A 468,702-nucleotide genomic window follows, 5' to 3' on the forward strand; every position below is an offset into this window, starting at 1 on the left:
ATGAAACAACGCGCCAAAAGTATCTGATATTCCGGATAACTTTTCCAAATTTAGATAAATCTCTCAAATTTACGTTCAAAAGTATGTCATTTATAGTCTTAATTGTTCTACATATAGAACTATCACTTTTTGTTAAGCTGTTACAGAATGGTAGATACTTTTGAAGCCTTGTTTGATCCGCTACTTTTGATGCTGACTGTACAACAAGAGAGCAAAGTTTGATATTTCTTCGAGTGCTTATTTTGAGTCCCGTGCAATTTAGTATCTTGAGCGTAGTAAGGGACTCAAAAGTGCACGAGATGTAAATAACTTTGATCTCGTATAGTATACAACATTTTTCACGTCGGCAGAGAAAACATATTTGGAAGGTAAAAATACAACCTGAAAAAATGTAATCCGTCTTCATCACTAATTCACTCATGTTTTCTGAAGGTAAAACTCTCAATTAAGTTTAATTACCGCAATAAACAAAAGAAAACAAAACAAAAGAAATAATATGAAAATAATTAACATCAATTGATAGTTAAATCGACAACTTTTTATTGTATAAAAAAAACTTTGTAAGATACGGTTCGAAATTTCCGGTGGCGAATGCACTAGTCCCAAAACGCACTATTCAGAAATCCGAAATTATTTATTTGCATTGATACAGTATGGGGATTTTACAATACAGTTTTACAGTTCATGTATCTAGCTTGCATGCAAGCATGCAAATTTATAATCAGTAAAATTATAAAAAATAAATTTAAATTTAAATATAATGTAAAATCGAAAAATTTAAATTTTTTACATAATAGGCATATCACAAGTAATACAATTATATAACTAAATATCACTAATTTGAATACTGTTGGTATTCGAGATACGACTTAACGCTGTAAAAACAACGCTCAAAGAGACAGTTTGTAAGACTGCGCTTAAAGGCGTTTCCCTCTAGCAGCTTTAGTTCCTCCGGGAGATGATTATATACAACGATGCACATATTAAAAACGTTTTTCTTGTATATCATCTTGCGACTTCGAGGGTGAAATAAACGGTTCATAATGTTTACCCTGGTTCGCCTTTCAAGAAGAATGACTCAATACACTCTAATTTCAAAAGCCCCTCTTCTCATAAGAAACTAGGGCCCAAAACACCATATTTCCAAAAGGGCCCATTCTCGTTTTTTTCGCCGCCCATGGACACCTGCAACACCAGAGGGGTTGTAAGTGCGATGCCGGCCTTTAAGATGGGAGTACGCTCTTTTCTTACTAGTCCCAAAATACCCCAAATTGTGTACACCTGTAGGCGGCGAAATACTTTAATCTCATAATGTATAGTTCTCAAGACACTCTAGTCCCAAAATACCCTATTTTTTTCCTTTTATTTCTGCATGTCTCTTTGTCGTTAGCAGTCTTTCAGTCGTTACCGTTACCCTTTTGACGCCAAGAATCTTTTTTGCAAAAACAGTTTTTATTGAAATATTCCTTTTAGCTATATGAAGCTGTTTTTTTTATGTATAGATAGGCAGGCGTTTGACCACGATCTCACCTGATGGTAAGTAATGATGCGATCTACGGTGGAGCACGCTTACCTATGAGATACCTATTTATTCTAGCCTTGAAGAGACCTAGATTGTACTCATGCGGAAACACAGACTCGGGCAGGGCATTCCACTCCTTGGCAGTCCGCATAAGGAATGTTGAAGCAAAACGCTTCGTGCGTATGTGTGGAATACCTACCATGAAGCGATGCCGGAGTGCCGATTGTCTGGTAGTCCGATGGTGAAATGGGGATGGAGGAATAAGGTTGTGCAGTTCCTCGGCACACTCTCCGAAATGTATCCTGTAAAAGATCGTTAGGCTGGCAACCTTGCGACGATGATCCAGACTTTGGAGTCGAGCATTCATCAGATCGTCATCATTAATGATTCTCTTGGCTCTCCTCTCGACTGACTCGAGCGTCTCAAGCTGGTATTTTGCTGAACCATCCCACAGATGTGAACAGTATTCCACACACGATCGCACTTGTGCTAGGTAAAGGTCGAGCAGCTGCCTAGGTGTAAAATACTGCATCACCTTGTTGAGGATGCCCAGCTTTTTTGCTGCTAACTGTGCTTTCGACTCGATGTGCGGGCCGAAGTTGAGTTTCGAAGTCAGCGAGATTCCGAGAAGCTCAAGATGGTCGGTTATCGGAAGGGATACATTTCGGAAAGTAGGAGTCAGATGGAATGGACTCCGTTTAAAAACTTCTTGGCCGCTTTCAGTTGTAATTGAACAAAACCTTAATCTCTCACCCATAGACGCTTTAACAACATACATTATTTCAGTGTCAACTTATGACAGTTATAACATAAAGGTAAACCTGAAACTTAATCTATTGTTAGGGTTCCGTAGCCAAATGGCAAAAAACGGAACCCTTATAGATGCGTCATGTCCGTCTGTCTGTCCGATTATGTCACAGCCACTTTTTTCCAATTGTCTTACAATGGCTTCCAATATAATAAAAATCAAAAAGAAAAACCATCTTTATTATATGACGGCCATAAATATAACTGGAATCATACAAACAAAACTGGTTCCGTAAATTACAAGTGTGCGAATCGTAGTGAATATTGCTACGCCTCAATCACATTGGATGCACATCAAGATTCAGTTTTAAAAGTCAGCGAGCATGTATGTAAACGACATGACATGACAACCAGAATATCAGAGACATTGCATTAATTTGTGTAAAGAAGTCGCACTAAAAATGGGTCCCATATTTTTTTTTTTTGAAAAGGCAGTAATTGAATTACATGATGCTGACCCAAAGTTCAGCTTGTGCTCGTATGAAGAAGTAAAAAGCTCCTTGTACAGGGCTAGACACAAGGCGTTAGACCTAAACAACACTGAATTCTCACGCCTGAAAGATGTCAAGATACCGCAAATGCTCAAAGAAGACTTTATGATTGTAGAAGACGGCGATGAACACAAAATATTTATATTTTCGTCTGAACATGCACAGTAATTCATCGTAAATTCCAACAATAACACTATCCAATACTTTGGAGAAGGCACTTATAAAAGGGTGCCTAAGCCTTTCAAACAACTCTATACAGTGTATGCCGGTGCCGGAATAGGCACGAACAATGAGACGACTAATGTGGTGCCTGTCATATTTGCCTTGCTGCCAAATAAAACAGTGTATTTATAAACAAATTTAAGTGCGATTACGAACTCGCTCAAATGAATGGTTGTCAATCAGCTTTCGAGGTGTTTTTTCGACTATGTATGGAAAGGCAGTATGGAAAATTTGGTACAGAATAATTAAAGTACGAGACTTATGTCACTCTGAACACTTAAACAAGGAGTTAGCCCCTGTTCAGGAGGTGCTGAGGAAAAATGGGTACATGCAAAAAATCCCACGCACAGCTAGAACGAAGGAAAGACAACCGGAGGTTAGCAGGCAACCGTTATTTTTGCCGTATGTGAAAGGTATTAACGGAGAAAGTTGGATTAGTAATCAAGAAATTCTCTATTAAGGCTGTATACATGCCGTTATCTAAAGTAGCATGTCTTGATGTTATTCCGTACCAAACTTGCAGATGTAATACAATTGAAAAACTACGTATATTGGCCAGACTAAGCATTGCGTTCAAGAGAGGGTGAAGAAACACATAGCGGCTGTTACAATAAAAATCGCCAAGTACACAAATCCGTAATGGCTGAGAACTTGCTGACAACTGAAACAAATCACTGGATTGAGCTACACACACCCAAAGTCCTATCTACCAAGCGTCACTATTATTATCCTCGGATCGTGAGAGAGGCGATCGAAATTAAAAAACACCCTAAAATTTTCAACAGAACATTTATCTAAACTAATATCGGGCAGTTTAGTGTTGTTTACTAATATCTCCATTGACATTTGCTGGGGCGTCAGTCTTCCGTGACCACTAGTGCAACTGCGGTGGCAGCATGGTTCCATTTTTATCATTTGTCACTATGCCTGTCACTTTTGCACTTACTTACTTGTTAGAACGTAACAGGCATGGTGACAAATTATAAAGAGCCGACCATCTTAGCCCTACTGCAGGCGTATCATAGATGGCTTTATCCATGTGATAAAATAACCGTCACTTTTTAATTGAAAGTGACGCACACCGTTTTCATGCTGTCAAGTAGACAATATCGACCATCATATATATATATATATATATATATATATATATATATATACATATACATATATATATATTAATATATAAAAGGTAAAATATTGATATTTTATCGCGTTAGACCCGTTACTGACATTAAATATTTATAAAAAAGCGTCCAAGTGCGAGTCGGACTCGCCCATTAAGGGTTCCGTACATTTATGACGAAATAAAAAAAAACTACTTACTAGATCTCGTTCAAACCAATTTTCGGTGGAAGTTTGCATAATAATGTATATCATATATTTTGTTTAGATTTTTCATTCTGTTATTTTAGAAGTTACAGGGGGGGGGGGGGGCACAAATTTTTTCACTTTGGAAGCGTCTCTCGCGCAAACTATTCAGTTTAGAAAAAAATGATATTAGAAACCTAAATATCATTTTTGAAGACCTATCCATAGATACCCCACACGTATAGGTTTGATGAAAAAAAAATTTTTTTTTTAATTTTATTACGTATTAAAAAAAAACTACTTACTAGATCTCGTTCAAACCAATTTTCGGTGGTAGTTTGCATAGCAATGTATATCATATATTTTTTTTTCGATTTTTCATTCTGTTATTTTAGAAGTTACGGGGGGGGGGGACACATTTTACCACTTTGGAAGTATCTCTCGCGCAAACTATTCAGTTTAGAAAAAAATGATATTAGAAACCTCAATATCATTTTTAAAGACCTATCCATAGATACCCCACACGTATGGGTTTGATGAAAAAAGATTTTTTGAGTTTCAGTTCTAAGTATGGGGAACCCCCAAAATTTATTGTTATTTATATATATATATATATATATATATATATATATATATATACATATACATATATATATATTAATATATAAAAGGTAAAATATTGATATTTTATCGCGTTAGACCCGTTACTGACATTAAATATTTATAAAAAAGCGGCCAAGTGCGAGTCGGACTCGCCCATTAAGGGTTCCGTACATTTATGACGAAATAAAAAAAAACTACTTACTAGATCTCGTTCAAACCAATTTTCGGTGGAAGTTTGCATAATAATGTATATCATATATTTTGTTTAGATTTTTCATTCTGTTATTTTAGAAGTTACAGGGGGGGGGGGGCACAAATTTTTTCACTTTGGAAGCGTCTCTCGCGCAAACTATTCAGTTTAGAAAAAAAATGATATTAGAAACCTAAATATAATTTTTGAAGACCTATCCATAGATACCCCACACGTATAGGTTTGATGAAAAAAAAATTTTTTTTTTAATTTTATTACGTATTAAAAAAAAACTACTTACTAGATCTCGTTCAAACCAATTTTCGGTGGTAGTTTGCATAGCAATGTATATCATATATTTTTTTTCGATTTTTCATTCTGTTATTTTAGAAGTTACGGGGGGGGGGGGGGACACATTTTACCACTTTGGAAGTATCTCTCGCGCAAACTATTCAGTTTAGAAAAAAATGATATTAGAAACCTCAATATCATTTTTAAAGACCTATCCATAGATACCCCACACGTATGGGTTTGATGAAAAAAGATTTTTTGAGTTTCAGTTCTAAGTATGGGGAACCCCCAAAATTTATTGTTATTTTTCGATTTTTGTGTAAAAATCCTACTGCGGTTCATAAAATACATCTACTTACCAAGTTTGAACAGTATAGCTCTTATAGTTTCGGAAAAAAGTGGCGGTGACATAATCGGACAGACAGACGGACATGACGAATCTATAAGGGTTCCGTTTTTTGCCATTTCGCTACGGAACCCTAAAAATGCTTATCTCACCTACAAAATTTTGGTATCTATTTATTTGGAGTTTTGTTGCATTTTGCAATTTACCTACTAGTAAATAATTGCAAACTGTCGTCATTATTCTTATAACATTTCCTCACCACTGAGAAATTTAGAAGATTTTAGAGACTAGGAGGATTCTTGAACATTATCAAGGAAAGGCTAGCACACCTTTGTTACCATAGAAATAAGATTGTTCCGATATATTTTGCCACTTTAGCCATAACTTAGATAGTTATCGTTATAGTATTATCTATAAAATTGTATAAGTTATTCCAATAAAGGGATTAGAATTATTATCTATTTAATTTTTTCTATACAAGGTGGTCAAGAAATAAGTCAACGTTTAAAATCTTATTTTGAAGAACAAAATATTTAAACATTGTAATAAAAGTAGATAAATTGGGGTTTTAATTTCATAAGAAATGAGTCTAATATGTTACCCATTTTATTCCATTCCATTATATCCCTCTTGCAACGTGAATCTGAAAACATTCAGTATAGCCAGAAAAGCATGATGGAAAATTTCTCGAATTTCCCAGTAATATATTTTTTATTCCTTCATGGAACTTAGATTGCTGACCAAAAATTTACTGTTAAAAATCTAACGTTGATTCCTTTTAACCGACTTCAAAAAAGGAGGTTTCTTTTGTATCTCAGAACTTCTTCATTTCTATTTATTTCTAACCGATTTTGAAAATTGTTTAGTCTCTAGTCGGTCCCGTTATTATCAAAATACAGTTATAACGATAGGATCTGTGAGGAATCCAGGGAACTCCTTAAATCTTATAGGCAGAATTTTCTGATGATAGGTGTCATGAGGTCCAACTCCTAAAATCTTGATGGCTTCAGATCCAGACCTTGAAACATGAAACGTAACCAAAGCGCAAAAAGTTGTGACATGACAGTTTGACCAGACAGGAACGAGTCTTGCAGAATGATGCATCGAATCAGTAATCACTAGTAAGAAAAACTAAAAATGGAAAAATAAAATTAAAGTAATTAAATCCGTCTTGGAAAAGTATAAACTAATATATCATCCCGTTTTATACGCGCTAGCAATTTATGCGGTACCAATCCAAATAGTTCTTTATTTCTTATCAAACTTACACCAGCGTGTTGAGACGTTAATATTTGGCTAGATACAAACTTCAAACGTATCAATTGATGGTTTATATAAAACGGGATGATATTTTCTTTTATACTTTTTTATTAATTGATTTAAAAATAGTACTTGGACAAAAAAGTACTTTGGTTTCATTGCACATCACTTTCATAAGGCCTTTATGTGTCCTAAATTTCACTTTTATGTGTCAAATGTTTTTGGTCTTAAAATTATCTTTTAAGTCCCAAAAAGTTAAGGCCGGCAATACACTTACAGGTGACCCGTCTACTCGTTTGCCACTTATATCATAAAAAAATTAACCCAAATGTGAAAAAGTACGTTTTGTCAAAGTTCGATTTGCCGATGTTACTTCTTGTTTTATAAATGAATGAATATTTTGGGGAAATCTTGCAAAAACTTGACAAGACAAGACAAGACAAGACAAAGCATTTATTGCAATCATATTAAGTACACAAAATTACATAATATGTACCCTGCAAGGGCGCAGCAGTCTAAATAACAATCTAGTACAAAGATTTAGAGACAATTATTTGAGATCACAGGCAGTGCTTAAGAGCTAAGTTACCTACTCATAGCATAGGTATTAATTTAACGTTCCATTATCAAAAAACTCCTGCAGCGTATAAAAAGATTTGTCTTTTAGATGTGTGTTAAGTGCTTTATTGAATAATTTTGAATTTTCTATTTCTTTTGTTGTGTTGTGAGATTCCGTTTAAATGTAGGAATGTTGGTATTTTGGTACAACCATTTGGGTAAAACCAAATTAAGGTGCAAGGTGCAATGAAACCAAATCAAAAAATGTTGTTCTTGGCTGGAATCGTTGAGACACGGATAATGATTATGTTTAATATATTACGATCATGTATAAAACTATTAATATATGACTCATATTAACATCTATTTCATTCATTGTTGTGTTACGGAAACGTGCGCTCTAGGGGGTGGTTTTGCCCTGCGAGAAATAACTTTGCAATTACTAGGAGATTTTTCGGTAGGTAAATGATTATGATTTTATGGGTAAATAACTACAATCTTTTTTGTATATTTTTAACCGACTTCCAAACTTAACGAGGAGGAGGTTCTCAATTCGGTTGTATGTTTTTGTTAATGTTTGTAACTTCAGAATTCCGTACTCTTACTTCAATACAAAAATATTCTAAATCAACCGCGCTGCATGACTGACATTTACAGAAGGAACGCTTACAATGCGAGTATTGTAATATACAATAAATTACCAGTACAAATAAAAGCACTCGATGGCAAGGAATTTACTAAAAAACTGAGATATTGGCTCACTGATCGCTGTTTTTATAATGTAAATGATTTTATGAACCATACGGAGTGATGTTATTACAACAATTTCTTAAACTATTTACTGTCTTCTAATTGTATTCTGATTCCAACTGATTCTTACTCTCTATATTACTGCCTCTTTTTTTTACTGATGTTATGTTACTCTAATGTTATCCTGAGTATTTAAATTCTAATGAATACCCTCTGTATTTGCATACTGTTTAAAACAGTTGGAAAAGGTGAAACGTATTTCTTTTACACTAACACATGTAATCTTTACCCCTTTTCTGCAAATAAATTATTGTTTTGTTTGTTTGTTCAGAATTCCGTTATTTTTCAACCAATTTTGCTAAATAATTTTATTGATTGAACTGAATTGAATATACTATACTTACTAACAGAATGGTCTCATTTATTCAAAATCCTAAAACTTCGATGTTGTTAGTCCCACTTTAGGTTCAGTTCCAAACATTGCTTGGTACGGAGACTGCTTTATCCCTGAATTAAATGCTCTATTTTTCATGAATTGAACAAATTTGAGACCATTAGACCAGTTAGTACTTTTATTGTCGTGCATCCAAGATGCTAGCATCTTCTCAACATCTTGGTTAGCCCTTTCCACAGATCTTTGGCTTTGACTATGACGTGGTTTTCCAGTAACAAGTTTCAACTCCGGCCAATATGATGCTAATTCTTTGATAACTGAATTCACAAATTCTCTTCCACTGTCAGAATGCAAAATGCATGACGCTCCAAAGGTCAAAAAAATATCCATCAATTGATATGCAACTTCTGTAGCTCGTTTTGATGTCAGTGGTCGCAGAATTACAAATTTGGTCAAATGATCCTGATATACCATAATGAACTTATGCCCGCGATCTTCTTGCGACTGCATATCAATAAGATCTACTTGGCAGCGGCTGTTGGTTTCAGTGTGCAGAATTGGTATCGATACTAAACCCCTCATTTTCTTACTCTTCTTCCTTTGACATACCTCACACATAGATAAATATATGGTAATCATCTCTTTTGTAATATTAGCGTATTTTTTGCCGTTTCATTTTTAAGTCTATCGCGACCACCGTGTCCAATAGAAATATGTGCTGCATCAATTATATCGTAGATTTCTTCAGCCGGTAAAAAATATTTGAACGGCTCTGTATTTGTGAATAACTTTTTTATACCACAGACTTCAATGACATTAAAGCGTTTAAGCCTACTATATTGTATCGGTGATTTCTTTTCTTCGAATTTTGCGTCCTCCACATCCATTGTGAATTTTTCAAAGTCTCGTTTTGGCATAACATTAACATGTGTATCTTTCATGTCTTCAATTGTTAAAATTCGCTGTAGAAATCTTTCTTTTCTCTCGTGCTCACTCATTTTTAATATTAAACACTTACAAGTCCTTTAACAGTATTTAATTTAATTTGTTTTATATGCGTTTCTTAGAATTTTTTATCGACTAGCTTAACTTTTTAAGGGTTTTGACTGACAACCAGTCAAAACTACTTATGACGGAATCTGACAGTCAAAAGTACTTTTAACCAACCTCCTTGGGAAAAACTATTTTTGGCTGTTATTTTTAGTCAAAAGTGCTTTTGTCGAGTGCCTGCGGTCAAAAGTACTTTTGACTGATAGTAACAGTCACAATTACTATTAACCAATGATTTTCAGGTAAAACTACTTTTGACCAACATGCTCAGTCAAAAGTAGTTTTGCCTGTTTTTGTCGGTTAAAAGTTCTTTTGACCAGTTCACACTTTTGACTGCAACAATTGCACAAAAGCTTCTGATACTGATCGTGATCTGATCTGCGACATAAAAACTTAACTTAAAAAATAACTCTTTTCCTAATAGACCCCAGTGCGCAAAGAAAAAGATAGATTCAAGTTTTAGTATTTGGGAGACTTAGGTAAATTTGCTCGGTTTTTACTTTACACAATTCTTTCCCAGTGAGGCTTTATACCTGCTGACTTAATATATATAGGGTCCGAGGAAAGCCAATACGTCTCGTTTAAACGCGAACAGTATTAACGGCTCTGCCCTCCCTTCAACAAGGATATACAGAGCCATTACATTAGCCGGGCCGTTTACAGAGCAAGTTAAAAAGAAAATGTTGTGGTACAAATAAATCCCTGTTTACTACGGCGCGCTGAGCAGGGCACATCCTATTGCTTGATAAGCTACTAAAAAAGGGAACCTTTCTATGTTACATTACTAAGCATCCCGCTTGCATGTAGCACCTTTGAAAAGTAGAGAACATATGATAGATATTTTTCCCATAAATAAAAAACATATATTTAAATATTTGGTGACAATCTTACACGAATCGATCTAGCCCAACTAAGCAAAGCTTGTAATATGGGTAGGGTACTAGACGACGACATACCTATATAGATACATTGATACTTAGATACACAGATAACATCCATAACTCAGAAACAAAATTTCGTAATAAACAAATGCCCTTACCGGTATTCGAACCCAGGACCTCCTGCTTCGTAGGTAGGGACACTACCGACTAAATAGGCTAGAAGGTTGGCTAATTGACAATGCACTTACTTTGGGCTAAAGTACAGTGATACATAAAATTGTAGAAATATATTGAGGGCCGGGATTTAACAGGCAACACATGATGCAAATATCTATCTCCTTTAAGTACACACTTCACGAAGTAAACCTTCAGTTATGATTAATGGAGAATTATTAGAGGACTCATTGATTGTACGGAACTTAAGACTTTACTTTGACAGAAACTTGAAATTTCAGGAACATGTTAAGAGTAAAACTGCAGAACTGCTACGGAGCGTTAAAAACACTATAAAATTCGTCCTTATTTTAAAACAGTTGCATTATATATCTCAACTATATATCTCAACCCTGCATACGATAGCAGCATAAAATAGCTGATTTGACTAGTATTTTAAACAGATGTATACTTTTAGACATAAAGAGAAAAAACGTTAAAACCCGCGCCATCGTGAAATCTTCTGCTGCATGTTAGTGCGGTGCGCCTAAAATTTTGTTCCTTTCTAATGTCTTGGCTTTCAGCGCTCTCTAAAGGGGGTGATAAGAATAATTTTATGTATTTAATCTAGCTGTCGTATCCTATCCTGTCCTATCGTATTTGTATTATATAAATGTATATTCCCAAAAAGGAGACATTTAGCTCGGATTATCCAATCATTCCTTTACAGATGTTACTGACTTATCAAATAAGTACCCTACGTACAATTTTTTTCGATGCGGATGTGGCATTTCTCTATTTATAAGATGTAAAAAAACATAGGGCCTACCGCGCAACTCGTAAATCTAAATTTCGTTACCTGCCTCTCTATCGCCCGAATATGCAAGAGTGATAGAGGGGCAGATAATTCCAATGCCGTGAATTCCAATTTTGGCCTCAGATTCATAATAAAAGACCCCTCGGATTCTCAGACATCGATTTTCACCTTGATCATAGCACTAATACAGAAATTAAAGATGGCGGCAGTTAATTCCAATGTTGGCAATGTTGACCAAGATTCATAATAAAGCGCCTATCGGATCCTTCGATATCGATTTTATTTCATATTTATTTATTGTGTATGAACATGTACGTATAATTGCAGCATGTAGGTATTTTCATCTTTATCAGAGCAATAAGTGCTGAAATTCAAGATGGCGGCCGTTTATTCCAGTTATTGTTTTATATGTTTCCTGGAGTCTTAGGATAGGACTAACATAGTTGGGTCATTAGTTCTGTTACATAGTTAGGTTACTAATTTGAGATTAGAATCCCTTTATTAAGCCGTGGCTAAAAGCCGGAACAAAAGGATTCAAGTATTATGATCTGTAGTGTCGTACTATATTTACGTAACAGTATTGTCAGCATAGCAAAAACCCTTAAATAGCACTGGCACGCCCTCAAATCTTACGACTTCTCTTTCCGCACAGACTCTACTTCTTGACCGACCCTCGTGTTATATATACTTTAGTCTCGTAAATTTACCGCCGACCTCACTCATTCAGGTTCAGCTAATAATGTTTTATACATATAATAGTATGTAACTCAATCGCTCTCAACAACGTTTTTAAAGGTGTTTAGAGGACTAAAATTTAATAAAAAAGCTGCAAAATTCTTCCCGTTCTAAGCCAAAGTCCCTTAGAAAACTTTCACAATTAAGGCTTGTAGCTGCTTTGGGCTTTAGCGTGGCTTTTATTAAATTTTATTCGCAATATTTTGCTTGCGTATTTTTCTCGTCAAACTTTGGCGGTAAACAATAAACAGGTTAAATTAATTTAACTTCCTTCAAACACGAGTTATTATAATTAAGAAATAAAACTTGGCTGTCATCTCGGATTATACTGAGCCAGTCTCTTTATTCAATTAGTGTATAGGTATTAATGTATCTTAATGTTGAGGTCTTTATATATTATGCTCCTGCTAAAACCCGTTTTTAACACAGTTACAGTTGACTGCCATCGCGAGTTACACTCTAAGAGCGTAGCCGATACACGGTTTTATCCGTTTGTAGCGAAGAGCGCCTTCGAACAGCGGGTCGCTGGCAGTGAATGTGTTATGTTAAAACGCGTATGTAGGTGTAACCATATTCCAAAGGTAAATAGATTATTTTATTAGTTTATGTCTTTTTTTTTGACAGATTTTGATAAAATTTGGCAAGTATGAAGAGCTCCTCATTCGGACAAATACGAAATCCCTTTTTTCCTGAAAAATGTACCTATGAAACTCTCTGTTGAGTTACAAAAATAGGTACGGTAGAGTTACATACCTACGTTGATCTCTCCTCACCTAGTCATCTCTTATATTGTATGGAATAGGGAACCCACCAAAAAAAACGACAGTTAATAATACGGCTCAAATATCAAATAAAACGTAATACGTAGGCTGTTCCATAAGTCTTGCAATGGGAGAAATCCAACAAGTTTTGACAAGAATGACTGAGCTGATGATTATCTGCCACGAATTACAAGTTCTTACATGATGTGTTTGTTGCGCTTGCCATATACTGTTAAAATCTTTCCGTTTCCTCGCGGGCACCGGTTATGCTTATTTTGAGGAGATCTCTGCAGCCAAACGGATTGCGCATAAGTAGAACTATGACGGAGTATATGGTGCTTAACTTCGGCAACAAATCAAATGGTAACAGATCTAGCACAACACACTCTAAGCTGAATCTTGATGAAGAAATTCTACCAAGAGTGAAAATATTCAAATACCTGGGTTCTGTTATTGCTGAGGATAGTAAGATTACAGCTGTATGATGGACAACCTCAAAGGACCTTGAGGTTGTATATTCAGGTCCCGTCTCCAACAAAACCAGACACCTTAATAAAAAAAACCGGGCAAGCGCACGAAGGGTTCCATACCATTATTTAAAAAAGCGGCCAAGTGCGAGTCGGACTCGCGCATGAAGGGTTCCGTACCATTTATGACGTATTAAAAAAAATCTACTTACTAGATCTCGTTCAACATTTTACCACTTAGGACACACATTTTACCACTTTGGAAGTGTCTCTCGCGCAAACTATTCAGTTTAGAAAAAAATGATATTAGAAACCTCAATATCATTTTTGAAGACCTATCCGTAGATACCCCACACGTATGGGTTTGATGAAAAAAATAATTATTTTATGACTTATTAAAAAAACTACTTACTAGATCTCGTTCAAACCAAGTTTCGGTGGAAGTTTGCATGGTAATGTATATGATATATTTTTTTTAGATTTTTCATTCTGTTATTTTAGAAGTTACGGGGGGGGGGGGGGGGGGACACACATTTTTTCACTTTGGAAGTGTCTCTCGCGCAAACTATTCAGTTTAGAAAAAAATTATATTAGAAACCTAAATATCATTTTTGAAGACCTATCCCTAGATACCCCACACTAGGGCTTCCAATCCCGCATGCCCTTGCGGGATCTCGGTATCGGCGGGACCAAGATTTTTTTCTGGTGCGGGATCCCGGTATAAAGGGATCCCGCGTTTGTTGATAAAAAAAGGTTAAAAGTTAACAAACTAACATTAAATAAGAAATCAATTAAGATAAGTTCTCTTAACAAAAACAATCGAACGATTAACCAGGCGGGCGACCACGCGCAACGCATCTTAGCTGTTAGTTTTCACGCATGCGTAGTCCGTGTGCGTTGCGCGCGCCGCGCCGCCGGCCGCTGTCGTCTCGCTCGTCAGTGTCCGAGCGACAGCGCTCGCAAAAGCATGTGTCCCCGTTATACTTTTCAATCCCGCAAATCCCGCGGATCCCGCATGTCTAATCCCGCAGTAAGCGGGAGTGAAAAATCGTGCGGGATCTCGGTATACCGAGATTGGAAGCCCTACCCCACACGTATGGGTTTGATGAAAAAATTTTTTTTTTTAATTTTTTATGACGTATTAAAAAAAAACTACTTACTAGATCTCGTTCGAACCAATTTTCGGTGGAAGTTTGCATGGCAATGTATATCATATTTTTTTTTTTTGATTTTTCATTTTGTTATTTTAGAAGTTACGGGGGGGGGGACACACTTTTTACCACTTTGGAAGTGTCTCTCGCGCAAACTATTCAGTTTAGAAAAAAATGATATTAGAAACCTCAATATCATTTTTAAAGACCTATCCATAGATACCCCACACGTATGGGTTTGATGAAAAAAGATTTTCATAGATAGAACTGAATCTAAGTATGGGGAACCCCCAAAATTTATTGTTTTTTTTTCTATTTTTGTGTAAACATCATAATGCGGTTCATAGGATACATCTACTTACCAAGTTTGAACAGTATAGCTTTTATAGTTTCGGAAAAAAGTGGCTGTGACAGAATCGGACAGACAGACGGACATGACGAATCTATAAGGGTTCCGTTTTTTGCCATTTGGCTACGGAACCCTAAAAACGGCAAAAAGAAATATGTTTGTTGTATGGGAGCCAACCTTAAATATTTATTTTATTCTGTTTTTAGTATTTGTTGTTATAGCGGCAACAGAAATACATCATCTGTGAAAATTTCAACTGTCTAGCTATCACCGTTCATGAAATACAGCCTGGTGACAGACGGACGGACGGACGGACAGCGAAGTCTCAGTAATAGGGTCCCGTTTGACCCTTTGGGCACGGAACCTTAAAAACCAGACCAGATGGTACATACTCGTGGCTCCCTTCAGAGACGATGATTATAACATTTGACGGCCTAACCATACCTGAGAGAATTTATTTTTATTTGAATTCTTTACCGGATGAGCAGTACCAATACTCAACTCTTCAGTGACTAAAGAAAAATTTAGGTTTCTTCTCAGATGCTTCCGTTGCGATGGTGCCCATCAGGTGGACAAGCGCAACGCTGTCTCTCAGGGTTTGGAGCAGTCAATGGTCAGGTCAAATAGAAGCTTGCCTCGAATTAGTTCGGCAGACGAACAAAGCCGAAGAGAATATTTCCTATATCGAAACATCAAATTTCCATGCTAATGTCATTGGTATTGTGCTTGTTGAAAAATATTTCAAATCTTTCTTTTATTCTGTACGCACCTCAAAGAGCTTTGATTGTTACTTATCATAATATATAATATTTTCCACTACATGATCATGCCTTACCTTGTTTATTTATTGAAATAAGGTGATTTTATATTTACTGTTAGATTGTAAGACCAATGTTTGTGTATTAAGTGTTATCCCAATCCACAAAACGACTGCGCAATAAAAATTTGAAAGATTGTATTTATTATACGCCACATTAAAAAAGTTTATTATATGGCCCTCACGACTTACAATAAAAGATAACATAGCAGATTTTTTTAAGGTTCTATTATAATACACGTGTTGTAATTGACTGCACTGAAGTTCAGACAGATGTAGATGCAGCTATCAGTACCCCTAGTGTAAATAAATTCGATTTCCAAACGTGACGCGTTTGCGTTTAGTCTCATTTTGTATTGGATTTCGAAAGAGCGCGCCAAGCGGGACGTTTTGGAAACTCAAAATCCTATACAAAATGAGACTTAACGCAAACGCGTTCGTCACGTTATGATGTCGATCAAAATTACACTAGGGGTACGGATGCGCATTTTTTTTCATGTGTATACTTTTTATAATGAGAAATAAACGGGATTTAAAAACAAATTAAATTAGATGCTTTCTAAGAAAATATTTTCATATGTATTATTTCAAGTAGACCTAGTACTTAAGCTATAAACCTAAATAAATGGTATATACGAAAGAAAAAAATGACCAAGGACTTCAGTATCGAGAGCTGGAATCGAACCAGCGTCCTCTGTTGTTGTTCGGCCATCCGGTCACGGTGGTAGTTGATTCGATGAGGAGGTCGAACCATACTGTTCTACCTTAGGGATAGTCAGGGGACGCCACAAGCTCTCAGAAAATTGTCATATACTTGGAAATATTTCGTTTTGCCTATATTTTAAAACAAATATCGGCACAACTGCTCATGCTATTAGATATAATAATAATAAGGGCAGGGCAGCTTGTGGCGAGCTGTTGGGGAGTAATGATCCCACGGACCCGAGTACTCCCGAGAGTCGTTCAGGGTCTCCGTCTCCGGCGTGTCTTCGTTGGTTGGAGTGGAAGTCCAAGGGGACCAGCAGCACACTCAGTTCTGGCTTGCCTTCATTGGCCGCCTAGAGATGAGTGGCTAGAGTTATATGAGCCATAACAAGCGAGTTGGCACAGTGTCTGTTATCAGCTACTGGTTAGAAAGAGGCGTACACCTCTCGACACCCCTGAACCGCTCACACCAGTGTTGCTCCTGGTCGTTTTTATGACGGCAGTTTCAAGGGTCCATCTAGTGGGCGACAAGTCGCCACTTGCCTCGATAAGTAGTGAAAACATTGTTTATATAGGCACCCGGACGTCTTTGTAATAACCCACCATATTCATTGTCCACCCAACCTTCAATCCATAGACCGTTACTGTTCACTTTCTTTACAATAGTCCCAATGCCTGCTGCGACCGGTTCATGGGTGTTTATTGTTGCGCCTTTGAAAGGGTTCTAGCAGGCGTTCTACGTGATATTAAAGCTCTCCAAAGAGACTCTACGTGTTGGATCTATATCCCCACGCAAGCCTATAAAAATACAGGGATTTATAGGCCCATGAAATCCAAGGAAATACAAACAATGATCAAATGATCTCATAGAAATAACAATAATAAAAACGGTAGGCATTGAATTAAAACAGTGTTTTTTTTTAATATGAAAACATATACATACGTTAAATAGATATTAAGCATCCTTGAATACGTATCCTTGAGTTGCACAAAAACGGTACCAAACTTGCCTTGAGCCTTTACGTAGTCAAAATATTGAATCAAATATTACATTGAAATCTATCTGGGAGTCAAAAGGACCAACTCGATAAAAGAAAATTCCATCCGTATAATTAAGTGTACCTACTTCAACTTCAAATTTTTTTTTGGTAAAAATGTACATACATAAAAGATGTTATTGTCATACATAATCGATACTAACCTAACTACCTACACTATTCTTTTAGATTACTACTTTTATAGCATTGATCTCTCCTTCTATATCGCGCCTTAAAAAACACCGACCGTATGAAAAATCGTTGAAAAAACAGTGCACTCGCTGAGCTAGGCGCTTACACCTCCTTTGAAGCGTGCCAATTAGTGGCGTCGCTACAAGTAAAAAGACTATGGCTCTATGTATTTTGTTTGATTATGTATATATTTACCTACATAGAAGGAATGATGTAAATGTAACATTACTTTAGGTTATAATTTTTTAGATTACCTACATTTTCTTATACTCAGCTACTATAATAGCGCAAGACCTCTCGCGCATGAGATGACGCCTGTGCTCAGCAGTGGGACGTATATTTCTTATATTATATATTTAAAAAAAATACCTAATGTATTTGGGGACTAAAAGTTTGTAACAGTGTTTTTTTGGGACTGCATAAAAAAATATTAAACGATTTAAAACTTTACTAAACACAAAGACAATTTCAGTTTGTCACAAATGATTTCTTTAAAAGCTATTTTTAGTAAAATGACCATGTACAAATGTTTTTTTTTTTAATAAAAGGCAGCTTTGTATTACAGTCATGGTGAGATATTTATGAGCACATTTTTCACTCATATATAATGGCGGCTGTTTACCCAGCTGACGATAATCCGCCAAACAAATCATGATTCATAATAAAAATAAAATATCCGCGGTAGTCAGGCAGTGGGGACAATACCCGCCCTTTCATAAGACCGCGTCCATCACCAGGGATAAAAATAATACTTCATAATAATTTTCATCATCTTCCGTCTTCTAAGTCGGTTGGTGTGCGGCGCGCGTGTCGCGACTGCATAAACAACAGCCGCGGAGATGGAAAGAAATTTTAGTGGCAAATTAAGAAGGAGAAAAACCTAATGCTTACTACGCAAAAGTAAGCATCAGGTTTTAATAATAATTATTATTATTATTTCGACCAACGACGATCATAGACACAAATAGTACACAATTACAATTAAAGTACATTTTTAACCTTAAATTAAATTATTAAACATTAAATAAAGTAAAATTACATAATTCAATACTTAGCGATTGATAAATAAAATTTGAAATTTAATTATTATAGTACATTAACAAGTTAGAACAAAACAAACAAAAGTTAGAACAAAAATATTTACAGATAAAATCGTGCCACACCTAAAATTTGGCTTACCCAATATATAAACATAGTCTAATGACTTGTCCGACTTGAACTATGTATAAGGTGCAACATATTTAACTATAGTGTTTGACAAATTTATTCCAACACTTGATTTCCTGTCTGTCACGTCTATTACAGTGATTACATGTAATTAGTAACAGCGCCGTAACCTGGTTCATTTATTTTACACATAATTAGAAAATAACTAACAATTTATATTATAAATTTAAGAATTCACAATCAAGTGGGCCCCACACATATAAATACCTGGAAACACTATCTATGTTAAAGTTACAAGCAAGAATATAAATAAACCTAAATTAAATTTTAGTACCTACATATATATTTTTTCATCACACTTGCTCGAAAACGATCTTACTTCATGCAGGTGTACAGAAGGGCAAAGGCCCATATTGTTCCCGCGGGAGTTATGGATTGTGAAAAAACGCTATAACTCCCTCAGGGAGTTATGACATTTTTTTATTATATCACTTATCCATACAAACCAAGTAGCCAAAAGAGTTACTTTTAAAATACTGCCGTTAATAATTTAATATGTTTGTTTATGTTTAAAAATATTTAATTTGAATAAAGCGATTAAAATATTTTTACATTATTTTCAATCGTGGCTGTAAGCCGAATAGGCCTGTGCCTTCGATGCCTAACCTGTCAACAAATGACAACATGGCGGACGAAAATTTGGTATGTCACCGTATTTAAGAATAATTCCACTTAAAATTTAGTTTGTTCTTCGCAAGTGTGATGAAACACATTGTGTAACTCCGGGGGTAAGAATATTGCAAATTCGGGTATGTAATTCCCTCCAGCCTGCGGCTGTCAGGAGTCACCGCCCCTCTCTTCCAAAATTTCAGTTACCCCCCTCGTTGCACAATGTACTATTGTCAACATGTCAACGCGGTATGCTTCTAAATCCAATATCATAAGTTTCTTGTTTGTTCTTAATGCACTGATTGTGCGTATAGCTCCTGGTCTTCGAAGTCGGCGTTGTGATCTCTGCCCCATTAATCTGGCTATGCGTGCGATATTTCTTACCAACAGATGTTTAACTCACTACAATGAGATATATATTAGGTACTTTCCTTTGCTTGGAGCAAAAAAAAAAGTCTTAGTGGTTTGTCTTTATTTAGAGATGTGTAAATGTGCAACTTAGTTATTCGGACAGGCCAACGCAAAACAAATAAAATAACGTAACAGGGTAATAGAACAAGATTATGAGTTATATATGGACCAAGCTTAATTTGCCAAAAGTAATTTTTGTAAAGTTTTCTCCGAGGTTTGCTCGGTCGACCACATATTTAAAACCCAAATTGCATAGGTATCATCACCCACACTATTAACTATCCATCGATGGATCTATTACCTACAACAATTGTCGGAGAGCCATTAGGTACCCCTTACAATCTACTTAATAATTAAAACAACTTTACAGACATTGTAAGCCGTCATTTCGTCTTTTTTAACTGATTGATTTTAAATTCTTTCTTTAGGTTTTGCACGGCATTTTTTTTACCTTTATTTTGTACCTTGCATTTATAAATTTCGGGGATCTCGGATCAAACATTCCTTAAACGAAAAGATTACTCTGCCAAATAAAAATCGTCCAATTATAGTTCTGCTAATTTACACAGAAGCGAACTTAACTGTATGTGAACCAAGAGTCTCCGTAAGGTTAGTCGACCAAAAGTTGCATCTACAAATAAATCACTCTGCGAAACGATGTTTGGCGAATCGTTAATTTGCGAAACAATTGTCGGAGAGCCATTAAGTACTCCTTACAATCTACTTAATAATTAAAACAACTTTACAGACATTGTAAGCCGTCATTTTGTCTTTTTTAACTGATTAATTTTAGTTTCTTTCTTTAGGTTTTGCAAGGCATTTTGTAGCTTGAAAGACCAAAAGAACCTACTCTCAACAAGTAGATTCCTAATTAATGAACACAAATAATTTACCGACTGTATCGGAAATGTGAATGATTCTAAGTCCATTGAGTAAGTTCTTTGTGTCTGTGTGTAACCTATAGATTTATGTCATGAACCAGGGAAAAGTATCAAAAAACCAGTACCTGATCTCTGTTACAAATTTTTTTGAAAGCCCAACACTTAATTTAGTTGAGCATATTTAGAGTAGTACGTAAATTAATCATTAACTATCTTATAAGTAATAAATATACACAAAAATATATAAAATAAATCGTCGCAACTTTGGGAAAAAATCAAATTATTTTAACATATATATTGATTTGTGTTTTTTAAATAGTCACACTACTATATAAGAATTATAAACTGAAATATGTGTCATATATTAAAGAAACAGTGACGAAGCCCTCCAGTGGCGAAGGCACTTCACTTTTCCTTGCTGACAGTGACAGTTGCGTTTCGTTCGCTAAGCAGCGTAAATGACTGGATAGTGGATACGCATCCAGGGCCCCCAGGGGCCCTTTACCTTAGTCTATAGAATTACGTAACCAACAAACCCTTATTTCCTATGTTAGTTACTTAGTGTTAAAATATAGTTACATACTATAAGTCCAAACATATTTGCTTTAGACTTCATTCATATGAAAGGAATTCCATTTTCTTAATACTGCACTAGCTGGGGGGTACTGTGACACCAGATTCACGTAACTGTTGGTGCTCTCCCCTGCACGCGGCGCATCAGGGAAACTGTTCTCTTGCGTATTATTGAGATAAAGCTGTCCACGCGTGCCTCTGCGAACATACTTGATGCATCGCAAAATCGTGGCAGCCCCAACAGTAGTCTGAAACTAACAAGGGGTACTACTACTAGACTCGCAGAGCATTAAATGTCGTCTGGTTCAAATATATGCCCACTGCCAAACACGAGGTGAGTTTACACTTCTATAGACACCTTTTTTTAACCCGTAACTTTAAATAGTCTGTATTTATAACTGGGTGTCATAGACGACACAGGGAGAAACCCTCCAGAAACCCCGTTAACAATATTTTCAATATTTCCACCATTGCAAAATGTACATATTAATTGTATTTTTTTACATTAAGCAAGCTAAAATTGACTCGATTTTATACAATAAACTGGAATCACAAGAAACACATACAGAGGGTCACGTATTTACCAGATACAGATATAGGTATAATGATCGCTCAGCTTCTAGCTAGCAGCATATGACCAAAGCCACTCTATTAAAAGTTGCGCCGCGTCGAGAGCCAAGCGCACACTCCAGCTTATTTTGCATACTAACTGTTGTGGGCAAGTTTAATGAATTGGTCACGAAAGGGTTAAGTGCCTGGACAACTGACAATGAGTTAATAGCATTATTTGTTTTTCCTACTCCTCTACTGTTATCTGTCATTTATGCATTCATTAACACGAATATAAGAACATACATAAAAGATTTCAAGAAAAGTCTATATTGTCTATTCCTCATAAAAGCTCTTGTGCTTTTATAAGCTATAATATTACTGCGATTAATGGCTACCAACCTAACAAAACCAAAACGAATACAGTTTTAAACTGAGTGCATTGATGCCAACTTACAAAATATTCATTTGGTTGCATAGTAAAAATAATTACTTCATAAGTCAGAAACACGCATGTGACACCCGTAATATAGCAACACCCATAGACTACGAAGACCGCTTAGCGTTGCTTGTTAGTCTCCGTAGGCTACGGTGGCCAAAATTGAGAAAAAACTGTCCAAAAAATTAATTTAGCAAGTAGCAAGTACCAGGGCCTCATGAGTTACGAGGAGGTGTCGGCGACCGGCCGGCCGCGGCCCGGGACGGGCCGCCGGCCGGGCGCGTAACAAGGTATGCTCGCGTGTCTTGGCTATATACTTTTGCTGTAATTTGTTTACCTAAATTAAGATTTATTTTTGTTGACTCGTAGGAAAAATATTGTATGCAACGTTGTATAAGTAGGTCAAAAAATTCTCGTGGCGTATTCCTTTACAATGTTCGCCTACGCCTTCGGCTCCGGCTCACATTGTAACTCACGCCACTCGCCTTTTTTGACCCTTCTTATACAACTGTTGCATAAAATACTATTTCCTACTCCTCTACTGTTATCTGCCATTTATACATTCATCAACACGTATATAAGAACATACATAAAAGGTTTCAAGAAAAGTCTATCTTGTCTATTCCTCATAACAGCACTTGTGCTTTAAAATCGCTATAACGTTACTGCGATTAATGGCTACCAACCTAACAAAATCAAAACTAATATAGTTTCAAACTACTTAAGTGCATTGCTGCCAACTTACAAAATATTCATTTGATTGCATAGTAGAAACAATTGCTTCATAAGTCAGAAACACGCATGTGACACCCGTAATATAGCAATATCCATAGACTACGAAGACCGCTTAGCGTTGCTTGTTAGTCTCCATAGGCTACTGTGGCCAAAATCGAGAAAACAACTGTCCAAAAATTTAATTTAGCAAAGAGCAAGTACCAGGACCTCATGAGTTACGACTGTTACGAGAAGGTGTCGCTGGCCGGGGCGGGCCGGGCGCGTAACAAGGTATGCTCGCGTATCTTAGCTATATACTTTTACTCTGTTTAACTTAATTAAGATTTATTTTTGTTGACTCGTAGGAAAAGTATTGTATGCAACGTTGTATAAGTAGGCCAAAAAATGGTCGGTAATGCGGCGTATTCCTTTACAATGTTCACCTACGCCTTCGGCTCCGGCTCACATTGTAACTCACGCCACTCACCTTTTTTGACCCTTCTTATACAACTGTTGCATAATAGTACATTACGATACAAGTGCGAAAAATAGGAAATTCAAAACGAGTGGCGATAATTTAAAACACGACCAAAGGCAGTGTTTTAAATCGACACGAGTTGCGAATTACCTATTCGCACATGTATCGTAAAACGTTTTACAGTACATATGACCCTTGAAATGTTCGACATAATAACGTAATATGCTAAATTTCGCACTAGTGCAGTAAAGTAGCACCATATGTACTGTAAAATCCTTTATTTGATGATGACTGGTGTATTTAGTTTAACAATAAGGAGCCAATCTCTGTGCCCTTAGGGGAAAAGATGGGGACATAAGACCTATCGCCGTAAGCCTCACTATTAGACAAAATTGTTCCAAAATTTGTTGTATATTTACTACAAAGAAATATAACGCAACTCGTGTCGATTTAAAACACTCCCTTTGGTCGTGTTTTAATTTCTCGCCATTCGTTTCGAATTTCCTATTTTTCGCACTTGTATCGTAATGTACTATAATACAATAAAAACAGACATAACTTGGGAACTCCACTACGGCGCCGCCATTGCCGCGATGCCCATCTGTCAATCCTTGCCGCGCTATATGTAGTGATGTGACCATATCTAATACCGATTGTAGGCTGCACTTGAGAAAGCCTCATCATCGGTTATCATTATAAAATACCTAAAACCTCGTTGCAGACTTTACCAGAGTGCATGAGATTTACTAGCTGTAAGTCCTCCAACAAAAGCTCGCCGGCGTCACAAATGGCGCCGCAAAGCAAGTCTTTAAAGTGTTGCGGAGCGAGGCCGTCTAGGCCGCTGGCGCGCGGCGGAGCCTTCTTCAATGACATTACAGCAGCTGTACACCCTTTTTAGTTACGATTAGGTGTGGTGCTTCAGGATCTGGGGGATTGGGTAAGTTGAGATATTTTGCTGGAGGTGGATGTTTAGATACTATGGCTGATATGGTGTCAGGGGTGTTTGATGTAACGTCACTTGAGAAGAGCAACGTGGCAGCTCCCTTTATATCGCCATCTATTACTTTTTGCTCCACTATTTGAAATATTTTATTGTCTTCTTTCGGGTTGCGTTTTGACTGAGAGCGGGGGTTGGGTTTGTAGGATTTATGGATCCATCTTTCAACTGCGTTTTTTCTGTCTGTGATATAGTATGTCTTAGGGCGTTCGCGATGGAAATGCGAGCTCCCTTAGGAATTCTTGTGACGATAGGAGATGCATTCCGTTGCGAACCAAGCCAAGCCGGTAAATTATCAGTTGTGTTGTAACTCCTGATATGAGTAGGCGCTACATTTAACCGTTGCGACTGTGCGGCTGGGTTTTGTGGGCGCAGGGCCTTTACTTTGTAAAGTAAAGGGAGTGAGGTGGGCAGTGGGGACAGGGTAAAAGATCTCCGGTGACATTGTTGCTGGCAGTGCTAGATCTATTTTGATGAAGGGAAGTTGACGGGAATTCTGACAAGGGACTGGGGAGCATTAAAACTAACTAATAGTACCACTGCACTGAACGACTCTTCTATAGAGTTTTTTTTTCAAAGGCGGAGAATAATCGGGATAATAAAACTTGAGCACTTGCACTGTTACAGTATGCACTTTTTAACGTGTATTCCGAGAATTCGATAAATATTTAGTTATATATGAATATTTGTTAGTACTTGAACAATTTCACCTTCATATATGTCAAACGTCGGGGCACCGAGGCGCGCCACACGCAGGCGGCGCCGGCCCGCCCTGCGGTCTCCGCAGAGACGGTGCTGCTGTGCGGCTTGTCTATAGCTGGCGGGTGGAGTCTTAGGGATATCGTTTTTTTCTTAGAACTTACTTGCAATCGGAGACAATGTTTGTTGAAGGCCCCTTTTAGTTTTGAAAGCCCTTGCCAACAATACCCCACACTGTAGGGTTGAAGCGAAAAAAAAAGCACCCCCAGTTCACGTGAAGGGAGGTAGCCAAAAATATATATATTTATGTTTTATGGTACGACTTTATCGACTTCCTAGCACTAACGACCACGGAGCAAAGCCTCGGACATACAGACGGTTTGTCCTAGTTGACTACGGAACCCTAAAAAGTGAAGATGTTTCTGGGATTCATATATGATCATAGAACCACTTGATATATAATAATTATGAAAATCATTATTAAAATGAAAACACGTATTGTATATATATAATTTACCCGGGCGAGGCCAGGGCGGGCTGCTAGTAACATAATTTTAAAATGTTAATTAATACCAACACAATACATTGATAATAATTAAAATATTTTTCTATTTTAGTGAATTATTAAAAAATTATTCTTATTTTAATGTAAACTAAACACTTTGAATATTTACGTGTAAACATCTAACGTTAATGCATTTTTGCGTGCTTGTTTATGTCAGCAATATCAGCATACAATCATGCTTTAATTGAAACGTAACACACTTCAGCAAATACCATTAGGTGTTTTGGTTTAGTTTGTGAGTTTTCCAGACTGATTAGTCACACTCATATGCTATTGAGGCGTATCGTACCAAACAAAGGCTTGCAACTTGGCAAGGCGTAAGTTTTGCTTTCATTTCAGAATGCTGGAGAAGTGCGTACACAGGGAATGTCGAAGTTTGGAAAATATTATTTTCAAAAAACCGCCCAAGATCATGTCGGGCCATGCTCAGAGTAGGGTTCCGTAGTTACTCTTCCGTCACAATAAACTGGAGCTTAAAGTATGGTAGATTGTTAACCAAGGGATGAACTGTGGGTGTACGTCTTTTTACTATGAAGGGGAAACTTTTTGCGATAACTCTAAAACAGCTAAACTGATCATATCCGCTATAGTTTTCATTTAATGTCTTTCTTAAGCTCTACTTCCAAGATTTTTTTGATATTTTTTGGACCTATGGTTCAAAAGTTAGAGGGGGGGGACACAATTTTTTTTTCTTTCGGAGCAATTATCTCCGAATATGTTCACTTTATCAAGAAATGTTTGTTGAAGACCCCTATTAGTTTTGAAAGACCTTTCCAACGATATCCCACACTGTAGGGTTGAAGCAAAAAAAAATGTTCACCCCCACTTTACGTGTAGGGGAGGTACCCTAAAAAAATTAAATTTTTAGATTTTATTTTACGACTTTGTCTGCTTTATTGATTTATATATCCATGCCAAATTTCAGCTTTCTAGCACTAACGACCACGGAGCAAAGCCTCGGACAGACAGACAGACAGACAGACAGACAGACGGATATGGCGAAACTATAAGGGTTCCTAGTTGACTACGGAACCCTAAAAAAGGAATCCGCATTCATCTTATTTTCATAAAAATAAATAGTTTTGGTTTCTATATTTTAGATTGCTTTAATCAAATTTTGTAATCGGAAATCTGCCGCTGGACACCGCGTGTATTGATTCTACATCGACCTCTGTTTCCCCTTGTTTCTCTGTTCTCGGAATCTGCGTCTCTGAGCAAGATTACAGTAGAGTATGTACATTTGTAGGGTTCCGTAGCCAAATGGCAAAAAACGGAACCCTTATAGATTCATCATGTCCGTCTGTCGGTCCGTTAATGTCACAGACACTTTTTTCCGAAAATATAAGAACTATACAGTTCAAACTTGGTAAGTAGATGTATTCTATCAACCGCATTAAGATTTTCACACAAAAATAGAAAAAAAAAACAATAAATTTTGGGGGTTCCCCATACTTAATTTTTTTTCATTAAACCCATACGTGTGGGGTATCAATGGATAGGTCTTCAAAAATGATATTGAGGTTTCTAAGATCATTTTTTTCTAAGCTGAATAGTTTGCGCGAGAGACACTTCCAAAATGATAAAATATGTGTCTCCCCCCCCCCCCCCCCTGTAACTTCTAAAATAACAGAATGATAAAACTAAAAAAATATATGATATACATTACCATGCAAACTTCCACCAAAAATTGGTTTTAACGAGATTTAGTTAGTAGTTTTTTTAACACGTCACAAATGGTACGGAACCCTTCATGGGCGAGTCCGACTCGCACTTGGCCGCTTTTATAAAAACGTTTATTTACTTTCACGAAACAGTAAATTCGATATTTATATTATTTGAATTCTCCACCAAATTAAAACACACTTCAGTCGTTCTTAATTTCTTCCCGACACTTCAATTATATCTCGAATAAATTAGGAGCAGGCGAATGTGAAATGAAAATCGAATAATCGTTGCTCCAATAAAGGAATCCAATTTCTATTCTGTGGAATTAATAAGTACGTGATCCGGCGGCGGGGTTGGCGCAGGTGCTTGAGATACAGGTTGTATACATACGCAACGCTCATTTTCACATTATTGCCGATAATCGATTTTTTACTGCCAGTCCATTTTGGTATCTACTGTATGCTAGAAATTCATTTCGCCGTATAATCGCCGTCTAATGTTTTTTTTTTAAGGTAGTCACATTAAACCAATAGACAGGTAGAGGCTATCCTATAAGTTCGTTAGCTTGCTTCAGGAGCCCGAAGGGCAAATTGTCCAGAAACAGGAGCCCCGCGTAACGGAGTGGGGCGCTGTCGACTCAGGGAACGAGACATTGATTTTCTCGTTTCGCGATATGCCGAGGAATTTCATGATATGGCGGATATTACGATCGACCGCCGACATTTGCACAAAATAATAAGACTCTGCAACTATATAGTAAGAGAACGAAAAAGATGCAACGCGAATGGATCGAGGTTATCAAACATACATTTTAAAAACCCTCTTTGTGTTACATATTTAAATTTACGCCTACGGTTGTGATTCAGGAATAAGTATAAGAGTAGGTATACTTATTCTTACTTAATAATGAACCCTCGTTTATTCAACTATTCCTCAATAGTTATTAGACCTCCTGCAACGAAGACACCAATTGTCGAGCTGTCAAAGTCAGATGTTTTAGTACGAGTAATTGTAATATTTTCGATCGATGATAAGGGGTTTAGACCAGAGATATCAACTACATAAAAGTACACTTGTCGTTGGAGTCGTATCTTCCAGCTTTATCTGATGATTTTTGGTCTCATATTTAAGTGACAGCTTTTTGCTACCTCCGAATATTCGTACCTGTCGTACTACATTACCCAAACGTGTTATCTCCAAATGCTGTTATATAAATTTGAACCATATAGAACGCTAACAGTGTCTTTCAAATGAGATTGATCCTTCTCGCTAATGAAAAATTGGATAGCTACCGCGGTGCAGTGAAAAAACAATCCCTTTTATTTAACCCTTTAACCAATATTTTTTATCAAAACAATAATTCAAAAAATTGCAAGCACGTACGATACAGGTTCTTTTAAATTAATTTTAAGCGAGTTTTTTTCCTTCTGTTGTCGTTTCCAGGTTACAAGAGGGCAATATGTTTGCCATTGTCGGTCAATGAATCTGGCGGCAAATATTTTGCCGTTACCCACTAACTGAAGGGTTAAAAACTTAGGGTTTGAGGACAAAAATCATCTCTTATAATTTATACTTACACTTTACACGACCCCCACTTTTTCTTTCATTTGGCGTCTAGGTTTTATTACAATTTCTATAACACCCATGAAACACCCTGTTTCTGTGAAGCGTCGAAAACTGGAATAGTATTTGATCTCGAAATGGAAATGGGAGTCGTGTTGAGCGAAAACGTCGTGAAATCAAACCCTGCTCGTCCCGACTAGGATTGGGTTCTAAAAATGATACTTACAACATAGGTACAGTTAAACTTATGGTGTCTTCATTTTTCAATTATTAGATATATTCTATGAGTACCACAAAAACACTACAAAACAATAAGTTTATTTGATTATCATGTGAAATTCGCATTTTGTTAATTAATCAATTATTTCCTCTATACTATCACGTTATTATACAGCATTGAACTGTTTACTATAACTTTAGTCTAATTGTAATTTAATTTATTACTCTCTGTACCTACTTAATTAACGAGTACCTTATTGATTTATATACCCTTAACTTGTTTCTGGAAGAGCGGGGTCTCCTGTCACAAGTATTGATATACTAACTAGGGGGTCCCAACCCTTTCTCAACTAGTAACACAATGATTGTGACAAAAAAAACGATTTTTCAGGTTTTTATTCAATTATTATGATTAAGATATGGAGGTAGATGCCTCTATACTTATAGGCAGACCAGTAACTATTACCTAATTAATGGGCTATTTAAGTTTTAAGTTGTACAATATACCTAAGCTATCCCCGACGATTTGTAGAACCTGTTAAAACATTTTTTTAGTATAAAAATATTTTTAATCGATTAAGCCGTTTAGTAGAAATAAGCAAAGTTAGCCGCAAAAGGGCCTGTCGTATTATTATTTTTACGGTTAAACTATAAATTTTACGTTAGGTTAGGTATTAAAGTCAAATGTTGCGATTGTTGTACATAAAATGAACATTCATATATATTTTTTCCATAATTTTTTGATGACTCATTTAGAAGAAATAGCCTCTAGAAAGTAACAGATCTTCGACAAAAACGGCGCGTGGCGCCTTAAAGAAAAATTGTTTAAACGCTAATAAAATGTGTAGTAGCGAAACTCCCGTTGCACGAATAGTAGTTTTAATTAACATTCTATACAAGTAGGATTTATGCTGAGATGTAAATTTTTACTACAAATAAAACATAACTTTATTGTTATAACTGTACCATACTGCTCGTAGTAATTACTCGTCGTAGACCAACCCAACATTTAAGTCATAATAAGTGTGCACTAACGGTGTTATTAAGTAAAATTAATGCGGCAAAGTTCCTTCAGTCTACGGATGTACAGTAGGTAATATCTACATACAACTACATACACCAGACAGTTAGGTATGTGTGCTAGTTCGCAGTTACCTAGATGTTATATGCTATTTTAATTATTAAGTATATAAATAAATAATAACTAAAATAGTTTTGTTTTTAACCGACTTCAAGATTTCAAAAGGTTGTTTTTTTTTAAATGTTTGTTACTCCGTAACTCCGTCATTTCTGAACTGATTTTGAAAATTATTTTTTGTTTGAATTTATATGTATACAGATTGGTCCCGTTTTTGTCCAAACTCAGTTCTGATGATGGGATCCATGAGGAATCGAGGGAACTCTTCAAATGTGAAAGGCATACATATAGTGATTTTTGTATTTTCTTTAACAAATCAAGCATTTACATTTAAAGAAGTGTCATTTGATGAAGTGGAACTGCTGATGATGATCAGAATGGAACTCTTCAACGACGCATAGTACACGTTTGGCGATTTGTCCTCTTCGCTGTGTTTGTTAAGTAAATTACATTTTCAAGGCAAATTATTGTCATGTTCGAGTTCTGAGGATGGGGTCCATGACGAATCGAGGGAACTCTTCAAATGTGAAAGGCATACATATAGTGATTTTTGTATTTTCTTTAACAAATCAAGCATTTACATTTAAAAAAGTGACATTTGTTGAAGTGGAACTGCTGATGATGATCAGAATGGTACTCTTTAACTGACATACGACGCATAGTACACGTTTGGCGATTTGTCCTCTTCGCTGTGTTTCTTAAGCAAATTAGATTTTCAAGACAAATTTTTGTCAAGTACGAGGTCTGACGATGGGGTCCATGAGGAATCGAGGGAACTCCTCAAATGTTAAAGGCATATATATAGTGATCTTAGTATTTTCATCAACAAGTATTTACATGAAGTGACATTTGATGAAGTGGAACTGCTGACGATAAACAGAACGGAACCCTTAAACGATGGATAGTTCACGTTTGGCAATTTGTTCTCTTTGCATGTTTGTCAAGCATTTAGGTTTTCAAGGCACATTTTTATATTTCTATCCTATTTAGTTTTTTTTTTATAATTATCTGGTGCTTTATTTCATGCATGATGTGAAAATCTTAATAATTTTCCAGTCTCCCTCATTGAAGTCGGTTTTTTTTTTTAAATTATTTATATATTCTTAAATTACGTTAAGTAATTATTGTCTCTGTCAGCGAGCTGTAACTCAAGAAAGGTTATCGGTAGAGTAGACACTTTTCATATTCTCTATGTGTTTGCCTATTGACGCTAAACAATAAAAATAAAATAAAATTAAGTTAAAAAAATGAACAGACTTTCTATTTGGTATCACTACACCGTGTTTTAAACTCCGTCAATTTCAATGGTATAAGTACATTTTGAGCATACATTAAGTTAATTTTCATCACACTTGGTCATATGGAGTGGTATTTCACGCAGGTTTTAAAAACCTGTTCATAAGAACCAAGAAGGTTATAAATCAAGCATTTATTTAATACTGTTCTCTTCTCAATCGCGAGAGTGCAAACTATTAACTTTTTTATAAAATCTGGCTTATATTTTGAAATGTATGTTACTAAAATGACATACGTCATTACTGATTGTCACGCAAGATAAAATCACGTTGGAAATTGAATTAACTTTAATAAATAAAATAATATTCACCATGCCGCATTATCCACCGGCTCATTTAGCGTATATTCACTTTGTGTACGGATTTTGCAATGGCAACTCGCTCCAGGCAGTCGCCGAATACCAAAGAAGATACCTAGAATGTCGTATACCTCACCATTCGACTTTTGCGGATATCGACAGGCAGTTTCGAGAAAAAGGGCTTGGAAAGACTTCAGCCCATTTCAGCGTAGCAGTTCGTAATTGGCTAAACGAACAATACCCTGACAGCTGGATTGGTCGTGGAAGCAACATCCTAGCCTGGCCTGCCCGGTCACCTGACTTAACCCCGTTAGATTTCTTTCTATGAAGATTTCTGAAAGGTGTACGCAACACCCGTGAACACTTTTGACCGTGACCGCTCGTGCTAATATTGCTACTCGAGCTAGATAAAGATCCCAAAATTTTAAAAAATGTAATCTTTAGCGTTGCGAGGGTTTCAAGTCACGAGAGTTAAACAAATTTGGTCCCAAGTGAAACACAAAACTTTTCACCACACCAACCCGAAGAAAATATTAACTGTAAGATATCAAATAAAATCAAACCAAATCAAATCCAAATGATCGTCATTAAATATGTATCATTTAAAATCATTATTCCAAAGTCAATTCTACCAGCTATTATTTGTGTACATTTGTAAAATAAGAAATAAACGTTTATTTATTTAAACATTATTTCACAAAGTACAGAAATGCAAAGTCCTTAAAAGAAACCTTGAAAGCTTTTGCTACAAATTTTATATCTTCATACACACTTCCAAATGATTGATAGCCAAGTATCAGGATGTGGTTAAAATCTATCTACTTTGAGGGGAATAAATTAACTCTGGCAACCCATTTTTGTATATATGTGTGTGTCTCTGAGCGTAAGACACGAGCGTCGCAAACACACATCGATCGAGTTTAGGCTTCAATTTTGGCAGATTAGCCTTATGAGGACTAACTGTCTATGTGTGATGGGTCAGTGAGGTACACATTTTGCCCACTTATATATAACCTATTATGCCGACTGGTCTGGAATTGTCCTATACATTTTCTTCGCACTAAAATACTTGATTTCATATGTAGCATCTTGTTTTATGTGCGTTTATAGTTATAAATATAGTTCATTTCTGTTGTGGGTTACGATTTTCAGAGGCCGACTTTGTATATTTTTATAGTTGTCATCTCGCTGTTTTCGAATATCATAGTTAGTCCACTAATATTTCCAAGGGATATAACATTCTTATCTTGATTCCAATAAACAGAGAGCGTTTTAAATTGATTTTAATGACCAGCCTGTCGATAAATAGTGTTCATTACATGCCGTCGAGTTTCACTTTATGGGACGTATTTGTTAACCTGTGATAGCGTCAATCTGGTCTTATCCTCAACTTAAACTCATTCTGCACTCAATTTCAATTTAAAACACACCTTTTCTTTGAATGTCCAGAACAAATTAATGTATTTTATGAAACACAAGTCGTCTCGCAACTAAAATGACATTTAAAACCATTATGTCAACTATCACACGTTTTTGCGTTTAGATATTTCCACCTTTTTATTGTTATAAATATATTTTTAATAATTTACATTACTTTTTACTCAAATTATTTAATAATCAAACATAAATTCGTAAAATACGGACAATTTCCAAAAAGCGCCGCCATATTTATCGAACGACTTTGCTGTTAACCAGTGCTCTACCACCGGTTAAGGGCAGCGTAACTTTTTAACGGACACAGCTATTGTTTAACACCCCCCCCCCCCCCCCGTAATATGAACACCCTGTATATATTCATAAGGTACATAAGTGTATAATTATAGACATATCTAAATAAACTGTACACATAATAAAGTATAGCACATAAAAAAAAAATACATCTAACTATCACTAACTATACACACACTAATATCTACTATGTACACCTAAACCTAAAGCATTTGTACACTTAAAATGTTTAATTTAGCCAAAGGTTTGGTTAAAATGCCGGCGACCATATCATTGGTAGGAATTAACCTGAGGTGCAGATTATGGTGTGATAGTGCTTCACGGATGAAGTGATGTTTGATGTCGATGTGCTTGGTGCGGGCGTGATAAGTGCTATTATGTGCAAGTTTAAGGGAACTTTGATTGCAGGAATGGATGGTCATGGGATGAGTGATATTGAATACCTCCTGTATGAGCGTTTTTAGGTAAATGGCCTCCTTACATGGCTTTAGATGGTGCAACCCAAATATGCAGTTAGCATTCGCTAGCGCCATTTTAAACCATGATCAGCACATCAAATGGGCATGGTGCAACTGGCCCTTAATCATGGTTAAAGGTTTTGGTTACGTCAGTTAAAGCAAAAGATATCAACCCAAAGTTTCAACAATAATAACTGCACTGCAATGTTGTAGTAACTAGTAATAATAAAGTTCGGATACAATTTGTGTTTTATGTGGTGCCAATAAATTCAAATAAGTAATATCAACGTAAACATCATGCTAGACGTGACACTTCTTGTCATGGAACACAAGTCACTGCATTCGACGTGCATCGTATGATATCGGAGTGATTCGTGAAGTGTCATGCTCGCTCCTTGTTTCTCAACTGAGATTAATTAAACTCGGTCACTCTCTGAAGTAAAGGTTTGTTTACAAAGAAGCGATCAATTAATATGATTTAATTTGTACTGAAATAGTAGTTTAATTAAGACACATAATTGGACACATGTTAATATAACATTATTTAATCGTACTGTCGTCAAAAATATTTACGTGGTTTAAATCTTTCGGTTTATTAAGGCTCACCGTGTATATTGTAGACTCACAGTATCACCTGTGTAGTATTAATTGATTGAAATTTAAAGGCTGTGCATTCTCCCAAAACGATAACTAACATGTAAACGAGCACAAAAGATAATACTGTATTGTAATACAGTATTCGGAGCGGAGTGCGGCGACCCTGCGTCATTAGAGCCAGCGGGGCTCAGCCGGGAATCTGCAAAAAGTTTGCTTTCAAAAAACAGCGCCAGCCGTGGAGAATATTGCATTGAAACTATTTTATATTTTTTTTATTGGGCCACCTTAAGTGTTAAACGTTTTGATAATGTGATTTGATATGTAATGTACCGTAATCTAGGATATCGATACCACCAATTATGTGTTGAATCGGACCAAGATAATTCTGCATGGACTTTTCAACTACAACGTGTAAGAATGTTCTCGTTCATGTCCTTTTTTTAATGAAAATATGTCGTTTATAACGACACTCCATCACTTTCAAATCGGTGCAAAGTTAGCTTAGACCATTCAGCTTTATTTAAACTGGTGGGCGCTGTCACTTTTTTGCAGGTCATTATGATATTCCGGGCGAAATTTACTTAAAATTTAGATTTTCATCTCATCTTAAATCTCGCATAACTAAATATTATCATTATAATAATAATATCGTGAGATTTATTAGCATTTATGATTCCATGAATTCAACAGAAAGAGCCCTCGTTTTATCAATTCGGCTTCACTTTTTGAACTTTACTATACAAGGTGCCCGTGAGCATTGCGAGACATTTTAACTGAGCATTCCTGGTAATATTTAGAAACTAAAATGTCATATAAAATTCTCTGGATTTGGCCTAGTTTCAGAGATAATTAAATGTTTTTCGAAATCATTCTTTCGCCATAAGTCGGTACAAAACACATTTTTGACTGCGGTAATGCCACTTTGAGGTCTAGTCTGGACATACTTACCTATTTATTGATATCGAAAAATGAAAATAATTTATTCGAGAAGCTACCCCCTAATAAAAAAATAATAATTTTAGTTTATTTTAGGTTGTGTTTATCAATAAAAATTACATTTTATGTACAGAAGTGTTAAAAAAAGGGCAAAAAAAATTTTTTTTGTCGAATTTCACAAAAAGTCATATAACATTTTTTGCTTCTGTTGCCATCAGGAATGCACCATTAAAATCTCTCGTAATGCTCACGGGCACCTTGTATATTTATCAACGAAAAAGAGAAAAGAAAGTTTACTATTCAACGAGATGCAAGGCTCCACTTTCATCCGGCTTATTACTATATCCGTGGCGTAGACGGACTCTACATGACTTATTTCCATAAATAAGGTCGTCTACACATTTTTTTTTGTTACTTTGGGCCAGGGACTGAAAAACCGCAAAAGACCGGTAACCTAAAATAAAGGTATCAATTGAATAGGTATCCAAAGCTAAGGGTACCCGAATAAAATCGCAAAAGACCGATACCTAAGATAAGGGTATCAATTGAATAGGTATCCAAAGCTAACGGTACCCGAATAAAATCGCACAAGACCGATACCTAAACTAAGGGTATCAATTGAAAAGCTATACAACTGTAACGGTACCCGAATAAAATCGCAAACGACCGATACCTACACAAAGGGTATCAATTGAATAGGTATCCAAAGCTAACGGTACCCGAATAAAATCGCACAAGACCGATACCTAAACTAAGGGTATCAATTGAAAAGCTATACAACTGTAACGGTACCCGAATAAATAAAATGTAATAGGTACATTTTTCAAACGGTACCGCTACAGTTGAAAGGGTACCGTACGGTACCGTTTCAAGTAGATTTCTACTTTGGAATCCAAGATGGCGGCCGTGCATTCTGTCATAAAAGTCGTCATGGATATCGTTTTATAGGTTTTAGGGAGTGCAGATTTCGAAAATGATGACCATTTTGGAATCCAAGATGGCGGCCGTGCACTCTGTCATAAAAGTGGACATGGATATCGTTTTATAGGTTTTAGGGAGTGCAGATTTCGAAAATGATGACCATTTTGGAATCCAAGATGGCGGCCGTGCATTCTGTCAAAAAAGTCGTCATGGATATCGTTTTATAGGTTTTAGGGAGTGCAGATTTCGAAAATGATGACCATTTTGGAATCCAAGATGGCGGCCGTGTATTCTGTCATAAAAGTCGTCATGGATATCGTTTTATAGGTTTTAGGGAGTGCAGATTTCGAAATTGATGACCATTTTGGAATCCAAGATGGTGGCCGTGCACTATGTCATAAAAGTCGTCATGGATATCGTTTTATAGGTTTTAGGGAATGCAGATTTCGTAAATGATGACCATTTTGGAATCCAAGATGGCGGCCGTGCATTCTGTCATAAAAGTCGTCATGGATATCGTTTTATAGGTTTTAGGGAGTGCAGATTTCGATATTGATGACCATTTTGGAATCCAAGATGGCGGCCGTGCATTCTGTCATAAAAGTCGTCATGGATATCGTTTTATAGGTTTTAAGGAGTGCAGATTTCGAAATGATGACCATTTTGGAATCCAAGATGGCGGCCGTGCATTCTGTCATAAAAGTCGTCATGGATATCGTTTTATAGGTTTTAGGGAGTGCAGATTTCGAAAATGATGACCATTTTGGAATCCAAGATGGCGGCCGTGCACTCTGTCATAAAAGTCGTCATGGATATCGTTTTATAGGGTTAAGGGAATGCAGATTTCGTAAATGATGACCATTTTGGATTCCAAGATGGCGGCCGTGCATTCTGTCATAAAAGTCGTCATGGATATCGTTTTATAGGTTTTAGGGAGTGCAGATTTCGAAAATGATGACCATTTTGGAATCCAAGATGGCGGCCGTGCACTCTGTCATAAAAGTCGTCATGGATATCGTTTTATAGGGTTTAGGGAATGCAGATTTCGTAAATGATGACCATTTTGGAATCCAAGATGGCGGCCGTGCATTCTGTCATAAAAGTCGTCATGGATATCGTTTTATAGGTTTTAGGGAGTGCAGATTTCGAAAATGATGACCATTTTGGAATCCAAGATGGCGGCCGTGCATTCTGTCATAAAAGTCGTCATGGATATCGTTTTATAGGTTTTAGGGAGTGCAGATTTCGAAAATGATGACCATTTTGGAATCCAAGATGGCGGCCGTGCACTCTGTCATAAAGGTGGACATGGATATCGTTTTATAGGTTTTAGGGAGTGCAGATTTCGAAAATGATGACCATTTTGGAATCCAAGATGGCGGCCGTGCATTCTGTCATAAAAGTCGTCATGGATATCGTTTTATAGGTTTTAGGGAGTGCAGATTTCGTAAATGATGACCAGTTTGGAATCCAAGATGGCGGCCGTGCATTCTGTCATAAAAGTCGTCATGGATATCGTTTTATAGGTTTTAGGGAGTGCAGATTTCGAAAATGATGACCATTTTGGAATCCAAGATGGCGGCCGTGCATTCTGTCATAAAAGTCGTCATGGATATCGTTTTATAGGTTTTAGGGAGTGCAGATTTCGAAAATGATGACCATTTTGGAATCCAAGATGGCGGCCGTGCACTCTGTCATAAAAGTCGTCATGGATATCGTTTTATAGGGTTTAGGGAATGCAGATTTCGTAAATGATGACCATTTTGGAATCCAAGATGGCGGCCGTGCATTCTGTCATAAAAGTCGTCATGGATATCGTTTTATAGGTTTTAGGGAGTGCAGATTTCGAAAATGATGACCATTTTGGAATCCAAGATGGCGGCCGTGCATTCTGTCATAAAAGTCGTCATGGATATCGTTTTATAGGTTTTAAGGAGTGCAGATTTCGAAAATGATGACCATTTTGGAATCCAAGATGGCGGCCGTGCACTCTGTCATAAAAGTGGACATGGATATCGTTTTATAGGTTTTAGGGAGTGCAGATTTCGAAAATGATGACCATTTTGTAATCCAAGATGGCGGCCGTGCATTCTATCATAAAAGTCGTCATGGATATCGTTTTATAGGTTTTAGGGAGTGCAGATTTCGAAAATGTTGACCATTTTGGAATCCAAGATGGCGGCCGTGCACTCTGTCATAAAAGTGGACATGGATATCGTTTTATAGGTTTTAGGGAGTGCAGATTTCGAAAATGATGACCATTTTGGAATCCAAGATGGCGGCCGTGCACTCTGTCATAAAAGTCGTCATGGATATCGTTTTATAGGTTTTAGGGAGTGCAGATTTCGAAATTGATGACCATTTTGGAATCCAAGATGGCGGCGGTGCACTATGTCAAAAAAGTCGTCATGGATATCGTTTCATAGGTTTTAGGGAGTGCAGATTTCGAAATTGATGACCATTTTGGAATCCAAGATGGCGGCCGCACGGTGGGCTGAAAATCGGCCTTCATAGAAATAGAAACCGAAGTATTAATTTTGATCTTTTTTTATTGGAATAGCTTTTGTTGGGTTTTATTATGTCCAAAAATTAATCTTAGCTAATTTGGTTGGAAAAATAATTAATTATATATTTTTTTCAAAATCTTTGTATGGCGCGTATCAGAAAAATCGAGTTTTCTCCGAAAATAAAATTTAACCGTAATATCCTGACAGATGATTTTAAAACAAAATATTCTTGATTTTTTCACTTGATAAGAATTTTCCTACGGGGTGCACTTTTTTTTTAAATCGATGTATTTTTTTAATTTTTTTTAGCATTTTTTATTGTATTACGGTTATACTTGTTACTTTGACTACAATCTACGCGTAGTGAATTTTTGTTTTAATCAAATGTATGGAGCGTACGAGTAAAACGGTTTTTTTTTTTCAAAAATTAAAGGAATACCGTAATATCCTTGCAGATGATTTAAGTACCAATTATTAAGGATATTTTGACATAACGCGAACTTTTCTACCGTATGCACTTATTTAATAAAAAATAAAAAACTTATTTTTTCATGCTGAAATAACTTTTGCTCATTGTTTTAATTAAGTAGATAAATAATAAACATACAAGACTTACAAGTAGAAAATTGAAAATAAAACCATTACATCCATCATTCACTACGCGTAAGTTATTGGTTTGATCAAACTCAAATTCATTTTTTGTAGTCAAAATAATGAGTATAACCGTATTAAAATATAAAAATAAATAAAAAATATATCGATTTAAAAAAAGTGCACCCCGTAGGAAAATTCTAATTATGTGGAAAAATCAAGAATTAAAGGTTTTAAAATCATCTGTCAGGATATTACGGTTAAATTTTATTTTCGGAGAAAACTCGATTTTTCTGATACGCGCCATACAAAGATTTTGAAAAAAAATATATAACTAATTATTCTTCCAACCATTAGCTAAGATTTGAGCTATATGTTTGAGCCTTTTGGGGTGGAAACCCTTGGGCCGTGGGGACCTGGCGCTCAGAACATTTTTAAAGAGCTTTCGAAGCGCCTCGTGTAGGCAACGGGTGACAAGAGGGCTGGCGCTTACCTCGCACAACGCATTGGCATTGCTGTCCAGCGCGGCAATGCCGCCAGCCTTCTAGGCACCTTGCCACAAGGCACCGAGCTGGAGCCAATTTTTTACTTATTACTTTAGTTGTAGTTTTAGTTTTGAATCTTTTTCCTTTTTAGCTTTATGTAGTTTTGTTTAAGATATATTTTAATGTAGTTTTTATTTTTTATTTTTCAATAATATATTCTTAGACGCTACTTACGATAGATTAATTTTGGGACATAATAAAACCCAACAAAAGCTATTCCAATAAAAAAAAGTTCAAATTTAAGACTTCGGTTTCTATTTCTATGAAGGCCGATTTTCAGCCCACCGTGCGCCGTTTTGTCACCTAACTAGTGACGGACGGACGGTCATTTTTTGGTAGGTACATGGAGATTGTATTCCTTACGTCCGACTTCCATATTTAAATTGTATCAATTTTATAGTGACATCTGGTGGCGTAGTTTGCATAATCGGAAGTCGACTTTAAGCAAAAGTTAGAGATGTCTCGATTCAATTAATATAAATCGCCTCCATCTTAACTAATGTACATTTCTAAGTGTCGCCCCATGAGTAAGACTGACACCGACAAGGCCAGAGTCGAAACGCGAGTGCAAGACATTCACCATGGAATTCGTGGATTTAGATAAAGGGAAAAGTAAAAGTAAGTTATGTTATATTCATAATATAGGTCCTCTGGGATCCTCAGATATCGATTTTCATCTTAATCTGAGCTTAAATGCCGAAATTTAAAATGGCGTGCGTTTTCTAAAAATTTGACCTCGGAATCATAATAAAGGTCCTCTGGGATCCTCAGATATCGATTTTCATCTCAATCTGAGCTTAAATGCCGAAATCAAAAATGGCGTGCGTTTTCTAAAAATTTGACCTCAGATTCACAATAAAGGTCCTCTGGGATCCACAGATATCGATTTACATCTCAATCTGAGCTTAAATGCCGAAATTTAAAATGGCGTGCGTTTTCTAAAAATTTGACCTCAGATTCACAATAAAGGTCCTCTGGGATCCTCAGATATCGATTTTCATCTTAATCTGAGCTTAAATGCCGAAATTTAAAATGGCGTGCGTTTTCTAAAAATTTGCCCTCGGAATCATAATAAAGGTCCTCTGGGATCCTCAGATATCGATTTTCATCTCAATCTGAGCTTAAATGCCGAAATAAAAAATGGCGTGCGTTTTCTAAAAATTTTACCTCGGAATCATAATAAAGGTCCTCTGGGATCCTCAAATATCGATTTTCATCTCAATCTGAGCTTAAATGCCGAAATCAAAAATGGCGTGCGTTTTCTGAAAATTTGACCTCAGATTCACAATAAAGGTCCTCTGCGATCCACAGATAACGATTTACATCTGAATCTGAGCATAAATGCCGAAATAAAAAATGGCGTGCGTTTTCTAAAAAATTGACCTCAGATTCACAATAAAGGTCCTCTGGGATCCTCAGATATCGATTTTCATCTTAATCTGAGCTTAAATGCAGAAATTTAAAATGGCGTGCGTTTTTTAAAAATTTGACCTCGGAATCATAATAAAGGTCCTCTGGGATCCTCAAATATCGATTTTCATCCCAATCTGAGCTTAAATGCCGAAATCAAAAATAGCGTGCGTTTTCTGAAAATTTGACCTCAGATTCACAATAAAGGTCCTCTGGTATCCACAGATATCGATTTTCATCTCAATCTGAGCTTAAATGCCGAAATCAAAAATGGCGTGCGTTTTCTGAAAATTTGACCTCAGATTCACAATAAAGGTCCTCTGGTATCCACAGATATCGATTTTCATCTCAATCTGAGCTTAAATGCCGAAATCAAAAATGGCGTGCGTTTTCTGAAAATTTGACCTCAGATTCACAATAAAGGTCCTCTGGGATCCACAGATATCGATTTACATCTGAATCTGAGCATAAATGCCGAAATAAAAAATGGCGTGCGTTTTCTAAACATTTTACCTCGGAATCATAATAAAGGTCCTCTGGGATCCTCAGATATCGATATTCATCTTAATCTGAGCTTAAATGCCGAAATTTAAAATGGCGTGCGTTTTCTAAAAATTTGACCTCGGAATCATAATAAAGGTCCTCTGGGATCCTCAAATATCGATTTTCATCACAATCTGAGCTTAAATGCCGAAATCAAAAATGGCGTGCGTTTTCTGAAAATTTGACCTCAGATTCACAATTAAGGTCCTCTGGGATCCACAGATATCGATTTACATCTGAATCTGAGCATAAATGCCGAAATAAAAAATGGCGTGCGTTTTCTAAAAATTTGACCTCAGAATCCTAATAAAGATCCTCTGGGATCCTCAGATATCGATTTTCATCTTAATCTGAGCTTAAATGCCGAAATTTAAAATGGCGTGCGTTTTCTAAAAATTTTACCTCGGAATCATAATAAAGGTCCTCTGGGATCCTCAGATATCGATTTTCATCTCAATCTGAGCTTAAATGCCGAAATCAAAAATGGCGAGCGTTTTCTTAAAATTTGACCTCGGAATCATAATAAAGGTCCTCTGGGATCCTCAGATATCGATTTTCATCTCAATCTGAGCTTAAATGCCGAAATTTAAAAAGCGTGCGTTTTCTAAAAATTTTACCTCGGAATCATAATAAAGGTGCTCTGGGATCCTCAGATATCGATTTTCATCTCAATCTGAGCTTAAATGCCGAAATCAAAAATGGCGTGCGTTTTCTAAAAATTTGACCTCGGAATCATAATAAAGGTCCTCTGGGATCCTCAGATATCGATTTACATCTGTATCTGAGCTTAAATGCCGAAATCAATAATGGCGTGCGTTTTCTAAAAATTTGACCTCAGAATCATAATAAAGATCCTCTGGGATCCTCAGATATCGATTTTCATCTTAATCTGAGCTTAAATGCCCAAATCCAAGATGGCGGGCGATCATTCAAATTGAGTGACCGGTTTGTATTGGGGTATCCGATCGCGTGGCAAGATACTTTTACTTAAGGGTACCGTTTGGACGGAAGCTTGTTTGGATACCCAAAGTATTGATATCGCTTCCGGAATGCTATTTTAACGGTCGGGTACCCTTTCAAAATTGTTTTAAAGTCTAAGGGTACCGTTTGGACGGAAGCTTGTTTGGATACCTAAAGTATTGATACCGCTTCCGTAATGCTATTTCAACGGTCGGGTACCGTTTCAAAATTGTTTTAAAGGTACTTTTATTTAACGGTACCGTTTGGACGGAAGCTTATTTGGATACCCAAACCGTTGATATCGGTACCGAAATGCTAGTTTAACGGTCGGGTACCCTTTAAAAAGACCGGTCAAAACCGTTTTTAAGGGTACCTTTTCAGTCCCTGCTTTGGGCCCATCGATATTACAAGACTGACTGTAAGAAAGTAGTCGTGAAAATAAATACCATACAAAATTAAAATAATATTATAATGTGATCCGAGAAATGATAATTGCAGTTACTTAAAAATTTACTTTTCCGGTTAAAAATTAGGAGGTGAAACGTATTGTTTATTAACTAAAAAATTAAAAACAATGCAGTCTCGATTATCTCGACGGCAATGTTGCTTACAAATTTTATTATTTGGCGCGGGTCAAATATGTAAGAGTTGAAGCACCCTTAAAAAGTAGGCTTAGGTCCTATTAAACCAAAAAAGTAGCTATGTTTTAGGTAGAAAATAACACTTCATTTACTTGATGCGAAATAAATAAAACATCTGGGACAAGAAAAACGCACTAATTACTACCACAAATTCAGAGCCCTAGTAAATAATACATATGTAATAGTAATATATATTATTATAGTAAAATAAATAATGTATATGTACTAGTACCGAAACAAGGTTCATTTTAGTTTGTTTTTTTTTTCAATTAGTGAGTTGTGATAGTCACCGGACGAAAAATTACTGGCACGATTTTGGAGGAAATGGGTCAGAACTAATCAGAACAATAGAAAAAAACAGAAACTGCTCCTTGCCATTTTATGATCGCGAAACAAACGCTTTCATTTCAGCAGGTTTTCGCTCGCTGTCGAAACTTATTTGCATAAGTAAAACTGGGAAATGGACCGAAAAATGTTCGGGATCCAACTGATTCATTTGTAGCACCACCGTCGCCAGCTTTAGTAATCCTATTGTAAATTCGCTCCTTATTAATTCAATTCTGATCAGTCATATTGAGCAAGACTTTGAAATGAGTTGTGGTATTATACTCTTAATTCGCAATTCTTAATTAGCATGTTGCAAACGATTCGCTGTTTGAACAAATGTGTGTTAAGTAAATCTAACTCCTAATGATACGCGTATAGTTACATAACTAATATAGTAATATATTATTAGGAGTTAGATTATTATTATTATTGTCTGTCTTTTACAAATTCTCGGGACCATGGGGTCCCGGACATTTGGAAAGCGTGCGTGGGGCCGAAGCCAACACGTAGAGGCCCCTTGTAATAAGACAATTTACTCTAAATGTAACGTGACACCAACCGACGATTATCCCTGTTCACACTATAGCAGTGCACCCAAGGACAAGCCCCGGTTAGTGTAGGACTATTGTAAAAAAAAGGGTACCAAAATAAACCGGGCTATTGGGTTGAGTTGCAAGTGGACTGGTAACCGAGACTATGGAGAATACTATGGCACCTGCCCTGATCATATGTTTTTAAAAACACGACAAAATGGGCAGGTGGTGACTTGCCAACTCACAATATGGGTCCCCGAAAACGGCCGCTCGCACGGAGCGACAAGGGGACAACATTGCGTGAGCGGCTCAGGGTGTGGAGAGGTGTACGCCGCTTTCTACCCAGTGGCTGTAAGCAGCCACTGTGCCAACTCGCGTCTTATGCAAATTTCACTTCCACCCTGCGAGCATATAGCTCTGACACCCCACTCTGGACGGCCGGTAAAGGCAAGCCAGAGGTGAGAATCCTGCGGCCCCTGCTCAGTGTTCACTCCAGCCGGCCAATCAAGGCAAGCCGGAGAGAGGGACCTGGCCGACTCTCGGGGGTATGGGACCCAAGGGACGTCACTTCTCATTCAGCTCGCCACAAGCTGCCCTGGGGGCTTATTATTATGGCTACAGAACGGGTAACTTACGTATTATCAATTATCGCCAGTTTTTTTACACCTAAGAAATAGGTATTTTTATGAAACCTGTAATATAAGATAGTTTACTAAGGTCGTTTTATAAGTGTCTGGTAACTAACAATCTATGGATCTGAGGAATCTGAAAATAAATAATTTTTACTTTTTTAATACGATACGGTAAGATATACCTCAAAATTATAATAAAAATATATTTGAAATCCTCTCACCAAGTCCTTTCATTGATATGTTACACTTTTTTTTGCGTCTTTGGGTCACAGTATAGGTAAGTAAGTATGCCAATTTTCAACGCAATCCGTGCAGAACTTTCGGTACAAATTGGCTGTGGCACACAGATAGACAGTGAGAGTCAGAATGGCGGGTGTACCTAAATAAAATCAAATGAAAAGCATACCATATTTTTGTACCTAATTTGTACTATTTAGTACCTCGTTTAAAAAAATTTGTACCTCACGGTACGTAAAGTTATGATCAAAAAACAGGTCACCCGCCATCCTGACAGTCAGAATGGCGGGTGTACTTTATTACGCTATGTTCCCGTGGTTATTGATAAATTCTATAAAAGCCAAATTTTTGTACCTTTTTTGTACCTTCATATTCAATTATAATATGAGTCATTTTATTTGTGCTTTCCAAGTTTTACTCATTTTATATTTTGCTTGCTATTACAATTTTGCAGGCGTTATAATTTTTCAAGTTATTGATTAAATTTTTAAGAAAAAACGCTAAGGTACAAGTATTTTTATTACGCCAGGATTTAGTACCTTTAATGTTTAATCTGTTAAGTTCAAATAACTCAGAAAATCATATCTTAAAAATGATTTTTCTTAGGAAGATTTCTTTGAATTGGCGCCTAGCCTTTTTTAACGCTAAGGTACAATTATTTTTATTACGCCAGGATTTAGTACCTTTAATGTTTAATCTGTTAAGTTCTAATAGCTCAGAAAATGATGTCTTAAAAATGATTTTTCTTAGGAAGATTTCTTTGAATTGGCGCCTAGCCTTTTTTAAGACATGATTTACTGAGTTATTTGAACTTAACAGATTAAACATTAAAGGTACTAAATCCTGGTGTAATAAAAATAATTGTACCTCAGCGTTTTTTCTTAAAAATTAAATCGATAACTTGAAAAATTATAACGCCTGCAAAATTGTAATAGCAAGCAAAATATAAAATGAGTAAAACTGGGAAAGCACAAATAAAATGACTCATATTATAATTGAATATGAAGGTACAAAAAAGGTACAAAAATTTGGCTTTTATAGAATTTATCAATAACCACGGGAACATAGCGTAATAAAGTACACCCGCCATTCTGACTGTCAGGATGGCGGGTGACCTGTTTTTTGATGATAACTTTACGTACCGTGAGGTACAAATTTTTTTAAACGAGGTACTAAATAGTACAAGTTAGGTACAAAAATATGGTATGGTTTTCATTTAATTTTATTTAGATACACCCGCGATTCTGACTCTCACGATAGACACACTTGTTCTGTATAAAAGTTCCGTTTTTAGGATTCCGTACTCCTCTTCCCTATTACTAAGACTCCGCTGTCCGTCCGTCTGTTTGCCTGTCTTTCCGTCTGCCACCAGGCTGTATCTCATGAACCGTGATAGTTACATAGTTGAAATTTTCAAAGATTATGTATTTCTGTAGCCGCTATAACAACAAATACAAAAAAAAAACAGAATTAAATAAATATTTAAAGGGGCTCCCAGAAAAGAATTTTTCCCGTCTTTATAGGTGCGGACGGAACCCTTCGTGCTCGAGTCTGACTCGCACTTGGCCGGTTTTTTTCTTTTCCTTTTGAGGTACTGGACCGTAAAAACAGGATGAGGAAGCAGGAATATTTTGGAGGCACCTAAGTTTTATATAAGTAATTAATAAATCCAAAATTGTTAAACGAATGAGGATAAGTATGATTAATATACATCACTACATCTTATAAAACTAATTCCCTACGTCTGTTTGTATGTATATGTTCGCGATAAACTCAAAAACTACGTAACGGATTTTTATGCGGTTTTCATCTATCGATAGAGCTATTCTTGGGGAGGGTTTAGTTTAGGTGTATAATTTGTTAAGGCTTTAGGTAACCCGTGCAAAGCCGGGACGGGTTGCTAGTCAAATGAATGCCTTAGTGTAAGGCCTGAGTAGACGCTCGAGTCGAGCGTGCAGCGGGGCGGGGCGTGCGGCGTGCATGTTAAGCAAATACAAACGTATAGGAGCGGCCTTAGTGCGCGCTGCTCAAATCACTTGTGAGCCCGACGCCACGCTACACGCCCCGCTGAACGCTCCGCTTCGAGCGTCCACTCAGGCCTTGCACTTATAATAATGTAGAAATATATTTTGTACATTTATACTACGTCGGTGGCAAACAAGCATACGGCCTGCCTGATGGTAAGCAGTATCCGTAGCCTATGTACGCCTGCAACTCCAGAGGAGTTACATGCGCGTTGCCGACCCTAACAACCTCCCAACCCTCGTTGAGCTCTAAAAAAACAAACAAAGGGGCATAGTTATAAGTAATATACATCTATATTCTGTAAAAATATACAAGACACCTTTCATGTCTTCATAGAGTATGCACAAAGGGCACCAGTCTTCATTACACCATAAGATACAAGTAATGTATGCTCGGTCTGTTTACCTTAACATACCATTTGCATAAGGCAACAATTGCCGCGACTGTATACATATTACTAATTCAAATTACTGTAATACCGCGTTTAGTAAATTATTACTTTTTATGCTTATGGGAATTCAACCGTATTTACCTACCAAGAGAGGGTCCTTTAGAATACGTGATTTGGTAAATGGTTTTATTTACGAGATAAATATAGATATATGTCATATTTAAGGTAAAGAGGGCGGAGTTTTTTTTAAGTACCACTTTTTTATATTACAATTGGGACCGTGCGAAGTGCATGGTGGGGGTAAGTAAAGCGATCCCAGCGCATAAGGTGGTAAAAATTTGAACTAACTGCGGATAGCGTCTTTAACATTTCGTACAATTATATGGCTCGAAATGAAACTTTGATTTACGATTACTCCTGAAATATTCATTTAAATTGTATGGTGTAAGGGACCATTGTAATCTGTATGAAATGCTTAATATGACTAACGTATTTATTTTGATAATTGTTAATAATGTATCCATGTAAATAGCTTTGCAAATGCCACATATTACGTGATATTTTTCTAGAAGTTAAGAATGGATATAGTAAGTTATCCTTAAAAGATAGACATTTCACATCGCGGATTTTTTTGTAGACCTATGAATGAGAAACAACCCCACCATACATTGTGTTGTTATAGCTCAAACGGATTAGGCAGCGTTTTCGATTAAAGCTTCTAGCCAGCGTGATTTTTTCCGACAACATCGTTATATTTCAAACAATTTACACAAAACCTTAACAAGTTATATACTTAAGCCTTCCTCAAGAATCACTCTATTGATAGATGAAAGTTGTATGAAAATCCGTTCAGTAGTTTTTAGTTTTGGAGTAGTTTTATAAGATGTAGTGAATTGACGTTTTCCCCTAGACTTGCGGACACTAGGTTGCGTGACAGTCGTGCACGCTCCCAATACGGTTGCCAAAAATTTAATTAGCATTCTTGAGGATATTCCTCAGATCATAGAAGGTAAACGTTATAGGTAAAAAACTTAAGTAAGTCACCTGTTGTATGTAGTTGTGACGTGTTCGAATAGACATTTGTTTTGTTTGTGTGTGTCTTTTAAACATGTACTTATTGTCTATTCGAACACGTCACAACTACATACAACAGGTGACTTACTTAAGTTTTTTACCTATACCAACTTAGCTTGGTCTGACTCTGATAATCTACTAGCAACTGCATTATCATTTGTTTTATTATTCGCTAGGTGCACGACTGTCACGCAACCTAGCGTCCGCATGTCTAGGGGAAAACGTCAGTTCACTACATCTTATAAAAAAACTCCAAAACTAAAAACTACTGAACGGATTTTCATACGACTTTCATCTGTCAATAGAGTGATTCTTGAGGAAGGCTTAGGTATATAACTTGTTAAAGTTTTGTGTAAATTGGTTAAAATATAACGATGTTGTCGGAAAAAATCACGCTGGCTAGAAGCTTTAATCGAAAACTCTGCCTGATCCGTTTGTGCAATAACAACACAATGTATGGTGGGGTTGTTTCTCTTTCATGGGTCTACAAAAAAGTCCGCAATGTTAAATGTCTATCTTTTAAGGATAACTTACTACATCCATTCTTAACTTCTAGAAAAAGATCACGTAATATGTGGCATTTGCAAAGCTATCCACACGGATACATTATTAACAATTATCAAATTAAATGCATTAGTCATATTAAGCATTTCATACAGATTACAATGGTCCCTTACACCATCCAATTTAAATGAATATTTCAGGAGAAATCGTAAATTCATTTCGAGCCATATAACTTGTACGAAATGTTAAAGACGCTATCCGCAGTAAATTCTAATTTTTACCACCTTATGCGCTGGGATCACTTTACTTACCCCCACCATGCACTTCGCACGGTCCCAATATTTCACCAGAATTTCACTTGCGTGACATGAGGCCACAAAATATGCCTTAGAACTAAATAAAAACTTGGTAAAATTTTAACATTATAATATTGATTTTGGAATATCTGTTTCTAGTGTTGTAGACGTTTGATTAGCCATCGACTCCAGCTTGACATTCTAATTTTAAATATAGGATCTCAGATTTGAATTCATAGACATTTAAATCTGAGCATTCACTCTTAAAATAAAAATTATGTAATTATTATATAACTGTGTCAATTCATCAATAAATAATGTTGTGATATTGAGAAAGTGCCTTTCAATCATTTCCTAGATCTCCAAGGAGATATTGAACGATTATGGGAGGCCATAATCGTTCAATATCTATATCGTATTTGATACTATATAATCTGACCAACCTATTTCGTTAGTGAAAAAAGGCAGCTAATTTGAAAAACTTAGACGTGAAACGTACTTTAAACCTTGAAGTAAGTAAGTACTTGAGATAGTCAAGAAGACTGTCTACTCCAAGTACTAAAAGTTGTTTTTAGGGTTCCGTACCCAAAGGGTCAAACGGGACCCTATTACTGAGACTTCGCTGTCCGTCCGTCCGTCCGTTCGTCTGTCACTAGGCTGTATCTCATGAACCGTGATAGCTAGACAGTTGAAATTTTCACAGATGATGTATTTCTGTTGCCGCTATAACGACAAATACTAAAAACAGAATAAAATAAATATTTAAGGGGGGCTCCCATACAACAAACATAATATTTTTGCCGTTTTTATAAATAATGGCACGGAACCCTTCGTGCGCGAGTCCGACTCGCACTTGCCGGTTTTTTGGACTTATGGGAGCCATGTTTCTTTAAAAAAGGCAAATATACCAAAGTTAAAACACTTCAGTACTTAAATATAAAGGGTTTATTGTAAACTTTTGTAAAAAATAGGAACGCGTTTATAAGGAACGCGATGTTTTCTGGTCTTATTAATAAATCGTTTTTTTTTTCTCTTTCAATCTATGAGAATTTTATAACATACCTTTTATAGCATACCTGAGCTGGAACCAAAGAATCGCAAGAAAAGTGATTGTTAAAGGCATTATGATAAAGATGTAATACTTTCACATGGAAATCTGAACATAAAGTCGTTTTGAATAAGAAAATAGTATGAAGACTTCTATCCTCGAACATGCAATAAATTTGTGTAAGACGGTAGCATGAAATGAAGACATTAAAGCAAGCTGCGCGGCGCGTGCCGGCCGCCTGCTAATGAGTGTGTCTAGTAACTGCGTCGCGTCGCCGCGGTCACTCGTGCTATAAATTCCAACATTCATGATTTGATACACAAGACAAGTAGCCGATAAAGGCAAATCAAAATTTAATACACATTCTCACTGGTTCTAAATAAGATAAACTACAGATCTCTAAAGATCGGGACAAAGCAGGTAAACAGGATGCAACTGTTTTGTCAACACCTTTATCAGGCCTCGTCATTGTTCTTTCCTTCATTTCTCGAAATGAAGACAAATAGAATGTAATCATAAATACTTATTAAAGGTAGTGGTCACCACAGTGGTATAACTGTTATAAGTTAAAAAAAAACTTGAAAATTGCGACACAAGGATCAACATATTATATAGATTATCTTCGGTTCTTCTTTCTCGATATTTACTCACAGCACCCGAAATACCCGTATTTACTCATTTGGGTGTGTAAAAACGATTGCTAATGCATAAAATATAAAAAAGTATTAACGTGTATTAACATTAATTATATTATAAAGAGCATATTTAACGCTTGATATTAGAAAAAAGGTAATTATCAGTGAGAGGCAATTTGTGATAATGTAATGATAACAGTTTTGTCTTAATTAAGAATGTAATTGCTTTAAAAATATGGGACTTGAGTTGTATTGGTGTTCTAGAGTGCATGTCGCGCAAAAGTGCGTGTTTACGCGGCAGTTACGACCTTTTATAGATTATCTTCGGTTCTTCTTTCGTTATAAAAATTACTCTTTACGGTAATCGCGTCGTCGTCAGGTAAAAGTTAAAAAAACCTCTATATGTCTTTGAATTATACTCGTAGTGTAGCACAAAAGTTACTTCTAGAGATGGGTAGGGGTGGGTAGATGCTGAGTAATTTCTCGATATTTACTCAAAGCACCCGATATACCCGAATTTATTTATTTGGGTGGGTAAAAACAATTGCTAATAAAATATAAACTACGGAATCCTAAAAAGTATTTACGTATTTTAACAATAATTATAAAAATGCATATTCAACGCTAAATATTAGAAAAAAGGTAATTATCAGTGAGAGGCAATTTGTGATAATGCAATGATAACAGTTAAAAAAATGGGACTTGAGTTGTAATAATAACTCCACGGCCGATTCGGCCACGGCGACTGCTATCAACTCCGATGCTGTCTCTGGTGTGCTCGCAAGTGACTGATGTAGCCGATCTTGCTACCAAGTTTCGGCCTATTTGTAGTATAATACCTTATTGTACAAAAAACATAAAACAGGAAAAAAACACACATCATTTGTACAAAAGGGATCAGGATCTCTTCCAGTAAACCTTTGAGCAATTAAGGGTATTATTTTATTAAGGGTTTTTAAAGAAAACTCAAGAATGGCTCAACCGATTGTTGTTTTGTTTCTAAAGTAATAAAGGGATATAATAAATAATAAATTATTTCGGCCTTAAGAAACAGGTTTGCTCAAAAAGTAAACACTTTTCCAAAAAACAAAATTATATATTCAAATTATTTTAAAGACCCATTAAATGATGTGCAACACGTTGGTGGTTTCTGATCTTTTATTGTGACAGTTCGTTTATGGCGCGCCCTTGTTAAAAATACATTTCTTGAAATTTTGAGTACTTAATCCAGTAGCGGCTTACATCTCGATTTTTGGAAGTATAGTCCTGTAGCGCTAGCTATATTCGGAACTCTAAGTTATAAAAATGTTAAAGTCAATTATTTTTTCGCTTTTGAATACTTGTAATGTAAATCTTATAGTTAGGGCGGCGAATAGGGGAATTTTCGGTAATACTCGAGCGTGGCAGTTTAAGATATGAGAGATACCTTAGACCTAATAGAACAACCTTGTAAAGTATTTAGGTCTATATGTAGTGACGCGCGCCTAGGATAGACGATCAGATTAGTAAAAAAAAATCGATAGTCTGAAATACTCGAGCGCGTCAGATTAAGATATTGGGGGTTGATTTTAGTGTTTTAAGACTAAATTTAACTAATCTGACGATAAGTCCTTGACGCCGCCGACTTATAGGGTCGCGAACTTGTAAAAAAAAAACGTTAATCCGGCATTCTCGAGCGCGATTTTTATTTTTTTTATTTTGAAGAATATAATCTAAAACTTACTAAAAATACAAAATCTGCCGGTTTCCGCATGACCGGAAGTGTGGAGGAGCCATTTTATCTTCCGAAAAACGCGTTGCGGCATATAAGTCGCGAACGATACATTTTACAAAAAAAAGTTTAAATAAACAAAAAGGGTAATTTTATTTTACACAAAAAAGGTCTCTTTACATTTTTGTCCAAAGTTAAAACTTTTTGACTTGAAGCATCATAAAAACTCAAACTCCCGGTTTTTTGAATATATCTCGAAAACTGAGGGTGTTAAAAAAATTGATATGAAATAACGATGATTAAATTATGTGACTTATTATATGTCAATTTTTTTTTTTTTCTAAAGCTTCTCGACAATTTTCGAATACGAATAAATGAAAACGAATACGAATGAATGACGATAAGGACTACCACATCAGCGGTCCTCAGCAAATCCGATTAGTAGACTTTGCGAAGGACTCGAAAAATATCAAGTTCAAAGAAGCTCTAGTCAAGTGTTTCATTGATTATTGGAATAGTCAAGAGATGGCCGTTATTATTCGCAACAAAACAATCTATTTGAACCACGACTTGTGCTACGTCTTCAAAGTCGTCGATGGAATAGTGCAGAGAACAATCGATGATAAGCTCTTATGCTCAAGTCACGAAGAAGCCGACACGAAGACAGTTTTCCTTGCCTGTCAATTGCCACAAGGTTCTACAACAATCATTCGAACATCAGACACAGATATTCTGGTCATTGTGTTGGCCAATGTGGAGCATTTGAACGAATCGGTTAGAGTGTGGATGGATCTCGGAGTCGGTAATGCACGTCGCTATATAGATGTTTCGGCACTGTCAGTTCAGTTAGGCTCAATGCTTTCACGCGCACTGCCTGCTTTCCACGCTTTAACAGGATGCGATTTTAATCCAGCATTGTATAAACGAGGCAACAAGAGACCTTTTGATATTTTGAGAAAATCTGAGATCTTTCAAAAAGCGCTCGCTGATGTAGGGTCGATCGTTGTGATATCCAAACAACATTACATCTACATTTCATCTACATTTACGTTGGTTGCATCTATCGCTTTATTGTCATTCTTAAAATCCCCGTTTTATCAAGGAGAAAGAAAGGAAAAAAAAGAAACCAAAAAACCTTTTTCGGTCAGATTAAGAGAACCCACCAACATTTTTGTCAGATTAAGAAAATATGCGTTCAGGATACCGAGATAAACCTCCCCTATGAAAATCTGACGCGCTCGAGTATTTCAATAAAACTTTCTTTTTTTGCATTTTCAAAAATTCATCGTAACTTATCGTCACGCCGAAATCGTCAGTTTTTTTAAAGGGAGCTTCCTTGGGGCCTACTTAACACCCTTTCCGAAAATCTGACGCGCTCGAGTAAATTTTTTTTTTTTGCATTTTTGACTACTTTATATTCCTACCCCCACCACGCAAACCGGCAGATTAGTATACCGTTGTTATCAGAGGCACTTGGGGCATATGTAGTATGAATATCTGACGCGCTCGAGAATGCCCAAGTAACTGTTTTTTTTAACATTTTTGAAAAACCGTACACGCAAAACCCACCGCTAAAATGGTTTTTACCATAAGAGCTTTTCTTTTCGAAATTATTTTATCTTTCGATTTTGATAGGTCTCGACGGCGCCGTTGAATTACGCCATTTAGCTACCTCGCCTCCCTAACTATTATATGTATTTCGTTTTGTCATATTTCCGACCACAGATGTACGACATTAAACTTAATCTATTCTGTAAACTATCAAGCGAATACAAACTCTGAGTCATAGTTTCAAACAAAAAATAATATTAAGCCCCAAAAATATTGAAGCATTTATTTAGCATTACAAAACATTGACTGGAATAAGCAAGTATTTATACCCCAACTTGTAAACCAAAATTAACAAGCTGCATAACATACTTGAACACCACATACCTAAAAAAATATTAAAATTAAAGCAAATAAATCTATTAATTGGATAACCCGTGGCATAAAAATATCATGCAAAAATAAAAGACTATTAAGAATTCATTGCATTTCATCTAAGAGTAATATTCTTTAAAAATACTAAAAACAGTAAGAGAAAACTCTAAAAAAAAGTAATAACACAATCGAATAAAATGTACTAAATAGAAAAAATGAAAAAATCGTCAAATAAAGTAAAAAGCATGTGGCAAGTAATAAAACAGCGTACAAATACATTTTTTTTATTATATGACGTTTTAAAAAAAAACTACTCACTAGATCTCGTTCAAACCAATTTTCGTTGGAAGTTTGCATGGTAATGTATATCATATATTTTTTTTAGATTTTTCATTCTGTTATTTTAGAAGTTACGGGGGGGGGGGGGGCACACATTTTTTCACTTTGGAAGTGTCTCTCGCGCAAACTATTCAGTTTAGAAAAAAATGATATTAGAAACCTAAATATCATTTTTGAAGACCTATCTATAGATACGCCACACGTATGGGTTTGATGAAAATTTTTTTTTTTTTAAATTTTATGACGTATTAAAAAAAAACTACTTACTAGATCTCGTTCAAACCAATTTTCGGTGGAAGTTTGCATGACAATGTATATCATATATTTTTTTTAGTTTTTTCATTCTGTTATTTTAGAAGTTACGGGGGGGGGGGGACACACATTTTACCACTTTGGAAGTGTCTCTCGCGCAAACTATTCACTTTAGAAAAAAATTATATTAGAAACCTCAATATCATTTTTGAAGACCTATCCATAGATACCCCACACGTATGGGTTTGACGAAAAAATATTTTTTGAGTTTCAGTTCTAAGTATGGGGAACCCCCAAAATTTATTGTTTTTTTTCTATTTTTGTGTGAACATCTTAATGCGGTTCATAGAATACATCCACTTACTAAGTTTGAACAGTATAGCTCTTATAGTTTCGGAAAAAAGTGGCTGTGACAGAATCGGACAGACAGACGGACATGACGAATCTATAAGGGTTCCGTTTTTTGCCATTTGGCTACGGAACCCTAAAAACAGAACCCAGTACGTCGAGATCGAACACATATTTAAAAATGCGCAGGAGACCCGTACTGTCAGGTCTGAAGTTTAACCAGTTACGTTCTTTTGTTATTAAATGTCAAATTATGGCACGTCTGGACATTCAATCATAAAAAACCAATTCAGCCCATATGTATTTTTTTTTCTTTTTTGTGTTTGTTAAATATCATTTCGGGACTTTAAAGGGAAACAAAAATTTCATTATTTTTGCGCTACGACGCACGGTTTAGGAGATACAGCCCCATAAAGTTTTTTTTTTCAGTCATGCAGAAATCTTTATAGGGCTGTATCTCCTAAACCGTGCGTCGTAGCGTAAAAATAATCAAATTTTCGTTAAGTACCCTTTTAGTAACCCCGAAGTTATAATAAAAAAAAAAAACATTAAAAAAACGGCGTGCGTCGTAGCGCCCAAATAATTACATTTTTGTTCCCCTTCAATACCCCACGCATTGAATAACCTATCACATTAGGACATGAAACAATCATCATCATCATCATCCTATTTTTTATTATTATTTCATTGCAAGTTTGAGAAAAGCACTATATAAATCTCGGCGAGAAACGGGGTTGCCGGCCGCGTATCCCTATCCGACCACGATAGATGAGGCAATTGTTAGACCTGACTGGCAACGAAACCAGAATTCACCATTACGACTCTTTAGCCATGCATGTTTTGCTAGTTTGGTCTTGTCCCAAACAAAGCAAACTATATTCGTCTTAACCCACTTAACCTTATACATATTAAGATATCATGCAATACATCGTGCCATAAGATTCGCTTCGCTTAGTCGCTTAAACTGTCAAAGACACTTATTATATGTAGTGACAGTTGTAAAAACTCTACTGTTTTCTTTTCCCTGATTTTAGACGAATAGAAAAGTAACAACAGGATAATATTAACATGTCAGAGAAAGAAATATATCTCATCATATTTACAATATTTAAACGTAAGTAATTTTTGTGTTGTGTCTTTATTCTTACACACCAGCGATCGTGCAATTTGTAGAATACCTACCTAAGGCAGGCCCTTAATGACTAATTAAATGCATAAAATTAAGAATTGTGCAATGTTTTTGACCGTTTAGGGTTAGTATTGAAGATTGCGCAATGATTGAACAGAAGTTTGAGCAAGTTTAATTTTTATTACACCGTCTAGGGACAGTATTGCACAATATTTTTTAGTTTATGTCTAGCCGCCACGATGACAGCATACGCGTATAGAAAAAAATGGCGGATATAAAAATTAAAGAACGGGAATTTCTTCTCAAATGTATACAACTATATAGAAAATTGCCGACTCTGTGGAATATCAAGTCCACTGAATATCATAACCGTGAAAAAAACATGCTTATGAAATATTGTTGTCTAATTACAAAGAGATGTTTCCAGAGGCAACAAAATATGATCCAAGAAACACACTACACACATGACGGCAGTGGCAGACGCATCAAAGTAATTTCACAGTTTTATAGATCGTTTGATCGCAAGGGGTAGTTCAATTATATTGCGCCATAAAAATATTGTCCTAAGTTATTGTATGTCTAGGGCCGGCCTAACATGTTTTACTTTGATGCATTGGTAAAAAATGTACCTACTTAACCTTGTATTTACATCTGTTTTACAGTGTCATTGTGTCAGTACCTCAATCAACTGACTATAAACGACAAATCTACCATTTGCGAAGGTGCGAGAGACGCTAAATTAGTAGAAAATTTTTTCAACTTAATATTCGCCGAATTTCACAACACGCCGCCACTATGTACATGTGTGCAAATGTGCATCGACCAACCGGCTTACTGTTATCCAAGCGGGTGCATGCAAACAATTACTAAGAAACCTATTCGCACACATATCCAAAAAGAGGATAGACGAGTAACATTAGTATTAAAAGATCGAAATGTTGGCTTTTCAAACATGGTTGAAGACCCTCAGCATGTCAACACTGGTATGTTTTTATTATAGGTAAACAAGTTATCATTTGGATTTATATACCGGGTTTTTCCTGTAACACGAGCAAATAATTAAACCATATATTGTACTCCTAAAACGTTATAATTTTTGATTAACAACTTTTAAAAATTATGATATCCTTAGATTTTATCTTTTACATATGCTGTGTATGCTGACATCAGTGTGTTTGACGTTGCTTGTCACGCTTTAAACGTAACAAAATTCGCAATACATTGCGTCTTAGAATTAACTTCAATGTGTAATATAAATTAAAACATTACTTATTTTTAACAGTCTCTGAAGTACAGCCTACAATTTAATTTATTGCTCCTGTTACAGGAAACACCCGGTATAGCTACCGAGGAGTCATTATTAGCAGTTTCTTAGAAATGGCAATGTCTGAGAAAAAGTGATCCATACATGTAGATTTTTTTTATATAGTATGGCACCAACATGGCAGTTTTAAACCAACATTGTGTGTAAAAAGAGCGGTATTATATAAATAGTCAGTAAATTGAAGATGCGAACGATCGATCTCCTATGCTAAATTAAAACTTCGCGTTATTTTACTCCTGCGACATGAATTTGCTAGTCTGACTACATCATATAACAATTACTTAAGGTACGTTGGAGCAAGATGGAAAGAATTTGAAATGGTTAAAGTTGGTTGGTGTGATAAATAAAAATCACGAAAACAAGTCTGATTTCGATATAATTTTAGTTGTATATCGCAACTCTTCATACCATAGCAGTATAATTTTAGTATAATATAGCTAGTGACAGCCGAGCGACGTCATGAGCTAAATTTTAAACAGAAGTAGTTGAGAGTAGAGAGATAATAAATAACCCTTCTTTCGCAAGTTTTGCACGGCGCGCCATTATCTTTTGTTCCCCTCCTTATAAATGAATAGGGTGTCCCTTATTTTACGATTTTCAGAAATTAATAACGATGTTCGACCATCGACCTTAAATCGATTTATTTTATCCCAAAACATTCTAAAAATAGATTTCATGTCATTGCTGTAACTGTAACCCGTCCCGACTTTAAAGCAATTCTCCCACACAATGTATCAAATTATTTTTTTCTTTTTTTCATATCGACCTTGTTATACACCAAAAAATCACAATGCGAACACAAAACCAATGACAAATCATCAAATTAATGTGTGAATAAATTTCTCCATAGTAATTTGTACGGGAATTTCAGTTGCGAGTCGGCACGGGTTACAGGAATGTCTTGAATTTTGTTTTCAGGGTGTTTTGGCGTAGCATCGTTATATCCGTTGTTAATTTTAAAAATCGCCAAATAAGGGACACTCTAATAATTATTTCCCTATTCCATCAATATAACTCCAGTAATATGGTAGCATTCAATAAAAATAAACCCGTTTTATAAAAACTACGTACCTAATAATTAGTATTCGTACGAGGTTCCGGTTACGGTTTCAGTGGGACACTAATAAAACTATACAGCGTTTATACGCCTATGAATTTATTGATGATCGGTAATTTATAGATAGTTTTCAGAACCTTAATAACTCAACAGACTACAGAGTGAAACTTCCTTGGAACAACGTTACCAGCCCTAAAAATATTACATTTGATTCGGAGTTACGGATGACTTTTCGTCAGACCCCATTTATAAACATAACCCAACGCATCTTACCGCTCGGCCATTAGATGCATTCATTCGTCTTACATGAATTTATTAGAGACTGAATTGGTATATTGTGTCACAGGGGAGCAAAATAATTTTATTTCCACTATTTGTATGACTGTCAAAAACAATCCATAAAAACAACTTAAGACTATTCCAATACAATCTGTAATGCATTGTTATTGTTGTGATTGTTTTATTTATAATTAATATAATTGTATTTTCATGCATTTAAGAATGTGAAATTGAATTCATCTAAATAAAGATACAAAAATAAAAGTACGGTTTTTACATATACCGTACTCTTGGACATATTCTTGCTTTTCACACCACCTTTGAGCAAAAATAAATAAATAATAATGTTATTCAGATATAAACCCATTACATTAAAAGTATGTAGGTGTAAAATAAATTACCATTATTACAATAAATTACTCTTAAATAAAATTTAAAGATAATCAAATAATTAGTGATGCAATAAACCATTTAAAAAAAATCAAACTTACCTCCTCATTAAAATCACTATTTTTTATTCATACAGTCATAGATAGTCAATACACGGAAAATCTTGGAAGTTTAATGTTTTAATAATGAATATTCCTTGGACTAATAGTGATAAACATGAAAATGCATGTTATCCAAATAAATACGTTTATAATGTGGCATTAAAAATCAGCATGAACTAGTCCAGTCTACCCGCTGGGATGGAAACAACACTCGTAGTACATAGGTACAATATAGTGAAATACAATAGGGTAAATTTTATTATACACGTGCCTTTATTGAGAGAGGTAGTGATTATTTTTCGAGTACTAATCAATTTAAATTTAGTATCAAATTCTCAAGTCTGCTTTCCCTCGAAGCTATGAAAAATCAAATTTCTATTATCCACCACGGGTGGTGCCCGTAAAATGCATTAAATGCGCTATGTCAATGAATAGCTTATTCTAAGTTCTAAAATCTATGGCAGATAGTCCCAAATCTTTGTGTGAAGAAAGTTATCGATGCATAATAGTTGAGTTGAAACGTTACTATGTAGTTTTTTTCTATAGTAAGTTCATGTATCGCTTTACAGATTGTGAAGGTTTTGTTACTGTCGATGATTTTGTGTCATGTTTTTGATTTTTATACTTTCATTTGTTTTTTGTGTCATTCTGTTCCAGATATTTAAATGGATTTTGTACTTTTCCATCATAGCGTATATTCTGGTTCTCTTATTGGTTTCTGTAAACTGTCGCTGGTCGGACTTAGTGATCTAATACAATATTGACTACACGAACGACAAGAACATAAGAGCGAAAACATATTGGTGTTATATTTTGATAATTAGGGACGCAATCAGCATACGTGCGATAGCAGAATATTACTGCACTTGTTTGACAGGGCGTCAGACTAGCGGAAGCTGTGCACATTGTCATAGGTAGTATCTATAATTTGGTGCCTTGGTGCAGGAAGACACGAAGTATTTAATCTTCCAGATGGGAACTTAACATAGCTCATAATTGACGAACCTCATGTTTAACTAGTGGTAAATTGTTGAACTTTCTGAACACTTTGCATCGGTATTGCTACAAGAGAGCCAAAATAAACCTTACTTGAAAGAAATAATGTTACTTTGAAAGCGTACGCCTAAAGTCGTTCTTGGCGTCCAGAGTAGGACAACACGCTACATATTTAGGTGTTCTTGGCGTTCAAAGGGTTGTTAGGTATATCGATATTTGGTTGTTTTCTTATGTCTATTTTTATCAAATGCTTAAAAACCGTTATACAGAACTAAAACCCAACAACAATAAAAGTAATCTTGATGATGAAATGTTTTTTATCTTGCCATAACTTTTATTACACAGCGATTCCAGATTCTCCGCCATACAAAAAGTTGTAAAATATTAAAATACCGCCCCAATGGTATATGGCTTGTCATTATTGGTTTCTAGGCCAGAGTTCATACAAATCTGCCCATCCTTCGTTATTAGTTTTTTTATAATTTAGGTAACATACTACATAAACTCTTATTTGTATTACTTTTTGAGCAAAGGCAATAAGGCATGTTTGTTTTACATAATGTAACCCCACTTTACGTGTAATAAAACTGTCTATTAACAAACCGTTAACTTTTTTTTAAAGAATGTTACTATTTATAGGAACACAAGAAGATGGAGCCATAAATAATTTTTTACCGAGCATACTAGAAGACAGATATAAGACCTTAATTCAATATAAAAAGACGCCTAAAGTTGAGCTTAGATATAATTTTCGACAGCACGTAAATACCAAAAAGTCTGTAATGTCAAATATTGGAAATGCCGTTGTTTCGAGAGCAAGATGGCCACATCGCCAAAATAATTTCAGTGAAAAGCTAACAGCCAAAATCAACTCAGCAAAGTTCATGTCGTCAGAATATGCTACTCCTTTTACTAACTCAGCCACGAGCATAAGAAAAACAATAAAACGAGAAAACAAAGATGATAATAACTTACAGGAGTTATATCCATGAATTTTCATGAATACAAGGTCAAAATACAAACTCACTACAACGAAGGTCACATAATCTAATAGAAAGACGAGGTGTCGCTATGTCTACGAAAACGTCAGTACATCTAAAGAACAACTAATTAGTCGGTTCCCTTAGCGGTAAAAAGGTGCACTATTTTTGTTCCATACCGGATGACACCACCAACAGTCATATGGCTGATTCAATACAATGTGCAACGTAAATGACGTTTAAGTAAAGGTACCTTTGCTGAACGATATTTTTAGTAATGTTTTCCATAAAAAAAAATATTATTAAAACCAAATTAAAAATACTGAGATCGTTTTATTGTAATTTACTCCGGATCTAGCTAATTAAAGTTACACACTACATAAAGAAAAATATTTATTTTTTACATATTATTTTGTCGCAGAGCCTGCACCTTCGCATACGCAAAGCATAGTGCATTTAATTCCATATTTTACGCACCGACTCCTTGTGCAAAGCTCTTTGCACTTGCAAGACAATAGCTCCTTTGCAACTGAGGCTAGCATCAGAAAGGGTTTTCTACAAAGGGGGGTACGCTGGTCCATCAATTTTCTTTTCCCAACCCCAATTACAAGAGTCTAGCGCTTGTGGGTCGCTATTCAGGCAATTGGTCCAAATGAGCGTCTGGTAAGCCCTTTTTATATGCTGTAGGAGAGCATCCTGTGTTGGAGGAATATACTCTATCGCTCTGTTTTTTCGTAAACAAGATCCTCCTCGCAGTATTTACATTATTTGTGTCACTACTAGGAAGTTACATGTAGGGTTTGCAATCCGAATATTCTAATTAATCAAATATCCACCAACATAAATATCCGAAAATATTTACTATCCCCCTTGTGTATAGGCTTAATAACTGAACTCTTTAACTTTTCAGGAAAAGCTCCGTATTCCAAACACATATTTGTGATGTACATAAGAATAGTCGCAACTATGTGAGAAACTCTTTTTAGATTTTTTATACTTATGCCGTCATATGTATACTCATATACTACGCTGTTAGTATTTTTCAATGATTGTATGATAATAAATATGTCAGTTGGGGTTGTCGATTGTCAATAAGATGCAATTTCCATAAAGCTTCAAAATGAAATCGATCTAATCGGAAACCGACAATGTGGCACACCAGAAACCCTAGCAATAAATAGATAAATAAAATTATACTAGTAAATTAACCGAAGAAATACCTTTTTTCGAATACAAATCCAATTTGAAGTGGAACAAAACGGAGGCGTTTTCCATTAACTCGTAAAAGAAAAACTTTCTCCATTTGCCCATTAAGCGGTCTTCTGGCAGCAATAACTCCATGCTCTTTTTTATTGTAAGTGGTATGCCCTTTGGAACGTGGCAAATTAAAAAAAAATATATAAAATATTTTCTTCTATGTTATGTAGCAACCTTATAACTGGCACTGAGAATTAATAATTGTCACTTGTTTTTGTGGCTAAGTTACCTATACTACTGCTGCCAGAATATAAGGTTGAAAGTGCATAATCAACCACTTCATTATAAAATTGACAATAGTATAAGTAAATTGACCGAATAGTAAGGACTTCATATTGTAAAAATCCTCCTTTAAAAATCCTCCATGCAACTTTAAATTTTACCGATCATTTCCTAATCGTCCAATCGATACAACGTATGTTATTGTCAGACCATAGAGAATTTACACTAATTGAACAGTTCTTTATACAATGCAATGTGGTATCTCGATATAACGAAAGTGGTTTTCCATCTCTTTCGCACTTAAATAGAATATCACAAACCACTAACCACTTTTAGCACAGTCGGAATAGATCAAACCTCGAAATCTCTTGAACAGTCCTGAAATTTGGTATGTATGTAATTTTCCAGAGACATGTCAGTCGCTTCGCTTGACAGACAGATGAAGAGTGCGAAAGGGAAGCCATGACGTATATGAACAAGCCATAAGTGCAAAAGAGGCAGACTACATATGAGAAAACGTAACCAATTTTGAGTTCGAAGGCGGCCGAGGCGGCCAAAATCATATTGCCGTATTTTTTAACGTGAAAAATATAAGCGAATCAAAAAGAAAATTATACATTAAGTAATTCGGTGACGATGGTGTCATGTTGTGTGCCGGGTTGTAGTATTTCAGGGCCAAAAAACCCAGGAAAATACTCATTTCACAGGTAATTATGATATTCCTAGCGAAATTTTCGTAACGATATTTTATCAAATTAACAGCATAAAAAGTTTAAAAAACCAATTATAACAGTTCATTATAAGTTTTTCTTCAATTGTGTGTTAATATTTCATCATATTAGTCAATAATTTAGAATATTTTGTGTAAAAACCTAAACTGTTACTTTACGCTAGGGCTTGACAAAATGTTCATATGACTGTATCGATAACTTGTCGGTATATTAGTAGGTATGGAATTAGTTGTTCACAAGACATCATTAAGATATTACCTTTATAACCGACTTAAAATAATAACGATTGTTATAATACCTTTTTTGAACGTGTACATGTTTAGCGATAAATTTAAACTTCACTTTCCAACACAGTACTTACATTTTAACCACTTTTCCACGGCTTTGCCGCCAACACAAGGAAACACAAGACAGCGTATACTTGTACACAGCGTATACACATCCAACCCAAGTTGTCAGCAGGAAAAGGCGCGAAATTCAAATTTTCTTTGGTAAGTCAACTCTTTGCGAACACATTTTCAAACAACTTCAACTTTATCATTTCCAACTTTTTCAAACACATTTGAAAAAGTAGTCGATAAAGGAGTTAAACATCGATAAATTATTAATATGTTGTAACATGACATCACTATTTTTGTTCGCACATAGACAATTTACGCACACACTTGCATTTCATTTTTGGTCACACTTTCCAAGTTTGACAGTCGTTCTATACTATCCTATTTCTATGTAATTTTCATATCCACGCGATTTGACATTTGGGGACCTTGAGGAATCGCAGCCATCTTGGAAAATGTGTATTATTAAATCTATTTTATAAATCTTAATTTAAAATATTTTTGAGTGAAACTTCTTATGCGACTTCCAACAAGGTTTATATAAACCATACCTCTTAATATAAACCATATGTATTTTAGAGCATTATTTTCCACTTGTCATTATAGGATCCACATGAACAACACATTTAGTCGGTCTCCAGCGGTAGCGGCCCGCCTTAAGGAGCACTTGTGCAGTGCACTCTAAGGTCCGACCGAGAACGCTCTTTTTGTCTCGGCCGAGACCGAGAATTTATAAAATAGAAAAAAAAGACGAATTTTGCACTAAAAATGTTTTTATAATCGAAATTCGACGATTTATCACAAAAAAGTTATCATAATTAATTCATAGCACTATTAAATAGTATTTTTAGGGTTCCATAGCCAAAATGGCAAAAGGTGAACCCTTACAGTTTCGTCATGTCCTTATGTCTGTCGGTCTGTGCGTATGTCACAGCCATAATACTCATAAACTATACAATATGCTTTATAACCAAATTTGGATTTAGATTATTTGGAAGGAAATAAATTATCAGGAAAATTATTTTGAATATGGTCGGTTAAGCCATTTAAGAGTTTAAAAAAAAACTGATCTTATTAAAATTACGAAAGTGCATCTAACATACGCTCTTTTGCTTGTATGGCTTTTTTGTATTGTGTGAACGTACGGAACCTTCCATTATGCGTGGTACGACATGCACTTGGCCGGTTTTTTCAGTACGGAAGTGCACAAAAAGAGGTACTAAAACAATAATCAAAATAAAGAGTTCTATATTTTAACCCAAAAAATCCGCCCCAGGTGTCGTTTTGTACTTACCTACTGCTTTGCTTTTTCCCGTTAACACATAGGTATATATTTAGTATTAAAATATCCAGGGTCATCTTCCACTCACAACAAGTTAATCTAAGTTACATCACGATAATAATATAAACTCATTTATTCATCAATAACAACAACCACAAAACGAAAAGACCCAAATGAACAAATCATTACTTGCAACTGCGCCTATCCGATCCCAACACTTAGTATTGATAAGTAATTGGCTTAAAATGTGGGTACGAAAGCAATCAAAATCACAAAAAACGTCACACCAACCAGGCGATGCAACCACAACCAATGGGTGGCTTAGACCCCGGCAATCGTGCGCGGAAAATTCAAATTCACCAATGATAACCTAGTCTCGGTCTCGGCAAGAATCTCGGCCCATTTTGGCCAAGAATGCCGAGACCGAGATCTCGGTCGGACCTTAGTGCACTCCCATAAATAATCATAGTTAAATTATAGTATCTACTACTTATTCATTATTAATGTTTCTATCGTAAACAAGTCAATAATAGTTAAATAAGTAATTATTATTCATTAGCATATGACTACTCGCCTACTGCTATAATTTCATACGTAATTGCGAAGCGGAGCGCTTTGAATTGCGGTCCTATGAAATTAGATTTAGTACATTGAATCTATAGGAAATTCCATAAGAGCGAAAGAGAAGTTTCGCCACAGTTCCGCACGTGAAACAGAAGATGTTCTATGAAAAAAAACGTAAAATTGGAGCGGCCCGCCTAGCGCCTAGCCCGCTCGACGAATGCGCGCGCCATGTTGTCATTTGTTTGCAAATACCAGCGATTGATAATAAACATAGATGACGAACTAGCTCTGCTAAATGACCCCACACACATTGTGCCGAAGCGGGCGGGGCGTCAACTTTGTGCCGCGGAGCTATTTAGTTCGCAAATGGCGGCCCGTTGTCACAGTCATAGTATGAAGTATTCAAATTATTATATAAGTGAATTATCGAAAGTGAATTATAAAAAAGAAATTACATACCACCTCGGTATGTAATTTCTTTTTTAGAACCTTTTCAAAATCGTAGGACGTAGGATACTCGTACGATTAGTAACATTACATGACAAAAAACTTATAAAAAGTTCGCTCGATAAAAAAATCTTCACTATTTGTTTGAATGAATGTTTGAATGTAAACTGACTTGTTTTTTATAATAATTGAGTATACTGATGTAAATAGTGTATTTTTATTATTAATTGCTACACCTGTAAACCTTTAAGTTTCATCGTTCAGGAGAAGCATCATGTGAATCCGTAAGTACGAGTATGTACCGATGAACTACTAACCATTGAGACTTTGAAAAGTGCTTATCTATCTATAATATAAAGACTTGTTATAAAGCGTAGGTATCGCGGACAGGTAAGAACGACAATGAACTACGATGGCACTATGAAATATTTCTGAAATAATCACTTTTTTGGAATCTTTTATGCGACAACCCTATTTCCATAGAAACTTCAAGGCAACTTAGAAACGGTAGAAGTCCGATGTCCTTCAAGATAAAAAATGCAAATTTTGAGAGTTGATAAGTATACATATTTTACATCTTATGGCATTAAAATAAGGTGCGACATTAAGAAAACAATCATGATAGGCAAATAAATGTGTAAAATATATTTATTTTTTCGCCCAAGATATCGATCGTACAAAGCTGTAATTTTTAGAAGCCGTGTATTTAATTAATTTGAAACGAGTATAAAAATATTAAAGCTTTAGGTATAATACTTAATTAAATATAAACAAGTTTTCCCGTTGACCATTGACCTTAGCTTTGAAAAATTCTATGATTAATATTTTACAATATTTGCAACTGGTTGACCGCTGGCTTTACAATGAATAAAAGCATAAAGTTATGCCATAAAACAGAGGCAAAGTAAAACACTGTGCGATGCCGGTAAAGATATATTCACTAGCGCAAGACGTTATAATTTTATTTTAGGAAATTTACTTTTAATAGAGGTAAGATATGTAATGTTTTTCTAATCTGCATTTAAATAGGCTTCATTATCATATTTTTTGAATGTAAATAAACCAAGCAGTTTAATTTGTACAATAAATGAAAATCAAAAAAACAGTAAAGAAATTTTATTTTTTTGTGATATTTTTTAAATTTATTCAACAAAATGCCGTTTTTATACGACGGAAATTAATTCCACGTTATTAATTTATCCGAAATTGATACCAAACTAGACCTATTAGCTGCATAGGGATGGTTAATAATTTTATAATGAAGCCGTGCGGAGCGGTATTTTAACCCCCCCTCTCGGGCCCCAGAGGAGAGGCTCCCGATCTAAATCGGCTTACTTTGATATCAGGAACAACTGTGCCAAGTTTCATGCTTTATTCAAGAAAATTAAGGTTCGAGATCTTTTTGTCACTAACGACCCATACTACAAGGGTTGATGGTGCAGTACGCACCCCTGAGACAAAACTTCGGTTGAGGTTTTCATATTACGCTGTCTTTTCTTAGATTTCCTTTTTTTCACAGGGCACCATCCCTGGAAATCGCCAAGTGATGCATGTAATCTCTTCTCCATCGCATTCCTTATAGGTACGAGTGCTGACCGAAACTCTTGCTGTGATTCAAAAAATTATAACATGGCAGCAGTGGTGATACGAGTATATACAGTAGCGATCAGTAGGGCTAAGATGGTCGGCTCTTTATCATTTGTCACCATGTCTGTCACGTTCTAACGAGTGATAAAAATGTTATTGACGTTCCCATTAAATTGATTTTGCGGCTTATGAAAAACCGCATAATACCTACATAACATTTTACATCTGACATAAAGACATCTGGTTTAATACGGTTTAATTTTAAAAACGCGTATCTCACCAAAGTAATGGTAACGCGTATCTCACCAAAGGAATCAGTCAACAATCAAATGAATTAGATTATTTACATTTAAATACGTCATTGTAACGTGAACAGACACGGAAAGCAAGATTACAATGTATCGTTTCTCTTTCTTCTTTCAATGGAACGCTTTTACAGTTTCTGTTCCTCAAAGGAGGCCAGTGGTAAATACTTAACTAAAAATGCTATCTTAAAAAAAACATTATGGGTCATTGACCTGTCCCTGTAAACTGAAGCAATGTGCGTGAAGTGCACTTGTGTATGAAATGGGGTAAATTGACAAAACTGAAAATTTTCCCATCGCTACTGTCGCCTTATATGGTCATTAAGTTTTCTTAAATTCTCTAATGTTTCCCGCAACTTTTTTTTTCATAAGAACCTTCTTCCGAGAATAACAAACACAAATAAATCGGCCAAGACCATATCGGGCCATGCTCAGAGTAGGGTTCTGTAGTTACTCTTCCGTCACAATAAGCTAAACTGGAGCTTAAAGTATAGTAGATTATTAACCAAGGGATGAACTGTGGATGAACTGTACGTCTTTTTACAATGAAGGGGAAACTTGTTGCGATAACTCAAAAACAGCTAAACTGATCATGTCCGCTATAGCTTTCATTTAATGTCTTTCTTAAGCTCTACTTCCACGATTTTTTTCATATTTTTTTGACGTATGGTTCAAAAGTTAGAGGGGGGGCACACATTTTTTTTTTCTTTCGGAGCGATTATCTCCAAATATATTGACTTTATCAAAAAATGTTTGTTGAAGACCCCTATTAGTTTTGAAAGACCTTTCAAACGATATCCCACACAGTAAGGTTGAAGCAAAATAAAAAATTTCACTCCCACTTTACGTGTAGGGGGAGGTACCCTAAAAAAAAAATATTTTTTAGATTTTATTCTACGACTTTGTCGGCTTTATTGATTTATATATCCATGCCAAATTTCAACTTTTTAGGACTAACGACCACGGAGCAAAGCCTCGGACAGACAGACAGACGGACATGGCGAAACTATAAGGGTTCCTAGTTGACTACGGAACCCTAAAAACGGCGTTCACGCGTGGTGCCGTGACCAAGGGAAACAGGGACTCCTTTTTATATATATGATGAAACGCAACTTCACACCTACAATCAGTTACATCGCAATATTATATATATTATATCAATATAGTATGATTAACTATAATTGTTATATAATAATAATTACGTTTGAATTCTACTTAATAAATAAAAAATAGAAGCGTAAGCTCATGATATTTATAAAGGCTTTCAGGCAAAGTTGCTGAATGAGTATGAGGATGAGCATGACTTTAACTTTAATCTTATTATCGACTCCATGGCTTACTATAATCTTACTGTGCGATAAAAACTCCGATGCCTAAATTAATGACACTGGCGCACGTACATTCAAACGCAAAATTACATTGCCACTTTATTGTTTCCCATAAAGTGTTAAGTCATAATGTATTGTTTGTCGGCGTTTTCGTTAGCCATAATTTGGTTTTTCGCGAAAACGAGTGACTTCTCAGGATTTCCATTAAACAAACCTAACCTTACCTATCTATAGGATAAGAAAATTCCTGAAAAGTTAACGGTTTCAGCGTTATGACTAATGATAATACGAGTATCATTATATTATGACTTTCAATATTTATGCCAAACAAAGGAAGCGGGAAAGGGAGGGAAGGGGCGATTACTCAGACACTTTATGAATGAATGAACGTTTATCAGAACATCACAATTAAAAAATTAAATTAATTAAAAATGTTTTATTCGGTTTAAGAATTATTTGTACAGTTGTAATTAAGTTTTGGCGCCTCTTTTTAAGTAACAAATACCTTTGTTGAGAGGCACCGCTCTTCACAATAATACAAATATTGAAATATATTCTCAATATTAGGTACTTTATATTTTATCTGGGCACATATATTACTTTTAGCTTCGATAAGTACAAAAAATATAACATTAAATAAATTAAGTGTGAAGTGAAAATGGCGGAAGATGTATTTTACATTTGAATACTTCTTTATTTCGGTTCAGGACAGCCAATGTAATCCCGTTTAGCCAAATCATCAAAAGATGATTTAGTTAAATATAATATATAATCGTATTAATGGTACTTATTTAAATTTTAACCAGAGATCGGACAAATTAGCGTCATTGCTCGCAATAATGTGGATATGACTCAAAAGTGATTAAAAAATTAATCATTTAATTATCAGAAAATTTAGAAAAATTACTGATTATTTTCTTTTATAAATCTACATTATAAGAAATCTTTGTATTATTTATTGACTAGAAAAGAAAGAATCAAAATTAAATCTTAGGTAAGAAATTAAATAAACGCTCCCAGCCTTCTGGGTACCATAATGCATGAAGGTGACCTGGGGAGCATTTTTTTATTTATAAGTTTGTTTTAAGTTCTATTATATTTTAGTTTTAATTCTATTTATTTTGTTCGTTTTTTTAGTTATATACTATGTTACTTGATTAATAAATACATCCATTAATTGTACAGAAATAAACATAAAACAGTTCGAATTGAAAAAAAAAAGATTATTTTTTTAATCAATTTTGGAGTTATGTCCACATTATTGCGAGCAATGACGCTAATTTGTCCGATCTCTGATTATAACAAATAGGTTCCTATATGTATAGTCTGTATCATGTAAAATTGATTTTTGTATACATGTAACAAATGTCAAATCGCGAATCAAAAACAAAGTAGGTAGAGTCTATGCGGAAAGAGAAGAGTCGTGGAATATAAGGGAAAATAGTTAGTTGTACAACAAGAGAGCAAAGTTTGATATTTCTTCGAGTGCTTGTTTTGAGTCCCGTGCAAGCGAAAGATTCTATAATCACGGGCGTAGCGAGTGATCTAATTTAGAATCTTGAGCGTAGTAAGGGACTCAAAAGCGCACGAGATGTAAATAACTTTGATCTCGTGTAGTACACAAAAATTTTCACGTCAGTCAGCCATCAAAAAATACAACCTGAAAAAATGTAATCCAGACGGACGGATCACTATTTCACTCATGTTTTCTGAAGGTATTCTAACAATTAACTATAATTACCGCAATAAAACAAAACGAAAGAAATTTCAATAAAATAATACGAAAATAATGAATTAACGAACATCAATTGACAGTTCAATCGACAACTTTTTTTTGTAAAAAAAAAACTTTGTTAGATCCGGTCCGAATTGCGGATACTACTATTTGTCAACTATAGTAGAGATCGTTAAAAGTAGTTAAATAGAATTATTTACTGCGTAACAATTGCGTAAATTTGTATAAGTTCATTTTATAATAAAATACGTAAAATATGGTGTTTTTATTAAATTTTAAACTTTTATTTCATTAAATAATTATTACGAATGAAGACTCGTAGGGTGTTTTGGAACGATGCGGTCTGACTTATTTTGGGGGTCTATTATAAACCGTCAATATACCGTTGAATTCCGTATGCACTTTTTTTGTCTCTTTCTTTTTGCTAATGACGTGAAAGGGATAAAGACAATAGAATCCAAATATTTCGAACTTGTATTAGGCCCCGCACGTTGAAATGACATTCGAATCTAAAGGTCACTTGAATGTTATTTTGTCTCACTCGGTGAGCAAAATGCGATTTTGCTCACTGTTTTTAAGCAGCAAATTACCCATGTTCGAGCTGCTGACGTGAAAAATACATTCTACGAATCTTCTTTTTCCGCACAGCCTCTACCTAAAGTTTTCTAACATTCAAACTCTTTGGTGTTGTACCTTTCTGCATAAGGGCAGAAAAAAAGAAAATGAATAGTAAAAAAACACTTGTTCGAAGAAAGTGCGGAAGAACTATGCGAACGCTTAGCAGTTTAATACAACTATTTGAGCTCAGCTTGTAAAAGTACAAAAGTGACACCAATACATATACAATCGATTTTTTTTTCTGCTCTACTTTTATCTGTCATTAACAATAAGGTTCCAATAAGGTTCAGTCAAAGTGTTAAAGATCTGGGTGTTCTCTTAGATAGTACTCGTGAGTTGGAGAGCGCAGGTTACCGAGATCAGTCGAAAGGTCATGGGTTCCCTTCACGCTCTTAATAAATTTAAGCACTTCCTGCCTATCAAAACCAAAGTTTTATTAATTAATTCCCTTATCCTGCCCATTATTGATTATGGTGATGTGTGTTATCCGGACTTAAATGAAGAACTTCTCGACAAATTGGATCGGCTACTCAATAACTGCATTCGCTTCATTTTTTGCCTTCGTAAATATGATCATGTCTCATCTTTTCGTTCCCAGCTCGGCTGGCTCCCCATTCGTCAACGACGCAATGTTCGCATGTTGTGTACTCTTTTTTCTGTGTTAAATGATCCTCATTCTCCTGAATACCTTAAGTCTCTATTTCAATACTACGGCGTTACCCGGGACCGTCAACTTCGCTCTTCCGGCAATATGTCTCTATCTATCCCTCTTCACCGCACTGGGTTCATGTCGAATTCGTTTTCCGTGCAGGCGGCCCGTCTTTGGAACGGACTTCCCTACGGCATCAAAAATGCTCAAAATAAGTTTGCATTAAAAAAATCCTTACGTGCTTTCTTTGCTAGCAGAATGAAAAAATAATAATGTATGGGTAAGCTCTATATGTTTTGTCGTTATTTATGTATATATTATAAGAAATATAAGTATGTATATTTATGTATGTATGTATTATGTATGTATGGTATGTTATTGTATTATATTTGGTTGTTGTTGTTAAAGTAGCACCGCCCACAATCTCTCTGCTTTGCCTAAAGGTTGACTGGTAGAGAATGCCTCATGGCATTAAGTCCGCCTTTTGTACTATAAGGTTTTCTTTTGTGCAATAAAGATTAAATAAATAAATAAATAAATAAATAACACATTCATGGACACTAATATAAGAACATACATAATAGGTTTGAAGAAAAGTCTATATTGCCTATTATTCCCCATAACAGCACTTATGCTTTAAAATCGCTAAAGCAATACTGCAATGAATGGCTACCAATCTAACAAAATCAAAATTAATACAGTTTTCAAACTTAGTGTACAAAAACTATTTTTTAATGTTATCACCGTCTAGTGAGCGCAATTAAAAACAAAGTTCACCATAGACAACATTTTGACAGATAACAGTAGATTTTATTTTTTCATTTTATTTATAAGTCAGTAGTCGCACAAAAAGTATTGTATGCAACGTTGTATAAGTAGGTCAAGAAATACTCGTGGCGTATTCCTATACAATGTTCGCCTACGCCTGCGGCTCCGGCTCAATACTGTAATTCACGCCACTTGACTTTTTTACCCGTTTTATACCACGGTTGCATAAAATATATTCCAGTTACCAGAGTAGACTGAAAATTTCAAAAAGTGCAGATAAAAAAATAAAAAAATAATCTAGTTTCGCATCCTGTTCACTTGATAACGCTTAGTAGCCATAACTAAAGCTAACTTAAAAATCAAAACTATGTTAATCTGTCAATAATCTTATTTTCTAACAAGTATAATGACGAGTAAACGTTGTGTTTATTCGATAAAAACGGAACATAGAACGCCCTAAAAATTTTATGAGATCTCTCAGCATCTAATATAGGAAGGCTTGCAACGATTTCCCAGGACATTGAATTACGGTGGTACGCTGGTTGTATAGCACTAGGCTGTCCAATGTCCGTGTCAACCAAATAATGACACTCTGAAGGTTTGAGGTACGTGCGGTTGTCACCTTTATTAAAATCGTTGAAATGTGGTAGAACGAGACGGGTGGCTGGAAATAAAACAAGATTATTATATTTTTACAGTACATATGGTGCTACTTTATAGCACTAGTGCGAAAATTAGCATATTACGTTATTGTGTCGAACATTTAAAGGGCCATATATACATGTGCGAATAAGTAATTCGCAACTCGTTTCGATTTAAAACACTCCCTTCGGTCGTGTTTTAATTTATCGCCACTCGTTTCGAATTTCCTATTTTTCGCACTTGTATCATAATGTACTATTATGGCACAAGTGTGACATACTTGTTTTTAGAGTTTTACATGAAGTTTCGTAAATGGGTCATAAAAACACAAAAATACAAGAGTTGTCTCTACTTTTTCCGAAAGTTAGAGGTACTGGAGTGTAAATTTAGATTGAACCTTTAAATTATGCAACACCGCTTCCGACGTATGTCTAGTATGAATCAAAATTGTAAGCATTTGTTTTGCCAATGGTAAGTGTATTTATGGGTACAAAAATAGTAGATCATAAAAGGTCATAAATATTGATATATATATAAGCGAAATCCGTGGATTATAATAGAAATATAGTTTAATAAGTAAAGTACACGTTTACACAATGAGATCATGAAGAGAAGTAACAATTACACTTATAAAACATGAATAAAAAATACAAATATCAAAAACCATGACAGTGTTCGTATTACAAATAATAACAAAAAGGTTTAACAATAAAGTAACACATTTTATCCGTGGCAATTTATAGGTCCGGGCGTAAGCGAGGACCTTTATAGGTCGAGGATAAAATCGGCATTTATGCTCGAATTATCTTCGATTGCGAAAAAATGATACAGAAATATCAAAGGTTAAAGGTTATTTTACAGTCTGCGCATTGCCGCGTGCGGAGGCATGCGCGCCGGCCGCCAGTTGCACCAGTGGCAGTTAGTATGCGAGGTTTTTAGACTTTATTGCTAAATAAATAAGAGTCGTAATAGATGATTTTACTTCATGCATTAGAGTGTAAAACCAACTTATACGCGACTTAAATAACAACTTTTCACTTTTCGAACATAAGAAGTAAAAACACAAATTTGAATCTTTGTAGGCAGCACAGTGTGACAAGAAGCCTCATTTTTGGAGATGTTCTGTTGATGGTCAAAACTGGTAGCCTAGACCAAAACAATGCTACGACTAAAGCTCCCGATTGCCAAATGTTACTAGTTTTTGAATAATAAAATAGTGAAAATCAACATTTTTTTTAACCGGGTTTTTATACAAATATAAAAAACGAGTAAATTATAAGTTTTAGGTTAATATTTCAAAAGAACTCAAATACAACTTTTAAAAGACTTCACTGACTAGTAATTGAAACACGCAATAAGTGAATCATTTCGAAGTTATTAATATTTTTTTAAGATACATTTATATATTTTTTCTCGGAAACTTGTCGATATTATTTTTTGATTACTAAACATAAAAATAGCATTCTATTTCTCCTACAAGTTGTAAAAATATGGGAACTGTATTGCGTGGACTATCAAAGTTATCAACAAAGTTAAGTTATATCCGGATTAACCGGTTTCAGGGTTGGCACTAACAAGTTAAAACAATTTATTTTTTAATGGGATACATTTTGTTATTTTGCCGTATTTATCGTCATTGAGGTATAGTACTAGTCGGCATCTCTATCAAAATATTTCCGCACCTTCATGAAGTGCCGGCACTTCATTGTGTTTAGTACGTCTCCGACTACTGGCGAGATGACACGTATGTAACAAAAATTAAATAAAAAATAATAATAATGCCTTTGTGCGTAATGAAAATGTATTCTAATAGTATCAAGAAACATAATAAAAGCAATACAATAACAATCCACTGCGAAAAAACTCTTGTTTTAAGCTCATTTAGTACTAATGATTACCTACCTTATTGTTTGCAGAATATATACACAATAATGATATATTATTCTTTATATTGTAATTTTATGTAGTATTTTTCTTATATTTAAAGAGTATATTATGCTATAAGCGCGATTTGACCAAAATTGCTACGAGTACGAGAGTCAAATAGAATGAGTTTTATGATTATTTTTATAAATTTTAATGTCGTCAGTGTCACGTATGTAAAAAAAACAATACACTTATAAGGAAATAAATACATTTTTATCTAGATTCTTTACAGTGCGTATTTAGGCATAAAATGAACAGTTGTCATAACAGTTTCGCTTCTGGCTAGGTACGTTTACTCTTTAGCTTAGTGACAGACGTCAAACGCCAAAAAGCGGCGGAAACAATTTGTTCCCGATAGCGTGTCTAGTACATTTATGTCAGTGTTTATCGTTGCATTGTCTTCCGTGTTTTCAGAGCCCGAAGCTCACCTTACTACATCTCTTCACCAAGATTTGGCCGCTTTGGTTTCCGAAAAACTGTCTGAGAAAATCTTGACTAGTGAGGTAAGGTTGGAATTACAGGTACTACCTATATTGTACTCAAACTGTTGGTGTGTTGTATTTCAATGATGGACTAAGAGTGATATGGAAAGCGGTCCACCCTCCTTAGGTAATAATAAAACCCCATATCTATACTCGCAGTCTGGAGGAACGGGGGCGAGGCATTATGGAACCGTTACAGACCCATAATGCCACTTTACCTCAGCAGGAATTGATCTACCCTGCTAGAGGATGTCCACTCGGGCTCCGGCCGGGGGACTTAATGCGAGGAGGGCATGAGGGCGCCAACCCTCATGCTGGTCAACGAGTGGTAGATGGAGTTGTAGATAGTGCCACAACCGCAAATAGATTAGGTATTAGATAAAACAATACTCAAACATGGCATCAGCCCCCTTCACGCGTGGATTAGGATTTTGGAATTTTTACTCAAGTTAGGCTATAAAAACGAAGTAAAGCAGTGGCGTATATCGCAAAATTCGGAAGAACACCGCCTCGTTAAAGCAAGGACAGAAAAATACAGGAAGATATTCGGAGTTTTAGTTGATTTTGTGCGACCAAACAGTGGAACCACAAACGATGGTAACACAGCTCGTACCGTGTTATGTGATAAGTACCGACATGTTTTTGCACACATTATCGGCATTGAGAAATGGCTGCTAGACGGACTTATTACGGACGGAGGTATACAATATTAGTCGTTTTGTCTAGTAGCTTTCCAATCGACTCTGTTAAATTTGCAGACTTCTGCAAGCAGCTTACTTACAAGTACGTGAAAGAGCACCACTACCGCTGGCACCCTATGACTGTGACTGTACATAAAATCTTAGTCCACGGAGCCGCAATCATAGAAAACTCTTCTGTGCCAGTAGGGTGGCTCTCGGAGGAAGCGGCGGAATCCCGGAATAAATTTTGGCGACATGATCGCGAACATCATACCCGTAAGTCAGATAGGACCAAAAATAAGTTTGATCTTTTTCACAGGGCATTGGTATCTTGAGATCCAATTATTTCTGCCCAACGCCAAAATCAAATGCGAAAGTGTTAGGAAAACGACCACAGCCGCATTAGCCTTGATGAAAGTACCGTTATTTGAACCCAATCCGAGTACGGCCTCTGAAACAAGTGATAAAAAAGATTGCGACAGACCCTGTGACGATTTTGAACTGTTAAAAGCCGAACTTATAATTTTAACCGTCGACGAATTAATTAATTATTTTACTTTCTTACACTAGATACCTAACTTGTTCTCATATCCGGATATTGTGTGACAACCCTAACAAGACATTTAAACATGCCATAACTTAAATAGTCCATGGAATTAGTTAAAGAAATATTTATAGCATATAGAAAAGTTAAGTAGCTTTCTGTTCAACAAAAATAACAAAATAATATGGTGGATCTTTCGAAAAAAAAAAAAAAAAAACCAAAAATGACTAATTCGGTTCTAATACCAATATGAATGTTGTTAGGACTGTGCTGATTACCTAATTGGTTACTAAGTTCAGTTACTCGATTTGCAACCTCTTTATTTCCGTTAAAACAAATGCTACCGAAAAAATAAAAAATTACATAATGTGGTGGATTTGTGAGCTATAATTATATACCACACATAACGCTTACCTCGTCGTATCTATAATGAATTGGGGCCTAAAAGAGAATCGTATCGCAGTAATTGCGTTCCACAAATGTGGGCACCCGCCAAACATGATTTTGAAGTTGCTTGAAAACCTAAAAATCAGCAAAGAATTTGAGTATCGCACAATTAATAGATACTCGTACAATAGCACTCAGAGCTTCGATGACCGCAAGAGGTCTGGAAGACCACGCACCGTTCGCACCCCAGCTCTAATAAAGGCAGTGAAAGCGAGAATTGCAAGAAACCCCGTCCGGAAGCAAAAGTTATTGGCAATACAGATGTCTGTGAAGAGAAGCTCCCTAAAACAGTTATCAATGAAGGACTTGGACTACACGCTTACCGCAGACAAAAAGGTCATTTGCTTAATGGACGATTAAAGACTAAGATGCTAGAGAGAAGTCGCGTGCTATTGAAGCGGTACGCACAAAATGGCCACCGAAAAATACTATTTACAGATGAAAAAAAAATTACCATTGAAGAATGTTGTAACCGCCAGAATGACAAAGTGTATGTAAAAAACAGTCAAGAGGCGATTGCGGCTGTACCGAGAGTGCAACGAGGCAATCATCCCTCTTATGTGATGATTTGGGTGGGTGTGTCATACTGAGGGCTAACACAGGTTCATTTCTGTAAAAAAAGGTGTGAAAACTGGGGCCAAAGTTTACCAGGAAACCGTTCTCGAACCCCTTGAAGCCCTTAAGCCACACCCTATTTCAAAACTAGCCATGGGTCTTTCAACAGGACTCAGCTCCTGCACATAAGGCAAAAACAACTCAAGCCTGGTTTCGAAGGAACAAAATTGACTTTATTGCCCACGAAGACTGGCCGTCTTCCAGCCCGGACCTTAACCCCCTGGATTATGCCATATGGCAGGTTATTGAGGAGAAAGCCTGTGCTAAACCCCACACAAATCTTGACTCCCTCAAGCGGGCCATAGTTAAGACAGTGACGGAATTAGACATGACAATCGTGCGTGCCGCTATTGATGACTGGCCTCGTCGTTTGAGGGCGTGTCAAGGTCAGAGGAAGCCATTTTGAATGATATTTTCATATGTAGTTCCTGATTTTGTATACTTAATTTTAATATATAGTTTATTCAACTTTCGTTCGTATATTTTATATAGATATAAATGATTGCAGTAACAGAATTTAGTAACCAACTAGGTATTACGTTCCATAGTATTTTGATAGTTCTAAAAGATTTGTTTGAACTATTTTTTTATAATTGGTATCGTTCTCAGCGCATTTTGAGTTTTAGTCAATACCCGGGTACATTTTTCCTGACTTTCAATTTTTCTCATGTACTAACTAGTAATATGTGGCAATCGGGATCTTTAGTCGTAGCATTGTTTTGGTCTAGGCTACCAGTTTTTACCATCAACAGAACATCTCCAAAAATGAGGCTTCTTGTCACACTGTGGGTAGGTACTCATGTCTGTTTATGACTCCTGCGTCGATGGTAAAATGGTGTAATGATATGAGTAAGTACGTACGTGGGGACCGGACAAAAGATCACAGATTGATCAAGGGTGCAGTCGATTATTTAGTTATGTAATTCCATCTTGTACAGCTTCAAACGGTACCTTTATTCGTGTGTATAAATAAATAAAGTAATAAATATATATATTCAAGCAAGTTCTTAGGGTCGGATGAAGTAATTATATGATATTAAGTATTAAGGGGCTCCCCGTGGTTTTAATCGATTTTTGACTAGTTTCGAGTCGTTACTCATACATTTGCACTATAGATAGAATTTTAAGACAAACGGCTATCGGTTCTGCAATCTTTTATCTTCATTCTGGTCTGCCGGATTTTGGAAGAAATGAACACTTTGTTTTTAATCTTTTTTTAAAACAATGTCTATAAAACACTTTTTTCGTTACTAAATTGCTGTGAAGGATTTTACATGTACGAAATCTACACATTTGGGTTCGTCTTTGACGTCTCTAAAAACTGGTCAGAGATTTTAATTTTAAACTAATGAACACAAAAGTTATGGCTAATAAACCACTTTTTTGGCCTAAAATTGTTCATCTTTGATGCCAAATATCTCGAAGACAGTGAACTTTGAAGTAGATATGGTATACTATATTGCTTACAGCCGTGGCTGTTTATATGATAAGCTACAAAAAACATTAGAAAACTAAGGAATTCAGATCGAAGGTCATTGGCGTTAGGGACCCCCTTAATCTTATCTTTATAATGCGTTGACGTGTAATGTAAAGGCTCGGAACCGGTTTATTCTTCATACAAAGAATACCGGTATGGTTTATTATTTCATTTTAATGGGACTATCTAATAATGCGAAGTTGTTGCCTAAAAACATGATCCAGTCCTACGTAAAGAGTATGAAATAATTAAAAATATTGGGCTATTTTGGGATTTAAAAATAAACCGGTTCCGAGCCCTGTGTATCATGCATATACGAAATAAATAAATAAATATTTCATTTATTCGTTCGACGAAAAACTAAGTATTTATTACTTATTAATATTTTGTGTGATTAAGTGTTGCCGTTGTCGTCAAAAACTATTAGTATTTTGTGTGATTAAATATTGTGTTGCGAAATAGTTACCGAGAAAATATAACTACACATTATCACCGCACACATACAGGTATAGTTAGACTTAAAAGTAGCAGATCAGACTACCACCAAGAGTGCTACCCAAAATTTTTGTTCCCCAATCAGTTTTGTCCATTCGCCGTTTTTCCAATTTTTATTTTCCTATTCAGTTGTGGTACTATTTGGTTATTTACCCGGGCGCATTAATTTCTATTCGTTTTGTTGCCCACGCATTTTGTCTCCTAGTCTTGATTACCCCCGTGTCTCACTTGTTCTCCGTACATAACCAGCACTGGGAGAGGACAAATTTTTCCTATTCCAAAACCGGGTTTTGTAAAAGATTTTTGTTTTCTTATACATAACCAACGTCATGTACCGGTAATGTAAAAGGAAGGATAATTCCTACTACAATACCCGGTTTTGGAATAGGAACTTTGATTGCCTCGTATATAACCAACAACGTCGGGATTGGTAATGTTAATAGAAATGGTATTTCCTGACACACAAGCGAGTTATGTAACAGGATCTTAGCAATCTCATTCTTTACAAAACCAAAAATGAAACCAACCTTATAACGTAAAGTTTGGCAGGTATATAAAATACTGGCATATTCTTTCTTCACCATTCAAAATATTAGACAATGTCATTTGTGATGATTCATGTCGTGATAATTTGTAAGTGTTTTTAACATAAGTTTAATTTAGTTATCATACACTGTTGCGTTCGGATTATATCCAATATGTCGGTGGAGCCTAGAAGCTCTGCAGAACTACTAGATACGTACGTAGTATTGTTACGTCTAAAAGAGGGGGGGGGGGGGGGCAAGTGCTACTTTACAATGGTCATAAATATTTCCGAGGAAAACTCTTCAAGAACGAATCGCAATTTTGGGCTTGTGCTAACTACAAAACGTGTAACGGAAGCGTAACGGTTAATTCAAATAAGGTAGTTAAACATGTTCGGCACATGGACAATTGCGTTCCAAATTTCAATAAAAACATCGTGGATAAAGAGATTGACTTATTGCGAAAAACTGTGTCACAAAATGTACATCCTATTCCAAAGCAATATCATGATGCTATTTGTAAATTGCAAAATTAAGGTATTCATTTAGTGGAGCCACTGCCACAACTATCAAATATCAAAAACGGTTTATACGGGGCAAGGAAAAAAACTCAAGGTATTACTAAAAGTGTGTTCAGTGATGAGGTGGTTTTTCCTACAAATTTTCATCATTTTTTTTTAGAGGATTATGATGAAGAGTATAGAATACTAATATTTGCACCTGAAGAGGCGAGGAAGAGGATGAAAGAGATAAAGAATTATTTTGCTGATGGAACGTTTAAATATTGTCCACTATTTAAGCAGCTCTACAATATTCATAGCGATTTAAGCAGTACCGATCAGATAGCCAACACTGTACCTCTTGTTTATGCTTTACTAACCAATAAAAAGCAACATACATATGAAATATCTCGAAGACAGTGAACTTTGAAGTAAATATGGTATACTATATTGCTTACAACCGTGGCTGTTTATATGATAAGCAACAAAAAACATTAGAAATCTAAGGAATTCAGATCAAAGGTCATTGGCGTTAGGGACCCCCTTAATCTTATCCTTATAATGCGTTGACGTGTAATGTATCATGCATATACGAAATAAATAAATAAATATTTCATTTATTCGTCCGACGAAAAACGAAGTATTTATTACTTATTAATATTTTGTTTTATTAAATATTGTGTTGCCGTTGTCGTCAAAAACTATTAGTATTTATTACTTATTAGTATTTTGTGTGATTAAATATTGTGTTGCGAAATAGGTACCAAGAAAAAATAACTACACATTATCACCGCACACATACAGGCATTAAAACTGAAAGCTGGTCACTTTTGCAACAGTTCTGCCATAAGAGATTGTCGACCTTTCTCTACCGTCCATAGTATCCATCATGTGACAGAATAACAGTATGTGATAAAATAATATCGAGAACTGGTCCTACAGGAAAAACAGACATGAGGATCATACGAATTAGGAGATAAAATGCATGGGAAAAAATACGTGTAGCAACAAAATCGAATAGAAAATAATGCGTCCGAGGAAACAGGCTAATACTCGTAGTACCACAACTACATAGAAAAATAAAATAGCAGGGAAAAATTAGATTGCACCAAAAAATATTGAGGAACAAAAATCTTGGGTAGCTGATGTACATGGTATTTTTGTCTAATTTCCTTAATTTTGGGGTATGGCTAAGGTACATTTAAAAAAACCTGAATGGCATAGTTTTTTTATACAAGTAATTAATAGTGCTAAACACTAAACAATAACGAAAACAGGCCCTTAGGCAAGTATACACGCTCGTAGGGGCTTTAATATACACTCACCACCACCACTACTATTCTCTAACAGCTTAACAAAAAGGGATATGTCTTTATATGCAGAACAATCAGACTGTGGCAGATACTTTTGAACGCGTACTGTAGAGACACATCTCTACTTGGAAATGTATTCCAGGATGGTAGATACTTTTGGTACTTTGTTTCATCTGCTACTATCGATGCTGATTGTACTCGCATAATAAGTAATCGAAATCTCCAGAATTTATTCCATCATTAAACGTCTGTCTAAGGCGTCTCATTCGCTCCCTGTATACAAAGGATCACTTAATGACCGATCCCGAATAGTAATAAGGGTACAAATATTACCATCAAGTGATGAAGCATAAGGTGCAGGTAGCTGTCCATTAAACTCGCTGGCTACGAAACGAATCCGGTACTCAGGAGGCAGGTGAAAACTGGATGGCGATCGGTACCAGTCTTTACCAAAACAAACATATTTGTTTTGGAAAAGGCTTGTTTCATTCGTCACCGGCAGGTGATACAGAATGTTCATAGGAGCGTTGTAGTTGTTGAAAAGCGCCATTATCCGCGAAACACCTGTCAAAGTTTTAAGTTACATCAGTTCACAAGTATACATATTTATCATTAAAAGTAAGTATTTTGTCTTGTCTGTCGGTCTACCACCTATCTTCAGGTAGGTACGAACAACATTTCAAACATTAATAGGTACTTCAATGTCTGTAAGAACTAGATTAGATCGACAGGAGAGCAATTGGAGGCATTTTATTACTATTGTTCCACACCTAAAAGAGAGCTTAGAAAACTGATTTGATAAGTTTTTAAAGTATCACCGGAAGTAAATGGAGCCATATTAGCATCTTGCTATCACCCTAGTTACCAAATACGTTGGTTGCTAGAAAGTATCACAACAGATGAGAGACAAAGATCTCAAAATCTTGGAATGCATGCTTTGGAGACAAGCAGCAGAGGGAGCAGCAGGAGTAGCAGTGCTAGTAAAGATGGTTTTATTGTTTCTGTAGACAGGGACAATCAACCACAGACAAAAATGGAGTTTAGAGTTAGTCAGCTTCCTAAACTATCAAAACAAAGAGCTTACAATCCTGGAACAGTATCCAAAATAAAATCTTTTCATACAATTCAACATGAGCGTGGGCTCATCAGGACCTGTAAAAAGATTGTTTTCTTTAGCAGGTTTTATTCATTCCCCAACAACAGGCTGTTTGTCTCACAGTACATTAAAAAATAGTGTTCATGAAAGGAAATCCTTCCTTTACTGATTTGATTAATTTTATAGATTTATCTTACTTAACCTACCCACAGCCCACACTGCTCTGTCGTCTATTCTAATTTATTTACATTATTTAACACCTAGGTCGCGTTTTAGAAAATAATTTGTGTATCAAATACGTGCAGGATAGTAATTTGTATTTTAATTAAAACGTGTATTTTTCCCAGTCCTGTCACCTATTTAATAATGTTAGGGCCACTTGCACCATCCCACTAACCCGGAGTTAACCGGTTAAACCGTTAACCCAGTGTCTAATAGTACTGATAACCATGGTAACTCCAGGTTTGACCGGTTAACCCCCGGTTAGTGATTGGTGCAAGTGGCACTTAATGTACTTTCTGTTGTAGTTAATTACAGTTGCATTTCATATTGTAATTACTCGCAAAACACAACTTAGTTGTACAAAAAACAAATAAAATTATTACTCACTGATCATCCCGGCTACGGAAACAGATATTGCCATGAGTGCACCGGTGTACACGAGGTAATGACGTTTTTCCCTCATTTTCCGCCATCTAAACAGTTCCGTGCCGACCGCGAATGTCATTTTTTGCAAACAATCCACACCGATTGCTCCGGCTAGCACAATCATGTTGTAGACTGGGTACAAAAATCTAAAAATAAACACATTTATACAGTTCTTCTCTCAATATATTCAGTTACCAAATGTATAAGGAATTATAATTATTGGCCAACTTTGTGCAAAATTTAAGATTTTTGATATGTATGTATAAATGTTATAATCCAATGTTATAATACCTCTTAAATAATAAAATCACAGACATAACCTTTATATTTCTTTAAGGATGTCATGCGTGCAAATACTGCTTATATTGCCAAATTATATAGAATGAGCGATATTGAATGGTACTGAATGGCTGAATAGTTGTGCCCTTAACTTTTAAAAAATAATTAAAGGGGGGAATTGTTTTTGACGTTTTTGATGTGAAGGTTCGAATTTAGTGCTGGTTGACGCTTAAATTATGTTTATTTTACCTGATGTTTGGAGAAAAGCACTATATATTCCTAGGCAAGAACAGCAATTCGTGGATTATCCACGAATTGCCCTTTCCCGGCCTCTGCAATAATGTATTATTAATAAGTTAAAGGGTTAAAACTTATTCTGCCATTCAGTTGCCAGCCAGAATTCTTTTTTATTATTGTTTCAATATTCGTTCATTCAATATAATTGTACAATATAAGCTGTATGTGCACGCACGAAATCCTTAAAAAAATATAAAACTTACTAGAAGTCTTTCGATTTTATTAAAATGTATTCGCACGATCATGCACGACGTTCTAGTAAGAACAAGACATGACACAGCTTGAAATGATGCTGACCGGGTCGTGTAGACGCAGCCCGCGGCTATAATAATTGGCTCTTTGGGTTTTTCTAAGTGGATACGTGTTATAAAAAAGTAAAAAACAATAAAGTAATGGTTTGATTTTTTTTTTATTTGAGTATCACCACAATAAAGAACTTCACGAACTATTTTTGCCACAATAAGGTGAACATTTCCAAGCATATTGGAGAAAATATAATTTAACTAATTCAGGCTCGTAAAGTTTCATGAATAAGAGGGATACACATATATAACTATTACGAACTGCCCGTCGTTTAAAATTTAGAAAGTATGATATGGAAGCCAAGAAAATGGTGTCAGAATGACTTTCAAACGAAAATAATGCTTAGAGTTATAAATAAGTAGATAACTGAATTATCCTCTTTAAGCCCAGATCCGAACTTATCCCAACATACCTTACCGAGAAACCCTAAACTGTTCTACTACACAGAGCTACGACCGTAGGTTTAGTGGGGAATGTGGTAAACAAACGAACAAATAAAATGTTTCCCAAATGGAATTACCAACCTCTCTTCTTTATGTGGCTGTAACATGAATACTATCAGCCACAGCGTGAGCGGCATCAGCCCTAGCCAGTAAGGGGAGCAGAACGAGGCCCGGGCAGTCGAGCGCGCCGAGATTGCGGTGCACGCCAACAACAGCAGTGGACTCGATAAAGCTAGTATCTGAAATCATTATTAAGTACTTTTGTCAAAGTCTCCTTGGCAGTAATATAATTTAGTACCACTGAAAATCCGCAGCATGGCGAAACTCAAATAAAAATTAGTGTACCTTTTATAATTTATAACAATTAATAAAATTTATATAAATCGGGCGATAGATAAAAAAACGAATGGATTGACTCCTCTTTAAACGAACTCGCTTCAGATGATACGACGCTACTATGGATCACACGGCACAAATATAAAATAAACACACCAACATACAATACATACCTACTAAGAGTGCTAACTAAAACCACCCAACTTTCTATTGTTATTGCCGTAGTCCGGTAAAAAGAGTTACAAGGGATCAACAAGATGTACAATCATAAAGGCGCCTGAATCCAGAAATCTTCCGTGGTTACAGATTAATATTAAAATTATATTAAACAGGTTACGCACATAATTTTAGTCAAATAACTTAAATCGGGCTATTATTACGGCCAAACGCATGCATCAGCAAACTAGAGCATTTTTCTCCCTTGCAATACAATATGTTTAGGTGGCGACTGACTTGTAACATTTCGGTGTAATGTAACGTGATACAACCCGAGCATTACAACAGTCAGTGCAGCGAGCTGAGCCGCTCGACGCGAGCACCGCGTGCTCCACTCGGCTGTCGGTTTTTACGCGAATCCCTTTGAGTGTTACAAAGGTGGCGACTGACTTGTAACGATCGCCGTGAACGATACATTACAAGCAAATGTTACAAGTCAGTCGCCACCTTTACTTGATGTTATTGGAAGCGTGCAGAGCGGGTGGTGGGGGAAGCCGGAACGATCACAGCGCTTGATGTGGCCAAACATGGCAAAAAACCTACGTGTGTTTCTGTCAATTCCCATACTATTCCGTTATTTTGTTCACGTTTTTTGCTTTAAAATCATATTTACGATAAAAATAGGCCACGATAGCTGATAAATGGTAAACTGCAATAATACTGGACGAAACAGTAATAGTAAACTTTATATATTTCCAACATCGAGCTAGAAATTAGGCTTTTATATCATATAGTATTATTCCAGGCTTACCAACGTAACGGCTAAACATTTTACATAGTCTATGTCAACGCAGAGTTTTGCTTGGATGTTAATAAAATAGTATGGCTAATACCAGGGATCGGAAACCGGTATTTTTTGTATGGGAACGAAAACGGTATTTTTTTTCGTTCTTTGTTAATTATTTCATTCCTAATCGGGCAATCTAATAATACGAAGTCGTTATCTAAAAACACAACTGAGTCCTACATTTCGAGTATAAAATAAACCGAAATATATGGTTATTTCGATGTTTTTGCAAAAAACCGGTTCCGATCCCTGGCTAAACCAACATTAGGTAATTGTAATAATAGTTATAATGATAGTTACTTAAAGAGACATAATTTTGGCACGCAGAGTTGTCTGTCGTCTGTCACAACAAACGTGATAAGCGAAAGAACATATGTTTTAACATGAGTTGATTAAAACCTGTGAAGAAGCAAAACTTTTATACTTGAAAGCATCATACGTATCCCCAAGAAGAAGATCCCGAAGTGGGCCATCAAAACATAATGAAACATAAATTTTCATTGAATTTGTAACGAAACAACGACGAAGAAAATTAACCGAATAATATAAAATACACAAATAATTCTGACTATTTTCAGTAAAGCAAAAGTCAAGTGTGTTTAACATTAAAAACGAAAAGATTCCGCACATTTGTAACTGTATTATACTCGTAGTAAACATTTTTAAGGAATAATCCTTATTTTGTTGAGCTCATTATTTGACAGCTCCCCAGTAGTTGCGAACGCTAAGCGGCGCTGCCATCCTGCACGCTCCCAATACCTTCGTTATGAAATCGTACCTACAATACACAATAAAATGTATTAAAAAAAATATACAATTTACTTACCCATACAATATTGAAGTTAAGAAATCCGTTCACAAAATAGTAGGTCCAAGGCTCGACTCCGTATAAATCTGGTCCATGTTCGGTAAAAATATTGTAAGATACTATATTCCACGGCGCTATTACTAGCCGCCCGTAATGCCAAGAGTCCACTATTATCATAGGTAACAACATTGTGACGAGTGATATGACCGACCACTTGAAGAAGGTTACATATTGTTGTTTCATAAAAATCATATCTATGGCAATGGGCACTCCAATTAATGCTGTAAAGGGCCAACCTGTTGAAAAAATTTACGATGAATAAGTAGATCGAACTACCTTAATGGTAATATAACTACACCATTTTCATGCTGATCATATGTACAGACTAAAAACTTTTACTATATATATATATATATATATATATATATATATATATATATATATATATTAAATAGAACTTAAATTAAATGAAAAAAATTAAATAAATAATTCGTTATCTCATACAAAAAGCTTCACTCCGTCTCATTTTGTGGGGACAAAAAACAAGAAAACGAAAATAGTTTTTACCCACCTATTCTAATTATCATGTTTTTCTGTTTGTTTTAGTCAATCGATTCCTTTTAAAATTGAGGATCCATTTATATACCTAAAGAGTGAGACTTGACCTTTCTACTTCAAAAGATTGTAAACCTATATTACATCGTTTTGAACTTGGACTAATAACGCTACGGATGTAGTATTGATAATAAACATAACACAGATCATAGCCGATGTAACTTCTCTTTTATAAATATATAAACAAATAAAAAAAACAAGTAAGATTCCATCATACACCAATTTCCTAGTATAGTTTCTATTTTTCTCCGCAAAGCTTTGCGGTTTTTAAACAATAGATAAGACGATAATCCGTAGAAGCTCACGGAGAAAAATAGAAACTTATACTTATGCGCGACACACACATTGACAGTTATCTCTATGCCCTCATCCACCAATATGCGGTCAGTCCGATTGTTGGAAGAAAAAAAAATACAGGCATGAGTGATTAAATTTTGTAAAAATTACAACAAAAAAAGAGACGGAATAACTTTTTATATGATAGATAATATGTAATATGATTTAAGCATAATAAGTTTCAGTTTTAAACGATTTCTGAACTTATTAGTAATACGTTTTACCATACCTCCCATTAAGTAAGTAAGAAAACTCAAGTATGGAGTGTCTCTAAGCTAACTTATTTCGCTATAGCATACGTTAATAAAATTTAAATGTCTAAACATAAACGTTGAATGCGTCAGTAGCAGATCTTTCAGATATCTTACAGAATTTTAACGGATTCCTATGAATTCATATTTATAGGCTTATTTTGTAAATAGTTGTTTGTTTTCAAAATAAAGTAATAATACTATAAAAATGAATGCAGGTAAAACAAGTATACGCCTTTAGGATAAAACTATTTGAACATTATCCGATCCAATGGATTATTCCCACTAGTTACCACTAAGTTGTTACCAGTGTGGTGGTAACTACTGGAAAAAGAATTCCCAGTAGTTACCACCAAAATGTTGTTAGAGTTCAATACTAATAAAAACAGTAGAAATAGTATAGTATAAATAAAGAGTGCTTTAATAAATAATTAGTGTTTCAGGTAACTGCTTTAAAAGTGATGAAAAATATTACAACCAGTGCAAGTGCATAAAATGAAAAGTTAAAGAGAAATTTGGTTGAAATTTATCTTATTAATTGTAAGTTGAATTAGTTGCAGACGTTATCTATGAAACCTAGATCTTTTGTCGACGGCTCGTACGCCGCACTTCGTAGCGCAGCGTTGTTTTCATATAGGAGCATCGATGATAATGGCGTAAGCGCCATCGATAATAAGGTCCTTTTAAGGCAGTTTACTGAAACAATAATCGACTTATAATTAGACTAATAACTAATTAACTTATAATTAATTCGACTTTTAATTAATTATTGATTAAAGCACTATATTTATACTGTTTTTGTTAGTATTGAACGCTAACCAAATTTTGGTGGTAACTAGTGGGATTTTTTCCCAGCAGTTACCAGTGGTAAAAGGTGGGATAAAAATTCCCAGTAGTTACCACTGGTAACAACTTGGTGGTAACTAGTGAGAATAACCCGATCCAATTCACTAAAGGTGCCTCGCTAGTTGCTTGTGGCATGGTCCCCGAAACTCTGGCAACGGTGCTCTAAAAATTGAAATTTATGTAATTAGGACAATCATGCTGCGAAAACAGGCTCATTCGTTAACGAGAAGTAATTTCGCGCTTTACTGATTATTTTAGCCCGAACAGCTACAGACATATTTTCCAAGCCATGTCTAATAATATTGCCCGTCGCTCTAGTAGCGTTATAGTTATAGTGATAACAGCGCAGTGGCCACAGCCGTGCGGTCAGGAAAGCATACTGTAATTCGCATTGCATTACAAACCTCATCTTTAGCTTTTGGAAGAACTCCTCAGAAGTAAGTATATTAAGCATAAGGATATTTATTAGGTACCGGGCAAATACTACGCGGTATAATAAACATATGATCTCAAGTAGCACCATTAATTCTCCCTTATTTACTTCAACATTTTACTGATAGTACCTGATATAGAACTTCACGCATACTACTGCGTAGTTCTAATATAAACAAAAGAATTATATGAAGCCATTTGAGAAGTGCAACCATCGACCTAGTTATATCTACTTTAATCCAGGTCGGTCGGTACTTTTGTTCGGGTAGCACTCACTTAGTAAGGAACTGGCAGCCGTGAACATGACTGCGGCAGGGTACCGCCGCCGCCACCAGCACGCGAGCGCGGCCGCCGTGAGCGCGGAGCTCCACGCCGATGGCAGCATGGCCGCGCAGCTGGCGAAGCAGCCCGCCGCTGGCAGCGTAAGACCCAGCCACACCCGCCCCACGTGCACGCCGTATTCGTGACATATCGCTCTGTAACATATCACACCATTGTCTGTTCAGGCATCTTAATTAACGTATATGTAGTCCCTTAGAATTGTAGAAAATATCTTCGAGTAACGAAAAAAAGGAAAACAAAAGTTTTGTAGTAGTTTTTACGAAACAGACTTAAAATTTCTCCTTAACTAACTGACTAACTGCTTTGGCTCAGCGATCCAAAAATCTTGGCCTCCGAAATGAGACAACGCCACCTGTCCCGATCCAGCGCGGTTTCCTGCCATGAATTGGCATTCAACCGACGCAGGTCCGCCTCCACGACATCACACCAGCGGTACCTAGATCGGTGGACGGCCGGTTGGTCGCCCCAAGTACGCTTCCTTGACTGCCCAATCCTACCCCATTCTGAGTAGGTGACCGAGCCAGCAAAGTCTGTGGGATTTAGTTACGCCGATGATATTGCGCTCAGCCACCAACTCCTCAATCTCGACATTTTTCCGGATACTCCAGGAGCTATCGTCACTTCGGACAGGTCCCAGGATCTTCCTGAGCACTTTTCTTTCCGCTATCAGAGCTGACTTTCCTCCTTAAGCTATATACCTAAACCCGAGGCCTCTCGACTTCCTTAGAAAGACATGACCCTTTATAATTACGCATGTGTGGTCTGATGCTGGAGAAATAGTTGCCTTCATTTTTTAACATTATAGTAAATAACTCTGAAACAAAAGATATGCATACGGTGTCCTTAGGTTTAACCACTACTCCACCTTAAAGTATATCCAAATTGCTCGAGGCGGCCACTGTTGTTGGCTTAACCTGCCCTTTCTTTTGAAAAAAAACTACTATAATTTTCAAGACTTTCTATGTGATAGTAGTATATAAATTAATATATTGACATTGAATTTATTATAATATTCCTAAATATAATTTAAAGTGGCCGTACATTATTATTAGTATCTAATTGTGGGTATAGTATGTAAGGTTTATTGACATTAAATTTGTTTATTTATTTGAGTTTTTCTGTTTGTAACATGTATTTTAATTATAAATTAATTTATTAAGGTAAGTACTTATGTTTTTTTAAATGTCGTACGCCGGAAAGGTACATCAATAGCTGCTACATGTTAAACACCCTATCACCTGTAATAAATGTATTTTACACCTACGATGACGAAATAATAAATAAATGTTAATATAGATATCATTATCTCTTATAGGACAAATAATGCCTGTGATTTTGATTAATATCTAAAATAATATTTTTCTATTTGAGAAATGCTAATTTAAAAACCTCACCATAACAAAAACAAAATTAATACAAAAATAAATTCCATGGCCGGGATTCGAACCTAGAACCACTAGCTAGAACTGGTACACTATACCTACGAAACCCGCCAGGCTAAACCGGTTGTCAATTTTAGTTCTGAGATACAAAGAGAGCGCCACTAGTATAAAGGAAGTTTTGAAAGGGACATTTTTTGTATGGAGTTAACGTTCTTCTCCTAGTGAGTATTGTATTCTTTGCCTAAACCTAACTAAAGTTTTCCTACCTGGGGGTCACTGAAGTTGCCTTCAGAATTCGGCGAACTAAATTGACATGAGATTGACAGATAGAATGATACCAGGAATAGCAATGAAAAAATAGTCACAAGTAAGTGTCGATAAAATAATATAGATAAGTAAGATATTGCAATTACCCACGTGATAATTATAAAGGGATTGTGATGATCTAAAAATAAATGAGCGTGGTAGCGATGGCAACACTGACGTATGGCCGCAATTACGATTCGGCACCGTTTTGATGTGAGCGCTCCGGCTGAACCAAATAAATTGTTTTCATTCCAAATCCTCACATACGTAATACGTACCCACCACTAAATAAGAGGACAAGTGATGACGAGGATGGGAGAACTGTAAGTAAAACGAAATATGCCTCAAATTTGAAATAACATGCTTCTTCTTCCTCGCGTTGCCCGGCATTTCGGCAACTAATCCCAAGAATTGGTGTAGGCACTAGTTTTTACGAAAGCGATTGCCATCTGACCTTCCAACCCAAAAGGTAAACTAGAGCTTGTTTGGATTAGTTTCGTTTCCCCAAGATGTTTTCCTTCACCGAAAAGCGACTGGTAAATATCAAATGATATTACGTACGGTCAACCAATTTGATGCCTAGGCCACTATAGAACCATGTCATAATGACTTCTACGACAGTGCTTATTGAGTGATGCATGTCATGTATAGACTAGTTAAAGCGACAATGTTCTATAGTGGCCTCGGATTCAAATTGGTTGACTGTACATAAGTTCCGAATTCGAAATAATATGCGTGCAGAAATAAATAAGCCGCCATGTTTACTTGCAGCGGCGTCTGATGATTGTAAATGGTATCGATATGTTTCTTTTTTAACAAAACAAAGTACAATTCAATCTTGTCTTGAGATAGACAAACGATTGCAGTAAATGCATGTATATATTCAAATCCTTGGTAATATTTTTTTAACAAGTTGACAAAGTGTCTTGGTGCCTGACGAATGATGTCACGACTCGTACGCCCAAGTTGTAAAGCTATAACATCATAAACCCCATAAATCGATGGGGACAAATCGTTGGCAATGAAAAATGTCAACAAGTTGACAAATGTATTGGTGCCTCAAGTATGATGTTAACGGCTCGTACGTCCGAGTTGTAGAGTAATAACATCATACTCGTAAGCTCCATAAAACGATGGAAACAAATCAGTACTAACGAAAGATGTCAACAAGTTGAGACGGCTGGAGCCAAAATATACGGGTTACCAACTCGTACGCCCGAGTAGTAAAACAATAATACCATAAATGCAAAGAGATGAAAATGAATTGTATTGTACTTTATTAGTTGTCCATAAAACCACTGTACCATGAGTAGGTACTTATCAAATAGTAATTTCGTTATGTAAGCTGAAGATGAGATGTTCACTTTTCAGGAAATGCTTGATGAACCAGAGGCACTTGACTGTGATGGAGATTCACACTCCCTGGGGTCTAGATGGGAGAAGTGGAAGAGAGGACTAGAGCTCTACCTTCTTGCTTCTGCAGTAAAGTAACCGATAAAAAAGAGAGCCACATTATTACACACGGGTGGCCCCTAGGCCAATTTATAGGAAATTTATTACAACCTACCTGGTGCAGACGCAGAACCGAATGACAATGAAAGAAAAGAAGTTTACGTTTATACCACCAAACAAAGTTATGTGTATGAAAGTCACATATTTCGGCGGGTTATTCCTACTAGTTACCACCAAGTTGTTGTAGTTACCACTGCTAAAAGGTGGGATTTTTTTTCCTATTAGTTACCACCAAAATGTTGTTAGAGTTCAATACTAATAAAAAATAGAAGTAGATAGTATAAATATAGAGTGCTTTCATAAATAATTATAATAGGGTTTCAGTAAACTGCCTTAAAACTGATAAAAAATATGAAAACCGGTGCAAGTGAAAAAAAAATTAGAGACAAATTAACGTTTGGCTAAAATTATACTTTAAATTAGAATTTATTCCTCCAACAGAATATTACAATTCACTAACATAGAGAAATACAAGCAATCATAATACACATTATTTACATAGTGCACGAATAGCATAACATATATTCTAAAACAAAACAACTTATTTATTTCTGTAAGAAAAAAGTGGGTACGTATACGTACTGTGTGAATTGGCAACTCGTAAGCGAGTAGAGTACAGTGAAATTGACATCGCACGAGCGCGGGCGGACCGGGCTGTCGCGCAGACCGGCGTAACGTGACCGAGACATTAATAAAGAGAGCGCGCTAGAGATACGCATTCATATTGGTTGGTCTGAGCGGTCAACACGTCCACCGAGCTCGCCCAGCAGTTGGCAATAACAGTCCTACAACATGCATGGGTTTGTTTCGTGTTAATTTTTAATCGCTACGGCGTCCTATCCTACGCGCCGATAGCAATACAATGTAGTTTGTTAAAATTCTATTATTGCTTATAATAAATATTTTACTTTGTTTCATTTGTAATTATTACATTATATTAATTATTATATTATAAGTTTTTTTTTCCTTTTTGCCATCAACATCGAGAGCATGAGAGCATTTATCTTATTAATTGTAAATTGAATTAATTGTGACGTTTCTATGAAAACTGGATCTTTTGTCAAGGGCGCTTACGCCACACTACGTAGCGCAGCGTTATATTTATACAGGAGGATCGGTGATAATGGAGTAAGCGCCATCGCCAGTCCCTTTCAATAAATAACGTCACAATTATATGAACGAACAAACGAATCAGTCAAAGGGCGATTTTTATCACTTTAAAGGCAGTTTACTGCAACAGTAATCGACTTATAATTAAACCAATAACGAATTAACTTACAATTAGTTCGACTTTTATTTAATTATTGATTAAAGCATACTATTTTATTAGCATTGAACACTAACCAAATTTTGGTGGTAACTACTGGGAATTTTTTTCCCACCACCACCAACACTTACCACTACCTTACCACTGGTAAGAACTTGATGGTAACTAGTGGGAATAGCCCATTTCGGCTCATAAAGCAAGAAGAAGGGGAAACAATTTAAAAATTCTTGGTAAGACTAAGTAATCAAAGTTCAAAATGCAAATTCAACGGCGACAATAACCTGATCAAATCACCGAAAAGTGTAAATCAGATCAACAGACTACGCTACGGAAGAAAATATGAACACTCGGAGATGCTGTCACAGTGAATAAAATCATAACAGAGACAAACACTAAAAACTGTAGTGCGACAACTCACAGCATTTGAAAAAGTGGCACCCAACAACTCTATACACTAAATTGAAGCCAAGCGCAAAAGATTTCAAAGTAAAAAGTTTAAGCCAACAAAAGAGTCTACCAGATGTGGCAGTAAAAAATATAACGCTGAAAATAAGACTTGCCCAGCCAAAGACCTAGCAAGTTAAGCTACGCCCTGAGAAGGTCTGCAAAAAATCAGAACTACCGGATATGACACAAACGCTAATGTATAAAGTTACTGTATTATAAAGGATGCACATGAGTTTCTGAGCCTAGTCAACCTGTCCCTATGACAAGACGGCAGTTGCCATCACAAGCGTGGGTTGACATAGCAGCAGATTTTTTAGGGCCACTACCAAGTGGAGACTATTTGCTGGTAGTCATTGACTTTTATAGTCGATATAAGGAAATTAAAATCATGAAATCCATAATATCACAAGATACAATTAATTAATTATTCTCAAGACTAGAGGCTCCTGGTAAGCGCTGGTAGCCTAGCAATGAGTTTTTCGGAACTTATGTACGAAAAATCATTTGATATTTAGCAGTCGCTTTTCGGTAAAGGAAAACATCGTGTGGAAACCAGACTAATCTCAACAAGGCCTAGTTTACCCTCTGGGTTGGAAGGTCAGATGGCAGTCGCTTTCGTAAAAACTAGTGCCTACGCCAAATCTTGGGATTAGTTGTCAAGCGGACCCCAGGCTCCTATGAGCCATAGCAAAATGCTGGGACAACGTGAGGAAGTAGAAGAGAGGCTCCTGGTAGAATCATTGCAACATTGTCAAACGTCTTAAGATTAACCAAAGCCTCATGACCAGTTGAAAAGATGACGTGCTGTACTATCTGATTTTACCGAAGAGGAAGCACGTCACGTAGCCCAAGACAGAACGAGATGGCGGCGCATTGTGGACACCCTTTGCCCCACCTAAGGGACATAGGACTTTAAGTCAAGTCAAGTCACTATCTTATGATGTACAACAGTACTCCTCACAATACTATTGGAAAGTTACCTTGTGAACTTTTTTTCAACAGGTTGTTTCGGGAAAAAATGCCTCATCTTTCAGATATTGAGCACATGCAAACTGATCTGGAAATAAGGGACAAGGACACGGAAATTAAGGAGAAAGGAAAATAACAGAAGATCGCAAAAGATAACAAATTAACGCCAAATTTCAATTCTATACCTCATACTGTTACTACGAGGGCGGGATGATAAGTAACTGGCCTTAGCTATTTAAAAAGTTTGAATTTAAAAATAAACTAGCGTAATTTAAGCTTCGTGTCTCTGGCTATCTGTGTTCGAAATTTAAATTTGATGGCTTAAATATTTTATCGATTTTCTGTTATTTGAAAATATATTGTGACGATTGTTTTCAAAATGGATAAAATTGAACAAAGAGCGGTGATAAAGTTTCTTTACATGAAGGGTATGAAGGGGATAGGTATTTATGAAGAGTTAAAGAATGTTTTAGGTGAATGTGCTCTTTCTCACGCCACAGTAAAAAACTGGGTGGCTGAATTTAAACGAGGCCGTACAAGTGTCCAAGATGAAGCCCGCTCTGGACGTCCAAAAAGTGCCACAACTCCGGAAATGGTCTCCAAAGTGCACGATATGGTTTTGGCAGATCGACGATTGAAGTTATCAGAAATAGCTGACACTACAGGGATATCAAAGGAACGGGTACATCATATTCTAAGTGAAGAATTAAATATGAAAAAGTTATCCGCCCGTTGGGTGCCGCGATTGCTTACGCACGATCAAAAAAGAATCCGCGTGCAAAATTCGGAAGAATGTTTGGATCGTTTTCAGAAAAATAAAGCTGATTTTTTGCGTCTATTTGTAACAACAGATGAAACATGGGTTCACCACTACACGCCAGAATCAAAAAATCAATCAAAACAGTGGACTGAATCTGGATGTTCGGGTCCCAAAAAAGCTATGGCTGTAAAGTCGGCTGGAAAAGTTATGGCTTCCGTCTTTTGGGATGCTAGTGGAGTTTTGATGATAGACTACCTTCCCAAAGGTAAAACTATTAATGGGGAATACTATGCTAATCTTTTAGATAAGCTTCATCAATGCATTCATCAAAAACGACCAGGCTTAGCAAAAAAAAAAATCATCTTCCATCAAGACAACGCTAGGGTTCACACATGTGTTAAAGCCATGGCAAAAATCGGCGAATTAAAGTATGATTTGCTGCCCCATCCACCTTATTCGCCTGATCTGGCACCATCCGACTTCCACCTGTTCCCGAAGCTTAAAACTTTTTTGGGTGGACAGAAATTTGCCACTAATGATGCCGTCATAGCCGCTGTGGAGTATTTTGCAGGCCTCGAAAAGAATCATTTTATGGAGGGCATCGCAGCTTTAGAGCGAAGATGGAATAAGTGCATAGAGCTAGGTGGAGACTATGTCGAAAAATAAAATTAGTTTTAACACCGAAATTCAAGTATTTTCTACTTAGGCCAGTTACTTATCATCCCACCCTCGTAGTGCTAATAGAGGCGATATTAATGTACGGAATGATCTAACTGGGCAGGAGTACAATACAAGAGAAACACAGTTCATTTAAAAAAAGTTGAAGGAGAATGGAGAGTATGGGGGAAGGGTAAAGAACAGTCTGAGTCTCTCACTGATGATTCTGATTTTAAATAAATTATTATTACTAGTCGGTATTATAAATGGTGGCTTAAACTTATTATAACTCAAGGGTCTGTGCTATGGTTACACGTTTATTCGTATTGGTAAGACTGAGAAACTGACTGAATTTGTTGCAAGTTAAACATATGCTTGTCATATTAGTCATGATTAACTGATATATGGTCATTATTGATTATTGTGCGCCTATAGGTATTACTAGTATGTAATTGATTAAGGGTCTGATTGTAACTCAAATTAGGATACATTGATATATGTAAATATTAGTACTTTAAATAAATTTCTATGTGATTTTTATAAATGTGTGTACGGCTATTCTGATATGTGTTTGTTCAAGTCTGTGAATTATTTGTATTTCATGTTTTGGCTGTGAAACATATACATGTTCTTGTGAAGATTGTATTTATTTTTTTACTAGTTGTGAAACATGTGTTCTTGTGTGTGTGGCTGTGAAATATTTGATCTTGCGTAGATTGAGTTTCATGGTTAACTGTTACATTAGTGTGTTAAAAAGGAATAGATGTGATGTTATAATAAAAACTTATTACAAAAAAAAGTAAAATGACTTCAAAAAGGTTAAATAAAATATTGTCCTTTTTTAAGTATATTCGTTACCAACTGATATGTTTGAAGTCGGTGCCAAGCCAAATTTAGAAGCATACCATGATGTTGGTGTGATTCGCTAAAGATGTGGTTATATAAGTATGTACAGTCGACGTCAAAGATATATTTACAATTGAAAGTTACAAAAAGATCTTTACATTAAAATAAGTTGCCGTGTAATGGGACAAGTAGTTGTTTACGTGATATATACCAGTTTTATATTTTCACTCAATGTGCCCAAAATATGTTTACACTATTTAATCCATGGCATTTGCCACTTTTTCTGACTTATATTCATTTACATTTCGTTCTGGCCGACCTTTTATTTATGAAACCTCCTTGCCATAATTTTCTTTAGCTTCTTATTTTATTTTTAATAATTCATATTAAGAATATTCCATTCTATTTATGTTATTTCTAGAAGTGTTTTATCTTTTCGAGTGTCACTGATGCATTGCGAGTGGCATTGTAAAGATAAATTACATTAACAATATTAAATAAAATGTTTCGCATAGACGACCATAGAAAGCACAAAATAATTACTATGCGTGAATATGGAGCTACGGTTAATACGGATATATCGGAAGAACTGGGCATTCCCGTAAGTAAACCTTTAAATGACGGAAAGAAATATGGCCTTACGTCATAACGTATTAAATTTTATGAGAAATATTAAACAGTGAATCTCATCACTCTCATCTTGTTTCAGTGACCAACGGTGTATCTGTGGATCAACAAATGGGGCAACAAGGTAACAGTGAAATGTCACTCATCTAAGGGCCGAAATAAAAAAACCTCGGAAGACACTGATAGGGCTTTAATAGAAAGTGTGACGGTCCAGCAATTCATAAGCGTACATACATACATATGCACAACAATTAAATGGTAGTGCTAATACGATCAGAAGACGATTAAAGAGTGCAGGACTTCGTCCTAGAATCCCTGCAAGGAAACCGCAACTAACTGACCACAAAGGCACAAAGGTTTGCGGTTGAATTTTGCCAATAAATATCGACATTTCGACTTTAAAGTCGCGATTTTTATCGACGAAAAGGTCTTCACAACACGCCAAGATGGACGCGTGTCCCTATATCGTGTGGAAAACACGCGTTAAGACGAACAAAATGTCTTGGCTGATAGAAGAAGTGGGCATCTATCAATTGGTTTTTGGGGGTGGATTTCGAGTTCGGGTCCAGGTGAACTTGTGGAAATCACAACACGAATGAATGCCAACAATTACATAGAAATCCTCAGAGATGTCTTACTACCAACAGTTAAAGCTTATTTAAACTTTTACTTCAGTATCTTTGCATTTATTTTGTTGCCAAGGGCGAGTCGGATTCGTCCATTAAAGGTTCCGTACAATTTTCAAAAAATCACGTTTGTTGTACAAATAAACAGCTCGACTTAAATATTTATTTTATTGTTTTATTCTGATTTTAGTATTTGTTATTAAACTTAGCGGCACAGAAATACATCGCCTGAAAGTTTTAAATGCCTAGTTATAACTGTTCGTGAGATGGGTACAGCCTGTGACAGACAGATAGACGAACGGACAGTAGAGGTTTAGTAATTGGGTCTGTTTTAACCTCTAGGTACGGAACCCTATACCCTGATTCACAATTAAATTCCATTAAATCTACCACGAAATGTCACTGTCACAATGACATCTGTCAACGTCAGTATGACGGACCAGATGTCACCAACCTTTTTGGAATAATAAAACATAATTAAACCGTTTTTGTATTGAATACAGAAATTACGTCAAAATATGTGAATTGTGATCGAATCCGGCAAAACGTCCCACTTTGTCGCTTGCCATAAGGACGCCTTGACAGGTTATTCGTATAAAGATACAAGCAAATCCTTCGTCCTTATGGCAAGAGACAAAGTGGGACGTTTTGCCGGTTTCGGTCACGCCATTTTCTATACCTTTAATGACACGCTGCCAACTTCATAAATGTTTTTGTTAAATATGTCGCCTATACTTCCACTCTTAGATGTTTTTTAAGTATATAAGTAAATATTTATTCACTATACGTACAAAATTACACTCAAATGACGATACGTCTTTAAGCAATTATTATAATTTATACAGTACAAGCCTTGCTCAGTTGGGGACTAGAGTAAGTATTTTTAAAGCATGCTGGGTACGGTGGGTCATCTCCATACAATTTATAATTTTAAAATGCCAAATCTCGTAAAATTGTATTGATATGACATCTGTTCTTTTTTGATTACCCTTTTTGTTTGAAAAATACTGTATGTAACAGACGTCAGATGCCGAATGAAGTGATAACTTGACTTGACAAGTGTAATCCCGTAGTTGTCATTTTCGAATTTACGTTTTAAGTTTTAAGGTATAGCAATAATACTAATAATACCCACATATCTTAAGTCGATAATGTTATTGTATTAAAACGGAATACCAAATGTGGTTTAGACCTGAAGTATTACCATTTCAAAACGAACATTTATACCTCAAAATAGTTTTAATTCAATATTAATTAATGGGACTGCTTTTTTAATAAGTCTGATTATTTAAACGAAGCATTTAAATATTAAATTTAAATATACGTGCATTCTTTCGCCAATAATATATTTACTAGTTATGGAACGTTTCATTTTACTGGCAACACAGTGGTAGATTTGATGGAATTTAATTATGAATCAGGGCATAAAAATCAAAAATACTAAAAAGGGTTTAAATACTCGACATAGCATTGACATCATCTAAACGAACGAGACAAACAGACCATTTTACAGTATGGTACTCTTTTCGACGATTGTCATTATTGGAAATTAGAATGCTGCTTTCAATTGTTTGTAGGTATTTATTTAGCAGAAAATATAAAATTGTTTATGTATGGTTGATTGTATATATTAAAATAAAGCTTTACATGCAATTTAATTTGGTACATTAAGAGTAAATATTATTCTGTAACTTGTCATGGAAACGAAGTCAGAAAAAGTGGCAAATTCCATGGATTAAATAGTGTAATCATATTTTGGGCACATTGAGTGAAAATATGAAACTGGTATATATCACGTAAACAAGTACTTGTCACATTACATGGCAACTTATTTTAATGTAAAAATCTTTTTGTAACTTTCAATTGTAAATATATCTTTGACGTCGACTGTACAATACGTTGGATTGCCTAACTACGACAGCAATGAACGTACTTTCTGTTGGTAGGTAGTTACTTAAGATCACACGGTTAAACCTTTTAGCACAGTCCGTACCATGTTTGTCGGTATATTAGTATAAATCCAATGCGTTTATTTGCCGTCGTAATTTTTAAAGACCAATTTTCAAACTGACCATAGCACGTAAGTATGGAATTGAGACTGATTTATTTCCAGTCTGTTATCCAGAGAACTTCATTTCAAAATATAAATCAATTCAAGGACCGTCTACAGGGCTTATACTTTTTACCTTCATGCCAAATTTTACCTAAATCGATTCAGATGATGTTTAGCCGTGAAAAGGTAACAAAGAGACAGATCGAATTTATTCTACGTTTATAATACCTATTACTACAGTTGTCATGTGATTTATAGACAAAGCTGATTATTTTTGACCGGTATTATTACTATTTGGCTTGGCACAGACTTCAAGCATATCAGTTGGTAACGCATATACTTAAAAAAATAGAATATTTTATTTTATCCTTTTTGAAGTCAGTTTACTATTTTTTGTAAAAAGTTTTTATTTTTACATTTTTCGTTTTAAGGCATTGTTGAGAGCTGATGAGTGATGCGTGACGCATGAATGAAAAACACAATAATGTTAACACTTAATTCGTTAACTTAAATAAATAATCAGGATTATCCTCGAGTCCGTATGAGAAATCATTCCTGCCACAACTCTAAATCGAGCCTGCGCCCCGCCCCTGACCCAATCCCTCAATACTCCGATCACTCAACCACACTGAACATCAACCCCTGATCACTGACTGACCTTGACCATGAACCACCAAACCTTCAACCTCTATTCCCCGACCCCTCAACCCCAGACCATTTAACTCCTAATCCTAAGCCCCAATTCCTCAACTTCCAACCCCCGACCACTCATCTCCTACCCCCCGATGCCTCAACTCCCAACCCCTCAGTCCCCGACCTATCAACTCACCGCGCCCTCAACCCCCTTTTTTTTTTTTTTTTGTTGACGCAGGGGTGAATGCCTTTACGCATCATCGCCCCCCGGGCGAGGGAAGCCCATTGGGGGGGCGGTATGTGGGACTCGCTCCTTCCGTAACCCCCTCTGCTATTCAGAGGGGGAGGAGGAGAATACCCACTAACCTCCCCTGCGGCGTTTCCGTCCATGCCGTTAAGGGGGGTGCAGGGGGCTCGCAAGCACGTCACCTCAGCACCCCCCCGGCGGTCCCGACCCGGATGAACCGGGACTTCACACCAGTTTGGGGAGAATCAGCAAACGCATAACTGACTCTCCCCCCTCCCGTGTAGGGCCGTGTTGCGGGTCCCTCACCCGCTGCCCTACTGGGGTATAGCGCGGTTCGCAATGGCGAACCGCCTAGCCCTCCTGCCCGCTCTTTTTCGCCTGATCGGGAGCGCGTTTGGATCCTCTTCGCGCTCCCGCTCCTCGACCTCCTTTTGCGAGACAACCGCGTCACAAAAGGAGGTCACCGCCTCCCAGGATCTCTCGCTGCCCAGCATGGCCGCCACGACACTGTGCAGCGAGAGATCATTGGTCCCGATGGCTACCACCAGCGCACTCCGCTCCACCGCCCAGCGATTGCACACCTGCAGGGTGTGCTGGGCGGTGTCGTCCGTCTCGTCACATTGATGGCAGGATTGGGTAGGCTCACGACCGATCCAGTGCAGGTAGTGACCGAAGCACCCGTGTCCGGTCAGTACCTGCACCAGTCTAAACCCAACCCTGCCGTGCGTCCGGTCAAGCCATCGGTCTAGCGACGGGAGAACTGCCCCTATGGTGTAGGTTCCATAGGGGGAGTTCTCCAGGTCCTCCTTCCACTTTTCACGCAATCTCCTCTGCGCCATTCTGCGTGCCTCCCTCACTTCTTCAGGAGCAGGGAAGTCGCCCGTCTCCCTACTCCTGATTCTCCGTCTGTGCGCATCAGCGAGCACCTCAGCGTCCAGTTCCCAAGGGGAGGTGCCCGCCAATACGCACGCTACCGCCCAACTCACCGTCACATAGGCCCTGCAGACGCGTACAGCTATTACCCGTTGGGGCCTCCGAAGCAGGGCTTTGTTCTCCCCGTTGAGTTTGTCGGCCCAGATCGGGGCCCCATAGAGGGCCATGGATCGGGCTACTCCAGCGTATAGACGTCTGCAGGCATGTGACGGTCCTCCCACGTTGGGCAACAGCCGACCCATCTCCGACGCCGCCGTCACTATTCGGGGAGCAATTTGGCGGAAGTGCTCCCCGAAGTTCCAACATCTGTCCAGCGTGAGGCCGAGGTACTTTATATGGGGCCTCACCTGGACATCCTCGCCGGCTATTCTGAGGGAGGACCCGGCGGGCACCCTCCAACCTCTCCTCGCAAAGACTATTGCATCAGTCTTTGTGAGGGAGACTCTCAGTCCTAGGAGGCGGATCCTATGAATCATGAGGTCCGCCGCCACTTCCGCCCTCCGCATTGCCTCCCCCAGGTCCTTACCCCGCGCCCTCAACCCCCTAACCTCTCTAACCGTGAATAGTCAAGCCCCAAACCCGCTATCTCAGATCCCCGTCTACCTTCACCAACACCGTCTACCTCACACCTCTCACACCTACCCATCACTCCTTATTTCCAACACCACCTACATCAAAAATCAATACACCCAATTATAACAGGTAAGTTCCACATATCGCTCGTGGTCTTCATAATGTATGCATAAATGTATGTCACTTTATTACACATAAACAGGTTGTCATAAAACAGACATTAAAAAAATGTAATCAGTAAGTAGCCTTACCACGACTTTGACAGACATATTCGCTAGCGTAACTTACTTTCTATCCATTTGGCTCGTACTTGCATCATATTGCACAGTGCGAGCGAGATGTATGTATAGAAAGGAAGTTACGATAACGTCAGCTAAGATGTAGAGTCAAACTCGTGGTAAGGCTACCTAGTTGATTACTAAGTTCTATTACTCGATTTGCAACCTCGTATTTCCGTTAAAACAAATGCTACCGAAAAAATAAAAATAAATTACATAATGTGGTGGATTTGTGTGCTACAATTATATACCACACATAACGCTTATCTCGTCGTATCTATAATGAATTGGGGCCTAAAAGAGAATGGTATCGCAGTAATTGCGTTGCATAAATGTGCTACCTAGTTGGTTACTAAGTTCTATTACTCGATTTGCAACCTCTTTACTTGCGTTAAAACAAATGCTACCGAAAAAATAAAAAATGACATAATGTGGTGGATTTGTGAGTTATAATTATATACCATCCATAACGCTTATCTCATCGTATCTATAATGAATTGGGGCCTAAAAGAGAATCGTATCGCAGTAATTGCGTTCCACAAATGTGGGCACCCGCCAAACATGATGAAAAATCAACAAACAATTTGTTTATCGCACAATGAATAGATACAATAGTACTCAAGAGCTTCGATAACCGCAAGAGGTCTGGAAGACCACACACCGTTCGGACCCCAGCTCTAATAAAGGCAGTGAAAGCGAGAATTACAAGAAACCCCGTCCGGAAGCAAACGTTGTTGGTAATACAGATGTCTGTGAAGAGAAGCTCCCTAAAAAAAGTTATCAATGAAGACCTTGGACTACACGCTTACCGCAGACACAAAGGTCATTTGCTTAATGGACGATTAAAGACTATGAGGCTAGAGAGAAGTCGCGTGCTATTGAAGCGGTACGCACAAAATGGCCACCGAAAAATACTATTTACAGAAAAAAAAATACCATTGAAGATTGTTGTAACCGCCAGAATGACAGAGTGTATGCAAAAAAAAGTCAAGAGGCGATTGCGGCTGTTCCGAGAGTGCAACGAGGCCATCATCCCTCTATGTGATGATTTGGCTGGGTGTGTCATACACAGGGCTAACACAGGTTCGTTTCTGTGAAAAAGGTGTGAAAACTGGGGCCAAAGTTTACCAGGAAACCGTTCTCGAACCAATAGTGAAGCCCTTAAGCCACACCCTATTTCAAAACCAGCCATGTGACTCAGCTCCTCCACATAATGCAAAAACGACTCAAGCCTGGTTTAGAAGGAACAAAATTGACTTTATTGCCCACGAAGACTGGCCGTCCTCCAGCCCGGACCTTAACCCCCTGATTTATGCCATATGGCAGGTTATTGAGTAGAAAGCCTGTGCTAAACCCCACACAAATCTTGACACCCTCAAGCGGGCCATAGTTAAGACGGTGACGGAATTAGCCATGACAATCGTGCGTGCCGCTATTGATGACTGGCCTCGTCGTTTGATCCTGTGTCAAGGCCAGAGGAGGCCATTTTGAATGATATTGTCATATGTGATTCCTGATTTTGTGTACTTCATTTTAATATACTCGTATAGTTTATTCAACTTTCGTTCGTATATCTTATGTAGATAAAGATTATTGCAGTAACAGAATTTAGTAACCAACTAAGTACAGTTGCACTACATCAAATTGGTAGTTTTCGAGAGGAAATGCTTGAGTTGCTTAAGGATACAGTCAAATCACCATGCATGTGCCTATAAAAATTTAGGAGTTCCCTCGATTCCCCATGGATTCCATCATCAGATCAGAACCAAAAATATTATGGGACCACCTTGGAGGTAACTCTTTTCAAACAACAAAAAGAATGACATTCCTGCCACTACTCTAATGCGGACCCCCGCCCCGCCACTGACCCGATCCCTCAACCCTCCGATCACTCAACCTCACGGAACATCAACCCCTGATCACTGATTGACCTTGACCCGGAACCACCAAACCTTTAACCTCCATTCCCCGACCCCTCAACCCCAGACCATTTAACTCCTAATCCTAAGCCCCAATTCTTCAATTTCCAACCCCCGACCACTCATCTCCTACCCCCGGATTCCTTAACTCCCAACCCCTCAGTCCCCGACCTATCAACTCGCCGCCCCCTCAACCCCCTAACCTCTCAAACCGTGACTCGTCAAGCCCCAATCCCGCAACCCGCAATCTCAGACCCTTTACCAATCGTAGACTGTCTACCTTTACCAACACCGTCTACCTCACACACCTCTCACACTTACCCCTCACCTCTTATTTCCAACACCACCAATTATAACAGGTAAGTTCCACATATCGCCCATAACAGGTTGACATAAAACAGACAAAAAAAAATCAGTAAGTAGCCTTACCACGAGTTTGATAGACATATTCGCTAGCGTAACTTACTTTCTATCCATCTGGCTAGTACTTGCATCACATTAGTGCGAGCGAGATGTATAGAAAGGAAGTTACGAACACGTCAGCTAAGATGTAGAGTCAAACTCGTGATAAGGCTACAGTTGCACTACATCAAATTCGTAGTTTTCAAGAGGAAATGCTTGACATAAAACAGACAAAAAAAACAGTAAGTAGCCTTACCACGAGTTTGATAGACATATTCGCTAGCGTAATTTACTTTCTATCCATCGGGCTAGTACTTGCATCACATTAGTGCGAGCGAGATGTATAGAAAGGAAGTTACGAACACGTCAGCTAAGATGTAGAGTCAAACTCGTGGTAAGGCTACAGTTGCACTACATCAAATTCGTAGTTTTCAAGAGGAAATGCTTGACTTGCTTAAGGATACAGTCAAATCACCATGCATGTACCTTTAAAAATTTAGGAGTTCCCTCAATTCCCCATGGATTGCATCATCAGATCAGAACCAAAAATATTATGGGACCACCTTGGAGGTTCAAACTAAAAAAGAATGACTCAAATCGGACCACGGGTGTCGGAGTAATCGGTGATAATACAACATTGAAATAATCATTATCATCAAAAAATCATCATAATCAGATCCACTTCATCAAATTGATCGTTTTTGAGAGAAAATGATCGATTTGCTAATAAACCTCCCAAATCAACATACACGTGCCTTTAAAAAAACAGGAGTTCCCTCAATTCCTCATGGATCCCATCATCAGGTAATAACCAAATTAAAATGGGACCAACTTGGAGATAACTCCTTTCAAACAAAAAAAGATTTAAATAGTGTCGGAATAATCGGTAAACATACATAAATAAATAGCCACAACCGAATACAGACCCTCCTCCTTCTATGAAATTGAAGTCAGTTAAAAATAAATGAGCGTGGTAAGCCTTGCAATTCGGCAGCGTATTGATGTGAGCACACTGGCTGAGCCAACTGAATTGTTTTCAATCCAAATCCTTTCATACGTAGTATATACCCACCACTAAACAAGAAGAGTGGTTGATTTGAATGCAAGATTGTGACGTTACCGATCAAATCATGAGGTACTGACCTACTGACGTGAAATGCGTGAAAATGACATAGATGTTAGTAAGCAGGTTTGGGGCAAGTTACGGTTGTCGCCAATCGCCATAAATCTAAAATTGATGGTTTCTTTTTATACTATCCTCGTAAGCCTCAATGTAGGTCCATTACATATTCGTTGCAATTTAATTAGAATCTTTCATAAACCATATAGTAGTAGGTATTTTATTTGTTTCATTGCTTCTTAAAACTCACGAAATTCGTTCTTATTTACTTATAAAACAAGGTTCAACGTTCAAATCAGATAGGAAAACTTTTTATGTGTTTTATGAGGCTATTATTAAGGTGAGATTGACACATATTTTAATTTTTGATCCCTCCCCCTAAACTAAACTTGTAACGTAAACAATGGATGACTCCTTTGTAACTTGGGCCAAAACATTTATTTAATCACAATAGGGACCGTGCGCGTTGGAGGGTCTGCCATCTTGTGGCCTGAATCGGAACCATAAACATGCACATGTACACGTCACGAGTTTTTTTGTGCATAGTAGGTTCTGCCATCTTGTGGGCTACATCGAAACAAAAAGCATCACATTTACGCCTCGCGCCAAAAATCTGACGGCTCCTGTGCTGCCTCCTACAGTTCATGCACGCTCCCTATATATGAGTCCTACATCGTAGTCATTATTACTACAAAATTATACAATTTTCAAAATACTTTACTACCTATTTATAAAATACTATGAGAAATGTACAGTCAGCGTCAAGTACTTTGTAGCAACCAAAGTAGTCATATAATTCGGTACACCATATATTTAGTATGGTGTACCGAACTATTTGGCCACTTTGACTGTTACAAAGTATTTGACGCTGACGTGACATTTAACGTGACCGCGTAACAGTAGCCCCCTAGCTGTTGATTCTCGCGATATTCCCTATTTCAAACTTTTTTGATAATATCGGTATGAACAACACTGGTCAAACGGTGGTATCATTTGTGCATAATGATTGTCAAACTAGTTCGCCTAATCCTGGACACGACTTTAAGGAAGACTGGAAGACTTTTAGGAAGTCGCGAAGGCTTGTAAAAAACCCTTAGTAAAAAAAAGAAAAAAAAACAAAGCAAATTACAAACTGCGAAGGGCAAGTGGTTATTTTTTTTAAGCTTATGGGGCCGCGAAATAATTTCAATGCCAAGGGCTTCTAATGAAAAAATTTATAACACTGACCTACAGTTAATAGCTGCATTTTACGAACAAAATTTGACCATTTCTGAGCATATTTGAGAAAAATATATTGATAGGTTTATTGTATTTTCTCACATGTTTGAGAAAAACACTATACCTCAGTGGAAAAGGCATTTTCTGATTAGGACCAGATACCTCGTCAGAAAATGCCTTTCCTTCCATCCATTGGCACCGTGCGAAGTGCATGGTGGGGGTAAGTAGATCGCGATATAACGTGGTAAAAGTTGGCACTTACGGATGTTAAGTCTTTAATATTTTGTAGAAGTTACATCATATATGGCTCTAAACGGAATTTTAATTTACCATTACTCCTGAAATATTCATTTAAATTGTATGGTGTAAGGGCCTATTGTAATCTGAATGAAATGCTTAATTTAAGTAATATATTTAATTTAATAAATTTTAATAGGTACTGTAAGTATCGATGTAAATAACTTTGCTAATACCACAAATTGCGTGATCTTCTAGTAAAAGATAAGAATGGTTATAAAAAGTTATCCTTAAAAGATAGACATCACCATCACAGACTTTTTTGTAGACCAATGAAAGACAGACAATTCCACCATACAATATATTGTTATATCTCAAACGGATCAGGCAGAGTTTTCGATTAAAGCTCTCAGCCAGCGTGATTTTTCCGACTTTATTAGAAAATATCACCATATTTATATAATATTAAAACACAAATAAATAAGATATCAGCAGTGCAAATTATAAAACCAAATTAATAAAGAAAGTTTCTTCTCATCGCCTTAAGTGCAGCTGTTACAACAGGTAGATATAGATACGGTAAATAGGATAGTATGAAGAGTACTGGTACTCACTTGTAAAACATCAGCTCTGCAACAGCACTGAAGGTAGCAAGTACTGCTCGTAACACATAAAATATTTTTACAGGACTCATAAATATAGCTAGTACTTTTGCAGGTATGGCAAATAACCACAATGGCATATATGATCTGATAGCAAAGGCTGGACTGTATTCCCATGTCTGCAATCCATTTCCATAAACTGTAAAAAAATATTGTAGAATTACAAAAACAAGGGTAGGCAAAAATGCATACCCTACATTCGCCTTTAGTACATACCCTCGCCTAAACTACCATTATTATAATCCCACTATAAATTGTATCATGGGATTTATGGGTATTGAACAACTAGGATTTTGAATATGTTTTAGTATAATTTTTAGAATTTAAAAAATGTTATTATATATTTTTCTACTTTTTTACTGCAAATTGATTGAATATTTTACAGCACAAGTTGGGCACCAAAAGTGAAGTTCTCTACAGTAGATACTTTTGCCAACCCTGATTTTCAGACTTAGCAACATTGATAACAGAGTTTGACAATAAGTTATCATTGCTACCTGATACAATGTGGCTAATGGTAGGGTAGAGAATAAGTTTATTCTGATAATTCATTTTAGGTTCAAGTTTTTACCACTTACGGTACTTTTCACACCACTGTCTAGTGATCTACTAATCATTCACATAATTCTACACCACTCAAACGCAATAAGGCTGCACCGTCACACCAGTTTACCATATTTGTCAAATATATCAATTGTAACTGATGAATTGTAGATGTAGACATGCATCATTAGCAAAAACTTACATATAAATGAAATAAAAGTTTGTAACACAGAGAAATCAATGTACTGTGGATGAATTAAGACCCAATTAGGGCCTGAACCCATTCAGTGCTAATCGTAACACATAGTTGTTTTGCCTCTATGAAGGATTTTCCCTACATACCGGAAAAAGCAAGTTATCGGCCACAACATAGGCTACGATCATTGCTGAGCGGTGAATGTATTAACTATGTACAATTTTTTTACAATTCATCCATATGGATGCAACACTTTTTAAATCTATTGCTAAATGTTTCCAAATGAAAATAAGTCATGAAATTAATGAATTTGATACAGCTTTAATATAACTTATTCCATTAAAATTGCTAAATGAAATCACTTACCAAGATAATGCAAAGGTTCCCAATAATTGTATGTTTCATCACAGTCTGCTATATGGCCATAATATGAAGAGAGTAAACGAGCTGAGAGTAATAATACTAAAACCACTGCACCTCCAGGATATGCAATACTTCTTAGATCTGAGGGAGCATTCACGACTAGTACATCTCTGTAAAAACAAACAAAAACCCAACTTATAAACACAATGGGGTACACTACACCGGGTACAGTCTGATAGTGTCAGCCATAGAGGCTAAATAGGGAGCATGCATGAACTGTAAGAGGCAACCCAAGAGTAGTTTATTGGCTTGAAGGGGTAACGTGAACTTTATGTTCCATATTTAGGCAACAATGTGATAGACCGTTTAATGAACACAGTCCCTATAAATCGCCACACGCCTTAGATACTATAAGGAAGTGTGCCAATATAGTTGGCCAAATGGGCAAGGGCTGCCATCATCTTAGTGGTTTGCTGGTAGAGCCTGTCCGATAAACAAGTTCGGCCTAATATTACAATATATTAGTATAATGAAACTTTTATAACGCTGAATGTGCTATAGTTGCAAACACAATAAGGAAATTATAACTTGAAATACATACCCCTCACTGACTTTTGATGATCTCTTTCCTTTAAAACTAGTGGTTCTTTTAGCGCCATTTTTATTAAGAATAGTTCTTTGCCGAACGGATAATGGCATTGAAATGATTAGAAATCACTGACAAAGACCAAATATACTGATTTTCTAGCATCCAAAGCGCATCTTAATTATAAGATTCTACGTAATAAACTTCCGCCGTATGTATTTTATAACAAGCACATGTTATAATCAGTGACAGTGACATGTCAAACGCCTATAATGGTTTAGCTCAAAGAGCATATAATCATTACGTTTTAAGAGACGGGACTTTCATACCCATAGAGTCTGGCTACTGAAATATTATACACATTTTTGGCGGGAAATTCAAAAAATCTTGGGCTAGTCACACTTTGTGTAGTAGGAATTATAGTTTTGATACTAGAAAATATTTTTGATTTTCTGAGCACACGTAAGGTACCTACCTAAGGAAATGAGTTATATATACGTTCACGTGCACTATGTAAAGTACAAAGACATACATGTATAGACATGTTTCGCCAAGATATTTTTATATGTTTTTATATCAAATTACTACTGACCAGACCTGACTCCGCAGATTTCTTCTAAATATTGGTTTTCACTGTTTTCAGTAACTCGATACGTTCCAATGTTTTGATTTTATTGATATTTTGCAGAACTTCTAGTTTATCCGTTTCTTTACACACCTGTCCTGTTCAAGAGATTCAGGTATTAAGAAATTCACGTACTTAAAGTTATAGGCAAATGTTAGAACTAGTACTTAAAGTATCAAAATATTAATAAAGCACCAACCTACTAAATTGTTTACGACTTGTAAACATTGCAGTTTTTCGTTATACAACGCTTCACGTCGACTTCGCACATTGTCGTAATTATTTACGAGGTTAAATAATAGTTTGCGGACCTCACTCGGTATAGTCATTACGTATTAATATTATTTAAAATAAACTGAAATAAACCCCTTATAAACCGCAAACAATTTAAATGAATGACATAAATTGACAACAGACTTTTAGCTTTTTTAAAATCATAGACAATTGGTGATACAACAAGGAAATATCTGTCAACAATATTTGGTTAGCCAGACTCTAGCGTAGAGTTGTGCCCGCTCGGTCTTTAAAAAGAGCGCTCCGATCTCGGTCAATCGGTCAAACGAACTAGTTCGCTCTTTTAGGACATTTAGTTCCTTTAGTTCAGGAGCAAATCTCGAGATCTGAATGAGGGTGACTAGGTTATATCTTGCTCTCGCTCGCAAATAAACAGAGCGAGAGCGTGAGAGAGCGAATTTCTTGACCTTGACTCATTCCGATCATTCGCTCCCGACCGATTTGTTACTTGGTACTGAGGGCCTACCGCGAACCACGTTCGACGTGTTGCCTCTCTGTCGCACTTGTAAATTCGTACGTAAGTGTGACAGGGAGGCAACCCGTCGAACGTAGTTCGCGGTAGGCCCGCTGACATACTGACTACTGAACTAAAGGACCGAGACCGATTAAGAGCGCTTAAGATGAACTAGTTCCTTTCGGTCTGTGGTGGGATTTCATTCCTTTTAGTTCTTCGGTCCTGACCGACTCAAGCCTACTCTAGCGAGTGGAATCAGTTTGTTTCGCAAATCATTACCAAAATCTACGACAAAGAACTGTCAAGGAACCATAGTACCAACATAACCGATTTAAATAGTGTAGTACGCTACACGCTTGCGATTTTTATCGATATCGATGTGGACCGGCTCCTGTCTACAAATTTTGTACTCGAAATCAGGTTGGCATCGAGTCCACATTTAAGTTATACGAGTATGTTATATAGTAAATAGTTCTTTGAGTGGACTAATATCTGCTGGTCGGGCTTAATGTGGACCCGAATTATTTTAATACAGTTTTTAAGTCGTGTTTTTTTTTTTTTAATTAAAAGCTTTATTTTCAAAATGATCTGCACATACATGTTTCAATAAATGTAACTTTTCTATGGGAAACTGTATCAGGTCTTCGTTCCCAACAAATTTGACCCACTGCCTGCATCTGAAAACATACAGCCTTGGACAAACATGACTTTATCTACAGTTTATATTCCAAATGTTTGCTAATGAGATGATCAACTGATTATTTAGCGCTAATATGCATCTATAAATCATGTTTTTCGGCATCCAGTTATCAACATCCCTTTATCAAAGCCCTAATTTTTTATGTATTTATATGTCTGTTAATCATGAGAACCGGTCTGGCCTAGTTGGCAGTGACCCTGCCTATGAAGCCGATGATCCCAGGTTCAAATCCTAGAACGGGCATTTATTTGTGTGATGGGCATGAATATTTGTTCCTGTGACATGGGTGTTTTCTATGTATTTATAAATACTTATATATGTATATATATATCGTTGTCTAAGTACCCACAACACATGCTATGCATACTTTAGTACTAAGTCAATTTGTGTAATAATATCCTATAATATTTCTTTATTTATCATAAAAACAGAGATTGATTTTCTTATATTTTAGGTTAATATATTAAATAATAACTAGATAAAAAAAATATGTTAATAAATGACCATTAATGTGTGGCTTGCACTGCACTGCACTGCACTTCTGGCAACAGTTCATTTTCTTGGGGGACGCAGTTCTAACCTAACCTAACCCACTTCTGGCAACAGTTCGTTTTCATGGGGGTCGCAGTTCTAACCTAACCTAACCTTACCTTCTGGCAACCAGTGCCGGATTAAGATATTTTGATGCCCTAAGCATTTCTATATCTTGGTGCCCCCTCTCCATAGGCTCATCCAGATTTACCAAGAAGATTACATTGACAACATTGAATTTTCTTGGTATAGTGACGTTCATGGTCTCATTACTGCTGCAATTAGTATTTTCAATCCATTACTTATTTTATTAAGGAAATTGATAGTGCTGCAGCAGTAACGTTGCAACACTTGCAACAGTAATGCTGGTGCAGTCGCCATCCTAATGTCACCTTCATCAAAGCATGCGTGAACCAAATGACTGAAATTAGGCTAACTATGTGATTAAAACCTGCTTAGGTTCACTTCACAAACAAACCCTAGAAGTAACATGACCCCAAGATTTTCACTGAATTATACACCTGACCAAAGGTAACCCGAAAGTTACAAGGACTGAGGCCCAGAGGGCCTACCGCAAACCACGTTTGACATGTTGCTTCTCTGTCGCACTTGTAAATTCGTACTAAAGTGTGACAGGGAGACAACACGTGTGAACGTGGTACGCGGTTGACCCTCAGTTCTTTCTACCGTGGCGGGCTATCGTGCAAGGCGGAACTGCAGGATAGCAGTGCTTGGAATTGAACCAATGGTGGCAATAGTCAAAAAACGAATACAAAGGCCATGCTTTTCATAATGTTGAAGATCCCGATACCCACTTGGCGCTTCCGAGCAAGACCTAAAGACGGAGTTGCGAGAGAGCTGGGTTTTGTAACTGGCTGAAAAAATTACCCAGTGTAAGCGAGGACTAAGGCAGAGCTCCATACAGGTTGAAAAGAGAGCTTTTCTGAGAAGCGCATTCATGTGAGGCCAAAGGTCGAGCTTCAGTAGGGCCGAGCTCTGGCAAGAACCTATGGCCAAATGTCTTAAAAAACAAAGTCGAAAACTGAGCTGTTCATAAGGCTGAAAGAGCGGTCCGATCGGCGCTTATACGTATGAGGAAATAAAGGCCGTGCTGCAAGAAAGCAGAGCTTGGAATTGACAAATTGTGTGAATGAGGCCGAAGGCTGAGGTCCTCATAAGGTTGGACGCCCGGAGTGTCAGATGGTGGCGCGCTATCAAAAAACCAATGGCGAATTGCAAACAAGCCATAAGACCTGGATTTGGACACATGGCCAAGTTTATGTGAGGCTTAAGGCCAACTTTTGCATAAAGTAAAAAGCCGAGTATGAATCTCCTGCTGCTCGGCATTTGGCCTCGCTCAAAAGGGCAACTTGATTAGAGGTAGTTGCAGCCGATGAAATAACGAGTTTCGAACTGAAGATTTCCTTTGGCATTTCCTTAGGACCCAAGGGTTGATTTCGTTATGAAGTGGCCACCAAGTTTTGTAGTGTACATTTTTAGCAGGCTTTCAGAGACGGGAACGCCCATGTGACATTCTCCTAGTTGCAAACGTCTAAAGGCGTCTAAATATGTGTATTTTTGAAATTACATATATAACATGATTCATTTATAAATTTAGAAAATTTGCATTGCGAACCTCTTACGACCGTATATTAATAATGATTATAATATGTCACAGCGATACGATACCGATCTGTCAGTGTCAAAGGTGACAATTAATTAACCAAAAACGTCACTTTTGACACTGACAGATCTGTGTCCTATCCTCGCTTTATAGCTCTCTTAACAGTTCGCCCCAGAGGCCCAGATATTCTTTAAAATAAACACATGCATAATGATGTCGTGATTCGGGTCCTTTTTGTAGCTGGATGAATTTCAGGCATAAGTCGGATGTCCTATCTACGCACGTACCTCCATAAATTAATTATGCCTAAATTGTACTTAATGTGACAGTGTATGATTAATACCAAATAAAATCTATCTATCTATCTATGCACTCTAGTTCTTGTTACTTAGCGTAAAAAAAGTTAAAGAGTCCTCCACTTTAACAGGAAGAGGTTTTAACTTAAACACGCTGTGCAGAGATTATCGATATATAAGATGATTAAAATCGACAAGTCCACATCCCTTAATTAAACGCAAACATTACACAGCTTGCCCACCACCTAAATGGATACGGCTTGAGTATCAAATTTTGTTCTGAGAACTTGCTGAGAACAGATGAGGGGCAGGCCTTGTCCTACATTGACTGGTACATCTTATTTATTGACTTTTTTCACAGTACTAGTTTTGTGCCTATGTATAAAAAACTTTATTATCATCTTATCTGAGTCATTGCCAGTTGTCAGCATGTTATCAACTACTGTCAGTTCAATTCAGTTAAGACCAGTGTTGCCAGGCGTACGATAATTATCGTATATCTACGATAATTTGGGTTCTGGTACGATGTACGTTCCAAAGAGCATTATCGTAAGCAAAATTACGATAATTTCAGCTCTTGGACCATGCCAAATATGACACTTTCCACAGAAATAGGCTAAAATTACCACTTTTTGAGTGTTCGGCTCCTTTCGGGTAAGTCAAAAATGTCGAAATTTCCTGTAAACGGTTAGGATCTGTCACAAAAATACACAAATATAAAACTGATTTTTGCGCAATTTAGACGAAAATTGTGTTTTCTTTGATTGTATATTGGAAATTTTTAGCTTATTTTGCAATACATTTTTAGGGTACTGCCCTTTTGATAGGCGTACGATCATTTTTTCAACGGTAAGATAATTTTGACAGTTTTGACACTGAAATATGACAATTCTCTTCCGCGCACCTGGCAACATTGATTAAGTCAGTGCGGTGCTGGTGTCAAAACGTAGTGATTATATGCTCTTTGCTGGTGTCATTCGTATACAATTAATGTTTTTGATGTCTGTTATTGTTTTGATCAGATTTCGATTAATATAATACAATAGAGTCGGAGATACATTCTAATATAATAGAAAATATAATTTGAATCTTATTTAATTTTATCTAATATGTTGTATGACCAGTTTAAACCACTTGTAGATCTCGTATTGAACAACTGGACAGCATTACAGTTGGCAGTAGAACAGGGCATGGGTGCGCCGGGTGGTGAAAAGGTTTTTTAATTGAAAACTACTTGATATAAACATCATTTTTGGAAAAATATTTTTATTTCATAACTTCTATTTCAGACTGCACAGCTCATGTCAGTTTACGTCGCCCGGTACTGCGTCGAAAACATAGTAGATATTGAAAATGTTACTGAAGTATTAGAAGACTTAATGGACGAAGAGTTTGAAACTGTCTGCCATGATAATTCACCCAAAGGTATTGAATTAGGTGGCACAAAGTTTATTTATAACATTTTATTTATCTACATGTCATGGATTTTTATTTTCCATTAAACAAAATTGTTATTTTGCAACTGACTCAGCCCATATGAAATGCAAAAATAGAGAAATTATTAAATTCATAATTATTACAACTATTTCAATTTATTATTTAAATGACATGAAATACAACCTGCAAAGTATAAGTTAGGATATTCTTTAGGTAAGTATTTAACCGCTCAACTAAGTAATAAAATTTCGAAATTTAGGTAGCTAAACAAAATAGAAGTAGTTAATAAAATTAATGATTTGGAGACAAAAGCAGAGCTTTTAAATTTTTCAATATGAACATTATTTTAATGCCGTTACAGTTTTTGTTTATGTGAAGGCAAGTTCCAATTATTTATTTGGCAACTGAATTATTATATTGGAGACTAATTGTGAAGCACATTTTAAACGGAAATGACTATCTATTAATTTAAAAAGGAAGTTCCTTTAAAATATTTAGATAGCAAATTAAGGTAAAATGTGCATTATAGTAGATTGTCAACAAAGAGATGAAATACACTTTTCAGAAATGGTGCTTCTCACCCAAGTTAAACACTCTACTTGTTATTTCGAATACAATGAAAGTGAAATACACATGCATTTAAAAAACACAGCTAAGTATAAACTTGAGTCTTGAGGGCTCTTCAATTAACAATTAACATAAAAATATCAATATTTATGGAATGGGGAGTTAATGGAAAATGTACGAATCAACTTAAAACCAATATTTTAATTGCTTACTGTAAAAAAAAGAAATAAAAATGTACTTAGAAATTACAGTGCTCTAGAGCAGAAACATATTATTTTCTGCACACTTTTTAGAACAACAAAGATCCATTTTCAGAGCATGAGAAATTTGTATATTGACAATCATTACTTAACTTGTTATTTCAATATCCAAAAAAAGTCTAAAACAGTCATTGTGGTCCTATAAACATTGAACCTATGGGTAGAAAACTTAAGAGAAAAAGGGACGGCGGCTTCTCCATACAAACATAGTCCCCATTTTCCTCTAAGGCATTATGGAAAATATTTTATAACATTTGATATATATTAACCATAGCTATGTTCCTACATGTCCAACTATATGAGAACAAATATTAACACATTCACTGCCAGACAAAAAACGGCGCACTATCCCAGAAACCGGTGGTCTATAGCTGCATACAAAACAACCCGCCCAGTGGGTTGTCCGGCATCTGAATAAAGTTCACGAGCGCCCACCAGGTGGGTTCCCGGCAGTGAATGTGTTAAAAATCATATGCTTTGCAATATTAGATACCAGTTTATTATTTTAGACGCCAGACTATCATTTCAAGTTCCTTATTTTTTTTTTTGGTGGCTTGAATTTTCCACCAGTTTTGGCGCCAAAATATTAATCCACAGCCAAATTATATTATTATATGGCCACTTAAAGTTCCCATTTAATATTTTAGTTGCCCGGTTAATAATATGCCTATTCTTTATACTATATGGAGTTTGTATTTCATCCTTAAGTATATTAGTAGATTGAACTATGATTGATGGAAGTTAGAAATAACTCAACAAAGTGACATTTATAATTATAATTTGATATTAATTCCTAGTTTAAGTTCTCTTTTGCACCTTAACATACACCATGTTTTAATTTAAATTCCGTTAACTTTGGGGTATTTATGGCTAAGTAAGTATGTTTGGGTCAGCCGCATTCGAGGGAAGCCAGTGCTGTCAAACTGGTCTAATTTGACAGACGTTCAGAAGTACGGGTTATTCCCACTAGTTCCCACCAAGTTGTTACCAATGGTAACTACTGGGAATTTATTTCCCACCTTTTACCACAAAAATCCCACTAGACTCCGCTATCGGAATGGTAGCTGTCAAATTCTTTCTGTATTTGTATAGGAGCATTGTTGATAATGGCGTAAGCGCCATCGACGATAAAGTCCTTTTCAATAAATAACGTCACAATTACACGAACGAACAAACAAATCAGTCAAAAACCGATTTTTTTCATCACTTTTAAGGCAGTTTACTGAAACAGTTATCGACTTATAATGAAACGAATAACTAGTTAACTTATAATTAATTCTACGTTTAATTAATTATTGTTTAAGGAACTCTATATTTATACTTATACTATCTTTATGAGGAAGAAACCAGAAATACTCAACATCATTAAGAAAAGAAAAACAGCCTATCTGGGTCACATCTATAGAAATAATAAATACGACTTATTACAGACAATCATCGAGGGAAAGTATGAGGGAAAAAGATGGAGAGGTAGACCTAGAAATAAATGGATAAATAACATTAAAGACTGGACGCATACAAAAGACGCAGCCACCCTCAAGAGATTGGCAAAGACCAGAGAGCTGAATGCCATGCTGACCGCCGACGCCCATTAGACTGGGCATGGCACCAGAAGAAGATATTTATACTGTTTTTATTAGTATTGAATGCTAACCAAATTTTGGTGGTAACTACTGGGAAAAAAATCCTAGTAGTTACCACCAAACCAAGTTGGAGGTAACTAGTGGGAATTTTATTTTCCAGTAGTTTCCAGTGGTAAAAGGTGGGAAAAAAACCCAGTAGTTACGACTGGTAACAACTTGGTGGTAACTAGTGGGAATAACTCAAAGGTTTAGTTTATTCACGAAAAGTTGTATATATTTTTTTCATTAAAGTAATTAAATGCTGCATATAGCGTTGTTTTAATATGGGCATTATTGTTTAACTGAACATCAACAATTCAAATAAAAGTAACTTAATTTAAGCTCAGGAATGCACCCTTGAAATTAACGGAAATAAAAAAAGATGGTGTATATTGCTTGCAAATTGTATTTTATTGAACACTATTTGAATAGCAATGTTGTAAATAACTCAATTAATATAATGGGTTTACTGGTATTTCCATACAAACATGCTTTCTAGATCCCGTAGGGTAATGATAATAATACAAATTGTGTCAATTTTGACCTTTATGGATTAGGACCCATCTGGTGGATAGAAAAGGGAACACATGGTAGTTGTTGCTCGTCAAATCTCCCCCGTAAACTTGGATTTGTAATAAAAGAACTTACTCGTAATACTATAATTACAGAAGTGGCAACATCACTGCTGCAATATCTGGCACTGCTCAAAGAGGGTAGACAAGAAGAACTGCAAGCACGAGTTGCTGCTATGCCTACCTGTCGAAAGTGGCTAAATCAGCCAGCTTGTTGTAAATCTATTCCTCCACAGGTGAGAAAAGGATCATCACAACTAGGTATTGTAATGGTTACTTACCATATTCTTACTTAGCTCTTATCTGAAATTGTTTTATTTTCAAAACGACAAGAACCTCGAATAGTCTTTTATCTTCAAGATAATAAAATTTAATAACTTCTTTTTCAACACACTTGCTCAAAACGGCGTTTTAATTTCACCGATTTTTGGCTCAAAAATCCTAGATATTAAATACACGTGCTATTTCAGTATATTATAACACTCGTGCTTTATTATTATTTTCTGATCTGATATGATGTATGGAAACGGAGCCTTCTTAAATTGGTCGTGTATATTTTACAACGTGGACTAGCGGGAGCCGGCGCCTTCCGCTAGTGATTAATATGAAAGTTTCTGTTTTTCTCGCAAGTGTGTTGAAAAACGTCGTATGAAACGCGTGAGCTATGGTCATTACACACATCGGCTTTCTTATTGCGCGCTTGCTTGCAGCTCGCGCGCATAATATCGCCTCGTGTGTAATGACCAACTTAGCACACTTGTATCACAATAGTACATTACGATACAATTGCGAAAAATAGGAAATTCGAAATGAGTGGCGATAAATTAAAACGCGACTGATGGGAGTGTTTTAAATCGACACGAGTTGCGAATTACCTATTCGCACATGTATCGTACAACGTTTTACAGTACATATGGCCCTTTAAATGTTCGACACAGTAACGTAATATGCTAATTTTCGCACTAGTGCGGTAAAGAAGCACCATATTACGCAATATTTAGATATATAAATGCATTTTAGCGCACAGCGCAGGGGGCGATGTGACAGTGTGCAACCCGAACGCGGGCAAACGCATGAGGGCTGACGTCGTTGTCACTCGTACCGTATGATTCTTTGGTCATATGCTATAAATACGAAAAAAATGTTTTGATAGTTACTTATCAAAGTGCTACTTTATAGCACTAGTGCGAAAATTAGCATATTACGTTACTGTGTCGAATATTTAAAGGGCCATATGTACTGTAAAACGTTGTACGATACATGCGCGAATAGGTAGGTAATTCGCAACTCGTGTCGATTTAAAACACTCCCATCGGTCGTGTTTTAGTTTATCGCCACTCGTTTCGAATTTCCTATTTTTCGCACTTGTATCGTAATGTACTATTAACGTTCTTCTTTACCTTTGGTTGGTAGTTAGGTGTCTTCTTCACACTTATTATTCCACTTTTGCTGTTTGTCGTAGGGTTAAGCTTTAATTATATTATTATAGCGTATTACTGCAATATTCTGCCGCCAGAGTGCAGCACTAGCACCTATCGAAAACCACAGGAGTAACTTATACGTAACTGTGCTTTAACTGTTTTATTGACAAGTCATCACGGATAATAAAATATAACATTGATGCATCAAGGTTTACAAGGGTGTACCGGGAAACGTGAAGACCGAAATTTAGTTATCTGCCTCTTTATCGCTCGAACATGCAAGAGTAATAGAGAGGTTAGATAACGAAATTTCGATTTTCTTGTTTCGCGGTAGAACCTTAGATTTTGATGGATTGTGGTAGTGGCGCCCCCTGCGTAGAGTTTCGCGTAATATTCCATATTTTTACTTTTTTCTTATTACAAGATACAAGAAATTTATTGGTAAAAGTCAATGTTTTACAGGTCATTTTGAGGTAGGTACATATTCAACTAATACTAGTAGTAGTAGTAGTAGTATTAAGGAATAGCATTTATAATTTATAAGTTACATAAGAATCGTCTCAATGAAGTTAATGCCTGGCGATAAAACACATATATCAAAAATTAAATGTTTGACAAAAGAATTATGTATTTTTTATAGAGTCACGGCAATCCGGATGATGACACTACAAGTAGCAGCGATGAAGATAACCTTTCAAACAAACCATTGAATGGCAAAGGATCTTCATTAAACTACGACACCGAATCTAAACAAGTGGATAAAGATAAAGAGCAAGCCCGGACTATACTTAGAACCAGAAGAAAATAATTTTTAAGAAAAAAAAACTGACTTCAATGAGGGAGACCGGTGAAAGTACGATTATTATTGATTTTGGATTTCATACAATGAAATTAAAAAGACAGCGTTCTACGCCTAGTTATGTAGAAAAGGAGGTAACATGTTTTTTTGTCACTGTACCCGTCTGTAATTAAATGTAATACAGCGCCATCTAATCATCAACGCCTGAATTATGAAACCGCATAGAGAGACAACAGAAAGAGAACTGAGCAAGCTGGCAGCTAGTCACTGTAGAAGTTCAAAAATAAACCGACAGATGTTGATACATATATAGTAATTTTGCTACAATATGCCTTTAACATTTGAGGATTTCCCTCGATTCCTTATGGACCCCATCGTCATAACTCGAACTTGACAAAAAATTGTTTTGAAAATCTAATTTGCTTAACAAACACAGCGAAGAGAACAAATCACCAAACGTGTACTATGCGTGGTTGAAGAGTTCCATTTTGATCATCATCAGCAGTTCCACTTCATCAAATGTCACTTTTTTAAATGTAAATACTCGATTTGTTAAAGAAAATACTAAAATCACTATATGTATGCCATTCACATTTGAAGAGTTCCCTCGATTCCTCATGGACCCCATCGTCAGAACTCGAACTTGACAAAAAAAATTCTTAAAGATCTAATTTACTTAACAAACACAGCGAAGAGGGCAAATCGCCATACGTGTACTATGCGTCGTTGAAGAGTTCCATTCTGATCATCATCAGCAGTTTCACTTCATCAAATGTCACTTTTTTTAATGTAAATGCTTGATTTGTTAAAGAAAATACAAAAATCACTGTATGTATGCCTTTCACATTTGAAGAGTTCCGTCGATTCCCCATGGATCCCATCATCAGAACTGAGTTTTGACAAAAACGGGACTAATCTGTATATATGTTACCGTAAAAGCCCGAAGTACGGTAAAACCTAGGATATACCGGTAAGACCTAGGTTTTACCGATGCCGATCGGTAAAAGCCCGAAATGTGAGATAATTATTGTTCACTTCGGGCTTTTACCGACATAGATTTGGTAAATCCTAGGTCTTACCACGTTGACCGGTAAAGGTTGAATCATCCACTGGTTCTTGACATTATTAGATGAAAATCTTGTATCAGTGTAAGGGGCGTTACATGTAGCGCCATTTAGAGTGATGCTTCGTATTGTTTCGACTATTTTACTAGTCATATAGATCTAGGTCTTTCGGTTTTGCTGAAGGTGAGAGTGAACTCTACTCACTGCAAATTGGAACGCCATGAGTAGGGATGTAGAAGTCCTGAGAGCAGAGTAATGTACAGTGTGTCACATACCCTTTGTAAGCAATATGCCCAGTTGGTGGGAATTTTCGGGCTGTAGCTAGCCGCTGTAATGGGTAACAGAAACGCGTTCCGTCTGTGCTTCGCTTTCCAGATGACTAGGGTGCACTGCATAATGCAGAAATTATCATATCGCGAACGATTGGCATCTTGACTAGGTACCAAGGTTTAGGTATAGTTTACAGTAAAAACAAATTTGGTATCTATTAATAGTTTTCGCCTGTTGAAGCGACTATGGCTGGGTGATCAAATTAAATCATTTTATTTTAAGTAAAAACCTTTTGCCAAGCGTTGGTCATGGTAGTGGTTCGTAAGGGAGAGAAATAAGCCTGTCTGGTTCCGTGGTATGTTGGTACTCCCCTGTCATGCTAGTTGGTCGTACCGAGGGCCGCTCCTGGTTAGCCAGGAACGTCTTTAAGCGCCGTGGACAGCTGATGTGGATGCGAAAGGAGGCCTCTGCGTCCCTAGGAACTATTGGTATGGCCGATCGGAACAAAGGAACCGCGCCGCTAAAGGGTTATTTGAACCGGAATCTTATAGCTCTATTATGTAAGACTGCTGTCGACCGAAAGTGCGATTTTGTGTCTTAAGCAAGCTGTCAGGTACTACAAGGACAGGAACACGCCGATCTATGCGTGCTTTCTGGACTTGTCAAAGGCGTTTGACCTGGTTGTGTACGACAAGCTTCTAAAAACGGGAGATTCCATTGAATATGTCGCGTTGCTTAAACATTGGTACAACAGCCAGGTCAACCGAGTGAGATGGGCGGGAGAGGAGTCTGACGAGTACAAACTACAATGTGAAGCGAGACAGGGAGGGCTAACATCCCTTCTCCTTTTCAACGTCTACGTAAACGAGTTGAACGAGGCACTCAGCAGGGCACATGTCGGTTGCCATACAGGTGATGTGTGTTGTAACAATATAAGTTACGCTGACGACATGGCGTTGCTGGGGCCTTCGGCTGACGCGGTACGACAGCTCATCAATATTTGTGAGGAATACGCCGGGCAGCATGGTCTAAAATACAACACGGCCCAAAGTTAGCTTGTTATATTCAAAGCTCGTAAGTATAACCCGTCTACGGAGCCGAGGATCATGTTGTGTGGCGTACCCTTAAAAGTTGTAGATCGCTTTAAATATCTGGGGCATATGCTTACAACTGAATTGTACTGTAACTGACTGTAGAACTGTAAGAACTAACATAGGATTAAGGGAATGTATACTAACACTATGGACATGGTCCGAAATAAAAATAAATTGAATTGAATTGAATTGAATGACGATCTGGATCTGGAAAGGGAGAAAAGAGCGACGGCAGTGAGAGGCAATATGCTTGCCCGCAGGTTCGCACGGTGTAATACATCAGTTAAGTTGACGCTCTTTAGAGCTTACTGTCAGACTTTCTACACGTGCAGCCTGTGGGTGAAGTTTACACAACGAGCCTATAACGCATTGCGCGTTCAATATAATAACATCTTGAGGATGCTGTTGCGGCTGGCAAAGCACTGCAGCGCGTCCGGCATGTTCGCTGAGGCGCGAATAGATGACTTTTTTGCCATCAGGCGGAAAAGAATCGCCTCCATGGTGAGACGGGTGCGCGGCAGCAGCAACAGTCGGCAAGGTGTTGGCCGAGCACCTCGACTGTCCCGTTATAAAGTTTTGGGTGGAGGTGGCAATTGGGAGAGCGAAATAGAGTATGGCAACCTACGCCCCTACTCTCCACACATCTTAGTGTTTAGTTATAAGTTCTTATTTTTATTTTTCTCTTAGTACCTAATTAGCATAGTTTTAAGTTTATACCAATAGTCTTTATGGATCAGTGATCTGAAATAAACGGTTTTTTTTATATTTTTTTTGTTTATACCCAGGGTACGAGACGAAACTTAAATACGTCCTTTTCTACATATTAAAGGTTGTGCTAAACTATTTACTTTTATACCTAACATTTTATTCTGTAAGAAAAGGAGACACTTGACCTGTCCGACGCGTCGCGTTGATGTCACGGCGCAAAGCTCATGAACGCAACCGCACAGGACCGGACCCTAAAGGCAGCAGTGCATCAGTGCCAGAGTACTCTGAACGTACCGCGCGATCAAAACTGCTAACGTTGTTGCTACGCTGAGACTACTCTCGCGATTGTACAGTCGCGCACAGTATAACCTAATCTTACTTTGATTAGAATAACGTGCATCGTTACACTGTTTATTGCTGTCCCGCTCCCACTGATAATATATTTAACACTCGTATTTCTTAAAAATAGTCATAGTGCTGACTGCTAATGTTCTGGTTTTGCTGTAGGTTTAGTTACAATTTTTCAACAACAAGCCGCGGCGGCTCTCTCTGGAGTACGGAAGGTGGGACAGGGAGAACACCCCCCTGCTGTGGGGTAATATATGGTATGACTGGGCCATAAGGGGGGGGGGGCCAGCTTCCCTGCATGATCACCATCTGCGATGCTGACGACACCATGGTGGCTGTGCGGGGAAGGCACATGGAAGATAACTTTTTCAGAGCGGCGGTAGCGACAGAGATGTCAGTGGGTCGCATCGAACGCCTAGGATTGAATGTGTCCCTCCCGAAGACTGAAGCAATTGTCTTCGAGGGACCTGGAAGGGCTTAACTATAGCTGTTGCAGGTGAGAGGGTTCCGGTCAATTCACACATGAAGTACCTGGGTCTTGTTCTTGACCGGAGGTGGAATTTTGAACAGTATTTCCTCAGGTTAGCGCCGCGAATCGTGGGTGCTACTTCAGCCCTTAGCCGGCTATTACCAAACGTGGGTGGGCTGAAAGCCTCTTGTCGGCGCCTGTACGTGGGCGTTGTTCGGAGCATGGCCTTATACGGGGCACGAATTTGGGCAGACAGGCTCTTGGCTAAAGCCAAGCCTCTCCTAAGGCGTCCGCTGAGGGTGGTGGCCTTGCGCATAATAAAGGCATACCATACGGTGTATTTCGCGGTGGCATGAGCCCTGACAGGCACTCCACCCTGGGTGCTGGAAGCTAAAATGATAGCTGGAAATTACCGTATGAGAGCAGAGGCCAGAGCGCGTGGAGAACGCCTCGACCCAGAGGAGGTGAAGAGAGAGCAACGACAGGCTGTCAAGAAACTGAGGGACCGCTGGAAGAGCGACCTGGAGGATTCCTCCTATGAAGTCCGCAATATAGGGGTTCTCCTCCCGTCATTCAACCAGTGGCTCGATAGAGAACACGGGGTGCCCAGCTAGAGATTGACGCAGGTAACAACCGAACACGGTTGCTTCGGTCAATACCTGAAATTGAAAACCTAATTACTTAATTACCTCAATGAAATTAAGAGAGAGCCAACGACAATCTGCCATGACACGGCCCAGCACACACTTGAATCGTGCAGGTGATGGGCTGTGGTACGCCAAAACATGGTGGTGGCAGCGGAAATTACGAGTGGGGACCTCTCGCTGCACGACGTCGTGTCGGCCATGTTGCGCAGCAAGAGGACATGGTAGGAAGTGGAGGCCTTTGCGAAACCGTGATTTCCCAAAAGGAAGCAGCGGAGCGGTTGCGCGAAGATAGTGCAGATGCGCTACCGCTCCAGCGTAGGCGGAGAGGGAGGGTCTCCTCCCTAGGTAGGCAATATGCCCTAGCCAACAGCTAGTTCCTCCCCCTCGTAGAGCCAGTGGATTGGGGGCCCACACGGAACGGCTCTGCACGTGTCAGGGTCACGCGGGGTAGTTATTCTAGAAAGCAACAGCATGAATGATAAGCGTGTTCTCCCTGTCCTCTTTTTTTTTTTGACGCAGTGGTAAATGCATTTACGGATCTCACCCCGGGCTGGGGAAGCCCATTGGGGGGTGGTATGTGGGACTCGCTCCTCCCGTTACTCCCTCTGTTAGCCAAAGGAAGTGGAGGAGAATACCCACTAACATCCCCTGCGCTGTCTCATCCTTTTTGCCGTTAGGGGAGCGTCATGGGATCGCTTGCGGCATTCTATCTGCGACGCCCCTCGGCAGCCCGACCGACCTGTTGACGTTTCTCGGCACTTTCTTTGTCCGCTTATTGAAGGAAACATACTTATTTATCAGGATAATGTTCCTTTTTTTGCTCAAATTAAATGCGTATGTGTGTTTTATTGATATTAGTAAAGCGACCTGGTCTCGAAACAATATTTTAAACTTAATAGAGCAAATTTCTCATTTCGCGATACGATAATCTCTGCATTATGCAGAGCACCCTAGTTATCTGGAAAGCGAAGCACAGACGGAACGCGTTTCTGTTACCCATTACAGCGGCTAGCTAGTCCGAAAATTTCCACCAACTGGGCATATTGCTTACAAAGGGTATGTGACACACTGTACATTACTCTGCTCTCAGGACTTCTACATACCTGCTCACGGGCGTTCGAATTTGCAGTGAGTAGAGTTCACTCTCACCTCACCAGCAAAACTGAAAGACCTAGATCTATATGACTAGTAAAATAGCCGAAACGATACGAAGCATCACTCTAAATGGCGCTACATGTAACGCCCCTTACACTGATACAAGATTTTCATCTAATAATGTCAAGAACCAGTGCATGATTCAACCTTTACCGGTCGTCGTGGTAAGACCTAGGATTTACCAAATCCATGTCGGTAAAAGCCCGAAGTGAACAATAATTATTTCACATTTCGGGCTTTTACCGATCGGCATCGGTAAAACCTAGGTCTTACCGGTATATCCTAGGTTTTACCGTACTTCGGGCTTTTACAGTAACATATATATATAAATTCAAACAAAAAAAAATATTTCAAAATCGGTTCAGAAATGACGGGGTTATGGAGTAATAAACATTTTAAAAAAAACATACCCTAATTGATAACTTCCTCCTTTTGAAATCTTGAAGTCGGTTAAAAAGAGTAAGCAGGAAACTCTTGGATTTTCAGTGGTTAGTCTAGTGACTAGACTCTAGTCTTCTGTAGAAAAAAAATATTTATTTTTATTTAGTGTAAGTAATGTATGGTGGGGCTAAAAACCCGCGCGGACACGTCGACATTTAATTATAATAAAATGTTATTTAAGTGCGCCCTTAGCTCATGTAAATTGAAACTCCTTAACCCTTATCTTGGCAAGGCCCAAAATACCTTACATTTGTTTTTTGTCACTTACTCAGCATAGCATAGTAGACTATTAAAAATAAGGAAAAACATCCAGGATTTTCCAGTTTCGGAAGATCATATGTATCACATTTGATACAATGCCAATCCCTCGACAAACTAGTTACCTACCTTTAAAAAAAATGTGGATTTTAATATAAATAGAACATGTAAACCCACAGATATCATCATTTATTGCTAATAAAATGCAATCTAAAGCATCAGACGACTATTGCATCTGTAAAAATAAATTATATCTACAAATATCTGATCACATGGTGGATATTTTATAACCCATTGAATAACATTAAAAAAACGGGTCAACAAGAAGGGGTTATTCCTACTAGTTACCACCAAGTTGTTGCCAGAGGTAACTTAACTACTGGGAATTATTTCCCACCTTTTACCACTGGTAACTAATGGGAAAAAAATCCCAGTAGTTACCACCAAAATGTTGTTACAATTCAATAGTAATAAATATAGCGTGATTTAATAAATAATTATGTGCCAATTAGTGCTTCAGTAAACTACTTTTATCTACACACATAACATAAATCTTCTATGATGCCTTCAAAATCCGTAAATAATGGCCAACATTACGATAAACTGTTTTGTTACAACACATTTCTTATCTGTGATGATGTTGTAATTGCTTCATAACTACTTACATCAAAATCGATTTGGTTAGGAGTTCAAATTTGGAATATCTCTGAAAAAAAACCAATTCCATTTGACCTCTATTCTAATATCAGTCGAGATGCCTTTTTGCTGGAAACGAAATGTCAATTGCATACAATTTTGACATTACTCGCATGTTAGTTTAGTGTGACAAAGTTTTCATTTGCCGCCATTTGACGTACAGTTTATCTTTTAATTAGTTTTAAGTATAAAATGAATATGTTTTGTTGTTTTTAAAGTAACTATAGCAAAAGTTTCGTGTAAAATGAGCGATAAAAATATTTCGGTGACGCCACCACATATCCGCGAGTTCCGCCAAGAGAGCAACGATGCTCTGTAATTTGGGTTAGTGAATATATCATAGAAAGTTTATAATATATGTGTAGATTACATAGTGTATGTAACTGTACACAGTGAACGGAAATAAAACATGGAACCATTCTGACCGCTCAATTATAGCCCAACGTAAACTACCCTAAGGTAGGCAGGGCTTACAAACGACTCAATTGGCAAATAGATGGCTAAATCGGTTTATAAAAACAACGTTTTTATATAATTAAAAATGTCTTCATGTGTCGTGAAGTGGTGCAGAAGTTATTCTGATCATTCCAAGGATAGTAGGATCACATTTCACGTGTAAGTAAACAGATAACTTCAGTAAAATTTGGAATAAATATAACGACATTTTTTCAATATTACCATGCTAATTTAAAACGTAACTGCATACGACTTTCATAACAACATACGCCTTTTTAGATTACGAGGATAATAGGGATGATGTTATGCCAAATGAAGTAGATTATGTTATTAACTTATGTTTGATTTCGATATTTTCTATATTGTAATAAATTCCTTCTTACAGATTAGTATTTTCCTTTTATCTTTCATGGGATAGAGCTATAAAAAAGTACCTAGTAATTTCAAACTAATAATTAATTTTGGTATTGTCATTTTACATTGTAGTATTTGTTATACTTTACAATCCGATTCGCACAAGATGGTATTCGCAGCGAACTATGAAAAAAGCTGTCCAATTAGAGAGACATGAAATTGATTGGATGCCTGGCAAGAGATCTATAATATGTTTTATTGATTTCAAAGATGAATATTTCAACTTGTCAAAAAACTCAAAAAAGGCCGGGTTTACACAGTTTAATAAAACCGCTGTTCGTTTAATTTATTTATTATAGTTTAATGGTTTGTTACGGCCGTTCTGTGACAACCAACCCGTGAGATCACCATATCCGGTTTCCTATAGGTATGTAGTATATGTAGATATTTTTTCTGCCACTCTTTCAATTAATTTGTTTAACAAATAGACACAATATGTGAAAATTTGGATCATTTGAATCCACTCTCTGCTGTCATTTCAATATGGCTAAGAGTTTTTGTCGAATCTTTCTCCCGTTGTACATTTTCACTTGCAGTTGCCCAGAAATTATTCCTCCGTCTTGTATTTAGACAACGCACGCAGAGGTCACCATTTCCAAAAAAAATACTTCTGTTGGAACTGAAAGTGGGGATGAGCCTTTATTTTCGCTCCGCCTTTTCAAATATTTTTGACCCGATTCGTGTATCCATGTAAATTATGCTGGATGTACTTGAACATGACTACGCTCTGCCATACAGATTGATTATAAAATTTATCAAGGCATAAAAATACTTATTATAGCGGAATATGTTAACACATCAATGAATATGAATATGTTGGGTTAGTTGCTCATTTCATAACAACATTTTAACTAGTCATCTTTTAATCTGCACAAAATTATTATACTTACTTTTTTTTTTTTTCAAATACAAATGTTTTATTTCAGAAATAAAATAATAACAGTATTACATTTATGCTGGCCTCCACACTAGGCATAGCCTGTCCTGTGGTGGACATAATACGGTTTACAAGTAAAAAAAAAACAATACTACAATTGAAAATAATAATATACAATTATTTAGAGTAAACAATTGAAAAAGAAACGGTGGTGAATGGAATTTACAGAGGTACAGTTTACAGTGAGTCAAAAAAGAAAAGATCGAGAAACAAAAAGTTTAAACATAAATTATTTTTACCATTAGTAACAAAAAATAATCTTCGTAAATTAAGATTTATAATATAATAACACGAAACGTGTCATGTGTGTGTCTGTGTCTGTGTCTGTGTCTGTGTCTGTGTGTGTGTGCGCGTGTGTGTGTGCGTGCGTGTGTGCGTGCGTGTGTGCGTGCGTGTGAGCGTGCGTGTGAGCGTGCGTGCGTGCGTGCGTGCGTGCGTGCGTGCGTGCGTGCGTGCGTGCTTGCGTGCGTGCGTGCGTGCGTGCGTGCGTGTGTGTGTGTGAGAGTATGTGTGCGTGGGTGGAGTGTGTGTGTGGTTATTGTGAGTGAGTTTATTCAATATGGTATCTTGATTACCTTTTCTGTGTCTACATATGAGAGCTGCATTAAGTTCTTTGATAACACTTTTTTTGCCTCGAAAATGGAGTGTTCTTTAAATTCATATAACCTAACAAGTCGATTGTAAATTCGGGGATATTGGGAGCGTGCACGACTGTCACGCAACCTAGTGTCCGCAAGTCTAGGGGAAAATGTCAATTAACTACATTTTATAAAACTACTCCAAAACTAAAAACTACTGAACGGATTTTCATACGACTTTCATCTATCAATAGAGTGATTCTTGAGGAAGGCTTAAGTATATAACTTGTTCAGGTTTTGTGTAAATTGTTTGAAATATAACGATTTTGTCGGAAAAAATCACGCTGGCTAGGAGCTTTAATCGAAAACGCTGCCTAATCCGTTTGAGTTATAACAACACAATGTATGGTGGGGTTGTTTCTCATTCATAGGTCTACAAAAAAGTCCGCGATGTTAAATGTCTATCTTTTAAGGATAACTTACTATATCCATTCTTAACTTCTAGAAAAAGATCACGTAATATGTGGCATTTGCAAAGCTATTTACATGGATACATTATTAACAATTATCAAAATAAATACGTTAGTTATATTAAGCATTTCATACAGATTACAATGGTCCCTTACACCATTCAATTTAAATGAATATTTCAGGAGTAATCGTAAATCAAAGTTTCATTTCGAGCCATATAATTGTACGAAATGTTAAAGACGCTATACGCAGTTAGTTCAAATTTTTACCACCTTATGCGCTGGGATCGCTTTACTTACCCCCACCATGTACTTCGCACGGTCCCAATAGGAAGATTGGGAAATGGCGTGCAAATGTAGTTTTAACAGCTGTAACAGGAATTTTAAAAATACGATTTTTAAGTAATGTGTTGTAATTGGATGAGCTAAGGACTTTTCTATGTACGTGCAACGCCACCCTTATTAAGTAGAGCTTCCGAACGCTGAGCACCTGGGCGTCATTGTATAGATCGCTCGTAGGATACCTAATTGTCAGGGGTCGGACAAAAAGTGCGGATGACGTCAAACCACTTATAGGATGATTTCAAATAGTATATTTGATTTTCATAAACAATTATCACTTATCATTTATCAACCTCTTTATTAAACGATATCGCTATGGAAGGTAGAGTTAAGGAACGCAATCTCCATAGGCAGAACTTATGCAAAAGTGTCCAGTGGTCAGCTATAAATAATAGTTCCAAATCTCTCCAGAGTAGCGCTAGAGTAGCTAAGAACCTAGGCGTTATTGACGGAGTGAAGTGCGCTGTCTATGATTTGATTTTCTTTTCAAGTATTCTAGGTATTGTAGCGCCACCTATTTAAGGTTTTTTGATGACACTTTTTGGTATATGGAGATTCCATTCCTTATCTCCACCTTCCGTAGATATCGCCACTTGAAATGAGTAAGTACGTTTTTGACTGACACATTGTCAATCAGATGAACAATAAATTGACTTCGTTATTGTTTAGCTATTGTATCTTCACGATTATATTTAGCTTAAATTTATATTTACTAATGTATAAGAAAACGCTCTAAAATGTCATCTTTACTCGAATATTGTGGCAATCCCACAGACTTGTTCTAACTAACTAACTAACTGCTTTGGCTCAGCGATCCAAAAAGAATCTTGGCCTCCGAAACGAGAGAACGCCACCAGTCCCGATCCAGACTTGTTCTAACTAATTTCAAATAATTATACCTATTGGTAACAAGTTTCGTGAAATTTATTTTATTCACTACATCACCCTACCACCTGTATTATTAATTCCATGGATTTATTTACGATTATTTTGTTACTTCATTAATACTACTTTGTTACTACATGTCACACGGAAGTTTAAATACAAACTCAAACATCATCCTGTGTGCAAGATTACGTCATTTTTACGTCATCCGCACTTTTTGTCCGACCCCTGCTAATTGTTTTCTTCAAAGCGACCTTCAGCACCGCTCTTTGAGCTCTTTCTAGTTTTAGAATAACAGAGGAGGTTAAACCTCCCCAGGCAAGTATGCAGTAGTTGATAATTGACTGCCCAAGAGCTAAGTATATAGCTTTCAACAGTGAAAAATCGGCTGATTCTCGCAGCAATCTTATTGTATGTATCAGCTTTCGGACCCGACCTGAAACCGCGGAAACTTGCTCTCTGAAGTTTAAATTTTCGTCTATCATAATTCCAAGGTACCTCACTGTTTTTGTTCGTGACATGTGGTCACAAGTGCAATTTGGAACCGGGGCATTAATACAGTTACGATTATGGACTTTAATATCTCGCTGTTGTTTTGGTGCAGAAGCTGAAGTCTTATGGAAACAGGAATTTGGTTTTTGCTGTGTTTAAAGTCAGAAGATTCTGCTTCAACCAAATTGACACTTGTGACATACTTACGTGGATTATTTGACTGGTTCTTCAAACTATTATGGCATAAACCTATCTCTGTCCACGTCATATTCTAATCAAAATATGAACCGCGAACTCTTAGCTGCCAGGAAGAAGGTTATTAGCGAATTAATGTCGCTGATTGGTAGTTATTGACATTATATGCATTTCATCTACACTTAGTTGTGTTATGTACACAGTGTAATAGAGATGACTATTATTTCGTTTATCAGTTTTGATTACAGGTTCTGTAAACGTATCGTCTTATTTAAATGTAGGCGTAATTGTGTATGTGTGCTAATTGTCCCGAGAATTTGAACAGTAATGTTCTCAAATGCGGATTCCATGTTTTTCCATACACTGACTGTACATAATTAGGCATTAAAAGACTCTTGTGATGCTATTTAAAAGACGAACGAAGTGAGCGTTCGTCTTTTAAACCCACACTCGTGTATTTTAATGCCTTTTATTGTGTAGTAGTCACATAAACTACGATAAAAGTGATCAAAACTATTAAAACAGTTTTACCAGTATAATTGTAAAAACTAAAATAGACGAGTCTGATCCTAATTAAGTAGAAATTACGAGTAACTTATTTTAATTGTAAAATCAAAATTTTCTTCAGTGTTTATTACGATACTTGCCCGAAAAAGAGCACGTGTGTATATCCTTTGGTTTCAATGTCTGGCGGGACACTGGCGCTTAACGTTATGCATCGAGTTATGAGAAGGAGTTTCAGCAAAAAAAAAAACAAAATACGTGAAAATCCAGGTCAAAATTTAGTGTTACAACTTACCTTTGTTACAACAGGCCTCACGCTCCACTATAATAAACATGGACTTATTACTAAATTTCAAACGGTTTAATTCATGTATTTGAGGTATATTTAGCACAATGTTTCGAATAGACATGTGCGCCGATTAAAAAATGATCGGCGGCGGCGTTTGCCAAAAAATCGGCGGCGGCGGCGTGTTTTCGGTGTGAAATTAAAAAAAAAATCATTAACTTGTTGTTTTTCTTAACAATTTGGCCAAGCAAGTTGCAGGACAGTGAACTACGTATGTTTTCGAATAAGCTGTGAGTAAAATAGGGTTTGTAAATGAATATAGGATAGGCATCATAACTTGATTTCTCTGACTAGCTTGCATTAAGGGGTTACTTTGTCCCAATGACCTTCGATCCGATGCTTCCTGCTAATAATCCTTCCTTCCTTTTAATTGTTTTTCTTGTCGTACAAGCACCAAGTTCACTGAGATGTATCTTCTTTCTCGTTTTATCATTGCTGAGGATCGCGACCACATGTAATTTGTCTCTATTTCGTGCGGTGATAAGCCGTGTGGACTGCAGACTACCGCCAGCAGACCTCTTCATAGCGTTCGACCATTTCACACATGCTCCAACTCGAGCACGTTTGCCATTCATTCGGCCTAAATTGATGTGTTTCTCCACATCATGCGTTGGAAACTGCATAATATGTCCGAAGAATCTAAGGGCTCACCCAAAACATATTGTGAAGAGCTGAGTGGCGATATTGAGCTCTCTGAGAATGGAGGGGTTTGTTCTTCTAGCTGTCCAAGGTATAAGCAGCAGTCTTCGTTAACACCAAGTTTTAAGGCTCCACGTTTCGGCACCATACTGGAATATTGAAAAGACGAGAGCTCGTACCAACCGCACTTCAGTAGCACGCCAAATACCTCTGTTCTTACATATCTTGTCAAGGTTAGCCATAGAACTTATCTCGGCGGTGCAACCACCGGCACTGGTTATCAGCTCGCTTTTTTGTAATCGCCGAGTGCGTCGGTAACTGGGAGTAAGTTAGCCCTGTCTACTACCATCAATTTGGTCTTTGAATGGATGATCTTAAGACTTTCTAGAATTTTCTTCAGAAAAGCTGCGTTTTTGATGTATTTCTTAACTTTTCAGGATTGCCATAAAACAAACCTAACCTAACCTAACCAATCTATAGGATAATCTAAGGAAATTCCTGAAAAGTTAACGGTTTCAGAGTTATGACTAATGATAATATGACTATCATTACATTATGACTTTCAATAATTATGTCAAACAAAGGGATCCGGATTTCTCATATATGTGAATGTATATGTTATTTATAATATACTTATAGTATATGTGTGTATTATGCCTATATATTTCTTGTATATACTTCGTTGTATAAATAAATATTATAAGAAATTACAAATTAACTACTTAAGTCCAACAATGGGCTTAATAAGGCTTGCGCTGTAGGTACTTAGCCAAGGAAATATATATTTAGATACTTTAATTCGTAGTAAACACCCATGACTCAGGAACAAATATTCGAACTCATGCCACAAATAAATGAGTTGTGTAATTAAACGTTCTTTGTTTTGTAATTACAACAAATGATGGTGCACCGCCTACAAATTATCTGTTTTTTTCCAAAGGTTGACTGGTAGAAAATGCCTTGTAAGTCCATCTTTTGTACGATAGTATTTTTTTTTGTGCAATAAAGATTAAATAAATAAAGAAATAAAAGTTTTCTAATTGCTTTTGCTGATTAATACCTACTCTTGACTTGAAATATATTTTTTCTCTTTTTTTTCAATAAAAGTCATACATATCTCGCAAAATATTGATCCTATAAGTATGAGTATCCCTCAAAAATCAAGCGGGAAACTTAAACAATGTGTAGAATTGTTTAAGTATAATGAACTTTCGCCCTTTAACATCTGAACCCCTAGTGTAAATTTATTCGATAGCGTGACGTGACGTACGCGTCTGTTTCATTTTGTATGGGATTTTGAGTTTCCAAAACGTCCTGCTTGGCGCGCTGTTTCTACATCGCTTTAGTATCTTTTTAAATAGTGATCCTAGCGAAAAGTGTTCCACATGTTTCTTTTGTAGAAAATTTTATGATGAATATTTATGTATAATTTTTTTAACTATGGGTCAGACTACAAATTATTTACGAAGAACTATAGCAAATAAACCTTAGCATTGATTTTAATTAACTTACCCTCTTTAATATCTTTTTAAATATCAAATTTGCATTAAACAAACTTAATCTTTTTTGTAGAAGGATTTGTGTAGATTATTTGCGTTGAACAACATGTTTTGCTATTGGTTTCCGTTTACGCGTTATTTACGAAAATGTAGAATAAACTTACCATAGAATTGATTATAATTAACTTTTCCGCTTGATTATCTTTTTTAATATCGATTTTATATAGAATAATTGCGTGTAAGTTTTTTTTTGCTATACGTTTATATGCGTTTACAGGTTATTTACGATAAACTAAAATAAACGGACAGACAGACGGACATGACGAATCTATAAGGGTTCCGTTTTTTGCCATTTGGCTACGGAACCCTAAAAAGGGACCTTTAAATGATGCAACGGTAGATTTCACTCTTTTTAGTATTTAAAGTTTGGTTTTATCAGAAACAATTAATAGTTTAGGTACTGTGATATATCTTTTATTAGTTCATAATACAATAATGAAAATACAGACATAGCAATATTTACTGTTAGTATATTTTTATAAATATTTTTTTGACATTATTTTAATAGACCTCTCGTCGCCTTTGGGATACGGTAAACCATTTTCTGCGAGTTCGCCGAGGGTAACTTCTAAGTCTGTTCGAAAGCCACACTGTGCTGCCAACTTCTGCGAGGCGTTACCAGTAAACAAAGTTGACGTTGCTGTCAATCCAAATCTTTGGCACATTGGTAATCTAGAAAACGAAAACATATTAGCTTACTGCGATGACAAATCCAAAACGAGGGGAAACTTGCAAGACCTCAATTACCTTACAGCCAGTAGCTTGGCGCCCAGTTTGCGCCCTCTGTTTTCCCTTGTTACGAGCAAGCCGAGACCATACAAAAATTTGTCGACTCCCAAATCTTTAAAAGCATCGTATTTTCTATCTAGGTATGTTAGTGTTTTAAGGAGATCAGCAAATTTACCCTTTTCAATCTGAAACATACATTTAAATCATCAAAAATATACCTTTTTGATTATTTAAAGGATCAAAATAAGTTAAGAAGGCAATGGATTAAGGCCCCCAGCACACGGCGCGTAAGCGTAAGAGGCGCGTAAGCGTATCATAATACGCGCGTAAAAAGAGAGCGTTACGAGCACGTACAAGTTTAAAGAAGTCCGCACACGAAGCGTCGTCATAGCGTAGTAAATGAGATTTCTGTTAACATTACGACAGGCGTAGCCGTAATACAGTAGTATAATAATTTACATAATCTGGGGTAGACAACTAGACATGTGCGTCTATGGCAAAATGATCGGCGTGAAATCGGCGTGACCGTGACTTTCAGGTTCCTTAAGAAAAATAATTAATTTGTAGTTTTTCTTGAAAATTAGATCAACCAGGTTGATAGTAAATGGACTACGTAGATTTAAACACGCTGTAAGTAAAATGGAATTTTCAATGAATATAGGATAGGTATAACTGACTTGCATTAAGGGCTTTCCTGGTCCCCTGGGTTTCTGTACTGGCTTTTGCCATAGTGTCGCCTCACCAGTCATTTGATTTTGTCAAATAAATAAACGTTACTAAATAATGATGCACTACGCACTATATTTGTTCACAAATGTAAGAAATGTTTGTGAGATCAAAACTAACTTGTCGTCGTTTTCGAAACTAAACGTCTCTGGCAAGTTGATTCATCACTTGCAGGGAAAAACCCTCGTGTCTTCAGTCCTACGTACTCCGAGCGACTATCCAAAGATTTGAAAGACGAGCCCAATGATGGACAATATAAGTTGCTTGAGATTTTTTTAATTAGATACCGTAAATCGGTAATACCTAAAACTATTTAACGTCTAATATGTTCAAATATAATACTTCTATGTTATTGTGTATTATTATATATGCTCAGGTAAACGAATATGAATACATCTTTTGAATTGCTACGTTGGTAATAATCTAGTCTCTATTGTTTAGGCCTGCACCTATTAATTTGGCGCACAGTGTGGTGACTTTGCGCCCCTCAATACCTAATAGTATTATAGGTAGGGGCAAAGATACCCCACAAGACCATGGATATCTTTTCCTATTTATTAATTGATTCAGAAATATAATTAAATATTTCATGTTGATTTACTGATAGGGATATGATAGGTAAATAAACAAATATTATGGGACAATCTTACACAACGGTTTGAGCCTACCTAACCCCACAGTAAGCTCAATAAGGTGTTGTGAGTACCACACGACGTTAAGTATAATAAAAAAGATACAGATAATTACTTAAATACATAGAAAACATCCATAACTCAGAAACAAATATCAGTGATCGACACACAAATATATGCCCTTATAAGGATTTGAACCAGGGACCCCCTGCTTCATAATATGTTCTTCTCAATATCAATTCATAAGAATAAATTTAATGATTAATAGTTTTAAATAATGTTATAATTTCCTTAATTTGGAGCAAATATTGGAGAAAAGTAGGACCATTTTCCGGTACTCCGTAAAAGTGTTTTAAGCCCTTCTTGTAGTGAACTTATGTGACATAAATGCTCAATTCTGTTTATTTTTTTGTAAGCTCAGTGATGATCCGTTCTTGGCAATTTTATTACTTATATAATTGATTTAAATGTATTATGTTATGATTAGACGTGCGCGCCGGTCGAAAAAAATAGGGCGGCGGCGCGCCACGAAAAAGTCCACGGCGGCGGCCTAACGCCGGCGGCGTGGGATTTTTCAACTTTGCATATTAAGACGTATAATGAAAAACCACGCTGAAACGAAAGAACTTTATTAAGTGAACTGAAAAGATGACTCAATCACTTTTCATGACAGAAATATTTTGTTTGCAACTTTTATAGTTGTCGTGCACAGAAATTATTTGTTTCACCCTAAATGGACTCAGCCGGGACCTTTTGGCTGTTAAAAGCAATCCAGCAACCGAAAACACTCTTTCGCTCGGAGTGCTAGTTGCTGGAATGCATAACAGAGCCTGTGCTAATGACGATAAACTCTGTTAGGCAGATTGTCTGGTTTGCCAGTAGGTCAAGATGTCCCCGTCTTCAAGTTCCGCAGGATCAGCAGTAGCTAGGTATTTCCAAGCTTCCTGGTCAACAGCATCATCGAAGCCGGAACCATGAGAACTGTGTTGCATGCTGTATTTGCGCGAGAGTTGGGAAAGTATTGAAACTTTACTTGTACTCGCTTCTTCCTTTTGACCCTGGTGTAATAATGGTTTTATTATGTTCGTAGTAAGGGATTACTTCTTTGGCATATTCTGCCAAGAAACCAGCTGGAGTTAATTCGTTAGCAGTCAGATAGAGGTCAACTTTTGTTTTTGAGGTAAAATTTATTGCTACCGAAAGTCTATTTAACTTATTTTTTTCAATATCCGCTTTTGATGTCATGTTCGCTGTAACACAGTAACTAACAGATACAAACAACTCAATACTACATTTATTATTATTGGGGTTTTTTGGGCCTTTGAGTGCCACGTCAACCAGGTAGTGATCTATTGTGACAGCCATTTAAAGCTCCTTACTGATGCCCGTTGAATCTAGCAAATTCCAGATTCTTTGGGCCGTAATGTTTTGTACCTCATAGGGTTGCAATACGTGCCGCCCTAAGTGGGTACTTCTTTTTGACATTAGTGGTCCACAGGAGCAGAGAATGTGCATTGCAGTCTCCTCTGACTCATGGCAGAACCTGCATGTCGCGTCTTGTTTCTTTCCAATTTGAAACATGTGTTTGTTCAACTTACAGTGTCCAGTCAAAATTCTGGTCACCGCGCAGGCTTTGTGTCTTTTGAGCCATAGAAGCTCCCTAGCAGTTTTACTGTTAAACCCTTTGATTAGAGCTTTCGAGTGTTCTTGTCCTTTTACGAACTTCCACCAATCGTTTGCCCTGACTTTTTCTAAATTGCTGAGCAGAGAACAAGCATCCCGTTTTGTGATTCCACATAACGGTTCTGGGCCGACCAGGGGTGTGTCTGCGCCCTTTCTAGCAAGTTCGTCCGCTTGTTCGTTTCCGTTAATGTCGGAGTGCCCTGGTACCCATCTAAGTATGAATTTGTTGGAGTAAGCCAGTGCATTGAGGTTTGTTTTACAGTTCTGGACTAGCTTTGAGTTTGACTCAAGGGATTCTAGTCTGCCAGCAGAGCAGCCTACATACACAGATTCATACAACGAATTAAAAAAAACGGAACGCTAAAGCTACTCGGAGGCAGGCGTACGAACGGCGAGCTTTTGAGCTTGGACGCGAGTTTTCCGGCGCTCGCTGTGCTCCACGGCACGCGTCGCACGCGCTTTATGTCCATTGATTTTAAACTTGTACTCTCTTGCGGGTTTTGTCTCGGCGCGAATTTTAAACTACCGGCGGCGGCGGCGGCGCGCTGACTCCTTATGGCGGCGGCGCGCCGCGGCGGCGCGCACGTCTAGTTATGATGCTTTAAGCTGACTTTAATCATTTTGATTGAATAAGTGTTATTTTTTTATTAATGCGATATAAAACGAATTATCACCATATAAATTCCTATGAATTTATCGTGTGTAATTAGATCTTGTTTTCATTTAACGGTAAATCATTATCGCAGCTACCATCGCAACGACAAAAATTATGCCAATTTATTTCCCTGGCAAATAATAAGTGAAAAAACATAGGCATGACTAAATTTTACCTCTGACACTATCTACTCACTACGTAACATACAATAAGACAAAATAAGTACTTATCAATAATTTCCACGCCGATTGTACGCCGGTCAAATTTATCAGCGGCGGCGGCGTGGAAAAATAGGCGGTGGCGGCGGCGCGGCGCACATGTCTAATCTGGGGGCACGGTATTGCCCCCGCGAAGATGAGCAAAGCGAAGCGCAAGGGCACTACCTCTATTCTCGAAGCGCTTCGTCGTTTTTTTCAACCCTCATAACTTGGGTTGGGGTTATACCAGATAAATAAAATTCTCGAGATATAATAATGTCAATAGTCGACTTATTAAGCATAAAAAAATACATTTGCATAGCTCTCATGCTTTAGATTTTATTCATATTTAAAATACCCCGATTCCGTCACTGACTCACTCACTCACTGATGATCATCAAAACCCTTAGGGTACTTCCTGAAGTCCTAGGAAGCTGAAATTTGGTAAGTAGGGTAGCATATGTATATAAACAACAACAAATATACAAAAACTTAAATTTTTTTGCCCCTAAGGGGTGTCAAGGGGGTGGAATTTTGTATGAGGAAACAATAACTATTGAACCAATTTAGTTGAAATTTGGTATGTAAATTGTTTTTGTTATGGGGAAGAATATAGAATAGTTTTCAACCCCGAAATCACCCTGTAAGGTTGAAAAGGGGGAGGAATGGGGCGTTAGGGGGAAAAAGGGGTTGAAGCTTGTAAGGGGAACCAGTAAAAAAATATAGATACGTATTTCAGGATTATTAATAGTAAATCACCCCGCACCCTTTAAATTAGGGGATGAAAGATTGTCATAAGCGAACAAAAATAAACTAAATTAAATTATTGCATTTTAAATCACGACATTCTAAATTGGGGCATTATTATTATCACGTTGCAATTTGAAATTATTATTGACTTGACATTTTAATTTTATTCTTTTTTTATTCTTATTAGTGATGTTATAATTTGACAATGCTTTAAATGTATTGCTTAATTATTTTTAATAGTGTAAGTTCATCATTATTTTTTATTTTTAATAATTTTGCTTATATCATGTATTTAGTAGTGTATTGCACTGTATTGGTTTTATTACCGTAATAAATGCTTTTATTATTACTTTTTATTCATTTAAAATCTTAGATTAGGCTATTTATAATATGAGTATAAAAGGGTGCCGCCAGCAGCGGGGCAGGGCCCAACCTGCCGGTGGTCAGGGCTGCAGAGAGAGGAACCGCCGGACTAACCGCGCCGTGTCCAAGATCACCGCCTTCTGCATCTGACCCATGATCCAACAACCTAGCGAGAGTGTCTCAAGGTGTTGGTCGAGACTCTTCACTATCAGACCATTCGCTGAAACGACTATCGGGGCAATGTTGAAACGAAATCGTCGAATCAACATCTCACATGGCGGTTATCTCGTGAGCCAAGTCTAGGTACTTACTGGACTTGTCTTTCTCGGCTTTCACGAGATTCTCATCATGGGGGATGGTGATGTCGACGAGCACAACCCGGCGTTGCGATGGATCTATTATCACGATGTTAGGCTTATTGGCTACAATAGTCCTCTCAGTGATAATAGATCAATCCCAATAGAGCGAAGTACGACCATTTTCGATAACTGGTGCAGGTGAGTACTTGTAGTAGTTGTAGTACGGTACTTTGCGGTCCAAGAGGCCGTATAGAAGAGCATGTTGCTGGTGAATAATCCTGGCTATGAGATTATGTCTCTGCAAGTATTCGCCGTTAGCAAGATGAGAACAACCGGAAAAGATATGCCTGAGTGACTCCGGGACGGCGGCATGCCCGACAAATGTCGACCGTATCGATCTTCAGGATATATTTCCGGTAGTTGTTCGTCATCATAACTTCATCCGCAATTGCACAGGCAAGACCCTCGGTTTCTCCGAAGAGGTCCCCGAATCGTAACCAGTTCACCAACGCGAGCACGTCCACGTCGGGTCCCGTGAGGGCCTTGTAGAACCGCCCGTGTAGCACCTTACTCTCCCATGCCGCTTTGCGATTCGCAGTACTTAGTACCACATGTTTGCGCTAGTTCTCGTTTGCCAAGGAAAGCGGCGTGAGGTTCCTGTCTACTGCCACCATCCCACACGAAATAATTCCTGAGATTGCACACCTCGCGGTTGTGGAGATCTTTGGCGTTTAGGAAGCCTCGAGAACTGGCGCATGTGAGTACTTGTAGCACGGTACTTCGCGGTCCACAAGGCCGTATAGAAAAGCAAGTTGCTGGTGAAAAATCCTGGCTACGAGATTATGTCTGTGCAAGTACTCACCGTTAGCAAAATGAGAACAAACGGAAATTATTTACAATATGCTTCTTTCTGTCCCTCCTTCCTCCACAAAATTTTATAATTGCCCATTCACTTTTCGGGCTGTTCGGTTATGGAACTCTCTTCCTGTCGAACTAAGACGCGCTCAATCCCTTGCTGTTTTCAAATCCCATCTTAAAGACTATTACTGTCCCTTCCTTAGTGTTTCTGTCCGCGTTACTCGTTATCACTTTTGGCAAGAATTATATAGTATTGTATACATATATGTAGGTATATAATTATGTAAGTAGTATGTATGTATATGTATTGTCTTACTGTTGTAGACTTAAAATTTTAAGGGTATTTTATTTAGTTTGCTATTTAGTTTTTTTGCACCTCCTAATTAGTTAAATTAAGTTTCATTTCTCCACTACCTAAAGGTTGTCGGGAAGAGATCGCTCTGTAGCGATAAGGCCGCCTTGTTTACCTCTATCTTCATGTATTATATGTGTTTCCATGTACATTTTTTCAGAGGTTGTGCAATAAAGAGGATTTGTATTGTATTGTATTGTATTATATGCCTGAGTGGCTCTCCGGGGACGGCGGCATGCCCGACAAATGTCGACCGTACCGTCCTTCAGAATATATTTCCGATAGTTGTTCGTCATCAATTATTATTAAACAGAAGTGAAATCGAGGCGAGTCGGCCAAGCCATATACGAGTATGTTGACTAGGGTGTAGTTTGTGAAGTTAGGGCTTGTAGAGTTAGATGCTTGGCTCTACAAGAGATATGATAACTTTTTGACAGTGCGAGCCTTATGGTTTCGTCTTGGTTACATTTCACATGAAAATGTTTTTGATGGGATCAAATAATAAAAAATCTTCTTTATCTGATGAGAAAGTAAGATCGTCAATACATCCGCCGAAGACCGCCGATTCAACAAATGAGATTTCACTTGTAAAACTATTACGCTTGGTGCCCAGAACTCTACGCGTCTCTACTCGTAACGTTTTTATGATACGATTACGCGACGCTTACGCTGACGCCTCGTGTGCTGAGGGCCTAAGTGATCGTTAGTAATTACGATTATACGTATCACCGCCGAACCATAAGACGCGTTTGGACCGTGCAGCTCGGCGCGGCGCAGTGTTAATAGAGTTGTTTGCGAAACATTATTTTCTCCAATCCAATATGCTCGGAAATGTTCACCTTATTGTAGCAAAAATTGTACGGGACCTATTCAACTCAAATTTAATTTTTTTAAACTATTAATGTCGTGTTTTAGCGAACGGGGAGTTATTACTGTATTGTTTTTTAAAACATGTATCCACTAAGAAAAACGTAAAGTGCGAATTAATATAGCTGCGGGCTGCGTCTACATGACCCGGTCAGCATCATTTCACGCTATAGGATAGAGTCGTATAAGATCGTGCGAAACCTGCTTAATATAATCAAAGACTATGGTACTTTTAATTAAACGACTTCAATTTCATAGGAGGAGGTTCTGTATTCGGTTGTGGCTATAATATATTTATGTATTTTCACCGATTATTCCGATACCCGTGGTCCGAGTTGAGTAATTCTTTTTTTGTTTGAAACGAGTTATCTCCAAGTTGGTCCCATTTTAATTTGGTTCTGATCTGATGATGGGATCCGTGAGGAATTGAGGGAACTCCTTGTTTTTTAAAGGCACGTGTAATTTGGGTGTTTTCTAAAGCAAATCGAGCAAATTAAGCATATCGCTTAAAATTTAGTTTTTTCTGCGCAAGTGTGATGAAAAACATTGTGTGTAATTCCGGGGATAAGAATATTGCAAACTCGGGTCTTTAATTCCCTCCAGCCTGCGGCTGTCGGGAATTACCACCCTCGTATCCAATATTCCACTTACCCCCCTCGTTGCACAATGTACTATAGAAGCGAGCGAGATAAACATTTTTCACCTCAGTAGCTCGAACGAGGGAGCTATGTTACTTAAAATCAGTACCATAAGAGCAGGAGTGAGAATAAGGGTTGGGGACGAGAACGGGAATGTGAACTCAACCGCGAATAGGGGTCACAAAACCGGTTTCACCGAAACCGAAAAAACCGGAAAAACCGGGTTTTTCGTCGATTGAGAAAAGCCGGCTTTCAAATTTGAAAAAACCGGTTTTTCGAGTTTTTCGGTTTTACAGTTAAATACTTGATAGTTGTAAGTATTACTTTGATTATCAGTTTATTACTACTTATAACATCTTCTATTTGTAATTTCTACTTTTTAGTTTATCAGTAAATATAGAATAGAACATATAATTGAATTAATAAAAATTAGCTAATTGCCCTACCCTACGTATAGTTTGTTTTTCAATACAACATCTCTGGTCTTCCGCTCGAAACTTGGAATCATTTCAGTGAAACCACGGCATGTAACATACACCAAATGAATACACGGTAAATAAAAATAAAGAACAATATCTGTAAGTTAATTAACATGACAAAAGATTATTTTAAAACAAAGTGTGTGCGGGTTTAAAATAAACATACCGAACGAGATATTTTTTAACAATTGCAACACAATCATATCAAAGTGGCAACCATATAATTGCATTATTTTTTTCACTGATCTCCAATTTATTAACTTAACCTATGAAAGAAATTAATATTGATCTCAAATGTTAAGTGTATTTAATAAGTATTTACTTTCGTAAAAGGAATATACGATGTTTTGTGTTTTGTGTTATAATGATAACTATTTGTAGTTAATTTTGCGTTCCAGAAGTGCATGGAGGTTATTATTTTAGTTATTTTGTTTTTAATTTTTGTTCCTAATAATTATAAGATATAAAAAAGGTTTTATATCCATTGTCAAGTGACTGAATATTAAAGTTTAAATTCATAAAATGCAGTTTTTTTCACTTTTTATATGTAAAACCGAAAAATCACCGAAAAACCGGAAAACCCGGTTTTGTAATGTACAAAAACCGAAAAACCGGTTTTCAAAAATACTAGCGGTTTTGTGACCCCTACCGCGAACACGAACGGAAGTTGGAGAGGAACTGTATGTGTGTTTCTTTTTAACCGACTTCAGTTTCATTAAAGGTATATCCCAAAAGTTATTATTTTTCGAAAAAAGTAAAGGTACATTTTTTACTGGAATCCCCGTTATGAACCGCCACCGCCGCGTTAGTATACGGTTGAATGACGTTTAACCCTTCAATTGGCAGTCCGCGGTTCGTGGCCGATTAAGTCATTTGACTGTTTTAATTAAAATTTACAGTACATATGGGGCTACTTTATAGCACTAGTGCGAGAAGTAGCATATTATGTTACTGTGTCGAACATTTAAAGGGCCATATGTACTGTAAAACGTTGTACGATACATGTGCGAATAGGTAATTCGCAACTCGTGTCGATTTAAAACACTCCCTTCGGTCGTGTTTTAATTTATCGCCACTCGTTTCGAATTTCCTATTTTTCGCACTTGTATCGTAATGTACTATTCTACCACTAAAAAATGATATGTGCTACTTGGAGGGTTAAACGGTTTTCTGTCTTTTTTTTAGGATTTCGGACCGAAAGGGTAAAACGGGACCCTATTACTAAGACTCCGCTGTTCGTCCGTCTATCCGTCTGTCACTAGGCTGTATCTCATGAACCGTGATAGCTAGACAGTTGAAATTTTCACAGATGATGTATTTCTGTTGCCGCTTTAACAACAAATACTAAGAAGTACGGTTTCCTCAGTGGGCGATTCCGACTCCCACTTTCCGGGATTTTTTACTTACTAGCTTAGCTACGTGAATGGGACAGAATGAATGGAATATGTATTTCGATTTTGTATTAGGCTCCACTAGTTGAATTGACGTTCGAACATTAAGGCCACTAAAACGTCATTTGGCCTTACGCTGGCAGCAAAATCGTATTTTGGCCAAGGTTTTTAAACAGCGAAGTACCCTTGTTAGAGCTGTAGAAGAGAAACACATTTTTAATACAATTGGTTAAAAAGTGATACCTACTACGTGACGTACGTTCGTTTATGCGAACTAGTGGTGTATTCCTGATTCCCATTCCCACATGACGGCCGCTATATCATAGGCGATGACAAATGGGAATCATCTATATGTAAACATGCCCGGCGGTGATAAATGGGATCTAGTGCATTTTATTTTTCATAATAAAAAAACGTTTTTTTTTTGTATGAAATTAACCTCGCAAGGCTCAAGATTCGATGAAATTTAAATCAGTTTTGTTTAATTTTCAAACAAAATAAAATTAAGTGCACTATACATTCAAATTTCAGTAGCAAAATTCGGATTTTTCATTTGTATGGTTGGGCCTTAGGAGATTAATATACGTTCACACCATACCATTTCCAAAAACGAAGGGGGAAATTATAAAATCCCACGGGGAAAAGCTTTTACACATCTACAGCAGCAGAAGTAGCTAAACGGACTATTGTTTAGGGAGCAAAATCTCATGTTGAACCAAGTAGGTCCGCGTAGCAACTTTGGCTGCTGACTGTAATGACGCTTTTTATATCGAGGGATGAAGGTAGGTACAAACATTTATGAAACAAGCTAATGATGAAGAAGGCACTCAACCTTGCGTGATTGGCATGCACTTAACTGGCTTTTATGCATGTATTTGTACCTGTTTGGGAATAGTGGGATAATAGGTACTTACATTTCCAGTTTTTATGTCTTCGTCGTCGACGCATTTGACAACGCAAACATTAAACGCCACCAAAGACCTGTTGTTATCAACTGTTTTGTAGCAAGCCAGGCTCATGCGTTGCGATAAACAATCTCGCCAAAAATCACCCATCTTCTGTAAAGCATCTGGATCTTCGTGCATTCCTGGGAAAATAGGTAGGTACATTACATGTAAATTAAACGCTGCCATCTAGTCACTAATAGTATTGTGAATTGGTTTTATCGTCCTAATCCTGACTGAGCGACTTCACTCCATGTGTAATCACGTTAAGCATCCTATAAAGAAGTTATACCTGCTATATGATATGTATGTGACAGGGGACAAGTGAAATTAACGGCGGTTGAAATCACACTGGTTTTATTCTTGCGAAGTGTTACCTTAAGTAGGGGTCGAGGCACCGAACCCGCTATAGCTACATGTATACATATACAACATTGTTTCGTTACAATCCATCGTTGATTAAATGTCTCAGCAAAAGTGTCAGGTGAGGACGGCGCGGCGCCAGGTACATTAGGTACAAGTAAATCCTGGCGCGAACGAAGTTTCCGCCCGAATACCAACAGGGCAGGCGAAACGCCCGTAATGGTGTGAACTGAGTTCCTATAGTCGAATGGGTAGTTTAATAAGTTTTGATCGACTTGCCTTGCACTACTACACAGCAAACATGCCCGTATACCATTTTGCCACCTTTACTAAGCTTTCCGACTGTCCATTGCTGGCCGGGTTATAAGCGGAAGAAGTTATATGGGAAATCCTATTTACCGTACAAAAACGCGCGAACTCATTTGATCACAAACAAGTGCCGTTATCACTAACTAGAGTATGCATAAGACCGAATCTTGATTTTGTATTATTCTATGAATATACTTCTACTCATTTAGAATAGGCGTCTACGACAACTAAGTACAACTTATTATTTACTAGTCCGAGTATAATCTATGTGTATTCTGTAGAATAAATGCGGAGGGTAGGGCCATGCATCTGTGTTGGGCGGAATCAATTACTTGTGTAATTTTAACTACAAGTTCGATTACATGTAGTTACAACCACTTGAATTGAGATTACTGAGTTATCTGTAATCGAAATTACACTTTAATTTATAATCTAAATTACTCAATTACTTCTTGATAGGCAAAGATGAGCAAATTGAGTACTTCAGTACTCTCTCAGTAAACAAAAGTAATAATCACCTGCGGACCACCATACAAACAATTGCTATTTGAATTTGAAACCAATAGTGTAGGAAATAAGGTTGAGTTTCTTTTGTTTTAAAGTTCCAATATATATTACGCGAAACCCTGCTTAGGCTGCTAGTATATACAGTACAGTGAGTGAACTTGTTATAACTCGCATCTCTTGTATATCTTTGATGGACCACGTTTGTCCTCTGAATCTACACCACTTATTTTGCACCCAGCGTATTTCTTCGTCAACCTGATTAGGCAGGTCGAAATCGTCATCTGATGGTGGATCATCAGTGAATGGTTTTGACCATTGCTGTAGTTGCAAACAGCTGAGCATTCGAGTCCTGCTTTCCTGCAACCACAACTGCTGGCACAACCTTTTTTGCAATTACAGTTAGTCAACATTTTGTAACCTTTGAGAAGCCGTAGAAACTATTTGGCTCACTGAGACTATCAAGACTATATTGTCAATTAATTGTTAATTTCATCTTCTTGAAAGTGTGCATAGTTACTTTTGCCGTAACTCTGGTTCTAGGTGGATTTTTTTTACAAAAACCGAAAAAGTCCTAAAATTTTATGGATTTTCACGTACATTACAATGATCCCAAGGGCTTTCGAGGTCGAAAACTTGGATTTGTTATTACCATTTCATCACTACCCACACATTAAAAACACAGAACTACCTCATTTGATGTTAGGTAAAATGTACCAATTCCATGGACTAACTGCAAAAATAGCAAAAATGATTCGTCGAAGATTTCGGTACAAACATTTAATTACATTACATTCGTTAGTGTTTATCCGTCGTATCCGTATGAAAGCCTGGTGTCGTATTCGTGTATCAGTATCCGGTTATAATATCCAAATCGTCGTAGAAAAACTGATATTATATCAAAATTGTTTTAAAACAAAAACGGACCAGTTTAAAACATTGACAATGACAGACAGCGTCAGATTAATTAAGTCATGTTTTTTTTTTATCAAGATAAGACCTAGCTTCTAGCGTAGAACTGGAGTTACGCCATTTTAGAATAAGTACACATAAAAAATATATATAATAAATTAAATACAAAAAATCTTAGTGCAAAAAATAAACTATTAGTGTATTTCTCGTTTCAATTATAATGTAGAGAACCAATAAAATTATAGGGTCAGCAAATTGAAATGTTGTCAATTGCGACAATTTCGTTGTTTGATGTGGCTTCTCTATAGTAATAAAAAGTATATCTCAATGGTATACATTAGATCATTCGAATTCAGAAAATGTACCAGTCTCTTACCTATGTATATAGAATTCCTGTATCCTTGGCTATTGGCAAAAGGTCTGACCAGCGACAATAAAAACCAAAGCAAGCCTCCTCAATTGACTCCAAAACAACACGAACGACATCGAAATGAACGAAATCAAGTTAAATATTGAATGTAATTCTCGTTCTAAGTCGACGCAAACACGAAACTTGTGTGCACTTTGTGCGGTATGTGGGTTACTAAAATGAAAAATTAATTTGTGTCAAAATTTTCCGACTTGTGATCGTTGCGACAGAACTACGAAACGACCGAAGAATAACTAAAAATATTACACGTGTCGACACAAAGATTGTACACAGGTACGGAATGTTACTTAAAATGGTTGTCTGGGAGGACCAAGATTTTCACTCGCTTAGCACTTGAAGCAAAAATGAACTTTGCCATCTTGCACAAATAACTATTGCTTGCATACCGAGGGTAGAGATCAATCTCTCATCCGGGCAAAATTGTTCTATCAAGAGCTGAACAGCACGTTCATCATCTTCTGGTGGAAGATCTTCAATAGTCCATACGATTCCGTCGGCTTCCCATTTATCCCACAAGAGAGGACAGCTAGAGTCCCATACTCTTTTCAATACCATGGTTAAATTGTGATCTTCTTATCTGAAAAGTAATGAATTAATCAGATCTACAACAGCTATTAAACAGCAATTAAATCTAAAATGATAGTTTAAAAAAAAACTTATATACTGTTAAAACGTTACCAACTTCAGCAGCTCAGAAGTTTTTCCTTATCATCACTGTCATCAGTGAATAAAGCATACCCTGTTTATACTTTACTGTCTTTTCTGTGGCAGAATTTAAATGATAAATATGATAATACATAATTGAAATGCCCACAATTTTGGTACATTACAAATTACAACTTAAAAGACTGTCTCTCAGCGGCGGTGATTACTGATGTGACCTAAATAAGGTATTTGTGGACTTGACAAGTTGGATAAAAATCTGCATCTAAATCTTTATGACTCCAAATTCCAAAACATGGTGTCTCTACTAAAGTCACATTCTTAAGCTCAAATGCCTGCGTGACATTTTGAACATTCGTATGGTTGGACTTTATAACGAATACGGACGTTCTACGTTTCAAGGCGTCGGTAAGTAGATTACATAATATACATATGTATAATATACTCGTGCGTTATGAAATATTTTTATTTTAAAACATAACTTCTTGGAGGGAAAAGCGTGATCTCATTAGCTTTAATAGGTACCAAACTTACTCGTATATGTACCTCTACATAAATAGTTTGATTTTCGATTCGATACTCTAATGAAAAGATGTAACTAGGTACTGAGGGACAAACTTTACTTTGGCGATGGAAAACTGTTGTAAGTACTAGTTTACGAACTGCAAATTAAGGTGTCTAATATTTCTAATAATTTTGACACAGTACTGAACTTACAAAACTTCCGAAATAGTACTTCGTTAGTATGAAGTAACATTTGGTAAGTTTCGGCTCATCTGAAAGGTTTGCCGATATTTGGCCGAAATCGAAACTACGGCCGAAACATTATTTTAGGCCGAAAATCGCCGAATCCGAAACCGAACCTTCGATCGGACACTAGTTCGCTTCCGGGATAACTAATACTGTGTGAATCATTTAACAACGTTTATGAGTAGGCTTGGGACTTTTGGATGCTCGCCGTGGTTCTAGAATCCACGGAGTCGCCATTATGTTATAATATTTCTTTCGAACTCAAAATCAAAGTGTAAAAATAAAATATTATATTAGATGTCATGATTTATGCTGTTATATCGGTAATAAATACGTTATTGTTGACTGCAATTTAATTTTATCATAAATCTATACTATTATCATACTCCCAAGTCACTGTCACTTTGATACTTGTGTTGTGATAGACTACTGACATCTATTTTACAAATAAAAAATATTAAAAAAAAAAACACTTGAGTAATAAATTGTAATTTTTGATTAAAGACGGAGATTTGATGAAAAACTTATAATTATCGACTTTTTGAGTTTCAAGTTAGTATCATATGCGGAGCAATAAATGTGGGACTTGTCTTCACTTACTGCTAGTTCGCTGTAAGGCTCTATCCAATCTAACAACAAGCTATCTTCACCACAGTTATTTTGATGGGATACACTTTTAACATGGTTAACAATAAACGTTTTTTTTCTACTTTGATATATATCTCACAGAAAGAACAAGATGTACAAGAATTTTCCTCATCATATTTTAACTCCTTACGACTATACGGCTCTAACCAGCTCAATGTCGCCAGTCGTTAAACTATTCATTTTAAATTAATCAGAAATTGCTTAAACCGTCTGTAATCAAAAATGGTAATTTATTACTCAAGTGTTTTTTTTTAAATATATTTTTTATTTGTAAAATAGATGTTAGTAGTCTATCACAACACAAGTATCAAAGAGGATGCATAATTAAGTAAATCATTTAAAATGCATATCGCGTCAGCTGTGAACTGTGACAGTAACTTGTGTGTATGATAATAGTATTGATTTATGACAAAATTCATTGCAGTCATAACAAAGTGTTTATTGCCGACATAACAGCATAAATAATATAATATTATATAATTTATTATTTTTACACTTTGACTTTGAGTTCGAAAAATAGTACATTACGATACAAGTGCGAAAAATAGGAAATTCGAAACGTGTGGTGATAAATTAAAACACGACCGAAGGGAGTGGTTTTAAATCGACGCGAGTTGCGAATTACCTATTCGCACATGTATCGTACAACGTTTTACAGTACATATGGCCCTTTAAATGTTCGGCACAGTAACGTAATATGTTAATTTTCGCACTAGTGCGATAAAGTAGCACCATATGTACTGTAAAATATTATAACATAATGGCGACTCCGGATGCTAGAACCACGGCGGGCATCCAAAAGTCCCAAGCCTATTTATGAGAATTACTCTTATGATCATTTGAATATAATTTGTATTAATCAAGATTTTGAGAAAACTTATGGTAACACTTTTACTTCAGTATTATGTTTTAATACAAGATTAGTAAATAAATAGTGTTAATGTAGTGCTATATTCTAAATATCAATAATTTTTACCAATGATTGGTCATACGGACCTTTTTCCAAGATATATGGGATTTAATTTGTGATTATTATGTAACTCAAATCGTTTATAACTAGAAAAATTAAACTTGAAGAATAACGCTTTTGTGATACTTCTATAGACTGATTAAATATAATTTAGAAGTCGCTGTACAAAAATTATTATTGTTATAGAAGAAGATGAAAAATATAATCATTATGACATTTTAATTAAAAAAAATTTATGTATACCTCGTGGTTTTATTTCTATCCTAAGATGTGAATTCCAATTGATACAAATATATACTATGATTTAAACTACAACATATTAAAGAACAACTGATAATTTATTTTTTCTTAGTTTCGTTTTTATAAGCGACTTACTCTAATCAAAGACAGATTTTCGACGACCTGGAAGTCAAATTAAATAAAACGTAACTTAATTTCAAAGAATAACACTTTGCGATACATAATCAATCATCATCTATGTAACTTCCGATGGGAACATACTGAAAATTAGTTTCAAACTTCCTTTAACGATTTCTCAAAACTGCAATTTTAACATGGTTAGGTTAGATGTTATTTTTAGGGTTCCGTAGCCAAATGGCAAAAAACGGAACCCTTATAGATTCGTCATGTCCGTCTGTCTGTCCGATTCTGTCACAGCCACTTTTTTCCGAAACTATAAGAGCTGTACTGTTCAAACTTGGTAAGTAGATGTATTCTATGAACCGCATTAGGATGTTTACACAAAAATAGAAAAAAAACAATAAATTTTGGGGGTTCCCCATACTTAGAACTGAAACTCAAAAAATCTTTTTTCATCAAACCCATACGTGTGGGGTATCTATGGATAGGTCTTCAAAAATGATATTGAGGTTTCTAATATCATTTTTAGGGTTCCGTAGCCAAATGGCAAAAAACGGAACCCTTATAGATTCGTCATGTCCGTCTGTCTGTCCGATTCTGTCACAGCCACTTTTTTCCGAAACTATAAAAGCTATACTGTTCAAACTTGGTAAGTAGATGTATTCTATGAACCGCATTATGATGTTCACACAAAAATAGAAAAAAAACAATAAATTTTGGGGGTTCCCCATACTTAGAACTGAAACTCAAAAAATCTTTTTTCATCAAACTCATACGTGTGGGGTATCTATGGATAGGTCTTTAAAAATGATATTGAGGTTTCTAATATCATTTTTTTCTAAACTGAAAAGTTTGCGCGAGAGACACTTCCAAAGTGGTAAAAAGTGTGTCCCCCCCCCCGTAACTTCTAAAATAACAGAATGAAAAATCTAAAAAAAATATATGATATACATTGCCATGCAAACTTCCACCGAAAATTGGTTCGAACAAGATCTAGTAAGTAGTTTTTTTTTAATACGTCATAAAAATTAAAAAAAAAATTTTTTTCATCAAACCAATACGTGTGGGGTATCTATGGATAGGTCTTCAAAAATGATATTTAGGTTTCTAATATCATTTTTTTCTAAACTGAATAGTTTGCGCGAGAGACACTTCCAAAGTGAAAAAATGTGTGTCCCCCCCCCCTGTAACTTCTAAAATAACAGAATGAAAAATCTAAAAAAAATATATGATATACATTGCCATGCAAACTTCCACCGAAAATTGGTTCGAACGAGATCTAGTAAGTAGTTTTTTTTTAATACGTCATAAAAATTTAAAAAAAAAATTTTTTTCATCAAACCCATACGTGTGGGGTATCTATGGATAGGTCTTCAAAAATGATATTTAGGTTTCTAATATAATTTTTTTCTCAACTGAATAGTTTGCGCGAGAGACACTTCCAAAGTGAAAAAAATGTGTGTCCCCCCCCCTGTAACTTCTAAAATAACAGAATGAAAAATCTAAAAAAAATATATGATATACATTACCATGCAAACTTCCACCGAAAATTGGTTTGAACGAGATCTAGTGAATAGTTTTTTTTTAATACGTCAATAAATTAAAAAAAAATTTTTTTCATCAAACCCATACGTGTTGGGTATCTATGGATAGGTCTTCAAAAATGATATTTAGGTTCCTAACATCATTTTTTTCTAAACTGAATAGTTTGCGCGAGAGACAGTTCCAAAGTGGTAAAATGTGTGTCCAAAGTGGTAAAATGTTGAACAAGATCTAGCAAGTAGATTTTTTTTAATACGTCTTAAATGGTACGGAACCCTTCATGCGCGAGTCCGACTCGCACTTGGCCGCTTTTTTCTAAAATGAATAGTTTGCGCGAGAGACACTTCCAAAGTGGTAAAATGTGTGTCCCCCCCCCCGTAACTTCTAAAATAACAGAATGAAAAATCTAAAAAAAATATATGATATACATTGCCATGTAAACTTCCACCGAAAATTGGTTTGAACGAGATCTAGTAAGTAGTTTTTTTTTAATACGTCATGAAATTAAAAAAAAAAAAAAATTTTCATCATACCCATACGTGTGGGGTATCTATGGATAGGTCTTCAAAAATGATATTAATGTTTCTAATATCATTTTTTCCTAAACTGAATAGTTTGCGCGAGAGAACCTTCCAAAGTGAAAAAAAGTGTGTCCCCCCCCCCGTAACTTCTAAAATAACAGAATGAAAAATCTAAAAAAAATATATGATATACATTGCCATGTAAACTTCCACCGAAAATTGGTTTGAACGAGATCTAGTAAGTAGTTTTTTTTTAATACGTCATGAAATTAAAAAAAAAAAAAAATTTTCATCATACCCATACGTGTGGGGTATCTATGGATAGGTCTTCAAAAATGATATTTAGGTTCCTAATATCATTTTTTTCTAAACTGAATAGTTTGCGCGAGAGAACCTTCCAAAGTGAAAAAAAGTGTGTCCCCCCCCCCCCTGTAACTTCTAAAATAACAGAATGAAAAATCTAAAAAAAATATATGATATACATTACCATGCAAACTTCCACCGAAAATTGTTTTGAACGAGATCTAGTGAGTAGTTTTTTTTTTTTAATACGTCATAAAATTTAAAAAATTTTTTTTTCATCAAACATATACGTGTAAGGTATGTATGGATAGGTCTTCAAAAATGATAGTTAGGTTCCTAATATCATTTTTTTCTAAACTGAATAGTTTGCGCGAGAGACACTTCCAAAGTGGTAAAATGTGTGTCCAAAGTGGTAAAATGTTGAACAAGATCTAGTAAGAAGATTTTTTTTTAATACGTCTTAAATTGTACGGAACCCTTCATGCGCGAGTCCGACTCGCACTTGGCCGCTTTTTAAAGTATGGGGATTCTTTTTGTATTAGATAGCTCATTTAGCGTAGATTTAGGATCTATACTTAACTCAATACCTGCCATAAGGACCCTTTAGTTATGGACGGCCACATATGGCATATATGACTGTTAGCCGTTGCTCGAAGTACAAATTAAAAACAAAATACTTTCCACCCTAGGGTGGGAAATGCAATTTTACACCCGGCTATCCGCCTATGAAAGGTGCAGAACTTTCCGATTAGGAGATAAAAATCAGTTTTACCGTTACAAGTGCAAAAATTGAAGTAGTCAAGGATAAATTAAAGTATGGAAAAAGTATGTCTTATTAAATGTAATTTTAATTAAAATACTAACGAACAAACAAATCACTATTTTGATCAATTCAAGGCAGTTTACCGGCACACGAAGCAACATATCATTATTTATTAAAGTACCCAATATTGTACTATACTACAATGTTTCTATTAGTTATGAACTTTATAAAAAAATTGTGGGAACTACTGGGGAAAAAAAACCCACCTTCTACGAGTGATAACAACTTGGTGGCAACTAGTGGAAATATATGAATTCAAGAAGGTAATATAGGATAACACATCAGCCATGAATGTAGGTAATTTGAGATCTAGTCTAGGTATTGACTCTACGTCGATTTAAACTTAAGGAATTCTAAGAACGTGGTGTTTTGAGAAAAACAGGCATTCATGTGATTAAGGTATTTTGACACAGTTCCGTTTAGACGTCAAGGAATTTCGTAAAATGGGTATAACTTAACAAGAAACCAAAGCATTTTTGTTATACATTTTATACGAATACTTTAAAAATTACTGTTTAATGTAAAAAGTTAACTGTCATATGTTATCAAGCCAACAATAAAATAGCCTAATCACTAACCGTATATAGTATTTTCTTAAAAATCCAATATTCTGATTGTCCTTAGTGTACTGTACACTCCAGTTTAGCAGCCTACCGTCTAGTAGAAGAGTTGTAATAGGACTGAATTGAACACAATAATAGCATTACCCACCCGTAGCAATAGTCTATTTTTAGCTTCCGGCTTAAGAAATTCTATAGGCAGCCGAGTAATGAGTGTCATTCATTATTATGATGACCGTATAATTAGAAGATGACTGGTTACAGTTGATGACGATACGAAATATGATTATTAGGGTTAGTATCGTTTCGTCTAAAAAGCAGCTGGTCTATGTAGCATCTGGTCTAAAAAGCAGCTCGTCTATATTGCATCTGGTCTAAAAAGCAGGTGGTCTAAAAATCAAATCGTCTAAATAACAGCTCGTCTATGTAGCATCTGGTCTAAAAAGCAGCTCGTCTACGTAGCATGTTGTCTAAAAAACAGCTCGTCTATGTAGCATCTGGTCTAAAAAGCAGCTCGTCTATGTAGCAACTGGTCTAAATAGCCACTGTTCTAAAAGTACCTCCTCCTGCTCAGCCTATATACCTACGTCCCACTGCTGGGCAAGTGGGCACAGGCCTCCTCTCATGCATGAGAGGGTTTGGGCAATAGTCCCCACGCTTGCCCAGAGCGGATTGGGGACTTCACATACACCTTTGAATTTCTTCGCAGAAGTATGCAGGTTTCCTCACGATGTTTTCCTTCACCGAAAAGCAACTGGTAAGTATCAATGATATTTCGTACATAAGCTCCGAAAAGTTAGAAACTAGGTTTGAACCCGAGGCCTCCGGATTGAAAGTCTAGCGTACTACTGCCACGCCACTAGTGCTCGACAAAAAGTACATTTTATAATTACTAAGTGTTTTAAAACGCTGATGATGTAATTAGCAAGCAGTCTTAAAGTAACCAAGTCCACTCTGTATCCAATAAATCAATCTGTTTGCAATTCATATTGAAACTCCTTTACATCGGAAACATACTGGCCACTTTAGACTACATACTGATTCCGTATTTGATTAGATTAATGACAACTACATTCTATTATGTGCTGTTTTCCTGCGATAATGCAATATTATTTTATGGTTATGTGAAATAGTTAACATAAATTATGAATCCCGGACCGAGTAGTGGAGAGCATACACAGCAGGAACTGGTATTTATAGAGAGCCAGAGAGGAGGTAAATCGCTATTACATGACGGCTATAGATACAATTTGAATAAAACTAATAAAGACAGCACTACACTATGGCGTTGCGTAAACCGTGCCGACTGTAGTGCATCTATAAAATTAGGCCCGCAGCGAAACAATGTGAGGACACCCCCAACTCCACATTCCTGCCGAAGAAACAAATTTAGAAATGAAGTAGATTTGATAATTGATTCCTGTAAAAAAGAAGTATGTAAGAATTATGCCCCCGTTAAACAGATTTTTGAAGAACAAATAACTAAATTGAATTTACATGAAAAGTCAAAAAGAAAAATAATAGAAATGGATATGTATGTGTCGAAAAAAGATACACTAAATAGAAAACGAAGAAAATTTCTAAATTTACAAAAAACCAACCCCCTAAATTTAAATGACGTCGAAGTACCTGAAATTTTGGCCACAGACTTTTTGGTATGGTATGATGGAGACAATAATGACAAAATATTAGTATTTTGTACCAAAAAAAGTCAAAATACAATAAAAAACATTAAGGGCAAACAGTTTTTCGGAGACTCCACCTTCAAAAGAGTTCCCAAACCCTTCAAACAACTTTTCACGTTACAATTGGATATTGGAAGTAACGAAAACCATACGAATATTGTTCCAGTTGTCTATGCCCTCCTCCCTGACAAAACAAAAAGAACATATATCAGATTGTTTGAGGCACTTAAAAGAGAATTATCGCTTGACATAGACTTTTTCAAATGTGACTACGAAGTAGGCCAATACAAAGCGTTCAGAATGGTATTCCCTCAAGCTAAGTTGACTGGATGCTACTTCCATTTTAACAAAAATGTATGGGATAAGGGTGAAGAAATGAATCTCACATCAACAAAGGAAGGACGCCACGCTGTCAGATTGACCGCGAATTTACCATTGATTCCCACCGCTTGTATAGCCGACGCTTGGATTAATATTATACAAATAACACCTGATACGGACGAAATGCGGGATTTCCATTGGTATGTAAACAAGCAATGGCTTTCATTACCCATGATAAGCTGTGCCAAGGAAAGACATCGCACGACGAACAGTGTCGAAGCTTGGCATAGAAGATTGAATAGTCGAGTGGCCCGAAAGCCCACATTTGTTTATTTCTTGCAAAAAATACGCGAAGAATCCAAAATCCAAGACATTAAACTGTGTAAAAACATTTTCAACGTCAACAACAGAAAAAAGGTTGATATAAAATTCGACACTGAATATACTAAGCTGTTGACTGCGTTGGAGGAGGGTTTGATTACGCCATTTGACTTTCTGGAGAAGGTTACAGAAGTGAAAAAGTATTTAAAAATATACAAACGATAGGAACGGGATAGGTGATGCAAGAATATGAGAAATGCCACATTAGGAGCAAGAAAGTTTTTAGTTTAATAAGAAGCATTCTTTAGTTTAAAAAACGCATTTTCTCTTTGATAACAAGCATTTTAGTCCAATAGTTTAATTAAGAATAAAATGTTATTTTCACCTACAGCCTGGCGTATTATTCTTATTTACCTTACTACAGTCGCCATCAGTCGCAAATACTTCTGAGCAGCGTTAACCCATTCATTGCCGACGCTTCATATTTTTAATCATCACAGTGCCGCCTCCTTCCACGCGACGACGCGAATTCGCGTCCTCGGTATCACGTTTAGGCATAGACAGGACGCGAATTCGCGTCTTCGGCACTGAATGGGTTAACGCTGCAACCGGGCGACGATGTATATAATATATATTGACGAACACAAACACAGAAAACATCCATGACTCAGGTACAAATATCTGTGATACTTACACAAATATATACCCTCACCGGGATTCGAACCCGGGATCTCCGCTTAGCAGGCAGAGTCACTACCAACTAAGCTACGCAGGCCGTCAAAGTTATTTCTAAGTTTCAACTTACGCACTAAAAAAACACTTTTCATATTAAAATCAGTAGGTATTATTTATTATACACCGAGGCCCTGAGGAACCCAAAAGATTTTAACAGCGTACTTCAGATGATATTGATATTACTATTAATTAATGCCTTTATTGATAATAAATATGTACACTGTACAGCAAACTAACTACTTAAATCTAGAAATATTAACTAGCTTAAATCTAGAAAATTAAATAAAAACTTTAATTAATGTTATATCCAATTAAGTATTTTAACAAAATATTGTTTAGAACCAAACTAATTAATAAAGCTAAGCATGTCCATGTGAACAAATCATTAGATGAATGAAAGAAAGACAATACTATCCCTAGGCGAGAAACACGTCCCAATAAGCGGTTTCTGTAGCCTGTGGACGCCTGTGACGTCAGAAACACAATTTAGACAAAATGCATTGTAGACTACTTGCATTAAAGACGAATAGCGTTTTAGACAAGTTGCGTCTTAGACGAGAGGTATTTTTAGACCAGTTGCTTCTTAGGCGAAAAGCATTTTAGACCAGTTGCCATGGGCGTTTTAGACAAATTGGTTTTTAGACCACCTGTTTTTTAGACCAGATGCAATATAGACGAGCTGCTTTTTAGACCAGATGCTACATAGACCAGCTGCTTTTTAGACGAAACGATACTAACCCTTTTACTTAAGTACTTACCTACTACGCGTATATTTTTTTTATCTTAAAACCGTCGCCGCACCGTACCGTGACCGTAGCCGTCCTAACACTAAAACCGATCAAAGCTGCAGAATTACCAGTTTTCGTTTGGATGAATATTCTAAGACAGGAAAAAAATCTCCATCGACTGGCCTTGGAATCATATTTTTATCATTTCTACTATTACTATACTACTTTCTACTTTTTTAATTTCCTTTACCTTTCTGGTTCGAATTCATATTTATTTATATATTATATATTGAATGTTTATTTATTATATAAATAAAAATAAATATATATATGTATGCATTATTTTATGGTTATTTTTCTATCTATGTATATTTGTATCAATGTGTATTCAAAACGTACATTTCATTAATTTCAGCGATTGTACATTTTTGTTTGTGTTTGTCATTCATTCACCGTTACTTCTGTTTTACTCATTTCCTCAAAGGTTAACTGGAAGAGATCCCATACAGGGATAAGTTCGCCTTTGTTGTATTTAATTTACTCTGTAACTGGGTTTTTCGTGTTTTTATTTCTATGTACAATAAAGTATATACATACATACATACTATATATAAAAAAACATAAGACCATAACCTTTGATAAAAATCTCACGAAAAATAAACGTCGAGTTCGTGTCTGTGGTATACAGAAATTTCGCTTGGCAGTTTCAGGACGTCATGTTGATTACCTTAGTTCTAAATTGTACAAGAAGGTTAACGACCTTACCGATATATATGCTCTCACACTAAGAGAATGTAAGCAGAAAGTCACTGATTGACTACAAACGCTAACTTATAACGAAATTGAGGATTGCCTAGCCTCTCATTATTAAAATATAATTCGAGCAACTCACACTCACACACACACACACACACACACACACACACACACACACACGAGCATATTATTATTTACAAATTAATCACACTTTCAACTCCTGTCTAACACTAATAGACATTGTGATACGTAAATAGTGTTAACCCTTTGTTTATACATATTTTGTATTATTCCGATATTTTTAGTTTTATTTTATTATCAGTTCTGTTGTACACTTGTAGATTTAGTACCAAAACCTATATATTAATATAGGTATACTTAATGTTTACTCGGGGGTGAGAGCCTGGTGAACTGTAATACAGGTTTATACCTAGTTCAGACTCCAGTCTCTCACAAAGGATCACATATCGAATTTAAATGTTGTTATCATACTGTGAAATTGTTACAAATCCTTTGTGAGCTGATAAATAAACATTTTTATTTATTATTATTATTATTATTTTTTATTACTAGGCCGTGCATCCTTAGTGAAGCCACTTCAGTTACGACATCATGTCGCAATCGTTCGAACGGTCCTCGTAGTACTCAAAGTCGACTCGGTTTGTGTACACCTCCCGGTTGTACATTAAATAAAAACTATTTACAAAAAAAGGAAACCGACTTCAAAAAGGATAAAATAAAATATTATCCTTTTTTAAGTATATGCGTTACCAACTGATATGTTTGAAGTCGGTGCCAAGCCAAATTTAGAAAAATACCATGATTTTGGTGCGATTCAATAAAGATGCGGCTATATAAGTATGTACAATACGTTGGATTGCCTTACTACGACAACAATGACCATACTTTCTGTAGGTAGATACCTAAGAACACACGGTCGAACCTTTTTAGCGCAGTCCGTACCATGTTTGTCAGTATATTAGTATAAATCCAATGCGTTTATTTGCGGTCGTAATTTTTAAAGAGCTATTTTCGAACTGTCTATAGCACGCAAGTGTGGCATTGAGACTGAGTTATTTCCAGTGCCTTATCCACAGCGAACGAAAAAAACATAGAAGACTAACGTTAAACAAAATATCAGCGTAAAAGTGGCCCCACTATTAAAACAATACTAATAACGGACCAATTGCAACTCGTCAAAGTTCAGGATTTGTTTTCTTCGACGAAACTTCATTTGACCATGATTAGTCAATTTAAACCACCCGAACTACGATTGGTCTATTATAAAATGAGGCGCTGTGATTGGCTGTAGCGTTGTCACTTGAAAATACATGTCAATGGAAACCAACTCAAGGTAGACGGTTTCATGCAATATCTCTTAATATCTCTTCTCATCATTACCGGGGACGCACGCTTACGACCTCATTATTAAGAGGCAAGATGAAAAATCGTGCTAATAGAATCCAATACTTGTTATTTAGATATTACGTAACAAAAGGTGTACAATTCCAACGACTAAATCTATCAATTTAAAATTTTTGCTCTAAAATCGTTACCGGGCTCTTAAGTCGCAATCGAGTAAAATTTTAATATTGGGTAGATCACGTACAAATGTATACTCAAAAGTGGAATTCATATTCCTCCGAGTTTCCTATTAACAGAATGTCCCCTGGAAGTGTATAAGCGTTAAACTTAGATTCAGCAAGTATTTTCTATAACAAAATGTATTTTTTCCGCAAAGATATCCCAGACTTTTTTGTGTAGAATTTAATAAGCTTTAATGTTGCCTTATACTATATTAGTAATGTAGATTTTGAGTAAAACACGAATTCTCCTGTATGGTACACAATTTCCAAGATGGCTGCGATTCCTCGAGATCTCCAAATGTTAAATGGTGTGAGCATGAAAAAGGGGACTTTAATTAATATACGTACCAAATTTCATGACTGTTCTATAAGTTTCAAGGTTGGTCTTAATCCGCTTGTGCTAACAGGTAATTAAATTAAAAGAAAACATTCAAATCACCATATACGATAAAAAAAAATAGCCTCTACCGAATACAGAACCTCCTCCTTCTGTGAAATTGAAGTCGGTTAAAAAAGCGCATAAAAGCAGTTATCAGAAACACTTTTTAATTTAAAACATAATAATAAATTAAATTTCATAGGTACGGCGATTATTATTCATCTCCTTCTTCGCCCTCTTCTGCTTCTTCACCTTCAAATTCTTGATCACCGAGTGTAGCATCTTGATATTGTTGGTATTCCGATATGAGATCACTTAAATTATTATCTGCTTCTGCAAATTCAGATTCGTCCATTCCTTCACCTAAATACCAATGTAGAAAAGCTTTACGACTAAACATAGATGCAAATTGCTCTGAAATTCTTTTGAATAATTCTTGAATAGCAGTTGTATTGCCAATGAATGTAGAAGACATCTTAAGACCTCTTGGGGGAATGTCGCAAACAGCCGTTTTTACATTGTTTGGTATCCATTCGACGAAAAATTCTTTGTTTTTATTTTGCACGTTAAGAATTTGTTCGTCTACCTCTTTCATGGACATTCGGCCGCGGAAGACCGCAGCGACGGTAAGATACCGACCACGGCGTGGGTCGCAAGCCGCCATCATATTCTTGGCGTCGAACATTTGTTTGGTTAATTCAGGCACCGTGAGTGCGCGATATTGTTGGTTACTACGCGATGTCAGCGGTGCAAAGCCCGGCATAAAGAAATGCAAACGCGGGAATGGAACCATGTTGACTGCAAGTTTACGGAGATCTGCGTTCAGTTGCCCGGGAAAGCGAAGGCAAGTCGTTACTCCTGACATCGTCGCTGACACTAAGTGGTTTAGATCCCCGTATGTTGGAGTTCGTAGTTTTAATGTCCTGAAGCATATATCGTACAGCGCTTCATTGTCTATGCAAAATGTCTGGTCCGAATTTTCTATTAACTGATTTAGAGAAAGAGTTGCATTATAAGGTTCAACAACAGTATCTGAAACTTTTGGACTAGGTACTACTGTAAAAGGAACTATAATTCTGTCAGGATATTCTTCTCTTAAGTTAGATAACAGTAATGTTCCTAATCCCGAACCTGTACCGCCGCCTATAGAGTGAACTATTTGAAATCCTTGAAGACAGTCGCATCCTTCCGCTTCTTTCCTTACAACGTCCAGAACAGTTTCGAGCAGGTCAGCCCCTTCTGTAAAATGTCCTTTTGCCCAATTGTTGCCTGCTCCAGCATAGCCGGACACAATATTATCAGGGCGAAATAACTCCCCATGCGGCTCAGAACGTAAGCTGTCCATCGTGCTTGGTTCAAGATCAACCAGTATCGCTCGAGGGACATATCTCTGGCAAGCTGCCTCATTGTAGTAAACATTAATTCGTTGTAGTTGGAGATCTGAGTCACCGTGATATTCACCACTTGGGTCAATGCCATGTTCGTCACTGATGACCTCCCAAAACTGAAAAGTTAAAAAAGAAATCGGTACTCAAAATGGAAATTAAAGTTAATAAATTCGGAAGCGTAAAAATGCAGGCATATTTGAACGAGTCTGTTTGTATAAAAAAAATGTAGGAGAAACTAATGACAATATCTTTAATGGCCGCGCAATGAAGGGTTCCGTAGTAACCCACCCGTCAAAATAGGCCGCCTAAAATGGGATATTATAAATACTGCCACATCTTTGCTGAAATTCATTATTAAACTTTACTTACATGTTAAATGCATATATAAAAACAGGTCACTTACGATTTGACGTCAAAAATTGCCCGACATGTTTTGCCCCATGATGAAGAGCCACATGCATTCGCATATTGTGGTGTAATTCATAAATCATTCCCATTTTTCCCCGCCCCACGACCGCAGCCGCCATACATGAGACGGGGACAAATGGGAATGATTTATATGAAGCGCCTAATCCCATATGTACCCGGCGGAAACAAATGGGAATAAACCCCTTTTGTAAGTGACCCGTTTAAAAATATCTAATTTATCTCATCCGAGTCTCACGGAAGGTCAGATTTTTAAAGTTATTTGCATGATTTTTGAATATTTATTGGGTCCACGGTTGAAAAGTTAGGGGGGGGGGGGGGGGTGATTAATTCCAAATATATTAATTATATCATAACTCACACTTTTTTCAGGGATCTGCAATCTACTAATTATTAGGTTGGCACAATAATGAGCAATAAATGGTTTTTCGAGAAACGTCCACGACCGAAGGCATAATAAAAAGCAACCGACGACACTTCATTTCAGTCATAGTTTAAACATCAAGGTTACACCAAATACAATATGGATAATATTAAAATGCATGTTCAACATTGTTCGCTCTACGAATACCAATCTGGGCACTCAGCAGCTGAAGCGGTGCGCAACATATGCTAACGTGTTACGCCGCAAGCCATATTGGATGGAAGCTACAGCTAAAAGATGGTTCCTGCAGGTAATTATACGTTGAGTGATCAACCTAGGTCTGGCCGGCCAGTGGAAGCAGACATTGAAAAATTAAAGTCTTTAATCGAGGAAGATCTCAGACAGATCATTAAAAAGTCTGTCATCTGACTACCCACCACAGATGCTCCATAATCACCAGTTATCGGATTTTCCGGAAGAAATAATGGAAATGTTTTCGGACTTCTTTAAGTCTGTGTTTGAACCATGTCTCCCAATTTGTTACGATGACCTAGAAAAAGTACCCTTCTCTGAATCGGCCGTAAAAGTATCCGATGTAATATTAACTAGATCTAATATCCTCAAAAAACTCAAAACTATAGACGCCAACAAGGCTGAGCCAGAGACGCTGGGCCAGACAAAATTCATCCTTATTTTATAAAAAATACGGCTCAAGCTTTACTTAACCCGTTACACATTGTATTTAACAAATATATTTTGGCGGGGACGTCTCCGTAACGTTGGGAAATTTCTTATGGGACTCCCATACATAAATCGGGCTCTAAAAACAGGTTTCAAATTATAGACCTATCTCGGTTCAATCTTGTATCCGTAAACTTTTAGAGGGTCTTGTACATGATATTGTCTACCCTTCCGTTGAAAGTACTCTTCTACCGCAGCAACATGGATTCATGAAAAATAAGTCGACTGTCACAAATTTGCTTCTGTACAGTTATTACTTATTCAAATTCATGGATGCGAGGGAGCAAGTGGATGTCATATATATCGATTTTCGCAAAGCTCTTGACAAAGTTGACCATCTGCTCTTCCTGAAAAACTTGCCTTCAATGGTATTCGTGGTAGTCTCCTTCGTTGGTTTATTTCCTACCTATCCAATAGAACTCAAATCTTTGTCCTTAATGGCTTTAAGTCGAGGGAAACTGAGTTCACATCGACACGTAGGGTAAGGACCAAGGTAAAAATCAAGTACAGACAAGCAAAGAAGTTTTTCGATTTACAACGTTATAAGTTTTTTTATTATTATTTATGGATAGTTTTTATTTTATTTTATAGGACATTATTACACAAATTGACTAAGTCCCACAGTAAGCTCAATAAGGCTTGTGTTGAGGGTACTTAGACAACGATATATATAATATAAATATTTATAAATACAGTGAAAACACCCAAGACTCAGGAACAAATATCCATGCTCATCACACGAATAAATGCCCTTATCAGGATTTAAACCCGGGACCATCAGCTTCGTAGGCAGGGTCACTACCCACTAGGCCAACATAACTTAACTTTTGCATAACAAATACACAGTAGTCTAGCGTGGCTATTAAATGAGAACAGTTTTATGTTAGCTAGTTAAAAGTCTATAATATTTTTTCCTTTTGATACTGAAGTATGGACACAGTAACTGAACGAAAGCCAATACAAAAATATTATTGTTATTCAGAGCCGGGCGCGGAAGCGCGGGAAGAATTTCTATCTGCATCTCGCTCACCCGCGCGTCTCTGTTGCAGATCATACCGTTTAGGCGGAACGCGGAATTAATGAAAGTAAATAAAATCACGAATAAATAATAATCATTATTATTTTCAATACGTACATAATACACAAATAAATAAAGTCAAGAAAAAATACCTAATATAATATCTACATATGAGTACTAAGTGGCTCCGCGCTCCAGAGTAGGCTCCCCAGCGGAGCCACATTCGATGCCCATAATTTCGTTCCCTTGTACCTACAGGTACAGCCATAAACGTTACACGTACATGATGTACGTATCACCAACACGTACCTAAATCATTTAACCATATAATTTATTGATTTTCATTATGGTGGCGCCGATGCAGTGCAGCACACAACTGACACAACCGGCGGTGAGCAAGTTAAACGAACTCGCACGTTCTCCGTGTTTGTTTCACATGCATGGCAGGGCTCTGACCCAATTAATTTTAAATATTTAGGAATGAACTGACCTTGGATCCTATTTGATTTCCGCATCGCCCAATTTGTACGTGAACTATTTCTCGCATTATTGACAAAGAACACAAAAATTTTACTGTTAAAAAACTTAAATTACTATGTAAAATAACAAAATAAAACGATTGTATACTAATCTAAAAACACTAACCTAATAACTAAAAAAAGTGTTTATTTCATGGCCTATTAGTTACAGTAACATTATTTCAACATGGCCATGCATTTCGAACTATTACTAGGTATAGCTGGTATATATACAGCCCTCCTAAGCCAAATAGAGCTGTCTCAAAAGTAAATTGTAAATAAATAAATATAAGTAGAAATACATAGGTATCATATTGCATATTGTTGCATTGCATATTATTAGAGCATTAAAGGTAATTGGAAATAGTACATTATGATACACGTGTGCTAAGTTGGTCATCACACACGAGGCGATATTGTGCGCGCGAGCTGTAAGCGAGCGCACAATAAGAAAACCGATGGGGGTAATGACCAATGTACACGCGTTTCATACGACGTTTTTCAACACACTTGCGAGGAAAAAACTTATTAATTAGATTTTTTGTCAAAACAGTAAAAGTACAGTTTTCAAACTGGTGGCTTACAGTTTTAACATCGAATAATTTCACCAAAGCGTGCTGGGCTTGTAGGCATTTATTCGTCAGTTCATTGAAATAAGCCACCAACATGTTTTCCAAGAAACACTGGACGTTTTTGCTGATTTTCCATTGTTTCATATGCCGCCAATTATTTTTCACCCGAATTTGATGGTAAAAGGCTATCGTTCTCGGCTCTTACCTCTATTAGTATTACTGGAAGCGTCACTTTTATGTGTTCTTCATTTCCAATGCTTGAAAAAGACATTTTCGACCTTGGACTAAAAATACTGCGGACGGAGTATCGGTAAAACACAACTAGGATTCCATCATCCACCAATTTCCTAGTATTTACGCGTGACACACAAACAATGTCAGTTATCTCTATGCCCTCCATCCACCAATTTGCCGTCAGTCGGATCGACATGTCATTTGAGTAAATTGGTAGAAGAAAAATAAAAAATATGCCGACATGCGTGGTCAAGTGTTATAAGAATTATACAGATCAGACGGAAAAAAGAGATGGGATAACTTTTCATAGGTCAGTTTATCAATTATCATGTTATCGTACGTAAAATCATGATATTTTAATTTCAATTTCTGCGGAACAGGAGTATGACCAGTATGTTGAATAGGGTAATTTCCCGAAAATAGGGTAATTGATGCCCTTCTTATTAAATCGTTATGTACTCATAAGAGACTATTTAGGTAAATGGATAAATTATTGATTCCGTATTTGAAAATAAGTCCGTATGGTAATTTCCCGAAAATAATGAGATAAATGACACTTTTATGACTAACATTTGATAGTAAACCTTTGTTTGTTGTGTATATTTTTGTTCAAATTCAAATATTTCTAATGTCTTTTAACAATTGGATCCGTCTAGTGTTAAATATTATGATTTTATAAGTGTTTGCACGCGGTGCATGTAATTTGAGTCCGTAGCTATGGTGCGCATGTGTTAAGACTTATAAAAGCATATACTTACGTAGATATTTGTAATTTAGTCTATATTTGATTAAAAAATATATCAGGATTATTTATACTTTTATAGATTTATAAATAATCGATATTTATAAATTTTCGATCATAATTTATCATAATTTCCGATCTGCAACATATTTTTTGTTTAAAACTTATGGTTGAAAGATATGTTTCAAGTATAAATTAAAAAAAAATACGAACTGATATCATCCCGATGCTAAATATTATTATTTTAAATAATGTTTGCACAAAGTAACATTACGCATTTTCAAGACCTATTAAATCAGGTACATATTTTTTGTCAAACATAAAACAGTGCATTTTTTTTTTAAATAATTATTATATCAGGGAGAATATGTTTTACATGGTATCACTCGTCTACACGCACACTTTAAAAACCATCCGCCATTCCAGTGTCACAGTTTGTCATGAGTCAAATAAGTCAAATTACCTCTGATAATATCTTTACTCTATGTTTTCGACAATATACATATAAACTAAAAACATGCAAATCTATTCCAATTTTATGACAAATAGGGAAAATGGCTGGAGCGTTATTTTTTTTACGCACGATTTCAATGCGCGCGCAAGGCAAAGGCTCGAACGAAATCGACAAACAGCCATTTAAAAAATGTAAAAAAGCTAATATTTTCGTATTTCTATGGATGGAGATCAAATCGATAAGATGTTATGTTTATTCATTAATGTGATTTACGAGATAATTTAATCTATAGATTATGTTTGGTGTGATAAAACCTTTTTGAACAAACATTTGAAACCTAATAGTTTATTTTAAATATATATATATTACTCAACCAAATTAAGAAGGTTCCGTTTCCATGCATATTATATGCAATCAGTTACCTTCTTAACTCAGTCGGATAATATAATGAAAAAGTACGAGTGTTATAATATACTGAAAAAGCACGCGTGTCTAATATCTAGGGTTATGAGCCAAAAGTCGGTGGAATAAAAACGTCGTTTTGAGCAAGTGTGTTGTAATAGTACATTACGATACAAGTGCGAAAAATAGGAAATTCGAAACGAGTGGCGATAAATTAAAACACGACCGAAGGGAGGTGTTTTAAATCGACACGAGTTGCGAATTACCTATTCGCACATGTATCGTACAACGTTTTACAGTACATATGGCCCTTTAATGTTCGACACAGTAACGTAATATGCTAATTTTCGCACTAGCGCTATAAAGTAGCACCATGTGTACTGTAAAAATAATTAGTCGTCAAATAGCCGTTGCAAATGCCACTTTTTAACAGACTTAATTTTCGCTCTGTATTCGGTAGTGGCTATTTTTAGGGTTCCGTAGTCAACAAGTTGAGGATTCTGAGGGCGTAAACAAATCTGGATAATTTTGCTGTGTCATTTTGGATATGAGACTTCTAGTTTAAGCCGGAGTCAATTTTATTCCTAATAAATTAAATTCAGTCACTTCCTCGATAGTTGTATTATTAATTTGTAACGTCATTTGTAATGATTTTTTCTGCGCCGGTTTAAATTGAATTATTTTAGTTTTTTTAAAGATTCATTTCCAAATTATGATCGTCGAGCCAGTTTCGGGTAGTGAGCGATATTTCCTGCAATCGTTCATTGCACTCTGTGCTGTTTGTGCAACTAAATAATAAAGATACGTCATCCGCCAACATTATACAAGTTGTGTCTAATATTTTAGGCAGGTCGTTTACATAGGCCAGAAATAATATACACCCGGCAACACTTCTTTAAGGTATAGAACATGTAATATTCCGTATGTTAGATAAGATGTCTTTAACTTCCCCAGAGCCTGCACAAAGGTAAGTCTTTACGTATTGACTGCGGTTTTCTAAATAAGATTTAAACCACCTATAGGCATTTCCGCGTATACCCATGCCGTTTAATTTTGTCATATTAAGGTCACGGTCATATGCTTTCGTCATATTAAGCAAGAATCCTACGCCGTAATGTTTTTGGTCTAAACTATGTAGGATTTGCTGGATGTAATTGTAAACCGCAAGTATTAGTACTAGTACTCTGACATTGGGGACATTTTACATCTCCAGATTTAATGTGTTTTTAACCATAGAGACTATACATCTCTATTGTATTGTAGTAATTATTTATTTTAAGATTATTATAATGTAATGTTTACCCAGGTATTGGCTGTTGTATTTATAAATGTTGTTATGTATTTTTCATGTCACTATATGATGTTACTATAAATGTTGTATTGAGTTATAAAAGAGCCCTTGAGGCCTACTTGCACAATAAATTTTTGAATTTTGAATTTCAAGTGTAGTGGAATGATGCTTCCTAAAACCGAATCCGCTTTTGTCAAGAACGTTGAACTTTTCAAAGAAATGATGAACTCTATTTTTCATGGCTTTCTCAAAAATCTTTGAAATTGCCAGCAAAAGTGAAATGGGTCTATAATGGTGAGGATTTGTTTTATCGCCTCCCGGTTTCAATAAGGGTTTTATTTTTGCGATCTTAAATAGGTCCGGAAATACGCCCTTGCTAAAAGATTGGTTAATAAGCAACTGTAATGGTACGTGTGATCAACTCAGCTGCACATTGTCTTAAAAGTGTTGATGGAATTTCGTCAATACCAAAACTTTTTTTTATTTTTCATTTGACGTATTATTGTAAGAATCTCGACGTCGCTTATGAATAGAGAATTAAACAATGGAGAGATAACAGGTCGGCCAGGTTATTTAGTGTATTAGCGCCTGATTCGGCCGATTCTACAATACTTTTATCGATTTTTAACGATTTATTGTCAGCGTATTTGTGTTTGTGGCTTATTTTAGATGTGGTATCTTTAATTATACTCCATATCGTCTTTGTAGTATTTTTTGACAACTTCATTCTTTGAATGAAGTTTAACTTTTTTGACGATGTTATGCGTTTCTTAAGAATTTTTTCATACAACTTATAGTAATTTCCTAGAGCAGTACCACTGCTTGATTGATTGACAAGCCGATTTAACGCACGTTTATGCTTACAAGCTATTTTCAGGCCAGCTATTATCTACGATTTTGTTTTTGGTTTTCGTAATTTGGTTTTACAGCTTGGTATTTCCTTGTTTAATATTTGTTGTAGGTGGTCGTTAAATGGTAATAGGTAATTTTGATTTAAATCAGTATGTATGATAATTTTATTCCATTCTGTTTGCGATTTGTTTTTTTTGGCTGTAGTTTCGTTTGTAGGTGTAAGCTTGCTTTGTTTGATTTTAGCTACCCGATTGTCGGTTTGCTACTTTGTAAATAATGCTTTTATGATCGGATAATCCGTAATCCTTTACTATACATGTATTTGTACCTAACTTGTTTGTAAATATAAGGTCAATACATGTAGCGGATGTTTTAGTCTCACGAGTTGGTTCTTTTATGATTTGTTGTAGATTATAAGGCAACATGGCATTTAAGAGCCTTTCGGAAACTGATGACCTTATTGCCATATCGATATTTAAATCGCCGGTCAAGATTATATGCATTTTTTGTTCCTTTAGCCTTACTTTGTTGAGAAGGGTATCCAGAGTTTCTTAAAAATATCAATAATGCGATCCGGCCTATATACGCATATCAATAATGTGTTCTCTTTAGGTATTTCAACGGCAAAGCATTCAAAAATAGATTCTTTTGATAATTGTGTAATATCCTCTCGGTTTATGAAATGAATTCCTTCTTGTAGTCGAATGGCCACTTCGCCACCTACGTGTGATTTGCGGTAAAACGCCGAAGCGAATATATAGCCTTTAATGCCTATCAGATTTTCCTGCATTTCCGATATCCAGGTCTCAGATAAGCAAACGACTGATATCTGTTTTGAGCTGAGGAAGGTTTCCAGTATGTGTATTTTATTATTTATACTTTGTACATTCTGTATTAAGATGTTCAGATTATTCTCGAAAGGTGCGGTTTTGCAGGTGTATTTCTCTCGTACCGTTGCTGTTTTTTGTTTGTAAACATAAATCGTAAGTTTCGTCTGTCTGGGTGGCCATATCCGTGCTGTCTGCTGCCAGTACGTTGCTCTGCGTAGAAGAGTATTGTTACAGTGAGGCGCTTGTGGAGCTGCTATTTAAACTCTGGTCGGCATTTGTCGAGGTAGAAGTGGTAGCGGTGATATTGGTCATTGAAATAATGGTAGAGGTAGTGGATTTGGAGTCGAGAATTGCGGCCTGCGGTCCCTGTGTTTCAGTGGGTATATGTTGTTCGATACCATTTATATAGCTTGTTGTGCCTATAATAATTGCATAATTCACCTTTCATGCGTGCGTCATATAGCTTTTTTTTGAGTTGTCGTCTCTTTTCTAGGGCTTCTTTATTTAGGAATTCTGAAACAGCGTATCCAGAGTTTCGAAAATATTGATAGAACATATCGTTTCATTCGGTTACTGATAAGCTCAATAATAAGAGGGCGGAGATGGTAAAGTCGGAGTGGTGGTAGTCTACGACGTCTCTTTTAAACATTTGTAAGGCAGTATCAATTTCGGACTTAATTAAACTTTTTAATTCGCCTATAATATCTTTATTATTATTTTTCAACTTGGATTCCATTAACTGTCCTATTTGATCGATCGTAATATTCGCATTCGGGAACGGATGCTGCTGGTTTGGCTTTAGGATGGTTTGGGTATTTCTTTGTGGGTTATACTCATTTTCGGAGTGTAGGTCATCAGTTGACATAGCAGAGATGTTGAGACTTGTGACGTCGAGCTGTTTCCGAATGGGAGTTTCGTCGTTTCTATATTTTTGCAATCTAGACAGCGCCATAGCTTCTTCAGTTCCTGGTTTTACTCTCGATATACGGCTGACGTCATATTTACGCATTGTCTTTTTAAGCCTGTTAGGGGATGAATTTTTAAAAACGCTGATTTTACTTTTCTTGTGTTTTAATAATATGCTTATGTACAGAGTTTTAAGTCATGCAGTCAAAAAAAAATTTCATCTCCATTCTATCTTTCAACCCCTTTTTCACCACCTTAGGGGATGAATTTGCAAAAACGCTGAAATCCGTTTTCTTGTTAGCTTAAAATAAAACTGGAACTCCATACAAACTTTCATCCCCTTTTTAAACCTCAGGGGTTGAATTTCTCAAAGCTGCTTCTTAGCTCTTGTAAACTTTATAAATGCAACCTAATGTGTAAAATACAATACATTACGATACAAGTGCGAAAAATAGGAAATTCGAAACGAGTGGCGATAAATTAAAACACGACCGAAGGGAGTGTTTTAAATCGACACGAGTTGCGAATTACCTATTCGCACATGTATCGTACAACGTTTTACAGTACATATGGCCCTTTAAATGTTCGACACAGTAACGTAATATGCTACTTCTCGCACTAGTGCTATAAAGTAGCCCCATATGTACTGTAAATCAACTTTCTAGCATTTGTAGTTTCGGCTCTGCGTTGATAAGTCAGTCAATCAGTCAGGACACGTGAATTTTTATATATAGATTAATGAGTCTGAAACTATGTACATCATATTAGGTACATTAAGTTTTAAATAATATATGAAGTTTTTACGTATCTTAGTTCTTTGATTTCATCATTTCTCGGTTACAAGTTACAATTTCAATTGCGCCCTTTTTCCTACTGGCGGCAGAAATGTTAAAAAGGTTTACAATACAATACCTATAGGCATATTCTAAATTACCCAATTACTTTTAATGGTTTTTGTGTAACGTCCAAATTGAAAACAGCAATTAAATAAACGTTTCTGCTGCAGTTATCGCTGGCGAGATTGCTGAGGGGCCGCATCCACAATGGACCTGAAGAATGTGGTAGTTTTAATAACTTTATGTGTATGTATTTTACCGTTAATAATTTAAAAGTTATTCTCTCTCACGGCTTGCATTTTTTTTATAAGGTACATATTGAACCCTAATATTATACTTTGGTGTTTGCAAGTTATGAGTAATAGTGATAAAAAACTCGAGATCCAATAACCACCATTCGCACTTTTACGAATAATTCAAATTTCGAAGTTTTCGTAAAAATGGATGTTGGAATTATAAACTCTTACCCCCTTATTTATGAACGTGTACTAAAGTTACGATGCCGCTAATCACCGTTTGTCCCTTTCCGACTTATCGGTATGATGGAAAGTACAACGCGTACTTTTACCGATGAAATGTCAAATGTTTTTATGCGTCACCCTTATGGTGACTGGTGAGTATGGGTGGGTGGGGTGGCTTGCGGTATAATGTCAATCGACCGCATGATTTAGTTAATAATGAGTTCGCATGTTGGTATTTATCACATTCACAAGCAAAAATCGCGTATAAAATATTTTGTATAAATAAGATTTGAAAGGACGTCTGACAGTGTCAGCGGTTTTTTTAATTATTTGGTATACAACATACGATCTTTTTGTTAATTTGTGCTTGTTGTTGTTTATTTTTAAGAAAAAATAACATATATATATATATACAAGAATTGCTCGTTTAAAGGTATAAGATATATTTATTTCTAATTGGAAATTATAATTATATATATATATATATATATATTTCTGTGATCTCGGAAACGGCTCTAACGATTTCGCTGAAATTTGGTATATGGGGGTTTTTGGGGGTATACAATCGATCTAGATTAGTCTTATGTTTGGGAAAACGCGTGTTTTCGAGTTTTCATGCGTTTTTCTTTCGACGCAGAATTTCTTGTTGCCGGCCACTGTCCGTCTGGTCCAGCGGGTTAAGACGCGGACTGCTAAACGAGTGTTACGGGTTCGAATCCCGCCCGGTGACTAATTTTTGTTTTTTTTCGATATGTTTAAGTTTATATATAATTTTTTAATTTTTATTGTTTTAGACAAGTTTAATTTAGTAAAAAATGTAGTTAAGATTATCACCATATTACAATAAATAGTTACTTATAACCGAGCTAAGCTCGGTCGCCCAGGTACTATAATCTAATGTAATGTAACCAATGTGACCACCCAACCCGGCCCTGCCATGCCCGGCAAACGTACTTTTGCCCATTTGGGAGCTGGCAGACTAGTGTTTTCTGAACCTACATACAAATTTCTATCTGATGCCACTAGTCTCCTCTTTGTATCAGATGATGTGAATTCTACTCTTTTTGGTACCTTTGAAGTGCCCGGCAGACACACTTCCGGCTATATAGGAACTGGCCGACGAGTGGTTTCAGTCTCATTTTTGTATCAGTTGATGTAAATTTCAGTTTTTTTTTTGTAACCGGAAGTGCTACTTTATTTCGTGTTTTCGGGCATTTGTATTTTTTAACTATTTTTTCCAAACTTAGCATCACTTTTATGAACGTGTGCCATGGGGCTTATCCTTGTATCAGATGACGTAGTAGATCATACTGTCCCCGCCCGTACTATTAAGCTCTCGTATAAAAGTACAAATAACACTACTCTACTATCTTGCCACTGGAGATTCATTTCAAAGTCTGCAGTATTTGTTCAGAGTTTCCAAATCCTCTGTCAGCTTATTTTTACCAGACATTTGTAATGCCATATATGAAGCATTGAAGGAGTTTATCCAGGTAAGTAGAGAAAATGAATAGACAAAGTTTTAGTAACGATATAATATTAATTGAAATGCCACTTGCATGAATAGAACAAAATAAAGATAAAGTTAAACATTATGTTGGTCGAAAAAGTATCAGAACCGAATATAGTACTTTGAGAATCATTTAAGGGCTTGTGCTTGTAGATGTCAACGATAATTGAGCAGGCGTTTTGGTTTACTGATCAGCTTGGACAAGAGAAATCGGTGAGGCGCTGCCGAGCATTTTAGGGCATTTTGAATTCGAACATCTATCTCCTCTTCCCTTCGGTTAGTAACTTCCAGCACTGTGCAACCAAGGTACCTAGTACATGATTCACACCTTGGGAAGTAGTCGCTCCGATTACTAGATCTTTTCTTTTCAATCTGATGTTTCTGGTGGTTGATTATCAGACCAATTTTCTCTCCTTCTCCAGGTCTCCAGGTCGCTTTTGTTTTGAGCCTATAGACCCAAGTCATCAGTATATTTAGAACAATTTAGGACAATGTATTCGAGTGCCAAGTGGAACAGCATTGGTGAAAGAGGCAAAAGAGCTTGTTTCAAACCAGTGACAAGTTCAAATTCGGCTATTGTTCTCCGCTAGCTTTTTACATTCACTTACTTTGGTGGCGATAATTACCATTTTTAACAGCAGGTTCTAGCAATGAAAGTAATAATTACTATGAATGAAAAAAAACTTTGTCTAAAACTAATAATCACCAACATAGAGTAAAGATATTATCAGAGGTAATTTGACTTATGACCAGGGGTCGGACAAAAAGTGCGAATGACGTCAAACCACTTATAGGATGATTTCAAATAGTATTTTTGATTTTCATAAACAATTATCACGTATCATTTATCAATCTCTTTATTGACCTCTTTATTAAACGATATCGCCACTTGAAATGAGTAAGTACGTTTTTGACTGACACATTGTCAATCAGATGAACAGTCAGCGTCAAATACTTCGTAGCAGTCAAAGTGGCCAAATAGTTCGGTACACCATACTAAATATATGGTGTACCGAACTATTTGGCTACTTTGACTGCTACGAAGTATTTGACGCTGACTGAACATTAAATTGACTTCGTTATTGTTTAGCTATTGTATCCTCACGATTATATTTAGCTAAAATTTATATTTACTAATATATAAGAAAACGCTCTAAAATGTCATCTTTACTCGAATATTGTGGCAATTTTCCGTTTTTGGAGGTACGTGACAAACACGTATACTGCTAATCTTACCTACTGTTCCCACTTTTGACTATTAAACCTATTTATCTGAGGATCCCACAGACTTGTTCTAACTAATTTCAAATAATTATACCTTATGGTAACAAGTTTCGTGAAATTTATTTTATTCACTACATCACCCTACCACCTGTATTATTAATTCCATGGATTTATTTACGATTATTTTGTTACTTCATTAATACTACTTTGTTACTACATGTCACACGGAAGTTTAAATACAAACTCAAACATCACCTGTGTGCAAGATTAAGTACGTCATTTTTACGTCATCCGCACTTTTTGTCCGACCCCTGCTTATGACAAACTGTGACACTGGAATGGCGGATGGTTTTAAAGTGTGCGTGTAGACGAGTGATACCATGTAAAACATATTCTCCCTGATATAATAATTATTTTTTAAATTAAATAAATGCACTGTTTTATGTTTGACAATAAATATGTACCTGATTTAATAGGTCTTGAAAACGCGTAATGTTACTTAGTGCAAACATTATTTAAAATAATAATATTTAGCATCGGGATGATATCAGTTCGTTTTTTTTTATTTATACTTGTAACATATCTTTAAACCATAAGTTTTAAACAAAAAATATGTTGCAGATCGGAAATAATGATAAATTATGATCGAAAATTTATAAATATCGATTATTTATAAATATAAAAGTATAAATAATCCTGAAATATTTTTTAATCAAATATAGACTAAATTACAAATATCTACGTAAGTATATGCTTTTATAAGTCTTAACACATGCGCACCATATCTACGGACTCAAATTATATGCACCGCGTGCAAACACTTATAAAATCATAATATTTAATATTAGACGGATCCAATTGTTAAAAGACATTAGAAATATTTGAATTTGAACAAAAATATAAACAACAAACAAAGGTTTACTATCAAATGTTAGTCATAAAAGTGTCTTTAATCTCATAATTTTCAGGAAATTACCATACGGACTTATTTTGAAATACAGAATCAATAATTTATCCATTTACCTAAATAATCTCTTATAAGTACATAACGATTTAATAAGAAGGGCATCAATTACCCTACTTTCGGGAAATTACCCTATTCAACATACTGGTCATACTCCTGTTCCGCAGAAATTGAAATCAAAATATCGTGATTTTACGTACGATAACATGATAATTGATAAACTGACCTATGAAAAGTTATCCCATCTCTTTTTTTCGTCTGATCTGTATAATTCTTACAACACTTGACAACGCATGTCGGCATATTTTTTATTTTTCTTCCATCAATTTACTCAAATGACATGTCGATCCGACTGACGGCAAATTGGTGGATGAGGGCATAGAGATAACTGTCATTGTCTGTGTGTCACGCATAAATACTAGGAAATTGGTGGATGATGGAATCCTAGTTGTGTTTTACCGATACTCCGTCCGCAGTATTTTTAGTCCAAAATCACTAACAACTAAATTGAAAATTGCATTTGTGATATTTGTACTCTGCATGAGTCACCGCCTGATAATGCGATCTCAAAGCATCCTATAAGGTCTGTGAAACTAGCATCTCACTGTTTTATGAGAGTTCTAGTAGCACCCTTAATAGTTCTATAGTCATAGGTGGTTTTTTTTGTCCATAGTTCTGCTGCGGTGGCATCATGGTTCCATTTTTATCACTTGTCACTATGCCCGTCACTTTCGCGCTTACATACTTGTTAGAACGAGACAGGCATGGCGACAAATGATAAAGAGCCGACCATCTTAGCCCTACTGATTTACGCAAAAAATAAAGTAAGATGCTAACTTCGCATTATGGCACCACGCTTATTTTAGCGCCTGTTTTACGAATTATATTAGTTGGAATAAATATTTTATTTCATTATAATTATCCGAAATTATCCGTAATATTCAAATATTTGGATAGTATCAATTTTATTATTCGAATTGAAAACCCTTCAGACGTCATACGTACGTCCATGCTTTACGTCGTCTGACGGTTGTTATTTATGACAGTGGCCAATGCCAATGGTATAATGAGTACATTTACATACTGGTTTTACTTTATCGAATGTTCTTCATTCGCCGCAATAGGGTTGTTTCCAATTTTTCGAAAAGCTTGTAATACGTTCTATATTAACCAAACGTTGCCCTAAAATTTAACTTTTACCCTAAAAGCGGCTTTAAATATGTTAAATTCACAAAATATATTTTGAACCATGCTTTCGCGCCCATAACGCTCTTTGAAAATTGTATGACGTCACAGTTTACGGTTTGACACATAAATATGTACATACCAAAGAGTAAAGTTATATAGGTACATACACACGTAACACCAAGGCCTCCCGTTGTCTATTCTCAGTGCAGAATTTGATACTCAAGCCGTAGCCATTTAGGTGGTGGGCAAACTGTGTATGCGTGCGTGTGGGTTTTTAACCATCTAATAAAATATGTTTTCTGTAATAATGAGTTATTATATATCATAAAGTATTCATTATCCATTAGAATTTCTATGATGTTAATTTTTAGTGCAGATATCGAAGCTTTAATTAATTGCCCACCATCAAAATGGCTACGGCTTGAGTATTAAATTTTGTGCGAGAACAGAATCTTTGGAAATGACAACGGGGGGGGCCTACCACTAAAACCAAAAATCGTATATTGTGGGGATCTTTCTCTTTTACTCTTACTAAGACGTAATTAGAATGACAGAGAAAAATGCCCGCAATGACGAACTTCGATTTTCGCGGTTACAGCCCAGTGTCAAACCCTGAGTTGTGACGTCATCTGAATCTTCAATGTCGTTTCGACTTGGGTCACGTGACGTGTGTTAAAATATGCTCATTAGAGGTCCACTAAAGGTAGTTTAACATGTTCTTATAATCCATAAGAATTTATTGGTTAAATATATGCGTTTAATGTATTAAAAAGAGCTCAAGAAAAAGGTGTCACATGATGGCTGGCAAAAAGGAAGTGGTGTAAATAAGACTTACTTCCCTCGTTCCTATGTTGTAGAGGACGAACAAGGTTGCCAATACAGGAGGAACAAACAACATTTACGTAGCATAAATGACTATCAATCCACTAATTCTACTCAGAATGAATCTGTTAATTCTAACTCTTATGTGTTAAATTATGGCAGTGATGATAGCGAGTCTGATTCCTTTTATGAAGCAGAAGAAACTGATGACTAGGAGATCATAGCAAAACTGGAATCTATGATACTCCGGAACCAAATCAAAAACCAGGAAAGAAAACCAGGTCTGGATCAATAGATTTTAGTACGAAAAACATACCAAAGTAACAAATATATAAAACATTTCTTCAATAAACATATTTTAGTTATAATTGTATGAAGGAGAGGAATTTTACGTTATGGTTTTAGTTTATGGTTGGGTTTCGTATTTGGAACTAGTTCAATAAATGATGGCTTGAAATAATGTTGTCTTGTAATTTTATTATACTCCAAATAGTGACCAAGGCTTCTAGAATTACACTTATAGAAACTAATGCATCCCGTACATTTCTCGTGTTTGGTTGAGTTATTGCGGCAATATTTTACCACACAAGAAGGCATTTTTAGCGTGTTTTTGGAATAAATAATTTTATATAGGCTAACATTTTGTGCAACAGGAAGCCGCTGTCGAACGAAAATCGTCTGATTCAGTTGTGGCACGGTCAATCGTTCGCGGCTCAGTCATTGTTGTGAAATACTGATAAAAAATGTCTATAAATAGACTTTTTCAGTCGAGAATGTAAATAAATAACTTATAAACTCTCTTTTGCATATAGTTATGTACAATTTAGATACAAACATGCATTAAATTTACATCCTGTTGTTCGTGGAAAACATTACAAGAGGACAGGATTCGTGAAATTTCTTAAAGAACAGCTGTTTCCAAATATATTTTCGTACATTTACCCGCCCCGTTGCTACCTATTGTCTATTTCACGCACATAAATATATTAATGTCAAACTCGTCACATTGACAACCGGCATCATGGGCAGTACAGATATAACTAGATATGCACGTGAAATAAATATAACAAAAGGCGGATCAATGTACGAAAATCTATGTGAAAAGCGTCTCTGCTTTAGCTAAGCAAATAAGTGCAAATCTTGCATCTAAATACACATTGTAAATAGGTAAGGAGCGTTTCTTTGAAATTTCCCTATATAAATTAAGCTTAAGCTAAGCTTTTGACGTGATAACGTCTTATAAATCGGTGAACAAGTGTCGCGTTGTGGACAGATCTCCATGGTAACGTTACGGCCACGTTGAGGACAGATCTCCATGATAACGTGACATAATCCTATATACAATAAAAATAAAAATTATTATTAATTATTATTATTATTTTATCCTGTATAAAATAAATGTAAAAAAGTACAAAGATCAAACAAGCTTAAACAAGTATCAAGCAGTCACAAAATTAAAAAATGGTTCAAAAGGTTAAAAAGGATCAAATGTTAAAAAGGTTAAAACAGAATAACGCACATTGGAGGATCTTAAATATCACACATGTATATAAGTTGTAAATAAATTGTTAATTGCACGTTGTTACTTGTATCATTTAAGTAAAAAAGCAAATAAATATTAATTAATCGACAAAGTTGTATTTTTTGATTAACTCTTTCTTTGTATTATACAAAATAATAATAATTCAGTGATAATAGCTCAATTCAAATTATAAATAAAAATACTTATGCAATTTTTCATCAATGTTACAATCACGCAAAATTATCGTCCGTAAACCGACTTTACAGACAATATTTTATTTCTGACGGTATGAACAACTACGACAGGATTTATTGAACTAATGTTATTTTATTTTAGCTGTTCCTGTTAACTGGACTGTCACATGGCAAAGGCGACGGGATGGGCGCTAGTTTACAAATAGTATGTATTATTTCAATCTTTCTTTGCAATTAAGTTTTTAAATTGAAATCACATACATAAACATTTTGCCACTTTTTAGGATTCAGAGGAAATACAGGACACATTCCTTGTCCTACCAGTATGTCTATTTGTTAAGAGCCTTCTTTTCAGGAACGCATAGAGGTCCCAAGTTGAAATTAATATCATATATGTATGCAGGTGATTCAGTGATTGCGCTGAAACATGATCATGTTCGATTTCAGTGAAAATATTATAAAACTAATTTATCTCCCATTATTTTACAATAATTAATATGTGCTAGACCTGCTAGACTCTTGTTAGACTACTCGATCCAACAACGACAACATTTATGAGACATAACTGCAGCTATATCCAGAAAAACCGGTCAAGTGCGAGTTCGTTTTACTCGCGCACCGAGGGTTCCGTATAAACTTTGATTTATCTCTTGTAACTATAAAGGCGAAATGCTTTTGATCAGATGTACCTATACTAAGCATAACTGTGTACAGCGCCATCTATCGGCAAATTGTCGAACTAATTTGCGCGATGTAATGCACGTATGTTGGTTTTTCGTGGATAATTCTCTATCATGTGAACCGATTTCAAAAATTGTTCTTTTATTTGAATAATTTTAAAGAAAAAAAAACCGACTTCAATGAGGGAGACCGGTGAAAGAGCGATTATTGTTGATTTTAGATTTCATACAATGAAATTAAAAAGACAGCGTCCTACGCCTAATTATTTAGAAAACATGTTTTTTTTGCCACTGCACCCACCTTGACACATTTCAGATTTGCCCTATGGTTGACTGGTAAGATACCCGCAATAAGGTATTCGACTGTAATTAAGATAAATTATTTCACACCATGCATCAGATATTATTACAAAAAAAACTAAATAGGATAGAAATATAAAAATGTGCCTTGAACACCTAACTGCTTGGCAAAGAGAACAAATTGCCAAACGTGAACTATGCATCATTAAAGAGTTCCGTTCTGTTCATCATCAGCAGTTCCACTTCATCAAATGCCACTTCTAGAAATGTAAATACTCGATTTGTTGATGAAAATAATAAGATCACTATATATATATATATATATATATATATATATATATATATATATATATATGCCTTTAACATTTGAGGAGTTCCCTCGAGTCCTCATGGACCCCATCGTCAGAACTCGAACTTGACAAAAATTCGTCTTGAAAATCTAATTTGCTTAACAAACACAGCGAAGAGGACAAATCACCAAACGTGTACTATGCGTCGTTGAAGAGTACCATTCTGATCATCATCAGCAGTTCCACTTCATCAAATGTCACTTTTTTAAATGTAAATGCTTGATTTGTCAAAGAAAATACAAAAATCACTATATGTATGCCTTTCACATTTGAAGAGTTCCCTCGATTCCTCATGGATCCCATCATCAGAACTTTTAACAAAAACGGGACCAATCTGTATATATATCAATTCAAACAAAAAAATAATTTTTAAAATCGGTTCAGAAATGACGGAGTTATGGAGTAACAAACATTAAAAAAAAAACAAAAAAAAAAACATACAACCGAATTGATAACCTCCTCTTTTGAAATCTTGAAGTCGGTTAAAAAAAAGGCGTGATTAATATAATCTCATAGCAATTTCCAGTGCAATAAACATACTTATAGTTGTTTAAATTGCAAACTGAATTCGGAAATGTTTTTTGTTAATTAAAAAAAAGTTACCAAGATATTTATTTATTTATTTTTCTTGCAAAATTTATAGTAATGTTAATATTATGTAAAAATTTCATAATCGGTAAACTTTGGAGATAAAGGGGGGGGGGGGGGATGGTATTTGTTTTTACACATTTTCATAAATTATTTTTTTTCCACTACAAAAATTGTTTTGGAATGATCAATTTAAGCTCTTTCAAGTGATACCCCACTTGACCTAGTCACTAGACTTTGAAATTTTGCCCCCTCTTCATATTGGGCATTTCCCATAGTTATTAAAAATAAAATAACAAAATAATACTTTCAATGTGTCTGGGTTAGCGTTGTTCATAACTATGCCAAATTTCAAATAGATAAGTATTTAGTGTTGTGACACTTGTGACAGACGGACGGACAGAGTCGCACCATAAACCCTTATGGTTTCCTTGTCCTTTTGTATCTTTTTTAGCGGCAGGACATCTATCGACTTATATATCTATATATCTTTTTTATCCTTCTACATTTTTAACCCTTTAGTTAGTTTAGCTATTTAAGTACTATTAGTTAAATATTTAATTTAATTATAAAATTGTTATTTCCCCTTTAAGACTAGTTATTTGTTGATGCCCCTTTCTAGCCTTTCTTAATCTACTCTACCCGCTGCATGGCCAGAAAACCATGTTCGTTGCCCTCTCTTTTATAGACTAGATGCCTCAAAATTCACATCGCCAAAAAACATAGTCAGCCTACATCACCTACGCCATTTCAGCTTCACACCGTAACCGTAGTGACCATGGATCTCCAGGCATCTAAGAACCAAAATGTACCTTGCTGGAAAATTCTACCTGACCTAAAGAATACCAGCTCTAAAGAATACCAGCCCGGTTTTAAATCGCATGCCGCGAGGAGCGCGCGTTTCTTATTTAAATTTCTAAGTCATACCATTAAATTCGTACTCTCAAACAGTTCCATTTGGGAAAATTACCTAACATTTACCTTCAGAGTGCTTCACATAAAACCTGATCAGAGCACCTGCCGTGACATTTCACGTTACCCTACCACGGATGGTTTTAAGCGCCTAAATGATAATTTATGTAGGTCAGAAAGTTTAAAATATCTAATGGTGATAATGGTGACATCAAAGGTGCATCAAAAAGCCACGTGCTTTTCTTTTCGGACGATGCAGTGACCCCGGCCAAATCTGCCACCCTCACAGCTCTACTTGCTAAGGATTCACCCTCAGACCCAAACCTCCATCTTCCTAATCCCCCACAACCTGAGGATCCTACTCTACTTGCAGCCACCGAGAATATTTTCGAAGCCATAATGTCTTTCCCTAATGGTTCTGCAGGAGGCCTTGATGGTTTATCACCACAGCACCTGAAATACCTCTTGTTCTTTGTTGTGGCGACACCAAGGAAAGTCTTTTGAGAGACTTGACGGCCCTTGTAAATGTCATGCTGCCTGGTCAAGTGGAATTGTTCCTAATTCTACATATTTATTTTACAGATACCTGTCTCGAGAAAATCTCATGGCTAAATTCCTATTTATACAGATTCCCAATGCTACAGAATCGTAATTCTTCCTAATACTACAAATTTCCAATACTACAGATTCCCATTTCTACAAATTCCCATATCTTTATCTTTCCAACGTTACAAATTTCTAATACTAAAGAGTCATGAGTCTACGGATTCCCAATGTACACATTTTATAAGTTTTTTCGTCTACAGACATATGGTTCTATTCTAACTTTATCACCCAATTTCCTCATTGCCTCCCTTTGTGTATTCTACGCTACGTTATATATCGGGTTCCTTAAAATAGGTGTGAAATGAAAAGGTATCCGCAGAATCGGCAACACGTGAGAGACCTGACACGAGGGAGCAACCGTTTAGGCTACGATAACCGGACGGTCCTGGCTTCTTTACGTCCTGTATAAAATACGTTGAGATGTGACTGAGGTTGCCGCTATTAACGCCGTTAAAATGGTATATCCTGAAGTCACAATATAGCACAATCGGAATAGAAAAAACCTCTAAATCTTTGGAACAGTCCTGAAATTTGGTATGTATGTAAATTAAAGGCCCCCTGTTCATGTCCACACCATTTGACATTTGGGGACCTCGAGGAATCGCAGCTATCTTGGAAAATATGTACCATCATGGAGAAATTTGCGTTTAAAAAAGAAAAAAGTTCTATAAAAAAGAATTTTCAGTTATCTTCTGTGCCATTGAGGACGTGAATACAAACAATTAATTAGTTGGCTGGTAACATAGAATTAATATAAAGGCACTGCAGGGATATTTCCTTCCTTTGGATCATCCATCCTTCGATTTTATTAAATGTGGGTAATTGGGCGAGGAGATAAAACGACGTACAAATGATTCACAATTTTAATTACACATCCAAATCACTAAATACAGTCTTCAATTTAACCACTATACTTTAAATCATCAATTTCACATTACGTTCTGCAGAACACGTGGTACTGTGACCAGATTCAAAACGATTCTACTCGAGCTGTCCTTTTTGCCCACTTTTCCACCGCCATGACACCCACGTAGTATTGCCAGGCCTATAAAAACTGACAACCGCCATGACACCCAGCCCTGTGTTGCCAGGCCTATTAAACTGTCAGATATCACGGCCGTTGCGTCCGGTCCGAATTGTACCAGTGTTCTGCATTACGTCAGAGCGTGTAAGACGACCCGACCGATCTGTCAAATACAAGTACGTCCAACACAATCGAACATGCTGAAACGTCTATCGCCTTCTTTACAATTTTACGTCTAACACGCTCTTAAGTTATCTTTTTAGTCGATGCGCCGTCACGGCCTGACTGACACGTCGCTCGTCCTCGGGCGACTCTCGATTACTCTGAAAAGAAAGAAGTACACCGCCTTAAAGCTTCTCGTATTCACGCTCGTCTATTCCTGACTTAAAATATCACACACACACATTCCTCTAGTCACACCGTTTTTATAATCGGACCGGGCTAACGCTTAGCCCCTGCGATCGCTGACCGGACCGGGTAACTACTCGTTAGCACCCCTACGATCATACTTTGTTGCAGATCGGACCGGGTGACCACTCATTGATCACCCCTACGACCAACGACCAACGACCTCATACACAACTCACCAGACCGGGCCTTCACTCATTGATGCCCTTCGCTGCCTATATTCACTACGGGGACATCGATCCACATGGGCCAGTCCCATCATTAAGACAGCCTTTGGCATTGACACGCTCGCCGCGGCAAAGGAACAAAATACCAAATTACAGATCACGTATAATTCAGAGTTACATTGATTACCGCGACAAGTATGTCAGAGCCATGAACATGAGTACTTCACCAATGAATCACACGAGTAATCACATTTACTTACGAGTCAACTCATGTTCGTCGTTCTCTGAAGCAGAGAGGGTGGCAGAGCTGGCGGTCGATGTGCGAGAGCTAGCCACGGAAATCATGTCACTGTCATCATCAGTAGAAACCTCACCTCTCTCCTGACCATGGACCGCCGTCTCGGCCTCCCCGTCGCTATTTAAACTAGCACTTACTTCGACTAAGCCCTCAAAGCCTCCAGGTACAGCGCGCAGGTTTTCGTGGGAATATTTATAAACGCGGTTTGTACCACTAATTGAACGAAGTTCGTAACGATCATTATCTAGAACACGCGTGATAACAAAGGGGCCCTTAAACTTTCGTTGCAATTTCGTTTGATTGCGCTCACTCGACTTAATGAAAACGAAATCACCTTGCGCGAAGGGTTTTACACTTGCTTTACCATGATTAAAGCGTTTTTCTTCTGCTAGGGCTGCCTTCGTAATATTGCTTGATGCGTCTGTACGAATTACTCCAAGATCTAGACGGGATTCCGGTTCGGCATTTGACGCTATTTGTGCTAACCCTAACGATTTTGAACGTATTCCAAGCATCAACTCTAACGGTGTATAACCAGTTATCCTAGAGCGCGTACTATTAATTGCTAACTGGACATTGGCAAGTTCATCACGCCATGCCTTATTGGGGTTATTTTCTATTATGGTAAGTAAGCTTTTAAGCGTGCGCATCACGCGTTCTACTTGGCCGTTCGCTCTACTTGAACCAGTTGCAATTAGGTGGAGTTCTATATTATGGTATGCGCAAAACTGCTTAAATTCTGTACTAACATAGCATCGTCCTTGATCGGCAATAATCCTTTTGGGTGCTCCGAATAGGCACACTGCCGATTCAAGTGCTTTTATCGCACACACAGTGTCAAGGGAGGGAGTGTATTCGAGGAGGACAAATTTTGTGAAGGCATCAATAATTACTGATGCGTACTCCTTCCTATCGCTTTTTCCGCTTAGTTTCCCTGTAATGTCAATGTGTATGGTATGCCAGGGCGTAGATACCTTGGGGATTGGATGAAGCCTGGCCTGTTGTGCTCCCGAGCTGCCTTTGGACGCTTTGCACACTATGCACGAGTCCACAAATTTACGAACCTGCTTAGCCATCTGAGGAAACCAATATTGCTCATATATTTTGTCGAGGGTCTTTTCGGCACCTAAATGTTGAATTTCTGTGTGCACATGGTTAATCAGAGTCCACGTTAGGGAACGCGGCACCACAGGCAACCAATAGCTAGACTTATTGCGCTCAATCTTTCTATAGAGGATCCCATTGCGCACATCGTACGTATGCGCTGTCGCCTCTGGAAGCTCACCGTTATTGTGTTTTGTAATTATGTCCTGTACTTCGGCATCGCGTTTTTGTTCAACACTTAGCCAGCCTTGGTGAAGCTCTACGAAATGCACATCTCTGTACTTATGGGGTGCTCTTACTGGCCTGGGTTGATGTTCATTCGCTACAGGACCGGGGATCGGATTTCTAGACAAAAAGTCAGCATGTTCCATATTACTTCCCTGTTTGTGCACGATATCAAAATCGTATGCTTGTAAAAAGGCCCACCACCTGTGAACTCTTGGGGTCAAGTCTATTTTAGATTTCGAGGCTTTCAGGGAATTACAGTCTGTAAAGACCGTGAAATGCTGCCCGTATAAATAGTGACGGAAGAATTCTACCGCTCGAACGACGGCCATAGTTTCCAACTCATAGGAGTGGTATCGGGATTCTGTGTCGCTCGTTCGACGGCTGAAATAGGAAACTACGTGGGGCACATTGTTCTTTCTCTGAATAAGAATGGCACCATACCCTTCAGAGCTCGCATCCGTATGGAGCTCTATGGGTGCTTTGGGGTCAAATATCGTCAGTACTGGTTCTGATGTAAGGATTTTCACAATCTTTTTATGAATATTGTCATGAACTTCAGTCCAGTTTATGGGGCCTTTCAATTTTGTGAGGGGGTAAAGGGGTCCGACAATGCGGGTATAGCTGGGAATAAAACGCCTGAAGTACGAGGCCAGGCCCAGGAACTGCCTAACTTGAGATGCTGTCTTGGGTGTGGCTACGAGAGCTTTTATTTTTCGTGGGTTTGGTGCGACTTCACCTCCTTTAACAACGTAACCTAGATATTGGACCTCATTTTTCAAGAATTTGCATTTACGCACATTAAACGAGAATCCGGCTTCCGACAAGACTTTTAATGTGAGGTCGAGTCTACGTAAACCTTCAGCTACATCTTTGGAAAAACAGAGGACGTCATCCATGTATGCCAATGCTATTTGATCTTTGAACTTGCCTAGGGCCTTGTTAATACACCTTTGGTATACAGAGGCTGAATTGCGCAGCCCGAATGGCATAGCCAAGTACTCATAGTGGCCATTGGGGGTTACAAAAGCCGTCCGCGATATACTGTCTCCATTAGGATCTACTAAAATCTGGTGATACCCGGACGCCATATCGAGGGAAGAGAAATAGCAAGCGCCATGTAGACGGTCTATCTGTTCGTCAATTCTTGGTAACGGATAATGCTCAGGTTTTGTGTTACTATTCAACTCCCTGTAGTCTACACACAGCCTATCCGTGTCATCCTTTTTCTTTACAAGAAGAATAGGACTAGCAAAAGGTGACGTGCTTTCACGGATGACACCAGCATCTAAAAGGGACTGAACTTTCTCGTTTACTATTTCTTTTTCAGCAGGTGACAGTCTGTACGGTCGCCTTTGTACAGTTTTGTGTGGATCAATAGGGTCAATGTGAAGCATGCCTGTGGTTACGCGGCGAGTGGGTATACCATCAATAAAGAAATCCGTGTATTTCCGTAACACATTGATAAGTGCGATCTTTTCGTCTCCCTCTAAATCAGTATCAATGTCCGTAAAACTAAACGTGTTGACCGCATTAACTTCTTTGTCCCACGAGAATGCAAGATTCTTCTTATCAATATACACAGCTACCCCCAATTGCAATAGATCTCTACCTATAAGTATCGGGTCAGTGATAACATCGTCTGGGACAACGTGAAATAAGAGTGATACTTTAATGCCTTGCAGGTCTACTTCGCTAAGAATTTGCGAGACACATTCAGTACTATCTTTACCTACGCCTACTAAATCAAATATGTCTTTGTGCACTGTACCCGGTAGCTTCTCAGACACACTATGTTTGACTAGAGAACAAGCGGCTCCAGTGTCAAGAAGAAAGGAAACGGTCTCACCCAGTGATGTGGTCAGCGTCCCCCTGGCTATTCTGCGCTCGCAGATCTGCACTTCTTTGGTTGCCGCCGTAGCCCCGCCGCCGCCCTTCCGCTGTGAGCACGTTGACGCAAGATGTCCTGGTTGTCCGCATACAAAGCAGGTAATATTCGCTGGAACAGCCTTGTCTGGACCTTTGCTCGACGGTTTGTCGATTGTTTTCTTAGCAGCAGCAGGATCTTCGCGTCGTTTACGGCAATCAATCGCTTTATGTCCCGCGATACCGCAGCGATGACAGTTTCCCGCAAAACGCTGGTCTTGAATGCGTGGCTTCTTTGTTTCTGTTTCTAAGGTATCGCCGCCTTCATTGCGCCTTTTCAGGGAGATGCTATTCAGCACTCTACAAAGCTGAGCTCGGGTCTGCAAGACGTGAGAATGGAGCTCCCTTCGTATAATGCTATCTTTTTGTGATAAAACGGATGTCACTTAACCGGTTATCATGTCTTCAGCCATTTCTACGCGTGGTATTCTTTCTATGTATCCCCATAAACGCACAGCCGCTTCACACGCGGTCTCCTTTGTTCCGATGTGAAAGCGCAGGATCTCGTCAAAATAATCTTGAGGTAGCATGGGCTTTGCAAACTTAGCGATGAGCAGTTCTTTAATATGAGGCCAAGTAAGCTGTGTAGCTTGCAATTTTGTAAGGCATGCGGCAGCCCTGCCTTTAAGGGCATGTGTCAGAACTAGCAATAACTCAGCACCTTCAAGCTGTCGACTCTTTATTATGAATTCAGATATGTTGCACCAACCTTCGATGTCTGCTTCGGCCTCATCAGGATCAAATTTAACCAGTCTCGCCATCATTACACTAGAAGTTGCCGCTGAAGGCTGCGGTGTAGCCAATACACGAGTTAGAAGCGCCTCCATATTTTGCAGCAAATTTGGCGTTGCCGTTGTTGTAGCAGCGTCGTTGTTCTCCTCAGGAGCAAGCCCTTTAGATCCCACTTCTGATAAAGGCACTGCAGGGATATTTCCTTCCTTTGGATCATCCATCCTTCGATTTTATTAAATTTGGGTAATTGGGCGAGGAGATAAAACGACGTACAAATGATTCACAATTTTAATTACACATCCAAATCACTAAATACAGTCTTCAATTTAACCACTATACTTTAAATCATCAATTTCACATGACATTCTGCAGAACACGTGGTACTGTGACCAGATTCAAAACGATTCTACTCGAGCTGTCCTTTTTGCCCACTTTTCCACCGCCATGACACCCACGTAGTATTGCCAGGCCTATAAAAACTGACAACCGCCATGACACCCAGCCCTGTGTTGCCAGGCCTATTAAACTGTCAGATATCACGGCCGTTGCGTCCGGTCCGAATTGTACCAGTGTTCTGCATTACGTCAGAGCGTGTAAGACGACCCGACCGATCTGTCAAATACAAGTACGTCCAACACAATCGAACATGCTGAAACGTCTATCGCCTTCTTTACAATTTTACGTCTAACACGCTCTTAAGTTATCTTTTTAGTCGATGCGCCGTCAAATACAAGTATTCCAAAAAGTCCAAACATTTTGTTATATGTCAGCTTGCTAAAAAAGAAGATCGGAGATTACAACAAAGCTAATTGCACTTACGAGCCAAAAATCGAAGAATATTCAAATAAAAAAGTACAAGAATGCATGACCGACAAAATAAATTATTGTCTCAAACGATTAATCTGCTGTTTGTCTATTAACTATTTCTATGTTTCCGCGAAAGATTATTTTGTTCTTGTATGAGATAGTTTTAAGTAAAATGTTCAAGAATGAATTAAATGTCTTGTTAAAATAAAACTGTTGTTTTGTGGATGGGAATCTGTAAATATGGGTATCTATAGACGTGGGTATAATTCGTCAAGTCCCTCCAGAGATTACAGGCATCCTGTATGGAGCAAACTTATGCGCCCTAACCAAAACAGATGGCGGCAATCGGCATTGGGGCCATTGCAGTTGGCTCCACTTTGGACCGTCTCACAGCAAAAATTGCTTCTCGCTCCATCCTCGAGGAACTTAGTTCTGAACTACAGACTGTGCAGCTCGGCTTCGATTCCTAGAGCGGTTGTGAAGCCGCTGTCCACGCCGTGCGATGTGAACCAATATCGAGCACCAGGCAGGAGAGGGTGGATGTCTCTAATGCGTTCAATTCAGTAGACAGAGGCGCCTTGTTGACTGACGATAAAATAAAATAAAATTCCGTTTACCTGTAACTTTTTTTGGCTAGTGTTACAATTATCGTTCTAAATTGTTATACCAAACTATTCTTTTAGCTTCTTCCGTAGGTTGTCAACAAGGCGACCCTCTCGGTCCAGCAATTTCCAGCCTTGCCATTCATTCCATCATTAATAATCTGAATTCAAAATTAAATATATTGTACCTAGTTGGTTATTAAATTCTGTTACTGCAATAATCTTTATCTACAAAAAATATACGAACGGAAGTTGAATAAACTATATATTAAAATGAAGTACACAAAATCAGGAATTACATATGACAATATCATTCAAAACGGCCTCCTCTGGCCTTGACACAGGCCCTCAAACGACGAGGCCAGTCATCAATAGCGGCACGCACGATTGTCATGTCTAATTCCGTCACTGTCTTAACTATGGCCCGCTTGGGGGAGTCAAGATTTGTGTGGGGTTTAGCACAGGCTTTCTCCTCAATAACCTGCCATATGGCATAATCCAGGGGGTTAAGGTCCGGGCTGGAGGACGGCCAGTCTTCGTGGGCAATAAAGTCAATTTTGTTCCTTCGAAACCAGGCTTGACTTGTTTTTGCCTTATGTGCAGGAGCTGAGTCCTGTTGAAAGACCCATGGCTGGTTTTGAAATAGGGTGTGGCTTAAGGGCTTCACTATTAGTTCCAGAACGGTTTCCTGGTAAACTTTGGCCCCAGTTTTCACACCTTTTTCACAGAAATGAACCTGTGTTAGCCCTGAGTATGACACACCCAGCCAAATCATCACATAAGAGGGATGATGGCCTCGTTGCACTCTCGGAACAGCTGCAATCGCCTCTTGACTGTTTTTTACATACACTCTGTCATTCTGGCGGTTACAACATTCTTCAATGGTAAATTTTTTTTCATCTGTCATTTTCGGTGGCCATTTTGTGCGTACCGCTTCAATAGCACGCGACTTCTCTCTTGCCTCATAGTCTTTAATCATCCATTAAGCAAATTACCTTTTTGTTTGCGGTAAGCGTTGTGTCTATTAATTGTGCGATAAACAAATTGTTTGTTGATTTTTAGGTTTTCAAACAACTTCAAAATCATGTTTGGTGGGCGCCCACATTTGTGCAACGCAATTACTGCGATACAATTTTCTTTTAGGCCCCAATTCATTATAGATACGACAAGATAAGCGTTATGTGTGGTATATAATTATAGCTCACAAATCCACCACATTATGTCATTTATAATTTTTTCGGTAGCATATTTGTTTTAACGGAAATAAATAGGTTGCAAATCGAGTAACAGAACTTAGTAACCAACTTCCGGCATAAGTGGGGTTGGAGAGACTCCGCGCTATGCGACTGCGGCATCGAGGACCAGACTATGGAGCACATCATCCAGCGGTGCCCACTCCGCGCATACTCGGGTAGCCCGGATGATCTATTAGACTTGACGCCCGATGCTGTGCAATGGTTGCTAAACTTGGATGTTGCCTTATAAATAATACTGTATGTGTATAATTTTGCCTATGTGACTATATCGCCATACGATTAAATAAATAAGTAACCAACTAGGTACCTAGGTAACGGGACCCCTGGTGGTGAAGTAATTTCAGTTCTCCACAATTTGGATAAATTAAAGACAGACCTCAAAACTTATTGGCTTATCCCTCAACTTTTCAAAATGCGAACTCTTTGTTACAGAGACCTGCCTACACAAGGAACGCACAATACAACAATTTGAACAGATCCTGGAATTAAAATTATTAATATAGAAACGCTTCACCTTCTTGGTTGTCCAATCTTGTATTAATCTTTAAAAAAATGTAGATACGAAAATCCATAATTTTGAGGCATCTTCACATGGCCTGTCATGCAGTCGTAGTGATTGGAGAATCCCCCGGTACGCCAACGTCAACGACGTCATCCGGTCTCTTGTCAGTGCCAAGGTGCGGCCGTCCTCGAGCCCAAAGACCTGTCCAGGGTCGTTACCAAGAGGCCTGACGGAATAACACTGGTGCCTTGGAGTATGGATTGGTCACTTCTCTGGGATACTACCTGCGTAGACAACCTGGCGCCATCCCATATTCTAAGTACCAAATTTGGCGCTGGTGCGGCTGCATCCGCGGCCGAAAACCTGATACGTCGCACGTAGAAACATATTTGCGGTGTTGGGGGTTGGGACCCTGGGACCGTGGGGACCTAAAGCTGTCAAAGCGCCTTATAAAGGCGTCTGGTGACCAGAGGGCTGGCATATTAATTTCGCTCAGCGAATCATCATTGCCATTCAGTGGAGCAATGCAGCCAGCCTTTTGGGTGCCCTACCAAGTGACCGGGACTTAGGGCAGATTTTTCATTTAAAAGTTTCTAATTTAATTTCTTTATTATGTTTTATTTACTTGTATTTTGTTTTGAATAAAAGCACGAATCAATATGCAGGTCTACCATTGTTCATTCCAATTCATTGTTGTTTCAGCTCGCTCGGCTATCATTCCCTACAGTTGAGACGGTAATTAATTGACTTGTTTTTTCTTTATAATAACGTAATAACGCCATTAACGTAGAGAATGCCATTTGGCATTAAGTCCGCCATTTGTACATTGTTGTATATATTTTGTGCAATAAAGTTTTAATAAATAAATAATTAAACTTTCTAAACACTATTTACCACTATTCCCAGAGGGCGTACAATTTACCACCGACGTCAGAGGTAGACCCGAAACACAGCTATGCAGATGAGAAATTTGAGAAGCTTAAGGTGTATTACAGTTACATGAATGGACGCATACGCGAGCCTCACAATCCGGTAACTTTTTATAAATAATCGGTTGATTTTAATCGAGTAAACAGAGTTTCGAGTAAACGTTGATAGAGCTTTTGTAATTATCGAAGTAGTTACCTAACTTAGTTGGTTCCGTTGTTTTAGTAATGTATAAACAAGATATGGATTTTTAAAGTCTTCCATTATTTAATTTTTATTTATTTGTTATCATTTCATTATCGTTTATTTCAATTAATTAATTTATTTATTATCATTTCATTATCGCACATTATAAAAAAATCTCATGACAACTGAGTAAAATTTTAATTTTTACTTTTTTAACAGGCAGAACGTGCTGAAATCCTGGAAAGCGCAGAACAGAAACTATTCGACTTTATTGATTCCCATATCAAAGACCTGAAGCGGTTACTCTTTGCTACCGATAGTGCGCTCATGTCAATGGTATTACTTAAGTTGAACAAGAAGATGGACACAAGTGAAGCGAAGATCAAGTCTACACAGGCAAAAATACCATTCGGCTTGTATGCCAGCCCGGGTAAGCTCAGTGAATGTTTATCAGCTGATGGGAAAATATCTAAGCTACGCGAGTGTATCACATCAAAAATTTTGTTATATACTTGTTTACTGTGGTTGTCAAGACCGTTACGCTAAAGCACAGAATAAGTAATATTGGCTTAAATGGGACTGGGTTGGACATGTCAGTCGCGTACACCCTGTCAGGAACCGTGGGCGTATTATACCACATTAGAACGTTCAATCGTAGATAATGAGGGCTTCTAATGAAATACGATATTCAACACACATTCTTTGCTGGACAAGACTTATTACAAATCTTAGCTCTCGTTACATTGTTTATCTTAAGCAAATCAACGGATTTGAGCCAGGAACCGCCACAGACATCATCTTTTCCCGTTCGATCTCATCTAAAGATTAATTGACTGCATGATTTCAATTATTCTGGGTTTCAATTGTTTTGTCAGCGCACTCTATGACGCTTTAGTAGAACTGCGTCGAACGCCAATCAGATGAAATCAGTGATCAGTAATGTATTGCTTTCATAGGTACAATGAGGTCTTACATTACAATAACGAACACCGATAAACGATATTACTTCATACGATATAAACTGTTAACGTTGCCCTCAATATACATAATGGAGGCTGCACAATTTGTCAGACAACACACAGAATTATTTCCATTAAAAGTCGATACGTGTAAAACGAGGACTCAATATAGAAATAAGCTATTACTACTTAGATCTAATTTGGCTATGTATAAGAATGGACCACAGTATAAATGTATCCAAATTTTTAATAAAATCCCTAATGCTATCAAAAATACGAACTAAATGACAAAACTTTTAACTCTAAATTGAAAAGACTATTAATAGAAAATTGTTATTACACTGTAGAATCATCCCTGAAAGATAATACGTTAGCTAAATAAGAGTATGACACCGAATTAATGTAGGATTTTAACTTGTAACTTGACATAATATTGCTGCCATCACTTTAATATTCATTGACATCCATTAAATAAATATTTATTATAATTGTCAAATTAATTGTCAAAATAAGTTAATTCAATCAGCCATTATTGTATCGGTGCATTGTAGACGTTGCTATTTTTGAAGTTACTAAATTAATTTATGTGACTAACTAGTAGGCTACTAAACTACTGATACGCTAATATGTTAATTTTATTCTGTTACTTTAATTATAATATGTAGTAGAATTAGGAGAATAGAACTGTACTATTGTGTGCCCTTACAGGGTGTCATGAACTGGCAATATGAAATGTAACACCTTATTATGTACATGACAATGCAATATTAAATAAATGATAAACCTTGTAAGGGCACTGCTTATTACGACTCATTTAGCTACTATTTTTAAGTAACTTACTAAATAATATAATGTAACTAACTTACTAATAGTATTTACGTTACAAACTTAATCTCAATTTAAATATATATTAACATTTTCTTGTGCTCTTTAAATTTTTATAATATAATATAAACTAAAATAATAAACAAAAACAAGTACAATAACAAAACTTATAAACCACTACTAAAATTAAGTATGAACTAGGTAAGTAAAAAAACAACTTTCATAAAATTCGTTCATATTATAAAAACTATTTTTTATTAAATATTTTGTAAGTTTTTTGTGTCTAGTGGAAGTTTGTTATAAATATTTATGCACATTATACCTATGTATGGACTAGAGCCACGGATACTTAAATTTCAAAATGGAACGGGAATTATATTTCTAGGGCGCAAATGTGAGGTAGTCGAATCTTTTGGTACTGGAAAGATGTAAATATATTTTTCTTTGAATTTAGTTGTATGTATAATGAGGTAAATGTGAGTATGTTGAGTTTTTGGAAATGGAGTCGATAGCTATCTGTTTGTTTTATATTGGTTGGATTCTCATGCATTTCTTTTGTAGGATAAACAGGTCGTGTATGTACATAAGGCAGTTTTTACATCTGTATGTTTCTTGAGTCTTCTTGGAGTGTATATGAATGCGGACAGTTTTGATGTGATCTTTTGGATATGGAGTTTCCAGTTTACGTTTGTGTAGATTTCGATGCCCAGCAAAGAAGAGGAATTTACGCAATCTATGGCTTTATTATTGTGTTTAAAGTTGATGGATAAGTTACGTTTTTGGTGCGGTTTAAACTGCATAATTTTCCTGGAAGGGTTCCGTACTTCAGCAAGAAAAAAACGGAACCCTTATAGGATCACTCGTGCATCTGTCTGTCTGTCTGTCCGTCTGTCACAGCCTATTTGCTCCGAAACTACTGGAGCAATTTGGTTGAAATTTAGTAAATCTGTGACCCAAAGACGGACATGTAACTTAAATTAATGAATCTTAAACATAGGGGCCACTTTTGGGGTGCAAACGAGAAATTTAAAAATAAAAGTTTTGTTAAGTATATCGTGTTATATGTCAATTATTGTGAGAATTTCAGATTTTTTTTTTAATAATTTTAAAATATATTTAGTTTCGAAGTTATTCAAGAAAATAAGCAAAACATGACCTTCCTCCCCCCTCCCCTTTATTTCCAAAACAACTGGATCTAAAATTTTGAAAAAAAATAGACAATAATAGTTCTGTATTTAAAGATTACAGGAAAACCTTTTAGAAATCTAGTCAAGGGTAAGTCGGACTTAAGAAATAAAACTCAAGTTACGAGTTACACTAATTGCCGCTGCGAAGGTTCTTCTCTGTTGTTTAGTTTTTTGGAAATGTTAAATATAGCGATGATTGGCTCAAAGGACTTAAGTGCCTTTAACGTCTGTGGCACTTAAGACCATTGTGAGTTCGCGGTGATGACTTAACAAAGTAACTATCATTTTATATTTTAGCTGGGTACAGCAAAGCAAAAGTAGTATGTACGTGGATATATATATGTATGTGTTCATCTGTTTCCTCAAAAAATTCTAATATAATCGAGCTGATCTGATGATGGAGACAGGAGGTGGTCATTAAACCTCTGTGATAAAACAACACAACCTCTCTCGATGAGTATTTATAGTCGCATGTGGAAAGAAAAGTACAGGCAGCGATAAAAGCTTGTATCAGAAATTTCTTTTTTTGACAAAAACTAATTTTCAAGTACATAGATGTCTACTTAATAAAGTAGGTTTGAATCCGCAATCATCGTAGTCGGGTTCCTGTATCATACCTACGCGCGTAATCAGATTTTGGTAAAGCAAAATAAGTATATGGTTTTTGTTTACAGTTATAGGTAGGTATACGTGATATTGTCTTCCAACCACGGGCTGCTGGCGTATATACAGCTACTTCTCGGCCTTCTGTGCGGCGCAGCGGCCACACGCTACAAAGTTGAACTAAGCCCGCTGCGAGCGCTCCTGTTCTGGGGCGCCCTCGCCTGCAGCGCTTGAAGAGCCCTTGACCCTTCGACTGATAAGCCTGACGTATGAGACGCGCTGCGCGCAGACCAGTGTCAGGCGCCTACCGCGTCCTCATACCTACTCAAAGAAGCAGGTTTAGGCCGACGTAAAGTACTGGGCACCAAAGGCAACCTCATATTAACGGGGTAACCTACAGGGCGACTCGTGATTCGATGCTCTCGCCTCGTAGTAGGTACTTGATATCGTCGGGCGACGCCTAATATAGGTACGTGGCGCGAATTTTTTATGTGCTCGGTTTTTAGGGTTCCGTAGCCAAATGGCAAAAAACGGAACCCTTATAGATTCGTCATGTCCGTCTGTCTGTCCGATTCTGTCACAGCAACTTTTTTCCGAAACTATAAAAGCTATACTGTTCAAACTTGGTAAGTAGATGTATTCTATGAACCGCATTATGATGTTTACACAAAAATAGAAAAAAAACAATAAATTTTGGGGGTTCCCCATACTTAGAACTGAAACTCAAAAAATCTTTTTTCATCAAACCCATACGTGTGGGGTATCTATGGATAGGTCTTTAAAGATGATATTGAGGTTTCTAATATCATTTTTTTCTAAACTGAATAGTTTGCGCGAGAGACACTTCCAAAGTGGTAAAAAGTGTGTCCCCCCCCCCCCCCCGTAACTTCTAAAATAACAGAATGAAATTTAAAAAAAAAATATATGATATACATTGCCATGCAAACTTCCACCGAAAATTGGTTCGAACGAGATCTACTAAGTAGTTTTTTTTTAATACGTCATAAAAATTAAAAAAAATTTTTTTTTTTCATCAAACCCATACGTGTGGGGTATCTAGGGATAGGTCTTCAAAAATGATATTTAGGTTTCTAATATCATTTTTTTCTAAACTGAATAGTTTGCGCGAGAGACACTTCCAAAGTGAAAAAATGTGTCCCCCCCCCCCCCTGTAACTTCTAAAATAACAGAATGAAAAATCTAAAAAAAATATATGATATACATTACCATGCAAACTTCCAACGAAAATTGGTTTGAACCAGATCTAGTAAGTAGTTTTTTTTAATACGTCATAAATGGTACGGAACCCTTCATGGGCGAGTCCGACTCGCACTTGGCCGCTTTTTTAGTTATATGAAGTCCATCGTGAGGCTTTCAGTTTGCAGAGATGCCGAGAGAGAAAAATCGTGTGATGTACGGAACCCTTGCAACGCGAGTCCAACTCGCACTTGTCGATTATTGTTTTTTCTAGTTTTAATTCAAGGTTATGAACAGGGGTCGTACAAAAAGTGCGGATGACGTCAAACCACTTATAGAATGATTTCAAATAGTATTTTTGATTTTCATAAACAATTATCACTTATCATTTATCAACCTCTTTATTAAACGATATCGCCACTTGAAATGAGTAAGTACGTTTTTGACTGACACATTGTCAATCAGATGAATAATAAATTGACTTCGTTATTGTTTAGCTATTGTATCTTCACGATTATATTTAGCTAAAGTTTATATTTACTAATGTATAAGAAAACGCTCTAAAATGTCATCTTTACTCGAATATTGTGGCAATCCCACAGACTTGTTCTAACTATTTTCAAATAATTATACATTATGGTAACAAGTTTCGTGAAATTTATTTTATTCACTACATCACCCTACCACCTGTATTATTAATTCCATGGATTTATTTAAGATTATTTAGTTACTTCATTAATACTACTTTGTTACTACATGTCACACGGAAGTTTAAATACAAACTCAAAAATCATCCTGTGTGCAAGATTACGTCATTTTTACGTCATCCGCACTTTTTATCCGACCCCTGGTTATGAAGGTTTAACCAATCAACTACTTCAGTGAGGGTGACGTTTAAAAGGGAAGTCAGGTTATTTTAATGCATAGAGTATGGAAAAACTATGGAGATATCGTCTGCAATATGGTCAAGTATTTTAGGGAGATCATTGATGGAGGTGATTGATCCTGACATAATTACGGTTTTGGATTCTACCAGCTCTATTGACTTTGTTTTATGATTGTGGTATTTTATTTGTACATATTGTTCACGTTTTGCCAAATAATATTGGAACCATGTATGCGCAATGCCTCTCACTCCTATGATGTTAAGTTTCTCAAATAAAATTTTATAATTTACTCTTACTCGTATTTGTTATATGTATGCCTTACTTAAGTCTAATAAGACCCCGATTGCGTAGTTTTTACCGTCAATGGTATTAAGTATTTCTTGGATATATTTATATAGAGCTAAAGTTGTAGATCTATTCTCGCAGAATCCATTTTGGTTTTCATTTAAAAAATTTAATTTTTTGCAGAGTGAGTAAAGTCTATTTGACATTGCGGTTTCTAACACTTTAGCAAAAGTTGGTAAGAGGGCTATTGATCGGTATTGCGCTGGATTACTTGAATCTCCTTTTTAATACATTGGTCTTATTACACATATTTTAAAAAGTTCGGACACTATACCTGTGCTTATTGACTGGTTTATAATGTAAGTTAGGGGAACAGTCAATTCTTGTGAACAATTTTTGATAAGGCTCGGTGGTAGTTCACCGTAACCATAGGTATTTTTATTTTATTTTTTGCGTAGTATTTTATGTTTCCCCTTCGTAAAATGAGTTTGTAAGTGAATCTATTCGAGAGTGATTGTACTCTGGTTGGTTTTTACTGTTAGACTGTGAGGCTAGTTGGCTACCCAGCTATGCAAAATAGTTGTTAAATATAGAGTTATTGTATACCTTAATTCGAGTAAACCAGAAAGATGCCTGCAATTTGCAAACTTCGGTGTTAGCGGTAGACCCTCTGTTGGCTAACTGGGTGAAGGCAGACCGAAAGCGGACGGTGATGATGGGATGATACGAGAGTGAATTAAAAAGTTTTGAGCCTGAGGTTGGTAATGAAATTAAAAAGAACAAATAATACTGGCACGTAAGACTTACATTTTTTTTAACCATAATGCACTACAATATTTTGTATTTCTTTTATCACAATTGCAAATTTTGTGATAGAATTACTAAGAGGTTCGCAATTTCTTTTAGAATTGATAAAATTGAACACCATGCTGTCATAAAGTGTTTACAAACAAGTAACCGTCAAAAATATTTTTACACACACTTTTATTGCCGACTGCACTTTCTCTTTTTTGTATGTCTATCAAATACTTCTGGGGACCTTTCAAATGAGCCTAAATTCAATGTGTTTACGTTTTCCCATCGAAGAGTTCCTTTGGCTATCTTCCGACTGCATCATCAGATCAGCTCCATGTTGGCATACTATTGCATTGTCATCGGAAATACGGAAGTATACCAAATTTCAGCTCAAACTGACACCAGGAAGTGGTTCAAATGTAAGTTACAAGATTTGAAGCACATATATAATAAAATTATATATACACATATGTCGATTTATACAAAGAAATACGCGGTGAAGCTAAATAAAAGTGTGTAAAAAGTATGTAATAATCAAAAGGGCTTAACGCCAAACCAAATTTTTGAAGAAATGTACCAAACTTTAGGAGAATCCGCTACATCAGATAGCAGATTTTAAACGAGAGAAGCAGTTGAAGATGATCCTAAGTGTGGTAAACCAATAACGGTTTCTAAATACGAACATGACAATAAAATACTAGATATGATTATGAATGACAGGCGGTTGAAAGTTGCAGAGATAGCGGTGACACTTGGCATTTCCAATGAGCAAGTATAAAACATAATCACCAATGATCTTGGGTTTTCTAAGGTTTCTGCTAGGTGGGTACCTTGACTGCTTTCAGCTGTAAATTAACGCACCCGCCATACAGTGCCACAGGATTGTTTGGATCTGTTTCAATGAGACACACGAAATTTTCTTTGTCGTTTCATAACTATGGACGAGACTTGGATCCACCACAATACACCGGAGTCAAAAGTGCAATCCTAACAACGGAAAAGGTCAGGGTCTCCACCTCCTAAAAAGCTAAGGCCATTTTATCAGCGAAGGTAATGGATTTAGCTTTTTGAGATTGCAAAGGGATTATCATGGTTGATTATCTTGAAAAGCTCATGCTTTGGGCTCATGTTTGAAACTTTTGTTTCATAAGAACTTATGTACAACATGAAAGCACATAAACTACTTGAATACTTGAAAAGGATAAAACCATAAATGCTGATTACTATTACACCCTCTTACAACGTTTACACGAAGAAATTAAAACCAAAAGACCTGGTATTGTAACAGCAGTGTTACAGGTTTAGACATGGACTCCTTACAAATAGCTCTTGATGTGGATCTCTAAAAAATATATTCACACGCAAATATGCAAGTTCTTTGAAATCGACCTAGTATAAGCAAAAATTATAAGTTTTCTTTCTTGTGTCCTTTTCGGCTCGCCGCTGCTAAGATATCTGACTCTTATCATAAGTGCGTTAGTTAAAATAAGAGATCTGTTGCAAACGCGTATTAAAAAGGGCGTAAGCTAATAATACTCGTAATAAGGTGACAAATACGTCGTCTAGTTAAAATTTTTACTGATCGAACTTATAAATGACGTATGTTAATCAAAAATGTGTGTATGTACTGTAATAAAGAGACGCCTAGATTATGGTGGAATGGAACCACTCGTAGTTTTCTGTTTTTTTTTTCATATTTAATAAAATAATATATATTTTTTTATATTTAAGACCTATTATAGTTTACCACTTTTAACGCAAATAATAATTTTTACTTTACTTTATTAGGGTTCCGTACCTCTAAATGAAAAAACGGAACCCTTACAGGATCACTTTGTTGTCCGTCCATCCGTCTGTCTATCTGTCAAGACCCCTTTTCTCCGGAACGCGTGGAGGTATCAAGCTAGAATTTTATTAAATACTCAGGTTTACTGTCCCTTAGAGCTGTGAAAAAATCAAAATTCTAAGCCAACGCAATCAAAAGATACTGCCGTTTATGCTGCAAATTTCCGCTAATTTTCGACACACGCAAGGGGATTAAAATCTAAAGGGTACTTCCCGTGAACTCAGAATCTTGAAATTTGGTACGAAGCAACGTCTTATAGCACAGATAAAGGAAAAATTGAGAAAACCGTAAATTTTTAGTTACATCATATAATAATTTATACCTACAGGTTTGTACGGAACCCAGAGTGCGCGAGTCCGACTCGCACGTGGTCGGTTTTTGTATTTATAAAAGATGTTTATCTTGCAGAGTTTAAATGCCTAGGCACATCCTACTACATCGCCTCTGCGCACAGTCAAGAGGACGCACAGATGATTCTCGCCAGTGAACGCAAACCACACTGCTACACCTTCAGAGGTAAATTTTTATTTACAGCTGCCGAACGAATCTAACAACCATTTTCTATCACAGTATAATTACGCTTTGCCTTATTTGTGGCTGGTCATGAAGCTAGTAAGTTCTTCGTAAATTAGTGCCTAATGGTTCTTAACACTTTCTATAGAATTACACATCCTTAATTGTAGACATATCTATAATCTAGCAAAAATAATTTCAGGTGCCTTCGCCTTCCAAGGTTTCTACCACCGCCACTCAGAGACGACGTATGTAGGACCCCATGCGGAACAGTTCCAAGCCAAAGACCCGAGCCAGGGACTCTACTGCCATTCCGATGATAACTGGAGTGACGCCCAGTGCATTTATAAGTAAGGCTATTTCATCCATTTTCTAACTAACTACTATTCTTGTTTCTATTTTAAGAAGGTACTAGCAATGTAATAAAATCTTGCAAATATCGATCTAAGTATCGACTTATCCATGAGAGTAGACAGTTGAAGTTTAAGTGTTTTTCTGTCGCCGCTAAAAAGTAATAATATGCATGAAATAAAATTGAAAATGAGGAAAATCTGCTCTCGCTCTAGAAGATACCGGCCCAGTGCGAGTTAGACTCGTGCTTCCGTACAGTCGCAATCAGATACATCGGAGCGGCAAAGGAGCTCACAAATATTCAGATATTTTGAGATCCTCGGCCACTCCAATATAATGGCGACTGCATATCACAGTACATTTTTTACAAAGTATTTTTCATTTCTCATGCTCTGAAAGTAGGTCATTTTTTTCTAAAAAGTGTGCAGAAAAGAATACTTTTCTGATCTAGAGTACTGTACTTTCTAAATAAGTATGTCTTTTTCCTTTTTTTTACGATAAGCAATTAAAATGTTGGTTCGTTAGACTTAAATCGACCGGGATGAAGGACCGTCATTACCACTTTTGAGCTTCTTTTTTGATGTTTTTGAGCTCTCGATATTTCGACGCAGTTACATACATCTTGTTCATGGGTAACTGGAGATAGCGGGTTGAAGGGATGAAAGGCACTATTTCAGTCTCGGATTAATGGTGCTTGTTCACGTATGAACCCTTCGATAGCTCAGCTGGTCCTAGGTTCCCTAGCATATTAAAACTATTGGACAGGCATTGCACTCATTCAATATGGGATATAGTCACTAACCTTGAGCACACTCCGATGACTTTCAAGATCCTGGGCCTTCTTCAGGTAGCTAGCACTTCCAGGTCCTTGAGAGGTCAATACAAGCACCACAAAACTGATTGTTCGCCGAAAACTGAAATACCGATTTTTGGAAATAATAGCGCACAGACGACATGCGTTGCAGGCCGTGCCCGAGCCGAGAGCTGAACGTCAGAGGCTTCTTGTCTACCCCCGAATTTGCTCCGGGACGACTTACCCTCATATTAAAAGATTACAATGTCCGAACAGTGCTCTCTCTACTTACAGACCTCAAACTTGGTGCTAATAAAGAAAACTACGAAATAAACTGCATATATAATATATATACCCGTTTTAAGCGTGAGTCGGTCTTAAGAAAGAAATAAATCATTGTAAAAATTCTCCACTCGTTGTTGAGTACCACCAGTGCTTATGATACCTACCTAATGAATAAATTTCAGGATCAATCCTCGTGAGGAATTTCCCGAGTCTGTAGAGTACGAACCGAAGATTTCCTACTGGTGCGGCCCATACCGCTACTTTATTCCTGCCACCACCGACGTACGATGCATCTTCTCCATATTCTCAATGAACTTCGTGCTGCGTTTCGGCTACGACGCAGTCACCTATAAGAGTTCGGACCTCTCATTCGTTAGTATCGTTCACAAATACTCTTTTTTAACGGACTTAAAAATTAACTTATTTCGGTTGAATGTTTTTAAGTGATTTTAAACTAATATTTAGGAGGATGAAAGGGAGGAATGTTCTCTATATCATAGGTATTTTATAAAGTTGAAAAAGAGGAGGTTCTATTCTTTTTAAAGATGGTTACCTCTTAACTTCGTCATTGGTCAACCGATTTGGTCAATTATTTTTATGTTTGGAAGAGGTTTAGTTGAGTGTTTTACTCACAGTTACCGACGAATAGAGAATCTGTGCCGTCACAATCAAGGACTAGGAATTAGACGACAATGTCTGTTCTCCAAGTTGTGTTATATGTACACAAGTACTATTTTTTACATAAGTGCATTCAATGTCCGGATTCTCCAGCCTGTTTGTAATCTGTTTGCCTTTATGCATTACTGGAATGATTTGTTTTTGCTTAATTAAAAATGTACCTAAGTTTGTCAAAATGTTGTTACAGATGTACCAGAATGGACAAGTCTTTTATACAGACGAACCATGGGCCGGTATGTCTTGCTGGAACTGGGCCTGCAAATGGCGCCATAACCAAAACCAACGTGGCAACGAATTTTTCGTCAATTGACATTAGACATTCAATAATAAATTGTTTTTAACAACTAATATTTATATTTCACATTCTATTTGGCCAATTTAAGATATTCAGCAAGTTATCATTACTTACTGATGCGTACATTTCCTTCGAAAAATGACTGAAGCCGTCTAAGCTAGCTCTAGGGCTTGCAATCTGAGATAATCTAGATATCGAATCTCGGACCAATTTTCCGATATTACAATTCCGGAATTGAGACCACTGAATATCGAAAATTCCGGAATTGGATTTATGTACTTTATTACGTTTAATACTGAAAATCGTTAAGAAACTACACTATGCTGGTGTTATTAGCCGTCGCTGACTAATTTCTCAAGTCTAGCAGCATCAACCATCGATTTTTTTTACTTTTGACATGACACATTACATGCTAGGATTCATTTTTTTAGCATTAAAAAGATTGTGAGGGATATTTGACATGTATTGCGCGTAAAAAGCGTTTTTTAATAACAAGACACGTCAAGATTTGATTGTTTGGCGTTTTTTCTAATGCTCAAAACGAAGTATAAAGCAAAACCATACATCTATAGGGACCGTGCGTGTTGGAGGGTCTGCCATCTTGTGGCCTGAATCGGAACCATAAACATGTACATTTACAAGTCACGTGTTTTCTTCTGCATAGTAGGTTCTGCCATCTTGTGGGCAATATCGGAACAATAAACATCACATTTACGCCTCGCGCTAAAAATCTGACGGCTCCTGTGCTGCCTCCTACAGTTCATGCACGCTCTCTATACTTTCCCAGAAACCTACTTACGCGAACTTTTGAATTAAAATTTATAAATATTTGGATGTTTCATTCACAATTCAGAAAGAAGTTTCCTAAATTAAAGATACCGAACTTGAAAAACGTATCGTTTAAGTACCTATATTTTGCATTAAGTCTATGAGCCATTGCAGTTATTATTTTACACTTCATAAAAAGGGTCATCTGGCTGAATGTAGCGGTAATATTTTTTTTTTAACCATTTAGCCCATTTGGTTTAATCTTAATAAGGCTTGAGTTTTGGGCACTAATCGGCAAGGCACAAAGGTAGCTATATACTTTAATACATAGAACACAACCTTAACTCAGGAACAAATAATCGTTATAAACACAATAAATGCCCTTACGGAGATCGGAACCCGAGGACCATCATCTTCGTAAACAGAGCCACTGGGCAACGCAGCCGTTATGTTTAAACATTATATAAAATTAGGCATCAAATTGTTTGCTAGCATCCGTAGTTTCCCCAAATAAATACGCCGTATCATTGAAGTGAATAAAAGTGACGATAGTAATAAGGTACTAAAATAAGTGGTGCAAAGGCGGCACTACAAATCGCCAAACGTGTACTATGCGTCGTTGAAGAATACCATTATGAACATCATCAGCAGTTCCACTTCATCAAATGTCACTTTTTTAAATGTCAATGCTTGATTTGTTAAAGAAAATACAATAATCACTATATGTATGCCTTTCATATTTGAAGAGTTCCCTAGATTCCTCATGGACCCCATCGTCAGAACTCGAACTTGACAAGTTTGTCTTGAAAATCTAATTTACTTAACATAGCGAAGAGGAGAAATCGCCAAACGTGTTCTATGCATCGTTGAAGAGTTCCATTCTCATCATCATCAGCAGTTCCACTTCCTCAAATATCACTTTTTTAAATGTAATTGCTTGTTTTGTCAAAGAAAATACCAAAATAACTATATGTATGCCTTTCATATTTGAAGAGTTCCCTCGATTCCTCATGGACCCCATCGTCAGAACTCGAATATCGTTGGAAAGGTCTTTCAAAACTAATAAGGGTTTTCAAGAAACATTTTTTGATAAAGTGAATATATTCGGAGATAATCGCTCCGAAAGAAAAAAATAATTGTCCCCCCCCTCTAACTTTATAGGTCCAAAAAATATGAAAAAAATCGTGGAAGTAGAGCTTAAGAAAGACATTAAATGGAAACTATAGCAGACATGATCAGTACTCCTAGTGTAAATATTTTCGACAGCGAAACGTGACGTACGCGTTTGCGTTAAGTGTCATTTTGTATGAGATTTTTGACTTTCCAAAACGTCCCGCTTGGCGCGCTGTTCAAAAACCCATACAAAATGAGACTTAACGCAAACGCGTACGTCACGTTTCGCTATCGACTAAATTTACACTAGGGGTACAGTTTAGCTGTTTTTGAGTTATCGCAAAAAGTTTTCCCTTCATAGTAAAAAGACTTACTTTAATTAGGTACTGATTATGCAAATTTGCCTATTTGTTTAACTCGGGTGAAAGGTACCGTTTCATCCCTTGGTTAACAATTTACTATACTTTAAGCTCCAGTTTAGCTTATTGTGACGGAAGAGTAACTACGGAACCCGACACTGAGCGTGGCCCGACATGCTCTTGGCCGGTTATTTTCATTTGTGGTCACAAGCCGCCGAAACGAATCAAACGTTGCCCTGAAATTCAACGTTTCTCCTAAAAACAGCTTTAAATATGTTAAATTCACAAATTATATTTTGACGGGTGCTTTCGCGCCCAAAACACTCCTTGACAAACATAAGCCTACCATTCTAAGAAGTAGTTCCTTCAAGAAATGGCTTTTTCCGGAAGTGGCTCATTCAAGAACTGGGTATTTCTAAAAGTAATCAATTGAAGAACGGGCATTTCGGTAAGTGACTATATAAAATGTGATCATTGCAACAAGTGGTCATTTTCAGAAATGGTAATTGTTCAAGATGGGTAATATGAGAAGCCTTTAGACGCATAAAACCACAAACGCGAAATACCAATCCCAGGTTTTTTGGTATTTTGCGGACTTCTAAAAAATATTACGCAAAACGCCCTGACGTGTTGTGGTGTTTGGCGATTTTATTTATTACGCAATATACCAAACACTTACAATACCACAAACGCGAAATACCAACTGGAACTTGTAAAATATAATATTTACAATCGAAGTATAATACCTTTCATCAACAACAGCCATTCGTTATCTAAAGAGGTTTCATTTTATAAGGACCTACTTGTCTAGATAATTAAAACTAAAAATTTGATTGCAAGGAAGATATGTCAGTATATAAACAAACCTTTCAAAAAGATGTGTAAAATGACGGAAGCAGGAAAAGTTGTATTCACTGTGAATCAAAAGGGTTTTCCGGCATTATACCTCAATGGCTATCGATACAATAAATCCAAAACCAACAAATCAGAAGAATCAAGTATTTGGAGATGTGCAAGTAGTCGGGTATATCGCTGTAATGTATCGATAACGTTAGATAGTGCTGGCAATATTGTACGTCATCCATTGGCCCACTGTTGTAAGCGTCCCGTTAGTGAAGATATCTTCATTTCAATGAATGCCTGCAAAAAGGAGGTCTGCCGGAGGATGTCACCCGTGCCAAAAAATATTGGAGGAACATATTGAAAAATTACAAAGTCAAGGTTGCAACAAAAATGATATACCGTCAGTTAAAGAAAAGCAGGACATGATGTACAGGGCACGGAAAAAGTTTCTGCTGTGTGACAAAACCAAGTACGCGACTTTGAATGAAGATATAGCAGTCCCTAAGACATTTGCTGAAACCTTTTTAGTATGCAATGACACTGAAGTAGAGGGAGAACCGATTTTGATTTTTTGCAGCAAAGTCTCAAGAAAGTTTATAGAAAACTTTGGTACTGACGAATATTTCGGCGATGGCACATTTATGTCATGTCCGCAGCCATTTGCGCAGGTTTACACTATACACATAGACTTGAATTCAAACATAGAAGTGACCAATGTAGTTCCAGTCGTATTTGCTCTGCTACCTAATAAAACCACGCAGACTTATATCCGTTTATTTCAATTAATTAAGAACAATTTACGAATAAATATTGAAAAATTCACTGCGGACTTTGAACAAGGCGTCATTCTGGCCATAAAAAAAGTATACCCGGAAGTACAGATTTCAGGATGCCATTTCCACATGAATAAGGATGTCAAAATCAACGCGAGAAAACTTGAAATGAACATGTCCAAAGAAACTAGAAGAATGAAGAGACTGGCAGCCAATTTGTCATTGCTTCCAGCAAACAGAATGAGAGAGTGTTGGCGGGTTAGTATCACGGGGTCTAATTAGCAACTCGTCTATAGGGCTACTCGTCTAAGTCGCAGCTGGTCTACATCACCTTCGTCTAAATATCAATTGGTCTAAAAAGCAGCTGGTCTACAATTTTCTAAGTAGCATCTCGTCTAAATAGCAATTGGTCTAAAAAGCAGCTGGTCTACTCTTTCTAAGTAGCAAGCATCTCGTCTGAGTTGCAATATTATTAGTCTTTCTGATCAACTTTTATTAAAGGAGCAAACCTGCCAACCCTGAAATCTCATTAAAAAAATTACCTGCTTTTACCTAAAATTACCTACATTTCGTCCGATCAGAAGTCGACATTTTGTATGGGGGGTCCAATATTTTTTTCAGCGTATTGTGGCGTCCTCGTCGTTACGCCATTAAAGTTAAAATTGCAATGTGAAATGCAATTTTAAGTCTGTTTAATAATGTGTTGGCATAATGCACCTTTGCATTAAATACCTACATGACTATTTCGTATTATATTGAACAGGCCACTTATAGATAAAAATTAAGTAGCTGACAGCTGTGACATTTCTATTATTCTTCCGCGATATAATTATCAATTATCATTCATTGTTCTATGAATTCCGCTTACTTGCAATGGATAACGGAGAACCATCGGGGGAAGGTTCGAGACACGGAAATCCCGAAATTGTATTTATAGAAAGTCAAAGGCGGCACCCTTGTCTTCTTCATAAAGGTTACCGGTATACGTTAAATAAAGTCAACCAAATGGATTCTACATCTTTATGGCGTTGTGCTAACCGAGGCGAATGTAGTGCTTCTCTCAAACTAAACCAAGAAAGAAACGTAGTTTTAAATATATCCGCCCATGCCTGCAGAAAAAACTTTGTTAAAAATGAAGTTGCACTTATGTTGGATAACTGCAAGAAAGAAGTTTGCCAAAATTATGCATCAGTGAAAGAAATTTACGAAAAAAATGCACTGGTCTTCCACAATCGTACCGAGCGTACTATCCTTCAAATACCGCCATACGCATCCAAAAAGGATACATTATATAGGCGACGAAAATCGTACTTGAAGGTTTCAACCACGGAAACCAGAGATTTAAGTAAAGTTAAAGTACCAGACATTTTGGGACGCGATTTTCTAGTGTTTGAGGATGGAACTAATGATAAAATTCTGGTGTTTTCTTCGCCAGCGGCCCGTAAAATTATGAACAAAAAAAAGGATGGACAATTTTTCGGCGACGGCACATTCAAAAGGGTACCGAAACCCTTTAAACAGCTATTTTCTCTTCATATGGATGTAGGTAGTACTGATGAAACCACAAACATTGTGCCGATGGTGTACGCTCTACTCCCGGACAAAACAAAAAAGACGTATGAAAGACTATTCCATATTCTAAAATACGAGCTGTGCATTGATATTATGTATTAGAGGTATAAAAGCGATTACGAAATTGCACAATACACAACCTTCAAAGCTGTGTATCCAGATACAGAACTAACAGGATGTTTTTTCCACTTTTCTAAAGCTATTTGGAAAAAAGCCGAAAAAATAAACTTCACTTCTACGGCCGAACAACGCCAAGCTGTCAGACTAAACGCCAATCTGCCATTACTGCCAACACCTTACCTTGGGGATGCGTGGGTAACGATATTAGATTCCGGGACTGGGCAGTCAGCATGAGAAAATGTTCAATGGCTGGAAAGTGCAGGGGTCAAAATGTCCATACGAACTGGCTGTCTATGTGGTAAAAAGTATGAACGTTGTAATGCCTTAGTGTCAAAATGTCCATACGGACCGGCTGTGTATATGGCAAAAAGTAAAAATTTCAAAATTTGCAATGGTTCAAATGGACGGCAGTTAAAATGTGTTCAGGTCCAATTAAACAAGTGCCATAATGTATAATAGCCAACGCGAACACATGCGTAAATGCATCACGGTAATAATGTTTCCTTTTTGTACATGGTATAAAGCTTTATTCTAACTAAAACGTTTGGTTTTACTCCAAATTTTACAAAAGTTGTACAGTTCTAGATCAATGCATTACGTTTGAGGGAAATAATTTTTATAAGTGAAAAATTCTCAGATTTTTGTTCAGTTTCGTTTTGCGGCGGTTAAAAAAAGCGTTCAGACGCATAGTGCCAGAAACGCAAATTACCTTATACGCGGATGACCAGAATTTCGTACGCAAATTACCAGTTACGTAGATTACCCGAATTTTATTACGCAAATAGCCGGTATGTTAAAATTACGCATAGTACCAGAAACGCAAATTGCCTTATACGCGAATAACCAGAATTTCATTCGACGAAATTGCCTTAGACGCGGATGACAGTAAACCATGTTTCTAAAAATAAACATGCCTGTGTGTGTACTCATCAACATCAAACTAATAATAGCTATATCTATATAGACACTCAGCTAGAATTAAAAACTTCATGCTAAATATAAGGTAAAAATAATACAAGCCACTAGAATGTTAACGTCAGTTATTAAAAATACTAACTGTCAATTTGTGATTGATTTAGCAATAAATAATTTGGCAATTAAAAATTGTGGTAAAATATTGAAAAATATGAGCTACTTCGAGTTAAATAACACATATGATTCCAGGTCTCGTCCTACACTAAAACGAGCAATAACCGATAGCAGCCGATGCATTTTTAGTGAATGCCCCGCGATGGATCTTCTCCATATCCCGTATCTTTCAAAGGCCATGCTTTTATCAAAACATAATTTTTATGTGCCACGAGATGCAAGGGTGTGCCGTCAACATTTAGAATCTGAAAACTGGGACCATGTATTAAATTATAGTGCATCAGTTACTGATTTTAATGAAATCCACACAGCAGACATCATACAAATTTATAAAAGTACTCTACAGTTGATAAATGTTACCGTGTCGTCTGCCCTAATAGAATAAGGTCATTTTAGGCTGTAGACTAGAATTAAATAATAAAGGTTAAAATTTAATGTTTAGTCATTTATTTATTTTTAACTATGTAACTCCAGTGAAGCTCAATCATATCTAAACGATATATACAAGACAGTCCTTTCACTGAAGTGGTTGTGAGTGTTCTTTGGTGATTTTAATCGCTTATCATCTGGCGATTTGTCTGCTCGTTTCCCTCTTATATCTTAAAACAATTTTGCTTGTATATTTAAACATTACTTGTACAGTAGACGTAAAATCCCACCAGGTATGTACCTGTTAGGCACTGGTCCCACCGCGACCTAGTAAGCTATGAGCTATCGGCTATAAACACGAACAAAAGATAAGCACTCCCGTGAAAATAAAAGAGACACGGCGATATTTATAGTTACTCGCCCAGCTATGAATTCAGTACCCCTAGTGTAAATATTTTCGACAGCGAAACGTTACGTACGCGTTTGCGTTAAGTGTCATTTTGTATGAGATTTTTGACTTTCCAAAACGTCCCGCTTTGCGCGCTGTTCAAAAACCCATACAAAATGAGACTTAACGCAAACGCGTACGTAACGTTTCGCTGTCGAAAATATTTACACTAGGGGCACAGGTATTCAGAATTACTACGACGCCTTCACTATGACTAAATTACGTTACGTACCTACCTCTTTACATAGCATTCAACCTATCTCTGTCAATTTATATTGGCCACTTTAGATTAAAAAGTAACTTGCAGTATGACTGATAAATACTAAAACAATGTTTAATGTCACTTTATAATGTTTCTCGGAGTTATTCAGTTACAATGCAAGAAGAAAGCGAAAAACTGATATTCAGTAAAACTCAAAAAGGCAGGGATTCACTGTTACTTGGTGTACATAGATATACTTTGGGCGTGCATAATCCAAGTGGGTCCACTCTATGGAAGTGCATAAACCGTCTGTCGTGTGGTTCATCGATTACCTTAAACGCCAGTCGAACAAAGATTGTGCGAAAAAGTGCACATACTTGTGAGCCATCCTCGTCGAAAAATAAAAATCACCTAGCTTATCAAAAATGCAGAAAAATGGTTTGCGAGTCCTATGAATCCGTTCAAAAAATATTTGAAGATGTTTATAGTCGGGATATGGACACAGATGAAGATTCGGATGATTGTACGATTCCATTATTTGAAAATAAAAAAAGGTCATTGTATAGAGCACGAAAGGAGTTTTTGCAGGTCAAATCGACGTCTTTCAAAACACTACAAGACGTCGAAGTACCAATAATATTAAGACAAATTTTTTTAATTTGGGAGGATGGAAATGACGATAAAATTTTATTATTCAGCACCAAATACTCGAGAAAAGTATTAAAAAATAAAAGTGATGACACAATATTCTTTGGCGATGGCACGTTCAAAATAACTCCTCAACCGTTTGAGCAGCTATTTACTATACATATGGATGTATATAGCACAGAAGAGCAAACTAATATCATACCAATGCTATATGCATTGCTTCCTGATAAAACCACAAACACCTACTTACGACTCTTCAATTACCTGAGAAATGAGTTAGACATGTGCGTAAAAAAATATAAAACTGATTACGAAAGAGCTGCTATAAATGCCTTCAAAGAAGTTTACCCTGAATGCGACGTAAGTGGATGTTTTTTTCACTACAACAAGGCTATATGGAGAAAATCTGAGGAACTTAAACTAGAAGACACTAAAGATGGCCGCAAGTTAGCAGAATTAGCGTCATATTTGCCTTTCTTACCAGCCGATCTAATATTACAAGGGTGGGCTGAAATAATGTCTAGTTTGCCCAAGCATAACAGATCCATTCCGGGAGTGGGCAGTCAACGTGAAACCACCCCAATAGAGAAGTTTGAAAAGTATTTTAATAAACAATGGTTGTCAAAATCACTTTTGGCAGAAATCAGCTGTGCAGGTGAGAGACATCGCACCAACAACGCGTTGGAGGGGTGGCATAGTAGGTTAAATAAAAGAATGCGGGCTAATCCAAGCTTATTTCAATTTATTCTCTTTTTAAGAAAGGAAGCCATCTATCAAGAATCAAAAGCTAAAGATGTGCTATTTGAAAATTTAAAGAGAAGAAAATGTGACATTTTATTTGATAAAAATTATAAAAAAAAGTTTCAACAATTGAAGAACAAAGAGATTACTATTACTAATTTCTTGAAGTGTATTGTGAAGTTGAAGAAAAATGAAAAAAACTACAATAATTAGATTACAAAATAAAGAATAAGTGCTAATTATACTACAAACGTACCCATTTTTTTAGTTTAAGTGCTTAATTGAAGGTTTTTTTTAGTTTGTGAATAAGTAAAGTAATTTTTTAGTTTAAGTGCCTAATTGAAGTATTTTTTTAGTTTAAGTGCCTAATTAAGGAGGTAGCTGATTGTGATTTATGTTCGTAACTTACGGTACTTTATAAATTGAAATAAAATAATTTGTAATGATGTGTCGTAATTTATTTATTTAATCATATGGCGAAAGGTCACTTGTAGGAATCTATAAATCTAGGAATATCCAGGTTACGCAACTGGTATACAGTCTGTTTGTTAGGCCGCGTGCGGGCTTTACTTTAATCAGACCTAGTTGTCGCTCGTAGGGGAATTTGCGGGCACGTCATGTGGTAAGGTTTCCAAAAAACAACGTTATTTACTAGTATACATACTTAGTATTTGTAACTAACCTGTTATCATGTATCAGTCTTAAATATGCAACTACCAGCGTAGAAATAAAATTAATTTATTGATAAATACAATATACAGAGAGGTAAAAAATAACATACTTTTGCGTGATCAGAATTTTCCCATGTAGATTTTTTAGTACTTATAATTAAAAAAAATGGCGGGACGAGTTACACATTTCGTACAGACTGGCGGGAACATGTCATGAGCCGCGACGAGTGGCGGACAAAAGGGGAGGGAAAGAAATTGGTACAACAGTATTTTACCAATAACATAGGACACTTATTAAAAATACCTTATTCTGAAAACTTGAAAATATATTGATTTATATGTGAGACTTACTTTTGATGTGCCCGCATATCGCCCGCTGGAGTGCGACATATGATTATTGCCGTTAGTATTTTTAAAAGTACAATCAAGCAGCAATATATGCATCTAACTCCAGTTGTAGTGGTGCAGTTTCACGTGGTAAAGTGGATATGCTGGAGAAAAACACCAATTTTTTTTCATGTCTAGTTAATTTTTTGACAGTTATTCATTTAAACTTAAGCACGTTATATCAATCAAGCGTTTCGTCTATCACCCCTTTTGTTGTACTTGCATTTTAAGATGTGTACCATTTGTCACTAGACCATTGTGACCACGATTATATGTACATTTTGACACTAAGGCATTACAACGTTCATACTTTTTACCACATAGACAGCCAGTTCGTATGGACATTTTGACCCCTGCACTTTCCAGCCATTGAACATTTTCTCATGCTGACTGCCCAGTCCCGGAATCCGATATTACAGGCGTTTACAGATTCCATAGTAATGAGGAAGTTTCATAAATACGTCCACACACAATGGGTGAATTTACCGATGATTAGTTGTGCCGAAGAAATGCACCGCACTACAAACAGTACTGAGGCATGGCATCGTCGGCTAAAGAACCGTGTGCCTCCAAAACCTACGTTCATCAGGTTTTTAGAAAAAATAAAATTAGAATCGAAGGTACAAGATATTCAAATAACAAACAATTTTTTAAATGCAAACAACAGGAAAAAGAAGGATATTGCGTTTAACAAGAATTATATAAATGAACTTAAAAAACTTCAAGAAGGAAAAGTAACGTCTTTTGAGTGTCTGGAAAATATAACTGAAATTAAAAGGCAGTTGAAATATGCGTAGATTTAATATTTAATTTGATAAGTAAATGTGCAATATAGCTGAAGTGCAACATTTTATTTTATGGAAGTATCTCTTTTATGTTAAATAAATCTTTTATTTTACGAAAATTCTTTTAATTGCCATACGGTAAATTGACTTGTCACCACCTCATATTAAAAACGAATTTTGTACGATTATACTGAGGAATTGTTGCAATTTCATCTATGGATGGTAAATTATAATATACCTCTCTTGGTGTCAACAATAGGTAGTTAGCACAACAGGACGTTCGGATTATTTATACAGGGTGATTTTTAATACACTGGTCAAATTGTACAGCCGCCATCAGATACATCGGGGCTGTGGAAGTGGTCACAAATATCGCAACATCATCTTTATCGCCTTGAAAATAAAGGTGTTGTTCCGATATTTGTCACCCACCTCCACAGCTCCGAAATATCTGATGGCGACTGTACCAGGTGATCAGGTAGGCCATACTGATCAACTTTTGTTATGGCACTAAGCCTGAAATCTGAAAAAAATATTGGACCCCCCATACAAAATGTCGACTTCTGATCGGACGAAATGTAGGTAATTTTAGGTAAAAGCAGGTAATTTTTTTAATGAGATTTCAGGGTTGGCAGGTTTGCTCCTTTAATAAAAGTTGATCAGAAAGACTAATAATATTGCAACTCAGACGAGATGCTTGCTACTTAGAAAGAGTAGACCAGCTGCTTTTTAGACCAATTGCTATTTAGACGAGATGCTACTTAGAAAATTGTAGACCAGCTGCTTTTTAGACCAATTGATATTTAGACGAAGGTGATGTAGACCAGCTGCGACTTAGACGAGTAGCCCTATAGACGAGTTGCTAATTAGACCCCGTGATACTAACCCGTTTTGGCAATCCATAATACAAATTAGTCCAAAAAAAATACTGCTGCTCAGAACTTTATAAAACATTGGCTGAACAAACATCCTTTAGAGATGATTAGCGCGGCTTATAAACGTCACAGAACAAACAACCCTGTAGAAGGTTGGAATCGAAGAATTAACGCAAGGATCCATAGGAATCCATCCTTATTGTATTTTATTCACAAAATTAAAATCGAATCGGGATATAATGACCAGAAAATCGTTAAGTTCTTACGGAACCCGTGTAAAAAGTACAATATAAAAAATATTTAAATAAATTAAAAGAAAATCGTATTCAACCGTTAGATTTTCTACGAAAATTGATATTGTTGAAACTATTGAAGTAGTAGTAACAACAACAACGGTATAAAACCTTGTGGTACCATAGATATAGCCGTTTACAGTTAGGTTTTTACCCTTTACCAGGCCAAGGGAAATATTCCACCCACATCTTATATCGGTTACCGTAGTCAGGTTTTAACTCCAAACCACCTACAAAATATTTTGTCAATCCCTGAAAATATTATTTTATGATCTTCATTCACAACACGCTTCTAAATTGCGTAATATATCTTTGGCAGCCATTTCAATTCACTTGAACGCTAATTTCAGCAAACTACGGAGAAATTCGAACACTTTCCATAATTTCTATGAAACAGAAGTACATAGATCGAACAATTTTTTGATATTTTGTAGATTTTGATTAAAAAAAGTGGCTGTGACAGAATCGGACAGACAGACGGACATGACGAATCTATAAGGGTTCCGTTTTTTGCCATTTGGCTACGGAACCCTAAAAAGGCTAGGCGCCAATTCAAAGAAATCTTCCTAAGAAAAATCATTTTTAAGACATGTTATTCTGAGCTATTAGAACTTAACAGATTAAACATTAAAGGTACTAAATCCTGGCGTAATAAAAATAATTGTACCTTAGCGTTAAAAAGGCTAGGCGCCAATTCAAAGAAATCTTCCTAAGAAAAATCATTTTTAAGACATGATTTTCTGAGTTATTTGAACTTAACAGATTAAACATTAAAGGTACTAAATCCTGGCGTAATAAAAATAATAGTACCTTAGCGTTTTTTCTTAAAAATTAAATCGATAACTTGAAAAATTATAACGCCTGCAAAATTGTAATAGCAAGCAAAATATAAAATGAGTAAAACTTGGAAAGCACAAATAAAATGCCTCATATTATAATTGAATATGAAGGTACAAAAAAGGTACAAAAATTTGGCTTTTATAGAATTTATCAATAACCACGGGAACATAGCGTAATAAAGTACACCCGCCATTCTGACTGTCAGGATGGCGGGTGACCTGTTTTTTGATGATAACTTTACGTACCGTGAGGTACAAATTTTTTTAAACGAGGTACTAAATAGTACAAATTAGGTACAAAAATATGGTATGCTTTTCATTTGATTTTATTTAGGTACACCCGCCATTCTGACTCTCACGATCAATCCAAATGGGTCAAGATTGAAAAAACGTTTGAATGCCCTTATTATTAAATCGAAGCTATGGTTCCTAAGAACAGATTTCGCTATCTCACACAGTTTCTGACATCTCCATACTGACCCATTTGGATTGATCGCCTTGTATATAAACGATGTTTGCAGTTAGACAAATACAAAAACACCATTCTTTTCATGAACATTATTTTATTGCTTGTTGCTGAGGTTATTACAAAAAAAAAAACGCTTACAGTTTTACTACGGAAAAAATAATATTGATACCATAACTTCGGGCCCTCCATTACAAACAAACTTAAACCTTTTTTTCTAATCAAATAATTGTTCTCCATAATATGGACAGTACAATTCTTGTAGCTGTCTGACCCGAATGAGCCCACTGAAAATTCTGCGGAAACCACCACAGCTTTTGCAGCACAGTCCGCCCAGCATTTTCCCATCGACTTCTATAAACGAAGTCTGACAGATGTGGATTTCTTCATCCGGAAGGTCACTTTCGTATAGATCCCAATCAGGAAGTGACGAAAGAAATATGTTTACTAAAAACTGTCGCGGCAGCGAGAGCTCAAAGATTTTCCTCTTCACATTATTTACCTAGAATTTGAGAAATAATATATTTATATACCTACCTAAACAGTGTGTAACCCAGCAAAGATCAAAACTTTACCTAAATATCTATTTCATCAGAAGCATTTTTGACTATTGTTACCTCGTGCGTGAGTTTTAAATACAAATTTACTATGAGTATGTATATATGATCACGAGACTAAAGTTGGTTTTGCAGGTGCTTATTTTGAATTACAAACAGGTAAAAGAAACTGGCTCTTACCTTTTCAGGTAGAGGCAAATCAGTTGCAGTTAAATATGTTTCGGTTTTTTCACTTATAATGCTAACAATGACTTTATACGCCATATCAAATAATTTACGAGGATTCTTATTTGAGAAAATCTTGTATTTAGACATAGTGCTATTCAATATTATAGTATATTTGCTTACAATATTATAATATATTGCTCTGGTTTGATTTGAAAGTTTTTTTTATTATTTAATAGTCAGTTTGTGACATTTCGCGACTGATGAAAAAGTTTTTGCTTAAACCTCTTTACTTGTAAAGAGCCAAAGAGTTTTACATACATAATTAATCGAAGTTTGTTGTTGTATGATACAGTTCCATGCAGGGGGTTACGCATAATGCTACCTTACATATTTTACATTCATACCTAGACCGCTTTTCTTCCCGGCGTGTACTGCAGAATCTGCACCTCCTATACGTTGAGGGTTGCAGAAAGTGACCTTGCTGATTTAACCTTATTTCACTAGGAACGCCTAAATTACCTCCTTTTTTGTTTATGAAATTCAGTGGTTTCCTATATTGACGTCGACTAACGAACTCAGATTTCTAGCTTCTAGCTAGTCGCAAGCGAAATTTTCGGTGACAATTTTCAGTTATGTTCTTTTTGCTGACACAAAATAATATGTACGCATTTATGACTGCACATTCGAATAAGAACCAAAATAGCCGAAACCAAGATTTCTTCGATCTTCGCCCAATAGCATAAGAGCTGCGGAAATTGTCAAAGTGGTCCACGCCTCCCATATGTTTTGTGTATTCAACTATAGCCGATGGGCAGTACATTTCCTTTTTCTCTCCATTCTTTTGCCTTCTCGTGATGGTTTCAACTTTTCTAGGATTTACTGCCGTTGTCATAACGTAGACGTCTTTCGAGTCCTTCCATTTGAGCACGCCAATAGGGTGACAAAAGCGATAAGAAAACTCTCCTGGATTTAATTTATTTCGCTTTTGTTCTTTCTTAGTTCCAGCAACCGGGGCAGTTAAATCTTTAGGAAGGCCTTTTCGATCTTTTCTAACAGTCGCCAAAGCGTATATACCTCTATTGTAAAGAGATTCCATGATCGCAGGAGTAGAGAAAAAATTGTCAAAGACAAGTAGTGTACCATTGGGTACGTTTTCGCTCAATTTGTTTATAACTCTATAACCCAAACCATCCTCACTAGGTAAATCATCTTTGCCCACATATATGCTACACTCATACAGATATCCAGTTTTCGCATCACACCTGCACCAAGCTTTAAATCCTCTTTTAACGGGCTTCATAGGCATGTGCTGCTTTTTGCTGTCTCTTCCTTTAAATTTGATCATACTCTCATCAATTGACTGAGTCTGAGAAACGGTGGCGTTTTCTTTGAACGTGTTGTTCAAAATTGTAAGCATGGGCCTTATTTTTTGTAGTTTATCGTGATCAATATGTTTCCTAGGTAAATGGGTAGTAATGTCGCACACATGTAAATTCTCCAATATTTTTTTAAACCTCTTGCATGTCATTGTTTGGCATATTTCAATATTTCTATAAAATGGATCAGAGCTCCAATACAGTTCTATGTCCGATGCCGGTGATATGCCCATAAGAATAATTAAAGCTAAAAATGCTTTAATTTCATCAACATTGGTAGGTGACCAAAATTTTGACTTTTTTATCGTGGCGTATTTATTAGTGTTTTGAACAATTAGTTCCAAAAGCTCGTTTGGGAACAAATTGTCAAAATATTCACTTGGCAGGGCCTTGTGGTTATCATATATCTGTGTAGGTTCTAACTGTACATCAAATTTGTGCTCTGTGAAATGAGGAATATCAGTGGTCCATTCCCTCTCGACAGACTGCAATTGGGCGTAGGTAGGCATTGGTGCAGTTTGAGCGGTTTGGTCGGGTTGGGCAATTTGACCAGTATGAACAGTTTGAGGAGTTTGCGGGGTTTGAGCTACTGCTATGTAATGTGGATTCGGATGTGGGTTATCCTCCAAAATATCGAGCAACTCTTGTGTTGACAAACCTTGAATTTCGTCAAGTCTATCGTTGAGATATCTCGTACTGTTGTAGTTTTCGGACTCCTCGTTTCCCTCCTCGTCTTCCTCGGATGATCCTTCCTCCATTTTCTGCAGGATATCCTCCAATTCAGAGTTGTTGTGAAACATCTGCATAATATACCAAAAAACGGTATTAGTATGTTTTCAGGCCACTATTTTTGTAAGTTTAAACTATTCGAAACAAAATTATTAAAATATATTATTTTACTTACATTCATGGTTCTTGAAGCAGTTCGTAGATACGTAAAACGTTTATTTCATTGACGTACAATGCAAATGACAGTGTCATTGCACGTATAATATTTACAAGAAATACCTATAGTTTCATCTACGAATACGAACCTAAATGGCCTGACATACTAAGAATGATTTGACCTGCATGGTTATCACTAATCAACTATCATAATATAACATTTGTATTCTAGTAGGTATAGTTATTGAAGTAGATAATGTAGATACATAATAATATATAAGACGGCGACATACCCGACAAATGTCGACCGTACCGTCCCTCAGGATATATTATCGGTAGTTATTTTATTATACTTACAAAAAATAAATACGTACCGAGAATGCCCTTAAACGAATTAGGTACCTACTCGTATTTTTGATACAGCCTGTATACTTAAAAATAAATAACAAAAACCAAAGAGCCCCAAAATCTAATCGGGTCATGGGAAGAATAGTTCCCACACAGGCAAATTCTAGCCAGGCAATGGGATAGAGTCATCCCACATCCTAATTCTGGTCATATCACAAGGACGCAGGAGTATTTAGCAAAATATATGATTATATTACCTTACAATCATTAAAATCATGAAAATAACAAAAAATGGTTCTATATATCTGCTTGTGTTTTTCTTAAATTCAGTAAAGTGTTCGAATTTGTAAACAAACCACTAACATCACTGGTCAAGTGGATTTAAATGGCTGCTAAAGATATATTATTGGATTTTGAAGCGTGCCATGAATGAAGATCATAAAATAATGTTTTCAGTGATTGATATAATGGTTCGTAGGAGATTTGGAGTTAAACCTTGACTATTATAACCGATATAAGATGTTGGTGAAATATATCCCTTGGCCTGATCAAGAATATAATAAGACAAAATCTAGTATGACAGTTCATTACTTAGACAGGCGATGGGATAACCGTAACCCACATTTTTATTTCTGGTTTAGAGGAAGATCTCCGACTTTCATAAATACATTTTTTACAAGGCGTTCAATACGGTTGCAACAGCATATAAAGTACGTATTAAGACACGCTGGTTCTTCGGGGCCTGGTAAAGGGTTAACTTAGTTAACTAATATGGTAAACGAATATTTGTTGAGAAGAGCAATGGTGGAAGAAGGAAATAAATGTATTGTTAATGGTTGTTGCTATGACGTGAATCTCCACTCGCCTTTGGATTTCCATAAGGCGATGTTACTGAGCAAATTCAATTTATATTTACCGCCTAACGCAAAGTTATGTGTCCATCACATTGACACCGAAGATTGGGATAATCTAATTAGATCCGCTGCAATACCTACGCAAGTTATTATTGACGACGAACTTCAGGATGTAGTTAATACATTCAAAAGTGTATTACAACAAGTTCTACTAACAGTTTCTTCTGCGTTACATTAGTAGTTACTACAATGACAATCAGATCAGCAGAGATCATCATTCATTTATCATCATCATGCATTGCTAGCAATAGTGTGATATGATATGACTCCAAAAACGAATAATTAATTCATATATCAATCAAATATTTTTTGACTATAAAATAGTAGTAGCTACATATATTTTTGTTAGTAACATATTTACAAGAAAGTAATAATTAATTTAGGTACTTTATGTGTCTAAAGATATATTTTGTTGATTGAAAAAAAAATGACGATTTTTTTGTGATCTCTGATAATAGTGATAATCTGACATTAATTAATTACTTGTTTATTTAACCCTTAGCCAGGCCTAACGATTTTGTTTTACTTTTGAATTTGATTTTTTGTACATAATAGCTTTATTAAAAAACTAAAACTAATATCTATTTTTTTATTATCATTATTTCCTAAAAGAATGTGGTCAGTTCAGGGTCGATAAGTAAAATTGGTACTCAACGGCAAGATGATAGACTATTACATGTGATAAACTGATAATGATGGGTCAGGGACTATTTTACAAAATAAAAACAAGTAATATTTTGACTACTTATTAATTAAAAGCAACAAAACCAATAAAAATAATGCTCCTATACATGGGTGGGACCCATATTCATGAACAAAAAAAAAATCGCCCACTTAAAAACCTAACTGTAAACGGCTATATCTATGGTACCACAAGGTTTTATACCGTTGTTGTTGTTACTACTACTTCAATAGTTTCAACAATATCAATTTTCGTAGAAAATCTAACGGTTGAATACGATTTTCTTTTAATTTATTTAAATATTTTTTATATTCTACATCAAAACCGATATCGGCATTTCGGCGTCTGCTCTTTTTACACGGGTTCCGTAAGAACTTAACGATTTTCTGGTCATTATATCCCGATTCGATTTTAATTTTGTGAATAAAATACAATAAGGATGGATTCCTATGGATCCTTGCGTTAATTCTTCGATTCCAACCTTCTACAGGGTTGTTTGTTCTGTGACGTTTATAAGCCACGCTAATCATCTCTAAAGGATGTTTGTTCAGCCAATGTTTTTCGAAATATTTTATAAAGTTCTGAGCAGCAGTATTTTTTTTTTGGACTATTTTGTATTATGGATTGCCAACACTCTCTCATTCTGTTTGCTGGAAGCAATGACAAATTGGCTGCCAGTCTCTTCATTTTTCTAGTTTCTTTGGACATGTTCATTTCAAGTTTTCTCGCGTTGATTTTGACATCCTTATTCATGTGGAAATGACATCCTGAAATCTGTACTTCCGGGTATACTTTTTTTATGGCCAGAATGACGGCTTGTTCAAAGTCCGCAGTGAATTTTTCAATATTTATTCGTAAATTGTTCTTAATTAATTGAAATAAACGGATATAAGTCTGCGTGGTTTTATTAGGTAGCAGAGCAAATACGACTGGAACTACATTGGTCACTTCTATGTTTGAATTCAAGTCTATGTGTATAGTGTAAACCTGCGCAAATGGCTGCGGACATGACATAAATGTGCCATCGCCGAAATATTCGTCAGTACCAAAGTTTTCTATAAACTTTCTTGAGACTTTGCTGCAAAAAATCAAAATCGGTTCTCCCTCTACTTCAGTGTCATTGCATACTAAAAAGTTTTCAGCAAATGTCTTAGGGACTGCTATATCTTCATTCAAAGTCGCGTACTTGGTTTTGTCACACAGCAGAAACTTTTTCCGTGCCCTGTACATCATGTCCTGCTTTTCTTTAACTGACGGTATATCATTTTTGTTGCAACCTTGACTTTGTAATTTTTCAATATGTTCCTCCAATATTTTTGGCACGGGTGACATCCTCCGGCAGACCTCCTTTTTGCAGGCATTCATTGAAATGAAGATATCTTCACTAACGGGACGCTTACAACAGTGGGCCAATTGATGACGTACAATATTGCCAGCACTATCTAACGTTATCGATACATTACAGCGATATACCCGACTACTTGCACATCTCCAAATACTTGATTCTTCTGATTCCGGGATGTTCAATGGCTGGAAAGTGCAGGGGTCAAAATGTCCATACGAACTGGCTGTCTATGTGGTAAAAAGTATGAACGTTGTAATGCCTTAGTGTCAAAATGTCCATACGGACCGGCTGTGTATATGGCAAAAAGTAAAAATTTCAAAATTTGCAATGGTTCAAATGGACGGCAGTTAAAATGTGTTCAGGTCCAATTAAACAAGTGCCATAATGTATAATAGCCAACGCGAACACATGCGTAAATGCATCACGGTAATAATGTTTCCTTTTTGTACATGGTATAAAGCTTTATTCTAACTAAAACGTTTGGTTTTACTCCAAATTTTACAAAAGTTGTACAGTTCTAGATCAATGCATTACGTTTGAGGGAAATAATTTTTATAAGTGAAAAATTCTCAGATTTTTGTTCAGTTTCGTTTTGCGGCGGTTAAAAAAAGCGTTCAGACGCATAGTGCCAGAAACGCAAATTACCTTATACGCGGATGACCAGAATTTCGTACGCAAATTACCAGTTACGTAGATTACCCGAATTTTATTACGCAAATAGCCGGTATGTTAAAATTACGCATAGTACCAGAAACGCAAATTGCCTTATACGCGAATAACCAGAATTTCATTCGACGAAATTGCCTTAGACGCGGATGACAGTAAACCATGTTTCTAAAAATAAACATGCCTGTGTGTGTACTCATCAACATCAAACTAATAATAGCTATATCTATATAGACACTCAGCTAGATTTAAAAACTTCATGCTAAATATAAGGTAAAAATAATACAAGCCACTAGAATGTGAACGTCAGTTATTAAAAATACTAACTGTCAATTTGTGATTGATTTAGCAATAAAGAATTTAGCAATTAAAAATTGTGGTAAAATATTGAAAAATATGAGCAACTTCGAGTTAAATAACACATATGATTCCAGGTCTCGTCCTACACTAAAACGAGCAATAACCGATAGCAGCCGATGCATTTTTAGTGAATGCCCCGCAATGGATCTTCTCCATATCCCGTATCTTTCAAAGGCCCTGCTTTTATCAAAACATAATTTTTATGTGCCACGAGATGCAAGGGTGTGCCGTCAACATTTAGAATCTGAAAACTGGGACCATGTATTAAATTATAGTGCATCAGTTACTGATTTTAATGAAATCCACACAGCAGACATCATACAAATTTATAAAAGTACTCTACAGTTGATAAATGTTACCGTGTCGTCTGCCCTAATAGAATAAGGTCATTTTAGGCTGTAGACTAGAATTAAATAATAAAGGTTAAAATTTAATGTTTAGTCATTTATTTATTTTTAACTATGTAACTCCAGTGAAGCTCAATCATATCTAAACGATATATACAAGACAGTCCTTTCACTGAAGTGGTTGTGAGTGTTCTTTGGTGATTTTAATCGCTTATCATCTGGCGATTTGTCTGCTCGTTTCCCTCTTATATCTTAAAACAATTTTGCTTGTATATTTAAACATTACTTGTACAGTAGACGTAAAATCCCACCAGGTATGTACCTGTTAGGCACTGGTCCCACCGCGACCTAGTAAGCTATGAGCTATCGGCTATAAACACGAACAAAAGATAAGCACTCCCGTGAAAATAAAAGAGACACGGCGATATTTATAGTTACTCGCCCATCTATGAATTCAGGTATTCAGAATTACTACGACGACTTCACTATGACTAAATTACGTTACGTACCTACCTCTTTACATAGCATTCAACCTATCTCTGTCAATTTATATTGGCCACTTTAGATTAAAAAGTAACTTGCATTATGACTGATAAATACTAAAACAATGTTTAATGTCACTTTATAATGTTTCTCGGAGTTATTCAGTTACAATGCAAGAAGAAAGCGAAAAACTGATATTTAGTAAAACTCAAAAAGGCAGGGATTCACTGTTACTTGGTGTACATAGATATACTTTGGGCGTGCATAATCCAAGTGGGTCCACTCTATGGAAGTGCATAAACCGTCTGTCGTGTGGTTCATCGATTACCTTAAACGCCAGTCGAACAAAGATTGTGCGAAAAAGTGCACATACTTGTGAGCCATCCTCGTCGAAAAATAAAAATCACCTAGCTTATCAAAAATGCAGAAAAATGGTTTGCGAGTCCTATGAATCCGTTCAAAAAATATTTGAAGATGTTTATAGTCGGGATATGGACACAGATGAAGATTCGGATGATTGTACGATTCCATTATTTGAAAATAAAAAAAGGTCATTGTATAGAGCACGAAAGGAGTTTTTGCAGGTCAAATCGACGTCTTTCAAAACACTACAAGACGTCGAAGTACCAATAATATTAAGACAAAATTTTTTAATTTGGGAGGATGGAAATGACGATAAAATTTTATTATTCGGCACCAAATACTCGAGAAAAGTATTAAAAAATAAAAGTGATGACACAATATTCTTTGGCGATGGCACGTTCAAAATAACTCCTCAACCGTTTGAGCAGCTATTTACTATACATATGGATGTAAATAGCACAGAAGAGCAAACTAATATCATACCAATGCTATATGCATTGCTTCCTGATAAAACCACAAACACCTACTTACGACTCTTCAATTACCTGAGAAATGAGTTAGGCATGTGCGTAAAAAAATATAAAACTGATTACGAAAGAGCTGCTATAAATGCCTTCAAAGAAGTTTACCCTGAATGCGACGTAAGTGGATGTTTTTTTCACTACAACAAGGCTATATGGAGAAAATCTGAGGAACTTAAACTAGAAGACACTAAAGATGGCCGCAAGTTAGCAGAATTAGCGTCATATTTGCCTGCTGGTAAGAATACCAGCCGATCTAATATTACAAGGGTGGGCTGAAATAATGTCTAGTTTGCCCAAGCATAACAGATCCATTCCGGGAGTGGGCAGTCAACGTGAAACCACCCCAATAGAGATGTTTGAAAAGTATTTTAATAAACAATGGTTGTCAAAATCACTTTTGGCAGAAATCAGCTGTGCAGGTGAGAGACATCGCACCAACAACGCGTTGGAGGGGTGGCATAGTAGGTTAAATAAAAGAATGCGGGCTAATCCAAGCTTATTTCAATTTATTCTCTTTTTAAGAAAGGAAGCCATCTATCAAGAATCAAAAGCTAAAGATGTGCTATTTGAAAATGTAAAGAGAAGAAAATGTGACATTTTATTTGATAAAAATTATAAAAAAAAGTTTCAACAATTGAAGAACAAAGAGATTACTATTACTAATTTATTGAAGTGTATTGTGAAGTTGAAGAAAAATGAAAAAAACTACAATAATTAGATTACAAAATAAAGAATAAGTGCTAATTATACTACAAACGTACCCATTTTTTTAGTTTAAGTGCTTAATTGAAGGTTTTTTTAGTTTGTGAATAAGTAAAGTAATTTTTTAGTTTAAGTGCCTAATTGAAGTATTTTTTTAGTTTAAGTGCCTAATTAAGGAGGTAGCTGATTGTGATTAACTTACGGTACTTTATAAATTGAAATAAAATAATTTGTAATGATGTGTCGTAATTTATTTATTTAATCATATGGCGAAAGTTCACTTGTAGGAATCTATAAATCTAGGTATATCCAGGTTACGCAACTGGTATACATACAGTCTGTTTGTTAGGCCGCGTGCGGGCTTTACTTTAATCAGACGTAGTTGTCGCTCGTAGGGGAATTTGCGGGCACGTCATGTGGTAAGGTTTCCAAAAAACAACGTTATTTACTAGTATACATACTTAGTATTTGTAACTAACCTGTTATCATGTATCAGTCTTAAATATGCAACTACCAGCGTAGAAATAAAATTAATTTATTGATAAATACAATATACAGAGAGGTAAAAAATAACATACTTTTGCGTGATCAGAATTTTCCCATGTAGATTTTTTAGTACTTATAGTTAAAAAAAATGGCGGGACGAGTTACACATTTCGTACAGACTGGCGGGAACATGTCATGAGCCGCGACGAGTGGCGGACAAAAGGGGAGGGAAAGAAATTGGTACAACAGTATTTTACCAATAACATAGGACACTTAGTAAAAATACCTTATTCTGAAAACTTGAAAATATATTGATTTATATGTGAAACTTACTTTTGATGTGCCCGCATATCGCCCGCTGGAGTGCGACATATGATTATTGCCGTTAGTATTTTTAAAAGTGCAATCAAGCAGCAATATATGCATCTAACTCCAGTTGTAGTGGTGCAGTTTCACGTGGTAAAGTGGATATGCTGGAGAAAAACACCAATTTTTTTTCATGTCTAGTTAATTTTTTGACAGTTATTCATTTAAACTTAAGCACGTTATATCAATCAAGCGTTTCGTCTATCACCCCTTTTGTTGTACTTGCATTTTAAGATGTGTACCATTTGTCACTAGACCATTGTGACCACGATTATATGTACATTTTGACACTAAGGCATTACAACGTTCATACTTTTTACCACATAGACAGCCAGTTCGTATGGACATTTTGACCCCTGCACTTTCCAGCCATTGAACATTTTCTCATGCTGACTGCCCAGTCCCGGAATCATTCTTCTGATTTGTTGGTTTTTGATTTATTGTATCGATAGCCATTGAGGTATAATGCCGGAAAACCCTTTTGATTCACAGTGAATACAACTTTTCCTGCTTCCGTCATTTTACACATCTTTTTGAAAGGTTTGTTTATATACTGACATATAGTTTGTCAAAGGGCTATCTCATTTCAAACATAGACAGAGGGAGTCACACTATCTTTGTCTTACACTAGTACTAGCATCCAAAAGAAAAGGATGAGTATAGTTTTTTTTGTTCTTATTTACTGACAAATTGGTTTGACCAACTATATCTTCCTTGCAATCAAATCATAGACATTAGTTTTAATTATCTAGACAAGTAGGTCCTTATAAAATGAAACCTCTTTAGATAACGAATGGCTGTTGTTGATGAAAGGTATTATACTTCGATTGTAAATATTATATTTTACAAGTTCCAGTTGGTATTTCGCGTTTGTGGTATTGTAAGTGTTTGGTATATTGCGTAATAAATAAAATCGCCAAACACCACAACACGTCAGGTTGGTATTTCGCGTTTGTGGTATTATGCGTAGTTGGCGTTTTGCGTAATATTTTTTAGAAGTCCGCAAAATGGGTTAGTATCACGGGATCTAATTAGCAACTCGTCTATAGGGCTACTCGTCTAAGTCGCAGCTGGTCTACATCACCTTCGTCTAAATATCAATTGGTCTAAAAAGCAGCTGGTCTACAATTTTCTAAGTAGCATCTCGTCTAAATAGCAATTGGTCTAAAAAGCAGCTGGTCTACTCTTTCTAAGTAGCAAGCATCTCGTCTGAGTTGCAATATTATTAGTCTTTCTGATCAACTTTTATTAAAGGAGCAAACCTGCCAACCCTGAAATCTCATTAAAAAAATTACCTGCTTCATACATTTCGTCCGATCAGAAGTCGACATTTTGTATGGGGGGTCCAATATTTTTTTCAGCGTATTGTGGCGTCCTCGTCGTTACGCCATTAAAGTTAAAATTGCAATGTGAAATGCAATTTTAAGTCTGTTTAATAATGTGTTGGCATAATGCACCTTTGCATTAAATAGGTACCTACATGACTATTTCGTATTATATTGAACAGGCCACTTATAGATAAAAATTAAGTAGCTGACAGCTGTGACATTTCTGTTATTCTTCCGCGATATAATTATCAATTATCATTCATTGTTCTATGAATTCCGCTTACTTGCAATGGATAACGGAGAACCATCGGGGGAAGGTTCGAGACACGGAAATCCCGAAATTGTATTTATAGAAAGTCAAAGGCGGCACCCTTGTCTTCTTCATAAAGGTTACCGGTATACGTTAAATAAAGTCAACCAAATGGATTCTAGATCTTTATGGCGTTGTGCTAACCGAGGCGAATGTAGTGCTTCTCTCAAACTAAACCAAGAAAGAAACGTAGTTTTAAATATATCCGCCCATGCCTGCAGAAAAAACTTTGTTAAAAATGAAGTTGCACTTATGTTGGTTAACTGCAAGAAAGAAGTTTGCCAAAATTATGCATCAGTGAAAGAAATTTACGAAAAAAATGCACTGGTCTTCCACAATCGTACCGAGCGTACTATCCTTCAAATACCGCCATACTCATCCAAAAAGGATACATAATATAGGCGACGAAAATCGTACTTGAAGGTTTCAACCACGGAAACCAGAGATTTAAGTAAAGTTAAAGTACCAGACATTTTGGGACGCGATTTTCTAGTGTTTGAGGATGGAACTAATGATAAAATTCTGGTGTTTTCTTCGCCAGCGGCCCGTAAAATTATGAACAAAAAAAGGATGGACAATTTTTCGGCGACGGCACATTCAAGAGGGTACCGAAACCCTTTAAACAGCTATTTTCTCTTCATATGGATGTAGGTAGTACTGATGAAACCACAAACATTGTGCCGATGGTGTACGCTCTACTCCCGGACAAAACAAAAAAGACGTATGAAAGACTATTCCATATTCTAAAATACGAGCTATGCATTGATATTATGTATTATAAAAGCGATTACGAAATGGCACAATACACAACCTTCAAAGCTGTGTATCCAGATACAGAACTAACAGGATGTTTTTTCCACTTTTCTAAAGCTATTTGGAAAAAAGCCGAAAAAATAAACTTCACTTCTACGGCCGAACAACGCCAAGCTGTCAGACTAACAGCCAATCTGCCATTACTGCCAACACCTTACCTTGGGGATGCGTGGGTAACGATATTACAGGCGTTTACAGATTCCATAGTAATGAGGAAGTTTCATAAATACGTCCACACACAATGGGTGAATTTACCGATGATTAGTTGTGCCGAAGAAATGCACCGCACTACAAACAGTACTGAGGCATGGCATCGTCGGCTAAAGAACCGTGTGCCTCCAAAACCTACGTTCATCAGGTTTTTAGAAAAAATAAAATTAGAATCGAAGGTACAAGATATTCAAATAACAAACAATTTTTTAAATGCAAACAACAGGAAAAAGAAGGATATTGCGTTTAACAAGAACTATATAAATGAACTTAAAAAACTTCAAGAAGGAAAACTAACGTCTTAATTTGAGTGTCTGGAAAATATAACTGAAATTAAAAGGCAGTTGAAATATGCGTAGATTTAATATTTAATTTGATAAGTAAATGTGCAATAAAGCTGAAGTGCAACATTTTATTTTATGGGAGTATCTCTTATTTTAAATAAATCTTTTATTTTACGAAAATTCTTTTAATTGCCATACGGTAAATTGACTTGTCACCACCTCATATTAAAAACGAATTTTGTACGATTATACTGAGGAATTGTTCCAATTTCATCTATGGATGGTAAATTATAATATACCTCTCTTGGTGTCAACAATAGGTAGTTAGCACAACAGGACGTTCGGATTATTTATACAGGGTGATTTTTAATTCACTGGTCAAATTGTACAGCCGCCATCAGACACATCGGGGCTGTGGAAGTGGTCACAAATATCGCAACATCATCTTTATCGCCTTGAAAATAAAGGTGTTGTTCCGATATTTGTCACCCACCTCCACAGCTCCGAAATATCTGATGGCGACTGTACCAGGTGATCAGGTAGGCTATACTGATCAACTTTTGTTATGGCACTAAGCCTGAAATCTGAAAAAAATATTGGACCCCCCATACAAAATGTCGACTTCTGATCGGACGAAATGTATGAAGCAGGTAATTTTTTTAATGAGATTTCAGGGTTGGCAGGTTTGCTCCTTTAATAAAAGTTGATCAGAAAGACTAATAATATTGCAACTCAGACGAGATGCTTGCTACTTAGAAAGAGTAGACCAGCTGCTTTTTAGACCAATTGCTATTTAGACGAGATGCTACTTAGAAAATTGTAGACCAGCTGCTTTTTAGACCAATTGATATTTAGACGAAGGTGATGTAGACCAGCTTCGACTTAGACGAGTAGCCCTATAGACGAGTTGCTAATTAGACCGTGATACTAACCCCGCAAAATACCAAAAAACCTGGGATTGGTATTTCGCGTTTGTGGTTTTATGCGTCTAAAGGATTTTGAGTTGTGGACATTATTATGCTACGGCCACATTATAGGGCGAAGATTCGTGGCGCGTTGTCGCGACAAAAACTTCGCGGTACAACGAACACGAACTACATGGCCACATATTGTCGCGATAAAAGCTTCGGGCGAACTAGATCGGTCAATGTGGATCTGGCGGCAAGATAGAGGAAGCGTGAACTCTTGAAGTGTAGCCACTTGCACGAACTTTGTCGCGATAAAATTCCTTTGATGTGTGGCAAGAAACCGACAGGACCCCGAACACAGTTCGAGTTCGCCCAAATGATTCGCGCCACAGCGAACTACGTGGCTATACGTGTCGCGACAGGTCGAACATTCGCCGAATCTCGATAATGTGGCCGCAGCATTAAAAGTGGTCATTTTCATTTGTGGTCCCAAACCGCCGAAACGCTAGGCATAACGCGATTTAATCAGACTGCGTTTTAGGCAGACCCCGACAAAAGGAAAAAAACGAAGTGGGCAACTGAACCTGCAGGCTCAGTGCTCTGCGGGCCCAGTTGACCACCAAGTGGTAACAAGTGTCGATAAATTAGCAGCGAATCACGTAAATTGACGGGTAAAACTCGTATGAAAATCGGTCCTGACCGATTCGTGCGATACTCGCATGTACGTGAAAAAATGTCATACGAGAACGAGTTTAGATGAGTCGAGACATCGTCAGCTAATATCTCCGTAGAATGCAGCGTCTCGTGTAAACTATGGGCATAATATTGCTCATTCCATCTCAGTATGCTGGCATACAAAAACAGCGTTTACGAGAAAGTGATGAAAGATAAAAGTAGCTCCGCTGCAGAGCATGCTCGCCAGCGGAGCTATTTTCAATGCCCTAATAATTCCGTTCCCTAGTACAGATACAGCCACAACTATAAGAACAGTCAGCAAAAATAAGGGGCCAACCTAATAGCGTTGCTGACTGTACATGGTGACGTGCCACCAAAGAGAATTTGAAATAGAGTTGTGTTGTCAAAGAAAACTTTGTAGGGACGTAAATTTACTGCCATCCCTAGACAAAACTTTTAGGATGCCTTTTGACTTTGATACTTATTTTTTCACAGATGTGTTCAATTTGTTACATATCTAAAAGTGGCGCCATCTTACCGGGCACTCCCTAAATGTTATGGCGCCATTGTTCGAACGATGCTGCTATACCTTTGGCCTTTGATCTGTTAGATGGCGCCACTTTTTGAAATTTAACAAATTTAACTGATCAGTAAAAGATTAAGGATGAAAGTCAAATGGCGTTCTAGTTTTAACCCTTTTCCATGCTGCACCAATCTACAAGGTTTTCCCAAAAATCCAAATATATTCCAATTAATCCAGCCTTGATTATTCATTTGAAGACAAGTAACATTTCCTGAAAGTCATCTAATTCCTTTCCGGCGCATGCGACACTAAACTCAAAATACACCACTCCTCAATTACTACCAATATTATAACAAACTATTCTCATAACGAATGAAACTCAAATGAATCGAACCTTAAATCGGAATGCTAATGTTAAATTCTAATGGCGCGTATGTGGCCGATAAATCGTACTATGCCTGGAAAAGGGTTAATTATGTGTCGAAAGATAGCAGTAAATTGACGTCGCTACAATGCTTTATTTGACAATACACCTCTGACAATTTCTCTTTAAGAATATTTCTCTTTCTGACAATTTTCAATTTACATACTACGTAGTGATTATATACTCTTTGTTACATACATCATTCACTTCCGAGGGCGCCGCGGCAAGGCAGGCACACGCTTTAGCTGCGCCATCAACTACTAACAATCTTATCGCCCGCGCGCGCCAGATACGCCCATATTGAGCGCGGCTGCCGTTAGCGAGTGAGAGTCAGAATGGTAGGTGTACCTAAATAAAATTAAATGAAAACCATACCATATTTTTGTACCCAATTTGTACTATCTAGTACCTCCTTAAAGCATACCATATTTTTGTACTTAATTTGTACTATTTAGTACCTAGTTTAAAAAAAATTGTACCTAAATAAAATTAAATGAAAACCATACCATATTTTTGTACTTAATTTGTACTATTTAGTACCTCTTAAAAAAAATTTTACCTAACGGTACTTAAAGTTACCCTTAGGTCGCATGGTCCGACTGGCTAGTCCGATCAATCGGAATACGAATATATTTTTTTCCCGCTGGCTCGATTGATCGGAGTATAAGGACTTCTCTAATTCTCGTAGTCCTACTATCGGAGTAACGGGATTTTAAAAGTTCGTCTAGTTCGATCGACCGAACCACGAGGTCGTGTTTTCTTCCTGTTGGATCGATTGATCGGACATAACTGTAGACTTGATATTATTGCTAAGTCCGGCTAATGACACATAAACGTTATCTCATCTTAACTCACTACTAGACACTGGCAATTGATAAGTTTTCTATATTTTCTCTGATAAATATGTAAGATTTTAAATTAAAATAAAATTTGGGTTAAGAATATACCTACAGGGTGGAATTAGATTTTGGGTCAGTAAGGGTAGCTACCAGATCCCGTGCTGCTAGGTAAAAATGGCCTTAAGAGACCATCCCTCGATTTCAAATTGATGAAAATTGGCGGTAACAGATTTCCGGTAAAACATACAGGGTGCGAGAAAAAGGTCATTTTGTTGTTGTTTTTGATGCCAATCGACTCCATTCCTACCCAGGATCACGTCGAAAGTAAGAAAACACTTTTGTTACCAGAAAAGTGTTAAAAACCAGATGTTGGTAGAGTACAAAATTAACCAAAAAATATCGGTCGGACTAACAGGAAAAATAAAAGTTGTGTGATCGGATTAAGAGGATTTTTCAAGGTCTCGTGGTTCGATCGATCGAACTAGACGAACTTTTAAAATCCCGTTACTCCGATAGTAGGACTACGAGAATTAGAGAAGTCCTTATATTCCGATCAATCGAGCCAGCGGGAAAAAAATATATTCGTATTCCGATTGATCGGACTAGTCAGTCGGACCATGCGACCTAAGGGTAAAGTTATCACCATAAAACAGGTCACCCGCCATCCTGACAGTCAGAATGGCGGGTGTACTTTATTACGCTTAAGACATGATTTTCTGAGTTATTTGAACTTAACAGATTAAACATTAAAGGTACTAAATCCTGGCGTAATAAAAATAATTGTACCTTAGCGTTTTTTCTTAAAAATGAAATCGATAATTTGAAAAATTATAACGCCTGCAAAATTGTAATAGCAAGCAAAATATAAAATGAGTAAAACTTGGAAAGCACAAATAAAATGACTCATATTATAATTGAATATGAAGGTACAAAAAGCGTAATAAAGTACACCCGCCATTCTGACTGTCAGGATGGCGGGTGACCTGTTTTTTGATGATAACTTTACGTACCGTGAGGTACAAATTTTTTTAAACGAGGTACTAAATAGTACAAATTAAGTACAAAAATATGGTATGCTTTTCATTTGATTTTATTTAGGTACACCCGCCATTCTGACTCTCACGTTAGCGACTATTCCGCGCGCAATCTGGAGAGATAATTAAACTTAGATAATTATAAATATATGGATTGTCTTTTCAAAAGACAATCCACAAAATATTTCATATAACTGAAATAAAATAAAATTTTAGGCTTCTATATTTATTTGTTTAACCAACGATATGCGCGCCTAATATCTAACACTATCCTTCTAACCCTTCGCCTTCCGCTTCTTCGTCAAATTCTCCTTCGTCATCCGCCGTGGCATCTTGATATTGCTGATATTCCGAGACCAAGTCATTCATGTTGCTCTCTGCTTCCGAGAATTCCATCTCGTCCATACCTTCACCGGTATACCAATGGAGGAACGCTTTCCTCCTGAACATTGCTACAAATTGCTCAGATACCCTCTTGAATATGGCTTGTATAGCTGTCGTATTGCCGATGAACGTAGATGCCATTTTTAACCCTCGTGGGGGTATATCACAGACTGCAATCTTAACATTATGGGGAATCCACTCCACGAAATAAGTGCTATTTTTATTTTGGATGTTCACAAGTTGCTCGTCTACTTCTTTCATAGACATTCTTCCTCTGAACACAGTCGCTACTGTTAAATATCTTCCATGTCGTGGATCACATGCAACCATCATGTTTTTGGCGTCAAACATTTGGAGAGTTAATTCTGGAACTGTCAACGCTCTATATTGCTGAGCTCCTCTTGACGTTAAGGGCGCGAAGCCAGGAGTGTAGAAGTGGAGTCGGGGGAATGGTACCATGTTCACTGCTAATTTCCTCAAATCCGCATTTAATTGGCCGGGAAATCTTAAACAGGTCGTGATACCTGACATTGTTGCACAAATTAAGTGATTTAGATCACCATATGTAGGTGTAGTCAACTTCAGGGTTCTGAAACATATGTCGTACAGTGCTTCGTTGTCTAAACAAAACACGTGATCCGTATTCTCAACCAGTTGGTTCACGGCCAGGGTCGTGTTATAAGGTTCCACTACACAATCGGATACCCGCGGGCTAGGGAACACAGAAAAGGTAAGTATTATTCTGTCGGGATATTCTTCTCTTATCCTGTTTACTAGTAATGTACCCAGACCAGAACCAGTGCCCCCGCCCAGAGAATGTGACATCTGAAATCCTTGAAGGCAATCGCATCCTTCAGCTTCTCTTCTGACTACGTCCAAACAAGATTCCAAAATGTCTACACCTTCTGTGTAATGTCCTTTTGACCAATTATTAGAAGCGCCATGTTGTCCATACACAAAATTGTCAGGCCGGTACAAACACCCAAACGGACCAGAGCGCACGGCATCCATCGTTGCTGGCTTCAGATCGATTAATACGGTTCGTGGGACATATTTTCCGCCAGATGCTTCATTGTAATAGACATTAATCCTTTCCAATTGCAAGTCAGAGTCACCGTGGTAGCAGCCACTGGGATCGATACCATGTTCGTCCGATATTACTTCCCAAAACTGCAGCAAAGAGAAATGTTTAGTATTTGTTCAATATTTGAGTAAAAATGTTATGTGATCACCGCAACTAGCTATCCCTCTGAGAAAATAGACTGAATAAAAGATAGGTATTAGGAACATACATAAACGAACAACTAACCATGGCAATATGAAACGGCAACAGCCATATGGCTCTTACTGATTAGCAAAATATTTACCGTTGGTAAACATAACTTGGATGAAGTAAGATATTAGAATAATTTTACCACGAAATATCCATTGAACTCCAGATATAAAGAGCTGCGTAAAATTTCCCAACCGCACACGTTCCCAACTTCGCCTTATTTATATTTTCTGTTGAATACGCCTATGAATTCAATTAATAGCAGATTTATGACTTCATGCTAGAAAGGCGAAGTTATGTTTTAAAGGCGAACTTAGGGTACGTATTTTTGCCTAACCTCATTTTCAATGTACTGAAACAATGAACGGGGTTTGCCGATCAAAATGAACTTCACAGATTAACAAAACGTCTAACCTTTCCTCCAATCTGATTGCCGCAAGAACCAACTTGAAGTGTTATTATTTCTCTCATCTTGTAAATTTATCAAATATAAAGGATGAACACTCGTCAATTTACTTCAGATTATCGAATAAAATTTTAAAGTGAAGCTTAACATAAAACTTAATCTAAATAGAAATATACTAAAAACCAACGCTTGCCTAAATCGCCTGCATAACGTCAGATTTCAAATAAAAATGAGCTAATGAAATTCGTTTGAAACCAAGAAAACAATTTAAAATTAAATTCTAGAACATGTCATTTTATTTACAAAACCAGCCATGTATATGAATCAACAAAGAATATAATTATCTGCGGCATGAAGGCTGCAACGTACATTATTTTTTTTAAATTATTTTAATTAAAATCTTAAAGTTGCATACAGCTCCATCTGCAAATGATATAGAGAACTACGTATGCATTCGAGTGAAAAATTTGCACTGTTTCTTTACTGCCACGCCACCGAGTTCTCAAGAGCGCCGCAGGGGGCGCTGGTTCGCTTTCAGACTTGATATTTGTTTTGTTTTCAGCGGCTGTATCAGTGTCATGGCGCTCGCTTGAAATGACAGTGTAGCAATCGAGTGCGCGTATAATTTAATGGGAATTAATATTATTTTCTGTATGATGTAGTTATATTAAATATATGTCCCGTGTTTTTAGAACTAGTGACTGCCGAGTGATGTCATTAGTGGAGAAAAATGTGACTTCAAAAGAGAAAAAAACTGTTTACTCTGAAGACAGCACTGATAGTGAAAATGAAAATGAACGGCAACCTTTGCTTCGCAGAATATCTACTAGTAAATGTGTTGGTAGACTGGTAAATATAGTTTTTGTATATCTATCATTCATAACATTAGAAATATTATTTGAAAAAATTATGGGCGTGACAAGTGTCAATGTTTCTGGGGAGTCGCGGGGGAGCGGCGGGGACGAAAACATGTGCCTGGAGTTCCGGCCTTATTTTCGATTTTCTATGCTTTAACTTGGAGTAGGCACGTTCTAAACATAAACCAACATTACAGGTCGCTCAACTCTGTGGTTCAAATTGTACATTGTTAAATTACCCCTACCTATTCATTTAAGTAATAGGGCGAAAGAAAAGTAGAGGAGGGTCTGTAAAGTCAGCTAACAATAACAACAGTTCTTTCAAGTCGAAATTAACATTTCGTCGGCACTTATTCAATTTCAGATTTTTCTCTGTACTTGAGTATAAGAACTTAAATTCTAGGTAAACGACATAGTTCTAGGTAAAAGAAAAGTACCCTATAATTTTGATTCATTTGAGAATGTTAAAATGTAGGTTTTTTTCCATTAACCTAGATCAGTGAATATGGTTTTAATTTAAACTCGATAGCTCCACGCGTTTCCAAGATAAAGATAAAGAGCTTGACAGACAGACAGCCAAAAAAGTAGTCCGCTAAGGGTTCCGTTTTATCATTTTGAGATACGGAACCTTAAAAATGTTAAAAGCCAAACGAAGGGACAAAGGTATGGTTAATATTCATCTAAATGTGTCAATATTTTCCATAATGTCAATAATTATGTAGACCTAAAGAGCAAACAGGGGACTACGATTTTATGTTGTAACCATCTTCCACTATCCTCTTAACATTCACAATTAACAATTTTGGATATAGCCCGACTGTAAAAGTCACCAACCGGCACGATTTTATTTCACAAAGTGGTCAATGAATATAAAAGTACTTCTTGGAATCGCTACGATTCGACGAAAAGTTTATTATATTTAATTACACAATATAATATAAATTATTATTATAATGTGCATCTTTCTGTTTAAAGCACTTGGAATTTGATTTGTTGCGCATTTCTTTAATAAAATGTCAATTTTCTCCAATGCGAAGTTTTCTGTGATTTTTCAGCTCTTTACATTCCAATAAAGACAAAAATGATCCAATATATTACATATATTATCTACATTGAGCGAAATTACCTTTCTGTTACCGCTATAAAAAGTATAAGGATTATGGTGACACAATAGGAAAGCGCTGTGGTACACCATTATTTATTTATTATTATTAGGAACGAAAGAGCTCGTGATTCTGAGTAGAAATAACGTATTGCTGTTTAGCGTTCGCAAAGTTATTTTCGCAGACTAGTGCTTTATACCTACTTTTTAATTTATTTGTGACCGTAATCCATACGTTCACGCCAAGGAGTTTAAATGTTCAAAAACTTTGTATGATTTTTATTTCGCTATTTGACATTTATTACGCGCCTATATTGTAAATAAATATTTGTTATTACATAAATACAATACTTATTAACACAATATTTCACTAAAACTTGTTTTAATTAATTGGCTGAATGGAACTATCATTGCCGCGCTGCGTTTGGCTGTTGTAAAAGAAAAATAAAAAGTAAAACCAGCGTCCGCTATTTAAACACAATATTTAATTGTATCGAAATAATTCATCTACAAGCTCTCCCTTCGAAGCCGACTGGCACGGTTCCGGAACCAAGTAGCTTAAGAATAGCAATAGGCTTGAGGCTTGGGTCCAGAATATGTGTTTCTCAAAAAGCGCCGATCGCCTATGTCGCCATGGCACTGTCAACGATTTGATCCGTCGCACGCTTGCTACCGTATCTATGCCTGCAGTTTTAGAACCAGTGGGCATGGTGAGAGACGACGGCAAGTGTCCCGACAGAGCCACGTTGGTGCCGTGGAAATTAGGAAGGGCCCTTGAGTGGGACACAACGTGCGTTGACACCCTTGTACAGTTCCACATTGAGGCGACCCGCACCCAGGCTGGCGCTGCGGCCGGCCAGCCCCAGATTCTCAAGCGCCGCAAATACGAGTACACGACCTTAGTTAACGACTATGAGTTTGCGGCGCTCGCAGTAGAGACTGGGCCCATGGACGGCCGATATGAAGGCATTCATGAGGGCTTTGTCGACACGGCTGATCGATTTCACAGGGGATCCCAGGGCGGGTGCGTGCCTCTCTAGCGTATCGCCCTAGCGGTACAGAGGGGTAACGCCGCCAGTGTAATGGAGTCAACGCCGCGCCGCAGGCCGGCTTGTTGGAAGTCGTGTTCTTTTTGTGATTGGGTTTAATAGCTTAGTTTAATTTTTGTACTATTTAATAGATATTTACTTTTTTAATTAGTATTAGATTGTATTATAATTGTAATCATTTCATTTAAAAAGTATGTAGTCACATGTATTTAGTCATGACTTCAACATTTATTCAGCAAATTAACTTACTCTCTGTGTTAATTCTAGGCAAAATACATATATCATTAAAATTAATAATAAAAACTATAAGGAAACTAAAATTACGATATGACTAAATTAATTCTAAAAGTCACATACACAATTTTTATACACGCACACAAGTAAATTATTCAAAACTAAAGAAGTTGAACTTGGTTTTAGTTATGTACATTTTCTCAAACTTGTAACGAAATGTTGATATGACTAACTTCAAATTAGGTCCGGAAATACTACCTAGTTGGTTACTAAATTCTGTTACTGCAATAATCTTTATCTACATAAAATATACGAACGAAAGTTGAATAAACTATATATTAAAATGAAGTACACAAAATCAGGAATTAAATATGACAATATCATTCAAAATGGCCTCCTCTGGCCTTGACACAGGCCTTCAAACGACGAGGCCAGTCATCAATAGCGGCACGCACGATTGTCATGTCTAATTCCGTCACAGTCCCGCCCTATGTCTAGTCTATGGCCCGCTTGAGGGAGTCGAGATTTGTGTGGGTAAGCCCCACACAGCACAGGCTTTCTCCTCAATAACCTGCCATATGGCATAATACAGGGGGTTAAGGTCAAGGCTGGAGGACGGCCAGTCTTCTCGGGCAATAAAGTCAATTTTGTTCCTTTGAAACCAGGTTTGAGTTGTGTTTGCCTTATGTACAGGAGCTGAGTCCTGTTGAAAGACCCATGGCTGGTTTTGAAATAGGGTGTGGCTTAAGGGCTTCACTATTGGTTCGAGAACGGTTTCCTGGTAAACTTTGGCCCCAGTTTTCACACCCTTTTCACACAAATGAACCTGTGTTAGCCCTGAGTATGACACACCCAGCCAAATTATCACATAAGAGGGATGAGGGCCTCGTTGCACGCTCGGAACAGCCGCAATCGCCTCTTGACTGTTTTTTGCATACACTCTGTCATTCTGGCGGTTACGACAATCTTCAATGGAAATTTTTTTTCGGTGGCCATTTTGTGCGTACCGCTTCAATAGCACGCGACTTCTCTCTAGCCTCATAGTCTTTAATCCTCCATTAAGCAAATGACCTTTTTGTCTGCGGTAAGCGTATAGTCCAAGGTCTTCGTTGATAACTTTTTTTAGGGAGCTTCTCTTCACAGACATATGTATTGCCAACAACTTTTGTTTCCGGACGGGGTTTCTTGCAATTCTCGCCTTCACTGCCTTTATTAGAGCTGGGGTCCGAACGGTGCGTGGTCTTCCAGACCTCTTGCGGTCATCGAAGCTCTGAGTACTATTGTATTTATTAATTATGCGATAAACAAATTGTTTGGTGATTTTTAGGTTTTCAAGCAATTTCGAAATCATGTTTGGCGGGTGCCCACATTTGTGCATTGCAATTACTGCGATACGATTCTCTTTTAGGCCCCAATTCATTATAGATACGACGAAAGCGTTATGTGTGGTATATAATTATAGCTCACAAATCCACCACATTATGTCATTTTTTATTTTTTCGGTAGCATTTGTTTTAACGGAAATAAAGAGGTTGCAAATCGAGTAACAGAACTTAGTAACCAACTAGGTACATATCAGGTGCGATGATGATGATATTTAAAGGAATTTCATACAGCTTTACACACCTTGGCCTGTAAAAGTAACCTTCTTTTGTATTTAAACGTCAAATCATGGGACGTTTTGGCATTCAACCATAAAAAGCAAAATTCAGCCATTATGTTTTTTTTGTTGTCTTTTTGTTTTGTTTTTCTCTTTTGTGTTTATTAAATATTATTTCAGGGTCCTACAGGGGAACAAAAATTTGATTATTTTTGCGCTACGATGCACGGTTTAGGAGATACAGCCCTATACAGTTTTTTTCAGTCAAGCAGGAATCTTTATAGGGCTGTATCTACTAAACCATGCGTCGTAGTTTTTGTTCCCTTTTAGAAAACCCCAAAGTAATAATAAAAAACACAAAAAAGAAAAAAAAGCGTAATGGCGTGCGTCGTAGCGCCAAAATAATTTAAATACCCCACGCACTGAATAACCTATCACATTAGGACATGAAACAATAATAATCATCATCATCCTATTTATTATTTCATTGCAAGTTTGAGAAAAGCACTATTCAAATCTCGACGAGAAGCGGGGTTGCCGGCCGCGTATCCCTTATTCGACCTCGCTACGCTCGGCTGTCTATATCTACTTGGCCTGTAACCCTTCGTTTCTTGTCCTCTATAGTTATGTACTAATACATTGAATATTTGCTTTTGTATGCATGTAATAGATCACTGTTAAATAAATTAAGTTGTTGGATTCAATAAAACTTCCGACATTCATATTAAATTACAACTGTGTGTTTGTGTATATAATGAGTTATTGTAATATATTTTTGCAATGCATTTTAATCGCTCAACGTAATGTAGCGTTGAATTGACAACATCATTCAAGCTCAAAGGAAAATTCGTAACTGTAAGTGTAATAATCATGTAACCAATATTGTTTTATTGCGTGGTATGGGCATTTGATGCGGAGGGATGAAAGTCACGTGACGAGAAAGGTATTACGAATGAGTGTGGAGGGATGGAACGGGAGAGGAAAACCTAGGAAAAGGTGGATGGATTGTGTGAGAGATGACATGAAACGAATGCGAGTGAACGATGAGATGACGGGTGACAGAAAGATATGGAAAAAAAAGACATGCGACCGCAAATGAATGGGATAAGGGCAAGCGAATGATGATTTGTTTTATTGTATTTTTTCGCAAATCTATAGATTGTATATACTCGTATAAATGTCAATGACTATAAAAAAACCAACGATGATCAACTATGGTCAACGTGGGACTCGAACCCACATCTTTGGATTGCCGGTCGATTTGTTTTTTCATCGTGATTGACGTCTGTAAATACAATTTATAGATTGTAATGTGGAACGTTCCACAACAAAGAAGGAAAATAAATATTTTCATTTTTTCGCAAAAGTTTAAAACACGTCGTCCATAGTACGAGTACGTGTGCATTTGTCAAAGCGTCATTATTGTACGAGTACTGAGATGTCTTTTATGAGCCGTAGGCGAACACATTTTGCACACTTGCCATGAAATGAACTTAATATTACGTAATTAATAATAATAATCTACACATCTAAGGAAATTAAGTAGCATTTTTTCAATATATGCTCTGTTACAACAGTGTCAAATAGCGCGTCCTACGCAATGAGTATAATCTGAGTAAAACAAGTTTTATTTACTGCGGATTATTCGTACAATTTTATTGTTTGCAAAAGCCTAGCGAATGTCTCTTAAATGCTGATTTTTGAAATACCTACCTTGTTTTAAATGCAATTAGCTGTCGTAAATCCGCTAAGCGAACTTAATTGTCACATTGTGTGTGGAAATGCTATTAACGTGTTAAGTCACATGGTACAAAAACATATATTTTTTGTACTCTTGGCATTATTATACATAATGTTCAAGTTTGAAACTGCCGACGTTTGTTATATGCACAGATGTTTGTTGCCCAGTCAGTATTGTGTAGAATTGTTGGCGTATATTTGTTGCAGCTTCGCATTCACGGATGCGAGAATTTCAGAGGTCATAAAATAAAGAAAAAAGTGCAGACTGGAAAATTCATTGAAAGTTTAATTACTGTTCTATCTATTTTAAATAATATTTTAAGCACGTATGTATACTTAGAAGTATAATAAAACCAAAAATATCAGCTTTAAGATTTTTTTTAAAGAAATCTTAGAGAAAATTACTGGACGTGAACTAAGTAACATACTCGTACCAATGTTATGAAAACATATTTTTCATATTATTACATAAGCTAGGCGAATATTGAGTACGAGAATTATCATTTCATTTAAATATAAAACCAAGCTGGAAAATAGACAATAGCTTGTAGCACCTGAACCACCACTAGTACAATTGTTATCACCATCTGTCATTGGTGATCATTGTTATCATCATCTGTCATTGAAGCAAGTAAAAGATCTTGGCGCAACTTTACCAGCAACATGTATTAAAAAAAACCAATTATTTGTATTTCAAAAAAAGAAACGTCAAAACCATTCCGTTCACGCTTAAGGCGTTTTTACTTTTGTAGCTGTTTGTGTTTTTTTTTAGCATAAACGTTTCTAAGTTTAGAGTCAGTTTGAAGCAAACAACAGAAAAACGCCTCTTAAAAGTGATGAAAAACCGGCCAAGTGCGAGTCGGTCTCGCTCAGGAAGGGTTCCGAGCCATTATTTATAAAAACGGTCACCCATCCAAGTACTGATCCCGCCCGCCCGCTTAACTTCGGTGATTGGATTGCTATGTTCCCGCACGCGTGCGGGAATGGAATGAGGACTTTCCGTGCGTATGTCCAAACTTTAAAGAGCCATATGTACTGTAAAACGTTGTACGATATATGTGCGAATAGGTAATTCGCAACTCGTGTCGATTTAAAACACTCCCTTCGGTCGTGTTTTAATCTATCACCACTCGTTGCGAATTTCCTATTTTCTGTACTTGTATCGTAAATAACTATTATTCTGATTTTTAGTATTCGTTGTTATTGCGGCAACAGAAATACATAATCTGTAGAAATTTAAACTGCCTAACTATCACGGTTCATGAGATACAGGCTGGTGACAGACGAACGGACAGCGGAGTCTCAGTAATGGTGTCCCGTTTGACCCTTTGGGTACGGAACCCTAAAAAAAAGGCGGGATGGGAAAATACTTACTGAATTGGATAGTGTAAATTGTGTTTGAGTAAAAAAATACAAGAAACACGTATCTACGCTATAAAATTGAGTTCTTCTAGTGAAGAAAATTTAAATGTTCCTGGCAAAAATACATCGCTTTCTTTCAACAATTGTTCTCACGCCGATATGAATATTATTTTTTAGTACAGTTGCTCATAAAGTGCTGCTTTACGTTCATTTCAGATTTTTTTTCTTGTAGTATGTTTTCTGGTCGTCAATTACAATGGTGTATAAAATTCATAGTATATTTACTTTCCTGCCTTTCTTCACTGTAGTCGCTTTTCACCTCGATAGATATTTGTTTCTAATGCGTTATTATATATCGCGATATTTCCTTTAAGCGCTATACCTCTATAGTTTTGTTTTGTAAATGAATTTCGCACTTGTAATTTATTCTCGGTTATGAGTGTGATACATGTAACCTCGTTGTGCATATCACGGATGTGACTAATAAAATCAATTGATTAACTAATTGTTTAAATTTCGACAGCTACTTTCCCAAATCATCGTGTTCGCATTAGAGGTAGATTACCAAAACAAAAAGTTTCCAAAGCTAGTTAATATATGGCTGTAACAATGAGGTTAAAAAGCGACCATATTTTTATTATATCCCAGTGATATAGCCAATTTTTTTACGATTAATACAATGCACTACAACAATATGCGACCCAAGTAAAATGCGACTAAAATTATTTGCGGCTAACTAATTAGGCTATTGATAATACATGCTGAATCAAAATTTGCTACTGTTGTAAACATAAATTGAAAATATATGCGGCTAACTAAATAGGCTATTGATAAGACATGCTTCATCAAAAATTGCTACTGTTGTAAAAATCTATTAAAAAAATATGCGAGTAATAAAATATACCACCGATATTACACGCTACAACAAAATACGCTATCACGGCGAAACGCGAATAGGAGAAAAACTACAAGGATTTTTTGATTTCGAGGTATACGAGTAACAAACGATTCGTATAAAGATACGAGCAAATTTCGTTCTTATGGTAAGCGACGATGTGGTACCTTTTACTTGAGAACGTCTCAATTAAAATCAATTTCAAAGTGTTCCTACGCGACGCTAACGCCTCGTTTCTTTATAATTTCGATTTAGATTTTAATAGCCGCATGAGAATACTTCTGTTTGTGGATTAGCCGGGTCGCTTCTATGCCGGTATTTTGAAAAAATTTCAAGCCTACGGTGCTCCCTAAATATTTTTTTATTATTTGATTCACGTTTGACTTGGAGAATTTGAACATATTTACGATTTCTTGCAGTTAATATTTGCCTGTGCAGTGTGCACCATGATTGCACAGCTAACTTGCAATGTTCCAAATTAATTTGGTCCATCGAGTAAAATATTTGACTATTAGGGAACAAATATGTAGCAGTAGTTGTGAGCTATGTATATAACAATTGTTTTAAATTAGCATATTAAAAGAGGTGTAAGTATAAGTGTCCGCTTAGTAAATTGAATAGCCCTTATTGAAGCTTGGTTGATTGTTAAGATTAAACTCATAATACATTTTATTTAACGTATTTTTACTAAAATTGTTTTATTTTGTACCAACTACGAAGTATAGATATTTCATTGTTCATACGCCTAAAAAGAAAGGTCTAGCGGTCCATCGATATTTTACTCGGCAATTTTAATACGTCTATAAAAAATTCGGTTTCGGTCGAGACTAGAACCAAAACCGAACTTTCGGTTTCGGCAAAAAAACATGTTTCGGTCGGACACTACTATATATGTACCTTTGTTTTTATATAAAAAAAATGTATAAAGCTCATTTTATTTTAAACAATTTAATTGATATTTTTTATAAAACTGATCATTACTATACAAAATGTTGATTGTTATATTTTCATACTCAACTATACTGATTTATATGTATATTTTATTTTATACAGTTAAGCCTTATTTTGATAATTACTTCCAGATAGTATTGTTCTCAGTAACTTTGGAAAAATACCCGGTAGTATTGGGAATATTACCGGTAACATTGGGAGTTTACTCTATCAGAGAACCTTCGTGCCTTGAATCCTTCGCAACGCTCAAGATTCCACTTTTCGAACCACTTGTCGCTACGCTCGTGGTTCAATTATAGAATCTTTCGCTTCCTTGGGTATCAATATTAACACGAGCGGTTAAACGACAACTTTGCCCCCTTGTAAAACAAATAACTATTGTAACTCTTGCGCTTAATCTCACTCACTCTCACTTGTTTTGGATCTTGTGTTAGTTCATTAGCCATAATATGCATAATAAATTATTTAATAAATATTTGGAGACAGTCGTACTCAAATCGACCAAGCCCCAAACTAACATTAACACCTATTACTCAGGAACAAATATCCGTGCTCATCACACTAATAAATGCCTTTCCCGGGATTTAACACCGGGACCATCGGCTTCAAGGTCACTACCCACTAGCAGACAGGTCGTCTGGCCTAGTGGGTAGTGACCTTGCCTATGAAGGTTGTTTATGATATTATGTGATATTAATTGTAGATAGCGTAGGTACCTATAAAACCAATACAACATTACACTTTATTCTTGAGCAAAACATACTAAACCAGGTAGTTAGGTACCTAATTGGGATCTAGGTGTAGTACGAAACATAAGTTTTAATGCAGTATAATGTTACAAAACCAAGTACCTAATGATGAATTTTGTTAGCATGGGCACTGCGTACCGTCATATAAATGGCAGCTGGACATTGTTGTTTTTTTTATTATTATTCCGGTTCTATTTTACTGATCAATTCGTGACGTATACCAAATCTGAACCATGAAATTAACAATTTTAAAAATATTAAAGAAAATTTACATTTTTACCTAAGAGGTTTGCCTAGTGACTGATAATTTGAGAACCAGTCAATATAGTAAATATAGGGTGAAAGTTTTTAGAATATAAATTATTTATTAAATTTCTAAAATTACCTTTAGATTTTGTTACCAGGATTAATTTCGTCAAGCCTCGGTAGACCAGCAGCATTCTATTATTGTTTGACAAATGTGAGGTGCTGTTATAGAATATCGATAAGATTGGTGGTCTTTTTAGGGTTCCGTAGCCAAATGGCAAAAAACGGAACCCTTATAGATTCGTCATGTCCGTCTGTCTGTCCGATTCTGTCACAGCCACTTTTTTCTGAAACTATAAAAGCTATACTGTTCAAACTTGGTAAGTAGATGTATTCTATGAACCGCATTATGATGTTTACACAAAAATAGAAAAAAAAAAAACAATAAATTTTGGGGGTTCCCCATACTTAGAACTGAAACTCAAAAAATCTTTTTTCATCAAACCCATACGTGTGGGGTATCTATGGATAGGTCTTTAAAAATGATATTGAGGTTTCTAATATAATTTTTTTCTAAACTGAATAGTTTGCGCGAGAGACACTTCCAAAGTGGTAAAAAGTGTGTCCCCCCCCCCGTAACTTCTAAAATAACAGAATGAAAAATCTAAAAAAAATATATGATATACATTGCCATGCAAACTTCCACCGAAAGTTGGTTCGAACGAGATCTAGTAAGTAGTTTTTTTTTTTAATTTTAATTAATTTTAATTTATTTCTTTATTTCAGGCCAATTTGCCCATAGATTGTTAGTTATATACAGACTTACAATATTAGTGTTAGTACATCTTAACCTAGGTCTCACGGCTTCATTTGGGGTCTTGGTACACAGGACGATGAGCTGACGCCCAGTGACAAAAAAATGGACAGTCCCATCTCTCCGCTATATCTACCAGCAAGCTGTTGGTGCTACCCCGCAAGCGATGCATTTGGGAGGCGATTCTTTTTCTCATAATTGCATGAAAATCGTCCATTCGTGCTTGCGCAAACATGCCTGAGGCACTGCAAAAGCGTGGTAGCCCCAACAGCATCCTGAACTGCAGCAGCTGCCTTTATTGAACTGGACACGCAGAGCACTGTAAGAGCGCTTCGTATAATTGATCAATTGATCCACAGGCTGCACGTGTAGAATAATTGGCAATACGACATAAATAATGTTTTCTTGACCTCCACTGTACAACGCGCAAACCTGCGAATCAACATATTAGCTCTTACTGCCAGTGCCCTGCGTTCCCTTTCAATATCCGCATCGTCCTTTAGGGTCTCTGTAATGACATGTCCCAGGTATTTAAAACTGGATACTCTGTTTAAGGTAACACCTCCGAGTGTCACCGGCTCAACTATTGGTAGGGTCTTATTACCAGCTGGAAAGATGAGTATCTCACTTTTTTTAATGTTATAGATGAGCCCGTGAGACTCCGCATACGTGTCACACACCTTTAACAATTTATTCATAGCGCTGATCGACGGGCTCAACAGCACCATGTCGTCGGCGTAACTTATGTTGTTTATCATTTTGCCACCGATCGAACAGCCAACCATGGTGCTGCTGAGCTCGACGATCAGTTGATTAACATAAATGTTGAACAGCAGTGGAGATGTAAGTCCCCCTTGCCTTACTCCGCACTGAGCTCTATAACCGTCCGAGACCGACATCCCCCACCTCACAACATTATACTGATTGTTGTACCAATATTTTAACAGCCTTATCAGTTCTTGGGGAAGACCCGCCTTCTGCAACTTCTCCCATAGTTTTTCATACGACACTAGGTCGAAAGCTTTTGAAAGATCGAGAAAAGCCGCGCACACGGGGGTCTTCCTGTCAGTGTAGTACCTGACGGTGTGCTTCAGAACCAAAATAGCACTCTCAGTAGGCAGACTAGCACGAAAACCAAATTGTCTATCATCTAACACTGCGTATCTACTGAGGTAACGCTCAAGCACACCGTCAAGAACCTTCGCTACAATTGTGGCCAAAGAGATTGGCCTATAATTATTGACGTCAGATACATAGCCGGTTCTATTTTTTACTATTGGCACAACAACCGTTTTCAAAAACTGGTCTGGTAAGTAGGAGTGTCTCAAACCAAGGGTAAAGAGCATAGCCAACAGCCTATGGATGTGATGGCCAGCGTGTTGTAGGTGCTCGATGCTTAGCCCATCATGCCCTGGAGATTTTCCACGAGTCATTTTATTAATTACAGAGGCAACATCTTTAGCTGTAATAAGAATAGGGTGACTCGCAACGTCAGCAGCAGCATCAAGACCCTGCACATTGCCGGCCAGTCTCGGCTTTATCTTAAAATGATTTTGAAACATGTTGGCTATGTCTTTATGGTTATCACAGCCGCCCACGCACACCGGGAGACTCGCCTTAGGTTTCAAATTGTTTGTTTCTTTCCAAAAACTTTTGAAATTCTTTTCTTTATGAGAATTAACGAGTTTATCCATTCTTGTTTGTTCCTCGTTATTCTGATGGAATTTCAATTTACTCTTGAAACATTTTTTAGTTTTAACCATTTCATCGTATAGCGGACCAGAGCTAGGCCTACCATGACATACCCAATTGAGAAAGCTTCGACGAGCCTCCGAGTGCGCGCCCCCGATGTGTTCATTCCAGCCAGCTTTATTCCTACCGCGAACATGTCTCACAGCGTTACGGCCATCACTAGCAGCCTCGGACAAGGACATAATTATTCTTCTATACAGGGAATCTATTACTTGCCTATGGTCAGAGTTATCACACATTTTATCACAACAGCTACTAAGCTCCTGAGGAAAATCTATTTGTCTGAGTGACTTTTGACATAATTCCCTATATTTATCTATCTCAATAGCATTTCTATTTCCCCATATAACATTGTTTTGTACAAGATATGACATTAATTTCCTAGGTCTAATTATATCTAGGTTACATTGCAGCTCCATTGGAAAATGATCTGACCAAAAGATGTCGTGGTGAATTTTTATGTTTTCTACCAATTTACTAGCGGATTCAGTAACTAGGCAATGGTCGAGCCACCGACTACAACCATGGGCCTCACTTATAAAAGTATAAGTATCAGAGGTTTCCCAAAAGAACTGCATATCAATACACGACCACTTTTGATCAGTACAAAAGCTCAACATATCGTTACCAAATAACTCGCCAGGATGAGCGTTTAGATCCCCTAGAATAAACACTGGACCCACATCACTCTGCTCAGCAATAGCCGCAATTTCGCTCAAACAGTCACTAAACTCTAAACGATTGTCCATAGAATCTGTAGGCATATACACGCAAAATATCAAAATAGGACTATCATGCACAACTACTTTTATAGCAGAAATTCGATCACTGTTACAGGGTATCACAGATACTTGACGAAACACACTTTTACGCCACAATATGGCCACACCCCCGAAGGGCCTACCTCGAAAAATGCCGGCCGCAGAGTCCACCGCTGACTTCCCCGTAAACCCAAAGTCGGAGTCCATATTTCCTAGCATTTCTAAGTCGTGCGGCATAAGCCATGTCTCTTGCAGAGCCACTATATCACTTTGTTTACATAGCGATCTAACACAATCCCACGAACGTTTAATACTCTTGCAATTAAAAGTAATAAATTTTGCCCGAGAAATCTGAGCCATACTATTAAACTAACTAACTTATAAATATACTTCTTAAAATTAAATTAAATTAAACTAATTAAACTTAATACGTCATAAAATTAAAAAAAAAATCATCAAACTCATACGTGTGGGGTATCTATGCATAGGTCTTCAAAAATGATATTTAGGTTTCTAATATCATTTTTTACTAAACTGAATAGTTTGCGCGAGAGACACTTCCAAAGTGGTAAAATGTGTCCAAAGTGGTAAAATGTTGAACAAGATCTAGTAAGTAGATTTTTTTTAATACGTCTTAAATGGGACGGAACCCTTCATGCGCGAGTCCGACTCGCACTTGGCCCCTTTTTTGTTCTTCATCACTTATGTTTTCACAAATAGTCCTAGTTTCATAACTTCGTTAAATTCGTAGCTTCATGATTGCAAGACGACTGCGACTGCACATAAAGAATTGAAAATCTGTGTCTTGTGTCCTTATTTGACTCCGCTGTTATTAATTTAAAATTGCCTTAAATATCTGAGGCTTGTGAGGTTCATTGTGATATTTGTAGCCGTATGCTGCACGGTGCCAAATAAGTGACTACTATTTGTGTAGATAGTTGTAAAGGTTCATAAAGATGATACTTTCAGATAGATGGTATATTTGCATTTATGGTCAACATTTGGAACAATCAACAAGGTATTTTTTTATTACTTTACTTTTTGCCACTTGGTTGCAGATGTTTGCATTTTGGATTATTATTCGTAAGCTTATACTCTGTGACAGCTTAAAGTAAATTCAAATGGCGAATGACTATAAGTGCATTTATGCCGGCGTCATCTGCGGTTTTTTGATAGTGTGAAATTAATTACACTGCCAATAACTATATATGTATTATGAACAAAAAATTTAATGGCCTCTGATCGTTTGCAAATTTATCTAAATGTAATATATTTTTATTTGTGGTCCATCTCATTTAGTTTTAGAATAATTAAATAATATCCATATATTAACATTAGTTCAATATTGAGTAATACTAACAATTTTTATTTACCATTTCACGTTCTAATTTATAGTTTTTGTTTTTCTTATTGATTAGTCGGTCACCTGAACATGGTGCTGTAGGCTTTAGCTTGTAATTAAGACTCTAATGACAGTATAAGATGTACTAAGGTATTGAATAACGCTCGCCTGCGACTACATGATCTATAACAGCGACTCTCAATTTCTTTGTTCGACTGTAAGTCATAAAAGAAAAGAGAGTTAAGTAGCGATTGCAATAAAAAGAGCTATAAAATACTTTTAATCGCCTGTTTAGAACCTTAAGTGTAAATTGCAGCTGTTCGTTACTCATATAGATTTTACGGTTGTATAATTCACTTTGAGCTATAACGCTAGCTGCTTAACATGCATTATAGCGGCCAAAATAGCTACTGTGGACCTTAAAGATTTAGATGAGCCTTAAACACTTTTATGTCACTAAAGCCTGTAGGCTAAGACTATATAGCTATTCTAGAGCCGTTCTACGTGTTTAGGTAATAAAAAATGAGTTATGAAACGAATCCATGATAGGCAGTTAGTACTGTGCTACGGTCGGTAGTTTTCGCTAATCTGTATAGAGCATATGAAAATCGGTATAGTTTCTTACATACTTCTTCGGAATGCGTCTTCCACGACATAGCGCTATTGATTGAAAAAGCCTAGAAATTTTGTTACACTCACTCTATCAACACTTTTGTCTTGATATGTAATATTACGAGTAAGTGTTGGCTTTCTTCTTTTGACTAAACTACATAATCATAGTTTTTCTTAATTAATTTTTAAATTATTACATTCTAACCATTTAATAATATGTCTTAAATCTGTATTAATTGCATTTTCATAGTCTATGTCACTGTTTTTCTCTATAATAATGGTGCTATCATCAGCATATAGTACCATCGGATTCTGACTAGCTTTAACAATGTCATTTACATACTCTAAGAATAATAATGGACCCAATATTTGTGGTACCCCGTATAGAATATTTACTCTATACTGTTGACGTGCATCGCATATCCCACGGGACCATACACCGAGGCGGTCGGCACCCCGAGTTCCACGACCGCTGCTTCCCCGGTCACTCCTGCGTATCCTCCTATTGCACAGAAACTCTGACACACTTATTTGTGGGACCGCGTATTCCACATTAGTCCATCGCTTGTAATAAAATATCGTGGTTCAAAGTGTCAAAAGTTTTTTTTTGTAATCAATAAAAAGATCTATAAATTGTTTACCGGAGTCTAGACATTCATCAATATAGTCAGTGAAGCCCAATAAGGAAACAGTACTGCGCCCTTTTTCTAAATCCACGTTCCGTGTCTGAAAGTATTTCGTGGCGCTCCAGGAAAGAACTAATTTGTTTAACAATCATTTTTTATAGTCTTATCGAGTTATCGATGACAGACAATATAGCTATAGGCGTATAGTTAGTATACTCTATAGGTAGATTACTCCCAGACTTGAATATGGGCCTTATAATTGCTTGTTTTAATTGGTTGAAATTCACTAGGTTGGATATAATAGGCCTTAATTGATTTCGAAGGTACTTGATGTCTTTCTCACGTATGCCATCGGCTCCGGCTGCCTTGTCACAAGACAATGCATTGATAACTTTTTCCACGTCCGCGGGGCTCACCTAGGGGCATTTCACGCCAAGCGGACAGCGAAAAAAATGTCAGGTTATAGAATTTGGTCATATTTGGAATAGTTATACTACTCGATGTCCTGAGTTTATGTATATTTTTATTTTATTTTTATTCGGCACCGTTTCTGGTTTATAAGCACTTAAAAAATGGATAAAATAGGAGAAGTGCATTTTTCAAAAGCTGATGTCAGTGAAAAAAATGTTAGGTCATAGAATATGGTCATATTTGGAATAGTTATACTACTCGATGTCCTGAGTTTATGTATATTTTTATTTTATTTTTATTCGGCACCGTTTCTGGTTTATAAGCATTTAAAAAATGGATAAAATAGGAGAAGTGCATTTTTCAAAAGCTGATGTCAGTGAAAAAAATGTTAGGTCCTAGAATATGGTCATATTTGGAATAGTTATACTACTCGATGTCCTGAGTTTATGTATACTTTTATTTTATTTTTATTCGGCACCGTTTCTGGTTTATAAGCATTTAAAAAATGGATAAAATAGGAGAAGTGCATTTTTCAAAAGCTGATGTTGCTATTGGTCTTTCTCGCAGTTATAATAATTTTTATTTTTTTTCGATATTTTCATACAAAAAACCGGAAATAAAAATTTCATGTCGAATTTTTATATACAGTTCGATATTTTTGATTTTTTTTATTTTTAGTTTGAAATGTAGCTTGTAGTTCATAAAAAATGCCTGGAAAGTTTGAGAACGGGATCTGCATTAGTTTTGGAGATACATGAAGTAAAGTGCAAACGTGCCGGTCTGAGCGTCGTACTGGCGGTTCCTTAGTAACCCAGTCAAATAAAGGTTTTCGCCTAGGAATGGCAAATAATGAGCTGGAAGCTCGTATAACTACACCTTCGTTTCGGCAATCTATAAGTTACGTTGAAAGTCACAGAAAACCTGATTTTTAAAAAAGGTCAAAGGTCACAAAAAAATGGCATTGCAGGATAGCCTGCAAATCATAGGCTGCACAAAAATTTGTTTCGTTTATGTTTTGACGTTCTAGGCGCTTTTCATGTCGGCACAATTCTTTTTCATTAATGTGATCTTCGAATTCTTTTCGGATACTTAATTTATATTGGGGGGTTCCCAGTTCATATTCCATGCAAAAGTTGCACCTGTCTTTTTTTGGTTGGAAAAATCCGATATTAAAATCTTTATTAAATATGTCATAATATAACCAATACTCACAACTAGGTTTACCTTTCTCTATCTGAAATTTAACAAAATCTCTAAAGTTCCGTTATAGTTTTCTCACCACTTATAAACTCTCTGGAAGTACTATCAGGCTCATTGGATGCGGAGATAGGTTCACTGGAATCTGTGACATACTCTCTGGATGTTGAATTTCTCAAAAAATGAGAATGGACTCAATGTGTTGTTTTATTTGTTCAATGAGAAGAGGATCCGTAGATTTTCTTGACGTATACTTGCCTCTGTTGTCCATACTGACGAAACCATGTGGGTCAGTTTTTTGTTTCACTGTTCTGATTTGACGGTCAGATATCCCAAGCGTGTTAATATAAAAGGTCTTACAAACACGAATTTTATTATTGTTTACTGTAAAGTAAAATGCATTATTTGGTAATCTAGGCTTTTCAGCATTAGTATATTTGTACTTTGGTTTAATCTCCATCATGCAAGATCGTATATAAGACCTTTGTAAATCAACATTACCTATAGACCAATATCTGGCAAACAAGGTCTGTCTATCGGCGTCTTTTATATTCTCGGAACATTTGAGTTTACATTTACAAACACCTTTGATGGAACGGGCAGGAACTTCTTTTTTAGTTATAGACGAGAAGTACGATTTTCTTGAATTTCTTAATCTTTTTGCGACATTTTGTTTCCATTTTTATGGATTTCTGGTACGGTTTCTGGATCTCCTGGTTACTTCTGGAACAGAATCACCGTTGTCTCTGGGTGCCCTGGATGTTGATCTGGAAGAAGCCGAAGAACCAGAACTGGGCCTAGAATCAGATATACCTACGTACATGTTCTCTACAATTAGACTTATTGATAGTGTAAGTCGGGTCCGAGTCGCTTAAGTCAACATCGCTTTCATCGGAATTTAGAGGTGATTGATGATAATAATTCTTTGTAGGTCTGCTGCTTATACTTTGTCTTGTGAATTTCGATGTTGAAGGCCCATCTATGTATAATGGAATATGCGTTTGAATTACTCATGCAAGAAGAGCTGCTGGTTGTGGAAGATGTCGATTATGATCTACTTGGAGAAGAGGAGGAACTTTTAGATGATGAACTGTTCGATTGTGGCGTATTATTTCGTAAAACATCCTACTGAGATGATGAACTTGCCATAATTTAGGCACATAAAATGACAAATAAAATAGAACTTAAATATCAGTTTAGCCTCAGGATTTGACATACCAAATATTTTGTGTCACTTTACACGACATGATTACAATATGTTTAAGTACACAGAGCATTGAGTTATTATTACTACAGAGAAGCCATACCAAACAATGAAATAGTCTCAATTACAACATGTTCCATTCCACGCGAATAAAACGTGTAAATAAGCGCCGCAAAATTCATGGCGCTTATGCGTGTAGGTCGCGAGATTCACGCTCCACTTCTATGGTTTGTTGTCAAAACAACAACACTCATGGGGCAAAATACTGGTTCTCTGTGCCAGTTCTATACGTAGTAGTAATAATAGTTCGATGCTATAAAGTTGGCTTGCCAGAGTATAAAATGAAATATGTAACTTCATAGAAATCATCCAGATCTCAGGAACAATTAGATGAAGATGAAAAGTTTTAATGATTTGTCATTGCACTTGACGTCTATGAGAATTGATCATATCCTTATATTGATTATACGTTTTGTGGTAGGTACACAAAAATAATATAGGTATGATTGATTAATTTCAAAATATAATTATTTGCAGCCCGTGGTCAAGGAAGGATTCCTGATGAAGCAAACGCGCAGCTTCCAGCGTTGGCAACGACGGTACTTCAAGCTGCGCGGACGTACACTTTATTATGCTAAGGAAAAAGACGTGAGTAGATACGCCAAACCCAAATAGTCAGTCCGTCAGACAACGCATAATCGATGATTCAATACCTTAATTCGAAACAAATTAAGCAACAAAGAACCATGCAAGTATACTGTGTTTCAAACTGCCCAGTTTGAGAAAATTTCAAAACCTTCCAAGGACGAGTCGGGTAGTTTCGTATCAGTACCCAATTTTTCACGTTTTTTTTTTTCGTTAAATCCAACTAAGGCTTTTAAAGTAAAGTAAAGTAAAGTAAAGTTTATGACTATTTTCTTTATTATTATACCGAGTTTGAGGTTTGAAATTTTAACCGATCTAAAGATATAAAAAAAATGAAAATAGCCGCAATCGAATACAGAACCTCCTCATTCTATGAAATTAAAGTCGGTTAATAAAGAAATGAGTGAGTTTCATGAAACACTCGGTTGGAACGAACTATATTATTATTATTATTTTTTATTATTTATCTTCGGTCTTAGGTTAGACATTTTATAATAAAAATATAAAAGTAAAATAAAAACTCATACAAAAAGAAAGCAAAATACATATATACACATTATAAAAAACCTAACCTAGGGTGTCGCCAGCAGCGGGGCAGGCCCCAAGCTACCAGAGTTCAGGGCCGTCAAAAAAGTAGCCGAAAAAACCTCGCGTGATTTGTGCACAAGTCCCAAAGTGTTGGTCGAGACTCTTCGCTATGAGACCGTTCACTGAAACGACTATTAGCACAATCGGATTAAGACCAACCTCGAAATTTCTAGAACAGTCATGAAATTTGGTATGTATATTAATTAAAGTCCCCTTTTTCATGCCCACACCATTTGACATTTGGGGACCTCGAAACCCATCTTGCCATCTTGGAAAATGTTTCCCATCCAGGAGAAATTCGCGTTTTACTTTAAATCTACATTCTTTATGAAAATATAGTATAAGGAAACATTAAAGCTTATTAAATTCTACAATCTCTTAATCCGATTGTGCTATATCGGGATAATGATCGCCGAATCACCATCCCACATGGCGGTTATCTCGTGAGCCAAGTTTAGGTACTTGCTGGACTCCTTCTTGGCTTTCACAAGATTCTCATCATGGGTGATGGTGATGTCGACGAGCACGGCCTGGCGTTGCGATCGATCTATTATCCCGATGTCAGGCTTATTGGCTACAATGGTCTTGTCAGTGATGATAGATCGATCCTAACAAAGCGTGGCACGACCATTTTAGAGAACTGGCAAAAGGTGAATAATTGCAGTACGGTACTACGCGGTCCACAGGGTCGTATAGAAGAGCAAGTTGCTGGTGAGGAATCCTGGCTACGAGATTATGTCTGTGCAAGTACTCACCGTTCCCAAGATGAGAAAAACTGGAAATGATATGCCCGAGCCGAGTGACTCTCCGGGACGGCGGTATGCCCGACAAATGTCGACCGTATCGTCATTCAGGATATATTTCCGGTAGTTATTCGTCATCATAACTTCGTCCGCAATTGCACATTCAAAGCCCTCTGTTTCTCCACAGAGGTCTCCGAATCTTAACCAGTTCACCGACGCGACCAGGTTCATGTTGGGTCCCGGGAGGGCCTTGTAGAACCGCCCGTGTAGCACCTTACTCTCCCATGCCGCCTTACGATCCGCAGTACTTAGGTCCACAGATTTGTGCCAGTTCTCGTTTGACAAGGAAAGCAGCGTGAGGTTCCTGTCTACTGCCACCACATCACGATGCATCCCACACTTGTTGTTAAGGTAATAATTCCTGAGATTGCACACCTCGCAGCTGTGGAGATCTTTGGCGTTTAGGAAGCCTCGACCTCAACACTTCCGTGGGATGCACAATCTCATAACTGACGAGCGTGAGTGTAGCATACGGTGTGTGATGAGCAGTAGCCGGACCCTCCGATCCAGGGCATCCAGCTCGGTCTGAGTCCACCTTAGTATGCCAAAGGAGTATGCGAAAAGAAGTATTACTCAGGCGTTGAAGGCGCGCACTTTGTTGCCTCCTGACAAAAGGCTGTCAAGGACTTTTGTGAGCCGCCTGAAAAAGCGCTTCTTCATCGACCGCCTAATACCCTCGTCCTCAATACCCAACAACTGTCACATACCAAGGTATTTGTAGGTTTCTGATTCAGAGATAGATTTGAAAGACATTGTCTCAGAAAATTGTAAATTTGTTGAATTTACAACCTTCCCCCGCTGTACATGTATAACCGTACATTTATCGACACCAAACTCCATTTTGATGGCGGTACTGAAAACTTCTGTGGTTTTCAATAGCACCATCAAGTCTTAGTTATTTGATGCAAACAGTTTGAGGTCGTCCATGTATAGAAGATGAGAAACGACTTCACCCTCTCTCCAAATACGGTAACCTGCTTGCTGGCAAATGGTCTTACAGAAATGCGACTTACAACAGGGAGAACAACCAACCATAAAGAACATTTTTGTTCAAGCTGAAACTGATACGCTTAGCAAGAGCTAGACACTCGCTTAGTCAATTAAGAATATGAAATTCAAGTGCAAAAAACATCCAAAATGTAATATCTGCATACACGTCCGGGGATCGAACCCGGATCGTCACTTTTACCAACTGTTTCTAAGCGGCTTGTTGGTCAACTGCGATAGGTAAGTCGATTGAATTAGGTTACTACCCGAGAAAGAATTTAAACAAAAGAGGGCCGTGGCGGAAAGAGCTTACACTTTTTTCCGCCAACGATCCTATTATAAGGAACTTCGTTCCAAAAATAAAAAAGTGCGAGGAGACGACACACTTTTTTTACTTTCGTAGTGATTATTTTTGAGAATAGGGTTGTTTCCATGTACAAATCTTGAGGCAGAATTGTATCCCAATAAATTCTTATGAATTATAAGAACATGTTAAACTACCTTTAGTGGACCTCTAATGAGCATATTTTTGTAAATATTGAATTTAAAATATCTCTTGACACACGTCATGTGACCCAAGTCAAAACGACATTGAAGATTCTGATGACGTCACAACTTTCGGTTTGACACTGTTGACAGTTCTTAGGCGATTAACCGAGATTTAACATATTTAAAGCCGTTTTTAGCGTAATACTTGAATTTGAGGGCAATGTTTGGTTAATATAGAACGTATTACAAGCGTTTCACAAAATTGGAAACAAGCTATAGACATCTAATTAAAAAACCTTATATACGCAGTAGGATGGAGATGGCAAGTGGGCGTTCCCGTAAATCGGATATTCAGTAGCACTTTACGCACATACTATGATCAGTTGTTTTGTAAGCTACATACTCGGATGCTTTCATGTGACTCGTATACTCGTGTAACATACCTATATTGTTGGTTAAATTAAAATTACTGCATTGTGCAGTATTAAGCTTCAGTAATAATACTTCTATACGTGCAGTTATTTCCAATGACCAAAAAATATTATTTTATCTACATCTATATCACAAGTATCTTAACCTCCCTATTAAATATTCAGAAACAATAAACTAATGGCCTATATTAACAAACCTGTATCTGTAGGTGCATTGTAATTTTAACTTTACTTTATCGATAACTGATACCTTGATTACATTCAAATTTACAACATCTCTGAAAAATAAAGAAATTTTATTTGGCCGCTATTCTGATATGTAGTGTCAGTTGCAAAAAAATTTGACAAATTTCGCATATCACTTGATATATGGCAGTCGGCCCCGGCTCTACTTTATCTCTAAATAAAAACAACGGATGCGTGACATGCGCAAAAAGTATGCATTAATACCACCATTTTGACGTTTAATTAGTTTGTATGTATAAAATTACTTTGTTTGGTTGAATCATATGATATTGATGTAGATAAAGCAGTATATGTAACTGTTCATAGTTAGGCATTAAAATACTCGTGTGATCCTTTTATGAAACTCATTTCATCCTTTCCATGAACCCACACTCGTATTTTAATGCCTTTCATTATGTAGCAGTCACATGAACTATTATTATACTCGTAATGTAATCTGATCAACACAAAAACCACAGTTTGTCTGGCATTACGGCTTTGCCAAGACGAGCAAAGCGAAGTGCAAGGGCACTATGTACCTATACCTTTCCTCGAATCGATTCGTCGTTTTTATGAACCCTCATAACTTAGTGGATACGATGTTAATAGTGGACTTATTAAACATATTTTTTTAATACTACGTCGGTAGCAAACAATCATACGGCCCGTCTGATTGCAAGCAGTCACCGTGGCCTGTGGACGCCTGGAACTCCAGAGATGTTACATGCGCGTTGCCGACCCTAAACAGCTATACTACGTGTAACTAAGATCTTATTAATGTTGTCACTTGATCGAACATTAGACATAGCTCATGTTTTGCGTTTTAAAATAGTTTGTGTAGTTTTTTATTTAGTAGTGAACCCCTAGTGTAAATTTATTCGATAGCGTAACGTGACGTACGCGTTTGCATTAAGTCTAATTTTGTATGGGATTTAGAAACAGCGCGCCAAGCGACACGTCACGCTATCGAATAAATTTACACTAGGGGTTCAGATCAGCAATATCAACTATGTGTTTGATGTAGCTATATTAAAGTTTCATTGTCATGTTAGCCATAACGTTTAAATATGTCCTTACGAAATATTTAAAGAGGCAGCACGGGAGGGCCGGGCCGCGGGATTGGCACTCACGGCCGGAGTGCGAGTGTGAGAGCGAGCACCTGCCCTCCCTAGACCGCTCGGCGCCGCCGCCCGCCGCCACCTCCTTGGCCGCTCGAAAGGCCTCGCCTGCCGTCACAGCAGTTTCAGCCAGTCGCGCTTCGCGCATCACGCGTGAGACTCGCTCTACGCGGCTCCACGCTTGACGTCTCGGTCGCATTTTCAATCTTCCACTCAAAATTATTACTGGAATCTATTTTGTTTTATTAACTCTTTTGTAATTTCAGTATCTGTAGGTGTGTTACACTTAATACTTGATCTTTAGATACAATTTCACTGACCTCGTTCTGTTTTCAATCCATTATCCATTTTTTGTGCCATATCACCAAATTTCATGTCACGAATTGGATAACAATTGGGTAAGTAATATTATCGACTTACATAAATTAATTAATATAATTGAAGGTGCCATTTACACAAATGGGTAAAAATTTACCCACTTTAATATGGCCTTTGCGATCGTTTTAAACATATTAAGTACAAGTTGTAATTCTACTTTGGCGAGGTTAAAATTGCAAGCCTGTAAATAATCAACATCTTGTGATCTGCATATTATTTTAGACTACGTACCTTTGCACTGCCTTTTTAAGTGTGTCAATAAATAGATTGTCCTTTTTTTAATACTCGTGCCTATAAGTACATGACTCGTAGATTAGAAGCAGGATATTAATGTCGCTTGTAATTGTTAAATCTCGTTGGAATAGGTTTTAAGTTTTGTCTGGAGAAATTTCCCACCCATTTCCATTAATCTGGAGTGTAGCTCATGAGTGGATCCGAACTACTTTCATAGGTCCGATAGGTTATGACTTATGAGCTTGATTCATTTGCTGCGCCAATAATGTTCAGAGTGAAACCTAAGTCGTCAACACATTTTTTTGTTTCTATCACAGTATTTTAAGGCAAATTCATTGCATTAAGTCTAGAAGCAAACAATTAAACTTTATTAATAATGATCTTAATTAGTAAAAACACCGACCCTATTTGACAAGACTTGGTCTGTAGCTTAAACTACCACTTGTTATGTAGAATTATTTTATTTTATTAATCGAGCCTACTTAGGTTATCAAACAACTCATCATGTGTATTTTAGAAACCTACACTGTACATTTAATGCAAACACGCTTATTGGTTGTTAATCGTTGTTTATTTTAAAATAACGCTAATTTCACACGTACTTAACAAGTGTTCAAAATGGTCGCCTCCTAATTCATCACACAACTGTGCCCGTGTCCTGGTGTTGTCTTTTACTCTCCTTAGTACGAATTCGATTTTAAGACGAAGCTCTGCCACTGTGTCGGATACCTCTGCTCATAAACACTTCTCTTGATTTCAAAGAAAGTCCAAAGGCGTTAAGTCAGGACTACGCGTTGGCCATTGTATGGGTCCATTTCGGCCTATCCAACGTGCAAGGTATTCATTGTCCAAGTAATTATGGACGTCACGTTGAAAATGAGGAGAGCATGAATATATCTAACTTTCTAAATCTAATACAAAATGAGACTAAACGCAAACGCGTACGTCACGTAAGTCACGTTTCAAAATCGAATTTATTTACACTAGGGGTACAGTACCCCTAGTGTAAATATTTTCGACAGCGAAACGTGACGTACGCGTTTGCGTTAAGTGTCATTTTGTATGAGATTTATGACTTTCCAAAACGTCCCGCTTGGCGCGCTGTTCAAAAACCCATACAAAATGAGACTTAACGCAAACGCGTACGTCACGTTTCGCTATCGACTAAATTTACACTAGGGGTACAGATCATAAAATTAGTAAACTTCTATTACACACATTATACACTTTTAGAACTATCTCTAAAATTAAACATACATATAATGTTTTACTAAGTTACATAGAGATTAAAAAAAAAACTGATATTAAGTAACATAGGTAGAGTTTAAAAAAACCTGATACTCATACTACGTTGTAGGGACGACCACTTGTCTGAGAATATGTCTGCGCTTTTAGGGTTCCGTAGTCAACTAGGAACCCTTATAGTTTCGCCATGTCCGTCTGTCTGTCTGTCTGTCTGTCTGTCTGTCTGTCTGTCTGTCTGTCTGTCTGTCTGTCTGTCTGTCTGTCTGTCTGTCTGTCTGTCTGTCTGTCTGTCTGTCTGTCTGTCTGCCTGTCTGTCTGTCCGAGGCTTTGCTCCGTGGTCGTTAGTGCTAGAAAGCTGAAATTTGGCATGGATATATAATCAATAAAGCCGACAAAGTCGTACAATAAAATCTAAAAATTTAATTTTTTTAGGGTACCTCCCCTACAAGTAAAGTGGGGGTGAATTTTTTTTTCCGCTTCAACCCTAGAGTATGGGGTATCGTTAGAAAGGTCTTTCAAAACTAATAGGGGTTTTCAAGAAACATTGTTTGATAAAGTGAATATATTCGGAGATAATCGCTCCGAAAGAAAAAAAAATGAGTCCCCCCCCCCCCCTCTAACTTTTGAACCATAGGTCCAAAAAATATGAAAAAAATCGTGGAAGTAGAGCTTAAGAAAGACATTAAATGAAAACTATAGCGGACATGATCAGTTTAGCTGTTTTTGAGTTATCGCTAAAAGTTTTCCCTTCATAGTAAAAAGACTTACTTTAATTAGGTACTGATTATGCAAATTTGCCTATTTGTTTAACTCGGGTGAAAGGTACCGTTTCATCCCTTGGTTAACAATTTACTATACTTTAAGCTCCAGTTTAGCTTATTGTGACGGAAGAGTAACTACGGAACCCTACACTGAGCGTGGCCCGACATGCTCTTGGCCGGTTATTTACTGTAGCTATGAAGTTATTTAGTAATTCTATTGCTCGGTACGTGGGTCGGTTTGAACCGTGATAGGTGCGAACATTTGGATATGCGGAAAGGTTTCTGGCTCTACGTGCGCTACGCCCTACTGCAGCTATGTAGTTATCTGGGATAAAAATACGCATACGCTCCAGAACGGATGGGTTGTCAATATGATTTCTTAGAAGCAGACAATAGTGTAAGGCAAGCGTTTGCTTACGCCTTAGCTCGAGTGACTACGTATCCCTACCATTGCCAATACAAAGGATGATGGAAATAAGTACGGGTAGTACCCGTAATACCATAATGCTATATTTTGCTTCCCGAGGGTCCCATGCGATAGAATTGTACTCAAGCTTGCTGCGAACATAGGCATTATAAAGAATGATTGCGATTCTAGGGTCACGAAATTCAGAAGTTGTTCTAGTAATGCCTTTCTCTCGCTTGTGCATGAGCTGGGAAATGTAAACTGTCCATAGTCCCGGAGATTTTGAACTATGCTACGAATCAGGTTGTGTGTCGGCACTGGTGATTCGGGGCAACGTTCTTGAAATCCTTCTCGGGTTTACTCTGTAAAGTTGGTTCGAGCGTAAAGTCTTACCATATCAAAGCGCTCAATAAAAGTGTAAAGATATTATGCACCTGGCATTTGAAATGCGAATTGATAGGTATTTATCAATTTAAATTCGTAGTAGCGTAATGTTATGATTTTTGAATTTGTCATTGTCAATTTAATCTTTTTTCAACGTTCTTACCAGCAATTACAAAAAGATTGAATGATTAATCTTAGTAACATGCTCTAGGTCTATAACAGTTTGACGTACCAATTCAGCTTATAGCAGAGTTAGGTTAAAGAATGTGTATAAAAAAAAACGTATTCGCGTGAATCAAATCAAATACCTGAATATACGAGGAGTAATCCAAAAGTAATACCTAATAATTAGTATTAAAGACATCACATGGTTAAAAACATATTTTATTGTTCAATATTGTCTCCTAATAAGTTTATATACATAGACCATCGTTTCTATAGACCAGAGTGCAAAAGAATAATAATAACTTGTAGACCCTTAAAAATGCCTTCACCGCGGCCATTATCCAAAAATAAGATCTTCCTCTAGCCGTGGAAAGAGTTACTAAGTCGCTCAAAATTATTATTTTTTTCCTGCAAGTAGGCCTCAAGGGCTTTTTACAAGTCAAAACATTTACAGTAATATCATATAGTGACATGAAAAATACAAAACAAAATTTATAAATATAACAGCCAATACCTGGGCCAAAACATGACTAATCCTAAAAATAAATAATTACTACAATACACCGTGTTTTTATTGAATTTCGTTAACTTCGGGGTATCGGCAAGTACGTTTAAGGAAACTAAATGGCATAGTTATTATTTAAAAAGAATTTTTTTTTTTACTATTTTTATTTTTATAAAAAGTACTTAACTATGAAAACTGTGACATATCAATGTCATTTCGAACGTCGATCGTCCGAGATAGTACTTACGTTTAGTAGCAAATGTATGAACTCGCAAAAACACTAATCAATAAGTAAACAGGTCTAAGGCAAGTGTACACGCTCATAAGGGCCTTATAAGATAAAAATTAATGATTGATTATCTCCGAAATGGAGTTAATTAGAATATCGGTGTCTTTGAGAAAGTCACCTAATTTAAGCTCAGGAATGCACCCTGGAAATACATCAAACGGCGTTCGGTGGAAACAGCGAACGCAAATCAAAAAAAAAACACGGTGTATAACAGAGATGTGTAGTCTCTATAGTTAATATATTAATAATACATTAAATTTGGAGGTGTAAAGTCTCTCCTTGTCCTCTTCCGTTTATTGTTTAGATGCTGAAATGACGGTGCCATCAAACAAAATTGGCGCGACAGAAACCGCACCAAACTTCACTAGTTGATGTTGGGTTCTCAGAATAATAGCCTGACATATCGCCGGATTGATAGTGATGCCAAAGCTACCGGACCATTCAGCTATGTGGACTAGGTCATCGTTGATGAGGGAAATGGCAGTATCCATATTATCAACAGAAACTTGGGCGAATAGTTGCAAATCATCTGCATATAACAGAGAGAGAGGTTGGCGGATCCTTAGGCGAAAAAATGTGTAAGATTTTATATATTTTTTTTATACCACGACGGTGGCAAACAAGCATACGGCCCGCCTGATGGTATTGTATTGTATTCGGGCGATTTTTCCGCAACTCGACGACTTGCGCCTATTTTGCGTGACATGTTGGGGGTGGGCTATGGGCCGCCTGATGGTAAGCAATCACCGTAGCCTATGAACGCCTGCAACTCCAGAGGTGTTACATGCGCGTTGCCGACCCTTTAAAAATCTGTACACTCCTTTTTTGAAGAACCCCATACTGTATACCCTCGGGAAACCTCGGCAGGGAGCTCATTCCACAGCCGGAGCGTCCGCGGGAGGAAATTCCTCTTAAATCGCACAGTGCGCGACCATTTAGGCTCTAGGGTATGAGGATGAACACCCTGCCGACGGCGAGCGGTGCGGTGTTAGGAAGTGGCCTTTGGCATCATGTCAAACAATTCTTTAGAGCACAGCCCATTGTACAAGCGCGGTAGAATACACACAAGGAGGCAAAGTCTCCCCTTAGACTTAATGGTTCAATGCCGCTTGTGAGTTTGGGATCATCGACGATTCGTACAGCGCGCCTTTGGACTGAGTCGAAGGGTCCAAGCTGGCATCCAGGTGCTCCTGCCCAAAGGTGACAGCAGAGTACTCCATGTGGGGTGTGACTTGCGATTTATATAGTAGCAGTCTTTGCCCCGGAGTAAAGTATCGCCTAGCTTTATTGAGCACACCTTCCCTTCCAGGTGGCTACGAAATTGGACGTCACTGGAAATGTCGACACCAAGGATCCCAATACTCCCTGATATGGTAAGAGCTGTGCCTTGGAACTGTGGGACCACAGTAAATGGGGTTTTCTTAGCGGTAAACGCGCAAACTTGTGTCTTCGTGGGGTTGAATTGGACTAAATTGTCCCGACCCTACACCGAAACTCTGGATAGAGTGCTCTCAATATCGGACACAAGCTTTTCACGGCTCTCCAGCACCTCAGAACGAGGGTTTTATATTGGCCCTATATTGTTTTAAGTTTTTCTAAAGAATAAGTAGCCTAATTTCACCGACTTAGGTATATGCTATAGTGGCGCAGTTAGCAAACAGCCGCTGATAAATAGGTGGAAACAGCGAAGGTCCAGGTTCGATTCCAGGATGTGTATGCAGATATTACTGTTTGTATTTTTTTTTGCACTTGAATTTCATATGTTTTATTGACTAAGCGAGTGTGAAGCTCGAGCTAAACGTATCAGTTTCAGATTGCACACAAATGTTTTCTTATGTTTGGTAGTTCTCTCTGCCTTTAAGTAGCATTTTTGAACTGGTGAAGTAGTGATGTATCATTAGCAAAAAGAACTCCACAAAGGTTTTCTACTATACATGGCAAATCATTTATATAAACCAAAAACAGAAATGGGTCCAAAATAGAACCTTGTGCCACTCCTAATTGAACTGCAGTTTTGCCATACTGAGTTTTCTTTACAACAACTGTTTGTGTTCTATTGCTAAGGTAAAAAGACCGAGGCGACATCGTTGTTTGACATTATAAGTTGTTTATCCGACGATTGTCAAAATCGCGTGATATACATTTACCAGTTTCCCTATGCAGAATTATATTCCATGTTGCCTTCACTTTCTTGTCAGATACTTTCAGATTAGAACTAATATAGTTTTCAAATCAGCAGCTCGAACAAGGGTAATTTGGTGCTTTAAAACAGTAAGCAAAATCGCATTTTGCTCGCTGAGTGAGACACAATAACATTCAAGTGACCTTTATATTCGAATGTCATTTCAACGTGCTTGGACTAATACAAGTTCCCAATATTTGGATTCTATTGTCTTTATCCTTTTCACGTCATTAGCAAAAAGGAAGAGACAAAAAAGTGAAAACGTAATTCAACGGTATATTGACGGTTCATAATAGATCCTCGAAATAAGTCAGACCGCATCGTGTTTCGATACGAGTGTCATTCGTAATAATTAATTAATGAAATAAAAGTATAAAATTAAATAAAAACACCATATTTTACGTATTTTATGATACAGTCAAAACAATAAACTTAAAAAAAATAAAAGCAATTGCTACGCAAAGGAAAAAAATCTACTTACTTTTGATGATCTCTACTATAATTGACAAACAGTTGTATCCGCATTTCGGGCCGTAAGTATCTTACAAAACTTGTTATTACAAAAAAAAATTGTCGATTGAACAGACAATTGATGTTCGTTATTTCATTATTTCCGTATTATTTTATTGACATTTCTTTCGTGATGTTTTATTGCAGTAATTAAACTTAATTGTTACAATACCTTAAGAAAACATGAGTGAAATAGCGATGAAGACGGATTACATTTTTTCAGGTTGTATTTTTACCTTCCAAATATGTTCTCACTGCTGTCGTGAAAAGTTTTGTGTAAATCAAAGTTATTTACATCTCGTGCGCTTTTGAGTCCCTTACTACGCTCATGATTCTAAATCAGATCTATTATAGAATCTTGCACGGGACTCAAAATAAGCACTGGAAGAAATATCAAACTTTGCTCTCTTGTACAAATAACTATTGTCTTGACTGTTAAACACACTCTCTTGAAGATTTTTGAGTAGTTCCTTACAAAGTCCAAGAAATTTGAATTTTTGTTCAGCTCCCTTTTTCCAGAAAGTTCATAAAGTCTTGTTCTACATTTATAAATACCTGCAGTAACCCATTCACTAAACTTTAGTTTTAGTTTACTAATAGATTTCACATTGACATTTTTAATAAACTTATAAATAATTACACTACAAACGTCTTCATACAAACTACAGTTGTAATCTGAAAATGGTAACATATAGAGATTTTATTTAATTACATTTTTGAATGATTCCAAGCAACAACCGTCTGTGTATTGTTAGACCGTTTAAATTAAGTGCAGCTATATAGAGATTTTATTTTATTCAATTTTTGAATGATTTCGAGCGATAACCGTAGCAGTCTGTGTATTGTTAGATCATTTGCATTAAGTGCAGATACTGCAACTAAGGGTGTACCGAAATAAAACTGTAACCTTCGAATAAAAAAATAAAAAAACTAATGCGATTGAGAACAAAACTTTTAATTTGGGTATTCGTTACCGTCGTTTGGCTGTTTAATACACTTTTGATTTCAGCCCAATAATAGTTAAGAGAATAGCACTGCAGAACGTTTGGAGCTCTATGTCAACTGCCAAATGCGATTTTTGTACGAAGGAAATTGTATGATTTTCGACTTGGTCTAGAATTAGGTAACACACATTTTTTGTAACTTTAGCTATCCTAACTTTCGTACGAAGAACTCAACTGATTTTATCGTAGTTCGTTGCACTTTAGCCGCATATGTACCCCAGTATTTACGATAATTATGACAGGTATGCTTCGTTTTCGCAAATTCTATTAGCAATCTTTGTGATGGGCCAGGGTCACTTGTTCCTAGAGATCTACCGCTTCCAAGCCTCTCAAGAAACAACATACTGAATTAGTTATTTATTATGAAATGCACGAAACTTCGAGGTAATTTTAAATGTTTCGAAATCAGGCATGTAGGATGTTGCAAATTTTCTTGCTTTTTGGAAAAGCCCAATTTTCAGTTATCTCTTCTATTTACTGGTGTAAAGTCGAACAGCGTAAAACGAGTTTGATTTATATGGGAATATATAATATAATAATAAGACTTTTTATTGCGGTAAGAAAGCCGTAGTCATCTTGCTTAGAAACAAAATTACAGTGGCTTGAAATTTACAGTTTTTTTTTTACACGCCTTCATTTATTAATTTGCTTCATAACCCAACTTTTAATTGTATTATATAACTTTTTCCTGTGCCACCAGTCCCACAAACAAACAGCCTCAAAATTGTTTTTTCATCTCTCCTGTTCGGAAAGTGTGATTTTCGTGAGCAGATAGCCGGCTGGAAAATAGCTTTTCCCACCCTAGGGTACAAAGTCTTTTTTTTAAAGTTATGGTGAGCAAGCTTATGCTATATATAAAAGAACCAGTGTCTGTACCTCCATTCATTTAAGGCGGTACAGACGCCTATGACAGAGTCAAAAAAATATAATAATTCTGAAGTAAAAAAATAAATCTGAATAAAAATAAAATGTTTTTTTACATAATGAAGTAAAAGTAAAAATGTGTATTTTGTAGTCTATTTTATTATTGTCAAATATAATTTTGTTTCGTTAATCTAACTTGAACAGTTTACAAAATTTGCCACTTTCAATGATACGCTGATTATTTACATTATCCTGAATAACTCGAAAACAAAAGAAGATCGAGGATTGATATTAAGCATAGAGTGTTCTTAGGACTTGCCAGTACACCACCTGAAAGAATGACCAAATCCGTCGTTGGGAGCACCTCTAGTTCGCTTAGCCTGCTAGACCCTTTGATGCCCTTTTCTACTGACGGAAATGGCTTGCCAAACTGTAATACTAGGATTGTCAGATCAGATCAGAATGATAAGTTGCTGTTATTGTTTCAGAGCCAATTGTGGGATGAGTTTGAACTAGAAGACGCTACATTCGCTGAATGCCGTATCAACAACGCTAATAATAGTTTTCAAGTGAGTAACTTTCTTCGATTTGCTAGATTTCTTCCGAGGTTTTCTCTATTGTAATCTATTTTACACAATTTTCAATCTGAATGCCGGATGGGTCTGTACCACAGACAATATATCCTAAAGACGTAGCTTCCAGTAATTATTCAATGAAACCGATGATGCCAAAAATACAGGGGTGCGGGGTACGTGGTGAGCGAGTTCCGTGCCGTGATTGGTCCGTGGGAGTCAGACAAAAATGTCTGCCTTTATGACTTCCAATTGGTACAAATACAAAAAAAAGACTAGGTTGTGTCTATGTTTTAGAATGCGTGTTATAATAGATGTTACCTTAACCCAGTTGTTAAAATAAGCCTTCTTTGTACGTTGTAAGTTTCCAAATAAATCAATAATAATAAAATAATTTAATTCATAAAAAATAAAGTGTGGTTACCCTACATGGAAAAATAAGAAAACAAGAAGACTTTCGTAAATAATCAAGATATTAGATCAAATCACATCGGTAAGTAAATGCATATGACCGAACGTACACCTTCGTACTACTAGTGACACAAGGCCATTTTTGGAACTAAACATAAAAATTAAAGCCCTGTCTATGACCCCCAATGGCATTCAGCCAATATCAAATTTCTATATTCAATACTCCCGCTAAATTTTATATGACTAATATAGTGTACGACTCACTGTACATAACTAAGTAAAAAAGTGGCTGTGACATAAACGGACAGACAGACGGACATGACGAATCTATAAGGGTTCCGTTTTTTGCCATTTGGCTACGGAACCCTAAAAAGAACTATAAATCATCAACAGAACAACTTCTCGACTGTAAAACAAAGAAAATAACAATACTGAAAGTATCTGATCTCTCTTCTTCTTCTTCTTCTCAGCATATATGCGTCCACTGCTGAACATATGCCTCTTTCTCTGATCTCTTCCAGTTAACCTTTGACATTAATTTTTGAAATGTTTTTACCATCGTGATATAAATTTCTGCTGAATTGATAATGTCATTTAAGTTTAAGGGATACTTGTAGGTGTACGTAAACATCTGTGAATGTATAATTGTCATGTAACCAATATTTATTTATTGTGATTCATTCGCAAATGAAATGGATTTTTCATCTCTCCTGTTCGGAAAGTGTGATTTTCATGAGCAGATAGCCGGGTGGAAAATCGCTTTTCCCACCTAAGGGTAGAAAGTAATTTTTTTTAAAGTTATTATGAGCAAGCTTATTTATCTATCTTCTATCTATCTATTTAGATAAAAATTAAATGCGTTTATTAGCCACGCATAAACTCGAGAACCGCTGGACCGATTTAGCTAATTTTGGCATTGAAATGTTTGTATTAGACCACATAAGGTTTAGGAAATGATGATTTTGAGAAATTCAGCCCCTAAGGGGGTTAAAAGGGTGGGAAAGTTTGTATGGGGTTCAAGTTTTATTTTAAGCTAGGTACTTTGTAAAAAGGTATTTTGTTTTTAATTTTATTTTCTAGTAACAAGTAATAACGCCATCTTTTTCTATTTTCTCAGAATTAAGTTTCTGGCCGACCGCGTATAATAGTAGTTAACTTTTGCAACGCTAGATGGAGCTTTCACCTTCACGTGCGCCGCGGACTCCGCGGAACGCTTCCATATTGTGTGCGTGCTTGCGAGGAGGGAGGAAGCTAGCGGGCGTGGCTTACAAACCGGTATTCGCGGTTTTAGTAAGCCCTTAACCAAACGTTGTCCTAAAATTCAACTTTTACCCTAATAAAAGCACTAAATATGTTTAATTAACAAAAACGCTCTTTGAAAATTGTGTGACGTCGCAGTTTACGGTTTGACACATACTATGAAATGTACATACACACATAATACCAAGGTCTGTTCACACACATTTATACGCACACATACACAGCTTAGCCACCACCAAAATGGCTACGGCTTGAATATTACATTTTGTACTGAGAATTTGGTTGATCGAACTGTCAAACCGAGAGTTGTAACGTCATCAGAATCTTCAATGTCGTTTCAACTTGGGTTACGTGATGTGTGTTAAAAGATATTTTTAATTCAATATTTACAAAAATATGCTCATTAGAGGTCTACTAAAGGTAGTTTAACATGTTCTTATAATCCATAAGAATTTATTTGGATACAATTCTGCTCTAAGATTTGGAGATGGAAACAACCCTATTCCACCATACACTTAAACGGATTGGGCAGCGTTTTCCATTAAAGCTATAGATAGATAGATAGATAATAGTTTATTCATCACACATGGTAATAGGTACATTTAAAATATACATCATGTACATAATATCTATACTACTAACAAGTGCGACTAGCCAGGCATTTTTAAACTAAAGTGCATGCATGTCATTATTTCTAACATTTACACTTCATTAAATTCATTAATGTTACACAAAGTCTTGTTTAATAATAGGTCTTTCACTTTAGCACGAAACACTGTCAATCTTGCTTCTTTTTTGAGATGTTAGGGTAATTTGTTATACAGTTTACGACCAATAACTCCTGGCATTTTTTTGACATAGCGAGTTTGTGGGGGCTTAAACAGAGGTCGTTTGGATAACGATTCGGGCGCTCAGATCATCAGATGCTCCTTTCTTGCGAAACTGTGTATACTCTCCCAAACAAACATAATAGTTTTAAATATGTATTGAGCCACTGACGTCATGATTTTGAGGGTTTTGAAAAACTCTCGGCATGTGTCTTTGTATCCGGCATTCATGATCACTCTTATAGCCTGCTTTTGCATTTTCAGTACTCTCTCATGGTCTGATGAGTTTCCCCACAGTATTATACCGTATGACATAATGGAGTGTACATAAGCGTAATATGATTGAATTAGATACTCACGTGAAATAATAGGGTTGTTTCCATCTACAAATCTTAGGGCAGAATTGTATTGTCTTCTTCTTCTTCTTCTTTTCATCCTGTTACCCCCTGCTGGGGTGTGGGGCTCGAACCATTTTCTTCCACTGACTCCGGTCCTGGGCAGCTTGGGTAACCTCCTCCCACCCCATCCCCAATACACCCAACTCTTGCTCCACGGAACGGCGCCAGGTAGATTTAGGGCGACCAAGTTTCCGTTTTCTGGGCATCTTCCAGGTCAGGGCCACCTTGGATAGGTGGGTGTCAGGCTTCCTGAGGATATGCCCAATCCAATGCCTACGGGTGCTTGTCCGGTTATTCTCCATAAGTGAGCGTTTGTGATCCAGTTAGGCCAAAAGATGTGAATTGTATTGTATCCCAATAAATTCTTTTGGATTATAAGAACATGTTAAACTACTTTTAGGGGACCTGTAATGACCATATTTTTGTAAATATTGAATTTAAAATATCTTTTGGCACACGTCACGTGACCAAACTCGAAACGTCATTGAAGATTCTGATGACGTCACAACTCTCAGATTGACACTGTTGGCAGGTAGGCGATAAACAACAAATGACAAATGTCAGTTGACAGTTCGTATCTTCTACATGTGTATGTAGTTATGTGTCAGACCGTAAACTGTGACGTCACACAATTTTCAAAGAGCGTTTCGGGCGCGAAAGCATCTGTCATAAAAGTTGAATTTTAGGACCACTTTTAGTTAGTAAAGAACGTAATACAAGCGTTTCAAAAAATTGAAACCAACCTTATTGTACATAGTTGTTTAAGGGCGTAAACGCCAGTTGCCATTTTAGCACATACATGGTCTATATGAGTTTTCCATGTCAGAACGGGATCAATGGTAAAGCCTAACATTTTAACCATATTAGAACTTTTTAAGCAGGAACCATTTGAATGATCTATTTTTACTTCATCACTGATAGCAGTCTTTCCGTTAAAGAACATAACATGGGTCTTGTCTAGGGAATGCAAACCGGTTTTAACCGAAACCGAAAAAACCGGTTAAAACCGGTTTTTTGACGGAAACCCAAAACCGGGTTTTTAGAATTTGAAAAAACCGGTTTCGCTTTTATTCGGTTTTTTTTTTATTTAACTAAGTTGCATGTTTTATTCATTATAAGGGTGTAAATCGGTCCTAAACCGGTTGAATCGACATCAAATCAAATAATGTGGTGTTGTGTTAGTTTGATCAACAAACCAAAAAAATAATTTTATATAATTGGTTTGTTCCTATTCCTAGTTACAAATAACATTAAGTCATTTGACAATTCCCATACAATACAATATAATAGTCAGATATTCTGTCTTTAATTTCGTGATAAAATCGTGTATATACGAGGGCTGCTATTTATATATCCGGAAACCGGGATTACAATCTTCTTAAATAGTATATTTGACCTCCATGGTAAAATTTGAACTTGTTTAAGTATTGGCTGGTATATTTTTTCTTTCTTATTAACGCTAGTGTTTTGTTTTTGACGGGTTTTAAATGTCATCTCGCTGCAAGAATGGAACTCACTCGTGAAAATATTCGTGCTATGATTTATTATGATTCTCGGCGTGGTTTAACGCAACAACAGTGCATAGATCAACTAACTTCAACTTTTGGTGATGAAGCTCCATCTAAAACTACTGTGTATCACTGGTTTAGTGAGTTCAATCGTGGACGTAGTATGCTTACGGACGAAGTTAAGGCAGGTCGCCCGAAATCGGTCGTTGTACCACAAAATATTGAGGCTGTGCGAAAACTTATAATGGACGACCGACATGTTACGTACCGCGAGATAGAGTCGACTCTGGGTATTTCTATGACTAGCATTAATAGCATATTACATGATCATTTAGCTGTAAAAAAAATTTGTTCGCGTTGGATACCGCACAACTTAACTAAAGAGCAAAAAGATGCTCGCGTTGAATGGTGCAATAAAATGTAAAAAAAATATAACCGTGGTGACTCAAAGGCCGTTTATAACATCTATACAGGTGACGAATCCTGGATCTGCATGCGATCCCGAAACGAAGCAACAATCAACGGTATGGGTGTTTCAAAATGAGCCGAACCCTACGAAAGTTACTCGTGCAAAAAGTACATTGAAACAAATGGTGGCCTGCTTCTTCGGTATTAATGGCCATGTAGCTCCACTGCCACTAGAAAACCGTAAAACGGTTAATTCAGATTGGTATACGACCATTTGCTTACCGGAAGTATTTGAACAAATTCGTAAAACTAACCAGCGACGAAGAATCATTCTTCATCATGACAATGCCAGCTGTCATACGTCACGCGAAACAACTCTATTTTTGGAAGGTCAAAATGTGGAATTAACGGGTCATCCGCCGTACAGCCTTGACTTACCACCCAATGATTTTTATTTATTTCCCAATATAAAAAATAAATTACGCGGTCAACGATTTTCGACCGCTGAAGATGCTGTCGACGCATTCAAACAACACGTTATGGAGGTACCTCAGGCGGAGTGGTAGAAGTGCTTCAAAAATTGGTTCACACGAATGCAAAAGTGCATAGATCATCAAGGGGAATACTTTGAAAAACAATAAAACCATTTTCAGCCGTGTACGTTTGTTTTTTTGTTTCCGGATATATAAGTAGCAACCCTCGTACTATACTAGCATTCGTTTTTACACGTGAAGCAATCTTTTCTTTATTCCATGGCGATGAATTTAAGAATTGTTGATTCTAAAAACCGAAACCGGTTTTAACCGGTTTCGGTTTTTTTTGTGGTAAAACCGAAGAAAAGACCGGTTTTGAAAAACCTCCGGTTTTTGCATTCCCTAGTCTTGTCTGAGTTTAAAGTAAGGCCATTATCGTTAAACCATATAATATCCTCTTAAGGCCCAGCCATAGAAATGAAAAATCCAAAATTTGCCACTGGAATTTAAACCTACATATAGTGCACGGAATACAGTTGATTTTATTTTGTTTGAAAATTGCACGAAACAAAACAAATGCAACTCTGTCCTAATTGAATATGATTTAAATTTAATCGAACTGAATAAGTCCTATAGGTAGGACCTTGGGCCTTACGAGGATATAACCAACGTCATTTTTTCCGACCGCATGAAAATTTGTTCAGTAGTTTTTGAGTTTGTCGCGAGCAAACCTATACAGACAGATGCGGCGGAGGAAGGTGTAGGATTATAAATTTCATTACACTTAAATATCATAATGTGATGGTCTTTATTTGTCTTAAATTTCCAAACAAGTTATCCCGAAATCTTTGAATGTGAAATTGTTTCCTTCGTAAAATGGCAGATTGCCATAATGACTTTAATTCATACTGTTCTTTAAATCTCAAAATATCTAATTATTAACACGTATGTTTCTACATATACAGAGTTGCCGATATGACTTATCTTTTAAATATATTGCGTTTAAACATGTCTTATGTGCAATTTTATAACCTTTGTCGTATTAACATTCCTTTTTAATGGTCTGCTGGAATTAAAGACAATAATATGGGTCCTAAATTATGGTTATGTTTTCAAAATGACGGGCGCTTTTCCGAGCCTTGAGGATAACAGAGCTCAACGAGGGGGGGATGAGGATCGGCAACGCGCATGTTACTCCTCTGGAGGCTACGGAGACTGCTCACCATCAGGCGGGTCGTATACTTGTTTGCCACAGACGTAGTATAAAAAAAATAACACAGCAGTCACCAATGTCGGTATTTTGCGTTTTAGGTATTGAGACTAGGGAATGCAAAAACCGGAGGTTTTTCAAAACCGGTTTTTTCTTCGGTTTTACCACAAAAAAAACCGAAACCGGTTAAAACCGGTTTCGGTTTTTAGAATCAACAATTCTTAAATTCATCGCCATGGAATAAAGAAAAGATTGCTTCACGTGTAAAAACGAATGCTAGTATAGTACGAGGGTTGCTACTTATATATCCGGAAACAAAAAAACAAACGTACACGGCTGAAAATGGTTTTATTGTTTTTCAAAGTATTCCCCTTGATGATCTATGCACTTTTGCATTCGTGTGAACCAATTTTTGAAGCACTTCTACCACTCCGCCTGAGGTACCTCCATAACGTGTTGTTTGAATGCGTCGACAGCATCTTCAGCGGTCGAAAATCGTTGACCGCGTAATTTATTTTTTATATTGGGAAATAAATAAAAATCATTGGGTGGTAAGTCAAGGCTGTACGGCGGATGACCCGTTAATTCCACATTTTGACCTTCCAAAAATAGAGTTGTTTCGCGTGACGTATGACAGCTGGCATTGTCATGATGAAGAATGATTCTTCGTCGCTGGTTAGTTTTACGAATTTGTTCAAATACTTCCGGTAAGCAAATGGTCGTATACCAATCTGAATTAACCGTTTTACGGTTTTCTAGTGGCAGTGGAGCTACATGGCCATTAATACCGAAGAAGCAGGCCACCATTTGTTTCAATGTACTTTTTGCACGAGTAACTTTCGTAGGGTTCGGCTCATTTTGAAACACCCATACCGTTGATTGTTGCTTCGTTTCGGGATCGCATGCAGATCCAGGATTCGTCACCTGTATAGATGTTATAAACGGCCTTTGAGTCACCACGGTTATATTTTTTTTACATTTTATTGCACCATTCAACGCGAGCATCTTTTTGCTCTTTAGTTAAGTTGTGCGGTATCCAACGCGAACAAAATTTTTTTACAGCTAAATGATCATGTAATATGCTATTAATGCTAGTCATAGAAATACCCAGAGTCGACTCTATCTCGCGGTACGTAACATGTCGGTCGTCCATTATAAGTTTTCGCACAGCCTCAATATTTTGTGGTACAACGACCGATTTCGGGCGACCTGCCTTAACTTCGTCCGTAAGCATACTACGTCCACGATTGAACTCACTAAACCAGTGATACACAGTAGTTTTAGATGGAGCTTCATCACCAAAAGTTGAAGTTAGTTGATCTATGCACTGTTGTTGCGTTAAACCACGCCGAGAATCATAATAAATCATAGCACGAATATTTTCACGAGTGAGTTCCATTCTTGCAGCGAGATGACATTTAAAACCCGTCAAAAACAAAACACTAGCGTTAATAAGAAAGAAAAAATATACCAGCCAATACTTAAACAAGTTCAAATTTTACCATGGAGGTCAAATATACTATTTAAGAAGATTGTAATCCCGGTTTCCGGATATATAAATAGCAGCCCTCGTATATACACGATTTTATCACGAAATTAAAGACAGAATATCTGACTATTATATTGTATTGTATGGGAATTGTCAAATGACTTAATGTTATTTGTAACTAGGAATAGGAACAAACCAATTATATAAAATTATTTTTTTGGTTTGTTGATCAAACTAACACAACACCACATTATTTGATTTGATGTCGATTCAACCGGTTTAGGACCGATTTACACCCTTATAATGAATAAAACATGCAACTTAGTTAAATAAAAAAAAAACCGAATAAAACCGAAACCGGTTTTTTCAAATTCTAAAAACCCGGTTTTGGGTTTCCGTCAAAAAACCGGTTTTAACCGGTTTTTTCGGTTTCGGTTAAAACCGGTTTGCATTCCCTAATTGAGACACCATGTCGATTTGAAGTTTAGGCATTTTGAGAATGTGGTGTTTTGAGCAACAAAAATAGGCATTCTGAAATTCAGTCATTTTGACACAGGTCCGTTTTGACATCTGGAATTTTGGTTAATGGGTATAACGAAGATAAGGTGCGAAAAGAATAGTTTTTAACAATATACATGTTAACTGCTGCTGCCGGTAGCCGCACATTGGAACGTATACACAATACATATTACAATCGTTACTTAATTGTGAATTTACGTTTAAAGGTATAGTAATAATACTAATAATACACACATCTTAAGACGATAATGTTATTGTATTAAAACGGAATACCAAATGTTGATTAGACCTGAAGTATTACCATTTCAAAACGAACATTTCTACATCAAAATAGTTTTAATTCAATATTAATTAATGGGACGGCTTTTTTAATAAGTCTGATTATTTAAACTAAGCATTTAAATGTTGTATTTCAAATTAGTAGTAAATTATTTACTTACGTGCATTCGTTCGATAATAATATATTTACTATTTATGGAACGTTTCATTATACTGGCAACACAGTGGTAGATTTGATTAATCTCCGCTAAGCATTCGGTAAACTCTTCAACATTCTTATTATTGTCAACGGGCATTTAAATATTAATCACTAAAAATCAGCTCGACTAGAGAAAAACACGAACTGCCTGTATTCTTTTGTGCGCACAAGTAACGGGAACAACAATTAGAAACAACTTCTTGTTTCACATGATGGCCAGCCCACCGTGTGATCTTCCACTGAGTATATCTTCGGACGAGACCACCGAGGACTTTGCCACGCAACCGAACGACCTATTAATTGCATGTACAAAGTTCAAGTCATGTTCCATTAGCCAGGTCTCTTGCAGAAGAATTAGATGGGAACTGGCAGCCAGGTCTAGCACGGTCTTAAAGGATTTCTTGATGTTCTTAAAGTTAAAAGTTGTTATTACTATCTTAGAGGGTGTACTATCCATATTAGAGATTTAGTGGTTTGATTCCTCTCGCTGTGCGTACACTGAATATTCTGAACTTAACACCTTCGGGCCAAAAATCATTACTCAGAAACGTATTTAATTTACGCCTGGGTACTGATAATTTAAACGACAAGTCGGTGTCGTGTTTTTGTGTCAATAAATCTATTTTGAAGCATTTCTAAGTAGCGGTTACATATCAGAATACTGATCGATATCAGAAAATCGATTTACCTAATATAATGTTGAATCACCTAAGCTCGTTTCCCATTTTTTTTAATACCGTATGAATCAATTACCTAATGCACGTTTCACCTACAATTTCTTTATCTAAGTTCAAAATACCTATGGTCGATTTATCTAAAGTTGTAACACGAAAATATACGAATACTGTCAGACAGTAAATACTACTAAAAACACCTAGATACCAAGTACTTAAAATAAGTATTTACACATTACGGGCAAAACAGACTGCCCCATGTGCAGAGCGTGCAAGCAAGAAGAGGAAACAACAAAACAATTCTCCTAGACTGCAAACAGGTAGAAGTATTCAGGAGCAAATTACCTAGGAACTCCGTGCACACTAAAGGAGGCAGTTAGCAACCTGAAAGCTTTGCTGGGCTTCGTGGAGGAGCTGGGGTGGTTAGAGTAGCGGTACTTCGATTTCACGCCGAATAGGCAGAATGGTTGCCGATTTGCGGAAAATGCCCAGAAGCACTAACTAACTATCTAAAACTAACTAACGAAACACCTAATGTTGATATACCTAATGCACGAATTACCTAAATTTTTCACTACAACAACGTGAGGAAACTAGTAACTTTCATTAATCATTACAAATCAAATCAAAATGAATGTTATTATTAAATCACTTAAAAGTGAATTCTTTCATCGAACATGAGGTAATAACTCAAAATTTGCATTCAATTACTTTACCACCCTTGTGGATAAAGAAACTGGTGTGGTAAAAACACGAAAACACAATTCTATAGCTATATTATGAAAATAAAGTTTTGTTTAGTATGAACCCTAAGTGTCGTATTTGCACAAGCCACGAACAGGTCAACTACGGCGTCCTCTGAATAAAAGATTTCCTTTGGCAGAATTAATCTTTGTTTTCCCAAGATGTGTTTAAGAAATGGAGCCACCCAGATTTTTTATGCAGGTGAGGGGTTGGGGGTTTCTGGGTTGGCGACGTCTGAGGTTAATAATGGTTTAAGTTTAGGTTCGAAGTCAAGTTTAGTATCCTTTTCAGCTTAATCAATGATGTAGACGAAGATTTCATCTAAATAGGTTCAGCGGTTATTGATTCCCTCTACAAACTCACACCTTCCTTTTCACTTTTAAGGGATTTTTTTGGGGATTGAAACAATCCTATATTCTTTCCCGGGACTCAAACAATCTCTATACCAAATTGTATCTCAGTTAAGCGGTTATTGATTCCCCATACACATTTCCACCACCCTTTTTACACCCTTAAGAGGTGATTTTTGAGATTAAATCTATCCTATATTCTTCCCCGGGACTCAAACTCACCGAACTATCTCTATACCAAATTTAAACTAATTTGGTTCAGCGGTTTAAGCGTGAGGAGGAATGAAAAAAAAAGATTAATTCTCATATGTTTAACCTCGGAATGGTGTCCATAGTCATATAAACTCACAAATGAATTTGGCTACCTCGATTTATTTATACGGAAACGATACCAAACTTGGCCTAATAGCTTAAATGATACAGATATCAAGATAAATATGAGGATCCCCTTCCTAATAATTTAGATCAAAAATCTTTTGGTCCACTTCTTAAGTCGATCCTTGGGTCTCAAGGACCAATCCTGCCAAAGGAAATCTTTTATTCATGCAACGCCGTATTTTACGAGCTGCACATTCAACTATAAAGACGAAGCAAAAAATAGGCACACCAAATAATGTTAAAAAAATCCCGTAAGGCACATGTTATTATATACTTACATCGTAAATCCATGAATGCTTCTGACCCCAAAAGCTTTCAGAAGGCATAAATAAAACCTTTTAAGGCTCTTAGTGAGGTGTAACGTAATTTGGTTCAAGCGAGGGTTTAACGGTTTTGTAAATTACGTTATTCAATGTATCCTAGAATGGATGCGGAGGTCACCTTATTTTATTGTTGCAAAAATAGTACGGCAAGATTATAATTACTGGTCTGCACTAACATAAAAAGGCCAAATACCTACTGCTTTTACGGCAGAGTTAATCTTAATGTTTTAAGATGTATTTAAAAAGTGGACCAGACAAGTGGCCGTCTGAGGTTACTCCCATATTTTTAAAGTGATTACTGATTACCTTCATAGTTAAAACAAAATTAACTTCGCATTATCAGAAATTTGCCTATAGCCCATGGAATTGGTACATTTTACCTAACATCGAATGAGGTAGTTCTGTTTTTTAATATGTTGGTAGTGATGAAATGGTAATAACAAATACAAGTTTTCCACCTCAAAAGCCCTTGCTTGGGATCATTGAAAAGTAGGTACATGAAAATCGATTAAATTTTAGGACTTTTTTCAGCTGTTGTATTTTTTTCCACCAAAATCTGGAGTAACCACAGACAAAACAATATAATTGCTTAAGTATAGTTTGTTCTTTTATTTACGATTTATAAGCAATGAACATTTATATTAGTTATTCCATTAAAACTAAGTTAGATTAATCTAAAATCTTAACTTAAATATTTTTTTCTCGATTTAAAGACCGACTCGATTGATTTAAGACGAGTTGCTTCTTGGGCCGACATGCTATTTAAACCACATACATTTTAGACGAATTGCTTTGTCGGCGACCAGCTATTAAGACGATTTGATAATATGACAGTAGACGAAATCATTTTGGTACGAGTTGCTTCATGGACCGCTTACGTTTTAGACTATCTGCAAATTTGCCCGAATAGCTTTTAGGTGAGTTGACGCTTTAGAAGACCTGCGTTTTTGACCATATGATACTGACCCAAAATAATTACAAGTTGCCAGATTTAAATACTAGAACTATATTCCTAGGAGTGAATAAAGTAGAAATGAACTGTGAATTAATGCTGCCCAACACTTGGTCATTTCCAAGTACCAGCAGGACGCATCAAAAACCAACTATCCCAAATTCAACATTAGAACTTTAGAAAAAGAATAATAACCGAAAAAGTAGAAGCACAAGCAAACATAATTAAAACATCTGAAGGCAAAAACGCGATATTCAAAAACAAAAGCTTCATTAGAAGATCTTGTAAAAAACATAGATGAAAAATCTTTGATTGATAAAGAGCAAAAACATATTATTTTACAAAAATATGGCGTTGAAAGTGCAGAATTATTAAAAAAACAGTTGATGAATAACAAGACGGGAAATTTAAGTCGAGATAAATTTTCCCCTGAATTACGGTGTTTTGCATTTACACTGCAATATTATTTACCAAATACCGTTATGTGAGGAAAACTTTCGAAACGTCTTTACCACACTCAAGAACGATAACAAAGTGGTATGCTAACATTGATGGATGAACGTCATTGTTTTACTCAAGAGAATAAAATAAAAATAAAATGTTCTACTCTCTGGTAATTGATGAAATGAAAATCAAGGAATATTTTGATCACAAAACACAGCAGCATATTGGTCATGTAAATTATGGTTTCGATGATGGAGCCTGTTATAAATGGAGGATGTTATAAATCTTCGTAAGCAAATAGAACGGATCAGTGTCCTTATGAGTCTACGATACACAGGATTTTTAGGCTTTCTCATTTGCATAACTAGTGCCAAAGCCATATACAATGATTTGGTTACTACTGCTGATACGGGAATGAGCTATCTACCATTCCATAAAATAAGTCAGAATCATATAGAGATATTATTTTCCAGTATTAGAATTCACGGTGGTTTTTCAGACAATTCAACAGCATTCCAGTTGGAATCAATCTACAAGAAACTTCCTGTACACAAATAACTGATACTCGTAACTAATGAGTAATGAAAGAGGAACCAACTGTGTACCTTTAGTGCTGCTCCTCAGCCATTGAAAAAATAATGTCAGGTTTGAATTTGAACGAGATCTAGTAAGTAGTTTTTTTAATACGTCATAAAATTAAAAAAAAATTGGTTTCATCAAACCCATGCGTGTGGGATATCTATGGATACTTACTTACTTACTTACTCCGTTGGCTCAGCGACCCAAAATGAGACTTGGCCTCCGACACAAGACAGCGCCATTTTTCTCGGTCCTGTGCGACCTCTCGCCAATTGTCTCAATATCAATATCTATGGATAGGTCTTCAAAAATGATATTTAGGTTTCTAATATCATTTTTTTTCTAAACTGAATAGTTTGCGCGAGAGACACTTCCAAAGTGAAAAAATGTGTGTCCCCCCCCCCTGTAACTTCTAAAATAACAGAATGAAAAATCTAAAAAAAAATATATGATATACATTACCATGCAAACTTCCACCGAAAATTGGTTTGAACGAGATCTAGGAAGTAGTTTTTTTTTAATACGTCATAAATGGTACGGAACCCTTTATGGGCGAGTCCGACTCGCACTTGGCCGCTTTTTATGAGCTCTTAAGAGTAAGTCTTTAAGACTCAGGCTTCATAGAGAGCTCAAGCTTTAAAAAGTCGGGCCTATGGAAAGCTCAAGCCCCCCGAACCTCGAAGGCCTGAGTCAAGCGTTAAGAGCTTAAACAATGAGCATTCTAGGCATAAACTATTATAGTGTTTTTTTTAAGAATATTATGAACCTAACTACGTTGCCACTTGGTAGTCATGTCTAGGTGTAGTGATTAACAGATCGCAAAAAGACTGATGTCACTCATAAAATTGATCTGAAGTCAAAGTCTGCGATAAAGTTCGAATTATTATTTTATTTTTTCCCTACTTCACAAACATTTATATCATATTATTAATTCTAATGGCCTCAGGATTACGCAGTTAAAACCTCTCGGGTTCCTCTCCTGCACCCTGTATAACTATAAAAAATGGCTGTAGATTGATCTAATTTCTTAAAATCTTTTAAGACTTAAATGCTCCAAACCTTATAGACTTAAACCTTCAAAGCTTAGGAGGCTTTAAAGTTTAAGGCCTAAAGACTCGCGGTTTCTGTGATCGTAAGCAATAACGCGAACTTATTAATTTGAGGCGTATATGGTCGAGGCTTTAAGGTTCGAGGCTTCTAGACTCAGCAGTCGCGACTCGAGTCCTGTAGTTTACGCCTCGAAGCTTAAATTCACAACACTCGAGTAAGTATGTAAACAAATACACTGACCTAATTACGTAATTACTATTGAACCGTTTGATATGCAACTTGCGGCCCCTGCTCAGTGTTTACTCCAGCCAGCCAATCAAGGCAAGCCGGAGAGAGGGGCCTGACCGACTCTCGGGGGTATGGGACCCAAGGGACGTCACTTATTATTATAGGCTGGTGCAGGTAATGACCGGACATGGCTGCTTTGGTCATTAAGGTATTTGCATCAAATTCAGCGGGAACCGCCAACAGTCTGTCATGGGCGCCGCCAGGAGTACTTTCTTGAAGGTGCAAAATAAATGGAATAGAAGAATCGATGCAGTCACTTTTTTTTTGTGTTATATAGTTTCGAGTTATGCTATCAAAATCATTGCAGGCTTATATTGGTCCAACTCTTATACTGGTGCAGACGCGTTAAAAACATGTAATTTTTTTGTATATTTTCTTTCCTGACAGGGGGGTGCAAGAGCACCCCGCTGCCGGCGCCCATGATCACTGTGGCGAAGAGGACGACACTGCCCAGCACACCTTTGAGGATTGCCCAAATCGGGCTTTAGAGCGCCACGAAATGGTGGCGATATAGGGGGTGGGTGATCTCTCTCTGCACAGTGTCGTGTCGAGTATGTTGAGCAGCGAGAGATCGTGAAATGTTGCACAAAATTCTGCGAATTGATCAGAGCAAAAATGCAGTAATTCAAGATGATGACCGTTTTACCTTATTTAAACACAGATTCATAATAAAAGGTCCTCTTGGATGTTCAGATATCGATCTTGACTACAGCAAAATTGACCAACGTAGCACAATACGTTTACTATTTGCATAACAATTGTTTGCATTACGATGCAGATGCATATAAGACAAACATTTTGTATTTATTACGCTTGTAACTTTATTTATTCAATGCAAATGCTACGTAATTGGTACCAAACTTCGTTTAACTAGAATAATACGAGTACATTGATGTTTATAAAGCACATTGTACCATCACTCGTAATTGTGCATGGCGACTTTATCAATTAATTTCGTCGGGTGACAAGCAAAAGTCACAAGTACACTTTTAGACGAAACCATTTTTTTTTGATAAATTCTCAGCTTTTTGCTAAAGACAAACTCATTAATCTCAAAAGAACAATTTAAAACCAACTTACGTTTCATAAAAAATCATTAAATACTTGCGCTACAATAACACTCTGCAGCAAAAACTCACCGCCTGCATTTATTGAATTTTACCTGTCTCTGGTTCTCACTTTTTTGGCAGTTGATGATATTTCAATATTCTTTATCTTTTAATCATATTAGGTGCCATTATTATTATTCAAGTAGTTTTCATATCGTATTGATAGACAATTTATAACAATAGTGACATTGATTTGCACGTCATGTAATTGCAGTTGGCTTGTCACTTAAAAATATGTAAAATAATACGTTCTGCGTGAAATAAACGTTATAAAAAATATCAAATTACCCTTTTAAATGAAACTTCAGGAGAATTTTATATTTCTAAGAACGGTAAAATTAATAAATTAATAAATTTAAAAGAGGTATTTTTTCAGTTTAAAGACATTTATTATCATTAGAACAGAACAGTTCACTTACATGAGATTACAATAAATTAACATTATGTAACATATTCCAACACATCTTAGTAAATATTATTATATACATAAGAGTTCCGTACCTAAGGAAAAAACGAAAAACCCTTCAAAAGGATCAGTTTGTTGTCCATCTGTGTTTGTCTGTCATGACCCTTTATCTCGGAAACGTGCAGGTATCAAGTAGAAATTACAACCATATTTGTACTCAGGCAAAAAACGTTTATTTCGACACTCTCAAGGGAATCAAAATAGATAGGGCAATTTCTGTTGACCTAGACCTATGAAATTCTTATACTACAAGTTAAGGGAAAAATCTGAAAAATATGTAATTACTTAAAATTGTTTGGGTGATCAAATTTTTATGTACATTTTTAATTTTTTTTATAATATGTATCGCCCGGTGGGCGAGTCCGTCTCAAACTTGTCCGGTTAGTCGGTAATAACTGTATTGTTTATTACTTTTTGAAACGTGTTGCAATGAAAAAAAAAAGCTTTTTAAACTTTGTCAACTTCGGGGTATGGCTAAGTATATTCAATAAAAACCGAATGGCTTATATTTTTTTAAACTACAGTTTATTTTTTTTACTTACTTACTTATTTAGTCCGTTGGCTCAGTGACCCAAAATGAGACTTGGCCTCCGACACAAAACAGCGCCACTTTTCTCGGTCCTGTGCGACATCTCGCCAATTGTCGACTCGAAGCTCGCGCAGATCCGCCTCCACCATGTCGCTTCATCCCAGCGATACCTAGGGCGTTCGATAGAACGTCCTCCTGCTAGGCGACCCAGGTACGCTTTTTAGGGTTCCGTAGCCAAATGGCAAAAACGGAACCCTTATAGATTCGTCATGTCCGTCTGTCTGTCCGATTATGTCACAGCCACTTTTTTCCGAAACTATAAGAGCTATACTGTTCAAACTTGGTAAATAGATGTATTCTATGAACCGCATTAAGATTTTCACACAAAAATAGAAAAAAATACAAAAAAATTTGGGGGTTCCCCATACTTAGAACTGAAACTCAAAAAATCTTTTTTCATCAAACCCATATACGTGTGGGGTATCTATGGATAGGTCTTCAAAAATGATATTGAGGTTTGCGCGAGAGACACTTCCAAAGTGGTAAAATGTGTGCCCCCCCTCCCCCCCTGTAACTTCTAAAATAAGAGAATGATAAACCTAAAAAATATATATGATGTACAGTCAGCGTCAAATACTTCGTAGGAGTCAAAGTAGCCAATTAGTTCGGTACATCATATATTTAGTATGGTGTACCGAACTATTTGGCCACTTTGACTGCTCCGAAGTATTTGACGCTGACTGTACATTACCAGGCAAACTTCCACCGAAAATTGGCTTGAACGAGATCTAGTAAGTAGCTTTTTTTTAATACGTCATAAAATTAAAAAAAAAATATTTAAGTTCTAACGATCATTATTCATAAATTCATAACAATCAGGGTTATTCCCACAAGTTACCACCAAGTTGTTACCACTACTGGAAAAAAAAATCCCACTAGTTACCACCAAACCAAGTTGGTGGTAATACATCTAGGTAAAATTAAAAGAACGGCGAATGCTGTTCCACCGTGATGCAGTCTTGTACTAGTACGGGGAACAGAAAACGCTCACATATACTTTTACATAATGCAATATATATAGATAACATTATATATACATTATTTTGTATATATATATATATATATATATATATATATATATATATATATATATATATATATATATATATAAATATATATATACGAGTATAATGTTATCTAAGTGTGAGCAGTTAGTAATTGTAATTTATTGAGTCGGTATAACTTTTTTTGAGAATTCAGTGCCTGGCCTACACACCTATACAATGTAATTTGTATTATTCTTATATCTACAGATTACAAAACATAAAAGAACTACTTGAATTTATGAATTCGGTACATAGATAAACCAAATCGTGCATGGCTAGATTTTATCGTAAACTGCATTGCGGGCTATAACACTTGACACTTGTTGTCAAGAAACCGGCGGCAATTAAGTTCTCGCGAGCTTTTATTTTATTATCTTCGCTCTTTTTACTAAAAGTTTCTGTACAGAAAAAAATCTTTAGTTTATTTTTCCACCCTGCCAACGTTTATTTCTAATGTTGTTAAACAAATGCTATGTAATACAAAGGACATGATACAGTAGCGGTTTTTACCATTTTGACAAATAAGGAACCCCAAACATTATCGGTTATCGGTTATTAGGTAAGGTCGGTTTCTTCTTTCTAACTGATTTCAAATAAAGGAGGAGTTTATCCATTTTATCGGATTTTGTTTTATGTAAACCTACCTTAGAACTTCGTCCTTTCTGACCTGATTTATTTTTTTGTTGTTTATATGTATATCGTTCCCTGATCTGTATAATTCTTATAACACTTGACCACTCATGTCGGCATATTTTATATTTTTCTTCCACCAATTTACTCAAATGACATGTCGATCCGACTGACGGCAAATTGGTGGATGAGGCCATAGAAATGTGTGTGTGTCACGCGTAAATACTAGGAAATTGGTGGAAATGGAATCCTAGTTGTGTTTTACCGATACTCCGTCCGCAGTATTATTAGTCCAAGGGTCTAGCAGTTTATGTAATAAAACCTATGTGCGACGAGCGCGTAGTAATTTCGTATAGTTACAAAAGTTAATTATGCGTGTTTTGTAAAATTACAAAACAGTACTGAAATTGCGGTACCTGATTAGGTTTTTTTTTATGTTCTTTATAGAATAATCACCAATTGTGTTCTAAATTGGATGCTTCTGTGTCTGCTAGAAGTACCATGTGTTAGATAAACTATGAAGTCTATGAATAATGAGTGACAAAATAAAGAAACGTGGACTTGCAATAATTCTTAAACTATAAGTAACATAAAAAGATGATCGACTTTTCTTTCCACTCACTGATTAGTTGACGTTCAACGCACTAAGTTCATTAGGTAATTTATTTATTTATGTAATTGGTAAAGTGCTTTTAATCCTTTCAAAAATAGAATGATTTTTATAGGTACAGGAACTCACAGCATTTGGCGCTTTTAAGCAATTTTTATATATTTTATATTTCGATGATGGCTGAAAGCTTGTAATTTGTTCAGACGGTATAATTAGGAGATAAGTAGCAAAAACAAATAATCTAGTAAAAATAGTGTTAATATATAATATACGCTTTTGCCTTGAGAGGTTGGTTGTTTTGAATGCAAAACATCCCCGGACTCTGGTTCTGGCCTCACGCATTGCTCCTACATTCGTTCGCCTACTTGTCGGCAAACGTAACTGACATCTTCTCCCTCCGAATAGCTCAAACTTATTAATCAGAAAATAAAACATGAGACCACAGCTCTAGTGCTTTAGGCATCTTGTGTTTTAGGGACATTTTCAAATAGTATTAAATTATAGTGACCAAATTATTTTTATTTTTTTTATAATTGTTTAAGGTTATAACATCAAGTCGGTGCCTGGTTCTGTGCGCTGATAGTCGCGGTGAAATGGAGTCGTGGGCCGGAGCCCTGCGGGGTGCTTTGCACCGTGGGGGCGACGTCGACGATCTCATGGCCCGGCTATCATGTGGAGATCATCAATGGTAACCTTCGTAATCAATTTTCTATTAACATCTTAACAAAGTAGCTATACTCAGGGAACGACACAAATTTTCAGTGCAGAATCACCTGACCTATGTATGTACTAAAAAAATACTTCTGACTGAGTTACAAATGTAAAATATTTTTGAATCATGAGCCACACAGCTAGCCAACGATTCGGTTATCTGTATATAGAAACGCGTGTGTCCTGACTGATGCATCAACGCAGAGCCGAAACTACAAGAGCTAGAAAGTTGAAAGTTGCACAATAGGTTGTATTTATAAAGGGCACAAATGATAAGAAAACGATATTGAAAAATTCAACCTCAAAGCTAGGAACTTAAAACGTCGTAAAAAAGTAATTTATTTTATTTATTATTTTTGAAATGTATCCCCTAAGGGTGTTAAAAAGGCGATGAACATTTGAATGGGGTATACGTTTTATTTTAAACTAACACTTGAAACGGTATTATATTAAAATAAAATAAAAATGATTTCAGTGTTTTTGAAAAAAACATCCCTAAGAGGGCTAAAAAGGGGATGAAAGTTTGTATGTGGATCAAGTTTTATATTAAGTTAGGAACTTGTAAGACAATTTCATAAAATACGAGAATAGTACATTATGATACAAGTGTGCTAAGTTGGTTATTACACACGAGGCGATATTGTGCGGCCGAGCTGCAAGCGAGCGCGCAATAAGAAAGCCGATGTGTGTAATGACCATAGCACACGCGTTTCATACGACATTTTTCAACACACTTGCGAGAAAGTATGTCCATACATGTTATTAGCAATCAGTTACCTTCTTAACTCACTCGGATAATAAAATGAAAAAGCACGAGTGGTATAATACACTGAAAAAAGCACGCGTGTTTAATATCTGATTATAAGACAAAATCGGTGGAATAAAAACGCCGTTTTGAGCAAGTGTGTTGAAAAAGTAATTTTAGCGTTTATGAAAATTAAAAGTTGAAAGTGTATAACTGGAACGATTTGAGTAGGGATTTGAAATATGAGTTAGAAAGAGATAAACACTAGAAAGTTCGTTAAATAATGTTAGTGCTTTTGAAAATTCAATCCCTAATAGGGTTAAAAGGGGTTAAAAATGTGTTTCAGAAAAAAACGAAGTCGTGGATAACAGCTAGTTTATTATAAAAATAAAAATTACAAAAGTATTATATATACACAACCAGGATTCCAGTTAAGACAATGTTTTATCCGTTTGTAATAGGTACTCAGCAACACACGCCCGGCCAACGTTTTGCAACGTGTGCCGCGAGCCGTTCGGCGCGCTGGGCACAGCACACGCGTTAGCCTGCGAGTTGTGCAAGTTCAGGGCCCACAAGCGATGCGCCGCGCGCGCTCCTCCTTCCTGCAAGTGGAGCACGCTTGCTTCTCTCGGTCCGCACTTAGTCGAGGACGCTGAAGGAGTAAGATTTTTGCATTTATTTGTACTATTCGTCAAGTTGACTTGTGTGGGTATTTATTAAGGCCTGTACCGAAAAAAAAACTGTAAATTTCAAGCCGCTGTAATTTTGTTTCTAAGCAAGTTGACTACGACATTCTTACCGCAATAAAAAATCTTATTATTATAATATGTATTCCAATATAAATAATTCTGGTGTTATGCTGTTCGACTTTACACCGGTAAATAGAAGAGATCACTGAAAATTGGTCTTTTCCAAAGGCAAGACAATTTGCAACATCCTACATGCCTGATTTAGAAACACTTAAAATTACCTCGAAGTTTCGTGCATTTCATAATAAATAACTAATTTAGTATGCTGTCTCTTGATTATTTTCGGTACACCCCCTATCTGTAAATAGAATTGTACTATCACTTTGCAATTACCTCTCTCTCTCTCTCTCTCTCTCTCTATCGTACTTACAAATGGGGCATTCCACGAAACAAAAAGCGGGCAGGTAAAAAAAAAATTCACTTTTGGGCGGTATTCTGCCGTCCTATCTCTAAAACCGCTCAAAGCTGCATAATACCAGTTTTCATTTGGACAAATATTCTAAAAGAGAAAAGAATTCTCTATCGACTGGTCTTGGAATCATATTTTTATCTGTTGTAGTTACGGAGATACAGACTCGACCTAACACGCTAACTGCATTATAATTTGATACTTCTCAATACTATAAAATCGCAAACCTACATTATTCTTCTATAAGTAATATAAAAGCGCTTAGCCAGTTTTTTATTTTAATTAATCTTTTACGTTATACATAGCTAAAACACATTTACTAGGAAAAACGATTAATATGTTTTATCAAGTACAATTTTTTTAATTAAATACTACACAAAAAAACAGTTACTATGCTTAAACATGGCTAACGTTCTTTAACCGTTTGTGTAAAAGACTTCTATTGCGATTCATGTAACAAATACATCACTAAAACCTATTTAGTGTACTTAACGGGTAATTATGTTTGAGAAAAAGAATAATAATACAACAGTTAAACACGGCCAACCAACAATGCCACGCTAAAACCCCGCTAAGTGTAAAACATATTCCCTTGAATTTTATTACGTAAGGCAGACAGTTTAACAATGCACCGTGCGCTGTAAGTTGTCTTTTTTATTCGGTGACTGATTGATGCATGCTTATATAAAAAAAAACCGAAAACCGAAAGTAAGTGCTACGATTTACATACAAAAATGGAGAACGATAAACCAATGATAATTCACGTCGGTAGTGGATTTCTACGTAGCGAGAACATGGTCACTACGAAGACATGATCTAATTTAAAAAGCAACTATATACTTAATAGAGAGTTCTGGAATTGCTCAAACATATTGAGTTGGTCTTCCAAAGGTCTAAGTAGCAAGTGTCAGCATAAACTAATATAGTTAGTAAGAGGGATTGAGCTAAGGCAATCTTAGTGGCGTAATGTTTCGAACTCTGCGGAGTGATGCTTTTATATCAAAAAAATTCCTTTTAAACTCGCTCATCTGAGGTATCTATGATAGAGAAACAGCGAGATTTACGAGACCTGGGGAGAGTAGGAAATCTTAATAGGTACCGTTAAAAATAATGGCAGGTAGAGTACTAAAATCAGTCCTGGCAGAACACTTTGACCTATCACTATAACTTCAGTGGATTTACCTTGAGACCGTAACGTGAAAGTCCAAATCAAAATGCTTTCTAAATTAGTGTTCATGTTCATGGTGCAGATAGTCTATGGTAGATGAGTAAAAGAGCCTTGACAGTATGTTTAAAGTGGTAGAAGAAGGAAATATAACGTGTTAGAGTATATAAAGTAAGGAAATGAAACAGGAGACAACACGCTGCCCCGTCCTGTGCAGGCACAATAAAGATTAAAAGCAATCCACCTCTGTTGACGCCCTACTTAATAACTATGAAACTAGTTCACTGTCACAGGAGATACATTAAGAGAGCGCAATATGCCTACTAAGATGTCGAAGTCACCCGTGTTGAAAGCATTACCGAAATTCAAGAATGATAACACCGTGATATACCATATCTGCAGTATTTTTACAAGAGCGATAATTGTACTGTACCGAGTAGGGTAACCGGGTTAATATTGGTTCGTGAGCGCGTTTCTGTTCAAAACGGTAATCTGTTTATGTACAAAAGACACTCAAGAACTTTAGAGAGGAAACAAAGAAATGGAAATAAATAGAGCGGTAGTTAGAGAAGGAGAAGGAATTGGACTTTCTAACGGCATCTTACCAAAGCGACGGGAAAATATAAGAAGAATAGAGCTATCGAGGATACATATGATGATATGATCAATAAGGTGAATTAGAGGGAGGATCATGTTTTGGCTCGCATCGTCTTTTTCAACGGCCTTAGACGAGACGAACATTAAAAAAAGTTAAGTAGATGCATTAGAAGGGAAGTTTAGATTTTTCTACTTAACGACAAAAAGTTTCAGAAGAAAAGAAGTGCAGATTAATGGAATCGAAATCAAAAAAGGTATTAATTGAGCTTTGTAATAGTTACTAACTCCAAGTAACTTAAGAAACTACCACACTTAAGCGGGTCCCCAAATTCAACGGAATTATGAAAGTGAAGCCTCTGATCATCTCCGCATATTGTACTACAGCCATTCCATAATGCATGAGATTAATGCTATATTTTTATGCGAAGGGTGTTAAAGGCTGATTTTGGCTGCCCTATATAAAAACCTACTAGGTAAGGTGGGTAACTAATTATTGGAAATTCGTTTTTTATCTTATTTGTATCAATCTCGTAAGTACTCACCCGATTACAGAGCCACCTGCTCCAAAATCGGCACAATTATTATGATTACTACAGATTTATATGGCTCTAAACCTAGTAAGTAGCATGTTAACTTACCTTTTACCGTAGTAAAACTCAGGAAGTCACAAATTCCGTATAAAAAACTAGTAGGGATCTGAGAAATGATAGGTTTTAGTGTAGTCATTTAGCCTTACTAGGTTTTTGAACTGGCAATCAAAGCGCGGGGGGGCGCATTTTCAAAAGTGGGCTTCATTAGACACTGGGCCTTACATGGATCAGGCACCTTACAATAGTTAGTACTCTACTTCTTCACGTACATTTTTTTATATAAAATTTAACACATTTTTGAGACTGACACAATTTGCGTTTTAAAAATTTTAAAAAGTTTACGACTGATTCGTCAGTATTTTTTAAGTTTTTGGTTTTATTTTTGCATGCGAATAAATACATATACGATACAGTTGTGATTTAACATATTGAATTTCTCTTAAAACTTAGTAGTATAATACAGGTTAACATGATTTTGTTAATACAATAAACGTTTTTTTGTGAATATTTCCAAGACTTAAACCTAGTGAGCATTACTAGTTCGTCATTTAACGGGGTTTTAGTATAGGAATGCATACAAATTACTTCAATATGTATAGTCATTACATAGCTAAAAAATGGTTAGAGTCCAATAACGTGTTTATTACAAATGTTTTCTAGGTAATATTTTAACAGATAAAATACTATAAAATTGTTCAGTACCTTTGCGGTTATTAAGCTATGTTTTGTTTATTACACAATTCACAATTACGATACTATAAACACGTAAATTGACTTGGCCGTTATTTAGTTATTTTTTATATGTTATTCAATTCTAAAGAACGGTTAAGGTATACTTACCGGTGTTTTAGGAGTAATATCGCACATATTTTAGTAATTATTTGCAACACTAAAACACAAAATTTTGATTTTCTAATTAATAATATAATATTTGAGGAAATGGTTTTCAAACAAAGTAAGGATAAATTTAGTTTTAATTTTTGCACAAAAGAAATCCGGAAGAAATGTACACATTTTCTAGAGATATGGGTTTGAACGTTTTTTGCCCATATCTCAAAACTATAATTTGTGGGTTAGATAGGTTTTAGTGATAGGACGGCAGTATTATGGTATGTTTGACGGCCATTATTCAGTATAAAGAAAACATAATGTAATAAATTTAATATTGAAGTGTGTAGTGCATTAGACAAGCTTTAATTGTGCATTTTTGGATTTCAACTTTCTTGCATTTTTTGGACGGTATTATGGTATATTTGACGGCCATGTTTCAGTATAAAGAAAACATAATGGAATAAATTTAATATTGGAGTGTATAGTGCATTAGACAAGCTTTAATTGTGCATTTTTGATTTCAACTTTTTTGCGTTATTTAATTTTTTTTTGTATTTATGTTTGTTAAGGTGAAATTTAACAAACTTTGTCTATTAATTTTTTTTATATTTTTGGTCTAAATATTGCTTATATTATTATTATATTATATTCTATTGTATATCCTTGAATTTCACGGGCCTATAAATCCCAGTCTTTTGATAGGCTTGCGTGGGGATAGATCCAACACGTAGAGACCCCTTTTTTTTTTTTTTTTGACGGAGTGGGAATGCATTTACGCACGGTGTGACGTAGAGACCCCTTGGAGAGCTTTAATGTCATGTAGAACGCCTGTTGGAACCCGTTCACAGGCGCAACAATAGACACCCATGAACCGGTCGCAACAGGCATTGGGAATAATGTAGTAAAAGTGAACAGTATAACGGTTTACGGATTGAAGTTTGGGAGGACAATGAGACTGGGTTATCGCAAAGACGTCCGGACACCTGCCATAACAATGTTTTCACTAGTTATCGAGACAGGCGGTGACTCGCCGGCCACTAGATGGGCCTCTGAAAATGCCGACGTGAAGACAACCAGGAGCAACACCGGTGTGAGCGGCTCAGGGGTGTCGAGAGGTGTACGCCGCTTTCTACCCAGTTAGCCACTGGGTAGAAATTGCTAATATTATTATTATATTATATTGTATTGTATACATCCATTATGTATATTGTTATTGTCAATAAATAGAATTATATGATTTTATCTCTTTGTATTGTATATCCTTGAATTTCACGGGCCTATAAATCCCGGTCTTTTGATACGCTTGCGTGGGGATAGATCCAACACGTAGAGACCCCTTGGAGAGCTTTAATGTCATGTAGAACGCCTGTTGGAACCCGTTCACAGGCGCAACAATAGACACCCATGAACCGGTCGCAACAGGCATTGGGACTATTGTAGTAAAAGTGAACAGTATAACGGTTTATGGATTGAAGTTTGGGAGGACAATGAGACTGGGTTATCGCAAAGACGTCCGGACACCTGCCATAACAATGTTTTCACTAGTTATCGAGGCAGGCGGTGACTCGCCGGCCACTAGATGGGCCTCTGAAAATGCCGACGTGAAGACAACCAGGAGCAACACCGGTGTGAGCGGCTCAGGGGTGTCGAGAGGTGTACGCCGCTTTCTACCCAGTGGCTGATAACAGTCACTGTGCCAACTCGCGTCTTATGCAAGTTCAACGACTCCTCTCTGGACGGCCAATGAAGGCAAGCCAGAGCTGAGAGTCCTACGGGTCATCTTGGGGTCCACTCCGACCGACGAAGACACACCGGAGACGGAGACCCTGACCGACTCTCGGGAGTACTCGTGTCCGTGGGGTCGTTACTCCCCAACAGCTCGCCACAAGCTGCCCTGCGGATATTATATTATTTACAGTACATATGGGGCTACTTTATAGCACTAGTGCGAGAAGTAGCATATTACGTTACTGTGTCGAACATTTAAAGGGCCATATGTACTGTAAAACGTTGTACGATACATGTGCGAATAGGTAATTCGCAACTCGTGTCGATTTAAAACACTCCCTTCGGTCGTGTTTTAATTTATCGCCACTCGTTTCGAATTTCCTATTTTTCGCACTTGTATCGTAATGTACTATATTATATTGTTTGATAAGCAGCTGAAAGCTGATTCGTGTATATCACTGCACTTGTTTTTTTTCTACGAATAACCGATTGATATGCAGATAATCTTTGCCAAGTTTCATAATGCGCACGGGAATGGTTTAGGAACTAGAGCGAATATAGTGCCGGCCGGCGGCTGGCAACGAGCGAGCGGCGAGCGCCCGGCTGATCGTGACACGCTAGATCGCGGTTGCAGTAAATGTATAATTATAAAATAGGGCGGTTGTTTATATTTTTAGTATAAATTAATATTTAAAGTCAAAAATAAACTATATAATTCTCCCTCACCATACTGGTTTCCTAACGCCTTCTTTCGCTGTTCAAGCAATCCGTCTTTGGAATGCGCTTCCTCTAACGATTAGACAAGCCCCAAACAAGCTGAATTTCAAACGAATTCTCTACAAGCACCTGATAAATACTGTCTAGTGGGACCCCCCCCCCCCTCTTCCCCCCTCCCTGCCCCGCACACATGCAGAAGTATATTTATGTAGGTATATTGTATAGTATATTATGTAATTAATTTATATATGTATTTATAATGATAATTTGTGTTGTTTATAAAACTATTATAATTATATTACCTATTAGTTTGTATACTGAACAACTTAGTAACCAACTAGGTCGTTTGGTCCGACTCTATAACTTGATTTTGTTGTTTTGTTTTCATTTCAATGCATACGACAAAAATAGTTTACAGCGATTATGCCACATACTATTTAGTTGGTTACTAAGTTGTGTTACTCAATTTGCAGCCTCTTTATTTCCGTTAAAACAAATGCTACCGAAAAAATAATACATAATGTGGTGGATTTGTGAGCTATAATTATGTACCACGTGTATATATATATATACAGGAGGAAAACGAGCAGACGGATCACCTGATGGTAAGCGATTACCGCCGCCCATGGACACCTGCAACACCAGAAGAGTTGTAAGTGCGTTGCCGGCCTTTATGATGGGAGTACGCTCTTTTCTTGAAGGTTTGAAGGTCGTATCGTATCATATCGTCGTATCTATAATGAATTGGGGCCTAAAAGAGAATCGTATCGCAGTAATTGCGTTGCACAAATGTGGGCACCCGCCAAACATCATTCTGAAGTTGCTTGAAAACCTAAAAATCAACAAACAATTTGTTTATCGCACAATTAATAGATACAAAAGTACTCAGAGCTTCGATGACCGCAAGAGGTCTGGAAGACCACGCACCGTTCGGACCCCAGCTTTAATAAAGGCAGTGAAGGCGAGAATTGCAAGAAACCCCGTCCGGAAGCAAAAGTTGTGGGCAATACAGATGTTTGTGAAGAGAAGCTCCCTAAAAAAAGTATTCAATGAAGACCTTGGACTACACGCTTACCGCAGACAAAGAGGTCATTTGCTTAATGGACGATTAAAGACTATGAAGCTAGAGAGAAGTCGCGTGCTATTGAAGCGGTACGCACAAAAAAGCCACCGAAAAATACTATTTATAGATGAAAAAAAAATTACCATTGAAGAATGTTGTAACCGCCAGAATGACAGAGTGTATGCAAAAACAGTCAAGAGGCGATTGCGGCTGTTCCGAGAGTGCAACGAGGCCATCATCTCTCTTATGTAATGATTTGGCTGGGTTTGTCATACTCAAAGCTAACACAGGTTCATTTATGTGAAAAAGGTGTGAAAACGTGGGCCAAATTTTACCAGAAAACCGTTCTCGAACCAATAGTGAAGGCCTTAAGCCACACCCAATTTCAAAACCATCCATGGGTCTTTCAACAGGACTCAGCTCCTGCACATAAGGCAAAAACAACTCAAGCCTGGTTTCGAAGGAAGGATGTTGGCTTTATTGCCCACGAAGACTGGCCGTCCTCCAGCCCGGACCTTAACCCCCTGGATTATGCCATATGGCAGGTTACTGAGGAGAAAGCCTGTGCTAAACATCACACAAATCTTGACTCCCTCAAGCGGGCCATAGTTAAGACAGTGACGGAATCAGACATGACACTCGTGCGGGCTGCCGCTATTGATGACTGGCCTCGTCGTTCGAGGGCCTGTGTCAGGCCAGAGGAGGCCATTTTGAATGATATTGTCATATGTAATTCCCGATTTTGTGTACTTCATTTTAACATATAGTTTATTCATCTTTCGTTCGTATATTTTATGTAGATAAAGATTATTTCAGTAACAGAATTTAGTAACCAATTAGGTAATTTCCCGCCGCCGCCGCACTACGTTGCAGATTATTTTACATTATGGTCTGGGACCTGTGCAATGGTAACTGCACTATCAAACTACGTTTTGGGATATGTATCTACAGCTAAGTCAAATAGACCTTCGTTAAAAATCCCCAATCCCATCCAGCGTTTTCCTATTTAGAAAATAATGTCGCAGGTATAAATGATTGAGTGCGTACCGCGCTAACGACCGGACGTGTAACGGTGACTATATGTCATAGGCCATGGCCTCTCAAGTATTAAAATAAAATGGATTTGTGTTGAATCTTTGATTTTTATAACTTAACGCAAAAATTCCGTGTGAGGCTGCTCGGTGTGTATGGACCTGGCTATTACTTAGTTGGGTCATACGTTAAGTCACAAAGGTTTTGAATGATAAAATTTAATACAAAGCTTTTAATAAAAAAAGGCCATGAATTGAAAGCTTGTTTTATATTGATCAAACCGTATAATATAATTATTTTCAAAATGAGATCGCGACTTAATTTACTAATTCTTTACTTTGGGATTGACGTTAGACGCAAATACGCGGCTGGATAGTAAAAATTATACTTTACCAAAGGGAGTAAAAATCAGTGTCACATTAGTAAAATAGGTACAATTATTTGTTTGTATGAACCTACTTTATTAGAACGTTATTTTATCACCTGCAATTAGTTTCCCGACAAGTCTGTACTTCAGCTAATACCCTTCAATCTTAGGGTATTTTGCAGTGATACGCCAATTTCTAACTGCCATCCTACGAGTACGTTTGGTAAAACACGTACAGTTGCAGGTTGGCAATACTAATACATATAAATTATATATTTTAAGAAAAATAATAGACCCAACTTTAATTTTATGTAAGATTCGAACATATAAACAAGAAAAATAAATAACTAGGGATCAGAATCACCTCGAACAGGTTGCGTATTTTTTGCATGTTATTTATAAAAAAAAATCTGAATTTTACATAGAATTGTGCAAAACTGAGACAGCAAATTACATAAGTTTAATTATAATGTAAGTAATTCAGCATTAAATAATCTTTCAACCCATATATCTTATACCTTTAAACGAGCAATTCTTGTATATATATATAGTACCTGGGCGATCCCGGAAATATATATATACAAGAATTGCTCGTTTAAAGGTATAAGATATATATATATATATATATATGTGATCTCGGAAACGGCTCTAACGATTTCGCTGAAATTTGGTATATGGGGGTTTTTGGGGGTATACAATCGATCTAGATTAGTCTTATGTTTGGGAAAACGCGTGTTTTCGAGTTTTCATGCGGTTTTTTTTTTCGACGCAGAATATGGTCGCTAATTTCGTGTTGCCGGCCACTGTCCGTCTGGTCCAGCGGGTTAAGACGCGGACGGCTAGAAACGAGTGTTACGGGTTCGAATATCGCCCGGTGACTAACTTTTGTTTTTTTTTATATGTTCAAGTTAATAATTTTTATTGTTTTAGATAAGTTTAATTTAGTAAAAAAATGTAGTTAAGATTTATCACATATACACCACCATATTACAATAAATAGTTATATTATAACCGAGCAAAGCTCGGTCGCCCAGGTACTATGTATAATAAAATAAGGGATCTTAACCTATAGGTTTTTTATCAGTCAAAACCTTTTTGACAGAACTTATGACCCAACTAAGTAGATTGGATGATTTTAAGCCCGGTAACTTCTAGGCCGCTAACTCAAAATAATTATTTTTATTAGAGTCTGGCTACTGAAATATTACACACATTTTTGGCGGGAAATTCAAAAAATCTTGAGCTGGTCACACTTTGTGTAGTAGGAATTATAGTTTTGATACTAGAAAATATTTTTGATTTTCTGTGCACACGTAAGGTACCTAAGGAAATGAGTTAAATATACATTGACGTGTACTATGTAAAGTACAAAGACATATATGTATAGACATGTTTCGCCCAGATATTTTTATATATTTTATATTTTTATATCAAATTACTACTGACCAGTCACTCCACAGATTTCTTCTAAATATTGGTTTTCAGTAACTCGTATGTATGGTGTTCAGTAAACAATGTTTTGATTTTAATGATATTTTTCAGAACTTCTAGTTTATCCGTTTGTTTACACACTTGTCCTGTTCATGAGATTCAGGTATTAAGAAATTCACGTACTTAATCAAAGTTATAGGCAAATGTTAGAACTAGTACCTACTTAATGTATCAAAATATTAATAGAGCACCAACCTTGTAAACATTGCAGTTTTTCGTTATACAACGTTTTACGTCGACTTCGCACATTGTCGTAATTATTTACGAGGTTAAATAATAGTTTGCGGACCTCACTCGGTATAGTCATTATTAATATTATTTAAAATAAACTGAAATAAACCCCTTATAAACGGCGAACAATTTAAATGAATGACATAAATTGACAACAGACTTTTACCTTTTTTTTTAATCATAGACAATTGGTGATACAACAAGGAAATATCTGTCAACAATATTTGGTTAGCTAGACTCTATTGGCGTTTTCCTGTTATCTTCTCGTACAATTTTGCTAGAGTGAAAATTCAAACAATCAACTGCGTCTGTCATATTTTGGAGTAGGTATGGCATTAAATAGCTATCATGCTCATGATTAAAGACGTCAACACAGGACTGTTTAAACTACTTATACCTACTAAACATAACAGTCAGTTTCTAAAAGGGAATCTGATAATGTCCTATCCACAAAGGGAGCGCTGGGGCGACAGGCGACCCCTTGTTTCTATTGTTAGCGTTTGTACCTCCCTAGAACGCAATATTCTACGATAGAACTGTAACGTTGTGTTCATTTTTAGTTTTACGAGGTCCATTTTAAAAACAACGCATCCATTATTGTACAATTATACATAGTACTCTATGCAACTGATACTGTACAATGAAAACTAAAATTCCGACTTTGTTTATTTCGTCGCTATACTTACTCAACCTCGTATCTGAATTATTGACCTCTTTTTGTGTTTTTCCGTATATGTCTAGGCCTTTTTGTGTTAAATCGTTAAAATAAACTCTTATCTTGATCCAAGCAAAGAGTTAAGAGTAAATCGTGATATGGTTTCCTCGTATCTCATTGACACAATTTTCGTAACTGCATAAACCTTGTTAATACATAAACAGGATAAACTTTGCTATCTATCTTTTACCTTTTTATTTGATGAGGTACTTGGCCACTAAGATACCTAAGATAAGTGTCAGATAAGAAAAACTATAACTATCCTGTCACTGTCATTAGTAATTTTTCCAAGTACATGTGATTATTACAATAAAATACCTACACATTATCCATGATGGAAATTCTAAAGGAACAAGGAAGGGTTATTTCAAACTGCGAAGGAAGGCTTCGTGGGTGATACTGACTTCCTATCAACCTTGCCGCAGACCAGTGTAGAAGCTTATAATGATCACTTCTCGGGCAGTCTCAACTATATATTAGACGAATCAAATGGAGAGATAATCCAATTATCACCCGCAACCGACTATTTTGGAGATGTGCCTAGCACTAGCACATATTGCCCCTTATCACATTCTGGACGAAAAACTGGCCATTTTATTCAGATTTCCTGAACATCTGAAAATGAAAATACTGCTAGCTGCGATTCACATTTCTCAGACACTGGGTCCGCCTATTGTCCCAGTAACATTAATGTATAGGAAGCTCACCTACAAGTACAAAAAATGGTTTTATGCCTCTTGACGAAAACGACCGAAAAGACAAAGGCTATCCTAAATAAAAGCGGCCAAGTGCGAGTCGGACTCGCCCATGAAGGGTTCCGTACCATTTATGACGTATTAAAAAAAAACTACTTACTAGATCTCGTTCAAACCAATTTTCGGTGGAAGTTTGCATGGTAATGTATATCATTTTTTTTGTTTTTGATTTTTCATTCTGTTATTTTATAAGTTACAGGGGGGGGGGGACACATTTTACCACTTTGGAAGTGTCTCTCGCGCAAACTATTCAGTTTAGAAAAAAATTATATTAGAAACCTAAGTATCATTTTTCAAGCACAGCAATTTTGCAATAGGCTGCACAGATATCGCATACTTTCACGAAATCGACTACGTCAACTACATGTTTATACAGGGCAATAATATGTGAACGCCAACCGCCTATAAGTTTTAAATTCTCCGAAATGTGCCGGGGTTGGTTCACGATAATATGTGTGTAAACCAGCCTTCCCGACACCCTTTCGCAATACCTCCTTCAAGTCAATCTCTCGTAAAACAGTATTCTTACTTTTGCTTAGGAACAATTATCGCTCATTATAAATTGATTGTTGGATTTACATATTTACCTACTTATGGTGTTTTTTTCGTTGTTCCAGAATATAATCATGCCTCATCAATGGTTAGAAGGCAATCTACCAGTAGCCGCTAAATGTGACATATGTGATAAGACCTGTGGTTCAGTACTTAGGTGAGTAAATAAAACATCTGCGCAATTTAAGGGCCTACTAAAGCCGTGAATACCGGTTCGTAAGCCACGCCCGCTAGCTTCCTCACTCCCCGCTAGCACGCACACATGGAAGCGCTCCGCGGAGTCCGCGGCGCACGTGAAGGTGAAAGCTCCATCTAGCGTTACAAAAGTTAACTACGATTATACGCGGTCGGCCAGAAACTTAATTCTTAGAAAATAAAAAAGATGGCGTTATTACTTGCTACTAGAAAATAAAAAAATATATTGTTGTAAATTGTAATAAATCTGAGACTACAATAATTGCTGTTCTAAAAAAAGCGTTAAAAAGGCTGCCAGACGTAAAGGTAACTTTCTACCGAGTACTGCATGTTTATATTACCACGCGCGTCGGTGACACGAAAACTGATCACAAGATGTATGTTATTAAAATTGTTATAAAGTCGTTATATATCCATACAATTTTTAAACCGTATTGTGGAATAGGTGTAAGTGTTAACATTTGATATAAAATTCTTCCAAAAACACTTTCAAAGAAAAATAAAATATCATAAAATCCGAGGAAGTCACACTACACGTTCCGTGACATTTAGAACTTCTTAATATGTTTCTAATAAATGCTCTTAGGATATTAGGTTGACATAAAACTAGAGGTAAATTACTAAGTAAACCTGTAAGAATAGCATATATTTTTAAGAAAATAAGTAAACTAAATATCAATATACATATTTAGTTTACTTATTTTCTTAAAAATATATGCTATTCTTACAGGTAACACAAAATTGACGTATGTATTTATGATTGTTATTTTGACTGTTTTTAATTTAAGTTAATTTGTATTGTATTTTCGATTGTTTGTGATGTAATTATGGGTCTTTCACCTGAAATAAACGATTTCATAATATCGTTCCCCTGGCTTTGGTTCACTGTGATTTTCATTCCCGTGTGTTTTGATATAAAATGTATTCTTCATGGGCATGTACAATGTTAAATCATATGTCAAGTAAATGATTATTTACTTTCATGGATTAAGTAAAAATTATCGTAATCATAACAGTTGATCAAAGACATACTTATTTCTTTTCCCCTGGTTCTCATTCCATGCCTTTGGACTGGGGTTTCAACTAAAATCAACGTTTGGTACTAACAGCAGCGCTCCTAGCTATACATAGGTGGACTCTATTACAAATGGCATAAGGTCCACCGATGTATAGCTAGGAGTGTTGTCGTTAGTACTTCGTTCTATAGATCTTAAAAATAACACAAAGTTGCTAAGGGCGTTCTATGATTCAGTGTATTATTTTGGAACTAATTGTTCCGAAATTCATTGTCATTATGTCATTCCTTGTCATTCCCTTATCGGTTTTTTTCATTTCCTCGTCGCTTTTACATTCTTTTTATCGATTTTATTATTCCCCTGATAGGTAATAAATTGACCAAAATGTATGCCTATTCGATTGATGGGCTTATATTGAAATTATATTTAATAATCTGATTTAAAAGAACGACCCTTCAATGCCCGCCATAAGCTAATTGTTTGGCTAATGGTTTCAAGAGCACGGACAAATAAAGTATAGACTAACATTATCAACACAGAATCGCGTTCCTCTGAAATGAAAAGTTTGATCGGGATATCCATAATTGCACAACGCCGTCTATTAGGAACTACTTTAATTATCAGACAGTTAGACATGAGGTTGAAGCACCGAACCAAGTGTAATGAACTGTTACTGCTGTTAAATGGCTATAGCAGTTGCCTAAACTTACAGGAAAGCGATTTTGTAAAGACATTGTTAGTAAGCGATTTTGCTAAGTATAAAACTTTAATCGTCTTTGTCAAGACTAAGATATATTATTAAGGTATAAAAGTAGAGCTGTATAATTTTAAAATCTGAAAAAAAAAAGAAATTAAAAACAGTTTTAGTTCTAAGATGTACATTATCAAAAACCACCCTGTATATGTTACCATTTCATAATATTTTTCAAACTCGATGGGTAGGGTGACAGGTGTTATCTCTATATAATTTTTAACCTGAAAAAGGCCAAATCTCGCAAAATCGTATTGAAACGACAGCTGTCAGCGTACCCATATAAAAAAACTATAGATAGCACCACACACGAGCTGAAGAGTTACATGCGCGTTGCCGACCCTAAACTCCCCCCCCCCCCCCTCGTTGAGCTCTGGTAACCTTACTCACCGGCAGGAACACAATACTATGAGTAGGGTCTAGTGTGTCTCTTTGAATGGCAATTTTAAGAAAGGGACGATTCGGTACGTTTTGCTTATTGCTCCTCAAGTCAAACTGAAAAGCATACTTACTTTACTCTTTGCTGAAAAGTCATATTAGTCATTGACGTTTTGACAGTATCCTGTTAAATAAATTATGTGAATTGTTCTTAAGGTGGTTCGATTTTCATACAAAAAACAATCGCTATTTATTTATTAATTACACAATATTATTACATAAATAGTTGCGCATCTATCTACTTTCGAATATTCATTTGCGCTAAATTAATAGAAAAACTTTGTTTCATACAGAAATCATGCAATAATCAACGTTATATTTTATAAATTTTACTCATGTGTGTGTGACAAATGTCGTGTACAAATACATTGCGGCGTTGCCACTTCATGCCTCGGACGGCCATCGGCGCGACGTTGCGATGTTTGACGCGTTTATAGCTGACTCTGTCGACACTGACACTCAGTGTGACCAGGCGTACGATAATTGTTGTACATGTACGATAATTTGGGCCCGGTGTGACGTAATGTTCCAAAGAGCATTATCGTACACTAAAGTACTATAATTTCAGCCCTTGGATGATGCCACCTTAAAAGTCTAATAATTTGAAGCAAAATATGACACTTTCTCTCAGAAATAGGCTAAAATTAGTATCTTTTGGGTGTTCGGCTCCTTGGTGTAAGTTTAAAGTTTATTTTTTTTTATTATTAATTGGAAATTTAAGCTTATTTTGCTAGACATTTTTAGGGGCTGCCTTTTTGATTGGCGTACGATATTTTTTTCAACGGTACAATAATATTGACACTCAAGTACGATAATTCTCTTCCGCTCACCTGGCAACACTGCTGAAACTTGACAGGACCTGGGGGCCTACCGCGAAAACCTAAATTCGCAAATTGCGGGGATCTTTCTCTTTTACTCTCACTAAGACGTAATTAGAGTGACAGAGAAAAATGCCCGAAATTGACGAATTTCGATTTTCCCGGTAGCCGCCCTGGTGCTTGAGGTACTTGATAGAAAACAACGCTGCCGCATGTTCTGAATTGTGATTTTATGTATCAAGTTACAAAAATCATCGATATTCTGGTCCGCGAAAAACCAGGAAAAGTGTCAGTGTAATTGGAGTCTACAAAAATGACCAATTCATAGAAAATATGACCTAGAAACTAGTTCACTTTTATAAAACTCAATTTTGCCCGAGATTGTATTTAGGCGAATACCTAAGGGAGCTAAGTGTATTGATCTTGAATAATTAGTTGGCTAATACATATATGACTCCAACATGATATGGACATTTACATCATAACTATTATACCTAGTTGGTTACTAAGTTCTGTTACTCGATTTCTTTTTTTCTTCCTAGCGTTGTCCCAGCATATTGCCACGGCTCAATGGAGCGTGGGGTCCGCTTTGACAACTAATCCCAAGATTTGGCGTAGGCACTAGTTTTTACGAAAGCCACTGCCATCTGACCTTCCAACCCAGAGGGTAAAACTAAGCCTTGTTGGAATTAGTCCAGTTTCCTCACGATGTTTTCCTTCACCGAAAAGCGACTGGTAAATATCAAATGATATCTGTTCTGAAGTTCTGTTACTCGATTTGCAACCTCTTTATTTCCGTTAAAACAAATGCTACCGAAAAAATAAAAAATTACAATGTGGTGGATTTGTGAGCTATAATTATATACCTTATCTCGTCGTATCTATAATGAATTGGGGCCTAAAAGAGAATCGTATTCCAATTTTTTGAAACGCTTGTATTACTTTCTATATTAACTAAAAGTTGCCTTAAAATTCAGCTTTTATACTAAAAACGGCTTTAAATATGTTAAATTAACAAAATATAATTTGACAGATGCTTTCGCGCCCAAAACGCTCTTTGAAAATTGTGTGACGTCACAGTTTATGGTTTGACAACATACACACGTAGAAGATACAAACTGTCAACTGATATTTGTCATTTGTTGTTAATCGCCTAACGGTCAACAGTGTCAATCCGAGAGTTGTGTGACGTCATCAGAATCTTCAATGACGTTTCGAGTTTGGTCACGTGACGTGTGCCAAAAGATATTTTAAATTCAATTTTTACAAAAATATGGTCATTACAGGTCCCCTGAAAGTAGTTTAACATGTTTTTATAATCCAAAAGAATTTTTTGGGATACAATTATGCCCTAAGATTTGTAGATGTAAACAACCCTATTGCGTTGCACAAATGTGGGCACCCGCCAAACATGATTTTGGGTGTGTCATACTCAGGGCTAACACAGATTCATTTCTGTGAAAAAGGTGTGAAAACCGGAAACTGGAAACCGTTCTCGAACCAATAGTGAAGCCCTTAAGCCACACCCTATTTCAAAACCAGCCATGGATCTTTGAACAGGACTCAGCTCCTGCACATAAGGCAAAAACAACTCAAGCCTGGTTTCGAAGGAACAAAATTGACTTTATTGCCCACGAAGACTGGCCGTCCTCCAGTCCGGACCTTAACCCCCTGGATTATGCCATATAGCAGGTTATTGAGGAGAAAGCCTGTGCTAAACCCCACACAAATCTTAACTCCCTCAAGCGGGCCATAGTTAAGACAGTGACGGAATTAGACATGACAATCGTGCGTGCCGCTATTGATGACTGGCCTCGTCGTTTGAGGGCCTGTGTCAAAGCCAGAGGAGGATTTTGTGTACTTCATTTTAATATAAACTTTATTAAACTTTCGTTGGTATATTTTATGTAGATAAAGATTATTGCAGTAACAGAATTTAATAACCAACTAGGTAGAAAACAATGCAATACATAAACACATAAATTGGATATGATGTGATCCGTTGAATGAAATTGACAATAAATAAAATAAATAAATAATTTTCTATCTCTAGGCATTGTGTGAAACTTCTAGTTGTGTCAAAATATCGGGAAATCAATAATATAAACAAACATGGTAAATATCTCATTTCTTTTTATAATGGTTATAAATAGAAGGCCATGCAATTTTGTAACTCACTGTAATTTAATTAAATGTATCGTAAAAAAAATGTTTTAATTGTACTGTAAAATAGTACCTACTTTTTTAAAGGCTGGGCAGTAAGGGTTTGCTTTAATTTTAGAACAAAACAGCGTTTTTTTTGAAAAAAATACCGGAAAATCTGACTTACAAATTTGGACTTTCTTAGGTTCATTCTACTCAGAATCTTCTCCACCCTAGCAGTAAAAAAAGATATCCTAAAATATCCATACCATTACGTCACATTGTCACGTGTGAAAGAAATTTCAATGTAAAACTAAAACTATACAAATTTTCGGGTTTTTTTAGCACGAGGATTGATTATGCTAGTGATTCTGAGTTGGAAGAACCCAAAAATATCATGATGTGTGAGAATCAGATTTTTAATATTTTTATGGAAAACGCTCATATTTCTCATAAAATAATTTATTAATAATAGGTACTTGATAATACTGATAACAAAAAAAAATTTAACGTGTCTCGAACCCACATCCTCTTGCATGTATTTCCACGTACATACCGTAACGCTATTGAAGCCTATTCACGCTGTGCCAAATTGTCTACTACAAGGATCCCAGTAAGACTGCTTGAATGTGTGAGTGATACTTAGAAATAGAGTCAAGAAACATTCTGTCGACATTAAGGGGTAGTTTTTGTACAATGAAGTGTTCAATGTTTGTTGTAATAGTTCAATATTTATTTACAGAGTGCGCTAAACATAATTTACAGTTTAGAAATACCAAGACTACTCCACAAAAAAATTAAAACTCAAAATTTGCAATTGTGGCGCCATCTAGTGAGGTTTAAGCTTTGGGTAACCTAGTCGAACCACCTTAAGGCATGCGGATTACAAATCAGAGGTCGCTGGTTCAAACCCCGGCCCGTGCAAACGAGTTTTTTTTTCTAATAAACGTGTTGAACTTTTTAGTTTTTTTTATATAATAAGTATATTTGTTTTACATAAAGATTACCTAGGCTATACAAAAATTGGTATGAATAAAATAAAATTATTCGTGTCATTAAAATATGCTTTTAATACACATATTTAAAAGAATAATTTATTTCTGTATAAGACAGACAAGATTTACTTTTACAATAAAATAGAAAATAAGCAATATAGATATTATATAGGAACAAAAAAGAAAACAACAAGTTACGATTAGATTCGATGGGTCTATAGATGTCTCGCATTTTTTCTTTGGTGTCTACACGACCACACAGCTACCGATACATTACAGAAGCTGTCGAAATTTCCTTACCCGTTGTAATTGTTCAAAGAGTATTAGACTTTGACGTAGCTAAGCAAACACGCACACATGCGTAACGTATAGGCCTGTAAAGATAGCTCCATTCGTAGTAGACCTCCGATTCCGTTACTAGTTAATAGAGCTACGACTCAACGTTTATTGGATATGTCGATTTTACGTAATTTGGAGCGCTGCGCGATTTGACATAGGTCTTACCTCTTTGAGGCACCACGGCCATCTAACATTACTGGCATAAAGGACGCATTTATGACTTTGACGCATGACAGAAAGAGAAACCGAACTGCGTAAAATGGGCGTTTTCTGTTGAATTCATAAAATCAAAAACGAGAATAAATCCGTTTGTATAAGATAATAAGTTAATATTTAGTTGAATGATGTTTAAGACGAGATTAAAACCTTTACTTTAAAGTGGATTATGCTGGATGAAGATGTTTTCTAGTTGCACTGAGGTAAACACTAAACATGTAGATGTAACTTTGGATTTATATTCTATCGAGAAAATTTTAAGCCTTTTTGTTTCGACTAGTATCATACCTCTTATCATATAGTCAAGATACATATATCCGAAAATCTCGCCAGTTTGTTTCCGGGGCTAGCCCCTGCCACGCTTCAAAGATCCCGTTATTTTTCGATGCAGGGCCTTAAAAGGAATTAGGTTTATAGCTTGTTTGTGACCTCGTAAAATGGTACTTAAACTGTTTCATCGATTTTCACTAAAGGTAAGACCACCTTTAGTGAAAATCGATGAAACGGTCATAATTGTGGTAATTTAATTTTATGACGTCGCGCGTCGACGACCTTTTACCGGGAACGCTTCCGTAGCGACCCACCACATACACCTATTCCAAATTTCTTATACATTTTTTTTCATTACGGGACCTCGTGCCCTCAGCTGTTACTTACATCTGAATTGGTTTTTTTTTTTTTACTTTTAGAGCTGCTATTGCCTTAAATAGGAGATTTAAGATTAGATAGATTAACGTCTATCCCACAGATTGAAAACCCTGGCCTAACAACTTCCGAATAAAACCTATTTTTATCGAGAATATTTAAAAATATTATGTTCAGTCCCTCTTGAAGTTAGATTTTTGCTACTCACATCGTAATTGTGATAGTGCTTTGCATAATTTTTCCTACTCGGCAATCAATACTGAGATTTTTTAAATATTATGTTAGTACTCGTAACATTTAAAAAGCCCAAAAAAAATACAAAAAAAAACCCAGACCGCATTATGAAACTTGTTTTTTATCTTGACTTAATTAAATACTCGGGAGATGAAATCATTACTTCAATCAAAATAAAGCTTGTACTAGATAGTATTGAATTTCAATGCAAGTTTTAAGAATGACCATACCCATAACACCTGTAATATCGGACATCATTATCAAGTCCCTTCACAACATACACACCTAATTGCAGTGATGACTGATGACTCTACCTAAGCCTATAAAAAAACATACGTAGACCGGTCAGAGAGAATAAAGTGGAAAGAGTTGCACATCTCCAAGGGATCACAATTTCTTGAATGACACCTATGTGATAGAAGATGTAGAGGCGAACAAACCAGGCAACCATATTTATCTTAATCAAAACCAACCCTGGGAGTATCGCGTGGAGGACTGCGTCTGCATAAGGAGTCATTCTGGTGGAACAACAGTGTTAAAGATCTATTAAAAACAAAGAAAAACATTTAAATTGTGGCAATAATCAGACCTGGAAGAAGATCGTCTAGAGTATAAAATCACAAGAAGATAGCATAATCTGCCGTAAAATATAATCCACAGCAAAATCTAGAGAAGAGTTCTATGACAAACTAGGAAGGGCAGAAACTGTGAATACCATCTATGAAATTGCTCGACAACGATCCACCCTCGATATTAAAACTAACAGATTCATCAAGGATACCCAAGGAAGACTTCTAATAGCAAATAAGGATATCATCGACCGTTGGAAGGAATACTATGAACAACTGATGAAAAAGGAATTCCCCGGCGCACTATTGCCATATGCGCCTGTCGCTCCCATAAGCTACGTATCAGTTGAAGATTTAAAGAAGGCATTAACAAAAATGAAGTACCTCAAGGCTACCGGGCCCGACCAGATACCAGCCGACATTTGGAAGTAGCTGAATCAAACAGCACTACCCGGGCTGACTAAACTTTTTAACTGTATTATCAAAGATGTTAAGATCCCTGAAGTCTGTACTCACATTACACACGCTAAAACTCTTTGAAAGAGTCATTGCTTCTCGTTTATACGATCACATCTGCGTAACCGAAAACCAATATGACCTCACTCCTGGCCAATCAAGAAAATTTGTATGTCCTTTTCATTGACTTAGATAGTCCTAGACATGTATAAAAACTCCACAACGCATGTCAAAAGCACTGCCCGCCTCAGAGATCCGTTCTGCGTACAAGTAGGGATCCATCAACTGCTTTGAGTCCTTAACTGTTTAACGTGTGCATGGAAGATATATCAACATCTATTAGATGGCGCCACTTTTAGGTGTTCAACAAATTAAACACATAAACATAACAGTGAAAGGCTCACTGGGGTCAAATGACGTTATAAAAGTTTTAATCATGTGTTGAAAGATGGAAGTAAATATTCTGTGGCTACAAAGTTTTCTTTGACAATCCACCTCTATTTCAAATTCTCTTTGGTAGCAGTCACATTAACTACTAATATACTCCATCGGAAACAGCCGTTTTTTTTATCTCGAATCTATTGTCAATCCTCGGCAAGCCTCACCTTGGCAACCACTCTTCAATAGATGCCTCTCTTTCCGTCCTGTAGATACCTACTATTACAAACTCTTACCATCAGGTGCTTAAAGAAATAGGAAATCAATTTTTTACATTTTTGGCGAGTGGTATTTTTATTTAGCTTTATTATTATGCTGGTAAGAGGCTCTTCCCATTTTCACGTATCCAGGTCTTGACCCGACTGCCACCAAAGTGATCTCGCCAACGCCGTCGAAGTTTGCCGCGACCCCGAATTTAATTTTGTGTGACCCAATAGGTTGATAAGATCTTAGCCCTCTACTCATCCGGCATACGGCAAACGTGTTCTGCCCAGTATGACGTCAGTTTGGTGGCTGTTTCTACCACGTCAGCTATTTGAATTTTGGAGCGTAGTGCGCCGAGAATGTTACGCTCCATGGCGCGCTGATAAACCTTAAGGATGGATTTCTGAACTGTTGTCAAGGACCAAGTTTGTGTTCAGTGGTCAGGATGGGAAGAATGCACATGTCCATAAACTTTCTTTTAAAAGATAATTTCCCTTAATTTTCTCCGCCATAGACTAATAGATCTTCCAGGCACTATTGGCTGCGTAGCCAACGTGCCCATCGTTAACGATCCGTAGCATATTCATATTAGTGCGACAGTGACAGTTGCGTTTCACACGTTGGTTACGCGCCCAGGTTCGTCTTACGAAAAAGAATATATGACCCAGGTATAATTTTATTCTTGGACACATACGAGTATAACATTTACAGTACATATGGGGCTACTTTATAGCACTAGTGCGAGAAGTAGCATATTACGTTACTGTGTCGAACATTTAAAGGGCCATATGTACTGTAAAACGTTGTACGATACATGTGCGAATAGGTAATTCGCAACTCGTGTCGATTTAAAACACTCCCTTCGGTCGTGTTTTAATTTATCGCCACTCGTTTCGAATTTCCTACTTTTCGCACTTGTATCGTAATGTACTATTTTAACATTAACATCCACTAACACTTTTTCTTTATAGAATGTAAGTCATGACTTGAGCTTGGCCTTTGATATGTTCATCATTAATCCTACCTCAAGGCTTGCCCTGCTTAGGTCTCGTGGGGAAATATTAACAAAGGTATATTTTTCTAAGGCTGCAATAACTACTGCTTGTTACTTGTCCACTAAATATTATATATCGACGTTCCACGCCACTCTTCAATGTGTGCAACCCACGTCCCGACAAGTATTTACCCCCCAAGTCAAAAATATGGAAAGAACGTTGTTTTCAAACACTTCCATTGGGCAAACCCAAAAGATTATAAATACACCCTACTCATAAGTATTAAAACATCGTAATCAATTGTATAAGTTTTTATTTATACCCATTACCGTGCTGTGCAAAATGGATTCTAAAAACGGCATATCTGAGGGATTGGCTAGCAGAATGAACTCGAAATTGTCAATGCAAATCGGTAATGATAACCTTGACGAATCAAAGAGCCAGTTGGAAAATGTCTGATAGTGAGTGGGAGACTATGTCAGAGAGTGAATGGAGTATTTCAGATAGTGATTGGAACATCGTGGGCGGCACAGAGAGTGGATCGGACACGGAAGAAGAGTTCTCGGCCTCGTCGGTCACACCGTCGTTGCTACAATGGAGCGACGAAATACGATCGACGAAAGTATGTTCGTTTAAATTGAAACCAGGCCTTAAGGAACTCTGCAGGAAATCTCCGGTAGGCTTCATCAAATTGCTGTTTACTAGATCGCTATTTGAGTTTCTATTCAACAATATTAACAATTACCCAATGAAAATTATAAATCAGAGTTATAAGGTTAAAGTGGTAAAAGTGAACGAGTTGTACGTCCTTTTCGGATTGTTGTTGAATACAGGAACTATAAATTCAAATGTTATTGATGAGTTTTGGAAAACTCAGCTGCTTGTTGAAGATCCCTGAGGAGTTTATGAGTGTAGTAGATTTGGGGTTATTTTGAAGTGTTTAAATTTCGAACATGAGGTGCCTGGGAAAAATAATAAGACGTCTAAAATATCGCATATGATAATTTACTGAATATTATTATAAGAAAAGTCGTTAATCCAGAGAAAGTATAATGTATAGCGGAATCGATCACGGTGCCTTGTTATGCACATGGGTATTTATTGACAAATGAGTTCGGCTTAGCGCATACATTAGTAGTTTATCAATCCGACGAGAAAGCTGGCTCTTATGTGGCAAAAAGTTTACTCGAAGATAAACTAGATCTCGATCTAGTTCAATATCCGACGATTACAACTCTCTTGAATTAACTAGGTTCCTTATAGATAGAAAACTTATGTAACAGGATCGATAAAACGTAAAAGATTCGGAGTACTAAAAGAAGTCAAAGATAAACCATTAGAAGAACTAGAGAAGATAGTTAAATATAACACTGATGGTATTTGCGTTACAAAATAGAAAGATCATCGTGAGATTACAATGATATCTTCAGAGCACAGCGGCGAGTGGTTGAAGTATAAAGATAAATATAATAAACAAAAAAATAAGAACACACATACAGTATTGGAGTATAACAAATATAGGGACAGCTCTGAAAAGCATGATGATGTGATGGAGCACTACTATTTCTTTTGCAGCGAGAAGACACAAATAACAAACAAATATAAGACATTGGGCGTGCATATATTGCAGATGTTGGTGCTGACCGCTTATATCTTGTACAACAAGTATGGAGGGGAATGTCGCTGATAGACTTTAGAACAGTTGTTGTGAAGCATCTGCTATCGCATGGCAAGCGTCTTCGGGTTTGATTTGTAATATTTAACTATAATAAAGAAAATTTGTTACTTGTTTTTTATGAATAAAACAGAGGTGAATGTTTTACAAAAATTTCAGACATTGTGTAAATGAATATTTTTGGCATGTTTGTTAAATAAATGCAATTATAAATTATTATTTTTATTAATTAAACTAAATTAAAAAGTTACAGAAATAGAAATTTAGGAATGTTAATACCTAACGCCCTTTTTAATAGACTTTTAAAATGTTGAACTGGCAATTACCGTAACCATAATTTGAGTTAGTTACTTTATTTTTTTTTTTTTTATTTATTATAACATTAAAATATAAAATATGTGTACCACAAAACAAAATATTCGCCAAACTGCGAGACAGTTTGTTGGCGATGAGCTCGCTCGTTATACTTATAAAAAGGTACATAATTTTGCACTGTCCTACCGTCCCGGCATGGCCAATTTTTATGTAGGTATTACAATTATGAAGTAGGTATAACGTAGGATTGGTGACTCAACTGGTGGCGCGGGCGCGTGACAGGAGCACAGCGGTGCATAAAAAACTACATAAAAAAAAAACAAAAGCTCTATTAAAAAGCTCTATTAGATTTTAAAAAGTTCTATTATCATTTTTACTATTTTCTCCTTGGATTATTGATGAGTAATATACAAATCCATCGCATGAAAATCATTTTTTTTACTGTCATACATGAGCTTGTTTCCATACTTGGCACCATTTGTACTTGTAATTAGGCACCTCTGTTAGTCTACTAATCTGTATTTTGTGGCAGGTTGCAAGACTTTAGATGTGTATGGTGCCGCAAAAGTGTCCACGCTGCATGTAAGCCTAGCTGGCGCGCCGTGTGCTCTCTGGGTGCCGCCCGAGCCTCCGTCGTGCCGCCCACCCGGCTACATTCTATTGGTCCAGATGATGCCTGGGTTCCAGATAGGCCTACTAACGCGTCGCCTCTTATTGTTTTTGTGAATTCTCGATCAGGTAAGGCAATCATTTATTCACAACTAGTGATTAAGTAGTATAAAAGAGCCATATGGTGAAGTGGAACTGCTGATGAACACCAGGGCGGAAATCTTCATCGATGCGTATAAAAAATATTAAAATACAAAATAGTTGAAAAATATGTAATTTGATAAGCCTAATAAGCCTACGACAACGTTCAATGATGATGGTAGGGCTTTATACAGCGTGTATTTGTTTATTTTTGTTTTTTCTTTCTATTCAACCCCCAAAGATGGCGTTACTTGAGCTATACAATGATCTGGATACCAACTGGCTATTGATTGTCTCGCACTGGAAGTCCTCGTAAACTGTCTACAATATCTCACTCCTAATTATACTTTTATATGTGTATGTGACGTTATCTATGAAAAGGGACCTTATTGTCGATGGCGCTTCCGCTGTTATTTAACGGTGCTCCGATATAAATACAACGCTGCGCGACACAGTGCGGCGTAAGCGCCATCGACAATAAGGTCCCTTTTCATAGACAATGCCACATATTGGCTGGCCTAAATATAATATAAGTCTCCAACGCAACTTCGATTCAAAACGATTCGAGACATACATTAACGAAATATATAAGCTGCAGGTTAAGCTGCTCAAGTTAATAGTACCCCCTAAAATGTAACAGAATCTAGTGTGTGATAGTGACTTCTTCACTTTATGTAAGGTTCACACAAAGTTTAAATACCATATGCTAAATGAGCAATACTTTAGAAATTAAATTCAGCATTTAATCTCACATCCAATAAATACGCGATAAGTTTGTTACCAAATGCTTCGAAAGCTCTAATTCAACAATATTTTGTGGCAGAAGAACATCAGAATACATCAGACCGGAGCAGATCGAAATGGCTGGATCACAATATTCTCACATTAAATACGAACAAAAGCTACTATATCCCATTCTCAAAGACATCACCTTCCTCTGCTCCGCGAACATAGTAACTAAAGATATACTCTTACGACACAAATAACTGAAACTGCTCATGTAGGTCTATAAGCAGATGCAGCAACGTCAAAGTATCTGGGCCTTATCGTAGATGAACACCTATCTTTTAAACAACACTTGACCGGTCTATCCAAAAAAGTAAGAAAACTGATTTACTTAGTAAAACGGCTAAGGGACTGTTCACCTTAAGTGGCCTACGCGCTGTCTACCATGCCCTATGCCATTCTGTTAATAGTACATTACGATACAAGTGCGAAAAATTTGTTTTAAATCGACACGAGTTGCGAATTACCTATTCGCACATGTATCGTACAACATTTTACAGTACATATGGCCCTTTAAATGTTCGACACAGTAACGTAATATGCTAATTTTCGCGCTAGTGCTATAAAGTAGCACCATATGTACTGTAATAGTATTTTATGCAACAGTTGTATAAGAAGGGTCAAAAAAGGCGAGTGGCGTGAGTTACAATGCGAGCCGGAGCCGAAGGCGTAGGCGAACATTGTAAAGGAATACGCCACGAGAATTTTTTGACGTACTTATACAACGTTGCATACAATATTTTTCCTACGAGTCAACAAAAATAAATCTTAATTTAGTAAACAAATTACAGCAAAAGTATATAGCCAAGACGCGCGAGCATACCTTGTTCCGCGCCCAGCCCGCCCCGGGCCGCGGCCGGCCGGTCAGCGACACCTTCTCGTAACTCATGAGGCCCTGGTACTTGCTACTTGCTAAATTAATTTTTTGGACAGTTTTTTTTCAATTTTGGCCACTATTTATAATATTTAATATTTTTTTTAATCTATAGGTGTTGCTATATTAAGGGTGTCACATGCGTGTTTCTGACTTATGAAGTAATTATTTTTACTATGCAACCAAATGAATATTTTGTAAGTTAGCAGCAATGCACTTAGTTTAAAACTGTATTCGTTTTGGTTTTGTTAGGTTGGTAGCCATTAATCGCAGTAACGTTATAGCTTATAAAAGCACAAGAGCTTTTATGAGGAATAGACAATATAGACTTTTCTTGAAACCTTTTATGTATGTTCTTATATTCGTGTTAATGAATGCATAAGTGACAGATAACAGTAGAGGAGTAGGAAAAGTAGTTTAAAACTGTATTCGTTTTGATTTTGTTAGGTTGGTAGCCATTAATCGCAGTAACGTTATAGCGATTAAAAGCACAAGAGCTGTTATGAGGAATAGACAATATAGACTTTTCTTGAAACCTTTTATGTATGTTCTTATATTCGTGTTAATGAATGCATAAATGACAGATAACAGTAGAGGAGTAGGAAATAGTACATTACGATACAAGTGCGAAAAATAGGAAATTCGAAACGAGTGGCGATAAATTAAAACACGACCGAAGGGAGTGTTTTAAATCGACACGAGTTGCGAATTACCTATTCGCACATGTATCGTACAACGTTTTACAGTAGGTACATATGGCCCTTTAAATGTTCGACACAGTAACATAATATGCTACTTCTCGCACTAGTGCTATAAAGTAGCCCCATATGTACTGTAAATGTTATTAATATTGGTTAATACTGATTAACAGGGGACAACCAAGGAGTCAAGTTTCTCCGTCGTTTCAAACAACTTCTGAACCCGGCGCAAGTGTTTGAGCTGAGTGGCGCCGGTCCGCGACTCGGCCTGCGACTGTTCCGACACTTCGCGCCGCTGCGCGTCCTCGTGTGCTCCGGTGATGGCTCCGTGGGCTGGGTGCTTCAGGAGATAGACAAACTTGATATGCATGTAAGCTTATTGAAGTTTGTAACAAGATGTAAAGAGTTGATACTGCTCGGATTGGTTAAAACGTAGTACAATAAAAATAAGTTCGTGTTGAGATAGTGCTCAATACTACCTTTGATTACCTAATAGGTACTTCAATTTTGCAAAGTTGCAGTGATGAAGACAAGCTTTTTCGCAAACGATGCAGAATGATTTTACTTATTTTACTTGCTGCAGCAAAAATCCATCCCTTTAGAAGAAAATCACAGTCGGGTAGTAAGTACCAGAAAATAGTTTAAATTCTAAGTGGACCCTCCTTGGTTTAACGTTGCCGCAAACCCTGTGGGCAGACAACCGCTTCTTATCAAAACTTCCAACGGCGTATTTTAATACGTAGATCATGAGTAAATAACTAATACGAAATAAAGAACGATTTTGCACATGATATACTTACTATTATTAAAAATCAAATGTGTTTTCGTTAAAATAATCACATTTCAATATTTTGTCTAGGTATTGTGGAAATAGAAAATATGTTATTCGTACTTAGCAAAAACGCAGAAAAAAAAACCAATAAATAGAAAAAACCTAGGAAGGAAAAAGTGCCACAAAATAGTCATATCTCAGCGGGATGTGAAATTTATAATTTTTAACTATGTATATTTGTAATTAAATAAGTAAAGGATGATTTATTACATCTATAGGAATGTAAACACCTACTAACGTAATAAATACTTAATAACGTAAGTAAACATATTTTACGCTTTTACCAAAAAAATACCTATAAATAAACTCAAAATTGTTATTGCTGGAAACATTACTTTTTTTTTTGGGTTTCTTGCCTGCCAAATAAAGATTTTATTATTTTTATTTATTTTATCTTATGCACTACACTTTTTCTTTGTGATATTGTGACGTTTTAGATAAACGGTTTGAACAATTAATGCCCGTTTTGAATGATTAAGCAGCGTCAAGTTCAGACCGCCGTGCTGCCCTTGGGCACCGGGAACGACCTGGCGCGTGTGTTGGGCTGGGGCGCGTCTTGCGATGACGCCGCTAACCTGCAGCAGCTGCTGGAGCGCTACGAACGCGCTTCTACAAAAATGCTCGACAGGTAACATCCTTCTGTAATTGATTATTTACGGACACGTCCCGTCACAAATGGAATACCATCACCAAAAACCTCATTCCGCAGCAGCAAATTTGCCAGTCTATGGACAGAATCTCGGTTCGGTTAGCAGTGCGCTAACGGAAAGTTCTAAATGCCTTTTCTTTTACCACGATGTCATGTTTACGCCGAAGAATTTTCAACTGACTGCCCTAAAGAACTTACACACCCATTGATGCATGCCGTTCACACATAGACACGCAAATGATTTTTGAAGTATGACGTGACCGCCGAGATTTTATTTATAGGTCGGTCAACAGAACGTGACATTTACCTTAAAAGACACTTTTTAGGGTTCTGTTTGTTATGGAGGGTTGTGAGTTGGTCGCCTGAAGTGAAATTGTAGCGTACAAAAATGTGATTTTTCATGTTTATGTTACGATCTCTCTTTCAGCGGGCTCTATGCCCAGACTCGCAATAGATGGACTGTTGAAATTTACACAGGATATGTATTTATAATGCCTGTTCAATAAAGCTTGTCCCAGAAAAAAATGACGTTTATTAATTTGCCTCAAAATATGGCAAATTAAAAGAAACTACCTAATTTTTTGGACGTATTGTTATTAAAAAGACATTAAATATTCAAAATTATAAATGTATATTTTACAAAGTTTTATTCATCCAGAAACTTCTTAGTTTACGCTTCACCCCTGCCATCAAGACTTGTACATCTGAATCAGTGATTAGTTTCGAAGCTTCGTTCCACTTTCGCTTGAAGTTAACGATTGACGTTGCATTAGTTTTATATTTTAAGAGCTTTTGTTTGACGTTAGCCCAATATTTTTCAATGGGCCGCAACTCAGGGCAATTGGGAGGATTATGGTCTTTTTCTACAAATTCGATGTTGTTGGTCTCATACCACTCTATAGCTTTCTTTGTAATCTTTGTGTAGTGACACGTGGCCAAATCAGGCCAAAACAGAACAGGCTTCTTATGCCGTTTTATAAACGGTAACAGTCGTTTTTTCAGACACTCGTTCAGGTATATGTCGCCGTTAACAGTACCCTTAGCAAAATATGGGGTACTGCGTTTGCCACATGAACAAATGGCCTGCCATACGAGAACTTTCTTGGCAAATTTATCAGTTTTGATAACCTTGTACTCATCATCGACAGTTTTTCTGTCTGTCCCAGAGTAAAAATGATGCCCAGGTAGTGACTTAAAGTCCAATTTGCAGTATGTTTCGTCGTCCATTATAATACAGTAATTTTTTGTGGTTAATTTTGAATATAGTTTTCGTGATCTGGTTTTTGCTTCTGTTTGCTGCTTGGCATTTCTATTGGGCACTTTAGTTTGTTTAAAAGTCTTAATGTGATTATTTTTCTTCACTCGTTGCACTGTAGATTTAGACGTTTTAAACTTTTTAGCCAAATCTCTTACAGAGAGGGTTGGCTTCCTTTTCAAAGCGGCTATGACTTTTTTCTCAATCGCTTTATCTACACACCCCCTCTTACGACCACTTCCAGGCCGTCGTGGAATTTCACCAGTTTTCCTGAATAGTTTAAGCACCCTTTGAACGGTTCTTATAGATGTATTCAGCTCCAACGCTACTTTTTTCGTAGAATTGCCTCCATATTCGACGTATTTGTACAATATATTTTCATGCAGCTTTTCTTGGGTAGACGACATCTTTAGAAATGTCTTTAATTTTAAGTTTTCTTTTTCTATCTAATATTAATAAAGGCCAGTATTTTTAAACCTTTTTGATTGAAACTTTTAACGTAATTGGTGCTTGTAAAAACGTAATTTTTTTCTGGGACAAGCTTTATCAGATTGCCATAAAATATTAATAATCGTCATTAATGTTCAATAAATATACAGGGTGGGTTGGTAATGGATAACCTTCTAACCATCAAGAGGCACCTTAGGCTGGCCCAGATAATCGACTTTAAGGTTTAGTAAGTCTCCTAGTTTTCGATATTTTCGCATTTTTCTTATTATTGTTCCTTGTTTCACTGTAATGATCGTCTAGGCCACAAATAAAATGATGAATATGGTCTGTTTTTTGAAAAATATTCTCAAATAGTCCTGCTAACCCAACCAGCAATACAATTTTTCCGTAGCCACCGCGTATTTTTAGAAAGTAAACCTTAATTCAGGAAACTACATTTGTGACCGCAGCCGGCAAGATGTTCCCCTGTGTCGCGTGCCATAAGGATGAGATTTGCTTATGTCAAGGCATCCTTATGGCAAGTGACAAAGTGGGACGTTTTGCCAGCCGCGTTCACATTTTACTCTAACATTTTCTACAAGTTTGATCGTTTGTGGTAAAAAAAAGGTATTAAAGTAAGAGCGGCTAACTTTCTAAGAAATAACTTATTTATCTTGATTCAAAGATGGTATAATACGTGTTATTTATTATTTCACGAAAAAATATTTTGCTATTAGAGTCCGTCTACCGAAATATTACACAAATTTATGGCGGGAAATTAAAAATATCTCGGGCTGGTCTCACTTTGTATAGTAGGAATTATAGTTTTGATACTAGAATATATTTTTGATTTTCTGTACACATACACACGTAAGGTACCTAAGGAAATCAGTTAAATATACGTTGACGACCCCAGGCTCCCTTGAGCCTTGGCAATATGCCGGGACAACGCTAGGAAGAAAGAAAGAAATCGAGTAACAGAACTTAGTAACCAACTAGGTATAATAGTTATGATGTAAATGTCCATATCATGTTGGAGTCATATATTGGCCAACTAATTATGCAAGATCAATTAGTTCCCTTAGGTATTCGCCTAAGTACAATCTCGGGCCAAATTGAGTTTTTATAAAAGTGAACTAGTTTCTGGATCATATTTTCTATGAATTGATCATTTTTGTAGATTTCAATTACAGTTAGTGTAGATGGATTCACATAACAACCGAAATAATTATTTTTTTCATATTTGTTATCCGTAGCTGTCCCTGTACCTGAAAGAAAAATAATGTCATGATAAGACAATATCTCATATGTTATAGGAAGAAAGATGATGCAAAAACACTAACTACAACGGAGGAGTGAAACTGTAACTTACGACACTTCACCATCATTATTGCGTTTCAATTGAGCGCGAACTCTTTTCCTGGATTTTCGCGGAGCAGAATATCGATGATTTTTGTAACTTGATTTAGACGTTACTATCATTTTCAATCCAAAAACACATAAAATCACAATTCAGAACATGCGGCAGCGTTGTTTTCTATCAAGTACCTCAAACACCTGTCAAGTTTCAGCCATGTTGCCAGGTGAGCGGAAGAGAATTATCGTACTTGAGTGTCAATATTATAGTACCGTTGAAAAAATTATCGTACGCCAATCAAAAAGGCAGCCCCTAAAAATTTCTAGCAAAATAAGCTTAAATTTCCAATAAAAAAAAGACAATTTTCATCTAAATTGCGCAAAAAAACTGTTTATATTTGTGTATTTTTGGGATAGACTCAAACGGTATACAGGAAATTGAGACATTTTAAACTTTAAACTTACACCAAGGAGCCGAACACCCAAAAGATACTAATTTTAGCCTATTTCTGAGAGAAAGTGTCATATTTTGCTTCTAATTACTAGACTTTTAAGGTGCTGAAATTGTAGTACTTTAGTGTACGATAATGCTCTTTGGAACATTACATCGTACCGGGGCCCAAATTATCGTACATGTACGACAATTATCGTACTACAATTTCATAGTACTTTAGTGTACGATAATGCTCTTTGGGACATTACGTCGTACCGGGGCCCAAATTATCGTACATGTACAATTATCGTACGCCTGGCTACACTGAGTGTCAGTGTCGAGAGAGTCAGCTAAAAACGCGTCGAACATCGCAACGTCGCGCCGATGACCGCCCGAGGCATGGAGTAGCAACGCCGCAATGTATTTGTACACGACATTTGTCACACACACACATAAGTAAAATTTATAAAAATATAACGTTGATTATTGCATGATTTCTGTATGAAACAAAGTTTTTCTATTAATTTAGCGCAAACGAATATTCAAAAGTAGATAGATGCGCAAATATTTATGTAATAATATTGTGTAATGAATAAATAAATAGCGATTGTTTTTTTTTATGGAAATCGAACCACCTTAAATATGTTAAATTAACAAAATATATTTTGACAGATGCTTTCGCGCCCAAAACGCTCTTTGAAAATTGTATGACGTCACAGTTTACGGTTTGACACATAACTACATACACACGTAGCAGATACGAACTGTCAACTGACATTTGTCATTTGTTGTTTAACGCCTAACTGTCAACAGTGTCAATCCGAGAGTTATGACGTCATCAGAATCTTCAATGACGTTTCGAGTTTAGTCACGTGACGAGTGCCTATTTTAAATCCAATATTTACAAAAATATGGTCATTACAGGTCCCCTAAAAGTAGTTTAACATGTTCTTATAATATTAATATATTTCTGGAATGTGGAATACAATTCTGCCCTAAGATTTGTAGATGGAAACAACCCTATTTGAATGAATGACATAAATTGACATCAGCCTTTAGGTTTTTTTAAAGCATAGACAATTGGTGATACAACAAGGAAAAATCTGTCAACAATATTTGGCTAGCCAGACTTTAATAATTATTAAGAACGACAATTACATTCCATTTTAACGCGCTCAATACCTGATTTGGTAGAAATAACATATATCCGTGGTGTCGCAATTGCTCTCAAAGCTTATTTTTAGAATGATATCGTTATGTTAAAAGGAACCGCCTAAAGGAGCCGCCTATCTGCTACCGTTTAAAATGGCCTAATCACAGAAGTATATCGAGATAGAAGGAAAGAGTGCATACCTATAACGCCTGTACCGAAGATAAAATGAAAATTCCTAGTCCCTGTAATTCTGTTTGTAAGCAAGATGACAACGGCATTCTTACCGCGATAAAAAGTATTATTATTATATTATAAACTGGTTTTACGCTGTTCGATTTTACACCGGTAAGAAAAGATCAATGAAAATTGGTATTTTCCAAAAAGCAAGAAAATTTGCAACATCCTACATGCCTGATTTCGAAACACTTTAAATTACCTCGAAATTTCATGCATTTCATAATAAATAACTAATTTAATATGTTGTCTCTTGAACAAATGCCTCGAAGCGGCAGATCTCTAGGAACAAGTGACTCTGAGCCCATCTCAAAGATTGTTAATAGAATTTGCGAAAACGAAGCATAGTTGTCATAATTTTCGTAAAAACTGGGTTAGGCTAAAGTGCAAAGCACTGCGATGAAAGTCAGTTCAATTCTTCGTACGAAGGTTAGGATAATTTTAGGCCAAGGCGAATATCACACATTTTCCTTCCTACAAAAATCGCATTTGGTAGTTCTTTGACATAGAATAGAGAAAGAGCTCCAAACGTCCTGCAGTGCCGTTCTCTCAACTAAATCTCTTCTCTTCATCCTGTTACCCCCTTCTGGGGTGTAGGGCGCGAACCATTTTCTTCCACTGACTCCGGTCCTGGGCAGCTTGGGTAACCTCCTCCCACCCCATCCCCAATACACCCAACTCGGAACGGCGCCAAGTAGATTTAGGGCGACCATGTTTCCGTTTTCCGGGCATCTTCCAAGTCAGGGCCACCTTGGATAGGTGGGTGTCAGGCTTCCTGAGGATATGCCCTATCCAATGCCATTTGCGCGTTTGGATCTCCTTATGTACGGGTGCTTGTCCGGTTATTCTCCATAAGTGAGCGTTTGAGATCCAGTTAGGCCAAAAGATGTGCAGAATTTGCCTTAAGCATTTGCTCACAAACACTTGGAGTTTTGTCATTAGGTCTTTGCGGACAAACCAGGTTTCGCACCCGTACAGTAACACGGCCTTTACATTGGAATTGAAAATCATCACTTTAGTTCTTCTCGTCAGGGTAGAGGAGTTCCACACAGGTTTAAGCTGACTGAATGCGGCTCGGGCTTTGTTTATTCGTGTTTCAATGTCAGCTTCCGTTCCTCCACTCTGGTCGACAATACTGCCCAGATAGCAAAAGCTAGCCACTTGTTCAATCTCTCTCAACTAAAATTGGGCTTAAATCAAAAGTATACTAAAATATCATCTATGTTACATCTTTGACACCAATGTCATAAAAAAAGAACTGTCGCAGAGTGTACAAGTAGAAGTGGTCCATCATTCGGACTTCGTTTCAGATTTTTGACTAAATATTTTTTTCGTGATTATTCCAATGTTTTTAGTAGTTATTCTGCCTACGGTCAGTTCTTGGGATTAGTTGCCAAGCTCCCATGAGCCGTGGCAAAAATCTGGGACAACGCGAGAAAGATGAAGATGATTTATTGGCAATTATTATTATAAAAGTGAAATAGACGTGTGGCCTTATTTTTGGTTGCGGCATTTTGTAGAACAAACTGGATTGCATTGCACCTGCACATCAAATGAAAGCAAATTAAATAGGCTACAATTGTTGTACATCATTTACCAAAATCTATTGCTATTTAAGACTCGTATTCACAAATAATTAAAATTAAAAAAATATATTTTAATTATACAACAAATATAAAAGTCGCCTTGACGCAAAAGAAATTCAATAATAAAGAGGACTGTTAGGGTTTAAAAAGAGACCCTGAGATTGCTAATTCTAAAAGAAACGAAGCAACCTTTATTTATCGTCACAATTAGGTAACCCTGTATAGCTGCGTAAAGTATCACTTGTTGTGCAACTGTGACTAGAATCCGAAAACGTTGGTATTTTTAACCGACTTCAAGATTTCAAAAGGAGGAGGTTATCAATTCGGCTGTATGTTTTTTTTTTAATTGTTAATCTATAACTTCGTCATTTCTGAACCGATTTTGAAAATTATTTTTTTGTTTGAACATTATATATATATACAGATTGGTCCCCGTTTTTGTCAAAACTCAGTGCTGATGATGGGATCCATGAGGAATCGAGGGAAATCTTCAAATGTGAAAGGCATACATATAGTGATTTTTGTATTTTCTTTAACAAATCAAGCACTTACATTTAAAAAAGTGACATTTGATGAAGTGGAACTGCTGATGATGATCAGAATGGAACTCTTCAACGACGCATAGTACAAGTTTGGCGATTTGTCCTCTTCGCTGTGTTTGTTAAGTAAATGAAATTTTCATGACAAATTTTTGTCAAGTTCGAGTTCTGACGATGGGGTCCAAATATGAAAGGTATACATATAGTGATTTTTGTATTTTCTTTTATAAATCTAGCATTTAAATTTAAAAAAGTAACATTTGACGAAGTGTAACTGCTGTCGATGATCAAAAAGGAACTCTTTAACGACGCTAGGGAATGCAAAAACCGGAGGTTTTTCAAAACCGGTTTTTTCTTCGGTTTTACCAAAAAAAAACCGGTTTTTAGAATCAACAATTCTTACATTAATCGCCATGGAATAAAGAAAATATTGCTTCACGTGTAAAAACGAATGCTAGTATAGTATATACACGATTTTATCACGAAATTAAAGACAGAATATCTGACTATTTTATTGTATTGTATGGGAATTGTCAAATTACTTAATGTTATTTGTAACTAGAATAGGAACAAAACAATTTTATTAAATTATTTTTTTGGTTTGTTGGTTAGACACCGATGGGATAGGTCATTTTTTCTTAAATATATGACAATATCAATTTATAATTTAATGTTATTTGTCTTAAATCAAATGGCCCAATCCGAAATCTTGCTCGGTGCCTTCTAGTATATTAGAAACTGATGGTGTTAGCTTAAACTGGGCAAACACAGGTAGTCAAGTAATTCCATTCTTTAGGGTTTGAACTACCCTTTCCTATTGGTGCGAAAGAGACAAAAAAGGTTGTCGATAAGTCGTTATCACCGAACCAGCAAAATACTCTAAAGCTGCCATTGATATAATTGATTACGTGGAATTTTTCTACAGCGCATCGCATAATAAAATTATAAGTAAGACCTTTTATACCCATTTTTATTAAAAAGTACTACTATACAATTCGTACACCAGCACGGATGTCCTGCCACTGCCAGTACTTTAAATTATTTAAATCTTTCGTATTTTTGTATTTTGTACCGTAAAAATTCATTTAGCGTTACAAATTATCAAACTAACACAAGACCACATTATTTGATTTGATGTCGATTCAACCGGTTTAGTACCGATTTATACCCTTATAATGAATAAAACATGCAACTTAGGTAAAAAAAAACCGAATAAAACCGAAACCGGTTTTTTCAAATTCGAAAAACCCGGTTTTGGGTGGGTTTTGGGTAAAAGCGGTTTGCATTCCCTAAACGACGCACAGTACACGTTTAGCGATTCGTCCTCTTCGCTGTTTTTATTTTACTTTGTTTATTTGGCTCACAAAACAGGTTACAAACAATAGCGGAAATTACAGCATTAACATACAGTTCAGATCTAGACTATAACTGTAAACATGTGTGCACAGAAGGATAAGGACATAAAATTGCAATTTAGCTTGAGAGGTGAGATGTCATTTCTATGCTAGATAATAGGCAAAAAGGTAAAATAAACAGTAGCAAGCAGTGTGTTTGTTAAGCAAATAAGATTTTCAAGACAAATTAATGTCAAGTGCGAGTTCTGACAATGGGGTCCACGAGGAATCGAGGGAACTCCTCAAATGTTAAAGGCATATATATACAGTTGACGACCGGTCTGGCCTAGTAGGTAGTGACCCCGCCTATGAAGCCGATGGTCCCGGGTTCAAATCCTTGTAAGGGCATTTATTCGTGTGATGAGCATGGATATTTGTTCCTGAGTCATGGGTGTTTTGTACGTATTTAAGTATAAGAGAAGAAGAAGAAGAGATAAGGCCCTCAACACAAGCCTTATTGAGCTTACTGTGGGACTTAGTCAATTTGTGTAATAATGTCCTATAATATTTATTATTATTATATCTCCTTGTATTTCACGGGCCTATAAATCCCGGTCTTTTGATAAGCTTGCGTGGGGATATAGATCCAACACGTAGAGGCCCCTTGGAGAGCTTTAATGTCATGTAGAACGCCTGCTGGAACCCGTTCACAGGCCCAACAATAGACACCCATGAACCGGTCGCAGCAGGCATTGGGACTATTGTAGTAAAAGTGAACAGTATAACGGTCTATGGATTGAAGTTTGGGAGGACAATGAGACTGGGTTATTGCAAAGAGGTCCGGACACCAGCCATAACAATGTTTTCACTAGTTATCGAGGCAGGCGGTGACTCGCCGCCCACTAGATGGGCCCCTGAAAATGCCGTCGTGAAGACGACCAGGAGCAACACCGGTGTGGGCGGCTCAGGGGTGTCGAGAGGTGTACGCCGCATTCTACCCAGTGGCTGATAACAGCCACTGTGCCAACTCGCGTCTTATGCAAGTTTTCACTTCCAACCCTGGAGCATTTAGTTCTTACGACTCCTCTCTAGCCGGCCAATGAAGGCAAGCCAGAGCTGAGAGTCCTGCGGGTCCCCTTGGAGTCCACTCAGACCGACAAAGACACGCCGGAGACGGAGACCCTGACCGACTCTCGGGAGTACTCGGGTCCGTGGGGTCGTTAGTCCCCAACAGCTCGCCACAAGCTGCCCTGCGGACTTATTATTTATTATATATATATATACCTTATATATAGTGATCTTAGTATTTTCATTAACAAATCAAGTATTTACATTTGATGAAGTGGAACTGCTGATGATGAACAGAACGGAACTCTTCAATGATGCATAGTTCACGTTTGGCAATTTGTTCTCTTTGCCAAGCAGTCAGGTTTAAGGCACATTTTTATGTTTCTATCCTATTTCGTTTTTTTAATAATTATCTGGTGCTTTATTTCATGCATGGTGTGAAATAATTTATCTTAAATACTTAAATACAGTCGAATACCCTATTGCGGGTATCTTACCAGTCAATCATAGGGCAAATCTGAAATGTGTCGAGATCGGTGCAGTGACTAAAAAAAACATGTTACCTCCTTTTCTACATAATTAGGCGTAGGACGCTGTCTTTTTAATTTCATTGTATGAAATCTAAAATCAACAATAATCGTTCTTTCACCGGTCTCCCTCATTGAAGTCGGTTTATTTTTTCTTAAAAATTATTTCCTACGCGACGTGAAATATTATTCCCATAGAAATCTGTTATTGTTATTTTTGTACCAGGTGGTCAATAATGACGTTCGAACGCGCTGTGTCTGCACCGCCGCCACCTCCTCCCGAACCGCCGGACATCGTGGTGGAAAGTTCGTTGCTGAATAGCCTCCATGAAATTATGCAGGTACGAATGGAATATGTGAAAGTGAATTAATGTTGTTACAATTTATTATTATGATTCTGTTATTTATCATTATAAAAGGGTTTAGCAGTTTTATATGGTAAAATGCCCTGAGCAAAAATTCGTAAAATTAAATATCATAGTTAACTTTGTGATGTACTTGAATCGTATACAAATAGATTCTCATAGATATATAAAAAATATTTCATAAGTTCGCCTTTGTACAATTATATATAGATATTATACATTGTGTCATTCACGACGACGACGCGTGCCTTGACTCGTATTGCCATGTTATTAAAGATTAGATTTGACAAATCCTATCCTTGTTTCGTAGAATTAAGTGTTTTTCTACTCTTCGACTATAATGGCTGACTTAAGACTTCGTATACTCAATTTAAATCGTGTAATTTTCGCTATGGGTTTCCATCTCAACCATAATGACTTCAATACAAAACGCTTTAATGAACTATGTATGCATAATGAATCCAAGAAGGTTCACATAAATTATCTAGGTCCGTGAATGAATCTGACCAATGACGTCGCCGCGGTCAAGAGAACAAAACCAAGGGATCAACAAACACATGACCGGAAAGGAAAATACATCAATGAGCTTCTTTTTCAGTAAAAAGAAGCTCATTGATGTATTTTCTTTTTTAATCTTCGTGGATACTTACCTAATGTTGTTAAATTATTTAGGTTGTATAGTAGAAAAAGTATTAAGAGCAAAAAAGTAAAAGTATTATAATCAAGCTTTTAAATCTCGTACCTTAGTTAGACCACTCAGCAAGCTTCGTGGACTAAACATGGTACTCGGCTGAAGAGTTCTCCATTATAGCACGATTGTATTGACTATAAAATACTATTATTAGTATTACATACCTATACATATTAAACCCTTTAAGCGTAAGGAATATTTTCTTGTTGTGAATTTAAAAAAATGTGTATGGTATTGTGCTAGGCGGGTGAAATGAATGGCTCCGCCGGTTCTGCGTTGCGGTCGGGTTGCGCACAGCTGGCATCAGCCGGAGAGCGCGCGGGCGGTGCAGCGGCGCGCGCTGCTCATCGACTGCGCCGCTCCGTGTCGCTGCTGCTGCACGCACGGGCACATCTTGCGCACGATCATGCACGTTGCCGGTACGTTTTGGTCGGTTTTCACTAAAATATTTGTTAGCAAATAAGAAGTCCTTAGACCGTAGTCGATTGTGCCTCTTGAAATAACCGCCTATATTTTTTTAATGAATGAAATATTTATTTCATACGACAAAAATGGTTTGTGATCAGCAACGCAGGTTTCGTTAAGTGGAAACAAATACAAATCACCCAAATGCCCCCCCATTAAATATACCGAAGACCTGACTGTGTTGCAAATCGATTACCTCCTAACCTCTAATCGATCCTTTCATTTTTTCATGTGAAAGGTGTTTAAGAAACCCGTAGCTGTTGTTGTGTTTTATAAAACCTAACATGATTAATTCAAATATGAAATGATATAATAAAATAATAAATAAATTATATGTATGATATTACATCATAAACCAGTGATACGAAATTTATCATATCTTTTCATTTTACTTACTTGCTCTTTTCCCTTTGTACGCCTAGTAAGAGTAAACGTTAGAATATTCAAGCATACTGTTGATGTACAAAATGCCTGGTTTAGGTTTTGGGAGCCTGGAGATACTACAAGCGACAGCGAAAGCGAGACAGCTGCGCCAGTCACTGAAAAAGGGAGCATTGAAAAGACAGAAAAGGTAAGAAAAATATTTCGGTTTTATTATTTAAGCTATTCATTGAATTAACATAGATATTGCCGAGTTGTGAATCTTGTGATATAAATCGCATTGCACAAAAGAAGGTGCAGTATATAGTAGGTACTATAGTAATTATAGTAAACATAAGTCCATAGTTAAGTGTCACCAAATAAATAATATTACCTACTACGTACAGAAGGTTATTTAGTATAAGAAACCCCCTATTTAGGTATACCGGATGTACCTATTCGTGGTCATCTCTTTCTATCGCATGCAACGTGCTCTTTCGAAAACCACGTCCCACGGCTGTCCCCAGCGAGCATAAAATGAATAACATGTAGGTACTTAGGTCCATTTAGTTCATATTGCTTTGGTTTCGTTGCACCTAACATAATAATATATAATGTCTTCGTCTTTATTAGTCCTTAATTCCAAAATAACATAGACCCAAAATGCCTAAATGACAATACGTTTCCTTCGTAAAATAGCCGTAAGTCATGAATTAACATTATTAATTAATATCATCCAAGTCTCAAAATACCCAAATGTCATAAAGTATGTTTCATAAAATGCCGATGAGACCTATTAAGTGCAAGTGTGCAACTTTAATATTAGGTGCAATTTTATGCTTTGGTTTCATTGCAGTTATTAACGATTATTTTTTAATAGTCTGCTTGACAATAATATAAGATAATATACTTAGCTTGGTCCCGTTTTTGTCAAAACTCAGTTCTGATGATGGGGTCCATGAGGAATCGAGGGAACTCTTCAAATGTGAAGAGCATACATATAGTGATTTTTGTATTTCCATCAACAAATCAAGCATTTACATTTGAAAAGTGACATTTGATGAAGTGGAACTGCTGATCTCCCTCATTGAAGTCGGTTTTTTTTTTTTAATTTTAGTTCTTATTTTTACCTTATTCTATTATTATGGACTTTTGTCTGAATTAAAGAGATTTTATTTTATTTATAACCACGTCGATTTGAAGTTAAGGCAATTTGAGAGTGTGGTATTTTAAGAAAATAATTAGGCATTGTGGGATTCAGGGATTCAGGCATTTTCACACCATTCCGTTTTGAGATTTAATTTTGGTGAATGGGTAAAAAGTAATTAAGGTGCAATGAAACCAAAGCTAAGTATTCACTAAACTGAAATATGGGTACATCCCATATGTACCTATACTCCCAGTTCTAGTGAAGCTAGTACTTTTTTTCTATTCATTTCTCTCGATTTACACTGATTAGACTATACAAGAACAAATGTGATAGAATAACAAATTATTTTAATAGTGAAAATTACTAAAACTGCTCTGTGAGAGTTTTCAGAAAACAGCGTTACCTACCCAAATTAGCGTGAGTTGTTAAGAAAAGTTAGGCGCGGTCATGTTAGTAACGATTTAATTGTATTGTTTGTTGTTGTTGTATTATACGAATTTTGTTGATTGTGATTAAAACATTAAAAAGAAGTTTTTTTTTCAATTCTTTCTTATGCATATAATGAATCGCCGATTTCATATTTCTGATTACATTTAGAGACTAAAATGTCATATAAAAAGTTTTCTGGATTTCGCCTTGTTTCAGAGTTATTACCAATTAAAAAAAAACGGCCAAGAGCATGTTGGGCCATGCTCAGTGTAGGGTTCCGTAGTTACTCTTCCGTCACAATACGCTAAACTGAAGCTTAAAATATAGTAGATTGTTAACCAAGGGATGAACTGGAACCTTTCACCCGAGTTAAACAAATATGCGCATAATCAGTACCTAATTAAAGTAACAGATAACAGACTTACTTGCAATCGGATACTTTGCATGTCTAAAGATAAATATCCCATAGCGAATAACATTTAAAATGCTATATAGATGAATAAAACACATATTTTAGCAAACTGCAGTAATTTTAAAATGATTTGTTCATTATAGTAACATAATAAAAATAACAATAAGTCCTAGACATAAAGCATCGTACATGAGTGCAATAAACGAATATGACATAAAATTTGCGGGATTGCCTCTTACTTTTTACTCCTTCGTTCTAAAACTGCCAATAGTCAACGGCTTTACTCATATTGAAACTGTTTTAGACAAATGAAATATAAATAGTATGAGTAAAATAAAAAAAAAATATTTTTAATTTTAGCTTATTTACATGAATAATACCAAATAACTTTAACAACCCATTTAATGTCGTAATAAAGTTTAACTGTGGATGTACATCTTTTTACTATGAAGGAGAAACTTTTTGCGATAACTCAAAAACAGCTGAACTGATCAATTGATCATGTCCGCTATAGGTTTCATTTAATGTCTTTTTTAAGCTCTACTTTCTAACGATACCCCACACTGTAGGGTTGAAGCAAAAAAAAAACACTCCCACTTTACGTGTAGGGGAGGTACGAAAAAAAATGAAATTTTGCATTTTATTGTACGACTCCGTCCGACAAGGCTTTATTGATTTATATATCCATGCCAAATTTCAGCTTTCTAGCACTAACGGCCACGGAGCAAAGCCTCGGACAGACAAGACAGACAGACAGATAGACGGACCCTATAAAGATTTCTGCATGACTGAAAAAAAAAACTTTATGGGGCTGTATCTCCTAAACCGTGCGTCGTAGCGCAAAAATAATGAAATTTTTGTGCTCCTTTGATAGCCACAAATAATATTAAACAAACACATAAAAGAAAAAAAAAAGAAAAAAACATAATGGCAGAATTTTGCTTATAGGTTTTTTATGGTTTAATGCCAAGACGTGCCATAATTTGACGTTTAAAAACAAAAGAAGGTTGCCTTATAGTCCTAGGTGTGTATGAAATTCCTTTACATATCATCTTCACTCATCGCAAGTGATATGTAGTATTTTCGGACCTAATTTGAAGTAAGTCATGTCAACATTTCATTACAAGTTTGAGAATAATAGCATTATTGTTTTTACTACTTTCCTCGCGTTCTTTCCATAATTTTTCACCGTTCCAACCTTCCCTGGACCTAGAAATATTCCAATACCAAAATTTGCCAAATCGGTCCAGCCGTCCGTGAACTTAACGAAAACTTATAAATAGCAGCGAGATACCGGGACTTAGTAAGAAAGTACACATAAAAAACATGATTCTAGCTAAACTATACGTGAAAAGTAATCCCATATTTTTTCCAGTGTTTGTTGGAACGACTAGCACATCATTTATCTGCACAATAAGGCATATTTCTTTCGTTAAAGATATAATTTGAATACTTCTTACTAAGACTGTCACAACGGGCCGCCATTTGCGAACTAAATAGCTCCGCGGCACAAAGTTGACGCCCCGCCCGCTTCGGCACAATGTGTGTGGGGGTCATTTTGCAGAGCTAGTTCGACATCTATGTTTATTATCAATCGCTGCCCACCACCAAAATGGCTGCGGCTTGAGTATTAAATTTTGTACTGAGAACAGACAACGGGGGGCCTAATTCGGCCTATTTGTATAAAAAACCCTCAATAAATAAATAAAGATTTAAAAAAAACGGGGGGCCTACCGCAAAAACCGAAAATCGCATCGATCTTTCTCTTTTACTCTTACTAAGACGTAATTAGAGTGACAGAGAAAAATGCCCGCAATGACGAACTTCGATTTTCGCGGTGTGCCATACCATAGTGTCAAACCGTGAGTTGTGATGTCATCACTGTCATTAGAATCTTCAATGTCGTTTCGACTTGGGTCACGTGACGTGTGTTAAAAGGTATTTTAAATTAAATATTTACAAAAATATTCTCATTAGTGGTTCACTAAATGTAGTTTAACATGTTCTTATAATCCATAAGAATTTATTGGGATACAATTCTGCCCTAAGATTTGTAGATGGAAACAACAACCCTATTTACAAATAGTATCATGATTTTGCTTTGGAATGGGATGTACATTTTATTTTCCGCAATAAGAAAATTTCGTTATCTACATCCAATCCAATCCATCCATCCGATGTTTTTATTTAAATTTGAAACGCAATTGTCCGTGTGCCGAACATTTTATACAATTTTGACCACTTTATTGAAATGAACTGTTACACTTCCATTAGGTACATGTTTTGTAGTTAGTACAAGCCCAAAATTGGGATTTGTTCTTGAAAAGTTTTACTCGGTGCTGTTTATGACCATTGTAAAGTAGAACTTGCCCCACTCTACTAGACGTAATATATTCTAGTAGCTCTACGGAGCTTCTGGGCTCCACCAACATATCTGACATAATAAGAAAGAAACAGTAAAGTTATGCGTACGATAACTTTATGATTCTTGAGGAAGGTTTAAGTATATAACTTGTTAAGGTTTTGTGTAAATTGGATTGACATTTTCCGGCTACATTGTCATATGTCATAACGATGTTGTCGGAAAAAATCACGCCGGCTAGGAGCTTTAATCTAACACGCTGCCCTATCCATTTGAGCTGTAACAACACATTGTATGGTGGGGTTATCTCTCTTTTATGGGTCTAGAAAAAAATCCGCGATGGTGATTGTCTATCTTTTAAGGATACCGTATTATACCCATTCTCAACTTCTAGAAAAATATCACATAATATGTAGCATTTTACAAAGCTAAATATTTACACGGATAAGTAAGTTAAATACGTTAGTTATATTCAGCATTTCATACAGATTACAATGCATTACACCATACAATTTAAATGAATATTTGATTTATTGATGACGACCGGTTTGGCCTAGTGGGTAGTGACCCTGACTACGAAGCTGATGGTCCCGGGTTCAAATCCTGGTAAGGGCATTTATTCGTGTGATGAGCATATATTTGTTCCAAAGTCATGGGTGTTTTGTACGTATTTAAGTATTTATAAATATTTATATATTATATATATCGTTGTCTAAGTACCCTCAACACAAGCCTTATTGAGCTTACTGTGGGACTTAGTCAATTTGTGTAATAATGTCCTATAATATATAAATATTTTATTTTTCAGGAGTATTTTTTTTAATTTAATAAGGTTTACCAACAATTATTTACACCAATGCTAAACTTAAATTACATGCATATATCCTAATTGAGTAGTGTAATAATTAAGTAATAATTACTTGAAGGCAAAAGTTGTGATTGATGCTTAAAAACTAACAACAGTGGGTAAGTATCAAAAATTACACTTAAGTTTAATTATAATTAGTGCTAAGATTGACATAAAAATAGGTTCCTGCCAAAAATTTAACTGTTGTGAAGAGAAAAAAAAATGCATATATTTAACTATCGTCGAATTTATACATACACATTGAACGTTACGGATCGGTACGGTTATTATGTACAAAACCATTGTAAGATTTTATTATCATGGTATAATGATTACAATGTTCATTCTAACTATATTAAAAATCTTTAATTTACTTAGGAGCAGCCAGCTTTTTAATGCTTGTGCGTAATTTACTAGGTGGGTAGAAGTTAATATCAAAGATATCGCTTAATTCATTGGCAATTTGACAAAATCTGCACATTGGTGAGTTCCTTCCCAGTACAGAACTTCTAGCTGGTGGGCACAAAGGTGTTATAGGATTGCGTGGAACTCTTGAAGGTGCTCGAAATCGAAAGAGTTTAATCGTAAATTAAAGTTCTATTTCGAGCCATACCTATAACTTGTAGGAAATGTTAAAGACGCTACCCTTGGTTAGTTCCAATTTTCACCAGCGAATGCGCTGCGATCGCTTTACTTACCCGGTTACCCCTACCATGCACTTCGCTCGTACCTAGCTAATAGTAGAGGGCCAGTTCACCATGGACAAAAAACGGTCAAAAGCTAGTAAGAGAAATAAATAAGATTCTCCTTCGGTAATTACAAAGTTGGTATGGAACACTGCTTCAATCTCCTCTTGCCTTGCCGCTGACTAGGTGACCTCCTGAAACTGCGGAAAAACTACCAGGAGCAAAGTAGGTGTGTAGTTCCTCTTTGACCGCCGAAGACATGCCGGAGACGGAAGCCCTGAATGACTCTCGAGAGCACTGGGTTCCGTGGGGTCGTTACTCCCCAACTGCTAGCCACAAGCTGCCCTGCGGGGTTTAAATTTTTTATTTTATTTTAATTTAGCAAAAAAAAAACAGCGTTATACAAATAAGTCTTCCAAAAATTTACTAAAATAGGCCTTAAGTTTCCTACGTTACTAAGAAAACTACTTATTACAAAGAATTGTAGATTACGCAATTATAAATTATCCGTTTAGTTGTGTGCTACACGCAAGTACTTAAGTAACAAAACAATGCAAAATAGAATAGTAATACTTATTCTTGAACACGGACCAACTATGACAAAAATCTCTATCGTTACGAGATTCATCATATATACTTAATATAAATTACCTATCCCACAAAAATGTTAATATTCATTCAACGATAATTATACTTTCTGTATAAGTGTGATTTTGTTTTAGGTACGTAGGTACAAAACTACTGACTATGATGATAACAAGGGCATCACATTTTACGCAGGAGCAGCTCAACTGGGAGGCGCGGGGTTGCGCGCTGGCGGGCCGCGCTGACAGCGTCCGGCGCGCCCTTCGTTCCTTAATGCACACGCTCTCGCAGCTCTACCCCCAGGTACGTCTGTGCGTTTTAACAACCATCAAATATCGTAGATTGTGATCGCCACCAACCGATGAGGACCAAGAATATCGCGACCGGCGTGATTACGAGCAAAATTACGCTGATATCTTCTCGCACAAGACGTAGTAAGTCGCCATTTATTTTGAAAAAAAAAATTTTTTTTTATTTTATTTTAAGGTAAGATGTAGGTACCTAGAACTTCATTGCGCCATTCTGATCTCTGAACCGCAAGCTCCTCCCAACGCTCTGATGGGATGTCGCAAGCTTTGAGATGACGCTTCAGAACGTCTTTATATCGCAGACACTGTCCCCCGTGGGTACGTTTCCCATCCTTGAGTTCCGAATAGAAAACAGAGTTAGGTAGTCTACAGTCATCCACGCGACAGACGTGGCCACTCCATCTTAGTTGGCTTTTCATTAGAATGGCCTCCATACTAAACATATTGCCCCGACGTAATAGGTACCCGTGTTAGTCACACGACCTTGCACTTAATTCTAAGTATGCTGCGTAAACAATGCATGTGGAAAGTGTCAAGTTTTCTGATATCTCCCTTGTACAGGCACCAAGACTCTGAGGCGTACGTAAGTATTGGAAACAGAAGCACCATGGCCTTGTACACAGAAAGCTTGTTTTGGAGTTTTAGATCGTGCGACTTCCAAACACGTTTGTTTAATTTTCCAAATGTGGCTGTAGCTTTGGCTATGTGTGTTGGAATCTCTGAGGCAAGGCGATTGTCGGCTCGGATTTGGCTACCCAGGTATATGAAGATGTTAACGTCTTTCAATGCTGAATTACCCAAAACATCGCTGGTGGTACAAAAAAGCTGTGGATTTGCAGCATTTTGCAGATTCTAACCAAATAGGTAGATTTTTTTAGGGCATTCAGGCGGTATTTGGTCCACAAACTAGAAAAACTGCACCTATCTGCTCACGTAGCGGAGACTGTCGCCTTATTGACCATGGCGAGGTGCTTGCTCGTTGGGCAGAACACTTCAACGAGGTCCTTAATTCCATATCGCAGTTGACCTTAGAATACATCAATGCTCTCATGCTTACTTGCCGCTGAAGGAGAATCTTGCAGTCCCTCCAAAGTTTACAGAGTTTTTGGTAGCCATAAGGAAACTTAAGAACGCAAAGACACCAGGCGCGGATGGTTTACCTTTAGAAGTATACAAGTACAGTGGAGTCTCTGTCTCGCATACCCCTAATATTTTAAATAGCCTTTTTACCTTAATATTAGGAGTATGGGAGACAAAGACGTACAGTCTTGGAAGATTGAAAGGATGCCTCTTTATGCAAAATTTATAAAGGTAAAGGAGATATAGCTGATTGTAGTCTGGTAAGGTACTGGCGCACAAAATAAATACACAATTGAGCACCCTAGCTGAAAAAATCCGTCCAGAGAGCCAATGTGATTTTAGGCCTAACAGAGGTACGGTGGATGCCATATTTATTGTAAAACAAATACAAGAAAAGTGTACAGAGCAAAACTGTTCTCTCATGTGTTTTGTAGATCTCGAAAAGCCTTTTGACCAAGTCCCACGTCTGGCCCTCTGGTAAATTCTAGAGAAAATTGGCTGCCCATCAAAGCTAGTAAACCTGATAAAGCAGTTCCATGAAGCAGCGAATTTTTTGACTCATTCTTAGTTAGATACTATAGTGGTGTAAAGCAGGGCTGCTTTATGGCTCCCACTTTGTTCGCTCTGTATTTCTCGGCGGTGATGAGAGACGCACTTAGCCAAAGCAGCGAACCAATTCATCTGAATGTACGATCAGACATGGGGGTGTTTAATATTATATAATAAATAACACATGCTTCATAATTCATAATATATAAATATAGAAATAGGTTAAGTTTTTTTTTTCAATTGTCAACCTTCATTCATTCGCATCATTTGAAGAGGCTAAAAGGTATCTTAATATAAATACAGGGTGTAGCATTATGCGAAGCGTGCGGTAGCGACGGAGGCGGCGAGAGCGCCGAGGTTGAGGCGTCGACACTGCCTGTCCCGCGAGCCTTCGCCGACAGCCGTCGTTCCTCGGCCACATCTGCTGTCTCGGCCGCTTCTTTACATCCTGATAAGTGAGTCCACGTATAATACATTTTAGCACATTTATTTTATATATTATAAACAAGGTAACATGTAACGCGCTAAACAGCCTTTTACTTCAGCCTCACTAGCTAATCTATCCATTGACTGACTGATTCACCAACGCAGAGCCGAAACTATAAAAGATAGTAAAAATTTGCATACTAGGTTGCATTTATAAGCGTACAAGATTCAACCCTTAAGGGGGTTAAAAAGGAGTTGAACCTTTATATGGGGAACATGTTTTATTTTAAGCTAGGAATTTGAAACTTCGTGAAAAGGTATTATATTCAAATAAAAGAAAAGTAATTTCAGCGTTTTTTCATAAGAGGGCGTTGAAAGTTTGTAACGGGAACGGTTTGAGCAGAGACATACAATTAAAAGGAAGAGAAACTATTAGAAAGTACAAAAAATAATACAATATAAATATTATTTACAGTACATATGGTGTTACTTTGCTGCACTAGTGCGATAATTAGCACATTACGTAATTATAGCAAAATTTAAAGTGCCATATGTACAGTAAAACGTTGTACGATACATCTGCGAACAGGCGATTTGCAACTCGTCACCTCAATACCGAAGACAATACAAAGAATACAGAAAATTAAGAAGATGCATAACAACAGGCGGTCGTATCGCTAATAAGCGATCTCTTCCAGACAACCTTTAGGTAATTTTAGTGCTTATAAAAATGCTGCACCTAATAGAGTTAAAAAGGGGTTGAAAATGTGTTTCGGGAAACAGATCCACGCGGACGAAGTCGTGGGCAACAGCTAGTCTTGGTATAAATGAACCTCCGAGTATATAGCCTTGCATATAAAACAATTACTTAAGTGAAAATTATACGTGTTATTGTATTATAAAAGTAGCATAGGAAAGGCAGAACTGTGGGTATAAAAATCACATTTCCTTGTTATTCAAACCGGGACCATGTATGGCCATATTGGTAATTATCACGGCATGGCCGGGGAACCATACTTCAAACCGGGACATATGGTAAACCTATTTTAAGGTGATACTATTCATAAATTTAACACAAAATTAGTATTTATCTAATAACATGTTGCCGTAGTACCATAGCACAGGTCGAAAATGACGATTTAGGCGGCCAAAAATATTATATTGCATTTTTGCATTTTAAACACGATTTTGGAGTAAGAAAATGTAGTTTTATATAATTAATATGTCTTTCCCATCACGGAACAATGGTGCTCCGGACCTTTGGGAGGCGTGCGCGGAGCCGAAGCCAACACGTAGAGGCCCTTTTGACACTTTAATGAAATGTAAGGGGTACACCTAACGGATGCTGCCCTTGCCCGTGTCATGGGACGCACGCAGAGGCAGCACCCGCCAGGGTGTAAGGACTATTTGAGGGTTGATGGAATCTAAAATGAACTGGGCTATTGGGTGAAAGCGATGGACTAAATACTGGGCTATGGGATAAAAAACCGGACGCCTGCCTAATAAAACGGTATTCAATTTTATTTCCGGCAGACGGTGACTCGCCCCCACAAGATGGGCCCCCACAAAAAGCGACATCTAGGATGGCTCAAGGGCAACACCGGTGTGAGGGCTCAGGGGTGTCGAGAGGTGTACGCCGCTTTCTACCCAGTGGCTGCGTGCAGCCACTGTGCCAACTCGCGTCTTATGCAATTTTTCACTTCCACCCCTGGAGCTTATAGCTCTAACGACTCCACTCTGGCCGGCCGGCTAAGGCAAGCCAGAGGCAGAGAATCCTGTCCCACCCACCCTCCTTGCGGCTAACAGAACTCCCCAGGAGCACTCGGGTACGTGAGGTCGCTACTCCCCAACAGCTCGCCACAAGCTGCCCTGCGTTGACTGATTGCACTGGTAAAACCAGCGGGCGATGGGGTCGTCACATCCCTACGCCTTTTAATTAATATTATTATTATTTATATTATGGCTATTTTTCAGTTATTTCAGTTTTTTTCACATTACAAGGAGCCCTGTAATGTGAAAAAAACCTTAGCTTAAATATTTTATATATTTATGAATAATACAATGTTAAGTTAGGTATTGATATATTTTATTATCTTCCATTGAATATATAATGTAAATAATATAATATCTACTATATATATATTTAGGTATACAAGTAACACATTCCAGAAAGTCATAGAAGTACACATAGGTTCTCATCTAATACTATTACGTTTATGTGTATACAAATGTTCATACAAAACAATATGTCATGTCCAGAGATCGGACAAATTTGCGTCATTGCTCGCAATAATGTGGACATGACTCCAAAATTAATCAAATATGTAATCATTTAATTAATTTCTTACTTGACTTAAATTTTAATTCCTAGTCAATAAATACAAAAGTTTGTTAAAGTATAGATTTATTAAAGAAAATAATCAGTATTTTTTCCAAATTTTCTGCAGTCATTCTATTTCTTTTTACATCAAAAATATACTTAAGTGCTGAAAAACTCCGCTCGCACTCCACTGATGTTAATGGGGCAAACTTAAGTACCTAGTTTTATAGGAATATTATTATTCCAGTAGGTATAATTCAGAGTTTATTTTCTGTTCTTTGTTTAGTTTATCCCGATTTTGAGGTTATCGCCCACAACTTTTGTATTTATTGACTAGGAATTAAAATTTAAGTCAAGTAAGAAATTAATTAAATGATTACATATTTGATTAATTTTGGAGTCATGTCTACATTATTGCGAGCAATGACGCAAATTTGTCCGATCTCTGGTCATGTCTTAAAGAAAAATCATCTTTATTGCTTTGGAAGCATTCCTCGCTCTGCGCTGCGGCAGCTCTATGTGGCTCAGCAGAAATCAATAGCTGCATAGTTTCTTGCAGAAATGATTTAACGCGAATTTTCTTTCTCGTACTGCTAAGTCAGTGCTTGTTGCGGAGTAAGGCGATCTGTTTCATTCGAATCCGCTTTATTAACTTGAGATCTATAACTTCTTTATTTACAGTGGAGCAAGTTATCAGTTTTACTGCGTTTTGTTCTTTCACTAGACTCACTGAACGATTTGGACGGCTGACCGCGCCTGCAATGAGTTTTAATCGATATTTCAAATGTTCCTTCCAACCAAGATTCATTAGTTGTCAGAATTTTTCCACTATACGACGTGATTTAGTCTATTTCTTTTTAAATTCTGATTTAAAATGTGAAAATTTATGCTTCATAGCGTGTTTTTCTTTGTCTGCGTCACTTGGGCATATAAGGAGATAATTTTCCAAGAAGTCAAATTTTTCTGTTATTGACTGGAATTTTGGTTCATTCATCTTGTCAAACAGATATTTTCGAGTCACAACTTTTACACCCGAGGTATTTGCTGAACCTATAACAACAGAAAAGCCATATTAACAGTATTGAAAAAAACAACGTAATAATTTGTTACATAGTGTTTTTTTTTTGAAACACGATATTTTAAAAAGTGCTCAAAAGTGCTCCCCAATTTTTCAGGATATATAAATAAAGACTTGTTTTATAGATGGCCATAAAAAAAAATACTCGGACGAGCTCGGAAGTATAGTATATTCACTATTGAATACAAAAAATACTCTAAATTTTAATTACGAAAAGGGTAATGTTTAGTGGGTTATATATGTATCATTAAATAAATATTTATAATTCAAAATAGATTAAAATATAAGAAACTTACCGGTATTTTTGATATCCATCACTTTCACTCACAAAAAAACTCCACAAAAATAAATAATGACTTAGAAATGTTTGCTTCGGATAAGAGTGCTATGAACTGCGTGAGCAACGAGTGTGATGAGTGAGTTTCGAGAACCTCGTATATGACCTTCGAAACTGATAGGGATAGTAATGGGGTGGGATTAAATTCGTGATAGTGTGGTGTTTTTCGAGAGCTAAGTAGTTTTGCGATAAGCCGACTTTTAGAAAGTTGACTTTTGGCCGCCTAAATCGGGGTTTCCGACGTATGTGCATAGTCTCCCGTGACCGTGAACACCCTTTTACAATCATGTTCATTGTCACATTTCCGAAAACTTCAGAGTGTTCTAATACGGAGTGCTATTTTTTAACAAAAGCCTTTTTCGTATTCAATATCAGATAGGCTAATGATCACCTAATTGTCCTCCGAATCACCTCAAGTCTTACCTACAAAAATCACATAGGTGGTTCTACATAAACCAATCATCCAAATCATCCGGATTATCCTAATGTACATCATAATAAGGCAGAATCACGTGAATGATTTTACTGGTCAAATTTGTAACGGACGCATTTGTACAATATTGCCAGTTGTGCATTAAACACTCGTTGGTTTATTATTTATAGGTCTGCTCAAGGCAACGTGTTTATTTTTTGCAGCATTCCGGACGTAGATGAGGATATAGTCAAACTTATAACTCCAATGTTCAACTTCGATGTGGATAACAAGGTAGAGCAAAAAAATAGTATTACGATAAGTCAAGCTCGTCTATCAGTCACAAACCTACTGACATGTAATGCTAGCTCATGCAAAAATTTGCATAAATTGGAACCAGACACTGATCAGGAATCCAGTATTAGTAGTAACTTAATGATACCAAACTTGGTTGTCTCAGATCTTAGCGATAAGAGAGATTCGATATTACAGGGAGAAACTTATGAATCGGACCAATTGACTATTATAGATATAGACAAACCGTATACTGATGATGTTCACTTTCAAGAATTGATACAATGCGTAATGGCAGGGAGCGGAGAATGTACTCCAGACAGAAGGCCTTCTAGTGTAGACTTGGAATTATATGACGATGATGATGACGACGACGATGACACAAGTTCAGAGGGTTCAAATATGAGCGATGATTTTAGTCTAATTTCTGAAATCATGGAAACTAAACCCAGTGACCTCAATGAAATCGAAGGTTTAGGTGGAATTGGACATATTGATTCACCTGAAGCTTCTGATACGACATATGTAAACTCTGAAACACTACATGGTGAGTCGATCGTGGATGATATAAGCTCCATGCTAGGACAAGATGTTCTGCTTGCGATGTTGGGGAAAAATGGTGAAAATGAAACTTATACAGATGACACTACATTGTTTACTTCCGACACAGTATCAGATTTAGCTATGGACAGTCGAAATCCAAGTTTGGAAAAAAATAAGGAGGTAAAATTAAAATTTAATTCTAGAGCCAATTTTTCTAAAGAAAACGATATCGATAAATTTGGCTTTGAAAATAAAGTATTTTATATTGAAAATTCAGGTAAACCGGACGAACAAAAAAAATATTGCAGCTTAGCACATTTTGAAGAAGGAAATGATATAGCCCGAAAATCTTTTAAAAGGCATTATAAAAAGAAAAGTATTAGAAAAGTGTGCCGGAGTGATAACGGAAGTATGAAATTATTAATACCTAAAACAGCAGAGGTACTGAAACAATTAGACGAATCATCGAAAATTGGAGAGAAATCTCAAAATAACATTTCAGGGTCTCTTTTTTTCGATGAATCAGACAAAAAAAATATCTCTGAGACTGACGTAGATAATGTTTCTACATTTCCTAAAGTGAGTGTTGTCGTCGAACCTCCTTCTCCATCCCACAGTGAGGATAAAAAGAGCCTTAAGGCATGCGCAAGCCGAATGGCGTCTGTTTTAAGTGATATATTTGAGCAAGGCAACGATACTCTCAGCGCGAATTCACCAGAACCTGGCTTAGATTTAAACAGAGAAAGAAGGCAGTCAGATAACCCTAAGTTACTGGGTTCGGATCTGGAATATAGAAAGTTTCTGAGTTGTTCTCCAGCGGCAACTAGAAGAATTTCCTGTGGGAGTCTATTCAAACCTGGCGAACCAGACAAGTAAGTAGTTCGTGCTGTGTTTAATTGGTGAGTTAGTATCATCAGTCAAATCAACTACTTCATGAAACTCTAAAACGAATCCATCTCTGAATGAATCCATCTCCTTTTAAGAAGTTTTTGGTGGTTTTTTATAGGTAATTCAAAGTGCAAATACCTTTTTTTTTCAATGCATTTCCGTAATTTTGATATATTGGCTCAAGAAAAAATCTGAACATACAACCATTTTAAAAAGACTGCAACTTTGTTCATGGATATTTATTTAAATTACAATATACACAGTGTTTTTTTTTTATTATTTCGTTTAATTTCAAGGTTTCTGCATTCTTGAGCTTAAATTAAGTAACTTTCTCAAAGACTCCGGTATTCTAATTAACTCCATTTCGGATATAGTCAATAATTTCCATTTAGTTTCCTTAAACGTACTTACCCATACCCCGGAGTTAACGGAATTCAATAAAAACACGATGTACATAATGTATATTTTCAGAGGATTGCTATAACTAGTTAATTCTAAAATAGGCCCTTGAGGTAATATGCCAAAGTTGCTGGCGGCATTTCCCCGTAGTTACGTCAACCCGATTTTTGCAAAAAACTTATGCGCGCTGAGACCCCATGGACCTAGAGTTATAAGCACACTTTTAAAGGAAATCAACACATAACTCACCATATACTTAAAAACCTTTAAAATAAAGAGCAAACAAAAGCCATTCTGAAAGAAAAAGTAGCAAGCGTCTGTGTAACCTGTCTTCCGGCGTATTGTCTATATTTTATTTAATAGTACCTAGTTTATGTGACTGCTACATAAGAACATAAGGAAAAGCATTAAAATACGAGTACAGGTTAAAATACAAGTTGCATAAAAAGTTAATACGTTGCATAACAACTTAACATTCATTGCTTTATACACACATAGTTCTCTACGAAGTAGATTACGACCGCCATTGCGGCATATTATCATTTTTATTCCAACTGACATTTAATTTTGAATGAAATGTCATCTGGACTGATACTAGTTAGTTAGTGCTGCTGGGGATTTTCCACAAATCGACAACCATTGGGACTATTTTGCGTGAAACGAGGTAGCGCTACTCTAACCACCCCAGCTCCTCCACAAAGCCTAGTAATGTTTTCAGGTTGCTAACTGCCTCCTTTAGTGTACACGGAGTCTCTATGTATTTGCTCCTGTATACTTCTACCTGTTTACAGTCTAGAAGAATGTTTTTTGTTGTTTTCTCTTCTTCCATGCACGCTCTGCACATGGGGCTGTCTGTTTTTCCCATAATGTGTAGGTTTTTGTTTAGTGTGTTGTGTCCTGTTATTAATCCTACTATTTTACGTAGTAGACTGATACCAAAAATGTTTTTCAGAGTTTATCGAAATTTTAATGTCATTATTAAATCGTATTCGACGTTATTATTACGCAATTATAAAACATCATAGATATTTGTTGTAGTTTTAGTTTTTTTAGTTTTATGTAGTTTTGTTTAAGTTTTCTTTTAATCTAGTCTTATTTTTATATTCACAATACAATTGTTTTCCTGTAATGATAAAATTTGCCAACCCTGAATAATATATTAAGATATTCGTTCTAACAAGAGAGTTTATCTTTCTATTACCCGTAATTTGCAGATTTTGAATACGTGATTGTGTGTACTTGTGTAGATAAATATATTTGTTTAGTGATATATGAAAAATACAAATAAAAGTACAGGACTATAAAATATATATATTACTTACGGGAGTACTCCACGGGGACGCAGTCCGAGAGATTGCCCATGTGAGAAACTTGAACCATTTTATGAAATAAACTAAAATCAAAACATTTACTATGTACATCAGCACTCCAATATCACCTAACAATACCTATTCGGGCATAACAAGTATGCCAAAAAAATAAGCATTTTAGCAAGTGTGGCACACGTGGCACACATGGGTTTTTATAAATAATTTGCTAGGAGAGTTTTTTATTAAGTTAATAGCTTCAAAGAAATTATTTCCAGGATCTAAAATAATGACGTGTCCTGCCCTCACTGACTTTGAAAATTGGTCCCAAAATCGGAAATTAACCCACCCGTCTTAATAAGATGTAAAATCTATTATTCGTCCAGCCAATTAAAAACTGAAACGTAATCGATAACTTTTTCTTAACAGATTGTCTTCCTCAGTGTCTTCCATTTGGGGTGAATCAGGTGCGACTGGAGGAGCTACCGGGTCTTCTAAGTCAGATACCAGCGAACGTGCCAAGAAGCTACCAATTATTAATCCACTGGTCCAATTACCGGCCTGGCCTCACGTTAGACAAGGTTTTATAAGCCAATGTCTCTTGGCAAATGCTGATGCACTCTGTGCTGCCGTGAGCCCTTTAATGGACCCTGACGAAACATTGCTAGAAGGCTTCTACGAAAAAGCAGTTATGAATAACTATTTTGGTATTGGAATCGATGCTAAAATAACACTGGATTTCCATAACAAACGGGAAGAACACCCTGAAAAATGTCGTTCACGTGCAAGAAATTACATGTGGTACGGCGTACTTGGATCTAAAGAGTGGGTGAACAAGACTTACAGGTACCTGTTCCTTACTTTAAAATATTTATTCATTTCATTAAATAATACATCGGTTCTTATGGTACAGTCGCGAGCTTTAATTTAGGACCCACCTAAAGTTGAATATCGTGTAGCAAACTGACGCTATTTAGAGCTAATATTTTAACGCAGTGTCATACATATAATGTTTACCATCGACAAGTTGGACAACTTACGTTTACGTTTGTAGGGGCAACCGCTCAATTAATGTCAACCGGGCGGAGCGAGCGCAAACGATCATTTCCGATTTTTTCCGAGTAATTGTCACTTAGGCATTGGGGTTTTTGGCCTTGTCTTCTATCCGGCAGTATTTATTTTATTGTTCGTGATACGAAAAAAAAAATAACAGTAAAAATTATTACCTTTATTATAACATATTAAACTTTTTTATTATTCATTTTTATTATGACACAAAACTCAATATTATCACAACTATATAGACAGCATTATTAGCGGTGCAGGGCTATAACCGCGAAAATCGAAGTTCATCAATTGCGGGCATTTTTCTCTGTCACTATAATTACTTCTTAGTGAGAATAAAAGAGAAAGATCCCCGCAATTTGCGAATTTCGGTTTTCGCGGTAGGCCCACTGAAAACACACTATCGCCGAAGGCCAAAACGGAAATAAATTACACCTAACTACTCCTCTCCAATTTTTACGCTAAATATTCTAAAACCGCGTATATCCACCTTGGTTGTCAATAACGGCCTGGAGCCGGTCTCGCATGGATCCAATCAATTTTTGACATATGTCAGTGCCCCTAAAACTTTCCCAGACTGTGTGGCAGTGATCTATAAGTGCTTCTCTAGCTCTTTCGTTTCGATTTGACCATTTTTGGACCATTAAGCCCCATAAATTTTCGATTGGGTTTAAATCGGCACACTTTGCAGGCCACGGAATAACATTTAAATTCGCTCTGTTATTGTTGAACCAATTTCCAACGATTCTTGCAGTATGAATGGTTGCGTTATCTTGAACAAATTTTATTCTAGCGACTTCTTGTGGATAATATAATCGCAATGTCGGAAGCACACTCTCGTCCAATAAATCAACATAATCCTGAGCAGTGGCTCTGGGTGGTAAATTTACAAGTTCTCCAATGCCTCCTGAACTAATCCAGCCACACATGTTCGCTGTAACGCGACCAGACGCGTTGTTAGCTATTACGTGGTCTTCCATGTATCGCGTCTTGTCAGTCCGCCACAAATGTAATCTGCCCGTTTGGGAAGATAGAAAAGTCTTTTCATCGATGAAAGCCGTAGTCGTCCAATCAAAATTTAGATATTGACGTGCGAAAATAAGTCGAGCAGCTTTATCGTTATCCGTCAAGGTAATTTTTTTTGCAGGCCGTCTGTGATGCAGTCCCATAGCGTGCAAATGCCTTCTAACTGTTGAAGAGTGGACTTCAAACGTTTCCGCAAAATGGCTCGTCGGTGTAAAGGCGTTCATCATGTATTGCCTTTGCATCAGGCGGCTCTGCTCTTGCGTTATAACATGCGGGCGATGGTTGTTTCGCCGTAAGTCAATAAGATTTCCCTCGTTCCCGTGACGTCGAACCCAACGGCGACCTGTGTTTCTAGTCACATTTGTTTGTCGTGATATCTCGTGAATGCCTACTCCTTGTTCGTGCAAATCAATAATTTGAAGTCTTACTTGATCACGATTAGCCGCGAGCATGTTTATTATTTGCAAATCTTGACTGACACTGACACATGTTCGTAATTAGAAAACCGTAGTGATAGCTTTTTGCAAAGAGGTTATCATTTCAAGGGTCGATTCAATAAAACATTTAAATGTCTTAACTTGACATTTCAACACTATCGAACTGAAGTTTCGACCTTATTGCATTATGAATATTTAACAAAATTTAATGGAAATGGGTCCCAAATTAAAGCTCGTGACTGTACATGGAAGTATTACATCACCTAATGCTTTTTACAATGTTTCCTTTAGTGGGGTAAGTAAGTGCAGAAATGAATGAAGCAGTATGCACTTTTGTCTCACGCGATGCCGCTTGACAGAATTGTTTCTTAGGTCAAACAAAGCTAATCTAGCCCGGTAGCCACGAGATCGTGCCTTGGCTACCCCCAAAAAAGCGAAGGTAAAGGGCCTGCTCCCCAGGCCCAATCTGTATTTCTACTTGGTCTTAGCAAATACGGCAAGTTATATATGATTTTCGTATTTTTTAGGGACGAGGAATCACTTTCGAAAATATTATCTTACCTTTTCGTACAAAAAAAATGGACAAAAAATATAAATTATATGTAGTTTTTCGTGACAATTTTGGCCTTTACGATCACAGTGTGGCGATTTGCACTTCATAAAATATTTGACATTTTATATCTCTTATTCTAAAAAGTATCAACTCAAAGTACCCATTAATACATTATTTGTAAAAAAAAGCTTGTAGGTAGTGCATTGCGGTGACTATTTTCATAGAAATATAATTATAACCGTGATGAATAAAATACTTGATGCATGTATGTTTGCCCTTTTTGGTACGAAGGGCCTATCCGGATTGCCATAGTAAAATCACCCCTGGCTGAAAAACAAATATTCTTATGCACGCTTAACGTTTGGGTAGGCATTCGCGTAATAAATACTTGTCGGGCAACACGTAATTTAATTAACAGTTGCGGCGAATGATAAAATTTGTTTTCATAGGAGGATCTAGAAATATTGAAAAAAATAAAAATGTGTTTTTTTCTACTTTTCGATTCGAAATTACATAATAACCGGAAATGCCAAGTACATAATATGTTAGGCCGATTTGTAGAAAATTTCAAGGAGTACTGTTATGTTTATGTATTAACCATTTGCCCCTCCCCTTGATCGACATCAACTTCTCCACATTCTCCTAATATGCTACTATTGGGACAGTTTTGCTCCTAACTGTATATCAAAATATCCCATACATACGAGTGTTTTATACATAGTGTTTTATACAATCGTGATATAATGGAGAGCTTTTCAGTCGAGTAAGCCAGGGATTCCCAAAGTGTGCGCCGCCGCGCCCTGGTGCGCCGTAGAAAGTAAAGAGGGGCGCCGTGAGTTCTATCATTATCCGAAACCACAAATATTCGCGGTTACCTATTTGAGCGCTCGCATCGGTAAATAATATAGCGTCGTGTTACTCTTTTTCGACCGTGATTTTAAATTTACAAGGGCGCCGTTGCAAAATACTAAACTTGTAACTGCGCCGCATGTTGAAAAAGATTGGGAACCCCTGGAGTAAGCTGAGTTTCCTAAGTGAGGTACGAGATTGAATACAATACTTTTTCTACGAGTCAACGAAAACAATACTTTCAACTAATAAAATCATAAAGGTAAACAAATCAAAAGTATACAGCAATTTAAGATATTCGAGCAGCCGCGATACCTTCATACTCGTACGCGCTCCGGTCGCCGGGGCCGGCGGGTTGGTCAACGATACCATCTCGTCACTTGTACTTGCTCCATGATAAATTCAATTTTTAGAGAGTTTTTTTCTAAATTTTAGCCACCGTAGCCTATGGAGACTAACAAGCAACGGTAAGCGGTTTTGTAGTCTGGATTTTGCTATATTAACGGTGTCACATGTGCGTTTATGACTTATGAAGCAATTGTTTCTACTAAACAATCTAAAACTAAATAATTAATTTGAGCTATCGTATTGTTTCGTGTCTTGACCGCGGCGAGCTGTGATTGGTCTATTTCATTATAGTTGACTAAACCGTTTCGAAATGAATATACATGAAAAGTACCCAATCACAGTTAGGTATACGAAATCAACTTTCAAAAATCTCGAATTTTTGAAGCTGCTTTTATCGCGCTGCGGTGGGCGGGAGCGGGAGCTATCTAAGTTTGTGTGTGCGCGCACACAGACGCGAGACGCGAGCGCTTGCTCATTGCGCGGCGTTCCGTTGACATCGCCCACTAGCCGGACGGAATTCATCCTGCGCTCCCGACGCAAGTTGTTTTTGATGTTATCACATAATATTGTTTTTTATTTTTATATTATACTCGGCGATTGATAATAAACATAGATGACGAACTAGCTCTGCAAAATGACCCCACACACATTGTGCCGAAGCGGGCGGGGCATCAACTTGTATTTATTTCGCAGATGGCGGCCCGTTGTCACAGTCAGTAAGAAGTATTCAAATTATATCTTTAACAAAAGAAATATGCTTTATTGTGCGGATAAATGATGTGCTAGTCGTTCCAACAAACACTGGAAAAAAATATGGAATTACTTTTCACGTATAGTTTAGCTAGTATCATATTATTTATTTTGATTTCTCTCGATCACAACAGTCTTTATATGTGGATGATGTTATGCATTTTAAACAACCATTGATATTAAGAAACTTTCATTTTTAATTTGTTCAGGTTGTTGTTTTAATAATTTTAACTTGTGATAGTAAATACGAATCGCCGTTGTAGGTGGAGGTTTTTTATGTGTACTTTCTTACTAAGTCCCGGTATCTCGCTGCTATTTATAACCGGAAGTTCACGGACGACTGGACCGATTTGACTAATTTTGGTATTGGAATATATCTAGATCCAGGGATCATTTGAATGCTGAAAAAATATGAAAAGAATGGGAGGAAAATAGTCAAAACAATCATGATATTTTCCCATACAAACTGTTCATATGACGACGTGTTCAATACGAATTTCTGCATGTTTGCTCTGATCAAGATGAAAATCGCTATCTGAGGATCCTAGAGGACCTTTATAATGAATATTAGGTCAAAAATGAAACAAACCCTCGCCATCTTGGATTTGTGCATTTTGGCTCTGATCGAGATGAAAATCGATATCTAAGGATCCAAGCGACCCTTCATTATGATTCTGAGGTCAAATTTGACAAAAACGCCCGACATCTTAAATTTCTCCGTGTTTGCTTTTATATGATGAATGATGATCATGATAAGAGCAAAAATGGAGATATTCAAGGTGTCGGGCGTTTCATTTAAGATGGAGGACGCTTTTACCAAATATGACTTCAGAATCATAATGACGGGCCGCTCTGATCCTCAGATATCTATTTTCACCTTGATCAAATGAAACATTTTAAAATTCAACCCGCGGCATTTTCGTTTTAATTTTGATCTCAAATTCATAATAAAAGGCCTCTCGGATCCTCAGATATCGGTTTTTATCTTAATCATAGCAAAATCCAAAATCCCAAATGCCAGCTGTATTTTTCCAAGTTTGAACTATCAAATTTACATTAATTTACATTTGACATATTTCTGTGCCACCTAACTAAACGTCGCAGATGCCCTATAAGATGAACGACACAATGTATTAATTGGTTCAAGGCTTAATGGCCTTTTAATAGGTGCGCTAAACCAACAAATAAGAAACCTTTAAAATAAAATAATAAATTATCATACAAAAATATTGCATTTAAAACTATTATATATTGCATGAAACCGTCTACCTAGAGTTGGTTTCCATTTACATGTATTTTCAAGTGACAACGCTACAGCCAATCACAGCGCCTCATTTAGTAACCAATCGTAGTTCGGGTGGTTTAAATTGACTTATCATGGTCAAATGAAGTTTCGTCAAAGAAAACAAGACCTGAACTTTGACGAGTTGCAATTGGTCCGTTATTAGTATTGCATAGTAATAATGGGGTCATTTTTACGCTGATATTTTGTTTGACGTTAGTCTTCTATGTTTTTTTAATTCGCTGATTATACTGTATTAATTACCATTTAGATAAAGACTACAAAAATAATGATGTCCTTGCTTCAGTCGTCGTCGTACCTATCCGTGACAATAAGTTGGGTGTGATCATGGTGTGTTGTGAAACTAAGTAGGTATGGTTATCCTTATGCTTGCATAAACTAAAATGCCGAATCTTTATCAATGAGAGTTGGTGGTTTGAATGAAGATGAAGCATGAGAGAGCAACCAGTCTACAAAGCCCAAAGCAACACGGGATAACAAACGAACTTAAGGTGGTTCGACTAGGTTACCCAAAGCTTAAACCTCACTAGATGGCGCCACAATTGCAAATTTTGAGTTTTAATTTTTTTGTGGAGTAGTCTTGGTATTTCTATACTGTAAAGTATGATTAGCGCACTCTTTAAATAAATATTGAACTATTAAAACAAACATTGAACACTTCATTGTACAAAAACTACCCCTTAATGTCGACAGAATGTTTCTTGACTCTATTTCTAAGTATCACTCACACATTCAAACAGTCTTACTGGGATCCTTGTAGTAAACAATTTGGCACAGCGTAAGTAGGCTTCAATAGCGTTGCGGTATGTACGTGGAAATACATGCAAGAGGATGTGGGTTCGAGACTCATTAATTTTTTTTTTGTTATCAGCAGGGGTCGTACAAAAAGTGCGGATGACGTCAAACCACTTATAGAATGATTTCAAATAGTATTTTTGATTTTCATAAACAATTATCACTTATCATTTATCAACCTCTTTATTAAACGATATCGCCACTTGAAATGAGGAAGTACGTTTTTGACTGGCACATTGTCAATCAGATGAATAATAAATTGACTTCGTTATTGTTTAGCTATTGTATCTTCACGATTATATTTAGCTAAAGTTTATATTTACTAATGTATAAGAAAACGCTCTAAAATGTCATCTTTACTCGAATATTGTGGCAATCCCACAGACTTGTTCTAACTATTTTCAAATAATTATACCTTATGGTAACAAGTTTCGTGAAATTTATTTTATTCACTACATCACCCTACCACCTGTATTATTAATTCCATGGATTTATTTAAGATTATTTAGTTACTTCATTAATACTACTTTGTTACTACATGTCACACGGAAGTTTAAATACAAACTCAAACATCATCCTGTGTGCAAGATTACGTCATTTTTACGTCATCCGCACTTTTTGTCCGACCCCTGGTTATCAGTATTATCAAGTATTATTAATAAATTATTTTACTCACTGCACTTGTTTACCCTAGTAATTCAAATTTGTAAAAATTATATACTTTGGAATACTTTATACGACAATTTAGTCTCGTATTGTATCAAATTTTAGTCTACTTTAATAACGCTTTGAAAAGATACTATCTAAACTAGTCCTTTAGGGTGATAATCGCCCAAATCTAAAAAAACGCGAAATTTTCGCGGTTTTGTCGATTTTTGACAAAGTTGCGTTCGGCGCTCGAGGTCTCAAGCTTGGATTATTGATTGGGCCAACATAATAAACAAGTTACTGGATTGGAAGTTTTGATTTACGGGCGGCTACCTCTAGCTAGGCAAGTGCGGAACGATTCATCGCGGTCGTGACTGCCGCTTGGCCAATTTTTTCAATATGATGTCAAACTAAACTCTGAAAATCGCAATTACAAACTTGATCAAAATCTAAATGTAAACAAAACAGTTCCACAGATAAGATATAAATGACACGCGATTTTCGAGCAATTCAAACGTACTGTTGCTAACCCGCGATTTTTCAAATTTTCCGCCTTTTTTTACTGATATTAATATACCGTAAGATACGGACAGATACCGACAGCTATCTTATAGTATATTAGCTAAGCAACATACACGCCAACGATGCCAAAATATATATCGCTGTCCTTCTAGCACCTATATTGTGAGAGAGACGAAATATACGAGTACTAAAAAGGTAATAACTAATAAAAAGTAATTATTTCGGACCTATTTGATTCACTCAAGTATCCATTAAATGTACGTCCTTATCGTACCAATATTTATGTTTTTTTTGTAGTTACAGATTGATAGCATGTCTTTATATTTAAGGCACCTTGGACAACGAGTGCAACTAGAATGCGATGGACAACGTATACCGCTGCCAGAACTGCAGGGGATTGTCGTACTTAACATATCATCATTCATGGGTGGGACGAATTTTTGGGGAGGAACCAGGGGCGATGATATTTTCTTAGCCCCATCTTTCGATGACCGTATCCTAGAGGTAACGTGCGAAACACTCAAACCTGTATGTTAGATGTGCAAAAGGGACCTAATTAAATAAAAACTTGCTACGGATATATGCAGGTGGTGGCAGTATTTGGATCAGCACAAATGGCCGCGTCCCGCCTCATCAATTTGCAGAAGCATCGCATTGCCCAGTGCCGCGCAGTGCAAATCAATATTCTTGGTGATGAATGCGTGCCCGTACAAGTGGACGGCGAGGCCTGGCTGCAGCCGCCGGGCTGTGTGCGAATCATTCACAAGAACAGAGCGCAAATGATGTGCCGCTCGCGCGCGCTCGAGACAAGCCTTAGGTTAGAACTTTGTGTATTTATTTCAGTTATGTATACATACATGTATCGAAATACACGGCAGTGTGACTGGCGAAGTTCGTAGTTACGTATTATATACCTAGTTGGTTACTAAATTCTGTTACTGCAATAATCTTTATCTACATAAAATATACGAATGAAAGTTGAATAAACTATATATTAAAATGAAGTACACAAAATCAGGAATTATATATGACAATATCATTCAAAATGGCCTCCTCTGGCCTTGGACATAGGCCCTCAAACGACGAGGCCAGTCATCAATAGCGACACGCACGATTGTCATTTTAATTCCGTCACTGTCTTAAATATGGCCCGCTTGAGGGAGTTAAGATTTGTGTGGGATTTAGTGCAGGCTTTCTCCTCAATAACCTGCCATATGGCATAATCCAGGGGGTTAAGGACCGGGCTGGAGGACGGCCAGTCTTCGTGGGCAATAAAGTCAGTTCAGTCAGTCAGGAACAATCCTTCGAAACCAGGCTTGACTTGTTTTTGCCTTATGTGCAGGAGCTGAGTCCTGTTGAAAGACCCATGGCTGGTTTTGAAATAGGGTGTGGCTTAAGGGCTTCACTATTGGTTCGAGAACGGTTTCCTGGTAAACTTTGGCCCCAGTTTTCACACCTTTTTCATAGAAATGAACCTGTGTTAGCCCTGAGTATGACACACCCAGCCAAATCATCACATAAGAGGGATGATGGCCTCGTTGCACTCTCGGAACAGCCGCAATCGCCTCTTGACTGTTTTTTGCATACACTGTCATTCTGGCGGTTACAACATTCTTCAATGGTAAATTTTTTTTCATCTGTAAATAGTATTTTTCGATGGCCATTTTGTGCGTACCTGTTCAATAGCACACGACCTCTCTCTAGCCTCATAGTCTTTAATCGTCCATTAAGCAAATGACCTTTTTGTCTGCGGTAAGCGTGTAGTCCAACGTCTTTATTGATAACTTTTTTTAGGGAGCTTCTCTTCACAGACATCTGTATTGCCAACAACTTTTGCTTCCGGACGAAGTTTCTTGCAATTTTCTCCTTCACTGCCTTTATTAGAGCTGGGATCCGAACAGTGCGTGGTCTTCCAGACCTCTTGCGGTCATCAAAGCTCTGAGTGCTATTGTATCTATTAATTGTGCGATAAACAAATTGTTTGTTGATTTTTAGGTTTTCAAGCAACTTTAAAAAAACATGTTTGGCGGGTGCCCACATTTGTGCAACGCAATTACTGCGATACGATTCTCTTTTAGGCCCCAATTCATTATACGGAGAGATAAGCGTTATGTGTGGTATATAATTATAGCTCACAAATCCACCAGATTGTCATGTTTTATTTTTTCGGTAGCATTTGTTTTAACGGAAATAAAGAGGTTGCAAATCGAGTAACAGAATTTAGTAACCAACTAGACTAGGTAGACATGTACATAGGTATAGCAATCCCTGCGGCTGTAATAATGTAATATTAATTGTGTAATGGGCGTTTTTATTTTATTTTTGTAAGTTTGTGGTTTTAGGTTATTCCGACTCAGAATCACAAATACTGATTCAGCTAGGAGAAAAAGGTCCCAATTTATTCCTACTTTTTTTGCTGTTACGTTACCTCCATACAAGCGATTCTGAAAAGTAAGGACACTTTTGTCATACAGTCGGCGTCAAATACTTCGTAGCAGTCAAAGTAGCCAAATAGTTCGGTACACCATATATTTAGTATGGTGTACCGAACTATTTGGCCACTTTGACTGCTACGAAGTATTTGACGCTGACTGTACACTGAGTTACACGCGCGATGTTTTTAGGTCACGTGCGATGTTTTTGACCTTTAACCCTATTAAAATCAGTAAAATACCCAGTCGTTTAAAATGATATCTATCCCCGTTAAAATTCGTATCAGTTCAAGAAAGTTATTCACTGCGCAGAGCTTGGGACGAGAAGCAACAAATGAAGGCACACGCAGCGTCAGGCTCAGCGGCAACCTCGGCAGCGTCACAGTCGGCGCGCGCGCCACTGTCTGCCGCCGAAAACGCGGCGCTTCTGGCCCTGCTCGACGACGTCAATACACTTGTCAAACACGTTAGTATTATACTCTGGGAATAGGTACTCCGCGTAGGTATATAAGCAAATAGGTAATGAAACTAGACTTTCTTTCTTCTTTCTTCCTAGCGTTGTCCCGGCATATTGCCACGGCTCAAGGAAGCCTGGGGTCCGCTTTGACAACTAATCCCAAGATTTGGCCTAGGCACTAGTTTTTACGAAAGCGACTGCCATCTGACCTTCCAACCCAGAGGGTACTAGGCCTTGTTGGGATTAGTCCGGTCCGGTGACACAAAAAGTACCTATTCATGCATGATTTCACCTGCGCATTGTGCGTTTTGTTTATGAAGTGCTTGCCCTCACACGATCGGAAGACTCGATCTCAGAGCTTGCACTACCAGTCGTCAAACACCAGAACCTATCCTTCAGATATAAAAAGAAAAAGAAAAAACAAAATACTAACTGGGAACTAAAATTTTCATATTTATTTATCCGGCCCTTGGAAAGACTTCAGCTGTTACTGTGGTTTACATTATGATGCCGATTGTAAAAAATAATTTCTTCGTTATACTTTCCAATCAAGATTCTCCTTGTTATACTTTCCAATCTTGGTCATGTTACAAGCATCGTGATCAAATGCAGGTAAAGCTGTCGTGCATCAGCGAGGGCGCCGTGACCGGGAGCGCCGCGGCAAGCGTGGCCCAAGCGCGTCGTGTAGCCGCCCGCGCCGATGCTCTACAAGACTCTGAGGGTCGGCTCCTGCCCCCACCTTTGCTGCGACGCTTACTTGCAGCCCTGGTAAATATATACCTACAATATAATTCTGTACATACTAGCTTCTGCCGGCGACTTCGTCTGCGTGGAATGATGATGATGGTTGATAAGTACTATCCTGTGTCCTTTCCCGGAATGCAAACTATCTCTATTCCTAATTTCATCTAAATCGGTTCATGTTTTAAGCGTGAAGAGGTTACAGACAGTTAATAAGTTTTTGGCAAAAAAATATTTTTGGTACAAGCTTTATCGCTGGCTGTATTTTTCTTTCAACTGAACAGGTAACTAATACTCATCGGGACAATTGTAACAAACCGAAACATAGGTTGCATTGTTTTATCACAGAGTTCCTATGGCCTCCTCCTGTGTTCTGGCCAACTCGATGGTACCATAATATTGCATTGTCATCCAACTTATATAATGTATGTGAAGTTTCAGGTCAGTATATTATGTGGGTCTAAATTAGCATGCAAGATTTGACAAACCAGTATTACAAACAAACACCGCAAATCAAATAAAAGCAAGTAAAATAGGTATCCTCGTATAAAAACTATGAATCGGAAACAGGGTTGAACTCGTTCTTTGAACAAATGGAACCCCATGAACAAATCAACATATTTATTTATTTTATTTTATTATTCAAATTAGTTACACAGCATTACAGTATTACTACTAAGGCACTGCAAACTACAAAACATATAAAAAAATACAAAGATACGACAAAACACAAAATACAATCTAAACATTGGATTTGGGCGACGACGTAACAGCGTGGTTCCGTAGCGTCATCTGACTCGGCGTAGGATTCGGCAGGTTGCCCCGGAACCGCCGAAACACCACACCCTTCGGCCAGAAGTCCGCGCTTGCGATGGTGTCCTGCAGCGGCCGCGGCACGCGCACCACAAATGAACTGAAATGCACATAGTGAAGCGACTGAAGCTGGTGCTCCCTCAGCGTGTAGTCAGTCTTCCGACGAACGTACTCCACCACCTCGTCGGCTACGGCAGAGTAATATAGGCGTGACACGTAAAGCGCCTTACTCGGTGTCGCAACTCGTAGGCCAGAATTAACCGGCTCCGCAGTGCCACACAGAGTCTTACAAGGCGCCCTGCGCGCCTTGCGTTTCCTTTCCACCAGTGTCAATCCCTACTTATCCACATCGGATGTTATATGTAAGTATATGGGATGTTTTTCAACACTTAGCCCACATTTCCGGGGGGGTGTTGCTCTTTCCTGTGCAACTCTCTCTCTATATCACGTCCCGATATCTGCCATTTTTCAAACCTACTTAATTTAAATTTTTTCCATTTTTCTATTATAATCTTTCCGCGGCTCTTTTACAGTTACACAGAACTTCTTTAAACTAGACCATGTTTTCTTCGGAATTCCTCATATTCTTTGGGATTTGGTTTATAGTATTCAACCTATTTTAAGAGGCCCGTTTCAACGCTTTGGTTTCATTGCACCTAAATATCATCATGCCATTGTAAAGCCTGACCAGGAATATATAATCATTGGCCATGTTGCGGAATTTGATTGGAACTATTTTCTTACACTGGCAATAATTTTAATGATAGGTTGTCACTGTTGTCAATGTGATTGTGACGGTTTACTTAAATACTACTTATACCGAACATTCTCCTCACGTGTGAAAGTCAACACCGATATTGGCGAATCCACCCTGTGCAAATTGGCAGGGAGTAAAAGCCAGAGGGAGAAAAAATACTACTTATGGATAAAGTTGCCCAAAACTATTGACAGTCAAGAGCGAAACATTGTATATAAAGTATATATGCAGGATGACCTTAGCCATTGGACAAACACTGAAATCCCACGTAGGGTTACTTCTCAGGAATGCTCTGACGTTAATATTTTTTTAATTAGAACAAAAGATAAAAAAATAATTTTTTCGAACAAAAGTTATTTGCAATAATTGACAACAAAAGAAACAAATCTTTGGCAGTGTTTTTGACAATTTGTTCGAAATATTTGATAATGATGACATTTTCCAAGTCAGAAGCTTGTTAGTGTCATAAATAAATCGGACAGACAGACGGACATGACGAATCTATAAGGGTTCCGTTTTTTGCCATTTGGCTACGGAACCCTAAAAAGATAATCAAAAAGGTTGAAGAAGGTTCCATACTATTCTTTGAGGATATACTTACCTTAGGAGCTACTAACACATACAGCTGCTCCAAAGTAAAAATTGGTAATTTGTTAATTTCTTCGAAACCGTTACACCGGCTGTTATGATACTTTGTACAATGGTTCTAAATACCCTAATGCATATGTACCTTTCGACTTTGACCAATGGCTAGGGACACACTGTATAATAAACTGCTGGAAATAAATCGCTCGGAACATGAAACCATCTCGCTTCGAAACATTTCTAAATTAACATCAGAGCCGACACGTAAACAAACCAAAATGTCATTATAGTCTGGTTATTACGAATTGGTTATTGTAGTGTCATGTTTTACAAGCGAGGACGTACCCATCGTAAAAATATTTATTATGGGCTATGAGTATGAAGACGGTCAATCTTGATCATTGATAATGTACCTACCAAGCGTACATATGTTACGGGTTACGGAATATACCTAGTAACATGATAAACGTAATAATTTTCCAGCTCTATTATATTAGCCACACCATCTGGTATATTGCAACTAATTTAAATATAAGTATCTGCAGTAATTATACTAATTAATAAACTTTCTAGGTAAATCTGAAGCGCGAATTGCAAATGAAGGCCGTTTTTCCTTAGGTTTTAGGTCGCCAAAGAAAAACAAACCTAAAATAAAAAAAGCTTCGGACAGACAGACAGACAGACAGACAGACAGACAGACAGACAGACAGACAGACAGACGGACATGGCGAAACTATAAGGGTTCCTAGTTGACTACGGAACCCTAAAAAGAAGATATAATTAGACGATTTTGACCTATGTGTGATACGTAGGAAAATACATGAATTCTATACGGTAAAAAAAGGAGTAATTCTATACGGTAAAAATTTTAAAAAAATGTTGGCAGTATTAGATTTCGATTAAATTTTCATTACTAAACGTCAAACCTGTCTTGTTTAAAAAAAAAATTGTTCCTAGTTTATTCACCTAGCGCCATCGCCACTGTCAATGTAACTCTCCCCTCATGTCTTTTTGGTTAGAAATACCAGTCGAAAAAATTAAGCGTTATCAAAATTTCTTAGACAGTTATACTAAGAGCAGTGCGCGGACTCGGTACAGTAGTAAAGATTACCAAGTCATTGTTAGAATAACCTCAAAATATGGATCTCGGCGGACTCAAGATGAATGTAGAACATTTCGATGGTAATAACTTCCGTCAATGAAAATTTCAAATTAAGTGTGCGAGGTCCGACCGAGAACGCTTTTTTTGTCTCGGCCGAGACCGAGACCGAGACCGAGAATTTATAAAATAGAGAAAAAATACGAATTTTGCACTAAAATTGTTTTTATAATCGAAATTCGACGATTTATCAGAAAAAAGTTATCATAATTAATTCCTAGCGCTATTAAACAGTATTTTTAGGGTTCTGTAGCCATAATGGCAAAAATCGAACCCTTGTAGTTACGTCATGTCCTATGTCTGTCGGTATGTGCGTATGTCACAGCCATTTTACTCAAAAACTATACGGTATATTTTATAACCAAAGTTGGAACGTAGGTGTAGATGTATTATGTAAGTCGCTTCTTAGTTTCGAAAAAATAATGTAAAATATATTTTCAAATATATACTCCGTATAAATTTAACAAAAAGTAAAAAAAAAACATGTGGCTCATCATTAGATTTTTTTTATTAAATAAATACTTTTGACAATAATCGATTTAAAAAAAAAATGTGTGATCCCCTCTAACTTTTGAACCGGGAGAGCAAAACCATTAAAAAAATTCTAAATAAGCAAATAATTTTTCAGGAAATTTATTTTGAATATGGAAGAGTTATAAAAAAACTGATCTTCTTATTAAAACGACAAAAGTGCCACTAACATACGCTGCTCTTTTGCTTGTACGGCTTTTTTGTATTATATGAAGGTACGGAACCTTCCCTTATGCGTGGTCCGACACGCACTTGGCCGGTTTTACAGTACGGATGTGCACAAAAAGAGGTAAAATAACAATAATCAAAATAAAGAGTTCTATATTGTAACCCAAAATATCCGCCGCATGTGTCGTTTTGTACTTACCTACTGCTTTGCTTTTTCCCTTTATTTATTTATTTTATTTTATTCGGAAAACCAACAGCTTAAGTAAACTAAAACTAGGTTAACATAAATATGTATCAGGGAAGCCAATTACAGGTTTCCACAGACAGGATACAAAGGTAGTCATATTACAGGTTAGCACAAAATTAAAGACTACAAACGCCAAAACATGCTATGAGAAAAGAAAGAAGTAATTTGTTTCTTATTTAAATCAATAAATTAAAATTAAACCTATGCTAATCTTCTGCAGGCAGGGGAGCAAAGAAACTAGATGCCATGAGGTTTTTACTTATAGCAGGTTTCATTAGATGTAAATCCAGTTGATCGTTGCTATGACACAGTTCATTCATTGACCTCGGAGCTCGGACAAAGTATGAATTTTGACGATAGTTGGTTTTGGTCGGTGGAAGTGACAAAGGTCGGTAGTGTCTAGAAGAAGCTCTGGGGATACGAAAACTAATATTCATAACCAGTTCCGGGCTATCAACAGATCCGTTTAAGATTTTAGTTAAGTAGACTAAGTCAGTGATTTTTCTTCTCAAATTTAGGGGAAGAAAATGGTGTCTTACGCACCTATCACGATAACACAAGTCTGTAGTTTTAGTTTTGAATTGAAGGAATTTTAAAAACTTTCTTTGAATGGACTCAATTCGTTTAATGTAGATGTCGTAACAAGGATTCCACACCACGGATACATATTCGAGGATAGATCGCACAAACGAGCAGTATAATACTTTTATAGGCTTTACTTTTTTAAATTTTGATGTTGATCTCATGATAAAGCCTAGAGACCTGGAGGCTTTCTGTACTACTTTCTGTTTTCTAATTGACACAAATATATTTAGTATCAAAATATCCAGTGTCATCCTCCACTCACAACAAGTTAATCTAAGTTACATCCCGATAACAATATACACCCATTTATTCATCAATAACAACTACCACAAAACGAAAAAAACCAAATGAACTAGTCATTACTTGCAACCGCGCTTATCCGATCCCAACACTTATATCTATGAAACCAATTTAAATCACAAAAAACGTCACACCAACCGGGCGATGCAACCAACGAGTGGCTTAGACCCCGGGGATCGTGCGCGGAAAATTCAAATTCACCAATGATAACTCATTCTCGGTCTCGGCAAGAATCTCGGCCCATTTTGGCCGAGAGCCGAGACCGAGATCTCGGCCCGATTTTTGGCCGAGAATGCCGAGACCGAGACCGAGACCGAGATCTCGGTCGGACCTTAGCTGAGAGCGAACGGCGTTGACATATCTAAGTCGGAACCAGAGAAAAACAAGGAATCATGGCTCAAAAACGACGGCATGGCGATGTTCAGCTTATAATCCAAAAGAATCAGAGATTTGTAGATGGAAACAACCCTATTAGACATGACAATCGTGCGTGCCGCTATTGATGACTGACCTCGTCGTTGGAAGGCCTGTGTCAAGGCCAGAGGAGTCCATTTTGAATGATATTGTCATATGTAATTCCTGATTTTGTGTACTTCATTTTAATATATAGTTTATTCAACTTTCGTTCGTATATTCTATGTAGATAAAGATTATTGCCGTAACAGAATTTAGTAACCAACTAGGTAATTATTGCCCAACTCTGGTTTACTGCTACTATCGCTCACTGGTGTTATAATCGTGGTATCTATGTTCGTCGTGTTGTCGTTCGTTGTTACGTCGGGTCGAAGAAGTGGTGATTCGCTCGCAGTATTGCAAGGAGTTCTTGGTGTGGCGGGGGACAATTTCGGGGACTTCTGTTTTATTTACGTTAGCGTGTGATGATACTGCTTGGGGGACAGTTGAGAGCCGCACGGGGCGTGATAGTGCCTTTGCTTGGGAGGGAGGCTTAGTTGCTGTAGCTTGCTGTTGTCGAGCATTTCTAGCAGCGCGTTTGTTGCGGTCGTATTTAGGTACGAGGTCATTGGACATACCTTGGGAAGCAGCTGTCAAAACTTCGGCTACCTTCGGTTCGCTCTTGCGCTGCGCATCGGACGGCTTCGGTTTGGGGTCGGAAAGTTCAACTGTCATGTCCGTTGCAGAATCTGCGATCGTTCTTGTATTGGAGGCATCTATTTTGGCCTCTAGTCTCTTCAGTGGTTGTGTAATCATCTCAATTTTTTTACTAAGAGGTGTCAAACATTTCTTGATTAAATTTTCAATAGCTCCTTGGCATAAATTTGCCATAATTATCGTTAAATAAAAAATATTTACGGGAGCACAATACGATCGTATAGACATAAGGTCGCCAACCTCCGGGATGGAGAAGGCACTTAAAGAAGAAGAAGAAAAATACGATCGTGGCCGTTATCCCCACCACACTGTATACTCAGAACGTCTTTTATTCATGAAAACCAACATCATAATGTTGAAGACATATAACCGCCTAGTGAAAATGGACAAGCACATTTTCGAATCATATGGTTGTGCCCTAGTCGCAGTTCTAACCTAACACTCCTCCTCGCTTCGCTCGTTGTCGTACCTAACGGCGACCAGGCTTAAATTTGAATAGGTAGATTGTTGTATAATTTAATAGTTTGATTGACACCAAGTACCTATATCATAGAACATTATGTCAGCTGATCATTCGTTAAAATGTACATTATAATTATAATACGAAATGTATGTTATAATTATAACAAGTAAAATTATTCCTAAGGATTGTTATGAAGAATATTTTTATGATTATACAGCATTCTGTCATTTAATTAGTATGACTAACAACATTGGGTGTTTTGTTTTTATACATAATGTTTATTATGAGTTTCAATAGTAGTTAAATGAAATTATGCTAAAAGATTGAATTAAAATTGAACGGCACCCGTCTAAAGTAGTCTAAACTAAATGCGTGTAGGTTCCTACTTCAGCGCGGTCCGCCGTGGACTGGCCGTGGAACACAAAACATTTTTTTTATTACATTTATTAATGGTTGTTAAGTTTATTTTTCTATATGGTAAGAGGTAACTAATCGTAGGAGGTGAATAACCAATTAACCATTCACAGGTTTTTTTTTTTTGTAGAGCAAATTCTCATATTTTTAATTTTGTAGAGGATATTCGAAAAAAAATGTAAAGAAATTGTTTGAATTTTGAATTACGATTTTTTTTGTATGGGTGCGTAATAATTACTCTCTAAAATGAATTCTTCATCCTCGAATTATACGAAAAAGACACCAAACTTTATATAGTTGCTAGATGTATGCAGATATTATTTTGTTGCTAAAGGTACTCAATTATTTTTTGACAAGGTGGAAAGCTGTCATGAGCTGGTTGAGGATCCCGTGGCAGTAGGCGTCGGTGCGACGGCTGCGCTGCGGGCACACTTAGCTCGCTGCGATATTCACGACGGACACGCATTCCTGCAGGTAGACGAGGTGAGATAGCAAACATTCACTACAAACACAAATAATTAAATATACCAGATCGCCTAGGTAAGTTAGTCCAGAACGAAGTGTTTTTTGCGCACGCTCGTTGAGCTCTGGCAACCTTACTCCCCGGCAGGAACACAACACGATGAGTAGGGTCTAGCTAGTGTTATTTGCCTGCGGTTTTCTGTAAGGTGGAGGTACTTCCCCAGTTGGGCTCTGCTCTAGATCTGGAATGATATCCGCTGTGCTGTGCCCTGCCACATAAAGGAAGATGACATTCAGTGCCCACTCCTCTCTTAAATTATAAGGTATATAGGAGGGTGGTATACATATAGCCTCAGGGTCTCCCCACATATATAGCTTGACTCGGCTTAGCTCGGCCGATGCCTTATAAGGCGAGGAAGTCTTTTCCGCTCTTATTCCTCATACATAAAGCCCTTTTCTAACGAATATACCCTATTCCGCGTCGAAAAGTATGGGGAGACCCTTAGGCTACGGTCTGCTTGACCAGACGCCGCTGTTCATGGCGGGTGACTGCCAGCCGCCCGCAACCTACAACGTTCGTACCATTGAGGTATAGTACTAGAGTCGGCATCTGTAATAAAATCATTCCGCACCTCAATGAAGTGCCAGCACTTCAGTGCGTTTAGTACGTCTTCGAATACTGGCGACATGCCACGCATGTAACGAAGAAAAAAAAACAATAAAAAATGCCATTGTGCCTTATGAAAACGTATGCTAATAATATCAAGAAGCGTAATAAAACCAATATAATAACAATCCACTGCGAGAGAATTATTGTTTTAAGGTCATTTCGATTATTATGAAACGCCACTCTAAGCACTCGCGGCGGGGCGCCATTTTCTTTGGCCCATAGGTTACATTTTGCAGATGTAACACGCGATTTGATCAAAATTGCTACGAGTACGAGAGTTAAATAGAAAGCATTTTATGACTATTTCAGAAATTTTAATATCGTCAGTGTCAAATATGTATAAAATAATTCAATACACTTGTAAGGAAAGAAATACATTTTATCTAGATTATTTACGGTGCGTATGTAGGCAGAAAATGAACAGTTGTCATAAATAACAGTTTCGCCTTTCGCTTGCAGCTTATTTTTAGCTCAGTGACAGACGCCAAACGCAAACGCCGAAAATGGCGGACACAATATGTTCTCGATAGCCTGTCTAGTACATATATGTCAGTGGTTCGTACAAGGGGTCTTGCTCACCCGCCGCCCGCGACGTCCATTTGAGGTCACCCCCTACGGACGGTGACCAGCATTCAAACATAGGATAATACGGCATCCGCCCGCCTCGGTATCTATCGTAAATGATAGCGCTAATTATGTATTATTGTGTGTAATCACTAATCAAGCAAACCAGGCACTCGCGGCGGACAGCGTAGGTACCAATCGTTTGTCGTGGGGTCACGGCAAATTGTACGTCGCGGGTGGTGTTTCAAGCACAATGCACCGTAACCTAAGACGCTGTTATTAAAAGAATAGAACAATACATTGTTAGCATATGAATCTTGAGCTTTGCGAGAGTTTCATGACCCGACAGTTGAACGAACTTTGCTGTTGAGCAAAACAAAGTATTTCATCACCAACCCGAAGAAAATACAAGCTGTAAAACACTACAAAGTGAATCTAAATTAATGCTTAGCTGGTATGGAGCTGTTTTATTTCTTAGTTTTCTCTTCCTATTGGCGGCAGAGCAGAATATAATGAAAAAACAAATTGGTGCAATAAAGAATATTATTATTTGTTTCCATTTGACATTACTATTTTGTGACCTAAATTATAAACGGTGTAACATGAGGAAACCGAAAGATTTTAACACTGTATTCCTGATCACATTAAGAGACTAAAATGTCGTATAAACTTTTCTGGAGTTCGCCTAATTTCAGAGTAAACTTATTTTTGTAACTTAGTGCGAAACACTTTTTTGATGGCGATGATGCCATTATGGGGCGTAGTATGGAAGGTAAAGGCAGGGAACAAAATCTCCATATACCAAAAAGTGTCCGAAAAAACATAAATAGGTAGCGCTACAACACATACAATACTTGAGAAAAAAATCTAATCATAGACAGCGCACTTCACTCCGTTAATAACGCCTAGGTTCTTAGCTACTCTGGAAACATTTGGAACTATCATTTATAACTGACCGCTGGATACTTTTGCAACAATTCTGCCTAAGGAGTTTCTGTTCCTTGCCTTTATCTTCCATAGGGCGTAGTCTAAATATCCTAATGTCCTAGATGTCAAAAAGTGACAAGTAACCTTTGTAAAGACTAAGTTTTACAAAAATAAATCCGGTAAAATCATTTTCAGTGCCAGTTTTACCATAACAAACTTTTTATGGACAAATACATTAAATTTTATTTTTTTGTTGAACTTTACTCATATAATACTTTTTCCTTCTTTTGGCCTCAGAAGTGCGTGGTTAAAATCTTTCGGGTTCCTTGTGTTACGCCGTGTATGTATATTATAATGGTACCTATGTTTAACAAAGTCCATATTTTTATCAGGCACCAAAGAAGGGCAGTGGCCGTAATTGGCTAAGAGGACGCCGCAGTGTATCAGAAGGAGGGTCTACAACGTCACACGGCGGCGCCCAAGTTCGTTCTTGGGGTATCAAGGAAGTTCAGGCATGGCTGGAGTCTCTGCAGCTGGGAGAATATTGCGATGTATTTGCCAAGCATGACGTTACGGGCCGGGAACTATTGTCATTAGCGAGGCGGGATTTGCGTGATCTCGGTATTACAAAAGTCGGCCATGTCAAGAGAATTCTGCAGGCCGTGAAAGAACTCCAGTGACACCCGCGCGGCCGCTCCGAAGAGCGAAGCAAGTCGAGTTTCAATGTTTTACTCCATTAAACATTAACACGTATCAAGAGTTTTTACTCACTAAAGACAACGTAAATATAATAATATCTACAAGAAACGTGGTGAACTAACTCTTCTAATTGTGTTTTGACAACTCATGCTACTCGTATCCATTATTGAAGATCAAAGAAAAATCGAGTAAATTATTTCTTAACCAAGTATTTATTTAGCTTTATCACCTAGTTATCTTTACCTACAAACCAATCTTAAGATGAAGCCTTGTTTTTATGTCGACAGTTTAGAGTTTAGTGTCGTTTAACATTAAATTATTATACTGACGTTTATACTTGCACTTAGTAAAAAACATATATACTATATTTTTGATGAATAATTCAGTAATCATTATCTATTCAAGGACATTGGTGTAGGTATGCGTCAATATGAATTAATGGCATTACCTAAATGGTTGCACAAAAAAGTGGCACTGCTGTCACGATGTGTCATGTATTGTGTGCAATAGCACAACATTCCTTATGTATGCTTGATATGATATCTATTAAGACTTGTTTTCTTATAATACATGGTTTTGTGACCTTTTTAACCGACTTCAATTTCATAGAAAGAGGAGGTTCTGTATATGGTTGTGGCTATTTTTTTTAGGAACTATTGTCTAAAAAACGGTAACTATTAAATTCTATCTACCAATTTGCAAAAGACGACAGCTTTAGACTTTAGAAAAAAACCAGCTTCAATTATTTCTAAAACAAAACTTCGGCTCATGTCCACATGGCTAGGCTATAGGTATACATATAAATATACGTTAAAACAAAATTTAGCTAATTAGCTACATAACTGATACAAGAATATACTAAAAGACTGAGTATTTGCGCGAGTGTGTTTCGTCGGTTGCGTGCAGCACGCGAGCGGCTGAGCCGTGATGTTACACTGATCTGTGTAATGCTGACACCGCTTCTCGTTAGTGCTAATGGCATGCTCCCTTAAATTCGGCCTTCGTTTTTTCTTCCATTTATTAAATAAGTAGGTCTTCTCGCCTCTATTCACTCTATGCAATAAATGATATCTTATCTTATCTTATCGTGTCTTGAAAACATCATAACGATTGAAACTTGCGCATCTCGTTTTAGACATCACCCCCTGCAAGGTTGAACACATTCATGAATATGTGTGAAAGTGATACCATCAGTAAACACTCTTACAAAACCCTTAACGGTTTGATCAGCTCTTGATCTAAGCAACGTTAAGTACTTGTTAATGTTATGTCAAGCATAGGTACATCTTATTATATTATGGTTTTTAAATATTATCTATTTATATCTAAAAGTTGATAAGAGAGTCATGTATACTAAAGTGTCTCTAATTAGTTACTCAATTTTTTTTTTGTTGATACCTTTATATCTTAAATTAGAATAATAATAACAATGTTTAACATTATTCTCAATGGATTATACATGATTATATTGGTTATATAGGTAATGTGTTTACATAAGATAAGCATCAATTATACAAAAATGTGCGAGTCACCTTATGATATAATTATAATTATTATAAACATCGATTTTTGAAACTTTTCTTGGTCTCTATTCACTCGCTATCCAATCCACTGCGACGCGATGGCTGACTTCATCACTTGTATACAACTTTCGTAGACAAGGAATTAACATCGAAATCGCTACCTCCTTTTCTTTAACTCTACAAGACATTCACGATAACTTCTTTCGTAACTACACCATCAGCCATTTAGATCGTATTGTGGCTACTTACATATTTTTCTACTAGTCACTATTAAATTATTAGATTAATAAACATGTTCTAAATAGTATACTTATACAATTTTATTAAAATTATATTTGGCGGTTAAAACTAATATAACATTTAAATCTTTCGCGTTTTGAACACATTAAATCATATTTATAACCGGGCCTATATCGAATATATTTTATTACGTTTATTTACCAACTCCTCGACACAGGTTTACCTGGTCATGGTCGTGGCTAATGTCCCATCAAAATGTTAAAACAGAGATTTGGGATAGACATAGACATCACATTTTCAAACCACCCACTACACATATGTTAATTATTGACAATAGTCGCACACGCAACACTCACCACGAAACGTCGGCAAATAAGGGTAATACAATAAATTCGCTATAGACCCGATTATAAATGTGATTTGATATTGGTTAAAATTTATATCGATAATATAATAAAATTAAATATGCATTGAACTATCTGGCAAGTGATGATATGGTGTACGTCGTTGGGAACATACATGGAGAATTTATTAGCTACATATAGCATTACTTACTTAAAATAGGAACATCTACATCTACTGTTGATCAATGTTTTTAACTAATAATACTTAAATGAAAATTGACAATAGTTATTTGTGCAACAAGAGACCAAATAATTTTTTGCTGTGAGTGCTGATTTTGAGTCCCGAGCAAGTGAAAGATTGTAATGCGGAATTTTTAGCGTATCGAAGGCCCGCAGTGCATAAAATTTTTCGTCTCATATGCCACATAGTTCTTTTCACCCCAGCAGGGAAATAATTTTAAGACGGGGCATTACACTAGGAATCTAGAAGATAACAATGAACGCGACGGGAGATATGGGAATTACGCAAGTACCTTTTATCTCAATAAATATTAATATAAATATTATAGGACATTATTACACAAAATAGGTTTATTATTATCTCAATGAATCTGGAAATATACTTCTGTTTAAAAAAAATATCGTCAGGTTCCACGGCTATAATTTTATACCAAATTATGCTGCTAACGGGTTGGCTTAAATTATTAAGAAGTTTTATTTTAGAATACACAAAAAAAGACCATAAGCTATTAGTTTTTGGGTTATATAATGACGAACTGGAGCATTTTCGACATTATAAGGAAAAAATTATACCACCTTAGATTTTTTGTGGTGTTTTCTGACCGCATAATGCTTTGGACAACGTTTTGGTCAATATTCACAACTGTCTTTTTATTAACACGCTTTTATTAGGTCGACCTGTATATAACTAACTATGTAATGGAATCTTAGAGTTACTAATTTTTTAATACAGTTGCTCAAAAAGTGCTACTTTACGTAGCTGTTTAGCGTGCGGAAAGTTGAATTTCGCGAACTAGTGCTTTTTACTTTTCCACTTGTTCCAATTCATGACATGACTACTTATTGATGAACTTAAAAGTCGTAATCAACATAAAAACCTATTGTTAATGTAAAAATAATAAATATAAGCATGTTTCATATTTTAATACTTACCTCTTCATCATTATGACACGTTTATTTTTTAATATTGAATATTGAAAAAACGTTCTTAATAAGTTGTCTGAATGGAACGGAATAGCTGCCGAAACGCCTGTCAAAGCAGAGGCGTTTTTTCTTACTGCAAGAATGTTTTAAGTTTCCAAAGGCAACATTCGTCTTCATACAACATTATTGTTTTCATACAATTTAAATATACGATACACAAATAATCGTAAATACGATACTTAGGTAATACGAGGGTTGCCTTTTATATTTCGGGATTAGAAATTATTAACAACTTTATACCAACAAAATAGACTTTTCAAAATATTCCCCTTTGAGGTCTACACATTTTTTCATCCGATTAAACCAATTTTTAAAGCAGTTCAACCACTCCGATTGGGACACCTCCAAAACGTGCATTTTGAACGCATCGACCGCTGCTTCCGGTGTCAAAAAATGTTGTTCGCGCAGTTTGTCCTTGATGTGTGAGAACAAAAAAAATACATTGGGGGCCAAATCAGGACTACACGGCGGGTAACCCATTAAATCGATATTTGAGCTTTTAAAAAGGCGCATGTTTGTGCCGACTGGTGGAGGCTCGCATTATCGTGGTGTGGTGCAGTATAATCTGTCTGCGGCGATTGGCTTCCCGAACTTTTTCAATCACCTCTGGCAAACAAATGGTTATGTACCATTCAAAATTAACTGTCCTACGTTTTTCTAAAGGAACAGTTGCAATATGCTCAGTTTTTTCGAAGAAACAGGCAACCATTTGTTGTGCAGTACTTCGTGCACGAACAAGTTTTGTTGGATTTTGTTCACCTTGAAAGACCCACACTGTCGATTGCTGTTTATTTTCCGGTTCATACGAATAGATGCACGATTCGTTACCTGTGACAATATAATAGACATGTTTCGAAGCCCGACCGCTGAATTTTTTTTGCATGTCTTTTGCACCAATCCACGCGAGCCTGTTTTTGAGCACCGGACAAATTAGGTGGTATCTATCACGAACAAACTTTCTTGACTGCTAAATGTTCATGTAATATTGTTTGTATGCTGGTCCCACTAATGCCCAAGGACGCCTCAATCTCGATGAGTCACGTGACGGTCTTGCAATATGAGTTCACGCACAGAGTCAATGTTTTCCGGAACAACCACTGATTTTGGACGACCTTCACGAAACTCGTCCACAAGCGAATAACGGCCACGAACAAACTCTGCAAACCAACGATAAAGACTAGTCCTTGATGGTGCTTCATCTCCAAAAGTCGAAATAAGTTCATCGATAGGTACACTGTTGTTGACTGAGGCCCCGTCGAAAATTGTATAATCGCTCGAAAATGTTCGCGAGTCAATTCCATGGTAGCAGATGAGATATTTTTTCAAATGACAGTTAAAAACAAAACACGAACTTTTTTTTTCATATTGCCGCCAAAATGTTTAAACTACACGGGTATAATGTCAGTTGGCAAATGGCAGCACATCGCGAAATATAAAGGCAGCCCTCGTAATAGTTTATTTTATATTTACAATTGTTCCTGTCTTAAAGAACATGCATAAAAAAGTACTTATTGTTTTTCTTATTTTTTCGCAACTGTATTAAAACGTCATTCGATACACGTGCGGAAATGTCATTCTTTCGCACTAGCATCGTCATGAAAATTGGCAGCTGTATGTAGTTCTGATGCCAATAGGTACAATAATATGGTACTGTCGCACTGATCTGATGATGAAGCCGGAAGATATGAACTGGAACTTCATGATGAACAATCGCATCATAGCTGTGTTTGGATTTGTTAGAAAAGTCTTGTAATGAACTTTGACCACGATTAGGTTTCAAGGTCTGATAATGAAGCCGGAAGATAGGTACTGGCATTCCATGATGGAATATCGTATCATATAGTTAATTTTTGGTTTTTACGTGCATTTATAAAAGCGTGTTTTTCTAGTGTTTTTTAAACTACCTATTAATTTTAATTATTTCGGCATATAAGCTTCACATCCATTAAAGGCCATCCTTCACAATATTATTCCACTGAAAATTGCCCACAGATCTTTCATTGATGGCTCTTTAGGAACTTTCGGAGAGTTGCATATTTTGGTAAAAATGTATGTGATGGTGTTTTTGACTAATTATAGACGCTTGTGGCAAAAGTACTAAATGATTCCATACTTCCGAATGTCGTTAAGGCTCGACTACTCGAAAGTTTTTGGTCAATTTTAGGTACATTTATATATGTATAGCGATGGGTGGCAAGTAATTTCGATAATAAAATAAAATTAACAATGAAAATCCAAAAGTAATTAAAGAGATTCGACTTGAAGATTGTCCAAAGTGTAATGCAAACAGTCAGAAGCAAATTACGCGAATTTAAAGAAAGGGAGCATTTTGTTATATTATATTACCTATAATATAGCATTTGCTTTTAATGCTGGATATGTTCTAGTTTTTCATTATAAAATCCATAAAACTATAGCCACCGTAAACCTACACAACTATAGTCCAATACTTACTGCAACTATGGTCCACAAGTTCGAAAGGAAATTAAGTATCTATACCAATGTTCCTTTTGGTTTACTCCTAGTTTTACCTTCCATTTATAAACAACTTTGCCTTAGAACTACAAAAATATAGTAGAATACACACCTGAACGAGAAAAATTTAGTTTATTTGTGGACCATAGTTGGGAGCTTTGGACTATAGTTGGGTGGTTTTACGGTATTGTATTTATTCTCTGGTTTTAGAAATAGTTATTTGTACAACAAGAGAGCAAAGTTTGATATTTCTTCGAGTGCTTGTTTTGAGTCCCGTGCAAGCGAAAGATTCTATAATTTAGAATCTTGAGCGTAGTAAGGGACTCAAAAGCGCACGAGATGTAAATAACTTTGATCTCGTGTAGTACACAAAAAATTTCACGTCAGTCAGCCATCAAAAAATACAACCTGAAAAAATGTAATCCGTCTTCATCACAATTTCACTCATGTTTTCTGAAGGTATTCTAACAATTAACTTTAATTACCGCAATAAAACAAAACGAAAGAAATTTCAATAAAATGTTACGAAAATAATGAATTAATGAACATCAATTGACACTTCAATCGTCAACTTTTTTTTGTTAAAAAAAAAACTATTTAAGATACGGTCCGAATTGCGGATACTACTATTTGTCATTTGTATAGTAGAGATCGTTAAAAATCGTTAAGTAGAATTATTTACTGCGTAAAATTGCGTAAATTTGTATAAGTATATTGTTTTGATTGTATGATAAAATACGTAAAATATGGTATTTTTATTAAATTTTAAACTTTTATTTCATTAATGTATTATTACGAATGAAGACTCGTAGGGTGTTTTGGAACAATGCGGTCTGACTTATTTCGGGGGTCTATTATAAACCGTCAATATATCGTTGAATTACGTATGTACTTTTTGTCTCTTTCTTTTTGCTAATGACGTGAAAGGGACAAAGACAATTGAATCCAAATACTTCGAATTTGTATTAGGCCCCGCACGTTGAAATGACATTCAAATATGAAGTTCACTTGAATGTTATTTTGTCTCACTCAGTGAGCAAAATGCGATTTTGCTCACTGTTTTTAAGCAGCAAATTACCCTTGTTCCAGCTGCTGACGTGAAAATAAAATTTCTCGTTACTTTAAGCCAACCCGTTATTGCTATGGTATGCAGGGTAATTATATACAAGTGAAAAAAAATTAGACATGTTTTCATATTTTCAAGGTGTAGCTTGGAGTCTGGCCTTAATAATATACGAGTATAGTCTCCGTGTGAAATTTTAATGGCATTTGCCCCTGATTAAAATGTGTAAATATTCAATATAATAACTACAATTTTCCCTTAAGGAAAAAATGATAGGTGCATACACTGCATAGCGCTGTCTCGCTCATACTTTTAGTGTTACAACAGCGTAAAAAAGAAAATATCCGAAGCATATCCATAAATTAAGCAAAATAAAGAAACCAGTCCTATTTCCCTTCCAACTCCCAATCGCACTCAGTCCTATTCCCGTTCAATTTCCCATTACCGTTCCCAGTTCAGCGCCAGACCCAGTCCAAGTCCAACAACCTAGTCGCTGTGGCCAGTCCCAGTCGGAATCCGGTAAAGCCAAAGCGTATTCGGAACTTTAATTGAACTTAATCAAATTGGTCTTAATTCGACTCCTCATAATGAAATGCCATTCGCATTTTATTTTAATAATTTTGTCTCACGCTCGTAACAATTAATGAAATTTAAACTTGATAAAAAAAGGTTAGTTAAAATTAGAAAAAAAAATAATGGTTATTTTGATTTCTTACATACCTACCTATTTTAAGTCTTCTGACTTCTTAAAGGATAAGCTGAGAGTTTTAAATCTTAGTTATACGCGATTAAATCCCGTTTTCGTAATTTATTATACTCGTAAAAGTTTTTGGCAAAAAAATCATCGCTGATTGTACTTTCCTTTCCACAGGCAACTAATACTCATCGAGCCAATTCTAAAAACCCCAAACACAATTAGGTTGCGTTGTTTTATCACAGAGTTCCCATGGTCACCTCCTGTCTTCATCATCAGATCAGCTTGATGGTACCATAATATTACATTGTCACCCGACTGGACATATGTAATGTATGCAAATTTTCAGCTTCATCGGAAACCGGGAAGTGGGTCAAGTTGCAAGATTTGACCCGTACATACATAGGTACAGTCAGCATCAATAGTAGCGGATGAAACAACGCGCCAAAAGTATCTGATATTCCGGATAACTTTTCCAAATAAAGATAGTTCGCTAAAAATTACCTTCAAAGTATATCTTTTACAGTCTAAATTGTTCCACTTATAGAATCATCAACTTTTGTTAAGCTGTTACAGAATGAACCTTTTGCTGCTACTTTTAAAACCTTGTTTGATCGGCTACTTTTGATGCTGACTGTACAATGCAAGTTAAATAAAAGCTTGTAAAATAAATTAAACAGATTTTTAAAATGTGCGAATCGTATTGCCTTTTAAAATGCTTGGTTTAACACAAAATATGACAAATTCGAAATTCTAGTATTTCATTCATATGGTTTCAACTCAACTTCTATACGGGGCAAGTGTACAGTCACACTTGCCTCAAGTGAAATAGACACACTTTTCCAATCACTCACTACTTAGATTACATTTTTAAATGCATGTACAACTCTTATTTTTAATAATTTTAGAGGAATAATAAGAATAACTTAAAAAATAGAAAGCATATTTGGTACTTACCAATTCATAAAAAACGGATTTGACGATTTTTCTTAGATTTTTTTAAAGTACAGTGCTTCGTGTGAACTGCAACATGTATTAAAAAAATTACAGATTTCAAAATGACGATAGTCTCACAATTTGCTTCACAACGTCACATGTAGGATACCTATAATGTAGGACTTAATTTGAATAGATCGTTTATTTGCTCATGACAACTGATCATAGGTACCGGTATCAAAATTTCAAATAGTTTACGCAACATGAAGGCCACTTCCACTTACCCCGTAGCTAAACTTACCCGTCTTGACCTTACAGATATACAAATAACTTAAAATTGAAATTAAAACTTGTCAAAACAAAACTAAAACAAAAATACGGATATCTTTATGGTCATCTCTGGTTTAATTATCTGTGACAATATAAAAAGCTAGCAAGAAAAATACTATCGGAATATTTACATTAAATGTCGAAAATAAATAAATTATTTTAAATGACATTGTTAAATATGTCAAATAATTGAAGGTTTTATACAAGTCACTGGTTAATATTAAAGAATTCAGTCATTGAGTAAAAACAGTGCTCATTCAAAAACTTCATCAACAGATTTTTAGAAACTACCTCGTCATCTACCCTCAGCGATTTGGCAACCCGTTACAGATTTTCGGCGCCATTGCAAAAATACTTTTCTGGAAAATACCGATTTGGCAGGAACTGGGACTCTTATCGGCATCGAAACAGCATCGTCGCCTCGACTTTGCGCAAAGCCGAGTAGGCAACTCGCAGTAACCACGCGTACATTTGGCTATCACCGCGCTTGCTTCTCACCGCTCGGACAACCTTAATTGTGCATATTTATAATTGCAAACTACACCGTTGTTTTTTTTTCGCCTAATATGCCACACGTGAGGTTTTTAATTGCACTTAGTGGCTTGGAGTAGTTGGCGTCCCTACGCTCCGCTCAAGATTCTGAATTAAAATCAGGAACTTTCGCGTGCTTACAATCAAAACTACAGTAGCAAAACCAATTAGGGGCTCTTATGAAACTACTAATAAAACTAAATTGAATTATTTAGGCACTACAATTATTGTTTTATAGGTTAGAAGATAATTTTGGTTCTTCGAGTTAGTATCTACAAGTTTTTGGGATCATAACTGTCATATACAAGAGTAATAAGTATATATTTTAGAATACTGAAAAACATATACTAGGTATCTATACTTATTATGTATCTTTAGCCGATAATAAACATAGGAAGTTACGATAATAAATAGGAAGTAGCTATATATCTAATAGTTCGTATTCCCTACAATATAAAGGTTAAAACCAAATTCTAAATTAAAACAAGCAATGTTTGTTTGTTTGTCGTGATGAGTGTTGTAAAAATATTGTATTAATACAAAACTATGCGAAATGTGATCTATTCTTCTAAATTTCATTAATAATTGTTAATATGGATGTACTTACATCTATTAAGTGTACTACTTACGTGTGACAAATATTGTCGGTTCTTGTTATTATATACTATAAAAATGAGTTAAGCTGCATAATGTCGGTTTCGGTGAACAGCCCAGCGAGCAAGCCCCGGGGCTGAAGTGCGGGCTTTATTACCCCGCATCAACCACACCTTGGTCTTACACAATGTGTCTATTCCAAGTGATCTTAATCTACTTCACGGTAAATGGCACAGATAAGCACTTTCGATTGTGTATTAAAAATTAAAAGTACGTTGCTGAATTAACTTCAATCTATTCCTTATTGGGGTCTGATCGAAATAGAGCAGGCCAAAGAGCTTTATAGCACTCTAGACGTATACATTATTATTAGACCGCAATTTGAATTCTGATCCGTGTACTGGTATTCCTATACATATGTGTTTCAAGAAACCCGATGTTGCCAGGCTGAAAAGTGGTGCCGTTACACCCACCAGCCCCTTAAATTTCCCCCTTACCATTCTCATACATTCGCCGTCGATAAAATCATACCTTTTTCACAAATCAGACAAAAATGATTCTGCTTTTAGCGTAATATTGGTATCAATTTAAAGTGACCGTAGCGACCCTTCAAACGCTAATAATAAGCTAAGTTAGAGCTAGAATCACCTAGTTAAGTCCGTTGTGCTAGAGATCTGTTTTTTCGACGGAGAATGTATGAGAATTATAAGGGGGAAAATTGACATTACCTTTAATTGACTTTACCTTTCTCCTGAACATCACCAGTGGCGTAACTGACTGTCCCGAGTTACTAAGCAAACTTTCTTTCAACACTCCCTACCGTTCTAAAAGGTACTATCCCCCAATATCTATAAAAACTGTATCCTCCAAGTATAGGCAGAATAGCTTCCTGGTTCGCGCGAGTCGTAAGCTAAATGAGTTGTCGAAGGAACTTGATATTGACATATTCAATTGTAAAGTTCTTAATGTGAGGCATAGTCTGGTTAAGCGGTGTTTTATGTGAGCTTTTTTTCTCTGTATTATTATATGTATACTGTTTTTTTTTTTGTTTCTTTATTAAGTTTTCATTAGGCGATTAAATGCATTTTATTCATCAGCTTAGTGCATTAGCGCCTTGATATGAACTTTAAAATATGCTTTATCAGCATTAACATCTGATATATTTTACTGTATGTTCTTTTTTCTTTCGAACTTTGAGGCCTCAATTATTCTGGGCGCTAATGAACTAAGTGTTTCCGAACCTAGGGTCTATTTTAATGGCTTCTATGTATTTTCATTTTCAATTGTGTTTTTGTTTTTTTTTTTTCACTTTGTACGCATGTGTGTGTGCGTCAGTGTTACATTTTTTTTTAAATATACTTTGTAATTACTTGTGAGTTCCTGTAATTGGCTCTCTGTATTAATCTTGTTGTCCTATTGTAAATTTAAAGCTGTTGGTTCTCCTGAACATAAATAAATAAATAAAATTGAGTGGCTGGGTAACGGCACCACTTTTTAGCCTCAACAACATCGGGATTCTTGAAGACTAGGAACCAAAATACAGGGATCAGAAGCCAAACTGCGGGGCGCATAATTATACATATGAATATGACATTGTTCTAGAGACCCTGATCCTGAAAAAAATTACATTGATTATAATCGTGAAGTGTTGATTGTTCAGAGGATTATTTATTTACTCAGTGTTAGTGTTATCTACCATTCGTATTGTTTGTGAAATTAAAAAAGTCGTTATATGACTGTTTATTCCCCACACTTACAAACTACTTAATCGGAATTAGCGACAGTTTTTGATTATAAGAAAGTTTTAGTTAGTCGATGACAAAATAAAAGTAACAATGATTATATATGAAATACAATACAACTCTGAATTTTCACAAAAAGGCCATGCCTGGATAAGCTAAATAAGTGAATCTGCTCCCAGCGAGTTATGGCTTGTAATTTTTTTTGATGATGTGGCTTTATACGAGTATTAATAGCAAGTATGCAAAATATCAACCGCCAAATGTTATAGATTATGGTTAAAAAAAAAATGATCTTTCGTCAATTTTTTTTTCTAGCGAGTCGTTTTTGACTTGCGTCACATATATTGTGCATATAGTAAAGGCAATTATACGACATCAATTATAAGACACATTACATACACACAAAATTATTTTTTAAGTACTTTAACGTCAGCGACACCTCCAAGTTTTTCACCAAAACTAGCCTCTTTAATAGCTAAAAAATGAATGTATTTACTTAATGTTATCTGTGGTATAACAGGGTGTTTTTTTTAAATTGAATACATCACTATACATTTTTTTTACCCGCTCGAAGGAATTAATACTTTTTAATTTTATTTTATTATTATTTTTGGAAGAGGCCAGTGTTCATTATAATATAAACATACACGTTTCGCTAAAAAGTTATTAATCGATTAGTTTTAACGAGCAAGTAAAGAAAATGTATAGTGATGTTATGATGTATTCAATAAAACCAAATACCAAAATATATAACATTTGGGGGGGGCAGATTTTTTGCATACTTGCTACTAATTTATTTTATTATTATTTATTTTATTTTATTTATTTATTTATTTTATTGATAAAAATGTTTACATTACATTACAGTGGAAACCAATGCGTTACGAAACTTAGACTAACAGCAATAATAATTAGAAGTATTGACAATTATAAAACAATAATGGCACATTGACAAATTAAATTGGAACAGTTGAGCACTTAGCATCCATCGCCTCACAGAATCTCAAGCATTCACTATATACTGCCGCCCATCGCCAAGCAAATAGATCACATTCAGGCGTCGATGCCAGGAGCGCATTGAGCAGTGAGGGGCTAATATAAAGCCACAGCATCAAAAAAAAAGTACAAGCCAAAACTCGCGGAGGCAAGATTCACTTAGCTTATCCAGGCATGGCCCTTACATGTAAATCACTTAAATTCGGACAAACATAGGTAAACAAAAAATGTTCCTTTGCAATTATTACATGTCGATTTCATACTTTAATTAATTAAAAACAAAATTGTGTAGAGTAGTGTTAAAACGTTATAAACTAATGAGGATAAATCATTTTTAGTCCTCTGATGTTACCTATACGAGTATGTAGATTCCTCCAAACCAACTAATTGTGAATTGTTATTTTTCTGTATATATGTGTAGATTGTAATACTTTATAATTATATTAAGTTCGAAATAGCTTAATTTACACGAAATTACCACAGGGTGACTTTATTTGTTTGGTATAAGAAATGAACATATGAAATACTCATATAATGTAAATTTACTTATGACTCCTATGTAATCTGTGCATATTTTACTTGAATTTACTTAAGACTCGTATGTAATCTATGCATTTTTTTACTTAAATTTACTTAAGACTTCTCTGTGATCTGTGCATTTTTTACTTAAATTTACTCAAGACTCCTATGTAATATGTGCAATTTTAAAGATTTCACACAGGTTTAAAAATATAAAGTTATACTGAGTTAGTAATTTAAAGAGCTCATGAACTGAAATAATTAATTTACCGTTAATACTTAAGTGTTTTGTTTAGATACAAGTTATCATTGATTTACTAATGAATGTATTATATTTAACGAAAACGTCATGGATACTTTTGATGAGCATTCATTACACTTTCAAAGAACGTTTCACAAGAATATGATTACTAAATACATATTTTCATAAAACATTGTTTTTTTTTACGAACTCGATATGAATCGGGAAACAATATCATTTGTTAAAATAACGCATCGTTGTTAGGTAACCACTTCGTGAAATCATTACCTACTGGGTTACGTTAGATTAGAACTGTGTAAACTTTGTGAACTCTACAAAAACAAACATCTACCATTAAAGTGGGTTAGGTAAGACTGCGACCCGCGCAAAAATGAACTGCTACAAGAATAGCGTAGACTAAGTTAAAACTCCACCCTCACAAAAAACAACTGCTTCCAGAAATTTCGATTAGGTTAGATTAGAACTGCGACCATCACAGAAACAAATGTACTGATACTAGAAAAATGGAGTACCTACGAATAAAAATTCGGTGATAACTTTAGGTAAGTATGAGTAAAACAATGTGGCAGACTTATTCTTATGAACAATGTTGGTATTAGTATGTGGTATGAAAAAATTAAATGCCTACTCCTGTCAAATTTATCCTCACCAATCGAATGATGTACACCGTTCTCTGTCAGTTGTTTAAATTTTTTAGGTTGAGTAATATTGTGATTTTGTAGAACCAGTTATTGTTCGAACATAACATAACATTTCTAAATTAAGTATAATAATTTAGCGTTCAAACTGTTTATTAATTAAAACTTGCGAATTGTGATTATATCAAATGGCTATTCATAAAGCCATATATTTTGTCAAATGATTACTTTATCAAACGTTTTATTTTGTGAAATAATCATTTGTGAATCGTTATCTGTAAAATAATAGTCAACTATTAGGTATGTACTCTTGTGCTAACGGTACCTACTTTCAACACCAATTCACATTGCAGTCGGATAATACGTACCTAGATATGAGTATTATTATGTCGTTTTATCAAGAAAACAAAATTCATACAGTAGCAGTCAGTAGTTAAGTTTGTTTTTGTAGGTAAGTATATTTTTATACTTTGTGATTTTATTTTATTTCTAGGTTTAACTTTAGTTTTAAGGTTGTAATATTATAATTTAATTTAGTTAGTGCACATAAATCAAAAAGATTGTTAAAACAAATAAAGTAAGGAAACACAACCGCATCAACAAGAGAACAGACAAACGAGTCGGTTAGAATCACCATGTGGTTGATTGATGATGACGTCCTTTAAATTACTGTACCAAAATGGTCGGTCTGTTGGGATTGCATTCTTTACAACTTGAATTCAACCTACCATACGGTTATAAATCTAAAGTAAATAATTGTACTTAACGACTGAAATAAAATAAAAATGTTCATCAATTGACTTCTTCCAGAACGAACTTCTATCGAACCCAACCTAACTAGTGAACTAACCTTGCTGAACTGACTAAAATACTAAAATGTTAATGAATAAACTTTATATACCTACTCACATATATGTGTTTACCTAAATGACTTGCGTTTGCTGTGTTTTAGACATGTAGTACCTATTTGCTAGTTCCTTACCCTTTATTTACTAGTTTTAGGTACAGTCAGCGTCAAATACTTTGTAGCAACCAAAGTAGCCAAATAGTTCGGTACACCATATATTTAGTATGGTGTACCGAACTATTTGGCCACTTTGATTGCTACAAATTATTTGACGCTGACTGTACTATCAAATTAAATTAAACCATATTTTTCGCGTATAATAAGAAGAAAGTGACTGGCCAATTCATTTTAGGTTTGCTGGACTACTTTTCTAAGCCCGATTCGATTGAATTAGGATCTTATTTATAATCCATGTAGTATGTTAAGTCATATTCATATCATAGCTGCAGTAGCCAACAACTTCTTGAGAAAATGATCTTGACACAGGAATACAACTCATCACAAACTCCTAAGTTTGCCGGTACTTATATGACCTCAAAAATGAAGGCGACCGAACTTACAGAATCGTTAACATATGTTTCTAATGCGTATGAAAGTTAGTTAAAGTCTACAACAGGAATTCGTTATTCATGGTATCTTTCAGTAGTCAATCAATGTGCAAATTTACGTTGAACAGTTGACAATAATAATTGATAAATTTGGTGAATTAGATCATCTATTATAGACTAGATCAACGCTAGAAAGGGCCTGGCCGCTATAGTAAAATCGCCCCTGGTTGAATATGAAATATTCTTATTTATACTCGTTTATTTCTATTATTATTGGATATATATTAGTGAATATTACCTACTTAAATATGTCGTAAATGCTTAATGTGTGCGAAATAAAATCGTAATCAATTTTTATTTATTGTAAACTGAAAACTTGCGTATAGTAATAACGAGCCGATGATGTCGAAGTATTTAGCCGATTAGAATATAGGTACTCAAACAAATAACTTATTTCGGCTTTGTTGATCCAAATCTTTTTGAAACAGATATATAGAGATAATTATTTTGACTATGATCCTGTTTCCGTGATACCAGCGTTTATTAATATTCGAAAAAAATGCTATCGTATTTGATTTCTCACATTGAACAAAATTTTGCAAGCACAGCAGTTTGGCTTCACGAAAAGCAGGTCTAATACTGATATTGGTACCAGTTTGATTAAATTCGTTTTGCAGGAGGGAGGAGGAGCCAAATGATGCAATTAACGTATTTTGCGACCTCTCTAAAGCATTTGTATGTGTAGATCACACACACACAGACGCACAAGTACTCTAATTAGCAAACTTAATTGTTAAGGTATTAAAGGATTTGTATTAGATCTTATTAAATCACAGATAAATCAAAATGTAGCAATTAATGGAGAAATTTCTTCCGAAATAGCAGTGATATTAGAGTACCCCAAGGATCTACTTTAGGCCCATTTAAACGGACACGCGAACGCGACCTGATCGAAAAATTCCATGATGGTTCTAGTAATGATGATGGTGTAAGAGTCGTTGAAATTATGGATCGAAGTTGATTTTTCTGAGAGATAAACTTTTTAATGTTAAATAATTGTAATAGTTCTGAAGTGTTAAAAGTTTTAATGCAATATAAATTGTCACGTTTGTGTACGACAGCGCAATAAATGAATATTGTATTTTACCACATAAATAATAGTACATTTATACTGATATTCAAAGCAATTTGTGCAAAATTATTCCCTAACCATTCCAAAATATCAAAAATGCACAACGTTAATATTCAAGTTTTCGCTTCTGCCGGCACTCCCGGAGTGCAACCCATTGTTTTTTTTTTTAATTCAATACCGGAAACCCGGTCATAAACGGCTGTATTTTTTGATTGCGTTGGCTTAGAAGTTTGATTTCACAGCTCCAAGGGACAGTAGACCTGAGTATTTGATAAGAAATCCAGCTTGATACCTTCACGCGTTCTTGAGAAAAAGGGTCACGAGATAACCGCCATGTGGGATGTTGATTCGACGATCATTGTTCCGATAGTCGTTTCAGCGAACGGTCTCATAGCGAAGAGTCTCGACCAACACCTTGAGAGACTCTCGCTAGGTGGTTGGATCAAGAGTTAGATGCAGAAGGCGGTGATCTTGGACACGGCGCGGATAGTCCGCCGGTTCCTCTCTCTGCGGCCCTGACCACCGGCAGCTTGGGCCTTGCCCCGCTGCTGGCGGCACCCTAGGTTAGGTTTTTTATAATGTGTTTATATCTTTTGTATTGTTTTGTAAGTGTTTTTATATTTTACTTTTATATACATATTGTAAAAAACCTAACGTAAGAGAAAAAATTAAATAAAGGGAATAATAATAATAACATCCTTACATATTGTAGCTACAGAGGACAATTGGTATAAACGTGCAAAGAAAGTAAAAGCTTTGTTCCTTCGATCACGTTGCTGCGTCTGTTGTTGATTTGTGTAAAGGTACTTAAGGAACGTATCGAATGTAAGTATGAAGGGCACCTGCTCCCGTCTTTATCATTCTGTCTAATGGCCGTGTAGCGAGTTTGAAGTAGGTATAAGTCAAATTAGTAGAAAATAGGTCCGGTCAGAGAATTTAATTTCTCTACCTTTTCGTACCTTGTCACAGTAACAATATTAAGTATGAGATCCCTAGCGGCTTACAATATCGATTATCCTACCCTAAAGCCATCTTGTCTACTCTCAATCCGAAACGGTTCTTAGCATCGTATAAATATAGACATAATATAGCAGAATAACTGCTTTAATCTATTTTATTACATTTTCTATCGTGTCCTGTAACTTCGCCTGTGATACCTAAGTTCACCTAGTTTGACATAAATTGACATTCACAAAGTGTCTAGTGCAAGCTTTACATAAAACTGCTAAATACAAAGTATTTTTACGGGTATCAACATTCTTCGATCGATCTGCGGCTAACTTCATATAGTTGACGTTCTGTGAGGTTTTTTCACGACACCGACCATTCGTTTTTTTAGGCCGTTTTTATATCCTATAACTATTTCTTTTTCAAATGAAACTATTATTTAATGGTTAGCTTACGTTTAGAAGTTACTATTAAATAAAACGTTGGTGTATTTGGCGTCCATCTTGTTGCTGAACTGTTGAAAATGTTAGACACAAATGGATGGCAGAATAGAAGAGATGCCTGTTAGACAAAGTTGGTTGGCCACATGGTACGGCATGACATATACTTTTTAAGCATCCTGGATGGCAAGATTGAGGGTAAAGAGGAAGGCCCAGGCTCACATATCTCAGCCAAATAAAAGATAAAGTTTCTGTCGTGTCGTACGAGGAAGTAAAAAGACTAGCCCAGCAAAGAGAAGAGTAGCGATTACTCCACCGATAAGAGCATAGCTCTTAAATATTGATGATGAAATGTATTCTTAAGCCAAAACAATAGAAAATAGGCAAAAGAAATTATTTTGGCTAGTGATTATCTTGTAAAGTAAATAATTATACTCATATAAAGCCAAAATGTTTAACTTACTAACGGCTAACTAAAGCGGTTGTAAATGAAAATTAGGTTCATAACGACCAACTTTTACTATGGAACCAACTCCGAAATCGCGAAAATAAAATTGGCCCTTTCATACATTTTGGCTCTCTGACCTTGACATTTTCTATGGGAGAGTAAATTTTTTTTCGCGATTTCGGGGTTGGTCCCATAGTAATAGTTGGTCAATATGACCTATATGTATATTCTCGCCGTAAATTATTGCAGGTGACTAAATAAACACCCTGTATAAACGTGAGAGTCAGAATCGCGGGTGTACCTAAATAAAATTAAATGAAAACCATACCATATTTTTGTACCTAATTTGTACTATTTAGTACCTCGTTTAAAAAAATTTGTACCTCACGGTACGTAAAGTTATCATCAAAAAACAGGTCACCCGCCATCCTGACAGTCAGAATGGCGGGTGTACTTTATTACGCTATGTTCCCGTGGTTATTGATAAATTCTATAAAAGCCAAATTTTAGTACCTTTTTTGTACCTTCATATTCAATTATAATATGAGTCATTTTATTTGTGTTTTCCCAGTTTTACTCATTTATATTTTGCTTGCTATTACAATTTTGCAGGCATTATAATTTTTCAAGTTATCGATTTAATTTTTAAGAAAAAACGCTAAGGTACAATTATTTTTATTACACCAGGATTTAGTACCTTTAATTTTTAATCTGTTAAGTTCAAATAACTCAGTAAATCATGTCTTAAAAATGATTTTTCTTAGGAAGATATCTTTGAACCACCCGCGCCAGCTAGCGGAGGCCCTAAGTGCATGATTTTTCTTAGGAAGATTTCTTTGAAATTGCGCCTGCTCTTTTCTAAGACATGATTTTCTGAGTTATTTGAACTTAACAGTTTAAACATTAAAGGTACTATATCCTGGCGTAATTAAAATAATTGTACCTTTTCGTTTTTTCTTAAAAATGAGATCGATAACGTGAAAAATTATAACGCCTGCAAAATATAAAATGAGTAAACCTTGGAAACCACAAATAAAATGGCTCATATTATATTTGAATGTGATATTAGCTTTTATAGAATTTATCAATAACCACGGAATCATAGCGTAATAAAGTACAGCCGCCATTCTGACTGTCAGGATGGCAGGTGACCTGTTTATTGATGATAACTTTAAGTACCGTGAGGTACAATTTTTTTTAAACGAGGTACTAATTAGTACAAATTAGGTACAAAAATATGGTATGCTTTTCATTTGATTTTATTTAGTTACAGTCAGCGTCAAATACTTTGTAGCAGTCAAAGTGGCCAAATAGTTCGGTACACCATACTAAATATATGGTGTACCGAACTATTTGGCCACTTTGGTTGCTACAAAGTATTTGACGCTGACTGTTCACCCGCCATTCTGACTCTCACGTTCCTGTGATCCACGACGACGCGCAGATTTGTCAAATCTAGCCTTTAATTACATTACGAGTCAAGGCACGCATCTTCGTGAATGACACGCTCTAAATTTCTCTATGCTAAAATAGACACGATGCCACTTTCTTAAAACAAAGTCGAGAAAAGGTAGGTAGTGCCCCGCCTTCTTTTGTTTGTCTTGGCACTACCGTGATTATAGTATTTTATAATTCATACTAAATAGGTACTCTTATAGTGAATGATTGTGCACAAGATCGCTATTACGATAAACTGTTGGTCAACGAAGAACGTGTTCGAATGATCGAAATCACGATAACTTTTACTCGACAGCACGCTTGTGCGAAAAACCAGAGGGCCTAGCCAAGATGACAATAATGTATAGAAACGATAGCGTTTCGTTTTCTGTAAAAGATTGTCATCTGGGCTAGGCCCTCTGATACTTTCGACAGAATCTGCCGGAGTCATAAATGCGATGAAATACGCCAAACGAAACGAGACAAATTGAAATAAGGCAACTGGTATCATTTAACAAATGTTTTTATTCTTAACAAGGATTGCTGTTTACCAAGCAGCTGCATCATCTCAGCCACGCCGGGGCCCTCGGTGAGACCACTGAGAACTGATCTGAGCATTTTCATAAGAATTGGAAACTTTACATTATTTTCGGTACAGAAGTCCCTCAGATATTGTTTTATATGTATTTGATCATAATTTGATACAGATTCTAAAACGGGTATTAACTTTTCAAGTAGATCCTTATTAATTCCAGGTTGATCAGTATTTGATGGAAGAATCCATAAGAACCCATATTTGTCCGTCACCAGCTCTTCGAGCCTGCTGATCCTGGTGGTCGACCACTCGAGAACTCCTTTGACATGTTCATGGCTCACGTTCAACTTCTCTTTAGGATACGAGCATTTCACTAGTTGTTGTAAGGTAGCAACGAGGGCTCCGGATTCGTTCTCATCGAGCAACCGGCGTCTAATTTCAAGTTTGTTGCATTCATCAAGCAAGTCTGTATTGAGACGGCTAGGGTGTGATGATATTTTTCGTATCTGAAACTAAATATTTTACAGTCAGCATCAAATAGATAGTGACGGCAAGAGTGGCCAAACATATCGGAACACACTTTTGTTACCATATAAATAAATATGCCGAAAACACTTTTACCGCCACGATCTAATTGATGCTGACTGTACACTGCAGAACTTAAATATTTTCACAACTAGACACATGTGGGACAATTTGGAACCATTGATGTAGTATTATTAACTGGATTCAGAATTAGCCGAAAAATGGCTCAACAAAAGCCATGCTCGAACGGCTTGGGCATGGCTTTTGCGCTCAGCCTCGTTTCAGCCGTCGACAACGATAACTGTCAAACATGACGAAATGCTCTGTGAAAAATGCGCTTATATCTTTCGTAGCAGCAAAACAACAAGGAAAAAGGCCTATATTTCTTTCAGTGGGTTCTATTGATATTTTAACAGAACTAATGTGAGCTCGGCGTGATTCATGGTATTTAAAAATTCATTTTATTGATACATATTTTGACGTTTATTTATACTCGTACAGTCAGCGTCAAATACTTCGTAGCAGTCAAAGTAGCCAAATAGTTCGGTACACCATATATTTAGTATTTTCCGACCGAACTATTTGGCTACTTTGACTGCTACGAAGTATTTGACGCTGACCGTACAATTATCAATTACGAAAAACAATTTTAAGAATAAATTTAACCAAAAAGTAGTCAATGTATTGAAACGTGCGTTCGCAAATTTTGTAGTTAAAATGTATAGCATAAAGTTTATTTTTTAACCGTCTTCTAGATTTCAAAAGGCGATATCCAGATAGGGTTTGGGATTTCTCAAACTCGAATTACACCTCCTGGGATTGCACAAACTTGGATCACACGCATTTTGAACCAAATGAAAGTATTCTAGTAGTATAGTGAACTACTGATAATTGATTATTAGAACTTGACTTCTAAACACGCTCTTGTGGCTTATTTGCTGTTTTTTTTTATTCGATATTCGAATATTTACTTCTTCAGCTAGGTCATCCATTGATTTCAACCTGATCCCGGCGCCAGGCACGTGGTCGAACCCCCCGCCGGATAGCGTGATGTAGTTCACCAGCGCCAGCGGATACACTCCTGCAAACAAATTTACTTTAAACGAATTTGTAAAACAACCGCCGAAGGGCGTATCGGGCCACACAATGCCATAAAGAGGATCCAAACCTTCATTGGACAAATTATGTCAACGCAAAGGTAATAAAACGTACTTCATTTATACCAATATCAACAAGTAGAAGTACCAGTGCCCATAGTAAATTCTCAATACTTTACTACAACCTTAAGTGAATAAACGGGATTCGAATATCTTTGTTTAAACTCGTGCCATACAAGACAAATGTCATTACATTACATATGTAGGTATACATTACATAGGCCTTTACTTCTTGACGTATATTTAATCCTTAATTGGTACCAATAGTCACAAATTTGACAGATTATCATCTTCCTCGTGTTGTCCCGGAATTTTGCCACGGCTAATGGGAACCTGGGGTCCGCTTAGCAACTAATCCCAAGAACTGGCGTAGTTCTTACGAAAGCGACTACCTTCCAACCCAGAGGGTAAAGTAGTCTTTATTGGGATTAAAGCCTGTACCGAAAAACTGTAAATTTCAAGCCGCTGTAATTTTGTTTCTAAGCAACCTGACTACGGCTTTTTTACCGCAATAAAAAGTCTTATTATTGTATTATACAATCCAATATAAATAATTCTGTTTTTATGTTGTTCGACTTTCCATCGGCACATAGAAGAGATTACTGAAAATTGGTATTTTCCAAATAGCAAGACAATTTGCAACATCCTACATACCTGATTTCGAAACACTTAAAATTACCTCGAAGTTTCGTGCATTTCATAATAAATAACTAATTTAGTATGTTTAGTATGGGTCACGGGCCCATCACAAAGATTGCTAATAGAATTCGCGAAAACGAAGCATACCTGTCATAATTATCGTAAAAACTGGGGAAGATATAGTGCAACGAACTACAATGAAAGTCAGTTCAGTTCTTCGTACGAAGGTTAGGATAGCTAAATTTACAGAAAATGTGTGTTACTTAATTCTAGGCCAAGTCGAAAATGATATAATTTCCTTCGTACAAAAATCGCATTTAGCAGTTGACATAGAATAGAGTAAGAGCTCCATACGTCCTGCAGTGCCGTTCTTTCAACTACTATTGGGCTCAAATCAAAAGTGTATTAAAACAGAAGAATGAAACAGCCAAACACCATTAACAATTCCAGCAGGTGATGGGCTGATGCAGGCAAATATGAAAAACGGGTCCATAAAAAGCTGCCACTGGATGCGCTAGCAAGAAGCTGCCTAACACTCCTACAAAAAAATTATAAATAAAAAAACTGACAATTATCTAAATTAAGTCGCTTTTTATTGTAGTTATTCTAAAAACCTTAGTTTGTTCCCAATCGCATCAGCTTTTTTTTCATTTGAAGTTAAAAGTTTTTTTTTCGGTACATCCTTAGTCCGGTTTCTTCACGATTTCTTTCTCCGAAATGTGACTGGTAAGTATTAAATGATATTTCGTACATATGTTCCAAATTAACTCATTGGTACGAGCCAGGGTTTCAACCCGCGACCTCCGGATTGCAAATCGCACGCTCTTACCGCTAAGCCAACAGCGCTACATTCCTACATTATTTCACTAACCTAATAGAAATAATCGAGCATGAAAATCATTCCGACCGACGTGACGTTTGTGTCAACTTGTAAGCAGGACCAATACACAGTTACGATTTTTTCACGTATTTTTTTTCTGACTAACTATACGTAAACTTCAAGCAAGGCTTGGAGGGAAAAGTGTATTAGATCGAAAAGATAGATACATAGGTAATGAGTTACATTTGAAATCATATTTCTTATTTTTACATTTACATTTTCTGTTTATTTAAATTTTCGATGATCACATTTGCTCAATCCTCAGCAATAAGGGACCGACTAAAGAAGAAAAAGACGGCGGCAATGGAACCACTATTCAGCCTGGTAACAGATTTCTTGAAGCCAAGCAACTCCACTACTACAAGGATCAGAAGATTCAAAAGTCATACAACACAATTTTAGAGATCCTGAGGCGTTACTGCAAAAACGAAAAACCTATTTTTTTATCTGCCTCTTTATAGCTCGAATATGCAAGAGCAATATAGAGACAGATAACGAAATTTTGCAATATAACATTAAAAAGCCGCGTTTTGAGCATATGTTAAGAGGCCGTTATCGATTTTAGTCGAAAAAATGTCCAATTGATAGATTTAGTCGATGAACTTGTACACCTTTTGTAAACTAGTAGAAAAAACAAGTACTGGTTTCTATTAGCACGTCTTGTTATCTAACATTTTAACATTTTTTTTTAAACAGACTCGATTAATAATGTTTTTTCCTGATGGACGTTTAGGTAAACGCGTGTAAACCACTGATTTTCAAGCTCTTATTCGTAAATTTCGTATAGTTTGGACTTCTAAAAATTGTAATTTTGTATTACACATATCCTGTACTTCAACTTTAATACATTACATTTTTGTCATTATAAATTTGAAGTATGAAAGTTAGACGAAATCAATTTTCTCCTGAAATTACTTCAAAATAAGTGACAATTTCTCTGGAAATCGACTTAATTTCAACGTAATTTTGATACTTAAATAATCTACAACATTTGGTGAAACAGTTTTTATACATCATTTTGTATAATTTACCACCATAATTTTTTGATGAAGGTTTAAAAACTGTCCTTTCTCGTCATATATTACCGGGGACGCATGCTTGCGACCTCATTATTAAAAGGCAAGATGAGAAGACGTGCTAATAGAAACCAAAACTTGTTATTTAGATATATACGTAAAAAAAGGTGTCCAATTTCAATGACTAAATGAATAACAACACAACTTTATAGACTAATAAAAAAAATACATTTACAATAATTCAAACTATACAAATAAACTACAATTAACTAAACTAAAACCACTATACTACTACTCGTTGGATCGGTATGCTCAGGCGTTGGGCGAGGAAGCTGTAGCTCTCTTATCCCCGGTCCCATCCACCAGCCGTTTCGCCAATCTCATCTTTCCGCTCCCAACTCAAATGGCTGCCCATTCGACGTCGTATAGACATACATGTACTTTCCCCTCTCTTTAACGTCCTATTCTCTCCTTCTTCGCCCCCTTATCTCTCGGAGATATTTAAATTTTTAGCAGATGGCAGCGGGCACCGGGTCCGTTCCCGTGCAAATCTCTCTCTGGCTATCCGGCCTCACAAACACCGATCCTATGACAAGTTTTATACTGTGTACTCTGTTAAATTATGGAATTCCTTACGGTCTTCTTTTCGGCAGTGTCAATCGGTCGCATCGCTAAAGGCGAATTAAAAAAGTTGTCACTTTCGGACGGAATTTAATCAAAAAGATGTGTGCGGTTAAGTAGTTTTGTATGTATGTATTATATAGTATAGAATGAATTATATATTATAACCATATATGACTGTTTACATATTTATTTTATTTCATATCCCGTTTATATATTGTAGGTTAAAGGACATATTGGTTTACCTATCTTTTAGGAAATTAAATATTTTCTTTTATGCCGTTGTAGTTTTAATGTCTACCGTTCTCCAATTCTTTCTCAATTGCTCAAAGGTTAACTGGCAGAGATCCCTGAAAGGGATAAGTTCGCATTTGTAAAAAAGATACCTGAGCAAGCGAATATTCCAAGATGTATTCGAAAAGTGGAATCTTGAGCGTTGCAAATTTTACTATCGAGTGAAACACAAAATTGTTCACCACACCAATGCAAGGAAAATACGAACTGTAAAAAACCAAAAAAAAAAAACAATACAAAATAAATGTTATTAAATATTTATAAAATCTTAGTTTAAAAGTAAATTCCACCAGTAATCGGTATGCATAAGACGAATTATAGAGGTTCGTCGTTGTAATTTATGTCACAGTACTCGAAAATATCTGAGCTTTAAGACTTTTGATACATTAGATAGCAAGCACTTAATGTAAAAAAGCCGCTTATGTCCAAAACGTTACTTTTAAAAATATCGATACGAACAAAATTCCAATAATATGTACCTATACACTACCATAATATTTGGGCAATAAGATCGTGTACTTCATCCGTATTATTTATATTTTTAGATGTAACTGTACTCTCTACAAGTCTAGTTTACAAACCTTTCCGCCTGTAATCCTCCACCTTTACATCACTTTGCCTTTTGCTCAGCTTGGTACCGTCAGCGTTCACTATGAGGGGCAAATGACCAAATTGAGGAGGTTTCCATCCAAATGCCCTGCAAAATATTTTTTGTTACAGTATGTATGTTAATATCAATATACGTACGCCGATTAATCGAACGTACGTATATCGATACGTAATATCGATTATTCGAATATTCGAATTTGTCGAATATTCGACCCGTTTTGATATTTCAATATTCGGCCGTAAAATGTTCGTATATTCGAATATATTTATTACTCGAAAAAATCTATTACATCCGCTATAGTTACAGTTTTTGTGTGTTCTGCCGGTTATTTACAGTGAATGAGGAACGGTAAAACGGTATGTATCCAAATGCGAAGGAAATAATATTTTTACTGTATTCCTCTAGATAGGCTTCGTGGAATTACAGCTAACCTAACTCAATTTCAATTTAATTTTACTGTGCAGCTAATACCTACTGCTAAATTTTAAGTTAAAGGGTCATTCTGTTTATTCAGTACAAGCGTACCTAAAGTGAATATTCGAAGTCTGAACATTGGTCCTTATCGCAATTCGCAAATTGTATCATACCCAACCTGCCCAACTAATTTAACTATGTACCTTTAGCTGAGGAATACTCCTTTCACTGAGATTTGATTCCTGACAAAAAAAAATCAGGGATAAAATTTTGCCAAGTCAATAAAGATTCAAAATACATACGTATTATTAGCCTATTTCTCGGAGGCGTAGGTAGAGACCACGGATTTTCACTTGCTACGATCCGGATATACCTCTTTCGCTTCTTTCACTTTCATAATATTCCTCATACACGCTCGCCAGTTTACGGTGCTCTTGACCTGGCCTTTCTTCAGGGTTTCTCCGATTTGATCAGAGAAAGTCCGCCGAAGTCTACCCCTTCCAACTCCCTCGTCTACTTTTCCCTTATACACTCTCTTTGTTAGCCTTCTTTCACTCATTCTCTCCACGTGTTCAAACCATCTCAACTACCTTTCTCAATTTTTGTCACTCCGTCTTCGTCACGTCCACACTTTTCCTTTATCAGACTGTTCCCAATTCTATCTTGTAATCTTACACCACACACACTTCCCAACGCTCTCATTTCCCCTGCATTCTCTAGGATCTGATGCCTCTTCTGCCATACCCAACTTTCGCTACCATATATAAGTGTAGGCACCAACACCCCTCTATGCACAACCAATTGTGCTTTTTGTGACAACTCCTGGCAGCTCATAAAAACGTGAAGTGCCCTATTTACACGATTATCAGCATTCACTCTCCTTTCAATGTTTTCATCATGTCCCTAGTGAACATGATTCCCAGATACATAATGTCTTTCACTTGTTCCACTCTTTCTTGATCAATCAAAATTTCAGTTTGTCATATTTTCTCCCTTTCCAAATACTATTACTTTCGTCTTGCTTACATTTATTTTCATTCCTTTCCTTTCAAAAGACCCATGCATTCTAGCTAGAATCTGCTGCAACTCTTCACCCGATGACGCTAGCAATACCAGTTTATCAGCGTAAAGAAGACTTTTTACGAGTAACCCACTCATTCTGAGCCCACATTCATCATTTCTCAAATGATGCAATGCAAACTACTGTTCATGAATAGATTAAACAGCCACAGTTACGCTGCACATCCTTGCCTAAAACCCTTTTCGATGCTAAACCATTCAGTGCACGATCCGTTTACTCTCACATAAGTACTGGAATGTCTGGAATTCTCATAAAGTGGTATGAAAGGCTTTTTTATAGGCTGAGTGACTAGAAGTAAATATTCAATTTAAATCGGAAAATAATTACAAAAATGTTTCTATTACTTGTTTGGGTAGTAAGTTATAATAATATTAATTCACGCAACGATGCATTTATACTAAAAGATATACTTATCTAGAAATAATGAGATCTAGTCAATGAGTGGAGTTCTGCAAAATATCATTAGTTTTTGCAATATATGAAAGTAGTTTTTGAATAAAACGATACTAAACCGATTTCTCGTTCATTTTCTAATTTCTTTAAAATATTCGAATCTTAACTCGAATATTCGAATATCTCGTTAGAAAAAGACAAATATTCGAATACCTGAAAGTTTAGAATATTTGCAATCGCTAAACCCAACGTAATCTCAATATAAAGTAAGGGGAAGTAATTAAATTATCAGCCGTTTTTAAAACTGATCTACAATTAGGGTGACCAAATGTGCAGTATTTTACGAGTTGTCCTGTATTTCAGGCACGACCTTCCCCGTCATTTTCCCGTTTCATTTTCCCGTAATTTGGTGAAACCAATACTAGACCGCGAGCCAGGAACAGATTCCCATGACCAATCGCCTCCCGGCCGAAAACTCGTATAGTGATTAACGGCTAGGTATGATGAACCCTCGTGGACGTCAGCTGCCGCTCCGTTGGTGGGTTGAGGAATGGCAGCCACCGAAACACGTAAAACAAAAAATAAAATTGTCATCGCCTCCCGTTTGATACATTGTCAAATGATAATTCAGATGCTACTGTTAATTTTAAAAAATCGTCAGCCGGTTATATCGCGGTGGTAAGAACATCAGCTGGTCGCATGAACATGTAAAAAATAAGCGCTATACTTTTTTATGATAGCAATAACAAATCATGAAACTTTGCATGTAGCATTTCATCAGGCGTTAACGCCTGAAAAGCCATCAGCGGATTACGCAATTTACACATTACGCATACTTTAAATGTTCCTTTAAATGTTGGTGTTTATATTTTAAATGTTCATTTTACAGCTGACGGTCTTTCCACGGCGATACAACCGGCTGACGGTTTTTTAATTTAAAACAGCATCTAAACTATCATCTGACAAAGTATCAGCCGGGAGGCGATGACTGACGAAATATGCTCCTGGCCCCCGGTTCATACGGGACAGTACATTGTCTCGTAATTTTATGATTCAATGGCAATGATTGAATGGTGAAAAAATGGGCAGCTGAATTCAAGCGTGGACGAGATAGTATCGCAGATGACCCTCGTCCCGGGAGGCCAACAACGGTGACTAACACGGACAATGTGGCATATAATTATACTTTTTGGACAGATTTGTAACTATGGACGAGACGTGGGTCCACCACTATACACCAGAGACCAAACAGCAATCGAAGCAGTGGGTTCGTCCTGGATCTCTGCCTCCCAAAAAAGCCAAAGCAATTTTGTCGGCCAATAAAGTCATGGCATCTGTTTTCTGGGATGCAAAGGGAATAATAATGGTTGACTATCTCCAGAGAGGTAAAACTATAAATTCCGACTATTATTGCGAGTTATTACGCAAATTACGCGAGGCTCTGAAGATAAAAAGACCTGGAATATTGACAAAGAAAGTTATCTTCCACCAGGACAATGCACATGTTCACACGTCACTAAAATCGATGGCGGAGATAGCCAAATGTGGGTTTGAATTATTGCCCCACCCACCCTATTCACCCGATTTAGCACCATCGGACTTTCATCTGTTCCCCAATTAATAAAAACATATGGGTGGTATGAAATTTTCAAGCAACGCCGAGGTCCAAGCCGAGGTGGATGCCTATTTTGAAGGTCTCGAGGAAAGCTTCTTCAAAAGTGGTGTAATGGCTCTGGAATCCAGATGGAACAAGTGCATTCAACTCGACGGGGACTAGGAAAAGGGAATCAGCTAGTTTTTTATATTTATTATTAAAACACGGTTAACCATGTATACTTAGGACAATATAAAACAAAAATTGTACTTTAGCTTAGGTACGTAAAAATAGGAACTTAAATATGCTATTGATATGATAATGCAATTGAAAGTTGGCCTGACTTCGTTTTTATCATAATACAAACATAAAAATAAAATTAATACAAAAATGATAACAATATTTTCTTAATTAATATGAGTATTGTTAATTTTAATTAAATGATACGATTACTTATATTTAAATATAGATAATAGCCTTACACATTTATCCATGTCTGTGGATCCCTGTGGCGGTGGCCATAACAAGACACCATGTGAATCATATCAATTTTGATCCATTGTTTTGACATATAGTGATACTGCATGCTTTAGTACTTAGAAATAAATCTGTAATAGTATTGTTTACGTTTATCGTATTATATTAATGCATGTTTGTTGAACCAAACATTTGTAAAACTTAAATACTTTATCTACGAAATGTATAAATAATAATTATGAATTCTATGTACCTATTCATCAAATTTGATAGAAAAATGTTTCTCATATAAGTGAAATGTAAATTTCTTTTTGAGAAAATAAAAATATTCTTTAACCCGATATAGTCGTTAAAACTTAGGATCTCGTCTGTTTGGGGTGATATGTTCAGAATCGAAATCCACGCTTCGTGAATTTTGATTGCAGGTAAGTGTGCTATCGCGGCACATTTTGCAACGCAGCTGCATCCTTCACGCGAATTGGTTGCTCCAAGTTTATCTGCATTAGTATACACGGCTTGCTTATAATGGAAGAAACAGCCACTTATTTTCGCTGTCGGGTATAAACATTTAATCGCATTAGCCGCTGTTATTTCAAAATGTATTTATATGATCAGGTTCAAAACTAGGTATATTTTCTTTTATGTAGCAACGCATATATGCAAGGAACCACCTTCGTGCAATTTTCGTCAGAACCAATGTCGCCATGAATTGTGTACAACTGAACAAACGGCTCAGGCACGATTTTAAAAGTTCCATCAATAAAAAAGGTTTTTAATCCAGCAATCCACTGCTTACACTCATTTGTTATAAAAATTATAATGTCACAATCATTAACGCAAACAAAGTTTTCAGAGAGATGTACAGGTATGGCCACATCTTCGAATGTCTCGAATTTCGACGATCCTGCCAATTTCTGGCGTGCTTTATACAAAGCATCTCTAACACAATGAAATGGTGGTAATTTGTCAGAATATTCCTCACGCATAAATTGTCTCATATGCTGTTTGTACATCGTTGGGATGGGCTTATAATCAGTAGAAACTTTTTTTTTCAACTCTATAATTTCTTTTTCTATATCGATAGACTCGTAATCCGGCTCACAAGAATGGTTGACATCTCGCAATATGCTTGTTTCTGTTGCATTTATTACTACAAATCCCTTGCATGAATTCTTTTTATGGCAATTCCACACGGAGGAACGTGGTTTTTTATTGGTTCGTTTAAAATAATGGCGATATCCACCTCGTATTAATATACGCCCTCCATGAGTACTCTCTAAGAAAGTAAATGCACATGGTCCTGACGATCGCTTTTGGGGTTCATCACTCGGTTCCATCATATTTCTCCTGGCTATTTAATACCAATATTCATAAAACAATTTATTACGAATATTCATTAAAACTTCAAACACAATGACATTGACGTTGTCCAGAATGTCCAGTACCCCTAGTGTAAATAAATTCGATTTCGAAACGTGACGTACGCGTTTGCGTTTAGTCTCATTTTGTATTGGATTTAGAAAGAGCGCGCCAAGCGGGACGTTTTGGAAACTCAAAATCCTATACAAAATGAGACTTAACGCAAACGCGTTCGTCACGTTATGATGTCGATCAAATTTACACTAGGGGTACAGATAATCACGGTGAAGTAGAATAGAACTCGTTACTCATCTAAAAAGATTTATTTCTAGTGCTTATTATCTTATTATCATCAACTATCTATGCCTAAATATAATAGTTCTAAGAAGTTTTCACGACCACGCCCGCTTAGTGTTTATGCTAATAATATGGTAAAGTTGCGTCTTGCGAAAAAAAAGATTAGATATTAAATCGTGTGACAAAAATAAACTAGTGGAAATATATTCTATTAATAAATTGGCGAAAAATTGCATCGGTAAAGATGCGTGTAGCAGAAATAACGCCTAGAAAAAAAATCGTGTGACAAAATTATCTGTTGGTAGAAATAATGTATAAGATAATAAAGAAAATGGGGAAAAACGCAAATGGAACTAAAAATACTGGGAAAATTTTTTTTGGGGAATTCATCTATACAGTCTCTTAGAGAATCATTGATGTAAGTGTGAGAAGCAATCATTTAAAAGGGATGTCAAAAGTTTCCATCGCAATTGTGCAGTTAATAAGAAAACACTGACAAAAATTATATATACGAAGTTTCTGACATCCCTCAGTATTCACATTTTTTATGTGTAAAAAAAAACTTAATCCTCATGGGTACAGTCAGCGTCAAATACTTTGTAGCAGTCAAAGTGGCCAAATAGTTCGGTACACCATACTAAATATATGGTGTACCGAACTATTTGGCCACTTTGGTTGCTAAAAAGTATTTGACGCTGACTGTACCTCATGAATTTCATACAAAAACCTCCGAGGACCTAAAATCGCCCTACATAAAAGGCATTGGAAGAATGAGCTGAGTGTGCTTCAGGGTAATCTTATCCTAATAAAAATTTGTACGCGTGATCAGAAAGAGTTAAAGCACGCATTAAAATAAAGAGTGACAGCTTCATTAATTCAGCTATTTATATTCTAAACACATTCATTTTGCCCCTCGTACATATTATATCTATGGCAGATATTTGGAACACATTCCAGTGTATCCAGTGAAACACACAACAGGGTTCGGCGGCAAACTTTTGAAGCGAAAAACCAACCACAGTAGAAAAGTTGATTGGACTAGTCTAATTCTAAACTGGTCTAATCTAAGCATTAATTGTGTTATGTCCGTGTCTTGAAGAGCCGCATTTGCAGGCCCAAAGAACCGCATGCGACTAATTTGCGGACTCCGGAATTATCCTTAGGTAAAACTTACTTGTAAATTAAAAGATGTTTGGTCGTGGAAATCTGCCACTCGACGCCTCTCAGCACATGAGATACTCCCATCAGATAGTCATCAACGACGTTAGCAAAGTGATAAGTTGGGAACCCATCAGATTTCATTAACACCGGGTCTCCTTCGTTGATAGAGACATCATATGCAATGCCACCAAAGATCAAATCTTCAAAAAACTGGCATTCAGATGACAGCTGCAGTGCAAGTAGAGATTATTTGTTAGAACGAATTGAAGGCAAGCTTGTATAGCCAAGCACGCTTATGTATTTGCCTCCTTCAACCCTTCTTATACGATTGTTGGATAGTTTAACCTGTTACTAGTTGTTACTACTCGTAACAATCGAGTTATATTTTTAATGATAAGTAAACTAGCTTCCGGATATTACAGGTTGATTTACGATAGCTAGCACGAATTGATTGAACGAAATTTTCATTGTATGAGTAACACCTGTATCGGCATCCAGTCAGAGCCACCATTTTATTGGTTAATATGATAGATATATTTATTCCATTCGTGCCGGCTCTTGTAATCGATGCGTATATACTTATATTCAACCAATACCTACGTATAATATCTACTCAATTTAGACAAACTGACACAGAATTAATCAAATTAACTTGTTTTTATTTTTATAACTTGGTTAAAGTAATAAAACAATTATAGGTGAAGCTAAATTTGTGGGTTTCAAAGTCCCATGTTAAATTATTTCCTTTCTTGATGTCTTAATAGCTTTCGCGATAGAGACGCTCGAACACACAATGTTTCACGTTTTGACTAATCATTAGGATGTTCCACAATCAGGCAAGGATTACTATGCTAGTGAATTTTAATTAAATTAATTTGAACTGTTATAAGGCATATGTATATGTGCCTCAAACTCACGAAACCCAATATAGCAACTAATGTCTGTGCGGAAAGAAAAGAGTCGTGGAATGTATGGGGCCCATTCCACGACTCTTCTCTCTCCGAACAGACTATATCAAAATTTACTTTATGCGTTTTAAAATAGATAGGATGAATCCGAGGTGGCCACAGATGAGAATGATTCACTCTCATTTGTTCCCGCCGAGGAATATTTCGTTCAACTACAAACGGATGCACCTAGGTATTCTAATCTGTGGCCGGCAGGCATAAATGGGAATGAGTCATTCCCATCTGTGCTCGCCCCTTTAAGAAGCAGTAGGTTCAGAAAACGTAGTTCGAGTCTCGATTTGAATCCAGAGTTTTTGACTGACGCTCGATAGAAAAAGAATCACGAACATAAGTCTAAAATGCACTTTAACAGTTGTAACAAATTATGTGCAAAAGCTATAAATATAAAAATTGCCTCATAAAGTCGGCAACATCATGTTTGAGGGATGGGACGTATCGATTACTTTTTATTATTAAAACGTACAAAAAATTAAAAATAAAAATCATGATAATCGCGCCGCAGTACATGGCACGCATTTTCATTTCGCTCACGCTTACGCTCAGTGACAGTTACAGAACACGAACTTACTGAGCCTCAAATGGAAATACACCTAATTTACAATTTTTTCTGCAATCAATGACGCTCTGGCTACTAGCGAAAATTCATTAATTGTATAAAATGTGTAGTCTAAGGAAAAAGTACCTAGTACTCTCTAGTTCGACAGCTAAAATAGATGGCGCTGTTCAATGCTATATGTTTTGTGGTAACTAGACTTTCAAAAGTCAACTTCTGGTGAGATTTTTTTAGGAAGATTTCTTTGTATTGGCGCCTAGCCTTTTTTAAGACATGATTTACTGAGTTATTTGAACTTAACAGATTAAACATTAAAGGTACTAAATCCTGGCGTAATAAAAATAATTGTACCTTAGCGTTTTTTCTTAAAAATGAAATCGATAATTTGAAAAATTATAACGCCTGCAAAATTGTAATAGCAAGCAAAATATAAAATGAGTAAAACTTGGAAACCAAAAATAAAATGACTCGTATTATAATTGAATATGAAGGTACAAAAAAGGTACAAAAATTTGGCTTTTATAGAATTTATCAATAACCACGGGAACATAGCGTAATAAAGTACACCCGCCATTCTGACTGTCAGGATGGCGGGTGACCTGTTTTTTGGTGATAACTTTAAGTACCGTGAGGTACAAAAATTTTTAAACGAGGTACTAAATAGTACAAATTAGGTACAAAAATATGGTATGCTTTTCATTTGATTTTATTTAGGTACACCCGCCATTCTGACTCTCACAACTTCTGACAACCAGAGCTACCGCATAATGTACGAAGACTACGGGGCTGTACACCGTCGTCTAAATTAGCTGTCAAATTCGAAGCACGGATTCGTCTTAGACTAGGTACATAATTATGTATCTCATATTTATACTATCAATGATTTTTAGTTACTAGTAAGCAAGGATTATGAGCCACACAAACCTTGAATCTGATACAGTTTGGAGTACCTGCTTTCAACTTTTCCATGACTTCTCCAAATGACAGATTACGACATCTGTTATCATACTTTGGTATACTATGTGTTCTCACTGCATCTCTACGCAGCAAATTCAATCTACGTTCTGTACAGAAACATCTATATGCTGTATCGTTGTCAAGGAGTTTACTGATGTATTTCCTGTAAACAAAATCACAATAACAATAATAAGACACGTAATTTTTAACTTAAACTATGTACCTAACTATCTACCTACCTATACAGGTTGTAACAAAAATAGTGGGGATCCGTTTAAGGGCATATTCGGTATCATGTTCTTATTAAATTTTGTGACAAAAAAATATCCTCCTTTTTCCTAATCAGAACACGATACCGAATATGCCCTTAAACGGATCCCCACTATTTTTGTTACATCTTGCATAAAGTAACATGTCCTAAGTAATTCCTAAAATTTGGTTCACAAAACGACTATTTGGAGCTATGTGATAGATACAGACCAAATAAGTAGTTGCTGAAATAATGTCAGTGAAAGTATTTGTTACAAATTTTCTATCTAAAGTGATAACAAATTTTCTCTGTTTTACATATATTTACTGTCTTTATATGATGTATGCATATAATATAATATGAGCCCTGAAGCCCTGATCCAAATGTTCTCGTCTAGTCAGGGCATTTTTTTAGGCTCTCACATATACAAAAATAATGTTTTAGATAAAACAAAATCTATAATATTTAAGATTAATACTAAAGTAGTTTAATTTTCTACGAAAATATTTTACAATAACAAAAGGATGTTTGCAGGATGGCCTTTGCTAATTACCACAGAGCTTTTAGTTAGAAACTATAATACCCTACACAACATTTCAACCCTCATTTTTTTCTCCTATCCTAATCTGAATGAAGGATTAATTACCAAATTTTCTAAAATGTTATAGGGACCAAAGGCCATTGAAAAAAATTAGAGCTCTCCTGTTCCTTTGTAAAAAAAATAATAACACCCTGTATAATGACGTCCACGTCTGTCTGTATGTCTGTCTGTCCGAGGCTTTGCTCCGTGGTCGTTAGTGCTAGAAAGCTGCAATTTGTCGTGGATATACAAGGTGCCCGCGATGAATCGGAAAAAAATAAACCACGTAGGTCATAAAAAGGAAAAATCTTATACAAATTGAAGTCAATTGTGCCAAAAAAATTTTTTGTTTCTATTTGTATGTTTTTATACATAATAAGTACACGTTCTTAGAAAATTTATGGATTAATATGAATTGGTACATATCAATAAAGCCGACATAGTCGTACAATAAAATCTATTTTTTTAGGGTACCTCCCCTACTCGTAAAGTGGGGTGATTTTTAGGGTTCCGTAGCCAAATGGCAAAAAACGGAACCCTTATAGATTCGTCATGTCCGTCTGTCTGTCCGATTATGTCACAGCCACTTTTTTCCGAAACTATAAGAGCTGTACTATTCAAACTTAGTAAGTGGATGTATTCTATGAACCGCATTAAGATTTTCACACAAAAATAGAAAAAAAACAATAAATTTTGGGGGTTCCCCATACTTAGAACTGAAACTCAAAAAATCTTTTTTCATCAAACCCATACTATCTATGGATAGGTCTTCAAAAATAATATTGAGGTTTCTAATATCATTTTTTTCTAAAATGAATAGTTTGCGCGAGAGACACTTCCAAAGTGGTAAAATGTGTGTCCCCCCCCCCCCCGTAACTTCTAAAATAACAGAATGAAAAATCTAAAAAAAATATATGATATACATTGCCATGTAAACTTCCACCGAAAATTGGTTTGAACGAGATCTAGTAAGTAGTTTTTTTTTTAATACGTCATGAAATTAAAAAAAATATTTTTTTTTTTATCATACCCATACATGTGGGGTATCTATGGATAGGTCTTCAAAAATGATATTAAGGTTTCTAATATCATTTTTTTCTAAACTGAATAGTTTGCGCGAGAGAACCTTCCAAAGTGAAAAAAAGTGTGTCCCTGTAACTTCTAAAATAACAGAATGAAAAATCTAAAAAAAATATATGATATACATTACGATGCAAACTTCCACGGAAAATTGGTTTGAACGAGATCTAGTAAGTAGTTTTTTTTTAATAAGTCATAAAATAAAAATATTTTTTTTTTCATCAAACCCATACGTGTGGGGTATCTATGGACAGGTCTTCAAAAATGATATTTAGGTTTCTAATATCATTTTTTTCTAAACTGAATAGTTTGCGCGAGAGACACTACCAAAGTGGTAAAATGTGTGTCCAACGTGGTAAAATGTTGAACGAGATCTAGTAAGTAGTTTTTTTTAATATGTCATAAAGGAACCCTTCATGGGCGAGTCCGACTCGCACTTGGCCGCTTTTTTTTTTTTGCTTCAACCCTACAGTGTGGGGTATTGTTGGAAAGATCTAAAAAATATGAAAAATATAGTAGATGTAGGGGATATTTATCTTTAGACATGCAAAGTCTCCAATTGCAAGTAAGTTCAAAGGGAAAAATCATAGTCATAAATCTATTACTTTAATTAAGTACTGATTATGTAAATTTGCCTATTTGTTTAACTCTGGTGAAAGGTACCATTTCATCTCTTGATTAACAATCTACTATACTAATAGCTCCAGTTTAGCTTATTGTGACGGAAGGGTAACTATGGAACCGTACACTGAGCATGGCCCGACATGCTCTTGGCCGGTTTGTACAGTCAGCGTCAAATACTTTGTAGCAGTCATGGTGTCCAAATAGTTCGGTACACCATACTAAATATATGGTGTACCGAACTATTTGGCTACTTTGGTTGCTACAAAATATTTGACGCTGACTGTACCAACGTCTTATCCAATCTACGTCATATCCAAAATTCATCAGCTTAGCACGGTGGAACACTGTGAAATAAATGTAAATAAAATAAAAAAAATGTACTTACTGACTTTTATGACTATGTAACGTATGTATCTGTAAAAAATAACTGCCTGCCGGCCGAGATGCCACTCGTGTTCAATTTCAATTCGCAAAGGCAAAGATAAATAAATATGAATGAAACTTATTAGTATTTATTCGAACAACTACCTGTTTATATATTAATTAACAATATCTAGGAGACCGAGCTCTGCTTGGAAAACATATAAAAACTAAAAAAATGCGCGTTTTCCCAGAGATAAGACCTAGCTAGATCAATTCTTCGCCCCCTAAAACCCCCATATAGCTAATTTCATCGAAATCGTTAGAGGCATTTCTAAGATAGCTGCATATATTACATAGCTGCAGTAGGGCGTAGCGCAAGTAGAGCTAGAAACCTTTTCGCATATCCAAATGTTCGCACCTATCACGGTTCTACACCCACGTACCGAGCAATAGAATTACTAAATAACTTCATAGCTACAGTCCAAAACGCAGACATATTTTCAGACAAGTGGCCGTCCGTACAAGTTGTAGTAGAGCTAAAAAAATTATATTAATTTATTTTTTTAACTCTACTTATGTTACTTAATATCAGTTTTTTTTAAATCTCTATGTAACTTAATGTACCACTTATATGTATGTTTAATTCTAGAGATAATTCTAAAAGTGTATAATGTGTGTAATACAATTTTACTAATTTTATGATCTGACTACATATGTATTAACAGTATAAGTGTGTTGGCTGCAAACTTATACTTAGTGTTTGCCTGAATAAAGAAGATCCCCCAAAATATATAAATGTTCAAGATGTCAGGAAACCAGTATGTGTTATAGGCAAAAGCAAATTTCGTTTCGAAAAATTCCCGAAAACTATTGCATCTCGGTTGGAGCTGTACAGCAATTTGGAAAAAACATGAAAAACTTGGAACTGTGGCGAACTTGCCTGGAGCCGATCGCATGCGATCAACTCAATGGGATTACTATAATTGTTCGATTCAATAGGATTACTGTAATTGTTCGATACGTGAAGTTAAATCCAAAAATATCATGCAGAGTTAGTTGTTAGGGAAATTATGTATCTAAAGGTCAGTTCTCGAACTATACGTCGCAGGCTCAGAGAATTGTTTGAAAAAAAAAGCGGCCAAGTGCGGACTCGCCCATGAAGGGTTCCGTACCATTTATGACGTATTAAAAAAAACTACTTACTAGATCTCGTTCAAACCAATTTTCGCTGGAAGTTTGCATGGTAATGTATATTATATATTTTTTTTAGATTTTTCATTCTGTTATTTTAGAAGTTACGGGGGGAGGGACACATTTTACCACTTTGGAAGTGTCTCTCGCGCAAACTATTCAGTTTAGAAAAAAATTATATTAGAAACCTCAATATCATTTTTGAAGACCTATCCATAGATACCCCCACACGTATGGGTTAGATGAAATTCACAAAAAAGTGAAACAAAAATTATGAAAGTAACACAAAAAAAATTATAAACACCATTTCACATTGAACAAAAACATACATATGATAACTATCTAAAAAAATTAAGATTTCTTTTTAGAAATTCGACTTTGACGAAAATACCAATTGCCTACCGAATTAGCGAAACCATTAGTAAACATTTCTAAATGCCGAATTTTGAGAACTACTTTATTACCTACGAGCTATTTTTAACTTGCAAAGTTTGTTTGCGTGTTCGGGTCAAATTTAGCAACTGAATTTTAATGTATTGTCCTCAATCGATTCAGATAAAATTTTGCATATACATATACAAGTTTAGTTGGATGACAATGTAATATGCATTTATGCATGCATGTTATGTCATTCTCAGTCCAATATGGCGGACAGTTCAAGATGGTGCACTCATGAAATGGGTAGGTATAAGAAAAAAAGTAGGTATATTATAGAAAAATAGCTTAGAACAAGTTAATCTCGTGAAAAGATTTATTTTATATCATATAGATAAGGGATTTTGTAGCTATGCATTAGGTATCTAAGCATAATAATAAGGGCGATAATAAAACTTTGTTTAGGTAATACACTTTTTAGTAAAATAAAACGCTTACAATTTACAACTTATATACTTACATACATTATATATACATTTGACCAGCAAAAAACTACGGTTTCAGTAGAAATGTATTCTTTAGAAATACCAATGTGACCAAACCTTTAGGTAGAAATATTTGTGTTACGTCTAAGGTCCGACCGAGATCTCGGTCTCGGTCTCGGCATTCTCGGCCAAAAATCGAGCCGAGATCTCGGTCTCGGTTCTCGGCCAAAAATCGAGCCGAGATCTCGGTCTCGGTTCTCGGCCAAAATTGGCCGAGATTCCTGCCGAGACCGAGACTAGGCAGTGAGCTAGCAATTGGTGAATTTGAATTAACCGCGCACGAGCGTCCGTTTCTAAGCCACCCGTTGGTTGCATTGCCCGGTTGGTGTGAATTTTTTGGTTATTGCGATTGGTTTCGTACCTAAATTTTAGGCCAATTACTTATCAAATACTACCTGTTGGAATCGGACAGGCGCGGTTGCAAGTAATGACTTGTTCATTTGGTTCTCTTCGTTTTGAGGTTGTTGTTAAATTGCGGAAGAGTTAATAAATGAGTGTATATTGTTATCGAGATGTAACTTAAATTAACTTGATGTGAGTGGAAGATGACACTGGATATTTTGATACTTAATATATTTGTGTTTACGGGAAAAAGCATAGCAGTAGGTGAGTACAATACGATACCGGTGGCGGATTACTGTCGTGGATGATTAGACATAATTTCGTGCGAACTTTGCGGATGCTATTCAATACAATTTTGACGAAACTCGCGATGTGGTTGTTGGGTCATATGTTGGTTTTCATTTGATGTGGCTTATGTGGCCTGCGAACAACTTTTTAGTAAGGCTGGCCAGTTAAACGACGAGCGTCGTCACAGTTTAATTTAACGGACCGTAACGCTGTAAAATTACCTTTGGGTTATAATATAGAACTGTTTCATTTTAATCATTGTTATTGTTCCTCTTTTTGTGCACATCCGTACTGAAAAACCCGGCCAAGTGTATGTCGGACCACGCATAATGGAAGGTTCCCTACCTTCATACAATACAAAAAGCCGTACAAGCAAGAGAGCGTATGTTGGTGGCACTTACGTCGCGTCGTTTTAATCAGAAGATTAGATGATTAAGCTTTTATTATTTAAATATTTTCCGATTTGTTACTCTCCCGGTTCAAAAGTTAGAGGGGAGGGGACACACTATTTTTGGCTTTCGGAGTGATTATTTCCAAAATATTTAATCAAAAAACGTTTTTAGCAATGTTGTTATTTTTAAAGACCTATCTAATGATGTGCCACATGTTACTTTTATTTGAATTTTTACTTTTAGTTTCATGTATGGAGTGCCCCCTTGAATTTTTTTTTTCTAAAGTACTAAGTAGCGATTCACATAATACACCTACGTTCCAAATTCGTAATAAAATATATTGTATAGTTTTCGAGTAAAATGACATACGGACAAACAGACAGAGGTGACGAAACTATAAGGGTTTCGTTTTAAGGAAGCCCAAAAATACTATTGAATAGCGCTAAGAATTGATTATGATAACTTTTTTCTGATAAATCGTCGAATTTCGACTATTGAAACATTTTAAGTGCAAAATTCGTGTTTTTTCTTCTATTTTATAAATTCTCGGTCTCGGTCTCTGTCTCGGCCGAGAATGCCATTGAATTTTGGTCTCGGTCTCGTTCTCGGCCGAAACCCAAAAAGCGTTCTCGGTCGGACCTTAGTTACGTCACACAAAGTCACACAAAGGAAGCCAAATTCGACGCCGCAATATGTTTCATCGAGTGTACAATAAAAGTTGTATCGAATTCGGAAAATCTCGATTGCCATGCCAATAGCCATATAATTTATCTAAACAATGTGAAAACAGTAGTAAAAAACGGTTAGCTTACCTGTTTTAACTGTAATCCAAAATTCCAATTTTTTTGTGACAAAATTGTGAAGCACTGATGTTCTCATCACTGCTCGAAAACCAATATGGCTGACGACACGTGTGTCTGGGCGGCTACCGGGAAAATCGAAATTCGTCAATTGCGGGCATTTTTCTCTGTCACTCTAATTACGTCTTAGTGAGAGTAAAAGAGAAAGATCCCCGCAATTTGCGAATTTCGGTTTTCGCGGTAGGCCCCCTGCGCTGGCGTAGGTTTAGTATTGCCACGAGTGATATTTTTAACCGCCTTTAACCGCGTAAAATAGCGTAACACAAGTGTGTAACACAAAGGAACGAAAATCTGTCCCCGATCTTCTTGATTTAAGTCATAGAATATCATGTTGAACCTGTCTTGATGAAAAATCATTTGATAAAAGTTTTAGTTAATATTAAAGACGACATGAAAAAAAAACCACGCTAAACCAATTTACACTGAAGTTGTGAATTTTTATTTATAGTGGAGTGTTGCGAAGACATATGCATTTTGTATGGGAGAAAAATTACGAACATTTTAAATTCAATTTTTTTTTTATACTTTAAGCAATGTTTTACTCTTAATGTGTGAAATTCCTGTTAGCATATAAGCGGCACTATATTTGGAAGTGCATAAAATGCAATTATTATTTTTTTATAGATAATTTAATGTTGAAGACAATTCATGGTTGTGGAAAGTACACTTTGTTTGCAATTCAGTCTTTGACGAAAAAAGATTTTTTGAGTTTCAGTTCTAAGTATGGGGAACCCCCAAAATTTATTGTTTTTTTTTTCTAATTTTGTGTGAAAATCTTAATGCGGTTCATAGAATAAATCTACTTACCAAGTTTGAACAGTATAGCTTTTATAGTTTCCAGTGGCGGATCGTTCAAAGAACTCGATTCCCACCGGCTTGTCTAATTTCAGCCTGTTGAGTACTTTCATGATCGGTTCATGGAGAAAAGGAAATCAAAATTAGCTCCGGGTTCCCTACGAATATTTGTGACGCGCCGCCACTGATAGTTTCGGAAAAAAGTGGCTGTGACATAATCGGACAGACAGACGGACATGACGAATCTATAAAGGTTCCGTTTTTTGCCATTTGGCTACAGAACCCTAAAAAGCTTCTTGGAGTACTGGAATTCAGTATTATTGACTGATGAAACTAATTTCAGCAATCTGGACATAGAAGCCGGTTTATGGTGTGGCCAAAAACCTTACGAAGCGTTGACAGTACGTAATTGACAAAAACACTGTTAAGCAGGGCAATGTTATGGTGTGGGGCTCATTTTCTTGGTCTGGAGTTGGCAGCTTAGCTCGAATTAATGGAATAATTTTACACAAAAGATCCCTATAGGTCGAAGTATCTCCGCAAGGGCCCCCAAAAATCATAAGATAAAAAAATTGAATAATTACTGCTAAAGGTTACGTTGATATTTTGCAAGAATATTTAGAGATTTCTCTGCTTGAATTTGGCTTGTAGGACCGGTATCTATTACAGTGAAATAACGACGCGTAGCACACAGCTAAAATATCTGCTGCATTCTTCAAGGCAAATAAGATCAAAGAGCTTTGATGGCCCCCAAAATCGGCCGATATCAACCCTATTGAAAAATTGTGGTCATATTTGGCAAAATTAACAAAACAAATGGATGGAAAGGATTCCTTCTTTCTCCTTTCTCTGGAAGAAGCTTGGGACAATTTTGACCCGGAATACCTAAAGGAATTATTCGAAAACGTACCTCACAAATTAGCAGCAATGTTGATCGCAAAAGGAGGCCACATAAAATACATATTAGACTAGGTTTAATTTGAGATTGTGCCTACACTGTATGATTTAATTTGTCGAGAGCAAAATGAAGTGCTATTGATAATTACATTTGTAAATAAATAATTTTAATAAATCGTCAAATTTGATTAAATATGTATAATTGCTGATATCAACCCTATTGAAAACTTGTGGTAATATTTGGCAAAATTAACAAAACAAATGCCACAAACAAGGATTCCTTCTTTCTCCTTTCTCTGGAAGAAGCTTGGAACAATTTTGACCCAGAATACCTAAAGGAATTATTCGAAAACGTGCTTCACAAACTAGCAGCAATGTTGATCACAAAAGGAGGCCACATAAAATACATATTAGACTAGGTTTAATTTGAGATTGTGCCTACACTGTATGATTTAATTTGTTCAGAGCAAAATGAAGTGCTATTGATAATTACATTTGTAAATAAATAATTTTAATAAATCGTGAAATTTTATTAAATATGTATAATTAGCGATGAAATATGCTACATACAAATTTTCCTAAGGTATAATGTATGTAATGGAATTCATAAAGTAGTACAGGTTTCTAGAAACTTTCATGTTCATCACAATTGCTTGAAAAAGATCTTATTTCATGCTGGTATACTAAAGGACAGAGGCCTATATTGTTCCTGTGGGAGTAATGGATTGTAAAAAAAAGTTCCCTAGGGAGTTTTTTTTTTGTCACAAATTCATATGAAGAATGAAGGTTTACTTTTAAAGTACTGACGTTTTTAATTTAATATTTTGGTTTATGTTTAAAAACATTTAATTTCATTAATATAATAGCCGTTTAAAATATTTTTATACAATTTTCAATCGTGGCTGAATGCCAGATAGGCCTATGCCTTCGATGCCTGACCGGCCAAACAATGGCAATATGGTAAGCGAATGTTTGAAATGTTTTATTGAGACATATAAAATCTTGTCTGGACACTACAATGTTCCAAATATTAAAGACCTATATATATGAAGCCAAAATGTAAGGTTGAGAGGACACTCTAAAAAACTAGTCAACCCTCCATGTGCTAGCAACCCTAGGAAATACTTCTTGCCAAATTGTGTAGTAAATGTGTGGAACTCTCTTAGTATAGTCAAGTTAAGAAAAAGTATGGAAGTAAGTCGTGTAGTCGTGCTTTTTTTGGATTTGTTAGATGGCGCAACTAGATTGATTCCCCCGAGTTGCACCGTTTCTATTATGTACGGAAGACCGTTAAATTTTAGGTATAAACTATAAAGTGCCGTAATTTTGGAGTAAATTAAAAGCTATTAGGTTCAAGCTAAGTAGTGTATAGAGAACACTTTGGTGCATAGTATATCTTAATTAAAAAGATGTGCAATGTATGATACCCTAAAAAAATTTTTTTTTCGATTGCGGCTCGAGGATAAGTCAGTCGGTTGGTGCAATCTCAAGTTAAGCTTTTTAAAGCATTATAAACATTCAGTTAACTTTGCACGCCTGGGCAAATTATGGAACATGTATTTTTAATTATTTTGTACATTGTGCTTCGGGGGAAATTAAGAGAGACGTGAAAATTTTAAAAACGGTACTTATCTAAAGACACTACATTTGCACTAAATAAAATATAGATTTTTTTCACCGGAAGTTTGTCAAAAAGTAAATAGAATTAATCGCAACGAACTGCAAGCGAAGGTGGTTGGCAGCACGTGGCGCGGGGCGCGCGGGGCGGGGAGATAGCGCAGCGCGCAGCTAGGGTTTGCAATATCCGACAATTTTTCGGATCCGGATACATAGAAATAGGATATTAAGAACGACTGTCAAACTTCAAAAGTGCGACCAAAAATGAAATGCAGGTTTGTGCGTAAATTGTCTATGTGAGACCAAAAATAGTGATGTCATGTTACAACATATTAATAATCTATCGGTGTTTGACTGTTTTATCGACTACTTATTCAAATGTGTTTGACTGTATAAAAAAATGTTATACGAGTAGGTATGAAGTCGCTTCCCTTATGGTCATATAGGGCCCAAAAGGTGCCTATGAAACCAGCATCATATTTTAGTATGTTGTTAAGCATGTTATTCTGACTAAAAAACCAGACGTCATCAAAATGGCCGGTGCCGTGTTCAGAATATTGCGTATACCACAGCAAGTAGGTATATCACATGTAAGCTTGTGTGGGGTGTCATAAAAAGCAAAATTAAATGCGCTACAATATCGTTTATACATTTGACCTTGTAAATACCATAGTTTGCGAGAAATTTTAAGTTTTATTTAAATATTCCCGAAAAAAAAACCGTTTTTTGTTTTCATCAACTTTACTAGTAACTTTACAGGAAGACATTGTATCAAGATATGAATGCTATATTAATAAGCTATAAAATTCCATTAAAATTTTGAAAATCGGTTTATAAACAAGCAAATTACACTATTTTTGTTCCATACCGGATGACACCACCAAGAGTCGGATGGCTGTTTCAATACAATTTGCAAGGCAAATGATGTTTAAGTAAAGGTAACTTGCTGAACGATATTTATAGTAAAGTAATATTTTCGATAAAAGTATTATTATCAAAATTAAGAATACTGAGATCGTTTTATTGTAATTTACTCCGGATCTAGCTAATTAAAGTTACAAACTAATTAAACAAAAATATTTATTTTTTTACGTATTATTTTGTCCCAGAGCATGCACCTTCGCATGCGCAAAGCATAGTGTATTTATATCCATGTTTTACTCCCCCACACCCTGTACAGCGTTCTTTGCACTTGCAAGACAATAGCTCCTTGCAGAGGTGTACGCTGGTCCATCATTTTTCTTTCGCCAAGCCTAGTTGCAAGAATCTAGCATTTGTGGGTCGCTATTCAGGTAAATTGGTCCCAATGTGGGTCTCTTAAGCCCTTTTTATATGCTGTAGGAGAGCATCCTGTTGAAGGAATATACTCGATCGCTCTGGTTTTTCCTAAACAAGATCCTCCTCGCACTATTTACATTACCTATTTGTGTCCCTACTGGGAAGTTATATGTAGGGTTTGCAATTAGAATATTGTGATATTCTAAGTATTCGAATATCCACCAAAATAAATATCCGAATAAACTGATTTAGATAACACAGAAATAACATTTTTAACTATGTTTTAATACAATGATATCACCCCAACTAATTTTAAATGATTACTTGATTACTATAATAGCTAACATAATGTTATCTCTAAAACCGTACTTAATAAGGAGGGTTTATATCTGGATTAGCTGGTGCATAGTTGGAAATACATCCAATGCCTCACCTCGTGTTCATTCGTCATGAAATACTAACTATGAAAGCAATACTTACTTACTTCACTGGATCAGTGACCCAAAAAGAATCTTGGCCTTTGATACAAGAACAACGTCACTCTGCTCTATTCTGCACCACTCCACGCTAGTTGGATACTCCGAGGGCGTTTTAGGGCTACATCGCTCCTGCGGTATATCTTTTCACAGCCCGATTCTCTCCCGTCCACTCCAAGTGACCAAGCCTGCGAAGTCGTGCGGCTATAATCTCGCTAATTATATTGGGTGCCGCAACTAGCTACTCTAGCTCCCTATTTTTCCTACGCTTTCATCTTCTCTATCTTCATCTCTGATAGGTCCCAGAATATTCCGCCAGAATTTCGTCTTCTTCACTAAGAACTTGTTCTTTTTTTCTGATTCAGAGTCCAAGTGTAATACTTACCGATGTCATTCATCAAAATCTAATTATTGTCTTATAGACTTGAATCATGGACAGTCTACTGATCAGCTTGGACACTAAAACTCGGCGAAGCGCTGCTGAGCATCTTAGGGCATTTTGGATTCGAACATCTATCTCCTCTTCCCGATTACTTTAGGTAGGTCTTTTCTTTTCCATCTGCGGTGGCAGCATGGTTCTATTTTTATCACTTGTCACTATGCCCTTCATGACAAATGATAAAGAGCCGACCATCTTAGCCCTATTCATATGGAGATATTCTAGTGGTTGATTATCAGACCAATTTTCTCTCCTTCCTACTCTACTATCCTAGCCTTGGCCTTCAGGTTGCTTTTTTTTGAGCCTATAGCCCCAAGTCATCAGGATATCCAATGATCTAATGTTTGCATTAAGCAACATTCGCATTCATTGTATAAAGTTACTGCGTGACACCTGTATGTACCTATCAAAATTGATGTGCTGTTAGTATTTGAATTGATTAAATATATGAAAATACTATATTTAAATGACAAAATGGTATGGAATTATTCTTAAATTTCATTAGAAAATTGTTCCGGTTATAGGTCAATTACCATATTTAACGGATCCGTAATATCCGGATCTTATGATCCGATATCCGGATATTTCGGATATCCGGATCTCAAACCCTACGCGCAGCGATTGTTCCGAGACAGTTTGTTTGACACTTTTGACGGGCAACGAGCACAAATCTTTCTTCTGGCATTAAAACGGAACTATTGTTTTAAACAATCATTGAATGAACTAAGTAGTCTAACGTTTTCGTAAGTATATGGAAAAACGCGATTTTTCGAATTTAACAAACATTGAGCGTACCTGTATTTAATTTGTTGACTGTCTGTCTGCATACTCAGAAACCCTACTATTATTGCAGTACATGCCACTACTCGTGCCTCAAGAGCCGTGCTTCGTCGGTGCATCTACGCGCGTTCCTTCTCTTGCCACTAATCACGCGCTTGTCGCTTCTGTGTATTTATTGGTCTACGTTTTTGGTACTTGATTACAAAACTGCATGTTCCGTATAAAAATGCCAATTTTTTATGGAGTGCGAATGTAAACAAAATCAAATGAATATGATTGCATCAATTTCCAATAGTATTAAAATTTCCCCCGAAGTACAACGACAGTAAAACATGAAAAACTACTTTCCGGGTGTCGCACCATGGTGCGAATTTGACATTGGATTTAGATATTTTTTCTAATTATTTACTCAATTTGCACCGAGTACATTACTTTCCCCAGACCCGCAATGGCCAAAATAGTTTTTTTTTAATGTTGTATTTTTTTTTACCTGTTCCGTAGCTTAAATTAACATAAATAACACGTGCGAATTTAGATATTAGTGTTGTAAAACGTACGCCAAATTACACCGAGTACACCTTTTTTCTCTTCTTAGTTATAACCATTACATTATTTTCAGCCGATTTCACCCCTTTCCGGGGGGGTGAATTTAGTAACGATTGTATAAAGTTCGATTTTTAGCCCATACAAAACAATCCGTAGTGATTTTATTAGTCCTTAGAATTAGTTCCTGACTTTAGTGAAATTTGAGTTAATTTGACCGTACTATCTACCAGAAACTGTTGTCAGTGCACCATTGGTGAACTCTTTCAAAAATAGACTAGATACACATTTTAGAACATTAAAAAGTGCTAAATAAACACAAGTGCTGCAATTTACATGCATCAGCTCCAAGAGCTGCTAGTGTATCAAATAGAGTATAAAAAAAACATAAATAAAGCATTTCCTGTCAATGATGTAATTTTCAACATTTGAACAATGTCATGATTAAGAAAATATATGAAATGTTTCAGAAATTGCCCATCCCTATTCATGACCAGTAATCGAGGTTTTTGAATTCTACACTGCAGGATATCACGTTAAAATAGTCATATGTTGAAGCATTTAAGCATGCTATACCTTTTAAAAAACTCTTCAAAAAACGCTTTTTTAGGGTAGTAGTTATTGAGATCATTCACCCCGAGTGACAACCTAAACCTTGATCACCCAAACTATCTCTATACCATATTTCATATAAATCAGGTCAGCTATTTAAACAGGCAAGGTAATAGACAGACAGAGTTACTTTTCATTTATTTTATAACATGTAGTAGTGATTTTTTAAAGTGTTTGTATATATTAAAGTTGCTATTCAGGAACTAGGCTAATTTTAAAACCTTATTTTATTTCAATGTAAAAGTTATGGTCCTGTGTATGCACACAGATGTACACACATCATGTAATCTAGCATAGAACAGTACATTCTTAATATATAATAAGTATTCCTAAAAACTAACAATCTATTAAATGGACGCTTAGTGTGTTTTGCCTGTACTCTTTATTTACCAGAATAAAATATATTTAAGTTACTTACTGATATATATCGAGTCGTTCGCTTTGAATATAGGGGCCATGTTCACCACCAATGCCAGGGCCCTCATCACATTGAATGCCAGCCCATTGTAAATCATGAACTAGAGCATCAACAGAGCCTTCCACTTTCCGTGTCTGATCAGTGTCCTCTATACGAAGAATAAGTGAACCTTTGTGCGATTTTGCAAATAATTTGTTATATAGTGCAGTGCGTAAACCACCTAAATGAAGGTAGCCAGTAGGACTTGGTGCAAATCTGACTCTAGGGGTTTTGGATGTCAGATAACGGTTAGGTAAATACGATATGGGTGTTAGCAGCTTCATACTTGTATAAAACATGAGTACTGTAGGTTTTTCCTTTTGTACTCAATCACAATTTACAATTCCGTGCAATGTAGTGAATTCCTAGCTTTCTTTGCTTTTCAGAATGCTTTTTTTGCACCAGTTACATGTATACTCTACAACCGGCAGCAACAGAATTAATATTTTCGTACATATAATTGACATTTGAAGTTTATTCCATTCACTCACGTGAATCTTATTTTAACAATTATTATTCTTCAAGCATATTAAAAATCTGAATTTATATATATACAATAAAAGTTATTAATCGCAAATTCTCAATTAAATGAGCCTAAATGACAGTTAATACAAAGTTGAAAATGACAATCAAAGAGCATATAATCACCAAAGAGCATATAATCACTACATGACAATATTGAACATTGACAATTCAATGTTATATTGTATGTCTATGCAATTCAATTGACGCCATGCGATGGACCACAGATACATTATATAATATTCCTAAAGATGGAATCTATGCCAGCTTCACCGTAGCCACACAGAATCTGTGCAGAAAGAGAAGAGTCGTGGCAGAAATGGGAACTAACATTATCAGTTTTACATGGCAATCAAACGTTAGACACCGCCCGCGTAGCCACCCAATGTGGATATCGTTCACGCTCCGTGGCGAACGAAACGCAACTGTCACAGTCGCACTAATGGGGAAGAGTGATAGAGAGAGATGACTGCGCTACGCTACGGAGCGTTAACGATTGTGACGTTGGCTGCGGCCTGTCTAATAAAATAGTAAAACTTCTGTCATTTATATGTCATTATGTATCTTTATTTACAAAAATAGCAAAATTTATCTATAAAATGATGTAGCACAATCGGATTAGGACCAACCTCGAAATCTCTGGAAAAGTCATGAAATTTGATATGTATATAAATTAAAGGCCCCTTTTTCATGCCCACACCATTTGACATTTGGGGATCTCGAGGGATCGCAGCATCTTGGAAAATGTGTACCATCCAGGAGAAATTCGCGTTTGACTCTAAATCTACATTGTTTATGAAAATTTAGTGTAAGGCGACATAAAATCTTATTAAATTCTACACAATAAAGTCCTTTATAGATTTACGGAAAAATACATCTCTTAATAGAAAACTCGGAGGAATATGAATTCCACTTTTAACTATACATTTGTACGTGTTCCATCCTAATATTAACATTTTATTCGACTGCGACTGAACCAGAAAGTAAGGTTATGAGTTTAGGTACTGTTGATTCAGTACATCCTGTAGCTTAGGATACTAGGGGATTTAAAAAAAAATATAACAAATCGGTAGATTCCTCTTACCCTTAACAACTTGTTTACACTTGTTTTATTACAGAAAAATTAAACCAACTGCCTTGAGAGAACTCCGAATATTAAATCATATTTTTTTCTTCTAGCGCCTAAACTATTAAGCGGATTTCAATAAAATAGACATCAGTAGATCCATAATTAGTCCACGAGTACTATGCAATATAAAGTTACTAAAATTAACGGAGGAAAACTTTTTAGGGCTAAATAATTTGATTGCAAAAACAGATTTTAGGTTTTAAATGGGGTTCAAACAATAGTGACAGTAATCAAATTTGACGACTACAATTTCTGGGATCCCTATTGCTACCAGGGGTCTAAATTGCCAGCTAAAACAATGTTAGATTATACATCTATGATTTATGATGAATTTTGATTGTAATTTCGGACGAATAGCGTCCGTGGGACTTAAGGGGTTGGTAAGATTAAATTTATGTATTTGAATTTGGCAATAGTACGCTTATTTTATTTAAAGATTAAAATATTTCTTACCTTGAAATAATAATTGTTTCTTGGTTTATACTAAATACCCCTATAATGGAACAGGAACCGATAATGGGACACTGAACCACAAATTCTGTAAAATAAGTATCTAAAACTAGTTTATAAACACTAAACACTGGAAACATTTTACCATAAACAAGTCATAGAGCTGCTTAAGTTTGATGTTTCATTAAATTTGCAATTTTTTTAAGAAATTGGCGCCAAGCCAATAGTTGCCGTGGCACTGAAAAAAATACTTAGTAAGAATTCTTAACAACTCCGCTTAGAGAGGTGAGTACATATTTTAAATTATAGGTAATAATTATTTACCTCTTACCTCTTGTAAATTAGAATGTGTTTTGTTAATAGGGTTGTTTCCATCTACAAATCATAGGGCAGAATTGTATCCCAATAAATTCTTTTGGATTATAAGAACATGTTAAACTACTTTTAGGGGACCTGTAATGACCATATTTTTGTAAATATTGAATTTAAAATATCTTTTGGCACACGTCACGTGACCAAACTCGAAACGTAATTTAAGATTCTGGTGACGTCACAACTCTCGGATTGACACTGTTGACAGTTAGGCGATAAACAACAAATGACAAATGTCAGTTGACAGTTCGTATCTTCTACGTGTGTATGTAGTTATGTATCAAACCGTAAACTGTGACGTCACACAATTTTTAAAGAGCGTTTTGGGCGCGAAAGCATCTGTCAAAATATATTTTGTTAATTTAACATATTTAAAGCCGTTTTTAGTATAAAAGTTGAATTTTAGGGCAACTTTTAGTTAATATAGAACGTAATACAAGCGTTTCAAAAAATTGGAAACAACCCTATTGCATTTACCATGGGGTTAGGTACACATTGTGTTGTTACTATAGAGATGTAAACACTGTAAAACTGCATACCTCCTATGATGGGACAATCTTACATAATGATATTAATGATTCTTGCACTGTCATTTCATGCTTAAAGAATACATAAGTAAAATGTAGCAATCATGTCAGCTATTTTAAAATTTGACGTTTGTGACAGTATGGTATGATAACATTACTGCAGCGTGACATTACTGCTGGCCGCATTTCTGTTGCAAATGTCAAAAGCGATGTTGCTGCGAGTAGTATTGACTTTAGTGGCAGCAATGCAGTCGGCAGTCATATGGCGCTGCAATACTGCTGCAGTAATGCTGGTGCAGTCTGAATATGAACGGTACCTTAAGGTCTTGTTTAGACGGCGCGCAAACACGCATGGGCTTTTAGCTAGATTGTGGACTATTGAGGTTAATACATTGAATTCTGCCGACGGATCAAATACCGCAAGGTAATGAATCGACTTCTCTCTCTCTCTCTGTATCTCTCATCGTCAAAATGAGCCCTAATATATTGAATTGATAAATTAAATATATTTATTTTAAATTAATATCGATTTTCACTGTCCTCATTCTAATATTTCAGATCGCTAGGGTCATGTACTCATGTTCCATTATAGGGGATTCATCACTGGTTCCTTTCCATTACCGGGGTTCGGGTTCCCTTCCGGGTTCCATCAAAGTTTTGTGGTCCATGACTGGACATAAAAATCAGTATTAAGATCAGAAGAGATCTTTGTCTTTTACTCTCACTAAGACGTAATAAGACAGAGAAAAACGCCCGCAATTGATGAACTTTGATTTTGAAATAGAAATAGAATAATATTTATTGTAAAAACCTTCTACATACAGCGCCACTTCTGATACAAAAAAAGAACTTACTCACTAAACACTTAAAACTAAAAAAAAAATAGATGGCACACAGCAAATCAAGAGGAGTAACACAAAAATAAATATATATTGGCGCTGCTATAGTGGCTACAAAGGGACACCACTCAGCATATGCTTTGGTAATAAATACCACAGCGCTGGTCTTCCGTGGAGCCCCGGGCCGGAGGATAGCTTTAACTAATCACCTAACGGTAGTGACGAGCATGTACAATATTGCATCGCTTAAGATTTTCGCGGTTATAGCCCTGGATTCCATGTGGATGAGATTTATATTTTCTAATTAAAATACTTAAGGTGTTACGATGCCGGACATGTGTTTGAAAATTAATAAATGGTAGCCGTTAGCCGCTGACTTCGCTGGTTCGGCCATTTACTGAGGATGGGTGAGGATCGAGGTGTTAAGAGAGCTTATTTGGGACAACCGACTGGTCGCCGTCCAGTGGGTCGGCCCAGATACCGCTGGAGCGACAGTGTACAGGCGGATCTGTGCCAACTCAAAGCCGATAACTGGCAGGAAGTGGCACAGGATCGGGACAGCTGGCGTTCTCTCGTTTTGGAGGCCAAGACCCTCTTTGGATCACTGCGCCACAATAGTTAGTTACTTAGCCGTTAGCCGCCACTCTCGAATTCAAAAATGGTCACGATTTTTCACTTGTAGTCTGCCTCTTTCGCACTCATGCATGATATGTTCATATGCGTGATGGCTTACGTTTTGCACACTTTAACTATCTTTAATTTTTTAAGCGTCATCTACTCATCGCAGATCTGTGATTGCAACGTGTTTTCAAATTTGTCGCCTTTTTCTACTGACGGAAATGTGTGTCCAACCTATATTGAATCGATTACGTGTATATAATATATAAATAGTTAGTAAAACCGTTTCAGTATTAATATATAATGTATAAACGTAAGTCTGGAATGTTTAAGGACTTTGGATTTCAATTTTGGCAATTAATTAGTCTGTAATAGCTATCATTCCACCAATTTAATCATGCCGAAATAAAGACATACCTAATTAGAAAACTTACTTAAGTATTTAATAAAAATTGTGTAAAACTGATTCACATCGTGCCAACATCATGGTCACCCTAATGAGTTTGACAGTTATCGTCTTGTATTTTTATTGTAAAATTGAATGATTGTGGTTCACCTGTGAAAATATATACCACAATCAGCAAAATATGTCATCATCCAATTAATATTCAAGGTTGTATAATGTCTACCATATTAAAATGAATGTTTTTTTTTTTTGTTGTGCACATGCTTGGTTTAATCAGCTAATAATATAATATTGACATCATAATTATTTACAAATTACTTAAAAGATTTGAGAGCCGCACTCTGTATATGGCACTAAAATAGTATACATTATTTTACAGTACATATGGGGCTACTTTATAGCACTAGTGCGAGAAGTAGCATATTACGTTACTGTGTCGAACATTTAAAGGGCCATATGTACTGTAAAACGTTGTACGATACATGTGCGAATAGGTAATTCGCAACTCGTGTCGATTTAAAACACTCCCTTCGGTCGTGTTTTAATTTATCGCCACTCGTTTCGAATTTCCTATTTTTCGCACTTGTATCGTAATGTACTATATTACTAGTATTTAATTTCAGTAGTATATTGATATATAAATACTACCATAATGGTATGTTTATGTTTTTAACATTGGCAACATGTGCGAGTGAGACACCGCGCCCCACTTTTGCTATCTCAAGTGGACCGTTTTCTCTAGTGTGATAAGAACACCTTTCTACCTCAGTGATAAGGTTCAATTTACTATAACAAAAAAGTTAGAGTGTGCTCCACTTTACATCTCCATGGTTAAAACATTTTTTATTTCCCTACTTTGTCTGTGGTCAGAGGATGAGAGCAAAAAAACGGATATCACTATGGTACCGATGTCGAAATAACAGTGAAAGTCATTGTTAGAATTACCAAAAATCATACTAAAATGGTAAGCATCATCTCTTTATTGGTTTTTGTAAAGTTATTCCACGTCAATATTTCAGTTAAGAGTAAACTTTTTACCAATACTGAGGTCGAAACAAGGCACCTATGAATATCATCTTGACTAAGGTTATGACATTACCTATTGCGTTTTCTTTCAGAATAAATTAAAATCATCACAGAGAGACAAAGTCAAGAAATTCGTCGCTTTTACTCAAACTAGCGAGAGCACTGCGATTTATTGTCTTACTCAGAATGATTGGAAACTGGACCTGGCTAGTGATAACTATTTTCAGAACCCAGATGCGTACTACAAGGATCCCATTAAGGCTGCAGTAGACAGAAAAAAGTTGGAACTCTTATTCAACAAGTACAAAGATCAACAAGAGAATGATAAGATCACTGTGGATGGAGTCATGAAATTTCTAGAAGATTTAAACCTTAGTCCTGAATCTATATTAGTACTTATCATTGCATGGAAATGTAAAGCTGCAGTGCAGTGTGAGTTCTCCAAAGACGAGTTCCTGACTGGACTAATGGAGCTGGGTGCAGACAGTATAGACAAATTAAAAACAAAACTAGGTACCCTTGAAACAGAAATTAAAGATCCTAATAAATTTAAAGATTTCTACCAATTTACTTTTAACTATGCCAAAAATCCAGGGCAAAAGGGATTGGAGTTAGATATGGCAATAGCATATTGGAATATAGTGCTTCGTGGAAGATTTAAATTCCTAGATGCTTGGTGCAAGTTTCTTACGGTATGTGTTTCTACACAAACATTTGATGTCCAATATTTTGACTTTTTTTTATTTTACTTTGCTTTTATACAAATTGATACTTTGAAAATTGTCAATACTCATTTACTCATGCTGCTTATTTTATGGCTCTGATTATAATTTGGTACTGGGATCTTGTTGATCGTATTATTTTTAATAACTTAAATACCAATACTTCTTGCAAGGTAGTGCAAATATTTAAAAAATGTGGTTTAAAGATTTAAATTTCCTGAATCCGAATAGTATCCTAAGTGTAAATGTGTTGGTTTTCACAAGTCTATTAATCTATTGGTAATCATATATTGTTAAAAATATACCATATATATTATAATTGAAATAGTTTTGCACATTAAATGTTTATAATTTTGTAGATCAATCCTATTTAACTCAAAATATATAAAGATTTCCAAGGCAAGGAATCATTTTTAAATTGCATAATTAGTTATTATAAGTAGCTAATCAATAATTTTCCTAAGTATAAGATAAAATTATTTATCCTGCTGGTGCGAAAGATAGCTATTTATTTTTTATCAAAGTGGTCCTATTTCCATGGCATAGCGAGTGGCATATTAGATTATTTATACTAGTAACAAGCAGCAAAGCATGATTATAAAATGTGAAGTAATGAGCATATGCAGCACTGATAGTAATAAAAATTGGATTCGAGTGATTGATGGTTTATATACTTTATATACTTTTATTCTCACTGGCGGTGAGCCACATGAAAAAATAATTGATGTGCATTTTTTGGATTCATACAGAAATCATGTGACTCCATATGGGTGAAGGAAGTTGGTTACAAAGTAGGCAAAATAAGATCACTATACTTCTGGATGAACTGAGGTATCTAAAAGACAAGGCAATTGGCAAAACTCAAGCCTCATAGGGTCAAACTTTGTTATTTATAACAAATTTAAATTATATTCATTTTTACCGAATTTAAAACTATGGCACAGCTTAATTTTAACAGATAACAAGGCTGCTTGTATAGTTCCGTTGTTTTCACCATACAGTTGTCGATTTTAGGCAACAATGTCTTGTTTTCATGGGTGTAACTGTTGGTAGCCACAAAAAACTGGATGTATAAAAGCGTCCTAAGTCTTTGGATTTGTTTATCAACCCAAGACCTGTAATATCTGTATTAAACTGTGAGCAATAGACCTTGTCGCCTCTGTGAGCTTTACTGGTGAGCGAAGATACGTGAAGTAAAAACGGAAAACTTGTTTGGTTTCTCCACTCAATAACTCTTCAAATTTTCAAGTAATCCTGAAAAAAAAGTATCATATCAACCTTTTGAAAAACACCAAATTTTTTATTTGTTTCAGTTTGCAATAAGAATAGAAAAAAAAGCTTGGAAAAACTACAGTAAGTTTTATTTTATAAATACATTTTCTTTTTTTTTGGAAGATGAGTAATTCCTACACAGGTTTATTGGTTTTTCATCGTATTCATTTTCCTTAGATAATTTTGTGGTATGACGTCCCATTCCTTTAGCAAAACCGCTTTCAGGTCCTCAATGTTGGGTGGTATAGGGTCTTGCTTCTGACTTTCCTTTTTTGACAGTCCCACTCGTGTTTAATGGGATAGAGGTCCAGCGTAAGAGCTGTCCAGTTGATGGCAATGTCAACTGCGGGAGGGTAGGCCCGGACGATCCTTGTGATATGAGAAGGGACGTTGTTGGACGAAACATGCGTAAGTGACGAAGGATGTCAGTGTTGTACCTTGCTGCTTTTAATCTGCAGTCGTTGCTCCCGCGAGGCACGAGAAGAATCTCGGTCCCATCGTCGAAGAAAATGCTTGCCCACAACATCATTAAAGAACCTCCATCATAGCCGTCTTTCTCTGGTGGTGCGCTGCAACATTTCTGCTTGGTTTCGGAAACTCCACTACACACGTCCTCTTCGGTCACAGTTACTTACACACATGCAGTAGTTGTCAAATAAGAAAACTGGAGTCCCAAGGAAAACTGTCTAAGTCTCCCCCAACTGTACTGTATGTACCTTGGTGGTAATCTGGGCCTTGTGGCAGCTGTTTATGGAGTCAGGTCACCTTTCCAAGGTTTTCTCCTAGCTTTTCACGCATTCCTTATTTACCACCTGCCAACCTGCCAAAGCTGAGTGCAACTCATATAAGGTGGCGTTTCGAAGAACAGTGGTGCACCACTGGTGATCAGTTCCAGGTCTTCGAGAAAAGGTCCTTGTTTTCCAAAAATCTTATACCTACACTTTATAAACTGCTGGATGGTTAGAACAAGAATGTTTCAACGTCTGAGTCATGAACGCGGCGTTGCTGAAGGATTACCACAGAGTTATCTCAGGAAATTAATAAATTAATGAAAAATTTATATTACCATGTTTAAATAGACCATAAATTACCAAGTGGTAACTTTAATTACTGATTTTCCAAAATGGAATCTTTGTTAAAGGAAATGTTTTTATAAAATAAAAATCGGTATAATAACGTCCATAATTCGTAAAATACCGTATTTTGTCTATTCAAGTAAAACAGAAATTTTTCAGTCATAAAACCTAAAACAAATTGAAATATTTTTATATTATATATATTTTTTATATTCAATTGATACGCATTTTTAAGGATGGCATGAATATTAGAAGTTATTGAGTGGAGAAGCGGAAAATGTGTAGTATTTCCGTTTCTTTGCTCACGAGTGAAGACCTTGCGGAGCGATGGCCGCCATAATTTTCTTAAATATAATTATAGAACCTGCTTACAAAGTTTCACGACAATGAAGTGAGTTGAGAAATGCGACCTGTAAAGCATTTTTACCCAAGTTCTCTCCATTTTGACCATCATTCTCGCTTAGTCAATTGTAAAAAAAAAAACAATGTGACTAGCTATGTATAGACCGGTGGCCGGTGGCATTTTTACCCTCATAGTGGTTACTGATTTGTTTCATGTTTATATTATTCGAAAAAGATGAAATGTTGCAATAATATTAGGTATACTGTTTTTTACATAAAATGCCAGAAAAGCAGTAGTTAGGCAAAAACATGTAATGCTAATAATTATATCATTATTTTCGCATAATTAGGCATATTAGGCATTGAAGGACCAACCGTCGCCGGTTGTACCTCCCCATAAAAGCCTTTAGCCATTGAGAAGATTTTTTTTAATGAGTACTATGATTTCTACTTAAAGTAGGTACTAAGTAGAAAATTATAGTGCAGGAAACGAAATCTTAATCAAAGCATTAAGATTTCGTTTCTGAAGTAAAAATGAAATCTGGCTGGTTGTGGTTCTGCTTTGCTTGTTTATTACCAAAATATGCAATGTTTCAGGAACACCATAAAAGGTCAATTCCCAAGGACACGTGGAATCTCCTTTTAGATTTCGCCACGCAAATCGACGATGGCATGAGCAACTATGATGCCGAGGGAGCCTGGCCCGTACTAATAGACGACTTTGTGGAGTGGTGCCAGAAGCAGGGCGTCACCGCCGAGGGGCTGAAGGCGCTGGAGCCGGCGTGCGGCTAGCTGGCGCCGCCCGCCTGCGAGCCGCCCGCGCCGCGGCGCCCGCGCCCGCCGCCGCGCCCGCGCCCGCGCCGCGCCCGCTCGCGCGCGCTGGCAGCCTCTGTCGCCCTGATGCTGCTCCGCCTGCTCCTGTACGTTCTGGACATTTGTCCCCTAGAATGGATCGCGGTTGTTATGGTATTCGATTTCTGTGGCTAATACGATGCAATAGTAAGTTATTCCAAAAAGATATTTTATATTATATTTATAGATGATTGTCCCGGTTTAAAGAAACGTTTAAAATGTTTACTATGTACTCTAGTGACTTAGATCTAAAACAGTAGAGGAACTGTTGTATAGAGTTAGTACACACTCTTTCGTAGGTATACAGCTCTCTTGAAGTTAGTACGAATGTACGCCTATTTGCCATTGGGTGTGCTTGTAGATTCATGCATTATCATAAATATCGTAAGGTTTGTCAATTTTGATTTTGTTTTTTATTACTAATACTGGTTGTATTAAAACTGAAAACTTATTGACTTTGTTACTATGTGTATAGTACTTTTGTCTACATAGGGTTGGTAACTAATTCGTAATCGTTGAAGACAGTTGTGATATATAGGTATTCATACAATATTAGATAATGATTACTAGGTAGGACACTGATGGAAGCCTGTGTATATATATTATAAGTCTGCATTGTCTCTGCGTCCACCCGTTTTAGTGCCGGTCCCGGCGGTGCGGGCTGGTTTGTTCTCGCGCGTCCTCTACGAGGAACAATAGGCACTGGGCACGCGGCCGATGTCATCAGGCTGCCTACCCCCTGCCTCCCCAGCTAATCTATACTATAAAATTGAGATCTAAATGTGTCTACTGAACGGAATAGTGATATTTTTTAAAGGTTATAACGTATAAATATTATGATTGTGTATGTATTTTATGTGTTGTTCATTTTGTCCTATATCTCTAACATAGTTCTGGCCGACTCAGTAGGTAACTAATTTGATTACATTTCTTGGCCTCTGTAGCTTGTCAATCATTATGAAGGACATTAGGAATATCTACTATTTCAATGTGAAAAGAAAAAGTAGCCCAGAATTCAAATTGACGCACAGTACGTTATCTTTGCAAGACTTTTCCCGTAATATTTTAAATGCGACCTATGTATGTGCAATAATATACACGAAAATAGAAAAAAACTCATTGTCTTCTACAATTTGTATTTATAGTTCTGAATAGGATAAATCTGTGGCCCTAGTGAAAAAGGGTACAAGTCTCTGGCAGTTTAGGTGTATACGGGCATAAGTGTTACGTGGAAGTTACACCCCTTTACACCTGCGCTGCCAGAGACTTGTACCCTTTTTCACTAGGGCCACAGAAATATACAAAATAAAAATCACATTTACTCCTATTTTATTAAGTACCTGAGATGTGGACTTTATATTTCACTAATAAAATTATATTCTCTTTTTATCTTGTGTCTTAGATTAGGCATTTTATAATATGAATATAAAAATAAAATACAACAAATCATACAAAAATAATACAAAATACATATAAACACATAAAAAACCTAACCTACGGTGCCGCCAGCAGCGGGGCAGGGCCCAAGCTGCCGGTGGTCAGGGCCGCAGAGAGGAACCGGCGGACTATCCGCGCCGTGTCCAAGATTACCGCCTTCTGCATCTGACCCTTGATCCAACCACCTAGCGAGAGTCTCTCAAGGTGTTGGTCGAGACTCTTCCCTATGAGACCATTCGCTGAAACGACTATCGGGACAATGATCGTCGAATCAACATCCCAAATTATATTTATTATTATAATAAAGTCAATCATGTAACAGACGACAAGGGCAAAACAGCCCTAGTAAATAATAAATGAAATCTTATAAGATTTAACATTATTACACAAATCGACATAGCCCCACAGTAACTCAATATACACGTATAAAACACTATATCACACTATACTCTACTATATATACACACATATAACACATCTATAACTCAAGAACAAATATACTGAAATAAAATACTAAGAAAAAATATAATAATTAAGAATTAAGTTGATGCAACTAGAAGGTCGAACCATACTCCTTCTACCTCAGGGATGGCTAGGGGGCGCCCTAAGCCTCCAGTAAGAAATGCAGATGCAGACTTGGAAAAAATCGACCAATGCCGCCATGACCCTGGTGGCCGTGTGGCTCAGGGTTGAATATCATTTCGAGTTCGCAGCTATTGAAATTGTAACATATAATTTGATTATTATTGCAATGTATATAACGGGAAATGGAGGTTTTGACATTTAACGAATTTGGAATTATTATTAGATAAGTTAAGTGACGAAAACAAAAAAATCTCATAATCGGCGATCAGAATGTTGTTGTTGATTACCTCTCGGATAATTCAAGACGACGTGTTGATGACGTCATCAATAGTTTTGGATGCTTTAACACAGTCCACTTCCCAACTCGCGTGTGCATTGAATCGGCGTCGTCCATTGACTGCGGTATAGCTAACCGAGTCCGAGATAGTCTTAACGTGACACCACTGGACACGGTTATCAGTGATCACAACGCGCAGCGTTTTGAAATTTGAATATTAAGGTAAAAGTACTAGTGCTCGACGCTGCACTAGTCACCGACATGGGCACTTAATGTCAGAGAAATATAGGTTAAATTTGAACAACGAAAATTTTTCTGTATTAGAACTTAATCCTTGTCACTTTGACATAAAGTTCCTATGTTACATGAACACAGTAAGGCCTGTACCGAAAAAAACTGTAAATTTCAAACCCCTCTAATTTTGTTTCTAAGCAAGATGATTACGGCATTTTTACCGCGATAAAAGTCTTATTCGTATACTATATATTCCAATATAAATAATTCTGGTTTAACGCTGTTCGACTTTACACCAGTAAATAGAAGAGATGACTGAAAATTGGGCTTTTCCAAAAAGCAAGAAAATTTGCAACATCCTACATGCCTGATTTCAAAACACTAAAAATTAACTCGAAGTTTCGTGCATTTCATAATAAATAACTAATTTAGTATGTTGTCTTTTGAATAGAGGCCTCGAAGCGGCAGATCTCTAGGAACAAGTAACCCTGGGCCCATCTCAAAGATTGCTAATAGAATTTGCGAAAACGAAGCATGCCAGTCATAATTATCGTAAAAACTGAGGTAGATATATGCGGCTAAAGTGCAAATAACTACGATGAAAGTCAATTCAGTTCTTCGTACGAAGGTTAGGATAACTAAAGTTACAGAAAATGTGTGTTACTTAAGTCTAGGCCAATTCGAAAATCATACAATTCTCTTCGTACAAAAATCGCAATTGGTCGTTGACATAGAATAGAGTAAGAGCTCCAAACGTCCTGCAGTGCCGTTCTCTCAGCCATTATTGGGCTCAAATCAAAAGTGTATTAAAAGAGAAGACTGAAACAGCCAAAAAACATTAACAATTCCAGCAGGTGACGGGCGGATGCAGGCAAATATGAAAAACAGGTCCGTAAAAAGCTGCCACTGAATGCGCTAGGAATTCTCTTTTTATTGTAGTTATTCTAAAAACCCTAGTTTGTTCTTTTTTTTTCTTTTTATACTACGTCGGTGGCAAACAAGCATACGGCCTGCCTGATGGTAAGCAGTCTCCGTAGCCTTTGTACACCTGCAACTCCCATGTGCAGGAGTTGCATGTGTTCTCAATCGCATCAGTTTTTTTCATTTGAAATTACCAGTTTTTTTTTGTACACCCTTTAAACCTGACTTGCCCGAAAGACGTGTATTTAATAATAACCGCATTCACTCATTCTATAATGACATATGAAATTATAATTTTAATTTTATTTATAACAATGAAATTGACATACAAATTAAATTTCAAAAACTGTATATAATATTAATTCACTATATAGATATCCATTTTCCAATAAAACAATAAAGATTAAGAAAAAAGCCAAAGATATCATGGATGACTGATGAATTGTCTCAATATTTACAAAAATATGACCTTCAGGAAATAAGGCTTCAATACCCTAATAACACAGTGATAACAGATTGCATTTCTCATTACGCAAACCTTATAAAATCTCAACACTGCAAGCTCGAAAAACGCATGTAGAAAAACGTTTGGCAGAGAGTAGGAATCCATCCAAAGAGATTTGGAAGGTCATTAATGAGGAGGCCGGCACAAAAAGTAGGTCACATATAATTAGCGTAAAGAACCCGTTAACTAACACTAACGTCTTAAACAAAGAAGCAGCTAACACGCTAAATGAACATGTTTTTATCTGTAGCATCAAAGTACATGGTTCAAAGTGATGAGCTGTTATCTACCCGCTATCTAAACAATCACGTCTATCACACGGATATACCCATTTTTACCCTTCCTGTTGTAACGTGCGAGCTTTTAGACAATGTAGTACAATCGTTGTTGAAAACGTGTGCAACTGTTGATACATAAGACATATCATTAAACATACTTTTATGTATCTAGCCAGTAATAGCCGATATATTATTGGTTCTTATTAATAATATGCTTGAAGTTGGTGTATATCCTCAGTTCACTTATACCTCAAAAACCTACTATTATAGGACCTACTTATTATGAACGACTTCCAGCCGATATAAGTGAACTGTGTGATCAGACATTCAAACGCCGATTTAGAGATTTCTTGCTGGATAGACCGTTGTATTCTGTTAGTGAATTTATGAATGATTTATAGATTTTGACGATCCTCTACAGGAGATACTATCTTGACATTATTTTAAAATCCTAGTATCTTGTAATTATTTAATTTTTGTATTCATATTTTATTGATTATCTTTTTGTATATCTGTTTTGACGATTATAATATGAATTATGATTGTAATAGATTGACATGCCTGCAATTTATAATGTAATCTGTATTATGAAATAAATAAATCTAAATCACATGCCGCGATGATAGTAGAGGACGCTGGTTCGATTCAAGCCTGGGACACTGGAGGCCTTGGTCACTTTTTCTTAGTATGTGACTTTTATTTGATATCGCTGGAGCGACGAAGTTCTAAAAGACCTGTTCGCCCTCGGAATACCCAACTGGCGTGAAGTGGCGCAGGATAGGGCAGAGTGGCGCTCTCTTGTGCCAGAGGCTAAGATCCTGTTTGGGTCACTGAGCCAGTGAAGAAGAAGAAGAAGTGACTTTTATTTGAGTTTATAATTTATATAGTAGTGTTTCTACTTGAAATAAAAACAAATTAAAATATTTTCTGAAAATAGTTTAATTTGTTCTAATACTTCTAAGTCTCAAGAACAAATATTTGTGATAAACATACTAAGCTGGCCGTTGAATGATGATATTGTTGAAACAATTTTAACCAGCAGCAATTCTTGTACTTATATTTATATATTTCGGGGATATCGGAACTCGCTTTAACGATTTCGATGAAGTTTGCTATATGGGAGTTTTCGGGGTGAAAATCCGATCAGGCTAGATGTTATCTCTGGGAAAACCCGCCTTTTTGAGTAATTATGTTTTCCGAGCAAAGCTCGGGGTCCCAGATATTATTAGTATTACATTTATAAGAGTGGGAGAGTTGTTTCCTCTGACCTCGCCTTTTGGCGGACTATGGTATACAAACTTTTACTGACGACAACGACGGACGGAGTCGAAATATTTTTTAGGAGGATTTAGTACAAGAATATTATGAAATTCGGTGACCTAAACTGACATTTTATGGTAGTCATCATATGTCTTACGAGAAACGGTGAAAGAAACTTCGAGCCCATAACCACCTCCAGTAATTAATATGGACCCTTTTTTGCTGGGAGATTGGCGCAAGCCATCTACTTCAGCTTAATAACGTCATCAAAATGGCTCCCGGGCTCATCGCGAGTACTGCATGTTGCACCAAAACTACGCCTTGCTCATACGGACATGGGGTAAACAAATTTAAAAATCGGATCTCTGCCGCTGGGCACCTGTATTTAATCAGCTTTTATTTGATACCCCACACGTTTATATGCAATGCATAGATCGGGTGCAATTAGGGCTTGCAATCCGAAATTCCGGAATTGGATTTACTAGGTACTTCAATTCGATTTTATTACGTTTAGTACTGAAAACCGTTAAGAAATGATGTTATTACTATTAGCCGTTACTGACAAAAGTCTGAAGTCTAGCAGCACGCATTAACTTGCCCATTAACCATCGATTTTTTTACTTTTGATACTTATTGGCTAGACTTCGTGTTTTTAGCGTAAGTAAAAATGTGAGCGATATTGACATGTCATTTTATTGAAAAACGCGTTTGAAAAATAAGTCAGCAATATGTAACAGTTATAAATCATATACGATCATTTTACATTACTTAGCTTTTATAAGTAAAAGTTGCTTATTATCAAAAAGGGTTATTCATTAAAGAGACACGTCAAGATTAGATTGTTTACCTTTTTTCTAATGCTAAAAACGAAGTATAACGCAAAGCGATACATTTTATACTTATCCAAAATCCTACCTACGCGAAACTTTGAATAAATAAATAATAGGACATTCTTACACAAATTAAGTAAGTCCCACAGTAAGGTCAATAAAGCTTGTGTTTTGGGTTCTTAGCGTTCTTACAACGAATAAATGTTGATGATGACGATATATATAATATATAAATATTTATAAATACTTAAATACATAGAGTACACCTATGACTCAGGAAAAAATATCCGTGCTCATCACACGAATAAATGCCTTTACCAGGATTTGTATCCGGGGCCGGTCTGGTGCTTAACTTTTGAATTAAAATTTATAAATATTTAGATATTTTGTTCAGAAAGAAGTTTCCTTAATAAAAGATTTCGAATATAGCAGCTAGTAAGGAAAAACCAAACTTGAAAAGTGTAACGTTTCAGTATGTTTTGCATTAAGTCTATGAGCCATTACAATTATTATTTACACTTCATAATCAGGGTTTCTTTTTCTCATCTGGCGGTAATGAAGCGCTAATAAAATAATTTTAATAATTTAGCCCAAATTTAATTTGATTTGGTTTAATCTTAATAAGGCTTGAGTTTTGGGCACTAGTCGGCAATGCACAAAGGTAATAGATATAGCTTAATACTTTAAAACATAGAACACAACCTTAACTCGGGAACAAATAATCGTTATAAACACATTAAAATTAAAACCGAGATCAGAACCTCGGGACTTTCATCTTCGTAAACAGAGCCACTACCTACTAGGCTACGCAGCCGTTAATTTAGACATTATATTAAATTAGGCATCAATATATTTTGCTAGCGTCCATAATCCGTTTCCCCAAATATTGTAAATACGCCATATTATTGAACTGAATAAAAGTGACCATAGTAATGGTGCTAAAATAAGAGGTGCAAAGACGGTACTTACCTACTCTATTGATGTTTCTCGATTGATAATACTTCAAATTAATTTCCATTAAAACAATACTTTCATTGATAAACGTAAAGTATCAGAACTTCACATTTTTTGTCGATTTTTATTTAAAAAATCTAAAAATGTGGTGAACCCCAACCCAATATCGAAATTCAGTTCCGGAATTGGAAATAGTCCGATATTGCAAGCCTTAGGTGCGATATAGAGTATTCGCAACGATGCGGGAGCCATTTTGATGACGACTGTCTCCCGGCTGTTTTGGAGTCTGAATAACATACTAAACGTTGGTAGCGGTTTGCGCCTCTGAACTATGCTCCTACAAGGAAGTTTAGGTTAAGGCGATTGTGGGCAAGGCCACCGGCCACATTATTGCAAGTCCGCCAACACTTTACATTTTTTGAATTCAGTAGGGGGTATTTCTGTAATGTGTCCGGAGTGCAGCACTAGCATCTATCGGAAACCATATAGATAAAGTAACTTATACATATACAGTGCCTTAAACTGTTTTTTGACAAGTTTACAAAGGGCCTACCGGAAAACGTGAAAATCGAAATTTTGTTATCTGCCTCTTTATCGCTCGAATACGCAAGTGATAGGATAGATAACGAAATTTCGATTTTATTTTTTCGCGTTAGACCCTCAGATTGATGGATTGTGGTAGTGGCGCCCCCTACGCAGTGTTTCGCGTAATATTCCCTATGCGCTGCGGCATTGTACAGCCTATGTACGCCTGCAACTCCAGAGCAGTTACATGCGCGTTGCCGACCCTAACCTCCCCCCCCCCCCCCTCCCCCTCGTTGAGCATAGTTCGACAGTCGTTCGAAAAAGTGTACTTTACCCTACTTTCCCTGCACGCGTACGGGAATGAGCACTTTCCGTGCATACGAGTATGTCGAAACTTTAAAGAGCCATATGTGTAATAATGCCCTATAATATTTATTTATATTTATTTATTATATGTACTGTAAAACGTTGTACGATACACGTGCGAATAGGAAATTCACAACTTGAATCGATTTAAAACACTCCCTTCGGTCGTGTTTTAATTTATCACCACTCGTTGCGAATTTACTATTTTCTGCACTTGTATCGTAAATAACTATTATCGCATTAATATTTGATTAAGTTGGAAAGTCCGTCATAGGATTTTCCTTAAATCAAAGATTACAAACTATTTTTGCGACTTAAATATTAATACACTTTGATAAGGTATTGATATATCCTCCCGATTTTGCGCATGATGTTATGTAGATGACCTTACAAAATTTTGTTATCCGTAAATTCAAATTAACTATTAAAATACAATTTTAAATTATATTGACCTTTTATTTCGGAAACACGAAAAAATAAGTATACATGTTGAATATTATAACAAAATATAGCTAAAGGGATTTTAAAAAGACATTGAGATTATAAAAAAATCCAAGGCTCTTGGAGCCTTTTTTTTTCTTTCAGAAAGAAAAAATAAAATTTCGATTCATTAAATTTTATTTAAAAATAAATTGTATACAAACTACATACATAGTTAAACGTACTTACAAAAAAACATAAGCAAAATTCTGCCATAATGCTTTTTTTTGTCTTTTTTGTGTTTGTTAATTATTATTTCAGGGTTTCAAGGGGGAACGAAAATTTGATTATTTTTGCGCTACGACGCACGGTTTAGGAGATACAGTCCTATATTTTTTTAAGGCATGCAGAAATCTTTATAGGGCTCTATCTCCTAAACCGTACGTCGTAGCGCACAAAATAATCATATTTTCGTTCCTCGTAGGGACCCGACGCACTGAATTACCTATCACATTAGGACATAAAACAATCATCATCATCATCATCATTGATACTACCGTAAATAAACGTTCTATAATCATTAAAAGGACATTTATGGGTTATGTCAATGGCACCAATCATGGGACATTTAAGAGAAAATTTGGAGTGTTTTTGATATTTCACCAACATCTGTAATATTTCTACCGCTTTATGCTTTAAAATGTGAATGTCCAATTCGTCCTTACGTTTTCCATGTATTTAATGAAAGCTACTGCAATTAGTTTCAATTAAATTTATTTTTAACCAATTAAAACTATGGTTATTTGATCCAGTCATGGGATGTATGGCGCCAGTAATAACTAACAAATATCAATGAAAAATTAAACTTAAGCAGCTCTTTGGCTCTTGCTTATGGTAAAATTTTGCCGGCGATAAAAAACTGACGGTAAATACTTGTTTTACAGGATTTGCCTATACCATCCCATTACTGGTGTCTGTTCCATTATAGGGGTGTTTACTATAAACACATATATACTAAATAAAAGTTGCCTTTCCTGTGGACATTAAAGTTAACAAGTTGTCTGCTTATAAGTTATGATTTTATACCATAGGTTAATATAAAAGGAGTACCCCTTAATTCGGGTATAATCAGAAACTATAAGCTTTATAGCGATTAGCATTGGATATTTCTATAGGAAAGAGATAGATTTTAACTATAAATAACATAAAAACATGTTTTCACAAGCTTTTGAATATTTAACTCGCGATATTTCTAATGTAACCACAATGTAACTATGAAAGTTTGTTATTGGTTTCGGATTAAGGTAAAACTTTGCTTACATATGAAGGGTTTCCTCTATTTGGCATATAGGTAAAAAACTTAAGTAAGTCACCTGTTGTATGTAGTTGTGACGTGTTAGAATAGAGAATACATGTTTAAAAGACACACACAAACAAAACAAATGTCTATTCGAACACGTCACAACTACATACAACAGGTGACTTACTAAGTTTTTTACCTATACCTACTTTTATTTGTCCGAAGCGCTTTTCGCATAATCGGTTTTCGACGATTGTTAATGGGGTTATTCCCACTAGTTACCACCAAGTTGTTACCAACTCGGTTTGGTGGTAACTACTGGGATTTTTTTCCCAGTAGTTACCACCAAAATTTGGTTGGCGTTCAATACTAATAAAAACAGTATAAACATAGAGTGCTTTAATGAATAAGTATAATTAATTATAAGTCAATTAGTTATTCGTTTAATTATAAGTCGATTACTGTTTCAGTAAACTGCCTTAAAAGTGATAAAAAAATCGGTCTTTCACTGATTTATTTGTTCGTTCGTATAATTTTGACGTTATTTATTTAAAGGGATCTTATTGTCGGTGGCGCTTACGCCATTATCAACGATGCTCCTATATAAATACAACGCTGCGCTATCCATCGACAATAAAGTAACTTTCAATAAATAACGTCAAAATTATAGGAATGAACAAACAAATCAATCAAAGACCGATTTTTTTATCACTTTTAAGTCAGTTTACTGAAACAGTAATCGACTTATAATTAAACGAATAACTAATTAACTTATCCCTTGGAGTGGTAGGCCGTCGACTCCCGACCGATTGTCATTTAAATTTTAAATTTAATTAATTGAAAAAAATCAAAATTCCAATAACTCTAAAACGACATATGCCACTTGAAGAGTTATAATTAATTTTACTTTTAATTATTTATTCATTAAAGTACTCTATATTTATACTGTTATTAATTAGTATTGAACAATAACCAAATTTTGGTGGTAACAACTGGGAAAAAAAATCCCACCTTTTACCAGTGGTAACTACTGGGAAAAAAACCCAGTAGTTATCACCGAACCAAGTTGATAAGCTTCGTGAAGTTACAGTTAGGTTTAGCACCTTTTTTTTGTTGTTAGGATGGAAAATGCATTCCGCATACCACCCGGGTGCGGAGGGTGACCCGAGTGGTTATGTGGGACTCCCGTTTAGGCTAATGGGGCCCACGGTATACCCACTAAAAACCCCCCTGTATGCCGCCTCGCCGCCCTATTGGTGGGGTTACAGGAACGCTTGCGTACTCATCCGCGACCCCACCGGCGGCAGCCGCCCACGAGCGACTCCTTCGCTAAAGCCCGAAGGCATTTCACGCTAGGCGCGCCAGATGGTGTGACGCGCCTTCCTCCAGCAGTGTAGCGGACCCCCCCCCCCCCCCCCGAGCCCGCCACAAAGGAGGCCACGGGCGCCAGAAAACTCCCCAGCGCCCGGCGACAGATGAGGTCAATGGTTTTGCCGCAAACCACAACTCGGATGCAGAGGACACCAACGCCGCTACAGCGGAACGGCCCCGCCAAGGTCGCAGGGGATAGGGAGAGTGGCACATCGTGATACCATCACGCCTCTTCCCCTGCGATCCCACCTCGGCCGTCGAGGATAGGGAGAACGGCTAATCGCAACACCGACACTCCTCTTCACGGTCCACCTCCAACGCGTCACAAGCGGGCTTACTAAGCCCACTTGGAGCGTCCTCCTCGGGCCAGCCCGCACCTCAAACAGGCCGGCCCTGGTTGCCTCTTCGCTTCACCGTGGGTGACCAAGGACCAAGCCACGGCTACTAAGCCCCTCCACCACGACAAGGTGGGCAACCCGCGGGGGGTAGGTTTAGCACCTAACTCAACTGCAATTTATTTTACAGTACATATGGTGCTACTTTACCGCACTAATGCGAAAATTAGCATATTACGTTACTGTGTCCAACATTTAAAGGGCCATATGTACTGTTAAACGTTGTACGATACATGTGCGAATAGGTAATTCGCAACTCGTGTCGATTAAAACACTCCTTTCGGTCGTGTTTTAATTTATCGCCACTCGTCTTGAATTTCCTATTTTTCGCACTTGTATCGTAATGTACTATTCACTGTGCGGCTAATGCTTTTTGTAGGACTGTAGATATAAAGCAAAGTTACGTAAATTATAAGTTAAAGGGTCATTCTGTTTATTCAGTACAAGCGTACCTTAAGCGAATATTCGAAGTTAAAACCTTGGCCCTTATCGCTTATCGCAATTCGCAAATTTTATCATACCCAACCTGCCCAACTAATTTAACCATGCACCTTTAGCTGAGGAATAATCTACCCAGTAGCCAGCCAAATTTTTAAGGTATCAAATCTTTTTAGTTTTTCGTAAATAACTCGTAAACAGTGGCCCATAGCAAAAAATGTACTTTCACGCAAATAATCTATATAAAATTTCCTACAATAAAGATTCGGTTGACCTTTACCAAACTACTATTTTTTTTAACTATGCCAAAATTAACTTATGCACGAATTATTTCCCCGTTTTTTCCTTCGTTTGGTGGCCTAACTGCCGCGTTGCACAGCCCAGCCTCTATCCCTCAAACGCCGCCCCAAAGTTCTTATAAGTTTTTTGGCCTCCGCACACCAAGGCCCCGCAGTTTCTATAGCGACCGGAACAAAGTGGTACGCTGGTACCAAGTTTGCGTAAGTATTTGTTATAAGTAATTTAATTTCGCAGCGCTCTCGGCGGCCGCGCCTGCTATTTCTCTAAACCAGTTTCATTGGCTGTATGAGTAATACCGTTGACTATTGGCAGTTTTAGAACGAAAGAGTAAAAATTAAAAAGTGAGGCAATCCCGCTAATTTTATATTTGTTTTAATGCACTCAACTCATGTATACTTTACTTTTTCATGCTTTAATGAACAAAATCATTTTAAAATTACTACCTACAATTTACTAAAATATGTGTTTTGTCATCTATATAGCAATCTAAATGTTTTTCGCTATGGGATATTTCTCTTTAGACATGCAAAGTTTCCGATTACAAGTGATCTTATAACTGGAAGAGATCCCTGAAAGGGATAAGTTCGCATTTGTACAAATGATGTGTGCTCTTTCCTTTTTTTTTTTTTTAATTTATTTAGGCAACAAACAGTCTTGTACAAAAAATAATGTAAACATAAGTAATGTGTCAATAGACCTTGAGTGCCCTACCTTAATAATAATAAGTAGCTAGTCTAGGAGCAGTAAGCGGAAAACAAAATTATCAGTTAGTAACAATAAAGTTAGCAATAACTTGAGTGAATCTGTATTCATTCATCCATGTATGTGAAATTTCCTGTTTTATGTTTCTTTTTGTACAATAAAGTCTTTTACTACTACTAAAGTCCAAAGGAACAAATCATAGCCATACGTCTATAACTTTAATTAGGTACTAATTATGCAAATTTGACTATTTGTTTAACTCGGGTGAAACGTACCATTTTATACCTTGGTTAACAATCTACTATACTAATACAGTTAGCAGCACAAATGAACCAATGTTCTCTCTCGGCTCTCATTTATTTATCGTGTAAAAATTAAAGGGATATGCAATCTCCCTTAAATACTTTTATTTTTAGAAAATGTACAGCATGCACTTAGTGCTAATGTGAAAATGTACAGCATGAACTCAAGTGTCATCAAGTTTGAAATCACCGTAATAAACTTTTAAAGTACAATTAATATTGAATCAGATTTGCTCATTTTAGTAACATAAACATTGAATCAGTATTGCACTACATATTTATGAGAAAATTTTGTCTATTAATATTCTGTCCACAATCCTTTGGCTCTTTTTACTGCAGCCAAACGTTTACCACTTTTTCACAGTATGCAGGCGACAGTAAATCTCATTGTTCTTGAACTCGAGTCCGCAATACGTGTATTATGACGATGGCGGTGAATCGTAGTTATTCACTAACGATTTTTCTAACATAGACCATAGGCCTTCGACAGGATTTAAATCGAGACTTAGAGCTGGCCATTCCAACACATGAAAACTCTGTTCAGCCAACCATTTTTTAAACAGCTTTTGCAGTGTTTATATGGTCATTATCATGTTGAAACGTTATTTCATTGATTGGGAACGGCATGTTTTCCAGTGTTTCCCCTAACTGCCTCTTTAATATATCAAGATAGATCTATTTGTCCATTATCCCATCAATTTTACGAATAGCATCAGGTCCAAAAAGAGTCATACAGCCCCACATTTTGATGTTACCACCTCCATGTTTAACGGTTTGTATGAAATCTCGCACGTTCATCCCTTCTCCTTCTCTTTTCCAATTTCACGGACGGCCGTCCGTTGAGTATCTGTTAATTTTAGTTTCATCTGAAAAAATTACCTTCGCCCAGTCTTCCTCTGTCCATGTTTGGTGGGCACTTATTAACAAAAGTTTTTCGAGCTTTTACATTTTTCTTACTAATAAGCGGTTTCTTTTTCTTCTCGACTGCTCGCAATTTCGCACCCTGAAGACTTCTTCTTTATTCTTCCTTTATTGCACCATGGTAATTACAAAATGGTATTTACATGCGAAAGAGTAAGTGGAGTAAGTATCTCATGGATCCAGAATGGGTATGGCAATTTTATCCTTAAAACTGACTTGAGTGCTAATACATACATAGGTATTTACATTTATCAATTAAAATATCAACATAATTATTAAAATAGTACCAAAAGTATTTGAATATAGGATAGGAACATAATAACACTGATTAATTTACATGTCATTATCATTTATGAAATCCTCAACGGTATAATAGTTTTTATGGAGAAGAAATGTCTTCAACATTTTTGCTTAAGTTTTGTCGCTCTCCTCTGACCTAATGTAATTTGGAAGTTTATTATAGTATTTTGCAGCGGCATATTGAGGGCTATTTCGGATAATTCCAACTTTGGTGCAGGTAGGTGCAGTTTATTTATTAATCTTTCATTTTGCTGCTTTTGAAATAGGTGCATATTTTTCCTTACAAACATGGTCAGTTCGTAAATGTAAATGCATGGTAACGTAAGTATACCATGCTTTGAGAAGTAAGGCTCGCAACTTTCTCTGTTATGTTTATTTAGTAATATGCGTATACACCTTTTCTGTATTACAACTTGTCACTGTCCGTTTACTTTCCTGTTTGTTTTCCTAAGAGTGAGGCGGCATGCGATGTGGATTTTGCTTCTCCAGTGACCATATAATGTATAATCCTACGCGTGTCTTGCGGACTTAACTTTTTTGTTCGCCCTTCTCTGTTATTCTTCAAAGGTTTTGCACATTCTTGTCTCATTCTCTGCACAGCTGACTAGCTTACGGTTAATTTCTTGGCTATTTTCCTAGCCGACAGCCCTTCCTCCCAACATATTTTTTAATCAAATCATTAACAGGCTTTGTAACTGGTTTCATGACTAATGTTTTATTTTCAAATACGGCGAAGTCAATCAATTCAAGAGAAATCGTGAAAGATAACATGACAGATCATAAAAATAAATGCACATCGGATATAAGTATTGTTTTTTATCCGATTAATCAAACGGCCTGCTACCGAAAGAGATCAGTGCAAAATTGATTCAATACTATTGTCACCTTATAGGTAAAATGCATTACTTACATGTGTATTTACGTAATGGCAGACTATCTCTATAAAGTATACTAACAGAAAATAATGACATATCAAAATAGTAAACATTGTTTCACTTATGCTTCTAACTGTAGCTCCAGTTTAGCTTATTGTGACGGAAGGGTAACTACGGAACCCTACATTGAGCATGGCCCGACATGCTCTTGGCCGGTTTTATTAGTATTGAACGCTAACCAAATGATGGTGGCAACTGCTGAAAAAAAATCCCAGTAGTTACCACTGATAACTTGGAGGTAACTAGTGAGAATAACCCCGATCCACTACCTCGTTCCCCACAACACCGCAGTGAGAGGGAATGCACTGTGAGTACAGCAGTTCAAATGTTCAAGAGTGCATTTTGAATCCGTTAAAATTGAATGATCAAACAAACTTACCATAATTGAAGTTCGATAATAATTATCTTGTCTTCGTCGAAGGGATTTAAGCTTCCCCCCTCCCCGCACACATGGAAGCGCTCCACGGCGCACGTGAAAGTCAAAGCTCCCTCTAGCGTTACAAAAGTTAACTACTATTATACGCGGTCGGCCAGAAACTTAAATTCGGAGAAAATAGAAAAATATGGCTATTACTTGATGATAGCAAATAAAAATATAGACGATTTTTATTGTTAATTTTTGGGTGATGTTAACAGTAGGTATAGTTAATTGTAAGTATAACACTACCTATCTTTTAAAAATTCGGTATCTTAAATTGTTAGTTATTATGTTTTATTTAGTAATATATTGTTGCGGTAAGAAATACAGGTGCCGTTTTCCGACGACCAATTTTTCGGATGATAGTGAATCACAATTGTCAGTGGTTACTACCTACATATAAATAAATTAATAGTGTAAAAACACTAGAAAAACACGCTTATGAGACGATATTGCATCATGGAATGCCAGTTCCTATCTTCCGGCTTTATCATCAGACCTTGAAACCTAATCGTGGTCAAAGTTCATTACAAGACTTTTCTAACAAATCCAAACACAGCTAGGTATGATACGATGTTCCATCATAAAGTTCCAGTTCATATCTTAAGGCTCCATCATCAGATCAGTTAGACGGTACCATATTATTGTATTGTCATCAGAACTACATACAGCTGCCAATTTTCGTGACGCTACGATCCCTGGAAGATGGTTAAATTAGTTACCTTAAAATCCATTACATAGTTACATACAGATCGACCTAATAAAAGCGTGTTAAAAAGAAATAATTTAGTAATAAGATTACAAAATGGCTGTCGGAATTGCTTTGCTATTGCTTTTATAGTGAGAGAATTTTTAGAGCAGAAATTATTAAAGCAAAATTTTAAGTAGCAGAGCTTATGTATATTTCTTTACATCTTATTTTTAATGTATTATCCCAATGACTTTTAAATAAATTACATCCATTTTGTAATTTGACTGTTAATATGAAATGTTTAATTTTTCGATGTTAGTTTTTCTTTGACATTCTATTATTTCATTTTCAAATTGTTACAAGTGGATGAATTTTTTTAACTATGAAAAATTTAGCCCCTGTTTTATTTTTCTAATTTTTTTCTATATTGATCTATTTATGTTAAACTCATCAATTATTTGCATGTCGTGTCTTCGACTGAATACTGATACTTACATGTAAAACCTTTTCTGTTATCATCTTGTACCATTCTGGCAAATAATGAAATTCTATTTTTCTATTCTAAAAAAGTAAGTAAATAATGTGGTAACAACGAAAACTACCAAAAAATTTTCCAGTAAGTATTTTTATTACGCTGAGATATGTAATATTCAACTAATAACGTTCAAACAGTTACTCAAACCATCAAGGTGGTTCTTAAATTGTGTCCACAATAATATTTTTCAAGAGTTTTTTATTTTATACATATTTTTACGTAGTAAAAAGCAATTTTTTGGTGCATATGGTTATGGTTATAATCTATTTCTATACACTTTCTATATACCTAATACAATCACTAGGCTTATATCAATTTAATTATATCTAGAAAGTATGAACTATATACATACTTATGAAATCAATCACACAAATCTGCGTATTTATATATTTACAATCTGTCATTTTTGGAGTCGGTGCCAACAAACTGGAGAACTTTCCTTGAGACCCCTTGTATTGCCTTGTATTGGGCGCTTGGCGGAGGTTGCAGTTTTGGAATGTGTTGACAACAATTTTAACATAGAAATACTTAACGTACGAGTATACGAGTAAAACTAAGCTAGAATGACACATCTATTCCTAAATTTTTTTTATACTACGTCGGTGGCAAACAAGCATACGGCCCGCCTGATGGTAAGCAGTATCCGTAGCCTATGTACGCCTGCAACTCCAGAGGAGTTACATGCGCGTTGCCGACCCTAACCCCCTCCCGCACCTCGTTAAGCTCTGGCAACCTTACTCACCGGCAGGAACACAACACTATGAGTAGGGTCTAGTGTTATTTGGCTGCGGTTTTCTGTAAGGTACTTCCCCAGTTGGGCTCTGCTCTAGATCTGGAATGACATCCGCTGTGCTGTGCCCTACCACACAAAGCGAGATGACATTCACAATGCCCATACCTCACTCCAAAACACACAAAATACATTTTATTAGTACGCTGAAAAGAAAATAAATATAATTTTGAAGTATTTTACAAAAACGTAACTAGAAATGAGCATACCAAGTATTACCAACCAACTGTGCCTTTCCTGAGAAAAGGCACAGTTGACAACATTTCATATTTCTGACCCTATAATTTGATTGCTTCTCTACATTTTAATTGAAACGAGGAATACGCTAATAGTTTTTTTTCACTAGGCTTTGTCTTTAATTTATTTAATGTGTACTTATTCTAAAATGGCGTAACTGTAGTTCTACACTGGAAGCTAGGTCTTATCTCGATAGAAAAAAAAAGCGGCCAAGTGCGAGTCGGACTCGCCCATGAAGGGTTCCGTACCATTTATGACGTATTAAAAAAAACTACTTACTAGATCTGGTTCAAACCAATTTTCGGTGGAAGTTTGCATGGTAATGTATATCATATATTTTTTTTAGATTTTTCATTCTGTTATTTTAGAAGTTACAGGGGAGGGACACATTTTTTCACTTTGGAAGTGTCTCTCGCGCAAACTATTCAGTTTAGAAAAAAATGATATTAGAAACCTAAATATCATTTTTGAAGACCTATCCCTAGATACCCCACACGTATGGGTTTGATGAAAAAAATTTTTTTTTTTAATTTTTATGACGTATTAAAAAAAAACTACTTACTAGATCTCGTTCGAACCAATTTTCGGTGGAAGTTTGCATGGCAATGTATATCATATTTTTTTTAGATTTTTCATTCTGTTATTTTAGAAGTTACGGGGGGGGGGGGACACACTTTTTACCACTTTGGAAGTTTCTCTCGCGCAAACTTTTCAGTTTAGAAAAAAATGATATTAGAAACCTCAATATCATTTTTAAAGACCTATCCATAGATATACATTTCATCAAACCCATACGTGTGGGGTATCTATGGATAGGTCTTCAAAAATGATATTTAGGTTCCTAATATCATTTTTTTCTAAACTGAATAGTTTGCGCGAGAGACACTTCCAAAGTGAAAAAATGTGTCCAAAGTGGTAAAATGTTGAACAAGATCTAGTAAGTAGATTTTTTTTAATACGTCTTAAATGGGACGGAACCCTTCATGCGCGAGTCCGACTCGCACTTGGCCGCTTTTTTTTCGTGATGATTGGCAATGGCATTTCGCCTATTGTGTCGTGTAGGTACAGGTTGCAATTATTAACTAAATTTTGTGAAATTTTGTAAGCAGGTTCAGTGGCTACATAGAAATTTTCTGTCGTCTCGTTATTTGGAAAATGTTCAAAATGGTGGATTTGGCGTAAAGGACTTAAGTGCCATTACGGTCTATGGCACTTAAGACCATTGTGAGTACGCTGTGAAAATGGCTCAACAAAGTAAGTATTTTTTGTTGTTTTTACATGTTTTAAGCATAACGATCTTTTCGCGAGGTGTACAGCTTACGGAGGCACTAGTCGTAGTCATAGTTGTCAAAAAGTCAAAAAAAGGATGTCATCGATATCCCACAAAGAAGTCTATTCGTCACACTAACATACCGACAAACACGCTAATTTGCTGGTTTTATTTGATTAATCACCAACAACCAATGAAAACGAACATTTCAGTATATGGTTTTTCTTAGAAGGAACTTTGACATGGCGCCTGAGCATTTTTAAGACATATTATTTGAACTGATCATATTAAACGTGAAAGGTACTAATTCCTAGCGTAATCAAAAAAACTGTACCGTTTCGTTTTTTCTTCTAAGTAAAATCCATAAGGTGAATAATTTAAAAAAAAAACGATTTCAATGAGGGAGACCGGTGAAAGAAAGATTATTGTTGATTTTGGCATTCATAGAATGAAATTAAATAGACAGCGTCCTACGCCTAATGTAGAAAAGGAGGTAACATTTTTTTTGTCACTGCACGCACCTTGACTCATATCAGATTTGCCCTTTGGTTGACTGGTAAGATACCCGCAATAAGGTATTCGACTGTATTTAAAATAAATTATTTTTCCACCAGGCATGAAATAGTGATACAAACGGCTATAAGTAGGTATGCGTAAAAGAGTTGAGAAGTACCCTCAATTCTTCATAGAATCCATCATCAGAACTCAAGCTTGACAAAAATGTGCCTTTAAAACCTGACTGCTTCACAAACATGCGAAAAGAACAAATTGCCAAACGTGAACTATGCGCCTTTGAAGAGTTCCGTTCTGTTCATCATCAGCAGTTCCACTTCATCAAATGTCACTTCTACAAATGTAAACGCATTAAGTTGATGAAAATACAAAAATCATTATATGTAGGTATGCCTTTCACATTTGAAGAGTTCCCTCGGTTCCTTATAGATCCCATCATCAGAACTGAGTTTTGCCAAAAACGAGACCAATCTGTGTATTCAATAAAAAAAAAAATTCAAAATCGATTCAGATATGACGGAGTTATGAAACTTATGAAGTAACAATAATTAAAAAAAATACATACAACCGAATTGAGAACCTCCTCCTTTTGAAATCTTGAAGTCGGTTAAAAATTATAGCGCCTGCAAAAGTGTAATAGCAAGCAAAATGTAAAACCGCAAATAAATTGGCTCATATTACACTTGAATATGAAGGTACTTACAATTTTTTTTTTATAGAATTCACCAATAATTGCGGGATCATAGCTATAAAAAACTATAATTTTTGCCTACACATTATTGTACCTACTCAACTAAACTCTTGTATAGATCATATTGTGAGCAACATACCAAACGCGACTATTGGAGTTCATCCTCTGTCTCTCTGATCACAATACAGGCCAAACATTAACTTTTGAGTCCAAAAATACATGTCCACCAATCCAATACGTACTTAAAAAAAGCGGCCAAGTGCGAGTCGGACTCGCCCATGAAGGGTTCCGTACCATTTATGACGTATTAAAAAAAACTACTTACTAGATCTCGTTCAAACCAATTTTCGGTGGAAGTTTGCATGGCAATGTATATCATATATTTTTTTTAGATTTTTTCATTCTGTTATTTTAGAAGGGACACACATTTTACCACTTTGGAAGTGTCTCTCGCGCAAACTATTCAGTTTAGAAAAAAATTATTTTGGAAACCTCAATATCATTTTTAAAGACCTATCCATAGATACCCCACACGTATGGGTTTGATGAAAAAAGTTTTTTTGAGTTTCAGTTCTAAGTATGGGGAACCCCCAAAATTTATCGTTTTTTTTTTCTATTTTTGTGTAAAAATCTTAATGCGGTTCATAGAATACAATACTTACCAAGTTTGAACAGTATAGCTCTTATGGTTTCGGAAAAAAGTGGCTGTGACATAAACGGACAGACAAGTCTAAAGTTACTTGAAATAAATGATTAAATAAATAAAATAAATATGAAAGTTTCTTATTTCCTCGCAAGTGTGTTGAAAAACGTCGTATGAAACGCGTGTGCTATTGCTATGGTCATTACACACATCGGCTTTCTTCGCGCGCACAATATCGCCTCGTGTGTAATGACCAACTTAGCACACTTGTATCATAATGTACTAATAGGGTTGTTTCAAATTTTTTGAAACGCTTGTATTACGTTCTATATTAACTAAAATTAGCCCTAAAATTCGACTTTTATACTAAAAACGGCTTTAAATATGTTAAATTAACAAAATATATTTTGACGGATGCTTTCGCGCCCAAAACGCTCTTTGAAAATTGTGTGACGTCACAGCTTACGGTTTGACACATACACACGTAGAAGATACGAGCTGTCAACTGACATTTGTCTTTTGTTGTTTATCGCCTAACTGTCAACAGTGTCAATCCGAGAGTTGTGACGTCATCAGAATCTTCAAAGACGTTTCGAGTTTGGTCACGTGACGTGTGCTAAAAGATATTTTAAAATCAATATTTACAAAAATATGGTCATTACAGGTCCCCTAGAAGTAGTTTAACATGTTCTTATAATCCAAAACAATTCTGCCCTAAGATTTGTAGATGGAAACAACCCTATTAATAAACTAAGAGCGTCAGTAGCAGACTGCAGGGGTTGAGCAACCCGACCAATGCAGGGGGATGTGACATAAATTGCCGTATCATCGGCAAACAAGCGTAATGAATGTCAGCAAGTTTTGGAATATCGTTGATGTAGATGGCGAAGAGAGTTGGGAAAAGTCATGAACCTTGTGGGACACCAGCCTTAATTGAATGAGAGGCGTAGTGCGATCCTTCCACTTTATAACGAACGCATCAGACTGTGAGAAAGTTTTGTATCAACTGGACAAGCCGGTTAGGTAACCCAATATTGTAGTGTTTGTATAACAAGCCCGGGTGCCACACCTTATCAAAGGCCTTCGCTATATCGAGGAAGATCGCTCCAGTTGGGATCGCACGGCGCCCGCTAGTCATCCAAAAAAGGGTGTGCTCCACAAAACGGTGAACTTGATGGGCACATGACTGACTAGCCATGAACCCAAATTATCAGGAATAATGATATCATGAGCAGAAAGATGAATATGAATACGCGTGAGTGTGATGCGTTCGTAAAGTTTACCCAAAGTTTGAAGAAGACTGATCGGGCGGTAACTAACTGGGTCAGTACGGGGTTTACCTGGCTTGGAGATCCCAATGACGTCAGTCTCCTTCCAACATGATGGGAAATGGCACTGCATAGTAATAATAAATAATAATAAATCTGAGGATGAGCGCAACGTTGAAAATTATGAGTAGGAGAGAGAGGATTCTGTCAGGTAGAGTTTTAATCAATTTGTTAGTGATTACGTCAGACCCAGGAGCTTTGCGTAACTTGAGTCTTCTGATCTGCATCTTCAGTCCCGTCATAGTTACCTCGGGGAGTGGTGTCAGTTCGAGTGGAGTTATGGCCTTCTGAGCTAACTCTTCAGTTACCATTTTAACATGGTCCTCGTCAGTTCGTTGATTACTAGGAGAACACTGAACTTCAAGGCTAACAGCCCGACACTCAGCCTTCTCCGAGTCATCAAAAGCGGGTCCTTGTCCATCAGGTCGAGTTAAAGGTGGCATAGATACTATCCCATCCGTCTTGAGAGACCTCACCAGCCTCCAGAAGGTCTGATGGCTAGGTGTGATCTCTCTTAGCGTGCTGTCCCATTATTCATTCCTATAAGAAACCAGTTACCGCTTCAGATGAGTCTGAATGCGGTTCAAAGCGTTCTTATTGGAAGGAGACGGGAACGCGTCGTATGCTCTAATCGTAATCGTAGCGTTTTTCTCCCTCATCAGATCTCTAATATACTCTGGCAAGCGCTGGCGTTGTTCCCCTTCATTGGGAACCTGCCTGGAGCAGTCATTAATAACTGTACGAAGACCACTGGTGAGAGATTCAATTACCGCGTATTATTCTGCTCGACGGTATAGATGTCATTTAAGCCAATGTCGTTGAGTGGAGAGTCATAATTGTCGAGAGATTTGCGAACTTTCTCCCAGTCAGTTTAGACTTAAAGGAAGGTGCGCTATCTGGGTCAGGTCCGAGCGATGTAATTAATAACCTGTGGTCGGAAACGGAAGTCAGCTCATGAACTACCTCAATGGAGCGGAGACGAAGGGACACACCCTTCAAAAGAGCAATGTCAAGAATTTCAGGTCTGTGTTCAACTATTGAGGGAAAATGAGTCGGCTCCATTGGGGCTATTATGTCAACGCCAAGATTGTTAGTCAGGCTATACAGTAACCGTCCATTAGTCGTTGTCACATTACAGTTCCAGAGTTGATGTTTGGAGTTGAGATCTCCAGCCAAAATGACCGAGTCATCAATCCTAAACACAGCTTCTAAGTCAGCCTGATTAACTGTCTTATTCGGTGATAAGTAGGCTGAGATAATGGTTATAGGTCTGTGTTAAGCGCAATGCGACATGCTGAAACTTCCAGATTAATTATATTTGGAATGTCAACCGATGAAACATGTAATTTTATTTAATCGTATGGCATGCATAAAGAAGGCAATCAGAGTATAGCCTTGAGGTCGCTAAGCCAGGTAACCAACTCAAGCGTGACTGACTCCAGATCTTCAGCTGGTCCAGAATACGAGTGAAGGGGACAGCGTTGGAAAATATGGTCAGTGGTCTGCTCTTCCTCGCCGCACTCGCAGAGAGGAGAATCTTTCCAACCCCATTTATATGTTAGGGAATTACAACGGCCATGCCCAGTTCTCAGCCTATTTAAGCGACACCAAAGTTTGCGGGGAGGTCAAACCCTTTTGGTTTTTTTGTTGGGTCGGTGACATGGGTGGTGTGCCCTGTTGTAGCAGCAGACTACTCCGTTTTCCACCGATCTGAGATAGAGAAGTTGTTCAGAGTCTGAGCTGCAGAACAGGGTGGATTTCGGGATTTTAGTCGCTGGGGAGGTGGACGGCTGAATTCATCATGAACTGGCAGCGCGGGATTCTTGACGATTTTCTCAGTTTCCCTCTTCAGAGCCCGTAGTCGTCGGAGATAAGGTGGAGCTATGTGACTTAATGCCGGTAGCCAGTGGGCGGGTGTGGATCGAATGGTACCAGATATGTAGCGCATAGCCTCGTTTAGCTTAACGTCTACTTTGTGGACATGTGTGCTTTCAAGCCACACCGGTGCGCAGTATTCAGCCGCTGAATAGACAAGCGCAATGCCTGAGGTGCGTAAGCAATCAGCTGAAGCCCCCCAACTGGTCCCGCAAAGTTTGTGTAGAAGATTGTTCCTGGTCGCGATCTTCTGCGAGAGTTTTGATAGGTGAATCTTATATGTTAGGGATCTATCCAGAGTAACTCCCAGATATTTCGGACAGGGATTATACTTTAGAGCTTCACCATTCATGTAGACTTTTGGTCAGGCGCGGATACAAGATTAGATAAGAGCTTAGGGGGGGGCCATTTTGAGAAAATCATATATTTTTGCACAGAAAATAAGGTAAAAAAAAATGTTACTCAATTTAGTAATGTGAGAGCCAGGGTTTTAGGGGGGGGCCATTGCCCATATGGCCCCCCCCCCCTTGTATCCGCGCCTGCTTTTGGTTGGTAGTCTGCTAGCTGATTGTTAAGATGGAAGCAAGACACCTCAGTCTTGCTCGTACTTGGCACAAGTCTCCACGCGCTGAAATATGCGGCCACAGCTTTGAGATCCGATGTCAGGATTTTGCCTCCAGACTGAAAGTCTTTACTCTGAGTTACGAGTGCGATATAATCGGCATACATAAACCTGGCAGAAACTGTGTGCGGGAGGTCGGATATGTACAAGTTAAAAAGTATTGGTGCCAAGACAGAGCCCTGTGGGAGTCCATTGTTGAGTTTGCATTTTCGGCTCTTCTTGTTGCCCAAGAAAACTTGAAAAACCCTTTCAGATAACATGTTGGACACGAGGTCGACCACTTCTTTGCTTGGTATTACTGATAACATCTTGTGGATCAGACCTTGTCTCCAAACTGTGTCATAGGCAGCTGTGAGATCGATAAACACTGCGCTGGATTTAAGGCGTTTCTGGAATCCGGCTTCTATGTGGTTGGTGAGTGACAAGACTTGATCAACACAGGTCCTGTTTTTTCGAAAGCCAGCCTGCTCAGCTGGAATAACATCCTCTATGAAGGGTTCTATCCGTCCCAGAAGGAGACGTTCTAAGAGCTTAAGCGTACAGCTAAGCAATGCAATAGGTCGATAACTTTCAGGAAGATGTTCAGATTTGCCCGGTTTAAGCACTGCAACCACTTTTGCTATTTTAAACTCCTTTGGCAGGGTGTTATTTGCCAGAATGTTTGAAAACAAAGCTGTAAGCCAACTAACCGCGACCGGGCCCAGATGCTTCAGGAACTCATTAAACACGTTGTCTGGACCAGCAGCTTTATTATTCTTAAGTTGTTTGATGGCATTCATTACTTCGTCCTTGCCGAATGGCCTAGCCAGCTCATGGTTTCGAGGCGAATTCTGCTTGAGCATCGTGAGTTCCTTCCTGATCTTTTTTGTGAAGACTATATCACGTTTTGCTCTGGTGACTGGTGAGATCTACCATTCTAGTCGCTATGGCATTCGGGTTAATTTCAGAGCAACCTATTTTATTAGGAGTGTACTTTCCAGTGAGGCTGTCAAGCGTTCTCCAGGCCTTTCTGCTGGAAAGCTTGAAGTCCATCTCTTCCACGGCAGATTCCCATTTTGCTTTTCGGTTCTCGTCTAAGGATGCAAGAAGTTTAGCGCCAGTATTGGGGTGGCCTGTTGTTTGAAAATCCTTGTAGAGATCTTCACTTTTAGAATTCCAGCCTGGTACGTATTCCTTCCTATAACCCCTCGGTATGCTGTGTTTTGCTGCTCTAAAGATTAGCTCGCTGAAATGAAATGAAATGAAACATGTAATGTGCGCTTATAATAAATAAGTGTACCACCACCCCTGTCGAAAAGCCTGTAATTTTTAATAACAACGTAATTGGCTATACGTGGATCCCTTACGCTGGGTTTCAAGGAGGATTCCTGGCCCAAAAAAATATCAACATTGTGCTCTTGGGGGAATAGAGCCACTTCATCCCTTATGGATCGAATACCAATGGCGTTAAAAACGCCAATACTGATCGATGTAGGTTTTAGTAGAGATCTTATGTTCGCCATTAAGGCCTATTAAGTAACTTAATCGCCTTGAGTAAAGCTGTATATTTGGCGAGGACAGCAAGTTGCGCCATCGGAGAAGACACTCTGCGAAACTCAGCAGCGAGTTCACAGACCTCTTCAATATCAATGGAGTTGGCCAGGTTGAAAACAGGCCATAAATCCGCAGTGAGATCTGCACTGGTGGTTGAACGAACATCTCTCGTTTTAGAGCGTGAAGCAGGCTTGATCGGCGCTTTAATCCATAGGGTTCTGGAGGGAAATGAAGTTTCCACTTGCGGGATTATGGTGGAAGAGGAGACTCTCAGATTTAGTGGTGTATTGGGGTGGTCACTCTGTGACGAAGAGTTGATCGCTATATGTGTCTGAAAATCAGGAACAGGGTCACTACTTCGAACTCCCAAGGTGGGAAAGTCAGCCGGGGTGTAATCAAAGTCACGATAGTTATGATTGTTACTACCTTTACGGGCAATACCAGCATTACAGGCATTACGCCAAGGATTCCTGATTTTATTCGCCTCAGGTGGAATAGGACAACCACCATAGTTACAGAGAGTGCATCGCACCGGGTCCACAGAGTATTTGGTGCGCGTGCACTCTCTGGTATGGTGGTCTTTAAGACACTTTACACATTTGGAAGGCAAGAAACAATATCGGGCAGTATGCCCGTAATACTGACTTTTATGGCACTGCGGGATACGGCCATTCTTATAAGGGCGTTCTACCTTCAGCCCTCTTAAGCCATAAATGTCAGAGCTATTAAACATGTATTTTCCTTTCGTCGAAGGGCTCGCGTCCGCGAGCACGACGCATGCTGTGTACTTCTCGAATGGGAAAGCCTTGCCTCCTAAGGTTCTCTAGAATTT

At 36.6% G+C, this 468,702-nt stretch overlaps 13 protein-coding genes and 1 long non-coding RNA gene across 19 annotated transcripts; 7 read left to right on the plus strand and 7 right to left on the minus strand.

Moving 5' to 3' along the window:
• Positions 1–8,670: 8,670 nt before the first annotated feature.
• LOC133529963 (KRAB-A domain-containing protein 2-like) lies at positions 8,671–9,740 on the minus strand. Its single transcript, XM_061867758.1, is given in 2 exon segments — positions 8,671–9,410; positions 9,413–9,740. Coding segments are annotated over 2 exon segments (957 nt in total). The 3' UTR covers positions 8,671–8,781.
• A 46,869-nt stretch (positions 9,741–56,609) lies between these two features.
• LOC133518941 (uncharacterized) lies at positions 56,610–65,918 on the plus strand. The gene is made up of 3 exons (XM_061852740.1): positions 56,610–57,404; positions 58,082–58,402; positions 62,206–65,918. Exons 1-3 carry the CDS (start codon positions 57,359–57,361, stop codon positions 62,556–62,558), a joined length of 720 nt encoding a protein of 239 aa, XP_061708724.1. The 5' UTR covers positions 56,610–57,358; the 3' UTR covers positions 62,559–65,918.
• A 5,110-nt stretch (positions 65,919–71,028) lies between these two features.
• On the minus strand, positions 71,029–114,031 carry LOC133518949 (alpha-1,2-mannosyltransferase ALG9). The gene is made up of 9 exons (XM_061852750.1): positions 113,435–114,031; positions 112,837–113,003; positions 111,684–111,870; positions 91,992–92,191; positions 89,254–89,531; positions 87,170–87,327; positions 85,728–85,912; positions 84,356–84,586; positions 71,029–75,041 (listed from the first exon to the last, which is right to left on the minus strand). Exons 1-9 carry the CDS (start codon positions 113,530–113,532, stop codon positions 74,743–74,745), a joined length of 1,803 nt encoding a protein of 600 aa, XP_061708734.1. The 5' UTR covers positions 113,533–114,031; the 3' UTR covers positions 71,029–74,742.
• Positions 114,032–118,857: 4,826 nt separating this feature from the next.
• LOC133527843 (pre-rRNA-processing protein TSR2 homolog) lies at positions 118,858–125,452 on the plus strand. Of its 2 annotated transcripts, XM_061865044.1 has the most exons (5): positions 118,858–118,944; positions 119,084–119,157; positions 119,233–119,368; positions 122,498–122,637; positions 124,463–125,452. In XM_061865044.1, exons 2-5 carry the CDS (start codon positions 119,134–119,136, stop codon positions 124,628–124,630), a joined length of 468 nt encoding a protein of 155 aa, XP_061721028.1. In that variant the 5' UTR covers positions 118,858–118,944; positions 119,084–119,133; the 3' UTR covers positions 124,631–125,452. The 2 variants fall into 2 exon arrangements, with proteins under 2 accessions (XP_061721028.1, XP_061721021.1); XM_061865037.1 differs by having other exon boundaries at positions 118,865–119,157.
• Positions 125,453–139,986: 14,534 nt separating this feature from the next.
• On the minus strand, positions 139,987–160,959 carry LOC133527833 (uncharacterized). Its single transcript, XM_061865025.1, has 5 exons — positions 160,828–160,959; positions 154,056–154,246; positions 151,122–151,294; positions 140,336–140,502; positions 139,987–140,260 (listed from the first exon to the last, which is right to left on the minus strand). The coding sequence occupies exons 2-5, from the start codon at positions 154,222–154,224 to the stop codon at positions 140,065–140,067; spliced, it is 705 nt and encodes a 234-aa protein (XP_061721009.1). The 5' UTR covers positions 154,225–154,246; positions 160,828–160,959; the 3' UTR covers positions 139,987–140,064.
• A 6,511-nt stretch (positions 160,960–167,470) lies between these two features.
• Positions 167,471–171,951, minus strand: LOC133527736 (tubulin beta chain-like). The gene is made up of 2 exons (XM_061864888.1): positions 171,748–171,951; positions 167,471–168,824 (listed from the first exon to the last, which is right to left on the minus strand). The coding sequence occupies exons 1-2, from the start codon at positions 171,802–171,804 to the stop codon at positions 167,535–167,537; spliced, it is 1,347 nt and encodes a 448-aa protein (XP_061720872.1). The 5' UTR covers positions 171,805–171,951; the 3' UTR covers positions 167,471–167,534.
• A 7,090-nt stretch (positions 171,952–179,041) lies between these two features.
• On the plus strand, positions 179,042–211,931 carry LOC133527769 (uncharacterized). Of its 2 annotated transcripts, none has more exons than XM_061864938.1 (9): positions 179,042–179,140; positions 186,922–186,984; positions 199,969–200,001; positions 200,173–200,298; positions 200,599–200,809; positions 209,372–209,479; positions 209,679–209,826; positions 211,088–211,277; positions 211,771–211,931. In XM_061864938.1, the coding sequence occupies exons 1-9, from the start codon at positions 179,102–179,104 to the stop codon at positions 211,891–211,893; spliced, it is 1,041 nt and encodes a 346-aa protein (XP_061720922.1). In that variant the 5' UTR covers positions 179,042–179,101; the 3' UTR covers positions 211,894–211,931. The 2 variants fall into 2 exon arrangements, with proteins under 2 accessions (XP_061720922.1, XP_061720929.1); XM_061864945.1 differs by lacking the exon at positions 179,042–179,140 and adding an exon at positions 186,212–186,230.
• A 19,173-nt stretch (positions 211,932–231,104) lies between these two features.
• LOC133518956 (uncharacterized) lies at positions 231,105–235,117 on the plus strand. Its single transcript, XM_061852762.1, has 2 exons — positions 231,105–231,940; positions 232,615–235,117. The coding sequence occupies exon 2, from the start codon at positions 233,502–233,504 to the stop codon at positions 234,531–234,533; it is 1,032 nt and encodes a 343-aa protein (XP_061708746.1). The 5' UTR covers positions 231,105–231,940; positions 232,615–233,501; the 3' UTR covers positions 234,534–235,117.
• Positions 235,118–235,178: 61 nt separating this feature from the next.
• LOC133529973 (uncharacterized) lies at positions 235,179–240,010 on the plus strand. Its single transcript, XM_061867769.1, has 2 exons — positions 235,179–237,827; positions 238,001–240,010. The coding sequence occupies exons 1-2, from the start codon at positions 237,429–237,431 to the stop codon at positions 238,775–238,777; spliced, it is 1,176 nt and encodes a 391-aa protein (XP_061723753.1). The 5' UTR covers positions 235,179–237,428; the 3' UTR covers positions 238,778–240,010.
• A 3,359-nt stretch (positions 240,011–243,369) lies between these two features.
• Positions 243,370–245,428, minus strand: LOC133527746 (tubulin beta-4B chain-like). Its single transcript, XM_061864900.1, has 2 exons — positions 245,231–245,428; positions 243,370–244,713 (listed from the first exon to the last, which is right to left on the minus strand). The coding sequence occupies exons 1-2, from the start codon at positions 245,285–245,287 to the stop codon at positions 243,427–243,429; spliced, it is 1,344 nt and encodes a 447-aa protein (XP_061720884.1). The 5' UTR covers positions 245,288–245,428; the 3' UTR covers positions 243,370–243,426.
• A 136-nt stretch (positions 245,429–245,564) lies between these two features.
• On the plus strand, positions 245,565–382,621 carry LOC133527580 (diacylglycerol kinase eta). Of its 3 annotated transcripts, none has more exons than XM_061864640.1 (22): positions 245,565–246,071; positions 265,264–265,374; positions 279,428–279,508; positions 299,267–299,412; positions 300,642–300,840; positions 313,238–313,329; positions 326,146–326,351; positions 328,895–329,091; positions 330,033–330,181; positions 340,343–340,457; positions 341,416–341,591; positions 342,118–342,208; positions 348,664–348,771; positions 350,709–350,860; positions 355,203–356,687; positions 358,839–359,255; positions 367,035–367,209; positions 367,293–367,522; positions 369,450–369,603; positions 370,207–370,362; positions 377,825–377,950; positions 380,483–382,621. In XM_061864640.1, exons 1-22 carry the CDS (start codon positions 245,898–245,900, stop codon positions 380,768–380,770), a joined length of 5,028 nt encoding a protein of 1,675 aa, XP_061720624.1. In that variant the 5' UTR covers positions 245,565–245,897; the 3' UTR covers positions 380,771–382,621. The 3 variants fall into 3 exon arrangements, with proteins under 3 accessions (XP_061720624.1, XP_061720633.1, XP_061720643.1); XM_061864649.1 differs by having other exon boundaries at positions 330,036–330,181; XM_061864659.1 differs by lacking the exons at positions 245,565–246,071; positions 265,264–265,374; positions 279,428–279,508 and adding an exon at positions 268,407–270,410.
• LOC133527865 (uncharacterized) lies at positions 300,539–312,793 on the minus strand. Its single transcript, XR_009800927.1, has 2 exons — positions 310,875–312,793; positions 300,539–300,832 (listed from the first exon to the last, which is right to left on the minus strand). It is a non-coding gene; the product is annotated as an uncharacterized LOC133527865 (long non-coding RNA).
• Positions 382,622–401,205: 18,584 nt separating the features above from the next.
• Positions 401,206–431,627, minus strand: LOC133527707 (probable glutamate--tRNA ligase, mitochondrial). The gene is made up of 6 exons (XM_061864845.1): positions 430,977–431,627; positions 416,199–416,394; positions 413,767–413,981; positions 406,949–407,064; positions 402,732–402,841; positions 401,206–401,747 (listed from the first exon to the last, which is right to left on the minus strand). The coding sequence occupies exons 1-6, from the start codon at positions 431,312–431,314 to the stop codon at positions 401,208–401,210; spliced, it is 1,515 nt and encodes a 504-aa protein (XP_061720829.1). The 5' UTR covers positions 431,315–431,627; the 3' UTR covers positions 401,206–401,207.
• A 5,097-nt stretch (positions 431,628–436,724) lies between these two features.
• Positions 436,725–442,019, plus strand: LOC133518961 (DCN1-like protein 1). Of its 2 annotated transcripts, XM_061852788.1 has the most exons (4): positions 436,725–436,842; positions 436,997–437,596; positions 438,940–438,979; positions 440,914–441,056. In XM_061852788.1, exons 1-4 carry the CDS (start codon positions 436,840–436,842, stop codon positions 440,922–440,924), a joined length of 654 nt encoding a protein of 217 aa, XP_061708772.1. In that variant the 5' UTR covers positions 436,725–436,839; the 3' UTR covers positions 440,925–441,056. The 2 variants fall into 2 exon arrangements, with proteins under 2 accessions (XP_061708772.1, XP_061708761.1); XM_061852777.1 differs by lacking the exon at positions 438,940–438,979 and having other exon boundaries at positions 440,914–442,019.
• Positions 442,020–468,702: the final 26,683 nt, after the last annotated feature.

The sequence above is a fragment of the Cydia pomonella genome, chromosome 1 (genome assembly GCF_033807575.1).
Source record: "Cydia pomonella isolate Wapato2018A chromosome 1, ilCydPomo1, whole genome shotgun sequence".
Taxonomy (NCBI): domain Eukaryota; kingdom Metazoa; phylum Arthropoda; class Insecta; order Lepidoptera; family Tortricidae; genus Cydia; species Cydia pomonella.

What these genes read in the sequence shown, in the direction of transcription:
- LOC133518956 (XM_061852762.1), top strand. Translation starts at nt 233,502, where the DNA reads ATGTCACTTTATAATGTTTCTCGGAGTTATTCAGTTACAATGCAAGAA.
- LOC133518961 (XM_061852777.1), top strand. An exon ending in CTTGGTGCAAGTTTCTTACG is followed by an intron (nt 437,597 to 440,913) that starts GTATGTGTTTCT and finishes GCAATGTTTCAG; the next exon opens with GAACACCATAAAAGGTCAAT.
- LOC133529973 (XM_061867769.1), top strand. Translation starts at nt 237,429, where the DNA reads ATGGATAACGGAGAACCATCGGGGGAAGGTTCGAGACACGGAAATCCC. An exon ending in TTCAAATACCGCCATACTCA is followed by an intron (nt 237,828 to 238,000) that starts TCCAAAAAGGAT and finishes AGCGGCCCGTAA; the next exon opens with AATTATGAACAAAAAAAGGA.
- LOC133527746 (XM_061864900.1), bottom strand. Translation starts at nt 245,287, where the DNA reads ATGAGAGAAATAATAACACTTCAAGTTGGTTCTTGCGGCAATCAGATT. An exon ending in GCAATCAGATTGGAGGAAAG is followed by an intron (nt 244,714 to 245,230) that starts GTTAGACGTTTT and finishes TCTTTGCTGCAG; the next exon opens with TTTTGGGAAGTAATATCGGA.
- LOC133527580 (XM_061864640.1), top strand. Translation starts at nt 245,898, where the DNA reads ATGTCCCGTGTTTTTAGAACTAGTGACTGCCGAGTGATGTCATTAGTG. An exon ending in GCATTGAAAAGACAGAAAAG is followed by an intron (nt 342,209 to 348,663) that starts GTAAGAAAAATA and finishes CATTTTACGCAG; the next exon opens with GAGCAGCTCAACTGGGAGGC. An exon ending in TCTCGCAGCTCTACCCCCAG is followed by an intron (nt 348,772 to 350,708) that starts GTACGTCTGTGC and finishes ATATAAATACAG; the next exon opens with GGTGTAGCATTATGCGAAGC.
- LOC133527736 (XM_061864888.1), bottom strand. Translation starts at nt 171,804, where the DNA reads ATGCGAGAAATAGTTCACGTACAAATTGGGCGATGCGGAAATCAAATA. An exon ending in GAAATCAAATAGGATCCAAG is followed by an intron (nt 168,825 to 171,747) that starts GTCAGTTCATTC and finishes TTAACTTTTCAG; the next exon opens with TTTTGGGAGGTCATCAGTGA.
- LOC133527769 (XM_061864938.1), top strand. Translation starts at nt 179,102, where the DNA reads ATGGACCTGAAGAATGTGGTAGTTTTAATAACTTTATGT. An exon ending in TAGTTTTAATAACTTTATGT is followed by an intron (nt 179,141 to 186,921) that starts GTATGTATTTTA and finishes ATTTTATTTTAG; the next exon opens with CTGTTCCTGTTAACTGGACT. An exon ending in CATTCCCTACAGTTGAGACG is followed by an intron (nt 200,002 to 200,172) that starts GTAATTAATTGA and finishes CACTATTCCCAG; the next exon opens with AGGGCGTACAATTTACCACC.
- LOC133527843 (XM_061865037.1), top strand. Translation starts at nt 119,053, where the DNA reads ATGTTGTATGACCAGTTTAAACCACTTGTAGATCTCGTATTGAACAAC. An exon ending in CCATGATAATTCACCCAAAG is followed by an intron (nt 119,369 to 122,497) that starts GTATTGAATTAG and finishes CTATAATTACAG; the next exon opens with AAGTGGCAACATCACTGCTG. An exon ending in GTAAATCTATTCCTCCACAG is followed by an intron (nt 122,638 to 124,462) that starts GTGAGAAAAGGA and finishes TATTTTTTATAG; the next exon opens with AGTCACGGCAATCCGGATGA.
- LOC133527833 (XM_061865025.1), bottom strand. Translation starts at nt 154,224, where the DNA reads ATGGTATTGAAAAGAGTATGGGACTCTAGCTGTCCTCTCTTGTGGGAT. An exon ending in GAGATTGATCTCTACCCTCG is followed by an intron (nt 151,295 to 154,055) that starts GTATGCAAGCAA and finishes CTATTTTCCCAG; the next exon opens with GAATGCACGAAGATCCAGAT. An exon ending in GCCAAGCTACTGGCTGTAAG is followed by an intron (nt 140,261 to 140,335) that starts GTAATTGAGGTC and finishes TTCGTTTTCTAG; the next exon opens with ATTACCAATGTGCCAAAGAT.
- LOC133518949 (XM_061852750.1), bottom strand. Translation starts at nt 113,532, where the DNA reads ATGCCATTATCCGTTCGGCAAAGAACTATTCTTAATAAAAATGGCGCT. An exon ending in TCATCAAAAGTCAGTGAGGG is followed by an intron (nt 113,004 to 113,434) that starts GTATGTATTTCA and finishes TTGTTTTTACAG; the next exon opens with AGATGTACTAGTCGTGAATG. An exon ending in GGCTGCCAGTTCCTTACTAA is followed by an intron (nt 89,532 to 91,991) that starts GTGAGTGCTACC and finishes TTTTTTCAACAG; the next exon opens with GTTGGCCCTTTACAGCATTA.
- LOC133518941 (XM_061852740.1), top strand. Translation starts at nt 57,359, where the DNA reads ATGTCAGAGAAAGAAATATATCTCATCATATTTACAATATTTAAAC. An exon ending in CATATTTACAATATTTAAAC is followed by an intron (nt 57,405 to 58,081) that starts GTAAGTAATTTT and finishes TCTGTTTTACAG; the next exon opens with TGTCATTGTGTCAGTACCTC. An exon ending in CCCTCAGCATGTCAACACTG is followed by an intron (nt 58,403 to 62,205) that starts GTATGTTTTTAT and finishes TACTATTTATAG; the next exon opens with GAACACAAGAAGATGGAGCC.
- LOC133527707 (XM_061864845.1), bottom strand. Translation starts at nt 431,314, where the DNA reads ATGTTTTATACAAGTATGAAGCTGCTAACACCCATATCGTATTTACCT. An exon ending in CAAACTGTATCAGATTCAAG is followed by an intron (nt 413,982 to 416,198) that starts GTTTGTGTGGCT and finishes CTTGCACTGCAG; the next exon opens with CTGTCATCTGAATGCCAGTT. An exon ending in AAACATCTTTTAATTTACAA is followed by an intron (nt 407,065 to 413,766) that starts GTAAGTTTTACC and finishes AATATTTTGCAG; the next exon opens with GGCATTTGGATGGAAACCTC.